The 477724-nt window shown below is 23.7% G+C and overlaps 123 protein-coding genes across 123 annotated transcripts; 71 read left to right on the top strand and 52 right to left on the bottom strand. All coding sequences in view use genetic code 6, as the record gives it.

The window, feature by feature from the left end:
* Window positions 1-2811: 2811 nt before the first annotated feature.
* Window positions 2812-13230, top strand: TTHERM_00047400 (zinc finger lsd1 subclass family protein; the record flags this gene model as incomplete). Its single annotated transcript, XM_001014735.4, has 8 exons — window positions 2812-2863; window positions 2922-3108; window positions 3162-3383; window positions 3475-7496; window positions 7554-9248; window positions 9295-12656; window positions 12712-12834; window positions 12892-13230. 8 exons carry the CDS (start codon window positions 2812-2814, stop codon window positions 13228-13230), a joined length of 10002 nt encoding a protein of 3333 aa, XP_001014735.4.
* Window positions 13231-13777: 547 nt separating this feature from the next.
* On the bottom strand, window positions 13778-14887 carry TTHERM_00047390 (hypothetical protein; the record flags this gene model as incomplete). The annotated part of the gene is made up of 1 exon (XM_001014734.2): window positions 13778-14887. Exon 1 carries the CDS (start codon window positions 14870-14872, stop codon window positions 13778-13780), a length of 1095 nt encoding a protein of 364 aa, XP_001014734.2. The 5' UTR covers window positions 14873-14887.
* A 1344-nt stretch (window positions 14888-16231) lies between these two features.
* On the top strand, window positions 16232-17641 carry TTHERM_00047380 (hypothetical protein; the record flags this gene model as incomplete). The annotated part of the gene is made up of 1 exon (XM_001014733.2): window positions 16232-17641. One exon carries the CDS (start codon window positions 16232-16234, stop codon window positions 17639-17641), a length of 1410 nt encoding a protein of 469 aa, XP_001014733.2.
* A 350-nt stretch (window positions 17642-17991) lies between these two features.
* On the bottom strand, window positions 17992-19566 carry TTHERM_00047370 (NAD-dependent aldehyde dehydrogenase family protein; the record flags this gene model as incomplete). The annotated part of the gene is made up of 1 exon (XM_001014732.1): window positions 17992-19566. The coding sequence occupies one exon, from the start codon at window positions 19564-19566 to the stop codon at window positions 17992-17994; it is 1575 nt and encodes a 524-aa protein (XP_001014732.1).
* Window positions 19567-20403: 837 nt separating this feature from the next.
* Window positions 20404-23660, bottom strand: TTHERM_00047360 (kinase domain protein; the record flags this gene model as incomplete). Its single annotated transcript, XM_001014731.3, has 4 exons — window positions 20404-21608; window positions 21661-22339; window positions 22440-23013; window positions 23074-23660. The coding sequence occupies 4 exons, from the start codon at window positions 23658-23660 to the stop codon at window positions 20404-20406; spliced, it is 3045 nt and encodes a 1014-aa protein (XP_001014731.2).
* A 3148-nt stretch (window positions 23661-26808) lies between these two features.
* TTHERM_00047350 (hypothetical protein) lies at window positions 26809-27345 on the top strand (the record flags this gene model as incomplete). The annotated part of the gene is made up of 1 exon (XM_001014730.1): window positions 26809-27345. The coding sequence occupies one exon, from the start codon at window positions 26809-26811 to the stop codon at window positions 27343-27345; it is 537 nt and encodes a 178-aa protein (XP_001014730.1).
* Window positions 27346-30456: 3111 nt separating this feature from the next.
* On the top strand, window positions 30457-31674 carry TTHERM_00047340 (phosphotriesterase-like protein, putative; the record flags this gene model as incomplete). Its single annotated transcript, XM_001014729.3, has 1 exon — window positions 30457-31674. The coding sequence occupies one exon, from the start codon at window positions 30457-30459 to the stop codon at window positions 31672-31674; it is 1218 nt and encodes a 405-aa protein (XP_001014729.1).
* Window positions 31675-32326: 652 nt separating this feature from the next.
* Window positions 32327-34464, bottom strand: TTHERM_00047330 (concanavalin A-like lectin/glucanase family protein; the record flags this gene model as incomplete). Its single annotated transcript, XM_001014728.3, has 6 exons — window positions 32327-32437; window positions 32523-32954; window positions 33408-33743; window positions 34077-34147; window positions 34244-34320; window positions 34385-34464. 6 exons carry the CDS (start codon window positions 34462-34464, stop codon window positions 32327-32329), a joined length of 1107 nt encoding a protein of 368 aa, XP_001014728.2.
* Window positions 34465-35039: 575 nt separating this feature from the next.
* Window positions 35040-35777, top strand: TTHERM_00047320 (hypothetical protein; the record flags this gene model as incomplete). Its single annotated transcript, XM_001014727.3, has 3 exons — window positions 35040-35356; window positions 35417-35518; window positions 35573-35777. 3 exons carry the CDS (start codon window positions 35040-35042, stop codon window positions 35775-35777), a joined length of 624 nt encoding a protein of 207 aa, XP_001014727.1.
* A 77-nt stretch (window positions 35778-35854) lies between these two features.
* TTHERM_00047310 (transmembrane protein, putative) lies at window positions 35855-37273 on the top strand (the record flags this gene model as incomplete). Its single annotated transcript, XM_001014726.3, has 1 exon — window positions 35855-37273. One exon carries the CDS (start codon window positions 35855-35857, stop codon window positions 37271-37273), a length of 1419 nt encoding a protein of 472 aa, XP_001014726.2.
* A 325-nt stretch (window positions 37274-37598) lies between these two features.
* Window positions 37599-39700, top strand: TTHERM_00047300 (hypothetical protein; the record flags this gene model as incomplete). Its single annotated transcript, XM_001014725.2, has 5 exons — window positions 37599-38157; window positions 38215-38354; window positions 38471-38902; window positions 38963-39182; window positions 39267-39700. The coding sequence occupies exons 1-5, from the start codon at window positions 37638-37640 to the stop codon at window positions 39698-39700; spliced, it is 1746 nt and encodes a 581-aa protein (XP_001014725.2). The 5' UTR covers window positions 37599-37637.
* Window positions 39701-40599: 899 nt separating this feature from the next.
* Window positions 40600-40972, top strand: TTHERM_000047299 (hypothetical protein; the record flags this gene model as incomplete). Its single annotated transcript, XM_012797385.1, has 2 exons — window positions 40600-40647; window positions 40862-40972. 2 exons carry the CDS (start codon window positions 40600-40602, stop codon window positions 40970-40972), a joined length of 159 nt encoding a protein of 52 aa, XP_012652839.1.
* A 160-nt stretch (window positions 40973-41132) lies between these two features.
* TTHERM_00047280 (hypothetical protein) lies at window positions 41133-42516 on the bottom strand (the record flags this gene model as incomplete). Its single annotated transcript, XM_001014723.3, has 4 exons — window positions 41133-41420; window positions 41510-41672; window positions 41937-42073; window positions 42301-42516. The coding sequence occupies 4 exons, from the start codon at window positions 42514-42516 to the stop codon at window positions 41133-41135; spliced, it is 804 nt and encodes a 267-aa protein (XP_001014723.2).
* Window positions 42517-43096: 580 nt separating this feature from the next.
* Window positions 43097-44104, bottom strand: TTHERM_00047270 (hypothetical protein; the record flags this gene model as incomplete). Its single annotated transcript, XM_001014722.2, has 1 exon — window positions 43097-44104. The coding sequence occupies one exon, from the start codon at window positions 44102-44104 to the stop codon at window positions 43097-43099; it is 1008 nt and encodes a 335-aa protein (XP_001014722.2).
* A 1141-nt stretch (window positions 44105-45245) lies between these two features.
* TTHERM_00047260 (NLI interacting factor-like phosphatase) lies at window positions 45246-50873 on the top strand (the record flags this gene model as incomplete). The annotated part of the gene is made up of 8 exons (XM_001014721.3): window positions 45246-45741; window positions 45898-46196; window positions 46426-48996; window positions 49118-49630; window positions 49685-50125; window positions 50262-50468; window positions 50534-50690; window positions 50743-50873. 8 exons carry the CDS (start codon window positions 45246-45248, stop codon window positions 50871-50873), a joined length of 4815 nt encoding a protein of 1604 aa, XP_001014721.3.
* Window positions 50874-51822: 949 nt separating this feature from the next.
* Window positions 51823-53040, top strand: TTHERM_00047250 (hypothetical protein; the record flags this gene model as incomplete). The annotated part of the gene is made up of 1 exon (XM_001014720.1): window positions 51823-53040. The coding sequence occupies one exon, from the start codon at window positions 51823-51825 to the stop codon at window positions 53038-53040; it is 1218 nt and encodes a 405-aa protein (XP_001014720.1).
* Window positions 53041-54302: 1262 nt separating this feature from the next.
* Window positions 54303-55004, top strand: TTHERM_000047249 (hypothetical protein; the record flags this gene model as incomplete). Its single annotated transcript, XM_012797384.1, has 4 exons — window positions 54303-54524; window positions 54625-54657; window positions 54710-54766; window positions 54864-55004. The coding sequence occupies exons 1-4, from the start codon at window positions 54471-54473 to the stop codon at window positions 55002-55004; spliced, it is 285 nt and encodes a 94-aa protein (XP_012652838.1). The 5' UTR covers window positions 54303-54470.
* Window positions 55005-56301: 1297 nt separating this feature from the next.
* Window positions 56302-56885, bottom strand: TTHERM_000047248 (hypothetical protein; the record flags this gene model as incomplete). Its single annotated transcript, XM_012797383.1, has 3 exons — window positions 56302-56321; window positions 56398-56479; window positions 56577-56885. 3 exons carry the CDS (start codon window positions 56883-56885, stop codon window positions 56302-56304), a joined length of 411 nt encoding a protein of 136 aa, XP_012652837.1.
* A 505-nt stretch (window positions 56886-57390) lies between these two features.
* On the top strand, window positions 57391-59340 carry TTHERM_00047230 (transmembrane protein, putative; the record flags this gene model as incomplete). The annotated part of the gene is made up of 3 exons (XM_001014718.3): window positions 57391-57954; window positions 58200-58331; window positions 58990-59340. 3 exons carry the CDS (start codon window positions 57391-57393, stop codon window positions 59338-59340), a joined length of 1047 nt encoding a protein of 348 aa, XP_001014718.2.
* Window positions 59341-59986: 646 nt separating this feature from the next.
* Window positions 59987-62496, bottom strand: TTHERM_00047210 (phosphatidylinositol 4-phosphate 5-kinase; the record flags this gene model as incomplete). Its single annotated transcript, XM_001014716.2, has 4 exons — window positions 59987-60609; window positions 60666-61139; window positions 61204-61302; window positions 61365-62496. 4 exons carry the CDS (start codon window positions 62494-62496, stop codon window positions 59987-59989), a joined length of 2328 nt encoding a protein of 775 aa, XP_001014716.2.
* A 774-nt stretch (window positions 62497-63270) lies between these two features.
* Window positions 63271-63983, bottom strand: TTHERM_00047200 (transmembrane protein, putative; the record flags this gene model as incomplete). The annotated part of the gene is made up of 3 exons (XM_001014715.2): window positions 63271-63371; window positions 63446-63698; window positions 63762-63983. 3 exons carry the CDS (start codon window positions 63981-63983, stop codon window positions 63271-63273), a joined length of 576 nt encoding a protein of 191 aa, XP_001014715.2.
* Window positions 63984-64475: 492 nt separating this feature from the next.
* TTHERM_000047199 (transmembrane protein, putative) lies at window positions 64476-65867 on the bottom strand (the record flags this gene model as incomplete). Its single annotated transcript, XM_012797382.1, has 1 exon — window positions 64476-65867. Exon 1 carries the CDS (start codon window positions 65811-65813, stop codon window positions 64476-64478), a length of 1338 nt encoding a protein of 445 aa, XP_012652836.1. The 5' UTR covers window positions 65814-65867.
* A 138-nt stretch (window positions 65868-66005) lies between these two features.
* Window positions 66006-68645, bottom strand: TTHERM_00047190 (PX domain protein). The gene is made up of 5 exons (XM_001014714.2): window positions 67273-68645; window positions 67129-67215; window positions 66567-67073; window positions 66416-66505; window positions 66006-66366 (listed from the first exon to the last, which is right to left on the bottom strand). The coding sequence occupies exons 1-5, from the start codon at window positions 68497-68499 to the stop codon at window positions 66133-66135; spliced, it is 2145 nt and encodes a 714-aa protein (XP_001014714.2). The 5' UTR covers window positions 68500-68645; the 3' UTR covers window positions 66006-66132.
* Window positions 68646-69198: 553 nt separating this feature from the next.
* Window positions 69199-70146, bottom strand: TTHERM_00047180 (hypothetical protein; the record flags this gene model as incomplete). Its single annotated transcript, XM_001014713.2, has 1 exon — window positions 69199-70146. One exon carries the CDS (start codon window positions 70144-70146, stop codon window positions 69199-69201), a length of 948 nt encoding a protein of 315 aa, XP_001014713.2.
* A 212-nt stretch (window positions 70147-70358) lies between these two features.
* On the bottom strand, window positions 70359-70847 carry TTHERM_000047179 (hypothetical protein; the record flags this gene model as incomplete). Its single annotated transcript, XM_012797381.1, has 1 exon — window positions 70359-70847. One exon carries the CDS (start codon window positions 70845-70847, stop codon window positions 70359-70361), a length of 489 nt encoding a protein of 162 aa, XP_012652835.1.
* Window positions 70848-71758: 911 nt separating this feature from the next.
* On the top strand, window positions 71759-73323 carry TTHERM_00047170 (RNA recognition motif protein). The gene is made up of 7 exons (XM_001014712.3): window positions 71759-72083; window positions 72171-72258; window positions 72324-72408; window positions 72523-72676; window positions 72781-72871; window positions 72941-73017; window positions 73079-73323. The coding sequence occupies exons 1-7, from the start codon at window positions 71776-71778 to the stop codon at window positions 73215-73217; spliced, it is 942 nt and encodes a 313-aa protein (XP_001014712.3). The 5' UTR covers window positions 71759-71775; the 3' UTR covers window positions 73218-73323.
* Window positions 73324-74044: 721 nt separating this feature from the next.
* Window positions 74045-75788, bottom strand: TTHERM_00047160 (Myb-like DNA-binding domain protein; the record flags this gene model as incomplete). The annotated part of the gene is made up of 3 exons (XM_001014711.1): window positions 74045-74730; window positions 75023-75616; window positions 75707-75788. The coding sequence occupies 3 exons, from the start codon at window positions 75786-75788 to the stop codon at window positions 74045-74047; spliced, it is 1362 nt and encodes a 453-aa protein (XP_001014711.1).
* Window positions 75789-76836: 1048 nt separating this feature from the next.
* TTHERM_000047159 (hypothetical protein) lies at window positions 76837-77430 on the top strand (the record flags this gene model as incomplete). Its single annotated transcript, XM_012797380.1, has 1 exon — window positions 76837-77430. One exon carries the CDS (start codon window positions 76837-76839, stop codon window positions 77428-77430), a length of 594 nt encoding a protein of 197 aa, XP_012652834.1.
* A 1869-nt stretch (window positions 77431-79299) lies between these two features.
* On the top strand, window positions 79300-81195 carry TTHERM_00047140 (MFS transporter; the record flags this gene model as incomplete). The annotated part of the gene is made up of 4 exons (XM_001014709.3): window positions 79300-79720; window positions 79813-80226; window positions 80527-80853; window positions 80912-81195. 4 exons carry the CDS (start codon window positions 79300-79302, stop codon window positions 81193-81195), a joined length of 1446 nt encoding a protein of 481 aa, XP_001014709.1.
* Window positions 81196-82168: 973 nt separating this feature from the next.
* TTHERM_000047139 (DNA-directed RNA polymerase, omega subunit family protein) lies at window positions 82169-83985 on the bottom strand (the record flags this gene model as incomplete). The annotated part of the gene is made up of 5 exons (XM_012797379.1): window positions 82169-82319; window positions 82375-82814; window positions 82875-83097; window positions 83157-83856; window positions 83922-83985. The coding sequence occupies 5 exons, from the start codon at window positions 83983-83985 to the stop codon at window positions 82169-82171; spliced, it is 1578 nt and encodes a 525-aa protein (XP_012652833.1).
* Window positions 83986-91304: 7319 nt separating this feature from the next.
* Window positions 91305-95663, bottom strand: TTHERM_00047130 (DNA-directed RNA polymerase, omega subunit family protein; the record flags this gene model as incomplete). The annotated part of the gene is made up of 6 exons (XM_001014708.3): window positions 91305-91308; window positions 91358-91481; window positions 91527-92916; window positions 92975-93668; window positions 93730-94121; window positions 94242-95663. The coding sequence occupies 6 exons, from the start codon at window positions 95661-95663 to the stop codon at window positions 91305-91307; spliced, it is 4026 nt and encodes a 1341-aa protein (XP_001014708.2).
* A 1402-nt stretch (window positions 95664-97065) lies between these two features.
* TTHERM_00047120 (hypothetical protein) lies at window positions 97066-98645 on the top strand (the record flags this gene model as incomplete). The annotated part of the gene is made up of 6 exons (XM_001014707.1): window positions 97066-97202; window positions 97428-97770; window positions 97944-98011; window positions 98072-98145; window positions 98203-98451; window positions 98509-98645. 6 exons carry the CDS (start codon window positions 97066-97068, stop codon window positions 98643-98645), a joined length of 1008 nt encoding a protein of 335 aa, XP_001014707.1.
* Window positions 98646-100784: 2139 nt separating this feature from the next.
* TTHERM_00047110 (dolichyl-phosphate beta-glucosyltransferase) lies at window positions 100785-102303 on the top strand (the record flags this gene model as incomplete). The annotated part of the gene is made up of 9 exons (XM_001014706.3): window positions 100785-100826; window positions 100885-100958; window positions 101099-101240; window positions 101295-101371; window positions 101436-101538; window positions 101601-101690; window positions 101763-101915; window positions 101971-102133; window positions 102188-102303. 9 exons carry the CDS (start codon window positions 100785-100787, stop codon window positions 102301-102303), a joined length of 960 nt encoding a protein of 319 aa, XP_001014706.3.
* Window positions 102304-103188: 885 nt separating this feature from the next.
* TTHERM_00047100 (hypothetical protein) lies at window positions 103189-106158 on the bottom strand (the record flags this gene model as incomplete). The annotated part of the gene is made up of 8 exons (XM_001014705.3): window positions 103189-103921; window positions 104032-104153; window positions 104468-104620; window positions 104682-104794; window positions 105555-105594; window positions 105654-105712; window positions 105773-105884; window positions 106039-106158. The coding sequence occupies 8 exons, from the start codon at window positions 106156-106158 to the stop codon at window positions 103189-103191; spliced, it is 1452 nt and encodes a 483-aa protein (XP_001014705.3).
* Window positions 106159-108308: 2150 nt separating this feature from the next.
* Window positions 108309-111696, bottom strand: TTHERM_00047080 (succinate dehydrogenase [ubiquinone] flavoprotein subunit; the record flags this gene model as incomplete). Its single annotated transcript, XM_001014703.3, has 8 exons — window positions 108309-108458; window positions 108517-108593; window positions 108656-109082; window positions 109144-109353; window positions 109419-109606; window positions 109670-110012; window positions 110810-111220; window positions 111592-111696. 8 exons carry the CDS (start codon window positions 111694-111696, stop codon window positions 108309-108311), a joined length of 1911 nt encoding a protein of 636 aa, XP_001014703.2.
* A 1485-nt stretch (window positions 111697-113181) lies between these two features.
* On the top strand, window positions 113182-114105 carry TTHERM_00047070 (V-type proton ATPase subunit F; the record flags this gene model as incomplete). The annotated part of the gene is made up of 5 exons (XM_001014702.2): window positions 113182-113238; window positions 113478-113559; window positions 113632-113714; window positions 113889-113990; window positions 114052-114105. The coding sequence occupies 5 exons, from the start codon at window positions 113182-113184 to the stop codon at window positions 114103-114105; spliced, it is 378 nt and encodes a 125-aa protein (XP_001014702.2).
* A 396-nt stretch (window positions 114106-114501) lies between these two features.
* TTHERM_00047060 (cytochrome b5-like heme/steroid-binding domain protein) lies at window positions 114502-117488 on the bottom strand (the record flags this gene model as incomplete). Its single annotated transcript, XM_001014701.3, has 9 exons — window positions 114502-115026; window positions 115099-115392; window positions 115454-115604; window positions 115663-115825; window positions 115891-116013; window positions 116071-116246; window positions 116304-116410; window positions 116466-116644; window positions 116696-117488. The coding sequence occupies 9 exons, from the start codon at window positions 117486-117488 to the stop codon at window positions 114502-114504; spliced, it is 2511 nt and encodes an 836-aa protein (XP_001014701.2).
* An 896-nt stretch (window positions 117489-118384) lies between these two features.
* TTHERM_00047050 (SNF5/SMARCB 1/INI1 family protein) lies at window positions 118385-121640 on the bottom strand (the record flags this gene model as incomplete). Its single annotated transcript, XM_001014700.2, has 6 exons — window positions 118385-118788; window positions 119264-119442; window positions 119498-119714; window positions 119772-120372; window positions 121051-121161; window positions 121290-121640. 6 exons carry the CDS (start codon window positions 121638-121640, stop codon window positions 118385-118387), a joined length of 1863 nt encoding a protein of 620 aa, XP_001014700.2.
* Window positions 121641-123005: 1365 nt separating this feature from the next.
* TTHERM_000047049 (hypothetical protein) lies at window positions 123006-123378 on the top strand (the record flags this gene model as incomplete). The annotated part of the gene is made up of 1 exon (XM_012797378.1): window positions 123006-123378. Exon 1 carries the CDS (start codon window positions 123193-123195, stop codon window positions 123376-123378), a length of 186 nt encoding a protein of 61 aa, XP_012652832.1. The 5' UTR covers window positions 123006-123192.
* Window positions 123379-123474: 96 nt separating this feature from the next.
* On the top strand, window positions 123475-135013 carry TTHERM_00047040 (ubiquitin carboxy-terminal hydrolase; the record flags this gene model as incomplete). Its single annotated transcript, XM_001014699.2, has 19 exons — window positions 123475-124014; window positions 124613-124803; window positions 124866-125065; window positions 125129-125240; window positions 125296-126106; window positions 126167-126493; window positions 126557-126863; window positions 126923-127332; window positions 127389-127523; window positions 127576-127994; window positions 128057-128510; window positions 128583-129392; window positions 129442-130181; window positions 130242-130463; window positions 130568-131660; window positions 131715-132047; window positions 132122-132520; window positions 132583-134308; window positions 134412-135013. 19 exons carry the CDS (start codon window positions 123475-123477, stop codon window positions 135011-135013), a joined length of 9831 nt encoding a protein of 3276 aa, XP_001014699.2.
* A 937-nt stretch (window positions 135014-135950) lies between these two features.
* Window positions 135951-136940, top strand: TTHERM_00047020 (transmembrane protein, putative; the record flags this gene model as incomplete). The annotated part of the gene is made up of 1 exon (XM_001014697.1): window positions 135951-136940. One exon carries the CDS (start codon window positions 135951-135953, stop codon window positions 136938-136940), a length of 990 nt encoding a protein of 329 aa, XP_001014697.1.
* A 1287-nt stretch (window positions 136941-138227) lies between these two features.
* Window positions 138228-141109, bottom strand: TTHERM_00047010 (transcription factor; the record flags this gene model as incomplete). Its single annotated transcript, XM_001014696.3, has 6 exons — window positions 138228-138491; window positions 138555-138931; window positions 138989-139106; window positions 139257-139426; window positions 139491-140837; window positions 141055-141109. 6 exons carry the CDS (start codon window positions 141107-141109, stop codon window positions 138228-138230), a joined length of 2331 nt encoding a protein of 776 aa, XP_001014696.1.
* Window positions 141110-141891: 782 nt separating this feature from the next.
* Window positions 141892-143448, top strand: TTHERM_00046990 (transmembrane protein, putative; the record flags this gene model as incomplete). The annotated part of the gene is made up of 8 exons (XM_001014694.3): window positions 141892-142067; window positions 142382-142418; window positions 142484-142588; window positions 142646-142724; window positions 142773-142858; window positions 142938-143004; window positions 143075-143176; window positions 143270-143448. The coding sequence occupies 8 exons, from the start codon at window positions 141892-141894 to the stop codon at window positions 143446-143448; spliced, it is 831 nt and encodes a 276-aa protein (XP_001014694.3).
* An 861-nt stretch (window positions 143449-144309) lies between these two features.
* Window positions 144310-146535, top strand: TTHERM_00046980 (membrane bound O-acyltransferase, MBOAT protein; the record flags this gene model as incomplete). Its single annotated transcript, XM_001014693.3, has 3 exons — window positions 144310-145020; window positions 145139-145812; window positions 146112-146535. The coding sequence occupies 3 exons, from the start codon at window positions 144310-144312 to the stop codon at window positions 146533-146535; spliced, it is 1809 nt and encodes a 602-aa protein (XP_001014693.1).
* Window positions 146536-147357: 822 nt separating this feature from the next.
* Window positions 147358-148341, top strand: TTHERM_00046970 (CS domain protein; the record flags this gene model as incomplete). The annotated part of the gene is made up of 4 exons (XM_001014692.3): window positions 147358-147368; window positions 147453-147627; window positions 147757-148018; window positions 148250-148341. 4 exons carry the CDS (start codon window positions 147358-147360, stop codon window positions 148339-148341), a joined length of 540 nt encoding a protein of 179 aa, XP_001014692.2.
* A 1015-nt stretch (window positions 148342-149356) lies between these two features.
* TTHERM_00046960 (beige/BEACH domain protein) lies at window positions 149357-158955 on the top strand (the record flags this gene model as incomplete). Its single annotated transcript, XM_001014691.3, has 24 exons — window positions 149357-149422; window positions 149494-149667; window positions 149842-150003; window positions 150143-150409; window positions 150476-150903; window positions 151137-151644; window positions 151766-151918; window positions 151974-152300; window positions 152359-152467; window positions 152665-153193; window positions 153248-153338; window positions 153398-153835; window positions 153909-154383; window positions 154436-154977; window positions 155027-155428; window positions 155488-155903; window positions 155960-156251; window positions 156307-156551; window positions 156605-157588; window positions 157650-157735; window positions 157805-157878; window positions 157939-158175; window positions 158282-158587; window positions 158728-158955. 24 exons carry the CDS (start codon window positions 149357-149359, stop codon window positions 158953-158955), a joined length of 7539 nt encoding a protein of 2512 aa, XP_001014691.3.
* A 1348-nt stretch (window positions 158956-160303) lies between these two features.
* On the top strand, window positions 160304-164506 carry TTHERM_00046950 (hypothetical protein; the record flags this gene model as incomplete). The annotated part of the gene is made up of 7 exons (XM_001014690.2): window positions 160304-160988; window positions 161387-161620; window positions 161904-162961; window positions 163035-163452; window positions 163515-163808; window positions 163863-163996; window positions 164048-164506. Exons 1-7 carry the CDS (start codon window positions 160382-160384, stop codon window positions 164504-164506), a joined length of 3204 nt encoding a protein of 1067 aa, XP_001014690.1. The 5' UTR covers window positions 160304-160381.
* Window positions 164507-165613: 1107 nt separating this feature from the next.
* TTHERM_00046940 (MORN motif protein) lies at window positions 165614-166525 on the top strand (the record flags this gene model as incomplete). The annotated part of the gene is made up of 1 exon (XM_001014689.2): window positions 165614-166525. The coding sequence occupies exon 1, from the start codon at window positions 165674-165676 to the stop codon at window positions 166523-166525; it is 852 nt and encodes a 283-aa protein (XP_001014689.1). The 5' UTR covers window positions 165614-165673.
* A 1180-nt stretch (window positions 166526-167705) lies between these two features.
* On the top strand, window positions 167706-168892 carry TTHERM_00046930 (hypothetical protein; the record flags this gene model as incomplete). The annotated part of the gene is made up of 4 exons (XM_001014688.4): window positions 167706-167988; window positions 168154-168266; window positions 168369-168568; window positions 168616-168892. Exons 1-4 carry the CDS (start codon window positions 167847-167849, stop codon window positions 168890-168892), a joined length of 732 nt encoding a protein of 243 aa, XP_001014688.3. The 5' UTR covers window positions 167706-167846.
* A 555-nt stretch (window positions 168893-169447) lies between these two features.
* TTHERM_00046920 (TBP-interacting DNA helicase) lies at window positions 169448-171596 on the top strand (the record flags this gene model as incomplete). The annotated part of the gene is made up of 7 exons (XM_001014687.2): window positions 169448-169560; window positions 169635-169662; window positions 169875-170181; window positions 170473-170852; window positions 170913-171255; window positions 171313-171416; window positions 171474-171596. The coding sequence occupies 7 exons, from the start codon at window positions 169448-169450 to the stop codon at window positions 171594-171596; spliced, it is 1398 nt and encodes a 465-aa protein (XP_001014687.1).
* Window positions 171597-172386: 790 nt separating this feature from the next.
* On the top strand, window positions 172387-173944 carry TTHERM_00046910 (synaptobrevin; the record flags this gene model as incomplete). The annotated part of the gene is made up of 6 exons (XM_001014686.3): window positions 172387-172604; window positions 172745-173095; window positions 173210-173408; window positions 173463-173556; window positions 173618-173706; window positions 173840-173944. 6 exons carry the CDS (start codon window positions 172387-172389, stop codon window positions 173942-173944), a joined length of 1056 nt encoding a protein of 351 aa, XP_001014686.2.
* A 1006-nt stretch (window positions 173945-174950) lies between these two features.
* On the top strand, window positions 174951-177411 carry TTHERM_00046900 (TLD protein). The gene is made up of 4 exons (XM_001014685.3): window positions 174951-175111; window positions 175278-176863; window positions 176930-177103; window positions 177153-177411. The coding sequence occupies exons 1-4, from the start codon at window positions 175091-175093 to the stop codon at window positions 177283-177285; spliced, it is 1914 nt and encodes a 637-aa protein (XP_001014685.3). The 5' UTR covers window positions 174951-175090; the 3' UTR covers window positions 177286-177411.
* A 345-nt stretch (window positions 177412-177756) lies between these two features.
* Window positions 177757-179034, top strand: TTHERM_00046899 (histidine phosphatase family (branch 2) protein; the record flags this gene model as incomplete). The annotated part of the gene is made up of 1 exon (XM_001471272.2): window positions 177757-179034. The coding sequence occupies one exon, from the start codon at window positions 177757-177759 to the stop codon at window positions 179032-179034; it is 1278 nt and encodes a 425-aa protein (XP_001471322.2).
* A 2561-nt stretch (window positions 179035-181595) lies between these two features.
* Window positions 181596-184250, bottom strand: TTHERM_00046890 (hypothetical protein; the record flags this gene model as incomplete). Its single annotated transcript, XM_001014684.3, has 1 exon — window positions 181596-184250. The coding sequence occupies exon 1, from the start codon at window positions 183927-183929 to the stop codon at window positions 181596-181598; it is 2334 nt and encodes a 777-aa protein (XP_001014684.1). The 5' UTR covers window positions 183930-184250.
* Window positions 184251-185041: 791 nt separating this feature from the next.
* On the bottom strand, window positions 185042-185440 carry TTHERM_00046880 (hypothetical protein; the record flags this gene model as incomplete). Its single annotated transcript, XM_001014683.2, has 1 exon — window positions 185042-185440. One exon carries the CDS (start codon window positions 185438-185440, stop codon window positions 185042-185044), a length of 399 nt encoding a protein of 132 aa, XP_001014683.2.
* Window positions 185441-189040: 3600 nt separating this feature from the next.
* Window positions 189041-191410, bottom strand: TTHERM_00046870 (phosphoacetylglucosamine mutase; the record flags this gene model as incomplete). Its single annotated transcript, XM_001014682.2, has 6 exons — window positions 189041-189403; window positions 189459-189942; window positions 190101-190571; window positions 190668-190923; window positions 191102-191165; window positions 191267-191410. The coding sequence occupies 6 exons, from the start codon at window positions 191408-191410 to the stop codon at window positions 189041-189043; spliced, it is 1782 nt and encodes a 593-aa protein (XP_001014682.2).
* A 1681-nt stretch (window positions 191411-193091) lies between these two features.
* Window positions 193092-202462, top strand: TTHERM_00046850 (latrophilin/CL-like GPS domain protein; the record flags this gene model as incomplete). Its single annotated transcript, XM_001014680.2, has 21 exons — window positions 193092-193149; window positions 193219-193441; window positions 193560-193695; window positions 193799-194116; window positions 194198-194371; window positions 194434-195145; window positions 195409-195651; window positions 195713-196093; window positions 196149-196202; window positions 196264-196443; window positions 196531-196884; window positions 196956-197507; window positions 197567-197728; window positions 197821-198132; window positions 198190-198345; window positions 198405-198500; window positions 198556-199082; window positions 199142-199799; window positions 199853-200310; window positions 200473-201712; window positions 201801-202462. 21 exons carry the CDS (start codon window positions 193092-193094, stop codon window positions 202460-202462), a joined length of 7656 nt encoding a protein of 2551 aa, XP_001014680.2.
* A 775-nt stretch (window positions 202463-203237) lies between these two features.
* TTHERM_00046840 (transmembrane protein, putative) lies at window positions 203238-204887 on the top strand (the record flags this gene model as incomplete). The annotated part of the gene is made up of 1 exon (XM_001014679.2): window positions 203238-204887. The coding sequence occupies exon 1, from the start codon at window positions 203274-203276 to the stop codon at window positions 204885-204887; it is 1614 nt and encodes a 537-aa protein (XP_001014679.1). The 5' UTR covers window positions 203238-203273.
* Window positions 204888-205624: 737 nt separating this feature from the next.
* Window positions 205625-208273, top strand: TTHERM_00046830 (hypothetical protein; the record flags this gene model as incomplete). Its single annotated transcript, XM_001014678.2, has 7 exons — window positions 205625-205723; window positions 205829-206168; window positions 206258-206493; window positions 206543-207266; window positions 207325-207833; window positions 207962-208064; window positions 208113-208273. The coding sequence occupies 7 exons, from the start codon at window positions 205625-205627 to the stop codon at window positions 208271-208273; spliced, it is 2172 nt and encodes a 723-aa protein (XP_001014678.2).
* A 45-nt stretch (window positions 208274-208318) lies between these two features.
* On the bottom strand, window positions 208319-210165 carry TTHERM_00046820 (hypothetical protein). Its single transcript, XM_001014677.2, has 6 exons — window positions 209764-210165; window positions 209496-209677; window positions 209291-209427; window positions 209105-209228; window positions 208935-209051; window positions 208319-208864 (listed from the first exon to the last, which is right to left on the bottom strand). The coding sequence occupies exons 1-6, from the start codon at window positions 210142-210144 to the stop codon at window positions 208600-208602; spliced, it is 1206 nt and encodes a 401-aa protein (XP_001014677.2). The 5' UTR covers window positions 210145-210165; the 3' UTR covers window positions 208319-208599.
* Window positions 210166-210638: 473 nt separating this feature from the next.
* TTHERM_00046810 (metal cation transporter, ZIP family protein) lies at window positions 210639-211925 on the bottom strand (the record flags this gene model as incomplete). The annotated part of the gene is made up of 1 exon (XM_001014676.3): window positions 210639-211925. One exon carries the CDS (start codon window positions 211923-211925, stop codon window positions 210639-210641), a length of 1287 nt encoding a protein of 428 aa, XP_001014676.1.
* A 2037-nt stretch (window positions 211926-213962) lies between these two features.
* Window positions 213963-215318, top strand: TTHERM_00046800 (hypothetical protein; the record flags this gene model as incomplete). Its single annotated transcript, XM_001014675.2, has 1 exon — window positions 213963-215318. Exon 1 carries the CDS (start codon window positions 214017-214019, stop codon window positions 215316-215318), a length of 1302 nt encoding a protein of 433 aa, XP_001014675.1. The 5' UTR covers window positions 213963-214016.
* Window positions 215319-215872: 554 nt separating this feature from the next.
* Window positions 215873-217728, top strand: TTHERM_00046790 (rab-GTPase-TBC domain protein; the record flags this gene model as incomplete). Its single annotated transcript, XM_001014674.3, has 6 exons — window positions 215873-216012; window positions 216074-216146; window positions 216199-216263; window positions 216328-216916; window positions 216969-217138; window positions 217194-217728. The coding sequence occupies 6 exons, from the start codon at window positions 215873-215875 to the stop codon at window positions 217726-217728; spliced, it is 1572 nt and encodes a 523-aa protein (XP_001014674.2).
* Window positions 217729-219290: 1562 nt separating this feature from the next.
* TTHERM_00046780 (hypothetical protein) lies at window positions 219291-221131 on the bottom strand (the record flags this gene model as incomplete). The annotated part of the gene is made up of 5 exons (XM_001014673.2): window positions 219291-220019; window positions 220074-220602; window positions 220663-220727; window positions 220794-220886; window positions 220970-221131. The coding sequence occupies 5 exons, from the start codon at window positions 221129-221131 to the stop codon at window positions 219291-219293; spliced, it is 1578 nt and encodes a 525-aa protein (XP_001014673.2).
* A 782-nt stretch (window positions 221132-221913) lies between these two features.
* Window positions 221914-225856, top strand: TTHERM_00046770 (Utp13 specific WD40 associated domain protein; the record flags this gene model as incomplete). The annotated part of the gene is made up of 9 exons (XM_001014672.3): window positions 221914-222939; window positions 223004-223126; window positions 223186-223311; window positions 223372-223817; window positions 223886-224107; window positions 224160-224586; window positions 224657-224885; window positions 224945-225061; window positions 225111-225856. 9 exons carry the CDS (start codon window positions 221914-221916, stop codon window positions 225854-225856), a joined length of 3462 nt encoding a protein of 1153 aa, XP_001014672.3.
* Window positions 225857-226809: 953 nt separating this feature from the next.
* Window positions 226810-228246, bottom strand: TTHERM_00046760 (histone acetyl transferase HAT1 amine-terminal protein; the record flags this gene model as incomplete). The annotated part of the gene is made up of 1 exon (XM_001014671.1): window positions 226810-228246. The coding sequence occupies one exon, from the start codon at window positions 228244-228246 to the stop codon at window positions 226810-226812; it is 1437 nt and encodes a 478-aa protein (XP_001014671.1).
* A 1119-nt stretch (window positions 228247-229365) lies between these two features.
* Window positions 229366-240061, top strand: TTHERM_00046740 (hypothetical protein; the record flags this gene model as incomplete). The annotated part of the gene is made up of 18 exons (XM_001014669.2): window positions 229366-229393; window positions 229488-229559; window positions 229738-230003; window positions 230289-230425; window positions 230588-230915; window positions 230973-231497; window positions 231562-231973; window positions 232024-232625; window positions 232685-233321; window positions 233377-233501; window positions 233554-233731; window positions 233792-233901; window positions 234952-235062; window positions 235160-236179; window positions 236238-237125; window positions 237195-238053; window positions 238120-239442; window positions 239505-240061. 18 exons carry the CDS (start codon window positions 229366-229368, stop codon window positions 240059-240061), a joined length of 8178 nt encoding a protein of 2725 aa, XP_001014669.2.
* A 993-nt stretch (window positions 240062-241054) lies between these two features.
* On the bottom strand, window positions 241055-242943 carry TTHERM_00046730 (DNA photolyase FAD-binding domain protein; the record flags this gene model as incomplete). Its single annotated transcript, XM_001014668.1, has 4 exons — window positions 241055-241446; window positions 241611-241923; window positions 242018-242612; window positions 242783-242943. 4 exons carry the CDS (start codon window positions 242941-242943, stop codon window positions 241055-241057), a joined length of 1461 nt encoding a protein of 486 aa, XP_001014668.1.
* Window positions 242944-243929: 986 nt separating this feature from the next.
* TTHERM_00046720 (TBC domain protein) lies at window positions 243930-247443 on the top strand (the record flags this gene model as incomplete). The annotated part of the gene is made up of 4 exons (XM_001014667.2): window positions 243930-244857; window positions 245121-245284; window positions 245346-246586; window positions 246735-247443. 4 exons carry the CDS (start codon window positions 243930-243932, stop codon window positions 247441-247443), a joined length of 3042 nt encoding a protein of 1013 aa, XP_001014667.2.
* A 389-nt stretch (window positions 247444-247832) lies between these two features.
* On the top strand, window positions 247833-250353 carry TTHERM_00046710 (hypothetical protein; the record flags this gene model as incomplete). Its single annotated transcript, XM_001014666.2, has 2 exons — window positions 247833-249483; window positions 249542-250353. The coding sequence occupies 2 exons, from the start codon at window positions 247833-247835 to the stop codon at window positions 250351-250353; spliced, it is 2463 nt and encodes an 820-aa protein (XP_001014666.2).
* Window positions 250354-251724: 1371 nt separating this feature from the next.
* TTHERM_00046700 (hypothetical protein) lies at window positions 251725-254697 on the bottom strand (the record flags this gene model as incomplete). The annotated part of the gene is made up of 1 exon (XM_001014665.1): window positions 251725-254697. The coding sequence occupies one exon, from the start codon at window positions 254695-254697 to the stop codon at window positions 251725-251727; it is 2973 nt and encodes a 990-aa protein (XP_001014665.1).
* Window positions 254698-255776: 1079 nt separating this feature from the next.
* On the top strand, window positions 255777-259335 carry TTHERM_00046690 (hypothetical protein; the record flags this gene model as incomplete). The annotated part of the gene is made up of 6 exons (XM_001014664.2): window positions 255777-255829; window positions 255988-257743; window positions 257810-257931; window positions 257990-258964; window positions 259018-259114; window positions 259171-259335. 6 exons carry the CDS (start codon window positions 255777-255779, stop codon window positions 259333-259335), a joined length of 3168 nt encoding a protein of 1055 aa, XP_001014664.2.
* Window positions 259336-260627: 1292 nt separating this feature from the next.
* On the top strand, window positions 260628-262544 carry TTHERM_00046680 (Serine/Threonine kinase RIO1; the record flags this gene model as incomplete). The annotated part of the gene is made up of 1 exon (XM_001014663.1): window positions 260628-262544. One exon carries the CDS (start codon window positions 260628-260630, stop codon window positions 262542-262544), a length of 1917 nt encoding a protein of 638 aa, XP_001014663.1.
* Window positions 262545-264205: 1661 nt separating this feature from the next.
* On the top strand, window positions 264206-264667 carry TTHERM_000046679 (transmembrane protein, putative; the record flags this gene model as incomplete). The annotated part of the gene is made up of 1 exon (XM_012797377.1): window positions 264206-264667. The coding sequence occupies one exon, from the start codon at window positions 264206-264208 to the stop codon at window positions 264665-264667; it is 462 nt and encodes a 153-aa protein (XP_012652831.1).
* A 396-nt stretch (window positions 264668-265063) lies between these two features.
* TTHERM_00046660 (Serine/Threonine kinase domain protein) lies at window positions 265064-267761 on the bottom strand (the record flags this gene model as incomplete). Its single annotated transcript, XM_001014661.3, has 2 exons — window positions 265064-265835; window positions 266158-267761. The coding sequence occupies 2 exons, from the start codon at window positions 267759-267761 to the stop codon at window positions 265064-265066; spliced, it is 2376 nt and encodes a 791-aa protein (XP_001014661.2).
* Window positions 267762-268947: 1186 nt separating this feature from the next.
* TTHERM_00046640 (KH domain protein) lies at window positions 268948-272637 on the top strand (the record flags this gene model as incomplete). Its single annotated transcript, XM_001014659.3, has 7 exons — window positions 268948-269057; window positions 269841-270283; window positions 270627-271178; window positions 271235-271507; window positions 271574-272166; window positions 272323-272454; window positions 272518-272637. The coding sequence occupies 7 exons, from the start codon at window positions 268948-268950 to the stop codon at window positions 272635-272637; spliced, it is 2223 nt and encodes a 740-aa protein (XP_001014659.3).
* Window positions 272638-274474: 1837 nt separating this feature from the next.
* TTHERM_00046630 (kelch motif protein) lies at window positions 274475-280112 on the top strand (the record flags this gene model as incomplete). The annotated part of the gene is made up of 11 exons (XM_001014658.2): window positions 274475-274574; window positions 274677-274689; window positions 274754-274912; window positions 274964-275451; window positions 275515-275656; window positions 275966-276799; window positions 276873-277252; window positions 277483-277695; window positions 277969-278191; window positions 278284-278464; window positions 279432-280112. 11 exons carry the CDS (start codon window positions 274475-274477, stop codon window positions 280110-280112), a joined length of 3414 nt encoding a protein of 1137 aa, XP_001014658.2.
* Window positions 280113-283697: 3585 nt separating this feature from the next.
* Window positions 283698-285994, bottom strand: TTHERM_00046620 (hypothetical protein; the record flags this gene model as incomplete). The annotated part of the gene is made up of 2 exons (XM_001014657.3): window positions 283698-284317; window positions 285085-285994. 2 exons carry the CDS (start codon window positions 285992-285994, stop codon window positions 283698-283700), a joined length of 1530 nt encoding a protein of 509 aa, XP_001014657.2.
* A 5494-nt stretch (window positions 285995-291488) lies between these two features.
* TTHERM_00046590 (hypothetical protein) lies at window positions 291489-297748 on the bottom strand (the record flags this gene model as incomplete). The annotated part of the gene is made up of 8 exons (XM_001014654.2): window positions 291489-291524; window positions 291745-291879; window positions 292065-292436; window positions 293453-293725; window positions 294216-296680; window positions 296770-296919; window positions 297072-297498; window positions 297614-297748. The coding sequence occupies 8 exons, from the start codon at window positions 297746-297748 to the stop codon at window positions 291489-291491; spliced, it is 3993 nt and encodes a 1330-aa protein (XP_001014654.2).
* A 767-nt stretch (window positions 297749-298515) lies between these two features.
* TTHERM_00046589 (chromodomain protein) lies at window positions 298516-301731 on the bottom strand (the record flags this gene model as incomplete). Its single annotated transcript, XM_001471271.2, has 3 exons — window positions 301701-301731; window positions 300439-301588; window positions 298516-300346 (listed from the first exon to the last, which is right to left on the bottom strand). Coding segments are annotated over exons 1-3 (2982 nt in total). The 5' UTR covers window positions 301702-301731.
* A 1116-nt stretch (window positions 301732-302847) lies between these two features.
* On the bottom strand, window positions 302848-308097 carry TTHERM_00046580 (NLI interacting factor-like phosphatase; the record flags this gene model as incomplete). The annotated part of the gene is made up of 6 exons (XM_001014653.3): window positions 308006-308097; window positions 307308-307834; window positions 306642-307226; window positions 305782-306534; window positions 304692-305677; window positions 302848-304617 (listed from the first exon to the last, which is right to left on the bottom strand). The coding sequence occupies exons 1-6, from the start codon at window positions 308083-308085 to the stop codon at window positions 302848-302850; spliced, it is 4701 nt and encodes a 1566-aa protein (XP_001014653.3). The 5' UTR covers window positions 308086-308097.
* A 663-nt stretch (window positions 308098-308760) lies between these two features.
* Window positions 308761-311926, top strand: TTHERM_00046570 (cyclic nucleotide-binding domain protein; the record flags this gene model as incomplete). Its single annotated transcript, XM_001014652.3, has 9 exons — window positions 308761-309328; window positions 309553-309743; window positions 309807-310333; window positions 310384-310435; window positions 310493-310977; window positions 311044-311121; window positions 311289-311444; window positions 311512-311581; window positions 311633-311926. 9 exons carry the CDS (start codon window positions 308761-308763, stop codon window positions 311924-311926), a joined length of 2421 nt encoding a protein of 806 aa, XP_001014652.2.
* A 1740-nt stretch (window positions 311927-313666) lies between these two features.
* Window positions 313667-315725, bottom strand: TTHERM_00046550 (hypothetical protein; the record flags this gene model as incomplete). Its single annotated transcript, XM_001014650.3, has 5 exons — window positions 313667-314056; window positions 314138-314309; window positions 314372-314800; window positions 315067-315232; window positions 315488-315725. The coding sequence occupies 5 exons, from the start codon at window positions 315723-315725 to the stop codon at window positions 313667-313669; spliced, it is 1395 nt and encodes a 464-aa protein (XP_001014650.1).
* A 966-nt stretch (window positions 315726-316691) lies between these two features.
* Window positions 316692-320451, bottom strand: TTHERM_00046540 (hypothetical protein; the record flags this gene model as incomplete). The annotated part of the gene is made up of 8 exons (XM_001014649.2): window positions 319783-320451; window positions 319440-319637; window positions 319207-319266; window positions 318302-319146; window positions 317525-318236; window positions 317356-317469; window positions 316924-317301; window positions 316692-316865 (listed from the first exon to the last, which is right to left on the bottom strand). Exons 1-8 carry the CDS (start codon window positions 320395-320397, stop codon window positions 316692-316694), a joined length of 3096 nt encoding a protein of 1031 aa, XP_001014649.2. The 5' UTR covers window positions 320398-320451.
* Window positions 320452-320787: 336 nt separating this feature from the next.
* TTHERM_000046539 (hypothetical protein) lies at window positions 320788-322344 on the bottom strand (the record flags this gene model as incomplete). Its single annotated transcript, XM_012797376.1, has 1 exon — window positions 320788-322344. One exon carries the CDS (start codon window positions 322342-322344, stop codon window positions 320788-320790), a length of 1557 nt encoding a protein of 518 aa, XP_012652830.1.
* Window positions 322345-324073: 1729 nt separating this feature from the next.
* TTHERM_00046530 (CGMP-dependent kinase 5-1) lies at window positions 324074-327640 on the top strand (the record flags this gene model as incomplete). The annotated part of the gene is made up of 11 exons (XM_001014648.2): window positions 324074-324160; window positions 324423-324577; window positions 324765-325096; window positions 325472-325593; window positions 325644-326225; window positions 326284-326368; window positions 326429-326547; window positions 326605-326868; window positions 326941-327333; window positions 327393-327512; window positions 327572-327640. 11 exons carry the CDS (start codon window positions 324074-324076, stop codon window positions 327638-327640), a joined length of 2328 nt encoding a protein of 775 aa, XP_001014648.2.
* A 663-nt stretch (window positions 327641-328303) lies between these two features.
* Window positions 328304-329226, bottom strand: TTHERM_00046520 (60 kDa inner membrane protein; the record flags this gene model as incomplete). The annotated part of the gene is made up of 5 exons (XM_001014647.2): window positions 328304-328638; window positions 328715-328793; window positions 328852-328926; window positions 328976-329068; window positions 329149-329226. 5 exons carry the CDS (start codon window positions 329224-329226, stop codon window positions 328304-328306), a joined length of 660 nt encoding a protein of 219 aa, XP_001014647.2.
* A 103-nt stretch (window positions 329227-329329) lies between these two features.
* TTHERM_000046519 (transmembrane protein, putative) lies at window positions 329330-330315 on the bottom strand (the record flags this gene model as incomplete). The annotated part of the gene is made up of 2 exons (XM_012797375.1): window positions 329330-329895; window positions 330168-330315. 2 exons carry the CDS (start codon window positions 330313-330315, stop codon window positions 329330-329332), a joined length of 714 nt encoding a protein of 237 aa, XP_012652829.1.
* A 1700-nt stretch (window positions 330316-332015) lies between these two features.
* Window positions 332016-332684, top strand: TTHERM_000046518 (transmembrane protein, putative; the record flags this gene model as incomplete). The annotated part of the gene is made up of 1 exon (XM_012797374.1): window positions 332016-332684. One exon carries the CDS (start codon window positions 332016-332018, stop codon window positions 332682-332684), a length of 669 nt encoding a protein of 222 aa, XP_012652828.1.
* A 1206-nt stretch (window positions 332685-333890) lies between these two features.
* TTHERM_00046500 (transmembrane protein) lies at window positions 333891-335115 on the top strand (the record flags this gene model as incomplete). The annotated part of the gene is made up of 5 exons (XM_001014645.2): window positions 333891-334083; window positions 334151-334254; window positions 334334-334611; window positions 334696-334765; window positions 334819-335115. 5 exons carry the CDS (start codon window positions 333891-333893, stop codon window positions 335113-335115), a joined length of 942 nt encoding a protein of 313 aa, XP_001014645.2.
* A 697-nt stretch (window positions 335116-335812) lies between these two features.
* Window positions 335813-339221, bottom strand: TTHERM_00046490 (TUP1-like enhancer of split protein; the record flags this gene model as incomplete). Its single annotated transcript, XM_001014644.3, has 4 exons — window positions 335813-336288; window positions 336347-337511; window positions 337561-338323; window positions 338548-339221. The coding sequence occupies 4 exons, from the start codon at window positions 339219-339221 to the stop codon at window positions 335813-335815; spliced, it is 3078 nt and encodes a 1025-aa protein (XP_001014644.1).
* Window positions 339222-340469: 1248 nt separating this feature from the next.
* On the bottom strand, window positions 340470-342867 carry TTHERM_00046480 (phosphopyruvate hydratase). Its single transcript, XM_001014643.2, has 4 exons — window positions 342566-342867; window positions 341757-342310; window positions 340873-341267; window positions 340470-340786 (listed from the first exon to the last, which is right to left on the bottom strand). Exons 1-4 carry the CDS (start codon window positions 342784-342786, stop codon window positions 340562-340564), a joined length of 1395 nt encoding a protein of 464 aa, XP_001014643.1. The 5' UTR covers window positions 342787-342867; the 3' UTR covers window positions 340470-340561.
* Window positions 342868-344077: 1210 nt separating this feature from the next.
* On the bottom strand, window positions 344078-350953 carry TTHERM_00046470 (myosin; the record flags this gene model as incomplete). The annotated part of the gene is made up of 18 exons (XM_001014642.2): window positions 344078-344237; window positions 344288-344596; window positions 344660-345440; window positions 345512-345695; window positions 345747-346012; window positions 346057-346326; window positions 346382-346537; window positions 346589-346850; window positions 346905-347108; window positions 347167-347634; window positions 347688-348036; window positions 348104-348449; window positions 348515-348923; window positions 348985-349400; window positions 349469-349763; window positions 349829-350002; window positions 350100-350776; window positions 350923-350953. 18 exons carry the CDS (start codon window positions 350951-350953, stop codon window positions 344078-344080), a joined length of 5757 nt encoding a protein of 1918 aa, XP_001014642.2.
* Window positions 350954-351854: 901 nt separating this feature from the next.
* Window positions 351855-353461, top strand: TTHERM_000046469 (cyclic nucleotide-binding domain protein; the record flags this gene model as incomplete). Its single annotated transcript, XM_012797373.1, has 5 exons — window positions 351855-351974; window positions 352094-352544; window positions 352893-353203; window positions 353254-353290; window positions 353346-353461. 5 exons carry the CDS (start codon window positions 351855-351857, stop codon window positions 353459-353461), a joined length of 1035 nt encoding a protein of 344 aa, XP_012652827.1.
* Window positions 353462-354840: 1379 nt separating this feature from the next.
* TTHERM_00046460 (cyclic nucleotide-binding domain protein) lies at window positions 354841-356684 on the top strand (the record flags this gene model as incomplete). The annotated part of the gene is made up of 2 exons (XM_001014641.2): window positions 354841-354922; window positions 355006-356684. 2 exons carry the CDS (start codon window positions 354841-354843, stop codon window positions 356682-356684), a joined length of 1761 nt encoding a protein of 586 aa, XP_001014641.2.
* Window positions 356685-358821: 2137 nt separating this feature from the next.
* TTHERM_00046450 (CD36 family protein) lies at window positions 358822-363407 on the top strand (the record flags this gene model as incomplete). Its single annotated transcript, XM_001014640.2, has 12 exons — window positions 358822-358961; window positions 359277-359397; window positions 359594-359683; window positions 359906-360243; window positions 360360-360908; window positions 360973-361337; window positions 361397-361677; window positions 361732-362070; window positions 362140-362409; window positions 362463-362876; window positions 362937-363047; window positions 363105-363407. 12 exons carry the CDS (start codon window positions 358822-358824, stop codon window positions 363405-363407), a joined length of 3321 nt encoding a protein of 1106 aa, XP_001014640.2.
* A 1022-nt stretch (window positions 363408-364429) lies between these two features.
* On the top strand, window positions 364430-366843 carry TTHERM_00046440 (TraB family protein; the record flags this gene model as incomplete). The annotated part of the gene is made up of 3 exons (XM_001014639.2): window positions 364430-364509; window positions 364802-365136; window positions 366101-366843. 3 exons carry the CDS (start codon window positions 364430-364432, stop codon window positions 366841-366843), a joined length of 1158 nt encoding a protein of 385 aa, XP_001014639.2.
* A 551-nt stretch (window positions 366844-367394) lies between these two features.
* TTHERM_00046430 (tyrosine phosphatase) lies at window positions 367395-367901 on the top strand (the record flags this gene model as incomplete). The annotated part of the gene is made up of 1 exon (XM_001014638.1): window positions 367395-367901. One exon carries the CDS (start codon window positions 367395-367397, stop codon window positions 367899-367901), a length of 507 nt encoding a protein of 168 aa, XP_001014638.1.
* Window positions 367902-368795: 894 nt separating this feature from the next.
* On the bottom strand, window positions 368796-369089 carry TTHERM_00046420 (hypothetical protein; the record flags this gene model as incomplete). Its single annotated transcript, XM_001014637.1, has 1 exon — window positions 368796-369089. The coding sequence occupies one exon, from the start codon at window positions 369087-369089 to the stop codon at window positions 368796-368798; it is 294 nt and encodes a 97-aa protein (XP_001014637.1).
* An 842-nt stretch (window positions 369090-369931) lies between these two features.
* On the bottom strand, window positions 369932-371596 carry TTHERM_00046410 (G-patch domain protein; the record flags this gene model as incomplete). Its single annotated transcript, XM_001014636.3, has 6 exons — window positions 369932-370058; window positions 370113-370183; window positions 370252-370360; window positions 370417-370567; window positions 370638-370700; window positions 370792-371596. 6 exons carry the CDS (start codon window positions 371594-371596, stop codon window positions 369932-369934), a joined length of 1326 nt encoding a protein of 441 aa, XP_001014636.1.
* An 813-nt stretch (window positions 371597-372409) lies between these two features.
* Window positions 372410-375660, top strand: TTHERM_00046390 (PHD-finger protein; the record flags this gene model as incomplete). The annotated part of the gene is made up of 10 exons (XM_001014634.3): window positions 372410-372762; window positions 372845-373031; window positions 373083-373235; window positions 373299-373355; window positions 373408-373776; window positions 373826-373945; window positions 373995-375077; window positions 375132-375431; window positions 375485-375543; window positions 375597-375660. The coding sequence occupies exons 1-10, from the start codon at window positions 372464-372466 to the stop codon at window positions 375658-375660; spliced, it is 2691 nt and encodes an 896-aa protein (XP_001014634.3). The 5' UTR covers window positions 372410-372463.
* A 563-nt stretch (window positions 375661-376223) lies between these two features.
* TTHERM_000046389 (PHD-finger protein) lies at window positions 376224-378003 on the top strand (the record flags this gene model as incomplete). Its single annotated transcript, XM_012797372.1, has 4 exons — window positions 376224-376532; window positions 376600-377170; window positions 377634-377718; window positions 377883-378003. 4 exons carry the CDS (start codon window positions 376224-376226, stop codon window positions 378001-378003), a joined length of 1086 nt encoding a protein of 361 aa, XP_012652826.1.
* Window positions 378004-379726: 1723 nt separating this feature from the next.
* On the top strand, window positions 379727-387922 carry TTHERM_00046389 (eukaryotic aspartyl protease family protein; the record flags this gene model as incomplete). Its single annotated transcript, XM_001471270.2, has 15 exons — window positions 379727-380417; window positions 380533-380627; window positions 380682-381215; window positions 381272-381678; window positions 381737-382020; window positions 382101-382477; window positions 382535-382991; window positions 383047-383386; window positions 383446-383933; window positions 383986-384343; window positions 384407-386227; window positions 386375-386679; window positions 386731-387208; window positions 387267-387695; window positions 387745-387922. 15 exons carry the CDS (start codon window positions 379727-379729, stop codon window positions 387920-387922), a joined length of 7242 nt encoding a protein of 2413 aa, XP_001471320.2.
* A 1246-nt stretch (window positions 387923-389168) lies between these two features.
* On the top strand, window positions 389169-397361 carry TTHERM_00046380 (eukaryotic aspartyl protease family protein; the record flags this gene model as incomplete). The annotated part of the gene is made up of 14 exons (XM_001014633.3): window positions 389169-389844; window positions 389959-390053; window positions 390105-390635; window positions 390692-391086; window positions 391157-391440; window positions 391493-391869; window positions 391923-392370; window positions 392423-393232; window positions 393318-393684; window positions 393814-395613; window positions 395670-395962; window positions 396167-396644; window positions 396706-397134; window positions 397190-397361. 14 exons carry the CDS (start codon window positions 389169-389171, stop codon window positions 397359-397361), a joined length of 7155 nt encoding a protein of 2384 aa, XP_001014633.3.
* A 412-nt stretch (window positions 397362-397773) lies between these two features.
* On the top strand, window positions 397774-399549 carry TTHERM_000046379 (eukaryotic aspartyl protease). The gene has a single exon (XM_012797371.1). It carries the CDS (start codon window positions 397830-397832, stop codon window positions 399369-399371), a length of 1542 nt encoding a protein of 513 aa, XP_012652825.1. The 5' UTR covers window positions 397774-397829; the 3' UTR covers window positions 399372-399549.
* A 664-nt stretch (window positions 399550-400213) lies between these two features.
* TTHERM_000046378 (eukaryotic aspartyl protease family protein) lies at window positions 400214-403259 on the top strand (the record flags this gene model as incomplete). Its single annotated transcript, XM_012797370.1, has 10 exons — window positions 400214-400393; window positions 400504-400665; window positions 400820-401063; window positions 401120-401259; window positions 401318-401932; window positions 402000-402233; window positions 402287-402388; window positions 402445-402729; window positions 402785-402913; window positions 402972-403259. The coding sequence occupies 10 exons, from the start codon at window positions 400214-400216 to the stop codon at window positions 403257-403259; spliced, it is 2379 nt and encodes a 792-aa protein (XP_012652824.1).
* Window positions 403260-404196: 937 nt separating this feature from the next.
* TTHERM_00046370 (hypothetical protein) lies at window positions 404197-407822 on the top strand (the record flags this gene model as incomplete). Its single annotated transcript, XM_001014632.2, has 4 exons — window positions 404197-406983; window positions 407054-407229; window positions 407283-407505; window positions 407565-407822. 4 exons carry the CDS (start codon window positions 404197-404199, stop codon window positions 407820-407822), a joined length of 3444 nt encoding a protein of 1147 aa, XP_001014632.2.
* A 1507-nt stretch (window positions 407823-409329) lies between these two features.
* On the top strand, window positions 409330-410105 carry TTHERM_000046369 (hypothetical protein; the record flags this gene model as incomplete). The annotated part of the gene is made up of 2 exons (XM_012797369.1): window positions 409330-409347; window positions 409545-410105. The coding sequence occupies 2 exons, from the start codon at window positions 409330-409332 to the stop codon at window positions 410103-410105; spliced, it is 579 nt and encodes a 192-aa protein (XP_012652823.1).
* A 446-nt stretch (window positions 410106-410551) lies between these two features.
* Window positions 410552-413932, top strand: TTHERM_00046360 (hypothetical protein; the record flags this gene model as incomplete). The annotated part of the gene is made up of 4 exons (XM_001014631.3): window positions 410552-410843; window positions 410895-411201; window positions 411300-412745; window positions 412798-413932. 4 exons carry the CDS (start codon window positions 410552-410554, stop codon window positions 413930-413932), a joined length of 3180 nt encoding a protein of 1059 aa, XP_001014631.1.
* A 564-nt stretch (window positions 413933-414496) lies between these two features.
* On the bottom strand, window positions 414497-417215 carry TTHERM_00046350 (LisH protein; the record flags this gene model as incomplete). The annotated part of the gene is made up of 12 exons (XM_001014630.3): window positions 414497-414611; window positions 414661-414810; window positions 414869-414971; window positions 415026-415110; window positions 415160-415237; window positions 415294-415455; window positions 415502-415675; window positions 415735-415876; window positions 416290-416333; window positions 416445-416708; window positions 416795-416943; window positions 417152-417215. 12 exons carry the CDS (start codon window positions 417213-417215, stop codon window positions 414497-414499), a joined length of 1530 nt encoding a protein of 509 aa, XP_001014630.2.
* Window positions 417216-419162: 1947 nt separating this feature from the next.
* On the top strand, window positions 419163-421262 carry TTHERM_00046340 (PX-SNX-like domain protein; the record flags this gene model as incomplete). Its single annotated transcript, XM_001014629.1, has 1 exon — window positions 419163-421262. The coding sequence occupies one exon, from the start codon at window positions 419163-419165 to the stop codon at window positions 421260-421262; it is 2100 nt and encodes a 699-aa protein (XP_001014629.1).
* A 392-nt stretch (window positions 421263-421654) lies between these two features.
* TTHERM_00046330 (plant dual-specificity MAP kinase kinase family domain protein) lies at window positions 421655-424865 on the top strand (the record flags this gene model as incomplete). Its single annotated transcript, XM_001014628.3, has 9 exons — window positions 421655-421888; window positions 422034-422155; window positions 422310-422545; window positions 422605-422684; window positions 422764-422854; window positions 422902-424242; window positions 424299-424440; window positions 424496-424634; window positions 424731-424865. The coding sequence occupies exons 1-9, from the start codon at window positions 421790-421792 to the stop codon at window positions 424863-424865; spliced, it is 2385 nt and encodes a 794-aa protein (XP_001014628.2). The 5' UTR covers window positions 421655-421789.
* A 259-nt stretch (window positions 424866-425124) lies between these two features.
* On the bottom strand, window positions 425125-426027 carry TTHERM_00046320 (Rbn1; the record flags this gene model as incomplete). The annotated part of the gene is made up of 1 exon (XM_001014627.1): window positions 425125-426027. One exon carries the CDS (start codon window positions 426025-426027, stop codon window positions 425125-425127), a length of 903 nt encoding a protein of 300 aa, XP_001014627.1.
* A 372-nt stretch (window positions 426028-426399) lies between these two features.
* TTHERM_00046310 (dynein heavy chain, cytoplasmic protein) lies at window positions 426400-441456 on the bottom strand (the record flags this gene model as incomplete). Its single annotated transcript, XM_001014626.3, has 21 exons — window positions 426400-426474; window positions 426535-426909; window positions 426970-427915; window positions 427976-428500; window positions 428562-430885; window positions 430947-431498; window positions 431553-432012; window positions 432073-432234; window positions 432292-433055; window positions 433110-433193; window positions 433249-433326; window positions 433389-434041; window positions 434102-434612; window positions 434671-435159; window positions 435215-435778; window positions 435829-436833; window positions 436887-437532; window positions 437592-438197; window positions 438254-439272; window positions 439334-440365; window positions 440680-441456. The coding sequence occupies 21 exons, from the start codon at window positions 441454-441456 to the stop codon at window positions 426400-426402; spliced, it is 13647 nt and encodes a 4548-aa protein (XP_001014626.2).
* A 1203-nt stretch (window positions 441457-442659) lies between these two features.
* TTHERM_00046300 (hypothetical protein) lies at window positions 442660-443346 on the top strand (the record flags this gene model as incomplete). The annotated part of the gene is made up of 1 exon (XM_001014625.2): window positions 442660-443346. One exon carries the CDS (start codon window positions 442660-442662, stop codon window positions 443344-443346), a length of 687 nt encoding a protein of 228 aa, XP_001014625.2.
* A 698-nt stretch (window positions 443347-444044) lies between these two features.
* On the bottom strand, window positions 444045-445127 carry TTHERM_00046290 (hypothetical protein; the record flags this gene model as incomplete). The annotated part of the gene is made up of 1 exon (XM_001014624.1): window positions 444045-445127. The coding sequence occupies one exon, from the start codon at window positions 445125-445127 to the stop codon at window positions 444045-444047; it is 1083 nt and encodes a 360-aa protein (XP_001014624.1).
* A 1087-nt stretch (window positions 445128-446214) lies between these two features.
* Window positions 446215-447777, bottom strand: TTHERM_00046280 (hypothetical protein; the record flags this gene model as incomplete). The annotated part of the gene is made up of 1 exon (XM_001014623.3): window positions 446215-447777. The coding sequence occupies one exon, from the start codon at window positions 447775-447777 to the stop codon at window positions 446215-446217; it is 1563 nt and encodes a 520-aa protein (XP_001014623.1).
* A 1337-nt stretch (window positions 447778-449114) lies between these two features.
* Window positions 449115-451927, bottom strand: TTHERM_00046270 (transmembrane protein, putative; the record flags this gene model as incomplete). Its single annotated transcript, XM_001014622.2, has 6 exons — window positions 449115-449940; window positions 450018-450132; window positions 450216-450628; window positions 451064-451373; window positions 451432-451530; window positions 451654-451927. 6 exons carry the CDS (start codon window positions 451925-451927, stop codon window positions 449115-449117), a joined length of 2037 nt encoding a protein of 678 aa, XP_001014622.2.
* A 1116-nt stretch (window positions 451928-453043) lies between these two features.
* Window positions 453044-455472, top strand: TTHERM_00046260 (membrane bound O-acyltransferase, MBOAT protein; the record flags this gene model as incomplete). Its single annotated transcript, XM_001014621.3, has 9 exons — window positions 453044-453249; window positions 453458-453560; window positions 453679-453885; window positions 453949-454074; window positions 454134-454394; window positions 454455-454639; window positions 454698-454914; window positions 455034-455294; window positions 455353-455472. The coding sequence occupies 9 exons, from the start codon at window positions 453044-453046 to the stop codon at window positions 455470-455472; spliced, it is 1686 nt and encodes a 561-aa protein (XP_001014621.2).
* Window positions 455473-456093: 621 nt separating this feature from the next.
* TTHERM_00046250 (hypothetical protein) lies at window positions 456094-458649 on the bottom strand (the record flags this gene model as incomplete). Its single annotated transcript, XM_001014620.3, has 1 exon — window positions 456094-458649. The coding sequence occupies one exon, from the start codon at window positions 458647-458649 to the stop codon at window positions 456094-456096; it is 2556 nt and encodes an 851-aa protein (XP_001014620.1).
* Window positions 458650-459598: 949 nt separating this feature from the next.
* On the top strand, window positions 459599-460587 carry TTHERM_00046240 (RNA recognition motif Smg4-UPF3 domain protein, putative; the record flags this gene model as incomplete). The annotated part of the gene is made up of 6 exons (XM_001014619.3): window positions 459599-459828; window positions 459881-459984; window positions 460061-460156; window positions 460216-460317; window positions 460376-460497; window positions 460558-460587. The coding sequence occupies exons 1-6, from the start codon at window positions 459689-459691 to the stop codon at window positions 460585-460587; spliced, it is 594 nt and encodes a 197-aa protein (XP_001014619.2). The 5' UTR covers window positions 459599-459688.
* A 1143-nt stretch (window positions 460588-461730) lies between these two features.
* Window positions 461731-463345, top strand: TTHERM_00046230 (phosphatidylserine synthase; the record flags this gene model as incomplete). Its single annotated transcript, XM_001014618.3, has 3 exons — window positions 461731-462208; window positions 462359-462457; window positions 462702-463345. The coding sequence occupies 3 exons, from the start codon at window positions 461731-461733 to the stop codon at window positions 463343-463345; spliced, it is 1221 nt and encodes a 406-aa protein (XP_001014618.1).
* Window positions 463346-464616: 1271 nt separating this feature from the next.
* Window positions 464617-477099, top strand: TTHERM_00046210 (adenylate and guanylate cyclase domain protein; the record flags this gene model as incomplete). The annotated part of the gene is made up of 21 exons (XM_001014616.3): window positions 464617-464823; window positions 465106-465201; window positions 465425-465667; window positions 465727-465807; window positions 466354-466392; window positions 466457-466607; window positions 466674-467014; window positions 467190-470431; window positions 470494-471157; window positions 471212-471970; window positions 472036-472312; window positions 472378-472857; window positions 472911-473251; window positions 473307-473742; window positions 473797-474207; window positions 474332-474679; window positions 474730-475410; window positions 475480-476279; window positions 476333-476531; window positions 476591-476781; window positions 476845-477099. The coding sequence occupies 21 exons, from the start codon at window positions 464617-464619 to the stop codon at window positions 477097-477099; spliced, it is 10242 nt and encodes a 3413-aa protein (XP_001014616.2).
* Window positions 477100-477724: the final 625 nt, after the last annotated feature.

Below are 477724 nucleotides of genomic sequence, written 5' to 3'. Positions count from 1 at the left end.
TTAGAAAAATTATTAAGAAGAGCACTAAATAGACAATATTATATATATTAGCTGATTAGCAATTAAGTGAAAAATAAATAAATCATTCAAACTAAATAAGATTTTAGATAAATATTATTATTCACTAATTAAGAATAAAGGATTAAAAAATAAAGCAAGAAATGTATGCAAAAAATTTATGATGATTCAAGCGCAAACTTAATAATAAGTGGGAGAAAATAGAAGCGATTCTTACATTAAAGGCTCTTAAAGATGAAAAACCTCATGATTTAACAGTTGATTTCTTGGTTTTAGATTAGAGTTGCAAATTTCATTTATGGGATTTGCAATAAATAATGATCAAACCCAAATTAGCTTTAAATTATGAAGTTATATATTCCTTTATGCCAAAAAATTTAAGGAGAGTAGAAGTTTCTCCATTAACACTTTTGATTATAAGTCATCCTTCGACTGATAACATTTTTTGCTAGATTTTTCTTGCTTAATTATCAAATTATATTGAATGTCTTTTAGGAAAAAGAAATAAAATATATTTTTTAATTTAAAAAGATTTAGCCTTTATTTCTTAAAATTTGATAAAAATTCATGTAATTTGATAATAAAATATTTTTTTTAAATATATATTTTAGCTTATTTTAGTTAAATTTCAATATATATTACATTAATATTTATAAATCACTTAATTTATTAGTAACGCACATTAAAAAATAATTAAGTGTTAGATGTATGAATGAATGCAAAAATATGTAAAAAAATTCATTTAAAAATTTATACTCAACCCCAAACAATATACTGCAAATTCTTGGTTCATTTCACAAAACTTGTTTCAAGGGATAGAATTTTTTTATCAAATAATTGCGTTATTATTAAGTAATATAATCATATCTTTAATTTAAAGTAATTGAGATATTATGGTAATCTCAAAAAAAAAATTATAGTATAATTTCATATATAATAAATTTTTTTTAGTAATCATACTTTTAACACCAGATAAAGTAATTGTAAGTATTTGATTACTTTTGCTAATTTGAAAAGTTTTTTATTGCACATCTAATTTTTATAAATATATTAATTTAAGTTATTGGATGATTAGTGCTAAATAATTATGAATAACTAATATCATACCTCAACTGCAATTTCTGTAATTAAATATTATCTAAATTAATTAGAAATACGTTTGAACCAAGTAAACATTTAGTTTTATTTTAAAATATTGTTCTATCTAAAATAAATATATTTTGCTTTAACAAAATTTCAAAAATATATAACAAAGAAGCTTTTGTAAGATCATACTAAAAATATTTAAGAATGATGATATATTATATCATTTAAATATAATCATTTATAACATTCGAAAATAAATTTTATTAAGTATTAATAACTATAAATACATTTCCAAATATTAAGTTTTCATTTGTAGTAAATTGCGAATATAAAGATATTTTAGACTAAATAAAAGTTTCTATTTCTTTTGATTTGAAGTCATCTCATAATTCCAAATTTTTATTTTTGATATTACTTTTGAAATAGAGATTTATTAAAATATTCTCCAAAAAAATTTTTTAATTGCTACAATTTTTTAAAGTTTTTAAAAATCTAAAAGATTTGAAGCATTTGCTAATATTTTTAATGAAAGAAAAGTTTAATTTTTTTGTTGAAACAAATGATAAAAAGAGTATTTTCTTTTAGTTGGAATTATTCATGTAAACTTTAATTTATATGTATGGTATTCGTTGGAGTAAAAAGGAAATAAAAAACTTAATATACCTTAATTAAACGATGTAAATAGATTCTAATAAATGAATGAATATTTGTTAAATTAATTAAATTTTGTAATTTATTACGGATTTTGTGGGCAAAACTTAATGATTTACATAATTAAAGATTGTGTGAGAATGCATCACTTTTTATTTTATAATTGGAAATTAATATCAAAAAATAACTGCGTCATAATCTTTTAAAAAATACAATATTTAATGAATACTAAAAAATATCTACAACTCTATTTAATAGTAAAATATGATTTCAATATTCAATTACAATACAATATTTCGATGTTTTGCTATTTAAGTTTTTAATTTAAAGAGAAGTGAAAACATAAATCTAGTAATTTACCATATTTTCAACTATCATAATTTTAGTAATAGCTAAAATATGATTATTAATTTAAAAAGAGCTATCGTCAGTTAAGCATTACATAATTGTGACTAAGAAATCGATTGCAAGGATATTTTTAAATAGTACTATAAGAAAAATAAGATACAAATATTTGGAAAATATTTATTTGTAACATCATATCACAGCATATATAATAATGACATATAATTTAATACTAGACTTTTTATACATATTTTATTCACTTTTTATTAAAAAAAATAAAATTTAAAAGACCAATCAGAATAATTTATTTAAAATTTTCTGTGATCATTTATTTTTTTAGGACTCAATAATTGAATTTAATTCAATCGAATTTTTTCACTTACACCGATAATCTATTTTTCAATTTAAAATCGAACAGAAAATTTAAAGAGACAAATTGTATGGTATTAGATGTTTTGAAATTAATTGTTAATATAAACTTGAATAGATTTTTTATTTTAAGGAATCTATCTAATCAATCAATAACTTCCATACTCACTATATATCCTGTTATAAGTAGCAAATAGCTTTCTCTGTATAATAAAAATAAATAGTTAATAAATATAAAAAATAAATTGCTTCTTAGAAAACAGTAAATAAAATCGAGTACCAAATTTCAGCCATATTAATAAATTTAAGCAAAAGCTGTAAATTATAAATTGTTTAAATAAAATGAGAATTATTATAGTGTTAATATCGTTATTTATAATTTAAATAATTAAAGGTATCATTAAATATTTAAGTAAATATATTTCAATATCCAAACTCTTTTATAAAAAAAGCTGTAGAATAAAATTATGAAGACTAACAGTTTTCTTTCTCTCCTTTAATTTAATAATTTGATATAAACTAAGTATAGTTTTACTCTAAAGCCTTCGAAAATCATATTAAGATCTTTTGTTTGTTTGAGCCAACTTTAATTTAATCTAGACATTTTGTTTTCCATTTTAGCTTTTAACTTAAATCTAAGTAATTTATTATTATTAATTATTTATATCGTGGATTAATTTATTTTTGAAAAGATTAAATAAGAAAATAAGATGGATAATGGTGTATTTAGATCAAGCTATTTAGTCAGGAATAATTGAAGAATAAGGAATATAAATATTTTAACTAAGTACTAAATACAAATCAAACTAAAATACAATTTTATCAGATCACCTCAAATAAATCGAAATGACTTTTTTTATTGATGAACAAGAAATTAATCCAACTACTTTAGTTGGTTAATTTGAATTTTTATAGTAAATTTCTTATAATCATAAAAAAATATTCATTCTTAAAAAAGAATTTAAATATTAAATTTACTAAAATTTAACTTAATAAAATAAAAAGCTTGCATATTAGAGAAAATTATGAAACTACTAGTAAAAAGTTTAGACTGTTGTAAACAAAAGTGTCTGGAGCTTGCTCTATAGGTTAATTTAAAAATAAAGATAGTACTTGCGGTACTTGTACATCAAATTGCAATTTCTGCTCAGATAGTGGTTCTAGTAGTTGCTTTGTTTGCAAAGATACTTATTACTAATCAGGAACTAATGACTTTTTTAGAGTAAAAGGATCCTGTTCCAATGGATCTTCAGGTTGTGGTTCTTATCATACCAAACTTAGTGGTAAATGTTGTCTTTACAATTGCAAAAGTTGTGACTAATACGATAAATGCTTAACTGCAGGTACTAATTAAATTTTTAACTATAAAAATAATGACCTGTAAACAAAATCAGGTGTTTGTCTAAGTTCTGTTAATTTATATAACGCTGCTTGCGTTTGCGCTCCTGGATAATATAATAATAGTGCTAGCTCTATTACTTGCTCTGCTTGTCCTACTAACTGCAACAGGTGTGGAAAGCCTTCAAGTACAATTATATGTGTTATATGCAAGTCAGGATACTATTTATCTTCATCAGGAAATTGTGTTCAATGTGGACCAAACACATTTACATAATATTTATTAAGGGATGATCTTGCAGATGAAGGTAATCCTTTTTCTTATTGCTTAGACTGCGACTCTTCTTGCAATGGATGTACTAATTATGATTAATATAGTTGTATTGATTGCAAAGCAGGGTGGTATAAATTTGTTTAATTGGATGGTAAAACAATATGCATGGATTGTTAAGCTAGTTTAGGATATTTTGTGAAAGGCGGTCAGTGTTATCAATGCGGACCTAACTGCTAAGCTTGTAATCAAAATTTAGTATCAGAATGTACAAACTGTTTGTCTGGTTTCTATCTTAAAGTTGATACAAAAACATGTGATCCCTGCAATTTAGATTATTACTATAAATCTGCGAGTCAATGTCTTAAATGTGTTGATAAGTGTAAAACCTGTACTTCAGGAACATCTTGCACTTTATGTGATACAGGATTTTTTGTAAAAGGAGGCAATACTTGTGATCTATGTAGCTCAAATACAGGTTTTTATTAAGATGTTCCTAACAATAAATGCTTAGCATGTGCATAATTTTGTCTAAATTGTACTGGTGGTTAACCATAAAACTGTACTTAATGTTAAACAGGCTACTATAAATATGATAATAATACAGAAAACAATCCTGCTGATGATTATTGTATTGACTGTAATTTATCTGGTGGATATTTTCTTGATGGTACTACATGCAGAAAATGTTTAGCTAATTGTTAAAAATGTTCTAATAAATTAACCTGTGATCTTTGTAATACAGGTTTTTATGTAGACCAAACTACTGGTACGTGTATATCTACATGCGATTCTCAAGGAAATTATATATGGAACGGAACTCATTGCAAAAAATGTGATCCTGACTGTCAGACATGCAAAGGAGGTGCAAAAACAGATTGCATTAACTGTGCCCCCTCTAAATATAAATTCGATTAAAATAACACTCCAGGTGATACAAGCGATGACATATGTGTAAAGTGTGATCAACTTTAATAATTTGTTGATATTGATAATATATGTAAAAGATGCGATCCTACATGCTAAACATGTAACAGCACTGCAAATACAGGATGCATTAAATGCTAATCAGGTTTAAGCAAGAGAAATAATGTTTGTCTGAATTGTTCAACCATTTAAAGTACCTATGTTGATATCGACCAATGCAAAGATTGTGATCCTTCTTGTAAATCTTGCTCAAAAGCAGGAAATTAATGTGATGTTTGCAAATCTGGTTTTTCTAGACAATCAAATAGTTGCATAGATTGCTCAAAACTTTCAAATTATTATGTAGATTTCACAATTAATAAAACAGAAGGAGAATGCAAGTAATGTGATTCATCTTGTGCAACTTGTTCTGACGGAACCCCTACTGGCTGTAAAACCTGTGCAAGTGGAAAATATAGATTAGGCAACTTATGTGTTAGTTGTAATCTAGATAAATAATTAAAGAATGATAATACCTAAACCTGTGATTCTTGCGATTCTTCATGTAAAACATGCTCTGACATAACATAGACAGGTTGTATACTCTGCGACGATTCTAAATATAAACTTAGTAATCTATGTATAGACTGCACTTAAGATAAGTATTTTAAAAATGCATAAACAAAAACTTGTGATAAATGCTTTCAGTCTTGCAAAACTTGTTCAGATGCTCAAGAAACAAGCTGCTTATAATGTGATACTAATTTTTATAGGTTAGATAATAAATGCGTAACTTGTACATAAGATAAGTATTTTTAAAATTAATCAACTTAGACATGCGATTAATGCCATCCATCATGTAAATAATGCTCAGGTTCTTCTGAAACTGAATGCTTGAAATGCGAAGTTGGATATTATAAGTTAGGAAATAAATGTGTTTAGTGCAATTAAGATAAATATTTTAAAAATGAAAACACATAGACTTGTGATTAATGCCATTCTTCCTGCAAAACTTGTAGTGACTCAACTAATCTTGGTTGTTTAGTTTGTGATGATGCCATGAAAAGATATTAAGATGGTACTTGCTAAGTATGTGATCCAGCTAATTCACCCTATTTTATATCAGGTAATAATTGCTTAAAATGCGATTCTTCCTGCTTAACATGTACTGGTGATAAAGATACCTAATGTACTTAGTGCAGTAATCCTGCATATAAAATAAGAGAAGTAGTAAATTAATGTATGCCATGTCCTGATAGTTACTTTTCGATAAATAATTATTGTTACAAATGTCATTCTTCCTGCGAAACATGTTAAGGTTCTAATGATGATAAAAGCTGTACTAAATGTAAAGCAGGATTTAATTTCCATTAAGATAATACATGTAGTGAATGTTTAGTAAATAATAAATTTTACATCGATGCTAATGATAATGTATGCAAAAGTTGCGACTCCACTTGCTTGACATGTACAGGACCTAGTAAATTCGAATGCAAAAATTGTGATGGAACATTAAAAAAGCTCAAAGATAATACTTGTGTTGATTGTCCATTAATAGGATTCTATGTAAACGGTGAAAGATGCTACAAATGTGATTCCACATGTAAAACTTGTGATGGTGAAAATGATACTAGTTGCACTCAATGCTAAGATAATTTATATAAATTTATTGATGACGGAAAATGCAAGACTTGTAACAAAGAAGATAAACTATATATCGACACTCAAGATAATAATATTTGTAAGCACTGTCATACTACTTGTAAGGAATGCTAAAATGGAACAGATAAAGGCTGTACTATTTGTAATGATAACCTTTATAAAATGAAAGATTAAACCTGTTAAACCTGTCCTGATCAACACTTTTTCAAATAAGGAGAGTTTTGTATGGAATGTGATTAATCTTGCCTCACATGCTCAGATAGCACTAGCAAATGTAGCAAATGCGACAATACTAAAGGTTACTATTTTGAAGAAAATAATTACTGTAAAATATGTGAAATTGATAAGTCTTTTTATATTTCTGGTGAATTTTGCAAACCTTGTTTCTCAAATTGCGGTACATGCTTAGGCGGCTTATCTACTGAATGTAAAACTTGTTTAAATCCTACTGAAAAAATGATGCCTGATAATAGCTGCAAGGTTTGTCCAACTGATAATTATTTTATACAAGGAGATAGATGTGTCCCATGTGATCAAACTTGTAAATAATGTCATGGTGCTTCTGCAAATGAATGCACACTATGCTAGAATGGATAGTATTTATTTAAAGATAATTCTTGTGCCACATGCCCTAGTGAAGGTTATTTTATAAAGGATATTAATTGTTTTTAATGTAGTTAAAATTGTAAAACTTGTACAAATGAAAATAATGATGGTTGCTAGTAATGTATGGGAAGTAAAAAATTAGATAAAAATAATGTTTGTATAGATTGCCCAATAACTGAATTTTACTAAACACCTACTTAATGTCTTGAATGCCATTAAAATTGTCTCACATGTACTAATGGAGGTATTTAATTGATTTTATTTTTAAAAATTAAGTTAATTTAATTTTTTATATTAATAGACTCTACAAGTTGTTTAACTTGCAAAACTGGATTTAGAAAAATGTTAGATGGTAGTTGTCAAACATGTCCCTTAACTAATTTTTATGATGATGGAATTAATTGTACTCCATGTCATCCCTCATGTGAAGTTTGTAAAGGACTTACAGAAAATGATTGTTTAAATTGTCCAAGTGGCAAATATTTTATGCCAGATAAAACTTGCAAAGTATGCCCAGTAAATAATCAATTTTACATAGATGGCTTATAGTGTGTACCTTGTTTTGAAGGCACATGCTAAACCTGCTTCGGAAAGGAAAAAAATTAATGTTCAACATGTTAATCAGGACTCTATTTATATCCAGATAATTAATGTGGAAGTTGTAGTGAAAATTATTATTTCAGGGATGATCAAAATAAGCTATGTAAGAAGTGTGATCCATCTTGTATGACTTGCCATGGAGTACTTGATACTGAATGTGATTTATGTGACACAAATAAATATAAATATCCTGATTAGAAATGCAGAGAATGTGATATAAATAATAAAAAATTTATTTCGCAAACAAATATATGCTTAGATTGTGATAGTTCTTGTAAGACTTGCAACAACGAATAGCCAGATTAATGTAAATCATGTGAAAGTAATTTATATTTTAAAGATAGTTTATGTTAAGTTTGCCCAGATGAGCACTTCTTCATTTAAGGGACTTAGTGTTTGAAATGTGATAGTACATGCTTAAAATGTTCAAATAGTAAAGCAACAGATTGCATATCTTGTGTTAATAATACCTTTATTAATGAGGATTCTTAACTTTGTAAACCATGTGATACTACTAATAAATATTTTTAAGATGGATTTTATTGTAGAAAGTGTCTTCCTTCATGCAAAACTTGTAATGACACTAGCAAATGTTTAACATGTGATGATGGTTTGTCCTTTATGGAAGATGGTACTTGCAAAGTATGCAATACTGATCATGGCTTCTATATAGAAGCCAGTACTAACACTTGTAAAAAATGCATTTAAAACTGTTTAAAATGTTCAAGTTTAACTTCATGTGATGTTTGTTAAAGTGGATTTATTTTAAGAATAGATGGATCATGTGGTAACTGTGATTCAAACCAATATGCTGATTAAAATTAAAAATGCTAAAACTGTCATTCATCTTGTGCCACATGTAATGGTCCAGATGCAACGAATTGTTTAAGTTGTTCAAATAATTAATTATTTATCAGATTAGATACTAAACTATGTGACAAATGTGACTCTAACTAATATGTTGATGGAAATAAATGTGCTAATTGCCATTCTGATTGCGCTACTTGTTCAGGTCCTCTTGATAAAGATTGCAAAACATGCTCTAGCAGCTCAAAATAATTTTGTGATAATGCAAAAGTTGTGGCATTTGGAAAACAGAATAATAACCCATCTTTAACTTGTGAAAAATCTTGTTTAACTTGTAACTCAACATGCAAAACTTGTTTTTCTTCTACTGCTTAAGGATGTATGGATTGCTCTATAGGAACACTCAAGACAGATTTTTCATGCTCTGTTTGTGGTAATGGAGAATATTTAGACTCATAAGCTAAAACATGCAGGAAATGTTCTGTTAATTGTAATCAATGCACAGGGTTAAATTAATGTACTCAGTGCAAAGATGGATATACAAATGTATCTGGTAAATGCTACTCGTGCCCTCCTGGATAATTTGTTGGTAATAAACTTTTATATTAATAAAACTAATTTTTAATTAAAAATAGATGTAGATACAAAATGTAAGTAATGCCACTCCGATTGCAAGACATGTATTAATAAGAATAATACTGACTGCTTAGTTTGCAGTGATTCTAGCAAATTTTTAAATTAAAATAATTTATGTGTTGATAAATGCGATCTTGGATATATTAGGCACACAGTTTTAAATAAATGTGTTAGATGCTAATATAAAATGATAAACGGTAATTTAGAATGTCTTGAAGAGTGTCCTGACTAAAGTGGATGTTCTATTACTTGCTTAGACAATTCTTTTAAATTAAATGATTAATAATGCTAATGCAACTAAAATTATTAGTTTATTTAAAATTCTGTTAACAAATGTGAGATCTAATGTGGAAAAAATGCAATAAAAGTTGATTAAAATACATGCCAGTGTTAGGATTTTACTTATGAATTTGTTCCTTTATCTAAAACAACCTGCCGTGTCAAGTGTGGACTTAATGCAGCTAATGTAGATGAAAATACTTGTGCTTGTAAAAATGGCTTTTCATTCAAGCCATCTACAAACAATACTGTTTGTTAGATTGATTGTGGGTTGAGTGCTTTTAGAGTAGATGAAAATACTTGTTAATGCAATCCAAATTACAAATTTACTACTGGTTCAAAAATAAATTGTGAAATAATTTGTGGTTTCAAGGCTTCTCAAATTGATAGCTAAACCTGCGGCTGCGAGAAAGGTTATTCTCTTGTACCTTCATCAAAGACAGAATGCTAAATAGACTGCTTAGATAATACTGACAGAGTAGATAATAATACTTGCAAGTGTAAGTCAGGTTATAGCTTTGTTTAAAACTCTTATGTTTAGTGTTAAATTAATTGTGGTCTTTTTGCTTAGAATAATGATATTAATACTTGTAAATGTCTTTAAGGGTACGAGTATCAGGCTAATTCTTAAATAGATTGCTAGCTAAAATGTTTAGATAATTCAGCCAGAGTTGATGCTTCGACCTGTAAATGCAATGATGGATTTGAATTTGTTAAAGATTCAAATTCTCAATGTCAAAAAAAATGTGGTAATTACGCAAAAAACAAAGATTTACTTACTTGTTAATGTCAGGATGGTTATGAATTTGTATTAGGCAGTAGTACAGATTGTATGATAACATGCGGTAAACATGCATCAAGATTAAACAATGATACTTGTACTTGCGATACAGGTTATCAATTTGTTTAAAATTCCTAAAGAGAATGTTAAATTACTTGTGGAAGAAATGCATCTAATAAAGATTAAGATACATGTATCTGCAAGAACGAATTTTAATTTGAATAGAATTCAAATACTGATTGTGAAATAGTGTGTGGTGTTAATTCCTCACCTCTTACAAAAGATTTATGTCAGTGCAACTCAGGTTATGAACTTGCACCTAATTCTTTAGCAAACTGCTAATTAAAATGTGGTGCTAATGCTATAAATAAAGGATATGATCAATGTGTCTGTAAAACTGGATTTTAGTATCAAAGTGGTTCATAGATTGCTTGTGAAATTACTTGTTTAGATAATGCATTAAGAATAGATGCAAATACTTGCTAATGCAACTCTGGTTATGAATTTATTCCTAATTCTTAAGTTTAATGCAGAATAAAATGTGGTAATAAAGCAATTAATAAAGATCTTAATACTTGCCAATGCTTACCAGATTTTTAATTTTCGTAAGGATCGTCAATAAGCTGTGAAATATAATGTGGAGCTTTTGCAAAATAGATAGATTTAAACACCTGCTAATGTGTTAAAAGTACTTTTGCTTTTATTCCAGGATCATAAACTGCTTGCTAGCTTTCCTGTGGTAATAACGCTTTAAATCATCCAACTAAAAATGACGAATGTATATGTAAAGAAAACTTTTAATTTGAATAAGGTTCAGAAACTAATTGTGAAATAGTATGTCAAAATAATGCTAAATAGAAAAATAAAAATGAATGCTCTTGTACAAAACAAGGTTATGAATTTTATCCTGGATCTATAGTCAAATGCAGAAAAAGATGTGGGGATAATGCCATATAATTTGATGAAAATAATTGTCAATGTCCATAAGACTTCTAATTTGTTAATGGTTCTGACTCAGATTGCGAAATAAAATGTGGAAAAAATGCTAATAGGATAAGCTCAAAATAATGCTAATGTATAGACAAATTTGATTTTATAGAAAACTCTATTACAGATTGTAGAATTAAATGTGGTTATAAATCAGTTAATTTAGATGATCATAATTGTACCTGCGAAAAAGGATATTATGCCCAACCTGGATCTTTGACTGAGTGTTAACGTTTTTGTGGACCACACTAAGTGAATTAAGACAGAGAGAACTGTATTTGTGAAAAAGGATTTGAGGCTGTACCAGGTGTTGCACCACTTGAATGTAGCATAGTTTGTGGACACAAATCTGTAAAGGAATCATAATTTAAGTGCAAATGCGAAAATGGATATTAATTAAAAGAAGGTTCTCTTTCTGAATGCAGCGTTAAATGTGGGTAAAATGCTATTAATGACAAAAATAATAATGACATTTGTGTATGTAAGGATGAGAATTATTAATTTATTATAAACTCAAATATTGATTGTGAGTTTAAACCATATCAAGAAGCATCATTCAGTGCATCTAACTTAAAGTACTATAGTTCTTTTTATATTATAACTGGCTTGTCATTTTTTTCTTTTGGTTTGCTTTTGGTTGCTTGGAAATTAGATGCCAGGGATATGCTCCGAGTTATTCCTTCGAAATCACATTTGCCAACTTTTTTCCTTGAAACTTCATAAATAAAAGTTTCACATCTAGTAAATTTTAGCAACTAGCCTAGTAATATAAGAAACGATGATGAAAAAGCTCAAAATAATTAATATAAAAGAAAATAGCATATTTCAACTATCCTTAATGCTACTATAACAATGAATCATGACTAAACAGCTCCACTTGATTTTTCAGATTTTGATAAAGCACAAGAAGCAAAAAACGCTACTACTATTTAATAATTAAACATTACTATTGATAACTAAGAAGCCACTAAAAATTAACTTGATTTTAGTGATTTCGACAATAATCCTGAAATGTAGAAAAAAATAAATGATAGTAAAATTTATGTAAGTACTAAATAGAATTCCTCAATTTTAATGAATAATTTAAATTCTTCTGTTTTAAACAATACCAGTTAATTATAATTAGACTAATAAAATGTGTTAGATTTGAACTAATCAGCAATAGCTTAATCTCCTAATTAAAAGCATATGAAACTATCATCACCTGATCAACTAAAAACAAAAGCTACTCCTGTTTTAAACACATCAACTCCTTTCCCTTATACATAAAAATCTAAAACTGAAAAAGGAACATCATTATTTGCAATTATTTGGGTAAATAATCAATTAATTTAAATATAAATTTAATATTAACTTAATTTATTAAAAGTTTAATCATGAATTTGTTAGTATATGGACTCGCTATGATAAAGATTTATCTAGATCTTTAAGATCTTTCTTAATCCACTTGAAATAGATATTCTAAATAGGGATAATATCACTCTTACCAATTGTAAATTATAATTTCTAACACTCAATTATTAATTAATTTTAATTTTACTATATACAGTAATAGATTGGAATAGGAATTGTAACAGCATTTGCAAGTTCTATTGTATTCTTGGCTATTAAAAAACTCATAAAATTATATGGAAGTACTAAAAGTTTAGTGGCAAGAATCTTAAAATATAGTATTTTATTATCTTTATCAGGCTTACTTTATTTAGCCAGTATCTAAAAACTCATCGACTAAACCTCTCATAAAGACTCTTTTGGTAGCCATATGATATCCTTAGCATTTCTTTTAAGTACTGGATTAGATTAAATAGTAATCCAACCTATAATAGCTTTAATTTCTTATAAAATGCAAATGAATAAAGTATTTGATCTAAGCCCAACTAAAATATGATTTTTGATTTACATTAGTAGATCAAAATCAATTAATATTCTAAAAAAATTTAAAAACTTATTTTCTAAGATATTAAATATTTTTTTATTTTTTAAAATGTAAAATTAAAATAATTACTATCTCTTTTTCGTAAGTTTTTTAAGTACTTAAATAATTTTAACTACTTAATCCTTATATTATATTCAATTATTTTTTTATTATAATATATTACATTATATATACATCAATTAAAAAATTAAATATTTGTAAATTTCAGAATACATGATAATATATAAAAATTTAAAAAAAAATAAAAATAAAATATCTAAAAGCAATTAAAATTGTATCAATAAAAATATATATATAACAATTATTTAAATGATATTTTAATGTTTATCTTTCAATTAAAAAAGTAAAAAAATTTCATAATAAAATATAATGAGCATAATAATTAAATTTATCTATATTTAAAAAATACTTTTTATTTATTAAAGAAATGATTTAGATAAAGAACATATATTTGATAATTATATTCTTTTAACAAATGAGCAATTTTATAAAGCTTATTTCATAATTAATATTATTTTTTGTACTAATTCCATTCATTTTAAAGTTGTTTTGCCCCTTATGAAATATATTAGAAAAGGTTTTTTGCCTATTGAATTTAATTATAATTAGAAGATACTTAATTTTACTAAGTACCAAAAGTAGATTTTTATGAATCGTGATTAAAATATTCATATACATAAACATCATATCCTTCATATTCCTTTCTTCTCGTGAAAATAACCCACCATCCTTTGTTTCCTTCCTTAAATTCATAACTTTCTGGATCTCTAGAACTAGAAGAAATTCCATCAATAATATCCTATAAAGAATTCCAGTTATAACCATTAAGTTTATCACTTAGCTGATGTAAGGATCTATTGCAATTACTAATAAATTCATTTATTTTGTTTTTAATTACTTCTTCATCTTTCAATTACTTTTACAAAAACAAATCCAGCTATGCAAATTTTTAAGATAAATTAGAATTTTAAAGATTTATTTGAGAATCTAATTCCTATTTGTTTAAACCTAGCTCAAATATATCTATAAATGATTTTTCTAAGATATTTTCAAGGCTATTTAGCACCTTTTTCTATTCATTGAAGCAATCTTGAATTACTTTTTCAAAAATTTCAGTGTTCTCTTTTTTTTTTTATACTTATGACTGAAGGAGGATTTGAATTAGATTTTTGTTGAGCTTTTCATCTTCAAAATATTTCTTTAAATCATTTTTTGATGATTAAGTTGCATAAATGTTTTAAACCTTTATAGAAAATGTATTCATTATTTTTTTCTTTGTGTTTAATCTAAATTCATTCATTTTTTATTAAAATTTTTAAATGGATGAGTCTACATACTAGTCAATTTAGTTTAAAATTACAGAATTCAGATTTTAAGAAGAGCAATCTTTCAATTAGGTATAAATATTTTAATTTACTAGAGGAGGCCAATTATAAATGATCATAGATTAGTCGTCGTTTAATATTTCATCTAAAATTATACAATTTTGAGGTAAATTTTGAGCCTGGAAAGAATCAAAATTTTCAATTTTAATGTCATATTATCCTTGTTCATTGAAGGATAAGACTTTTTTTTGAAAAGGATTTTTATTCATGTTATCAGCTTTTTTGTTATGATTTTTTATTTCTTATTAAAAAACAAATCTTTACAAAATTGTTTATAGTAATATTGGTATTTCTTTGGTATTTTATTCTCAAAATAACATTTACTATAGACTATATTTTTTTACTAATCAGAATTAATTGCAATTTACAAAATTTAAAATATTTATAAAAATAATAATAATAATATATTTAAATTAAAAATGACGTACTAAACAATACTAATTCCAAAATATAATAGGCATAAATATACATGAGAATAAAGTATCAAATATGTTTTAAACAATATAAGATTACCATGGTTTCTATAATTAAAGACTAAAAGGTAATGATTAATTTGTAAATAGTGAATATATTATGTGAATGATATTTATTTATAAATGAATATGGACATTAATTTTTTAATTGAAATTACATTATCTAATTTGATATAGTAAAACTATAAAAATTATATGGAATATAATTTTAAAATGTATTTTATCTTTTAAAAAAATAAAAAACTACTAAGTTAAGTTAAAAATGTTTTTGAAATTTATATTAAATTATTAGAAAATCTTCATAATTAGAAGATAATTAGGACTTATTCTAAATTACTTTTAGTCAAAAATTTATTTTATAATTTGAAAGCAATTAGTTGTGAATTTATCTCTGAATAGATTTGAACAGATAATTTAACATTACAGAATAAATTTTTAAAAGCCTAATTTTTTACATATTTTATGATCAAAAATTTATCATTAATTTATCTATTTCTTAAAAACCTCAAATATATAATTATGAAATAAGCAAATTTAACAAATATATTAGAGAAATATATAGAGGAACCAGGTAATTTAAATGTCTAGTATCAAGAAAAATAATAGGAAAATAGCTAAATTGTATTCTTAAATAACAAAGATAAAAACGAAAGTTAAGAGTTAGCTTTTTCAAACGCAAATTTGCTTAATTATACATGTTTTTTAAGTATTAATTTAGATACAGCTTTCTATGAAATAAATAATAGACATATATTCAAGTACGTGTTTTATCCTAACTTAAAAAGTATTCAGATAAATATAAATTAAAATAGTAGTCGCTAAATTAATTTTAAGTATTTAAGTGATATGTTCAACAGATTTTAAAATCCTCAAAAAATTTTCGTAAATTTAAGTAGAGATGGTTTTACAAATCAAAACTCTTTCGAAGAATTAAATGGCATTTTCAAGCAAAATAATAAAATTTAAGAATTCACATTAAGCATTGAACCTTACAATATCAATAGTTTAAATTAGCTCAGTTAATTATGTAGCGCAATAGAGAATTGCAGTGAGTTATTGAAATTAAAACTCATCATTAAGAGTTAAAAAAATATAATGAATAAGTAGGGTATTTCAATAATTCAAAACACTTTACTTAAATTAAAAAATCTTAGATCAATAAACCTATATTTAAGCAGTTCTATTGATAATCTTAATTTTAATTTACAATTGAGTAAACTTATTTCGAATGTCACCCAAATTAAAAAGTTTGATCTGTTAATAGACTTTGACAAAAAGAATCAACTAGCTTCTAAAGAAGGAGTTTTTTCCATTTTTAAATCTTTTAGTTAACTTACAAATCTACAAAGTTTACGATTTTCTATGAAGAATATATATGTGAATCCAAGTATTTTAGAAGAATCTTTTAACTTACTACCTCCTCTTTAAGAATTAGCCTTTTATGTAAAATATCCCTAGATAGATAATGAATAAACTAAATGCATTTGTTTTAAAAAACTGTTTCCTTGCTTTTTTTAGAAGACAAATTCTAATATTTAACTGCAATCAGTTAATATCTTTAAAAGCCTTAACTAGATAGAAAATTTGTCATTCTCTCTTCAAGATGTAAGTGATGAATAGCTAATAGCATTAGGCTTAGGACTAAAGAGTCTAAAAAGAGTAAAATATTTATCTGTTTTTATAAATCCTTAAAGCTAAATATTCAAAAAAGAGTTTTAATCTAATTCAACTAAACTACTCTATGACTTCTATGATTAATATATATTATAAGGAAAAATAGAATCAGAATTAGGTATTTGCTGCTTTGCATAGGGTTTATCAGTTCTACGCTAGCTACAAACACTTAAACTTCAAATTGAATAAATTAAAATAAAAAAACAAGGATTAGCTGCCTTATCACAATGCTTCTACAACTTAAAAAATTTAAATAATTTGTATATTAAATTAGGAAGTGACTTTAGTGGATAAAGTAACTTTTTAACGAACGTAATGTAAGGTTTAAAAAATTTAAATAACCTTAAAATATTACAATTAGAAGTAGAATCTTTTATTTTTTCAACTTAAAATACTGAGGGGTTAGCTAAAACCTTTGAAAATATGTTAAATTTAGAGATTATTAGTTTATCATTTACTAAGAGTCCTTATTATTTGCATGAAGACAATTAAGTAAGTTGCTTATCTGATATTTTTTTAAAGTTATAGAACCTCACTTCAATTAAATTAAAAATTGAGTATCCTTAATCAGCATAAATGATATCACAATAGCTTGTAAACCATATTAAAAATGCAAAAACTATTTATTTTGAAATAAAAGATACAATGTCAAATAAAAATGACATAAAAACTTTTATATAAAATATCATTTAAAACTAACAGATAAATTATTTATTTTATAATCTTTATTTTGATGATTTTTAGAATACATTTGAAAAGTATTTTAAAAGGGAGTTCCAAAAAAAGCTTAAGTTTTTAAACCGGCTAGTTAAATATTCATACAAAAAGTGAAATAAAAAAACAAACAAAAAATTATTTATTTATTCAAAATATTTAATTAGTAATTATTAAATTGTTGTAAAATATTTTAAAGAAGAATCTAAGTATTATATATTTTATTTATTATTGTGCTTAGCTATTATTGCTATTAAATATACCAACAAAACTATTAATTTTGACTTACTTAAAATGTGTTAAAATATCAATTTATTTGATATTCAAAAATCATTTTTTAAATTTAAATTTATAAATATATGGTTAAATTTTTTAGGAAATACAATTTGTTGAAATTAGAAAAAATAAAAGTTAAAAATAAATAACTCTAAAATTAAATTAAATCACTTTCTTTAAATTTATTCTATTCATTCATAAAAAATTTAATTGTGTGATTTCATCTTTGTTACTTAGTCAAAACCATGCTTAGAAAGACTGTAATTTTTTCCACTTTGATTCCAGCCAATCCAAGGAAGAAGTGGATCCATCATTAAACATTGGTTTACTAAAACAGTACCAACATTTAATTTATTGCTCATTTCTTAAACAATTTATTAGTTATTTGAGAAAATAGAAGCTGTTAAGCCATATTTTGAATCATTAATAAGACTAATTGCCTACTCATATCCCTTTTCAACTTTTATAATAGGAAGAACAGGTCCAAATGTTTCTTCTTGAACGATATCCATTTGATTAGTGACGTTTGTTAATATTGTTGGGAAATACCCTCTTAATCTTGCCAATTAATCCCCTTAGTTAAAATCTGTTAAAGGGAATTCAATAACTGATCCTCCTTTTTAATTTAAAACTGTTGCTCCTTATTGTATTGCTTTATCTACCTATTTTTTTATAAACTAAGCATGGTTTTTTAATGTTAAAGGCCCTACTTCTATCTAAGACTAATTATTGTTTAATGTTTCTTTTTTATTAATTTCAAGAACTTTGATATTCTAAACGGCTGCTAAAAGTTTTTCTTAAAATAATTCTAATATTTCTGAATCACAATAAACTCTCTCAATAGCACAACACGATTGACCTGAATTAGTAAAGCATCCTATGATAATTTGCTTAACTACATCATCTAAATAGTTTAAACACGACTTATGGATGTAGGCAGCATCTTTTCCTCCAAGTTCTAGAACACAATTTGCCCAAGGATTAGCATCTATACATTCCTTTTGAACTTTCAAGCCAGTTTGAATACTTCCTGTAAAGCTCACATATTGCGAGTATTTATATAGTGTTTAAAAATTTTTAAGATTTGAGGTATAAACATTTTTAACTAGGTTTTTAAATTAATCAGAAATGCTACTGGCAGCTTATTCAAAAATTTATTCTATATCATCTGCTACTCCTACTGTTTAAGGAGAAGGTTTTAATAAAACATTATTACCAGCTAAAAGAGATGTCATTAAAACGCTTGAAGCAGTAAGTAATGGATAATTCCAAGGAGAAATAATTAGAACTGTTCCAACTGGATGCTTCGATATAAATTTAATAAATTTTTTTCCTTTTTTTACTTAGTTTTCTAAAATTTCATCTTTTAGAGCTTCATCTGACATATCAATTAAAGATTTTATTCTATGAATAGTGGCTTTTACTTCAAGTTGAGATTCCTTAATCGGTTTGCTGGTAAATTGAGAAATATTTTTTGAAATATCTTCACTTTTTTCTTTTAAAATATCATTAAAGTTTTAGCATACTTTTTTCCTGTCCTATAAAGGTAGTTTTGACCAGACATTTTAAGATTTTTTTCCATCTTTAGAAATAGAAATAATTTAATCTAGACTTAATTCTTACTTTTCATAAACTACTTAGTTCGTTAATGGATTTCTTATCTATATTTGGTTTAATTCTTAAAGTGTTGCAAATCCTCTAAATAACTATATAGTATTCTACACTTAGCTTTATTTAAATACCTTAAATCTGAGTGAAGAAATCATTTTTAAGATTGGATTTAATTTATTGATTTACTTTAAAAATAGTGTTAATGCAATTAATTTTTATATTTTAAGAATATAATGTAGATATAGTGATTTGAAATATTTTTGATAACAAAGATTTTTATTTAGAAATTCTTGATTGTAAAACTAATCAAATATTTTTTATAAAAACTTATATTTAAGATTTTTATAACCAATTATTTATTTTTGCTACACAAAATAAATACCTATCAAAATATAAAAACAATAACTCAAGAATTATGAATTGAATAAGTTTAGGTAAATCAATTTAAACTTTATATTAAACAAATATTTTTTTTATTTAAAAATTATTATTTTTAGACATAAAATATTAAATATGTTAAAGTTATAAAATGTAGCCAAATTAAAAATAAATTTTCATATTTTTAAATTCTCTTAATTGTTTTGATTTATTGATAAAGTAATTTCTTTTAAAAGATTACTAAATATACTTTTTATTTTTCTGAATTATTTTATTAAATTATACTATAACAATGCAAATAATTTAAAAATTTTTTAAAATTAAAAATCAATTTTCATACTTTTAGATTTATTTGTTTTTAAGTAATCTTTTAGTATTTTTTTATTTTAAAATAATATAAAATTTTCTTATTTAATTTACTTTTGTTATTTTAATTTCCAAATTTAAAAGCTTTTCTGTTCAGTGGAAAAGGTTTTTTAAATTAAAGATGAGTAAATAAAAGTAGTAAAAATGCATTTTAGGTTTAAACTAAAATAAATAGACATATTAAAAAATTTAATTTAATATTTAGTAAATTAATTATTTTAAAACTTATTAAAGGATTATTTTGCTAATCAGTTCGTTATTATGCTGCTTACATTTTATTATGAAATATGTTGAATATTTTCAAAAGCACTGGATTAAACATTCAGGCCAATATTTAATTCTTTGTTTTTCTTTTAAATTATTGGCTTCAGATGAGAGACTATTTCTTCTATATCTGGGCGATTAGATGGGTTAGAATCAAGCATTCTCTCAATTAAATTATAAATAACTCTTATGTCACTATTTCCTGGTTTGTATATTTGATTAAGCAGAACTTATTCTGAGATAAGATATTCTGCTTTTTCTGTGTCTATAAGATGGTCTGTGAATAAAAAGTATGTAATTAATCCAAGAGACCAAATATCTGCAGCCTGAGTTAATCCTTCGTTCTTAGGTTTATATTTATTTTCTCTGTTTTTTAACACATAGAAATCTTATAAAAAAACTTTTTTTTTAGAGCTTAAGAGTATATTTTCAGGTTTTAAGTTTCCATGAATCATATTATCCTAAGCTACATTTCCATGAATTTGTTGTATTGCTTAGGTAATCTACCAAAGAACAGATAATTTGTCATTAAAAGAGATAATTAATTTTTCTTTTATTGCTTGCATTAGATTTCTTTCCTTGAAATCAAGAAGGATAAATAAATCGAATGTATGTTTAGAATATGAAACAGTTTTGCCAAATGATCTTATAATACGAGGAGATGCTAGGACCCTTAAGTTTTCTATATAATTATTTACTCTTCTAAGGTTAAATGCACTTAGATTTTTAAATTTTTTTAAGCAATACTAGTTTTCCTTATAGATAATTTTAATAGTTTCTGTGCAATCATCTGAAAAAATAATTTGTTTTTCTGCAAGCTCTTCAATTTTAAAATCTTATTCTACAATAATAGAATCTAATTTTATGCTTATTGTCCCTTTATTTGGGTTGAATGGTTCACTTTTAATAGATTTCATAAGCTTTTACTATTTCTCACTTAGTTCAGTATTTTTTAATTTTGTACTTTAATTTTCAGAGCTTTTAGCATTCAAAGATAGTTGTGGTTGTTCTTAAGTTGAACCTTATGAATTTTATTCAAATAAAAATGTTTTTTATAAATCATCAGATTATTAAGGTGGTGGAGGGAGTCCAGGTGGATGAGATTAATTCTAAAGTTTCAACAAAAAGTTGGTCTAGTTGATAAGCAATTCTTTTTAGGATTACTCTGTAATAAAATCCTCCCTTTTTTCTAAAATTAATTCAAATTATTATAAAATATTGTATTGAATATATTAAGTTACTTGCTGAGTCACTATTAGATGATTTCTATGAAGCTTGTTGGTGAAGTTATTTAGGAAGTTATTAATGATCTTAATAAGTGCTAGGTTCTTTATTTTCAATATTAATTTGATAATTTTCAGCACTTTTGCTAGCTGAATTTGCTAAATTCAATTCTTATTATATTATTTATTAAACCTCATCAAAGCTATTTGAGTCAGTATTTTGACTTCTTTCAAACTTATCCTAAACACTTGATTTAACTTAATCGCTTTAAAATAATTTTTAATTCATTTATTATTGGCTTTGTTAATTCAACTTTTCTTTAACTTAAGATGGATTTTAAATTTATTATGTAATATTTTAATTATTGGATTACTATTAATTTTACTAACTATTTTGACTCGATGTTTTTTTTAAAATCTATTATTGTGAATTTTAAGAACTAGTAGCTTCTTTTTTATTTGTAGAATTGCTGCTTTTAGGATCACTTTGTTGTTAGCTAGAAGCTTTTTACTTTTGTTCGCTATTTTATAATTGATTCTACCCTGATTTTTAATTTGTTGTCTATGGTTTTTAAAAATTGAAATATCCAGGATACTCTTCTTAAAGAATCAAAGATAAAGGTTTGTTAGCTAAATTAGGATCACTTTAGGTCTGTTTATAAGTAGGGAGTTCGAAATCCCATTCATCAAATTACTCCTTTTTTTAATTATTTGTGATTTAATTTAATTAAAATTTTTTATTTTAAATTAAAGTTTTAAAAAATTAAAATTCAAAAATGAATAAAATGAATTATTACTGCTTTTGTATAATTCTAAATTGTTTATATGGTTTACTGAGATTATGATTTTTATACATCTGAAGAAATTGATTCTTTTTGATAGCTTTCAAGAAAAGAATTTAATGCTTAAGAACTAGCTTAATTAAGTTGCTATTATTATTGTTACTATTATTGTAGTTTTATTTGCTATTATTGTAGCTTCTTTTTTTACTTTTTGTTATTCTTCTTTTTAGAGACTTCACTCTTAATATTTGAACCGCTATTTGAGTTACTCAATTAAGAATCATTGAGTTAGGAAGCTTGTTGTTGATTTAATAATATTTAAGCATCAGAAAGACATGGAAATTCTTCTTTTTAAATATCCAATCCTTTGAAATCAGCTTAATCCATACTTCCTTAATTTGTATAAGAATAGTCATCTTCTTCATAGTAAGAATTGCTCTTTTTACCTAGAGTCAATCTTGGAGATGAGCTAGGCTCTTAATTATTAATGTTCGTTTCTTCGTCATTCATTTAATTTTATTGAATAATACTTGTATTTATGTTTTGGACTATTGCAGTACTATTGCTTCTATTATGATTAGGAAATGTTCTATTGATAAAATAAAATAATTTCGCTTTAAATATTTAAGAATAAGTGAAAATAGGTTACTAAGGGTTTTGTTAGTATACTTGATAACTAACAGGAGGAGATGTTGTAGATATAGTTCTTCTTAATGAAACCTGTTAGGCTGCCTTTTCGTAAGGTTCTGCTAACTAATAGAAGGCCTCCTTAATTTAAGGAAAATAAGCTTTATCACATATTAAATAGCAGAATCTCTTTTTCTTTTTAATTAATTCTTAGTAATCCTAAAGAGCTTGCTTATAGCCAAATTTTTGATGAAGTCTTTTGCTAACATAATCAAAAACATTGTAATGGAGCAGCTAAATATAAATTTTAGGGAATTTCTATCTTAAATCTTAACATATATTCATGTATTGTTTATATTCTAATTCAGTATTTAGCATCTCTATTTTATTCTTTTAAACATAATTAACTGTTTTCTGCTTTGCTTCTTCCAATATCTTTGGACTATAATTCCCTGTTAATTTATAGTAAACTCCTGTTGGTTCTTTAAAAACATGCATCGAAGAATCAAAATTGGCCTCTAGCTCCATAAAGAAACGAGTAAAGTGAAGCCATATTACTTCAACTGAGCTTAAATCTAGTTGAATACCTGGAAATTTGTGTGCAATCATAAATTTTTATCACCCTAATTTACGTTTTTCAGCAGCTAATTAATGTTAATTTTGAAAATAACTATTTATGTAATCTAGTAAAACTTTCTAAAAATACTGTTCTCCAAAAATTGAATTATTCTTCACAGTATCCTATAATCTCTCTTGCTTCCTTAAGATAAGTGCTGCTTATTTTACTATATTCCTCTAAATTTGAACTGAAATTTGCTATTTTGTTTAACTTGATTAAAATATCTACTATGTTTTAATTTTCCGCTATTTACTATATTTATAAATGAAAAAATTTATTTTATAAATATCAAAATAGTTAGCTTATGAAAATAATTTTTTTTAAATTTTATGCAAAGTTAGACTAACAGAAACATGAGCTAATTTGCTTAAAAATTCATCTTTTTTGCAAAATTGAAGAAATTTAACAACACAATTAATTAAAATACCTATCAAAATGTACTGTTATTTTTTAAAAATATAATAATATAAATGATGGCTTTCTTGAATATTCCTATTAAAACTTATTAATATGCTTCTCTCTCAATAAGATTTATCTTTAATTCTGTATTTATATTAGAAATTACTTGAATATAGCTATAAAACATATAAATTTTTAAAAGCGTTTATAATAAACCTTAAACTAATTTTATTTCTGAGATTGATTTCCTTTTGTTATTTCTTAATATCTCACTTCTATTCTCATAATCAAGCTGGTAATAATTATATTTAATTAATTCGAAAACTTAGCTAAATTCTAATCTCTATCTATCTAAAGCTAAATCTTCCTTCCTTTATGTTTATTTTCAGTGGAAAAATATATTTTTTTAAAATTATTGTATCTTATGTTTTTAAAATTTACAATAAAACAAACAATAATTCTATTTTAAAATATATTAAAATTTTATAAATTATATTAAAAATTGATCATTTTATATGAATACTTATTTAATTTTAAGCTAATTAAAATTATTTATTTGAAAATCTTATGCTTCGAATAGTAATAGATACCTTAATGCATGATATATAAATTTTAAAAATAATATAGACAATAATATAAATTTTTGTATATTAAAGTCTTCTTTCTATTTATCTTGAAGGTTAAATTATTCAAAATAAAATTAATAAGCCATTTATTTCATCTAATATTAACAATAATAACTAAAATTTTATTTGAAATTATTTTATTTACTTTTTTTGAATATTAAGCATATATTAATTGATATTCTATATTTTTATCATTAAGCTTAAAAAATATTTTTTGTTGTACATTAAGAATATTTCTTTTTTACCATAATTTCTTATTTAACAGTCTTATTTTATATTACAATAAAATAAAGAACTTGTTTCAGGCTTAAGGTGTAAAATTATCAAAATAAAATAAAGAATCTAATTTACAATAATCTCACAAACTGCGTTATATTTTTATTTAAGAACTATAAAAAACAGAAAGAATTTTTTTAGCTAAATATTAATATGATAAATTAATTTCATAACAATCAAACATACCTCTTCGATTAATATATGAAAGAATTTTTTAAAAATCCTAAATAAATTTTATCTGCGTTACTGAAAAGAATTATATGATATCTTTATAGTATCCTTCAGATAACTCAAATAAGGTATTTAAATAACAAAAGGGAATCAAAAAAAGTAAATAAAATAGTTAATTTATGTAAAAAGTGCTTAATTAACTAAATTGGTTCGAATAAAGGGATGTATAAAAATTAAATAATTGAAAAGATTACAATATTTCTAGATAAAGTTAAATATTAAATTGCCTTTTTTAAAAATAATAATATTTTAAGAAAAATTGATTAAATACTTAAATCAATTTTTCCTTTTTATGATGCCATTTAAATTTATCATTAGTAAAATAATTAAAAATTACTTTTAAAATAGGCTATCTGTTATTCTGTTCTATTTCCATTTAGAAAAATTAATTATTGAGTCAATTCTATTTTAGAGATTGTACTACTTTACGGAAATTTGCTGAGATATCATTTCTTTTTTTAGAAATATGCTATCGACATAATTATGAGTATTATCTAAATTAAATTTTGAATATTCTTCTATGAAAGTTCAAATTAAAGATTAGTAGCAGCAGAATACTTATTTTCTACTTTTTTAGGAATTTATATGACTTTAATCAATATAAATTCATGTAATTTGAATTAATTTATTTACATAATAATGTGTATTATTTTATTTTAATTAACTTTACTTTTAACAATTTTTAAGCAAATTAATAGCTTTTTATTATTTTAAAAAACTTCTAAATAATAGTTATCTGATAAGTTATTTTAAGAATGTTTTTGTATTGGCTTATGGTTTGCAATAAATTACATAAAATTTGATTTTTTTAATGTTTATCATTAAATTTACTAACATGACTAATAATATTTAAAATTATAGTAATGAATTTTCGATTTAATGACAGTGTTACTATTTTAAATCCTCAATTAATAATAATTCATAATTTAGTAATTATTATGAATTTATTTCTCGTGAAGTATCTTCTATTTCAATTAACTGTTAAATTTTAGGTAGTAAATTACATAATTAATTATAAGTTCTAAGTGTAAATATATGGGAAATAAAATATATGCATTTTATAAAAATATGTATTTAAAACATAAAAAGCATTATTTTACATATAAAACTAGAATTAAAAAATATTAATTGACATAATTCAAGTGAAAGTAATCAATCCTATGTTACTTTATGTAATACTTCTAAAAATACGATAAACTAATATTAAAGAAATCAAATTATTGTATTATTGACTTATTTAATTATATCTATAGATAATACAAAAATATAGAGAAAGATTGCCAAAATCAATCAGAAATAATTAAAGTTTTTTTGTTAATTCAACCTATATTTTCTTGGTAAAAAATAATAAGAAGAAATTTGATTACCACAAAAATAAATTAATCAATATATTAATTAATTCCTATTTAACTTTAAGGATTGGGAATATTACTCCTAATCCATAGCTATTTAAAATTTAGTAATTATAAACTGTAAAAAGAAATAATAAAATTATAATTAAAAAAAGTGTAAAAAAAACAAATAAAAAACAAATTAATTATTACTGCTTTTACTAAGAAAGTGAAAAAAAAAATATAAATAAATAAATCATTCAAAATCAATAAACATGTCTGATGATTTTATATTTATTGAAGAAGAATAATAACAATACTACTAAAATAATCCATTCTACATGATTGCTTTATAAGTAGAAAGCTCAAGAGTGAAGATGTTTGAGGTTGTAGAAATTCCTCATCTATGCTTAGAAATGCATTCTTGCTTCTTTTCTTAAGATATGCAATGCATTAAGAAAGCTCATTAATATATGAAGTAGGGTATATCTTCTTCCTACTATAATGAAATCAAGAAAACTTTATAAAAACAATTAGGAATCTTAATAAAATAATAATAAATATTTACAGAAACATTTAAATAATACAAAGAAGATATTAATTTCTAAAATGACTAGTTTTCTCAAAATATAGTTAATTCACTTACTCATTACTTCTCAAACCCCACTCATTAAAAATACTCGAACGAATCACCTTCTCTTAAAATCCAATTAATATCTGATATGAATTTAAGTAACGAGTCTGATACTGCTAGTAATGATTCTAATTCATAAGATTAAAAATCTCCTAGTGCTTCCATAAAAATAAAATGACTTTCACAAATATAATAACAATAGGATACTATCACTTTTATTCTCAATTTTTCTCTGTCAATAAATAACTATTTCAATTCTAAAATACTAAATTATTTATTTAATAACCATGCTCTATTAAAAAGTATTAATAGATACAAATGAAACATTACTTCAAAAAAACAGTTTCTATAATTCTTTATTCAAATGTAAAAAAATTTATATCTATATCTATATATATATGTTTATTATAATCATTAACAAATTTGTTTAAAAAATGCCCAGTCTGAATTTATTTACAAATTACATTTCATTTATTCTTTTTTGATTTTAAAAAGAAAAAATATTAATAAATCTTACATAGTCATTAAAAAATTATAAATCTAACATAATCTATGCGAAATATATAATTTAGCTTGCGTTGGAAAATAAAAGTCTTATTAAATAGATTTGTATTTTTATTTTTGAAGTAATAAATCAAATAACAATTTCCCTCACTATATTAATTTATACAAGATCAAGTGATCAAATTTGTTTTTTTATGCTACTTTAAGCTTGAAATGATTATTCATCTGATAATACTAGCTGCAGAAAATTCATCTGAACGTTCTAATTTTTAAAAATTATTAAATTTAAAAGTTTTTCCTCAAAATAATATATGATTAGCAATCTATAACTTAGAGTAACTAGATATTTACTTGAGATATTCAGTCAAAAGGAATAAATTTTTATTTAAATCGCTGTATCACTCCAAACATGTACCCATATTTGATAATAGAATCAGAAGAGTTTTTATTTATACTTGTAAAAAAATACATAACTATATTTGTAGAATAATATTGCTGGGTTAATATTTTTCTATTGAATAAGTTAATATGTTATCCATATATGACTTTATGAAAAATTAATTTAGTGTTTTTATCAGAATTTTAGGTTTTTACTTGTTATCGAAAAATTTTAATTCAGAATGATTGAAACTATTCTTAAATTTAACAGTAATAACATGTGATTGTTTAGAAATTATAAAAATAGTATTGAAATCTAGAAAATAATAAAATGGTACAACAGTAAGAAAATAATTAGTCCATTTTGATTTCTTAAAAATTTTCATATTTAACTGTTTAAAATAAATAAATAAATCTTTCTTTAGCAATACATTTATCAGTAAGCCTTAATTTTATTAAAAAATAACAAACATATTTGAGTAAAAAAAAAATTAACATAACTGATAATTAAAATACAGTATATCATCAATTATTTAAAATGAAAGAGTGAGCATTGACTTAATATAATGATTAAATATTCAACTTTACACTTCAAGAAATGTAAGTATTTTTACATGTTACTTTAAAATTTATATTTTATGCATTTGTGATATGTTAAAAAGTATCACACCAAAGTAAATAAATTAAACCATAAAGAACTCAAAATTTTTTAGTTATACCTGAGTCTTGTTAGTAAATTATCTATTTTTTATATAAGTACTTAACTTAAAATTAATATTAGATATAGCTAAGCAAGCGAGATAGAATAAATACATGCTTTTTGAAGGCTGGTCAATATTAATTAATTAGTTAACTAATTAAATAACTAATTAATTACTTCAATTTTTTATGATTATAATAATATTTTATAAAAAAGATAGTACTAATCATCAAAATTATTGCTTGCGCATCAAAACACAAGTATTTTTTAGAAAAAGTGTAAAATTATATTTCGAATTTAGATTGTTTAAAATCTTTTTCTCAAATTTAAAAAACTTTTTAGTTTTTGTAATCTTAAAACTTCTTACTTGAATATTTTCTTTATTTGATTAATAATTTAAATAATTTTCTATGGTAAAATATTGTAAAAATAGGATCAATTTCTATTCATCTAATATTTCCAAACCAAACAAACATAAAAAACAATAAAAATTTTATAAATGGAGACAAATAATCTTAATTGGCTTTTTCTTATTGTGGTTTTTATTGCTCATATAACCAACATATTTTACTGTAATTCTAGTTATTTCTAGAATTGATTTAATTGTGGTATTTAATTACCAGATTCTTTGTAGTACAATAAAATTCATGGTTTTATTTTACTTTAATAGCCTTTATTATGCCATTTGTTAAAAAATTTTTTGAAATCAAGCAAAATAATAACCAGTTTAAGTGTAATCGTTTAAGATTTTACTAACATCTAAAAAACTAGAAGAATAAAAAATTATCATAAAAATTATGGAGCTGCTCATAATTTAAAAAGTAATTAATTTGAAGATCGAACGATTTTTTGAGAATTTTTTTATTAAATAAACATTCGTATATCCTGGAATGTTCTTTAAATATTCAATTTACTTCAATTAGAAAAAAATTTTAGGTAAGAAAAAAACTTAAATTTTTATTTTAATTGAAAAGTATCTTACATTGTTAATTAAATTTTTTATAATATTAAAGAGTAAACTAAGAAACTGAATTAGCTTTCTTTGTTAGTAAATAATTTAATTCTTGAATTGATTTATACATTATGTTTTTTATTATAAGGAAATTTATTTATCTTACATTTAGAATCCAAAAACAAAGAAACCCATGTAATCTAATTAAAAAAATTACATTTTTACCAAAAAATTTTAAATTTACATTTTGTAAAATATTTTGTGGTAACAACTGGAAGATCTAAGCTAATTCTTTTATTTCCTTACTTCTTTATTTATTGATTTAGGTAATTTTAATTTTAGTTTCAACCATGAAAATTTTTAATATCTTAGGTCATTTTAAAGTGATTAAGTTACTCAAACAAATTATGGAGTAACAAAATAGTTTAACTTTATTTTATCTAAAAAATATTATTTTTTAATATATTTTTAGAAAAAAAATTATTAAGATTTATGTTATTAAATCATAAATTTGTGTTTCTAAAATATTTTAAAAAATAAAAATACTTTCTTATGCTTATTACTTTTGTACGTTTTTTATAGAACATTTTACTAAATTTCTATGTTGTGTAATTTTTATTTTTATTGATCATACTCTTAAAAAGATATTTAAATTTATTAATATTTGACTATCGTCTAAATATCTACAACTTATCAACCTTTCCATTCTGCAAAATTACTAAGTAAAACAAACAAAAACACACAATATTTTAATAATGGAAGAAGAATATAGTTATATAACAGCTTTAGACGTGGAATTAAAAGAAGAAGACTAGGCCGAAATTGGATTTATTCTTCCCCATGAACATATTTTTTAAAATCTATCATAATTCGCTGACTAAAGTTTAGTTGATTTTGATAGTATCTCTTTATTTAATATCCAGCAGATAAGAGACTAACCATTTAGATGCAACAGAAACTTAAATCTTGACAGCGTTGAGGAAATGCATTTTGAAATGCAAGAGCTAATTTCTCATCCTGTTTATAAAAACAGAAAAGCACTTATTGTGGAAGCTACAAACAATTAAAATGGATAAGATCATGCAAAGCTCAATGAATTGGCTAAACTTCTAAAAATTAATTTAGTTAAAGGATTTACTTTTGGCAAGGATTTAAGCAAAATAGATCTTAATGATGAGAAGACTAAGGTTTTATTTTCTGCATAAAATATATTAAATTAGGTTGACTTTGAGTTTGAGTTATGTACAAATGATCAAAAACCTTCTTATATTGGAGAAATAGAACTTAGTGAGTTAAATTTAGAGAACAATTTGATACACCAAAATGCTTTAATTGCTTATTTGCACATAAGTAAAGCAAAGAAGGTACCCATATTATTCAATCTCAAAAATTAACCTACTCCAAACATCGAAAAGTTAATTTCTCAAATGAAACCTGAGCACATAGGTAGAATCGTTCTATTTAACCCCTAATTTTAATATGAAGAAAAGAGGTTAGTAATCGAAAAAGAGAACGAATAAAATCTTACTCTGGTTAAACAAATTAAAAATTTTAAGGAAATCTTAAGCCTTCTCAATTAAAAATTTATTCTTGGCTTTGATATATTGAGATATGACTACAATGATCTAGTAGATATAACTAAATTACTATTGTAAAAAGGCTACTCAAAGCAAATTCTCATTTCTAATGGAGTAAAATATAGATCTGATTTAAGAAAGTATGGAGGAAAAGGTTTTTTTGCAGTCTTTGATTTTATTAAAGACACCTAAATGAGTGATTAGTAGATTGAAGATATTTTTAAAAATAACATGATAGCAGTTTTATAATGGAATACCTTTAAGGTTAAAATTCAAGAAATCAAATAATGGAAGTGCCCGATTTGTGGAAAAGAATAACCAGAAAATATTTAAAGATTTACTAAATTAGGCAAGGAATTCTGCTCTATTCCTTGCTTAAAAAAGGCTGTATTTTGAATGGTTTAGCTTAGATTTTATCTACAGAATTTGAAAGATTAATATTAGTAGAAAAAAACATGTAATTCATAATATCCATTAAAATTTCTGTTGAGTTATTTTGAAATTCAAGGAAATTAGAGTTACTGATTTAAAAATTAAAGAAAACTAAATTGAAAGCATTATAAAATAAACATGATTTATAACAAAATACCAGCAAATGATTAATTGTATTATAAAATTTATTTAAATGTTTAGATACTTTAAATTACTTTTATTATTTTGTAAATTAGCAATTGAAATTAAACAAAGTTAAGCATATAAATAATATATGAATTTTTCTTTATGGTATTAAAATTTATGTTTTAATTTATTACCTTTTTTCTTATCCACAAAATATTTTTAAAAATATTTATTTTTTTACAAAAGCTACTATTTAAAATCCAACTCAACAATTTTAATAAAATAATTTATTTTAAAGCTGTAAGATTATACATAAAAATAGCTCAAAACTAAATTAATAATTACACTACCATGTATATAAATCAATAAAAACCACATATTGTTTTTTATTCAAGCTCTTATTCACTGATTTATCAATTTATTTACTTATTGAAGACTTCTTTAAATTTATCTCCTAGAATCATAATTAAAAGTTTTTCTGTAAGGTCATTCATCCTTGATACACAATATCCTTGCAACACATACCTAAACCAACCTAGCCATCCAATTTACTGTTAATCATACCTTCGCTTGTCCATATAAAGGGACTTATGGGATCTACCTATTAAATGGATATAATAAAAGTTTTTTAAGCTTCGTTAAAATATTTTTAGAATAAAAAGCATATTTTTAAATAAATATTTTACCCATCCCATTGATCTTGCATATTGGAATCCTTATGAAAGAATTTCAAAAGAATTACAAATATGATAATCTTATGGACAAGCAACTTGAGTTCTGGGGCAATTTCTGCATGAAAATCTGTAGAAATCACTGGAAGTGCCACCTAGAAATTGCTCTGATTTAGCAAATATCTCATGGCTTTGTAAAACTCTATTGTAAACTCTAACATCATCAATCAAGTAATCTAAAAAGTTTTCATCTGTGGATTTATCAACAGCCAATTAATTTCCAAAAGAAATAAAAGGATTTTGCTCAATTTCATAAGTAAATTTATCAGAAGGGGATATGTAACCTTCTAGGGAACCATTAATATATAGCTTAATCTTATCATCAGATTTCACAATAGTGATTTATACCCACTTTCTTAATTAAATTCTAGAAAACGATTCTAGGGTCTGTTAATTATAAAATATGACATTAAATAGTATTTACACTTATTTCAAAATAATTATGACAAAAATTAATGAGATCAATATAATATGCTGATTTATGAATACCACTTTTACATTTTACTGGAATCATATTAAAATTTTAATTATTTTTAGTTTTCATAATTTTATTTTTCATTTAAAATTCTATTTTTTATTTAATAAAATTCTTTCTTAATAATATTCTTTTTTTATAATGGAATAATTTCTTTTGACTTATTTTTTCAAAAAATTGTTTTTTTTTTTTGCTTATTTTAATAAAATTGTTTCTTTTAATTTATTTTTAATAATTAATTTTTTTATTATCAATAAAATTGTTTCTTTAATTTTTTTATTGTAAAAGGATAAAAATTTTATTTAATTATGTTAAGAAATAAATAAATAAATTAAAACTAAAATAAGTTAGAAAAAATAATTTACCTTAAAAGTAGCATCTGTTCCTACAGGTAAAGATAAAAATAATCTTTTTGAATCTAACCCAAATGTCAATTTCAAATTTTTTTTATCATCTGAATGAAACTTTTGGAGTATTCTAATTTTTTTGTCATCAAAAGAAGTTACATCTTCTTTAAATATCTAATGTATGAACAAAGAGAATTATATTGAATATTCCTATTCTATTTTAGGCAGATTGTGTATTTATAGAAAGCTTTCTTTTTTGCTCAAGCGTCCACTTCTTCCATAACCCTTGAGGCCAGTAGATTCTTGAATATTTTTGTTATAAATTGTTGCTTTTGATAAAGATTCGTCCATGATCTATATTAATCATATAAATATATTTTAATAAATAACTGACTTGATGTAAATATTACAAATATATAATTTTTCATTAAATTAATATAAAATATTTTGTTGCTTTTTTTCAATTTAATTTTGAAGTAATTAAATCTTAACTTATTCGTTTTTACAAAATTAATTAAAAATAATAACTAAAAATAATAGGAAGATTTTGTTTTAGATATTAAATAGAAATCATATTAAAAGATAATGCATATTGGTTGAAAAACGGAAAAAAAAAAATGAAATAGGAACATAAATCAAATAGATTTTTTAGGAAATTAATGTGAGCTTTAATTAAAAAGATTTTACTCTTGATTTATCAAAGCTGACTAATGCTATTAGAGAAGAATCAACTTCTGGAGTATTAACAACTAGATCTCCTATTATTATTTAATTAATTTAATGATATTTATTTCATTAGTAATGGTTGATAGAAATAGAAATAAATTATAATCTTAGTTCAAATTTCTAATTACCATTAAATAAGCAAAGGTTATTTTATACTTCAATATCGCAGTTATTAAAATCCTTGAGATTAATATTTTCATGTGAGCTAATTAGTTTATTTTACATTTAAATTGGTTAAATCATAATCCGAAATGAATAATTAAATGTACACAAAATCTTGGAAAGCGAATACTCCTACAAAAGCTACTAAAATGAAAATAATTTAGTACTTATAAGTTTTTATTATCATAATAATTATCTATTAATTTCTATTAATGTATTATAGCCTTTTTTTTGCTTTATAGATTTTACTTCCCTACTCCTAATTTATAAATACTATTATTTTAAGTTAATTACTTCTATTATATTTATGCAATTTCTATTCACATTTATATATTATTTTAATTAATCATACATACATTCATATTGCTTGCTTAATAGTATCTTTTTTAACTAAGCATTTGTAAAATTTTTAATTCTAACAAATAATTTGTGATTCAAAATTAATTCATTTTTAATAAAATATTATGTAATAAATATAAATATTTTAATAAAAAAATATTTTTAGCTTTCTCAAATGAAAAATTATAAAAAAGAAAGTAGAGTATATTTTTTAAATGATTTTGACTGTATTTAAATGTATAATTTTGAAAAAAAAAGAAAGTAGAAAGTCATAACTAATCAACACAAAACCATTCATTAAAAAGAATATTAACATATTTTTTCAATTTTAACAAATTAATAAATTAATAAAAGAAAAGATTGCTTAAAATCTATAAAGAAATACTAATTTTATTACTACTGATAGAAAATACTATAAATAAAATGAAGATAAACAGTAAAAGAAAGCATGAAATTGTTGAAATTGATGAAGATGAAGATTTTCCATAGCACGAAAGTGAATTTTTAGGAGAATCCTCATATAAAAAGTATAAATTCATATAGGCCTTTAGTAGACTTAGCATAAACGATGAAGAAGATTCAATGAATATTGAAAAAAATTAATCAGACTCAAATTTAGACCTGCTGTATTCTGATCTTACTAAAATGTTCACCAAAAATATAAAAATTTCTCATTCAGAAAAAATATGCTATAAAAAGAAACATTAACATTAGCACACTGACAAATCCAAACCTTAGATGTAAATTTATATTGATTTAAAAATATTTCATATTGAATATATTCTTGATTTTTAAAATAGCAAATATGTAAGAATTACTGATGGATAAAAAGACATTAATCTATTTAAACACTAGCAAAAAAATTTAGTTAATGTTATATTTAACCTTTGCCAGGAAGTCCAGTAAAATTATTCTACCATGTATTTTTAAATATTAAACCTTTTCTACTTTTTAAGACCATGCACAAGCGATAGCTTAGTTCTTTACAAAGGAAACTCTATGAATACATTGATGAGTAACTTTATGAACTTTTTACAAAGAACAAAATTCATAAGTGGGAAATAAAAATCAATCACTGAAAACAAATAAAAAGAATCTCTAAAAGTTATAATTGAGGAGAGCGATACAGAAGAGGAAGGATAGAAACAATTATCTGATTGAGTTAAATATTTAAAAAATAATTAAAAATTTACTACTGAAATAATAGTTAATTAGTTAGATAGATAGATAGTTAGTTAATGAATCACTTTTCTTAAAATTGCAAAGTCATATAAAATATAAATAGCAATAATTACTTTTGGAAAAATCTGATCTGTTCACTATTCATCTTTAAAAGAAGAAGCCTCTCTATTCTAAAACTACAGAATAATATTTAAAGTGGCTCATTCATATATTGCTTTGAAACTAAATAAAATTTCAATAACTTTATAAAGGAAAACATTTTCTCAGCTAATCTTAGAACTTCTATATATATTAATAACTCAAATATACAAAACTATAAAATTAGGATATATAAATAATTAATTAAAAAAACCTTGCTGAGAATTCGCTGTTCAATTATTTGTAAATAAATATAAGCGTATTTGTTTTTCATTTTAGTGTTTCTATAAAATGAAACTAGAATTGATAGAGACGCATTCTGTTTTATAAAAGAAAATTTTCTATTTATTTAAACTATATTGTTTCATTTATATATGATATATTTTTTATACATAAACTATTTAACATTATTCAAAAATAAAGAAAAGAAAATGAAAAAATCAGATTAAAAATACAACCATTTTGATAACTTGCATTCGCTATTAGGCTTTAAGAGCAAAGAAAAAATACCTAATGATGTTTATAATTAAAAAATGAAAGACATATTCAAAGCACCTTATGATTACAATATTATGCTTTATGATGAAGGTTAAAATGTGAAAGAATTCTTAAATATGGAGGAAGAAACAAATCAAGAAGGAACAGGGAGGTTTAGGTTTTAAAAATCGGGTAGAAACAAAATCATGTTATATTTTGTTGGAAAGCAGTCTGATATAGAGAAATTAGTTGATACTAATGTTATTCTTTAGGCTTTTAAGGCATTTTTTAGTTTAGATACTATTTATGTAGAATTTTTAGAGTATTTCACTTTTCAGAAAAAATTCAAAGGCAAAAGAATAAGCATAATTGATCAAAAAAAGTAATTAGAATTTCCTTTGAAATAAAGAGGAGGTAGAGTTGGAGTATTTTCCTTATTTGATGTATTATTAGAATATATAGAAAAGAAGTCATACACAAATGTATTTTTTGTTGATGAAGATATTATAGAAGAAGATAACCCTGATTTTAATTTGGTAGGCAGGGCTTGTGGAGATAGAATATGTATTGTTTCATTGAAAAACATAACAATATATGAAATTATTAGTACTAGCTTACATGAATGTCTCCATACTTTTGGGATTGACCACTGCATATATTTTGACTGCCTTATGAATTCAATGTATTAGCAAGACTAGTTTTGGATGTAGCTTTGTCCTGTTGACTTATTTAAGCTTTAGAGTGAGTTAAAATTTGATATAAAAAAAAGATATCAAGATCTTTAAAATTTTTACCAAAACATACTTAAAGATGAGAAGCAAGTTGAATTTTTAACTTAAATACTAAAATCGTTAGAATGAAAATTGTATATTTTGATAAAAATAAAATTATCAAATGATATATAAAATAAAAATTAATTTAAATACCAAATAAAATATTTTATAATCTATTTTATTTTCAATATTGATACTGTTTTAAATTTATAATAAACTCAAATAAAGAATTCTACTCTTTATGTTTAAAGAAACCAAGCAAAAATATTTAGATTTATCCCATAAAATATTACATGTAAATATATTTCTTTCATACTTCACCAACAAACTTTAATAAAATTAAATTTTAATTAAATAGATTTTATTGACATATGTGGTAATTATTAATATTACTAAACAAATAATAAGTTATTTACTATATACTTTTTCTAATCATCAAAAGTAGAAATAAATGTAAAGAGTAAAAGTTTCTCCAAACCTTCAAAAAATAGTACCTAATTGCTAAAGATAAATAGAAAGAAAAAAATAGCAACTTGTAGAAATCTATGAAATTGATACTCCTATTAGTCCATAAATCTAATAATAGAGCTAGATACTTTCTTAGCAAGACTAAAATCAAAAAGTTAATTAATAGCAAAAAAATGGAAAAGAGAGTTCTTACTTTACCTAGATGATATCAGAGAAACCTGTTTAAATTTCTGAAAAATTCTTAGATAACTTAGAAAAATGCTAAAAATTTAGAGATGAAAAAGTTAAACAATCTGAAATTGTTGTGAAAATTGATTAGAAATAAAATTTGTTTAAACCTAGAAGCATATATGTAGAGCAAGCTTTGCAGTGTATCGAAAAAATAAATAAAAGAGAAAGAGTGGAAAGTGCAGATATTGAAAAGCAAAAAATGTTAGAACTAGACAAATAAAGAATACAAGAATTAGAAGATAAAAGATTGAACAATTTACCAACAACAATTGGTAATTAATTATTTATCATGTTTTGTTAAATTTTAATTATATTTATCAACTTATAAGATGAGATTGAGAAAATAAGAGAAGAAAATGTTATGGTTCAATATAAAGGCGGTGTCTAGATTTAAGATCAATCTTAGAATCAGATGAAATAAATAGAAAATTCACACTAAAGATAAATCTCTTGCATATAAGAATTTAATGTAAGTAAGATCTGTTTAAAAATAATTTGCTAAAATGATAACTTTTTTTGTATTTTTTGAATATTTTTTATATATTTTATAAATAAATATTTATTTTTCATCAATTTATAAATTAGTAACTTGATTAATTTGAAAAAAACAAAAATGTTTTTTAAGATGACTACCTTTAGTATATTTCATATAATCCAACATATGATGATGACATACACCCTAAAAATAAAGTCAATCCGTTGCTAGATATGTCAAGCCTAAGCAGAGATTTGATGATTTAAGGACCAAATGTTAAGAAATTAATGGTATAGAATTGCATTGATATTCTTAACTTAGAAGATATTCTTATTAACAAAGATGAAATCAAAGTTCAAGATATAATCAACATAGTTAGCGAGAGGATTAATTAAAACTAGTTAAAGTATATATTTTCTAACAAAGGTATTTTTGATTTAGCCAAGCAGGTCTAGGCAGAGAATGATTAGTAGTAGACAAAGAAAAAATTTTATAAAAATAAAAGAAAGCGTGTAGGCGAATTTATAAGCTATGTGAATAATGTAATAATTTTTTATATAATAAAACTTAAATAAAATGAATTCAAATATATTTTATTACAGATAAAAGAACTTAAAGAAATTGATGCTCTGTAAGAGCTGAAGCACTTTGTGCACATATCAAATTATAAAGATTAAAGTACTGAAGCAAACTAATTTGACATAATAGAAGAAACAAAAGAAGAAATAGATTGGGCACTTGAAGATTTTTATTTTATTAAATAAGCCAAGAGAAATATTGAACAATTTCCAAGCTTTTTCGAGGGAGTTTCAGAATTATAAAGTATATTTTAATATTTTTTTATAAAGACATCAATAAAAATTTTCATTTGCTTTTATAATAATATTCAAATTTTTTAAAATAAAGAGGCTATAAATAAAAGATTTGAAGATAGCTTGATTGATTTGCTGAGGATATTTTTAGGAGTGTCTAAATAAGATTATTATGAAACAAAAACAGTGAAATACGAAGATTTAATTATAGAATTAAAGAAAATAGTAAAAAATCCTGAATCTATTATCAACTAAAAGATCTAAGGTCATTAAAAAGTTAAAATCCTCTATATTTTCTTAAAAGATTTTCTTCCTATTGTTTAAAAAGAAGAACAAATAGTAGAATAAATTAAATAACTTCATAAGCAAATAAGCTAACAATAGTATGAAGAAAAGAAAGAAATGAGTAAACCATCTTATGTAAAAGACTATGAGTAAAGCACAATTAAACTAAGAAGATAAAATTAGTAAAAAATCTTTAAAACTATAAATAAATTATAAGACAAAAACTCAAAGGTTTTTAAATGACCAAATAAAATAAATAACCAATATAGTTAAAATTTGTAAATAGTAATAAAAAATAATTTTTAAATTTATTTTATAAAAAAGAGAAGGAAAATTATTTTACTTATATTAAATTTGTGTTCTTAATTAAATAAAAGAAGTTGTGTTATTCAAAAATTTTTTAAATTAATTATTCATAAATGATAATAAGATTGTTATAATTTTAAGCTAAATATTAGTTTAATGTAATATAAGAAAGAATAAAATATTCAATAAATGTTCTTTTGATATTTTAAATTATTTTATTTGATTACTATTGTTAATTTTATTTTTAATACAATAAAAAATAAATCTTCTGAAATAACTAATCAACTATAGCAGGGAAAAGCCAATCAATCAATCAATCAAAAAACAAACAAACATTTTACATAAAGGTTTTTACTTTTAGAATTAATGTTTATTAGCTATATTCATTAATATATTTCATTTTTATTTTTAGTATCATTAAATAATTTATTTTATTAATTTAGTTAGATAGCTAGCTAGTCAAGATAAATAGAATTATTTATTTATTTATAAATATATATATATATATATATTTTTTTATAATTTATTATAATAAGTTTTGTTAGAAATTTATCTTTTAAATTGATGATTAAAATTTCAGATCTTCTTTAGCAACTCAATATTTTTATCAAAACATTTATACACCTTTTCAAAAATATCTATGTTTTTACTGATCGAGCAAAAGTTTTCACAAGAATCGTAAAAAAAATATAATTCTCTATCATCATAATTTTCTTAGTATGCTTTTAAATAAAAATGCTCTAAGCAATCTCTGTGCTCAATCATGCAATTAAGCACACTTTAGTAGTAATTAAAACATTCTGATTTTTCAATTATTACATCATTAAATGTTATAGATGTGCATTTTAAGACCTCAAGCTTAGGGAGACATTCGTTTTTTACTAGTAAGAAATTCTTTAAAAAATAATTTGCAATAATCACATTTGACATAATTAAAAAAATAATAATATGAATAGTAAATTTGAATTATCTCATTTATTTTACTATATTTATCAAAATTGAATTCTATAAAATTGAATGTTTGCTTATTATTTTTGATTATAATTTGCTGTCTTTGAGAAGCAATTTTGATAATAAATGTTTTAATTAATTTTTTAGTAAAATAGTAGCTATCTAATAACTTTGAATATAAAAATATAAATGGTAGGAAGGTTTAATTTTTAAATGATTGATAAATAAGAAATAAGGATAATAAAATAAACAGTATGATCGATTTAGAGGGATAGATTATAAATAAATACATAGCTCTAATTTGTTTTATTTATTTAATACATATTATAATTACTTAAAAGAGCAGAATAAATTAATTATCAGTTTCTAAATCAAAAAAATATACTTAATTAATTTTATTTGATTATCATCTTAGTAATCATTACTCTCCAATTGGAGTACCGAAATTGTAGCGTATATTTTAAATTAATAAATCGATAACTTATTCATATCTAAAGTTTCCACGACCTAAACCAACTAAATCAGAGTGATCAGCTTCAAAATTTAAAAGATGGGTACCCCATTGAACTTCATCAAAGCAGAAAACACCATCATTATCAATGGGTGCTCCTGATGTTCCGTTAAATTCACTAAATAAAGCACCATTAGAAGATTTTAAAGAGTCTGCACATTGGGCGGCCATTTTTTCACCTCCAACAGTGAAGTACTTTAATATTTTATATTTAATTTTTAGCATAATTTTTAGTTTGCATTCATGATGCTTTTAATTTTAAAGTAGAATTAAATTTATTTTACTTAAACTTTAGGGTTATTTAAAACAAATGTGTTGAAATCTCTAATATTTGTAGGACGATATTCTTAGAAAGAAGAGATGTCTAAACCTACTAATCTTGATATAGCTTATAAATGTTGGTCAAAAATGAGCTTTCTCTCATAAGCAGTAATAACCTTAGCACCCCTTTATCATAAGTTAAAAATTAAATATAATTTAAAGATATTTGTTTTTCATAAAAAAATACACAGCTTTTTTTATAAGTTTTTATTTGTTTTTTGTTTTTCTTAAGATAAAATTGTTTTTTTAAAATTAATGAGCTTGGGTAATAAAATATTTTTTAAAATACTATTTATTGATTGAAATATTTATAGTTTAGTGTGTTTCTTTTAACGTATTTGATTATATTTTAGATTGCTATTTGTGTTCAATATTTTCATTTATTTTTACTTGTGAGGAGAAGCAATAGTAGAAAGAGAAGAAATGTATTAACTTCCTTAGAATTCAGAAATCAAGTATCTCATATCAACACCAGAAGTACTGTAAGAAATAATGTGAGCCTTATCAGCTTTATGTTTGCTTAAGAGCTAGATTATTTTAATATTTAAAAATATATTAATTTCTTGATTTGAATTTTGCAATAATTAATTATTATGATAAATGAAGATATTCTGCTTAATGAAATTAGCTCATGTTTAAAATGTTTCATTAAAGTAATTATGCTTAAGTCTAATTGCTTTATATCAGAAACCAAAATCATATTATTAGCTGTTTCATTTTTATATATTCAAAACAATTTTATGTGAATCCCTACTTCTGGAATTTTTTAAGAAGCTTGCTTGGCTCTGCTTTCGATGGAATCTTCAGGGTAGCTGATAATGGGGAGAACAATCGCCTTCATGTTAGTCTACTTGCTTAAATGGTTTTCGATATGTTCGAAATGCTTTTAACCAAAGTTTTTATATACATTAAGCATAACATTGTAAGTGAAAATAATGGGTTAATCTATTCTCTTAACTACTTTCTTCATTTCTACTATTAATATCTATTATTATATTTCTACTCTAAATCTTTCTTTATTTTTCTTAATATCTTTTACAAAAGAATCAATGCGCTTATTTTAATTAATTAAGTGTTTGTTTGTTTCTTGAGTTCGATTATTTAATAATTTCTTTCTCTCTTAGGAATTGTTGTTTCATCCTTTTATTAAATGATTATTCATTGATATCTGCTTTATTTTTATATTTTCTTTTTATTTCCATCACCTCAATTAAAATTTAAAAAAAGAAAGATTTAGAAAAATGATAATTTTTTACTAATTTATGAATGAATGAAATTATATCAAATGCATTTCATTTTTTCTAAATTAAAACATATTTTTTTAATTAATTAAAAAAAAATTATTTGCTTTTAAAAAATTCTTTAGTGTTTTTACATATTTATTTTGTGTTAGAGTATGAATATTTTAATTATTTTATTTTGTAAATAAATATTTTTATGTAACATTAAAATAAATACATTTTGTTGGCAATTTATTGTTTATTTCTTAATAATTTTAATCAATAATTAATAATCATAAAAAAATAGGGATGGTGTAATAGTATTTTTTTTCATTTGTCTCTAGCTATAAGTGAATTAAATATGTTTGTTATAGATCTCTAATATAGATGTTTTTGTTAAGTATATGCGTTTGTTATAAGTAATTTATAAAATATCTTAAGCTCGTTTTGTTGGTTGAGAATCCATTTTATTTTATAGTCTGGTAAAATTATGTTTGAAGAAAAATATCCAGAATTAACTAATGACCAATATGTAACTACTTGTTATTCGACATTCATTTACTTTAACACTCTTAAAAGATTTTCCTTAAGTTAATAAAAAAAGACTTCAGTCCCTTGGTAATGTGTAGAGTAGATGTAGGCAACAGAAGCTAAATCAGCAGGTTCAAAATCTTTCAGCTACTGCTCTACGATAGAAAACTCTATTTTTTCAATTAATTCTATGAATATATCTTATTAAAGATATCCTTTTTTATATAGTTTTTCTATTTTTTACAAAAGCAAAGAGAGTTGCTCTTCTTTCATTTTCATTACAAATTAAGTTCTGGCTATAGCAAATTCAAATATACGAAAGAACTTTCTTTTATCATCAATAGGAGATTCAGTGATAAAATTTAATATAACGAGCAGAGACTCTTTACTAAAATTGTTAAGGTATTTTAATATAATGTCATTAAGTACATTTATTATTTCGCTTCTTTCCTGCTGAAATACACTAGAGCAGCTTATTTCTCTCTCCATATCTGTCAACTTTTATAGAAAAACAATTACATAGTACTCCATCAAATCATCTATGTTTTCTTTTTGCTTGATCACCATACTTTGGTAATCTTTAACATATTATTACAGTTGTTCAAATTCATTTAGATTTTGTATTGTTTCTTCAACTTTTAAGAGTTCTTACTATCTTTAAATAAGGGGTTCTTTTATTTACTCTATCAATAAATTTGCATAGTTTTATCTGTTGTATACATGTGTATTAATGCAAAACATATTTTGATTCCTAAAGCAGAGAAAGCGATAAGATTTAAATAAACCTTGGGACCTCTTTAAAAGCATTCAAATAATTTTGTTAATTTTTTAGAGAGCTTTATTCAAAATTTGTTTGTCCGTGAAAATGTATTTTGATGTAAAAAACTATCTTCAAATTTTACTTTAGAGTTACTCTTATTTCTTTCTTATTAATGGAAGCAAATATCTTAAGATTCTTTTAGATTTAAAGATATAATCTTAATTATAAATATATTTTATCAGAAATAAATATTTAAATAATTAAAGCTAAAAACAGGTATTTTACAATTTTCTGTTTGTCTGATTTTATCTGTAATAATTACTTTTATAAAAGTTACATGAAAATATTACTAAGTTGTAAACTCCAAATCACTGAATTGATAACTTAACAAGATATACTATGCTAACGTTGAATTTTAAAAATAAATTTTTATTTATTTTCTATCTATAATAGTGTATACAAATTTGAATATATCTTTATGATTATTTATGAAAATCAGACAGATACTCAAACAAAACTAAGAAATTAACGAAGTAAAATAGGAATTTATGGAAAAGTTCAAAATCTATGAAAACTGAATTTAAAATTATATATTTGTATGTATTTGTATCTATATTAAAGGACTTTACTAATTTTGTGCATTCTTTTAAACAAACAAATTTTTATGATTGCGATTTGGTTTTTTGAAGCAAAAAAAAAAATTGCACAAATCAAATAAATTGTTGGTTTAATGAAAATGTGGAAGTAAATAATCTTTTAAAATAAAGAACTTCAAATAACACACACATAGAATTCATGAATTAAACTAAGTTACCAAAGTAGTTAATTGAAAATAAAAAAAAGTCAAAAAGTAATTTAAATAAATTTGCATAGATAATAATAATTAAAAATTTACAAAAAAAAAACCCTAATTTATATAAATAACAGCTGAATAATTCATATTAATTCTATTGAGATAAATATTGATAGGGTATTAAAACATTTAAAATACTTTCATCTTAGATTTTAAACAGGCGACAATTCTTTTACCAACTTAAAAAGCCAATAAAGCCCAAGCACTTAAAGCTTTAGGAAAGACGCCTTCAAGTATATATAAAAAAGGCAATTAGCATTTAATAAAAATCTCATATTGTGATCAGTAGATTTGAATTAACAACATCATTTTTATTATTTTTTAAATTTAAAACTATGTCTCAATAGTAGTATACTTTTAAAAATAATAATGGGAGTGGATTAGGTTCCTCATCAAATTTAGGAAATGCAAGTAGCAGAGATAACTTAAAGAATTTAATGAAGAAGTAGCAATAGAATTTAAATTATTGCGATAATTAGTATATTTAAGAAACCATGAACCGCACTGGATTGAATAGTAGCAGTAATAATACTTAGTCACCTTAAAATAACAATAGTTATTAAAATGCATATATCAATGGAGGATAAAACTATCAAGCTTTAAAGAATTAGGGAAATTCAAGCTAATAATAAACTTCAAATATAAATAAAATGATTGAGGCATATTAAAAGAACCGCCCAGTAACATCATAGTAGTTGCAATAGTCCTATCAGCAACAATAACCTCTACATCATTAAAACACTTATTCTTCTCCTTTGAGAAATAACTTCAACAATACTAGTGTAATTTAAAATTAAAATTCACCTTCTTAGAGAGCTATTACGGCGCAAGGTAAATTTTTGTAAAATTTATGGTTGTAATTTTAAATAAAATTGAAAATAGTATTGCTTATTTTAATACCATTTAAAAATTGATATTTAAGTTAAATTATTTAGTTACTTTGCGCAAATTTAAAGTTATCTTAAAAAATTATTAATATTTAAATAGATTCTCGCCGTGAAAGTAATAATTATAATAATTAGATCAATATTGATTTAATGGAAAGGAAAAGTAGTCTTGGCAGAAATAAAATAGACTCCTCTTTTGATAATTTGAATTCCAGTTTTGGAAAAGTAGTCTCTAGTAGTAATAACTATAGCAGTTAGTAGAAAAGTCCTGCTCCAAGTACAAACAAAGTTTAATAAATGCTTAAAGATTTAATGGGAAATACTCAGAATGTAGAAAAGACTTCTTAGTATTAATTACAAAGCAGCTACTCAAAGTCAAATCTAAATAAAACAGACTAAGTAAAAAAATAAAATTAAATTATATATTTTTTCATATGAAAATTTAAATTTAATTAATAAGAAATAACTTTCTGGGTTCATAAATTTTGAAAGACATTAGTTTTCAAAATTTATTAACTAAAAAAGCAAATGATGCAAATACAAAATTTAATAAAAAATGAATTTATTTCAATTATTTACAATGTTATTTAATCATAATCTATAAATTCTTTTAAATGTTATAAATTAGAATGTTAATTAGATTTCACCCATAAATTCTAATCAATCCAATCAGGTGAACTATTCAAACAGAAATGAAATTAGCCATTTAAGAAGTAGAGAGAGTAGTAATGATAAAAATAAATTTATTAATCAATCAAATAGTAACTTAACATAAAATAATTTATATAATAATCTGATTACAAGCTCAAATTAATTATCAAATAGACTTTAAAATTAAGTTTCATATTAAAATCCAACAGCCAGATAAAGTAGTCCAAGTCAAAACAATTAAACTCAAATTAATAGCTCATTTAATCAAGGTACTGCTTATAAAAATATGGCCTCAATTGAAATATAAAATTTCAACTCTAACAATAATATTAATGATTCATATTCATAAAAATTATTAAAATCAAGTAATTCATCTAAGAACTTGCAAATGATTGACTTGGACTCTAAAAATATTAATAAATCGACACAAAATTTGCTTAATAAATCTAAGACCTAATAGGCACAATAAAATTAAGCTACTTTAAATAGAAATGGGTCAAATTCAAAGCTAAGGTTGTAAGATGATGCTATAGAACAGGCATATAAAAACAACCGTTCTATAACTCCTAAATATACAAGCTAAAACTAAACATTAAACAAAACCTAAACTAGTAATTAGTAATAATAAAGAAATAAATCTCCTCTTAGTAGTTCTATAAATAATAATAACTTAACATCTCAAAAATCTTTGAATGATAACTCATATCTGTAAATAGTTGGCACTTCTTCATCTAAATAACCTCTGTCTAATAATAACAACTCATCTTTTTCAAATGTCAATAATAGTTCATTCAATTAAACTAATATTGCTTCTTCTAGCAACCTTAAACAAGCTGCTCAACAAAATGATTTATTAAATGATTTACAAAAAAGAAGACTCACACCTACTCCTATAAATTAGAATTTAGAAATTTTTGAAAGACACCAGTCTCTATAAAATATAATATAAATGCAAGAGTAGTAGTAATATTTAAATTAGCAGCAATAATCCTAGAATAAGTCACCTTTGAGGACAAACAACTATTTTTCATAACAGTCTTTAAATAATAATATACAACAAAACAGTGCTAAAGAGAATATTTCTTCTATTTCAAACCATTTAGGAAAAAATTTAGCATCCACAGTAAATGTAAATAATAATTGCAACAACAATAACTATTAAAATTAAGGATAGAGAGAACCATCAAAATCTCCAAATCATTCTACTAATACTTTTAGCTAAAATTAAAATCAATAACAAGGACCTTAATCTCAAATTTAAAATTCTAAATAAACTCAGTAAACATAACAATTTACGTAATCGCTTAGAGGTACTAGCTAAGAAGCAAAGAATAGTAATTAGCAATTACTTACTTTATAATAAAAATAAAATAACTTATAAAAAACAAAGCAAGCCAATACTCCTTTAAATAATAATGGTAATATTTCAGGAGGTGTTAGCTAATCATCTACATCTTCAGCATCTTCTTAATAAAAATCGACAGATTTAAATAAATCTTCTAATTCTATATTAAACTAAAAGCAAACAAATTAGTAATAGCAATAACTACAATAGCAATAACAATCATAGAAAAATATTTAAAATTAACAAATATAACAGCAGGGCTCTTCATAAAATTCTCCTTTTTTTGGAAATTAATAACTGAATAACAATAATGAGAATTAACATCTAAAAAAAATCAATCCTTAAAATTAAAATGAGCTTTTGAAAGCTATTCAAGAATAAATAAAATTAAAAAACGATAAGAAATAGGGCTAAACTGGCTAGCAAAAAAAATAAAGAAATAAACCATCTCAAGATTTTCTAGATTCTACTTATTTTTAATTTAATTCTTAATTGATAGAATAGATTTAGCAAGAATAGACAGAAGAGTAAAAAAATACTACATAATAGTGTATTCCCAAAGAATCTACAAATTTATTAAATAATTCTCTGTATTTAACATAAATTAAACAATCTCAGCAAGCCTCATAAAACAATTTTCCTTCATTCGGATAACTCCAAACTTCCTACGAAATGCAATTGCAGTAAGCTTAATTGATGACTGATAATCAACAGTTGTAATAGTAGGCACATAATAAATCTAAGCTAAATCCACAAGTTACTTAATAAAATTAATAAATTATTTAAATAAATAAGCAATAATAAATGTTTCCTCCATAAAGTTAAAGTGAACTATCAAAGCAACCTAAATAAAACTAAGATGAAATTTTGCTAAAATAAAAGTCATAAAATGTTGTAGATGAAAGAAATTAACTACTTAATCAATAGCTTGTTAAGAAAAATTAATAGCTTAGTATAAATGAAAAAAGCTCACTTGCCCTCAATAATGATCAAGAATCTGTAGACTCTGCTAATACAACAACTTGCTTCAGTGAAGAGCTTTCTAAGAGTACTTTAGCTAAAATAAATTTAACAGAACTGCTTTAGATAGAATAAAATTTATTTGACCTCCAAAAGGATGCTTTCAAAAGCAAAAAGTAGACCACTAAATATTGTAAAAATTATTTAAATTCCATAGCAGAGTAAAACATCGATAATTTAGAAGTAATTCTTCAATAAATTTACTTTTCAACATTTAAAAAAATATTTAAAAAGCAACATTCATTTTAACATTTTTGATTTTTTAGATAAGAAATGATTAATTTTAATATTTTGAATAAAAAAGAGAATAGGATCAGATACTAAGCAATCTTAGATTTTAATTAGAATGTTTATTTTAGAGAGAATATGTGTGATGCTAAGTTTGCATGAATCTTTAAATAAAGCCAGTAGTAACTAGGAATCATTGAATGATTGTAATGAAGATTTTGATGAGGATGATGATTGCACTAACCATATTAAGAACACTCTTTAATATGTCCATTTAAACTTTTTTGTTTTCCTTGACACAGTATTTAGCAAATATAATTTTACGGGTAGCACAAAAGAACTTGAATAGTAAATTAAAAAAGTATTTGAAACTAGGACAAAGGTGAAAAGATTTTAAAACTGCTTAAACAAATAAGATAAATTCCAAGTTATAAGTAACTACTGTGATATAATACTTCCTTATTTAAAAAATATTGTCTAAAACTATGATAAAGAACCTTACATTTCTATAGCAAACATACTAAATAATATTTCTATTTAGACTGTCTCAGGAACAATGTCTATCCTTATGGACTGTTTTTAAAAAATTGTAAATTAAAAGTTTTTAACATAAAAATTATTAATTTAATGATTTTTAAATTAGATTTCAGACCTAGGAGAGAAAGCTGCTAAAGAAAGTAAGAGTTCAATCGAAGATTCTTTTTCTGATATATCTTCTAAATAAAACGCTTCTACAGAAAAATCAAAGAATACAAGCATAAATAGCACTTCTGAAAAATAGAAGGTATCTGAGGACTCAAATCAAAAGAAAAAGCCACAAGTTGAATAATCATAAAATAGCTAAAACGAATATATAGCCGCAAAATAAAATTCTAATCAATAGGAAGCTTCAATAAAGTAACAGCAAAAAGATTATTACACATAACTTGATGAAGATTAATAAGATGATGACGACGATGAAGAAGAAAACTCTGAAGATAGACTTGTTGGTACTATTCCAGCTCCTTATTTACCTCCTATAGATAATCCAAATAAGTATACACTAGTACTTGACTTAGATGAAACACTTGTTCACTATTAAGAGGTAAGCATTTATTTTTAATTTTTAAGTAAAGAAAGAATGATAAAAATGTTAAATATTATTATATATTATTAAAATTAATCTAAAAATTGATTTATTAAGCTTGTTTACGTATATCTTAATTATTTTTAATACAAAGATACCAGAAGAAGGTGGATAATTTTTGATTCGTCCTCATGCAGAAATTTTCCTTTAAAAGCTTTCTGAGTATTACGAAATAGTAATTTTTACAGCTGCATTAAAAGACTATGCAGATTTTATTTTAGATGTATTAGATACTACTTTTGTTATATCACATAGACTATACAGATAACATACTGATAGAAACGGAAGATGTTTTGCCAAGGTAAATATTTGTTTTTTCATATATTTAAATGCAAATAAAACACAAACAAATATATTTTTTTAAAGGATATTTCTAAATTAGGTAGAGATTTATCTAAAACTTTGATTATTGATAATCTCCCTGAAAATTTTTGTAGATAACCAATGAATGGGATACTAATTTAAAGCTGGTATGGAGATCCTGAAGATAGAGCATTATACGATTTAATTCCTTTGTTAATTGGTAATATTTGATCGCTTTGATGTTTTAATAAATTTTTAATTAATTAATTTAGATGTTACATAAAGCAAAAAATACAGAGATGTTAGAATAGCCTTATAAAAGCTAAGAGAACAGACAATGAAAAATTTACTTAATGGTATTAATGATCCACATTTAAATATTGTCCTTGATAAAATTGACTGACTTATAACATTAAATTTTAAGAATTTTTCCATAAACCAAATTAAAATAAATAAAGAAAATATAAAAACTATTTTAAGAGTAAAATTAATTATAATATTAATTAATAAATTATAAAATAATAATAACAATTTCCTATTAATATCAATCAAACTAATAATAATAAATAGTATATTAATATGTTATTTTTTAAAATGTAAATCTTTTGTTATATATATGTATATAATTTAATTACTAAATTTTATTCACTTTATAATACTAACCAGCGAATACAAAACCTAAGATGAAAATTCTTTAAAAAAAACCTAGAAATTTATATAAGATATTTGCAAAAATAATTAGTTTTAAAGTAATTAAATATTTTGATTATGATAAAAATAAATTTTTTTAAATCATAGAATAGTTTTGATATATTTATTAAAATTATAATATCTTTAGTGTAATAAATACCTAAAAAATTAAATTTATCAATTTTAGGTATAAAAGTAGAATTTATATGATTGAATGAATTACAAATCTAGCTAATGTTTCATTAAAAAATAAAAGGAAATAGAATTTTACTTAATTTTGTAAAGCTTTACAATAAAAATTTTGGTGAATTTATTTGACACTAAAATTCATTAATGTAAATAAGATGACATTTTTTGTTATCAGTTTTAGCAATACATAAGTTAAATGATATTGATAACCAATTTAGATTAATACATTGTGGAATTAATTGATATGTGCGTGAATAGTCTTTAAAGTTATTTTGATATAGATTATATTACTATCTTTTTAAAAAAATCACATTGTGGACATCTGTTTAATTTGTAAATATTAAAAAATAATTAAAATTAAATATACAATTGAAAAAAAATACATAAGAAAAATAAAAGTATTAATAGAGAGGATAGCTGAAAATAAGAATCAGTAAAATTGAAATACAAAATAAAAATAAAAAGTTATAAAAATGGGATGCTCCCCAAGCAACAGCAGTTCTTCAAGTAAAGGTGATAAGGATAGCTCAAATTGTTTAATAGTTTAAATTGTAGATCCTCAAAATTAGCATGTAGTAGAATTGAAATATCATGGTGTAAATAACAAGAAGGAAGATTATCTTATGAATATAATGAATACGATCTTCTTTGCAGATGAGAAAAACTCTAAAATAGACATCTGCTTTAACTCACTTTACTGCAAAAAAGATGATCGTTATCACTACTATCTTTATCGACTTCTTAATGTTGAAATAGAAAATGTTAAGTAGCCTTATTCAGGTAAATTATGGGTTCTATATATATAAAATAAACCTATGGATTGGGATTAGATTGTAAATACTAATTAAAAATTTGACTTTAGCAAAGGAGGTAAAATAGTTTGGAAATTTGAAAAGTATACTTAAGCAACTGCAGAACATTTAAGCGTTACTCATGAGATAAGTTAATAAAATAACCTTGATTACTTAAAAAATGTTGGATAATATGAAACAAAAATGTTAAATGATCAAAGTAGGTAGTAAACAGGAGGAGTTACTAATCAGTAGAACTTATATACAGGTTAAGATAAGTCAACTACGGATAATACTTAAATTTCTTTATAAAAGCGCACATCTTAAGAGTAGGAAGATGTTTAAAAAAAAAAGTATGCCAATGTAGGTTATGGTTTAGATGCTCCTTCCTCTATTTTTAATCCTGAACTTTAAGGTCATCCGAATACAAGGAAGCTGTTAGTTACTGAGAGCTCGAATATATACCAAAACAATATAAATTATTTGAACACTGAAGATGATGTGCGTCAAATATAGCCTCCTTTGTAAACTGAAGTTGGTCCTATAGAGAATTCAGATTATCGTAATGTTTTTGACACTTAAAATAATGAAGACTCTGCTATAAACGAAAAAAATTAAATTTGGAGTTTTAATGGAACAAAAAAATCTTCAAAAGCAACGAATGGGTTTTAAAATCAACGAAATAGCTCTGGAAACAAAGAGCAACTATACAGGATAACTTCAGATAAAAAAATAGAGCAAACAGTTAAGTATCTCGAAGGAGACGAAAATATAATAAGCGAAAAAGAGAGTGCTCGCGATCATTCAACTAATGCAAACGAGTAAAAAAATCTGCATTGTGCTAATACTCATAGTTACAAATTCTAAGAGCACTTCGAAAATACATAAAAAGTGAAATGAGCTTTTGAAAAGAAGACAAAATTATTTTTTAATAAATGCATTAAATTAACAACAAATCATACATTTTTAGAAGATTAATTAGAATTGAGTAAGAGTTTAGCTGGAATTTAATAGATAAAAAGATGCCTAGAACAAAATAAACTTCTATTTAATTCAATTTAACAATTATCTTCTTCTCTTTTTTAATTGATAAAATTAAAAGCTAAATTTCTCATAAATAGTAATAAAATTGAAAAAAAAAAAATTAAAGTAAAATAAACAAAATGATTATGGATAAAATTTATAATCATTCAAATTTAACTAATTTTAATTGAAAAAAGCAATCTTTTTTTTTGCTATTTTAATGAATTAATTTTAAGATAATTTTTATCAAATTATAAACAGTAACTTAAAAAAATTTGCAAAATTTATTGATTTGTGGCTTAAAAGTGTAATGAAAGAGTGATTAATTCTATTCAAAATCTTTTTTTTAAAAGGAAAAACAGTCTAAATATTTAGTACAGCTACTATCATTAATCTTATAACTATTAAAATATACTAAATAAATATATCTTACAAATTTTATTTATTTTATAACCAATTATATTCGTTTATTTATATATTTTATATTCTTCATTTCTTTTATCCTTCATTTTGTTTCCTCTTTCTATAATATATTCTTAATTTTTTTAAATATTATTTTATACATATATCTATTGATATACTATGTTAAAACAGAACTAACTAACTAACTAAATAACTAAAATTTTTCTATTATATTAAATTTTATTTTTTAATAATTTGCATTTACTTAAAAAAATTGGACTAGCGCCCTCTATGCATTTTAATTCTTTTGACTCAAAGAAATAAATGCTGATTTAATTTCTTTCAAGATATTAATATTAATAGATAATAAAATAGAAATAAATTTCAATTAAATAAAAAATAAAGGTATTTACGAATTTAGGGTAAGTATGCTAAGATACTTCATATCTATTTTCTTGTGTAATTTTATCAAAAAAAGAGGAATGAGCCATATCAAAAAAATTAAAAGAATTATAGTTTTAATTTAAAATTAATGCTGCTCCAATACAGAACCACTAATTTATATACTTTTTATAAATTCAATATAAATTGTTAAAATGCATCTTTATTTTTAATATCAAATTTATATAAATATGTAAACCATATCTAAAAAACAGCTAGAAAAATAATTAATTTGAGTTTAAATTATTCAAATAGATTAAATATTTAAGAATTTATTTAATATCTTCTTAGTATAAAAATTGTTTGTATTTAGTAATAATTTAATTTAAGCTTAATTTTAATAGATTGCTAATCAATCAGATATATCCAATAAGATTATTAATATCACTTAAAAATAGATACATAGAAACCTATAAATTTCTAAAATTTAAAGATCTTAATTATTTAATAGCCATAAAAAGTTAATGGGAGTCTTACAAAAGTTACAAAAAGTTTTACATTTAGAAAACTTTACATAGGTATTTATTAGTTATTATTAACATTTTAAGATAACAGAATAGAAAATATCTTTAGATTTATGCATAATTTATTTTTAAAATTGTTTTATATAAAAAATAGAGAGCAAATTTATTTATTGACAAATATAGAATAGTAAATTGAATTCTCTACGCACTTATAAATATAATGTAATATTAAAATTTAGATTCATAGAGGTCTTTATTTAGGATTAGCCTTAAATGCATATATAGCCTATACCTAGGTAACTTTATTTTTTTTCATTTAGATTTTAAAATTTTAAATGACACATTATATGTATAAGAGATAGAAATATTTACTATTATTATTCGCAAAATAAGATCTAAAAAGTTACAGCTTTGAGAATTTTAGATGAGCATCTAGATAATTAAAAAGCAGATTACATGAAGAAGGTAGAATATGAAAGGGAATAAATAGAAAAGTAAATAGAGAGTTAGTTAATGGCTTAGGAAAATAAATGAGTTGGATAGAGTCTCTGTCAAATAATTAAAAAAATATTCTAGATTTTCTAAATTAATTTTTAATTTAAAAGGAAGAGTAATTATGTTAAATCTAAAAGAAAATGAAGATTTAAACATTAAGCACAAATTTAGAATATCCAAACAATCTAAATAAATAAAGTGTTGAATACTTTGCATTAAACTATATAAAAATAAAATATTTAATTATAAAATTAATATTAAGCTTTTAATAAAAAATTGTATAAATCTTCATATTATTCAGTAAAGTCTTTATTATATAATTGAAATGTTTATTTATACGCACATAAATATGCATATTTTTGCTCATTTAAATTGTAATTATTATTATAATTTGCAAATGCAATTTATATTTTTTAATAATATTTTAAGGCAACCAATTTTAAACAAATTTCATTCGTTCTGTAACAGTTAATACTCATTAATAAATTAACACCTACTCCCCTTACAATGTTAAATTTAAATTTTAATAAAATTTTATTGATTCTAATTAAACTTGGGAAGGGATGTAAATTAAACTATTTTTTATTTTTAAATATATGAGTTAAATAAAATAAAATATTTTGATTTTTGAGTATTGATATAATCTAACCTTAATTAATTAATGAGGATTTACTGTTTACCATTTAATTGATAGTTTTTTTAACATATATCAGCAAATAAGATAATCTAAAAAATAGCTTTACATTTGAGAAATTATGATTTAAACTATCATTTGATTGTAAATATTTTTATTTGACTATTTAAGTTATTTTATTATAAGCAATTATTGCAGAATATTTTTAATTTGAATGATAATATAAGAATATATTTAAGTAAATTAAATATTTTTAGTTTTAAATCCATTTTTCAAAAAGAAAATTTAAAATATATTATGAGAGATTGATGATAATAAGATAAAATTCTATTTTTTTAAATGCTAAATTTTTCAATTATTCCTGGACTCTGTATGCTTGCTTATCTAAGTTTTATATTCGATAACTATTTACCTACTCTACAAGAAACGATAATAAAGCTAGTGTAAGGATTATTTAAAATTTTGAATTATATAAAATGATATCATTAATATATTTATTTACATATATATGCTTTATATAAAAAATACTTAAATCTTATTTTATTTACTATTATTATTATCTTAATATCTATTTTAATTGCTGTTGCAAAATCAAATCTTTTTAAATAAATAATTTATACTAAACTGATATACTTGTTTTTGCAATTTCTTTCTTTTATATGAGTTGTCCTCCTACTTACTATAAATAAATCTCTTTTTTTATCATTCTTCCCATTCTAATTCTAAATAAAAAAATTTATTTAATCCCATTTATATAAGCGCTGTGTAATCTAAAATTATCAACTAATAAAATTTTACAGTTTTTTGCTCTTAATTTCAATATCAATAAACTATTATTTTTGACATCTTGATCATAAATGTTTGAAGTAGGATCAAGTAGCTAGTTTATAAATATTTTAAATTTAATTTTCAATTTAAATAAATGAAAATAATAAATAATATTAGTATTTTAAAAGTGAAATTCTATAATTTGTTACTCTATCTCCTAAAAATAGTCTCATATCTGTATTTTAAACTTTATAAAACGTAACTAATCTTTTACGCAAACTTTCAATAGAATCAGTAGTCCTACAAACGAAAAATATAGTCATATTCTCTCTTTTTACTCTAACATAAATAGTATCCATAATGCTAATTTTCTATTTTAAATAATATTTGCTTTGTTCTTTCTTTTCTTTTTCTACTGGATATTTTTGCTATGTGCTGATTGATTGATTATCAGAACTAATTTAATAAAATTTGATATTATATTAATCTAATAAAAAAGTAACTTATTTTAAATGCATTTGCAATGTTTAGAAACAAAATATAAATACTAGATAGAATTATGCATATTATAAAATGTTAATTAAAAACCAAATATAAATTGCTATATATTTATTTAAATTTTTATTATTCATTTTATTTATTAATCATCAAATTTATTTTTTTTAAATAAGCTAAAACAAAAAAGAATATGCTTTGCTTACTTACTCAAATTCAAAAAAATTAATAAAATAGAATAATTAGTCAGTATGAATTTTGAATTTGTCTAATAAAATTGAATTTAATAAATATTTCAAAATGTATAAGAAAATCATTTTAAAGTTTCCAATTCAAACAATAAAATTAAATTAAAAATAAATTATGAAATAAAATTTTGATCGAAGGAATCTTTATTTAAATTAGTTTAATAAATTAATTGTTTTGGATATTTAATACATTTATGAAGAAATGAATAAATAAATAAATGAATGAATGAATAGTTAATTGCATGCTATAGGTAAATGAAAAAAATATAGTATTGATTAAATGAGATACTTAAAGATAGAGAAGGAAAAATTAGTTTCATGCAAGAAACAAGAATAAGAAGTTCAAAGAATAAGAAGAAGAAAAGGAAATTAAAAATTAAATAGTATTGCCAAACAATAAAGAGTAAAAAGAAGAGATTATTAATAAAATATAAAGCAAAACAAAGAAGTTAAAAATCCAAAAAAATTAATAAAATAATAAATAATTAATAAGGTTAAGAAAAGGAAGAAAATGTTTAGAGGTTTAACTAAATTCAACAAAGTTTTTGCTTTAAATTCCTTTAAAAATAGCTTAGTCGCCGTTCCAAAGGCTAACTTGAACCATGTTCAAAATATGTTAGAAGAAAATTTAAAGTATGATGCTTAAAAGTATAATGATGAAGTTGCTGTCATTCAAAAGACCTCCAGAATTTACAAGCCCACTTATACTATTGAGTTCAATCGTGAAGGTGAAGTTTTAGTTTACTCTGCTGATCCTATTAAGAACTCCGTAGTTTACTTCAAGTATCCTTATGTCTTATACGAAGCTGCTATTCCCCTCTTCATTTGGGCTTGGATCTACAATGTAAGATGTTTAAAACATTGCAAAGCAGCTTTCTTTGATTGAAATTTATCATATTTGATTGAATTTTTCTTATTGCTTTAATATCTTAGCTTTATTGCATCTTTTTATGAATAGCAGAATATATAAAAAACAGATATTAATAGAGATATGAAAGATACGATCATCTACTTATTTTTTCAATTTTAGCATTTATAGCAATGAAAAATAAACAAATATAAAAAACACACTTTTTATTATGAAAATAGCCTTTGGAACTTAGCAAGAATGCAGTCAATAGTTTGCTCATCTACCCCAACATCGCTTGGATTCCCAGAATGTGGTACTGGAGATCTCTTCAATATAAGATCTAAAAAATGTACCTCCTTAGAGGTGGCAAGGTATAAGATATATATAAATTCTGAAAATTAATTCATACCAAAAGCTGTCAATAAAATTAAGCAACAACAATTACTTTTTATAAGTACGAATTACGTAAAATAACAATATCCTAGGAATCCTTTTGTTTTAAAGTTTATTACTGCATAATCAGGATAAATAGATTTCAATAAAATGTATTAAAATTGAAAGATAGATTTTAAAATAGTCAATATATTCGAAAATTAGCGTACCTAAATTAAGCGAGAATTGAAAGCTTTTTCATAAGCAAAGGATATTTTAGTCATCAAATGAAATAGAGAGCATCAGATCATATATAAATTTTATTAATCCGAAATTGGTTTTGCTGATAATTTGAAATTCATTATATTAATTGCCTAAAAGAAATAATAAAAAATCAATTAAAAAGAGAAAAGATACTATCTATTTAACATACTTTTATCTTAATAAATAAATTATTAAATAAATTAATAAAAAAATGAAGGAAGGATATTAGTTATTATATAAGCAAGTTAAAAAATAAAGGATAGAATTTTTATTTTACTTGAAAAATATAAAATATGACAGTTTTGTTAAGTTAATGTTGAACGAATTAATTATTTAAATACTTTAGAATTAGGGAAAACAAACAAACTAATTGTAAATTTATTTAATAAATAGGTTGCTAAGATTGAAACCCAATCTTTGGCTGGTGATAGATTCACTTCTTGGGTTGAAACTTACTAATTCCATCCCTTGACTTAAGATCAAAAGAACTTCGATAACTAAGATAATGCTGAATTCTTAGAAGATGAAGGTCAATTAAAATACGAATTAGGTGTCCAACTTGATAACTTATAAGAAATGGGTACCACTTCTCAAGATATTGTTATTAACTTCATGAAGGAAGGTACTGTTCACCACCCTGAATTATTTGAAGCTATTGTTAAGGGTTACAATATTGATACTTCTGACTACGTCATTAATACTGCTAATAACCTCAGAGCCAGAGAAGGTAACCACAACCATTGAGCTAGTTATTCAAACTAGAAATTTAAACTACTATCTTGTCAAGATAAACATTAAAATTTATTCCATCTAATACCTATACAGATTAATAACTACATCGTATTAAGTTGTTTGTGATTATTAATATAAATACTTAAACTAATCTTCCATCAAAGGCAGTATAAATGACTTTATATGCATGTTAAATCTCGTATTTCAAGTTTTTGATCATTTTAAATTAAAAATTATATATCTCATTCGATTATTCATTCATTTTTAAATTGAATCACAATTAAATTAATTATTCATTAATGAATGAATTAACAATCTTTTGCTATTTTATAAGCTTATTAAAAAAGTTTTAAAGACAAGCAAAATATTTTTTTGTTGAATAAAATTAAACAAAGTAAATTTTTTTATTAAATTTGAATTCTATGAAATAATTTATGCTAAATTTAAATAATGAATTCTTTGAGAAAATATTTATGTAATTTTAAATTTTAGTTTAAAATGAATGAAGAATTTTTGATGAAACTTGAAAATTATTAGAAAATAAATAATTTTATGAGCATTTTTTACATATTTTGATATTTTGACTTAAATAAATAAACTGTAATTTAATTAATTAATTAATATTTTTTTATCAGATAAATATTTATTTAATTATAAATCAACTATTATTTGCAAATATTTTTCTTACAAATCTCTTAAATCTGTCAGAGTAAAAACCTGGGGGTTATGATGAGGTATTAACGTCTTTGCCATTTATGCAGTTTTTGAAAAATCTTTCTAAACCTTTTTTAATAGTCCACTACTGCAGGTAGTCTATGATTCCAACATGATAAAAGAAGGAGGGATTTTCTTCTGATTAAAATATGAATTAACTTGATCCAAACTTTTCGATGACTTTTTCGTAGAGATTTGGTATTTAATTTTGTTAAAGATTAAGTTGGTTATTTACATTAAAATTTTGTGGGTTGTTTTAATTATTTTGATTATTTTATTATACTTCTTCAAGATCTAAAAAGTATTAATTCCAGTCAACTTTAAGTATTAAAAGACTGTAGTCCATAAAACCTTAACCTGCTAAGTAATTACTATCTATTTCTAAAGTTTAACTAATTTCTAATTTTTTTTGGTGTGTAGCCTTAATATACTGTTCAAACTCTAGAAAATCCATGTCTTTAAGTACTATTTCATTTAAATTTTTATCTTTTCTTTTATTAGATTCATATCTATTGTATGTACTTCCTTTTAGATCATATTTTCTATGGATGTATTTATTGTCTATTGCTATTTTTTGTTAAAATAAAAATTATGGTAAAACCAAACAGTTATTAATTTATTACCTAGTAGATTTCTCATTACAATAATGTGATTAGGTCTATCATAAGAAGCTTATTATTAGAATGTAAATATTCCATAAATTTTGGTTATTAAAGAATCATCTTTCTATTCGTAATGAGTTACAAATTTGTCTAACTTTTCTAAAAGGACTTCTAACTCATTTTAATTAATAGTTTTCAATAGAAGGTTATTGTCATGAGTAAAGAAAAAGAATTCACCACTTGCTCCTCCTTTTCCCTCTCCTGAAGCTTTTTAAATCAAAGGATTGTTTGCTTCTAGCTGTAAGGAGTCTACAAAATTTAATCCATTAGAATATTTTTATCTTAGGAGCTAGAAAACTTTTTTAGCATATACAGTCATTTTTATTGAAAGTTTTTCATATTATTCATCTAAATCTTAGTTATTCTAATCATTATCAATAATTATATCAGCATCTTTTTCAACAAAGTCATCTTTACTTAATTGATTAATACTTTCTATATATTTTAAGATAATTAAAAACAAAATTAAAAAAAATATAAACAAAATTTATTTATTTACCTTTGTCTCTGTCTTCAGAGAATTCTTGTAAAATTCCACTGACCATTGATGTAAGGTGCAGTTATCTTAAGAACTGTCTCATATCTTTGAATTAATCCTCTATTTTAAAATATTGATCATTATTGTACCAAAAAATATAGATTTAATAATAACAATAATACCTTGTATAAAAGATTTGGATTGGTCATTTTTAACTTCTGCTTGATTAGTAATTTAAATGACTTAATTATTTTATTAATCAGAGCTTGCATCATTGTTAATAGGTTCAACTAATTGCTTCTTTATAGAACTGCAATGTTGCTTCTTATTGAATCTTCTTTTGCACTTTTTTAACTCTAAGAGTACTCTTTACTTTAAGATAGGATCTCTATATCTCAATAACGATAAAATTACAGGAGAAAGTAACTTTAAAAAATTAGTGATAGTGAGAAATATATTTAAACCTGGATTGTGTAAAAAGAAACAATTAAGTCCAATCATTAGATTTGTAATTCCTAACAATAAGTAAATACAACTTGTAACTTTAACATATGCGTAGTATATCAAGAACTCTTATCTCTTATTAGCAAACTTTTGTCTTGTATCTGGAATGGTTTTGTGAAACTATCTAAACATATAATATCCTAATAAAGCATAAAAAATACCTATTAAAGGTCCTGTTACAAAAACTAATTTATTTGAAGTGTATGAGCATGTTCCAAACACACTAATACCTGCATAATTAGGTACTGTTTCAAATATTATAATAATGACAGCTGCTGAGAAAACCATAAGAATATGCCAGTACCTTGTTTTAGGGGAATACCCTTTCAAAGAATTCTTTAAAGTAAGTGAAATATAGATATTAAGGATAAAATTGTAGGCAAAGTCAAGTATTCCCGATGGGATGCTAAAAATTGAATTTAATCTGCAAAATAATCCATTTGGATCAGGATTATCACCATCGTGTGATAAACTATAGATACTAGCCATTAGCCAATGAAAATTTAGTAGTAGCTCACAAACAGACGTTCCCAACAAAAGATCACCTGGAGAATTTCTAGTTCCTGGGTATTTGATAAAGGTATAGATAATAAAACTAGTGGCCATTATAGTTAATGGACAGAATGCAATAAATAAATATCTATCTATTTCATGCAATATCACTTGGTCATAATATTATGCGCGCTCTTCATCTGTTGTGTTTGAGTAGCAATTAAAATTATGTTCTTCTGTGTAGTCTAAAAATTCAAATCCTTATGAAGCTTAACTAATCAATAACACGCAAAATAAAACTTGCCAAGCTAGTTTCATATTTTTGATTACTTTCTTTGTATTTATTTATGTTTACTATTAGATATTTGATTTACTCTAATTTATTTATAAAATTGTAAAAGCTGTATTGAGAATTTTTATTTATTGATTACAGGGTCAGAATCTATCTTTAATTTCACAAGCAACTTAATTTCTAAATATTTATTTTTGGAGATATTAGAAAATTTCAACTAACACATACAATTTAAATGATGATTTAGTAATTAATTGTGACGATTGATAAAATTTTACACATTCAACAAAATAATTTAATAAATTTGCCTCTTGTCAATTTTAAATTTCAAAACTATGGAAATAAAATATTTAATGACTAAAAATAGGAAGAGTTTCTTTATCAAATTTTACTTTTTGAAAGATAAAATTAATTCTAAAATACAAAAAAAATTTATTTTCTTTTATTAAATTTTCATGTTATAATAAATGATTTTTGATAAAAAATTTATTGAAAGTGATTAGGTAGGTGTAAGAGTTTAATCATTAGCTAATTTTTGATTATTTGATAAGGTATGGGTAAAATTTTTATTTGTCACAGACTAATTAATTTATAAATTAATTTTTGGTGATTAAACAAATAAGAAATTAGGCATATCAAATTATTTAATTAAGGTAATAAATGAATAAATTAAATAATTAAATTTACTATAAATACAGGAATATATATAAACACAAAATAATTAATTATTTAAAAATTAAAATTAATTTAAACATTTTATTTGTATTATGAAATCTAATTCATCTGTTTAATTTATATTTTCAAAAATAATCACTTACAAAATCTTTGACTAGCATATTTGTGAGGAATAATGTGTTTCCAAGAATTAATGAAGCACATAGAAATTTAGGATTTCTAGAAACTTAAAAAAAATACATTAATAATATCTACTTAGGTTAAATCTGATAAAATTATTAAAAAAACTTAATCAATTACCAAAGAGAGCACAGCAAAATGTCAGATTGAGAGACTTCATAACAGACAAAGATAAATCACTTTATAGCTAGCTTTGTTTTGGTATTAAAGATTCGTGAAATGTAGCAACTCCTACATCCATAACATAGTAAGCTAAAAAGGGAAATATATAATGATTGTAGTGTAATTTTGGTTATATCAGCTTTTATCCTAATTATCCCCTTTCATACTGATAAATATAATATGCCCATTTCTCACTTTTCTATTTATAAACCTTTTTACAAAATTGAAAAAAAATGAAGTTTAAATACTAGCCATCAACTATTTAAATATTTACAAATCTTTGTAGAATGTTTGATCTCAAAAATATGGCTCCTCCAGAAAGTATTAAAAATTTTATAGAATTTTTGAAGATAGTTTTAGTTAAATCTTTTGATTATGTATTATAAAAATTGCTGGCTATCCTATACTCTTATTCTTAAATTTTTATTTCTTCTTTCTTCGCATTTAAATACTTAGATTTAAGTTTAAATTCTTGTTTTTAATCTTGTTTTTCCATATTTTCTGGGCGAATATTTATAAAAATGCAAAAGAAATTACTAATAAAATGTGTGTAGATGTGTATATATATATCTTTGTTAATAATATAAATATATTTAAATTTTGAATGAATAAATAATATCCCTTCAATATTCTTTATAGTGTTTAATTTCAAAATGAATATCTTTATTTCTATTCGCTAAAATTGTTTATTTTCAAGCTATTTATATTTTTAAGAGAAATATGAATTTTTAATGGAGAAAAAACATGTTAAACCTTAAAATACTTTATTAAATAGAGAATAGAATTTCAAAAAATATTTTTTCCACATTCATTATTATGTTGAAGCTTAAAATATACTTATTAGTTACTATAAAAAGTATGTCTTCTTTAAAGAGGTAAATAAAATTTTTAGGTGTAATTAAGTTTCTTATTTAATAGATAACTAAGTAAATGTAATATATTTTATAAAACCACAATAAAATAATTAAAAATAATACTATAGAATTTATCAATGATTAATATTGCCTACGATATTACGATAACCTTTATTAGTATTGTTGTAAAATTCACTGATTTTTTTAATTATGAAATATAAAATAAATCCTGATCCTATTAAGGCTAATAGCAGAATTGCAGCTATATCAACTTAATTTTTAACAATCTATATTATACTGCCCCATATTAGTGATATTAACAAAAGTGTCATTGATATATATCCAATTTAGCTGATTGAATTCTTAAATATTTAAAAAAAGTAATTGTTTTAAATACATTTAATAAAGAATGATCTATCTATTAATAAATTCAAATTAGCGTTTAAAAATATGATAGTTGATAGCATATGAGTTGGGAAAAGAGTAAATAAGCAAATGCCGTTCCATATTTAAGAAGTACTCCAGAAAGGTGATTTAGAGAAAAAGCAGTATATACATGAAATATGGCAAGCAGCTGCAAGCCAACCAAAAATGCAAATCATTTATGTTGAAAAAACATATTTCAATTAAAATTGCTTCTTTAAAGAAGTCTATGACTAAATATGAACATTGCTTTCCTCTGTTAAGTGGACAATATTACTAGCAGCTTCATTCATAATCTATTATCCTTTTTAGCTATTAGCTTACTTATTTTAATCTTTTCCTTTGTTAGTTTCTATAAAGTGACCTTTATTTTTTTAAATAAGAGAACTTCTTTTTTTATAAGCATCTCTTGTAATTTACTATTGATTTTATTATTATTATTATTACTATTATTGTTGGTGTTATTGCTATTAATTGTTAAGACTATTTTAACTACTCAGATTGCTCTTTTTGCCATCTTTGTTAGCTTTTGGAGAACCAACCAATGATGAACTTTTCTAGATATTCAAGTTTGCATTATTAAGATTGTTAATATTAGTATTGTTATTGTTTTTGATTTCTTCTATAGATTGATTTGAGTCAGCCTTATTTATAAGTTTATTAGAGTGATGAATCTAAGATCTATTAGTTTTACTAAAAAATGTTCCTTAATGATGTGAATTTCTCACTCCGCTATTTCGCTTAAAAGGATTTCTCTGGTAACTTGCGACTTCAATTTAAATAGTTTGTAATTTTTTAAGATAATAAATAGAAACAGCAATTGAAAATAATATTAGAAGTCCAGCTATAGAAAAGATAATACCAAAAAATATTTAATTTCTTTTTGTAATTGAACTAGACGACTTATTTGAGGAATATAAGCTTATATATACAATCGTGATAGTCATAATAGATAAAAAAGCAACATACCAAAATTTTTCATTAGATTTGTCAGTTCCTCTTTTATTTTTTAATAAATCAAGCTCTACATCATAGATCCAGCTTCTCATTCTACTTTGATTTTTATTTTATAAATGCTATTAAATTTGTTACTTTATCTAAAATCTAATTTGTTATTTTTTAATTAAACAAAATTTTACCAAAAATAATCTTTGAGTCAGTTGAATTTTTTAATGAGTAAAAAAAACAAATCTTATTTCATAAAATTTAAAAAAAAAATAAAATATAAATTGATTTTATTTCGAATTTAAAAGATTAAATTTATTAAATTTTGATCTATATTACATGTTAATATATAATTTAATACGTTATATAAAATGTTAATTAATATTTATTATTATTTTCTTAGTTATTTTATTAATTAATTATTCATTTCTTATTTTGATTCTCTTCATCTATTTTTTCAAAATTTATGAATTCCAAGAGAATTTATTCTTTTTTAAAACCTTTTTCTAGAAGCAATTTTTATAAATAATTCTTGAGTTCCTTTGATCTGAATTCAATTAAATTCTAGTTTTTGTTGGAAGTAAATAAACCACTTTCTTCATTTTTGTATGGTAAGTTTGGTAAAATGATCTTCTTTGCTTTTGCTATTGGTTTTAACTTAAAAAAGGATTTAATTTTCTTACTTAAATTAATAAATTTATCTTACTAAATTGTGTAGCTTTTCAAATTAAGAGTATCTCTTTTATATGACACTTTCCCATCTAGATTATCTTTCTTTGATTTTGTAAACATAAGCCTGAATTATTAACAAAAAAACTTAATCTTATAAAAATAAATGAAAATTCAAAAAAATTTACAGTGAAATTATCAACCTATTTGCTCTCTATAAATTAAACCTAAAAGAACTCACTTTAATGTGAGATTTCTTTAGATTTTTGAGTGATTTAATTCTATTAATGTGAGTTTCTTACTAAATTTGTTGGCATTATAGATTGACTTCTTTAGAATGTATCTTAGTTACTTTATCTTTAGGTAATCAATTAAAAATCAGATTCTTCTATTTGCTTGGTTTAATTAAATGATTAACTTCTTTCAAATTAATTCAATTCTGGGTTTTAATATTATTCTAAGTCTTTCTGGTTCAATTATAATTCGTTATTTTCTTTAGATTCCTCAATATCCTCATCATTTTAATATTTATTTTGATTCTATGGATTAACATCATCCTTTTCATTGTTAAATTATTATTCATTTTCTATTTATTATTGCAACTTTTGAGCTTCTAAACTGCTTTCCTCCTTCTATTATTCCTTTATTTATTCTAAATTCAATTATTCTTAATTTTTAGAATCTATTTGAATTTCCTAATTTTATGTTTTTAAAAAAATTAATGGATAAATAACTAAATTTGTTTTTTACATCTACTTTTGATGGATTATTTTCCTTTTATTTTGGCTTTTTATTCTTTTTGTTTTTCTTTTCCTTTTTGTTTTCTGATTCTGACTCCTTTTGGTATTTTAGAAAATCTCAATATACAAATTTGTTTTAAATTTAAAAAATTACTTTTATTTCACTAGATTAACGCTTGTCCTATGCATCATGCTAGTGGTCATGAGAAAAAAGAGAATTTTCTTTGCCATATTAAATTAATTCAGAATTTGACTTAGTTAATTAATAAAAATAGGAATTCATGTAATTATTTTCTACAATATATTTTAGTATTTTTTCTAGATTTAAAGCAAGCTAATTGATTTTATTTTTATCTTTTGTCTTCTGATCAAAATTTTTTACTTCATTTAATATATACTGAAGAGAGGACAAAAATGATTTAACGTCATTTATATAATTGATGAATTCTGTTAAATTACGTAAAGTTTCATGGTTTTCTTCAGTTTTAGTTTTAACCTAAATTTTGAATATGTAATTTTGTTTTTTGGATTTTTCATCCTTAACTTGTTCTTCAAAAGTAACTTTGATAGATTAAATACCTACAACTTCTAAATTCACTTTATATAGCTTACTTATATTGCCATCAAAATAGCTAAATTCATTGCTTTGAATTGTTTTTAATTAGCTTGGACCACTAGTTTAACTTAAAAAATCGCTTATTATGCTTTAACGAAGTAACTATTTCTCTAAGTCATTATCATCCTTCACTTAATTATTCGTTTCAGTAACTTTTTTAATAAGGCTTGAAGAATATTTCTTTCTGAGCTTAAAGCCAAAATCTGCAATTTCTTCGTGCTAATTGCTTTTTGTATCGCTTTTATAAGCAAAGCAAATAATTAAAAGTATCAAATTATTTGAAAGAATTAAAACTTAAATGACCTCTTTAGCAGTAAAAGTAGTATCGTTTTCATAATTTGGAAATATTTCGCTAAGAATAAGCATAAGTGCATAGCAAGATTCGAAAAATAGCAAAAATGTTCTTAAAAATGGAGTTGAATATCCCAAGAAATTGTATTCCTATCTGATTAAGTAGGTTATAACTACACTAATAATGAGATAGAGACTATAAATAATATATAACAGGATAGACGAATTGTTGTTTCCCATGGCTATTTCAAGTATAAGTCTGGCTAAACTTAAAGCTCCAAATATACAAGAGCCTACCAATTTTAAAACATGTGTTAATTAATAAGGTGGCATTTAAAGGCTGTATCCTTCTGCTTTAATATATTTGTTGATTATCCAATAAAAGTAAAAAAGAGATGCAAATGGAAGCAGTCCTAATATGGTCTGGAAAATACATGTAAAAGGATTATTTCCAGGACAATAGTAAGTAGTCATTATGAAATAATTATGTTGCTTTTAATTTTTGGTTTATTTTTAACTTATTAGAAATATAATTTTTTTGTAAAGAGTCCTATTTAGCTTTTTAAAGTGTTATTTATCAACTTTTTAGAAGTATCTTTCTCTAAAACTAATTTTTTTATCCAATAAGTCAATAACCAATTCAAAAGATTATAGTATAAGTAAGAGAAAACTTTAAACATAAACAATACTTATAAAAGATTTAAAAGTTAAGTAAAAGTAATCTTTATGAAAAAAATTGAAGGGAGTAATGAAATTCACAAAAATAGATGAGTAAAAGTAGATAATAAAATAAAAAGATTTTAGTGAAATTAATTTATAAAAAAGCATATTATTTTAATATATTTTCTTCCTATTCTTATTCGTTATACAAAAATATTTCAGACACTTTGAAAAATTTAATTAAAGAAAAAAAATAAATACAAATAAAATTAATAAATTAATAAAGCAGAACCATAAAAAGAAAGAAAGGTGTTTGTAACCATAATTAAAAAGTAAATAGTCCTATCATATTAAATAGTATCTTTTAAAAATTAATATATATATGTGTGTTATTGATTTGTTTCAATCAATAAATAAATAATCAACTGATGAACAATTATACAAGCATATGTCAGAATACTGTTGTTGACAACCTTCATGACTGATTTTTTGTATATTTTTACATTTATTATATCAAATTATTTTTCTAAGTAAATAATTATTTATCTCATAAGTGTGTCTAAGGTAGTTAATTTATTCTTAACTTTTATATAATTCCAAAAATGCTGGCTCTTTTTCTAAGAATTAGTTATAGAACAGCTATAACTCAAACCAGTAATAAATTCCTTTAAGAATATTTGAAGAGTATGTCTTATCAATATAAATATTATTTTCTATTTTCTTTACCATTTCTTGAGAAAAAGTAAATATTTAATTTTCAAGAATGGAAGGAATGATTGCACTGTTGTTTATCTTTAAGAAATCAGCAATCAATTGCAGCTCTCTGTAAAATTGCTACTAAAGTTTTTTATCCATAAAGTCATAGGAAAGACTAAGGTTGCCAAACAGAATGCTAATTTCTTCTTTCTTTGCACAGTAATTAAGAATTTATAAGCTATTAATTATGCTTGGTTTTGTCATTAATGCTTCATAAAATAGCTTTAACAGTTTTCCTTCATTGACACTTAAAGTCTTAATATCTAGCTTATCAAAATAGAGATAAATATATAAATGAGAGATATTTTCGTTGATCTATTCTGTCAATTTTTTTATTTTTGAATAATAATAGTTACTCTTGTTAATTCTATTTTTTATTTGTAAAATCTCATCTTTTTTATGGCTAATAACCTTCTGAGTTGCTTATTATTTCTCTAACTCAAAATACCTTAAAAGGTAAGGTTAAAATGCCCTTGAAACTAATCTTAGCTTCAATATGTCTTTATCACTCAAAAATGAACAAATCAGTTCTATATTATACTTAAATAAGTCTAAATTAAGTATAGAAAAGAATTTTCTCTTAGGTAAAATCTTTTGATTAAACCTCTAGTTGTAAGGATCTCTACAAAATCTATAAATTTATTTTTTATCATTTCTTTTTTACAAAGGAAATAAATTAGGTTTTTGTGTTTTAACCTCACACATAGATTACTTTTCAATATTCTTTTGCTAAATTTATTTTTACAACTTATTATTTTAACTTTCTTATTCAGAGAGGCTATTACTGCTTACTAAATGATGCTTTTTTAAAAAATTGCTTAATTCACTTCTTTAAATAATTTTTTTAGAAGCATTACTTTATTTTTTCTTTTTACTTTTCTTTACTTAAGCATTTATCTAATCACCCTTTAATAAATTCAAATCCTCTACACTTTATGATCCTTAAAGCTTATGATATTTAGGATATTTTTATTACAAAACATAATCTTAAGTCTCTTGTTTTTAATACTTTGAGTTCTCTGCTTATTCTAATATTTGTATCTCGCTTAATTAATCTAATTATATTTAATAACTGTGGGATTAATCATCTTCACTATTAAAGGCTTAATCAGGGTTTTATGAAGATTGATAATCTTCAGCATTCTATTAAAATAATATTTTTTCATATTATGTTTGGAGTATTTATTAATTTTCTTAACTGTTAGATTAATCTTATTCAATTTAATTTGATGTTTTTTCTTACTGTAAATTTTATCCATCTATTTCATTTTATTAGCTATTTATTATTATCTATTCATCTTTAAAATTATTTTCATTTGATGTCTAAAATGCAAAATCTTTTTCATTTTCAGATAATTTTTCTTGATTTTTTTATTCGTCTTATTAAATATTTGCAATTGTTTCATTTAATGTCAAAGGTTTTTTATCTAAATTTTATTCTTGCTAAACTGAAACTGCTAATTATGGTTCTTCTGTTAAAAAATCTTATTATTGTAAATGAACCTATTAATTTGTTAAATTCTGCTGATTTTATAAATTAATTTTTTAATAACTCTCTTCATCATTTTAATTAAATAATTTTTTTGAGTCTGTTTCATTATTTTCATCTTCATTTTATTATTAAATATTTACTTTTTCAATACTTAGTTGATTTTAATCTTGCAAATCACAATCATTTTAAATTTAATTTGAATTTATTTACTCTTCACCTTCAAGTTAATTCTACTAAATATTTGCTTTAACATTTATTGGAGACTTCAACTCCTTCTATTAATCAGTGTCAATACAATTTTTTTAATTTTACTGACTAATTTATTCTCTGATTTCAAATTGATTATTATCATCTTTCTACTAATTGACTTTGTTTTCGTCTGATTAATCTTCTGAATCTCCTAAAGTAGCCAGTAAATCTCTTAAAGTTTCATTTTTTTATGCATCTTTAGCAATTTAGGACTCTTAGTTTACTTACTATTGGTCTTGGATTGTTCTGATAGAACTCATTTTTAGTTATTATAAATCTTATTTAAAGTAAGTTTTATGCTTTTTTAATAAAGATATATATTTTGAAATTTAAAATTGAAAACAATCACAAATTAAATTAGATATATAAGTTAATAATTTAAGATAAAATTTATTATTTAAAAAAATAAATTAATAAAAATATATTAAAATTATTATTTTTAATAAAATTAATTTAATGAAAAAAATGTTTAAAAATAAAAAATTAAGTTTACCATTTATTTATTTGTGACCTTTTGAGAAATTCTATTTCTACTTAGTATGTTTCTGAGAGAGTTAAGAGTTAAGAAAAGAGTGTAGAATATAAAGCTATTTATGAATGAAGCAAAACAATTAGTAAACAAAGTATCCAAAATTAATCAAAAACCAAAATAACCAAGAATATTTTTTTACTTATTTTATTATTAATTATCAAATAAATACCTTTAATTAGCATTAGCAATAAATATAAAACAGTAGTAGAAAAAAGAAATGGGAAAAAAAGTAGAACAAAGCAACACAACCGTTGAAGTTTAAGAAAACAACGACCCTTCATTAAAACGCTCAGTATTCGTTTCAGGATTACCTTATTCAGCTGATACTGATGCTATCAAAGAATATTTCTAAAATTGTGGAACTATTGAGTAAATAATTCTTTCTAATTCTTTAATAATTACAAATTACCTGCAAATGAAATTTTTATCTTTTAATCTTTATTTTATTTTTTATAGAAATATCAAGCTTCCTAGATACTAAGATACAGGAAAGATTATAGGATATTGCCATCTTGTTTTTTCAACTCCAGAAGAAGCTTAAGAGGTATTTAATTTCTTTGAATCTTCATAGTCTAATATATTAAAGAGCTTTAAAATATTCATAAAAAGGCAATCAAATTAAATAAGCAAGTCATGAATGGTAGATACTTAGATATTTCACTTGCTAAGGGTGAAAAAAAAGTAGAGTACAAGAGTAATAAATTTATTTAATAAGATGAATTTAAAAAATCAAGCTTTTTATTCTTGAATTAAATTCTTAAGTGAGAGTTAGTAAGTTAAATTAAGCCACTTTTTGTAAAATTAAAAGATGATGTTAAGGCCCCTGAAGACTGCACAACAATATTCGTTAAAAACCTTGCATTCGATTGTACCGAAGATGAAGTTGGTGAGTTCTTTGAAAAATGCGGAAAAGTAGTTAATGTTAGATTCGTTTATCACTACTCTCAAAAGCACTTTAAAGGGTAAATTAATTTATTAAAATTATCTGATTACTACTGATCAAACAAAATAAGCTAAAGGCTTAAAGTTCTAAATAGTTAGTTAATAATTCTTCCTTAAAAATTAGATTTGCTTTTATTGAATTTAAGATGAACAGTTCAGTAAATGCTGCTCTTAAGTTAAATGGTACTGAATTCAAGGGTAGAAAACTCACAATTGTAATAAATTTATTAAGCATTCATACATATTTTATCATTCTTAATTATTTTATTTATTTATTTATGAAGGATTATGAAGTTGGTTCTTAGAAGAAGGGTTTCCGTTTTAAATAGACTTAAGATGGCAATTAAAAATACAATAAATAGTAAATTAAATAATTCATTAATTAGCATAAATAATAAATAATACTTTTAAAATAAATTAAGGTACGAAGAGATTGTTGAATAAAAAGAAAAAAAATAGAAGAAAATTCAAAAATTCGATAAACTTAAAAACTTTAATAACAAAAAGAAAGATTTCCCTTAAAAAGGTAAAAAGGAAAATCTTAAGCTTTTCAAGAAATGAAAATAAAACATTAATTTATTAATTTCTATGTTATCCAGTTTATATTCTATACACAACTATGCATACATGGATTCAATTTTAAATTATCTCTGGCTTTCAAGCAAAATTCATTTTTTATTAAAATCTAAAACTAAAATTAATAATTTTTTTCAAATTGCAAAAACAATTTTGAGCTTCAAATCAACTCTTTAATAATTAAAATTACTTTTTGTAAACATATTTTTCAAAAATTTTTTTTACTTACAATTAATAATTATGAAATAGCCTTCATAAAATAAATTTAATATTTATTTATTAAAATAAATAAACTTTTTTAATTATGATAATTTTTTAATTAATTTAAAGACATAAGTTAGTTAGTATAAAAAAGTATTTAAATTAATAATTCCTCTAAATTATCCAATTTTAATTTATTTTACATAAATTTTTTAATTTTTAAGAACTCTAAATAATATGCTTAAATTTAATTTGTAATTCTCTTAAGAGTATTTTCGGGAATTATGTTTTTCATATAAGCTCAACAAAAATAAAGTTAATTTTTAAAAAACATAAATTATTAATAAGCCAAAAAGAAATATAACAATTTATTTGTTCTATTTGAACTTTTTGGTAGAAATAGTTTATTTTTTAATGCTTATTAATGAAAACTCTTTTGTTTTGAATAAATTTAGATTTTTAAGTTATACATCATTTAATTAAAATAGAGTTTTAACTTATAAAAATAAAGCTATAGTACATAAAACTAACAAAAATTAAACATATTATGAACAATTTGAATTTTTAATAAATAAATAACTAAAAGAATAGATTTTATATAAAGTAAAAGTTCAATTCTCATAATTAACTTTAAAATAGTTTATTAGCTCTGTACTTGAATTATTTATAATGTTTTCAGAAACAGATTAACTTTTTGATGAAGAAAATTAACTCATTAATTCTTTGAGAACATTAGGAACAGTCACGTTTTGGCGTGAGGTAACTCTCTTCTTCAAAATATTCCATTTCATTTTGTTTTCAAGAGGAGTTTTACCATTTTAAATTTTTGAAAAATCAATCTCTGATTCACTATCGATTTCTTGGTCATAAATTTGTTAAACCAAATCTTCTTCGTCATCTTATTCAAAATTTCCAGAATATTCATAAAAAATTTTTATAAGGCTTTGAGTCCATTTGTTTTTACAGTCATCTTTAGATCTCTATTTCATTTCATTTGATATTTTTGTCCAAGGAATAGATTGATTTTCTAATTCCTTCAAATTCTTAAAACTTATAAAATTTAGAATAAATTTAACGCTAGGATCAACATGCTAGATATCTCTTACCCTCTAGCGATTCTAGTTAAATTCTTCTGACTATTCACTAATTTTTTAACCATTTGATTTAATCTCCAACTTCATTTATTTCTTATTTTTAAGCAACTTTATTCCAGTGTGTTCAGATATTAACTGAATAAGTTAAATTAATTCATCTAAATTCCAATACTCTATTTTTCTTTATTCTGCATTATCCTCACCTATAAATTTAAAAACAAATATTCAAAAATTATAGAAAGTAAAATTATATAATATCATCTAATTCATATCTTGCTATTTATTTTTATGCTGATCAACATTAAAATTCTATATGTTTTGCTATGAAAATAAACAAATTTATCTACTTATTGAATTGATAAATTTATAAGTTTTTTTAAATTAGAAATATTTTTCTATAAAATTTATTTAGATTTATCGATTTATTCGCGAACAATAAATAGTCAATTTGATTTTAATTTGATACCAAATCAATTTATTTTTGAAAATTTCTACCTAATGACTTGTATTTATCTCTCACGTTAGTTTCTGTTCTTCCTAGTTATTGACCGATAAGCTTCCACTTTCTTCCATGCTCTTTTACAAGAGCTAATAACTCGCTAGTCTCTTGAGGTGTCCACTTTCCTCCATAATTATTAGGGTTGAAGCGTCTTCTACAAAAATTATGACAACTTTATACACTTCTGTAAGGTAAAACTTCAGCAATTTAAGTCCAGGCTCCCAAAGTTTCTTTTGTAGCTTTTTCTGAGACTAACTTTAAAAGTCCGCTTTCTCCCAAGCCTTTTTCAAAAGCGTATTTGCACATAGATTCTTTTAATAGTTGAATTTCATCATCTGTAAATTTTCCTGTTTACTTTTCATCAATTTTTTGATTCCAACCTCTTTCATTTTGAGTAGAATTTATGGCATTTGTTTTAATTTAATCATTATTTTCGTCTGATTAACTATTTTGCTACTTTTATTTTTTAGCACGAGACTCTATTTCAAACTCCTAATTATCCTCTAAATTAAATTATACGCTTTTTTTTTGAGCTTTCTCTTTTTTTTTACCATTTTAAGATTTTTTCTCTCCATTTTAACCCTTCTATTCTATATAATAAATTATAAATATATGTCTATTAATTATGTTTGCGTTAATCTATTTTGCATAATCCTATTATAAAAAATTAAGAAACATACTAGCGATATTCTTTTCTATTTATGGTATATCTTTTTGCTTCTTTTCAGTTGATTTTTTATCTTCTTTTTGAGATTTACCCATTTTTTATTACTTTTTTTATGTATATAGATGATTTATTTTTAAAAATTACTAAAATTAATTAATATTTTTAGATTTATGATTATAGCATTTGCCATATAAAGCAAAATCAAAAATCTTATAATTCGTTAACTAAAAGGAGGGAGAGTACAAAAAATGAAAAATGAAAAAATAAATTAACTTAAGACAATTGTCAAATGAACATTTAAATATTCTTCCTTACTCATATTAAGTATTATTTTATTTCTTGAAAATTTATAAAAAATTAATTATAAAAGTACAAATTAAAATTAAATTTACAAATGTACCTACTACTAACTAACAACAAAATTTATAAAAGAGTATGTTTTTAAAAATATTTCAATTTAAATAAAATATTTAAACAAAATTTTACCAAAATTGAGACTAATTTTGAGATAAATATTTTGAAATTTAAAATTAAGAAAAAAATAGAATAAGAAAATTCATTTCTTTTATTTTATACAGGCAGACTAGTTAAAAATATAAAATACTTGCAAAAATATAAAATAAATTTCAGTTTTACTAATATGATCATTATGGTTATTCTTCATTATTAGCTTCTTATTATTATTATTCTTACTCAGCTTTTGCTGCTTCTTCAGCTTGTCTTAATTCTTCTTAGCGAGCTTCTTCTTCAAGACGTGCTTGCTCTTCAGCTTCCTTTCTGGCTTCTTCCTCTAAACGAGCTTATTCTTCTGCTTCTTTTCTAGCTTCCTCTTCTTAACGTGCTTATTCTTCAGCAGCTAGTCTTGCTTCTTCTTCTGCTTGTTTTCTTGCTTCTTCTCTTTCATTTATTGTATTAAGGCGTTCTTGAAGATCATCAGCAGTAACGTCTTCATCATTCAATTTTTCGAAGTAATCTAATACAACTAAGAGTTCTATACGTGCATTAGCAACTGTATCACAGCATGGATTAGCAGAGTAGTTGAAAGAATAAACATTACGAAGTTTTCCGATTTTATAAATTTCTTTAAAATCCTCTATCACGTTTTCAGATATATTTAAGTTATATAATTTGGTAAGAGCAGGTATGGGAGTTCTAAGACGCTTGATATTATTTTTACGAAGATTCAAAGAATAAAGGGAAGGCAAATTTTTTAAGTCTCTGATATCTGCAATTTCATTTTCTTCTAAAGTTAATTCCCTTAATTTAGGGCAGTCCTAAATACCCTTTAAGTCCTTCAATTTGTTTATATTCATATTTAAAAACTCAAGTTTAGGATGTCCTCCAAATTCTTCTGCACTTGCTATTTCGTTTTCTGATACATCCAATTTTCTTAATTCAGGAAGTTTGAGCTTTTCTAGCTTAGTTAACTTGTTACCAGATACATTCAAAAATTGGAGGTATTTGAGAGCAGATTCATCGAAAGCTGGGTTAAATTGCTAAAGTGAAGTTATCTAATTTTTTGAGCAATTTAAACTAAGCAAAAAAGGTAGTTAAGTAACCAAACTGATATCAGATATTTAATTTCCCGATAAATCGAGATAACGTAAATGGCGATAATTAAGCAAAGGATTGAACAATTTTTCAATTTCTTTTTCTGCTAAATTCAATTTAATATATGCGTATGATCCATTGTTTTATATTTTAGAAATATTTGATAGATTTTCTTTGATATCCTGAACAAATTTTTATTCTAGTTCTCTTAATCTAACAACATTTTCATCTTCTTCTTCAACTTTTTCTTCACCATTTTCGTCTTAATCTTCTCTTTCTTCACCATCTTCCAAATCTCTATTTTCTTCGTTTTCTGACATTTTTGCTATTTTAACTTTTTATAATTCTTGTATGAATGAATAATTGTACTTTAATAAATAAATAAATGATTCTATATTTTATTAATTATTGTAAATATCTCAAATAAACCTAAATCAATCAATCAATAAAAAAATTTATTAAGTTTTTTACAATTAATTCAAATTAGATTTCAATCAACTGTTATATTTACGCTTATCATCTAAATTTTATAATTTTAATTTTATTTAAATTAAATTTATTTTAATTTAATATTTTAAAATAAAATTATCTTTGAAAATCAAATCAAAAATTTGTATGAAATTCAATGAATTTTTTTGAAAATCTAATTAAAAAATAAAGAATAACTTTTTCTAATAAAAGACTCATATGAAGAACACTATCTAAAAATTTTAAATAAATCACACTTATCACTAAAAAGCTATAACAATATAAAACATTACTAAAGCTTCGATAATAACAATAGTATTATTTTTAATACCTATGAGCTAAATTTATATGGTCATTTCAAAAATAAAATACTCAGATTAGATAATTTTTTACCTCTCATTAATAAATTAATTGAAGTTTTACATTATATTTTTTTAAATTTTCTTTAACTTAATAAATTTTATAGTGCTTTTCAATTTATAATTAAGTTAAGAGATAATGAAATGTTGTTTAGGAAATAGATTAAATTTTTTGAATAATGTTATATTTACAAAATAAAGTATTAGCAAAGGATAACATAATTATCAAGAGAAAAAACATGTTTATTTTTGCCTAAATTTTGTGAAATAACATTATTTAATTTTATAATGAATTTGTAAATTAATATTTAATCATTTTTTTATTCAATTTAAAAGATAAAAATTATTATAAAGCAAAATAGCATTTATCAATTAATTTATTTAAATAAAAATTATTACGATTAAAAAATATCTAATTTAAATAATTTATCATATGTTCATCAATCAATTCTTGAGAGTAAAATTAAGATTTACAAAAGTAGTACAAACAGAAAAAAAATGAATGTTTATTTTTAAGTAAAAAATTTTTTAGTAAATATTTTTGTACTCTAATAAGACAAATTACTTAAAATGATAGAATTTTAATAAAAGAAATAAATTTATATCAATAATATTTGTATGTTTCGAAATTAAATTTAAAGTTAGTCAGTAATTTCTTAGTGATGACTTAATATTAAAATATGATTCTAAATCCTATTATATGACATAATCTAACATATTAAGATTACAATTACAAGTAGATTTGAATTTTGGTAGGTTAAGTCAATCGAAAATATAATCAAATAAAAGTTAAGTTTACTTACAAATCTGTCTTAACCAACATACAATATGAGTTTATCAATTTTATTTTTAATCTTGATAATTTATCAAAAAGAAATGAAGCACTATACTATTTGAATTAAAATTATGCAATTTATTGGGACTTTTGCAAAAAATCAAGATACAGAAAAAATTCTTTTATTCAGGAGTAAATAAAAGGCAATTTAGTGTTGTAAAATAAATAAGACAGAAACAACAAATTTAAAAGTAAATAAATGAATAAAATTAATTAGATTTGTATTAAATTTATGTAATCGTAATTCTTAAGATTGAACATATGATTTACTATCTATAAATATCAAGTCTTTCTTATTAATTTCAAATAATTAAAAATTAAGTAAATATATTCTATTAATTAAAAAGTATATTTGATTGATTGATTGATCAAGTGAACAAACAAACAAACAAAATGGATAGTGAAAATTTAATTGAGTCTGCTAACTCTTCTAAGCCCATGAGTATCAGATAAACATGGGTTAGGTGGTTAGCATTGTCACTAGCTTGCTTAATTATGATTGGTTCATATATGTGTTATGATTTCCCTTAAACATTGTAAAGTTAATTGTAAAAAGCTAATAATTATTCTGATACTTAGGTCAACTTACTATATTCAGTTTACTCTTTCCCTAACATTATTCTACCTTTAATCGGAGGATATCTAATTGACTTCATTGGAATTCGTAAAGGTGTGTTTGCATTTACTTTTGTTTTGATTATTGGTTAAGCTTTGTGCATGATAAGTCAAATTGATTCTATAAAAAGTTATGCATTATTAGTTGTAGGAAGAGTAGTTTTCGGTTTAGGTGGTGAGAATCTTAGTGTTACTTAAAGTAAATTTATTTTTACAGCATTATTTAAATTAATAAGTTTTATTTTATTTTTCATCTTTAACAATGTTTCTAATATCTTAAAATCTTAAAAGGTACTATTGTCAGCTAATGGTTTAGTGGAAAAGAACTTTCTTTTGCTCTTGGGTTAAACATCTCTGTCTCTCGTCTTGGTAGTGTTATTGGATAATTCATGTTCCCTGCACTATATAGCAGTAGCAATTAAATTTTTGTTCCTTTACTTGTCGGAACAATATTTTGTGCCTTCTCTTGGGGATGCGGTATTGGTTTAAATATTATGGACAAACATGCAGATAAGCAGGAGGGAAAGAAAGAAGTTAAATTAAGCGAAGATGATAAGATAAAACTTTCTGACATTAAGAAACTAGGATTTGATTATTGGCTTATTTGCATATCTTGTGTTTTGAATTACGTTTGCTTCTTCCCTTTTATGCAAGTTCTTTAAAATTACCTTATCAATTAGTTTGGCATGAACGAAGATAATGCTCGTAATTTTTTAATCATTATTTATTCTCTTAACTCCTAAATTAAATAATTTGATCAAGATTTAAATTAACAAACAATAAATGTTTCACTCATTAAAATTAATTATTATATTTTAAAATTTTCTATTACATAAGCAATTTATTTTTATATTAATGGGGAAGGAAGCAAAGGATAAACATTTTTTTTTGAAAATCAAGCTTGAAAAATTTTGTCCGTCCTGTGTCTTCTTAAAATATCATGATTATTAATCCCCTTCCTTAATTCAAAATATTTTAAATAAATTATGTTTTTTAATAAAATAGCTAACTTCATGAGTATTCCTTACTTTATGTCAGCTGCTTTAACCCCACTTATTGGATTACTTGTTGATAGAATTGGTAAAAGAGGATATCTTTTGATTTGTGCATCACTGATCATGGTAGTAGCTCATTTCACAATGCTTGTAGTACCATAATCTGATACTGCTTCAGATACTTCATATACCAGTTACTATTTTATTATCCCCTTTATATTATTTGGTATTTTCTACTCTTTGTATGCTGCTGTGCTCTGGCCTTGTATTCCTTTGGTCTGTGAACCTAAGATTGTTGGAACAGCTTTTGGTATTACAAACTGTATTCAAAACGGAGGTAAATTCTTTTTAACTAAAAAATTTATATTTATGTTAAAAATTAAAAATAAATTTAGGCTTAGCTATTGCCCCTCTAGTTACAGCTGCAATTATTTCAGGTACATCTAGCAAAGATAATGGATATTTCTATGATTAAATATTCTTTATCTGTGCTGGTATACTTTGTGTTATAATTAACATCTGTATTTTCTTTGTAGATAAAAGAAAAGGTGGTAGACTTAACAAAGGCTTTAGAGAGCTTAATGCAGAAAGGGTCGAAGAAGATGATGAAGACTTAAAAAGATTAGAACGTAACTCTAGAAAAAAATCAATTACTGCAAAAAGATCATTTGCATTCTGATTTTAATTTAAACATAAAAATAAAATTATTTAAATTTATTTGTATTGAAATTAGTTAATGTAATAATTTATTGGTTTATTATTATTTTAATATATTATGTTGTTAAATATTATTAAATTCTTAAATTAAAAAATAAATTTGTATCCAAATTTTTATCAAAAATTGTTAATAAATTGATACATTTTTATCTAATAAATAATAATTAAAATTAATTTTATTAAAGTTTTACATATTAGACAATATAAATCCAAACAATTTTCCTAAAGATTTCACAATTATTAATAAAACTTTTATTTTTAAAAACTCATAATTAATTATTTATTGTTAGATTATAAAAAATAGAAAGCATAAATATATAAAAAATATATTTCTTGTAAAAGTATCAGAATCAATAAATTCTTTATTAAAATTTAGTTTGAAATTAATTAAAAGTGTTAAATGTAGATAAAAAATGAATTTAATTTTAACAATAAATATATTCCCATATAAGTCCTAAACAAGAATTTGAGCTAACCCCAAAAAAATAACAAATGATTAATTGCAGCTCTTTCAGATCATTGTTTTAGGAACATAAAATTTTATTGAATACTTTGATTATTAAAAAAAATAATACTAAATTTGTTACATTTATTTTATTAAATTAAAGTTTTATAACAAACCAACATATTTCAGAAAAGAATTTGCTATTTATAAATTTCATACTTTTTAAATTAAATATGCTTTTTTAATTTATTATCAAATAAGTTTTGAACAAATATATTCACAATTATTTGACTTTTGCTTTTAAATTTATTTATAGTTATAAAAAGCTTTTTAAATTTTAGTAATAATTTTGGATTTATATACATTTATAAATGAAAGTTTTACAAATAAAAATAGTTAATATTTACTATTTATTTTGATGCTTTTTATTTTTTGCAAATAAATTAAAAATTTTATATAATTTAATTATCTTTTAAAGTTAAATTAGTTTTCAATTTTTGAAAAATCCTAGGAAACCTCCTTTTTGATTCTTTGCTTTATCCATTTTTTACTTGATCTCATTCTTTTCTTTTTCTGAATATTCTAACATATTAAGAATGAGGGTCAAATATGAGTCATTTTCTTAAGATATCTTCTTGTCCCTTTATTTAATATAAATTTAATTAATTCAAATTTATAGTGAACAAAAAAATTTACTTTGAGTTTAATAAAGAATCTATATATGTAGGGAAAAGAGCTTTAAGGGAGTGCTTGATTGATGAGTCTTGAGTAACATTTATTTATGATTGTAATTGCTAAATTAATTTATCTTTGTGTTCCATTTATTGCCTCATTTTTGTTACTTCGCTATTCAAGTTAGAAGAAGACATATTCAATCTATTGCTTGATTATATCTTTTGCTGATTTTGTTGAGATATTAATTCCTATATCTTCTATTCTTTCTCCTATAGTTCTTTATTTTTTCTTCTTTATTCTGCCATAAAGTTATTTTAGATCTATTCGTTATCTTCAAGTTCTTGCTTTAGCTGATCTATTTCACTTTTAAGTAAAATATTTTCATTTTTAAGAGACTCTATCTCAAGCATTTAATATTCAAGCTACTCATCCTTTTAGCCATTGCTCATTTCGCTCTTTCTCTGTTAAAAAATAAAAATTAGATTAATTCAAGTTTAATAATCAAAATTTATTTTATTTACTCCTGTATCAGGACGAGAATGAAGTTCCTTTTATTAGATCTTTATTTTTGTACAATTAAATGGATCTCTATTTTCTTCTGAATTAAGCACAGGTTTTAAGTACATTTCTTTATATTTTTATAATTCTTTTATTTATTTTTCTTTTACAATCAGCTACGACTGATATGTTTAAGCTATCTTTTTGAGTTCGTCTTAGTGCTTTGAGCCAAACTTTTCTTTAAATCTAGGTTAAATTAAAAATGATATAAATATTGCATTATTTTATAATTAAAAATGCTTTACTAATAGAATTCTTTAAAGTTTTATTGAATCTTGACAAGATTATTGCAGATCCTACTGTTATTTAAGTCCATTAGATCCAGCTCTCCTTCATTAACAAGTCTCTCTAAACATATTTCTAACTACTATTCAAGCTCTATTTTATCTTCCAATTCTTGCTTAGACTTTAATAGCTTATTTTAAAATTCATAAAAAGATTCGTTGTCGTAAATACTTTTATTTTAGAGTTCACTTTGCAAACTCTTGTTTTGATCTTCTAATTATTTCTTTTCTGTTAGGATTTTGGTGAGTTTTTCTTCTAGTTCTTTGTATTTTTAGTATACAGCATCTTCTTCATCCTCTTTAGAGCTTAGTTTTCTCTAATGATGATCATTATCTCCATCCTTTTCATGCTTTTCATGTCTATTTTTTCTAAGCTATTCTATTTCCTAGTGAGCTTCTTCCAAGTATTTCTTCATTTCTTTATTTTTTTCTTTTTCTTTGTTTAGTTTTTAGATTGCATCATTTTTATGATCTTCTAAAACCTCTTTCAATTACTTTTAAGATTCTTCTTACTCAGTTAGTCTATCACAAAGTTTTTGAAGTCTATCCATTTCTTGTTTAAGTCCAATGCACTCAATTTCTTTTTCAGTTCTCAACTATTCTTTTTCTCTAGTTCTTTTCTGAATTTCTTCCTATAACTCTCTGATTTAATCTTCATACCCTATTTAAAAATAATATTTTAAATACATTTATTTATTAATTATATGTTAGTTTTTTTTAAATTACTTTTAGCTGATTAATAACCAATAGCATCTTCTTCAGACGAAAGCTTTTCGCTGGGATTAGTCATATTTGTTTAGAAATGGCTGAGTTTTTCTTTAAGAGTCTCTAATTACTGATTTAATTCTTTTTACTACTTAAGCGTATCTTAAGTCTCTGCTTGCATTTCATCATTTTTCTTCTCAAACAATTATATTTACTCTTCCTTCTGTTATAAAGAGTCTTTGAGCTCTTAAATGGTATTTTGCAATTCGAATCTTTCAGCAATTAGTGACTTGTGCTTTTATTCGAAAGAAGATATTGTTTTATTTTGCTCCTCGTTTACTTCATTTATATTTTTAATTAAAGATGTGAGTTATTTGATTTCTTTATCTTTTGAAGCTAATGCCTCGTTGTGTTCTTTTACTAACTTTTTCATTTTATCTGTGTGCATTTGCTTTAGATTTTCGATCACTTCAGCATCACTCTTTTGATTTTCAAATTTCTCAATCATAGCAGAGAGTTCACAAATGCTGTTGTGCTATTGCTCCAAATGATAATCCTTCTCAGATAGTTATTATTCCAACTAAGTAATTTGATTCTTTAAATTTTGGTTTTCATGCTTGGAAATATCTAACTCTTCTTCAATCTTTGAGAATCTCTCACTATTTTAATCATTAGCAACCTGCTTCAATTGTAAACTTTCTTCTTTTTCAGCCAATTTCTTCTTATAATTGACAATTTCTTCTTCAAGAGTTTGGATAACAACTATATTTTATTCTAGAATAGATTTTAAGTCAGACATTTCGTTCTATAAACTAGCACGCTTTTGCTTTTAAACTTATTACTCTTAGTTAAGTTATTAAAGTTCTTACTCCATGATTTCTCTATCTTCTATAAGCTCAACTTTTCTATTGACTGGTTGTTCACCTTGCAAACCCTTAAGTAATTCTATTTCTTTAGTTAACTTATCGTTTTCATCTAAAATTTCTTCTTTCTCTCTTTGATATTCTTTTATTTCTAATTCTAGTTCATTTATTTAGTCAAGAAGTTCAGCGTTAGCAAATGTAAGCTAATCTATTTATTACTTTTAAGCAGAAGATGAACCAGCTTAGCTGCTTGTTTATGGTAATGATAATTTAATTGGTGAGCTGTTTTGTTTTTAAGGTTGAGACTGCAACAAGTCTGCTTTTAGTTTTTCAATAATTTCTAAATTATCTTCTCTTTCTATTTATAAATTAGTAATTTTATCGTTTAAAAGATTAATTGTTTCTTCAACAGTTGCTCTTTCGTTTCTTTCTTAAATTAGAGCATTATCACACTCATTCAAAGTGTTTTACAAGTTATTTTTTTCTTCCTCTAATTATTTAAGTATATCTTCCAAAAAAGCTATCTAATTATATCTCTCATCTAAATCTTTCTTAAATTTCTCAACTTCAACATTTGCAGTTTGTATCTATTGCGTTTATTCTTCCATAACTCCTTCCAAATCTTAAATTTATACTTTTAATTTTTGAATTTCCTTTTCTTTTTCTTCAATCTCAGTTTCTTTTTCAATTCTCATCTTCTCGTTTTCTTCTTATGATTTTTATTTATCATCATTTACTTTTTCAATTTATTCTTCTAATTGTGAGAGTTTTTCTTTCATTTGTTAGATTTTTGCTTTACTTTCTTCATTTTCTTTATGTAAATCTAAATTTTGCTATTAAAGGTTTTATGAGTTTTCAGAAACTAAATCTTTTTCTTCTTGTTATTTCTAGCTTAGGATATGATTTCCCTCTATTTGCTTTTATAGCTCCTCCTAAAGTAAATTTAATTGAGATTAAATATTTTGGTGATCTATTTACAAAGATTCATAATTAGTCTACTCTAAATTATATTTTTCTTGTAAATTAGATAGCTTTTCTTAAAACTACTTTTCTTATAAAACAAGAGTATCTTCACAAACTGTGAATTTATCTGCCAAATCTTTTATTTTTACTTGATGGTTTTTCTCTAGCTCTTAAATTTGAGTTTAATATTTTTCCTCAATTTACAAAATTTTAGAATTAAGTTCTTAAATTTGTGATTCCTTTTGTTGCAAGTTGTCATTAAAGTCATAGATTTGCTATTCTTTGTCTTAATTTTCTTATATTAGCTTCTCTAAATTTGCAGAAATTTCAGCTGAACTATTTTCAAGCTCAACAATATTTTGCTTTAATTAGTTATTTTCTTCAACCAATTCATTTTTTATCTTTTCAAAGTTTTATACTTTTTATATTAATTTGTTGTTCTCTTCTTTTAAACTTACTAAATCTGACTCTTTTTCCTGAATTTGATCATATTATTAGCTCAATTTATCATTTAATTATTCTTCTTCTGATTCTTTTGCTCTTAACTACTTTTCTAACAAATCATTTTCTTATTAGACTTTGCTTAGCTGCTCAGTTAATTCATTCTTAAGCTTTAAAATTGCTTCTTGTTGATTTTATAAAAGTTGCTAAATTTCACTTTGATGAGATTATTCTACTTCAGAGTGTGATTATTCTAATTTTACTTGATTTTATTTTTATACTTCTTCCAATTATTTTTCAAACTTTTCTTGAAGTAAATTGATTTCATCTTGATGAGACTGCCTTTCTTCATTTTACTTACTCAACAAATTATTTATTTATTCAATTTACTACTAAATTTTATCATTAAGTTCAACATTTTTTTGTAAAGTTTCATCTACTTCTTATGATATTTTCTATTTTTATTCCTTAGCATTCAATAATTCAGAATCTAATTCTTAAATTTGTAAATTGAGTTTTTTATTTTCTTAGATTTATGCCTCTAAATCTTCTTGTAATTTTTTTATTTCGCTTTATAATGAATCTTTCATATTTTTATGCTTTTCTTCAAATTCTTCTTGCATTTTATTAATTTTTTAATTATGTAACTATTCTATTTCTGAAAAAGAAGCACCTGCTTTTGTTTCATATTCTTTTTGTAATTCTAATTTCTTATTGTTAAATTCCTCTTAAAGTTACTTGACATATTCTTCATGATCACTTAATTATTGTTTGTTTTAAATTTTTTATAATTCAAGTTATTATTCAAATGATTTAATTTATACATTTAATTCTTCAATAATTTAGCTGTTTTCTTATATTTTAGTTTCATAGTCTTGTTTTATTTTTTTAATTTCTTCTTCAAAATTTTTAATTGATAACTCATAATTATTCTTTTAATCTTATAATTCATTTATTTTTAGTTGCTCTAATGAATCAATACTTTTTTCTAACTCTTAAATTTAATTTTTCAAATCTTCTATTAACTTTAATTAATTTTAATTATCTGATGCTTATTAAGCTAATTTACTATTTAACTCTTCTTCCTTATTAATAGAATTTGACTGGAGCTAAGTAATCTATAATTCTGATGATGATATTTTATCTTGTAATTAAACAATTTATTCTTATAATTCGGAGATGTCTTTTTCTTTTTCTAATAAAACTAAATCTCTTTCACTTACTTTTTATAAGTTTTCTTTTAAAGTATTATTTAAGTTATTTATTTCATTGTTTAAAGAAATTAATTTTTCTTCTTATTCCTTCATAACATGCTCTTTATCTTACAAAATTAATGCCATTTCATTCTATTTTTATTCATTTTCTTATAATTTATTCTTTAATTGATCAATTTCCTTATTTTAAGAAACCTAAGCTTGCTCTTGTTATTTAATGTTATTTTCCCTTTCTAATAAAATCAAAGCACTTTCTTCTTATTTTTATAAACTTTCTTATAAATTTTTCTTTAACTCATCAATTTGCTTATTTAATGAAATTTAAATATCTTCTTACCTATGAATATCATTATTTTTTTATAGAATCTCTTCTTTTAAATTTTACAGCTCATTTTACAAATTAAAGATCTTTTCTTCCAATTATTATTTAATTTCTTCTTTTTCATGTATTTCTTATTTTCTTTTCATCAGATCTTCATCTTTCATAGAAATTATTTCCTTATAATGTATTTCTTTTTGCTAAACGAGATCTTAAGCATTCTACTGGGTGATCTATAGTTGCTCTTAGAATCTCTATTCTTATTATTGCATGCACTTCATAAATTCCTCTTACTTTTGCTTTTCACTAAGCTAGTCATTCAAAAGATTCATTTGCTCTTATTCTTTTTATTTTAACAATTCTTAGTAATAATTATCTTTCTCTTATAAACCTAACTGGTGTTAATCATTTATTTTTTCTATTTTTTGTTGGGTCTCTTAAATTAAATCCTCTAATTTATTTTATAACTCCTAATTTTATTCATTTTATATCTTTAATTCTTCAATTTTAGATGTTAATCTCTCTTCTAATGCTTCTAATTTGTGCTGAAGCTATTTATTAACTTGTTAGCTTTATTCCTCTCTTTATTCATATTCTGTAGATAATAATTAAATTGCTTACTCTTTTTCATCAATTAAATTTTGTTTTTCTTTAATCAATGCTGCTTATTGTTTTTCTTTTTCAATTTTGCTTTCTAATTCAGTTTATAAACTTTATAATTTTAATTGAATATCTTGATTTTAAGCATCTGAGTCCATAAATTAGCTTGCCAATGAATCTTTTTCATTATTTAATGATTCAACTTAAGAGTTCAATTATTTAATTTTCTCTTCGTACTCTTAAATTGCATGTGTATTCTCTGAATTTATTTTTTCTAAATTTTACTCAAGTTATTCAACTAGTTTTTAAGAACTATTCAAATCTTATTCTGATTATTTCAATAATTACTCTGTATTTTCTAATTTTTAAGTTATTTCATTATGTGACTCTTTAATTTATTCTAAATTATTATTTAGGACGACAATTTCTTCTTCATTTTATTTTATTTTTTATACCAAAGAATCAATTTCACTATTTTTAGATTCTAGCTATTGTGTTAAATTTTATTCTAACAAGATTTCTTTTTACTAAGCTTCTTTAAGACTTTCTTCTAAGTTGGTAGCTTAAAGTTTTAATTTACTTTCAGAATCTAATTACTTTTAAAATTGTTCTTCAAATGACTCTATTAGTTAATCTTATTGGTTTATTTAATCTTGTAGTTATTTGTTATTTATCTCAAACTACTCTTTATCAGATATTAATTTCTAAATATTTTCTTCTAAGTTATCAATTTTTTCAGTATTTTATTATAACTATTCTTCTAATTATTTAATTTTATTTATATGTTTTTCATTTAACTCTTAGCTTTCCTTAAGCTCTTCTTGTAACTATTAAATTGATTATATGTATTCTTACTATTTTTATAGCTAATTAGTTAAATTTTACTTTAACTCTTCAGCTATATCAGACTTTTCTTTTATTAATTACTATGATTCAGAAATTATATTTAATTTTTATTTTAAATCCTCATTTAAATTACTATTTTCTTCTTTTAATTAATGAATTAGTCCTTATAATTATTGCTTATCTTGACCCATTTACAGAAGTTCGCAATTCAATTGATTGATGCTGTTCTCTTATTCGTTGAGGGAGTGTGAATTTTCTTTCAATGAATTTTCTAACTAAGTTCTTAGCTAAGAAATTAATTATTAGTTTTCTTCAATCATTGAATTTTATTCATCTAATTTAATTGTATTACTTTTAAGTTTCTCTTAATGATTATGCAACAATTGACCTTGTTCTTCATATTATAATTTCAAATTATCAAACAATTAATTTTTGTATTCTAAATCAAGGTCTTTTTGTTTAATTTAACTATTTAATTAATTTAATACTTCTTCTAACTATTTAATTTATTCATCTAATTTATTTATCTATTCATTTTTTAGTTTGATTTATTCATTTAGTTCATTAATTTCTTCATTTTACTGATCTATTTTATCGTTTTATGAAATTATTTGTTAATTTTATTCAATAATTTATTCATTTTATTAATTATTTTATAAGTTTAATTAAGTAATTTATTCAGTTTGTTCATTAATTTATTCATCTTATTAAGCTATAATTTAATTTTGTTAAACAAGTTATTCATTTTATTTTTTATTTTATTCATTTAATTAATTTATTTAATTTTCTAATTCTTTAATTGTATTTTCTAAGGATTTTGTAGATTCTGTTTATTCTTCAAAGCTTTTCTTTTCAACAGATTTAAGATCAGCTATTTCTTCATCTAATTAACTAATTCTTATCTACAACTCTTCCTTTTATTCAAAGATTTATAGACAATTTTATTCAAGTTCTTTAATCTTATTTTCATAACTTTATTAGATTACTGACTATTTCATATTAATTTCTTACAATTCTTCTTCTTTTTAACTCAAAGCTTGATTTAATTCCTAGATTTGATTATTTAAATCAGATAAATTAGAGTTTTAATACTTTTCTTCTTCTTCTCTAAGTTTTTATAAATTTTCAATTTGTATCTAGAAATTTTAATTTGAATTGCTTATCTAATCATTATTTATTTAAAGTTATTGTTCATAGTTTTACTTTAATTCTTCTATATTTTCTTACATTTAAATTAATTGGTTATTTTTTTCTTTAATTTAATCAGTGATTTATTCAATTTAATCTCTTTATGTGAATATATAATTATCCTTTTCTTTGATAATTTATCTAAACTCTATTTCTTTTTAATCATGTTCAGCATTTTGCTATTAAATTAATTATTCTTACTATTTAATAAATTGTGTCATACTACCAATTTCATTTTGTAAATTCTAAATTATCTTTTCTGAATCAATTTAATTTTTTTAAATCTGTTAAGTAAGTAGCCTTACAGTTGACTAAAGCTAATCTGTTTCTTCTTTATTTTTATCTATAATTTCTTAAATTTACTACTGTAGACAATCTCTCTCATTTTAAATTTCTCTTAGATCATTATTTTCTTCTTCAAGCTCTTTTACTCTTTCTTGCAAATCTTCAAAAGAATTCTGCTAATTTCTTTTATTTTATAGACCATCTATATCTTAATCATTTATTATCTAGTCAATGCTTTGGTTTTATTTTTTACCACTGTCATTGTGAGAATCAAGTGCACTTTGAAGTTCTTGTTACAATCTTGCTATTTCCTCTTCAAACTCCATCTTCTATAAGCAATCTTACTCCATTTTAGCTATTTTTTCATTTTATTGCTTAATGAGCTTCTTAAATTCTTCTTCTTTTTGTTAAAATTCTTTATATTAAGATTCTTATCTGCTAGAAGACAAAGGCTTTGATTAGGTTGCTTGTAGCTATTGTTTAAGTTCCTCGATTTCTTATTTTAATAATTCTATCTCTTCTTTATCATCTAAGCTGTCATTTTTCATCATTTCAATTAATTTATTTTTTTAAGCCAACTAATCTTACATATTTTTTTATTAGTCCAAATTAACTTTTTCCTACATTTTTTTAATTTCCTCCATCTTTTCTTTACACTTTTTAATCTCTCTTTGATACTAGTCAATCAACTCATTCAGATTATTGTTTTTGCTTATTAATTCATCTATTTCTTGCTACTTTTCTGAAAGAGAATTCTAATATAACTCAATCTTATCTTATTGCTCATTTGCAATATCCTCTTTCTCTTTTTCCAGATCCTTAACTCTCTTCAGATTTTGTTCGATCTCTTCTTTTAATTTTTCTTTTAAAAAACTTGTTGAATTTTAATTATTTTATTTTATTTTACCATTTTCCTCCTCTTATTATTTAATAATAGTAACAGCTTCTTCTAATTTTGATTTTAGATCTTCGATTTCAGCTAAAAGTTTACTTTTATCTTCTTCTTTTTCTAAAAACTTTTACTCATATTCAATCAAAAGCTATTTAAGCTACTCGCAATCTTTAATATATTATTATAATTACTGCTATTATTATTGAGTATTCTAATTCTTTCCTTTTGAATTAGGAGAAGTTCCAGCACTTGGTGTGCTAGATTTTTTTTTTGTTTCTTCAAGTTCTTTGATTCTTTTTTCAAGAATTCCACACTTTTCTTAATATAATTTATTTTCATTTTTAAACTGTGCAACTTAGTCTTCTGACTTAGCTAAATTTTATGTTTTTTGTTGAAGATTTTTTGAAATACTTTCTTTTTCCTTTTGCAGGCTTTTATTCTGTTCATTAAGTGTCTTGATAGTTTGTTCCAAAGTTTAAATATTTTTTTATACATTTTGATTTTAAGTTTCTAATAATTAATTTTATTTTTTCAATATTTCAATTTAGCTAACAAAGCTTTTATTGTCATCTTTAATGATGTTAAAATCTGTGTTTGCTTTTTAAATTTCTTACTTTAGTTTTTAAATTTAATTTTATAAAGAATTTATTAATTTTTAATCTTCTTCTGTTTCCACAGCAGCAGATACAGTATAATTTCTTGAATCCTGCTATTAATTCTATATTTTTGGAGAGCTATTTTATTTATTTTGCTTTTTAACTAATTATTACAATTCTTTAATTTAGCTTTCTAATCTGCCTGTTTCATCTTATTTAATCAAAAGTTTTTTTTCTAATTCAATTATTTTATTTGCTTGTTCTTAATCTAGTTCCTGTCTTGCATGCTACAGCTTAATTTAGATTCTTTCAAATCCATCATCTATGTTATCTAATTCTTCCTCATTTAAAATATTTTTGAGTTACTAAATAACTTCTTCATTATATTGTTGTAATTCTAAAATGCTTTGATCTTTAAGCTATTATATTTCCTTCTAAAGTTATTCTTTTAAAGAAGTAGGAATATCTTGAGCAAATACTTACTAATCATTCTGGTTATCAACCTCTTGTTTTTATTATTAATTGATATTATTTAAGAATTAGATCTCATTTTCTATTTCTTAGTCTATAAAACCAAGAAGCTCTTTGATATCATTTAAGTTTTGCTACTATTCATTTTCATTTCCATATTAATCATAATTATTATTATTCTATAGAATAGATAATAGATCTTCTCTTTTTTATCTTAGTTCAATGAGTTTATCGCTTATAGGTTATTCAGTTTCCTATTAATTTTAGAAAACATTATTTATCTGTTCGCCTCTCATCTTTTCATTTTGAATAATATTCTACAGAACTTAAATTTAATCCTTTAAATTAAAAATCATTTAATGTTTTTAAATTGAATACATCATAAAATAAATTTACTTAAAGATTTTCAATAATCCTTTCCTTATATGCCAAATCTTCAATAAATAATTGCATCTTCTAATTAAGCTATTCTTCTATACTCTATATTGCTTAATTTAAACTTTCTCTATCTATTTATTCCTTCTATTGAAGTTAATATTTCAATTTTTTATTTTCATCGTCTTTTTCAGTGATAATTCTGTAGAGCTTTTAAAGATTCTTCTTTTTATCATATGACTTTAATTCCAAATTATGAATCTAAAGTTGCAATTATTTATTCTCTTCTCTGAGCACTTAAATACCTTCAACTTTTTCTTCAAAAAGCTTTTTATAGTAAGCATCATTATCTTCAACAATTCTCTTTTTCTCTTTAATCTCTTTTTCACACCTTTCAATTTTCAGCTTTAAATACTCATTTTCTTGCTTTAGCATTCTGTTTTCATTAATCATGTAGTTTTAAAGTCCATCTTTATCAAATCTTAATGATAGATCTTCAAGATCTTTTTTGTTGCTTGAAAAGTTTCTTATATATAAATCTTCTTCCAAACTTCTGTTAAGAGCTGCATTTTTCATTTTCTTATTTGAAGGTAAATCAACTGCTTTTACTCTCATATCACTATTTATATAAAATTCTGGAATAACTTACTCTCTCTTTATAGAACTGTTATTTTAGCTACTAGACCTCTATCCAAAAGGCACCTTATTTACCTAGCTAAACATTATTTAAAATATAAATGAATTAATTAAAAATACAAAATAGTGTAAATATTTACGATGAATGTGGCATTATTGATTGCTTTTCCTAAAATGGTTGCAAATTTAATTAATTATTTTAGTCTTTTCTTGCTTTTTAATATCGTTATTCAGGAGATGAAGATTAGTACCTCTTAGTAGAGTTAACTTACTTTCCTTAAGGTGGTATACTCAACGAAGTGTTATTTGGGTCTATAATATTTGGGGATATTTAAATTAATTAATTCATAATAGATTCGTTTTTTTTCTCTACTTCCTAGAGTCTGGACTTAATAATTTAGAATTCTATATTTAAGTCTGGTTAAATTTAATTTATTTCAGGGCTACTTGCATTTAACAAAGATAAGTCGTTTTTCTTTGAGTTATCAATATTTGACTCCAAAAAATTATTATAATCTGTATATTACTAAATCTAAGGTATTTTATTAAATAATTAATTAATTATATTTCGAATATGAATGAACTAAATTCGATAATGTGATTTAAATTAATTGTGCTCTTTTTAATTAAAAATATATTTCTTAAAAATTACTTAATAGTTTGAAGGCATTGTAGAATTTGCTTCTGGAAAATTATTATTCGCTTTACTAGATGAAGGAGAATAATTTGAAATTATTTGCTAAGGAGCTTTTACTTCTTTTAAATAATCATTAAATCCATCTCTCTTTTTATTTTGATGAGGAAGAGGGGGCATTTTAGGTCTTCCAGGAGAACCTTCTGTTTCGTGTATATATTTATTGACTCTAGATCCTTCGAAATGCTTTTAGTTACTTCCCTTATTGCGATTGTATGAATTTTGAGAAGATATTCTACGCTATGAAGATGCACTGACGTACTTGTTTTCAATATCTCTACCTTATGGAGATCCTTTTGAATAATTAATAGATTAAGGAATAGCAACTAGAGGATTATCTATAGCTTTCATACTTAAAGAATCACGGTTTGCATATGTGTTATAATCATAATATTAGTTTGTTTTAGCTTTTTATTATTAAGTAACATTTTAAGCATTCATTTCTACTTCATCTATCATATCTTAATACGAGTTATTTAAATACTTAATCCCTTTGTTGCTACCTCCATATGAAGTAAAACTGCTTTGTTAATTTTGGTTTTGAATATTTTGTATATCATGATTATTGTTTAAATATTATTATGTTGAATCTAAAAAATATTAATCATTGTTGCCACTATTATTTAGTTAAAGATTTTAGTACTTTTGATAGTTAGAATGCTGACTATTAGACTTATATCCTCCTATTTATTCACTACCTTTTAAGCCAACCTAAGTTGTATGATTGCTATTATTAAATTGTTTGTCAAGATAATTCATAAGCTTTTTTTAGTTTTGAAGAGGCTCTTGATAGTTTTCGCTATCATTCATATTATATTTACCTTAGGAGCTATTTGTTGCTGGCGTCCTCCTTCCATTAGAATTAAAAGAAGAGTTTTATTGCTAGCTTGAATTGTATTTTTTTAGATCTTGCTGCAAGGGTTCATTCAAAACTCTATAGTTGCTATCTTCACTTTATTGTTAAATTGGCTACTATAATTTAGAAGGATACATATCTTCGTTGATACTAGAATGTAGCTTTTGTTAAGTAGAATTGTTAGAAGGAGGTCTATATCTTTATAAGTTATTTTTAATATTATCAATGCTATTAGGAGGAACCTAATTATATTTTGCTGAAAATGAACCTGCTTATAGATTGTTGTTACCCAATGAATTTGCTTCATATCTTTCTTGAGGGGTTTTAGAATAATCAAATACCTAATATTAAGTTAAATGCTGAGGCTAGATAGTTTGTAATTGCTGTTTTCTCTAATTTTCTTAAAGTTTTTGCCTGATAAATTATCTAAAATACATAATATAATGTGAATTTTATAAATACTTATCAAATTATCTAATTAATGAATTTTTATAAAAACTTCTATAAGCTAAAAATATACTCATCAGATTAATTCTAAGATGGTTGACCTTATTAAATAGGGCTTCTTCTTTCTAATTTATATTTTTTCATAGACATTTCGTTTTTTAAAGCTAATTTATTTGTATTATCTTTCAAGTAGATTTTGAAAATGGAAAAAGATATAGCTTAAGAAAAGAAAGATAATTGTTAATTATTTTAATTATTTTTTAACTAATTTCAACTATTAAATTGATTGCAGTTTAAAAGCGTTCTTTTGATGGTTATTTAATATCAATTATTAATTTATCATTTTGAAATTAATAATCGCTCCAAATCAAATAAAAGAAAACAAGAAATAAACTAATACATAAATAAATAAATACATTTATTTGATTATTTTGAGTAAAACTAATTTCAAATTATAAAATGTTGTTATTAATACAAAAACACTTTTTACATACTTAAATTAATTATTCTTTTGAATTAAATTCAAAAAATAGTCTAAATAAATATCAAATCATTAATACATTATTCAAAAAAATTGAATACAATAAATTATTATAAAAATACACTTTCAATTATTTTTATATAAATTTTTTACCATTTAATTATTTATATTGAACTCTAAGATGAATATCATAATTTATTATATTATTATAATAAGTTAATTTTTTATGGTCATTTATGCAGCTAATAGTTTGTTTGAAATTTTTACCATAATTTGGTTTCAATAAAAATTAAAACCAATTAATAAATTTGTTCTATGATTGAATAAAAAATTAATTTTATTTTAATAATCATATTAAAAATAATTATTTTTTATCAAATTTAAATATAGCAAATAAATTTCCTCTTAAAATCAATTAGAAAAACTTTTTCTTTTTTAAAAAAAATAATTAATTAAATTACAAAAATTTTATTTTATTCTCTAATATATTATTTTGATATTTGATTTTATTAAAATTATTTTTTTTCAATGACTTTTAACTAAGAGAATGAGAAAAAGAAAAATCAATAAATGAATGTAAATAAATAGGAATGTTAATATATGAGCCAATATGTAATTCTATATGATAATTACTTTATTTATTAACAAATAATTTGAAAGTTAGTAAAATGAAATACTAAATCAAATAATTTAATAAATCAAATTTAAAACTGAGATTGATAAATAAATATTCAAATTCTGCTTTGTATTTTATTTAATAAAAATATCTTAAATAATAGTCATTAATAAGGAAATACATGAAATTAGCTGTCAATAAATTTTTTATTAAATAGTGATAACTAAGATACTATTTTTCAAAAAAATATTAAAAAAAGCAACAACCAAATAAAAGAAACAAACTAATTAAAATAAAGAATATTTCTTTAAGAAACTATTAAACACATTTTAAAAAGGGAGAAAGAAACTAAATAACAAACTATTTAGCCAGCTTAGATAAAATGGAAAAATAAAATGATTAATATCAACTTAAGCGCTTCGACCAAAGGGTATTAGCAGCTGAAATAAATGAAATGAAATAAACATTTAATTAGCAACAAGAAACCTACCAAGAAAATATAAAAATACATACTGACCGGTAAATATTATTAGAATTTAAAAAATTTAATAAAAAGAGTTGGTGAAGCTTTATAAAATCGTGGAAAAAGCTTTTATTATATTTTCAAAAATCTAGAGAGTAATCATAATAAAATTTGAAAATATCTATCAAATACTTAAATCTGCCTTTAGAAGCTATTTTATAAACTTAAACTAACAATTAGCTATTGAATTTATTAAATTAAATAAAAATTATACATAATAGTTTTGATGAAAGGGATCTCTCACAATTCAGAGAATTTTTAGAGCAAATTAAAAAAGAAAATGTTGAAAAAATAAAATCATACTTCGCAAAAAAGATTGAATAAAAAGATGAAGGGTTTAATTACTATGATTAGGATAATTAGCAGATGGTTGATATTGCAATGACTGATAGAGAGAATTTGTAAAAGGATTTAACAGAAGAATTTGAAGTATAAAAAGTGAAAGATGAGCGCAAGCTCATTCTTATGAATGCAGTACTTGATAAATTCAAAGAGTAATAAAAAGTGAAAGTGTTCTTTAGTTTGTGGAAAGACAACCATCTCAAGAAAAAAGAAAAAATAAAAGTAATCAAATAAATTCGTTATTTTGAAATATAATCTTATTTAAGATATTCTTTCTTAGTTCAGTGATTTTAAATCATCAACTTTGGAATTTTATTTGCAAAATTTAAAATTATATCAAACAAAGTAAGTGTTCAAAATTTAAATTAATTTTCAATAAATAAATAAAATAATAGTTAGATAGATTTTTGGATTAGAGATTAGTTGATAAAGTTAAAACCAAGTGCTTCTTTGCTTGGAGAAAGTAGATAAATTGCTTTTAAATTAAAATCAATTGAAAATAATATTTAAATAAATTAATTAGCTACTCCTACAAGTCTTCCTACGAACAAAAGATCATAAAAAATTCAGAAAAAGATGTCATTGATTTCCAACAAAGTAAACTTAATTGAAAATATTTAAGTTTAAATAAATTTATCATAATTATTCAACCAGGTTATTTAGAAATTATCAACACCCTTAAGAATGAAATATAGAAAACAGATAATTTGATTTCCTAAAAAACTGAATAAAAAGCCTAATTAGCATACTCACTTAGCAAAAATTTAATGAAGACAATTTCAACTTTATCAAACGAAGTAGTAAATTTAAATAATATAGCTAAGTAAACTTAATAGCCTGATGTAGTAGAAACACAACAATATTTATCTGATATGAACCAATTTATTAATAAAAAATACTAAGGTAAATTCAATTTAATTTTTTTACTTTTTGGTTAAATTTTTTTATCACATTATCAAGAAATCAAGAATTTAAAGAAGACATATGCAGAAGAAATAAATAGCACATCAGCTAAAACAGAAAATAAAAAATTAGGAAGCTTGATTACATTCTAAGACCGTGCTCTAGGAGCTTTAAGTCTTGATAAATTTGAATGAATATTAATTTTTCATTAAAATAGTTTATATATAATTCCTACCTTATTACTTTCTTAGGATTCCTTTGTAAATAAATATTTTGTATTTTCTTTTATAATAATTTTGAATTATTCTAAATCAATAAATTGATTTATTCTTTCTTAATTGATTATATTTTCATTTAATTTTTAATTAAACAAAATTGTAAGTAAACTAAATATTTATAAAATCTCACTAATTTCATTTTACTGTGATAATCTTACAAAAACATAATTTTTTTACATCAAAAATTGTTTCTTTGTATTTATAAATAAAAAGGGATTAAAATAAAATAGATTTTTTAATTTAACAAATTCAGTAAATAATAAATATTTCAGCAAAGAATTTATAATTATATACTTTAAAGGTATTTGTAAATGAACAGGAATAGTAAGGAGTTTATTTTAATTTTTTAGGTTTAATTTTTTATTGGAAAATTTATAATTTAAAAAAATAAATTTAAATAGTTTTATCAGTTAAATTTTAAAGGATAAAAAATGAAAGTATTATCTTCAAAAATTTTTAGAAGCAAATAGAAATCTACTTAAATAAATCAAGAATCTTTCAAATTTCATAATTATATATCGTAAAAAACTATATGATAAAGTGAAGATATCTTTTTTTAAATCTACTATTACAAAAGCTCCTTATTATTTTTAACTAAAATTTACTAGAATCTAAGTAAATTAATGAAAAACCTAGATGGTTGGTTAAGAGTAAATGTTTTTTTATGCAATATTTAAAGAAAAAATTATAATATATGTGTGGTCCACTAACAAAGATACCATTTCCAGTTAAATTATTCTTTACTCAAAGATTAATAGTAAAATTTTTAAGATTTTTGAGCTGGAATAAAGAAGCTCCTAATAGGATACTTCTTCGCCTTTGATATCCTTATTAAATAAATTTTGAGTTATATTAATTAACTGTTGAAACTTTAATATACTAATAAGTATATCATATAGAACATATTATATATTTTATTTTGCCATGAAAGATCAAGAAAAGTGATGTAAGTTTTATTAATTTCACTAATAAAGATCCTAAATTTGATTAAATTTAAAATTTCATTACATCTTAAATCGAGATCAAAATATTCATATTTTAGCATTCTATTGAATATTTTATTATTTGTAAAATATTTTAATTTAGTACATGAATCTAAAGTTTAAGCAAAATCTATTATTCTATATCCTCCAAGAGGAGATAAACTGAAAAACTAGAAAGAGTAAGTTTAGAATAAATTCAATTGAATTTTTTTAATTTTACTTGTAAAAATTGTTGTAGTATTTATTCTCTAAATACATTACTTAATTAATTCAGAAATACTAAGATGAGTAATTTTTGCTAATAGTTTTTTTAATTATTTTTACGTTAATTAAGAACTATTTTGCTATTAAAATTTTGAAGCATTCAATTAAAATAACAAATAAAAACAAATAATATTTAGTATTTAAAATAAAATAAATTCTATGACTTGATAATCAAATAATGCTTAGAATATATCAAAATATACTTAATATTTATATTATAAAAAATTAAATAGTTCATTCATCATTTTAACAAATTAAATTTTGAAAGTTATCTCATTAAAAAATTATGTAATTCTAAAATAAATTAATTTATAATTTTATCAATTTTTAAATAGAATTTTAAATGGATAAATGATATCATTTAAATGTTCAATGTATGTCAGATATTATGCCCATATAAGAGTTAAAGTAAAATATCTTACTTACCTACCTATCTAACTCAATCAAAAATTAGCTTATTTCTTTTATATTATTGATCAAAAATCACTTTTAATACAATCATTAAATATCCTTATATATAAATAACAAAAGCATTAATTAATACGTGTTGGCAATATAAAATTAATTATTATATTATTATTGAAGCAATTTTTCACTAATTAAAACAAATAATTCTCATATCACGAAATAGACTTTTGTTTTGTTTCTACTTTTTTTATTTAATATGTGTCATCTCTTTCTTTTTGGTTATTTTTTTGCTAATAAAAACCTAATATTATTCTTTAAAGATATTTTGATAAATATTAATCAAAAAAAAGAAATAAATAAATAATCAAAAGTAATAAATAGAATTGAAAAGCTGAAAAAAATGTTTACATCAATAGTTTGGGTAGCTTTATTTGTTGGAATAGTATAAATTTAAATTTAGAATAGTCTGTTAATTCAAAATAATTGTTTGTTTAAAATAGTTTACCTTATTAAGGTTCATCTTCAGTCCATATTTTACATGGAAAAAACAAATGAAAAATCGCAGTAGCATTAAGTAAGTGATAAATAATACATTTAGTGAAATGATAGCAAATATAAACTTTACATGACTTAGCATGATTAATAAAGATTATATGCTGCTTGCAAGCAAAACTAATTACTATTTATTTAATTTGCTTTTTTAATATAAAATAGAAATTCTCGCATTCACACTAAAAATAAAACATACACATTCGAAGAATACAGAAAGCTAAATAATGACTACTTCTTTTCAATGGTCATTCCTGCTTACAATGAAGAAGCACGTATAGCAAAAATGCTTAAAGAGCATATAAAAGTAAGCATAATTTTTTTTATATTCATAAATAAAAGTTTGTATAAAATAATATAGTATTTTGAAAACTACTCAGGCTTCTAAGGCAAGAAATATGAAGTAATTATAGTTAATGATTGCTCAAAAGACAAGACGTAAATAAATAAATAAGCAAGTTTAAGCTATTTTTTAATTATTCTATTTAATAATGACTTACAGTTCAGAGATAGCAAAATCCTTCTTTACATTTGAAGGCAAAGATGTGGATTTGAAGGTAGTTGATTACTAGTAAAATTTAGGAAAGGGTGGTGCAGTTAGAACAGTAATTTTTCTATTAAAATAACCAAAGAATTTAATATAATTTTATATACAATTGTGAATTAGGGTATGCTTTTATCTTCAGGCTAATACACTTTAATGGTGGATGCTGATGGTGCAACAGACATTAATTGTTTTGATAAAGTTTTTAAGAAGGTAGATAAAATTATAGAATAAATAAATAAACTTATTATTTTCTATTAATAATAACTTAATTAAATATGATAGCTTTTATAGATCGAAAAGAATGAATTAGGTATTGCAGTTGGATCCCGTTCCCATCTTGACAAGGAGTCTGTAGCTAAAAGAAAGTTTTACAGAAAAATTTTAGCTTTTGTTTCAAACTTTATTGTATAAGTCATTTGTGGAGTTAAGCTAAATGTAAGCTTTTTAAAGAATTTTAAAAGAATTATCTCATCAATTTTAAAAATAAAAGGATACCTAATGTGGATTCAAGTTATTCACTAGAAAGACAACTGAAATCATTTTTGGTGTATAACATTTAGAAAGATGGGCTTTTGATGTAGAAATTTTAATGATTGGTAACCACTATAAAATGCCTATTGCTGAAGTTCCAGTTAACTGGGAAGATGTTGATGGTAAAGCTATATGAATAGTTAATTAAAATATCTTATCAAAAATTTATTTAATAGGTTCACATTTGAATGTGATTGAGGCTTCAGTTACAATGGCCAGAGATTTCTTAATGGTTAGACTTCTTTATTTATTAGGTGTTTGGAAATACAATGATTCAATTTATAAGAGTTGATTTAAATTATAAATTTGTATGAATATTTATGGAAAATCTTTATATATTAATTTTTAATTTACTTAGAATATCAAAAAATTAATTTATAGAATATTTTTATTATTTCTTTTTTAATTAATTTGTTGATACATACATAGATACTCAATTAATGTATTAATAAAAAAGCAAAGTAATAAATATTTACAATGACAATTAATTAAATATTTAATATTCTAAAAACTTTATCAAATAAATGAAGTAATTTAAAATAGTTAAGAATTTAATTGATTGATTTTGTCCATTAATTAAAATAAATAATATAAAATGATTGTATACATTAGATATAATAAATTTAATTTTAATTGAGTAGTCAGTTATAGGTAAGGAGGTATGTGAATAACTTTGACTCTTTAGTATTTATTTATATATTAATAATATTATGATAACATTTTGTTATTTCTTTTAAAAAATATAACTAAATTTTCTTATTAGCTGTCTGTCTGTCTATCTTTCGGAAATTGGAAATTGATTTGATTTGATTCTTTATTTTTCAGTGCCTATATATTATTATATTATTAAGTGATTTAAATTTGTTTTGATTCTATTTAGTTTATTTAGCTGAGTAATGAGGTCAATTAAAATAATCAGATAAATTAAAAAAATAAAAATAAATAAAAAGATATTTGTTTTTGCCATAAATTTTCTTAAATTAAATATCAACATTTAAAAAGAAGAAAAAAATAATAATTAAATAAATAAAGAGTAAAAATTAATTACCAGCTCAAATAGCAAAAACGTAGAAATAATAATGTAAAAGTTAGATATGTTTTAAAATACTATCTGATTTTGAAGGCGTACTGCTCTTAAGTTGTGAAAATCTTAAAACCAAATATGATTCAAATATCCTCAAAATTTTTTCTGATTGTTTTAGTTCTATTACTGTGGTGTAGTTTAGCTTTATTAATTAAGGTCTTGAAAATTATACTGCTGTCCCTAAGGGAACTATTAAGTTGGAATGCTGTTGTTAGGTAAAGGATTGAGTAAGTTAAGTGGCTAGAAATACTGATTAGGTTAGTATATGCTGTTGTTAGTGTATGGGTAAAATGGAAAAGGTAGTTAGTAAGCATATTGATTATATGGCATAGATTAAAAAGGCATGAAGTTCATATTATTTAGATGTTGGTTATGGTATTATATTTATTGAGAAGTCTGTAATTATTAAGGAGGCTATATTTAATTTTAAGACTAATTTGATTGTGGAATTTACACATGCTAAGGAAATGAGACTGTTTGCTGATGAGGTAAGTACTAAATATTTTGTGGTATTTAAGGATTAGAAGATGACTAAGATAATTGAGGTAATTAATTTTGTAAAATTTCTTATGAGTGCTGCTACATATTCATTAAATTAGCGCATTACATTAATAATTCGTGAGGTTTTACAACTTCCTTTTCTTTATGTTAAAGAAAAGGATGGTCTTCAGGCTCATCAAACTATATCAATGTATTCCATATATAATCTTAGTCAATTCTTTTACTCTGAGATTGCTTCATAAAAACTTCTAACATTTAAATTCCTGCTTCGTAATTAATTTATTAGCCGTTTCTTTAGTTAATAACTGGCTTATTATAATTTAAGCTAATATATTAATAACAAATGAATTAATTAATCAAAGAAATTACATAGATAAAACTTAAAACTATAAATTAAGTTAATTAATTAATTAGTTAATTAGTTAAGAAGAATACCTATTCAGAATCCCTTTGAACTCTGTGCTGAGTATGTGCTAAACATAAATCCATTCAATGAAAAAGAGTCCTTAAAATTTTTTATTATCATCCCAAACATCTTATCTCCATTAAGGGTTTACCTACAAGAAAATATAATTATTAGACATGAATTCATTTATTTAATTTATGGCATATGCTTTTTAAAAATTAAATTAATTTAAGCGAAAACCCATAAAAACAAAATAAAATTGGGTTTTTCTATTTTTCTTTCACAGAGTTAGTGGGATTGTTTTATTTACTAACTGAGTTAACAAATTACTGTATTTGGTTTTGCCAAAAATTTTAATTAGAATAAATAGACATATTTTATTATTATCAGTTAATTATCTTTTAGATATGATGTGGCAAAAAACTATAATTTTATATGAAATATAAACACTTTAACTCAAATTACTCTTGATTTCATAACGGCAACTCCTTAAAATGATTTAGACTGGTTAATGCTGAAAAAAAGAATTATTGGGTACTTCCCTTTAGCTTCGCAAAATGCTTAATCTAATAATATATTCTAATCAATAGAAGTAGACCATGTACCATACAAAACACCCTTTTTTAAATATAGATTTCATTAAAAAATTCTTAATTAAACTAAGTGATAATTTATTTACTGCTTTAATTGCTTCCCATTAATAAGCTTTCATTTAAAAGAACCGCGCTGCTTAGGGTATTTACTATATAATTCCTATTTTATACTTTAGGTCATAAAGTTTTTATACTGGGTCTATTTTTTATAAAAATAAAATGTTGAATTTTAATGCAAATCTATAATAAGACAAGATCGGTTAATGAAATTAAAATAATGTGATTCTAAATGCTACAAGTCATGCTTTTTTAAGTGTTAAAATTATATTAATCTGACTATTTTGTAGAAATTCGATTTCTAAATTTAGTATTTCAAAAGTAATTCTTCTCAAACTATTTAATTAGCGTTAATTAAATATTTATTTTCTGGAAGTAGTAAAGAGGGAAATTTTAGATAGATATCACAAAATTTTAACTCTTAATTTTAATGATGTTTAAATGTTAGCAAGAGTAAGCAATTATTTCATAATCACTTGCTCTTGGCTAAAGTTTATATAGTTCTATTCTTGCAAAATTATGTTAATATATAGATAAGAATCAAAAGCTCTTTAAGTTTGTTAGGAATTATATTGACTAAAATTTCCCTATATATTATTTCGAGAGACAACTTGGCTATAATAAATACTTATATTGAGTAAATATTATGAACAACTTTAAAAGTATTTATGCAAAAATATTTGCGGAAAAAAGGAAAAATAGCTGAAATATAAAGGAATTTTATAAGATTTTGTATAGTAAAAACCTGAGTATAATAATCAATAGAATCAACTAATTAATTATCTCGCAAAAAAAAAAAAATACCTCAGAAATAAGTATTATATATATTTGATTTTTTAATAAATAGAAACTTTTTATTGTCACAATCTTAGAAATCTTTATGAATATTATATAAAAATTACATTTCTCTGGTTCATAGGCTGGATCATTTGTGTGCTTCTTCTGTTTTAGTTTTAAAAATTAACTACATTAAAAAGCTTTGAAAATTTTATTTTATTTACAAACTACTCCTCAGAAAGAGGGCACTCGAGAGAATCGGCAGGAGTAGCAATATGAGGAACTTTAATTAATTAAAAATTGGAAATTTATTCAGTAAACACTACAAATTTGCTAAACTTACTATCAAGTAAGATAGAAAAAACATCTAACTTTTGAAGCTGGCTGCTGTTGAATGACTTAATTCCATCGCTGGGCTATTTCAAATTTGAATTCAAACACTTTTTCTCTATAGCCTATTTTATTAACAATTTCTTTAACCAAAAAAAGCAGAAAAAATAATTAACAAAAAGTAAAAATTTGAGATGATTAATATTGAAAAACAATAATAATAAAAAAAATTAGCAATAAATGATGAATGGTTTTCAGCTAATCTATAAAGTTTTTTACTGCAGGGTCATTGTTGTTGAAAGAAAAGAAGCTCTAAGATAAAATTTGTTGATTTTTCTATGGCTTCTTATTGTATGTATTTTGATTGTGATGTGAGCCTTATCCTGGTTTTCTATTCATATTTCCTCTGGGTAAACTAAATTATCTGAACTTTTACTATTACCCTATTATTTATGTTTCAATTATTCCTTGATTTAGAGAAAATATTTGTTAATAATTTTATTAAATTTTTTCAATTTATGTAAATAAGTACGAAATTACTTTTCTATTTGAATTATATTTTATTTGATTTATGCTTATTTTTTTAATTAATCAATTCTTCTCCATTCCCTAAATTAAATACAATGATTAAAAAGTCGTTATTAGCAAGATACCTCCAAAAAAAGAAATAGCGATTGATTGATCTATGGTATAATTTCGATTAAAATTTCTTACATACTGGTAATATTATATCGATGGCTAAGTTAATTTATTATAAAAATTATATTTTATATAAAATTTGTAAACACTTCAACATTATTTTTACAAAAACTATTCATAAAAAGTCTTTCATATTTTGAATTTTTGCTAAATTTAAATTACTTCTTTCGAAGTTTTAGAGGTGCTAAAAATTAAATAAAAAGGCGCTAAATTTTAAAATTTAGCCCTATCTGATTATTTAAGGTTAATATTCTTAGCCTTTTTCGAAACAAAAATAAAGAAATATATATCATTTAAGTTAACAAGATTAAGTTTTAAAAAATCGAAAGAATAAAATGAATTTCTCAATTTATGATTTATTTACTTATTTATTTTCCTGATTATTGTCTCAATAATAAAATTTAAATCCAAAAATTTGATAAATGTTTATTAAAAGAAAAAATAAATTAAATTAAAATTCTTACTAAATATCTTTTCTTTTTCTATACATATTACTTACTGTAGCTATTTTATTTAATTTCAAGTAAAGTGCCAAATAAAAAATTTATGTTAAAATTTTCTCTTAGGCATGCTAATAACTCGTCACTCTAACTTTGCAAAATTAATGTTAAAAACAAAATCTTAGTTACTTTGTTTCAGAAACAAAATAAAATTTATGTTTTTAAAAACACAAAAAGTCTTTTTTTGTAAATAAATTAAAATATAACTCAAATAAAATAATGTTAAAAGATATTAAAAATAATCAAATAAATAAATAAACATATTTACTTTTGCTTTTTTTAAAGTAATCTAAAGCTTGATTTAATTCAGGCTTAAATTTTATTTATCTTTTTTTATTTTAAAATATTTGAAAACTTTGATAAATTTTATTTTCGATAAAGATTTGCTTCGAATAATTCAGATATTTATTTTTCATCAGTAAAACTATGAAAAATTGTTATCACTTATTGTTTTTCTGAAGAAATTTAATATAAAAAATTTATTGTTTGTTTAAAATTTAAATAAACTAATTTTAATTTTATTTTGTGAATTTACAGTATTAAATCTTTTAAGCAAGAAATAATATAAGAAAATCTGATTTTTTTTTTCACTTAAAACAAAAATTTCTATTAAGTGATTTAAATATTTACTGTAACCAAGTATATTTAATTCTTCTGTATTATCTTTTTGGCTTATTATTTTATAATAAAGTTATAATTTATCGTGAGAGAATGATTTTTATTGGTAACGATAGGAGAAATGTTTTTAATAGCAAATTAATAGATAAAACCTGAAAATTATCTTAATTAATTATTTTTCATCAAAAAGAAAAAGGAATGTAAATATTTTTTTTTATCATTCGATGTGATATTCTACTATAAAAGTTTCTTTTTTGTTTAAATGGTAAATAGAAATATAAATTATATTTTGTAATACTAAGAGATATTTTTTTGCTAAAGGTAAATCTATACTCAAAACACATAAACAGTCTAGACTATATTGCTAATAGAATCAGATATATAAAAAAACATAAATAATTTTTCTTTCAATTTTATAATTTTAATTACTACAGTATACAATCAATGAGCAGTGAATTTTAATTTCTAACAGAGTTAGTTAGCTAGTAAGTAGGTTAGTTATTGATGAGAATAGTACTTTATCTATAAACAATGCTAGCGAAGAAAGATTAAGTGTGTGAGTAGAGATAATTAGTCGCTCATTATGTATGAATCTATAAGATTAACTTAACTATCCCTCATTGAAATCAAATTAAGAATAGTTATATTGTTTACTTCTTTAGTTAATTATTTATCATTAATTTTATTTTAATGAGTGAAGTTAATTTATTTTTGATTATTATCTAAATTTCCTCAATATGATCTTTTAGCGGGAGGAACAGGAGTAACTTCACTATCAAGAGTGTGGTTGATGACATCTCTATAGGTTACTTCAGTTTTACCAGTATTTACATCTTTAATCCAAGTGAGACTGTGCTTCATCCAATTCTTATCATCTCTTTCCTATTTTTACAATTTAATTTTATTTACAGGATTAAAAATAAATTTCTTATAAATTTACCTTAAAATCGTCTCTGGCGTGAGCACCTCTGGATTCCTTTCTGAGTAAACCAGCGAGAAGAGTTTATTTAGAGCATACTAAGATTTTAATTTTTAATTAATTAATTAGTTATATATAAATTAATAAATGAATTATTTACAAAGAAGGTTTTCTAATTCTAAGGTTTCAATGAGATCAGTGTTCCAAACAAGACCTCTGTCGAAGGTTTTAAGGCTCTTTGATTATTCATAAATGTGATCTAATTTTTGAACACCTTCAGCCATAAGCTTTTCAATTCTGAAGACAGCTGCGTGACGTTACATGGTTTCTTACATAGCAGTTCTAACGTGGTGAGTAGTGTATTCACCATTAGCAAATCTGTATTTATCTAATCTGGCTAAAGCTTATTCACCAGCATTCTTGGGTAAATCCTTATGAGGAGTACCAGGTTTAAGCTTTTCCTTAACAAGTTTGGCAGCAGCTCTACCGAAAACGACAATATCTAAAAGAGAGTTAGCACCAAGTCTGTTAGCACCGTGGACAGAAGCACAAGCGTTTTCACCAGCAGCAAGCAAACCAGGAACAATCTTTAATTATAATTGAAAATTTTTAATCTATGTTTATGCATACTTAAATATATTTAAATACCTTGTCCTTTCCATTCTTGTCTTGGGTAATAACTTCAGTCTTCCAGTTAGTGGGAACACCACCCATATTGTAGTGAACGGTAGGAACGACAGGAGCTGGTTCTTTGGTAACATCAACACCTGCGAAAATTCTGGCAGTTTCAGAAATACCAGGTAATCTCTAATGTAAAGTTTCAGGACTCAAGTGATGTAATTATAAGAAAATGTGATCCTTTTTAAAAATAATAAAAGATTCTTCAATAAAATAAAAAAAATAAATCAATTTATATTAGGTACCTTCTTAGGGCCAACACCTCTACCTTCAAGGATTTCAATAGTCATAGCTCTAGAGACGACATCTCTGGAAGCAAGATCCTTAGCAGTGGGAGCATATTTTTCCATGAAAGCTTCACCATTACTGTTAACAAGGATACCACCTTCACCTCTGCAACCTTCGGTCATCAAACAACCAGAACCGTAGATACCTAATTTTTAATTATAGAATTAATTAAGAAATCTACTAATTAATCATAAATAATGCAAATTACCAGTAGGATGGAATTAAACGAATTCAGGATCTTCAAGAGGAAGTCCAGCTCTAGTAGCAAGAGCCATACCATCACCAGTGCAGGTGTGAGCAGCAGTGCAAGAAAGATAAGATCTACCGTAACCACCAGCAGCCAATACAGTGTAATGGGCTCTGATTCTGTGAATAGAACCATCAGCCATAGACATACAGATGACACCTCTGCAGGCACCTTCTTCATCCATAATTAAGTCAATAACGAAATATTCAATAAAGAAATTGCAATTATAAGCTAAGGATCTTCCGAATAAAGTATGTAACATAGCATGTCCAGTTCTATCAGCTGCACAAGCAGTTCTTCTTGCCTTAATTTAATAAAAAATCGTTAAAAATAATATCAAATAAAACAATAATTGAACGATTAGACTAAGCAAGTTATTTAAGTAATATTTTAATTACTGATCAAGTTTAATAATTTTTAATTTGTGTAATTATTTTATAAAATATAATAGAAAGTAGCATCAAATTAATTTTTTGTAAAGTAGAAATTTCTAATTTACACCACTTCACGAAAATTCTGTTTTAATTTTCATCTACTAATTCGATTTATTATATAATTAATTTCCACTTTTCTTGATTTGTCAATTTTCATTCTTTCCTTTTCATTTGCTTTCTTTTTTGAATCACATTTTAAAAAATATTTGATGCTTTGTAATATTCATTTTTAAGATTTGTTTGTTTGTTTATTTATTTATTTGCTTTCTTACTTGGCTGTCTTTTAATTATCGAATTTTCTAAAATGAATCTTAAAAATCTGAGTAGATAATTGGATGCTTCAAGCTTTTATTAGTCTTTATGTTTTTATTGTTAATATTCTATTTAGATAGTAAACTTTTTAATAAATTCCCGTTTTTCATATTAAATATGTATGAATAAATGAATGAATGAAACCTTTTAAAGATTGAATCTAATAATTAAAATGTTTTTATATTGAAATGCTCCAAACTTAATTTTGTTAGTAGTATCAAATTATTCCATAATGTTTGTGAAATTCGCTTTTCTTATACTTTTTAGGTTAATAGATATGAAGTGGTACTCTTAAAAAGTATCAATGCTTTTATCTCTAATGTGCTTCTAAATGTTTAATGATTTAATTTAATACCTAACCACCCTTGCCGAACTTGAGGGATTGACCACCGAAGGCTCTTTGATAGATCTTGCCTTCAGGAGTACGAGAGAAGGGAAGACCGTAAGATTCTAATTCTAAGACGGCAGCGGGAGCTTCTCTAGTCATATATTAGATAGCATCTTAATCACCTAACCAATCAGAACCCTTAACTGTATCATAAAAATGCCATTTCCAGTCATCTTCTGTCATATTACCTAAAGCAGCGTTAATACCACCTTAAGCAGCGACTGTGTGAGAACGAGTAGGGAAAAGCTTAGTAATACAAGCGGTCTTGAAACCTTCTTCAACCAAACCAAAAGCAGCTCTTAAACCAGCACCACCAGCACCAACAACGATAGCATCATAGGTGTGATCAATGACAGTGTATTTGTCAGTCAAATGACCCTTAAAAATAAAAACGATTTTAGATCAAAAAAATTAAATTAAAACAAAAAATGAATGGGATCCTTAGAAGAGAAAGCAAAAGAAGTAGCGAGAGTTGTTTAAGGCTTATATAATTGATTGATATATTAGGGATAATAAGCAAGCATTTGCTAAATTGTAAAAAATGGTATGATGCTCCATTACTCAACTATTTTATATTGAGCAAAATTTATTTGAATAAATTATTATTCTTTTGCAAGTAATTAGTAACGTGAATAGCGCTGAAACCAACCATTTTCATTTTAAAGTTTCATTTATTAACTAATATCTCTCCTTCTTCACTTGCATTCAATTCCTTCAATCAAAAATGAATAGATAGAATATTTGCATACTTGGGAAGGTCCCTTTTCGGGATGATCCTTTGACAAAACTGCAAAATTCTTTGAAACTTTGCTGTGTAAGGTAACTCTTTATATCTTAGATAAGTATTTAAACATTTTTCTTTCTAAAAATTTCCTTTTTCTCCCTAGTCTTGTTTTTAGATATTAATTATATTTTTTATTATTTTACTTTTTATTTAGAATCTCTTTCCTTTTATTAATTCTTATCAATCAATCTATCTATTAGCTACTTCAAAAAGATTTTTATTTAATTTTCTTTAACTTTCAACTTATTGATAATGATGAGGAATTTTATAAAGATCTTCTTCTTTTTCTTCTTATTTACTAATGTCGCATTCATATTTTTATTAGATAAGTATTTTCAACTTGACAATCTTCTTTCATTTATTATTTCTTTCTTAAGTATGAGTTCCTAATTTAAATTAAAATCTAATGTGACTTACAAAAAAAGTATCTCATATATTCATTCATTATTAATAACTTGTTTAATAAATTTATTAAAGATTTATTTTTTTATTTATAAAACTTTATAATTTAAAATGAATTATTAAATAAATAAAAAATTTAAAACTAAAATTAAAAAAAATTTAAAATGTATTTTATAAATATTTCAATTTATTCAGTACATTTATTTTGTAAAGAAAGTAGAAAATGTTATTGTAAAAATTTATTTAAAAAATGGTTTAATAAATTTTTATTAAATTTATCAATTAAATATTAGAGCTATCTTTTATATGTTCAACTAATATTAGCATCAAACAACACCACTTTAAAGGATAGATATCATATTTGAAAATGGTTTATTATTGTATTCATTTAATAATTATAACATTAAACTAAATTGATTAAAAAATTATTCTAGTTTTATTTAAAAAGTTAGAGTTAAAATAGCAAATGATCAACCATTAATATATTTATAATATATATTTAAAACAGTTAGATATGAATATGAATAACTATGATTCTAAATTTATTGAATAGAAACTGAAATATAAAATAAATCAGTAGGGAATAATTGATACAAATTTTATGTTGAAATTAATAATATCAAAATGTAAAAATGTTGATAGATAAATACTCAGTACTACAAATATCATTCATTACTGTTTTAAATCAAAAATACATAATTTTTATTAAATATACTGATTTTATTACAACTAAATTAAAATTTTTAATCAATATTTTATTTCTCATAAGAAATTTATATTTTTAATTGATTAAAAATGCAAAACTGAATTAAAAAAATATTTTTCTATTTTAATCAGTTCAAATGATAAAATTTACTAAATAAATTATTTTATGTTTATTGAGATATTATCCCACAGAAATAAAATTATGGAATCATCAATAAAGTTTATTGAGTGATTCATTTCAAAGAAGAAGGTACGGATTTCATCAATTTATTAAATTTAATAATAAGGTTGAAAGAAAAAATAGAAAAGAAAAAGAATAAAAAATTGATTAACTAATAAAATAAACATATGTATTGATTTATTAGTAATAATTGGATCCGCATTTTATTACTAAATAATTTTCAATAAAAGATTATTAAAATACAAAATAAAATAAAAAGGATTAAAAATGTCAAAAAAAGCTATTTCAGGAGGTAACAAGCTCATCGCCGTTATTGGTGATTCTGTAAAAAATTGCTAAAATTTACTAAGATTTAAAAATTATAAATAAAATTATATATCTTAAAGAGCTGCGAAAAATATTTCATAAAACAAAAAAGTTATTTTCATTATTAATTAATAATAAAATGAAATTGAAGATATCATTATTGAAAAAAATATTTTTAGAAGCTTAATGAATAACTTTTTGTTTTTAGTTTCAATATAAAATGTAAATAAATAATATTATATTAATAATACCAAAAGGATACAGTAACAGGCTTTTTGTTGACTGGTATTGGTGACAGAAACTTAAAGGGTTAATCTAATTTCTTGGTTGTCCAACCTGGTAAGAAATTCATTATACTATTTAGCTCAAACCTGAAATTTAATAAATTATTAAAAAATAAAATTTAATTAGACACAAAGGAAAAGTTAGTCGAAGATACTTTCAATGGTTTCTTAAAGAATGGCGATATAGCAGTCATTTTAGTTAGTTAACATGTAAAATAAAAAATAATTTAAGTTTGCAATTCAAATGATCAAAAATAAGAAAATGAAATATGTTTATTTGTTAAATTGTTATATATGAGAAAATAAATGAACAAATAACTTTATTGATTAATAACAAAAATTAAATTTAAAATGAATAAAACCTAAAAAATATTAAAAATATAGGTTGCTGAAAAATATTTAAGAAGTATAATTAACTCTTATGAAGAGACTCTTCCTGCTATCCTTGAAATTCCTAGCAAAGATAAGCCCTATGAACCTAAAAAAGTAGAAAATTTATAATTGAAAATAATTTTTGTTAATAAAATAAAATATTGTTAATAAATAGGATATTATTATGCAAAGAGCTAATAAGTTGCTTTACGGTAGTGAAATCGTATGATTATAGTATTATTAGATTTATGATATTAAATATTAGTATAAGAATGAATATTGCTTATGTATTTCGTATTGAATAAATAAATGGTTTTTAATCAATCAATAATAACAATTTCTAACTCTTATTTTTGATTTTAGTTTTTATTAACAAATAAAAAAATAGTTTTTAAAAATTCATAAAAAGCATCTAAAATAAATATTTAAAATAGCAAATTTTTAAAGCTATATATTTATTATTACTGTTTTAAATTTTAACATTAAATTCCATTTAAGATTAGTTTTGATAATTTATATATAAACCTAAAAATAAACATTTAATTCATCTATTTATTTATACTAAAGATAATTTATTATTTACAAAATATATAATTGCTCAAATAATTAATTTTCTTTTTGTTACTCAAACAATTTGAACTCTATCTGGATCTATGTGCCTTACTGTAGTTAGTATATTATAGATATTTTTATTGAATTCTGGAGGACCACAAATAAGAAATTTAGATATAGAAAGAGACTTTGAAAGTGCATCATTAATATATAAGTTATCATAATACAACTTTGACATAGGTAAGAATTCATCGCTTTCTGAGTTTGCAAAACGTACAACTGCTTAAAACCAATCTTTTTCAAATTATTAACAAAATGTGTGCAAGTCACTAATTATTTAATAACCATAACACTCTGCCTTAGATCTAAAAGCACCAAATAATCTTATTTTAAATTAAGAACGGAATGTTTTCTCATAATTTTCATTATAGGGATTTAATATTTAGGCTTCTTTGAACCCAAATCTCTCAAGAAGAATAGTATAAAGCAATTTTCTTAAAAGATAATCAAACAGATCTAAAAATGGTAAAATTCCAGTACCAGCAGCAAAAATTATATGCTCTCCATCACTATTTTCATCAATCTCGAGACCATGACCCTTATTTAATCCAAAAAATAAATGAATTATTAAATTATGTACAAATAATATTTTATTTATAATAAATTTTACCACTGGCTCTGATATGTAATACAGTTTATGGACATTAAGATGCATAAACTTTGACAACCCATTTGATGTTTTACGATCTTCTTTTTTTATAAGAAGAGGTAATTAGTTTGAAACCTTTATGTGTTTCGGGTTAGGGGCAACATAACTATTGTTTATTCCTATTACTTCATCTCTCATCCTGTATTAGAAATATCTTATTATTTCTAATCTATATTTGTAATTTTCTTCCATATATGCTAAAACTACACTATAATTTCTTGGATATATACTAACAGCATCTAATAGAGGTGACACCTTTAATTTTGAAAATAATTGAGGTCTATAGAAATTTAAATTAAATGAAATATTTAATTACCACAACACTTCTTCCAAACCATCTTACACCAGGCAAATGAGTACGGAATTAGTATTAATCATGTTAGAATAAGAATACTTTATAGCTAGTTATAATTTCTCTTACTTCAGATAGTTTGAAAACATTCTTTGGCAAAAAAGCTTGTCCCTTTCTTTGATTATAAAAATATAAGAAAATTAAAAAAATAATCTTCTTAATAGCAATTTTACTAATTTTATTCATTCTAAATAAAAATGTTATAGTAATCATTTTTAATATCGCCAATATAAAACTCTTTCAAAAAATTTTAGGCATATAATGTGTGTCTATATGGTGACATAGTAGTTCCTTCGTAAGCGTAACCACCGTTAAAGTATCTAGATATTTCTTTACCTTTGGAATATAATTCAAAAAAAATTAAAATTCCTTGTTTAAAAATAAAAATTAATTAATTATACCTTTGATGTGCTTTAAAATAAACTAGCCTCCTGGATGTTAAATCTCAGTAATATCATAGACACTATTCTCGTGGACAACATATAAAATGTTTGGGTATTGTTTGTTAATGATATTTACTGGGGCTGTTATTTTAAAAATGTTTCAATTTAATAATTTTTAAGTAAACAAAAGTTTTTTACTATGATTATTAAGTAACTCAATAATATCAGCATGCTACTTTTATTTATTTATATCTGCATATTTATTAGTGTTTTTCTTTTATCTAATTAGAATTTCAGGTTCTTATCTGTAGGTAAATTCTATTGATGCTAATAAAATAAATTATATGGCATATATACCTCCTAATACTTTAGCCCTTTAATTAAATAATTAAGTTAATTAAAATTGCATAAAATCATAAAGAATAGCTTACATCCAATAGTTAGTGCTATCTGATTAGACAAAATATCTTTTTTCAAACATATTCACACCAACCATCACATTTACTTTACCAAGGAGGTAAATCAAATATCCAGTAATCTAATTTAAAAATGAAAGTATTAACTCTGAAATAATAAGAATTGATTAAATTTACTTTGTGTAAAAGCTTTAAATAATGTATATTTTGAGATCCATCTTCATTTTCAAAGTTAAATTTACATATTAAACCAATTAGATGCTAGAATGTGATTAAGACAGTCATACAAACGCCCATTGCAAAATGAGCTACTTCATCTTGAGGCTATTGGCTAATATTGTTTATATAACTTGTTCCTTTAATTAAATTAAATTAATTAAAATACTATATAAAAAAATTTTTAATACTTTAACCAATCTAGCAGAATATAACAATTAGAGAACTTATGTTACCAACAGCAAAAGTAGAAGCATGAAAACGTAAATACTTCTTTTATGCCTTGAAGTATCTCACACAAATAATAGAAATATCAACTAAGAAACCCCAAATAACTAGCAATACTAAAGAGTGAGCCCTCTTTACCAGTGTTAAAAGGTCTGTTTGATCAGTTGCTAAAAATCTTTAGATATAGCTTGGATTTTAATTTTCTGTATTTGTTCTTGGAATAAAAACTTTTGAGTCTTAAAAGTCTTTGTAATCTTCAATTTAACTTGAGTTAGTTAAAATAAAGACTCTTTGAGACTAATATATATTTGAAAAATGATGCCTATATTCAAAGTTATTATTTTCCAATATTTCTATTAAGCTAATATCAACATCAAAGAATTAAGGGAGAATCTCAAGATTGAGTAAAGAAGATGGACTAAATATTACATAATTGTATTCTTTATCTGACTTTAACGAATAGTCAGTCATACAGTTAAAGTGATTAGGAAACTCAATTAAATTAAATTTAGGTTAATTTTCTATCATATCAATTTAAAAATATGAAAAATTAGAAGATAACTCTGTGATTCTCAGTGCACACGAAAATTTAATTTTGCATTTCATAAAAATCTTTACTTATTATCCATCATTATAAATGAATATTTGATAATCATTTTATTGTTAATTGATAGATTATCCTTCATTCTCTATTCCTTCCCTAGCGGAAACCACAAACAATAAACATACTAATAAAACACCATAAAGGATTTTCATGATTATGACTAAATAGTTTGCTCAAATTCTATTATAGCTATATAAAATTAGAGATCCTTGCTTAATTAGTTTTATGAACTTTGTAATATTTTTAATTACTTTCTAAACAATTTTTAATTTCAAAACTTATATTCCAATGAAAATTTTTGAATTTAACATTTAAATTACTTTTAATGTAAATAAATAAATGAGTGAATGATTATGGATAATAATTTGCAAACAATTTCTTATTATTTATAACAAAATATTTATATTTAAAGTTTAATAAATTTAATTTCGAGATTATTCATTAATGTCAATTAAATTAATTATTCTAATCTTAAAAAATATTTCAGAACTGTTTTTATATTTTTTTAAATATTTAAATTAAAATTAATTTTTATTACAGATGTAGATTAGACTATGATAAGGTAAAAGCTATTTTAAAATATTATTTAGTTTGTGAGAATATAGCTAAATTTTTTTATTTATGCACATTAATTAAATTGAAAGTTTTTTGAAATGTTTTGGCTTAGAAAGTAAAAAATAATTTTTTTAGAATTAATAAAGGGTGTAATCTGAAAGTTAGTTCTTATATACATCAGTTTTGAGACAAAATTATAAATTACATTGTTACATTAAATTTATTAATTACATTTTTTACTTACTTCATTCCTAAATTGTATTGCCAATTATCAATATAATAGTATTATTCGCTTGATAGCTAACTGATAAAAGAGTAATAAGTATAGAAAAGAAATGATATTTAATCAAATTAATTTAATTTATTTGTATAGATATATCAGTTAATATACTCAAGTTTCAATAGCAAAATTATACTTTAAATATAAAATTTTATTAAGAAGTGTATCAAAAATCTTTAAGGGCATAAAGATGCATTTGCTATTTTAAATTAATCAGCTCATTTATGCAGCAAGTAAAGGATTATTAAATACTGCTCTCTTCTTTTCAAGTTCGAGCTCTAAGTCATTTATATGTCTGTTTTCACGTAAAATTTATGGTACATATGGATTATCATGCAATATTAAACTAGGATCTAAGCAGCGCATAGCCTTATCAATATTTAAGAAAGGAGATTCATTCTCACTCTTTTTCTTTTAGGCTACTTCTATCTTTTCTATAGCTATTAGCTTTTCTTAAAATTTAGGTGGCATGACATCTAAATTACTCTTTAAAAGATTAAACATTTCTAAATTTTTAAATTATGGGAAATCTTCACTGAGATATTCATCTGGTATTAAGGGAATATCTTCACTCATGGTGTGGACCAATCTCTTTTTCATAAATTCTTTTTCTTTTACTATTTTAAATAGCATTAAAAAATATTTTAATTTTTTATATCTCTCTTACTAATTCATATATTTTATATCCAAATAGAAGACTTTCCAAATAAATTTTGGAAAATTTATATGTTAATAAAGACTTCATATTCTAAAATCATATCTGAAATACTTATCCAAGTTTTATAATTTACTTTAATGTCTTGTATATATATATTTTTTTGATGATTATAAATACACTTGGAATCATTTTTTCACTATTTAATATTAAATTTGTTGGAATAATATTTAAAATCAAGTATCCTATGTAGTTTAAATTAATTTATATCTTTTGATAATTTAAAAGTTTATTATTTGTCAATCAATAATTTCAACTTTTGAACATTAAAATAGAGCTTTTACAAAAATGTAATTTCATGTTTTTGAAATTTTGTTTAAAACTTCCTAAAACTCATTATTCAAAATTGATTGTTTTAATCAGAAAAATAAATTTACCTCTATTCCATGTCTCTGATGGATTCTATTTGTTAAACTCAGGGTAGAATTTTCCAATTTTTTCAACTTTTTTTATCATATAAGAGCTAATTTGATCTCTAATTTATTTAGAAACTTCAGCTGCATAGTTTTTTTCAAGACTCAAGTCTTGAGTGAGGATTTCAGCAAATTGTTCTGCACTATTTAAATTTTTTTAGTTAAAATACTTCTAATATTGAATGTAAAAATATTTACTTGTTAATATCGCTCATGATATCCCATTCAATTTATTCCTTGTGGATAACCTGCTGATTTTTATTTTTTAAAATTATACTAATTTATATGAGATGTTCTTTTTATGAGTTTATTGCTTCCTAAGAATTAAATTAGCAAATTGTCTTTTAATTTTCATAAAAAAATCTTTTCTGCTATATTTAAATGTAAATTTGTTTGCAAGCTTAGGACCAAAGATCTTAATTTTTAAGTTTAAATAAAAGTTAATTTAAGCTAAAATAAAACAATTTTTTACCTTATATCCTATCTTTAGTTATATTAATCAGTTCATATTCAAAAATAATGTCTCTAATTAGTTAATACGAATTTTAAAATATTTAATTCTATTCACAAAAGTTGGGATCCCAAAGAACTTTTTCCCTTATATAATAATTACCATTAATTTTATAAATAAAGCAAGTATTTTTGTATTTTAGATGATTGATAATTTGTATGTTTTATTTACTATTTTTATTAAGTTCATCTCCATTATATTCACCAAATGAAGGGTTATTGATATTAGGATAATCATTAAAAAAGTCTGCTTAATTATTTATTTATTCAATCAAATTATTTTTATTGTTATCAAGTTCACCTTCTTTATTAATTAAATCTGTAACTTCAAGCTAAATGTCTATGTGAATTAAACTTGAACTGTTTTCTGCACTGCAAGTTTGGTAAAGAAGTAAGTGAGCATTTTTAGATTGTTTTTCACCAGGAGGGTTAGGATGTAAGACAAAAGATTTTTTTAAGATCATAGAAGGGTCAGGAATTTTATAACGTTTAGCCTCTTCTTTTTAGCAGCTTTTTGTGTATTTATACACAACCTTGAGAAAATCTTCATATTCTACATCATTCTTTTGTTAAATTGGTATTTTTTTTTACTTAATTTGGTAATATCTAAATGCAAAAGATAATTTTAAGAGACAAATTGACTAAATTAGTTGCTGATGATGTTTATTTTCTATAAAAATATCTAAAATACTAGCTATATTAGCCATTTTTGCCATAATAAAATGTTAAGTGAAATATAAATTTAAATTAGGTCTAATTAAGAATAAGAGGCGGAAAAATTAAAGCGAAAAATTAATACAAAAGCAATGCTAATTAATAATCAATTAAAACTGGAGGGGAATTAAATATTTTTCTTTTCTAATTAGTGAGGGAGTAGGGGAAATATTTGTTATTTTAAAATTAAAAAAATAAATTCCAAGCAAGGAATAATTTGAAAAAGCGTTAGAATTGAACAAAAAAAAAGATTGTTGAAATGAGTAAGTAAGATATTAATGGCTGAGATTGCATGAACAGTAAATGTATTGCAAAAAATGCGGATTTAAAATTTATCAGCGAAAATGTAATTAATATATATAATTAAAAATATTTAGCCAACCAAGAAATTAAAAAAAAGCAAAAAAAAATTAAAGCGAGTAAGTCAAGAGACACAAAGATAGAAATTTAATTAAGTGTCATTCATTTAGCTGAATAAAATACAACTAAAATAATAAGAAAAATAATATAAATATTAATAATATTACCAATTTGTTATGGATCCACTTTCTGCATTTCTCCAAAATTCTGTTATTGTCTTCTTGTGACTCCAGTTTTTTCCTGAACCACAACTTTATGTTGTTTTTGTCTTCTTGCAACTTAAGTTTTACATACCAAAATTTATTCAAATCAATTTCTGATCATTTTTAAATTATGTTTTTCACCAAGATTAAATCTTGATTGCATGCTTGTTTTTATTTAAAGATAAAAATTAATAGGGAATTACTTCTTTGGCAATTTCTGGAAGTTTCATCTTAAATGCCTTAAATGCCTTTTCAGCCATTTTACGTATTAATTTTGCTCTTTTTTATTCACTTTTAGGGACAATAGGAGTAGTAGACGTGCTGTTGTTGTCATATTTCTTTTCATAATAGCAATATTCAAGTTTATTGATAGCCTATTCAATTTTATTCTAAACTGTATCATCTGAGTTGCATATAACCTGAAAAGACTCCTTCTTTGGAGCTTGCTTATGAATTTTACGCAGGTCAAACTGCCATTTAATATCCCAGTTAGTACATATTTCATATGAAAAGCAGTTATCTTTATTCTATTACTCTTCTTCTATCTTCAACATTTCGTTTTATTTTCCTCTTCTCTTATTTTATTTAATTATTTATCCTAACTATCTATTGCTAAGGACAGTCTTTCTTGTTTTTCTTTCTTTTTCTTCTTAATTTATTAATTAATTTTTTTTTGAAAAAATTAATAAGAAGAACTCTTATTGACTTAATTAAATTATCAATTTGCTTTTTTATTGATTTTTTTGCACGAAAAGACTTTGCTATTCACATGTTAATAGTAGAAATCAAATTTGATAATCAGCAAGCATTACTTTACTTTGTATCCCCCGATTTTCTTATTGTTTCAGTACTCACAAGTAATAATTTAAATTAAGTATGTGTTTATGTATGTGTATGTTTATATGTATTCATAAATAATTTTTTTATTATGCCAATAAGTAGAAATAAATTCTTAAAAAACATATCTTTATATAAGTAGATATAAAAATATCTTAGGGAGAGGATTTGGCTTACTTTTGGGTTTTCAAAGTAGATCTATCATTTTTATTTTATCAATTTCTATTTAAACTCGATTATTATTATTTTTTAAATTCATCATATCTTTATCAAATTATGAATATTTTATTTATTTTCAAACTTATTTATTTTTATCATTTAAAAAACAGATCATTCAAAAATAATAATCAATCAATTTGTTAGTCAGTGAGTGAGTCGATTTTTAATATATTTTTAAATTTTGAAAAGCAGTATTTTGTTTAAATTAATTTTAAATGTTTCTAATAAAATCATTATAAAAACTAAAAATCTACAATCAAAGCTTTGAGCTAATTTATATAAAACATTTAAATAGATTTCAAGAAATAACACCAAAATTAAATTTAACATTTTATCTTTTTCTAAAAAATATATAACCTTGTTCCCCTGTTTGACTTTGCTTTATTATTATAAAAAGACCTTATAAAATATTTCTTCATAAAAATATCTAAATTCCTGGTAGAATATTAAGCTTGAAAGGGTTATATTTTTGAAGTAATGCAATAATTAATTTTTTATTTTTAATTTAAAAGAAGATAAGAAAATATAATTTAAATTTTTTTCAATATATCAAAATTATATTTTTTAACTCCTAAAATACTTGAAATAAAAAATAAAATTTAACAAATCTAGAAACTGGATATTAACAAAATTCTTATCTTAAATAAACTAATTATTAATTTTTTTATTTTAGATGATTGAGATTAAAATTCAAAAATAAATTTAAAAATACTTTGGTTTAATTAATAAAATTCATTATTTTTTGTTTATTTAACTTTTCATCTAATTTAATTCTCATTTATGCCTTTTCTGATGAAATCATTTTTGGATTTCACAAAAGAATTTTTTTAATTAGTTATAGATGGAACGAATAATTAAAACATGCAAAGATTTAAATAGAATAATACTTTTAAGATTAAAAATAGAAAAATATCAAAAAATTAACTCGACGCTTACAAAAGAAATCATCATCCACTAATTAAGAAAAGAGAGGAGTGAGCGGACTTGAAGAAAAAAGGTTTAATAAATAAATAAATATAAGAGTTGCTATTCCTAATTGATTTGATCATCATGATTGTATAAAAAGTAATGATTTTGACTAATGTATCTAGAAAAGAATAGGATAGGATAGGATATTCTTACAGAATAAAAAATAATATAATCCCAGTCTTATAATTGAAGATAATAAAGGCAATAAGAGGAATAAAATAAAAAGAAAACGTTAAACAAAATTTAAAGAAAGGATAAGAGTTCTGATCAACAAAATAAAGGTAGAAGGACAAATAAAACCAAAAGGAACAAAAAAAATTAAGTAAAAGTTTAAGAAGTAAAATAAGGTATCTGGTTAATTAGATGTATCCGTACGAGCAACAAAAGGTGCAGATTTATGATATTAATACACTTTTTGAAGAGCCTATCTCCAAAGAAATACTCATATAATACCATGAAAAGTATTGCAACATTACAGCAAAAGATTTAGATAAGTGGAGAACAATAGGCAGAACTATTTACTAAATTACCAATCATACTGAGCGATAAACTCGTGTATAGATGAGAAATATAATAGAATTCTATACACTTTTGAATGAAAATCACCTTCTCTACGAAGATGGTAAGAACAGATGGCGTGAAGTTTACTTAGCTGATGACAAAGTATTCGATTTCTTTATGAATTCATTCTTCTATGATTGCGCAAAGTATTTGATTGATGAGAAAATATTTCATTATGAAGAAACGACTGAACTCTCTAATAAAATCCTCCTACAATCTGTTTACCTATTTATTACTACATTTGATAAAACAACTGTCTCAGTTATAGAAATGCTTGCATACATTTTCGATCATAAAAAGTAGTATTTCTAAATTAACAACAAAATAAGCTCTACATTTCATGTAAGTTTCTTTAATTTTAAAGCATCTTAATAAAATAAAAGAACATTTTTTTACAATTTTTGGCTACAAAAAGAATTTAGCTACAGCTTAACTACAAACAACTGCTATTTAATGATTAAGTTTAAAATTTGTTTTTAAAAATTGTGCTTCTAAAACTTATTACATCATTTACATTCCCACATTAATGTTAAGTAGAGTTTAGTAAAAAGAAAATGTAACATATGAAAAAAATAAATAAGATATAATAAGATTAGATTTAAAGAAAATAAAAACAATGCACTCAGTATAACAAATAAAGCAAACAGTAGATAATAATAATAATATTGAAAAAAATGAATTCATATTTAAATTTGAATATTCTATCTTTTTATTGTTTTCTGATCTCACTTTTTGTGATCAGACTCGCAAATAAAATAATTGATTGTTTTTTAATTTACTTAGCAATTTAATACAAATTTATTTATTTTATGATAATTAAATAATTAAATTTCCTAGAGTTTATTTGCTATACTCAGGCTAAAATATTTAAGTATCTTTCTAAAGCTTCCCATTTATATTTCTAAAAAATAATATCATATTTTAATAAAAATAAATTAAGATTCAGTAACTTTTTGGTTTGAGGGAAGACATTCGTGAATGGCTATAAAACCTCTAAGTAGGATAAATAGTAGATGCAATTAAAATTGATAAATAATATGTTAAGCACTGCTGGAGCAGAGCAGAAATCGTTAATATTTAAGATGACCATATCTTTATTAGATTTTTGAATTCCTCTAAGCAGTTTAATAGGTAAAAATTTCTTTTTCATCAAATATAAATAAATAAAAAATCAATCCAACCAATTTACATAGGTCCGTTTTCAGAGAAAACTTTGACATTCGCGAAAAGGGTTCAAAATGCCCAGACGAAGAAATGGAATGGAGACTTTAACTTAAAGAAGGAGATCTGGTAGATTGCTGTGATACTTCTCATGTATTTTACAACAGTACTGTACTTTAAGTAAAAGAAATTGAAGATGAATAAGGTTATACGATAAAATAGGTTTATGTTGGTAAGAATTTATTTACAAGAAAGTTAATAAGTAAATTAATATTTTTATTTAATTTAATTTTAGGTTATAGAGTTTATGATCCAAATGGTTAAAGAAAAGATGATAAAGGTAAATTTAATGGGTGGTCATAGTAGTACGATGAGTGGTTTGATGCTACACACCCTCGCATTTAAAAGTAAATTATTCAGTGTTTTATAGAATTAGCACATCTAATTAGTTATATTTTTTAGATATTAATCATAGGCAAAAAAATTATACACTAAAGCATCTACTACCAATTAAGATGAGCATATAGATGATTTCAATGATTTAGTTTAGGTCTTAGAAGTAGAAAATGAAGTAGTTTATGCTTCACCTAAAAAAAATTAGGCTGTTAATTTATTTTAGCTTGCAGCGATTAACAAATTTGGTAAAAAGGGTGGTTTTGAATTGATTTTAAATAAGATTGAGGGATAAGGTGAAGAATGGTGCTCTATCGACCATTTAGCAAGCTTAATGCACATGTTTGCAAATGTTCAAATGTGTTTAAATAGAAATTTTGTTTACCCATATGCTAAAAGAATCATTCCTGCAGTCCAAAAAAGCATATTAGATAGCCCACCAAGCAACTTGCGTAACTTCACAAAGGAAAAAATAGATAGTGTCAATATGGGTTTAGGAAGTTTTATGAAAAGGATTTACTCAATAGGACAAAAAATTGAAATGCTTGAAAAGTTTAACTTATAGACTGCACTTCAATCATTCAATTCTGAATTTATAACAACCTAACTATAAGGTCTTAAAACTATTATGGAACTTCTATCTTAACTAAGGAGTGATAGAACAGCTGAGTCACTTTAGTCTTCGGAACTAAAAGATTGGATTGAAGAAAATTAAATATTTTAAAAGCTATTTAATAGTTAAAAATATCAACTCATTTAAAAGGCAGGTGATTTCTTTAAATTCATGCTTAATGAAGGCATGATAAAAGATTAACACCTTGAAATTCTTTGGAACTAAACACGCAGAAATGACACAGAACTTAAATTAGCTATTTATAAAGTAAATATTTGCTTAAATAGAATAATTTGTTTAACCAAATAATTTTTTTCATAAAAATAGATTTTATCTGATAATTTTTACATTCAATCATTCGACAAAAATATTATTGATTTCTTTTTGAAAAAAATTATTGATACTGAACCAGATTAAATAGGTATCGAAGATATTGATTTAGTTCATAGTTTTACAAGATTTCGTAGTAATAAAACAAGCGATTTTTAGGATAGTGTAAGGCTTTTTTATTGGAAGTTGATAGAAAATAGTTATGAACTTCCTTTAGATTTAGTTGAAGAAACCATCAAATCTTTTTGTGAAAGCTTCAACATAGATAATAATAAAATTACAATTTAGACTGTCCTCGAAAAGTGTATAGATCACATAAACAAAGTAGTTATTTTAAAAATAGATAAAGTTTAATTTTATGATAATTAATTTATTTATCTAAAAAAGGGAACTCACAGCACACTTTATGTTTTAAAAGTCATTTAAAAGATTGTTGATTAACTTTATACTACTCAAGGCTATATGGATGCAATAATAAAAAAAGAAGCTGTTAATTTCTTGTTCACAGATAAAAATATTGTCCATGTATTAGTAAATAACATCCGTCAAATGAAAAAAGACTTGTTGGTAAAGATTTAAGAAAATTTAGGAGCTGATTCTGTAAAATAACTCACAGAATAAATTTTAGACTCATTTATTCCTAGAAATACTTACATTGAACACATACAATCAAGAATTGATTTTCTAAATTTTAGTAAACATTTCAATAATTTAGATATAATTTATTAAGAAAAAGCAAATAAATAAAAATAGTTTATATGAATCTTCCAAATGATATTGAGTTAACCTTAGAAGTTATTTCTGAAGTTTGGGATGCAGTTATTGTTGAAGGTTTAATTCCTAGAGAAAAAGATATTATTTATAAATGGTTCTCTGAGCTTAACACAAACAACATGAACAACATGAATCAAAGTTCTTAGTAAATAAAGAAAGAAGACTTAGACATTTTCTTCCATACAAAACTTTGCAACGAGGAAGATTTAAGACTTATGACCCCCGAAGGACTTAATTGCTTTAAAAGTATTTTCTGTATCCTTAACGAAAAAGATGGAAAAATGAAAAAATTCCCTATCGTTAAAATGTATAATAACAATAATATTTTGTACAATAATCATCATTACAATTCCTAGTCATATTATTAATAAAACGATGCCAGAACTAATGTAATCTTTTTTGAATATTGCTATTTTGTTAACTTATTTTCTTATTTTTTATTTAGCCCGACTTTGAATACTAAATGCTAGATCTCCCTACAAACTTAAAGGGAATATAATCTTTATGGACTTTGATCACTCTCAATTAAAACTAAGAAGTTATTGCAAAAGCACTTGAGTTTTTAAATAATCTTCACACAGTAAATTAAATTTCAAAATTATTTAGCTTATAAAATTTTTGGAAAATCTTAGAATTTCGACTAAAATGTATCTGAAAGCGAAGAAAACATTAAAAGAAGATATTACCAATAGGCTTATGAGTATTTGTAAAAGTAAACATAAGAAGGGGATTCTGAAAAAATTAAGAGATGTATTATGATTATGGAGAGTATTCTTGATGAAAGTGAAAAAAAAGGAAATGGAGGACTCAAATCACTTATGTCTTTATCTAAAGGAGAGCTAATTACTCTTTGCTTCTAAACAACCTACTATAACAGCGATATCCCTAACAATTTTTCATTTAAGATGTACACAAACGATTCAGTTATGGATCTCCTATACAAAGTAGGTTTATACATTAAGTGTACTTATGAAGAGGTCGCTTTAGCAGTTGCAGAGCCAAGAAGAGAAATAGAAGCAAAGGAAAATGGAAAATCTATAGCAGAATTAAGGTAATTAATTGATAATCACTAATATCCAATCAAAATGAATTTTACAAATTAAATAAAAATAGATTAAAAAATGGAGAAAAACTACTAGTTTCACAAAGAAAAGGAAGCCCTGTGAAAGAAGAGGAGTTATTGATAAATGGTGAAATTAATCCTAAAGCTATTAGAATATTTAAAAAGTGGTTCTAGCAATTCCAAGTTGATGGAAGAATGAAACCTTTACAAGTAGCTTAATTCATAAACTCATGTACCAATGATAACTGCTAAGAAAATGATAATAGAGTAGTCCTTTGTATGGAAAATAATGATAAAGGTAAAAAGGGTTATCTTACTGAAGAAAATTTCATAGAATTTTATTCTACTGCATGCCGCAATAAGCAAGAAATAGTCCGCAAGAATCTTGCTACTCATGGCTACAGAAAAGATTTAAAGAGGTATGATGAAGTAACTATTGAATCAATTGATGTTACTTCTATGCCACGTTACATTTTAGCTCGTGATGAGAAGTTCTTCAAAATGGTAATTTTTTTTTTTCAGTTCAAGTGCTAATTTAAATAATTTTGGTCATTCAATTTTACTTAATATATTAAGGTGTTTGATTTGTTAGATAGAAAAGATGTTGCAAATGCTACTTGGAGGTTTATCAGTAGACTACCCATTAGTCCTGTGCTATATGAAAAAATTGTTAAGCTTGAAGGAATTAGAAACGAAAAGAATCCTAATTGGGAAACTGTACTCGGTGGTGAATCGATGTATAAGCTGCTTTACAATCTTCACGTCATTGAATATCTCATGGAAGAAGGAGAAGTTGTTAGTATTGAAAATAAGAAAGTATCCTCAACTTCTTATAATAAAATAATAAGTGATGAATCTGAAGAACTTAAATAATTCAAGATGAATTGGAGATCTGATTTTATAAAATTAGGAGGTTTTGACCACTTATTCAAAAGATTTAATTAATTGATAACAAAAAAAGATATTTTAAATATTGATACTTTCTAAAAGTATATCCTTTCATTTATTTTAAAGATTTTCAAAAATTATATTGTGGCAGCATTTGCATGCGACCAATCTCAAATTTACAAAACTGTCACACGTATGAGTCTGACTCATGTGCCTTTACCTGCTTTGATCTTATCTATCAGAGAAGATATCAGAAATAACAGAGAACTGACTGTCAGACGTAAAGAAAGTGAATATAGAGAGAATCTAATAGAATAAGAACTGAAAAGAATGGAGACTATGGATGACTAACAACATGCAAAAAATTAAAACGAAAAAAAATAAAACTACGAAGTGAAGATAGAGGAAAGTGAGGAATTCCTATAACTTCTTAGCAGTCTTTAGTCATAGGGATTGAGCAATTAAATTCTCTAAAAATTTGATTTCATGTCATTTTTGGTAAATAATTCAAATTATTTTTGATATTCATTAATTTTTCCTTATATAGAATTAACTTTGCAAATTGTGTATGGATTTCATCACATCAAATTCAGAGCTTGAAAGTGAAGACAGAATAATTGTTGAATATTCTTTATTAATTGTAAGTGCAATATTGACTTATGATAAAACTATCTCAGATTAGTTCTTTGACCAAGACAAATCAGAATTCACTTAGCTCCTTTCTTCAGGTCTTTTCTACAAAGGAAATCAAAATATAAGAAAAATATTTAACCATTGCTTCTTTATGATTGCTCTTTCTCATTTGTCAAATAGTAATTCCTAACCTATCTAAAGATTGATGCATGTATTGATAAATAATATTCCAGGATTGCACAATGATAACTAAAACTGTACTTAGTATTTTGAATTATTTTGTGGTTTGCTTGATAGCTTAGCTTATCATTAAATCGATACATCTGTCTCATACGATTGGTTAGATTTTTCATCACTTCTTAAATAGCTTGTTAGCAGTTTAAAAAATCATGAGAGCACAGAAACTAGAACTCACACAAGAAACGATAAAATTCTAATTGGAATTCTCAATCTATGTGATAGAATCTTATCTTTCAAAGAGGAATTAAAAGTAGAAGTTGGTTCACCAGAAGGTAGCAATTTAGTGAAAGAGATTTTCCATAAATGCTTATTTGACTTATAAGACCATCATTTAATAGAAAACGAAGATATCAAGAAATATGATAAGCTAGTGGTTAAATGCAAAGGAGAAACAAGCAGAATAGCTGCATTTAGGTATTTTTATCTCTTAAAATATTAAAGTTTAAAATTTATTTTTATTTTTAAAAATCTTAGATTATTGCTTACATTATGTAAAAATTGTCCTGAGAATATGTAAGTTCTTATGGAAAATGGTCTCTAGCAGCTAATAGAAATGCTCCCTTAAAATACTGGATACTAACTTTCATATATGAGAGAATCAAAGAGCGACTATGGATATGTTGGAATAAAAAATTTAGGATGCATTTGCTACATGATTGCGATGATTTAATAATTCTTTATGACTCCAACATTTAGGTAATTTATTTTCTAAATAAACACTTATCATTCAATTATTTAACACACCTTATTTATCAATTAATCATTAAAATAAAATATTTTAATTTTAATGCTATGAAAAGGTATGCAATTTTAATGGCGAATGATGAAGAATAAGAAAATTTAGTTGAAGCAATTTACAATAAGAAAAAAATGATTACTGATGACAATATTTTACATCAATTTTAACAAATGTTTAGTTTCTTAGAAATGAGTGATAGAGTTGATTATAACCCAATAGAGTTCTGCTATTCATTTAAAGACTACAGCGGCGAGCCTGTTAATACAGTCATTTAGCAAGATGCTTAGGAGTTCTTAAATATGATATTCGATAAACTTGAAAATGGATTAAAAAAGACACCATTTAAGAATATTTTAGAAAATGTTTATGGTGGAAAGCAATGTTCCTAAGTCATTTGCTCAAACTGCAAGCAAGTGAGTACCACCTATTAACAATTTTATAATCTCTCAGTAGAGGTTAAAAACTTCAAATCTTTAACAGAATCCTTAGATAAATTTATAGCTGGAGAGACCATTTAAGATTTTAGATGCGAAGGATGTGATAAAAAGGTTGAAGTTACTATACGTAATAGCTTAGCTAACTTACCTAATGTTTTGATTGTTCATTTGAAGCGTATTATTTTTGACTTGGAAAGCTTGTAAAACATAAAGGTAAATACACGTTTAGAATTCCCTGAAAATCTTGATCTTGAGCCATACACAAAAGAAGGACTTGAAGCTCGCGAATAAGGAAATAAATAAAACCTAAAAGAAAAGTAGAACTATGAATACAAGCTTGCAGGAGTTGTTGTTCATACAGGAACTGCTGAATATGGACATTATTATTCTTATATCGATTTTTTGCGTTAGAAAGAGCACATTAGCCAATAAATGAAGGAGAGTTGGCTTGAATTTAACGATTCTCGAGTTCGTGATTTTTCTATAAAGAATATTGAAAACGAATGCTTTGGAGGACATAATACTGACTGGGATGACAGTAGCTTTAATTTTGGTTGGTTTAGAAACAGAGATAATAGCAAAAATGCCTATATATTAGTTTATGAAAAGAAAGTAAAAGACCCTGTTTAATTAGTGTTTGAGAATACTTAACAAATGGAAAAAGTTCTTTAATATGTTCCAATTTCCAAATATGAAATACAAAAACAAGAATAATAAGTAAATAAATTAATTAATAGATATTTTTAAAAAATAAATTAACATCTTTTTTAGTAAAATGAATAGAAGGAATCTGAATAAGTTAAAGTTCTTGTAGATTATTTTGATTTCTAGCCCTACGTACCTGACAATTTCTTTAAGAAAGTATGGATGGATAATCATCAATTCATGTTTGAAAGGCACATTTACAATGACAGCTTTTATTAGTTCATTAAAGAGATCACTAATTCTATTGATTTACCTGTATTAACTGATGAAGATTGTCCTAAAGGATATTATAAGGACTATGACAAATACCCACAAAATATGAGACAATCATTCACTAAGCTCCTTTAAACTCATGCCAAAATTATTATGGATCTTTTGAGCAAGTCACATGGTTCATAGGTAGAAAAAAACACTTACTATTATTTAATTATTTTTTGTTAATTTAAGCTTTAATTCAAATTAAAATATAAAAGATGATTGATGAAATGATTAATAGACTTAGAATACTATTAAAATTATGTCCAGATTACTGCGCCTAATTCTTCCTTAATAATTTTATGAAAGACTTTGCTAATAAAGAAGGAGCCATTATAAAATCATAAGATCCATCAGTAAAAAATTTCCTCTCGAAAATGTATGCAGACTGCACTTAAATAATTATAAACTTCCACGACTTAAAACTGACTTAGTCAAATGACGATTTATAAGAAGAAAAGGAATAAGTTGAATACGAATAGATGTCTGAACAATAGAGAAAAAATCAAACTTTAAGAATGATTAAAAACAGTATAAACTACTTTTTGAACACATTGCTTTAATACTTACAAGATTTTGGATAGAAGAACGTCTTTAAGAACGAACAATATTTTATGGTAATTTTAAAAAATTATTTATTAATTAATTTTATATCTATTTTGTAAAATTTTAATTAAAGTTTTGGGAAGCATTTAGCTAATAAGGTCCTGAATAGATGAAATACTTAATATAAGCAGATGTATGTCTATTGTTCTTAGATTACTTCATGGGGGACGATTCTCCTCTCTCCAAAACAAAGGAATACATGAGTTCTCGTTCTATTACACTTAGATATACTCATGTCACTAAATGTATTGCAAACATAATAGATCATGCATATACCCCAATATTTGATTTTAACAGTAGTAGAAACCTTAAAAGAGAAATCACTACTAAATTAGAATCAAAATCATAAAATAAAGAAGATGAATACACTTTGTCAGAAGAAATTAGCTTATTTATTTTTAATTCATAGTTCTGGGAAAAATTAATCTCGAATGAAACAATTGAACCTTCTGTCCTCAAATAATTAATTTAAAAACTTGCCTTTAATCAACAATTGATTACTAATCTAGTATCTGAGGCTATAGTCAGAGGTTTGTATCGTCTTGGATTAGATGAAGTTAAAATATATGCTTAAGCAGTATACCATTTCTTAAGTTTATAAGATAACTTTAGAAAAATGCGTATTGAGGCTGTATTAGGTGTCCCTATTTTAGTTTAGAATTATCTTTCACCTTAATAACATAATAACTAGGAAGATTCATTACAGGTTATTGCTCACTATGGAACCTATGCTCTTAACTGTATTGATGACTAAAGTCTCTGTATGAAAACTTCTTTGCAAATAGAGAGTACTTATAGCATTTTAGAAGCCATTTATGTTAATAGAAAGAATTCTGATAGCATTTCAGTATAACTATTAATTGTACTTCTCCAGCTAGTGATAGAAAACGAGGATATTGCAGAATATGTTGCATTGGCTCCAGCTCCTAGTTATGTATTTGCAAAATACGTCGATTTTATTGATCATTTCATAAAAGAATATCATCACAATAGCTTAATATAAAAGTATGCAATCGTTCCTAGAGTTGAGCTTGCATAAAATTGCTTAATGCTTTATCCCTACTTCAGATAAAAGATAGATGCCGTCTATTAGCGTAACAATATTAAATTTACTTCACCTGAAGATGAAAAGTCAAAAGAAGAAAGTGCTTCAAATGAGGAAGTCCTAATTAAGGATAATTAAAATAGTAATAATTAGGAAGGAGGCGAAGAAGAAAAGAATATTTCTAACAAAACCTCTAAGGATAGCAACTAATATAATATCGTAGTAAAAGAAATAGATAGGACTGAAGTTAACTATTCAAACTCTCAACAGGCTGTTAATGCTTCTTAAGATTCTTAAAATATTAATTTCAACAATAACCATCTAAACTAAGGAATTTATCCACTTTATACTATTGGTAAAACTCGTGATGTGACTGTTCTTAGAGAAGCTTAATTGCCCATCACAGATAATTTCTTAAATGAAGAAACAATGGAAGAATATAACTAAAAATTAGAATAAGTAAAAACTGAATAAGAATTTAATAAGTTAGTTGAAGAACTGAATGAATTAAAAGAAGAGTGTACTCATTCATTTGAATATTTCAATTTATATGAACGTGAAGTCAACACATTTATTACAGATAGCCAGCCAACCTAAACAGGAAATAAATCATATGACTCAACTATAGTAAGAGATTATTTTATAATTACTTAAAATATGTCTTCAACTTCTCCCTGGAATGGGTTCTTTAAAAATAAATATGCTTCATACTATAACTAAAGCTAACTTTCATAGATTGATCAACAGGAATAAAGTAATTAATTAATTTAATTTTATTTAAGTATTAATTTTAAATTGAAGAATCAAAAAATTTTTCTTGGCTTTATATAAAAATACTTTCAATTAACTTAAAACAGATAACATTATTGAGAAACATTTCAAGAATGCTAATACTGTAAGGGAAATAGTAGCAGTAAACAAGACAAGCAATTAAATTGATATTAAGCTCAATTTTATTCTACATGACCCAGAAAACCCAAACCAAAAGCAATTACCTAAATTTGGAAAATATATTAAGGTTAAAGCAAAAAGTAATGAAGTTATTTTCTCTGTTTAGAAGCTTAATTTGTAAGAAGACTGGGGTAATTATGATATTTAAGTTGAGTACTCAACATTTTAATTCAACGACAGATGCCAACTTCATTTACAATTTATTGATTTTAGTATACAAAAAACGAAATAAAATATCCACTCAATCTAATAGAGTTTGTAGCTAAATGATACAAACTCTTTTCTTAACTTTTTTGGGGTATTGAATTCGAAATAGCTCTTGCCTGTGTAAAATATAGAAAATGCTCCTGAATAATATGATTAAGAAGAAGAGGAGGAACAAGAACAAGAACAAGAAGTAGAAAACCATAACAATGACGAAGTTTAAGATAGAGGTCCAAGAGATTAATATTAGAAAATAAATAGCGGTTAAGAGAGTGAAAACGAATCAAACTGTGAAGAAATTTGAAAATCGAATTTACTTGTTTATCTAATTATCTATCTGATTAGCTTTCTACATCATTTATTATCATCAATAATAATCAATTTTAAATCTTTTTTACTTTTTTTTTAAATTATTGCAAAATTAAAATATTATAAATTTTTGTAACTAATTTTTTATTTTTGTTGATTCAATAACTAACCATAAAATATTTTCATATTTTTATTTATTTATTTACTTATTTTTAAAAAGTATAATAGTCAATTAATCATATTCAAATTTATTATTTAGCCAAAAATATATTAAAAAAATATAAAATCAATATTTTTGAAAATAATAAAAATAAAAACACTAATTAATGTTAATGTTTATAAATTAAATCTCATAAAAAATATTTTTAATGAATTTTTTTTCCCACCTTTTCTTAAAGGATGGATGGATGGATTGAGTTGATTTGAAATTAAAATATTTTATTTCATAAAAACTAATTAATTTCAACAAATTTAATTTTTATCAATTATTTCCTTAAGAACTAATTTATTAATCATTGTTTTTTTTATGTTATGGTTTTTCCATTTTAAATTTTTCAACAGCTAACAGCTGAACTATTTCTAATTTAACTATTTTAAATACTTAAAAAAAAAATATTTTTTGAATATTTTTTATTGTAAAATTGTAAAAATTAATCATATATTAATCAGTCTATTTTTTAATTGTCAATTTTAATGGTTTTTAAACCGTTTTTATTACCATTGTTTTTGTAATATTACACTTTAATCATTGTTATTTAAGTATGCTTTTATATTAAATGTATAATATCTTACATTTTGAATCAATTTTTATCAAAAACGAAAAAATAATAAATAAAAATTTTGAAATAGGATTTCATTTTTTAAGAAACATTTAGGCAAAATCAATCAAGCAATCAAGGTTTGGATATAAATTTTTGCAAAAGTTTCTTTGAATGAATTTAAAATGGAATTTGCTTTTTTTTTCGCTCATCATTGAGCATTTCATTTTAGTTAACTGTACTGTCCGAAAAAAACATTATTAGAGTCATTCAATAGTTTCTGAATATTCAATCCCTAAAAGTCTCACAACAAATCCAATAATTGAGTAAAATTACAATCCTGAGGAATCTATGTGCATATGGAAAGATGATTTAGATAACATTTATAATCTTTCTCTCCTTTAAAAGTCAGATTCGTATTGGCATGTTGATATTAGAACTACTGAGCAACAAAATTTTAAGATATCATTAATTTTTAATTTTTGCAATAATTTTCCTTATATTGCATGCTCCGAAAACTAAGCTAATACAAAGCAATCCAACACACACTATGGCGCATACCAATAAATAACATTTTAAAACGTACAGTCCTTGGATTAGTGCTCTGCTTTTGGATAATATGATAAATCTCTTGTAGAACTCATAGATTACTACTAAGTTGGTCAAGGTATTAAAATTGTATATAGAGGAGGGGATATTTGTACTTCAAGTGAAAATCATATGGACTAAGAAAAAGAAAAAAGTATTACTTTTCTGATATATTGCTCATCAGAAAAAGATAAAGAAGAAAATTTTACAAGTCTCCCAATAGATGGGATTAGTGTTACTTCTTGCAATCCAGTTCTATAGATAAAGCACCCAGGAGGTTGCTATTAAGGATAAATCCTTAAATAAAAGCATAAAATTAATCATCCTATATTCTTATTCTTTTTAACTCTGATAATATTTATCTTTATATTAACAATAATTATAATTACCATATTCAACTGTGTTGAAAATAATGTTAAGGGATTTATGGCTATTCCCTTCTACTAAGATTTTAAGATGTTTATTTAAAGATATTCAAATTAAACAAACTGTAGGATGTCTGATTCTTTTGCTTCCTCACTCGATAATTAATATGTATCTACAGATAAAAATCTATTTGCTTATAAACCTGTCTGATAATTAAACATATCTTTGAAAAAATCATTCATATGATTATTTAAAATTATTTGTAAACTATTTTTAATCTATTTTAATATTTCCTAAATACATATTAAAATAATGAATCAATTTTTAACATAGCCAATAGTTTATTAATGCTAAATATAAAGCTTTTCATACATAGATACAAAATTAAATTATATCGTTTATATAAATATTTATTTAAACCTATAGGTAGCCATTATTCTATCAAATAAGTTAAACATGATAGTCTATCATACATGTATTTATTCTTTAATTTTAGAAAAAAATTTAAAGATATTTCAATAAAATTAAGTGCAAAATACAATATTTTTTATTGATTAAAACATATTTTAAAATTTAATTAATTTTCTAATAAGTAAAATATATTTAAGTTTTTACGAATAAGGATAAAGGAATTAATCTTAAAACAATAGATAGATAATTTTTTTTCATCTTATAAATTTCATATTTAAAAAATACATTTTTTTTTTCTTTTTTGAATTGAATAAAAAATAAAAATTATTAATTAAAGTTAAAAAAATAATATTTTCTATTTAATAAATATTTATTCTTGATTACAAAAAATTTATTTCAATTTATACTTTTCAAAGATATTATTAATTGCAAATACTTACTAAAGAACATCGAATTCTTAAAAGAGTAAATAGTTCGTAATAGATTTGGTACAAAATAGACATTTTTAAAATTTACAAAATTACAGTTCTTACAAATTTAATCTTGGAATGGAAAATATAGAAATTGCTGGGTAATTTAATATAAAAAGTTTAAGCATTGGTCTTAGAGATTTTAATTTAAACTGATGATAGCAATATAAATAGTAATTTTTATTATGAATTAAATAAAAAGCATCATCAGCCTTTTTGAATATTCATTATGTTAAGAAAATTAAAGGTTAGTTTGTTTTTGGTGTTTTATAAATCATAAATAAGTATTTATAGTTATTATGTATGTATTTTTTATGGTCAGTAGTATTAAAAAATGGTTTTAATAATTAATTGATTATGGTTAATAAAGATTTGTATTCATATTTTATTTATTAATATGTGTTTGTTTGTTTGTTTGTTAGTTTGTTTGTTTGTTTTCTTGTAGTATTAATTTATTTTTAAGAAATTAAGAAAGATTTTATATTATTTTGTTTTATTATTATTAAATTTAAATGTTTATTTAATTTAAAGATAATCAATGGACTCAGATTTTTATTGTTTATTATACTTAATTTAATTTAGAGGAGTTTTTTAAGGTTAAGTTGTCGAAATTTATTCAATAATTATTCTAATCATTCATCATGTAAGGTCCTGGGTATTGATTTTCATTATCTTCTTCTACAATATGTTCTGTTTTTATATGGTCAACTGAGTTTATCCAATTAAGATATTTATCTCCTAGCACTTGTTGTCTAAACTAATCCTAAACTTTGTCTAAACTTAATTGACATAATATATCTAAGTCTCCATAAGTTTCAAGATATCCCTTTGCATATATCTTAAGATTATTTTTATCTTTGCTCATTTTCATGATCACTCTCTAAATGAAATTATTTTGTAAATAAAATTTTTTAATTTATAATTTTAAAACGAATTAAAATACCTATTAATCATCAGGATTAAATCTCACTGATAAAACGGGGAATTAGAATTTTTGTTTTTAGACATCTAGTAAAGGTTAAAGTATCTTATCTCTCAATCCTTGAGTTTGTGATTTATTTGAAAGTTAAGAATTAATAAAGAATTTTTAGTTATCGTCATATTCATCCTTTTGGTTGATGAAGTTTTCAAATAACTAAGAATTCATCTAAGTATTTTTTTCACTAGACTAATTTCTGCTTATAAGATTTTTAAGAGCAACATATTTTCTTGCTAACTCTTTAACTTGATCTTTTTTCTAGTTGACTTTTTACTTTTACTTATCTAAAATATCTTGCTTTTCTTTTGCTTCTTTCCAATTATCATGCTTTAGGCATTTACCTTATTTTTAAAATTTAATAAATTATGGTAAAATTTTTACAAGGAATCAAATAGTACCAGCTAAATTTGTTTTTGCGATAGCTAGCACCTTTTTGCCTTTTTTAGCAATTACCTCAGAAGCAATTAAGACGTTTAATGCATCATAAACTCTTCTTTTAATATTTTATTCGTCTTTCTATAAATAAATAAGAATATTTTAGTAAAAAAACAAATGCTTAATTTTTCAATTAATAAAAGAAATTTTTTTTCCCGTTTTTTAATTAAAATTTTGAAAAAAAATCTTTTTTTGTTATAAAATAGTTAATTTTATTTATGAAAAATTTACAATATCTTCTTTCTCAGCTAATTATTTTTGACCTGATTTTAGATTTTGTACAAGTGTTTCTGCTACCTCTTTGTATGTAGTAGATCCTTTTTCCTAAACTATTTCCTTTACTTTTAAAGATAAGGCTCTTAATCCTCTTAAAGTTTATCTTTCTTCAGTTTATTCGCCATCTTTTTTAAAAATGAAATGATTTAATTTAAATTGTAGAAGAAATAAAGTTAGTTAGTTGGTTACTGTTACTATAATCGTCAACTTAAGATCTTGCTTAATCTATCAAATTATTTTAATCATTTTAGTTAGATGAAAGTAGTGATTCTTACTTGACTTAAGATTTTTTGAAGCCTTAGTTGGGAAACTAAAAGCTGTTAGCTTAGCCTCTTGGAGAAGATATGAGATTTTTGTGATTTTGCTGGGTTTATTGAGCAAAACTTGAAATTAAGTTTTTTCCTAGTAATGTTCCTTTGTTATCGTTTTCTTATTTGTCATTACAAAAATAATCTACAATACCTCCATCATTATCAAATACATCTGAGTCATTTTAAGGAAGCAAATTCCTTGTGAGTCCATTCGAGTAAATACTATCTTTGAAAAGTTGGGAATTGTTTAAGTCGTATAATAAACTGTTTTATCCAAATTAACTATTTATAAAATCATGATTAAAATTACTGTTTTGATTTTATGAATTAGAATTGAAAAGCATTTGTTAGCTCTACTTGTTTTAAATACTTTGTAATTAAAGTTATTATATTTATTCTTAAGATTATATTTAAGATCCATTTATTTGAATGTTATTATTGTTATTGTTGTTATTATTATTATTATTTTTATTAGATTAGTCTTATTTTATTAATTAATTAATTGAATCAGCATCAAAAAATCCTTGACTTTGTTGATAAAGAATTGGATTGTTTGGCTGATAATATGGAAAATTGTGAGAGTTTTAATTTAATTAGTGAGTAATAGAATTTTAGTTTTTTGACAGTTATTGCTGTGAGCCTATTTGTGTTCTATTTGCCTGAGATTTATCTTTTTAAGAGTTTAAATTTGTCACTTTAGAGGATATATTTTGAAATTCACTATGATTGTTATTAGAAATTTAGTGATGATGACTTGACTACTGCAGTATTTTACTATTTATATTAGAGGTATCGTGGATACTTGGGCTATTAATTTAGTTAGGGTTAGAAGCAAAGAGCATACTGGATTATTCAGATTTTACAGTAAACTTGGAGTCTCCTTTTGAGGACATTGAATTCTCATAATCTTTGTGCTTCGATGATATTGGCTTAGATGTATTTTAATTGAACACACAGTCAAATCCTCGAGCGTTTTCATCTTCGATTTAATTTTTTTCAAAAAGCTGAGATGACTATTTTTTTGAGAGAATCTATTGCCTAATATTTTAAGATTTGTCTGGATTTTCTGATTTAACTCCATTAAATTTAACACTATTCTTATACTCATCTTCCTCTTCTAAAATTGCTGAATTTTTTATATTCTAATTTCCATTTATATAATTGTTATTGCTGCCTCGATTAGGATATCCTGCTTTATTAGTTTTTTTCTGCTTTCTTGGGAACACTATATTTTTTATAAAAAGAAATAAGAATGAAAAAATACCGAGTACTCAATTTGCTGTAATTTTGTTGATTTAGCTATGCTGGATGCTATTTAAAAATGATGCAATAAACTCATTAATATTCTAAATTTGCATTTTGTATTTTATTTTACAATTGCTTTTATGCTAAAATTTGTTTCTATCAATAGCTATTTTTTAATAAAGATGTATTCATGGTACCTTCTTCGCTCCTATTTTAAAAGAGGACATCGTTATCACTAGGTAGCTTGCTCATATGAAAATACTTTTGTTGTAGTTACTACCCTGTTTTATACTTAAAAGCACTATTGCTGTTTTTAAAGTTAATTCAACTATTTAAGATTTTTGTAAAAAGTGAATGAATCTGAGTTTTTAATATTGTGTCTTATCCGTTCTTGAGAAATAATAAGCAAATTAATATTAATTAATATTTTCAATAATTGTAATTATTATTTTGATTCATTCCTTTTTCTATTTTTATTATCAAATAAAGTAAAGGTATAGAGATAAAGAGAGAGACTGAATTCATTTCATCATTTTTTTGTTTTTTGTTTGCTTTCTTGCTTGCTTGCAGGCAAACTATTCATATAAATTAATTAATTAATTTACCTTACCTCTTTATTTTCTTCTAATTTATCTTTGTTTATCTCCATTATTTTATTTAAACTAAATCATTAGGAAATATAAATAGCATTCATTCATTCCCTTTTGCTTCTTTTTCACTCTTTTATAATGTTTAGAGTAAAAATATGTTCAATTATTGATTTTTGTTTTTATAATGTTTAATTTATGTCACTTCAACTCTCTCTAAAATTAGTGGTAATATAAAATTCATATCTTTTTATTTTAAATTTATTATCCATTTTTCTTAGTTAGACTTATTTGCTTATAAATTTTTAAATATTAAAAAATAATGCTTTCCTTTTAAAATTAAGAAGCATGTTAAACTGGTAAAGTATCTAAAATATGAATTGCTTAATATGAATAACTATTTATTATGTTATCAGTTTTCAAAATTTATTAAAGTAATTAAATCTAATGGAACGCATAAAATAGATACTTTTTCAAATAATTTATCAAAAAGCCGCGAATCATAAAAAACTTTTTTTTGGGCGGATTAAATTCTAATTTAAATTAATTTAATTAATTTCAACGGTCAAAAAATTTTGGATGCCACTAAAAAAGATATTTCTCAAGCAAACTTCAAGAAAAAGGTAATTAAAAAAAATTTAAATATTAAATTATCAAATTTAATAATTAATTCTAAAATAAAATAAAATCCCTTAAACTTTTTAGTTAAATTTTAAAAAATATATTATTTTATATTTATATAAAAAATATTAGAAATATTAAATCAAAAATAGCAATCAATCATTTATCTTAATAATTAAAAAGATATTAATATTCTGTATTTTTATTAGATAATACTTCATACATTTTAAATAAATTAAAAATATTATTTAAAGCTTTTACAGGGTTTAAAAAAAGAATTAATTATAATTTTAAATTCATTTTATAAAATGTCAAGTTTAAACTAGAGTATTGTCAATTAAGATATTCATAATGTAAACCATAAAATATTTAACAAAAATTATTCTACAAGATTTCATTTTAATGTAAAAACTATTAGACATCAAATGATGCTGATTTGAAAAAGAACAGAAGTATGCGCTTAATGCAGAGATTAGAAAAAAAATATTCTGAGCAAGGAGACCAAAAAACCTTACTTGAAAATGTAATATATTAAATGCTAAATTTGCATAAATTATAAAGCATTTTATTTAAAAAATAGAATGAGAACCTAGAAACAAGTTCTATTTAGACAAATCAATCTCAAGAACCTGCTATAAAAATCACTTCAAATGAATTCAGTAAATATTTAAAAGATAAGCAAAATATCATCAAAATTATTTTTAAAGAATAGAATAAGCCATAATAAACAGAGAATCAAGGTATATCAGGCAGCGAAAAGTTGGAATTGATGAAAAAGAAAGATCAAATAATAGTGAATATTTTAATTTGCAAAAATTTAATCATATTTATTGAGATTCTTTGATTTTAAAATATTTATCATTTAAATTTAGGAGAAATATGATAGACTTAGCATTATCATTTGTGCAGTTCTTGGGGTTATTTTGGCAATACTTTCAAGTAAAAAAAATAAATTACAATTTTTTATTTGAAATTTACATTTTTTATTATTTTATTTAAATTAAATCAGAGTAGAGTATGTCAGTGAATTTTTTATTGATATTTGTTAGTTATCAATTATTGTATTAGATTATTCAAAGGAATTTTCTCTTGGCACGTATAAACTCATTATGTAAATTTGATTTATTTTAGTACTATATCATTTAATTTTGTATTACATATAATTGCAATTATTTTTAAATCATATTTAATAACTATTCCAAAGTAAATTAAGGCTAAACCGAATTGAATATTGGTAGTTTTGTCAGTGAAAAAGCTAATAAAGCCATTAATTTAATTTCTCATGTTTCTAGATTCAGTAAAGTTTTTAGGTAGTTGGCTGATGATATTTCTGCATTCTTGTTTACTTTTGTTGTCTTTTCTTAAATACTATAGCGTTTCTGAGATTAAATGTAAATAAATTTAAATTAATCACATACAAGCTGTTTTAAGATATGACTAATTTAGATCAAGCTATTAAATTAATATTAATTATATATTTTTAAGTTACGTAAACATAAAATTGTAATAGTCATTTATTTGTGTCAAAGTAAGCTGTTTTCGGCAATTTGTATTTTAACAAAATATTTTCCTAACTTGAAATATTTCTTAACACTTTTCAAAAATAAATTTTAAACATTCTTTTTAGCAATCTTTAGGCTATGCTTAAAGTATAAATTGATAAAATTTGGTATTTGAATCTTCTTTAAGCAATAAATAATAAGTAAAAATTTATTGCATATAATTGATTACTATTATTTTTTGTAAAATTTAACAATAAATTCTTGAATTCCTCTTAATTCAGAAAATTAAGGAAAATCATTAATTTTAATGTAAACATTTTTTGTGTATGTATGATTAAATTTAATCAGTCAAAAATAAACAAACTTTGTTTACTAATGAATAAATGATTAAAAAGTTAGTTATCATGAATAATTTAGTTTGATTAGATTTTATAAATGTTTTTAGCCAATAAAAATATTGTAAGATACTTATTGAATTAATTTAAATAAATAAAAAGATAGGACTCTACTCGATTAAATTACTCTGTTTGGTTATTATGTAGTAAATATTAAATAATTGCATCTACGTATTAGCTAATTATTTGGTATACATCCTCTCTTACAAAATATACCCTAAATAAAGATTTAAATTTTTTGATATTTATACTTTGCACTTTAGTGACATAAATAATTAATTAAATTGATAAATAAATAAATTTAATTTAATTTCTAAACAATAAATCAACATAAAATACTGACCAATATGGGAGGAAAGAAAAAAAATTAAGATAGCACTTAAAAGACCGGAAACGGATCAACAGCAGATAATACTGCACAAAAACCTGCACCTTAACAAGAAAAAGCTTAAGGAACTTCTGAGCCTGTACAAAAAAAGGAAGAAAAAAAGAAATAGCAATAGGTTGAGTAGCAGAATAATGCAGAGACTTAAAAATTAGAAAAAAAAACAAAAGGAAAGGAAGAAAGTGTAAAGTAGTAGGATGGCAACAAAGCAGATTATAATACTATGGAGCACTTCCGTTAAAATATCATTTCTTCTGTTGAAAACAGAATTTTGGATGCTCATCGTGATTTTGAACTTGAACTTCAAAAGTCTGTCCACAAATTCAACTAAAAGCTAGATGAAACTCTTAGTACCGTTCGTAATCATCAATACAATTCTGAAATTGCAGATTCAGCCTCCAAAAAAAAGTACTATTTCACTGAAAAGTCTTTCACTATTAAAAATAGTTTACTCAGCGATTTGTTTAAGATATCTGATTACAGAACTCTTTACAATATTGTTGTAGCTACCTTTGTTGCTTTAGCCTTTAATCTTATTGTTGTAGATTACGTTGATAAAGGCTCATTATTTGACTTTGAAACCTTGCAATGGTGCTTTTCAGGGTTTCTTAATTTAATTTTCCCTTGGTTGATTCTCTTTTCAATTGCTCTTTCAGTTATTCCTTTTGTTTCTGTAATTAAATTTATTTTTTCTTTTTACTCTCTGTCTTTGCATTTGTTAGAGAACAGAATTATTTAGTTTTTTTTTCATGAACTATTTTTAAATTGATGAAAAACGTTTTTAAATATAGTGGATTATAAATAATAAGATCAGCAAGTATATTTGGATTCCCATTTATATTGGTTATATTGCTTTAATGACTTTTGTTGGTTGCTATACCTGTGTTTACTATACTCTCGGTATGGGCAGTGCCTTTATTATCTAATGTGAAATGGTAAGAATTGGAATGAAAATGCATTCTTATCTTCGTAACAAGCTATTATATTGCACTGAAAATGAATACAAAGCTTTCATCCCTAAGGAATTCGCTACTAAATATTCAATTAATGATCTTAACTTACCAGAATTCAACCTTTCTGATATCCAAACTGAAGTTAGTAGATTCATCTACTTCTTCTTTGCTCCTACTCTTATTTATAGAGACAAGTACATTCTTGCACCTTCAAGAAGCTTTAAAAGTGCTGCTATGCATTTCTTAAATTTCTTCCTTTGCATTTACTTTGGTTTTATCTTATTTAAAACCTTTTGCAAGGATTAAATCATCCTCTTAGCATCAAACTTCACTGTATCTCAGTTTATCTAATGCTTATTTAAGTTGATGATGCCTTCTACTTTTTCTATTCTTCTCCTTTTCTTCGGTCTTTTGCACTCTTGGTTCAATGGATTTGCTGAATTACTCCGTTTCCCAGATCGTACTTTTTATCTTGATTGGTGGAATTCTGAAGAATTCGGTACTTATTACAGGTAATTTTAATTAATAATAAAACTATAAAATCTTAGTAAGCTAAAAATAATTTTAGAAATTGACAAGAAAATTCTTAAAAAGCTATTGAAAAGTATTATAAATAAAAAATTTAATAAAATAGCTTTTAAATTAGCAGTAAAAAAGATTAGAAAATTAAGCTTATATTTTTTTGTTGAATAAAATAAAAGAACTTTATTTAAAAAAGATTTATCTATCTATCTATCTTGTTTTTCAGCTTCAAAAATAGATTTAATTTTAAACTTTTATAAAATTAATTAACAAAAAATTTAATAAATAGAAAATGGAATATTGTTGTTCACGAATTCTTGTTCTATTATGCTTATGGTGATACAGTAAGATTCTCAAAGGGTAAGTATGGAAGAGGTGTAGGCATGTTCATTACCTTTGCAGTTTCTGCCCTCATTCACGAAGTTATCCTTTCATTTGTTATTGGATATTTCTATCCTATTCTCTTGATAGTATTTACTGGTCCAGGTATCATACTCATTCAAAATACTAGAATGTATGGCTCTAAGAATTTCAATATCGCTTTTTGGTTACTTATGTACGTAGGCACATCACTAATTATTACCCTTTACTTAACTGAGCAATGGGCTAGATCTAATGTAGATGAATCTGTCATTTATGCTCAATGGGGTAAATTCATGGGAGATATTATGCCTAGAACTCTCTATATTAATTTCTCCAACAAGATTTCATGATATAAATTCAATAAATAAATAAAAGTTTGATTAATTATATATTTGAAAACTAACCAACTATATATATTACATTTATTTCTTAAAAAGAAATCTAAAGTGTTTTTATATTTCTATTTTTATATTTTAGTTTAATATCTATTAAATAAATATATTTTATCAAAAAAATTATTTGAAAACAAAAAATAAACAAAATTTAGGTTACTGAAGTATCAAACCTAAGACGAAAAACTCTAGCTATTTTTAGATATAAATTAGATTAACATTTAATAAATTATAAAATAGTAAATTAGAATATTTTTAAAATACAAAGTGAAATAATAATAATAATTCGAGAATATGCCCATCAATGCATTATTTTCTCTTTTTATTCGAGAAATAAAAAGAATGCAAGAAAGGATATAATGATTATCATAACAAATAAACAAATAGAAAAATAAAGAAAAATAGAAGAATTTAGAAAAATATCTTAGCTTTTATATTGCTTTTTTGCATATGTTAATTAGCTCTATATATCATGTGATTGATAATGAGGACTGCTTATAGAAGTTAGAAAATTTAGTATTTAATTTATATAATAAAGCATTTTTTGATAGACGGCAAATAATCAATTTAGCTAACCAAGCATGCAAACAAGTAAATAAATAAATAAAGAAAATTAATTGAAATTTTAAATTTTAGAGAAAATTGCATTAATTAATTAATTGAATCATTTATATATATATATTTTTTTTAACATTTATAATAATTAAAATAAAATATCTTTCAAAAAATTAAAAAAGCTAACAAAATTTATTAAAAAAAAAGAATACCAAGCAAACAAAAATGGCTCAATTGTAATTAATTTATTTGTTCTTCTACTCAATTCATATAAAAATATGAACATAAATTAAGACATATTTTAAATCCATAATAAATAGAGCAACTCCTTTCTCCTGGGCTCAAAGAAGAGACAGAATTTTCATTTCTATTAATTTAAGAGATATCACTGAAGAAAAGATTGACCTCCAACCTACTTCCCTTTCTTTTGATTGCACTTCTGATAAAAAGCAATACCACGGCGTCGTAAACTTCTATGACGAAATTGATGTCGAAGTAATTAATTATTTAAACTTTAGTTAAAAAAATTCGATGTTTCCTAAAATTATTTTCTGTTTTTCTTATAATTTTTTACTGATAATTAAAATATTAAATCGCTTAATTAATATTATCTATAAATTAAAGAGTTCCAAGAAGACTATCTTAGGTTTTGGTGCAAGAATTGTATTATTTAAAAAGAATACTGAAGCTCCTTACTGGCCTCGTTTGACCAAAGAAGGTGGCAAGCATAACAACATCACTTTTGATTGGGAAAGATATATTGATTCTGATGAAGAAGGTGAAGATGGAGATAAGGGATTAGGCCAAGATTGGGATCCTTCTTAAATGTAACACTTCGGAGGTCCTGGCGGCGAAGAAGACTCTGATGATGACGAAGAAGGTGCTGGTAAGTTTTATATTTAGTTTTTTATAAATCTTTAATAGGCTATCACACAATCAAAAGCAATATATACAAGCATAACAGCAAAAAAAACAATAAATTTGTATGCATAAAATGCAAAATGAAAAATAAGAATAAGAAAATAGCCTAGGTATTTGAAAAAGAGTTGTGATATAACTTAATAATATTAAAATTAAGAAATAATAAAATATTCAAGTTGATTATTTTATAATATAGGCCAAAACGTCAATGATCTTGATGATGAAGAAGAAATTGATGCTAAAAAGGAAGAAGATAATGCCGATTAAAACGATGAAAAGAAGGAATGAGATGATTTATAAAAATTAATATAAAAGATTAACAAATTAAAAAATTATAAAATTTAAGTATTCATTAAATAAGTAAGATATTTGTATTATATTTACACTTCAAAGTCTACCTTTTAACTAACTAACTAACTAATCAATTAAGCAAGCAATTATAATTAATCTATTTATTTTTTTATTTATACTAATTTCTCTCTAATTTTTTAAATTTCTGAGTATCAAATTCAAAAAATAGCTTACTAAGCTTAGCTAAATTATTTATCAAATATAATATATAATCTAATGTTAACTCCTTAGCTAACACTAAATTATTGATTGTATCTGATCTCTTAAGATAATCAAAAATTTTAACAAAAAACATATTTCATTAATTTTCACTTTTATAAAAAAGTATTTATATACTTCTTTCAAAAAAAATAATATCAGATTCTTATTAGATTTTTAAATATTTATGCTCGCTTATCTAAGCTCAAAATACTTTCATTAGAAGCGCATAGACTTTCTATATAAAAAATATTTAAATATAATAATTTTATTATTTATTCATCTTATAAAAGAGAAATTTGTTTATTTTCTCTTGTAAATATTATTTTATTATCTGATTAAATAAATATGCTATTGTATGAATAAATTAATATTACTGTGATACATTAATTTATATAAATAACTTTCATGCTTGTTGATGTGATTGATAATTTAAAATTTTTTATTTTAAAGTAGAGGTTTTGCAATTAATAGCTCAAAAGAAATTTATTTACCATACTAAAATATGTTTTTTATTTAAGGTCTATAAATAAAAACATTGTTTTAGTGAATGAGATGAGGTGTTTGTTGTTTACTAATATTATTAAAATCTAATAAATTATTATATAAATTAATTTCATTTAAAATATAAGTATTTATTAAATATAAATAAGAATCCAATTAATCATAAATAATTAGGTTTTAAACAAACTAAATCTTAATAAATAATTAGATATTAGTCCTCTTAAAAAAGAGTGTTTTCAAAAATTATAGAATGATAGGTGGCATACATACTTCAGGTTAGAGGATAGTACTAGATGATTAAAGTGAATAATAAGAAGTAGCGTTTTGACAATATTTAACAATAATAAAGGAAAGGGTTTTAAATTTATTTTACAATGTTAAAATTAGGTCCTGTAATCTGAATAATACGAAATACCAAATTAGAATTTAATTTCAGAACTATTTTTAGACACTAATCTTGGAACAACAGCTAGCTTCTTCTAGAAAAATAAAATAATTATCAATCCAACTGCATTTTGGAATATATTGAATAAAATTAATAAATATGAATCGCAGTATCAAGTAAAATATAATCTATTTATTTTATTATTAATTCGATACTCAAGCAGACCAAAAAATCTAACATAAAAAGATTTTGATTTTTAGCTATAAAAAATATATGCTATTGAAATTTTACAGATTAGAATTGAATGATGATAACACGGCAATTACATTTTTTATATTAATTTTAAATAGATAGATTTTTTAGCATAAATAAAGGAAATCTTGATAAGAGTACAAACAAATTCAACTTTAGTATTGCAAAAAAATGAAAAAGGAGAATATTTTAAGGCTAAGAATATTTTAGATGAGTTAATTGAAATGGTACTTATGAGTTCAAATTAAGGCAAAGAATAAGTATTATTTTTCATCCTATAATAATTATAAAACAATTTAAATTTGTATCTAAAAATGCTTACACAAAAATAATTTAATCTTTGAAATTATTATTTAATCTAGTAAATAATCAATCTTATATACTTTTATGATAAAAAAGATTAAAAAAGAAATCTTAACCATAATATAAATAATGATGAAGTACAATAATATAACAAAGCAAAACTTATAAAACCTTTTTTCCAAAGTAACTGAAAATTTTTATAGCGGCTTCATAGAGGGGAATTTGATTCTTACTTCATTAGAAATTTTACACAGTATCTTTAATCAATAAATGCCAATTACTTCTGAGCCTCATAATTTTTTTTACTTTAACGGGCTAAGAAGTGGCATAGAAGTAGTTAAGAGCTAATGGACTTTTTCAAAAGTAAATAAATAAATTTCTAAATTTAATCAGAAACTTAAAATTAATTTAATCAAAAATAAATATCAGGGAGTAACTTTTTGCTTTTGGGTTTATCCTTAAATTTTAGATGAAGAATGCAGTATAAAGCTTAAATAATAAATTATATACGTCTAATGTGAGAAAAAGGAATTCGAGTTTTTTGTAAATGAGCATGCTTAGTTGTATTACTAATATACTGATAAGCAAGACAAAAGAGAACCTGTTTATATTATTGATTTAAATGTAATGCACTGGCAGTTTTTAGTAATTTAAATTAGCTTGGTTAAAAATCACTTTGGTTCTGATAAATACTAAGTGAATATCATCCATGACAACGAAAAAGTATCTATGGTATCGATTGATTTCCCAAGAATAAAAGCAGGTTAGTAAATTGATAAAATGGCTTTCTTTAGGAATTTTATTGGACGATGCTCTAGCATTTTAGTTTTTAGAGGAGGATCTTCAGAATCAGACAAGTAATTTATTTTTAAACAAAGATAAAAAAATAATTAAAATTCTCAAAAAAAAAAATAAATAAACTGATATTTCTCAATAATGATTGGCTAATTTATTTATTGGGAATTTTTCTTTAGTAAATAAATAAATATTTCAAACATTTTGTTTTAGAATTTTAATGGATAAATTACTTGGAATGGAAAGTATTTTATTGCTAAAACTCAAAGATTTATTACAAATTTTAATTAAAAAGCATAAGTAATTATGGTATTCTATTTAAAAATTACAAATATGGTATTGAAACAGAACATTAGCTTGCAGATCTTTCTAAAATTATCGGTCCTCTCTTTAACAAAAAAGAAATATTTTATTTACCAATGAGGAGTAGTAAGAAGTATGTCTATGAAATATGCTTTGAATAGATTGGAATATTAAGCATAAACTCAGGTGTATTTTGTAAAGAAAGCAATTTTATGTGTTTATAACATTTTTGTGGTTTGAATTCTTTAATTCCGTTTTTCTATCTGATGAGATTTTGTTCATCAAAAAAGCGCTAGGATATCCTTAACTCAGCATTTTCTTTGATTAACACACTATTTAAATAAGACAAATTTAAATGCCAAGAAGAAGCATTAAATTTGAATTTCTTTTTAGTACTGAGCCAGATGATGAATGAAACTAATCTTAAGTATATTAGCAAATAAACTATAGAACATATAGCAGAAATAAGATGGAATATTGGAAGCAATCTTAAGCAAGAGGTTAAAATCAAAATTTGACATTTTATTTCTATTAAATTTTTATAAAATTAAAATGATTTTTATTATTTTCTCTCTTAAATATTTATAATTCATATTTTAAATACTAAAAAATATATAAAAGATGTTTTCTAAGTTTATATGGAACATTAATTTAATAAACGTCGAGGATGCAGAAGTCTTTGAATTATATTACAAGTTTGTTTAAGCTATTTACATAGAAGATTTTAATCATCACAGTAAATTGTTTAGCATAAGTGATATAATTGAATTCATCGTAAATTCTAATTGGATATTTTTTTGTATTGTTTCTAACCATTTATTTTCTTAAGATTGAAAAAGTCGAACCAAAGAATTAAATATGCTGCTAAGACCATTTTCCGAAAGAAGAGAATAATGTACTTAGTCTTAATAAGAATTAAAGCTCAGCAATCAGTAATGAATTTTCAAACAGTCTGGTACTTTAATCTCATCAAAGCTCATAGCAATTAAAATTCATTACCTAGTATGATAAAAAGTTGAGTATTTTAATGAATCTTATTGAAAAAGTTCTTTATGCTTCAAAGGGTAATTTATCAGGCGACATATATCATTTAATTAAATGTCTAACACTTAACCTAACTCCATGTTTTTACAGAAATCTCTTAAAATTGTTAATAGTAAGATTACATTATAGACTGAAATCATACTCATATATTCATATTATTATTCATTTAGAATCTAATTTAATAAGATGATAAAGACAAAAGAATTTTTCTTAAAAAATTCTTCGAATATTAAGGAATTTACTCTGTCCTTTTTACACTCTCAAGATGTGCTTGCCCAAGTATGATAAATTTTTTCTATATTTTAAAAATATAAAATTTATAATCAATTATATCCTAAAATTTAGAAAATTATATTAAAAGGAAAAAAATTTATTTTGTTTAATAAAATATATTAAAATGATTAAAAATGATGAAATTTTATTAGATTGGAGTTTTTTACACTAAATTATAATACAATTTATATTATTTTAAAAAGCTGTTAAAACCCTTTGTGTGAAATTAATAAGCGAGATTGCTAGAATGGAGTATGTTTAAATGAATTCATCTAGTTTGTTTAAAGGAGCATTTGACTATGAAAATGAATTGGGAGCCCTTATTTCTTATTCGTTGTAATTCACTTTTCTATCAGAAAGACCTCAAGGCTATAAAGGAGTAAAAATATATGAAGATTTTGAAATTATAGACGATTTTGATGTGTAAGAACCTTAAATATAAATATAAAACAATCACTTTGATGTGTTTAAAAGCAACATTAATGATTAAATAAAAGAATTAGAAGATAGCCAAGCTAATTCCTTTGAGATTTAAAAAACTAATGTTGATGAGGTTGCTGCAACTGAAATCAAACAATCTTCTTAAAATTTAAAAACTATTTACACAGACGAACAACAAAGTAGTGAAATATTAGACATAAAAGACTAAAACAAAATAGAAATAGCATCTTAAAAAAAAAATTAGCAACCTAACAAAGCTTAAGAAAATAATAAAAATAGCTTAAACAATAAGTAACTAAATATTCATTCAGTAATTAATGAAGTAATAATCATTCTTTTTTAAAGCAATAAAATGGAAGAGAATGTTGGAAGCCCAAGTTAGTAGATTCATTTCCACCCACTCTATGTCTCCATTATTGAATGGGTTCTTAATAAAGTAATAAAATTATTATCAAAATCCAATTTATTTGTAAAAGTAAATTTATAAATATAAAGGAAGCCTCTCCCTAATTAAAAGATATGATTATGGTAGAAGAGTAAGATTAAATATAATCTATTGAAGCATTTTTGCTGCTTATATAGTTTTTTGATTTATGTGATGAAGTGCTTTAACAAGACATTATTGTTGATATTTACTTTTTAATTAAACACAATCCCAGAAATAGATAAATATTTATAGAATCAAAAGAATTTTAGCATTGGGTGGTTAAAATATTATTTAGGTCTCTATGTGAGTAAATGAAAAGCAAACTTAATGAAAATAGCCAGGATACTAAAATATTTGAAAATTAATGGAATATGGCTATAAAAATAATATCTAGATCTTATAGCCATGGATTAACAAATATGCCTAATTTAGGTGAAAATTTAAATGAATTAGTTGGTTTAATTAAAAATGTCACAAACAATACAACTGGTTATCCATTTTATATAGTAAATTATGATTTTATTAATAAATATTTAAAAACAAATTAACTAATCTCATTATTACAAAATTAATTAAAAGATAGAATATGTTGGTAAGCTTCTGCTTAGGTTAATTTTTTAGTCAATCCTTGATAATATATCAGATGACATTAAGAATTAAGGCGAATTTTCAAAAACTCACTTATAAAAAAACATGAAGTGGTTCATTAATTTAACTTTTAGTTTTATTTTTAGTGAGTCCTACTAAATCACTAATCCTCCATTCGAATTCGATTTTTACAACGAAAATTCAAAAAATTTTACTTTCTTGGAAGAAATTTACTTAAATTTACCCGCATTTCCCAGAACATTTGGTCCATGTCTGTGGGTAGACGCGCCATTGATTTTTAAAATTATGGAAAGCTATTCTAATTTATTCAGAAAATATTGTATAAACAATGACTTACTTTTAAGCTTCTTTGCTCCTGAGCAATCCTTACATATGGATAACCTTTATCAAATTCTTTTTGATAAACAGTAAAATATTGTTGGAAATACTCATGCTCATAGAAAGTGTAAGTTAGCTTTTATTAAGAAAAAATTTTTAATTTAATTTTATTTGTAAAGCCTCAAATAATGGAATGAGTGAAAATGAAGTGTTCGGATAAATATAAAATGGACTAATTTAATCTTAAACTTTCTAAAATAAGATGATTCAATTTGATGAAGAGTACTGCTTTGTCTAATAGCTTTTCTTTATAGTGAGTAGTCTTGGAGAATTTTTAATAAAATCATTCCAGTGCAGTGAAGAATAACTGAAGACCGTCTTCTTATTCTTAGAAAATATGATTAAAGTGTCATCGATCTGTTGTGAAAATTCAAGGGAAGTTTAAAAATCAGAAGAAGAAATAAAATAAATAAGATTATTCTTTTAATTTGCCTTGAGCTTTTACTATAACATGTATAGATATCTTCAAAGAGAGGGAAATGAAATGGCAAGTATGATTGAGTAGTCGATTCATAATATAATGTAAATTCTGTTTTATGTAATGGATAAAACTTGCAAGTACAATGGTTATGGCAGATTGCTTATTGATGTCTTTTAGAATCATTTATTTGATTAAAACAACCAATCTCTTTTAACAGAAGAAATGATCAAAAAATACACGGTATGATAAATTTTAAATTATTTTTATTTATAACTTACTTTGAAAATAGTTTGACAACATGAATGAGCTTGACTAATTAATTTTTACAGATGAGTGGCAATATGCTTTGATTGAGAACTGCTAATACAAATTCCCCGACTCTGCTAAAATAAGACTTCAATTTGAATTTGTTAGAAACTAAGAGTGCTTTAATATCCAAGAAGAATTCGAAAAAGTAATGAAAAAGAGAAAAGAAATCAGAAAAAACTTTGATTATGAAAAATATAATATTATAAGCGTTAACAATTCAAAAGATTAGTAAAGAAAAACATATTTCGTAGATAAAGACGAAAGAATTGTAAGACAGGCTAAATATGTATGGTATAATATATGGAAAAAGAATAGATCTTACGCAGGACTATGGAAACATCCAAATTTCAAAGCTCAAATTGACTAAAAATTCAGCCCTGAAGTAAATATTTTTTAAAAAGTAGCTTAAACAAATAGTTAAATTCAATAAAAAAATTTTAGATTTATGAGTACTAAAAAATGGAAAAACCTAGTTTATTTTATTACAAGATGTCTAAATATATGACTAAATAAAAAATTAGACCATTATTAAAAATAAAGCTTGTTGAACCAAAATATGTTGTAGAGTTTGAAAAGAAAAAACTAGACAAACAGCTATAAAGAAGAAAGCTGCGTTTATTATAATATGATATTAACAATCCTTCTCAGTAAGGACCTTAATCACCTTCTAATTCTCAAAGCAATTAGCTATTCAAAGAAAAAAAGTCTGGAGGATTCAATTTATTGAAGCAAATAAAAAATTTATATTAAGTAAAGAATACAAAGGAAGAAATAGAATGGTTCACTGTAAGATGCTAATGGATTAAATCGTTAACAATTCGTATTGGAATGGTTAAAATTGATTCTCTAAATATCAGGTAATAATTTATACAAGTAATATAAAAAGTTAATAAATAAATAAATTATATAAAAGCTTCTACTTTGATACTATTGAGCAGAAAGAAACTCATCTATCTATGGTTAATCATAGCATACCTGATAATAGACCTTTGAGCAAGTCCTGGCCATTACAAATGGTCAAATATTATATGAGGAAAAGGTTTGTTCATAGAAAGACTGCTATTGAGCTTTATATGTATGATGGTTCTACTGTTCTATTTAATTTCCCAGACAAAGATTTAGATGCCGTTATCGAAAAATTGTAGCAAATAAGAAAGAAAGAACTATAAAATAAGCCCTCTTTTGGATTAGTGGAAAAATAAAGAGTAAATTAAAAAATTTTTTTCCAAAATTTAAAAATATTATTATTGAAAAAAAAAGGTTTTAGATAAATAAAAGCAAATTAAGAAATGGATTTCAAGGTAAAAATCAAATTTAGAATATCTCATGATTTTAAATTTCTTTGCTGGCAGAAGCTATAGAGACCTCACTTAGTATCCCGTCATGCCTTGGATTTGGGTGAAGTTTGATAATTAAACAATTAATTTGAATGATTAGACTCTATATCGTAATTTCTCTAAGACTATGGGTGCTCTTGGAAATGCAGAAAGAACTGAATAATTCAGGTTAGCTTTTTTTCCTTTTTCGAATTTATTTAAATGAAATAACTTTTGTTTAGATAAAAGTTAGAAACAACTGATCACTTTAATCCGGTTCCTCCTTACAATTTCGGTACTCACTATAGTTCTCCTGCTATTATATTTTAGTTTTTACTACGTATTAAACCATACAGCACAGGTGCTTGGTACTTGCAAGCATAAAGATTCGATATACCTGATCGATTATTCTTTTCTTTATTTGAAACTTTCAAGAATGTTACTGAGGAAATGAGTGATGTTAGAGAGCTTATCCCAGAATTTTTTTATCTTCCAGAATTATTTTTGAATCTTGAAAAGCATGATTTTGGTATCATGCAAAGTAAAGAACGTGTTCATAATGTAGATCTCCCACCTTGGTGCAATCAGGATCCTTACTTATTCATTTATAACCATAGATTAGGCTTAGAAGGAGAGATAGTTTCTAGAAATTTACATCAATGGATAGATTTGATATTTGGCTGCAAATCTAGAGGAAAGGAAGCTGAATAAAATTTAAATAAATTTTATTACCTTACTTATGAAGATGAGTTTAACATAGATGACGTGAAAGATGAGAAAGAAAGAATTGGTTATGAAAGCCAAATTATTCACTTTGGTTAATGCCCTGCGCAGCTTTTAACCACTCCTCACCCATGCAGGATTTAAAATTAATCAAATAATTAACATAATAATTCATCTATTATTTCTAATAATACATCATCTTAAGTAGTTCAGCCCTCTTCTCAGACATTAATTTAAACAGCTATTAATTTTGTAGGATCTCCTCAAATAAGCTCTTAAAGTTATAGTAATCCAGTTGCACTTAATCAATAATTATTTGTAGATAAAAGTGCTTAATTATAATTCTATAGAGCTTTCCCAAAAGAATAGAAAGAAGATAAGGGTTAAAGTCCAGATTCATATAAATTCTGTGATTTACGTAGTAGATCAATTATTTAAATATATTAAATTGAGGTATCGAAATTTTTAGCTCTTAGGAAAAATGGAGAAGTGAGTGTCATTAAGTAATAATTTTTTAAAGAAAATAATTTTACTATTTAAAAATAAATGCAATTTTATAAAAAGGTTGTAATAAGCTGTTGAGGAAAAATATTATCCTTTTAAATAAAACGTTGTAAGTGACAAGTAATTGGAGTTGGATATGAACAAAAGTAAAATATTTCTTTATTACTAAATAATTTGTTTACATTTTAAATTCTATTTTCTAAAATTATCAAAAGATGAAAAAATTCACAATCTTGATCAGTCATGCTAATTTAGAGTACCTCCAACTATCTTTTTAAATTAAGGCAAAGTAAGAATTTGTATTATAATCTCAATATTTTAATAATATTTTATTTTAAAAACAACAAAGTATCTTTTGACAGGAGGATTATGGGGTGGAAGGATTTGTTTATATAGCACAGAAAATGAAAAATTAATAAAAGAGTTCAAGCATATTCATAATTGGACTGTGACAGCTATGGATTTCGATCCTAAATCATACACATTAGTTACAGGCAGTAAAGCAGGTGATGTTTGCATTATAAAAATGTCCTCAGATTATTAAAATTTTATTGAATTTGAATAATACTATGACCACAAAGGAGAGGTAATCAAAATATTAAAAAAATATAAATAAATAAATTGACGATAATATTTTTTAAATTTTTACAAAATCAAATAAAAATAATTTATAAATTTAATTTTAAAATAAGGTAACAAATATTCATATCAACTATGAATTTAGATGTGTTGCAACTGCTAGTGTTGATGGAAGCATATTTATATATAATATTTTTAACAAGAAAGTATAAAGATAATTCAACCATCCAAAGGGATTGCCCATACATAAAGTATGTATTACAACGCGTCCTTTATATGCTATTATCTTCTTCTCAGAAAGAGATTGTACATTTTACAGTTATAGCATTAACGGATAGCTGTTATCTACATATTATGAAGACTCAACAAGTGTCATAAACCCATTGATAATATAAGATTCTAGTCTTCTAGATTAGCTTGTAAATACTTTTATTCTGTGATGTTTTTTCATAAAATCTAATAATAATTCAATTAAGTTTTTAAAATAAATTTTATTATTTTATTAGGAATATTTATTTCACTCTAAGTAATTTGATAATGATTTTTTTATAAAATTTAGGTATATATAAACTACTAGACATAAAAGCTAAAAATATTGGAAGCCCCATATCTAAAAGAAAGGTCTTCTGTTAACAAACCTTACGATGTACCTAACGCAGTGTGGTGGTAGCCATCATAAGACAAAAAGTTTATTATATGTGGCTCTGAAGATGGTAATGTATTCTTTATCATAGATCCAAAAGTTTTAGAAGCTACAGTATGCAAAGCTTTGAATTAATTTGTTTGAAGATAGCAAAGCAATATAGATTTTAATTAAGTTTAAGATTGAATATGATTATTATATATAAAAAAAGAACTCTAATAAAATATTAAATATTTTTTTGTTTATAATATTCGACAAGCTTTAATAAACTTGTATATTTTATTATTCAAATAACCAGTTAGTTTAAAGATTAATAAAAAAAATCTACCGTTTTTTAATTTTATAAATTGTTTTTAAATTTTTGATTTAAATTGTAATTAAATTTTTTATAATGCGTCATTAGAAATTTTTGCAATATTTAAATAAATTATTATAAAATGTAGTAATGAAATTTTTGAGTAAAAAAATTATATATAAAATCCCATTCATTTGCTTTTGGATTTAACAAATTATTTTATTTTGCAATTAATTAAGTTAAGATTTATGAATGTAATTTACATTTATTAAAAATTTTAATATTGATGATAGTAGATAGAAATTTCTATCAAAATTATACATTTAAACAAGGTTAAAAATTATTTGAATAAAGAAAAAAGTAGAATATACTATCAAATAAGAGTATCTAAATAAATTTATTATTTCTTGATATTAATTTTTTTCTTATCAATCGATTCAAACAAAATGTACAAAAGTTAATTAAAAATATATCAAAGGCTATTAAAGATCAAAATTTAAATATTAAAAGAAGAAAGAAGAAAACCAAGGCAAGCAGGTTTAATTATTAAAACTAAATTTTTTGTCTTAAATAGAAACAAATTTTTTCTTTTAATTTTAATAAAATTTAATTTCAGTCAATTTTTAGCTTTATAAAAAGAATGAAAAAAATCATAAAAATTATAATAAATCTATGATATTAAAAAATATTATTTTTATTATAAAAACAAATTATCGCAAGGTAATTTGGAAATTTTATGAAAATTTAACCTTTTAATAATAGTATTGTTTCAATGTTTTCAATATTATGGGATAAGCTACAAAATGAAATTAATATTATTAAAGATAACAGAACATACATGCCCTACCATTTAATAGTTGTTAACTGCAATAAGATAAGAGAATAATAGTTAGAAAGATATAATTAAGATTAATTAATCTAATAAAATTCGTGAATTAATTTAAGCTTTTATAATCAAATATTATAATAAATATTTTAAATCTTAAAACTAGAAGTTTTAAATTATTTTATTATTTTGAATGCATAGATATCTTTGAAGTTTGAAAATTTTCTACTTAAAATATCAAATTTACGACATTTTGTTGCAAGCAATCAAAATAAAGCAAATCAAAAAAAAAAAATTAACTTCAGACTGTCCTATTATAAAATACAAGAAATCTCTACAATATTTATAATTAATTGCAAGATATTTTATACTTTTACATCTAAATCCAATAACGAAAAAGAAAAATTAAAGAAAAGGATAGAAAAGTTTATAGTAAATATTATATAATTATGATAAGACGCCTTGTTAAATTAGCATCCCACAAATAACTGGGAACAACAAATCAATAACCAAGCAAATTTACTATCATGAATAGCTGCACTTATTTCTCTAGTTTATGTTCTTAATAAGCATTTCATAGATTCTCAACTAAGAAGTTAGGTAATACTAAGAGCACATAAACAAGCACATTTCATAAAACTCCTTTCACGAATGGAGAACCTTAAGTATCATCTCTTTAGTTTAATTTAGATGAAGATGAATGTCCTGAGTTAAATGAATTGAAGGAGTATTTCACAACTTAGGAATAGGATGACTTAGATTAAAATGATGAATTTTTAGAAGATGATGAAAGAGGACTCACTTAATTCGACCTTAATGAAGGTGGTGAAAGTGATTTTTCTGAAGAGTTCGAAAAAGCAATATAAAATAGTAATTCAAAAAGACTTAATAATGAAAAATGTTTATTTGATTCAAAGAGCAGTCAAAATATTGGTCGTAATCCACAATAAAAAGGCTTATTTTCAGCTCTTGAAAGCTAATAAGGTACTGAATAAATAGAAGAATCTTAAGAAAAAAAAGGGCTAATGTATTTGAGAAAGAATAAAAATCATCCAAGTAAATAAATTATTTATTATTTTGAAGTAGATTTATCTTAGTAAAAACAATAAATTCATATTTTTTGCATAAATATTTGATTTGCAAAACGAGAAAAATAAAAAAAAACATATTTCGATTTATTTAACCCATTTTTCTACCTGTATCCCTGCTTACTTGCTAATTTTAAAAGTAGAGTTTTAGTTTTTCAATGAAAAAAATAATCGATATGATATGTTAGTAAGAATTTTAACTTAATTATTTAATAAATGAAGAAAATGAATGATAATTATGCCATTATTTATCTATAAGAAATAGAATTGTTTCATATAGAGATAACAAAATTAGCAACAAACAATATTTTGTTTATAAATTTAATTAATTAAATTAATATTAAATTTCTTTATTTAAAATAATAGCTTTTTTGGAAAAAAAATTCGGCTTAAATATTTCTAGTGATCCAAGAGAGAGATAGGCAGATTTACAAAAGTTTGTCTTAAAGGCCCTTTAGCTCTTAAATGCAAAGCAAATATAACATTTTATTTAGATTATTGAATACTTTAAAAGCAAATTAACTACTCATAATTTCAAGAAATCATAGAATGTTCATGAAGAATTCTTTATGAAATAGGTTTATAAGCTATTTGAAAACAGTAATTAATTAATTATTAATTGATTATCAAACTAATTTTTATTTATTCAATAAAACTCAAACAAAACTCCTAAATTAAAAGAAATAGAAATTATTTATCCTGCTCCCATGCAAAATTATAATTTCTAGAAAAATCTGTATTAATTCAACTTTTTTATTGATAAAATTATTGCTTTAACTTAAATAACTCAGCTTTAAAATATTTTGCAATAATTTATAGAAAAAGGAGTCTTTTTATTGACTTTAAAAATGTTTGAAATATTTAATTTTTTTTTTATAAAAAGACTAAGCTGATGAACTTATGGATCTATTTTTAAAGTGCGACTTAATTGATATTAACATTAATTTATTTAACAACAATGTAGTAGACTACGAAAAATAATATGAAATTAAAAATAAATTTAAATAATTTGATTCATTTTGCAAATAAAATTAACCTAATGGCAACCACTTCTTGTTGAACGAACTTGCTGAAAAATATAATAATATTGATTACTACAAGTATTCATCTTTGTAGCATGAAGACTTGGAAAATTAAATTGATGAATTAGATATTGACACATTTGATAAAAGCAGCACTCACCACAATAAAAACTATTCTTAAAACGAGTCAGCTATTGAACATTAATAGGAAGATATTTATAAATAAAAGCAAGTTAATGAATTTAAAAAATCAAGTAAAGAATCCTCAAATGTATTTGAAGGAAAAAACAAATAAACAAAGTAAATAGATAGTACAAATGTTGATATTTTTTAAGGCGAAATTGCTATGGATAAAGAACACTAGCTATTTTAAAAAGTTACCATGTATGAATATGAAAAGCATGGCAGCATTAAAAATTTAGATTCAAAATTATTTGAGTAATTAACTCTAAATGAGAATAAAAACTCAATATAATAAAAATATGACATATTCAAGAATGACAGTCTCTAAAAAAATTGGAATTCAAGTTTGCTAGATGAGCAAGAAATCCCTTTAAATACTTTACCAGAAAACTCATTAAGTATCAACTAGAATCTTATCTTTAGTGAAAATTTAATGCTTGAGCCTACAGTTTATTCTTAATAAAAGATAATGCAAATAGGAAGATAATTTGAAAGCTAATTTGATAATAATCTTAGCTTAATTGATGATATAGAAAATGAATAGTCAATGTCAAACAGCTCCAATCTCCCTCTTGTTTCTAACTAAGCCTCTGCCATAAACATAAAATTACAAGAAAAAGATTTTTATGAACTCCTTAATTTAGAGTCAGAACGTGCAGCAATAACTACAAAGAAAATCAATAGAATTCACAATAATAAAATGGTTTTGAAGTCTGCCTTTGAAGTCAATGTTTAAGTAATTAATTAGCATTTAATTTAATTTGAACTCTCTTAATTTGTTTTTTTTATTTTATTTTATTTTATTTTAGCAATCAGACGAAGTTATCCTCTTAAAGCAAGAAAAAAATTTAATCCCTAAAAAATTTGAAAAATCTAATTGGGTTTATTTATATAACTTACCTTATGATTTGAACGAAGTCCCAAATTATACTACTTACTTAAAGAAATTCATAGAGTCTTCATTTGGCGAAATCGAAGATATGAACTTCTTCAACTATAGAGAATTCTTCGAAATTGAAAGAGTTAAGGGTAAAGAGGATCCAATTCATAGAAATTTAAGAGATTCCTTACAAGAATAATATATTTAAACAAATGTCACTTCTAACTCACCATCATCCCCAAATGGCGAAAAAACTAAAAGAAAATCAACAAAAACTGGAATTAATGCTCTAAATGATGATGAGCTCTTGGAACATATCTACTAAAACAACTAGATCAATCCAGATTGTAATTTTTCTTAAATTTTTCTTAAAAAATGTATTTCTTAAATAATTTAATAATACGAATAGTTTGTAATAAAACCTTGAAGAGAACTGAAAAAATTCTTGAAAAAATATAAAATAAGAGAGAGAAAAAGTTTAATAGAAGTTATGCCATGATTAAATTTAAAACTTATGAGCAAAAAGAAAAGGTGCTTTCTTAAGACATCAGATTATTTGGTATCTAAAATTTTAATGAAATGTTTTACTTTGATGATGCTGATTACAAGAGAACCTTAATTATCACTAAAATCCCTTGGGGTATCAAAATAGAGTATTTGATTAATAAAATCAATCAATAACTCAATAAATGCGGTCTTAAGCGTAAAAAATTATTTTAATATTTCAATTTAAAAATTTTTACTAATTTAAAAATAGATGTTAAAATCTCAACCGAAAACATAAATCTGTCCAAAATTCTTACTAATTATTACTTAATGGTAAAAATGAATGACTTTAATGATAGTTTAGATGTCGTTAACGCTTTCAAGAAGCACGAATTTTTCATTGAAGTAATTTTTATCTTAATTTAAATGATCCTATATATATTTTTTTCAATTTAGAACTATAGACTTGCATGTCACCACAGCCACGGTAGCTTAAAGTAAGGACCTCAAGGTTTCTATGAAATTGTAGATACTTACTCAAGTGTATATAAATAAGAACTACTTGAAAGAGTCCAAGAAAGAAAGGTATTCGAAATCTGGAATATTTATAAAGAAAATACTGGATATTTAAATACTATTCGTGGAAATATGCCTCATGACTCTTAAGATAGTATTGAAATAAAGGAAGATGAATTAGAAGATTACAATGAATATGATACTGAAAAGATCTCAGCAAGCACTTAATCTAATTATAACTTCTAGCCATTTAACTCCTCAGCTGCTGGTTTTTCAAAATCTTAGTAGTATTCCTAATAAAGATCAATGTCAGACTATGGATACTATGAGCCACAAGAACAATAAGAAGAATAACCTTCAAATGATTTGATTGAAGAGATCATAAACAAAAAAAAATGAAAATTAACTCAAACACAAGCTTGATAAACATATTTAAATTTCAAATATTTAATAATTAAAAATCGAAATTATAACATTTTCAAAATAAATAAAAATCTCCCTCCCTCTAAACCTCCCTATTAGTTCAACAAAAACCGCTACTGACTTTTTCTATATTATAAATATGCTAAAATTCATCAACAACAAAAACTATTATTGAAGATATCAGTAAGAGGAAAAACTATTAAATAAACAGTATAATAATTAAAAAATAAAAACATTATTTAAATGTAAACTATATATTCTCTTATTTATCTATATTATTAATGATTGCATCACTCAATCTCCATTTATAAAATACTTACTATTTAACATATATTTTTAAATCCATTTTCATAAATAATTTAAATAAAAGATCTTAAATAAATCAATATTTATACTTATTTTACGGTTTATGCTTTCTCTTATTAAGGGATATTTTTATTTTTTAGCATCACGATCATAAATTTTTATAAATCAATATTTAATTTTATTTATGAGTAACAAAATAACATAACTATTTATTTTTAAATAGCTTTAAACATTATTTAAATGTAATTCATTTATTTTTTATATATTTATTTTATTAATGAATGGTTGAATCTACTCAATCTCCATTTAAAAAATCAAATCTATTTAAAATATTATTAATCTTTTTCAGTAAATATTTTTAATGACATTAAAAAAAATAAATTTAATCTTTTTTCTATTTGAGGAATATTTTTCTATTTTTACTTGTTAGCATTGCTATCATAAATGTTTGTCAATCAATAATTATTTTTATTGATAAAAAAATTCCTTAAAATAACTAATAAGTTATTATTTTAATAATTGTTATAAAATTGAATAAACAGTTTTTTTGAATAAAATGAATTTGAAATATTTAATTTTTTTTTAAAAATAAAATTATTTCAATTTGAGTTTATTTGAAATATTTACAAAGCAGATTACAAATTTAAAATTAAATTAAAGGTAAATAGAATATAAATTGGAATAAAATATGCAATAACAATAAGTCATTATTAATAACTACTAAAGCTTTATTTGATTCTATTTCATATTATATTTATTCAGAATTTAATTATTGCTTGTAAATTAATTTTGAAGAAATTAAAATCAATTCTTAGATAAAAAAAAATAAATTCTAAAATGTACTAATTAAACAAAAGATGTGGCTTCTTCAAAAAGAAGATTGTTCAAAATGATGCTGAAAAATATCACTACTTCTTTATTTCAAACTCAGGAATTATGTATTTTGACTAGAATTGGTTTAGGGTTAGGAGTGCTATCAATTAATGTAAAACAGTAGAGGATGTTGAATAAAAACTTATTAAAGAGGACTTTAAGCAAATTGACCTAAAAAAGTATTCTATTAGTAGTACAATAAGCAACCATCAATATGGGGATTAAGTTCCTTTTACTAATAGACTATGCTTTGAAATAACATGCGAATAATTACAATATTAACAACTATATATTTTTGGTTTATCAGATGATACTGACATAAATGAGCTATACAATTACTTTCGCGTTATTGAAACCACAAAAAAAGACAATTAAGAAAACTCTCCTAATTAACAAGTAAATCCTCCAGCTAATACAGCTAATTAAATAGAAGTAGAAAAAGGTAACTAAAAGGTTTTAACCTTTTTCTCTTACATTTTTCAGTAATATGAACAAAAAATAGATCAAGATAAAGTAGAAAAAAATAATGAAGAAAGATACCTATATGATATTATAAATTAAATTGATTCTTTTAAAAGCAATAACATTCCTGAAGACTAATAATAATAAATGCTTGAATTATCTGATTAAGTTACATATTCTGGCTAAATGGTCAATGGAATGCCCCATGGTATAGGTAAGGAATTTAGTAATGATGGAATATAATACGAAGGCTCATACAGATTAGGAAAACGTCATGGCCCTGGCTAATTTGTAGATAGTAACCTCGATATGCATTAATATGAATATATTATGGGCAGACCAGTCGGAATTTGAAGTGACAAGTAATCCAAGACCAAATATTTAAATTAAAATTGAATGAATTATATAACTAATATAAATAAAATTACAATTTGCCCACAACTATTAAATCTTATTTAATACATTATATAAAAATCTTTAAATAAAGTTAATGCTATTAAAAATGTAAGCTTTTTGTGCAATGTTAAATATTAAACTAGTAAAGATTTTTATTTTATTTTGAAATTTTAATTCAAAAAATTTTCTTTTTTAAATTATTCTATTTCATAAATAATTTTTTTTTAAGTCAAATAAAGATTTTTTTGGAATTATTTTTAGAAGCAATTCTTGATTTTTATATAATAGTTTTAATAAAATTAAATTTTATAAAGATAAAAAATTAAATTCAAATAATAATTATTATGGAATCCATGGAAAAAAATTTGAATATAGTTTTAAATTTTTATTTAATATTATTCAAATACTAAAATAAATAGAAAGTATACTTTTTTTTATATATTTGCATTTAGAAGTTATTAATTAAATGTAATAGCCGAAATTAGATTAGATCATATTAAAATTATTAATAGAAATAATTTTTAGTGCAATTTATTTTGATTATATATACAAATAAATATATTTATTATCAACTTTATTGATTTTTTAAAAATAAAATGAATAATAACTAGTTTTTTAGGATTATTATTCAAACAATTACTCTTTTTTAAATTATTATAATATTATAAATTGTTTTTTATTAAATCTCCTTGTTTTATAAATTTTTTGTATAATTGCATTGAAGCAATTAATTAAATAATTGTTTATATTATATTAAATATTATTAAGATTGTAAATTAAATTAAAATAATAATTTTTGTGAAATTTGTGTAAAATAATTTGATTATATTAACAAATTTTTATTTAACATAATTTAAATTTTAAGAATAAAATAGAAAATAAAACTTTTTTAATATTTGTGTTGAGAAAAAATTGATGATTTTTTATTAGTTGAAATTAAATTAGATTCTACACAATTTATAAGCTAAAATAATTTACAAATGACTCTATAAATATATTACACAAGTTCATAAAGTTTTTCAAGTAAAATGGAAATTAATTTATTTTTTTACTGTTTTTTAGTGTTTGAAAAAAAATTTTAATTATTAATTATAATTTCTAAATTTACAGTGATAATAAAATAAGATTCTTAATTTAGTTAATTTTGGTTTAAATTGTATTTCAAAAGTAAACTAAAATTTAGTGTGTTTTGTTCAATTCAAAAAAATAAATAAAATTAAAATCTTTATAATTTTATATATTTAGAATTAAATTTTACTTACAAGATTGGATAATCAAAATGGACGGACAATAAAATTAAAATTAATCATAATATTTGATGGAAACGGATAGAAAGAGATAATATTTGACTTAAGACATATATGATCAAAATCAAGATACAGCACCAATCAATAGAAAAAAAAATATTCAAAACTAAAAAGGTAATATTGAAATGCTAAGATATTTATTTTTTCATACTTTAAAGCATAATTGAAAGCAATAGAATAATTTTTATTCTTAATAAATATTCTTATTTAACTTTTTTTTTTTAGTTTATTCTAGTTTTTGCAATATATATTTTAACATAAAATATTTTAAATTTGTAGGATATTTAGGTGAAATAGCCTTTTCATCAAAAATTGGTGACAAAAATTTTAGATTATATAAAGACAGTTCTCTAGGATTTGGTTAGAAAGGTTAAAACATCTTAATAGATTAAGTATTTACTGATTTATTAAATTATTAATTTATCAGCTCAAATCATTTTGTTTGTTAAAACTTTTTCTTATTTCTACTTTTAAAATTAATTTGTTAATGCTAGGACTGGGATGAAGACATTGAGACAGACAACAGTTGTGCTGAAAAAGCTGTTTAAAAGTGCATCAAACAACTATACTAAGCCTTGAGACATCAAAGAAGAGGAATAGATCCCACAAGTCCTTTTGTCCATGACTACACTACATTAGGTGAGAGATATTTTAAGGAAAATTAGTTGATTAATTAAGATAGAAATGGGATAAAGTAAAAATGATTTTAAGTTTACTCAAATAACAAATTTTTTAATATAGCTAAAATTGTAATTAAGACAGAAATTTAAAGATTAGCGACTCTCCTTTAATTCAGTCTAAAAGTTAAATTATGATTTAAATGTAAGGAATGATGAACCAAATAGACATATAGCAGAGTTATCTGTCGCAACAATAATAGATAAATCATGATATTTTGGGTTAAGAAACTAAAAGAGATTTTATGAATACTCCTATTAGAACCAAAGCAAGTTTTGCTCGTTAAAGCGATTCTGGATACAATTAATCTTTGAATTAGAATTATTCCTAAAATTTATGATCATTTTAATAAATAAACTCTTAGAACTATGATTAAGTCAAAAAAGATAAACAAAAAATGCTCTAAAATTATTTTCAAAACAATTTATGAATAATATTTCTATTAAAATTTGTTTATTTTATGGTTATATCATTGCATTTTATCTTTCTAATATGAATTATAGTGAACTAATTTATTTTAAAATAAATTTTACACTTTGCTTTTTACTAAAATAATTATTAAATCATAAAAAATAAAACAGAAATTTTATAAGTTTCAATTGATGGTTTGACCAAGCAATTAATCATAAAATGACTTTTTCTACATACAGAAAATTTAGATATTAATTAAATAAAAATATTGAAATAAAAAATATTTATATTTTGAAAAATAAGAAAAATTTAAAAGATTTTTAAAATTTAATCTAATAAAGATAGCTTTAAATCTTTGCGCAGAAAAAAACAATAAAGATTTCTATTTATATAAGAACTCAAAAAAAAAAAATCTTAATATAATAATTTAAAGTTAACAAAATTTAAGCTATTAAAAAAAAAATATAACATAACCAATTAGAAAATGGACGTTACAGCTGCTAAAGTTGCCGAAGTTAAGGATCAAACAAGAAACGAAAGAATAGGTGCCCACTCCCATATCAGAGGTTTGGGTTTGGATGAATCACTTGACCCTAGGTAAAATTTTATTTTTAAATTATGAAATATAATTAAAATAATGAGGCTGATTCTAATGTTTATTTTATTAATAGAAATATTGGTTAGGGTATGGTTGGATAGGTACTAATTTGAATTTAAAATATGATTTTAATATATGCAATGAAGAAAATTAACGATATTCGTTATTGCGCCTTTTTTAAATCTAGAAAAATATCATTTTAGGCTAATTTATCTCAAAAATTAGTCAGTCACTTACAAATAAATGAATGATTGCATATTATTTAGAATTTGTTAAAATAAGCAAATTAAACAGGTAAAATTTTTAAAAATAGAAAGAAGCAAGAAAAGCTGCTGGTATCATTTTAAATATGATTAAGGAAGGTAAGATTGCTGGTAGAGGTATTTTAATTGCTGGTTAACCAGGTACCGGTAAAACTGCAATTGCTATGGGTATGGCTAAATCTTTGGGTGAAGATGTACCTTTCACCATGTTAGCCGGTTCTGAAATATTCTCTTTGGAAATGTCAAAGTCCGAAGCTCTTACCTAATCCTTACGTAGATCTATTGGTGTTAGAATCAAAGAAGAAGCTGAAATAGTTGAAGGTGAAGTAGTTGAAATCGAAATTGAAAAATCTGCAAGTAAATTTAAAATATTAAATTAATTGTATTTAGTTTTTAATGATTGAATCAATAAATGAATGTTCTAGACAGCATTTTTTAAATAATTTATATTAATTTATTCGTAAAGCATAGCAGTTTTAATTTGATTAATGAATATTTTAATTGTAAAATTTAACTGATTAAATAAACATAAGCTAAGAGATTAAGTTTAGTTAATCAATCCAGTTTTAAATAATTTAGTCAAATTTCAATCTAAAATATTTTATGGTAGTTTAATGTTAATATAATATTTTGATAATAATAATAAAGATAGCGGTGCAAAGACTGGTAAAATTACTTTGAAGACCACTGAAATGGAAACTGTCTATGACTTGGGTAATAAAATGATCGAAGCTATCTAAAAAGAAAAGATTGTTGCTGGTGATGTTATTACTATTGATAAGGCTTCAGGTAGAATTTCTAAGACTGGTCGTTCTTTCGCTCGTGCCAGCGAATTCGATGCCATGGGTCCTTAAACTCGTTTTGTTTAATGCCCTGAAGGTGAAATCGAAAAGAGAAAGGAAGTTGTCCACACTGTCACTTTACACGAAATTGATGTTATCAACTCTCGTTCTTAAGGTTTCCTTGCACTTTTCTCTGGTGATACTGGTGAAATCAAATAAGAAGTCAGAGACCAAATGGACCAAAAGGTAAATTGAAAAAAATTATTTGAATAGAAATTTAAAAAAGCTTAAATTATAATTAATTAGGTTGCTGAATGGAGAGAAGAAGGAAAGGCAGAAATTGTTCCTGGTGTTCTCTTTATTGACGAAGTCCATATGCTCGATATGGAATGCTTCTCTTTCTTAAATAGAGCTTTGGAAAGTGAAACAGCTCCCATTATTATTTTGGCTACAAACAGAGGTATTACTAACATTAGAGGTACCAACTATAAAGGTCCTCATGGTATGCCTCTCGATCTCTTGGATAGATTGCTTATCATTACTACCTAACCTTACACTGAAAAAGAAATTCGTTAAATTATTGATATTCGTTGTGAAGAAGAAGACGTCGAAATGAATGATGAAGCTAAGGAAGCTCTTACTACTATTGGTAATTTAAAATAAAAAAATTAGCTTAATTTAAATTTAAACATTTTGTATTAAAAAGGTGAATAAACTACTCTCAGATACGCTATTTAATTAATTACTACCTCTTCTTTGGTTGCAGCCAAAAGAAAATCATAAGAAGTTGATGTTGTTGATATTAGAAAAGTAAATACTTGAGATTAAAAAGATGTTTTTTTTATTTACCATGATTTTAATAATTAGGTTTACTCTATGTTTATGGATTTAAAGAGATCTACTGAATACTTGATTAACCATCAAAAGGATTATTTATATTCTGAAGAAACAAATGTAACTAAATAAGTAGAATAAATGTCTCTTGAGTGAGATTTTATAGGAATTGAAGTCTGACTACATTTTTATAACAAAAATTTTAATTAAAATTATAATAAAGTAAGCTAAGTTAGTTGCAGAAAAACTAAAGTTTATATGAAGTTATTAGTTTTATGGTATTGATACCCTTTCTAAATTTAAGTTTTAAAATGAGTGATAAATAAAAATTTATATATTTCAAACTATTTTGGTCATTATAACTTACTAATAAATCTATTTATTCTAACACTTATTTAAATATTTTTAGTGATTTTTATGCATTAATGTAAGTGTTAATTAAAGTTCACAAAAATACTGTATTTATATCTATATTAATTTTTAATTTCAACTTTTACAAATTAAATAACATAAATAATACTTAAATTGCATAAAAAAATAATATATTCCTATATTTGAAGTCAATTAATGTTGACTTCAAAAATAATTATTAAATATCTGAATAATCTGTTGTCAATTTAAAAAATGTAAATTTAAAACTTTGGTCGTTTAATTTGGCTAAATTATATAAATTATTTCACTCAGTTGTTATTCATAAATATATGATGCTTTGTTTATTTATATATTTATGCTCTTGGTAGTATATAATGGTTAAGTTATAAGTTTTAGGATTAGTATGAAAAAATTACATATTATTTAAAAGAATAATTTTTTTTAATTTTAAAAAAATACTGAGTGAAAATTTAAGAAAGTAAATTAGGACAAATTTATTCTTTATTCATAAAAATAAAAATTATGATATTAGTTGAACTGTTTGTATCTTTGATAATGCATTAACTTAAAAAACATGTTATTAGATTTTAAAATTAGTAGTTTAAAAATCAGAATTACTTGGTAAAATCATAAAATTGCTGAAGAAGAAATATCCTTTACGTATAAAAATTTCATTTAATTTTAATTAAAAAATTAAAACGTGATTTTAATTCACTAATTTATTTATATAAATAATCAAATATATAGGTAAAATATTAAATATAAAATTAATAATAATTAAAAAAATATATTGTAAAATTTTCAGATCTTCTAAATAGAAATCTAGAAAGTTTTTGAAATAGCATGAAAATATTTATTTTAATGAGCAATTTTATATTTCATATTTAATTTTTTTTTTTTCATAAAAATAGATTTTGATTTATTCTATTTAGAACATTTTCAAATAATAAATTGATTGAATTTTATACTCAAAATACAAATAAATCAAATAATAACAAAAGAACTTAGACTTATTTATTATTGCAAATTTTATATTTAACAATAACATATTTATATTTAATAAAAATTTAATATTTCTAATAAAGCAAGTTAGCTATCTTTTTAATAATATTTATTTATTTTTAGTCTAAATAAATGTCAATTATTTACACCTTAATAGCCAAGGATAAAAAGACCATCTTAGTTGATTTTGCTACTAATTCAAGCAATGTTTAATAGGTTACATATGACTTTTTAGATTAATTGAAGCCTCTACCAAAATGCACATTCACTAGCTCTGATAGGTATTCATTTTAACAATAAATACAAATTTTATATCACTATTCTAAAATAGCTTATTTATATTAAATGCAAGCGATAAACAAAGTTCAAAAATTATTTTATTAAATTATTAAAAGATTCGTTTTTCACATTATTATGGAAGAAGGATTTATTTATCTTTGTGTAGTAGAAAATACTTATCCACCTGCTATAGCATTTTAATATTTGGATAAAGTAAAAAATGACTTTACAAAGCAGCATACCTTGTATGAAAGGTAAAATGGTATCGCTTATAGCTTCAATAACTCCTTCCAAGAAAACCTTAAGAGATTAACAGTATTTATATTTAATCTTTTTTCAATAATTTTAATAAATAATATGTTTATAAAGAAAGAATTCAACACAAATCCTGAAGGCTTAGATAAAGTTTAGAAGCTGAAAAATAATACTGAATAAGTGACTACAGTTATCATCAATAATATAAGTAAAATTAAATACGAAAGTTTGAAGAATAGTTATAAAAATATTTCTTTAATGATATTTAGACTTGGCATTGTAAAGGGAAGCAATCGTCGAAAAAGCAGTTATGAAAACTACTAAAATGAATGAATCTTCAATTCACATAAAAAAGCAGGTAAATTTTTATTTTCTATTATTCTACTTAAACTATTTATTTATTTATCATTTCAAAATAAAAGTAAAATAGAAAAATATTCTTAAGAATAGACAAATATAATTTATAATATTTTTATAATATTTAAAATAAGGCTAATTAAGCTAGAAGAGATGCTTATTGGAGAAATATGAGAGTCAAAATATTCATAGCTGCCATAATTATTATATTTATTGCAACTGCAATTATACTTCTTTGATTGCATTATAGTTCATACTTTTAGGTATCTCTTTAATGATTTAATAGTAAAATATGAGATTTATACAATAGCTAGCTTCTAGTAGCAATTATTATGTACAACATATAAATAGCATAATAGATTTTTATAAAAAATTTAAGGAGTTAAAAGCTATATCAAATATTAGTTTATATGTTTTTTTATTTTTTATATGCAAATAAATATTAATAAATTGCCATCAATCATTAAATAATCATTTATAATTTATTTTTTTTTAATTCATGGAATAAATGAAAATGATTTTTTGCCTTTTTATTTATTCTTTTTTCATCTATTTATTTGTTCTTTTTTCATTTTTTATTTGTTTATCTTAAATTCTAATTTTAGAAATCCTTTTTAATATTTTTTAATTTAGAAAACTCGAATTCTAAATTATTACTAAAAATAAATTATAATTGAAATATCGATTTGTATATTTTATATTAAATACAATCAATAATTTTACTCAAATATAAAATTCAAATCCCATTTAAAATACTGTTATTTGTTTAATTATCAAAAATCTATCAGAGTTTACTGCCTAAATAAATTTATTTACTAGCAAGTAATAAGATTTATATAAGTAATCATTTTCAGTAAGATTTAGAAAATTTCGATTTTTTTAATTAATTAAATTAGACAAATCCTATTTAATTATAATCATATTCAATAAAATTATTAAAATATCAAAATTTTAGGAATTAGTACTATGAGAGTTTACAGTTTGCGAAAGATATTACATTAAAAAGATCTTAAATATAAAAGATTCAGAGCAATTTTATTTCTTTAAATATTTGGTTTCTTGAAGATAAAATAAAATTAAGTTGGTCCATCATATTTGTATTTTTTAATGAATAGATTTCCTAGTTATGGTTTTTATCTAAATTTTATGCTACGTTCTGTGTGTGTTTAGAAGAATTTTAATTTTTCTTAATATGTCGATCTATTTATCTATCTGTTGGTTTATAATCAAATTTGATTTGGCAAAGATTTTTATTTTTATAATTTTTTACAAAAAACAATTATCATCACAAAATAAACCTATCATCTTAATTATAAAAATAATATAAAACTAACAATCATAAAATAAGCAAATAAAATAAACAATTGAAAAATATCAATACAACAATGCGCAGAAGTTTGTCTTCAGTACAAATTTTTACTAATTCAAAAATTTAACATTTTATTATCATCGATATTTTCATTAATGTTACTAGTCAAGCAACTTTAATTTTTGACATGTTGCTTTTAATATACAATGCATTCATTAACTTACAAATTTATAAACTAAATAAATTTTCATTGTAAATAAAAGATATTAGAGAATGGAAAAGACATCATTTTTTCTTTTAAAAAAATGCTGGACTCACTGTATGATTTTGAAATATTGGATTTGAAAGAAAATATTCAATTAAAGGACGAATACACCTATTTTTATGATTTTTAATCTACTTGCACTTTTAAGAATATTGCCTACGTAACACCTTATGGAAATGTGAAAGGAAATTTAATAGTCTCTAAGGATATTATCAGCTTCAATCCTGTAGATATGTAGGAAGTTTAGTAGATCATTTAAAATAGCTAAAAATAGAATAATTAAATTAAAACAGATGAAACGCCAAAAAAAAAAATAAATATAAAAGCAAGTGATTTCTTTGTAAATATAGAAGTATTTGATATTTATTCTGTAAAAACTTATGTAGTCGAATTCGATAGTTTAATGAATTATTATGATATTTACATAGATATATATTTAGAGACAGCAAATGGCCTAAATAAACCACTATAAGATTAATAAGGGAATTAGTTTCTATTAAAAGTAGTTTTCAAGTCTGCTAACCATTATAGTTTAGTAGATGTTGAGGAACTTTAAAAAAAAATTAGAGAGGAGGCACTAATTCTTTAACAAAGAGCTCAAGAAAATTAGAAAGATTCTTTAGATGTAGATACTTAAGATACAGCATATGAAAACAATACACTAGAGGTTAATCCAATTCCATAATTTTCACATCATGAATAAGCTGCTTTTACTTAACTTAATCATCAAAATGATAATGCTCCTCATAGAGATTAAGTAATTAGAAAAAATAAGATAACTATATCTAAAACAGCTAATGAAATTTAACTAGGATATGATGAAAATAAAATGAATATTGAAATTCAGTCTGCCAGCATTCTTATTAATGGTATCAACCATGAGAAAAAAGAAAAAAATTTATCTTAATAAGAATAAGACAAATAAGCAGATAAAAAAGAGATTGAATAGAGCAATTGCTAATAGGAAAAAAATATGAATAATTTTTATAACTCTCATCATTTAAGCTTGATTAACTTTAGCACGGAAGATAAACCAAAAAAAGTTAGGTTATATTCTATTGTTGGATTTACATTTATTCATTTACTAGAGATCAAATTAAGGTATATCATAAACCAAATGGGTTTTGAAGATAATTAAAGCAAAGAAAGTGGGACCTTTGCATTCTTCTGGGAGAAAATATTTTATCAGTATGTTCATTAGGTTAACTATAGCTGGACATATTAACTAGATCAAAAATATATTCCTTAAAGAGATTAGGACTCTTTCATTTTTAATAAGAACGATAAATTATTTAACTAAATCATATAGAATCTGCCATCTACCTTTCAGTATTCAGATTGGGGTCTTTCTTATACACCAAACAGACACGGATATTCATATAATGAATTTTTGTTCCGCTGTTCTGCCTCACTAGGGCCTCATGTTATTATTATTAAAGATAGTTAAGATAATATTTTTGGTGCTTTTGCTTCTCATGGTTGGAGAAAAAGTAGATATTTCTATGGAGATGGAGAGTCTTTTCTATTTAAATTTGAACACATTGAACAACTTCATTAAGAGCAAAAAATTAAAGTGTTTAGATAGTAAATAAAAATATTTTCATAAAAATTAAAGTTTTTTGAATTATTTATAAAAAATTATTAATAAAGTACTGGAGAAAATAATAACATCTAATATTGTGGCAACGAAGGAATAGCTATGGGAATAGGAGAAAATTATGGGCTCTTTATAAACAGAGATTTTTACAAAGGTCTTTCATTCCCTACAAACACATTTGGAAATAAGCTTGGGCTTCATATCCAAAATAATGAGTGTTTGGATAGGTAAATTAAAAATCAATTACATAAGCTAATCGTTTTTTTCTTTTAATAGTAATAAAAAAGTGGCAATACATGGAGAATTTCAAATCAAAGATATAGAATTTTGGAGTTTGGATCCTTATTTGTAAGAAAATTTGAACAAAATAAAAAAGCCATCATTGCTCCGTCCTTAGGAATAAAAATGAAAATATGTTTTATAAGTATGAAAAAAAGTTATTAAGTTTAATGTAAATTAGTTTGTAATTTTAGAATTTTGTGTTATATTTTAATTTAATTATAAGTTTATCAAATAAAAATATTGTTTAAGAGAATTATATTGTATATTGATATTTCCTATTTATTAGAATATTTTTTATATCAAAGATCTTTACACTCTAATCTTTGATTAATAATTTAGTCATTTTTTAATCAAATTAATTTACAAATATTTAGCTTTGAATTTATTAAATAAAATTTATTTGTTTTTAATATAAATTCATTGATTAGTTTTTGTTTAAAAAATTTGATTTAGAATGAAGATATAAGCTTGTATTTTGGTACTTCTTTATGCTTTTACTATTAAATGCATAGAAGTTGATTTGAAAGAAACAAATTTAATTTTAGCAATTTAGACAATTAGGCATGGAGCTAGATACCCTTTATATCATTTTTAAGGGATGTAGAAAGATGCTATGGGTGAATTATCAGAAGTTGGTATTAGATAATTGTATGAATTAGGCAGGATTATGAGATTAAAGTATGTAGAACAAGAATAATTTATTTCAGAAAAATTTAAGCATTAAGAGCTTTTTATTAGATCAACTGACAAATCTAGGACACTTACTTCAGCTTAGAGCTTTCTTTAAGGTTTGTATCCACAAGATACAGGTCCATAAATTCCATAAAACATTGCAGATTAGACATAATATTTATTTCCACCTCATGAAAGACCTTCAAATTTTAAGCCTTATAAGGGATCGGAAAGCATATAAAATAGAATATAGCCTATTCCTATTCATACTGTAGAATTTAATAGAGATAAGTTTCTATTAAATGCAGAATCAGATTGTTGGAAATTAGAAAGCATTAGAAAATAATATTAGGAAATTGAGATGAATAAACAAATAAATTTTTTTTAAGAAGAATTGAATCAGTTTTTAAAAATAGTTTAAGATAAAGATTTATTATTAGATATGGTTTAAATTCATAAATATATAGATGGTCTTATATGCAATGAATTCAATGGGTTAGAATTACCAAAAGACTGGAAAGAAAATAAATAATTTTAAAAGAAAATGAAAGATATTTATACTTTAGTTTTTCACCTTTATTATTTTGGAAATGAAGAAGCAACTAGACTATCAATTACACCATATTTTAAATAGATCATGAAATTCATAGATGATAAAATCAATTTAAAGTAGCCAATCAAGTACTATGCGTTATTTACCCATGATGTTACTATTGTTAATATTTTAAATGCATTAAAGCTGGCTTCTTGGTAGTGCATTAAATAAAATATCATAAACAATTAAGTATCACCTGACTGTGTTCATTATGATTCTGATTTTGCTTCAGATATATTATTAGAAGTAAGATATCATAAATCCACTTAGTAATATATAGTTGTAACTCTTTTTAATGGTGAAGTGATTGAATTGAAAAGAGGTTAAAAATATTTATCTCTTGATGAATTTAGGAATATTCTTTTGTCATAGATTGTTGATGATTATGATTAAATATGCTAATAGGGTAAGGAAGACTAATAAGATAATTCACTTTTGGCCAAACTGAATTAATTTAATAAAGAATTTTCTCTTTTTTCTAACTCAATGAAAAATTTGGCATATTCTGTTATGTCTGCTTTAATAATTTTGTTTATTACTTGCCTATATTTGCTAAAGTCAGTTAGATAATATTAAAAAACTGTTTAATCTTAAAAGAAAGTTGATTGAAAAAAAAATTGTGATAATATTTATTTTAAATTTAATTTCACTTCAGTAACATATATTTTTATATAAAGCTTTAAATTTATTTTTAAGATTTACTCCAGGCTTACAAATTATTTTTTTTATTTATTAGAGTTTTAAGATTTTTTGAGTTTAATGGTATGAAATAAATGCTGTTTAAATATTTCATATTTAATAATTTAAGAATGATAATATAGATTAGAAAAACTATATTTTATTTATAAAAGGAGAATATTTATTTAATTTAACTTTTTTTGAATTATTTTAAAAAGAATAAATTTAAATAAAAAGGTGACTTGACTTATTCCAGACTATTTTGCCTTTTTACCTTTTAAAATAATGAAGAGAAATGCTATCTTCAAATTAAAGTTAAAAAGAAAATTATTTGAGGAAAATAAACCAAAATAAACAATCAACTTTTCCCATCATAATCAACAAATTAATTCATAGATAAAATTATGATTTTTTTGATAATTTATGTTAGCAATTGTGTAATTTAAATTTTTTGGAAGCAGTCAGTCTTTCTTTGATTAGCTTAAAATTTGAAAAATATACAAATAGATTATTTTTCTAAATATACCTGAAAAAGAAACTAAATTGATTAATTTTTTATATATTATAAATCTATTTATTTATTTTGTTTTTAATAACAACAAATTCATTATTTTTTCTTTCCCTTTTTAAAATTTTAAAAATAATAAATCTTTATTTAGGCATTTTTTTTTTATCGAAAACACAGAGTGGCTTTTCATATGATAATTATTATATACGAAAATGATTCTAAATTTCGAAATATTTTGATATTACAAAATATAATTTAGAAGTAAACAAAAGGTCTATATTTATTTATTGCTTCTAATCTTTCTTCAAACTGTAATATTAAGAAAATAAATTTAGTCATTTAAAAAATTTTTTTAATTTATTGATTGTTAAGATTAAACACACTAATCAAGATATATTATTACTACGATTGCTTCAAAGACAAGCCAGTACTTACAAAATTATTATTATTAGAGTCTCATTTTATTTAAAAATCTTTTTGTCTTACTGAAGAAAAAATTCAAAATAATTAAAAGATATACAATTCCTTGATACGCTTTTTAGTAGTACTATTTTGGTTTAGCAATGTAATAAATAAGTCCAGTCTATAATAGTCAGGTTTTACCAATTATGGTTGCTAGTATAATTCTATTTATAATATTTATCATTCTTTTTGGTTCATATCAATACAACGGGTAGAGTCTTTTTTTAAAAATTATCTTGATTAAAGCAACATTCAAATTTATTTGAATAAAAATAATATAAAAAGTTTACTTTGTAAATTAATATTTTTTAAATAAAACTAATCTTTAATTTTATTTAATTTGTCTCATTACAATAAAATTATGTTCAGTTAATAACTCAAGTAATAAAAGCAATTAGAAATTAGATTCGAGTCTTTTCTGTTTACTTGAAATTTTTTGAATAGAAAAACTCTATATGCTTTGCTTTTTAAATTTGTTTTTGATTACAAAAATTTGTTTGGTCAACTTCCATTTAGTTTTACTGAAGAAAGAATTTATGTACTAAATTTAGTTTTGAGATTTAGAAGATATTGCATGTATGGTATATATTTTTATTTAGTATTGCAGAGAAAAATAATTAAATCGCTATTTAGCTTATCAGTGAAACATATTTATTTTTATTTAGAAGATACAAACAAATGCATAATTTTTGTTCTAGCTTTTAAATTACTTAAAAATAAAACCCAATTAATTAATTCAAAAGCAAAAATGTGAAGCCAAGAGTAAATGACAGAAACAATTTGATTAAATAGAAAAACTAAAAATAAAATAAATGTAATGATATTTATTAATAAATGAGGAAGTTTAAATTTTTTATTGTATACTTGAAAATCCTGAAAACTAACATTATATAATCAATAAGGATCTAAAGAGAATTTTATATTTAAAGCTTATAAATAAGTACACTCTGATAAGTAATATAATTTTTTACACTAATTCATCTTGAAAAACGAATGTTTAATTGTTTTTATATACTTTTGCATCTAGGCAAAGAAAAAAGATAAATAGATAGATAGATAGAAAAGTTAGTTTTTATTTATTTATTTAATATTTATTTTGAAAAATAAATATAATTTATCGAATTAAGTGTGTATATGTATTTATTTATATATATTTATGTTGATTGGTGTATGAGCCTTTAAAGGATAAATTGGCTTAAAAGTAACAAAAGAATTATTTTTTAGACATGATTGATAGTGGTAACAGTACGATATTTTATTATTTTATGTGGTAATTATTTGAATATTAATTAAGTTACTATGATAAACTATAAGTTCATTTTATTAATTTATATAATTTTATATAATGAATACTTACATATTATTTGACATCTATTTATTTATGTATGTATTTATTGAGTAAAAGCTTCTATGTTTGTTGATCAATTGCTTGCTTACTTACTCTTCAGTGCTTTCTTGAAAAAAGTATTATTTATTTTGTTATTAAGATGGTTAACTTTTAATTAAATTTAATTAATGAAACTCAGAAAATAGAATTCTTGTGAATTTAAGAGTTAAATATTTAATTATTTGCAGCTGAAGTGGTTGTGTTGTTATTGAAAAGGTATGGAGTCATGTCAATACTTGGGAATGTAAAAGGTACATTGCCAGCTGCACTACTTCCAAACAAATTGAAATTTAAAGAATCAGTTGATAGCTTATGTTAATAAAGAGGATTATTTTCTAAAGATTATTGGTTTGCAAGGAATTAAAAGTTTAAGGCATTGCCATTAATGCTGTCAAATGATCCTGATTCATTACGGCCTCCTAAATTTCCGAAGAATTAGATACTCTACAAATGTGAAGGACGATTGGCACTGGAATTTGTAGAATTATTAGTTGTGTTTATAGTAGATGTTGTAGGTAGGTTCATTTAGTACGATTGATTGGGCTCAGTTGTAGGGAAATGGTGTGTATAATTTTACTTTTTAAAATTTTATTATTATAACTCTGCCAATTCACTTAGCAGAGATGATTTATTGGCAACAGCATTCTAATCGTCTGTAGAAGTTTTTTCCTTATTGCCACTTTCTCCATTAGTGACATTTCTGTTTGATTGAGACCCACCATTGCTCTCTGTCTTTGCTGGATTAAGTTGTATATCATAGCTTTGAGTTGAACCTTAGGTATTTAAAAATTAATTGAGTTATTATTGTTGGCTGCTTTGGTTCTGAGCTTAAGTAGAAGAAGCTTGCTGAGGTTAGCCGAATTGGCTTAAATTTAAATATGAAGTAAAATCAGCAGATCCTTTACTAATAGGGAAGGAGTATGTAGTTTATTATCCAAGTAGCTAGTTCAATTATTGCTATTGGCTAGTATTTTGCTGAGAATTCAAGAAGGGACTGTTTTGAGTAAAGAGTGTATTGATTCCTTACTATTATGATAATAATGGGAAAGCTTACTAATTAGATTGAGGGTTTTAATTATAGTTGAGAGTGGAGTTAAGCTAATTGGTAGTGTTTGCGCCATTCATTCCTAACAATGCATGGTGTAAAGGATTAGGATTTAATTATGTAGGTGATTAACTTTACTATTATTGCTATTAAATCTAAGATTGTTATCCTTACTACATTTAAGATTACTAATTATTATTTCCCACCATAGATAAATTGTTAAGCATAAAATTATTAATTAAATCATTATTTCCAATTGCAGGGCCAATTTATGGAGTAAGAGTTGCTTAAAAGGCGTTTTATTAACCTCCAATCTAATTAGACTGAGTTTGGTTTTATTAGTTCAGCAAATTTGAGTGCTATAAGTTGAATTATTATTGCTAATTTTGCTAAAGGCTAGGCTGCTATTGACCAGGATAGAGATTATTGTTAAAAATATTTTGCTTGAAGTACTAAGCTTCGAGCAATGATTAAGGATTTGTACCATAATTCTAAACAGGTAAATTACTTATATTGTTATTTTTAAATATAAATTAAGACAAATTAGGCTGGTTTAGCAAAGCTGCATTTACGACGGAATTTGGATTAACTAAATTTGTAGCCTAAGATTAATTTTTAGCTGCCATCACTGAAGATTCAGTTGTATAAAAGACTTACTGGATGACTTAGGAGGGGTTTAAAGGATCAGGATTCATAATCATTTTTTTAACTAAACGAGGCTTACGTTGACGAGTTTTCTTTTTGCCTATACGGCCTTCCTTCTTGTAAGTTTAGAGGATGGCCTTAGAGGTTGAGAACTTCAATCCAAATTCTTTGGCAGCTTCCTTTATTGTCACTTGTTTGGTGATGACTTTCTGTATAAACTTTTCACGGATTTCTTATGAAATCACTTGGTATTTCTTTTTATTTCCTCCTGCTCCCTTTCCAGTTTCATCATCTCCACCTTCGTCTCCTCCAGCTTAATCATCGTTCTCATTATCATCGTCATCATTGTCTCCATCATTCTCATCAGATATATCTTATGATTCTGATTATAAGTGTGATTGCTATTATTGCTATGAGTTGAGTTCTATTTTTGTATTAGATTGAGGTATTGCTGGATTATGGGTTGAATTGACGATTTCGGCATTTTATTATGCTTGCTTTTCTTAAATAGCCTATTTTTGTTGATTATCTTACTCTCCGTTGACTGGAAAAGTAGGTGAAGATGATGTTGATATCCCTTGTAAAAACTACTAGTTACCTTGTAAATTATGCTATTAATTCTCTGCTACTCTAAATTAAGCAGTTTCAACCATTGGCAAACCGCCTTAAGGCTGTTGAAGGTGTTATTACTACATCAAAATTTAATGTTATAATTTATTTTGATGCAAATCCTCAGGGTTTTACATCATTTGCATATTGTGATGATTCTCAGTTGACATCTTAATTTTTAAACTTAGAATTAGTTTTGCCAAAAATAGAGATAAAATAAGTTTTAAAGAAATAAATGAGGTGTCTAATCGCTTATTTATATTAAAATGCTATGGTTGTTGCTTTATGGCTTGTTTGTTATCTTGAATTTGAAGATTTTAAGCTATTTGGAAATGTGATACTTTCGATTTTATTATGAAAGAGATAAAATGAAGTAAGTATTATTGCGAATGCGATATTTGGTTCCTCCTTTTTTCTATTTTCTTTTGTTTCTTTTCTTTTTGTTGGAGTTTATTTTTTTTGATTGAGTTATTTATTACTTATTCCCTTTCTTATACACAAATTGATTTTTGACAAAATGCAAAATGAATGCTTATTGCATTCTACTCATTTTAGGCAAAAGACAGCTTATATTAATCAAATTCATAATTATCATTAATTAATCGTAAACAAAAAAAAATAATGAATGAAAAGAATTTTGTTTTTCATTTATCTATCTCTTCTTTCCTTTTCTTATCTTATAGGTTTGAAATCTCAATAATTCTAAAAAGCAAAGGGTGAGGTATATTTATAATTTTTCTTCCTTTTTCATAATGCACAAAAAAACAAGCGAACAAATGAATTAATAAATAAATAAATATACATATAATCAATCAATCAGACAAACTAACTCGCAAATTTGATTTGAATGCTGCTATTTATTGCCAAAAATTGCTTTTTAAAATATTAAAGCAGATAGATAGATGATCTTATATTTTAATAGTGTAATTAACACTGATTTTATAAAAGAATCAAAATTTCAACCTTGATGACAATAGATTACTATAAGAATTAGATATATAGGATAATAAAGAAAAGACTAAGATTGATAGTACATAATCGGATTTAGTATTTAATTTTTCATCTTTTATGCTTTTTTTTGCATATATTTTTAATTTCTCCACAAAAAAAAAACATCTGAGTGCAGTACTTAAAAATCTAATTAACAAGACAAAAAAGTGATATTTGGTTTTTAAATAATTATTTTTGCTTTAAATTTGTTAGGCTTACTTCATTTCGCATATTTTGAAAAAAATTTTGCTTTAAAAAATAATAATTATCCTCTCCTTTCTCTTTCTGAGCATCATTAGGAAATTATACTCTCATTTACTAAATCCTTATCCTTCAAAACACAATACCATATCAATTAGTCTAAATAATTCTTTTGATTTCTAATTTATCTTGGTTGCAGCTTGGATTCCTTCTCTTTACTTTTATTCCATGCCATCCATTTTTACTTATTTTACCTAAATATTTCAAGCTTAAGAGCGGCATCAGCCTTCTTATATTATCGCAAATTCATGAATGATTTTATTTCTTCCTTTTTTTAAAGCTCTACTGCATCGCGTGGTACTCTTTTATATTATGTCAGCTTACTTTTTTTCCCCCATCCTTAGATTGATTTTCCCCCCTGAAATTAGAAGGGTAGGCTTAATTAAAGTTGCAATTAAATTATATACTCTTTCAATCTTTTTTTGTCCATAGATAATCATTTTTAATCTCATAATTTAAAAATTCAAAGGACAACCAAACAAATTTTTTAGTTGCATTTCATTTTTGCTTCTCTATTTTTTACAAATAAAATCTATCTAATTAAATTTGATTCCCATTTTTTTGATTACAGAATCTATATAAAAACATTTCTTCTTCAATACATTCAAAAAATCAAATAAAATTAACTGATTTCATTTACTATTATGATTCTCAAATATTTTCAAATAAAACTCTTACACATCTTAATAACTTAATTTTTAATAAGTTCACATTGCATAAAAAGCTGGACTAATTCCAGTAATAGTAAATCAAACCTGCTTTTCCATCTGTTTTAATATGGCAATTATTATTACAACATATTACTCCATCAAAATAGATTCATATATTTTAGCATATTGTAAGTTTTTAAAAACTCTTGAGTATCTTTAAATTTATTCGCGGAGCAATAATTTATTTACATGACTTGGTACTTTTCAAGTATTAAACACTTAAGCGAGTTAATTAATACTAAAAATAAATTCAAGCGAATCCTTCCCACTCTCTTCTCTTAATCTAGTTCTAAGCTTTACTTAGTTAAATTATTTATTTATTTGAAATATAAAAGAATGATGATAACATTGTTTAATAATTAGGTAATCTTTTCCCCAAAAGTGTTTTAGAAAATTAGCAAAACCTACCTCTAAATAATTGTTTTTCATCAACATTTTAAAATGTTAGCCTTTTACTTAACAGTTTAGACAATAATTAAATGAATCTTTGTAAATCAATCATAAGAACAAAGAAACAAATCGGTCCTAATTAAAGAAGTATTTTTTCTTTTTAGAATTTCAAATGAAAACAAAACAAAAAATTGGTTCTATTTTAATATTGAATAGTATAAATTTAAAACAAATTAGCATCTTACTTGCTAATATTAAAAAATCTATACATTCATTGAAAATCTTATTACTTCGAAAGTATATAGCAAGATGCATATTATTTTTTATTTTAAAATTGTCTTTAATTTTGATAATTTTATTATTTTACAGACAAATTTAGTGTAAAAAAAGCAAACTTTCATTTGTAAAAACTGAAATGAAATTTAATATTTATTTTTTACGGACATTTGAAGATAAAATGTAAAGAATAAACATTTTATAAAATGATATTGTCAGAAATTGAATTAAAAATTTTATTTCATTTTTGTGTTAAAGCATTTTCTAATTTTATATAGCTTTACTCATTTATGAATAAGAGTAAATTAATTAATAGATTTATAATTTAAAATTATAAAATTGATTAGATTTTAAGTTGATTCTTTCTTTATAGCCACTATCGCACAAAACTTTACTTGTAATTAAGCAAATTTTTGTTAATTAAAAATATCTATTGATTTCTATTTGCAGAGTAAAAAGAATATACATTAATTATTACATATCTTTTAAAGTAAATTAAAATTTCATTTTTAATTACAATTATTTGCATTAGTTTTATCATTTTTGACACTTTTTAAATTCAGATATCAAATTCAATTTGAGAGTTTCTTCTATAAACTAAAGTCTTCAAAAATTCAAAGTTAATTCTTTCATTCATTATTTCACTCATTCAAAATCTGTTTTTATTTTGATTCTCTAAATTTTATTTAGAATCTGTAAGAATGCATATTAATTTATTTAATTTATACAAAACATTTTTATTCAATATTATTAATTATATTTTTTTTTAATTTTCAATTCTCTAAATGAGAATAGTATTCAACATGAAAAAATCTAATTTGAGAAAAGTAATTTTATTCAACTTTATCCTTGTTTACAAATAATACTAAAATTAGATGTTTTAATTTGAGAATTTCAAAAATTTAAAGACTATTCTGATTCAAGAGAATTTCCAATTTATTCCTAATTAAACAATCTTTAGTCAAATCTTAAAAATATTTTGTAACTTATTTTGTTTTTATAAAAAATAAAATAGGGATTTACATTTGGATTGTACTTTGAGTAAGTTAAAAAATCTTTAATTATATCCATAAATTAAAAGTACTTAACCTTCTAAATATTTAGAAATTCTTTTACAAAGCGCCTGTTATTGTTTGATAGATAGATAAAGAAGCAATTTATTTTTTCCGTTTCACAGAAATAAAATCTTTCACTGTCTAACAAAAATATTATGCCCTTTTTTGATTGTCTAAAACAAGTAAAATCCACGTTTTATGAAGTGTACAATTTTGGTCGTAGGAGCTTAACTTAAATAAAGATTTTTTATCTATACTCAATAATTTTATATTAGTGCTTTGTATTAATCTAGTACTAATACTTAAAATCTCCACGAATATCCTCAGATTAATATTTAATTAGATTGTAAAGCTTCATAGAAAGCTGCATCCACTAATTTGTTTATGAATAATGTTTTCTAGTAAATTTCTCAAAGTAAGTAAGATATATTATGTATCTTAGAGGTAGTCATTTTTTAAAGATACTAATTATTTTACTAATTTAAAATGTAATTAGTTGACTTAAATTTTTATACAAAATAAGCGATAATATTATTTAACCATTTTCTACTACTGATCAAAAGAATTTATTTATATTACAAAAATTTACTCATATCAAAGCAAATTAATTTTACTGATTTGACACTTTATTCAAAATAAACTTTGAGTTTCCCACTATTATTTTAAAGGTTTTAACCTTTTTAATCTTAATTTCCAAATCCATTAATTGAGGCAATCACCGATTGTACTGTGACTAATTATTTTCCATAAAATTTATTGGATTTTTTGTAGCGACGGGTAAACAAATACTTTTATAAATTAAATTCCTTATCGCAACCTTATTACTCAAATTAAAAAATACACAGAGACTCCACCTTTAAAACTTCAAAATTTTTAGATTCTTATTTGTTATTTAGTTTAACATATTAAAAAGTATTAGCTATCAAGCAGATTTTATGATCTTAAAAGTAAGTGACATAATTTATTCTTTGTTTTATTCTATTGGATGTAATTTTTAATATACTCTATTAATATTTTTTCATATCATAATTAATTCTATAAGAATGATTATTCTAATTACTTTACTTGTTTGTGGTTTTGAAATATCCATTAAACCTTTTGAAATATTTTTTTAATCCTACAATAAATATTTTTTTAAACAACTAATTTTTATTTTCAAATAAACCTTCATCAAAAACGGGAATTATATTGAATAAAATTTTTTTTACATAGATTCTATTATATAATACGATTTTTGTTTAATAGCTAAATAATATTATTTTAATTTTGTGGATAAATATACTTTTTTTTATCTTGATAAACTATTTCAAGAATTTTTTATTTATAATTTTTGCTAAGCTATTATGGAAATTATTTTTTAAAGGTTTTTATTTATTTAGATCATAAAGTTAAAATCAAAGAGTTTTTAAAATATTCAATGATTTTTATTACTTTATTTAAAATAGCTAAATGTTACGTAGCTTTAAAATAACAAAGAAATGTAATGTAATAATTAATTAGTTAAAATTAATAAAAAAAGTATTAGAATACTATAATCAACATTAAACATGCATGACTAATATCATTACTAAGAAATAAATTGATTATTTATTATTTTTATCAATTGATAGTCTTATCAGCAAGAATCATATCTTTAATTTCGTTAGTAACAGCATCAACTTGAGCAGAGTCAGCAGATTCAGCATAAATACGAACAATATCTTCAGTACCAGAGGGTCTGATGAAAGCTCTAGAGCCAGGATGCTTGGCAACTATAGCATTAATCTTTTCTTATATTTCTTTGGGTTCTTAAACGTTATCTTCAGCATAAGACATTTTAAGTTTGCTCTTATCTCTGATGGTAACTTTGCTGTTTTTACATTTTAAGTCAGTGTATAAATTTAAGTAATCTTGTCCGGTCATGTTCAAGGTAGCCAAGGCAGCTTCAATACATAACATATTAGTAATAGAATCACCAACACACTAATTAAAAATGATAATAATTAAAAAGGTATTTTTTATTTAATTGAATTTTTACCTAGTTTTAAACTCTGATGAATCTGTATAATTATTTAACTTCATGAAGGAATTCTTTCAAGACTTGTAAGTTTTCAGGTGTACCCTTGAAGTCTTCAATTCTTAAATGGTAGAACTTTTCAAGTTCAGCAGTCTTCTTTTCCTTGACTAAGAAAGTACCGTGACCATTGGATTCGCAGTAGATACCAATATCATACTTGTGAGCATTAGGATGGAGATTCTTAACACCATTAGGTGAGAAGAAAGTTGTTAACTTGAGTTAATCTCTTAAATAGATGGTAGAGGAACCGTTGGCATAAGGAGTTTAAACCATACCAATAACCCATTCACTAGGCTTCAAATCGACATTTAAGATTCCAGTTTTGTTGACTGCTTCAACCTTGGTTTAGAGCTTTTCTAAAGCTTTCTTGAAGTATAAAGCAAAAAGAGAAATCATTTTATCTCCGTCCAACAAATCAATTTGCTTGAAATCAGATCTAGGTAAGCTATTTAATATTTTTAAAATTTTTGTTAATATAATGCTTCAATATATTCTTCAATTCAATTATGATTAAATTTGATTGATTATTTTTCTACTTCTATCTTTTATCAACCTTAATCCTTTGAAATTTCTAATAAACTGTTTTTAAAAAATATTATTTACAAATAGACGATTCTATCAGAGTCACCATCATAGCTGACAACTCTAACCTTAGAGATATCAGGGTAAGATTTAATTTTTTCAATGGAGTGAATTGGGTAGTCTTGAGATTTGTGTACGAATTCAGCACCACATTATTCGTTCAATAAACGATGTTCAGTATCGTTAATGATATCTAAATTATAGTATTTTTGAAGGGCTTCTCTGAAAGGACCGATACGAACACCACCAACACCATTGGAAAGATCCAAAAGAATATGTTCGTCGTTTTTCTTTTAGAATCCTAATTCAGTCATGAATTCATCAAAGAATGTCCAGTAGGTGTTGAAATAACTAGCAGTGAATTATTCAGTCCATGAAGATCTAGTTAAATTGTGAGGGAAGAGATTGAAGAACCAGACATTGTGGTGCAACATAGGGGTAGTTACTTCACCAGTTTTTCTAACAAGAGTACCAACTGACTTTAAACCTTATCTTTAGATATAAAATATGAATAAATATTTAAGCAATTAACTCTATGCAACGATATTTATCGAGCAGATCAATCAAGATATCAAATTTATTAATTACTCAATCAAGTGTACTAATTTAGGGCAGCTGGGACGAGTATCTTAGCCGACAAAGACCATACCTTAGTTTTTGTTATCAAATCCCTTGATTCCAGTCAAAACCTTTACTAATTCAGCGACTGCATTGTCAAGATTAGGATCAAGAACGAAAACTTCGAGTTACTTTTCCAATTCAGTTCTAATCATACTACCATCAAAGTCAGAAACTTTAATACCATTGTCTCTAATAGGGTTGTGACTAGCAGTAACTTAGATACCTTATTAAAATAAAATAAGTTAGCTTATATGAATTTTATAAATGAAAATGTTAATTCTTTTTGTTAGATTGTTTGTCCTTGTTAAAGCTTTGTATTTAGTCCATTTATAAATTTGCAAGCTTCTAAAACTCAGCTTTGTTTATGTAAAAAACAAAATAATTTTAAAAGTCTTAATTACCAAGAACCTTGTGGTTGTCAACTTTAGCAAAGAGACCCATGAAAACACCAATTCTTAAGCAAACCTATATTATTAAAAGAACTTTCAAAATTTTATCTTGGAAAGAGTTTTTATGAAGCCATAAAGATTGCTTCTTTAGATATTTATTTATGAAGCTTAGTTTACGTGCTCAAGGTATTAGGCGTCGTCTCTGAAACCTGCAGTTCCGTAGGCAATATGTCTATGGAACTTATTGTAAAATTTGCTTAAGTATTCTTGATATAAGTTCTTATCAAGTTCGTGGAATTCGTTTGTAAAGTGGTAAGTCATCTTCCTATTTAGTTTTGCTTTTTTTAAAGATATTTTGTTGTATTTTTTATGATACGATTTTAATTTTTTATTGAATTTATTAATTGTTAATCAAGTGATGAGTCAATTTTAAATAACAAGTTTCTAATAAAATTTTGATATTGCATAATAATTCAATCAAAATTGGGTATTTTGTATCCAATATCAAGGATAAATGATTGAAATGAGAATAAAAAAGAGTTTTTTTTATATAAAAAATCTAAGCATCTTAGCGATCAAAAATTGCTTATTGGTAGAGAATCAGGAAAAAAAAAGATATTTTAAGCTAGTACAATATAAAAATTCATAGTGAATATTTTTAAATTGATAAACTCGCATGAAAATGGTTAAATAAAAAGGATAGTTGATAATACTTCAGGTACTCCTTCAAATTTAAGCATATTAGGTTGTTTTAAATCAGAGGAAAACCTTAGAATAAGAAGACACAGTAAAATCTAAATTTAATTTGGTTTACCTTTAAAAATGTGTTAAAGAATTTTTTCTTTTCTCTGTTTGTTCTAATTTATGATATTACACTTATTTTCGAACTAATTTATGCATGGATAGACTCTTATTCGTCCTAAATACTGATAACAAGCAAAAGTATTTAATTTTGATAGGTTTTAGAAGAACAATAGCATACTCTTCTATTTGTCTACTTATGCTTTTCTCAAATTTATTATTAGGACTTAGTTATTTTTATATAGTTAGTTGGAATAGACACCACCTTTGAACAAAAAAGAATTTCAACTATAATGTTCTAAATAAAATAGCTCCATTAATTAGATTTAATTTTATTTAGCGTGCTTAAAAATTTATCCCCTCAAACTATTTCTAACATAGCTTAATTACTTAATGTGAATTATAAAATAATTTTCAAAAAATATTATAAAATAATAATATAGTTTGATAAACACTTTCTTTAACAATTCAATAAAATAACTAAATCTAATTTTATATCAAAAAAAAATTAATTAATTTAATTATGTAGAAAATTTATATTATAATTTCTAGATCAATCTTATGATTTTTGATTAAATATGAGATTATTTTTTGTAATCAAAAACATATTTTAGGAAAAATTATTTTTTTGATTTGATGCTGTAAAATTTCATTTTATTAAAGTTAAATTTCATGAATGAATATAAATTAAAAATATTTTCTTAATCAATGATTTCTAAAATAAAGGCTTGTAATATATTAACCCTAAAAAAATGAGGATCTACGGTTTATTAAAGTATAAATTATAAAAAGCAATTGAAAAAACATATTTGTTAAAAAAAAATATTTTAAAGAATACAGTATTGCTATTATTGCAATAATTTAGAAATATTTTATAAAAATATAGGTTTAATATTAAAGAAATAATACAAACTAAAATTGATTTTAAATAAAATTTGTAAATTCTAATTCACAAAAATTTTAAATATTTAGTATCAAAATCTATTATTTGTTTATTTATTTACTTAATAACAATATCAAACTTTGAGTTATTTATTATTAACAATATTTTGAGTGAATATTTTAAAAGAATCAAAAATTAAATAAAACTTAATTGATATTTTTAACTAGTAAACAAAAACATTACATTTTATAGAAAAATATAGCTTAGCATATTTTCTAAGAGCTTCAGCTAAATTGATAGATAGTGCTTAAAAAACAAATGATTAAACAGATTTCCATATTTGTTTTCTATTTTATATTTTTAGCTAAATGCGAAGGTATTCAAATTTAATTATTCATTGCTAAAAAGTTTTAGTATGTTGAAATAAATAATTAATATAAAAAAGACTTTAGTTCATTATTCTCGACCAACTACACTGAGCTTGCTCCTGATCCTACTTAAATTATGACTTTTCAAAACACTACAGCACCTATGTAGTTTACTTAGTATTAAATAAATAACTTTTAAGCTGCATACTAGAGTATTTCTATTTCAATGTGGGTTAGAATAACTCAAACAACCATGTATCAAGGGAGAAAAATTCCTCTTTATTTAGTTAGTTCAAGCTTGTAATACTTTCTTTTTCAGCAAAATAGAAAGATCAACTAAAAAATAATTTTATTTTGATAATTTAATTACTTAAGAGTATCTAATTAAACATATATAAAATGATCTTATTATATTTAGAAACGGAAATATTGACTATTCTGACTCAAGAAACGTAAGACTCCTATTCAGTGCTTAAAATATGACAAATGGTCTGCAAGTTACATTTGAGACTTTCTTAGCATCAGGTTCTCAATGCTTTCAAGGCAATCTTCCCGTATATATTTTATTGGCTTTGTTAGTTTATTAGTTGATTAGTTTAAAAAATTAAATTGAGGTTGAGATTAACATAAAAATTTTATATTTACTTTTCTAAATAGGTTGTTGACGGTTCAAATTGGTTTTTTATATATCATGGAATTAATTTATAAAGTTTCAGAACTTCTTGTTACATTTATTCTCCTTCTATCCAAGCCTAGGCTTTTTAAGCAGTATCAACAGGAACTACTGCCAATAACAATTTAGGTTCTAGTTTTACAATATTTTTAGGAGGAGTTTTGAGACCAGCCTTCGCTAATTGGTTTGGAGCTGTGAGCATTCCTAGAGTTTATGTTAATTCATATTATGAAGATATAAACTCAATAAATAAACTTTTAATGATAGGAAAGTTTACATAAATTTATAGAGAATACCTTTCTGTAATAGAATTTAAATATTTTTTTTTATTTACGAAATTAATAATTAAATATATATAATTAATTAAATAAATAAATAAACAGATCAATAGCCAGCTAGGAATGTCGATATAGTATCCTAACTCATATAATTTTACAAATTACAAGTCGAGTTAAAATGTTAACAGCTTTATAATAGATGGATTTACATTTATTTCGTTTTCATTTACAACTTCTGTGGATTGGCCTTTATCATAAATACTCTTATAAATAATTCCAGTAAGATCCTAAAAATATTTTAAAATAAATATTAATAAAAGTTAAAATAATTAAAAATATAGACAAATCCCTTAAACAGTAATAGAATAGTTGTAGATGTTTTAAATAACAATTTAAGAATAACTTTCAATGGCTTTACCTATAAATTTGCAAATTTAAATAATCCGGAGTAATTAACTAAAAACTAGTCTTACAATTTATTTATATTTCTCTATAAAGCTCTTGGAAATACTGTTTTGATGGTTAAATACTATTTAACAACTGTTAGAAATCAATTAGATGATTCTCATTATTATGATTTTTAATGGGTTCCTCTATCATCACCAATTGATATAACAAATAACAATTATTATCTGTATTTCGGCAAAGCTTAAACTAATATTTTGATTTATAACGTATTTGTATCTAAAGGTGGTTTATTCTATAGAAATTCTTAAGATGATTGCTTATATACTTTGATGGATTTAAATACTCCTATATCTAATAGTGGCAATAAAAATTATCCTTTTGCCAGATATTGTGTCTTTTGTAAAGATGCGGGTAGTTATGTACTGGAAAATTAAAATACTAATTCTTTTTGCTCTGGTTCTTGTGGTGGCAATTATTTAAATTTAAACTAAGCTTCTCTATTTTGCTAAAACGCAATATTAAATATGATCCCATGTTCAGACACAGTAAATTGCTTATAATGTTAGTTTGCTCCAGCTAATTGCATTACTTGCTAATCAGGATAATATGCAAAATAAATATCACAATATTAGACTTAATGCACATGTAAATGTTATTAATCCATTTTTAAGCAATATAATAATAAAAATTAGGCAAATAAAAACGAATCTAAAAAAAATTACTCTCTTCATCATTATTTATTCTTTTTACTTTTCCTTACTTTTAAATGTTAAAATTTATTCTATTATAAAATCAAAAACTCAATAAAATTTTTTTGAAAAAATTAATCATTCGATAAAAAATAAAAAGCCGTTTTTATTTTATTAAACATCTTATTTATTTCTATTTTACAATTTTAAATTAAAAAGAATGTGGAAATAATTGTTCTGCATGTACTAATGCACAATAGTGTACTTAATGCAACTCTAATTATGCTCTTTCTAATCTATAATAATGTGTTTCATGCTCTAATTATGATAGTGATTGTTTAACATGCAATACAAATGGGTGTACATAATGCGGCACTAAAAACTTAGGTATTAATGGATAATGTGTGTAGAATTGCGATTATGGGTAATATCTCCAAGTTGTACCTATAAATTAATGTGTGAGTAAAAAAATTATTTTGATTTAAAAGTTAAATAAATTTGAAAAATATAAAAATATTAATAGAATGTGATAATAATTGCCTTGCTTGCAGTCTTAATTCCCAAAATCAATATACATGCAGTGTTTGTAAGGATAGAATTGTAAATCAAAACGGTGTAGCCTCTTAAATATTTTAAGATTTTTAAAACTCTATCTAATCTTGTGTTACATAATGTAGAGCAGGTTACTTTGGTAATGCTGCTACATATTAATGCTAGGCATGCTCAAGTTAGATATGTGCTACTTGCTAAAACTCTGCTGATAATTGCTTATAATGTGCCAGTACCTATAATTAACTTAATGCATTTGATAAAAATAATAACCCCATTACATTATGCTCTAATGATTGTATTAACTACGCTTCTTTGGACTCTAATGGAAATATTTAAAGCACTCCAATTTCAAGTTCATACTATTTTTTTGTATTAATTCTTGTATTGAAAGATTTTTTATCAAATAGATATTATTAGTAATATAGGGTTTTACGTTAATGCTGCTCTCAAATAATGTTCCCGTAATAAATTAAATTTTAAATAAATATATCCATTCAATTTCTATTCTATTTAATTATTTAGCTTGTCCAACAGGTTGTACTTTATGCAATGGAAATACTTATTAGCAGTGTACAGCAGCTGATAATTTACATACTTTCTTAAATTCAGGTGATTCTTCAACCTATTACTCTGACTCATGCAAACTAGGATATTATTTTGTTTAATTGCCTAAGCCCACAGATCTTAACATTTAATGTTTAAGTAAATTATTGAATTGATACTTAAATAAATATATTAATAAATAACTCGAAATAAAATTTTTAATGTTGTTTTATCTGAAAAATAAAGAATGTGATCCGAACTGCTTAGGATGCTAATCTTACTCTAAGACTTTGACAACTCCGAATGGCAAACAGTGCACATCTTGTTCTTCAGGCTCATTTTTAGATTCAAATTTGTAATAGTGCGTATAATAATGTTCTTCTGGATATTTCCAAAACAAAACTACGAATACATGTGATAAATGCTATACAACTTGCAAGGAATGTGTGGCAGGGACTATGAACGATTGTACCACAGCATGCTAAAATGGGGCTACCATTTAAATATTTGATAGCACGAACTTAAATATTTTTTCTTGTGTTCTTAGTTGCAGCATGGGATACTACTTAAACGTAAATGTCACACCAATTTAATGCTAATGTAAAAATAATTCACTTTTACTTAAATAAATCATGTTACATAATGCTTATAAACAAACAATAAAAAAATAGAGTGTCCATAATAATGTGCTACATGTTAAACAAACAGTGGTTGCACAAGTTGTGCAGCTAAATATTTCAGGGGACCAGTTGTTGCTAATTAAAATTACTTAACCTGCACAACTAACTGCACAGCTATGGCTTAACCAGATTAATTGGATCAAAATCATATAATTGGTTATTTTAACAACCCTGCTGGAAATATTTGCAGTGAATGCCATCCATATTGCTCTGCTTGTAACTCAGCAAGTTTATTAGATTGCACTTAGTGTACTGTATATCAAGGAATTTAATTTTATTTATAGAAAACTATAGCAAACGCAGCTTCTGGTTACTGCACTTAATCATGCTTAGATGGCTATATTCAATAAGGAGGAGCAAATTAACCATATGTATGCTAATCTTGCACTTAACCCTGCTTGACTTGCTCATAAACAACAGACAATTGTACTTCATGCTATAGTGGATTTTACCTTAAAACAACAACAAGCCCATAGACCTGTGTTGACTAAAATAGTTGTGGCTTGGGATACTATGGAGATAGAAATAGTCTAAAATGCTAAAGTAAATTTATTTATTTTTTATCTTAAATCTATCTAAATTATTATTTTTTCATTTTTAAGTTTGTGATGCCTCTTGCTATTCTTGCTCTGGAACATCAACAAATTGTACTAGCTGTAAATCAGGTTAAAAGTTAAAAAATAATATTTGCATTTAGGCAAGTTAGTATTGCGGTGATGGATACTTTGATTATAAAGATCAGGCAAACTTGTTAAGCTGCTAAAGTAAATTATATTCATTTGATAAATAAAATACTTGAGTTTGAAAGCAATTTAATGAAATTTCATTATAAAAAATGTATTTTTATATAATAAAGAATGCGATTAAAGTTGCTATTTATGTAAAGATGATTCTATGTCTTGTACTGCTTGCAAATTGGGACTGTTTGCATATAACAAATAATGTATCTCTTAGTAAGATTGTTTAGCCAAATTTATGATTCCAGATAGTAGTTCAGGAATATGCATGCCTTGCGCAACAGGTTGTCTATAATGTAAAAATACACCTACGAATTGCTAACTTTGTGATACTAGCCTTTAATATTACTTTTAGTCTCCATCAAAATGCGTTTTAACATGTGATCCAGGCTATTTTCCTACTACCTAGAATAACATTTAAGTTTGTTCATGTAAATTATTTATCATTTTCTTTTTTTGAAAGGATTTTAATTATTTTTTATATAAAGAATGTTACAGCACTTGCTCTTAGTGTAAAGACTCTACTCCATCATCTTGTTCTGCTTGTAATCCTGGTTATTACTTAACCTAATCTAAATAATGTGTTGCAACAAAGAGCTGTCCTGATGGATTTTATGGAGATGATTTAACAAACACTTGCAAACGTAAAATTAACATAATTGACTTCACAAAAATTAAATATTTATATGAAAATATTAATTAGCATGTGACTCTAAATGTGCCACTTGTTTTAATCCTAAAAATAATTAATGTAACTCTTGCAACAAGGGATATTACTTGTATAATCATTCTTGCTAACGTAAAAAAAAATTATGAAAAATATTTTTACTAAATTAATTTTAATTTTTAAAAAGCTTGCATGACAGGTTGTATAGATTGTACCAGTTTGCAAAATTGTAATCAGTGTGATTCTACTTAAGGTTATTTTTTCTATCAGCAGGCTTGCTATAAAACATGTCCAAGCGGATATTTAGGAGATATTAAGCAATCACCCTCTTGCATTTAATGTGCTTAAAAATGCTTGATATGTTCTGGTAAAATTGATACATGCACTTAGTGCAATTTAGGATATTATTCAAATGCTAGTGATTGTAGCCCTTGCTCTTAGTATTGTTAATAATGTACCAACTCAACTACCTGCCAACAATGTTAAAGTGGCACTTATCTTATAAATTCTGGTTGTACAACTAAATGTCCAATAGGCATGTTTGGAAATTAGATTACTTAGATGTGCTAAAATTGTGATACTTCATGCTCTACTTGTAATGGACCTTATTAATTTGATTGCCTATCATGTTAAGACCCATCTAAAGTGGTGAAAGAAGGAGTTTGTGTTGATCCTAATCAATGTATTGGGTCATACTTCTTAGATAAGAATAATGTAATTAAATCATTTTTGATATTTTTAAAATAAGTTTTTTTATTTACAAAAATGTAAAGAACTGTTCTCCATGTGACTAAGGATGCTTAAGCTGTAATTAAACAAGCTCAAATTGCAGCTTATGTGATTCAAATTATTTTTTCACAAATTACTATGCAAATGGGTAAGTAGTAACAAGGTGCTTTAAAGTATGTCCTACTGGGTACATTCCTAGCTCTGCATAGGACCAATAAAATTAATCTAACATTTTAAACTAGTGCATTTAATGTACCCAAAATTGCACAAGCTGCGCTGCTCCATTATATCTATATGGAAATCAATGTTTAGCATCCTGCCCAAATGGTTTTATAGGTAGCACTAGCAGTAATACTTGTATTAAATCAAATAATATTTTTTGTTAAATAAATAATCTCCAATCATCTTCAGTATTAGATCCCACAAAACCTCTTTCTTTTTAAGGATATTTGGCAACTACTTAACCTATATCTACTATGGTGTGGACTCTCTCTTCTCAACCATAAGGTTAATAAATCCTTACAGTAAACTAATAAGGAATTCCTAGTGGTGTTTTTAATACCTAAAAGGTTTTGATTTTACCTCCAAATACTTTATAAGCTGGAACTCAATATTAATTATCTCTTCACGGAACACTAACAGGTTCATCTGATGTTTGCGATAAATAACTACAATTTAAAACTTCATCTTAAATCTAAAAAGGTAATTTTTTTATTTATTTATTAAAAATTAAAATTAATTTTAAATTAATTAAGGCACATTAAGCGTTTAGAAAATACAGTAGTAATATAAGCTAGATACAACTATTCAAGCTTACCAATTTACTATCAGCGGATTCTCTACAAGCGATAGTGGATAAAATATTATGTTTGACATCGTTTTAATAAATTCTTAGACTAATTTAGTAAGCATCTTAGTAGCTTAGCAGCTAAGTACCTCATAGCCTATACAGTACACATATTTATTACAAAATCAGTTAGAAATTTAAACTTACATTCCTTAAGTTATTGCTTACACAGCAAGCTCTCAGGTTTCTGTGTAATCCTCAACATAAATAACAACATAAGGTACAATATCAAAACAAAAAGCTATTTAATAAATAAATTCAACAGTCACTTCTGCTAAATTCTTATTTAGCTCATTAGATGATATTAATTACTTAACTAATCTGTTTTATTAATCTTACTTATCTGACTTCAAAACAACTCAAAAGGTAAATAAATTATTTTATATTTTTATTTAGAAATTTTAATGAATAATAAAATAAATAAAAGTAAATTTAAAATAGAGCAATTAAATTCTTTTTAACAAAAATTTACAAATTAATTTAAAACTTTTTTATTACTTACAAATTAATATTTTAATAAATAAAAAGAACTAAATTGCGTTCCAAAGCTTTTTTGATGTCTATGATTCTTTGAATGGCAATTACTAGAGTACATGCAATCAATCGTTCTTTTGTAGCAACTAAGGAACTTGTGCTGAAAGCAAGTCTTATATTAGAAAATGCATATGTAATAAGGATTACAGTGGAGATAATTGTGAGTATCTTGGTACAGAATTTGGTAGTATTAAAAATTTGATTAGCTCTGTTACTTCTTCAAGTTTAATAACATCACAAAGTACTAATATGCAATCAAATTTACTTAAATTAAGTATAATCCACAATTTAAGCATTGCCAAAGGGATTTTATCCCTTGAAGATTTAAGAATTCTGATTAGTGTTTTCTTTTACATTCTATAATAAGGTACTACTTAGATACAACTTACTGCTACTTCTTTCCCAATAATATAAGATACTATTCAAAATATTTTAAGAAGTATGTTTAGCACTTCAGCTCTCTCAATAATAGATAAGGCAAATATAGATAAATTAATTTCAATGTACGAATAAAACATATTTTTATCAACTCAATATCTTGCAGGACAAAAGAATTACTATGAAGATGGATTATTTTCTAAATTTGAAGTTATTTATTTGAATAACTAAGCTATATCTGGTTCTACCAAAAACGTTTTTACCATATAATCTTAACTTAGTAATGCAACCTATTAAATTCCTCTTTCCTATTTGTAGAACAACTCAACTGTGATGTACTTTGTATCAATATAGTAAAAATATAATATTTATAACTAATACACCAGCTATGGCTAATTCTCGACTTCATTGTTTAGCTCTCTGAGCCTAATTGATGGATTGGGAGCTATTATAGATATTTCTTCATTTGATTAGGGTATGCTAATTTAGTTACCTAAGAACTACAACTATAACACTGTAACAGGAAATTCTGGTCAAAAGTATTACAGATGTACTTACTTATAAGAGTATACAAACAAATGGTAGGAAGATGGCTGTTAATTTGTTTCAGAGACACTAACATAAATAGTTTGTTCATGCACTCATTTAACTACATTTTCTGTATAATCTATCCCATATAATTTGTAGTAAAAACCTACACAATTAGATATCTTAAATGCAAATGGATGGAGTAATTTACAAGAATTTTTAAATAACCACAAAGATGGAATAGTTATTCCAGATACTCCTGAAGTTGTATAGCCAAGTAAATGGTTTCCAAACCCCATCGGCCTTTACGCGTTATTAATAATATTAGGTAATTAATTAAAATTTTTTATTTTAAATTAAAATGATTTATTTTCATATAATTTTTAATGATAAAATTAAAAAATGAAAATATTTAGGTCTTTACATAATATTCTCATATACTTCTATCTGGATTTAAAGCGATAAAGTTGTAGCTGAACAAAAGAGACATTTAACCTATCACCCCTTGCTTTCTATCATTTTTGGACAAAACACTTAAGAAGTGTCATCCTCGATGAAAATACTCTAGCTCTTTATTTAAATAATAGGAATATTATTTATTAACTGCTTTTTAGATACGTTGAATGTAGCTTTAAGGGTTATTATTTGCATATTAGTAAGTAGCGCCTTCCATTCACTTATCTTTAGGATCTACAATCATAAAAAATATTAGAAAGTAACAAACTCTTACCCTAATTAAAAATATTTATCTTAAGTTGACTAAATAAATATGAATTATGATCTAAGATAATTTAAAATGACTTTCTATATAATATGTTCTGTTCTTTATCTTATAGAGGGTATAGGATTGTCTGTTGCTGGAAATTTAATTGATACAAATAAAAACTTAGATTTCATAATTTCGTGCGTAATATCTATTATTATAGATATTGCTATTTTAGACTCTTTGATTTTTCTTATTGCGCATTATGCTTTGAAAAATAAAGAAAAGCTTTCTTATTTCTTCAAAATAAATGGGTATTACGACTTATTGATAAGCAATTATGTTGGAATTAGACAAAATGAATAAGAATTTTGATTGAAAACTTAATGTATTTGTATTTAATTATGAAGTTTTTATTTATTAGTATTTTTTAGTAAATATAATTCAAAAAATAATAAAATTAATTATTAAAATTTAGTTGAAGATATTGTATATTTTTATAAATAAAAAGTGAGAAAAATAAAATTTTAAAAAGTCTTTTTTTAATTATTGTTCGTTTTTTATTTTTCTTATTTGGTTTATTATATTGAATATCAAACAATTTAGATTTATTTATTTTATATAGTTGGAAAATAAGTTTCAAGTAGGTTATCACACTAAGTTTATTTTTGAAAAATGTATAATTAGCCGCTTTTCCTAAATATTTTTTTAAATCATGGAGTGGTGGATATTTATTAATAAATGAAGATTGATAGTAAAATTTAATTCAAATTGAATCAAATCCATTTATACTTTTACTCTTTGATAATACTAACTATTTGAAATTATTCAGCAAATAGAAAATTAGAATTAATTATACAAGGGATTTTATTATAAGTGAACTCCTATAGATATTGTAAATATTTATACCTTTGAGCTATTGTAGTTCTTATGAATGTAAAATGCTGAAAAAATTATTCATTTTTAAAAAAATAAATACTTACAGCTGACTTAATCTCTAAAAAGTAAAAAAAATAATATAAATAAATATTAATATTATATTTTTTTAAAAATTTTAATATTTAATTTTTATTAACTGCTAAATTTTATTTTCAGATATAAAATATGATTTACAAAACTTTGTTTTATAAATAATTTAATAATCAATAAAATTAAATCAAAAAAAGCAAATCCTAAAGTAAAAGACATGGCTAATTAAAATTTTGAAGAAACATATGAAGTTAATGAAACTATTTTTACAGCTTAAGAAAATAATAAATCTAAATAAATTAGGACTATTTTTGATCCTGTTCATGATCATATTTTGTTACCAGCAATTTTATGGAAAATTATAGATACTGAATAATTTCAAAGATTGAGAAATATTAAGTATAATGAATTTTTATATGGAGTATATATGGGTGCCACTTTCTCTTTCTTTGATTTATCTATTGGAGCTGCTCATTTAGCAAAGATGTATATGCTTTTCATAGAAGAAACAAATAGCAATAATGAACTTTTTTCAAAATTTATTGATGGAAACTCTAAAGATCACTTTAAAGATATTATTTGCTTAACCTAAGTTGCTGCTCTTAGTTATAATCTTGGCTAACTTCCATTCCGAAAGATTATAAAAAAGCTACTTAAAAATTAAAACTATGAAATTTGCCCAAAGAACGATAGAAGCGTTCAATTATTAGAAATAATTTTATTAAATTAATAACTAAGCAACAATTAATTGAGTGAAAATAAAGCAGAAAAAACATTTAATGATGAATAGGTTGAAGTGATCAAATATATGATTTTGGGAATTTCTTAAGATGAATGGGGAAAAAAAGATAATGAATTTAAAAAAAAATACCCTTATTGGATTTTCAAAATAGTGAAAAATTAAGATAAAAGCGATAAAGGGAAATATAATTTTGATATAATTAGACTAGAAAAACAATTTAGAGTTAATTTTGCAATACTTGGCAAGCCAATAAATAAAGAATATTACTATATTTTTATTCATACATAAATATACACACCCAAAAATCAAAAAGATCCTTAAATTTGTGATTTGAAATTAAATCAAATTAAGAACTTTGAAGACGAAAAAAAACATCATGACAAAATACTTAAATATCATAAAGCTAACATGGGAATTTCACTCACATTTTATGATGTATTTGAAAGTGTTTTTGATTTCTTGACGAGTCACATTTCTTTTTTTTAAAAAGAAGCATACAAAAATTATCAAAATCATCATGATAAAAAAAAATACTTACTTGATAAAAAAGAGTAAATTAGGGAATTTAACTATTTAGATGATAATATTATAGATGAGATTAAGAAAAATAGATCTAAAAATGAAATGTTTAAAGCTGGTCAATAAATTATATAATAATATGAAAATAGAATATTTTTGAAATTAATGTTTGATGGTTACTTTGAATTTAATTAAGAAGTTGAATAATTTATATAATATGTAGAATAAAGTTTTCAAAATACAAAATTAAAAATTATAATTTTATTAGAAAATTAAGATTAATCATAGAAATAAGTATTCATAGAAGATTTAAATTTCAAAAATGGACAGAAAGGAGATAAAATTTTAATTAGAATTTATTCTGATAAAGAAATTAAAGCCCATTTTAAAGATATTAAAGAAAAATTTAAGGATAGAAAGGAACCAATCACCACCTAAGAATAGTAAAGTAGCTCAAAATAACCTAGCTAATGTTCACTTGAAAAAATTGATGAAAAAGAGGAGAAACAATTAAAAAAAAATCAATAGCCATAAAATGACAATGAAAACTCCTTCTCTTAAATATCATGATTACTTGCTCAATTAATTATTTTAAAGCAAATAACATCTTTAAGCATGAGTGAATTAAATACTTATTCCTCTATTTTTAGAACTAATTTTTTTTGTTTAAATCCATAAATTGTTTCTAACTAAGATAACTTTCAACTTTCTTTTTCTTAGAAGTTTGTAAACGATTAGCATTTATTAGCTAAATTTAATAAAATAATTACTAAATTATAATAGATTTAACTTTTGAACTTTTTTTGATATTAGTAATTTAAAGATATTAACTATTTCAAGTAGACAATAGATTTTTGATAAAGATTTTTCAAACAAATAATTTTTTATTAAAAAATGTTTTTAAATTTATTTTCTATTTTTTAGAAATTTAACCCTCAAAACGAAATACATATTTTCTTATTACTTAATTTACACGATACTCATATATGATTTTCTTTATTAGGAACATCATTATTTTATAAAAAATGTGAAAATCAAATTAAATTTGATTATTATTATTTAGCAAAATTAGAATTTTTTGTTTATAATTTAAAATGAATTAAACAGTAAATTGTAATGTTATTTTATAATAATTGATTATTTTGTAGTTTGATTGCTTATTATTAGTTAAGATATTACTGGAATTTAAATATTTTCTGGGGAGATAGACTCAATATAAAAATAAGCTTGATTATATTAAAAAGATTTGATTTTTTTTAAGCTTAATTATTAAGAATTAGCAAAACAAAAACAAACTTTATTTAAAAATGAATTTCTATTAAATAATCTTAAAGTAAGTAGTAGATAACTAAAAGTATAGGCTTATTCTCCATCCTTAAAATATAATATTTATTTAGCACTTAATTGTAAATTATTCTATTCATTAATAATAAATTATATTACTTTTATTATTTATTATTTGATTTTGAAGCAGCATATTCAAAAGTTATAAAATATTTTTTATTAAAAAGACTTCTGCCACTTTACACTTGATACCAATAAATTAAAGCTTAGTTTTTAGGGTAGAAAATGATAAGTTTATCATTGAATAAAATCTTCCTCAAATAATTAAACTAGAATTTGTGAATTTTAATATTGAAAAATTGCTTGTTTAGCTAACTAAATTTTAAAGGCAACACTCCATAAATATGATTGAACATATTAAAAATATGGATTAATTTAAATATATATTTCAGAAGTACAGTATAAAATAGAAGACTTCATGCAAAGTAAAATCTGTTTGGATTAATTGGGAAAAGCAAGAATTGAGATGGAGTAATGAGAATTAAATTTCTTCCTCTTATTCAAAAAGTAAATTTAGATGATTATTTGTTACGCCATTTCCAATTTTCAAATAAAATTATTTGTATAAATAAATGCTTATATTAACTATATAAAAGTTAGTTTAAGGGATATCACTGATATTTAGTATGGATTTAAAAGCTAGAATTTATAAAGATATAGATTTTATCCAGGATTAAAGTTTGAATGTTGTCTTTCTATTTATTATATGATTTAAAGTTAGGAATAATGTCTAGATTTCTCTACTTAAAGGTTTATTGATTTGAAATAGTTTTTATAAATATTACAGGACATACTAGTCTATATAAATCATCCAGTCAGATCTTATATCACAGTAATAAAAATTACAAAAGTATGATATTTACTATTTTTAAAAAATTTAGAATCGTCAGTTATGTTTTTCAAAAGCGAAAATGAAATTAATGCAGTATGCAAACTAAAAAGAAAAGCTTACCCTAAATACATATTTAAAGAATAAAATATTTAATAGGATAGCAAGATCTTTGGTTAATTAAGAAGATATAGTAGCAAATAAAGCTTTAAATAGAGAGAATGATGTTTAATACATTGAATGGAAAAGTTCAAATATTAATTTAAATTAGTTTAAGGTAGATTAGTAAAAGTCTTAAAACTAAAACACATATAAAAGAGTTTAGTATCAATATAACGAAATTTAAACGGTAGGTGCAGCTAATAAAATTAATAATTCAGAAGCTTCAGATTTTAAAAAGATTCAATCTCCTATAAATGGAAGGATAGAACCTTCAAACACTAACAAAATACTCTTTTAAAAAGATACTTTAAATGATTCTTATAAGAATTTAAAGAAAGTAATACAGTTAAACACCTCATAATAAGACAGATTCTAAGAACAAAAATATAGAAAAACGAAATACCCAAATAGAAATATTCACTTAGATTTTCTTCACACTTCGGGATCTAACAAGAGTTTAAGTGTAAGCGAAAAAAGTATTTTAAATCTTACAAATGGATTACTTAGTCCTGAAATACATAATAAAATAAAACAGAAAATAAAAATTAGCAACTAGATTCCTAGTGGGAATATAATATAGAGATATATAAAGAGCAGCTTGTAAAAGCCAAGATGTACATTAAATTTAGATTGTTAAAAATTTATTTTAGCTTTTATTTTTTAAAAATATAGAAGAACAAATAAGAATTTTAGATTAATTCCAAAGCGAAAAAAATGAGTACTAAAGTGTTTAAACAAGTGAAGCAGATTAAATCCAAAGCTTAAAATTAGAAATAAAAGAATTATCATAAAAAATAGATGAAGTTTCTAAGCAAAAAATCAGTTTAGAATAAAATCTAAAGTTATGTAAATCATAGTTGTTGAAAGAAAAAACACTAAATGCTGCTTTGAAAGAGTAGCTAGTTGCTTTTAAAAATGGCAATTAAACTTTAGATTTAACTTTATCTCCTATTTAAAAGCCATTTGTTATGCAAACTACAATCTACTCGCCTTCAAGTACTCTTATAAAGAATTAATCAAATAAATAATCTGAAGATGCTTAATTAATACAGAACCTACAAAGACAGATACAGCAAGAAAGATAATAGAATTCTTAACTTAATTCTTAAATCTAAGATTTAAAATCTATTTATAAATCAGTTATTTCAACTCAAACAAAAACAATTAAAGATTAAATCAAAGTAAACATTTTTATTTTCACATATTATCAATAAAAAACCTTTTTTAATTTATTTAATTTAAAAATATTTATTTATTTTCTATTTAATTTTATTAAAATATTTTCTAATTTATTTATAAAATATTTTAGGGACTTTAATCCTGTATTGAAGACATATCAATAAAATAAATTGAATTAAAAAAAGATTTTGGTGCTTCCATCTCTCAAGTAAAAAAGATATTCTCATTTTTAGGTAAGTCCTTTTTTTGAAAGAAAACTTATATATAAATAATATTTTAAGGTAACTAAATAGTTGATTCTGAAAGAAGAGCGTTGTAACTAGAGAAGGAAAAGGAGGATCTTATGGTTTTCATAGATTAGTACATAAAAGATACAAAATGGAGTCGAAAATCTTTATCATTTTTAGAAGAAGATAAAACAACAAATTACAGTACAAATTGATACATTTAAGATAATTTTTCAAATAAAAAACACAGTCTCACTAGTCTCACTTAGTTAGTAAAATAATTAATTTAAACAAAACATATTAAGAACAAACCATTCAAACAAACTCAATAAATCAATTAATTAATTAATGGTTAACAAATAAATAACTTAGTAATTAATTTAAAATTATGTATAAAAATATAAAACTTTATTTATTTATTTAATAATCTATTTTCTTGACAACTTTTGTTTTATAAATATTATTTTATATTTTGTAAAGATTATTTATTTATTTATCTATCTGATGATCAATTATATATTATTATGAAATGAATTTAAGCTCACTCCCCTGATAATTCTTTATTCTTTTCGATTTTGTTTATCATATACCTAGCTAGTACAAGAAGAGATCCATCTGCCTTAAATATATCGTCTAGAATCTCCTTATTTACATGCTATTTGTTTATTTCAAATATTTTTTCATCCCTGGTAATGTTGGATCTCTCTTTTTCTAAATAATACAATCCTTCATCCAACAAAGTTTCAATTACATTTGACATATATGTCTTGACTGAAAACTAGAATGCATTCTTTGCATGATTATCTCTATTTGTTTAGAAATACATGTTTGTTTAAAATAAATTCGATTTTCATCTAAATTTAATTGTTTGTTTACCCATCATAATATTCAGAGTGACTAGTATTTAATTCTTTGCTTTTGTATTCATTATTTTTTTATGTAATCATTGCTCTCCTATTATGCTAGCACAAAATTGCAATTTCAGCAATAAAACTTTTATTATTAGACAAAAACATTTTTATTTTTATTTAATTTAAATAGCTTACGTCTAATTCTCTTCCAATCTTTCACTGTATATATCTATTGATTGTAATTATTTATTATATGAATTATCTCTTAATGCTCTTAAGAACTCATGCTTAGTGTTTTCCTTCCAGGGCTCTGCTAAATCTAATTTATTTATTTAATTAAATGATATATTTGCATTTTTAAATAAAATAATTATTATTTACCCTCTGAAAAGCTTAAATTTTATACAATGTGCTCTTAGCTTATAAACTTTACTAAATAACTTAAACTTTCGTTTGTTAGTTAGCCCAAATCATAATCTTCAATGTACTTATTTGATTTTAAACCTTCAATAACACGACTATTTCATAATTTATAATAAAATATTAAGCATTTAAATATTATTTTGTTGTTTAATAATTAGCTGACTTTGCCCCTTTTGTTCCTAATTTTGCATTATGCAAATGAAGCTTTCTGAGAGTTTTGTTTTTTTTGATAGCTTCTCCAATATTTTAACCACAAATATAAGAGAATCCTTCTATATCATTAAGAGAGATGCCTGTAATAAATGGTGAGTTTTTTTCTAATATTTTTGCAATTCTTATGCTTGTCTATAGATTAAATAAAAAATTGTTTTACTCAACTTTCCATTTTATTTTATTAATTAATAAATATTGCAAATTGTAAAATATATAACTTAATTGGTCAGTCTGTGATCTGAAAAGATTAACTCTCCCTTAAAAGTAGAATTATTAGAAATTATTTCTAGGAAACCCTCAATATCACTGTCTGAGAGTTTCATCGCATCCATTAATTTGTTTTCTTGATTGGATAAATTTAGTTTAGATCCAAATTTAGATTTTAACAAACTTGTTTCTTTCAATTCCAAATCATTATTTTTGTGTCCTAATTAATATTCCTACTCAATTTTATCATAATTTTCTAAAAATTCATTTGAATTCTCATTGAAATCAAAATTTATTATTGCTGTATTATCTCCATTGCTATCTAGTATTGGTAAATCTTAAGACAAGTACTTCTAGTACTCCTTAATTTTCATTATTAAAAAGCGTTTCATTCCTTTGATAAAAATTAATATATAATTAGTTGTTTTTAATTTATTATCAAGTAATCTTTAATATTATTAATATCTTTATAAACACATAAATAAAATAGATATATTATGTAAATATAATTAAGCAAACAAGTCTCTATGAGATTTTTATTTTTCAAATTATAAATTCATATTAAAAAGCTGAATAAAATTAATTTATTTAAAAATATATAATAAAATTATTTAAAAGTAAAAAATTTTATTTTGCAAATAAAAACTTAATAATTTTTAAAAAAGATTTAATTATTAAAATTTTGAAGTTAACTTTAACAGCTTTACTTTTAAATGTATTTTGATAACAAAAACCATTCAATTAATTTGTGTTTGCTATAAATTAGTTACGAAAGAAATAAATTATTATTAATTTTTTAATAGTGAGATAGTGATTGATTTTCAAATAAAATATAATTATTTTATAAATATTTCTTATATAATTTATTAAGAATATTTTAAATTTATCAATGAGAATGATCATCTGATTCTGCTAAAGTGATCAAAAACATGACTCCAAAACCTACGCATAAACCAAACAATTATAAGAAAGCAGTCTTGTTATTTTTTTCTTCAGAAAGTTTTGGTAGCATTTCTGCTGCTCCTATAAACAAGAAATTACCAGCTATAAAGCAATTCATTATGCGTTCAGCGTTTTCACTTAGACTTGCAACGGATATTCCAATAATAATTCCAATTAGACCAGAGAAATTAATAATACCATTGCATAAAATAGCCTAAAGTCCACTAAAATTCGAATTCAACAAAATAGAAACATCACCCATTTCTTAAGGTATTTCATGGGCAACAATAGCTACTATAGTACTTGCTGCTTTTGATTTAGTTGTTGATGTGAATGAAACTCCTAATGCTATTCCATCCATAATGTTATGTAAAAAATCAGCAATTAAGTTCATGTATCCTTCAGGTTTTTTATTCTTCCATCCTATTGTCAAGTCTATCTATTTAACTGATAATTCTTCAACTTTATTTTATTGTACTTCCTTATTTTCTGGTTCTTATTATATTTCCTAGTTTTATTGGTCAGAATTTTATTTCAGGTTCTCTTTTTCGATGTTAGTTAAATTATATTCAGTTGAAGTAGGGTTGCTAGTTAATTTGATGGATTCACTTGAAACTCTAGCATTTATTTATTTATGGTTATGACATTCATGTCCTTCGGAGTGACTATGTGAATCTTCTAAGCCATGGGAATGAGCTATTCCTAGCATGTGAAAAATCCTTTCAATAAGAGCAAAGACAAATATTCCAAGACAGATAAAGAATGACAATAGCTACATAGAAACACCTTCACCCTCTGCATGCTCTTCATGTTCATGTTCATGCTCATGATCATGAGATGCTTCTTCATGACTATGACTACCAAATGCATGAGGAAGTAAATGAACAACAGCGTCTCCAATCAAAGCACCAGCTGCAAAAGCAATAAGCACCTTCAAAAATGGATCGAACGAAATTTTTGTATATTTTTTTACGATAACAACAAAAGCAGAGCAGATAAATCCAAGAATTCCAAGCATTACACCTGTTAGCATACCATATGCCCAAGACTCTTCAGTTGAAAATGTTTCGCTAATTAAAGTTTCATTAACTTCATCATGGTCATGATCGTGATCTTCATGATGTTCGTCTGCACAGTAAGCAAATTTATTTAAAATAATAATAAAAATTACTATATTTAAAAATAAACTTCTGTAGTTCAACAACTTGTTAGAAAATAGGGATTGCTTCATAGATTTTTAATATTTTACTACGATTTTTGATTTCTTTTTGTTTTATTTAATTTTTTTGTTTATGAGTGACTCCTAAATTTCCTCTCAGTTTTTATAGTTTAATTTAAGATTAAAATCGCTAATTTTCTTCTCTAAAAATTTTTAAGTTTGATCTTGATAATAATGAAATTAATTGAGTTTCTGACCTTTGATAATAAAGTCTAGTGACTCTGATATTAGTTTACTTCTATAAATAATCAAATAATTATACTATTAGAGCAATAATATTCATCTTTTTTACGTACTAATAATTTTATGATGTATCAAAGGATAAATACTTTTAATAGATTTCTATTTATTCAAAGATTTGAAATTTTCCGGAACATTTTATGGAATAAAATTTTATTAGTTATATTATAAGATAGCATATAAAATAGAAAACTATTTAATTTAATTTTAAAAATAAATTGACTAAAATTAAAAATAAAAACTTAAATTTATGTGTGATTTATCTTCAAATTGGCATTAAAAAATATAAAAATGCTACTTTTCAAAATAAATTACGTGATTACTTTAAATTAATTTATTCTAATAAAATCTTATGGAAAAACATATATTTAGATGATCTTTATTTTATCTTAATTATACTTGATTGATTATTTGGATAGTTAACAAAATACTTGATACCAAATTAAAATTATAGATGAATAACACTTTCAAATATTTATTAATCCTAAATTACTTCTAAAAGCATTAAGCTAATAAAATTTCAATTATATTTTTAGTAAAGAAATAAAAATTAAAAAATTTTAATAAATATTTTCTTTATAAAATTAATTCTAAATTAATTTTATTAAGATTAAAAAAAATAAAATAAAAAATTTGTACTTTGTATATTTAGAAAAGCAAATAAATTAAAAATAGTAACTTTATGATTGGGTTCATAAAATATTAATTATTATATTCACAATAAAAAAATAATTAAACTATAAAGCTTATATTTTTATTTTCAGTTAATTTTTTAATTTTGCTTAAAAATGATATTGATAAAAATAATTTTCAAAGTTAATTTATTAAAAAAGCGATTAATTTATTTTCACATTAATGAAATAATTGATAAATAGGTTAATATAAATATTGAAGATATTAATTAATATATATCTACTAAGGATAATGTTTATTACTAGAACTGCTAAAGTTTTTATTTTCATTTGAAGGAGAAAAAAATAATTTTCAAATATGAAGAAAACCAACTGTTTATTTCCCTTAATACCTTTCAAAACATTTGACACTTTAATAATGGGGTTAGGGTCATAAGAAAAGCAAAAGAAGTTGTATGATAGATTTTATAAGACAAATAAATGTTTATTTGCAGATAAAACATAATCTATGCTTATTAGAAAAGAATATCTTTTCATTTGCTCAAACAATAATTTAAACCTATATTTTTATTTTAAATAATTTTATAATCAAAAGGATATTAATTTAATTATATTTATTCAATAACATACAAATTATTTGTTTAAATTTATACTCAAATATAAGATTGTTACATTCTTTACCATAATATATTTACTTTAAATATTTTTTTACTAAATTAAAAAAAATTGATGGAAAAAATTCAAATGAAATAAAGCTCTTATTTATTGATTTAAAAAATACAAAATTTTTTTAATCTTTTTTATTTAGGATAAAAAAAAAGGATTTTGAAATAGAGTTGTTAATTGTTTTAAATTAATGAAATTTTAAACAGTATTTTTTTGATTTTATATTTGGAAATACTGAAATAAAATAGGAAATATATTTATTTTCTCAACAATTATTTTTTCATTTATTAAAAATAACTTTTATATGTTTATAAATTAGATAAAGGAATACTAGCCCTTTTAATAATTTGTATTTTTACAACTATTTTAAATGATGGTTATATTCTGATTTCTAAATGAAGATATAAAAATCCAAAAATCTTACTCTAAGGCTTAATTGCCTTATTGATAAAAGTGTGGTAAATATTGTTATAAAAATTAATATTTTTCTTTAACAAATTTGATAATTCATTTCGATTTGAAATAGTAAGCATAATTTCTAATTAAAAAGAATAATTAAGTAAAGATGTAAAACATTCTTTTGACAACAGGTTATTAGTAGCCCAATCTAAGTAAGCTTTAATATGGTAATGTCAAGAAAAGAATTATTTAGAGCTGCGGTTCTGTTGAGCATTTTAAAGTCATTAATGAACAACATGGAAGCACTCTTTTAGTAGACAAGCAAGTTAGCTAAAAAAGGTACTCTGCTCAAGATTAATAATCATTAAAGTTCAATCTTACTAGCTTGCTAAATAAAAAATTATAATCATATAGCAAAGATGCTCATAATACTTAAAATCATAAGTTATATTAGTGCTCAATTAATAATTTTAACCCAATTCAATTAATACCTAAACAAGCCTCTTCAGATAAGTTGCCTTATTTAAATAGATTTAGAAGTTTGAGCGAAGGAAGTGCTTTTAAAAGATTAGCTTCTGCAAAACCTGCTATTTTAAATAGAAAAAGAAGTGTCACTGGTTAGATATCTTAGCCCCATTTAAATACTTAAAATCAATAGTTAATTCATTCTCAAAATTACTTTGATGTTAACCAAGCTTTATGTGTTTCAAATTATTTAAGCTGCAATACTGACCGTAAGCAGAGCTCAAATAAAGAAAATAAGTAAACTTACAATTTTGAGGGCTTATAGAGTGAAAAATTACCTAACTTCTCCAAAATAGCCTAGGTACAAGTGCCTCATACTAAAAGGTTGAGTAATTTCTAGTTACTCTGCGAAAAAAATAATAACTAAACTAGATATATAGCAAATTCTTAAAATTAATAAAGCAAAAACGAATCTTTGCTATTTACTAAATATAATAAAACAGTGTAACCATTCTAAGTTAGAAAGAGGGGAGTTTCAATTTCAGATAATAGTCCTTTTGCTCTAATTAAAACATTGAATACTTAAATGTCTACTACAGAGAGTATGTTTCTTACAGAAAATACTGAGAATAAGTCAACACAGCTTTTTGAAAATAGAAATTCTCTTGAGGAAATAATAAGCTAAAATGAATAAGATATTAAACAAAAAATAAACAGTAAAGATGTAGATAAAAATTTAGCTTTTAATCTAAAAAGGCTATAATTTGATAAATTTTTCCCAAAATGTGGACTAACTCAAAAATTAAAAACATACTATGAATAAATTGAAAAAGATTATTAAGATTAATACAAAAAGAATTTAGAAAAAGTGCGTAGAGTCGAAATACCAGAATACTAAAAGACCATTTTAAGGATGATAAGATAAGCATAGAAAAAGGAAGTTAACATTTAAAGTGAATACTAATCATTCAATTTCAATGATTCTAAATTGAAATATAAGTGAATTAATTAATAAAAATATATATTAAATATTTATTTTTAGATATAATGTAAGTGTTTATAAAAATATATGTCAAGTGTAATAATTTTGTTTTTATTTTTAGAGTTGTTAATATTAATTAGGCAATAATTATTTCATAATACAAATTTTAATCAATCAAAAGAAAACCTTATTAATGTCAAATACTTGTGTTCCTCATTTATTACTGTCAATTTAAAATTCCATGCCTAAATTGTAAATTTTAAGTATTATTTTGAAAAATTTTTTTAAGGGTATATTAAGTAATTGTTCACAAATGAGAGTTTGTACTGAAAAAAAAAGTTAACTTTAAATACATAAAAAACAATTATATATTATATTTATTTATAATACTAAATAGTGATTTAATAATAGCAAACAACCTTATTAAAAACTAACCAGAAATCTTTTGATTTTGAAATAGAAAAGTAGTAAATCAATCCTCTCACTAATTTTTGATATTATTTCATGCTAATTAATTATTTGCAGAAAAAATCTTATTATAAAAATTAAAAAAATTATCAAAAGTAGAACATATAATGAATAGAGCTGAAGATAATTATAGAAGCTAAAGCTAACTTAGGGAAAAAACATCTTGTTAAGTATGCCATAAAAAACTAGTAAACTTAGAGTATTGTCTTCGTTGTTCAAGAGCTCTTTGTGAAAAGTGTTATTAGAAGTATTTATTTTAAAGTTATCCATAATTGTTGCTATAAGAATGATAAATAAAATTAAAATAGGGGAAATTAAAGCAAATCTATTTGTCAACCTTGCGTTGATGAGTGTATTTTTATGCAAAAGCAAATTATGCAGGTATTAATTAAAAAAGATTTGAATATTCAATTAATACCTTTTTTTTTTAAAGTTTAAACCCAAATGGTGTTAGTAATCTAGTATAGGTAGAGAATGGGCTCAGCATTTGCTTGATAAGTAATACTTAAGTTGTCCTTATCAATAAACATATTTTCTGATTAATAAATATTTAAAATAAAAGAGATTTTAAAGTTCTTAATGAAGAGTACTAAGAAATATAGACATAAATAAGCAAGAATGTAGATTCAATCAAAAAATAGATTCCTCTCTTTGAAAAAGTTTTGCTAGATAGTGATAGCTTTAACTTGAAAGGAAGCAATATGAACTTTTCATTTTTAGACTTTTTATATAAAATAGGATTTCAATAAAATTAAGATACAATAAGACCAGTGAAGAATATATTATTAGCTTTTATATATATTAAGCCTGAGGTAGGTTACTCAGCTTATATGAAAAGTTTAGTTGTTTTCCTTTTATTTTTTATGGAAGAGAGTCTAGCGTATTTTTGCTTTTTAAAACTTTTCACTGAAATAATGCCTGAAAAAATATGGCCAAGCAATTGCAACAAAGAAGTTTTACAGAAAAGAGTAAAAGAAATGTCATCACTAACTTTAAAATTTAATTGTGTTAGCTAATCTGAAACCATTAGAGCTAAATACGAAGAATTTCTATAGAATAATATATTAAAGTTCTACTCTTCTTTTGTGATAGGCTTTACATCTTACAGAGAAACCTTTGTTTATTTTTCAAATTTAATGAAAGAAAAGAGTGTAAATAAAGATAAAATATTTTTTACTAATTAATTATTATCTAAATTAACAGTTTTATAATGTGGACGAGTATATCATGATAATATCACTAATTAATTACGATGCCATTATAAATTAAAGCAGCAATATTTATTAAGATATTTTATACAACACAACTATGACTAAAATAAATAATTTTAAGATACAGTTGCATGAGTTTTTAGATAATATTACTAGTACAAAGTAAACAAATTATTTCCAAAAATAACTCAATTAACATATTAAATTATAATATTAGCCAAATATATAGCCTATATAAGTAAAACTAAAAATTAGAAGTATAAAAGGAATAGTTAATCGAGCTAATGTGTAATTTATAAACAGAAATTGGTATTAAGCAGAGTTAGTAAGATTAAATTGAATCAGAATTAGATACCATGAAATTTGTTACTGAAATCAGTATTCATGGATAAATGTAAGAAGAAACCAAATTACAGTTAAGCGTTTCAAGTTTAAAAAGCTAACAGAAAGAGCTAGAAGAGTAAGAATAAAATCTAAAGGAATCAATATAATAAGGTGAGAGTAAAATCAAAGAGCTTTTAGATAGAGTAGAATAAAAATAAAAATCAAGTAAACAAAAAGCTGAAAGTAGAGAAGTGATAGAAATGAGATATTTAAACAGATAGAATCAATTAAAATCAAAAATAAGATAATTAGAAGAAGATCTAAAGCAGTAAGATTTAGAAATAGCTTCTAGAACTAAAATATTAGAGGCACGTAAAAAGAATCTATTTAATTAAAGTACTTAGTCATTTAAAAGCTAAATAGTTTGAAGAGGCAAACACATTATTGATAAAATCTTATATTAATAATTCTATTTCAAATTAAACAAAAACATTTAAAATTAAGCTAAGAATATAATATCCAAAGTAAGCAATAAAATTACGATTGGAGTTTTTCCTTGACCTATTTTCAAATTTAAAATTAAACTAAATAATACTTATAAAATTCTTATTAAGGAGAGTATTTTTGTATTTATTTTTAATTTAAAGCATTTAATAAATTTGCATATATCTTTTTATCTTCAGTTTTATATTTCAATTTTATCAGATATATCTTTAATCAGATTCAATTTTGTATCTCCCACCCATAAAATTTATTAAAATTGAGCTGTGTTCCTTTTAAGTATTCTACTGCCCTATTTTTTGCAGTCGCCATCCCAGTATTATTGGATTTCATATCAATATATCTATAACCGCAACTGTAGATTAAACTCCAATTAAACCCCTTCGCAGCTTTATGGTTTGCATAATCATATAGCTAGAAATGGTTTATTATATTTTTACCAAAATTAATTAAATTCCAATAAGTAAAATCTAATTTAAATTTTAATAATTTTTTTTAGTTTAAACATTATTTAATAAATTAGCATAAAATTTCCAATTAAATTTAATTAAGCAACTAATCATTCAATATTGCTCTTATTGAATATTTCATTAATTTTAGTTATACCATCTAAATACTAAATTAATCAAAAATAATTACAACACTTTGAAATTTAATATAATAAATAAATAAATTTATTAATTTTTATTCTTTTTAAAAATTCTTACTTAATTTCTTATTTTTTATAAAATTATTCTAAAATAATTTTAAAATAAATTCTAAAGTTTCACAAATAATTAATTTTTATAAAATCAACTAAAATATATCATAAGATCTATCTATCTTTTTTTTTAATTTTTACATCATATTTAGTTATTTTACCAATAATTATGATTTATTTTAAGTTAATTTTAAGTTAGAAAAGAATTATTTAATTAATTAAATTTGTATTAAATTTATATTATAATTATTATATTTTTATTAGAGTTTATTTATTTTTAAATAAATATAATTTTTATATTTATTATATACCTTTTTTTCCTAATATTTATATTTTAAAATACTTAATGAGACTTTTTGACTTATAAGATTTAAACCTATTAAAATGAATATTAATAATTATTAATTAGATAGTTTAAACAAATTAAGATTGATCTAATAAAGCTATTTAATATTTAAAAATATTATTTTATTTAAACATTAAATATCAATTCCTTCCATGTATCAATTATCAATATTCATTTCTATGATTTATTACATCAAATTCAAAGCCAAAGAAACTCATTTAAGTATTGAAACTTACTCAAAAACAACATTTAAACTTTTTAAAATGAATATTAATAAGACAATTTTTTATTTAAAATTTTTTAAATATTTAGATTTATTAAAAACTTTTAAAAGCATTCTAAAATTTAATAGAAAAAATACAAATTACATTTTTTATATTTTAAAATATTATCTTATTAAAAAATGAAATATTAATTTAATCTTTCAATTACTCTCTATTCACTCATTATTATTACTATTTCATCAAATCTAAAGCCAAATTAACTTATTTGAGCTCAGAGGAAATTACATCAATTAATTCTTTTTTATTCTTTTTCTAACTTTCTAAATCCTCAATAATTTTATTAAGTCTCTCTTCTTCTTGAATGAAGTTTCTTTCTAACTCTTTTTCATCTACACCATTTAAATCTTGATCTATTTATTCTGTTAGCTTATCAAGTTATTCTTTAATCAATTAATCAGTCTACTCTAAATTTTTAACAACTTCTTTTTTTTATGTTAATTGCTAAGTCAGTTCTTCTTATACCTATTTTAAATTATCTATCCTATCTCTTTAACTTGAATCATCTTAAAATGGAATGACTACACTTTCAAATTCACATTCAATGTATTTTTTTTCTATCTCTTCTATTTTTTATTAGTAAATTTTACATTCTTCTTTTAAATTAGTTATTTCTAGTTTAAGTAACTTATTTTGCTGCTAATAAAGATCTAAACTTTGCTAATAATCATTACCCCATACTTCATTATTTAAATTTTATTTGTTAGCTATTAATTTAAAGTAATCTTCTGATGAAACTACGTGTACTAATTTTTATTTATATTAACTAAATATAATATCAGCAAATAAGATTCCCTCTAATTTATTTTGATCTGTATTATAATTTATAGATTTTAGTTTAGGGTATACCAAAACAACTATGGCTATTACAGAATTTACCACGCTTTCAAACTATTTAAATATAAAAATGTAAATTTTTCAATTTGATTATTTTTATATTATTACACTGTAGTGAGAAAATATTTATTGCAAATTATGAAGAGATATTATAAATCTAAAGTTGTAGGAAAACAGACTCAGTATCCATAGGGACAGCTTATCATGAAGTAGTTGCTTTATTACTGGAATTAATTCAAGGTTGCTTTTATTATTTTTTGAAACAAATTCTAAAATTCTCATAGTCAAATTTCTTATAAACTCTGGATCATCTCTATAGAGTTGTTAAGGAATAATATGATCATAAAGAAATTTCATCATAGCAAATGCTCCTATTTCGTCAGTAAAATTTAACAAGTAAAATGCTTGATAGAGTATTTCTTTTTTATATTGTATCTTTGAGTCGTAGTGTAAAAAAGCATTTACTACATTTTTAACTGCCTATTTAATATCTTAAAATTGCATGCCTTCTGTTGTTTTGATTAAGAATTAATGATATGAAGAATTAAAGTGAGTATTTTCTATGTCTATTTCAACATTTTGATATTGTTCTTTGTTCTTTAGTCTACAGTACAGTTAGCTTAGCTATGCTTTATTTCTATAATATATTTTTAAATAATATTCTTCATTTTAGAGCTTGATAAAATTAAAATTTTACTATTTATAGTCCTTGATCCAAAGCTAGACATTGAATTAGCTATTGCTATTATACCTAAGATTATGCTAAACAATAAATTAGGAATTCTTGCTAAAATTATATTAAATAGATATATGTTTAAATTAAAATACTTGTGAAACTAGTTTAGTCATCATTTGAAATTCATTATAACAATCTCCACATATTTTATGTTCACCTCCTGAAATAACAAAAACATCTTCTACCTTTAAATAAATATTGAATTTTTGAAATCTTTCTATATATTTTTTGCAATCCTATTTATAAAATGCAATAATTAATATATTACTTTCTCCATTTTATAGCAACTCTAGCATAATGATTTATTGCAGAGTTTACAGAAGTGATTTGCTGGTCTTTGGCAGTTCTAAAATTAGCAGATCACTTCTCTTGGAGATTCACTAATATATAAAAATGCGTGCTATTTTGTTCTTCCTTTTCTATTTTTCATAATTTATATTTATAATTTGTATATGCCAATAATTAGATTGATAAATCAAAAGGTATTTGATGACTATTTTGTTATTTAATTGATTATAAGATTTCAGGTAGAAATACTATTTGGATTTATAGTCTAAAAAAAATATTTTTTTATGAATTTTAGCAAATTTGGTTATTTTACATTTTAATCTAACTTATTTCAAAAAATTTTTTTAAAGTATTTTTATTTTATTTAACTAAAAATAATATAAATCTATTATAATTGTTAGAAAGTAAAAGGTCTACTTTGAATTAAATAATTTATTGGTTTGCTTCAAGTGGATGCTTATAAATTATTATTGTCTAAAAATAAAACAAAAAATTTTATTGGAATTAAACAGATTAGTTTTAATATATCTTGTTTATTTATTTATTAATTAAATATTAAATAATTTATTTAGTTTCTTTCAAATTTATAAATAGAGTAGAATTTTGCAATCATGTTTTCAATAACTCAACAAAAATATTTTTATTTTTTGAAACATTTTACTGAAATTTACTTTCAATTAAAATTAATATACTTAGCTTTTTTATGAATTCTACTTAGCCATATCAATCATCAATCAGTAGTAGCATGATTTATTACTATTGATCAAATTTTTTACATTTCATTTAGCTTATTTTAATACTAACGAGTAGTAGTTTGATATTTGGGCAAATTTAATTTAAAGCAAATTTAATACAAAAAAAATTGATAATATTTCAATATTAAAATCTAAATAAGAAGCATTTACAAGAATAACCATTAAAAAAATGCCTAAATTTTAAGCCAAAAAGAAAATTTTTAAGTAGGATAAGTTTAAATCAAATGGAAAAGGCAGTGGACCAGCTAAAAAAAATCCTGCCTTTATGCATAAGAAAAATAAGCTTAATAAATCCATTTAGAGAAATAATAAAAATTCTTAAAATCATTAAGTGAATGGAAAGAAAAATTTCAAAAAATTCAATAAAAATGATGCTCCTGCAAATAATAAATTCTAAAAAAAGAGTCAAGACGATTTTGAAGACAATTTATCTAATGGTGAGTTTTAGGAATTATAAAAAAGCACTGCTTAAGCTCAAAATAAAAAATAATAGATTCAAAAGTAATAATAGTCAACAAAGAAACCTTAGGAACTAAAATCAGGAAACAATAAATAAAAGGGCCTTAAAAAATAAAATTAAAACGATGACATTCAATTAGGAGGTGATGATTTAAGTGATAATGTTGATATAGATATGTCAGGTGAAGAAGATCAAGAGTATAGTGATATAGATATTGATTAAAGTAGCTAAGGAGGATCTGAAAAAGATATCAATAGTGAATAAAATGAAGATGATGACAATGATGAAGAAATCGAGGATAGTCATAATGAAAGCTAAGAAGGTAATGAAGATGAGTCTGAGTTTGATGAAGAAAATGATGAAAATTTTAAGTCTGAAGTGATTGATAAGCTTCAAGATAAAGATTTCGAAGATTAGGAAGAAGCAGATGAAGAAGAAGAAAGTGAATTATAAGAAGAAGAAAATGAAATTGGGCATATTGAATAAGAATAAAATATAGATGAAGTAAAGGATGCTAGCAAAAGCTAAAACTAAGCAAATACTGTTGAAGAAAAAGAAGTTATTAACCGTACCCATCTTGCAAAATATTGGTCAGTTGTTCTTTCTCAACCTTCAATTTACACAGGTGGTAGAATTTTGATTTCACCTAACGAAGAATTTATGGCTTCAATTGCTAACTTTAGAATAATTATTACTGATATCGCAACTCGTTAAATTATTAATTAAATTACTCATGTAAGATTTAAGAATATATTTACTTGTTTCTTTAAAAAATTAATGCTTTTAAAATAATTATTAGGAAGAAGAAGAGTTATGCAATTTTGCTATTCATCCTAGCAATAAGTTTATGGCAACTTTCACAAGAAACAATATTTTAAGATTTATAAATCTTGAGACAAAGGAAACAATTCACTCATGGAGAGTAAAGTTTATTTAAAAATTCTTTCAGTTTTTTAAGTATTACATCTAATTAAAATACAGATAAACGATCAATGGGCTCTTGATATAGTTTTTGATACCACAGGTTAGTTTATGGCTATTGGCTGTGTTGATGGTTTCATTAAAGTTTATGATGTAAAGAAAGGAAATCTAACTCACAACTATAAGGTAACAAATACAGCAAACATTTGTTGATTTAGTTAATTAATATAAAATAATATTCAATAGGTTCATAGAGGCTCAGTTACTAAATTATTGTTCCACCCCACTCCTAACAAACTCCATTTGATTAGTGTTGGAGAAGATTACGCTATTAGAATTTATGATTTAGTTATTTCAACAGTTCTTAAGTCTATTGTTGCTCACACCTAAATGGTTACTTAGATTATCTTCTCAGAAGATGGTACCAATCTTTTATCTGCAAGCTCTGATTAAAAAATTATAGTTTGGGATTATACCAATATGACTAAATAAGCCGAAGTCTTATTCGACGAATAAGTAGAAGCTATGGGATATTTAAAGATCAAAGCAAAATAAAACAAAAAGAATATTGTCTAATCTTATTTGGTAGCCACTGGAAGTTCTGGTATTCTGAAATTAATAGATATTACTTCAAATGATATTAAAATAATTCCTTTTGAAAATCTTAAAACTCATGAAATCATCAAAATCATGTAAGCAAATTAATTGTCAATAAAAAGATTAGCAAAAGTGTTAATTTTTATTTTATTTTAAAAATAAGGACACTTCCTAAAAAGGAATAAATTTGTGCAGTTACTGTTGAATAGAACGTTATTTTTTACAGCTTCGTTGAAGGACCTAGCTTGATAGAAAGTGACATTATTGTAGGTTTTAATGACGAAGTTACAGATGCTAAATTTTGCAAAAAATAAAAGAAAGATAATTAAGTTTTTGAAAAAGAAAAAGAATATGTTGTTATTTCAACAAACTCAAGCATCATGAAGTATAAAAATTTAAATAAACCACATATTTTAAATTATTTTATCAATAAACAGGGCTGTAGAACTTGGAACAGGAAAAACTCATTTTATTAAAGGTCACTCTGATTTCGTTTTAACATTAGATACTTTTGGTCCATACATAATTTCTGCTGGTAAAGACAAAACTGTAAAACTTTGGAAAAAGGCTGATAATTCATTTGAGTTTAAGCTTTTAGCTACTTTTATTGGTCACGTAGAAGCTATTTCCTCAGTTTGTTTTGGTCCTAAAACCGGTAAAATATTTGCTACTGGCTCTGAAGATTAAAATATAAAAATTTGGGACTCTTCAAATCTCATGGCCAGATCTCATAAAATACAAAAACCAGAAAATGTTACTAGTTCAAAAAGAACAGTTTCTGCTCATACAAAAGATATCAATGTTGTCAAATTTTCTCCAAATGAAAAATTATTGGCATCATCTTCTTAAGATCGTCAAATTAAAGTAAGAAAAAAATTATATTTTTAGTCAAATTTATAATCAATTAAATTATTTATTTATTTATTACTTTTAGATTTGGGATACTGAAACTCTTAGTTGTAAGATGATTTTAAAAGGACACAAAAGAGGTGTATGGGATGTTAATTTCTCACCAGTTGAAAAATTATTAGCATCAGCTAGTGGTGATAGCACTGTCAAAGTATGGAATCTTGAAGATGGTTAATGCGTCAATACCTTCGAAGGTCACATGGGATCAGTATTAAAATGTTAATGGGTTTGCTATGGATTAGAAATTATTTCAGGTAAAATTTATTTATTTAAAAACATCACAAAAATAATGATTTACATTAAAATAAATTAGCTGGTGCTGATGGTCTTATAAAAATATGGAACACTAAAAAGCAAACTTGCTTAAATACTCTGAACAAGCATTAAGGAAAAATTTGGGCTTTAGATATCTCTGCTTATGACTAAAATGGTAGATTATTAAATAATAATATTTATAATTTAAATTAACTAAATTAAAGGTAAATAATTTATGCTTACCGGTGGTAACGATTCTAACTTCTTCATGTGGGAAGATGTTACTAAAGAAGAAGAACTTAAAAAGAAAGAAGAAGAGCATGAAGTACTCATTTAACAAGATAATTTCAAATAGCTTATTAGAAATTAAGATTATATAAATGCTGTAAAGCTCGCTTTCAGATTTAATTTTGTTTCTAAATTCCACCAAGCTCTTGAGTTGATGTTCCATAAAAAAGATTTCAAGAACGAAATTATTTACAGTGAGAACGAAATAAAATAAATCAAAAAAAATAATGAAGAGGAAGATGAATTTGAAAAAAATATTAGAGAATTAGTTACAAATTTAATAGAGTTAGATATTAATAAATTGCTAATTTATATTAGAGATCTAAATACAATGCAAAAATCCTCTAAAGTAGCTTAGAGACTACTTAACTATGTTATCAGATCCATTCCTATTGATGACTATCAAGAAATTTCAAAGAAATTTAAAGTACCAAAGAAACCTTCCAAAAAAGAACAAGAAGAATAAACTAAAATTCCTAGCGATTCTGAAAAGTCTGAATTTGAATAGCTACTTCAAGTAATAATCAGCTACTCTAAGAGACATGCAGAGCGTATGGAGCGTTTCATTAAAAAATCATATTATCTTGATTTTGTACTTAAAAAAATAGATCTTTTGTCTATTTAAGACGAAGAAAATAATAATAAAGAACATAATAAATCTGAAGCTACTAACAAAGCTTGAAAATAAAGATTTAAAAAATATATTTGAGTCGTAAGTAATAAAAATAAAAATAAATGTTCTATTTGCTAATCTTAAGCTTAAGATCAAAATCAGTCTTCTTAAAATTATTTATAATTAAAAATTTTATGAATATATTAAAAAAATGTGTATTTCTTGATTAAATCTTAAAATATTCATTTTTAAATACATTATAAATTAAAAATCTACTTTTGAAGATAAATTTATTTTAAATATTTCAAATGAGTGAGCTTAGTTTTTATTTTTAAATTAATAAATCTAATAGATTAAAATTTAAAACTAAAAAAATATCATCCAAAAATATAAAAATAAAGTTCATTTTTATTTGAGGATCTATATTATTTTAATTTTAATTTTTAACAATTAAAAAAGTTTTTATATTAATAAACAAGTAAAAATACAATAAAAAGTGCCTTTTAATACACAAAATCTTAACTAAACCATACTTTTTTTGGTTTCGTTTTAATATCAGAAAAATATTTAGTTTTTATAACTTTTATTAAATTTTGTTTATTTACTGTATATTCTCCAAAATAAAATAAGGTATTCTTTAATATAACTTGAATTTTTAATAAAGTGACTTAAAATCATAAAAATTAAATGAGATTTACAGGATTAGCAAAATTAGAAAACACATGGTATCTTTTTTATATCCATAATTCCTAAATACTATTTGTTTGATAAATTAAATTTAGAATGAACAATTTAATCCTTATTGAAAAAAGTTTAATAAAAAATAAAAATTACAAAAGATTTTAATTAAGTTTAAATTTAAATATAATTAATTAATTAATTATTTTTTGTATCAAATAATTATTTAGAGATAGATTATAAAGATGATTTATTTTTTTATTTTTTTATTTTAATAATTTTGTTTAATTTAACAAACGAATTGAAGATAAATAAATAATAAATATAGACACAATCTTAATTAGTCAAATCTTGAGTTTTTAAATTACATTATTATATTGTTCTAGTGTTTGTTCATATTCTTCTAAATAAAAGGCATCATTAGGCTCCAATTGTTTTTTTTATTCAATGATAGCTTATACATCAATTTTAACAGCCTTATTATCAAAAATTATATAAGGAACTTTTCTTTGAGTTCTGACTTCATTAACATCTTTTCTATATTTGATAAAATGTCCTCTATATCTGTCCATAACCTACTTATTTGATTAATCTAATTTGCTAAGCATAAGAATTTCAAAAATTCTTTATATTTAATATTTAGGAATTTTAGTAGCTTGGGTAATTTCTTATTAGTGACTAATTTATATTCCTTCAAGCTAAAGAATGCCTCTTATTGTTTTTGGGCGAATAGCTTCAAACCATTGCCAAAACTTTCCATCAATGACTAATTTAGTTTCAATAATATCTCTAACGATTTGGAATTCAGGTGAGGGATCCTCTACTGTTAATTCTAAACACTTACTATCTTCTTAGGCAGTTTTATAGTGACAATTCAAAAGCTCTGTAGCAAGGCCTAATCTTTAGAAGATAGGAAGAATTACAATCTAAGAAATTTAATGTCTTGATTTATTGATGTTAAACATGTATTCATATTTATTTGTAAATCCTGCAAAAGTGTACATTCCATTCTAATCAACATGGAAAATAAGGAAGTGATGCCAATATTCATTATCTTCAATGTAGGAGCCTACTTCGATAAAGAATTTAGCAAATACTTGCATGCGCTTTTTATATTCAGAGAATTCTGGGTGTTTTTAAGTATTACAATAATATATTTCAAATTTTTCTCCATTTTTTGCAGTTATTTCTTTGAATTTATCTCCAATTGGTTTAAATGACTTCTCTTTGGCCATATGCTAATTGAATTCTTTGCGCTTGAGACAAAAATCACTCACAAAACAATTATCACGAAGCTTCTATAAAAAATCTTCATGCTATTTCATCTTTTTTCCATAAGAGTATTCAACTAATGTATGGAGAGAGCCTGAAAGCATATAAATATTAATTTGTAGGTCTTCATAACCTTCTATTTCTTCTTCTTAACCATAAATTTGATGAACATAATTTGGCTTAAAGAGCATATTCTTTTTAAATAAAGGGTTCAAATCATTCTCTTCTTATACAAATTTAATATTCAAAGCATCATATGCTAAACTACAGCCTTCCCTTGCCTTAATTTCTTCCTCTTCATCATCATCACCATCATCGTCATTTTCTGCTTATGAATTAGCATCTCCGTCTTCTCCTAAGTCTTAATCTACTTTTTTTTTATTCTTTTTTTATCCTTTTTGTTATTTTTCATTTTCTTGGAACTCCATAGCTAATTTCATTAGCTTTTGCATTCCATCTGGACCCTCAAACTAAGAGAGGTCAATTTTTTGGTTTTTCTTATCAGACATTAAGAAGCTAGCTACTTTATCTTTTTTCTAATAATTAAATTTATTTGTTTTTTGAACTTAGTTTTATTATTAAAAAATTTGTATTATATATTTATTTGATTGTGTTTTTACTAAGAAATTTTTAAAAATTTATCTTCAAAAATTTTTTGCGGATTCTTAAAAAAGATATTTATTATTCATTCGTACCGCCAACAGCATCAATAATAAGTTTATTAATAATCTAACAAAAGGGTATTATAATAAATTAACATTTTTTAAATAAATGTTAGCGAATACACTAAAGTAAATAAAGCATAAATCTTTTATTTTTTGATTTAAATTATTATTCGTTGTGTTAAAAAAATACTCATAAAATAACAAACTTTTTCTAGTAATTTTTTCGCTTCACATTATTTTTTATAAAAAATAAATATTTTAATTCAAAAATTTTTTAAATAAGGATACATTTTATAATGAATTAATTATAAAAAAATAAATTTAAATGACAAAGAATTAAACAATAAACAATCATAATAAAGAAATTTTATTTGATAAGTTAAATTATTGAAGAAAAATGTTATTATCTTTTAAAAATTCAATTAATATCTTTAATTTTTTAGATTTTATAATTAATTTAAATTTTATATCAAGTTTGTCTATTTGAATAACTTAGAATTAAAATTAAGCTTTGAAAATAGAACTCAAAAATGAATTCTTTTATGCTATATAAATAAAATAATTTTTAATTATAAAATTTAAAATAAATTTAATTAAGAGTGTTTTGGATGTGTTTTTAGATGAACTTTGAAAATAAATTTATAATAAATAAGAAATCAAATAAATAGATTGAATCTTGTTATTGATGAAAGCTTATAGTTTATGACTATTTTTATACATCATATACTAAAAACATCTAGCAAAAAACAGTATAAAGGCAACGCAATTTATTAATTTATAAATTTTTCTTATCATGAAAATAACAAGGAAAATATAAAAATAAAATTTACAAAAATTAATAATAAGTATAAGAGACTCATTTTATCAAATCAAAACAATTAAATAAAAAGTTTAAAGCATAAACAAACCCTTTAATTAGTATAAAATAATTAAATTAAAGACATTTGAAAGGGAATTAAAAAAATGGAAAACTTTAAGCCATAAAATTAAGGTACAAACAAGAATTAATCTCAAAAATAGATTTTGCAATTATTACTTCAATACCATATTTGAAATTAATATTAATTGAATTTTATAAAAACTAGTCTCTCTTCTGTTCTTCGATAATATTGATCACTAGCAATCTAGAAGCTTGAACAAAGGTGATTAATCTCAAGGTAAACAACACAAAATTTATTTTTCAGCTTATTAAAATTTTAATATCAACCTAGCCATAGATATTTAGATATGAATTAGATGTATCCAGTTATAAATTAAATTAGAAAAGCAAGATTATGGATAATACAAAATGAATTAAGTATTTGATTTGTAAAAATTTATTTATATAATAAACAGGGAATAGAAAAGTATGTGATGAAATAGAATTTACATAGCCAGTCAGAGTTAATTTGATTCGTATTGTTAAACCAAATAGTGAAGTGCACTAGTTGTTAAAACCTTTAAAAACTGTCACTGACAAGGAAGGTCAATTTAAGAATTTAGAAATATTTTTTAAGGATCTCTCTATTCCAAATGATAAATATTGTATGTTGATTAATGCCAAGACTATCACAGAAAGCAAAAATCTAAATCATGATGTTTTGATTCCCGTTCCTTAAGGGGTAATTCAACTTTTTTAATTAACAATCAATATATTATTATGATCAATTAGCAAAGTGTAGCAATTACCAAATATATACGAGCATTTAGTTAATTAGTTTAAGCAAAATGAACTATAAATGATTAAGGTTTAAAACAAACATGCTTGTCAAGATGAAAAAAAAAGATATTTTAATTTTATGAAAAAATATGATAAATAGTTTAAGTTGATTTTAAAAAAAAATGATTGATTAAATGATTGCGTTAGATATTTTTGATTAAAAATTTGTTTTATTCTAATAAAATAGATATACACAAATTAGTTAGTATTTAGGGGAGAATATACAAAATTAACTGTTTGCGTCTACGGGGATGTTCTTCAAGAACAAGAAATAGCTGATTTGTGTCCCCTTTATAATAAAACTTTTGACCTTGATCTTTTACCGTAAAATCATTTATTCAAACTAAAAAATAATGCCAGCATTTTAAAAAGTTAGGATTTGACTTTTCAAACAAATATTTTATTAAAAATTCATCTCCTTAGCTGCTGTGAAATAATAGTCAAAACATAAAATAATTATGTATCAAATTTATACTTATAATATAGGTAAAAGAAAACTTTTGATGAAGAGCAAGAAAGGAAAAACAAAATAATTGGAGATAATGAAAATATTAAAATACAAAGATTAGAAAATGCTTAAAAGATCATTTAAAATATTTTCTAAAAGAATAATTATCACATCTCATATGAGTAGATATAGCCAAATATTTTGATAGAAAAGCAAGATCCAAAAGACAAAGAAATTTTAACTTAGCATATTTACGAATTAGTAGGTGAGATAAATCGTTTAACTGCTTAAAACGAAGAAGAGTTAAAATAATCTCTTCATATATACAGATAGAAATTATAGTAGTTAGCAGGTCACTTACAAACAGTAATAAAATAAATAAATAAATTTCCATTATAAAAATTAAATATGTATTGAAAATAGCTCCTCAAACTAAACGAAGAATAATTACATGATCCAGCACATTTTGAAGGGTAGGTTTCTATACATAGGGATATCCCACCATCTGTTGTTTAGATTTGTTTATAGACTCTAAACGACTCTCCTAGTGATTATATTAGAGGTCTCGATTTAGCTTTACAACTAATAAGCTCTTATGATCATGCCATAGAATTTATTGAAAACGAAGGATTGACAAAAATCTATAAAATATTGAGATATAATGAAGAAGATAATCATCACTTTGTTTTTTCTTCTATGAAAATGAAAGCATTAGAAGTTATAAATGCTGCTATTACTTATAAATAAGGTGCATATAGCTTTTTAAATTATTGTATTAGAGAATTCTAAAAATAAAGAGAGGGTTCTCAACAAATCGAAGATGATTAAGATATTCCTACAAGCAGTAGATTAGACTTAGATAGGGAAACAAGTACTCGTGAAAGAGAAGACAGAAGTGAGAAATCTGATAGATAAAAAGATAAAAAGGATGACAAAAAAGAAAAGAGAGTACTCAAATTTATAATTTTTATCAATAGTTATTGAATTCAACCAAACCAATAAATATAAATAGGAAGGAAGTGAAAGCAAAAGTAGATCTAGATCTAGAAAGAAAGATAAGAAAAAGAAGGAAAAGAAATCTCATAAAAGTGAGAAAAAAGATAAGGATGCCAAGAAAAGATCTAAATCAAGTAGATCAAAAGAGAAGGAAAAAGACAAAAGAAAGAGCAAGAAAAGTAAAAGAAGTGATAGACGTCATTCTAAATCTTCCTCCAAATCAAAATCAGAATCTCGTAGCAATAGTTACAAAAGATATTAGGATGATTCTACAACAAATGCCAGTGTGAATAGCAAGAGATACAACGATAAAAGGGACAAAAGTGGAAATTAAAGTTCTAGCAAAAACTAAAGCAGCAGCAACTATAAGGAGAATTTTAAAGATTAAAATAATTATTCAAGCACAAATCTTTCCTAAAACAATAATGGTAATATTTTTTTATAATAATCAACGACTCTATAAAAAATTAATTTAAAGATAATAATAATTAAGATGAAAAAGAAAATGATGTTTAGCTTTGTTTGGAAAAGGGATATTAGATTATACTATATGAAATTACTAAGCACACATAAAATGACTAGATTTTACGTGCTTGTAAGCAGATTCTTCATAAATCCTTAATGTGCTTCTATTTAGACAAAATAGAAAAAACTGTTTAGGATGACTTGATTAATTGTTCATATGCTGGAAGTGGATTAGCTATCAACGAAAGCATGAATATGGAACTTAACCAAGATAATGATGAGCAAGAAGACTAAGAAACAATAGAAAGAAAGAAAAAGCAAGTGAAGTACAATACATTTATTCTCAATTTAAATAAAGTTGGACTTGATATACAATTTTATTTGACTAAGCTACTTGCTATTATTAAAGAATAAACCCTAGTTAATGGATAACTTTCTTCTGGTTCAACCTTTGAAGACATAATGAATAAAAATTTCATGTCCGAAAAGAAAAGATAGATACAAAAATTCTCTAGCTTGAAAGAAGTTATTAAATCAGATTTACACACATTAAATAATGAAAATATTCGTTTCATCAGCCAAATGAAACTTTTCCCTTCTTTACTAATTATTTTGGTAAGAAAACTAACAATGATATTTTTATTTACAGATTATTTTAAATATAATTATTTTAGACATCACCTCATCTAAAGGAGAGCAAAGAATTTGGAAAGATATTTATTAATTGCTATAACATAATTGCCCATCTTCTTTCATGCAGAGGTAGCATTCTAATTTTTAGCAAAAATAAAGAAGTCCTAAAGACACTCATCTAAGTATTAGACTAGCTATAAAACCCTTTGAAGGACTTCCAATAAAAATTTTAAATTGATAATTATTACTTAAATGAATTTAACTTCTCGAGCCATTTTAGTGATAGAATGAGCTTTGATTAATGCATCATGAATAATGATAGCTTTTTAACACAAAATAGAGATAAATTATCTGATTAATAATACGAAAGTATATTAATAGCTTTGCTATCTAAATAACTTAGTTACATTATGAAATACTTTGTTTAGCTTGTAAACACGATTAATTAAATTTATGTAAAAATGTTGGCCACAGAAAACGATTTAGAAATGGTCTAGCTGCTCTCTGACATATCTACAATTTCTTCTAAATCAAATGTTTCATAAATTGCCTTAAATAAATTTTTGCTTAACAATTTCGTTATGGATGCAGTTTTCAATCTCTTTAATGTCTCTGAAGCTGAGCATCTCATTTAGCGCCAAGTTGAAGTCAGTATTATATGCGTTATTTTATATAATGGTAAGATTTATTATATTTAAAATATTTAATTTATTAACAACTCTTTAAATGCTAGCTTTGGTCTTTGACAATGGTGTCCTAACTATTTTGTATGCAAATCAAATATTCTTAAACTTAATTAAAATAAATAAATTCCTGGGAGACAACCAATCAGAATTTGAGTCTAACAGAGAGTTGAGAGTAAAATATAATAAATGAATTAATAATGAATAATTGATATTAATTAAAATAGATTTATGCCAACTTGCTCATTAATTATATGTTCCCACTTGAAATATTTATGGATGAAGCCAAGAGGGGATTTTAGGGGCTAGCAAACGAATTAAAGAAAAAGAGCTTCTACACAGAAGATGATGAAAAAAACATAAACATCAAATCATAAATAGAAAAACATTATAATATAGAAAAATGTAATTGAAATTTCTTGAAACGAATAATAGTTTATTAAAGTAAAATTAATTTAAAAATAGAGGTAAGCATTAAAGAGTTCAGAGAAAACTTCTTAAAATATGGTAACTTGGATGAGCCAGATCAGAATCTGATATTTATTGATGTTTCATTGAAGATTTTCAATCTGCTTGTATAAAACTTAAACTATTATATTAAAAATACTTTTATTTATAAATATATAAACTACTATTACTTTTTCTACTACTTTTCTACTACTGCTACTACTTACTGCCACGACAGCCACTTACTTATATTACTTCCTTACTTACTTACTTAATTTCTTATTACTTCTCCACTCACACTACTCTCTAATTCATTTATTCATTTATTTGCATTTAGAAAAATACTAAAAATTTTCTTTTAATTTCACTTCCTCAAAATCTTTTAATTTCTTATTATTTAGTTTCTTACTTACTTACTATAAAATTGCTTACTACTTATCTCATCCTTAAAAATACTAAACTGATTATTAAATACTATTATAGTCGCTCAACTGAAATTGTTAATTCATTTTCTTTTCTTTGTTTGTCATTCATCATCAGGAGTGATTTATGATTAAAAACAATAGTTGATTAAAAATATTGAATTTTAATAGACAAAAACTAACTAACTAACAAACTTAACTGATTAACAAATAAATCTTTATTTATTGAAATTATAATTTGAATTTTTCTTCCTGCTTCTCAAAAAAATACTAACTTTTTTTACTTACTTGGGGAATTATTGATTTCAATTAATATTTTTACAAAATTTGAGAATGTTAAATTTAAATAGTTACAATTATATTTTTCTTCCTCTTTATATAAAATGTATAACTCGAAACTCTTTTAGAAGAAATCTCTGTAATAAAATTAAACATTTCAGAATGGTTATAGACTAATTAAACAAATGGAGAATTTTTAAATTAAAAATTTAGATTCTTGAAGCTAAAAAGGAGAACAAATTATAAGTTTAAAAAAGTATTTTAGAAGAAGCAGAAGCTTATTAGTTTATATAATTACATTATTTAGTAAATAGTAAAGAGCAAGCAAGTTAAAGTGCTATCGATTTATTAAAAGATGAAGATGAAGCAAAATTTTAAATGAGAAATAAATATAGTTTATATATTTTATCTATTTTTATTTGAAAATGTTTATTTAGATTAATTACTAACTTACATATTTTATATTATTAAATAAAGATTACTTACAATAAAAATGTATTTATTAACTACTACGATAGCGGTCTAATGTCTAACTTTGATCATCTTGCTAAGAATTTAACATCACTAACTTCTTTCTTTACTATAAAGGTAAATCTTTAATCTATAAATAGCATCTTTTATTTTATTAATTCAAATAACAAAATAAAACAAATTACAAATTTTAAATAATTTTAATGTTTATTAGAGTATTGGCCCTGAAAATCTCTTTAGAAAGTACCATTACAAGCCTAGAATTATAAACTAATACAGCTCAGTACTTAAAAAGCTTATTCACATCTTCGTGCAAAGATTTTAATATAAAGGAGGTTTCTAACCTAAAGAAAAATCTACATCCCTTCAATCTAAGCCTTCTAATTTGCTTTTACCAGGCTAGCATGGCGGTTTACATTCTGCTCCCATTCCTCCTCCTCTACCTAATTCTTAAAACTAATCTGGTTTTAATTAAAATTTAAATTAGAACCAAGCTCAAAATTCAGAAAAAGATTATTTATTTAAATATGATTAATTCTATATTGAATAAATAGAAATGATGATGCAATTATACACTACCGGATATTAACTTATTTAAAACAGCTTTGAGCTTAATTGTGTTTATTTAGATAAGAGTAACTGGCAGATTATATTCAGCAACATTCTTAATTTTTATAAGCTTATATTTGATTGCACTTAACTTGAAAATTCTAACGCAAATACTTCTTAGAATAGTCAATCAAGTTAGGGAAACAACCAAAATTTAGGATAGGGTGGAAATAATAGCAATAACTCATCCAGTAACAGCAGCTCAAATAATAATTTAAGTAAATTTATTTAGAGAATTGAAAAAGCTTTCTACTCTTTCTAGCAACAAATGGTAAACAAAATTGAAGATAGACCTGCTCTCCTCAATCTTTTAACTTCTATAATTGCTCTTTCTAAATTCAATGGTAGCTAAGACTATATACTTACAGCAATTATTGATAATTTCTAATTCGAAAAGCTTTTAGAACTTCAATTAGAAAATAGAGAAACTCTCTTAGATACTATTTTAAATAATTATATCAACTTACACTCCAAGCTCATAAAAAAAGAAACAGAATTCTTCTTTAGAGTTGTTTTGAATTTCTACCATTACCCTACCACATTCAGAATATGCGAAAAATTCACTGAGATGATCATGAAGCATTATTCAGGCTTAAAAGAAATTGTATAAAAAGGAGATAAAAAGGTAAAAATATAATTTTAATTTTAATATTTTAAATAAAATACTCATTATAATATTAAAGGAAATAAGTGGATTTGAATACAGAAAAGAAAATGATTAAATAATAGAAAATATGAGAAATTTGCAGAAAATATGCTAATACCTCTTCCTCTGCTGCAGCAACAGTGGATTCTCAAATATTTTCCTTTACAATCATGTAGATAATGAATTAATTAAAATACTTCATACTACAACCTAATTAGAGGAATAATCCAGAGCAAAAACTAATAAAGATGTTTAATATGCTTTATATGCCTTGAAAAACGACTGTTTGAAAGTTTTCACAGTCTTAATGGATCACGAAATTGGTTTATCCTCATTAAATCCTAAGCACAATTATTCTAAAAACTATTAATATTTAGTGGAGGATATTCCTTAAATATCTCACTAATAAGAGTTCTTTGAGTTAGTAGGAAGGCAAAACCTTGAAATTCCTCAATAGTTGCTAGACAAAATTCTTAAAAATTCATTTATGAAGGGAGATGAATAATAAATGGATGAAGAATAGAATGAAGAACCTGATTTCAACTAAGATGAGGAAGAAGATGAAAATCATATTCAAAAATCTCTACTTACAAGCGATCCTAATATGCAAACAAACCTTATTTAATACGTTTAAAATATTATTGATATTTTGCAGGTATCAAGCAAAAATCTTGTAGGCTAATTAATTATCCTTTATAAGGATTACATAGGATATGCATACAAATCAAATCCTTCTCTCAAACTTACTAATCTCACTTTGCAATTCATGCGCAACATTCTTCCTGCTAAAGGATTTGCTATCTCAAATTTTGTTTTGCAATTAATTAAGATATTTGAATCTTATCTTTTCTTTATTTCAGAATTGACTATCCATCCTCTCACTTAACAATTTTTCTATTCTGAAAAAAGAAAGAATGCTATCAAGGTAACAAACATTTTTTCATAGAAAACTTTCAATAAATATATTTAATTATTTTTTGGAATATTTATAAAGACCCTTATTATTGATGAAACCATTTTGAGTGAATTTAATTTCGAAGTTGATCAAAACTGCTAAAAGTAAAATGAAAATGGAAGAATTCTTGAGTAAATCTTTACATTATTTGAGATTTAGATTTCCGGCTTTATGCAAGAGTTATTTGAATAATCTTAATTTGAGCATAATTAAAATGATGAGGCGATTGATTTACTCAATCAACTCATGGAATAGTGTGAGAGATGTAAAGTTATTTTAGGCTATTTGAAAAACTATAGCTCCACTGTTGAAGAAAAGTCAAAAAGTTCACATGAAAAGAATCCTGATTTACCTACTGAAATTCGCTAACCAGAAGAATGCTTCTAAGAAATTAATAGAGAAGAAGATATGAAAGTCAATAAATCTATTGAAATCATGACTCAGTTCCTTCATAAATTTACTTAAAGCTTCATAGTGGACAGTAACGAATTAGAGAAAGGACAAAGCTTGAATTCGTGGCAATAAATTCGCTTCTCTAACATTTTTAAGGAGTTTTACGGATTCTAAGAGTCTAAAGCAAATCATTATTTATATAATTAGTAAGAGCTTATCTTGGACTTTTGTAATTTCTGGGATGCTGATATGATTTCTCACACTAATGACACATTTAATTTGCAGGCTGTTGATTTGATCAAAAGAGAAAATACGTAGAATAACTTAATGGATTCCTTTTACTAAATCTACAAAAGAAAATAACAATTAGTTGAATACATAACTAGCCATGCTGTCACTTTCATCAATTAGTTCGATTCAAATCCTATTTCAATTTATTACTCTCCTTATGGAAAGTGGGAAACAGATGTTACCCCTCTCAATGAAATTCTCCATCTTCAAAAAAGTATAACTTAGTTTAATTTCATTTATTTTTTTGTTTTTTAAACACATCTATTTGTATATTTAATAGAGAGACTCTTTAAAGAGAGCAAAAATAGAAACCCAATAACAAAGCATATATTAGAAGCTGTTAAGGTTATAGTTAAACTTAAAAATAACTCTTTACCAACTAATATGAATAACTAAAACAACACCGCCTCTCTTAGCAATGGTGTGAACAGTATGACAAACGCTCAAATGAACATAGGATAAGGAGTAATTAATATGGGAATAATAAATTCAAGCATCAACAATCCTAACATAAATCTTAATTAAAATAAATCTAATTAACCTCTTCCTATTCAAAACAATATCTAAAATCCTAATCAGCCAAACAATCAAGTTGCAAATTAAAACAATCCATAAAATATTCCTAACAATAACAATAATCAAAATAATAGAAAAGGATTAGCTAATAATGCAAATAATAATTCTCAACAATAGCCAATTTAATAGCAAATCTAAAACCCAAATTAAATCCTTTCTAACTAAATGCCACCAATATAGCCACCTCCAATTCAAGGATAATAGCCTATGTAGTAAGGAGTTCAATAAATTGCTCCTCCTTTACCAGGTTAAATAAGTAATCCTAATAACATTCCTGGACAATTCCCTCAATAATAAGGAATTTAATAAAATGGAATGATTCCACTCACTAATATACCTCCTCCACCTCCTCAGCCAAACAGCAATATCCAATAACAAGCTCATTTAAATCCCTTAACTGTAAAATCTGGTGCTATTCCAACTCATCCTCCCCCACCTCCTGCTAAATCCGGTATGGGAAATCAAATGAAACCACCAGGATTCCCAATTTAACCTCCTAGCAAACCAAATTAGCCTTTCCATTCATAGGATTATTCATAAACTCCTGACAAAGTCTAGGGAGATGTCAAAATTGGAAATCCCAATATCGCAGGAGGATAAATGCCACTCTAGCATCCTCATGCTCCTCCATAAATGTAAGGAATAAATCAAATAGGAGGAGACATCATGAATTAATAGCCTTAAAACCATGGTGGTATTCCTAGAAACAACTCAGCTTAAAAGTAGTAAATGATGAATATGAATTATATTCCTCAACCACCTACTGGATAATCGTAGATGGGAGGTATCGGTGGTCAAAATTAAAATATGCCTAGACAATTCTCAGGCAACATGAGTACCTTTTAGATAGGCTAAGCACCTCCTCCTCCACCACCTACTTAAAACTAAGGTATTCATGGAAATCAAAACAATAGAATGTTTAATCCTCAGTTTTAAATGAACTAGCAGTAGCCTTAATAAGGAAGCAACTAAAACTATATGAAAAATAACATGAACATACCTCCTATTAATAATTAAAACTAATTTGGTAAAAATTTATTATATAAATATTTCAATATAAAATAATATTAAATAATTAAAATTAAAAAGGAATGAATTAACATGGTTAACATTTCAGTAGAAACGTATCAGGAGGTAACTATTATTAGCAAGGACAACCAATTCCTCCTCCAACTCAAGGTCCTTCTGTAGGTTAGCAAAACTAACAATCACTCCCCAATAACTAGTCCTAATAACCACCTTTCTAGGCTCCTCCACCCCCTCCTCCTCCTACCTAAATGATGTATAAAAATAATATGGGAGTTCCCACTCCTCCTATCAGTATGAGGTAAGGAATGCAAGGTTAGATTCACTAATAGTAACCAATTATAAACTAGCAATATCCTCCATAACAGTAATAGCTCAATCCTCCTTAATATCAAGCTGTGTCTTAAAATCAAGCACAGGGTTCTAATAGAGTTAATGAATTGCTAAGTTTGACTTCTGACGAAAAGAAAATATTAACAGAAAAAATAGAAGAAATTAAACAGCTTTAGAAGAATAGAAATGATCCCAGATCTGCTAGAAAAATATAAGCAATATTTGCTGAATTCCCCAAATTAGCTGAATTGATAAAGAAAAATACCCCTTAATAATAAAATAATTGATTGAATTGCAATAAAGCTCATAATTATTAATACTCTAATAAAGATAGATAGATTAATAAATATATTATTTGAGCTCATTTAATTAATTATTTTTTAACACAACTATTTTAAATCGTTCATTAAACATTTTTAATTTGATATCAACGCTTTAAGAGTGCTATGGATTTTAGAGAGACTTTAATCTTAAGAAGAAGAATAGGAAAATTGAAAGAAAATAAATTATCACAAAAGAAATTAAATTAAACACAATACAGGAATCTCTAATTAGCAAAATAAATTAAATTTTTATATTTTTGTTCCTATTTTATGTATCAACTTATTCTCTCTCTTCCTTAAACTCATTTTTTTACTCTTTTTAATTTAATTTTTTTTTTTAATAAATAATTATTTAAATTTTCTTAAATAAATAAGAGGTGCTTGATTTAAAACAGAGATTTGTTCTAATTAAAGAAAAAATAAATTACTAATTTTATTCATTTTCATTACATAAAAAAATAAAATGAATAGAAAATGCATTTTAAATTTTAAACAGTATTAAATCTATGCTTTTTCACTCAAAAATATTACAAAAATTAATCGAAATTGAAATATTAATTTTTCTCAATTAATTTAATTTTTAGTAAAAATAGAATCTTTTTTAAATTTTATATTTTGTAAGCAATTTTTTAATTTGTGAAACTAGAATTAACAATATTTTTTTTTGGGTAACAATATATCACTTAAGGTAAAATGAAACATTCTTTTATTTAATTTTATATTACCTTTTAAGAAAATTGGAGGTAATTAATTACATTTAAAAGCTTCAAATTTATTTTAATTATTGTTTACTTTTTTATCTTAAAAATTAAAATAAAATTTATTTTGAAAACATAAATATGAACGACAAAGCAATTTATTATAAAAATAAAGAATTTAAAATTTTTTTTAAATATTTATATCTTTTAATTTAAGCTGATACTAATAATAAATAAGGCAATTAAAAAATAAATAAACTCATTATCCTAAAGCTTTTTTGAAAGCTTATAAGCAACGCTCTCTTGCCAATTTATGGTCAACAATAGGCTTGGGATATGTTTTAGTATTTAAATCTTTTATCCATGTTTTAATATAAGTATAATTAGGATCAAATTTTTTTTATTAGCTATCAGGATTAAATATTCTAAAATAAGGTTAAGCATCTGTACCTGTTCCTGCTGCCCATTGCCATCCACCATTATTTGCAGATAAGTCATAATCTAAAAGTTTAGAGGCAAAATATCTTTCACCCCATTTCCAATCAATTAATAAATGCTTTGTTAAGAAGCTTGCTACAACCATTCTAACTCTATTATGCATATAACCTGTCTAATTTAATTATCTCATTCCAGCATCAACCAAATGATATCCTTTAAATTATATTTAAAAATGCTTTATAAATAAATTTTAATTAGCTAAATGTTATAAAATTATTTTCTTAAGCTTGTAAGCTAACTAACTAATTAAGTAATTTAATTTAATTTCTAAAAAGAATAATAATTTAAATAATTATATTAATAAAATGACATTTTACCTGTTTTGCCTTCGCACCAAGCCATAAATTCATCTACATTATTTCTCCAAACTAGTTTATCATATGCTGGTTTAAAATTATTGTTCTCTACATGTGGAAATTAATCTAAAATCATCATATAAAAATCACGCCATATAAGTTCATTTAGATATGTAGCATTTAAACCTTTTGATCTCCTAACTAAATCCCTAATTGAAACTGTACCAAATCTTAAATGAACACTCATTCTCGTGGTACCTTCTATTGAAGGTGTATCACGAGTCTTATCATAATTCTTAACAATTTTTTCATTCAACTCAACAGATGGAAAAGGCTTTATATTTTAAATTAATTAATTTTTATGAATAATTTATTTATTCTATCTGTTTTTTTTTATAATTAATTAAATATTTAATAAAAAAGATTACAATTCCTGCTTTCTCAAATCCAATTTCTTCTAAACTCATAACTTTTCTTTCAGGAGATTTCCAAAATTTTTCCATTAATGATTCAGAAGGTCTACAAGAGTAGTCTTCTGAAGTCAATATACTCAGCCATTTTTTGCTATATGGTGTGAAAACTTTATAAGGTGATCCATCTTTATTGGTTGAACTGGCTTCAAAAATAACTTGATCCTTAAAATCGTAAAACTCAGCATTTGCTGATTATTTGACATATTTTTTAATCCTTTCATCTCTTTATTTAGCAGAAGATTCATAATCTCTATTTACATAAACACTTTAAATATCAAACTCCGAAACAAGCTCTTTAAAAGCATTGTCAACTGTACCATGTTTCACAATTAGGGTAGATCCAACTTATTTTAGTTATTCTTAGATTTTCATAATATATAAGTGTATGAATTCAACTCGAGCGTCTTTTTTATCTTCTAATTTGTCTAAAATTTCAGTGTCAAAAATAAACAAAGGTACAACTTCATTTTGAGACTTTAAGGCGTTATATAAAGCAGTGTTATCGTTTAATCTAAGATCTCTTCTAAACCAGAATATGCTAACTTTCCTCCTAATATTGTTGTTAATTGAATGGAAATAATATTATTAAGTAGCATTTAAGAAAAAAGTTTAAGTTCTATTAAAAATATGTTTCGGTATTTTAATTTTATGTAAATTCTACATGATTTCTTTCTACTTTTAGATTTCTTTTTTAATTATAAAAATTATATAAAAACATACTTTTGCTTAGCGTTTTTGTCTTGTTATTTTTTACTTGATTTTCCATCATCTTCTTCAATCATCTTTGACTCAGCTTATCCTTCCTCAAATGCTTCCCTCTTTCTTTTAGAGGTTTTTAAGGGATATTCTTCTTTTTTATATTGATTTTTATTCTAGCTCATATCTTTTAAATATCAAAATCTACAAACTTATTTCTAATTATTAATATTTTTTTTTTATTTTAAATTTATAAAACTTTATTTTAAAATATAAAAATAAACTGTAGGTACTCATACAATATTATAAAATGTAATCTTACTTCCAGAATTTTCAAATTTACAAAAGTTTATTTTAGGATTGCTTAATTTTTAAAATATATTTTGACTCTGATAAATTTAATTTTTTAATATTTTTATTAATTAAAATTTGCTTTCATTAAAGACGTTAATTGCATTCTCTTTTTTATTGATTTTTAAAATATTTTGATTTTCTTCAAAATATTTTTTTTTCTCAAAAGTTAACTAAATAAATTATATCTATAATTATAAATATCAATGAAAATAGCTATTTGATTAAATATTAAATGTAATAATTCAAACTGATAGTTGAGTCTGTTTATTAATCTAATTTATAAGGAGCTTTAAAATTTTTATAAAAAAAAATATTACAAAGCCTTTTTTAATTATTTATAAACTAGGAATTAATTTTTTAAATTGATACTTATTCTTTTTTAAGTATTTACTGGTTAAGCTTTTTAAATTTTAAGAAGATAAGTTTGAAAATGAAATGTTAAAAGATTTTTGATTTGACTATTTATTTAGTTATTTACTGAAATAGACTTGCTTGTTTAAAAGAAATAAAGAGAATTTCAATAAATAGATCTGTAGATCTATCTTGATATATCTTTTTATTTGATTCATTAGAGTAAATAATAATAGATAATATGTAGTTAAGGATTTTTCAAGAGAAGATATAAAGTCAAACAAGCTTAGGTTAGTGTATTATCAGAAATATTTCAAAAATTTAATACAATCAATATAAATATATATAATAACAAGTAAATAAATAAACAAATACATTTTTATATTAAAAGCATATCAAAAACGTAAGTAAGTAAGTCAATAAAGACAATAAAAATTTTAGAATAGTTTTTTGATAAACTTGTAGGATGAATAGAATATTAGAAGATTCGTGGGAACATTATAAAAATCTTTTCAATAAGATGGTTCAAAGTACAAAAGATGTTATAACTCTTAGCTAGTTGGTAGAGTAAATGCAAAAAGCACATGAATAATTTTCAAAAGAATTAGAATAAATTGCATCTAAATTTCATGACTAGATTTAAGGAGATGCAGGTGATCATGATGGACTCTTATTTGCATATTAGCATTTGAGTAATTATCTCTTAAAAATATCTTAAAGCCACATGTATCTAAGTAAAAACATAGCAAGTGAGATTTTAGAACCATTCAAAACATTTATTGAAAATTTCCGTCAAACAAATCGTGAAACAAGTACTAATGCAAAGTTATGGTTGAATGATATGGAGAAAAAGAGAGAGAAACTTTTAGAATCTCAAAGATTATTTTATTCTAATCGTAAAATAGCTGAAAGCTATAATGAAGTTATTGAAAAAACAGCTGAGTTAGTTGAAAAGGGCACAAAAACTCAGATTGATTTATAGAAAGTAACTCATCATTCAGTTTAACTTAAATTTAAAGCAGAAGAGTCATAAGAAGAATATAAGAAAACGATAAACCAAGTGAACTTGGAGTGGGAAAACTTTTCAAAACAATATCCAACCATTTTTACGCGATTTTAGTACAATGACGAAAGTCGCATTGCTTTTTCCAGATAAACTATATCAAAGATAGTTTAATATCTACAATCCTAAAATTAAATTGATTTGAACTCAGCAATATAGTACCAAGATAAATTTTAAGAATATGAAAAGCAAATAGTTTCTGATAAGCGTCCTGAATTGTGGAAAGTAATTTCTAAGGGTTAAAGTGTTTAGTTTTTAGAAAGGCTCAATTGCTACTAAGAAAAGTTTTTAAATTATGAAGCATGGAAAAAAAATCAAGAATAAGATTAGAGTAATTGAAATTTTAAGATTTATTTATTTATTTTAAATTGTAACTTTATAGCTAACCAAGTTGAAGATAAATTAATTTTTTATTTAGTTAATTTAATGAAGCTTGCTTTAACCTCAGTAATATCTAATTTTATTTTAGAGTTGAAGGTTTACAAGAAAAAATACCATTTAGTTGTTGATTTATGAATAATAAATATTATACTTTTTTTTTAATAAAACGAATAACGAATAATTTGCTTAAATATTAATTGTATAAAATAATAGATTAATCAGTTTAAAAGTCAAACAAAGACAATAAGGAAATAGAAGACTCTATTAATTTTTAAGAAGATCAATAGATGACAGAGGAAGAGTACTAAAAAGTCGATTAATTAGTTTTTGATATACTTGATGATACTAAAATTAATCTTTAACTCTTTTAGAAGAAAGTAATTTATTTATTTATTTTGCTTTAAAGAAAATTTGTATAAATTATCAAACTAAAAAAAGTGTTCAAGTTTTTCTGGAAGATCTAGCTTAAACTCAAGTATGATTGATGACTAATAAACTTTATCAAGCCAACTAAGTTCATCTAAAATAGAAATACATCATGACACGCTGAATGAGGATTCTAAATCTGACTATAGCTTTGATGGAGATAGCTGTGCCTTAAGTTAACGTTCGTTCTAGACAAATTTTTTAGGATTATTTGGTAGTTAATAAGTATGTGAATATTTTATAGATAATCTAACTCAGAATATTCAAAAAAAATCAAGTTTTAATATTGAACTTGTTGAAGAAAAGTTTATTGACGTTTGTGAGCTTATGAAAGTAGTATTAAATTACATTTCTTCATGTTAAAATGAAAAGATTTCTCCAGAGACATTTTAAAATATTTTGATAATTATCACTAAAATCATAAAAAAATAAAAGAAAAATCGTAAAGAATTTTTAGCTACTCATGTAAATGATTTAAAACTATTATACAATACCAAGAATTGGGAAGATTTATTTGATTTTATCAAAATAAAAAAATTGGATGATAAAAAGAAGAAAATTAATCTTCTTAAGGAATAGCCCACTATTTTTAACAGCAAAAATATTCAAAAAGGAATTAAGCTATTAGGTTTTGGGTTAAATAAAATTGGAGGATTCTTTTAAAAGAAATAAGAAAAACTTTCTGAAGAAGATAAAGCGTTGGAAAGTGAATTAAGTTACTTTACATTAGACGAACTTAATAAGTACTTACTTAATATAGAGCTTTCATCTGAATTTGTTAGCGATTTGATTATCGATTTAGCTAAAAAGAAAGGGGCTTACCTTGATTAAATACCAAGAATTTTAGAGAAATAAGAGAATAAAAAAAATTCAGAGCTAAGGCGTAACTTTTTATCATACAAAAATAAAAAGAGACGTGATGAGGAGAGATTTGAAAAGATTTAAAAAAATAAATTACTCCTTAAAGTCTATGGAATAAAGTGTGCACTTTAGTTCTTAAGCACAAAAGACAAACCTTGGCAACTATTGCAATTAAATAGCACATTTAAATAGAATTTACGTAAGTAAATATATAAAATTTACTTATTTAGAGATTCTGAAACTGAATGGTTAAATAAGAATCGTGTTTAAACTTGGTTGAGTATCTTAAATATTGACAGTTTAAAGTTTAATTACATTGATTACAAAAAAGAGGTTGCCATTAATGCTAAGCCTGATTAAATTGAAGAAATCATCACTTTAGATGTTAACAGGTAATTAATTATCACAATTAAATTTTAAATGTCTTTTGAAGAAAAAAAAATATTTCTTTTTAAAAATCTTTTAATTTAAAAAAAAAAAAAATTTATTAATATTTTTAAAAATAATTTGGCTGATTTAATCTTTAAATATTAATTTTAGATCTCTTCACTTGCATTAAGACCGTATTAACTCAAACTAGCTCTAGAGCTTGCTTAGAATTTTTGCTTATTACAATACAGATATATCATATTGTTAAGGTATGAATTATATTGCTGGATTTTTGTATTTGATAATTCTAAATGAAGCATAAACATACAAAGCATTCCATACTGTAATGAATACATATTTCAAATAATTACTTACAGATAACTTTGAGTAATTAAAAGTAGTTTTCTATTAATTAGAAAGACTTCTTAGTATATTTTTACCAGAGTTAGCTGATCATTTAAAATAATAGGGTGTCGATTCTAATTATTATGCTACCAGCTGGTTTATCACTATTTTTAGTAGTGTGTTTTAATATGCAAAAGATTCATATCTCCTTTGCGCCATTTGGGATATCTTTTTATGTGAAGGCTGGAAAGGTTTCTTTAAGTGTGTTTTGTGGATTTTAAAGCTTATTTCTCCAAAGCTCACTAAATTAGATTTTGATGACATTTTACATTCTTTATCTGATTTAATTAAAAATGAATTGTTCGTTAATTCTTATTCAGATCTAAAGAAAAAAGGTATATTACCTAATGTGGACAACATTAAAACAGAAATTAAATAAATTAAAGTAACTAATAAGCTGCTAGAAAATCTTTAAAATGAGCATAAATTCTTTTAACTTAATCTTAAAAAGAAGTTACAAGGAATTTAACAATGAAAAAAAAATAATTTTTATTTTATAAAATTTTAGTTACTGTAAAAAATTTTATTTGATAATTTTTTTGTTTTGTGGTAAATTCTTTTATCTTATGTAAATTTAACATTCAGTTCAGTGCTTACTTATTATTTAAAGTTTTTACAGATTTGTGAATTTTGGTGATTAATTTTAATTTACCAAATAGTGAAATGAATGATCAATAAATATTTTAACAATACAAATTTTATTAAATATTATTTTGTATAAGCATATTTTGTAAGTAAATAAATAATTAGATATAGAATATAGATTGATTGATAGATAGAGAGAGAGCAATATTTAGATATTAAACCATTTACTATATTTAGAAAAAGCTTTTCTTATATAATTTATAAATATTTGTAAAATAAATGAGTATCAAAGAGTCATTTAAGTAAGCAAGAAGTAAATCTTATGCAACATAGAAGTAAGCAGCAGAAAATATAGGCATTTAAAGAGGATCAGTCCTTTTTACTAAAGAATTCAATAATAGTCAAATATTTAAGTAAAACAATAACAATTACCTCTCTCAGCAGCCTAAAGCAATTGATTTGATTTAGAAAAAAAGAAATTAGAAGAATAGTATTGGATTTTTAGACTCTGCAGAAACTCAGCCTTCAACAAGAGGAAATACATTTTATCATAAATCACATGAAAATAGAGCGATGGAGAAGAATAATAGTTAACCAAATGTAAAATATTAAACTCTATAATAAACTATACCAACTGGAAATTTAACGACACAACCTGATTCTATTTATGAAAGTGTAGAGGCAATTTATCCAGAGTTTAAAAAGAAAGTACTGTTAAAAAGATAAGCATAAAAAACTGAATATGAAAAAGATAGCGAAGAAGCAATACAAAGATTCAAAACAGAAATGTATTAAAATGATAAGTTTTTGTATAAAAGCTAATAACAGCTAAGAGAAATTGAAGAGAAAGAATAATATGAGCTTTTTAAAAAAGAGATAGAAATTTAATAAAAAATATTAAAAAATAAAGAAGATCTTTAAAAATCTGAGCTTCAAGTCAAGCAATGGCCAAATATTTGGAAAATGGTTCGCCATTTTCAAGAAACATAAGCACAAGATGTTGCAGATATGCTAAAAACTAAGGATTTTTTAGATGAATTTGATCAATAATTTTAAAATTAAAAACAAATATCTGAAAATGCAAAATAAATCTAAGGTTTGAGTGAACTCAAAAAAAATAAAGGATATGCTCACGCCACAATATCTTCTTCTAATCTTATTAAAACATTATAGAACGAAAACAATCCAATTAATAAAAACAATGGAAATAAGTAAAAATAGAATATACAATCTTTCTTAGAGAAAGAATGCAAGAAAGCAAAAATGATGGCAGAAGAACTTGAAATATAGCAAATATTTAGAAATGGAATTAATACCGAAAACGCAAACACATTTAGTGATGTCAATAAAATAAATACTAAGATAAAAAAGTATTGTAAACTTATCAGACCAAAAGGAGCTAGTCTTTCCAGCAAAGTTGAATAAAAGTTCGTGGATAATAATATGAAGTATTTTTTGATTTCCAGTACTATTGATATTGATTAAACTTAAAAAATAATGTTTAAACAGTAATTTGAAAAAAATAAAACACTGACTAATAACTTTGGAAATTCAAGTTAGGTTTAAATACAATCTAAGGTAATGTAAGAATTTTAAAAGCAGAATTTAAATAACAAAAACAACGATGACTACTTAAATGATAATGTTATTCTTTTTCCTACTGAAATAGATTAAATTTTATAATCCTAAGAGTATTAAGACTCTCCAAAAAGCAAAACTCATCATAGTAATTAAAAATAAGGTAATTTTTTAGAAAGTATACAATAGAATAACTTGTAGCAAACGATACAGGAAGAAAATATTTATGAAAATTTATCAACTCCTCCTTCAAACACTGAGAGAAGAATTAGTATTCCAAAAATTGTTAATGGCAGGATTACACTGGAAGTAAAAAGGTTCATTAAAAAAAATTTGCCTCAGACAAAACATTGTAATAACTAACTATTTTATCTTAAGAGACATTATATTAATTTTATTTTTTAATATAGTTGTTCATTACCGATAAAGAAAAGACAAGAGATCTATCTCCATGAATACTCATAAATTTCCAAAATATGATGATCAGGAAGCCCACAAATTAGATTTAACATGTACCAGAGAGTAGTAGAGAAGTATAAATATTAATAAAAGTGTAAATGATTGGGGATCTTAATTCAGAACAATAAATAGCTCAAGTTACCATCAAAGAAGTACTTCTGTGATAAACAGTAGATAAGATTTATAAAGAAGTTAAATGCAAAGTAGGTAGGGTACTTCTGTTTAGTTAAAAACAGAAGGTGATTAAAATTAATAGTTCTTTAATGAGAGCTAGTCTAAAATAAATGAAATACTTCTAAGTTGTGCAAAAGTCAAGAATGAAAAATACAATGATGAAATAGAGAGAGAGGAATATTCTTAAAAGAGGACTGCTAAAGACGTAATAAAGGCTATGGAAAAATTGAGAGATAATAAAACAGAAAAAATAAAGACAAAGTTGCTGAATTAGTCTGAATTAATTGAAAAAAATGATATTGAAATGCTAGGTGAGGGATAAAAAGTATTAAATTACTTAGAAGATCAAATAGTTTAAAGTAATTGGGGTAAAAAAATATAAAATTAAGAGTTAGAGTATAAAAAAGACTTAATCAGATAAAAAATGCTTTAATCTTAAAATGGAAATGTTATAAAAGCTTCTTAAGTTTCTCAAATACATAAAAAAAAATTAGAAAAAAATAAGATATAATAGAAATGCTTTATTCAATCTTAAGAAAAGCAACTTTCGAAATACATAAACTTTGCAGATTACATAGGATACAAATGATTTACAATAAAATTTTTAATTACTTTATATAGATAAAAAAGAATGGGATTTAAATTATATTTCTCAAATTAATTAATTATGACAATTAGTTAGTTAGGTCTTTTCACATATGTTTAAAATTAATTATCAATTTTATTCTATTAAATAAAATCTTAATAAAAATAATCATTCTACCTAATTGATATTAATCTCTAAGTGAATTATTTTTTGAAAGTCTAAAACTTAAAATATCAAAGATCAATTTAAAATTTAAATTATATAATATTGTTGAATAAGCTAATTTATTTATAGATTATAAAAAACACTGTTTTTCAATATTTGTTTAATTTTAATTAAATATTTTTGAAAACTCATAAAACATTAAATTATATTCTTATAATTTTTAAAATTAAAATATGACTTTATTTAAAATGCTATTTCCATACTTTTAATTGTATTTCTTAAAATCAATAAATTATTCATGAAAATTAAACTATCGGATAAATACTGTAGAATACTTGTTAAGTGGTAATTAATTAGTTATGTCGCAAAATTAGCAAGTCATTTTTTTAAAATTAGATTATTTAACAAAAAGATATTATTTCTGAAACAGTTTAGTGAAATTTTTGAAGTTTATATTTTGAATAAAAATAATTTTTAGAACCCATAATAGATTTAAAATATTGATATTACTAATTGCTTTTTTATTTAATATTTTTAAAAATATATTTTTTAAGTTTGAAATTACAATCTTCAAAAATTAAATATAGTTTTATAATTTTAGATGGGTTAGATTATCATATTTTTATTTAGTTATGAATTTAAAATAAAGAGTGTAAATTTATAATTAAAAAGATGACCATAGATTTAAACAATCAAATAAGCAAACAAACAATCATAGAATTTAATAGAATATAAACATTTACTTGGTTAATGTATAATTAATATAATTAAAAAATATTAACATTAATTTACTATTTTATCTTCCAACAATAATTTATTTTGTAAACTACAATAAGTTAGTATTTTATTTTAGAGAGAGGTGTGATTATTAATTAGCATTAATTCAGAAATGAATTAACAAATAAGCTATTTTTATTCACACTTCCTTCTAAATATTATTTTAAAAACTGCTTCTCTATTTTTATTGTTTTTAGCCTGTAATATAAATTCATATTTTGATTGAGAGTTGTAGAATTTATCTATTTATTATCTTTCATTCAAAGAAATGAATTACTAATTTGATTGAGTTAAGAAAGAATTTATATTTATTTTTTTATATAATAATTATTTTGTTTTAATTATAGTTTTTGCAAATTAATTTGAATTTAAATTATTTAGAAAAAATGATTGATTAGCTGCTATAAAAGTTAAGCCAACTTAACTCAACTCTCAATAAACTTCTAAAGAAACAGGATAATGGAAAAGCAGAGAAGAATTTACGATTCTAAATATAAGGACATTTTTTATGTGTAAAGGTGTTTTATCTCCTGTCATCATTCTCCTTTCATTATAGTCTTTAAAGTGTTAGTTAGGACGGAGTAGCAAATTTATCATAAAGAGACTTTTAGGCTGAACAGTGATAACTTATGGACTGAGGTTTAACTAGAATGGACATATAGATCCATCTTATAAATTAGTTACGTGCTATTAATTGGTTTAGTCACTAAGCCAGAATGGTTCTAATTAAAGAGTATAGCTATATGTATTTTTGAAAGGAATTTTGCAGTCACTTTTTTTACCTCTGCGTATAGCTAGCTTAATTACCTTGGAAGAACGTGAAGCATGGAACAATTAACGTGTGCAAACAATCTTAGGTATTTCTACAGTACTTGTAATGGGAATAGAAATATAAGAATCGTATCCATTCACAGTTACAGCAAATGAACCCTTAATTATCTTTTCTTCATTTATATTTGGGACTTTCAATGCTATATGGACTTTAATACTTTGATATCCAGGAATGGAAAACATCAACTTTTCATTGTAATCGTAATTTATTGTTTTACGAATGCTGTAAACATATTCACCATGACTATCAAACTCAGGATTTAAGCATAAGCCAACTACTTTTATGAATACAGTTTCATTAGTTTTGTTGACTATTTAAACTTATTCTTCAAATATATTTCCTGGAAAAACTACACCAAACTTAACTGAATCTATAGAGAGTTAGAGGATTTCATTTACATGTGAGTAAACTTGTTGATTTTTGCTTGCTACTGGTTAGTATTAGGTTTGTTAATTGTAACTTTTAGAAGGGTATTAAGATTGCTAATATGATTATTACTATTTAGATGAATTGTTTTAGTTGCTGCTACTGTTATAAGAATAAGACTTACGAGCTTTTTCTTCTTCTCTTTAGCTCTAAGATGATGAATATTGATAATCATCTTTCTCTTCTTAGTGCTTCTTTTATTTAACTTCATCTTACTTTGGTTAAGTATTTTATTATTTAATAGTTTTTTAAGCATTAGAAGGAGAATAATCTCTCTTAGGATGATTAACTTGTATGCTTTTTTAAATATTAGTTAAAGTAGCTTTCTCTTTTAAAATATACATCACTAATTAATCCAAGTAGCTATCAGTTTCTCTAATTATGCTTTGATAATTTTCAAGGTGTCTTATTGTTTCACTTTTCTCAGCATGCTCATCTTCATTATTTTGTTCCTATTATCCTTCTCTTTCTTGCTTCTCTTGGACTTCTTCTTCTTATTAACTACCATCGTTACTGTATTATTATTCGATATTCTCTTTATTTGTGTATTCTTCATAGTTTTCTTTTTCATTTTAATCTTTTTCTTCATAATTTAACAAGTCTAATTTTTATTCTTCTTTTTATGGCTATTATTCTTCTTCATCTTCCTCCTCTTGCTCTTCATCTTCTTCGGCTCCTATCAATTCCATAGGTTAATATATATTCCTGTCTTCGTCATCTACAACAATTAGATCTTATTCAAATTAATTTTCTTTTTCAGATTCGTTATTTTTATTGTCGCTTTTATTAACATCGTCTGTTTACTGCTATTCGAATTCACTCATATTAGATTCTTCCTATTTAAGTGAAATTTAATTTGTTAGTAACTCTTCTTCCTATATTTCTTAACTAATTAATTCTTAGTTTTAATCAGGTTTATCTACTTTCAGAGATGAATATACTGATTCAATATTACTGATATCTCTAATTTAGGTTGTTTCTTTTTCATTTTTATTTACAATATTTTCATTAAAATATTCCTAATTATCATCTTAAAAATCATCTATTTAATAACATTCAATTTTTTCTAGGGCTTCAACATTTTCTTGTAATGAATTTTCTGATTCTTTTACATACTAATCTTCAAATTACTCATATTCTATATCCTCAGTATGTTTGTTTTGTTAATTTGAGCTTTCAATCTAATTTTCATTTAAATCTTAGAATTGTTCTGATGATTTTTCTTAATCTGAAAATAAACAGTTCTAATCTTTTTAAACTATCAACGGTTCATTAATTTAATTTATATTCTAAATTTCTTATTTAATTTGGGTATTATTAGCTTATTAAATTTGATGGTCAATTTGCTTTTTTTCTGAAGAGCTATTTCTTGAATTAGAGGATTGATTTTATGTATTTGGCAAAACTGAATGTTAATTATCTTTGTTTTAATCTCTTTCTTTGAATGGCGATGAAATAACATTTTACAAACTAGACTGAGTGAGTTATTAATTTGATTGCTTGTTTAAATTTGTACAATTGTTTAATACCAGACTATTGGTATTATTTAAAGTTTAGGGAGAGTTTTTTGTTGACACGCTTTTACTGTTTTAAATTTCATTTTCATCATTTTTTTAGTTACATTTAGATGAGGATGAAGATCTGCTATTTATTGTGAGTTTTAGCAATCTTGAAGGAGAGTTTGTAGCACAAGGAGATATAGGAGCACATAAATTATTTTAAATGTTACTTAGTATTGATGTGTTAACAGATTCATTTTCTTTATTATCTTCTCCTTCAACTTCTAATTTTTGTGAAGATGGAGAAGAGGTTTGTTAACTTTTAGCTGATGATCCAAGAGAATCATGGCTTGTAATTGGTTTGTTTATTAAATCAGATAAAACTTTGTTCGCAGAAGTATTATTTTCTGAGAATTTTTCACTTTTTTCTTCATAAGCTTATTTGTTATTTGATGCAGTTGATTGTAGAATATTAGTTTGAATTGATACAAAAATATCAACTGCTTGTTAATCTGCTAATATCAAATGAGGTTCTACATTTTCTTTCGAGATGCTTTCCTAAATTTCCTAGTTGTAATATTATTAGGTGCTACTTCCTTAAATATTACTTTCTTGATCTAAGCCAGATATTATTGAATTTAAACTCATTCTTTTTGTTAACGAATGAAAAAAAAATTTCTGCTTTGTATTTAATTTTTTAATTAACAATTATTTGTTGTCAAAGCAAGTTTTTTATCTTATTATTTATCAAAATTCAATTAATTCTTTATTGAATTTTTGATTTTTTTTCATATTTTTCTTTTGCATGATTTATTTTGACAGCAAGCATACACTAAATAATTAATTAGTAAATCAATCAATCATTATTATTTAATATAGATTGTCCTATTTATTTTTTCTAACTACCTTGTTGTTTCATCTTTAATTTAATTAATTTCACTTTGCTATCAAACAAATTACTAATGACTTAATTAAATGAGAGTAGTTATCTTGATTCAATTTGTCTATAGTGGATTTTCAAAAATTTTGATCATATACCAAAAGTAAAAAAAACAGTCTATTTTGGAAAAATTGTCGAAGTTTGTTTTACTTTTTTGAAATTTGAGTTTGTAAAATTCAAACGGATATGATAAAATCAATATTTTCATTAAATTATAAAAATAATTTATCATAAAATTTTAATTTTTTTTTAAAAGAAGAAAGATGATTAATTTAAATTTTTTTAATTCGCTTTATTAAATCATTTGTAAGAATATTTAAATAAAAATATCATTTTTCATATTTTATTTTTAATTGTGTAAAAATTATTTTTAATTAATTAATATTTATTTTATAATTTTATTTATTATTTCGAATATTTTTTTATAAAAAAATAATATATTAATGAAAATTTCCAACAAAAAGATATTATTAGAACTACTCATTAATAAATATTCAATACTTTATTATAGGTTTATATTTAAACAATATTAATGCAAAACAAGATAAATTAAAAATACATTTAAAACATTTACTTGCTTCTAAGCTCGATCTATGAAGCGTATTTCAAATTAAATTAATTGGCTTCTTATTTTATTATAAATTTATTAAATAGACTGGATATGTATGAATATTATTTGTTAGGTTCAAAAAACAATTCTAATTTTTTGTAATTTTAAAATTTTAATTTGTTGTGAGGGATTAAATTTTTTACAGAAAAATAATTCATTAAATAGTCTAGCATTAAAATGAACAAACAACAACAATAGGTTGGAGATTTAAAGCAAAATTCTGTTTTTAAGTAAGCTTTATTAAATAAATTCAAATAAAATTATTTTAAAATGAATGGAAAGAAATCAAAAAACTTAAAAAATTGAGCAATTTTAATTGCTTTAATTGATATAATTTGAAATAAAAATGTTTTGAATATTTTTGCATAAAAAAATTTTTTTAATAAAGTAATATTAATTTAATGGACCCTAAAAAACTCTCAACTCAGGAATTAGAGCAAATAGTCTTAAATAACTTAAAATCAGTTGGCGAAAAGCTTTAAAACTCATCTTCACCTATTAGATAAATACAATAGACGAAATATCAAGTTGAGTAAGGATATGTAAATTAGAAATAAGGGTATTCATTTTAAAACCAAAAGGGGAATAATGGGAATTATAATTCCGTTTCAAATGATTAGTAATAAAAGACTCTTCCAATAAATAGAAATACACCATCATTTTAGAATGTAATCATTAATGATAGTCTTGTTGGATAAGAATAAGGTGAGAATGTAATAAATTAACACTAGATTCAACTAAGTGCTTTTGCTTCTCCTTAGTTTAATTCACCTTCATAAAAGTTACTTTTTTCTAACACAAATAGAGGTGAAACTATGACTAGGAAAGATTTAGAGAGTTCGAATTAAGTTGCTTTAGAAAAAAAAGAAAACCCTTAGCTAATTTCTAATCCTGCACCATAAAATAATCCTTTTTAAACTACTGACTAGATTGCTTAAGTATAAAATATGCTTTCCTCGATAGAAAATCCTTTTTCATAGAATTTATTTGCTAGCCATTTCAAAGTTAATGGTAATAATAATACTTTGTCTAATCCTGCATCTAATTTACCAACAAATTTGGGAAGCAGTACTGCTTAAAAATTTTAGCTTTTACCCCCAAAACAATTAGAAACTCCAAATAAACCTTCTATTACTGGTTTATAATAAAATCCTTTTAAATAGGACTTCTAAAAGAATTCAAGTGAGCAAAGTATTAGAAATGCTAGATTTTTAACCTCTAATAAGGAAAATAGTAATCAGAATAATTAATCTTCTTCAACTGCAAATATGAGCACTACAAATAATCTTATGTTGGGTGATTAAAATTTTATTAATGGAGTAAATGATTAAGCTAATGTTTTGAATCATTCAAGTAGTACAACAAATTAAAAGCTAAGGAGTGCTTCACCAAATTTTAACGGATGGTCAGATAGTACTTCTCCTGCTATTGCTGGAGCTATGAAAGTTTTAAAAGAAAAATGTAGTAAAGCTGAGTAATAATTGAAAGAGCTATAATAAACTTGTTAACAATAGTAAGAAGAAATTAATTAGCTAAAAGAAAATGGAAAAACTTAAAAATAATAATGGGAAGAAAACTCTAAAGAAAGCTTCATTAGACTAAGTGAGTAAACTGGTAAGGTTCTTGGAGAAATAACAAAACTTCAAACAGAAAATGCTCATGTTTAGAATGAAAATGCAATAATGTAAAAATAAATTGATGCTTACAAATCATAAATTTAAGAACTAACTCAAGAAGTTTTGTATTTACGTAAATGCAATGAGATTATTGAAGGAGAAAAAAGCAAGCATTTAGAACACAATGCATAAGAAAAAGATGAGCTTGATTAAAAGTTTATTATTTTAGAGAAATTACGCAAAACCGATAAATAACTGATTGAAAAACTTGAAAATGATCTTTAAGAGTTGTAAAATGCGAAAAGAATTTAAGAGGAGAAGTTGAAAAAGTTGGAGATAGAGAATGAGTAGCTTAAAAATGAGCTTTATGATTCTTAAGAATCATTGGAAGGGAGATGCAAGGCATCTGAAAGCAAACTTTCCTTGTATGAAAAAGAATTGAATTTGATAAAAGAAAAATATGAAAAAGAGAGAAATTTTAATCAGAAGAGAGCTTCAATTTACGCTGAAAAGGATTAAGTTATGAAGGTAAAACAAAATTAAAATTATGATTATGGTTAGTTAATTATACCGCCTAATATTATAAAAAAATAGCAATTACAAGAAGAAAATATAGACTTTAGAAGCTAGATTAAGTCTCTTTAAACTCAGTTAGACCATTAAAAGAAATAAAATGAATTGCATGATAAAATGAAATAAAAATTTGAAAGAGAGAAGTAATAAACTTAAAATAAAAAATTTAAATATATTTTTAAAAAAATAATATTATTAAAGATATAGTTAAGAAGAATCATATAAGCAATTAAAAGGGCTTACAGATGAAATAGTTAATTTAGCATAGAGAGAAGCAAATACAAGAATGAAGGAGTAATTACATTTATTTTAATAGAGACTAAAAAGATTAGATGATGGAAATAAAAAAATATCTGAATCTTAATCATCTATCTCTCGTTCATCTTCTAAGCAGAAACAATTAAAATCTAGAGGACCTTCTAAAGAAAAGAAGACTAAAGACAGTACGGATAGCAGAGCCAATAATTTTTCATCTTCTAAAACTAAATCTTCAGTTATAAGCAACAGTGCAAATAAATTTTATAAGTAAGCCTCACCAAAATCGAATAAAAGTGGATAAAATCATTCAAATGTCGTTACTGTTGTCTCTAATAAAAAATTAAAGCCAAAATCAAAATCTAGAAATCCATCTCAAAATAAGGAGCTGCACTTAGAAGACCTAGATGAAAGTATAGAGAGTAGACGAAGTGCTCTTATTGGATCTTCTTCTGTATAAAAACTCTCCAATGAAGGCTAAAAGAGAATGGTAAGAAAAAATTCTCTAGTTTTATCATAAAACAACAGCTTAGATTTTGAGTCTATGTCACCTCATACCAGCAGAAAATCAAATTAAGGACAGACAGGTAGAAGTACAAGCAGATAAAGAAGTGTAAGCAAAAACTCTGATTTATCAGCATCAAGAAATAAATCATTAAAAAAGAAAAAATAAGGTGCTTCATAAATAAGTTAGAATTCATATATTTACCATGAAGACAGAGGAGTACATCGTCATGAAGAAGATGACATAGATGCATTAATGACAAATCAAAGTTAAGTCACTGTAAAGCCTAGCCAATAATCGACCTCTAATCGCTACGGAATGCAATCAAATAATTAATAGTATAGTACAATATTAACAGAACCTAAAAACCCTTCAGCATACATTTAATCTTATACATTCCCAGAAAACTTCTAAAAGTAAAAATATTAAGTCTAGCTAATTTAATTTAAGTTTTATTAATAATATCTAGAATGACAGAGTCTGAAATTTCAAACGAAATATTTAAGTTAGAAAGAGCTGTTGCAGAAACAAAGAGGGAATATAACAATTTATTAACTAGATCAAGAGTACATTATTTTTAATCATAAAAAACTTTTATTTACTTAAAATATATTAAATGAAGGAAAATTCTGATATTAACATCGAAGAAGTAAGACAAAGAATGAATGAACTAGCTATTGATATGTAAAAACAATCAGACTGGTAGTTTATCTTAAAAAAGAAACAAAGAGAAATTATAACTATGAGTTTTGGTAAATAAAGCCTATAAACAAATAATATAAATTGAAACGAAATCAAATAACTAAAAAACAAAAAAAAGTAATCAATAAAATTAATTAACCAATAAAAAATAAAATAAAAAATATTTTGCTATAATTAAAAATAATCTATATGTTTTTGTATATAATTTGTTTTATTAAATTATTAGGATTTCCTCACTCAAATAAATAATAAATTATAAAATAGCTTTTAATTAGTGTATTAGATTAGTCTCATGTACGTGAGCTTAATTAATTTAATTTTATGTTGTAGTTTTTATTTTAAATAAAATAAATTATTTAAGTTTTTTAATAATATTTTTAGAGTTCATTTAAACTATATTTTGAATTAATTAATCTAATAGGTTAATTTTTACTATTAAAAATAAGTTTATTCATATAATAAATAATTTTAATTCATGAAAATTATTTTTTTTGAAATTGCTTTATTTTATTTATTTTAGATTTCTTTGATTGTTTACTTTATAAATAAAAGAAAATACACAAGCCAATATCATAAATATTGTTAGCTATTTAATTGATTATTTTTTTTAATATTCATAAAAATATCAATTCAATTCAGCTAAAAGTTCACATGAAAAATTAATAATTGCTTAAATTCTTTATTAAATTATTATTTATAATAAAGATTAAAAAATTAATCTAGAAAATCAAGATTGTTATATTAAAAATCTCTTTAAAAAAATTAATTGTGGTATTTTTAAATTAATTTTAAATTTATCAATTTTCATTTGAGTTTTTAAAAAATAAAAATTGAAATAAAATAATTTTTTAATATTTTATTTTTGATATTAAAAATATCTTTTTTTAATTTTAGTGCTTTAGTATTTCCAATAAAGTTTGATTCTTATAATTTCAAATATTTATTTACTTTTTTTTTTTATTTACAGAAAAAAATGATATATTTTTTATTGACTAATCTAATTAATTATTGATGTCTGAATTAAAAATATGGCTTAAAAAATCTCAAAATAATAAAAATATTTGTTAATCATTTTTTCTAAGAAACAATCTATTTTAGTAAAAAAATTATAAATTTTCTTCTATTTTATTAAATATGTAGAAATAATAGAAAGAAATTTTATAAAATTAATAATAATTCTTTTTGATTTAAAATAAGGATAAAAATAGAGCTGATTAACTACAATCAAAACTAAATGAAATTTTGATTCTACATATTTTGTTATCATAAATTAAACTTTGGTATATATATCGCTGTTTCTTTAAAATTAAAAAGAAAGATTTAGATACTTCAATAATTTATTTTTCAAAAAAAAAAATTTTAGTTTTAATTACATTAATGAGTTAGAAAAAGGAAACAAAGCAAAAGAAGATAGTCTTAGTAGATGACTACTTTAATCCCACAAAAGAAGATGAGTAAGGAAATAACTAATCAAATAATCCTGAAAATTTGGATGAATAGGAATATGATTAACACTCTTCTTCAGATGAGGAATAATATAAAAAAGTTAGCAAAAAAAAGAAGAATCGTAAAGTAAGTTCAGACGATGACTTAGATGAACTTGACTATTTAGAAGTTGCAGTGCATAAAGGTAATATAGGTCTTGAAGATGGTCAAGGATTAGCTGTATCAGAAACTAATGATGCTAAATAAGGTAGACTTGTAGCTAAACTTTCTTCCAAAATTTCTGTTGAGAAAATGGGATCTAGAACTACTGCTTCTCATGGAGCTATGCAATCGATTAAAGAAAGCATTAATAAATCTTAAAAGGGCTCTAACCGTGTTAAAGATAAGTCTGATCGTGCCACCGTAGAATAGGTACTTGATCCTCGTACTAGAGTTATCCTTGTTAAATTATTGAATAAGAAGATTATTAATGAAATCAATGGCTGTTTATCTACTGGTAAAGAAGCTAACGTTTACCATGCAAGTTCTTCAAACGGCAAAGAATATGCCATAAAAATTTATAAAACTTCAATCTTAGTATTTAAAGATCGTGAAAAATACGTTGCTGGTGAATTTCGTTTTAGAAAGGGTCACTGCAAAAGTAATCCACGTAAAATGATTAAGTTATGGGCTGAAAAAGAAATCCGTAACTTAAAACGTATATATCAAAGTTCCATCCCTTGTCCTGAACCTTTGATAGTAAAAAGCAATGTTCTTATGATGGAATTCATTGGTAAAGATGGCAAAGCTGCTCCCCGTCTAAAGGATGCAGAAAATATTGAGTTAGAGCAATATTCTAAAATTTATTTACAGTTACTCCGTGATATGAGAACTCTTTATTAAGATTGTAGATTAGTTCATGGTGATCTTAGTGAGTACAATTTACTTTATTATAATGAAAAGCTTTACATGATTGATGTCTCTCAAAGTATTGAGCACGATCATGCTCATTCACTCGAATTCCTTAGACGTGATATTGTTAATGTCAATATGTACTTCAAGAAGAAAAATGTTATTACATTTTCTCTTCGTGATATTTTTGATTTTATCACTGATATCAACATAGTTCCTGGAACTGAAGCAACTATACTTGAAGAGCTGATTACCAAAGAAAATAAAGACACTGAGCAAGATGAAAAAATTTTTGCTGGAATGTACATTCCAAGAACTTTAAATGAAGTTAGTTTTAAGAATATTGAAGCAAACATAGATAAGAACATACTGAACGAAGGAAGCGATGAAGAAGCAAAAGATATAGTATATTCAAAACTAACAGGACTAATTACAAAAAGCAATAATCAATAAAATTATGAGAGTGAAAGTGATGATGATGAAGATGACGACAACGAAGATGAAAACAATAGTGAAGATGATACTGATAAATAGATTGAAGCAGCAAAACCAAATAAATTTATTAAGATAGTAACTAAAAATGAAGAAGATGGAGGTACTGAAGAATCAAAATAGAAAGCTTAAGAAGAAGTTTCATAGTTATTAAAATAAATTTAAAGTAATAAATAAAAATAAGAAGATGATGATTCCTCGTTATCTTCTTCATCTGATAGTGATTCTGATGATAGTGAAGACAGTGATGAAGATGAAGATGACGAAAATGATAGTGATGATGATGATAAATAGTAAGATTCTGAAGAAACTAAAAAAAAGAAAAAAGGAGGAGATTAGCTGTATCAAGGTCTTTCGAAAGACGAAAGAAAGAAAAAAGTAAAAGAAGAAAAGAAATAAAAAAGAGAAAATAAAATTCCAAAGCATATCAAAAAATAAATGACTAAAAAAAATAAGAAAAAATGAAAAGTTAAATTTTAAATAGCACATTCATAATTCAAAGTGTATTATAAATTTATTAAAATATTCAAATATATTTTTAAATTATTAATTAAATAATTAATAAAAGTCCTTAATTTAAAACTAACTTTATATTATTTCTTAAATGTAATTTCCAACTAATTTTTGATGCAATACTTTTTTATCAAATTTATATTCAGAATTAATAAAAATTTGTGACCTCAATAAAATATAGCCTAAATTAATCATCATAAAGATTATTAGTTAGGTAGTCTACAAATATTTAAGATCATTTATTTCAAAACATTAATATCATTATAACTCAATTAGACTCTTAAAATAATTATAGAAAAAAATCACTATCATTTGAATTATTTAATATATGATTTTTGGATTATTAAGGACTGGTAATATTTTCTTTATAACCATCTAATTATAATGAATTCTAATCATTAGGTTATTTTAGCTTTTAAGTTTTTTCTGTAATAGGCTTAGTAATATTCAAATCCTTATGATTTATTCTTACTTTTTAAATCTTTAGTATTTTTCATCTTAATTTTCCTTAATATTTAGAGCTATAATTAAAAAGAAATAGTTTATTTTTAATAAGATTAGAATTTTATTAAATTTTTTATTAAAACATAAAAACAATAATTCTCAAGCTCTTTAAATAAAGATAAATTCATTATTTAATTTTTTTAATTTAATAATTTAAAGAAAATCTAAAAAAATTGTTGCTACTTATTATCTTTTTTAATATTATGTAAATTCTGAAAGTTTAAAGATATTTTTAAGAATTTTAAAATTATAAAGATAAAGTTTTAATTTAATAAGGAATTTAATTGATTTTCTTTACAATATAGGATTGTTTTCAAAAATAATGAAGTATATAACCTATATAAGCAAATTATGATCTTATTTTGTGAAGGCAAGCTAAATTTTTTATCTTTAAAACAAATCACAAATAGTTTTATAGAATGGTTTAATATAGGTCAAATATTTCCAATACATTATTTTCTTTATACAGTAGTTATTGATTACTAAAAAATTTTATTTAGTAAAAATCAGAAAAAATAAAATAAGATCAAATAAAAATGTTGGATAATTACTTTCAAAATCTTTAAAAAAAATTTATATTATTTACTAAAGATATTATTTCATTAAAAAATCATAATAAAAAGATTTTTGTAAAATTTTATAAAAAAATTTAATACTACTTTAATCAATCAACTTTTATTTTTCTTTATTGATTTATTTATAATTGTGGAGATTTTATTTTTATTTTAGAGCTATGATTGATTTTTTTGTGAATAATAATAAATAAAAATTCAAATACTTTAGATTTATTCATTTTAGATTAAGTTATCTATCTACTCTATAAATTTAATGCTTATGTCAGTCACTTTTTTTTCAATATTAATTTAATTGTAGTTTGAGTCCTATTCATTTGGTTTAAGATAAGAATTGTATTTTTTTTTAGCTTCATTTATATTTTTGATTAGATCTAAATATATTTTTTCTTAGTTGCCAATATCATATTGAGATTTCATTAAGATTTTTTAATCCAATTTGAAATCAATTTTTTAAATTTCTTGTGAAAAAAAATTAATATTTTGGATTAAGTCACAAATTATTCTCTGAATATATTATGCTTAATCAAAAAAAATATGATTATCTACATCATCAAACCTATCTATCATTTTTTAAAGCTCTTGTAGCTAAACATTTCTTTTACTGTCTACCTAACCTAAGAAATCATTAAATTTATTAGAATCGAATTTTTCACTATCTTCAAAGTATTTTTTTAATTCATTTCTTTCAAACTACTTATTGTAGAATTCTATCAACTCATTTTTTCCTATCTCAAACTTATCTATTTTATTAAGTTCTATTTGCTAAGAGTGTTTAATAGCTTGGTTGACTTAATCTTATAATGTTTCATAATATTTAATGATTTTGTTTTTAATTACTTCTTGTTTATTAGTTTTAGAATGAGTAGAAAGATATTCTAGCTAATTGTTAGTAATATCCATAGGCCAATTTTGAATTGGTAAATGTTCTTCTTAAAGTAGAATATCTTAAATATACAAGTAGCTTTCAACTTTCTATTATTTAAGTAGACAAACTGAGCAGAGAATTTGTTAAGAAGCATCTTTATGCACACAAACGAATTATAAATCGTAGCTACTATGTAAAGGACATCTAGTATTTTAAATTACTTCCATTTTTATTAAATTTTTTAATTAATTGATTATTATTTTTTATTTTATGAATATTGTTTAATTTCTAATTAATTTGGAAGATTAGTAAGAAAATAAAAGAATTATACAACATTTATATAAAGTACAGATAATATACAATTAAATATTTTCATTGAATAAAAATACTTTTAATTATTAACAAAAATGAATAGTAGAAATGCTCTTGTTTTTTATTATTTATGGGATAGTGTATTACATTTGATCAAAGTTTTAATTATTGTATGAAAGAAAATGTGCGATATCATTTAGTAATTTTTACATATTTCAAGCTTATTTTGAAGTAATTTGGTTTAGTTATTATATATTTGATATTAAATCTTTTATTTATTCATGGATGAATAAATTGTAACCATCGATTTATTTATAAAAATTGAACTCTCTGATCAATAATTTTCTTAATTCTTCAAAGGGAAGATAATTATTATTAGCTATGTATGGAAATTCATCAATACTGTTAAAAAATTATATTTCAAAGTCAACATAAATTGGATCTTCTTCATAGTAAAATAAATCCTCTCTGTTAAAAATTTTAAAATATTCAGTACTCAGAAGCTACTCAGCAGTAATCCTGCGATTAGGACTAAACTAAAGAGTGCTTTACAGGATAAATTATTCTTGATAAACTGTTGAATAATAAAGTTATGTAAAATGGTAAAGTGGTTTGCATTTGAATCCTCTAACAAATTTAACTGCACTAGCCTTTTCTATAAAGCTACAGTCTTCTTTTTTAGGTCTCCCCAACTTATCAATTATAAGAAAGAGCTAATCTTATTTAAGAAAATCTGAATCATTTTTGGAAGGAGGAGTTATAGGATTGCAGGTTTAGCCAGGAAATAATATTCCTTGTAAAGAATTATGCCTATCATAGTTTTATAATAATTCTGCATATAAGCATCCGAGACTCCAAATATCAGATTAAAATCCATAATTTGAATTCAGCAAAATAATTTCAGGAGCTCTATAATATCTTGATCCACTATTTAATGATTTTTACTCTTGAAATGCAGGTTTTGTACTTCTTTTTTTACTCTGGTTACTATTTATATCAACAAAAATTTTTAAATATGAATTTTTTCTTTTAATGTAAAAATAATAAAAAAAATAAAATAATTAAAAAATTTAATCAAAAATCTAAAAATTTGTAAAATTTTAATATTTATTCTAATAATTTTTTTTGGAGTTATTTTTTCTTGAATTTTTATGTTTTGGATAACATAAATTCAAATGTAAACACAAATGATTGAATTAAAATTCTTTAAAGATTTAATTATAAATTAGAAATTGGCAAAATAATTTATAATTATAATTAAATTTGAAAAAAATTAAATCTAATGAGAAGTTTATATAATTATTTTTACTTTTAAAAGTTTGCTGTGGTATTTTGTCTTGATAATGTGAAATCAGCAATTTTTACATTTAGATTTTGGTCAATTAAAATGTTAGATGGCTTTAAATCTCGATGAATTATATTTCTAGAGTGAATGTACGCCAAGCCATTGACAATTTAAGTAAAAATTATTCTTACGAGTTCATGACTCCAAGTCAAATTTTATTAGTATTGATACAAAATATCAAATAATGAGAAAGGATAGTACTCCATAACAATATATATTCTATCAAAATTGTGTAGTTCTTTATTGTAATAAATATTCTAAATTTTCATAACATTAGGATGCGAAAGGTGCCTTTAAATGTATAATTCTCTTAGCACTCTTTTTGTGTCTTGCTCATTGTGAAACAAATTTACAAATTTTATAGCTACAGGTTAGTTAGTTTAGTTATCAATAAATTTATAAACTTATGAGTAGCCTCCTTATCCTATGTAGCCAGAATAAGTATAATTTTCTAAGATTTCTTTTGGTAAATTTTTTGGTTACAAAACATTTCCGCGACTGTCTTTTAGTATTTACTTGTTAAGAAACTAAGGCAAATTTAGCAAGTTTTTTAACTAAGACACTGCTTAGTCATATGTGTCTTTGAGAAAGGGAAGAATGGAAATTCTTTAACTATATTATTCAAAATCGAGTACATTCAAGTCTAAAGCATCATTTTAAAAGCAGCAGTTGTGACTTTAAATTTACAGATTGTATTTTTCTTAGAAGTAATTACTTTTTCTGCTTAAAAAATTTTGATAGTTCTACATGAGTTGATATTCCATGATGAAAACAGATATGCAATCTCTTATAGATTATTCAAATTAGTATTTCTCTTTAAAGTCAGGTCTACTACCAATAACTTTAACGAGTTTATCTTGAAATCTTTTGTATTCGTCCTAGGAAGGGAAAATGTGATTTTCCCTCATATGCATCTAAAAATATTAAATAGCTTCTTCTAATACTGAGTATTAGACTGGATTCTAAAAAATATAGTCAAGTGGTTTAGCCTATTGTTAAAGACTCTCTCTGATCTCTTGAGATTTAAGATTCTCAATGATAGCTTAAGAGCTTATTGATTGTTGGAAGGCGTTTATTTTTTCAACTTCCATAGCTCGAATATTGCTTGAATTTTCTTTTTTCATGCTATAAAATTTTTAAAAAATTAATTGAATTTAAGTATTTTTATGCTATTTATATTGATTTGATGTCTAAAATTTAGAGAAAATACTAATCTTCTTTTTTTTTGCAAAACATAAATTAAAAAATTAAATCAGACTTGATTGATGTAGCTCTTAGTATTTTAAATAAAGAGTGTCTGATAACTTCAAAATTTCACCTAACTTTTTGCTACGCAGCTCATTTATAAAAATTAAATATGATGTGCTTTTTAATATTATGTTTTTTGGTGAAGCTAAATTTATTCCTGTCATTAATATTATTTTTATCTGTTTTAGTTAATTATTTAACTATTAAACTTAATTATCTATTTTACATTTTTAGCGAAAAATTAGAATATTCTCATAATAATATTTTCTTCCGAAATCCTAGAATCTATACTTAATTTTTGTTTCTGATATTCTATTCATAGTCTAATAATAATATTTCTTATTTTTTATTTTTCACAAGCTTTAAAAGTCTTAATTCAAAATTTTATTTATTAAGAAATTTATTTTAAATACTATGCATGCTATGTATTTTCCAATACCTTCTAGCTCTAAAATATTTTTTATTTTGTTTTAGAGAAAGCTTGAATTTTTGATTACCCTGTTTTATTAAAGATAGTAATGAGGAAGATCTGGATTGATTATATAATTGCACTTATTTTTAACTTTAGAATTTACGTTTTTCTATTGAGTTGTTAGAAAAAATATTTTTTTTTTCAATAAAATAATAATTAGCTTACTAAATAAGGAATAATGTATTAACAATTTTTGTTTATTATATTAATTAAATTATTATTATAGATTATTAAATTAAAAAAATTTGCTATTTAAAAGCTAAAAAAAGATTATTATTTTTCTATGATGAAAATAGTACATATATTTATCTTTAAAAATTAAATGTCAAAAAAATATTTTTTACTTCAAATAGTCATTTATAAGTTTCAAGTTTAGTTTTATCATATTATTTCTAATAACTTAAATAACTAAAAGTACTTTTTATTTATCATAATTTATTTATAATTTTGATTTCTACAAATCTATTAAGATATTTAAGCATTAAAATAATATATTTTATTCTCTTATTTAAATTAAATTTCAAATATTTATTTAAAATTGTCAATATCACCATATTGACTTATTATTTAAAAGCATAAAGAAAGCAAGATAAGATAATAGTTTTTGAAATTACTATGGTTAGAAAAGATTTTTATTTAAAGAATATATAAATTGATATATACTTGAATAATTTGTTAGACAGAAAGGTCATCTATATTGAAAGTAATAAAATAAATAAATTGGTAAGAATAAAGAGGGAAAAAGAAAGAAAGAATAGCTTGCAGAAGTATTTAAAAGAAAGAAAACTATAATATAGTTTATATTTTTAATTATTATATCTAAATATTAATAAAAGGGTTAAGGTAAAAAACAAATTATAATAATTGAAGATAATAAAATCAAATCAAGTAATTAATCACAAAAAAAGTTAGGTTAAGTTTTATAAGTAGTAAAAGGCACTGAAATAAAGAATAAATCACCTTTCCAATTAACATACCAAACATCCATCCATCCATCCAACACACCTTAAGAAGATAAGATAGATTATTGAAAAATGTAAGACAACTATTCAAATAATCAAGGAAAATTAGATGAAAACTCTGATGAAAACAACCAATACGACCGCAGTCGTTCTAAATCTAAAGATTCTTTGGAGTCATATAAGTAATAATATATCATAAACAATATTTAAACAAACCAATTTTAATAATCATCGATATTGATTGTCTTTCTCGTCTTCTCTACCCACATCCTCACCCTTTTTACCAACTCTATTTGTTCTTCTACTTGTCCTATTTTCGTTCAAACCTGAAAGATTTATTGATAAATTATAAGGACAAAGTATTCAATAATAATATTTGAGAGAACAATTATAAATTGCTCAGATGAAACCTTTGTTAATAAATAAATAAATAAATTAATTATCATGGAGATAGAACCCAATAAAATTAACTCAATCAAAAAGTTCTTCATTATATGTTCATCTAATTATTTTATAAACTTATAATTCCCACTCTCCATATTAGCAAACTAGAAGTCTCCTCCAAAACTAAAAAGGGTGAAGAAAATGGGTGTTTGTCGAACAATAATTAATTCAATCAATCAATCAAACAATAATTAAATAAATAAATCACCTGCCAGAATAGAAAACAAACATGAATAAATGAATGAATTAAAAATTTATACAAAACAATAAAAATTTCCTTAGTTATTATTTAAAATTAAGAATAAAATAATATTAACCTCCAAAACGCAAATAAATAAATTTCATTGCGTCAACCAATTCATATGAATTAATAATTTAATAGTAATCAAATTAAAAGGCTATCTTTGGCATTCTGACTTTTTTGTATCACTTAATAAAAATAATTACTTTCTACATTCACGAAATAGCGTATTCCCTGACAATAATAATAATAACTTTATGTTTTGAAATAATAAAAAAAGTCATAATAGCTAACGAAGTTAGAGCCGCAATTAAAGTTGCTCTAGAAGCAATAGCTCCTACAACGAAGATAATATGGAGCACGACCAAGATCACGACATGGAAATCAATAATGCTGCTTCTCACAGCGAAGGAAACAACCAAATTTCAGATGATCGTAAAAAGATATTCGATTACGATCTCTTCTTTGAAAACGAACAAAAGGATATAATTCTTTAGGATGAGAAGCAATTCGTTGATGCAGTTCAACAAGCTTCCAAAATCTCTGAAATCAAGATTGATAAGTCTTTTAGCATTCCTGATCTCAACGGAGTGCTTGTTCGTTTCATAGATAAGGAATAGCAACCCAAATACGAAGCATTGCAGTAGGCATTTAAGTTTGTTTATGATAGAATGAGTGAAGATAAGGATAAAGGCTTCACAGCTATTTGTCTTGTGCCAAATGGTAATATAATAATAACAATAATAATAAACAATTTACATATTTTAAAAAGAATAAGAAGGATTATTTATTAATTAAACTATTAACTACAATGATGAACTTTTAATTATAATAAAATATGAAAGAAAGAAAGAAATAAATAGAAAAAGATGATTAGTTAGTTAGTCATCGATTCATTTATTTTTGGAATTCTAGATCTAATTAATTCTTTATTTTTGGTTTTATATTCAATAAATAAGCAGCATGTTTAGAAGCAATACTTTTTATCTAATAAATAAATTAATTATCAAACAATTACTTTAAAAACTAATCTAACATTAATAACTAAATCTTTATAAAAAAAAAGGCATGGTGAGCCTTGTTATTGGGATTAAAGGTAAATAAATTAACTAAATCATGAACGAATCAAATACTAAAGTCGTTGCAAACTAGCCTATTAACAAAATGACATCTAGAACAATTCGCATTGATGGTGAGTATAAAAAAGTAGCTGTCGCTATTAAGCTTATCTACTAAATTATTGAAGAAAGATCTCCTAAAGTGTCACAAATTGAAAAGGAACCTTAACCCGTAAACTACTAAGAATAAGAATCAAAAGCTCGCTACGTCATAAATAATAAAGTAAAAAAATATTTAGAATAAAAGAAAGACTTTATTAGGAATCTAGAAAAGGATTTTAAAGTGAGCTTCAAATTTTACGAAGATAGAAAATAAAGATAACTCAAAAAAACTGATATAATTTGCTCTATTAAAGGTAAATTACAAGATATTTTCCCTTCTAGCATGAAATTCTTTGAAAAAGTTGATCAATTTTATAACTAAAATCCTAATGATTTGCAAGATTACTATCTTCGCCTTCTTATTCCTAACAGATATGTTACTAAGCTTATTGGTGCAGGTAAATTAAAATAAAATTTTACTAATATTTACCATTATTTTAAATAAAATAAATAGGAGGTTGCATGATTAAAGATATCGCAGCAAAAAGTAAAGGTGCTTAAATTAAAATTATGAGCGACAAATAAAAAGATAGAGACTAGAGAGAATGTTTAATAAGTATAGCTGGTGCTTTAGCTTGCAAAGTAGATGCATGCCTTTTGATTCTTTAATAGTTAGAAATTTTTAAAAATGGTGGTCCTATTTTGATTAGTGGAAAGAATATTAACGATAACCTTGTTAATCAATTTAAAAACTCAGTGTAAGACCAAGAATCGTCAATAAAAAACAGTAAATTTGACAAAAACTTATTTATTTTATTTTATATTTATTTATTATTTAATTAATTATATTTAGCTGAAAATTTTATTAGAGGAGGAAGTAGCAGCAACAATAACAATAACAACGGCAATAACAACAATATGAATAACAGTGGAATGAATAATAACAATATGAATAATAATAAAAGAGATGACTATGGAAACTAAGGTAATAACAACAATATGGGAATGAATTACAACAACTAAAATAACAATAAAATGAATAACTAATATAATAACAATAACTAAATGAATCATCCATACAACCAAGGAAATTAAAACAAATACAATAACCAAAGAGACAATTAAAGAGATATGAACATGAACTAGAGAGATAACATGAGAGGTGACATGAGAGATAATATGAGAGATAGCAGAGATAATTAAAGAGACAATAGAGATAATCAAAGAGATAATATGAGGGATAATTAAAGAGATAATATGAGAGATCAAAGAATGTTGTCTCCTTCTAGTAGAATGAGAAAAGATAGTAGTGATTATAGAAAAATGAAGAGCAAATCAAGAAGCAGATCACGCTCTTAAAATAAAGACAAAAATAGATAAAGAAAGAGAGAAAAAGAAGCTGATAGATACTCTCCTGATCCAAGATATGAGAAAGATTAAAAGAAGGTATCAAATTTGTTTTACTTATTCAGTCAGCATAGACAAATATTAAATTATTTGATGAGTTTGATTTTTTTATTTATTTATTTTAAAAATATTTTTGAGTTATTTAATTGCTTCATTTTTAATTTTTCTTTAAATATATTTTTCAAATTATAAAAGAAAATTAGTGTTGATGAATACGAAGGAAAAATTAGGCTGTTAGTTCCTATAAAAGTAGCCAACAAATTGGAAAAATAATTCATTTAAAGTTTCAAAGATATTTCAAGATGCTAAAAGATTTGCTTTGAAGATGTAAATATTTATTTAATTAATTAATGAATTTATTTATTTTATTTAATGAAAATAAAAATAAAGGAAAAAGATTTCTAAGATTCCTAGTATAGACGTTTGTTAATGAAAGGAACAACAGACTAAATTAAATAAGCTTTTAATTTAATCTAACGTGAAATTTTCTTGAGTGAATTAGATTTTTGAAATCTATGCATGCCATCCTATATAATTACTTAAACTCATCGATTAATTTAAAGAATAATAGTTGATTATTTATCAAGAGAGCTTGCCACTTTAAATTATATATTGTTTAGAAAAAATATTAACCAACCTTAATAAATAGTAATTAAATTTGAATTAATTAATTAATTAAATTAATACATATTTCCCCTCAGCACTAAATAAATATATATTTCAATTCTAATGAGCTTTACACGATTATCCAGAGTGAGTAGGTCTATATGCCTACTTACTTTTTACCATTTATTCTTTAATTTGGTGATATTAGCAAGGAAAAAGTGAAAGCTTTTTAGTTTAATTTATAAGTAAAAAATAAATAAATAAATAAATAATTAATTAAATAATGAACCTATAATAAAATAATAATTATTATCAGACATTTCAAATAATATAAATTTTATACTAATAATCTATAAATATAGTTAACATAATAATACCGCACTAAGCCTGTTTAATAATCTATTCGTCTCTTTAATAAATGCACACAAAGTTTACAAAGTTTGTTAAATATATCTAATATTGAACAGAAATAACATTGAAGCTAAGAATATTATTAAGATTTATTTAGTTCCTTTCTATTCAATATTATAATAATTTAACTCATAAGTATGCTTTTAATCTCAATTTAAGGGAGAGTTAATATAAAAGTCAACATAGGTGCAATTATTATTTTTATTATTGTTTAGATTAATTAATTAATGAGAATATAAGATATAATTAAATTTTAACTCATATAATTATTGATAGAAATTTCTATTTTTCATATATTAAATATTGTTATATAATAATTACATGTTATTTTATTTATAATTTATTTTATTTTATAACATTCTTGATTCTTTTTTATATCTTTTTTTTTTGTCTTTCTAAATAATATTTTGATGATAAAATGTAAATTAATTATATGCTTATTCGTTTTTATTATGAAATTCTATTTAATACTATGTGCTTTAATTGTTTTTGATATTCTATAATCAAATTTAATAAGTACATATTTTAATTAACTTGATAATTAATAAATAAATAAATTCTTTTTGAAAAGTATTTTAAAATTTTCAAAATCTAATTAAAACAAATCTTTAATTATAATTTTTAACTGGGATACGCTAAATTAAATTACTTGTTTAGAAGCAATAAATGAACAGCATTTTGTCAAATCTTTATATTGAATTTAATTTTAAAAGCATTTAGTTTAATCAAGATGTCATCGGATATGCATTTGTTGGTGTCTAATGCTAATTATAAAATGAGATAAAGACACAGATAGGAATAATTAAAAAAGATTAAAGAAATTGCAAGTTAGATAGTCCTATTTTAATTTAATTATAAAATCCTGTTCCTTAGAATGAATTCACAATTAACTTATATTTAGCATTTAATAAACATAAAATATTTTAAATAAGTTGTAAATAAATTTTAGGAAAATAGTTAAATATTCCTTTTTCAGATACTATTTACTTTAAAAACCTAAGAGGTGATGTAATTGCTGAGAGTTTATGCTTAATTTCTATTAAAAATCAGCAAAATTTAAATATCTAATAACTCATTGATGAAAGTATTAAGTTTGATTGGGAGAAAGTTCCATCATTATAAATTAACGAGAACACCTTCAATTATAATTTGAGTAAATAGATTTTTGTAAAGCTTTCATTAATTTCAACTTTTAAAAATAGAAAACATTTAAGGAGATATTGCTTATTAATTTGAAATACAAGATTTTGTTCTACTAGTTGGAGAAGGATAACTACTAAGATATTTTTACAAATAAAATATTATTTAAGAGCAATAAGTATAAGATTAAATGTAAAAATTAAGTTATTTATCAATTGCTTCACTGCCTAATTAATGCTTTTTTATTACTGGAGGAGTAGACTTAGAAGAGCAAATTATATATCCTAATTGTTATATATATAATCCTCATTAAAATTAAATAAATTAGATAGCTTCTTTGTAGCAAAAAAGATTTTATCATTCATCATGTTATTTTAACAATTAAATTATAGTTACTGGAGGAAGGTAGTTTTTTTAATAAAATTTATTTCTTTACTTTAATTATTAACAAATTTGTAAAAATAATTAGGATATATGGAGATGATTAATCATCAGTGTTGAGCTGTTGTGAAACTTATGATTTTACTTTAAAAAAATGGTAGTTTATATCTCAACTCAATATACCTAGATTTTCTCAAGGAATGATATAAGTGAATGGTAAAATATATGTTTTTGGTGGCAATGATGGGTAATTTATTAATTTAAAAAATTATAAAATATATTAATGTATTTTTTAAAGTAAAGAAGACCTTTGCTCTTTTGAGATATTTAATTAAGATACATTAAAATGGGATTTAATTATTCTTGAAAATAGTTTTATTAAGATAAGAGACCCGTATTTAATTACTGAAGATAATTAAAATGTAATTATACTTAGTATGTATAATGATGATAATGACAGTGAAAATGAAGCAGATGAAGATTAAGATATTAAGTTTAACTAGTTATAATTGAATTAAAGCATATGGAAAATTAATTTATAAAATCATAAATTGTAAGAAATAGGGTATTTAGAAATTTAAGAGTATGGGAAAAACATTATTTATTTTAATATTTATGAAAAGTAAATAAATATTTTGAATCATAGTAATAAAAATATATTATTACAGACATTATCTGACATAAATATATTTAATACAAATTGTATAAAATTACCTTAAGAACTTAATGGGAAGTCTTTGATGAGATATGCAACAAGTTAAAGATATTTTGAAATGGATGCAGGGGGTAAATCTGTTTTCTAAATTTTTTGCAAATTTGTTAACATTTTAACTGTAATAAAAATAAAAGTAAAAAATTTTTATCCGATTGAAGTTTGTAAAGACATCTTACAAATATTTGATGAAAATAGATCTTAAATCTTAAAATCAGTAAAACTTGATAAAATTTTAGATGAAATCATTCAAATAGTTGAATTAACTTGTGGAAAAGTGTTAGTAGTTACTAAACTTTCTATAAAGGAAAAAAGATGTTTTATAATTGATTTTAATAATGAAATTTGTTACAGTACTTCATAAATGCATGATTTTTCTGAAATATACTGTTTACATTTTAACAAAGTAACAGGGTTGGTCTACTATTTTTCTTAAAATATTTGTTAATATTATTCTTAAAATACAAATGAATGGAGGATTATTTAAAATATTTTTAAGCTAAGCAAAATTAACAAATAGCTTAATAAAATTATTTCATATGATTGTGTTTGTTCAGATTTAATCATATACTTATTATTAAATTAAAGTTATTTGCTATTATTTAATGTGCTTGAATTTAGTATTGAGATAGTGATTTAGATAGAAGACGATATTTCAAGTTAGGTAGGAATTTCTTCACAGCCTTTAGTCAGTTAATTTACTGTTAAAAATTCTGAAGAGTTTCTCTGTCTTTTAGAGAAATAAAATTTTATTTAAACAAAATGTTTACAAAATATAAGTTAACTTAATAATTTCATTGAAAAAACAAATTAAATATATGATAAAACTCCAAATTAATGCTTTTAAATTTCAAGAGGTTATCTTAAGGATTAAGACATTATATTAAATGAATATTAAATTAATCTAAATAGAGATTTATGCAATTTTGATGATTATTATTATGTTTTTGTGATTACAGATTAAGGAGAATATAAAGTATTGACATATTCTGTTAGCTGCCAATATTTTAGTTTATTGAACGTTAATTAATAGTAATATTAACATATTAATCATTTCAAAAACTCTAAGAGTGACGATTAGATTAAAGCTGGAAAAATTTAATTTCCCTGTTTTTACAGGTAATGTAAGTGCATTAATATTCGCAGTTAAAAAATATTGCTGGTAGGTGGGATTGAGGAGAAATCAATTACTGGGAATGCAGTTAAAAAGGTTATAATTTATGACACTAATAGTTAATAATTTTCTTATGTTCAAGATATGAACCAGCCTAGAGTAAATCATTAGTTGGTTGTTCAAAATAATTATATTCTAGCTATTGCAGGAAGAACAAACTTTCACCAAAATATAGCATTACAAACAGTTGAAAGATACAATTACTTAGAAGATAAATGGGAATTCACATCACCAATTAACTAACCAAGGTAAAAAATACAAAAAATTCAATTAGTAAAACTCATCAAACAAACCAATATTTAAATTAATTTCTATAAACAGATATAATTTTGCAGCTTGTAATGTAAATTAAAAAATTTATATCAGTGGAGGAACTCACAACTAAGATCTATTAGATTCAATCGAAGTGTTTGAAGGGTAAGATTGGAAAATACTACCTGTTAAATTACCTAGTAAGATGGAGGGACTGAGTATGATAACCTAAAATTTTTATGAAATTGTTATATTAGGTGGTCAAAAGATTAAAAAATCAAAGCAGATATACATTCTAAATGTAAATGATTTTAGCTTACACGAATCAAAATCAAAGTTGAATACAGGAAGATCACATTTTCATGCGTTTAATTATAAAAATAAAATTTTATTGTTAGGTGGAAAATATAATTTAGAGTTTGATCTTGAGAAAATCACAGGCATTTTAAGTAATTTTTTTTATTATTTAACTAACTCTGGGAAATTGGGAAATGAGTTTTTGATAAAAATTTATTTTGACATCTAAGAAATGTTAAATTACTTTTTTCTATTTGTTTTTATCACCCTTTCTATCTAGCTATCCATAAAATAATCGTTTTAAAAATAACTATGCTAGAATCAAATTAAGAAAATGGCAAGAACTAAGTCTACTCTCAGTTTATTAAATGTAAAAATTAAGATACTAACATCCTGTATAGTCATTTGATAAAAAGTGATTTAAGTGAGTTTGGCGGAAGCCTAGCAAATGGAAACTTTTTTAATAATATATCACAGCCAACACTCAAAGAATCTGCATTTCTTAATATATTTGGTCAATCTGGAGTATATTATTTAAATTTAAAGTCTCTTGAATTAAATCACAAACAACCAATCGCTTTGTCAGGAAACATTAGTAAAAATTTTTTAAATTAATTAACTTTTTTACCAATAAAATGATCATATTTTAGCATGAATACTTTAATTGATTTCAGCAGCTCTTTTATAAAAAGACACCAAATAATTGTTCAGTGCACTTTAATTTATTAGAAAAAGCTGCTAAAAATAAATTTTTTTGATATTTTAAATTCGAAAATGAACTAGTTACTCTTTAAGATAGTTCATAAGGAGATATTAAATATTTTATCTAACTTAATTTACATTTACTCTTTTTATCTGTAATAAAAAGTCTAAGATTACTAAACAGCTAAATATTCTCATGCTTGCAACATATTTGATGGAAAAGTATTTGTTAGTGGAGGATTGAGCTAAAATGACAATCAAATTGTAAAAGATTGCTTTATTTACTCTACTTTTACAAATACCTTAGAAAAAGTAAGCAGCATGAATGAATCAAGGTTTTTTCATTGCTCAATATATTCTACAGGTTTTGTCTATGTATTTGCTGGAAGGTATTTGTTTTATGATTAAACATAACTAATAGCTCAATGAATTTCAACCAAATTTGTAGCAGATTTTAATTTTTTTTATTAATTAAACCAAGGGGTTACAAAAATTTGTAAAAGCAAGATGATGCAAATTATTCTTTTGAAGGAAGCTGCAATGACCTCACAACAATATTAGATAGTTGTGAAAAATTTAATTTAAAGAGCTATCAATGGGAAACACTACCTCGACTCAACTTTCCAAGATAATCAAGTGTAGCATCAATTTATTAAAACAAGGTAAATAAAAAGAAAGTTGTATTATTTAAGACAAGTACTTAAAAAATTTTAAAATCAAAAAAATGATGACATTTTTACATTACACTTTTTATTTAAATCTTCACTAAAACTAAAATAGCTAGATAACAAATTAGTATTGATTTAATAATCTGAGAGTATTTCTAAAATTTTTCAACTTTATTTTTTGTATTTTATCTTTGGGGGATAAATCGCTTTAGAAGCAAATAAAAACACTAAAATAAATTTGTGGTTATAAAGGGATAAAAAATTATCTGAGACCTTGTTGATATTCCCCCATAAACCAAACAGCATCCTTTTGATAAATTTAAATAAATACTTAAGGTTGCCATCTATTTTTATCGACTAAAAGATAATATTTTATTCAATAAAAAATTATTTAAGGTAAATTTATTCGATTAAAAAGTTTTTAAGCTCTGAATATCCTTACCCTTTAATTTAATATCCATTTTAGTTTATTTTAAAATAAAAGATTAAAAAAGAAATACTCTCATTCTAAGGTTTGTATTTTATTACAGATTACAATCTTGCTGACTGGGGGAAAAATTAAAAATGAATTAGTTAAAATATTCATTCTATTTTTTTAATCATTTTTATTGGCATAATTTCCGCAAATCAATTAGATTTGCTTCTTATTTGTTGATAAATCATACAGACACTACTGATTTCTATACCCGAAAAAAGACGTACTAATAACAAATCTTACGATTTACTCAGAAAAATTTTTTAAATTACATTGATCATTTTTTTTTCCAGCACAAAAATTCTAAAAATGAAGAAACTATTTCTGTTTAAAACATGATTTCAAACTAACTTCATGCTGGTCTATAAAAAATTTATAGGAATTTTAATATTTATCTAATTATTACTATAAGATTCTCCTTACCCGTTCTAAATACTTTATTTACCATTTTAAATTTTTTGCTAAAATAAATAAATCAATAAATAGGTTTATATAATTGGTGGTTCAAACGAATAAATCAAGGTCTAGTAAATAGAAAGATTAAATGAAAATACAGATAGATGGGAAATAATTTCTTTTTGTTTGATAGAAGGGGTTGAAAGTTTTTCATCATTTTGGATCTCTGATTAAGAATTTATCATTTTAGGAGGTGAGTATGATCAAATTTCCTTTAAAAATAGAGAGGATAAAGAAGCTTATGGATCAAAAAAAAGCAGATTAAAAGAAGGAGGCGAAAACGAACAACCTTAAGAATAAGATTAGTTCTGTGATCATAGTACTATAATAATATTAAAAATGTAAATCATAAATTTCTAAAGAGAATTAACTACCTTAGAATCTCCTTTATTTTAGATAGAATAAGCTGGGAATTATTGTAATGCTTCTATTGGTATTGATAGGGTGCAATTTATAGAAAATTTTAAACATATAATTTATTATGCTCAACCCTCTTTATATAAAGTTGCTTACTGTGATCAATCAATTTTATTTGTACTAGAGAATTAAGGGTTTACTTTATCAACAGATTAAAAAGAGCATAACGATTAGAAATTTTAGCATAAATTTTTAGTAAAGATGTCCATTAAGCCACCATACTATTATTTGATCCCTAAGTCTATCGAAGAAAGTGAAGATTTTGCTCCATATCCTTTTACTTAAAGTTATTGAATGTAGAGATTATGTTCAAATTATTTGAAAAAGAGAAAATGATGATAAAAAAATGAAACAAATGAAAATTTAATCAATGAGCTTTTATGTTAAATTTGCATAATCTAAAAAATTAATTAAGTCTAAGAATATTTAGACAATTTCTTATTGCTTTATGTGGTATTTTATTGCTCGATTAGTTTATTTTTGATGCAAAAATAAAATTAAATTGCTTAAAGAAGATTGAGAAAAATAGTACTATTTGTAAAGTTAAATTTATATAAAATTCCATCAAGTTTCTGAAAATAGATTATTATTACTTCATTTTATTATTTATCGTAAAAAGAAAAGTACTTCAAACACCATTGATTAAAATTAAAGCCCACTATTTTTTTTTAAAGTTAAAATTTAAATTATCATGGTTGATTGATAATTCCTATATTTGGAATTCTCAACATATTTTTAATTATTTACATCAATTAAAAATATATTTGGGCTTGTACTATTGAAAATGTAACCAGATGCTGGTTACTAATTAAATTAAATTTTATTTTAAATGATATATTTTTTAAGTAATAAAAATCTATTTAACAAAATATTTAATTTTTTTAAAACTTTTAATTTTAAAATAGAAATAAATGTAAATGATCTTTGTTTGTTATATTTTTGTATGCGGAGAAAAGGAAAAAATGCATTTTATTAGAAAAGATAGAAAAATTATTGTTCATATTTATTAGGTAAAATTAGATAAATAAAATCATGATTTTGCTTTAAAAATAATTTAATTCGTTATAAAGTTAAATTGGTGTTATATTAAAAGCCATTAAAGAAGTTTTATTGTACAATAAAATATAATTATTTCTAAATTTAGTCAAAAATTTTAATCTAGAAAGAGTGCAAACATGCATAATTGATAAAAATCTATATAAAATTCTAGTAACCTTTTGAAAAATTAATTGCAAAGACTCTTGAAATAATATAAAAAACCTACTTTAAAAAGAACATGTTTCCAATATAGTAATGCTCAATCCCAAAAATTTTCTTATCTTTACCTATAATCAATAATTTAATTTTGAAATGTAAACCAAAAACTGGTGAAATTTACCTTAAATAGAAGAGGAATTAATTCATAAGAAATATCAAATCCAATATTCAAATAGAATTATTGTTAAAAATGAATACATTTAAATAGATTATCAATTTTTAAATGCTATAAATTCTATTAGAAAAAAAATGAGTTCATTAAATAAAATATTGAAAATTAAGAGTAGCAATTAAAAAATACAAATTTTTACATACAATTCATACATATATATTTACTTTTTCTTTCATAAATCCTTAATTACATTATTTTTACTATTTTTCTCAAAGGAGCTTACAACAAAATACATATTTTTATTCCTTTACTAAAATTTATGGCTAGAAATATTTAGAAAAAGTTGAATTCATTTAAATATTCTACATAAAATTAAAATCTTTTTATAAAAAATTCAGTATAACTAAAAATTTTGCTTTAGGCTCATATATTTTGTTACTATTATTAAAGCAAATATTTAATCAATATTTTGAGCATAAATAAATGAAAAATATTTAAAATTAACATAGAAATTTTTATTTGAGGAAAATTTAAAAGCTAAATGCTATTTTTAAAATCTATCAGCCAGTTAAATTTTTAATTTAATTTTATTAAATATTGCTACTAAAGTAGCAAAATTTCATTTATTTTTGATGTATTTTTACTTATGTTTTAAATTGATCCATTAAGCTTGTAAGCAAAGATTTTAAAGATAATTGCAAAGGATGCGATTTAGAAGTCAATAATCATACTCATTAGGGATTTAATAAATTAATATTATAATAGTCTCTTATTTATCTAAAACAAAAACTTATATAGTCATAATTTTTTACTCCTTTTATTGTATTTTTTAAGTATTCCATATTATAGAAAGGTATCACTTAATCCAAGTTATTTATTTATTTATTATCATGTTTTAAAATTTACACTCAATTAAATTGCGTTGAACAAATTTTGAAATGATCAAGAAAATAAAAAGAATATTTCATATTAAAGTGTGTAAGTAAACAAATTTTATAACCAAAAGTCATTAAACCTCTAACAGAAAAGAGTTTACTTTATTAAATTATAATTTTTGCTCCTAATAATTAATTACTATATTGTATTATTTCCAATGACTATGTAATTAATCAAATCTCTAAATTCAATTGTATTATTACTGAAATTTATTTTAATATTATTCAAAATATAATTATTTTTTTTGTTAATATTTGAGTATCTTTTAATTAAAGCTTGCATTTCTCTTTTTATTACTTTTCTCTAATAAGTTCATTTTAATTAAATGATGTTATTAAAAATAAATTAATAAGATTGTAAAAAATACATTAATAAATAAATAAAAAACCTCTTAATTAATTTAATGAATATTTTAAATATTTTGTTAATATTTGGCAGTAGTGTCTTTGCTTTTAATTAGTTTACCAAACAAACAAACAAACAAAAAATCTAAAATCGATAAATAGACATAGATTTTACTATAAAGAAGGACTTATGTTAATTTGAGAATATTATTAATTTTTAAGAATATCTCAATGTATTCAAAATTGTTTGTTAAACATTTAATAAATTTAATGTTTATTATGATTTTACCTTATTTAAAAGTATTAAATATCTAAACCAACAGATATATTTTCTTTATAAACATACTCCAAATTAAAGATAATTATAGATCAATAAATCATTAAGCAACTAATAGTGATTATATTAGAATTAAACTAGATTTAGTTACTATTTTTGATAATGAATTAATTAATTAGAATCAATTAAATCTGATTATTATAATTAAATTAGAATATCAAAAAATAAAAGGACTTCATGCTTGATTACTTTTTTTACAATTTTATTTAATATATGCAAATTATATTATATTCATTAGATTAAAAGATGAGTGAAATCAACAATAAATTTTTAAGAGTAATAATAAAAATATAGAGTGCAAATAGTAAAACTAATTCACATTTAGTAGTATGAGTAAGTTTATTTATTTATGTTGAGATTACAAAGTAAGGATGCAATTTATTTATTTTATTTTATTTATTTATAGTAATTAATTTGATTATATTTTTAATTTATATAGTTATTAATATTTATGTTGGGGTATAGTTAATTGCTTAGTTTATTTAAGATTTTTGTTAATTAATTAAGATTAAAATAATTAATATATTTGTAATAGAGTTAGTTATTAAATAAGTAGTATGTATTATGATCCCAATCAGTTCGAATAAGACTTAAATAGATTCTTGTGATTGATGAAGAAAAATTTTAATAATTAATCACTATTTTTCTACTTTTTTATTATGTGTTAATAGTTGTTGTTGCTATTGTTATTATTGTTTACGTGTATCAATATTTTATTGTATATATTATACTTATTTTTTAGTTGTCTATGAGACGATTTATTTATTTATTTTTTGTGATATTTCATTTTACTTTTTAAAATTGTATATTATTTGATATAAAGTAGTAATTTTGTTTTTGTTGTTATTATATATTCATTTTTTTTAAATATTTGGAGAGAGGTCATATTTTTTTCATGAGTATTCAGGATAAGCATTATAGTCTCCGAAATTGCTGCTAAGCATGTTGTATTGTTAGTTAGTGCTAGAATTAAATTAATTCATGCAGTTATTTATATCGTTATCATCATCAAAGCAGTTTTTATTATCAAATAAATCATCCATATAATTGTTATTGACAAGATTGTTGTTATTAATAGGGATATTGTGAGAATTTGCATAAATATCTTCATTTTCTTAATCATTAGCAAGTTTAGTATCAATGAAGAAATCTTATAGTCCTTGCTCTATGTTATCTTAATGATAAAGATTCTATCCGTGTTCAAAGCTATCAATCACGCCAGCATTATGAGGTGATTAGCTAGTTCTAGAAGCTATGGTAGAAGGAGTATTCTGAATTTATTAGTTTTCGTTATTTGGATAACTGTAGCCATTGTTATACTGGTTATTATTGTATAGAGATCCTTTTGAGTATATATTAGCTTTATATGCTGCATGATAGTTGTATTAGTTGGATGAAGGAGGGTTATATTGAGAACTATACTTGGCATTATATTAATCATTATGGCTTGTGTAAGGTGGTACAATAGTTGACTGAGCATGTTAGAAAGTTGGAGGTTCATTGTAAATGTTGCCTATTTTAGTTAAAGGAATTTTATTATTTGAATCAATTTATTATACAAAGACTATTGAAATTTTTAAAGCGCAAATTAGCATTCTGAAATGATTATAAAATTTAATTTTATTGCTATAAAAGAATACTTATGGTAAAATTTAATTATAAGCAATCATTTAATTTTTTAGGAACTTTCTAAGGACATTTCTTATTTAAAAAGCACTAAAATTATAAATTTTTTTTAAAAAAAAATTTCAAAGAAATCTATTTGTTGGTGCATAAATTTCAAGTGCCTTTTAGTTTTTGTTTTGTCATTTAAAGAAAATTTAATATTTATTTGCTGGTAGTATTTAAAAATTTTTTGGATGGATAATTTTTAATAAGAAATTGCATCTTCATTAGGCTTAAAAATTATCTACGCATATAAGCAATTAATTTTTAACCTAAATTTTATGATTCTTCCAAATTTAGCAATTGATTTTTGAAGCTTAATCGTGAAAAAATAAAATCTAATAAATTGAAAGATTTTCTGTATATTTAGGGTATAGGTAGCAGCTTCAAATCATTTGGAAATCAAAAAATAAACTTTTTTTTGTTAAAAATCTTTAAAAGCAATTTATTCATCATAATTTGTTTGATTTTTTTGTTTTTATCAATCAACATATGTAAAGAGTAATTTGATTCGATTAAAAATCGAAGAAGAATAAGAAGAAGAAATAGTCTTTGTAATTTAATCAAAATGGTATCAAAATTTAAAATAAATATGATATATCTGTAAAATATTACATTAATCGGGACAGCGTTGGTCAACAGCGCACCAAGAATTTGATTTCTGAATCATGGGTGCAGAACTATTGTAAGCTGGTACTTTTTCATGGTAAATAGAATTATCACAATCTTGCTGAGATGAATTAGAGTATGGAGCATTTGTACTGCTACTCATGCTGTTAGCACAGCTATTATTTTACTTAATATAAGGTGAAGTATGGTTGTTTTGGTTCTTGGTTGCGTTATTTTCATATTGAATTTGGGGATTTTATTGAAAACTTTGTTATTTTACATTATTTTAGTATGAGTTAGTAGAAGAATTTACAAAATTCTTACTGTTTCCATTAATTGTTTAAGTCTGAGGATTTATATAAGGATAGGGAGGTTGTTAGCTATTTCTTTAGTTTGCAGGATTGTAAACAGGAACTCCACTCTATGTAGGGGAGGTAAGAGAGCTGCTAGTGAGGTGAGTACTGCTGCTACTAGAAGAATTTTGATTTAATAAATGATTTGGATAGCTGATGTTATTGTTGTTATTTGATTGGCTGGTTTAAGGAGCTTACTATTATTAGTGGTGAGGAGAGTAAATTGGGTTATGAGGATAGTGCATTGAGTTAATTTAATCAAATGAACCACTGTGTTGGTAGTTTGGCTGATACTGCTAGTATGAAGAAGGGATTGATGTTGCTCTCTAGCGCATTATTTATGAAGGATAGGGTGGAACCTAATTACGCATCGAGTTTTCTTGGGTTAATCTGATTTACCTTTTTATCTTTCCTAACTCAGAAAGTACTGGTTCTGTATTGCGACGAGCTCTATTGTGTGTAGGACTTGTAATAGTTTTACTCTTCTTTCTGAATTGCTTTTCTTTAACTATAAAGATCTTTCTTTTTTTCTGAACTTGGCTCTGAAGTATTTCGTTTTTCATTTTTGTAAAATGTGTTAAGCAAGCAAGTAAAAGAACTAGTTTTTCTTAAGTATTAATTAAATGAGTTTGTTATTGATTGCCTTTTTAATGAGAGTATTTATTATCTTATAAGTGGGGAAGAGAGTAATAGATTGGTTAATTACTAAGGATTTAGTTGAATTAGAGATGATAAATTGTCTTTAAGGGAGGACTCCTTCTTAATTAATTTTTCTTTAGAATTTCAGAATTTTTATTTTTTGTTGCTACTGAATGTTAGCAAAATAAGTAAGTACTTTGAATGAGATATTGATTGATTAATTAATTGATTCCTGATCGAAGTAAATGCTCTAAATTAAATAGAAAAATCAAATAGCTGGTTTCCGCAGATATAAAATGAGATTAATAAAAGCCTAAGATAACTTAGTATTTAACAGTATTGATGTACTTATTATTATTTTAAAATCTTATTAAGTTAACGACTCAGAAGGATTGAGTATCAGTTATTTGACTAAGGTGATAATCAATTGATAAGGTATTAATATTTGCCTTTATTTGTTGTTTGTTTTTGTGAATTGATTGATAGATTCACTTAAATTTCTTATTAAATTTTTTGTATTTTTTTTTTTTTTGCAAAAAAATAGAATCCTTTAACTTTGTTTTGTTTTTTTTATTTGTTATTTTTTTTTTGTTAATTTCTTTCTCGACTCTTGAAGGGAGCTAATCCTCTTTTTAAAGTAATACTGATTCCTCATTCATTCAATACATCATTTAAAGCTTTATCAAAAACTAAAGGTAATTAAGCAATTCAATCAGAAAAGGTTTATTAGATTGATTGATTAATTGATTGATTGATTGATAAATAGGTTGATTGCTGTCTTGATTATTCATTTTTTTTGTTAATCTTTTTTTTGTTTCAATTTACAACAATTTCTTCTTTCTTTCTCCCCTATCTCTTGCCTTTCAATAACTTCTCCTTCATAGGCACTCTCTATCTCTTAGTCTCTTTCTGACTTTTGATTTAATTTACAGACCTATCTTTCAATCTTTCAGGTGCAAATAGCAGTAGTCCTTTCATTTTTTTCAAATAAACCTTTGATACTTTTCTAATTAAGCAGATAGATAATTTAATAAAATCAGAATATCTTACTCTCTTTCTCTATCCATTTTTTTATTTTGGTTTCCAAATTAAAAAAATCTAAATTGTAAAAATATCAAGGTCAATTTAAAAATGTCTCAATAATAACGGTACTGAGATTTCAATAATTAAAATAAATCTTTTTTAGAAATAAATACAGCTTTAAAAATTATGAAGTAGTTTATTTTTTTGTTAGATTGATTGATTGATTGACGGCTTGCTTGCTTGTTTGTTAGAGTTTAAAAGATTAAGTCTAGTTTCAAAAAAAAAATATTAAAACTCTATTTTTATTCTTTCGAAAAATTAACACACACCCAAATATATATACAAAGAGTTCTTCATATTATCCCCCGCCCCATAGATTGTATCAAACAAATCAATTATTTTAATTGATAGATATAGGGCCTAATTGAATGAGTAAATTTTTTTACACACTGAAAAATTAATTCTTTTTGAAAAGTTTCTTCTCTTGATAGCCTTAGATCATGCGCTAACAGATCCTTAATCTATCAAGCCCTATTGAGTTTCAGAAATAAACTAAAAATAAGCTAATAAAATGAAAAGACTTTTTCAAACATAAAAATAAGTCAAATATTATTTTTTTAAACCTTAAATCCGATACAAATTAATAAATACATGTAGTTAAATCCAAAATACCAGTTTAGATTTTGAATAAGGAAATTAATCAAATAACTAAAAAATAAGCAATTTGTAAATATTGGGGGCATTTTTGTTGCTTCTGTGAGCAATTTATCAAATAAATTGCTATATAGTGTAAGCTGGCTAAGATCTTCATATATATGCCTTTGTTTTATGTAATAAATAAAGAAGCCTTTTTAGTTTAAAAATGGATAAATTCCATCTCAGCAGGCTCTAAACTCCTCATCCAATAGAGGGCCCTCTGTCCTTTTAGCAGAAAATAAATCAAATTCCACATCATTATCTTAAATTGTATCAAAATTTGTCTTTTGGATATCAAATTGTATGAAATTTACTCTAAGTATTCGAATTTTTGCTAGGATTTTTTTTTGCCTTTTACTTTCTTCTTTGTAAAAAAAATTGATTAAGCAGAAGCCTTTTTTTACTCTATTTCTTTAGTTGATTTTTTGATTAATCAAGACACTATCAATAATTTGTACGTAATTACCCACCCTCACTCCTTCAGAAACAGTTCTTTATCCAAACGTTTTCATTTAAAGAAATTTTTTAATGTAAGGAGCAAACTGAATATAGGGCATCACGAATGATAAAGAGAAGCTCAAATGAAATATTTGACGTCTAGTAACTATCACAATCTCAAATAGACGAAAGTGATGAAATAAATAAATTGAATTGTCTGTAATGTTTGAAATAAAAATTTATTTAATAAAAATCTATAATTAGGGTAAGTAAATCAAGTGTAATAAGGTTTATTAGCAGCTAGTAGCACTTCAAACCAACGAATTAAAAAATTACAATGATTTTTGAGAGAAGATCTTCAGATCAAATTTTATTCTCGGTTTATATCAATTCTACTATATGATTCATATGAAATAAAATAGAAAAATTTGTTTTCACATCTGAATAATTTTATATTTTTGAGCATGAAATTAGTTTTTACTCATCAAAAAATCTTTGAATCTAAAATCATTTTTTTGTTTAAGTAGAGTGTGCGAATGAGTTAAAATTGTGTTTAATTTTAGTTAGAACTCTTGCTAGGTTTCTAGTACATGAAATATTTACCTTTAAATAGATAAAGTTACTGCACGAAAATAAAAGTCTTTAACAAGAACATTTAATTCATTGAAAAATACAGAATATTTTAAAAAATTCATTCACTTTTCAAATTTTACCTCTAAACTGAGCAAATCCACTAATTTAATCATAGATTCTACTTTAAATCAAACAAGATCCTTGATTATTTTGTGACAACGACTTACAAAATAAATAAATAAATCAATCAATCTTTAAAAATTTTTGATGCAAAATATTAGATTAAATTTTATTTTAGATTTTTAGGTTCCCGCCCCTTAAATAAAAAAAGATTCTCCTTGCGTTGATTGAAAAAAAAAGAAAAAAGAAACCATATCAAATTTTATCGTATTTGTTAATCAAATATCAAATCATAGCTACAAACTGATTTATCTCTGCCTATGAGTAAATAAAATAAAATACAATACAATACACTTCATTCACCCTTTTAAATTAACCTCTCTACTTTTAGGTAATTATTTCTGTTAAATATTTAAATCTAACCACCTACATAGGTTTTTTACTCATTAAAACTTTAAGTCTTTTAGTTTAAAGTTTGTACTATAGAAAATTTGTAATAGATTTTAGCCATTTTGATTAACTCATTAAGGAGATTTAACTAAATTTTGTTAATTTTGTCAGTAACTCTAAATATCGATGAATTTATCAAGTGGTAAATTTTTTTAAAGCTTACTGTATAACTGTCTTAATGTATGAAACTCTCTTTAATCGCTTAGTATAATATCGAAATAAATCTAGATTAAAATAAGCAATTTAAAAAAAAATCAATCTATTAATCTATGTAAGCATAATACTGTAGATCAAAAATTAAGAATTCTGAACCTATTTTTTGAGCTTGCCTTATTTTCAAGTGAACAAAAGAGAGTAACAAACTAGAAAAATCTTTTAAGAAAAGCCAACAAAAAGTAATTAAAACTTATTTACAATTATAAACTAAAAAAATTATTTTAAATCTTTCCGAATGAAAGCTTTAAGGAGTTTTATTTAAGAAATTTTTACTGTGTGGTGTTGAAAATTGCAAGTATAAAAAAATATTCTAATTTCAGAATAAAAGTTACTCAGATTATTTTCTTTGTTTGAGAATTTCTGTATCAATACATAACCAAACCTTACTATAAATTTCTTGTCTTATATTAAATGTCTAAATTTCATACAAATAAGAACAATTCAAATATATTCAGGTTGCTTTTATTAACCTATCATTTTTTGTTATATTTATTTAACAAACTAAACTCTTTCTATAATTCGCATGAAATTATATTTGTTAAATACTCTGTAAAGATATCAATCAGTTAAATCTTTTAATTTATGCAAGTAATACCAAAAGGATTAGGTCATTAAAAACTTTATTTTACTGTTTATTTTTTTAAAAGCCAAATTACAAAAAATAAATTGGGATCAGTTTCCATTTAAAATTATTAATAATTTCAATGAAAATTCAAGATGCTGTAATGAAAATCTTAAAAATGTATTATGATTTAGATTTAAATAAAATGAATGAGTTCATCATTTATTATCCTTCTTTTAATCCATATTTAGTATTTATTTTTAGAGAAAAAGATCAATTGTTTTTACTAAACAAATTATTATTGTATTATTTTTATCTTTTATTTATATAAATTAAGTAAGAAATCATGTTATAAGATTAATAAATAATTTTACTTTCATTCTATTAAATTTTCAATCATACCAAAAAAATTTTATTTCTCTTTTCATCCTTATCAGATGATTTTTTCTCACAAAAATAATTAATTTTTTCATTAATCCTATTCTAACTAAAGAACTGGATGAAACTTTAATGATCTAACTGAATGTTTTTGATTTAGTACTTTGCTGTTTATTTAGTTCATACAAATAGCTTAAAAACTCCAAAATTACTATTTTTAAAGAAAATTAGGATTAAATTTAGAAATATTTAAAAATTTTAACTTATTTGTTAAAAAAATACTCATTTAACATTTTAAAATCTATTAAATCAAATATTTTTTTAATATCTTCAATTTTATTAAGTAAAAAAAGATACCTAATATAGAAATTAAATACAAATAAGTTATGATCAAAAGTATATTTTTAAAAATTTTAACAACTTTTAGTGTTAAATCATAAAATATTATTTTTATTACTCATTTTCTATTATTTATATAAAAACTTGTTTAGAAATTTTATCAAAAAAATAAAATTTGATATTAAAATAATGACTTAAAAATAAATCTATATTATTTACGTTATTTTATTTTTATAACACCAAAGAATAACAAAATACACTTATTAAGTAATAAAGTAAGCAGGTAATTTTAAAGCCACTGATAACTTTATTCTGATATCTTACCTAGTAAGAAAGGATTTAAATTACAAATATCAGAAATTTGTTTAAAGTAGAAACTTAATATACTATTGTTCAATTTATTTATATTTGAATAAAAAATAAGCAAAAACATAAAATTAAATAAAATAGGATAAGCATCAATAATTACTTTCAATTTTGATTGATATTTTGATATAATTATGTAATTACATTTAAACATACATCATACTAGTTATGACTTATTTTTTGTATTCAAAAGGCTTTAAATGAACAAATTAAATTTGCCAATAAAAGCTATTTAATTGATTATATTTTTCAGAAACTCAATTTTTCTTCAATTTTTAAGATTCCTTAATGTTCTAAGTTTTTCATAAAAAATGGTATTATTAACTGATAAAAACAATTTCTAAAGCTAAGCTCATTAAATTTTTTTAAATTTAAAATTCTTTCATTCAGTGGGTTTTGATGGAAATTAATATTGTAAAAAGCGTTTAAATTGCTTCTATAAAAAATGCAATTTTTGAATAAGATTGAGATTAGCTAATTAAAATTGCTTAATTTATTTTTAAAAATATTTACTTGCTATAATTTTTTTACACTTTCTTATCTCCTTCTGTATTCTTCTTTCTTTTATTCTTCTTCTTTTCTTTTTTTAACCTCAGGGAGCATCTCATAATTTTTATTTGTTAGTTTCAAATATTCTTTCTTGTCCACCTAGGTAAACAAAATTATAAATTAGATGAAATTTTAAATAAAAAAATAAATAAAAACAAACATCTAACGAGCAGTGAATGATTTAATTTTGTTTCTTTCAATCAACAAATTTAAATACTGCTCTTTCATGCATTCCTTAACCATTGGAGAAAATTTAAATTACATAAATTTAAAAGGATATTTACCTTTACTTTAGTGCCATTTGCTAGTCTATCCATAAGTTCTTAGGGTGGCTCTTTTACTTTTTTACTTGGATCATGGAAGCTAGTCATATAGCCTCTCTATTCAGATTTTTAAGAATTATATTAATCATTAATGCTGCTTTCTTCCTGAGAAGTTGAATTTTTATTTTTAAGGAAATCAGGACGCTTCATCATTTCCTTTCTCTATTTTAATATGTCTTCTTTTGTTCTCTCTTTTTTGGGTTCTTATGTATCAGATCTTTAAGCACGCTGCTGTTATTCAAGTTCATATTTTTTAGCTAAGTCAGCTTTCTTCTTTTTAAATAAATCAGCTAAGCTTGCTTAACCTTCTCCTCTAGTAGCATTTTCAGATTTCTATTTATAATAAATATGTATATAGGTTTATTTAGATAATTTATCGAAGTGGTTGATTCGTCTGTTTTTTTTACTGATTAATTTTATTAACAATTATAGTTGCAAAATAAATTTTTATTTTTCAAAAAAAAGTTGAAGTATATATATAGAAAAATGATTTTCTGTGATTAGATACTGTAATTTACTTCTTTTAAAAATCAGAAATGAGTTAATACTTCATTTTAACATTTAAACAATTCAATTAACCATACGGATTTTATTTTTTAAATTTTGCTTGTTCGAAAATCAACTTTGGATGATTAGAGAAAGAAAAACAGCTTGATTTTAGATTAAAGAATTGTCTGTATCTTATTAGAGACTCAGATAATCTACTAAGTGACATAATATCATTTAATGAACAGTAAGTTGAAAAAGTTAGATTTGATGTGATAAATAAATTTTTTTTAGTTTCTTCCCGTTTAATCTTGAAAAATAAATTTCTTTATCAAATTTTTATAAAAAGTGTAAAATAAACAATTCAAACAAGTCTGTATCTTTTGATTGTTGTTAGGATGGATGAGCTTTAAAATAAAAACTTATTTATTTATTTAATTTTCTTTTTATCTTTTTTTCTTTCATACTTTTTTTTTGAGATAACTTTCAATTTAAATTAAGAATATTTTTTGTAATGAAATTGTAAAGATAAAATTTTTCAAAAATTAAGAGCAAAAACCAATAAATTTTGCCATATTAGTTTTCATTTTTAAAATGCTATAAAATAAAATCAAATTTTTAAATTAATAATTTATTGAATCAAATAAGCTACCAAGTAATCAGTAAAATTAAATTTGTATTGTTTGGGATTTGATTTGTATTTTTTGAAAGAATATTTAATGATATATTAGTAATCACACACCTATCATTTATTTTTTAGTTACAATTTTAAATTATCTTTTTTCTTTAAAAAAACTAATTTTTATTCATATCTGTAATCATTCATTCACTAAAGTTTGAGAAAAAAATAAAAAATTAAGTACATTTTGGCTATCTAATTTGTAGGTTTCTTCATCTTCTTCATCTTCTCTGAATTAAATATCCATTTGTATACCTTTTTGAGAATCTCTTGAATTTAAATTTTGTGAGATTCCTGATTTGTTTTAATTGATTAAGGGCTGGCCAAACTTTGCAGTTCCAATCCTACTTTAGCTATCTTAATTATTTTCAAATTAGTTATTTTCGTTAGAAAGGTTTCTTTTTTGTGTAGTTGAGTTTTAAGGAATATACTCTACTCTTCTAAATTTATCAGCACTCTATTGTTATAGAACAAAATTTAAATAAAATTATCAACTAATTATATCTACAAAGAACTTTTTAAAAATATTATCTGAAGTTTTTAAATGCTTTAAATAAGCTTAAACTGATCATTTTTTAAGTTGATTTTTTTATAAATGTTTTTTCTTTGCTTTCATTAACTTAAAGTATTCTGTTTTGCAAAAAAAAATTTGGTTTTTAAGAATGTAACAAATGGATAAATAAAAGAAAATTTAAAAATAAATAGTCTATGATTTTTATTATTTATTGTTAAAAATGTGATGCTTGATTGCAGCCTAAAATACGTAGTTAAAATGCTGAGATCTTAATTAAATTTTTACTTAACTTGTTTTTTTTAGATTACTCTTTTGCAAAGGTATTTATGTATATAAGGTAATTTAAAAAAGATTGTTGTGGTAAGATTATTTTTACATTAAAATGTTTGATTATATGAAAAAAAAAAAATAATTAATGAAAATAATTAAATACCTTATCTATTTCAGAGAGTGAGTAACTCAACTCTGAACTTGGAGAAAGCTCTGAGCGCTTATTGTAGTGCTCAGAGGAGTGATTCTAAAAGTTCTATGATGAGTTAAAATTGTTTTAGCGCAAATGACTGCTATTATTCTTATTAATGCTGTTAAAGTTATTTGAGGTTAGAAGGGAGTCAGTTAATTCTATAAGGTCTTTAGAATTATTATTAGGACCCTTGCTTTAGCTTAATCCTAATTTTCTACTTTCAGAAATATTGCTAGGATTATTATGAAGATTACTGTTATTACTTAGGCCAGAGTATTTTTTAAAACTATCATTCTTATATTTACTCTCTGTTGTGTTTCCAAATTTGTAACCTTTTTCTTCTTCTTCTTCATAATTTCTATATTATTAATCTTACTTATAAACATCCTTAGAAGGTGAAAAGGTGGCTAAAAGATTTTCTTAATTTTTGCTTCCCTTATAACTATTTTTTACACTTGAGTTAATTTATTGTTAATTGATACTGCTTTCATTGTTATAATTATTATTGTTGTTATTTATGCTTGAAGTAAGCTGACTTTCAGTAAAATCACTTTGGTAATGATTATTTCTTATATCGTTTCTAATATTTTTGCTATTGCTTGCATCATTAATACTTTCTGTAAAATCGTTTTTACTATCTGAAAAATCTCTGCTCTAACTTTCATAACCGCTAGAACCCAAAAAATTATCAGGTTTTATAAATGGGTTCATTTTATTCTAACTATTTTTCCCTTGTGACATTTAACTTTCTTTATTATACGTTTACTTAAAGGATGACTTAACTGTATCTTCAACATAATCTAAATTTTCCCTCTCATCATAATCTTCATTCAAAGATCTTTGATTAAAAGAATCATAATTGTTATAAGATTAATTTTAAATTGAATTTGAGTTTAAAAATTAATCAAGCATTTAATTTGCCTTTTTCGTTTTTTCAGGATTGCTAGAATAGACAACTTATCTTTTTTACCCATTAGAATTATTGTACTAATTATTGGTACCGTAATGATTCTAGCTATGGGAGATTATTTATGAAGAGTTATGAGAGGAGTTTTCTTCAATAAAGATAGCCTTCTTTTCTGGAATTGAAACAGAAGATAAATTGAAATTTTTAGCTTGCTATTGTTGTTGAATTAAATCATTTTATCTATTCTTATTATCCATGGTTGTAGTGGCTTAATTTAAAGTGCTAAGTAAAGCATTTTCTTCTTAGCGGATTCTTTCTCTGCTGTTCTTTCTTGTATCTTCTAATTTCTTCAAATATTATTCTTATTCTAAAATATATTGCTTTATATCGTTTCTATTTAAGTTTTATTCTTTTTAAGAAGATTAGTTGCTGCCAGAAGCTGTGTAGGCACCTGTATTGTTGAAATTACTTCCTTGTTTATTGAATTAGAGAGATTTTTATTAACTTGAATTTTTTAGTGATTATTAATCTTTTTCAGAAAACCCATTACTATTGTAAGGAGAGAATGTATTATTTTAATCATTTTATTTATTTACAAAATTATTATATCTCACATTGTTGTCTTTACTTCCACTTCTTTGACCAAAAGTGTTTTCTTCATCTGTAAAATCTGAGTCCGAATTACTTTTTTAGGGAGAAACAAATCTAATCTTCTTTTTTCTATCGCTTGTTACTTATGATACTTTTCTATCACTCATATCATAGCTATCGTAGCTGTTTCTGAATTTATTATCTTAATTTTGAGATTAAGTAAGAATATTAGGATCAATTTATTCTTTGTTTTGGTCACTCATTGATCTAGCCAAGTTGTTGGAAATACTAGAATTTTTACCAGCAGATTGCTGCAAGTTCTTTTAACTTTCTTCAGTTTGATTTTTCTCATGTTACTTATCTTACTCATCTTCTCTTTGCTCTTACGAATTTGAAGCATTCTTTTTATTCTTAGATTTGTCTTAAAAGACATTAGTGTCCAAGGGAGGCTTTCTAAATATTTTAACATTTTTAGATTTTTTTTAGGCATTCTCAACTGCTCTTTTTTCAAATTCTTTTGGGTCAACATTTTGCAAAGATTAAGATTTTTTTAAAGTGGTGCTTTATTTCTTAGCATGAATATCTCTTTCTTTATCATTGATTTCTTCATGTGTCCATTCAGCTCTTTCTCCAAAAAATTCCTTTTCAAATGCCTTTTCAACTACAGCCTTTTTCTAAATGTCTTTTTAGAAATGAGTGACAGGCTTCTCGCTATGATTAGGATTATTAGCTGTTTATTTAATACGATCTTATTCTAGCTCTGCCTTTTTCTTATCCATTTCTTAACTAAATTCTCTAAGAACTCTCTCATTTTAGGTCATCTTCAAAGCTGCTCTTCCTCTCTCTTCCTCTTCTTATTTACGAAGCTTTTTAGTTTGCAATAATTCCAAATTCTTGATTTATGTTTTTTCATATTCTTTTTTAGCATTTTCAAGAGCTATTAATTATATTTAAAAACTAGTAAGTAACTATAAATTTCACTAGAAGCAGAAATAATTTAAAAGAAATTTAAAATTAAAATGCTACCATTTTCAATAAGATTGTCGTCCTCATGCTTAATAACTACAGGGTTATGAAAATAAGTTTTAGTAAAGTCAATATTGTTGTAGTAAGATTTTTTGTTATCCTGCTTTTCGTAAGCATCATATTGTAAAGGATCTTCTTGGACTGGTTCAGCTTTTAAAATATTTATAAAAATATATAAATATTATTTAATTCTCATTAATATTTTCGCTCTTTTTAAATTTGAAAATTATCTTGAGAGTCGTTATTCGTACACAGATTCTTAAGATAGCTTTGCAAAAATCATCTATAAAAATGAAGCTTACGTAAATTATTAATGTAGTTTTAGTAATTTTATGCTTCTTATCTTTCTTTTTCTTAAATTTCTTCAAGCATTTCAATCCTCTATTTATTGAATGATTTCTTATAGTCTAATTTTTCTTACTCTTTTTTTGCCCAATCAGCAGCCTATTATGTTCTGATTTTCTAATTTTTTTAAAATTATTCTTCTCTCAACTTTTATTCTTCTATATCTTTCAATCTTTGTTTCTCTGCTTCTAATGCCTATCTATGACTTTCCCCTATTTCCTTTTTTTGCTTTTCTGCTTCCTCTAAAAGTTTTTACTATAATTACAATTTCTATTAGTATATTAAGAATTGCTAATTCATATATTCTTCTTATTTTTATTGTTCTTCCAACTCCTTTTTTGTTTTAAGATTCTTTCTAGTCTTCTCTGCTTCCTACTATCTTACCTATAAAAAATAGTTTTATTACCTAAATACTTCATTATATTTTTCAATTAATCAAGTTTGATTTGCAAATTATTTTATAAACAACGAGATTTAATTTCAAAATTAAAATATATACTTATTATATTCTAATCTTTTTAAGCTCCTGTTCTTATAATTTACTGTAATCCTTAAATTCTACATTCCCGATGTAGCTAGTTTTGAGAGGATTATTAATTTATTTATCTATTTGCTTTGTAACTGATTGCGCCATACTGAATAAGGTATTTATATAATGATTGAAGTTTTTCTTGTTAAATGTAAAACTTTTATCTGAATAAATTTTTGAAAATCAGAATTTATTTATCAATCAAAATCTTATTGGTTTTTAATTAATTAAATATCATGCTTTTTATTAAAATACTATATCTTAATCAATTCAGTTTAGAAATTTAAATAATTTCAAAGATAAATAATTTGATTTGAGATAGCAAAGCATCCTTGAAGATATATTTTTATTTGCATCTAAATTTGAATGGATTAAGTTAAAAGACTCGAAGTCAATACACATAAACTAAATAAATTAATAGAAATTATCATTTTTTCAATTTTAAATTATATTTTAGTTTGATATTCACAGATTGATCGGTTCAAGATCTATCTATCTAAAGATCAAATTAATTATATCATAAAAAGTCAGTAAAAATTTCATATTGTCTTATTTTAAAAGGCATAATTTAAAACATAAATGAAAGCTCTTTCTTAAATTTAGAATGTTAAGAAATATGGAATTATAAATACTACAACAATATTATTTTAATCGATATCCATAAAATATCAATCATTATTAAATTTAATTTGAATAGGTAATTAAAATATATTAGTTTAAATAAGTAAGTAAAATGGTTGGAGACATTCATAATAATAGGAATGCCCATTCTAATAATTTTAAAACACTTTATCAAATAATTATCACTTTTAAAATGAATACTTTAGACTATTTAGAAATTTATTAGATTTTACAAAAGAGTTTCTGCTGTTTCAATCAACAAAGCGAATAAAAGACTCATAAAATTCAATAACTAAATTAGGATATTTTAATTTGAGCTTATCACCTTCAACCCAGCTACTTATAAGTTAGTCTTTTTTTTTACGAGGAGCCCAAGTAACTTTAAAAATATACTACCCTATCAAGTAAGGATGTATATCCATTGCTATAATTCTATTTGGTTCATCTTTAAGACACAAATTACCTTCATACAATGATTTTATAGATTTTTAAGGATCCTTTACTTCTGGATTTTTGAGGTGCTTTATTTCCTAATATTAGCTAATTATAAACTATTCATATGTTTGTTCATTAAATTGTGGAATATTGTTTTATGATCCATTGTTATTTAAATTCTGATTTGAATTTTATTTTTAAATTCCATTTTTATTATTTTATTGAATTTGCTATAATTCTTTTTTATACTTTTAATATTGCTATTTTGTTTCGGGCTAGTTATATTAGCTTAATTCATGCAAACTTTTAGATAAACCGCCTAACTGCCCTTGGATGTCATTATAATTACTAGGGCGTATTCTTTTCTATTGCAGTTCATCTAAGTACTGTGTAATATGTTTATATGGCTAAGTGTCTTAAATTTCTACAGAGTCATGCTTTTTAACTAAGCGAATTTTAGTAAATTTATCTTTGTCATCTCTTTCGTTATGTAACTTGTATTGAAGTTCTGAATTTTCAACTATCTCTTCTTCGTCATCTTCAATCATAATTGGTGAGTTCCCGTTTAACTATTTTTAGGCATTTATATTTAATTTGCTTGAGTATATATTTTATTAATTTTCTATATGAGGAAAGCTAGAATATTAATTTTATTATTATAATAGCTGATTATATTATTTATCTTCAAAATATTTAGCTTTATCTTTATCTTAAATAATTCTCTATATTCCGGAACCTTAAACAATAGGTTACTATTCCTAAACAGATGATATCATATCCTATTGAATTACAGTGTTTTACCAAAATATTTTATTATTATTATTATTAAAATAGCTTTAATGAGAAAGAGAGTTCCTAAGTTGTATATTCCTTTACTAATCACTAAAATGAAGATTAGATAAACCAGTTGGACTTTATTTATCTAAATATTATTCGCTATTAATCTACTCTCTATTATTAAAATTATCAAATGAACTAATCATTTAATTTTTCAGAGGGCCATTTCCTTCCGAAATACTACCATCTTCAAGTTGATTAATAATCTTAAACTTGTTCCTTTATGTTGTTTCGTTATGAAGGAGTTCTGATTCGATGTTATTATTTGATCCAAATGGATTGTTTTCAACATGCATATACCTCTATTGTTATTGTTAGTGTTCTAATTCTTATAGAGAAGCTAGAACTTCCTTTTGTTCTAATAAAACATGTGTAGAATTTAAGTCATTAGTTTCTTTTTTTCTTTTTTTTTAAAGATTTGATTCTAACTCACTCCCTTCCAGCTAATTTTGATTTTACAATTATGCAAAATCTCTTTTAAAATTTAAAGAATTCTATTTTTGTAACTCATTTTCTTCATATCCTGCATTGTTATTATTGTCATTATCTTATTCTTTCTCTTCCTCATTTAATCCTTCTTCTAATTCTCCTTCTTCCTCTTCATCTTCTACATCTTATTCTCCTTCTTCATCGTCATCATACTCCTCATTTTCTCCCTCTTCATCACTGAAATCTTTACCTTGGTTTTTTATTTATTTTTATGCATCAGATAGATTAGATCCACTATTTGTTTCCCTTTCTTTGAGTTGCTTTTAGCTTTCAATTTAAGAATTCGATGCGATATATTTTTCATTGCCATCTTTTGAAGTACTTTTTTAAGATATATGTTAATTTTTCTTATATTTTTTTCGTTTATTTTTAATTTTTAAATACTGTAAGTAAAGAAAATCTTTCATAATTACTCTCTTTTTGAAGCTTCTTCGGAAAATTGAGTTTTATTTTTAACTAAAGAATTGCCTTTCTATTCATTTGATGCAACTATATTTTATAAATTCTTAGAATTGGCGCCTAACTCATTAAAGATACCGTCTATATCTGCTTCATCTTATTCTTCTATTTTAAGGTCTATATCTTATTATTATATTTATATTTATTGTTAATTTTATTGCAAAGCATTGTCATCATTATTTCTTTTTTCTTTTTTCGATTGAGTGGATGAATATGTTCTTTTTAACTTCTTTGCTTTCGTAGATAAACCGCCTTCATCTTTAAATTAATCGCTTAGAGATTTTCTTTTTTGATACTATTTACGTTTCCTCTTCTCAATAGTTTTATCTACTTTGTCTTCCTAATCACTATCGCCATCTTTATTCTATTATCCATTTTAAATATTTTTCTTTTTCATTTTTGTTATTTTTTTCCTCAATCTAATGCCATCTCTATCCCTATAGCTTTTATCTTGATTTCTATTGTTATGATTGTTTTCATCTTAATTGTCTTCGAACTTAAGTCCTGCTAACTGCTATGTTTTATGTACAATGCTATCGTAACTAGTTTATTCTTTATTTTCAGATGATTTATTTTCATCACTATCTGTCTCATTTTCATTATCACTTGAGCCCTTTAACAATGCCCGCTTTCTTTTGTTGTATTTGCGTTTTATAGTTTCTACGAATTTCCCTTTTTCATCTAATAAATTCTCACGCCTTAAACAACCCACAAAAGTCTTCCAAGCATCTGAACCTGTCATTTTTTTATTATCATTATATTTATCATAAAACTCTTTTAAATTGAAGTAGCAGTTTCTAACATTTTAAAAAGGCTCCCATGTGTTATCGGTATCTTCCCAACCTTTCCACTTTATATAAAATCTCAGATCATATTTACCAAAACTCCTAATTTTTTAAATTGACTCCACCTCGTAGTAGCCATCAGCTAATTGAGTTTACTGCTAATGCGAAACTTCTATTGCCTTTTTTAAATTCCTTTTATACCTTCTTCTCCCTTTAGTTTGCTTTTTTTTTGACATTTAGAATTCGAACTATTAAGCCTATTAAAAATCCATGAACTTACTATTATGATGCCCTTTCAACTTCCTTTCACTATTTTTCACTTATAATGTGAAAATTTAACAAATATTAAATTGATTAGCAAAAAATGCATTGAAAAAGCATAAATAATCTAAAAATTCTATCTATCATTTTCTTGATATGATAAAATTTACTTTGATTTAGAAGTTGATTTTACGATCGCTACCCCTTTAACTACTATTAATATTAATTAATATAAGTTAATAATTTTTTAAATAATAGTTCTCTATTAATATTATTTAATTATTGATTGATATTGCTATCTTTTTACTTTTAAAATTTAGTTTTTTCAGAAGTTAATTTTAAAAGGAGACCTAATATTTCTTGTTTTTTTATCTTTCTTGTTAAATATATGTATTTTCATTTATCTTTTAGACTTAAGTACTAATAATTTACTATCTAATTAAATATAAATATTTCATTCCTAAATAAATTATTGCTTTTTGTTATTATATCATCATGTATTCAATACATTTAAAATATCTATCAAAAAATGCCATATTCATTTTTTGCGCCTAGATAGATAACCCTCTCAATTTGAAAATATTAATTTAATTTTTTTAAACATATAATCATAAAAAATTATTTATTTATTTATTTTTTCAATAAAATTAAAACTAAAATATTATAAATATTGCTCTAAAATTTTAATATATTATTAAACAATTATTTGCTCAAAGAAATAAATTTATTACTTCAATTAAAAAATTTTTAATAAGTTATTTGATATATTTAATACATATAAAATTTAGCTTATATTACACCTTAAATAATCTTAAATTATTTTATAAAAATTTGAATAAAATTTTGGTGAAATTAGACTTTTAAAAATCTTCAATATTTTTGAGAAATTAATTATTAATTTGAACAAAATATATAAATTATGCTATATTTAGCACTTAATTGACTAAAAGTAAATAAATTAAATTTTTCTTATTTATTATAACACATTAATTATATTAATTTCAATTTAAATATTATGTAAAACTTTTAAATGAAAACAAAATTTTTTTAATTTTTAATTTATTTTTTCTAACATAAACACAAAAAATTAGATATTCTTATTTTTATTATCAGATTTTTATTTAATAGGTTAAGGTTTAACACTTTGAATACCAAATTTTTAAATGAAAATTATATTATATCATATATAAAACAGTAAATGAAACCTATAAACACAAAATAAGAGTTATCTTTTTTAAATCAAAAAATAATTATTAAATAAATTTATTAATTAGTTAAATAAATAAATAAATAATTGTTGTTTTTATTAGTTTATTTTCAATCTAATTTTAAATTTAAATGAGGATTTTATATACCATTTTAAATATTTTAAATCATTTGTTCTTTTAAGCTCTTTAAGGCTTTTCTCACATCAGGAACTTTTTTAGTCGCTATTTCTTTTAAAAGAGGAAGTAATTCAACTAGAGCAGTATCGTTTGGGTCAGAAAACCACCCTTTAATAAAGATACCATTTTCAGGTTATAATTAAAAGTTATCAGCTACATTATCAATTATAATTGTTTTTTCTAAAGGCCTTCCGATTCGAGATAGATCTTTTATAAAAACATTTCCTATGTGCACTGCATGCTATCTAAATAACCTATATGTCACATATTTATTAGGATCAAGATTATCAAGCACCCAGTTAGCATAATCTGGCATAGCAGCAGTAAATACTACAATTTCGTAATATTCAGATAAAACTTATAAAAATTAGTTAGCAAATGGACGAACAACAAATTACCCACCATTATTAGTTTCACTATAATGAACTAAAGTTTCATCTAAATCTAAAACAAGAGTGTATTCGAATTGTTTTGTATTAGATTTTTCTTCTTTTTAATATTTTATGTTAGTAGAGCTATGAGTTGCAAGTTATGAACTTTTTCTTCTATTTCCTGTAGTAAATACTTGAGGGGAGGGGGATAGTGCTTTTTTATCTGTATCTAATTAATTAAAGGTATTTCTATGGCCTTATGCATATGAATTAGGAGTAGCGCTTCTCTTATTAGTACTATTGTTACTCTATCCCTTAGTTAATTATTTACTCAGGCTTCTTTGAGTTCTATTTAGAATTTTTTCAGTATTTTGATTTTATTTTATAGGTTATTTATTTAAATTTTAATTGTTTAAATTAGATTTATCTTGTTATTTTTATGTTTAACCTTAAATATTTATTTAGTCTTCCTTTGGCTAAGTTTCAATAGTTGTTGTTTCATTTTCGTGGATGACATTATCAATATTGCTGCTATTACTGCTTGAATTCTCGTCATTATTTATTTTTTTTTTAGAAGCATTTTCTATTTTTTATAATTTTTATTTTGGTGGTAAATAAGGAGATGGACAAACTGCTAGAAAAGGGAGTGGTTAAAAACCGATATTGTTTTCTAATATCGTTAAATACAAAGCAAATATATTTAAAATCTAAATCACAGTTTCTTCCACACTCAGAGATTTTTCTATGATTTTTGAAACGTTTTAAACATGATTATAAAAATCTTTATCATGCTTAGTGGCAGTGCGATATAAATTAAGCAAAATTTCATTATTTTGTTTCATGGCTAATAAATAATCTTGGATTTTATTCATTTTTTTTCTATAAATATTTTAAGAAGCAATATCTTTGATTAAAACCAACATACTTATCAATTATTCAGGATATTATTTGTTATTTTGGGAAAATGTTTTAATATTTAAATCTTACTCATTTAAGCACATTAACTATTTATGTGATTGGAAAACTCTAGAGATAATTAGATCTATTAAGAGAATAAAGTTTAAGTGTATGTAAGATGCTATATTACGTATGTTATTAATATTGTTCATAAATGTTTTTCTATCTAAATAATTGTGCAAAAGTACAATTATTCCTAAATGCTCTAAATTCATTTAATTCCTAACAATCTTTCTTGATTTTTCATCATTAAAAAAAGTTGCAAAATTGTCAAAATTACGAGAGCGCACTAACATCAAATATTAACTGCAATAATTGACAATAGAATTATAGCATCTTGTTGCGTTTTGCGATTTAAAGCAACCGCTAAGTTCCTATTATCAAAAAATGTTATTAATAATAATTTTAAAATAAATAAAATTAAAAAATAAATTTTGTTAAAATTTACTGCTATCTGCTATTCCCATAAGATAATGGTTTAAAAATCTAGTTTACTAAGGATATCGTCATCAGTTAAATTATTACTTTATGCATAATTTAGTTAACTAAAAAAATCATCCTTTCCTTAGATAATAGCTTAATTTTGTAATTAGAAGCTATTTTAGTCTTACTTTATACTTTAAATATCTTTGGAATCCTACTATTAAATCACTTTTAGAGATTGATTACCTTCATTTTAGATACTTTAATAGTCTTTTTCCTTAGAAAGCATGTTTATTTATTAATCAAAAATTTTTTATTTTTCATTGTTATCTAGTTCTGATTATTTAATTTTTTCTTGTCCTTCTTAATTAACAGGCTTAATATCTTTATGGTTTGTATAATTGCTTTAAGATTGCACAATAAATGAACTATTAGCACTAGATTCTTTATCGTAAGCTGAAATCGACTCATTTTATTTTTAAAACTAATTAGGTAAATCATCACTGTTATTTATTTAAAGGATTTATGAGGTTTATTAAGGGATTAAACTCTAGCTGTCAATGGCATTGTTGCTTGTATTGGTATCAGTATTTTGTTGTTATTCTTATTCATTATTTTATTTAGTCGAAATATTTTTAATTGCTGAATCTTGAATTTAATTGTTGTTATCCTTCATTTTATTAGAGCTCTAATTAAGTGAGATGGGCTGGCAATTTGGTATTTGATATTTAGAATCATTATTTTTCTTTAATTCTGTGTCTGTATTTGAGAAAGATGATGAACCATTTTACATAAAACTATTATACATCTCATTTTAACTTTAAGTATTTAATTTACTTTGATTTTTCTATTCAATATTAGAATTATTTTTTTATACATAATTAGATGCCTTTTCATAGATTTATGATGCAAAATTTTCTTGAATATTTTATTATAAAGCAGATTCTTCCATTATAATTGAGCTATCAGCATTTTTTCTTTAATAAGTATTAGTTTTAATAGAATTTTCTTCTGTTTTATTAAAAATAAAAATCTGAATAAAAAAAATATAAAATAATATTTTCTTTATTTATTTATTAAAGAATTTTATTTTAATTAAAATTTAATTAATTTACCTTAAATTGAACTTGAATACTTTTTTAGAGATTCTCTTTCGTCTTTCCAATTTTCTAAATCTTCTTCAAATTACTTATTTTAAAAGACTTAGAAGGATTGGTCTAACTTAATTTTTTCAGGTGAATTAAAATGAGTGATCTAAGAACCCTTTAACTTTTTATCATCTTCGTTGATTGTAAGAGTGCAATCATTTTCATCCTCTAATATTATATCTTCTTGTTTAGTGTTTATTTTTAAATTTTAAAACTTATTTTTATCTGTTGCTTGGTTAATTGTATAGTTATTAATATTCTATTATATTGTTTCAGGTCTATTTGTATATTATATTTTATTTTAGTTCTAAAGCAAGTTATTTCCTTGTATAGGAGTTTACCTTTAATAGGCGCTTTTTATCTCTTCTAACCTTAACTTTGTATGAGTTTTATTTGTACTAATTTAAGAAACTACAGTTTGTTATTGCAAGTACTAGTTAAAGAGCAGTCTATTACTCTAATTAGATTGAGAATTAGTTGTAGTTGTTTGCACATTATAAGTAGGAGAAGTATTTTCATTGCCAATTTCACTTTAGTTTTAATTTTTTGATGGACTGTATTTTATCAGAGCTCCCTCTTTTTCAGAAAAGATTTTATAACCACTATAATTATTTTGCTTTTATAATTTAATCTTTTACTTAACATTAAAAATTTAATTCTATTTATATCTGCCTTCAAATGAATGATCATCAGATGTTTCATCATAATATTAGTTAGTTTCTATTTATTAAAGATATATATATTAAGCTAGCTGAGTTGATATGATTAAAAGAGTTTAATAAGATATTCTTCAATATAAAATAAATTTTATTAAAGTTTAAATTTACTATTTCCACTTTCTTTGCTATTATGATGGGAATAAGTTTCTCTTCTAACAGCAGCTGAATTATTTTCTTCCTATTTGGAAAGTTATCTTCCATCTATTTATGTACTTTTTTTTCTAATTTTTATTGAGGCTATGTTAGAAATTGATTTATTCATATTTGAATTAACTAAATTTTCCTATAATATTTTAGGTGTTGCTCTTCCTTACATAGAAGGCTTTGAAACCAGAATTCTATCAAATTGACTTTGAGAGCTTTTATTTGATTAAATAATTTGAGGGAATTCATATGCATCAGTGTTACTTGGTCTTCTTTTTTAATAGGTATTCTCATTTAATTTTTGAATTGTTTTTATGCTATTATTTTAAAATTCTGAATTTATTGTGGTATTCTAGCTTGTGGTTGTAAACGGTTGTTGCTGTTTTAAATTACTCTAACAAATTATATCGTTTATATTAATTGTATTATTTTATTCTTAGATATTCTTTTATTAGCTCAAATTTTATGTCATTCCAAAATGGTTTCTTTTTCCAGCAGGACTCCCATTAAGGCTCTGGTTAGCTCTTTCTCTCTTCACTTGCATTTTTTCTTTTGATATAATAATGTTAGAAATAAATATAATGACTTTATAAAAATATTCAATTTATCTTTTTAAAATTATGAAATTACATTTTTAAGCTGCTTTTATCATATTAGGTGCATCAAGATTTAAAAAATTATTCATTTTTTTAATGTTTTAAGTTTAATCAAAAGAGCTGTTTAAAACATACTGCTTTCTGTTATTGAATTGTGTTTTTACTAAATTGTTTCTTTCAACTTATGAAGTTGCAGCTTCTCTGTATAATTTTGCCATATTCAATTCATTTTGTTGTGCATTTAAATAGTTTTTATTTTCATAAATTTAATTTTCTCCATTTACTTTCTTTTTAATTGTGCGCTCTGCTTCTATGCTACTAAATTCGATATCAACATATTTATTTTAAATGCTGTTAGAATTCAACTCAGGTTAGTTTTTTTCTGAATTAAAAGGAGATAAGTAGGGAGTTTATTAAGCATCGTTAGAACTAACTTTAGATTTACATTTATCCTTTTACCATTTTTCTGCAGATTATGGTGCTGATAAAAAGGTTTTTGTTTATTGAATATCCTAATCATTAAAATCTTCTCTTCCGCTGGACATATTATCTTTCTTGAATCTATATAATAAGTTAGAAATATTAGTAATATAAAATAGAGATTGATTTATGTAGATATAAATTTTTTATAGTTTATCAAGCAGAAGAGTAACCTTAACATGAAGAAATAATTTCTAAACTAACAAACAAAAATATTAACTTAAAAAACCAACAGTTATTCTAATAAAATACTGTAAAATTTATTTAGAAGAAGCTTGTTATTCTTGTATTTTATGTCTCATGTTTCTAAAAGGTGTTATGTATTCTTTCATAAATTGAAGAAGAGAAATTAATTTTGTTTTGATTCCCAAAATTATAACAATTATTTATGGCTATTCAATAAAATATGTATGAAATTTAATAAATTTGTTAACACAAATTATTGCTAATGTAAACTTAACCCCAGCCATAATTTCTGTATTTATTCTTTTAAATGCAATTCTTTCTGTTTTTAAATTGATCTGGTTGTGGATTTGTTATTTAATTTAAGACAAATCATCAGTTTGAAACAAACTCCATAACCGAAAATTCATTTTTTTTACTTTAACAAATAAAATAAATTTAATTGTTTTTAATATGAATTAGAAAAGTGAGAAAATATAAAACTAAATAAAAAATTTAAAAAAGTTTAGCAAGATAAATTTTAATTTCAAATTAATAAAAAATAAAAATTATTTTAAACAAAAAAAATAAAAATAAAAAAAATTTTATTTTTAAATAATATCATTTTTTTATCAAAACAATTAGCATTAATTTTTTTTATCTATTTTGAATTAGTCGTTTAAGATCTGTCTTAGTAATTAATACCAGTAATATATTTTTTATTTATTTTAAAGAAGAAACTTCAATAGATTTTTAGAAATAATTAATTAGATTTATTTAAAATTTGAGGCATAGCTTTTAAAGTAGAATTTTTAAAAGTCACTATTTAAGTATTGCAAATAAAAATGGATAAACTATTTGATTTGCTTAAAAAAGAATAAACAACGAAAGAGAAATCTTAAGTAAAAGTCATTTATGACTTGAATAATAATGATTATCATAATTTTGGGCATGAGTAAATAAGATTAGATTGTGGGGCTACTTTGGTTAACACTCCTGCAGGATATATATAATTTGGAATTCCTCCTGGATGTTTAAGCGAGTTGATTAGTAAGAAACTGTAAGTTCCAATTTACTTTATTGTACCTTCAGTTAGATTTCATAAAAAATATGCTGTAAATCTTTGTGATTTTATCTATGTCGCATTCTATAACTATCTAAAAGGGAAAAAAACATATTTGATTTGCAATCCATTAACTCCAATGCATTTAAGATAAATCTTTAAGGAAATGTGGCCACAATGGGATGACTCAGTTATACATAAAGATATCGATTTTTATTCTTCAATTGATAAAAATCCAATCCCTAATTTTTAAGCAGAATTCAAATATCTAAGAAATATGCTTTCGCAATACAACTAAGAAATGCCTTTTGAAGATATGATAGATTTTATAGTAATTGATAAAAAAACAGGTAAATTTATTAAAATAAATTTTAGAAACTTGCTATCTTACTTAAACTGATTATTTAGCTACATTCAAACTTAGAAGGCTTCCCTTCATTTTCAAAAAGATATTTAAAAGTTATTAATATTGTTTAAGTTTCAGATTTTTTTAATGAATAAATGAATGAACAAAAAATCAAAATTATTTTAACTCGAAAATTATTTAAATAAAATTAATTTTTGAATGATTTAGGCTGTGAAATAGGAGATTAAATTCATATTAAGAGAAGAGGAGAAGAAATTGCTATTAATGTCAATGATATTGAAGTTGCATCTCTTCAAGATAAAGTAGACATAAATTATGTTGAAGAAGTGAACTGGGATGATATTCTTAAAAAGAAATATGATATAAACGATGTATTAAGAAAAAGCTAAATGGCTCAAGTAATTTAATGGAACAAATAATAAAAATAAATTAAATTTTTTATCTTTTTAAAAAATAATTAGACTGTTAAAAATTAATCTCTAAATTTAGATACCAGTAAGCACTTTGCTATTACATTTTTACCTAAGCTTAACAAAGACGAACTTGAAGAAGAATCAAATGGTTTTATTATTTGGATCAATGGAAGAGGACTTCTTGTTGATCCTCCTGTTTTTACAAGCTAAATACTGACCAAAATGCATATTTCAAGCAGCGTTATAGAGTGGATAATTATAACTTAAGGAAGCTCTAGAAGCGATTTAGGAGCATTTTAACTTATGTTTTAAAACTCAAAAATTGAATTGATTACAACTCGCTAAATCTATGATTCTTTTTTGAAAAAATACTCAGATCTTAGTAATATGCCAGCTGATTTCCTTAACAGAATTCTTAAGTTTAGACCTATTTCGATTGGTGCTCCATTAGTAGTAAAAACATGCAAATTCAAGTTTTTCTATACATTAAATGTCATTCCTTCGTTGGGATTCGAAGCTTAAGTTGAAAATTAGTAACTTTACTATGGAGGAGACACTATTCTGACAAAATCTGTGTAATATTAACATAAATAGAATTAAAAATAATAATTTCTAAAAATTAAAGATTAGAAGACATGAAGCAAAAAGGTGTAATTAATTAAGATAGATATAATTAAGTAAGTGAATAAATTAATATATAAGATTAATTAATCATTTTAATTTTTAAAAAAAAGATTTTAAATAAAAGTAAGTGGAAAAATTCACAGCTAAGGATGTTTTACGTAGGTGAACATCCTTGGCACACCTAAATTGAGGATTTCTTGAATATGGAAGATTTTAAAGATCCTCATTAAAGACATAAAACCCTTTTATTTACTAAAAGTCCTAGTGTTCTTAAGAAAATAGTAGGTGCAGGATTTGCTACACCATCAAGCATTGGTTATGGTGTCGACATAAATTTGTATGATAAAAAATAATCTAAAATAAAAAGTTCAGATGTTGAAAATATGAAAAAAATGGAATTATAGAAAAAAATAGATTTGCTATGCACAATTGAAATTTTTGAGAGTATATCAATAAAAAATTTTAGAGATCTTCTTTAGAGTGCAAAAGAGGAGTATTATGATCCAGGAGAATATGTAATCAGATAGGGTACAATAGGTACCAAATTTTACTTTGTCATGAGTGGAATAGTGTGTATTTTTGACGATGCGAGATCGTAAGATTACAATAAATAAATAAATTAATTTACATTTAATTTAAATACTTTTAAATTGAAAATTAGGCTGTCTAGATTTTGTCCTACTGGTAGTTATTTTGGTGAAACAGCCTTGAAAGTAGATAGTACAAGGAGAGGTGCAAAGTAATGCTCGAATATTAAATTTCAATTTATCTTACCTAAAAATATCTATTTTTTAACAGTTTTTTCACAAAATTAGCTATTTTTCTCTATTAACAAAAAATTCTTTAATGAGCTAAAAAAAGCCGTTTTTTCTGAATTAAAATAAATACTTTCATTTTTTATAATAGTGTTATAGCTGTAACTCCATGCGAACTTCTATCTTTAGAAAAGCAAGACTTCTTTTTTATTTTTGGTGAAGAAAAAGATGAATCAGCTCCTATCATTTAAAAACTATTGTCTATGTATACTTCGAGAAGAAAAAACACTGTAAATTTACTAAAGAAGTAAATTAAGAAAAATCTTTTTTAAATTTTCTAATGAGTAATTAATTATCAACTGTAAATACAAAAGGAACGAAATATTCAAAGAACTTAATGAATAATAAAAGACTGAAATGGAAATGATATTTAGAGAAGCTAAAGTAAATACAATTACGCAATTAAAATAATTTATAAGTCTTATTGAATAATAGTTTGAAACAAATAAATTGATTTGGACCAAAGGAGAAGAAGCTAGATTTGCTATATTTATCAAAGAAGGTTCTATTAAATTCAGCGATTGTGAAGAACAAAAAAATCCTGAAATGGGAGAGGGTTTCTTTATTGGTGAGATTGATTCATTAGTTAATGATAAACCTCTCACTACTACACTGATATCATTAAAACCAACAGAAGTTTTTATTGTAGACAAAAATGATTTGGTTAGTTTCTTTAAGAAAAATTTAGGTATTTTGTTAAAATTAAATTATTTAAAGTATTTCAAATGATCTTCTATTTATGTATTCTTGCTTGTTAATATTTCATATAGTCAGATGTTTATTTTGTAGAGTAAATATATTAATGTATCTATTTATCATATATCCTAAACTGTAACAATAAGAAAACAAAGTCAGTAATTATGTTAATTTAATATGTGATTTCATATAAACTTAAGTATTAAAAAATACATAATTTATTTTAAAATATTACCAAAAAATAAAAAATTTGACAACTAAAAAGTAATCGAAAAACTAAACAATATGAATAGCTTTGAAAGTAATTCATTAAGTCAAAACAATAGGAGATAAAATTCACTCTTACAGTCTCAAAGTCAACCAAAATTATCAAATAGATAAGCTATAAACATGATAAAACTTTTGAATAGATACTCAAACCCTTAACACTCCCAAGATTTAACTCCATTATTAAATTCTTAACGTAGTAACTCTTAATATGGTTAACATTATTCATCTATATAAAGCGGAAAATTCAATAGAAAAAGAAGTCTTCAATATAATAAAGAAAATGATCCAAATTATGTAAATCAAAGAGTTCACTTAATGCTAGAAAAAGAAATATAAAGCCTTAAATCTGATCTGAATAGACTGAGAGCTTATGAATATGAGCAAAATAAAAAATATGAAGATTATTATCTAAATATGATGAAAGAGCAATAGAAATACCCTCCTCCAAGTTTTTTCTTTGGAGGATCATAAACATTTCCATAAATGGGATAGCCTGCTTTTTTAATGTGACAACGATAGCAAATTTTCTTTTCCCTTGATAATGAAAAAAATGAGCCTATTTATTTATATATACTAATAAACTATAAAATAGATAACATAAACTTCTATTATTAATTAATTCTTGTATTATTAATTACTATTACTACATAATTACATAAATTTGTTCAATTAAATATAAAATTTTCAGAATAATAAAATACACTGATTTCAATTACCATTAAATTATTTGATCTCTTTAAAATTAAATATGGTTTAAATTATAGAAATTTGTTATTTTCCTTATCATAAATTTAAAAGAATGATAATAAAGATTTAATATTGCAGTGTAAATACCTTATACCATTATTTCTTAACACAATTAATTTTTAGTAATATTTAATAATAAAAATATTTGTTTTCTAAAATGATTTTGTAATTTTAGCTAATTTTTTAACGATTGATTGATTGATTTAAGGTATATAAATATTTAATATTAAACTAAAATTAATAATAAATGAAATGTAAATAAATGACTTTCTTATTAGTAAATAAAATATTAGCTAAAAACAAAAAGATGAAACTGTTAACTAAACTAAGTACTATATTTAAATAAAATAATTAATAAGTGGAGTTATATATTGATAGATTTAATTAATCTTTATTTGTATGTATAATTTTAATATAGTTTTGTATAAATCTTATCAATAATAATAAATATTTTCATAAAGCAGATAGCTAGCTATATATATTGCATGACAAGCTATTCAAAACTCGCTTTCTTAATATATTCTAGTTATTATACCATTATATAGATAAATCGATAGATCTACTTTACATAATATTAAAAGATTCTTTATTTTAGTAAGTATAATTAATAACATATTGAGTTATTCAAAAAGCGAATTAATTCAACCAGCTAGCTAGCTAAGGCAAGCAAGATATTTACTTTTTAGTTAGTTATATTATAATTAACTTGAGATATTACTAAGAGAGTATGATTATAATTTATATTAAATGGGTTTTTCACAACTTGCTACTGTAGCCCTTGGAAGCGTTTCTAGGACCTTCTCTAACTCTTAACTAAACGCTAGATGGGAGTTTGCTAATATCGTGAGAGTTTTCAATAATTCTTCTAAACATCTTACTAACATCTCTACGGCCTCTGCCTTTATTAATCTTCCAGTCTTTAATAAGATAGCCACGTTGGTATTTTCCACCGTCTAGCTTAAGAGTAATCTTCTCTTATCTAGGAGTATTTATCTTTTAAACTAAGGTATAATCTTCTTCGCTCAATATATTCTTTGAAGGTTTACCTACATCAACTTCTCTATATCTTTTAAAGCTGAGAGTATGCATACCTTTTTCTCTTTCAGCTAATTCTTCCAAATCAATACCATAATCTTACCATCCATTCTATTTTTTAAGTATTTTCAATTATCAAAAATATTAAACAAACAATTTTAAGTTTAATTAATTAATTTATTTATTTATTACTTCTTCTTCCCATTCCTCTTCCATTTCTTAAGCCATGTGAATAGCAAGAGCATCAGCCTTGGGTAAAATCTAAAAGTAGTATTTTTCGCACATCCAAATAACAGCTTTAGCTCTTTCAGGGACAATACCGTATCTAGTGCAAATATCTTTAATACTCCAGCCTTTTTAATACCTTTAAAAAATAAATTAAAATAATGAAATAAAATGATATATAATTTTATAATTTTTAGTTACAATTCATAAATATCATCTCTAGCTTTGCAAGAAAGACGTCCATCTTCAGTGTCATCTTCTTCAAAAGGATCCTTTTCATTTTCACCTTCCAATTCTTCAAGGAAAGGTACATATTCGTCATTTTCCTTTCTCATAATATCAGCAATCTTCCACTTAAGTAAATGCTTTTCATCTTCAGTAATATTAATTTCATTTTCTTCAATAATTTCTCTAACTTCGTCAAGATCCTCATCATCATCAATTTCCTTTTTACCTTTTAAGGAGTTAACCCATTTTTCAAGCTTATAACCAGCAAATCCAGATTGCTCAATATCAGGTAAGTGAGTTTTCATTGATTTTAATTTTGCAAAGTTTTTATCAAAAGAGCTGTAATTACCATATTATGAGTTAATTTCATCTTTTTCAAAGAAATCAGGGATTTGCTTAGCGCTAATAAAATAAAAAATGATTAATTTATTTGAAGTAATAAATGGTTAATTATAAAGTAAACTAATGATCATTTTGTTTGGCTTTTAATTAATGTAAACATCTATTAAAATATATATATTATATCTTTTTTTAATATCTACTACTTGTAAAGCAGTAGATTTAATATTTTCTCTACTAAATTGCCTTTTTTAAAGCATATTAATAGGCTAATTTAAAATTCTAAACTCTTATTATTTATTGCATATTCCTATAAAATAATTTATTACAATAGTTATTTCTTTATATTAGAAGCACGATATAAGAATTCATCATGAGTTAAACCATCATGAAGATAGTTATCAACAGGATCTTCAAATTCTTCAGCACCTAAAGTTTCCTTTTCATCTTCTTCCTTACCAAGCATACTTTTACGTAACTCTGTCAAGATACCACCTAACAATTTAATAAAAAGAATTATAATTACCATGCTAATTTAACCCTTTATTTTAATATATACCAAGCACTTTCATTGAAAAATATTAAAAAATTTAAAAAACAATATTTATTATGAAGTAGAAAACATGCTGGTATTAATGCAATATCATTTAGAATAGAGTCTATTGAGTTGATTTTCGTAATAAAAAGGGTTTTTTCATTAAAAAAAGCAAAGTTTTAAAATAAACAAAATATTTTTGAAATTGAAAATACCATTTTAAAATAATTCTTCTTTAGCTTCTTCATATTCTTCGTTAATTGCTTTCTTGATATATTCTGGATTCATTTATTAAAATCTTTCATCATTAGTTTTGTTTTTGATATACTTTTGTTTAATCTTTTCATCAAAATCATTTCTGAAAGCAGACATTCTTGCGAAAGAAGACTGCTTGGAATAGCTAAAGCATTATATCTACTTATTTACTAATATCTTTATAGCTTTCTAAATCATTTTTATTCTATTTAATAAGACAAAAGAAGAAGATTCTTGAAATACCTCAAATATAAATTTAATTTTTCTTTATTTTTAATTTCTTTCTCTTTCTTTCTTTCCCTTAAGATTTACTTGCTTAATTCAAATAAACTATCAATGGAATCTTTTAAGATTCTGAGATAATTCTTTCTCATCTCTACATTGTATGTTTATTTATTTATTCACTTATTTTTTGTTTGTTTGTTAATGTGATTTTGAAAGAAAACATTTTCAATGAATGATTGTGATTGGCTGAATAAGCCAAACTTTTTACTTTAATATAATCAATAATAGTATAATCAAACAAAAATTAATTTAACAATTTTATTTTAACTTTATTAAAATTATTTTGAAAATGCAAAATTATTATCTTAAATTTTTAATTTATAATCAAGTCATTTTTTCAGTTTTTTAAAAAATATTTTTATTTAATGTAACTATATATAAACAGATCAAAAATTAATCTTTATTTTAAAAGTAATACTAACAATCTAAATTCAAATAAGATTTCAACTAAGATATTTAAGATTGAATAAGTGATATAACTCTTCATTTTCTTTAAAAAGTATAATTATTTATTTATTTACTTATTTTTTGTGGAGTTGGTGTGATATTGAAAATATTTCTAATGAATGACTATTGATGGTTTGCTGAATAATCCAAACCTTTTATTTAGCAGTATTATATGATAGGACAAACAACAATAATTTTATGAATACATTAAAATTTTTAAATTAATTTTCTTAAAAGTGATTCTTAAAAGATCAAATTTATAATTTTAACTGATTATTTAAATATAATTAAGTTATTTTTTCAAGTTTTTAATAAATATTTTTTTTATTTATATAGACAAATATATCAAAATTCTTATTTATTTTTATTTTTATAAATTAATATAAATAATATAAATTGTTAGTCTGTAACGAGTATATATTTCTTTACATTTCAATAATCGAGAATATCTGATGTGTCACTGAATAATTATTTTACAGCCTTTTCTTTTCTATCGTTTTTGACTCTCATTCTATTTTCTTTATCTTAAATAACTTCTTTTTACTTATCTTTATATTTCATTTTAAGTAACTTTTCTTTTTTGTTCAATTCTTCAACTTTCGATTGCTATTTTTTAAAATAAAAATATTTTTATTTAATGATATTTATTATAATTAATCATTACCCTTTGTGAAAGTTTAGCTTAAAGTTTATCTAATAATTAAATAACCCTTGTATTCTTTTGATCTTAAACTTAAATTCCTGAAAGAGCAGATCTATTAAAGTAATGTAGTGAGGTATAATCTTAGTCATTATTATTATTATATATTTACTCTCCTTCTCTTTTGCTTTTCATTTGGCTGAATCCATTTGAATTAAATTGTGGATCATTTAAAATAATTTAATTGGGCTATTAAGTGTTCATTTAGGAATCTCTAATACTTTAATACTATCTATTAGTTGATGAAGGTGAGTTGTATTTTTAATAGTTAAAAGAAGATTTTCCAGATAATTAATTCTAGTGATTAGTTTCTTTTTATGGCTCCTTAGGGGATGCTGTTTGCTATAACTTATAAATAATAAATTTAATTAAAAATATTTAATAATTAAAGATTACTTTTTCACCAGCTTCAATCTAAGCTTGTTATATTTAGTTTAAGCTTTTAAGCAAAGTCTTAGAAAGGCTTTACTCCAACTCTTAAAGCTTTTTGTCTAATACATTATTGACAATCTATTAATTAACATTATATAATATTAATTTAGCTTAAAAAGTAATAATTATTTACATTTGAAATAGACTTCTCTTGGTCATATGCTAATTCTTATCGAGGACTAACTGAAGATTGGTGATATGAGGAGTTCTTTCTTGGCAAATACTTTTCAAGTATGTCTTATTTTGTATTAAGGGTTGCAGCAGTTGTACTTTTTTGAGGTTCTTACTTTTAGGATGGAGTTGCATTTCCATTTTTATTATTTGAAAAAAGTAAATCTTCTTTTAGCAGCTTTTCCCCTTAAGTTAATTAATGATTATTTACATAAGCTACATCTTTTTCTACGTTATGTAATCTCTCGTGCACTTCTTCTTTAAAAAGACTTAAACTCTCAGCTATTAATGCTACTTTTTCTATTAATGCATTCTTTGTGTCTTACATTTTTTCAACAATCATTCCCAAATTAACAATTTACTATTTTGCAGTATATAACTCAGTTTGCAATTTGTTTATTTCTTCTTTATACTTTTATTCCATATTTACCCAAGCTATTCTCTCATTCTGATGTACAGGTTGTACTGAGATCTATCCTGAGCTTTTAAGTGACTTTGGATTGCTTTATATTCTATAATTTTACTCATATCCATCTTACAAAGACTTATTATCTGCATTAAAATCAGCAGTATTCTAATATTAATTAGAATTATTTATGATCCTCTTTCCTTCCTATGATTTATGTTGAGCTACTTGACTTTAAGAGTTTTTAAGGTGTTAGTTTTTAACAGAGCTATTTTTTCCAATATTATATAAAAAATTTTAACAAGTTAATTTATGAGATTAAAATAAAATTACTAAAATTCATTAGGAATTACATATTTATCAAATTCTTGTTAGTTAGAAGTTGCATTATTGCTTAAATTGTTTTAATTGTTTTTTTAAGCAGAAAAAGACATAATATTATCCACAATCTAATGGGGTTGGTACATTTAGTTTAGGCTATTATTGTTTGGATCCACGAATATACTTCTTGTATCCTCCATTATGTTTTATCTTTAATAATCTTATGGGACTATATTATAGTTCTAATAGCTTACCTAATTATTATTAATCATACTACCACTCATTATTTTATAATCTTCATCTACTCCACTATTATTAAATTAAAATTTTGATTAATTATTATGATTATTCACTTAAAAGGTATTGGTCATCTGCTATTAACCCATCAAAGCATCTTATTAAGGTCCTTTATGCTAAACGTTCTACTAATATTGCTAAGGTTAATCATCCTAATAGCTAAAATTCTAGTTTTCCATTGGTACAATATTATTTTAGTATTAAACATATTATTATGGATTATAGCCAGAAAATTAATTATTAGAAGGACTTCTCCTTTATATGGTTTATTAAGTTTGCTGGTTTGAAAAATTTAGTAAAGTCATATTTTATGGAGAGCTCTATGTTTGTATATCTAAATACTGAATAGGACTTGTACGTATTTAAAGAAGATCTTTTGAGTTAGTATTTTGGGAAATGCTCATATTTTTATTAGTGGGAGATATTACTTCAGTCTGATGTACTAAACTTTACTGTGTAAGATTGCTTAATTTATTTAGTTTGACCAAAGGATTATCTTCTAAAATATATAACCTATTCATATAGACTTTACTCGCACCATGAGTTTCTTTCACATTAAACTATTTTTTATTAATGAGATTGTTTTGAAAAAATAAATTTCTTTGAAAAATTGGTTTTACTTTAATAAAGTTATATCTTTTTCCTAAATTATCTATCGAAAAAAGTTGAACGCCAGCTTTCTATGTTTTATTAAAAAGTTTAAGATAACAATCGTTTATAAAATCTAAAAATATTTTATATTTATTCCACTAATCAAATTTTATTTTTTTAATAAAAAACAAGTGAAAATATTTTAAAATTTCATTTAACCATGAATTTTATCTTTGTATATAGTTAATTATTTATTTATTACTAATTCTGCCCTTAGTGTGGCCCAAGTAACGAAATTAGATCCATCAGTAGATACTGAAATTTCGATGACTGCAGGATTTGTTGAATAATCATGCCAGCAATCAAATCCAACACACTTAAAATATCTAGGTTTTTATTACAAATTTGATAAATCGACAACTACACTTTAGGGAAGCCCTTCTTCTGACATCCATATGGTCTTTGAATATAATAAATTTAGTAAAATAAATAAATATTTTCTTTAAGCTAGATTTATAAAGTTTTAGAGATTGGCAACCAAATACTCATTAACTAGCCATTTATTTTTTATCAATAATTTGACTTTATCAAAATAAGAATTTTACACTTCTAACTGAATTTAATAGGTTTTGTGGATGACACTTATTGGTGTATGAAGACCATTGACTTATTCTAGCTCCATTTTATTCAGTACAATAATTAACTGCTGAAACGCCGCCTTCATCCTATAAAAGATTTTAATCTCTTTCTGTATGTATGTTTATTGTAGGATTAAGTGTATGTTAGCTATTTATCATTGCTGTATTAATTTGTTATTAGTTTTGTAGAGTTTTCGGATTTATTTAAGCAGCTCCACCATATATTTACTATTATTAGATCTAATTTTAAGCTATCGTATTTGATTATACTGGGGTACTCATTTATAGCTAACTAAGCTAATATTCTTTTGTAATGGGACTTGGATAATTTGTCATAACGCTTCTTTAATCATCAGGAAACAGATTTTATTAAAAAGAACTTTATTCTATTGAAGGTTAAGCCATTTATCTATTTATCATTTGATTATTTTAATTATGATTTTCTTAATCAGGCTGAGCCACATATTAATTTTAGATCAATCCTTACTAAGGAGGATATTTAATTTATCTATACTAGTCTTCAATAGCTTAATTTATTTATATTTGTTTTTGATTGAACTAATCAAACTAAAATACTGACATTTTTATCTATTGAAATACTAGCTTTTGATTTTAGATAACTACTTGCTTACTTATAAATTATTAAAAATTGACTGAATTATTTTTTAAAAAAATTTAAAAAATAACAAATAAATCTAGAAATGCAATAACTAAAATTTGATTTTGATTTTTATTACACAATAAATTTCAAGCATTTAGTAAGTAAATATCTTTTTTTAATTTTTAAAAAATAAAAAACTATTCAATTAATTTGTTAATTAATTTTAAAATATTATTTCATTCAAAATTAAAAAAATAAATAAATAAAATAAAATTAATTTATGAATTATATTGATTACATAAATATTAATTTGCTTATTTATATATAAGATATTTAATTTAACATTTTGATTTATTATTTCACACAAATATTCAACAGAACTCTAATTTTACAACTCTTTTCATATGCTTTTTTACAATTAAATGCAATTTATCTAATCTTTCTGTAAACCACCTTCTATTCCAATTTGAAAAATTAAACTTAAATGAAAAAATATGAGAGTTTTTTAACTAATCCATAAGCATTTCGCATGATTCAAACTCATCATTTTCATGTACTTCAAGCGATAAATCGTAAATTAATCTTTAACTACTTAGATATTTACCTAAAATAATATACTATCCCGTTAAATCTTCGTGATGGTTATTTAAAGATATTGTCAATTACTGTAAATTAGTCTATTTTATATTATCATTTAAATCTTTAAAAAATTCTATCTCTTTTATATCACTATTGCTTGAATAAAAATCTAATCTAAGCTTTTTTAAATTAGACATTCCTAATAGTTTTTGGGCCCATTCTTGATAATTAGTGTCTTCGTCTAAGTGACAAAAAGTTAAGTCTAGCTCCTAGAGATACTTGTTTTTGACTATCTCCTCAACAAAAGAAATATTATCAAATAAAACTGTATAGTTTAGACTTCGAATATTTTCTAATTGTGAAAGTTGTTGTGAAAACATATGATTTGCTTATTTTTCTAGTTTTGTTGAATCTAATTTTAATTTTAATTTTAATATTCTTAAAGATTACGATTGTTTCAAAGACTATGTAATTGAATAAAGTTCATCACCTCCCAAATTTACATAAGAATAGTAAAATGTTAAACTTTAAATGCAAGTATGATCTCTAAAAAAGCTAAATAGATCATCTAATTGAGTTGCTGATGTCTTTACTCTATAAAAATCAAAAACGATTTCTTTTAATTATTTAGCTTGCTTGATAGATAGAGAAAGAGAACCAAAATCACTTTTATTAATTTATAAGTCTCCTAAAATTAGCTCAATTTTTTTTAAATTTTCAATTTAGTGCAAATGTTAAATAAGTAAGCTAAATCCGCAATCTTAACTGAATCTAAAATTGTGCAATCTAACTTATAAGCATGAATCTTAATTTAATTATGTAGATTACTAAGAATAAGGTATATACTCATTATACTCAAAATTTCCATAATGACCATGATTAAAATGAAACAATTAAAATTTAAAACATTTTAGTGAATTGGATTATTCTAAACATTTAGTTATGGCTAAACATTCTACATGACTTAATATATTTTAATTTATTTAAAAATAAAAGCTATTAATACTAGGATGGAGGCCAATCGAACTAAATAAGCAGTTAAATTCACTGGTAGATATTTTAGCATCATTAAACTCAAAAGAAATTTCTTTCAATTTGGTTATCTGTTAGATGACTTCAGCTAGTGATCCAACCGTGTCTTCATTAATTTATTATTGTTCTAGTTTTAAAGTGAGTTTTTTTAAGTCTTAAAATCCAGATAAATGTGAAAAAAGTAAGCTAATTCCATTTTTTTAGACAAATTCTACATTTTTCAAATTAATATTTAAATCAAAAATTTTTTAATCCCCTTCTTAATTTAAGAGAGACTAAATATCATCAATTTTTTTGTTATTTAACGAAATGATCATTTCTACAAACAAAGATATTTTTTTTTCTACAAAATATCAAATATAATTTTCATTTATTTTTGCTTTTATATCAATATTTATAAAAAAAATAATAACTTGATATTCTTTCCTCTATTAAATCTTCAGAATACATCAAATTATTAGATATAAATAAATCTTCTTCTATTTTCAAAATATAGCAATTAAAGCACATTAATAGTTTCAAATAGAAATTATGTTTTATATATTAAAATAATTATTATTTTTTTAATTTTATGTTTAAGAACTATTTCTAAGTTAATATTTTATGAGTCAGTATCTATGTATCTTTCTTTCTATCCATTTATCTATTTTTTTATTTATAATATTTATTTCATATTTTTAAATCCACTTTAATTTTCTGTTTGTATAAAGAATAAATAAAAAATTTTTTATGGAGGGAATCCACAACAATACATACTAATTATTAGGTCCAATAAAATGAATTCTCAACTGATATGTAAAATATATAAAATGGGTTAGAGGTTTACCAAATTTAAAAACTCTTTTTTATTTCTATATTTTTATAGCTGAGAGTGCTTTTTTAAATATTAAAAATATATTTCGAAGGAGATATACCTTTGAGGATTTATAAATAGGCTAATAAAAAGTTATGAATTTTATTATAAATATTTTATGATATGTAGTCCTTCTTAAAATTAAATATATTCTATAAGTCTTTAATTAAATTTTAATAATTCAAAAATAGAATATATAACACTCACTATCTATTCTAACTGAGATACTTTAACATATATTTTTTAAAATTAAATGAACTATAACTATATTTACAAATAACATTTAATAAATTATTTATCTCTATTTTATTTATATTCCAAAAATTGACCGAATATTATTCTTTAAAACTTTACTAAATAATTTTTTATTTAAAAAAGTTAATTAAAACAGTTAGAGTCTAATTAGCCTGATTTAAAATAATCTAAATAAAGTTAATATTTAAAAAATAATTAATTTTATATTAAATTATCTATGATACATTTAATTATTATAAAATTTTCCTTAAGTTTTATTAAATTTTAATTAATATATTTTTTTGATTTTATAAATCAATTTATTTTTTTTAATTAAGAGTTAAATAATCAAAACAAGTTTGAATTTAAAGTTTTATATACATTAAATATTACTTTTTTAATCTTTAAAATTAGATTATATTAACATTTAATTTCAAAATAAATTATGTAAAAATGAGTATTATTAGATAAATATTTATTTTACATTTTTAATGAGATTTATAAAATAAGCATCACAAATAGAAGTTGATTTATTAACCTAAATTTTTTTGTGAAAAATTTAAAGAAACTTGTAACAAAGACATTATTATGGTATAATAGCTTTAAAAAATAAAAAAATAACATCGTTCAAATAATAATTAAATATATTATGTTCTCTCATTTATTTATTTGCATTTATTTATTTATTCAAGTAAAATCAAAAGAAATTTACATACATACTTTGTAATTTGGAAATTTACGATAACAAAATTTTTATTAGATTATTCATTTGATTAAAATTGATTATTTTTTGCACTTGAAAAGAAAGGAAGAACTTACTATAAATAAAATTCAAAAAACTAGCTATTTCAATAAAATAATTAATATAACAATAAAAGAAACAAAATCAAACAAACAAACAAAAGAAGGAAAAATATTACATCTAAACAAATTTATATATAATTAAGCAAAACATTGTTATGAATTTCTTAAATAAATCTAAGAACGGAGCTGCTAGCGGTAACGATGATGAAAATCCTCACAAGGATTCAGAGGTTGAAAATGTGGTAAAATAAATGTTCATTTTATTATAAAAATAGGAGAAAAATATAGAAATCTATCTTTATTTTCATAATTATTAGAGATAAAGTTTTAATGAATCGTTAATTTAATTTGGATATTGTAGAAGATGATAAAATGCAAAAATTATCAATTGAAGTTAAAATTGATAGCAAATCTCTAAAAAAAAGCTATAAATAAAAATAAATAATACTTTAAAAATTAATTTATATTAGCTGATTTCCTAAAATATTTCATAATTTATTCTAGGGTGATAAAAAAAAACTACCTGTTACAGCAGAAGGAGAAACTATCTATGAAAATATTGCACCTGTCCCTAAAAAGAAAACACCAAACGATAACACATTTATTATTACATGCTTAAAGAATCACTTCGTCTTCTATAATTTAAATGAAGCTGAATTGTAAATAAATTTTATTTTTTTTTACTAAAAAGCCTAAAGAGTAGAATTAACTATAGTATTTGATATTTAATTCAAAAGTTATTTGTTAGCAGTGATTTATTTAATAAAGAAAAAACAAGCGAACAAACGAACTAAAAAACATTTAATAGAAAAAGAAAATGAAATGAATTTTTATTTAAAAAAAAAGGGAAAATATTGTAAAGAAAATGTTCTACTGTGAAGTTCCTATGAATGATTTCATATTCAAATAAAGCGACAATGCAACAAGCTTTTTTATATTGGAAAGAGGTGCAATGGAAGTTATAGTAAATGAAAAATCAAAGAGAGAATTAAAAGCTGGTGATGGTTTTGGTGAGTTAGCTCTACTTTATAATGCTCCTCGTTCTGCATCTGTTAAGGCTTTAGATCATTGCTATTTGTGGGGAATTGATAGAAATACATTCCGTAGAGCAGTTGAAGAAATGATTACTAAAGAATATGAAGAAAATCGTAAATTCATGGAAGTAGTCCGTTTTTTCCGTAATTAATAAAAAACAAACCATTTATAAATTTAATTACTAATTTGGCTTTTTAAAATATAAAAATTTATTTTCTTTCCTAAACCTTTAAAAAAAACTTTAATTCAAGTTTGTTTTTTCATCAAAAATGCTTGCTTCCCACAGTTTTTTTAATTCAATATTTTATTACTCTTTTCAATTAGAAAGAACTTAACTAGATAAATAAATAGCTTTTATTAAAGCTTATTTTACTATATTGGAAATTTAGACTATACACAATATTTCCAATTTATTTCAAGCTTAACAAACTTAATATAAATTGAAACATAAAATCTATAAATATCATTTCAAAATTATTTTACGCAACAAATAATTAAATTTAATAAAATTTAAATAGACAATCTAACTAATGAACAAAAAGATGCTATAGCTGCAGTTCTTATTGTGTAAAAATTCTATAAAAACTAAGTAATTGTCACTGAAGGTGATCCTGCTTCTTCTTTCTACATTATTAAAGAAGTAAATAATTATTTTTTTAAGGATACTTTTTCATATTATTTTAATCGTAGGGTAATGTCACAGTATGGAAAGGAAATAAGGAAGTAAGGAAGCTTTACAAAGGTGACTCATTTGGTGAATAAGCTCTTTATTATAATACAGTCAGATAAATGACAGTTAGAGCTGAAGATGAAGTAAAATGTCTTGCCTTAGGTAGAGATACTCTAACAAAAGTTTTAGGTGATCAAGTACACGCCGTTACTTTTAGAAATCTTCAAAAATGGGCATTTGAAAAGAACAATTATCTTTAAAAGCTTAACAAGGCTTAAATAGACAAGGTCTTAGATGTTATGAAAATTTCATCTTACAAAGCAGGTGATATTATCATGAAGAAAGGTACTGTCGCCAATCAAAAAATAGTAGTTATTATTGAAGGTTCTCTTAAGAAAGCAAAGAGCGGTATGACTGTCGCATCCAAAGCTCAAGCCTGGGGTGAAGAATATATGCTTGATTAAAATAAAAATAAAACTTTTGATGATGATATCGTTATGGAAACAGATGGTGTCATAGCAGAAATAACATCTGAAAACTTTGTAGAGTGTATTGGCGGTTAATTGGAAGAAATTATCTCTAACAACTAAAAAAATTAAGAAGTAATTAAAAAATTGATTTAAATTCATAAAATGAATATCTTAATTTTTACAAACAAAGAAAAAAATGATGAAAGCAGATCAGGCCAAGAGAAAGGAACTTTAAAACATCAGAATGTCTGAATTAATTTACATCAAAACTCTTGGTAACTAACTAACTAACTTAAAATAAAATATTAATATTAATTAATAATTTAAAAAAACAGCTTTTGGGTAGTTTGGTCCTGTTTATTTAGTTAAAGCAAACTATGATAAGAATTTATATGCCTTGAAGAGTTTCAATAAAGTTCAAATATCAGAGCAAAGTTTAGAAAAATACATATGCGTAAAATATATTTTTAGGAGTTGGATTAAATTTTAACATTATATTCTTATTAAATAGCAAGAAAAAGTTGTACTTGAAATTGTTAACTTCCCATTTATTATTTAATACGCCAGATCATTCAAGGATTCATTTGACGTTTATTTCTTAGTTGAATATGTTAAGGGTATTGAGTTGTTTGATGTTATAAGAGATATTGGTTTATTAAATACATATGATTCTTAATTTTATGTTGCTTCTATGATTCTTATCCTTGAATATCTCCACCACTAAAACGTTATTTATAGAGATATGAAACCTGAAAACATCATGGTTGATGAAAATGTAAAAAACTAAAAAATATTATTTTTAAGAAAGTAAATTAAATTTACATTTTTACTTTTACTTTTATTTTAGGGTTACTTGAAATTAATTGATTTGGGTACTGCTAAATTCTTAAAAGGAAGACATGGTCTTGGTAATAGAACATTCACAATTATAGGTACTCCTCATTACATGGCTCCTGAAATTATTTGTGGTAAAGGTTATAACTGCTACGTCGATCTCTGGTCAGTTGGTATTTGCCTTTATGAATTTATGTGCGGTATGGTACCTTTTGGTGAAGAAGCTGAAGATCCATATGAGATTTATGAAGATATTATTAAGAAAGAAATCAACTACCCAAGCTACTTAAAGGATAAAAAGGCTAAGAAGTTGATGGATCAATTGCTAAGTAGAGTTCCTGAAGTAAGATTAGGTGGTTCTTATCAAACTCTTAAATCTAATCCTTGGTTCGAAAACTTCGATTGGGTAATTTAAAATTTATTTTAACGCTTGGATTTTTAATTTAAATATTTTAAATATAAAAGGATAAACTACTTGATAAGGAATTAAAGGGTCCTTATATTCCACCTTCAGAAAAATTGCTTAGCGACAAAGATATTAAAGAATTCGAAGAGCACAAGAAATTAATAATAGATGAAATACAAGTAAGTTTAAATAAATCAATGATCAATTTAATTAAGATTTTACTTTTATAATAAAACAGTAAGAATAAAATGTTAGAGCTATCGAAAAAGACAATAATAACGAAACTAAGTGGGATGAAAATTTCTGAAACAAACAAATAAAGTGCATCATATATATACAACTTAGATATTTATTATTCAACCTATGTCTCAACTTAATCAATTTATAAAAACTCCTTATATAAAATAGTCTACACTAGAATGCTTAAAAAATCTATTTTTAAATAGTGCTTCTTATTATTCTCCACTTGAGAAATAAAAATTGTATAATAGTAAAAGAAGTTTAATAAGAATAAACTTGATAAAAAACGAAAAAATTATCAACCATATTCTCATTTAATAATAATAAATTGATTGATTGATTTCAAGAATAAAACTCTTGATTTATCTATCAATTTATTCATCCATCAATCCTACTTGCTTTATAAATTTATTAGATAAAAATGAATAAAATTCAAACCGAAATAATGGTAAAAATTTACTGTTATCTTAAATAAAATATAAAATGTTTCATTCAAATATTATCAATTAAATAAAATATATATATTATATCCTTTACCTATTGTAACTTTTTCCTAATTTACCTTTATTCGGTACACATTTCTTTGAATTTTTAAATAAATTAGACTATTTATTATTATTATGCACACACAATTTAAATTAATTGATATAGTTTCTTAAAATATTTTAAATTAACTCTAACACTAAATGCATTTATTAATTATAGAAAATAATTTATTTAGTTTTTTGTATCAATATTTTTTTATGAAATCTTTTGGAAAGCAGAACTTATTTAAGACTTCTTGTTCATTTTTTTTAAATTATCTTTTCTTTAACGCTTCAATAAATAAATGAGTACAAGCCAATCCAGCATAACCAACTAAGTAATTTGCAGGAAAGAAAATGGAAAAAAGGCCAGAAAAAAATGCTAAGTTCAACATCTTTAGCTTATTTGGATCGTTACGAAGGTGGATAAGCATAGGATGAGAGCTGTTTTTAAGGAGTGAATAATTTACAATCATTATACTAATTGGAAATAGAAACATAGGATCATAGGTGGCGATATTTTCCATCCAAAATAACTTTTCTAAATTTAAAAAATTGCTGTTGAATGTGGTTGAATAAAATTTAATTTTAATAATTTAAAAAATAAAATAAATTACCCTATGCAAATCCCTCAAATTAATGTGAATGTTAAGTTATGTGATTAAGTGCTCTGTAAAACGAAAGAATAAAATAACTCTAATTTAAAAAGTAAAAGTCTGTTTACGTAAATTGTTTAATAATATAAATAAACTACGTTAATTCCTTAGCTCACAAGAGAATTTAGACTATAAAATTTCTTCAATTTATCTGATTCCTTTTATTCTAATTACTAATTTTAAATTGATTAGCTATGTTCTTAACATTTTAGTTGAATTTACATAGAATTAAACATCTTTTTAGAGATCTTTAAGAAAGACTTCATTTATGCCTTTTTCAATCAATCGTTCTTCTCTTTACTTTACAGGAAATTTCTATTTATAATTTGTAAATAAAAATTTGAACAAAGAAAAGAAACACAAATTTTTAGATTATTTTAATATATTTTGTTTACATTTACAACGTATTTTGTTAATTCAAACCCTAATCTTAATCCTATCGATGCTAAAAAGATAGAGGAGCTCCATGGCATCATTAAATCAAAATGAAATAATTTTATACATTCCTTAATAATTTATTAATTATCAGTAATAAACTTAAATTATGTTTTTCATTCATTAATGTAGATTACAATATCAAAATTTATAAGCGAGTTGACTGCTAAAGAATCGATTGGCCTACCAAGCAGACTGTTGTAGTGATATATATTTTTTTAATGCAATTTTTTTGAAGCTAACTTTTAGAAACTTCTGCTCAAAATCATTTTTTAAAAGGATTTTTATGTATTTTAAAACAAAGTAAATTATTAAAACTAGTTATATATCTAATGTATTGTATTTAAATATTTAAGAAATGTTTAGATCAATAATTTGAAAACTATAAAAATAAATTTACAGAAATACAATCTAAGTAAGTATTTTTAAAAATCTTTTGTTTTAATGAAAATAGAAGTATTGATTGAGATATTAATTAATTTATTTATTTATTGAAAATTATTTCTACTTAAAAGTTTGATACAATTCATATGTAGAATAAATATTAATTTAATACATTAAAGTTTTTATATTAAAATTATTTAATAACTTATTTTATTATTGTGTATATGGAATATTAGTTATTGATTTTTGAGAATTGTTATTAGTAATGAATGTTCCGTATTCATCATAAGCTAATTGTCTTCGATCTGCTACATGTTTCAATTCTATTTTAATATTATTAAATAAATTTAGCTTTAGCTATTGAATAAATTTGAATAAAGAGAGGAAGATTAACATATCAAAATAACTAAAAATTAGTTTGATATGTATAAATGAGTCGTCAGTTTCTTGGTTATTCTCACAAACGAAAAGTCGTTTCAGAAGGCGTCCTAAGAAATATCATCAGCATACTGCATTTATTTATTTTGGTTTCTCATAGTTTAATGAAAAACAACACAAAAGATCTTCCTCTATATATCAAAAATTAATTAAGTACCTTATTTTCTTAGGAACTTGTAAATGTTCTAAGCATGAGATCGTAAGGAAGAATATGTTAGCTCTTTGTTTATCTAATTCTTTTTAAAAAAGCAAATTTAATAAAATTAATAAGCAAATTTCTTTTTCTTCTCCTAAGAGATTTACATATATAAAGTAGTAGTTAATAACTAAGAAGCTAAAAACTACAAAAACTAAGATAATGAAGTAATTCTGCTAAGTCAGTAGGGGAAAGAAGGTTGTTTTCAAATTTCTTTCAAGAGAGTTATAATCAGCGTTTCTAATCTCATCATTAGCAGATATTTATCATTATATTTCTTAGTTTTTTGTTTTATTTCTACGAGTTTTAAATGTATAGTAATTAAATATCTACCTTTTCATGAAATTTATTTATGAGTAAATTCAAATCATTTCAAATCTTTTAAGAAAGAAAGGAGGAGTGAATGGCTCATTTAATTATGTTTGTTTGTCTGATCATCTTTTACTAAAAGCTTAGAAGTTCTTTGCTTTTTAGTCGGATTTATTGGTTTTTCACATTTTATTTTTAGTTAGTTTTTTATTTTTAATTATTATTTATCAAGAAATAAATTAAAAAGCAATGATTTGAAAACGATAAGATACGAATTTTGTATTGAAAATAAATTTAACTTTCTAAGGAGCTTTAAGCAAATTAATTAACTTTTTATTAATGCTTTTATATTCATACTAAAGCAAATATAGTAAAAAAAGAAACAATTATTAATTTCTTTCTTGCAAATAATAATAACACTATTCTTCTATCTTTCCACATCTTTCTTTTTCTAGCTATATAAAAATCTTCAAGACTTAAAATGTTTTAAAACAATAGAGCTAACTTGTTATGGGTTTAAACTCTAATAAATAATCAATTTATAAATTTAAAAATTAAATATATTTATAAAATTTAGCTAGGAAATAAGATTTTTAATAGAATAAAAGAATATTAAATATTTGAAGCAATTTTAGAAAATAGAAAATTTAAAATTAGTTTATTTTTAAAACATTAATTTTAGCATTGATGATACATTTTATATGAAATTTATCACATATATAACAATGGGAAATAATTTTTAAATAATTTTTCTGATTCTTCATACACTTTTGGCAGGGACAAAGTTCCAGGGAATATCATAATGACTACACGAGAAACGTTTTTGTAGCCATAAATCCAAACATTTGATGATTTACAAAGCTATTAGCTAGAGGAGTGATTTAAATTATCATTTTGTAGTTAGTTGTACACATTTGTTATAGTATCAATCTCCTACTAAAGGAATTGATTTAGATTGTGAGGATTTGATATTTTGGTAGCTATGTTCATATGATTGAAGTAAAGATATTTATAACTTTCTTCTTTTTTTATCTACTCTGAAATAGCTTTTTCTATGCGACCAGCTATTTTTTCACAATTACGAGATATTGCTGTATTCATTTCGATTAGCTTGTCCTTCTGGACTTCTTAATTACTATCATAAAACATAAGAATCATCAGCTATCTTTCATAGTAAAGATTCATCTAATATTTTTCAGTTTCACCTTTGTTTCCTCTTAAAAATATATTTTACAGATTTACTATTTCATTAGATTTTCCTGACATGCTATCTCCTTATGATATATATTACCCACTTATGTTTTATGCTACACCTTGCTAATGAATATTTTATTGCTTTTAAACTCCTAAGCGATTGGAGTTAAATATATTACCATAAAATAATTCTTCATTATGAGCAATTTCTTAAAGAAAAGCAAATTTGCACTACACCTTTCTATCACTATAAATAAATGGCTTATCTAATGAATATAAATACTCATAAAGAGAGAATGCTTTGTCATGATTCAATGTGCTATAAATGAAGTAACCACTAAAATAAATAGAATAATGCTTAACCCTGTTATCAATAGTGCTTAAAATGTTAATAAGACTCTAAAGAGTCAAAAAAATATTCTTCTCAATAGGAGCATACTAGAAGCCTTAAAATTAATAACGCAAAACATTCAAAGATTTATTTAACTCATCACCATTTAAATCCAAATACCTTAATATGTATTGATCCATTAAATTAATAAAAGCTCTTTTATCTTAATTTATATGAAAATTCATTTCACTAAAAAACATCCAGAAAGTTTCATAAAAGTGTCTCAAAATGTTTTTGATGTGGCTCTCTGTGATTCTATGATCTATAAACTAACCAGTTTATTCAATATTATAACTTTGTTCTTCACCATGCTGTTCTAACAGTATATCACATCCTTCAAATTTTGCAAACACAATATACAGCCATATATTTTCTTCAACTTCTTCTTAGGCATGAATATATTTATCGAAAATCGTTATTTAAACATTTTTTCCTTTTACAAAAGGTTTCTTTTAGCTTTCTTATGGCATTTGATCCTATCCTTGTTTATTCTAATTTTATTCGCTTTAATTTTTTTATTCTTCACCTAAAGGCTTATCTTCAGAGAGTAAGTCAATTGGTTAATTAGATTAAGATTAGTTTGAGTTGTTATTTTATAAAAGGTCTAATCCGTCTTCATTGTTATCATCATCTATCCCATTAAAAAAGCTGTTCCAAAACTAAAAATTACCTTCTGCTAACCCAACATGGTTTCTTTTTTCTTAAATAGGAGTCTATGAAGGATAATAGTATATAAGTTTTGCATCTTGAATTTCTTCTTCAGAGGGCTTTTTTACACTTGGAACTAAACTTGGATTGTATACCATAACACTTTATAGTTTTAAATCATAAAAACCAAGCTGATATGGCAAATTTTGATTAGCTAAATTTTAACCGCCAATTTAAGGCATGCTAAATAAGTTAGAAGTCATTTTTACTAATTATAATTCCTAATGATAATTAATTGATAAAAAATTTTATTTATTTGATTAAAAGCTAAAGATTTATTTATAAAAAATCATATATTCAAAATAGTATCCGATTTATTGAACGATGATAATTGATTGCATCAAGCTTAACAATCAAAGTTAATTAATCATATAATTTGCAATATTTTTTTTATCAGCAAAAGAAAAATATAAGAATCCAAGTTTAAAATATCTTCAGCACGATTTTATCGTAATTAGTCAAATAGGATTGGTTTAAAATTGCATGAGTTCTGTCTTAAATTATTGATTGTTACTAAACTCGAAAAATTTTATATTTGTAAATCATAAAAAGAAATGATATTTAGTTTTATTAAAAAATCATTCTATGATTTAAAATGTTTTGTGTATATTCGATAAATATCATAAAATTTATAATAAAAATCCATTTAAAATAAATCAATATTTTTGCATACAGATACAAAAATTAATAAATTAAAAAAGTAAGCTTTGAAATTTTTGTTAATTGAAAATAAAAATATTTTTTTAATTTTTAAATAAAAAAATAATTTATTAATGCTAATTTTTGGTAGAAAGAAATCTATCAGTGAATAAATACTGATTTAAATATTTTGCTTTTAATCAATAAATCAATCAATTCAATGAATAAAGCAATTTTGAAAATCTATTAAAAATTTAAATTTATTTATGTGAATAATAAATAAATTTCAAAGATATCAATAAATTTTACAAAATTTATTTGTTATAAATAGTTTTTTAATAAAGGAATTCAAAGAAAATAATACATTTTTTTTGTAAATATTGACAGTTTATAAGATTAAGTTCACCTAAAGTTATTAGTGAAATAGATTATTCTGCAGAAATATGATATAAGATCGTTCGATTAACACTTAAAATGAAAATAATGATGAAGTGTTAAATAAAACAGATGAGAACGTTTCATAACTTTTAAAAAAGGATTAAAAAAAGGAGAATTAAAATTCTTCTGTAAATATAAAATATCACTCAATATATACATCATGCAAGTACGCTAAACCAAATCCTACATAATTCAGAGGTAACATTTTTGTTTATGATTCTACTCAAGCTGGTTAAATTAAATTCAACTCTTTTAAAATTAAAAGAATAAGCTATAGTTTCTAGTTTATTTTTGTAATAACTAATGTATTTTAACTCCTTTTATACATTTATTCATGGATACTTTCTGTATTTTAGCATCTTTTATAAGGTAAATCTTTATTAAATGCATTTTCATTAGATAAGATAATCCTAATTCGTTTTTGATTTTTTTTTTTTATAAAATATAGTTCAAGGTTTGTGATAATATACTAGGATGTATTATATAATTAGTTATCTTAACAATATGGGCACTATTTGAATTTTTTCGCTTAAATAATGGATACTCGGGAAATATTAATGAAACATTTCCTGAATTTGTTTCATTCATTTTGTTATCGATAGCAAATATAATACTGACAATTGGTTTTGTTGTAATAGCATAGATTATTTTCAAGTTTTTCTTTCCTCTAGAAGTTATATGTGTAGTTATTGAAGTATTGTTTCTAGTTTTAGAATTGATAGTCTGGTATAATATTTTGAAATAATTTTAGTTATTGCTTCATACTTTAATTAATTAATTAAATTCATTTTAATTTATTTTTAACAACAGCTTCAGTTCTATCAGTGATATTGTTAAAGCTTAACTCTTAAATCGTAAATATAAAAAGCAAAAGCAAAAAGTAAGTTTAATTAGTATGGTGTAATATTTGTTAAAATTGAATATTTAATAAAGAATATAGAATTAGAACCTATGGGATATTATGATGATGAAATAGATGATATAGATGAAAAGAAGCCATTTGGAAGAGCTAATAATTACAATTCTAACTATTAGAGTGGAGATTTAGTAAGTAACTACTAACAATATGAATAAAATGTTTATTAAACTAATCCAAATATGAATTATAATTCCAATTATAACAACTATGATCAAAGAGAAGTATCTAGAAGGATACCTGATGAAAATGTAGATCCTTAAGCATAAAACTATGCAGCTTATTAATATAATTCTGCATAAAGAAATTATTGACTTGTTAAGTTTAATATTTAAAAATTAATTCAAATTTTGTATTTTATTAAATAAATAATTCAAGAATAAAAAATTTTCAGAAATATTTAAAAGAAAATAATTAATATTATGCAAAATAAATATATCGGGTTTATTTCTTTAACAATTTCTCTACCTTAAATTCTTTCAATCAATTTTAATGAAATATTTTTTTAAGCAATATTAAAAATCTTTATTGATGTAACCTTATTTATATTATAATGGCGTCTTACTCTAATTTAAATATTCAGCTAATACTTAAAGTAATTAGATATTTATTAAATATATCTTATTTATTTAGTTTTTAAATAATTTTATTTTATTTTTTTATTATTTTTTCAGCACTTTTTAAATATTGATCAAAAGTTTTTAGTTATTTTTATAAGATCAGCTTATTTGGATACTTATTATACAAAATTATCCTTTAAACTGTGCTAATTTATAAAAATATTTGAACCCAGGTATATACTATAAAATATATTTATGGATACTTGGTAAATGCAAATGCTTTACAAAATATCTGAAAATAAAAGTTTTGATAATTTAATTTTTTTAAGTTTATTTTTAAAAAATAATTTCTTTTTACTTTTTTTAATTTAAAATTGAATTACAAAAATGATAACAGAGAACTTATAATGAAATTAAAAGATAAAGATATTATTTAGTTAAAGAGAATTTTTCAATTAGATTTTCCTTTAAATTAAATGATTTCTTCTATTTCAGAAGATAAATCACTTGTATAAGGGAAATAGTCAAGTATTCTTTTTATATTTTTAAATAGCTTTGTTGAGTCAATGTTATTTTTCTTCATAAACTAATACTCTTAAGTATTTGTGTTGCAGAAGAAGTCAGCTATGAATTATCTTATTTTATTAAATTCCCTTAAATCGCATAATTTTTTAATATACTTTGAAGTAGTTTCAATGAATACATCTGAGCTCTTTTTTTCATCATATTTCATTAGATAAATTAATCTTTCTTCATATTTAGAAACTATGCTAACATCTTTTCTGTTTTCTAGTTCAAGCTCTCCAGGGCTCACTTCTATTAACTTTTCAAAGAATTAGCCCAAGTCTTCAGCCTCTTTGATAGCAGCAACGCTACTATCTCCTTTATTATCTTTTGATAAGAGTTAACTTGCATCATAAAAGCACCCTTATTATTTTTACAATAATAAAAATTAGTTTAAATATTTAAAATAAGATTTTAATACCTATTTCTATATTAAAGTTGTCTATTTTTTGCCAAGTTTTCATTGGAACATTAAAAATATAAACATTCCTAGTCTTAAAGAAAATTATTGGTACTCCATTATTATCCAGTGTTACATTTTCTATTGGATCTTTTGAACCTGAGTCTGGTAAATCTTAATTCTAAGATAACATTTTTAGATTTTCTTTTAATAGGAACATAATATTCTCGTTTATTATAAGTTTTTTAATATTATTGTCATAGACTTTAACATCACCATTTTCAGAAAGACTCATCATTTAGTTAGACTTATTTAATTTTAACCAGCAAATATTTGGAATTAACAAAGGAAGTTCACTTCTTCTTCCATTTAATGAATTTACGAAATACAGCAAGTGTGAAGATGTGTAGTAAATTAATTAATCATTATATATTTCTACAAAAAGTAGCTTTCCTTCTATACAGTCATTCCATAATATCTCTTTAGCATTATTTTTTAAGATTGTGCAACGAATTTATGTGGTTAATGGAGCATTCAGTTAATTTTAAGGTGTTTCAATTTCCAAAAATTTAATTTCAGCTTATGAAATACGCATTGTATGTATATTTGGAATGGGTTAAGGAACTTTAAGTTTCACAGTTTCTTATAATTTTTCTTATTCTTCAATGAATTGAGCGTTTTCAATATTTTTGCTTTATTGGTCTTTGGATTAATTTGCATTTGATCCTCCTTATGTGCTTGAACCTGTGACAGATGGTACAACATTTGTTTTTTATAAAGATTTTTTAGGATCTTTTAAGTCTTTTTTAGCATGATCTATGCTCTTAACGGTTGTACTCAGGTTTGTCTAATTTTGAACAGCAGTTTAATTTGTGTTATTTTAACTAGTTGGCTAGGAAGGCTTCTTTTCTTCTTCCATTTTTTTACTTTCATCTTTATTATTAATTTAATTTTAATTGGAAGGAACAGGAATAGTTTCTATTTCCATTTTCTTGCTATCATTGGTATCTATTGGTTTTACCTTACCTTCTTCAATATTAGATTCTTTTTCTTATATCGAACTGCTTTATTATGTTTAACTTTTAACATCAATTTAATTATCTGCTTTTGGTATATTTTAATTATTCTCTAATGGCTTTTCCTCTATCATTTTATTATTTTCGTTACTTTTTTGTTCTTCTTCTGGCTAATTTTATATTTAAGTTAGTTAAATATTAAATAAAGTAATAAATTACTTTCTTTTCAACAACAACTTTAGATATGATTTACTTGCTAGGAATAATTCTTTTTTTCCCTCCTTCATTTAGAGTCTTTTGCTCTGTATATGAGATACTTGTTAAAACTTCTTAATTTTAATCAGCATTTTAATTTGTGCTATTTGAACTTCCAAATTAAGTAGCTGTTTTGCCATTGTTATTTCCTCTTCCAAGGATAGAATCAATTTATTTATTATCACCTTTAGCTTCAAAGAGTTGCTTTTCTTTATTTTTTTATTCCTCTTCCTCTTCTTACTATGTTGCTTTAAATACTTTAAACTTCATATTTGTGGCTGCTACAGTTCTCAATGTTCCATATTTTCCTTCCAAAAAATCTTACTTTTATTGAGGGCTTAGTTTAGACCCAAATACAGTTTCTCCAAATAAAGCTAAAAACACATACTTTTTTAATGTAGTTGCTATCAACATATTTCCCTCAGCATTCCAACAAATATCTTCAATTAACTCATTTCCATTAGGGTGAGATTTAAACAAAAAGAAAGGTTTTTTAGCTTGGTAACCATCTCCTATACCCCAAATTGATATATTACCGTCATTATCTCCAAGTGCAAATACATTAATAACGCTTTCTTTATTTTCATACAAATTAGGATTGAATTTTACACAGTTTATAGATGAAAAAGGCCCCATAAATGTTTTACAAACTTTAAAATCTTTTTATCTATCTAGAGCACACACAAAGGGCACAATTTTATCATCTAAACTAGGAACAAGTACATACCTATTTATAAATTAAACATTAATTGTTTCTACTTGATGTTATAATCTCTAAATCAAAGTATTAAAAAATATAAAGATATATATATAAATTCATTAGTTTGTTTGCTGCTTTTGAAATAAAAAAATTAGTTTTCATGGAATTTTTAGCAAATTCAAAGATCGATCTTAAAATAATAAGCTTTAAATAACAAATACTAGACACGTTTATTTATATACTAAAATTACCTGTAATCAGGAGACCAATCTATTTTTCTGTCATCTCTTTTTGAAGTGATCTTAGAGATGTCAGATGAAATAGGACAAGTCAAAGAAACAATAAATGACTTTTCCCATGAATTACACTTCCAAATGATGACATTATTATCTGAATATAGAGCTGCTAAATATTTATCATATGTATCCCAAACTAGACCTAAAATCTTATTATCATGACTCAATTCTTTTATTTTTTCATAATTCTTAGCAATATCAACTGATCTAACTACAATTTTTCCATCTAAACCACCTGAAGCAATACGAGATGAATCAGGTGCCCATGTGATTGCTGCGATTTCTAACTCGTGGTCTTTAAAATCTTTTAATTTATAAATGTCTCCATTTGCATATCCCCAAATTCCTAACTTTTCAAAAGCAGCTGCCAAAAACTGATCGTTTGGACTCCATTTAATAAGATTAGAACTCTAAACGCTCCTAATATTCAGTGGCTAGAAATCAACTTTATTTGTAACATTCTAATTCATGTAGTCTTAATTTATAGTAGTTTTAACTATCTTCAACTAATCGTTATCCTAGCCACTACAAAATACTAAAACATTTCCTTAATTTTAAAAGTTAATTGATTTTATAATTTCTTCATGGAATGAGAAGACCTCATATTTTAAAGATACATTAAATGACATTTCAAATTCCTTTTTTTTTCAAATAAATAAAATCAAATATTTCCTATGAAATATGCTTTCTTCTTTATAAGTAATTTGTTTTATTTTTTATTATTTAAATGGCACCTAAGCTTTATTTAAGGTTCTTATCTTGGATTGTAATTTATTTAATTATATATAAAGATATTGTAATTATTATTTTTAAATAAATCGTTTCTATGTTTTGCGCGCTTGATATCCCTAAAAATTGTCTTTTTATTAATTATTAAAAGAATAGCTTAGCTTTATTCTATTAATTGATAGATGACTTGATTATTCAAAATATTACTAACTACACCAATAACTCCTAAACAGCTCAATTAGTCTCATATTATTATTTAGCAAAATAATATATTGTTAAATTGTTTCTAAATTATTGTAATTCACTATTTTACTTTAATAAAAACATAATTATTGAGTAAAATATAAATAATTCAATATAAACTAAATGATTAAAATATCTCTCAGATTAATTGATAAATATTTTATTAAAATTATTATTTTGAACATTTAATTTTTTTCAATTATTATAAAAATTGTTGATTTCTTATTTTTTATTCAAGTTATTTTAATTTTTAAATGAAAGATAAATTTATTTTAAAATATTTTGCTTGGAAGAATCTTTCATGCAAAATTCAAATAAAATAAATCCATATTTTTAAAATTGTTAAAGGTTTTCAATAGATTAACATTTTTTTTAAATATCCTAAAATAATTATCAAAAATAAACACACATTTTATTTAAAATAGGATCTTATTTTTATATTTAACTTGCCTTTTAATTAATGTTTCTTTAACTATTCAAGCTTTCTTTTTTATGCTAATTCTTTTTTAGATTAATTTAAATGAATAATTTATTTTTAAAAAGCAAAATTTAAAAAAATAGTTAACTTATTTTGGTTATTTTGGGCAGAAAATTTACATTTTAAAATATTTAAAACTTTTTAAAACAAATTTATCATAAATTCTAAAGTAAATTTTTTTAAATATATTTTTATAACAAAGATTACAAAAACATTTTTAAAGAAATTGTATAAAATAAAGTATAAAATTTATTATGAATTAAATAAATTTTATCTTAAATTCAATTTCTTATTGTTAATTTTTGCACTTTGAGAATTTTAAAATAAATTTTATTCAACATAAAAAGCAATTAAAATGACATAAAATATAATTTTAAATTTAATATTTTTTATACAAAAACAAAATTTAGAAAAGAGGATGAAAATTATGGATATTCTGAATTATAAAAAAGTAATACAGAGTATAAATTTCTAGAGAAACAATAAAATAAATATTCAACAAATTAGTCAAATTATCTCTCAAAGGAGGTTAGAGGGGTTTCTGAAGCTCTTACCAGCAAAAACAGCCTTTGAGCCAACTTCTTATTCGATTCTTAAGAGTTGGTTGTATTTAGCCAAACGTTCAGATCTGCAAGGAGCACCAGTCTTAATTTGACCAGTAGCCAAACCAACGACTAAGTCAGCAATGAAGGTATCTTCAGTTTCACCTGATCTGTGAGAAACCATAACACCAAAACCAGCATTCTTTATTTTTAGAAATTGAAATAAGTAAATTTTATTTTTTTATACAAAATTTTTAATTTGAAGAGTTAAAAAAAAAAGCTAATTACTTAAGAAAGAACTGAAGCTTCAATAGATTCAGTAACTGAACCGATTTAGTTGACCTTCAAAAGAAGGGCGTTGCAAGCCTTTGATTAGATAGCTTATTTAACTCTGGTAGGATTAGTAACGAGTAAATCATCACCAACAATTTGAGTGGTCTTACCAACTAAGGCATTCATGTTAGCATAAGCAGCCCAGTCATCTTGGTCGAAAGGATCTTCAATAGAGACAATACCGTATTCCTTAACTAATTATTAGTAGAGGTTGGTTAAAGCTTCACCAGTGAGTTAGTTAGATCCGTCGTTGTTGGCAGTCTTGAAATCTAAGTCATAAACCTTCTTTTCAGGTACCCAGAATTCAGAGGCAGCAACATCCATACCAATGTCAACCTTACCCTTGTGGCCTAAATATTTTAATAAATATAATTTAGCATTTCATTTATAAAAATTGCAGAAACTCTTTATGGTTATACTTTATTTTTTTACTGTTTTTATGTAAAATTTGGAAATTAATAAGAAGTTTCTTTGGAATGAATCCTTATTAATTTTTTTGTAAAGATAGATTATTAATACGTTAATAGAAACTTAATTAAATTTTAGAATTGCGATTTAATTTTAAATATAGCTTAGCTATTAGTTATATCTACCAACAATGACGATTTATTATTCAAATATCTTATACTTTTATTTAATAAGAATTATTTGCTTTTAATATAATTTCTTGAAAATTTTCAAGCTATTTCTTTGATATTTCAAGCAAATTTATTCATTTCTTACTTCATTTTACTACTATTATTAAAAATACGCAATTTAGGGTTGAAAAATAGCTAAGCCTTCTTATTTATTTTTATGTAGTTAAAGAGTTAAGTAAAGGTAAAGAATTTATTTCTTACCAGCCTTTTCGATGGCTTCTAAGAGGAGGTTAAGACCGTCTCTGGTTTAGAGAATGTTAGGAGCGAAACCACCTTCATCACCAACGTTGGTAGCATCAAGACCGTATTTTTTCTTGATGACACTCTTAAGGGAGTGGTAGACTTCACAACCAATTTACATAGATTCCTTGAAGCTGGTGGCACCAGTGGGCAAGATCATGAATTCTTGCATAGCAAGCTTGTTACCAGCGTGCTTACCACCGTTAATAACGTTGAGGGAGGGTACGGGTAAGATGTATTTGTTTTATTTCTTACCAGCCAATTGACCTAAGTATTGATAAAGAGGAATGTTCTTTTCAGCAGCACCAGCTCTGGCTAAGGCAAGGGAGACACCCAAAATAGCATTAGCACCTAAGTTGCTCTTGCACCAGCCATATTAGTTCTTGCTACCATCTAAGCTTTCGACCATGAATCTGTCCAACTTTTCTTATTCAGCGGGGTTCTTGCCCTTCAAAGCAGGAGCAATAACGTTGTTGACATTGTTGACAGCCTTTTAAACACCCTTACCTAAGTATCTTTTAAATAATGATGTAAGTTTAATCTTTTTAAAATATATCTTCTAAGTGTTTGATTCTTTTATTCAATTCTACTATGAAAAAAGTAGGCCAAGTAGGTAGAAATTTCTTATACATATTTAAAATTAATTCCCAAGAACCAAGTAGAAAGAAGTCAAAAAAAAATTGAAGATTCTGGATTTGCAAAGTATAAAATTTGATGAAACAAGCTTTATTGAAATTGTAGTTTTTTTTATAAATGTATTCAATATTTACCTCTTCTTGTCACCATCTCTGAGTTCAAGAGCTTCATAAATACCAGTGGAAGCACCAGAAGGAACAGCAGCTCTGAAAGCACCCTTAGAAGTGACGACTTCAGCTTCAATAGTGGGATTACCTCTGGAATCCAAAATTTCTCTGGCGAAGACGTTTTGGATAGATGAGAAGCCGAAGGTAGGCTTGTTCATATATAAGTTCTTGGTTAATTTGCTCAACATTTTGGCTATCTATTGTTTATTTATTTTTTTTTAGTAGTTTAACTAATCTGGATATTTATTTTTAATAAATTTTTTATTTATCACCGATGAGGTTAACCCTCCTTTTAAAAACGATTATTGATATATCACAATAAATACCTTTATTAAAAAATTTGACGTAATATTATATTGCATAATCCTTTCATAATTACTCAACTTAATTTCTGATCATTCTAAATTTCTATTTTAATATACTATTTAAACTTAACTAATTTGCATAATCCATTCAAATATGTCTAATTTTAGAATCAAATAAACAAAATAGATCTATGTCTGTCAACCACTTATCCTTAACAATTTTAAATTTATTTTCTATCCAATATTTATGATTAAGAACAGAAAAAAAGGATTAAATATGTTTAGAGATAATATGACTATAATATGATTACTAATTTTTAATTCTAATTTAGGTTATTTATTTGTGGATTAAAAAATAAAACAAAATATCTTTTAGTAAAATAAGGTGAATTTTTGATATAATTTATAATTTTAAATTTATTTAGCAACAATCTAATTATTAAAAAAATTTTTGTTGTTAAAAATCGACAAAAAAAAGTCATATGTGATCAATTTTGTCATAAATGATATTTTACTAAGTTGTGGTATGATTCTCATAAAATTTCAAAAATAAATAAAATAGGATTGGATGAGGATTTGGATAAATCTAAATAAAATATTTTTTCAAATTAAATTATTTCAAAGAATTTTACAATCACTTATCTTTAGTATCTAGTTTATTTTTAAACGATACAATTAGAGATATATAAAAATAATTTATATATTGCAGTGTTTGCTTACAGATATCTTTTAAAAATATATTTAATTTTAAATTGAAATTTTAGGTATGTTTAAATTTTATTTAAATAATAGTAAAAATAAAATAACATAGTTCAATTGTTAATAATTAAGCACATGTATGTTCTATGAATTATTTATATAAAATAAATTTATTAATTTAACTTTATTTTTTTATTTTTTAAAGGAAATATTATTTTTATGTTTAATATACCTTTCCTAAAAAAAAAATCAAATATAATTAAAGAGTTGAAAACCATTAAAATTTTAAAACATCTATCAACGTTTTGATCTTCAAATGATGTAAATAAGCCATTAAAATATTTGAATAAATTATTTATTTTTAACGTTTAAAAATATAAATTTTATTAAGCAAAGTTTATTTACAAAATATATAAAAATGCATTTAATTTATTTTTTTTAATTAATTTTATTTATCGTATTTAATTTTTTACTTTCAATCAAATTCTAATAAAACTTTTTCTAAGTTATTTGCCTTTACAATTTCCATAAATTGATAGTCATTTTATGTCCACTGCTATTATGGAGTGTTTCTGATTTCATCCCATTTCTTTTTGACATTAATAAGCTGAGGATTTATTTATTACTTTTAATTTCTTTTTAAATAAAATTAGATTTGATTAATATTTAATTTATTTTTAATTACTTTTCTTGTTGATTTTAACTTTTTTGAGAGATTGCACTTTTTTTAGAAGAATTTGAGCTGATACTAGCCCTGTTATTTTACTATGCTTTATCAGTAGGTATTTATTCCATTCTTTAGCTTGCCTGACTATTATTAATTGAACTATTATCTTATGATTTAGATAAGTTATTTTCAGAAGCATTATCAAAGTCAAATTAACTTAATTGCATTGCTCCTTACATAAATTTTCTATCATTTTCTGTCCATTCATTTTCAGGTACTTTAGATAATTGTAGCACTTTTTCCTTTACTATTTATAACATTTATCTCCTATAAAATAAAAAAATATTTGTTAAATTCAACAATAATTAAGGATTTATTTTTTAATCTTACCTATCTAAGTTTCCTTGCTATTCAAAAAATGATAAACTTTATTAATTAGCTTATTGCACAACTGATGAATTTTTTATATTTTATGAGGACTAATTACTACTGCTTTTTTATTTATTATTAAAAGATGATGAAGAGGCCTTAGATAGTGTGTCGTTAATACTTTTTTGATCAAGTCTCTTACTATTATTAATAGAATTATTAGATATACTTGCATTTGACTTGCTTTCAGGTATTTCTACGACTTGATATTATGTAGTGTTTGACTTTTTATAAGATGGGTATTATTTCTTTTAACTCAGTTTCTAAGAGTTTATTATAGCCCTGTTTTCCTCTTCTTATTATAATTATTATTGTTGTTCTTAGATAATTCTCTATTATAATTCTTGCTAATTTCTAAAATATTCTTCATAGTTAAGATCAACTAAACTGTCTTTTGTGCTTTGTGCCAAACCCAATGATTAAAATTCCTCCCAGTTTTCTCTTTAGAAATTAATTTCTTCTAATACTTACCTGTTTTAGTAAGTGAGTTAAGGATCTTCAATTAATAAATGATTGCCTTAGCTTAGATGGTTTTGATTATAAATTTCTTATTATTCGTATTGCAAGGCATTCATATACTCTATTTCAATTTTATTCATTTAATCAGCCTCGATAAGTTCGTGTTTAAGTTAATTATATTTAATTTTGGATTCGAACTGCATCGTAGGCATTTTAAACAAAGGCATTTTCATATTTTTCTCTGAAATATAGTTTGCTATCTTTTCTATAAATGGAGGGTCAACTATATTTTTATTTAAAAAATAGTCATAAATACCATTAAGATAAAAATAAGTATCCATTGAAAGTATTTACTTGTATCTATGTTTGTATCAGCCCATTTTTAAGTTAGATTATTTATTGTTTTTGTTTTTAGGACAGTATTTTTTTCAAAACAATTTTTTGTATTTCCATAAGTAACATATATTAAGCTTAATGTTTTACTCCATGAAGATTGGATTCTGATCGGCTCATAAAAATTCTAGCTTAATTTGTCGCTCTTGATAATTTAATATAAGATTAAAAAAATAATGTAAGTTGTTTTGGTTACTTTCGATCTGATATTAAATTCAACTGGGAAAGATTAATGATCTAATGATGAATTGGAGCCAAATTGATAAATTTTCCTGCTTTCCATTAAAAGCATCGAGCATCTATGTCCTGCCACTACCTGCAGGCATTTATCTTTAAATAACGTTGGAGTCTATTTATCTTTGGCCAAATTAGAAAATGACAAAATTCTTGGGTATATTTCATTATTTGTTGTTCCATGTCCTAGTTATCCTCTTCCTCCCCATCCCCAAGTATAAACCTTACCTAAAAAATAAATTTAGTTTCATAAAAAAGTAATATTTAAATACCTAAAGATGTTTTGCATATTGTGTGCTTAAATCCGCAATCTATTTAGCTTATTTTCTCTCCAGCATCTCTCAAACAGTAAACTAGAGTAGGTATTTTTCTTGGATTCAGATCTCCTAATCCTAATTAGCCTTCTTTGTTTTCTCCATAACTAAATAAAAGCCCAGAGTTACTTAAAATCATTACAAATTTATGGCCACAGCTCACATCTTTAATGGTTATTTTAGGTATGACTACCTCAAGGGGGTAATTCACACACTCACCTTACATTCCTTTTTAAAATTAATAGTTTATTTTTCTATTATATTGTTATTTTATTTTTATTACCTAGAGTGGGCCAGTGAAATAGTTAACCACTTTTTGTGATAGCATAGTTTTCATCATCTCTGCACTCAACTTTGCAAAACTCGGTTTTGGGATTCATTAGATATGTAATCTTTTACGGTGTTTCCATATTTTCATAATGATTCAGTCCCAATTATCCTAATTAATATTATAGAATTAATATTAATTTTTAACAATAATTTTATTTACCTCTGTTGTTGCAACCCCAAGACCATATTTACCCTCTGTGATCAAGTAGCAAAGAATGATTACTACCAGAAGAAATTTGTGCAATTCTTTTAATTTAAGGAGGGACATTCATCGAGTAAATTGATGTACCAGTATAAACGTTTTATTCTTGGTTAGGATCGTCTTCATCTACAATTGGTACTCCCAGTTACCCAAAATCGTTCCATCCCCAAGTATGAATCTTACTGCTTAAGCTACAGGTTAAGCTGTGAGTATCTCCTATCTGAATTACAATAAAAATTCAATAAAAATATATTTAATTTATTTTAAATTATACTGAAATGTGCTAGATATATGACTGTTTATCGTAGTTATCCTTAAACGAAGCTTGGTATAAAGATGACCACAAAGGATCATAAATTTCGCTTGTATCAGATAATATTTCAAAATCAATGACATAACTAAACAAATACATTCTCTACTAAAAGAAGTGCTCATGTGATTTTTCTAAAACATTTTCTAAACTCTTGTCTAGACGGAACTAATTTTAAATTGAAAAGATTACTACTTTAAAAACAAATTAATATATTAAATTTTACTATCTCATTTTATAAAGAAGTGTTTTAATCAATAACTTTAGACTAACCATTAAATAGAAGCAATTCTTCAGAAATACGTATTCTTTTTAGATTTTATTCTAATGGTCCTAAAAATTCTGCATTTCTTTAATTCCTTTCTCTTTTTCTTATGATAAATATTCTAGCATTTCTTTAAATAATAATTATTGCTTTTCTCAATTTTTAATATAATTCAGTAAGCCAAATCTACTTAACTTTGGCTTGTATCTTCTATGCAGCTAAATTAAACCTTTTTATTCTTTTTCTAACAAAGTTTCCTTTTAAAAGTTTCAGAAAAATAACAGCTGCTTTTTTTGTTCTTATTTCATAGAGTTGTTTTGAAAACATCTACTTTAAGTAATAGCATCTTACTAGCTTTTTTGTCTTTTCAACTATTGTCGTAACTGATCTGGTAAATATTTTTTACCAAGCTTTATTCAAAACTTCCTTCTTTAAATATAATTTTCTTAAACAAATAAATAAATAAATAAAAATAATATTACTATAATATAAGTATTTTTGATTCTTTTACTTCTAACTTCTCTAAGTCTCTAATAAGCTGCTCTCCAATGGAATTATATTTTTTTTATATTTTCCATCGCTTGCTCATAATAAGAGATAGCTGTTTTCTAAAAGCAGTAACTTTAAATTATTTCAGAAGCTCTTTTTCTTTTAAGAAGAAACAACAATTATATACTTTCAATTCTAAGAACTAAATTGCGTATATTCGAAATTTCTTTATTGTATATATCTTCAATTTATTGCAGAACTTCATAGTTTTTGAAAAAAATTTTTGTTACCCCAAATAATCTGTTCTCTTTTGGTATTGAACTGAAATTTTTTCTAAACAATCTATTTGAACATAAAAAATAAATTTTAAATAATTTTTTTTATAAAAGCAAAATAAAATTATTCTTACTCTTCAACAAGACTTTTTTTATTTATTTAATCTTAAATATTTAACTTGTTTAGCATCAAGAGTGAATATTTATTAAAAAATGATTCATAGCTTTATCTTATTGGATAACTTTGCTTTCTGATGTTAATTGACTCCAATACACCTAAGTAACGAATTTAATTTAAAGTAAAACCCTGATTAAATAACTATGGTTTTTTCTCTTCATTTGGCTTTATGCATCTAATAAATTAGACATTACATTACATCAGTACATCCATAAGAAATGACATTTCAGATATAAATTTTTAACTTATTTATCTCATTTTAACTTATTATGATGCTGTGCTTTCATCTAATAATTCTTTATCTTTAAAAAATTTTAAATATAAATAAATAAAAGCTCTTAAAGTTTTTTAATTATATTTTTAATACCCTTTTCGCTTATGATTTAACTGATTCCTCTTATTTATGAATTATTTATTTTATTTATTAAACCTTCATTGACCTCATCTTTATTTTTTTCTATAAATCCTTTAATATCATATTCAACCTCCTTTGCAGTATGTATAATTATAAATGTTGAGTCATTTATTTTCTTTGGATTTTTAAATTTATAATTTGGATTTTTAATGTAAATTTCTTTATCTCCATGCTATTTTTAAATGTCTGAAAGTAATTTAGCATCTATTATAGTTCCTTTTTGTTTACATTTATCTTCTAACAACTTAAAAATACCAAGAGGCTTCTGCCTATCATTATTATCTAACACATCTATAACATCTTAATTATCTTTAAAATCAAGCTTTTTAAAATACTACTCAAGTCTTTCTTCCTTAAATGTCTATTTATTACAAATGAAATTTAAATTAAAAAGTATTTTTATTTTTTTTAATTATTCTTACTAACTCTTCTGCCTTAAAGACGTATGAAATATATAATTAGTGAAGTCTCTCATTTGTGTAATTGATAAAGAATTATTCAAAACCGTTTTTTTAGAATACCTCAAATCCATATATATCCAATAAACCTATTGATTTGTATAAATTTGATGATAAAATTTGCTATTTTGAAATGTCTTTTGGCATTATCGTCCTGTTTAGTTAGTTCACTAGCCAATTAAAAAGTCTATCATAAAGCTCTTTTGCTATTGAATCTCTTTAATTTTAACATTCTGGTAAGCTCAATTCCTTGGCAAATCCTTCTCCTTAAACTTTAAATTATTTAATTGTTAGCTCTCTTTCAAGTTCCTCAGCTTAAATTCCAAGTAGATTAGAGATAATTTATATTTGCTGCTTATCAGAAACTTCAAATTAATCTTCTAAAATTATTTATTTATTAATAATATATTATTTTCTACCTTGATAAGTCAAAGAAAAAATGTCATACTGTTTATTTAAGATTATTTAAATTGTAAATTTCCCAAATGCAAAATAGCAGCTAGTATCCTCCATATAGAATCTGCAAATTCATTTAATTCTAATACATCTAAAGCATTAACTACTTCTTCGTAAAGCTTACAGTCATCAATAGATTTTACTTCTATATTTTGATTCTTTAAGTAGCTAAAATACTAAGGCTATAAGCGTTTGCCATTTATTTCTAGATAGTATTTGCTTAGTTACTGCACACTAGCACCATTCAAGAAATGATAGAATATATGAAAATTTCTTTCTTCTACACCCTAATTCAAATTATTATTTAGTTAATTAATAGTGAAAGAAATATATAGATAAATAAATAGCTCACCTATTAAATAATTCTGACTTTTTCAAGTAAATAATTTGCAATTTCTGCTCCAATAATCTTAGTATCAATCATATCTACGAATAATGTTACATACTTACCAAAACGACTAGAATTATCATTTCTAATAGTCTTCGCATTACCAAAAGATTCTAAGATAGGGTTGCAACTTAAAATCTAAATTCAAAAAAAAATTTTAATAAAATACAAATAAATTAGTAATGGTTTTAATATAATAATCAATTAATAACTTAAATTAAAATAATATTATTACCTTTTCTTCTATAGACTATGATTTGCTGCTTTCTCTAAGCATAGAGGATGTTGGACTAGCTAATATTGGAGGTCCTAAAGAAGAAATGGTTTTTTTTCTAAGACGTACTTTTTCGGGAGATTTATGTTAGCTTATACTAGTTGTTAAAAATTTCATGCATAACTTTGCATTTTCAGTTTTACCTGCTCCTGATTCACCACTAATAACAATAGCTTAGTTTTTCTCTTAATCAAATAATGATCTAAATGACTCTGCAGCTATAGCATATACATGTGGTTCTAAGCTTTTTATAGCTAAAGAACCATTACCCTTAGAATTTTCTATAATTTAATTGTGGTAAAACCTCATTTTTTCTTCAGTATTTAACCCTGGAACATACTAAAATGGATTAACGACTAGAAGAGTAGGACCAACATAAGTGAATATTTTGTTATTTTAGTATCTTTTTTATATGTTAATAACAAGTTCAGCATCATTTAATATTCTCATATTGACCATATCATCTTCATTTTATTCATAAGGAGATCTCTAGTGTAATTTATCCAAAGATACTTCTTCTTCTTTATCTTAAACTTTGATGAGCACATTTTTTCTAAAATAATTTGTATTGATGACAGCCTCCTCAAAAATCTACTTAGTATTCTCACTTACCTCTCTTTCAACCCAACAAAGAGCTCCTAAATAAAAAATAATATTTATTATAAAATTTAAGTGATAGGCTCTAAATTAATTAACTTCTAATTATCTTCCATTTTATTAAATTATATTTACTCATTAAAAGTTATCCTCATAAAAATATAAATTTTGTTTCAAATAAAATTACCATTTTGTTTCCAATCTTTAAGTCCATCCATTTCAAAATATAAATTAAGCAAGAAAGATCAATGTTAACAAATAACCTTACAAATTATACAATTGAAAATATGTTTATTATCTCTCTTAATAAGGTGTATATAGCTATCTTTGCTATTGCAAAAATAATTTATTTTTGATTGGTTATGTAACAAATTAATTTGTTTATTATTTGAATCAAAATAATTAAAGTATTCAATTATTTAAGATTTGTGAATTTAATTAGTTTCTTCACAATTCAAAAATTTTTGACAAATCATTTGATGATTCCTAAAATTAAGATTTTTAACAAACATTTTTGAATTTATAAAAATTTAGAAGTTAATTAATGTTAACATCTCTCTCTAAACAAGCATAAAAAATTAACATCCTAAAAAGTTTCCTAGATATTAAGTCATTTTATTAAAATTTGCTAAGAAAAATATTATTTTCAGCAAAAAAGACATTATATTTTTAATATTTAATACAATTTATTTTGAAAATGATTAAAAACATTAGATAAAAAAATTTTTTTTTAATAGGTAATCTTTTAACAGTACTTTAGTAAATAACTCTTTCTTATAAAATAATATTTTAAATAAAATAAATAAATCCTATTTTAATAGACAAAAGAATTTTTTTAAAGAAAATCATTTTTAATAAAAATATTTTAAATATTTGTTTTTTTTTTGAGATAGGTAATTCAAGTAAGTGATTTAGATGAAAGCATTATTGAAAATTAGTTCTCAACTTTATTGAATAATCATCAATAATATTTGTTAGAGAAATGATTAATTTTAATACCGCGTTACTATATTAAATTAATTAAAATATCATAAAATTTTATACAGTAAACAATTGCAGAATATTGCTAAAGATTCATTTTGAAGCTAATTTGAAATTCTTTACAATATTTTTAACACTATGTACTCAAGTAGTAACTTAAGTAGCTCTGAAGTTACAAGATTACGTTAAAATTATAGTTTAAGTGGGTTTGATTTACTTGAGAGAATAAACAAAATGAACCATGATGAACTTATTAACGTAACTTATTAGAACTTACAATTTTATGAAAATTCAGCAAATTTTGATGGAAACCTAGCAAAAAAATATTAATTTTTTCATTAATAATAACAATTTATTAATGTAGTTTTATATAATAGACCGTTATCGAAATAATAAAGATGAATCCTCCTTCAAAAAGAAAAATTTCTGATATAATTTGCATCAAACATGCAGTAAAAGATATGCCCTTTTTTTAGCAACTTATTGAAGAAAAAGGAAGTGATTCAACTAAATAGTTTTTCAAAAATATGCTTTATAGCTTCTTTAAAAAAGATGAAATACTCTTTAACTAAGGTGATATAGTTGATAGATTTTATGTACTGCTTAGCGGGAAGGTAAGCACAATCGTCAATCATACTGAAACATAGATAAACTCAAAGGGTGAATAATAATAAATAATTGTTACAGAAGAAATTAATACAATTGAATGTGGACATAGCATTGGAGATATTGCTTTATTGAGAGATCAAAAAAAAAATTCTGGGATAATTTGTAAGGAAGATTCGCATTTTTTAGTTCTTGAAAAAGAAGACTTTAATAAAATCATAGGTAAATTATTATAAAGTTATTTATTTTTTCTAGATCTTAATTTTATTTGTTCTACAAATAAATTCAATGATCAATATTAAATCTTTTTTTTCATTGCAAATTTATTCAATATAAAAGAGTTTACATTTATACAAAATTGTTATGACTTTTTTTTGAAAGCCTAATTTTAATTGGCATTCTCCAACCCTTTTTAGATTGGTTATGTGAAAAAAATATATATTTTCTCAATATTCTCACATATTAATATAAACTAATTAAAAATAATCAGATTAAAAATTTTTTTGAGAATGATTTTGAATGGTATTTTAATTTATTATAATTTAACACCATTCATTAATTTTTATTTAGCTGATATGGAAGAGAGAGAAGTTCAAAATAAAATTAACTTTCTGAAGTCTTTAAAGATTTTCGAATTATTCTCTAGAAGATAACTTGAAACTTCGATGATCTATTTAAATAAATTAAAAGTGAATAAAGGATTTTTGCTGTGTGAAGAGGATAAAATAAGTCCTTACATTTATATTATTATAAATGGAGAATTCAAAGTTAGCAAGTCTATAAATTTTGAAAGATAACCTAATCCTTTTTCAAAAGAAAAATTAGCTTAGAAAGACTAAATTGAAGAAATGAAAGAAAGAAAAGTAAAAAAAGCTTTAGAAGTAAATTAAAACATTTTTATTATTTTAAATTTAATCCTTCTTTCTTAAAGATAGCTACATTGTCAGAAGGCGAAATATGTTGTGATAGTAAATAGTTTAAAATAATATATATGTATTAACTCCAATTTTAATTAAAAAATAGTTGATGCATTAGATGATAAACCATAATTATTTACAATAGAATGTACAAGCTAGAAAGCATAAATATTTCAGATAAAAACATAAGTAACTTCTAAATAGATTTTAAAATTAATTTGATTTATATACTTTTAAATTGTATCAAAAGCATTTTTTCAAGAGAATAGTTAATGAATATTATGATAAGTCTGCTTATAGGAAAATTATAAGTGAAAAAATAAATTGGAGGCTGCTTCGTTTGAAAAACATACAAAAAATAATTTAAGGTCATTCAGAATTTCTAAGTGGAGTCTATCCCAAAAAAAATCTTGTTTATTACCATGCAGATTAGGAACCAATAGAATTAGTAAGAAGAAATAGCAAATAATTAGATTTTTATGATAGATAGCAGGAAATAAAGCAAATTAAATAAAGATTATCAAAATACAAGAGATCAAAAAGTGGAGACACAAATTAAATTAAAGAATTTTCATGCTAAATTTAACCAAAATCATAAACGAATGGACATTAAGATATGTAATTTTTACCACAAGTAAGAAGTAGAGATACTTCTATTATAAAATAGAACTAATCAATACAATCTTCTTAAAATAATATTATTTCTCCTATAAAAAAACAAGTAAAATATTAATCTTAAACTCAATCGCCTTAGATAATTTGTTAGTAATAAAATTAACCTTGCATCAAAATAAATGAATAATTAGAATTAATAATAAATTAAAGTAACTTTTAAAAACCAAATAATTAATTTTATCAATAAAATGATTCTGAATCCTAAAATCCTAATAAATAAAAATAATTGAATAAAAATTATGCTAATTTGTTGGCTTTACTTGATTAAAATAAATAATAAATTGAAATTAAAAATAATATGCTTGACTGTAAAAATAGTTAAAATAATGTAAATAATGATAAAAATTTGTAAATAAATTAATCTAACGATGAATAAAATAAGTCAAATGTAGAATTTAGCTAGTAAATATTTTCTAACTAAAAAATTTTAGAATATTGCATTTAAAAGAAAAAAAGTTTGTATTAAGAAAATACAAGCCAAGACAGAAATGATTAATGTGATAAAGATTAAAAATATATTTTTTTAAACTAAGTAGAAGAATCTCAAATAGATGAACCTAATCATTTTAAAAGAGTATCTAGTCTGAAGTCATCTAATTTTTCCTCTACCTCCTAGAGCAGTTTTAGTGAGCACTGTTAGTCGATAGAAATACAAAAAAGCTCTGATACTTTGATTAAAAATTAAGTGACAAATACAAAAGATCTAAACCATACTTATAATAGATTTAAATTTTCCTCAGAAGGTCTTGCAGAATGCCCTAAATAAATAGATACAAAATATGTACAGTTTTATAAACACAATTTGATAGAAGATTTTAACATTTAATCAGATAATTATTAAGAATATTATTAAAGACACTATATTTTACCAAAGTAGCTTTATTTAAATGATAGTTATAATAACAAGAATTCTAAAGAGCTTTAATATGACAATTAAAATATAATTTAAAATAAAAAAAACTATAAAAAACAATTTGATTAAATGTATACCTCAAGCTCCTAAAATAGGTAAAAAAATAAAATTTTATCTGATGATTCTAGTAGCTTATAATAATTGAATAAAAAAAATATAAATCTTAACAATTAAACAGATTAAGTTTTTCTTTAAAACTGTTAAACAGAAGAGAATTCTTCTCGTAACAATACCTAAAAATAAAAAAGAAGATAAAGATAATCTAAAATATAATTTATTTACCCAGAATAGGAGGATCAGAATGAACCTACAAATGAAAAAATAAACCTAAGAAGTTAATTAATAAATTCAAACGATGTAGAAATAATTGAGAAATAATTGTAAAAGAAAATGCAAATATGCTAAGAGTAAGAAAAAAAAATAACATCTCACTTAAAAAATTACAAAATTGATGAGTCTAATTTACCAGTTAGTATAGAAGAGAATCAAGCAATTAGTGATTCTTTGATGAGACTTCTAAAAACAAAATTTGGTAAAAATTAGTAAAAAATAACAACAACAGATTGGAGATATAATTCTTCTCTAATATTCACTTAAGAAAATGATATGTCTTATTCGCCTGAAAATAAAAAATAATAATAAATACTTGCTGCTAGGTAAAGGAAAGATATAATTGCATTAAAATAAAAAATAAATATAAAATAAAGTGCTGCATCTTCCCAATTAAGTTCTCCTACTGAAAGTAGAAAAAGATTCTCATCATCTATCAACTATGATGATAAAGCTATCTAAACATCAAAGGATTAAGAAATACAAAATATTTTACACTAAATCAAAGAATATAATCAAAAAAAATTTGTTAATTAGATTCAACAAGGAGATGAAATTGAAGTTGATAAAAATAGCTTATTAACTAAAAATTTTAATAAATATAATTTTAAAGAATTGAAAAACCAAACTCAATTTTCAGATTTAAATATTAGTCAGTAAAATGATTATTTATGTGGAGATAATTCAATTTATTTTGATTAAAATCAATCTGTTCAAAGACCTTAAACAACCTAAAATAAAATAAAATAAATAATTCCTAACAAAACTTGTAACATTGAATGGAGTATTTCTAACCACTTAAAAAAGTAAAAATAATAAGAAAAACAAGCAACTCTTTTAGAGTAAGATAGTATCAAAAAAACTTATTAAATAAATGATGATGATAAAGAATAAAGTATGCTTGAGAGTGATGAAAGGCTTCCATCTAAAAGTTTTGAGCTTAAAAATAAATTGTCAAAAGTTGAAATCTGCAGTTAGGAAAAATAATCAAAATTTTAAATAGTAAATAATGACTAAGCAAATTAAGAACAGTCGAAATATCAAAATAGGACACTTTAAAATAATAGTGATTCAGATTTTTAAGCTAATTAAACAGTCATCAATAATAAAAAGTTTATGCCTTACTAAACAAGAAGATAAACAAAATTTTATTAACCATTTTAATCTCCTACAAGGCCACGAAGAATTGTAAACATTAAAGTAAATTTCCAAGGAAGCTCATTGAAATAAAAATTAAATTAAAGTATCTAAGAATAAGCTAAATAAAGCTCATAAACAAATAAATAATTTATAGAGCAAACTAGCTTAAATGAAAAATAAAGTTTTTAAAAAGACTTTTCACAATAAATAAAAATAACATCAATTAAATCTCTTGAAAAACCCCACCAACTCAGTTAAGTAGAGTTATGGGATTCAAGATGCTATAATTCAAATAAGGAGTTTAACTAAACATTTTATTAATATAATTCTCCTTTGCAGCACTAAAAGATACTTAATAAATTAACAAGCAATAATCAATCAATATGAAAAAAGTTTAATTTCAAAAAATAAATTTTAATTTAATTTAATTTAAAAATAATTTAATAAAAAAAATAATTAAATAAAATTTTAATATTATAAAATAAATAATCTAGTAATAGTAAAAAAATATTCATTTATTTTTTAAAAAAATAAAAATTCACTGTTTTATTCAAATTTTATGTTTTATATTTAATCAAATTATTATTTTAAAATATTAAACTAAAATAAAAATAAAAAATTAATTGAAAAAACCTTTTTTTTTAAATTTAAATGAATTTAACCAATTTCTAGATAATAAGATGAAATAATTATTATTAAAAAATTGTCATTTTAATTTGTTAAATAATTTAAATAATTATTGAATATCATATGCAATAAATAGCTCACAATTAGAAGGTAGAAAATATTCTTTTATAATAATTCATAGATCAAAATTTTCTAGATTAAATAATTTAAATTTCATTATTGCCTAATTATTAAGGTTGACATCTAAATTAATATTAACTAAAAAAATATTATTAATGTTTGTACTGAATATTTAAAATTTAATTGTTTATACAATTTTTGATCTTTCTATTTTAGTTTTTATTTTTGAGATGACTCTTGTTTCAAATAAAGCCAAAGAGGGAGTTTTTAATAGATCTAGTAATAATTAATATATCTATTAATTATTTTTTATTAAATTAATAATTTGGTCATATAACCAAATTACTTTTTTTTATTTATTGAGAGAAAATGAAAAAGATAATGAAGATAATATTTTAAAATTCTTCTTAATAATAAAATAAACTTAAAATATTTTGAAAATATTAAATAAAATTAATGATAGATTATTGATATCAATACCTAATTTTTTATTCTATTTTCTATTATTTTTGAGTATAAAATTATAAATCAAAAATGAATTTAAAATTTCAAGCTAGTAAATTTTAAAATAATTAATTTTAGTTTTGATAATAATTAATTGAAAATAATTACAATGATAATTTTGCTTAAATAAAACCTGTCTAATAATAAATCTATAATTTCATTATATGCATATTTTAGCTTTAAGACTTAGCAATAAATTTTAAATAATATTATTTAAAACCAAACTAAATTGATGAATTGCTTACATTTTTTAATCTGAAATTTTTGAAACTTTTCTTTTGAAATTTAAAATTTGGGGAAAATAATTTAAGGAATTAAATTACTCATTGATTTTTATAAATTTTATTGTTGAAAGGGTGGTGTAAATTATCTAAATGTTATTTATTTTTATATTTTTTTTATTTTTAGCATGCTAAAGAATTTAAATATTTTGGTGAATGGCAGAACAGAAAATGATGCATAAAAGAATAAATTACGCAAAAATAAAGTGAGGTAGCAAATGACGGGAAAGCATGTAAAGAAGAAGAATAAACAAGTTGAATATAAAAATTAAAAGAAGAAATTAATGATTGAGAAAAATCAATGTCAAAAAAAATAATATAAGATTAATTTATAGTATGAAACGTGATAGCCTAAGTACATAATAATATCTAAGCATTCTTTTCTTTTGTAACTAAATCATGAAATAAATTAGATTACTATGAGATAATAATGGAGGAAAGAGTAATAAATAATATCGGTCTAAAACACAAAAATATAAATATAACATATGCTAAGCAAATGGAGAGGGAGTATAGATCTTTTAAAAATTTATGGTAAATATGCAGAGTTATAATTTTATTAATGGAACAAAGAAGAAGAATTACTAATGAGAGTTTGAATATCAAAAAGAGTCGAAAAATAAAATTCAGAAATTTATCTTCTAAGTAGTTAATAATATTATTAAGGGTATGATATTTCTTCATGCTTGACTTAGATATGGATTATAACTAAGTTAATATTACAAAATCAAAGGAATTTTTTATATATTGAGCCTGCGTAAGACTGATTCAATAATATATGCAGTGATTTTGAATGCTTGTTCTTCAATAATTTTTACATTTAATCATTCTATTTATTATGTATGATTAAGTGTGTATGTATTTCAGTGAAGTCTATTAATTGTAAAAGAAAATAAGGCAAAAGGAAATAATAAAAAAGTTAAAAAAACTTTGATATTTCACCTTATCTTGTGAAAGAAAACAGCAAATAAAGAAGAGAAAAAAAGAAAGTTATGAAATACAAAACTTAAAAGAATATCACTTGTGCGCTGATCACACTTACAGCTATTTTGCTATCAGCCACCATTGTAGTTAATTTCTATATGTCTGATTAAGTTACTTCAACAATAAATAGCATTTCTTAACTTACAGGGTAAATACGCTTCTACATTTCATATTACTAAGTGCCAATCAAATTATATTGGCATTAACAAAACAAACCATTCTAAATCAATAAAAAGACCAAAAAGACTATTATTGTATTGATAATTTGCTTGAATAAAATTGAATAATATCATTGATACATTCATTCAATTTATTAATTACCTTAAAAATGCGATAGATATTTATTTTTTTTACTATTTTTGCATTTTGATATCTCATTTTCATTTTTAATTCTTGCCTCTTTAGAATTCCATATTGAAAAAAATCATCTTAACAATTCCTTTGTCTATTTTATAAAATATAGCACCAATGTGAAAGTTTGGGGTGATTATCCTGGCTACAATGATTTACAATTAAATAAGACAATAAAATTCTTCTCAATTGATGTTCCTTCAGATACAACTGTTTAAAATATGCCTCCTGGGGTAATTAAAATTAAACTTGAAGACTTGATTGTGATGCTTTTAGCTGAAAAAGCGATTTGTGAAAACAAAATTTTATACTAATTGAATTTTTTTCATATTATTATTTTTTAATTGCTTGCATTATTACGCTCATTCATCCAATCAGTCTTTTAGAAAAGAGGATAAAGAAATTAAAGTATTGTTAAATAAAAAATAGTTGAATTGCAATAAAGTGAACTTGAAAGATGGTAATGCCTACAGTTATTAGCACAATATCGTTTTCAAGAATATTACACTTCAAACTGGGGTAATATATTAATTTTAAGATTTATAAGATATTTTTCTTTCAATTTAGATGTAACCTAAGATAAATAATAATTCAAATAAATATTATACTAAAATGGTAATAATATTTAGAGGAATAAATGAAAACAATAGTTTTATATTGAATTCTTTAAGATTTTAGTATTTTAGGTTTTTATTGATGCATTAATTTGAATTATTAAAAATTTGTAATTAATTTAAATAGTCAGGTGGATACGCTACTTACTATAAAAATGAAAGCTTAACTGAACCAGTTGACTAACTTGCCAAATCTCAAAATGAACTTTTGATGACTGTTAATTAGGGTATGCTTTAAGGCTATTATGAAGAAATATATGCTCCTATTGCAAGAAAAATGCCTCTCTATTTATACAACTTGAAGAAATAGATGATGGATACTCTTCCTACTTATTATGCTAAAATGATGCAAATTTTCAACATCGGAAGTTAAAAGTACACTTATAAAGTTGTTTTCAACCCTTTGAAGATCTAGCCTTAAATTATCGATAAGTTGTGGGAAGATGATTAATATGGTTGGAAAAAGTATAAACTTTATTTTTTTTTGAAATTAGTTTTATTTGTTGAAATTATAATTTTAATATAAAATATTTATTTATTTTTTATTATCTTAAAAAAATTAAATTTGTTTTTTTAAATAGCAAATAAACTTTAGCTAAGTGGGTCTCTATTGTACTCAGCCAGTAATATGCTAACCACCCAAATTTCAAGGCCATTTAAAACTACTTTTAATTAAGAGATGATTAAATGTTAGGTTTGGCAGGTAAATCTTCAATGCTTAACAAACTATCATGGCTCCTTAATGGTACTATTTCTGATGCCGTTTATGAATATGGTGCTTCTGCATGTCAAGGTATTGGTACTTATTGCAGTAACTCTGAATTAGTCAGCTCTTAATGGGCTTAAGGTATTTTAACAAGAAAACAAATCTTTAAATATGATAAGAATCCTAAAACCTTCAGTTTCGATTTTAATTCTTTGAATTCAACTATTCCTACTTATGCTGAACTTGGTATTTATTCTCCTTCTCCTATTAATGCTAATGATGGTATGAACCTTCTTTAAATAAATGAAGCAACTGGAGATATGTGGTCTCCTCTTACCGTTGGTAAGACATACACCTTAATTAGTTACTACAATATGGCCAATTTATATAATAACAAGGACAATTATGGCCTCATTAACTTTAAGTAATAAATTTTATTTTCATATTACGTTTTATATTTACTTAATATTTATTTTTATTAATTTAAGCTTAAAACTGTACAACATTAATAAGGTTCCTTCATTAGTCCTTTATTTGAATAACCTTGAAAATAACCTTATTTTGAAGAACGATACCTATCCTGGATTAGGTAGCTAGGAAACTGTTACCTCAGCTTGGTTTATGTACAGAGGTTTTACTGATATCTTCAATATCTTCTCTGATGTATTAATTGGTAACCTATACAGTAGAGCTGCCTATAATTATTTATCTCGTAAAAGCACTAAGTGTGAATCTCTTTTCTAAGATGAAGTTGTTTTACCTATGTTAAAAATGTGTACCGAAAGAGGTTTACAATAATACAATGTTGTTAGAAGCTTTAGCGCTAACTTGCCCTTTATTTATGCATTCATAGGTAATAAAATTATTAAGAATATTATTATTTAAGATATTTTAAAAAATTTTTATTAACAGGCAATTAAAACAGCTAAGATTTTAAGAATCTTCTAACCTACTTCTAACTCTAGGATTACTAGTTAGCATTCTTTTTATATAATACAGAGAAATCCCCTTATGCTAAATTGTTAAGTCAACTCCAAACTGATATCCAGACTTAATATAAATGTCTTTCTATCTGCACATAATATGAGTTAGGTAGAAAATAATGGTTCTTTGGTGATGTAACAAATAACCTCCCAACTAAATACTTCAACCCTGAAGAAAACGTTCCTTCCATTAAATATTGGGATTCTCAAGTAAATTTTTGAAAAAAAACTAAAAATGTAATTAATTTTCTATATAAAAAAAAGAACAAACTTCCATAAAAGCTCTTACCTGAAATTTACACATACACATAAACTGCTTACCAAAAAAATATAACTTTCACTCCTGAAAGTATTTAAAATTTGTTAGATACAAATCTTGGATCCATCTTGACCTGGTCATCAATTCATGATTTGATCTTACAAATCACTAAGAACGATGAATCTGATATTTACCATGATTTCAAGCTTTCTATGGAAGATGCTAAGATTATATTGGATTATCTTAAGCACATAGTTGTTGAGGAAATTTTTGGCGGAATGTATATTTAAAAAACTTCACAAGAATTACTTTGGGGTTACTAAGATTTATACTTGATGAAAAAAGTAATTTTTTAATTTACATTTATTATTTAATTGTTTTAAAATAAATTTTTATTTAATAATTATTTTTAGGCAAGCTGGAAGTAAGTCGATGGTGGCTAACCTTGGATTGACTAAAAGAGAAAGCTTTTGCAATTAAACAACTGGTAATAAGCAGCAAACTTATAATCTACTTAGGTATACTGGGTAAACACAGGTCTTGAATAAATGTCAAATGTCAATAATATTCAAAAAATTCTAGGAAGCACTCAATTATATCAATACTACACCGTTTGGTCTGCTGATAGCACAAACACTAATAGCATCCAAAGTATTGCTCTTCCTTATTACTTAAATCAAACAGTAACTTTATTATTAAGTAAAAAATCAATATTAAAATTATTACTTTAAACAAGATTTCTGGTAGTCTTGGATTTGGTTTCAAGACAAAAATAGAGGATGGTGATTCCCTTACATTAGTGAATGAAAAGTATGGCAGAATATAGAAATTATCTCAAGGATCTAAGACCACTCACAACTCATAAGAAGTTTACAAATATACATATGAACCAAGCAAATCAGAATCTCAAAAATTCTATGATACTATTTAAGGCATGATGAATGTTACTTCTGCTGCTGGAAATGGTCTTTTCGTTTCAGACTTATATTTCAAGAATGTTAATTAAACTTTAATAGATAATATTAAGCTTAATGGATAACCCATGTTCCAGTCACCTTAAGCTTAATCTACTTCTGATGATGATGCTACTTCTTACTATCTAGTAGAACCTGATTCAGGCAAAACTGTTAAGTTGGCATAAAATGAACAAGTAATTTTTAAATCAAAATTTAAAATAATTATATTAATGTTTTTTTCATTAATAATAAAGCATAATTTACTCTTCACTAATAATTTGTTATTCGATAAGTATCATGTCTAAGATCAATGCTTCGTACCATATAACTGGGATCTTTACAATATGGACTACAATGAATCTTTGGTAATAAATTAAATTAAAATAAAATTAATCATAACTAAATAATTTATAATAAATTAGATAACTAATAAATTCGCAACTTTGAATTCTTAAAACACAACAAAGAAAGCCCTTTTAATTACTTTCATAGTTTTAACTTCACTCAGCTTTATTGGAGCATGTGTTTCATTCTATTTTGCTTTCAAAAGAAGAAAAGCTATCCGTGATGGCTTGGCTCACCCAGATTCCCGTAAAAATTCTGGAGAATAAATTCATTAAGTATCTGAATTCGATTAAATGTAAGAGAACGATACCTCCGTATATAGAACTCATAATTCTAATAATATAAATGGAAATACTGTTAACAATGAGTCTCAAGCTTGAGCAATATTTTTATAAGTAAAATAATAAATTATAAAAAATCTTATCAGCAACCCAAACATAATATCAAATGTTGTTTTCTAATAAAATGTATCAAATATAATCAAAAATTATTATATTACATAATGCATAAGGAGTAAAGCAGGTATAACCTGATTCATTTTCAAATTTAATACTTTAATAAATGTTATTTTAATGTATCAAATCTTTTGTTTATAATAATAGTACACACTTATCTCTCTTCATAAAATATATTTTTCTTTTTAATTATACTAAATGATAAATAATTAGATATATATAAATATATTTAAAATTATTAGTATTTCATTTCAACTTAATATTAAAATTTTAATCTAATTTTTATTTAATCAAATTATGATTTGCTGAAATTTTGCTTTTTGAAATTTAATAAAAAATCATTTTGTTAATTTTACTAGTAGTCGATTATTTTTTTTTCAATTGTTTTTATTAAAATAAAAATTAATAAATAACTAATTTGTAGAGAGTATTACTTAAATTCAATAAAAACATAACTAAAGGTAATTTGAAATAAATTTAAATTAATTTAATTTCTTTTTTAAAATGGACGTTAACTATTAATAATTTATTTAAGAATTGAGAAATATAAATAAAATATAACAATTTTTTATTAAAATATATTAATTATAAATTATATTATTGAGTTAAAGAAAGTTAAATATAATATTTATAATTTTATTACCTAATAAAAAATGCCTTGTAGCTTTTATTTATTTAGATACAAATTATCAGCAAATAAGATATCCAAGATACAAAAAGAAGAGAAAACTTTTATCTTTAAATGATCAATCCATTCCATTGTTTATTGATAGACGATTAACTCTCTTTAGTTAAAAGGAAAAATAAATGATTTCATATATTTTTTTACTAATTTCATTAATGCAAGGAGGGAAAAACAAAGAAGAAAACTAAAAAAAATTAATAAAAATAAATTAAAATTTCCAAAGAAAAGTAAAAAGATAAGGAAAAATAAAAGATAAGGCAAAATGATTAGTGCTCGTGCTGTTCATAGATTTTTAAGAAATCCTAATCTTGAAACTGGTGCTGCTTTTAGAGCTGGTACAAGGTAATACTTACTTTCGCTTATCTGGCTATTATTGGCCATCCTGAACATATAAGGGCGTAAAATTAAAGGTGAAGGAGAATTGAAATTCGCTTCTTTTTTGCTTTTAGGTTAAGAAAGATGTGAAGGTCATTTCTCTTTGTTACCTAAAAAATAAAAAGTATTTATAAAGAAGCAATATCTATAAGGTTTCTTAATAAATCTATATGCAATAGCTCTTATATTCAAAATATAATATATGAAATCAACAATGCAAATTTATTGTAATTTATGATAAATTAAATTATTTTAATAGATTCGACCCTTTCAAGAACACTTTGACTGTCTTGAAGGATCCTTAAAACGGAAGAACTTTATATCTTATTGGTACCACCAATTCATCTACTTTATTAGCCAACAGAACTAAGGATTTGGTCCAAAAAGAAAAGCCTGATGCTGTATTTGTTTAAACCAATAAGGAATGGTGGAACCTTGCCAAGAACATCTAAGATGTTAAATGCCAATAAGAACTCAACAGATATAATGATTTATTAAGCCAAGCTTACACTTTGTCTTTGGACAATACCATCAGAAACCTTGTTTTCAAGGCCAAGTTCTACTCATGGCTCTTTGTTATTAATTGGTTCAAGGGTAATTAATTTTATTTTAACTAGTTTAACAAAACATAAAGCACAAGCAAGAAAAATTAAGACTTAAATATGGATATCAAAAAAAAAGATGAGTGATCTACCAAATTATACTAGCACTACTGCAACTTAAGCAAGAGTGAATCAATATTTACAATAAAAGAATCAGTATTAAATATCTGTAGTTGCATTAAAACAAGTTAGATTCTAAAAATGACAATTAGATAAAATCAGAGAATATAAAATTTAAATTTAGTTGATGTGTAGTTAAATAAAAATTATTAGGTGCAAAGGTGCTGTTAGCAATGGACTAAAATATGAATAGGAAACATACAAAATAGTTAAAAAATAGCATTCATGACCTTTTATTTTCAAAGGTTTAATTACAAATTAATGAATGAAAAATAAAGAAAGTAAAAAACAAATAAAAAGAAATTTTATTTTAGAAGCAGGATTTTATAAATAAACATTTTAAAATCTCTGTCTGAAGTACCTGTAAATTATCATTGATAGGAGATATTGATTTTATTGGACGAATAAATAATTTATTTACTACTTGGCACGCCTATCATTTCTATTGGTAGTGTTGTTTCTTAAGTACTTCATTTGAAATAAGAGAAGTGAAAAATTTAATTGTTTGTTTGTTTGGTATTAGCAAATTTTCAAACAAATAAAATATAAAAAGCAAATATAATTAAAAAAAGATATCCAATATAAAAACTACATACATCATCTGCTAGAATTTACAGCTTTGATTATTTGAATTGAAACTTAAATAAAATTATTTTGATCATTCATTCTTCTTTATTTTGAGATAATTTATTCAGATAAAAACATTAAATCTAAATTTTATGTTTTGAAAGTCAAAGACAAACAGACAGACTTCTGATTGAAAATTTATTTTTTAATTTAATTTGTTTTCTTTGTGATAAATATTGTATTAATTTATTTATTTTACATAAAAATAGCTTTCCCTGATGACTTCCATCCTTTCATTCCTGGCTTGGAAATGAAGTTTGCCATCGAAGAAGCCAATAAATAAAATATCCCTGTCGTCCTTGGTGGATTGGAAGTTGATGATGTCACTCTCTCTGCCTTGAAGGTCGAACCTAGATTAGACCCCTTCTCCCAATTATACTACGGTTACAGAGCTCTCCATAACTCTTTCTGGAGAAGAGAACACTTCGATAACTACGCCACTCTTGATGTTGTTGGAGGTGAAGCTTATGCTGAATCTATGGATAGATTCAGAACTAACTGGTTCGTTAAATACTTCGAAAAGCTAGCTCCTTACCAAAAGAAAATTATTGTCGACCAAAAGGATCTTGACTTATTCTATGCTCTTTACAGAGATACTCCTGGAAAGAAGATCGTCGCTGTCGTTAACCAATGGCACGTTCCTGGTATTGAAAACCACTGGAAATCTGCCACCAACACCCATGAACCCTTAAAGGCTATTAACCCTATTGGTGATATGGATATTAATAAATACATGGAATCTCAACTCGTTAACGATACCTTGAGAGCTTTCGTTTCTAAGGTTGGTAAGACTGAACCTGCTACCTGGAAGAACTACAGCACCATTTATCACAAAGATAACTACGAAGCTGAAAGAGTTCGTCACGTAGCCTTTGTTGATCATAAGGATCCCCATATGTATCACGGACTTCCCCAAGATTACGATGACAATATTAAGCCCAAGCACCACTGAATAATAAAAAAATTTTGAGCAAAAATATTATCTAGGAGTCTTCATATTTGGATGCTTTTATTTTAATAAAATTTTTGAAATTAAGCTAAACAATTTTACTTACATTTTAAAGTCATCAGTATCATCATCACAGAAGAATTATAATTATTTATGCTCATAACTTAACTTATATCATCACTAAGTTGATTCAAATATATGTTAGTAACTTAAAAAAGGTTACCATTTTCAAAATAAGCTAATTATCAATGTCATTTTAAATTTTTTCATTTATTTTCACATATTTATTTATAATGATTTTTTTATTTTAATTTTCATATTTATTTTATGAAATAATTTAACTAAGATAGATCAATAAAAACAATATTTAAATATACTCATTTTTTCATTTGGCTATTTTATATACATATGATTATTTGATCTCCTTTTAGAAAATAATTTGAATATTATATGATTTTATATATTTGAGTTTTACTGAAAATATATTATTCTCTACTTTTTAATAAAAAGTAAATTAACTACTTGATAAAAAATAAATAAGAAAACTTAAAAAAATGTACGGTGGTAAAGAATATGATTTTTTTGGAATTAAATAATGCGATGAAATTATTGCACCTAATGAATAAGGAGTAGGAGGTCTCTACTTAGGTTAGATAGGCCTAGTCTATACGGATAAAATTGAAAAAATGAAAATCGGAGCTGTCGTCTCTATTATTGGCTATACAGTTGCAATCGATTCATCAAAAAATGTAAAGCATTTATTTATTTAAGCAGAAGATGATGAAGATGAAGAGATAAAGCAGCACTTTTAAATGACTTATGATTTTATACATGAGAACTTAAAAAAGACAAATGTATTCGTTCACTGTCAGATGGGGATTTCTAGAAGTTCCTCTATTGTAATTGCTTACTTGATGAAAGAAAAAGGAATGGACTTCTTAGACACTTTAAATTTTGTAAGATCAAAAAGAAGTTGCGTAAGTCCAAATGAAGGTTTTGTTTCTCAACTTATAGAGTATTCATAAGATCTGTAAAACTAAAAAAATAAAAGTAATCAATGATTGATGTATTTATATAAATAATAGATTTATGTGATTTAAAGTTATTTTTAAAACGAATAAGGATAATTTATTTCTGATCAATTTGATATTTTTGAAAAGCTTACGAGTATATACATTTTTACTGATTTATATATAAACGCTTACGATTTTTAAACAACATATAAATATTATTTATGTAAATTATTATTAAACAAGAAAAAAAATGAATTTGAAGAAATATTAACTCTAATTCTTTTAAGACAATTTTATAATAATTTTACTTATTAGGTAAATTTATTGATATATTTTATTAATAATAAAGATTTTTAAAGCTTTTTTCAACAAAAAAAATTGTACAGTTTTTAAATAGTTTTATATTATTTAGGAGATATTTACTTTATAGACATATAATATTAATTAGCTAATTAGTGTTAGTTAGTTTTATGGATATTTATAAATTAATCTCAGCTAATAAATTATAAATAAAATAACTGAAAAATGGTGTCCTTATTTAATATTAAGTAATTAAATTATTTATTGTATATACATTCCTTTTATTATTTATTCTTTGCTTTTACCCTATAACTATCATTATATTTGTTTCTAATTTTATTTATTAGATTTTAATGCTTGCTTTTTTATTTATTAGTTTCTTCGAATTTAGCGAGAGTTATACTTTCTTATCTTAATTCTATTGAAATTTTAAAGGCTTCCAAAAAACATAAATTTTATAAATAAATAGAATGAATCAACGTGTAGATTAATATCACTATTTCTCTAAAATGCTAAATACTCTTTCATTTATAAATTCATGCTTTTTATTTTTATTTTTTAAATCAACTAGACATAGCAATAAGTTAAGTATTGAAAAATTAAGATTTAATGAAGGAGAGAGTGAGTAATTATAGCTATTTGTCAAAGATTTTAGTTGTTTATTGGCTCTGATTTGTTAAAACCGCTCAACTTATTATTATTATTATTGTTGCTATTATTTCCATTCTGATCATTCTATATTTCAAGATTTTCTCTTGAAGGGGCTAAAAATTTTTCAGATTTATTTTGATGCTAATGATCTCCATGCACTGAATGTGTTTTATAATGATCTATTGAACTTCTTCTAGCAGCAATTTTTAGAGAACCTTGCTTGGACATAGATCTTTATGATGGTGCTGATTCAACTTTTTTCTGTTTTGATTAAAAGCATCCCATAATAATATAGCTTTTTCAGTGTGAAACTTATTTTAGATTATATAAACTTTTTTTTAAGCTTTTTAGTATAAATTAGAAAATATTTCTGACAATGCTGCTGTTAATAGCTTGTTTTATTGATGAATGTTTAATATTTTTTTAAGTTCTTAATTCCTTGATAAATAAAATAAAAAACTAAATGTTTTTTGTAATTTTTTTATTATAATTTTTCTATTTATAAAATTGAATAATTCAATTACTGATTACTGAATTTATATATAGAGCCATCTAAAAACATTCTATCATATCTCTGCGACAAAAAAAATCTTGCATAATTTTACAATATTTAAAAGTGTTTTTGTAAGACATTTTATATTGAACTCTACCTATAAAAATGAAGATAAATTATTAAAAAAATGCAAATTTTGAAAAGAACATCGACTCAAATGAAATATAAAATATAAATAGTTGAAATTCAAGTAAAATAAATGCTATTTTTATAAAATCTTGTTTTTTCATCAGAATTTTAGAAAATTTAAGTAATTGCTTATTAATTAATTTTTGTCCTACTGAATTTATCTGATTGTATTTTTTTAGTATCTTTTTTTTGTAGGAATTATCTATCTATCATCTTTTTTTATTTCGTCTATTTTATCAGTCCATAAACTTTTTCATTTATCATTATATTTAATAACGATTTAAAAGTTTCATAAAGAGTATTTACTGGGAAATCATTGTAAGATCCAAATTAAAATTTTTTTAAGTGTTAAAACCAAATTTATTTATATAGATCGAATTATTTTGATTAATTGATAATTATTTTAATATATTAGAGTTTAATTAGTTTTAAATTTTGGTTAATATCAAGAGAGATTATAAGATAACTAATTCTTTTCGAACTCTTCTTCAGAGTAAAAATATCCAATAACTGATCTTCCGTTAAATATACGCCCATCCAAATTTGTGAAGGCATTCATAGCTTCTTCCACTCTATGTATAAATAAACAAAAAACTCAATTAAAGTATAATTAAGAATAAATTTACTGATTATATTTAATGAATATTCTAACAGCATCTTCACAATCTTCAGAAGACATAACGTATATTTTTAAATTCTATATTATTTAATTAATAAAAAATAACATCAAAAAAAGAAAAAATTTTAAATATTAATTTTATTTACCACAACCACTCCATATTAGAAACACTCTTCAGTAACTTCCTCTTCTAAATCTTCATCAATTTCCCACGGTGCAATCAAATTGATAATGCAAACAACCTTTGTTGGAATCCTTTATACATATTACTTTGCATTAAATTAGGTATTCAAATTTGCAAAAAGTATTACAAGTTTCTTTATTCAAAATATCTCTTCATAACTAATTCTTGTGGTAATATAGTAGATAAATCCATAGTACTTTATGTAATGATAGCTGAAGTGTCACTTATTTTCTGTGCAATTATAGGAGCCACAATACCTTGCTAGTTCTTACCCAAACCTATAAATAAATATTTATTTTTTAAGATTATAAGATGCATTTTATTTATTTAATTTATTTATTTATTTACCTTATCCTAATTTAAAACCTTGCTTTTCCATCATTTTATAAGCTTTTTATTCTGAAGTTTCATCTTTTATTTTAAAAAATATTTATAATTGTAATCTGCAGCTGTTAAATTTATTTATTTATTTTAAACATCGATTAATTATTATTTAAATTACAATCTCCTTTAGAGTAGAGATCTGCTGTATCCTTCTCTATTTCCATCTGGCTATTTTTCATTCCTAAACCAAAAGCAGGTCTAAAATCATCATCTTCATCTTCTTCTTCCATTTCATAATCATCATTGTATGATAATTTTTATATATTATTTTGAGGCTATACTATTACTTCTTCTTCAGTGCTGTTTCCTAAAGATTTTTTACTCTTAAACTTTTCTAAGTCTTGCTTTTATTTATTGATTTCTTTCTTTAATATTTCATAATCATTTGGACGAGCAGGGTCATATTCTTCTTTTTACTTCAATATTAAATTTTCATGACTTTATGGTGCTGTAGATTGTTTTTCTTATATTTATACTAATAAAGTAGCTGTGCTTGAAGAACTTGTAGAAGATGCTCCAGTTAATCCATTTTTTTGAAATAAATTTTTCAATTTATCAGTTAGAGCTTATTTTGGTGTAGAAGAAGCTGTAGCTGCATTTACTTCTTATTTTTTAGATGCTAACAATTGACTTATTTTATCTAATTTTGATTAATCTACTTTTTTTACTGCTTCTGCTGTTTAGTTGCTAGAATTATTTGCATCAGCGCCTTGTTTTTAATCTTTTTATTAAGAATCTATTTATTATGAACTATTATTTGGTAAACTGATTTATTAGATATCACTTAAACTATTTTTGCTTAAGTCAGCAAAAAAATTAGCCATGTGTCTTTCTATGCTAGCATTATCTGTTTAACGCTTTTCTTCATTAAAATCAGGTGCTGGTGGAGCCCTTTGAGATAAAGCAGATCTTTTTCTAGCCATACTAAATATATTTTTTAATAAATAGCAAAATTTGGAATGTCTTAATTCAAAACATAATATTTATTATTAGATATATATAAAAGTAATTAAGCAATATTTAGTAATTAAAATAACTAATTTGCATTTTGTCTATCAATTAAAATATATTTAAACTCTATAAAAAATATTTTATCAAATCACCTATGAAAATACGAGTAAATCAAATAATAATAGCATAGATAAGTAACTTTAAGATTATTAACACATTTTATTACATGAATTAAAATAAGGTTTCTTTCAAATATTATACTTTCATAATTTAAAATCAAATACTTTTTTGATAAAAACATTTTTAGTTAATAAAATGATTAAATCTAATAAGAATTACTTAAATTATAACCCTAAGGCTGAGAAATGAAATTTTAAAATATTTCATAAATTTAAATTAAAGACTCTATTTCAATTAATTAAATTTGTTAATTTAAAATAAAATACTCTCTCCTTAATTTAAAAAGTTTAATAAATTTATTAATTTCTAGTTCTTTTTTTTAATTTTTCAGAATAAAGAGAGAATAAAATTTAACTGAAAGTTAATTTTATTGATTGATTTATTTAATTCAAAAATATTTTTAATTTTATCAATTAACAATTGTAAATCCTTTAATAAAATTTAAGAAAATAAACATAATAATTAATACTTACTGATAAAAATTCATTTTATTTTATTTTTAATTTGAAATTATTTATTTACTTTGTTTTAGTTTGTAGCTGTTTTTTTTTTTTTCATTTAGGTAACTTTGTTATTATTATAATTGCAACCAGCAAATTAAACTAGCGTATCTAATAAATTTGTAATTAATTCAATTGATATTTGTAATTAAGTAAAAAATGAGCTAGAGTGAGATAGAGAGCCACAATAAATAATAAGAATAACTGTAAAAACATGATAATAATGACTTCATGCAAAATAATAATCGTTCATCATAAAATTAAGCTTAGGAATAACACTAAGTAGATAAAAATTAAAATAGAAATGGATCTGCAAATGCGCAAAATAATTATTCAAACTAACAAAATTTGTAATAAAACAAATATGTATCTAAATATTAAGAATTCGAAGAAAGAAGCGATTATGTTACTTTGTTTAATTTTGATGAAAATTCGAGAGTCTATCCTTTCTTAACATCGTAATATTTGAATTAAGCAATTTTATATATTGAAAAATTTTAAACAATTAAATCTATTCATATTATTTGCATATTATAAAAGCCCACGATCTAAAGAGGCATGCTTGAGATAAGGCGTTGAAGAGTATTAGCTTTTAAAGAAAACAAAGAAAGACTTTGAAAAAGAATAAATCCCTAATGAATTTAAGGATGATCCTGAGTTTTATATAAATCTTAAAGCTGAGAAGTACGAAAAGAGAAGATAAGAGAGAATACTACAAGTTTAATAGGTAAATATATAAATTACTTGTTAGTTAGTATAAACATTTATTTATAATAAGGAAAGGGATAATATAATTTAAGAATAAAAGAGAGATAGTTAGTTTTAGAGATAAAGCTTTTACAAATCTTAAGGTGGAGAAAGTTCTTAAACAAATTTAACTCCTACTTAGGAGTAAGAAAAGTTAAAGCTCTAAGTATTAAAAAAAAAGCAAGTAAATATAAGCAATTTTGATGATTTATAATAATTTTTAAAATACTATGATAATAATAAATAGGAATAATAAATAGAATTTTTGTTAGAAAATTAAAGGAAGCAATAGGAAATAATGGAAGTAATTTATTTATTTTAATGAGTTTCTTTTTTTAAAGTCTGTTTTTAAATAGAAATAAGAATAGAAAGAATTGAGAGTATTAGAAATGGAAAGAAGGAAGTAATTAGAGTTTGAAAGAAAGAGGTAAGAAGCTGAAGAAGCTGAAAGACATAGACTAAGTAAAAAGCAAGAAGCTGAAAAAATCTAGCAATTAAAGGCTGGAGAACTTTTAGATAGATATTAAGAAGCAGATTTAAAAATTAAAATTAAAAATGAATAACTGTAAAGGTAGAGAGAACAGGAGCAGATAAAACGAGAAGTAGAAAGAAAACACAAGATGGAATCTATATAGGCAAAAATATAATATTTAACAGCAGAAAAAAAAGAATAGATAGAGTAACGTAAGTAGGAAAGAGAGATAAAACTATCAAAAGTCGAGCAAGTAAAATAGATTAAAACTTATATAGTTATTTAATATTATTATTTATTAGTAAAAGCATGAGGAATTAGTAGAGAGAATGAAGAAAATGAGAGAAAAAGAAGAAGAGCACAGAATTAAATTAGAATAGTAAAAGGTTGAGGAAATTAGGCAGAAATAACTTGTGAAACAAGTAAAATTATAATATCATTTTAAGTAGTGTAATTTTTATATTTATTTAGAAATATGACGAAAAATTATATGAAACAGAATAAAAAAGACTTTATGATTAGCAAGTTTAAGAATAGCAATTGTAAAATAGAGTTATAGTTAGGATGGAAAAAGAAAGAATAATTAAGAAATAACTTTCATAGAATTTCAAGGAAGAGTAAGCTAATAAAAAGAAGTTACTTTAAAGATTTGAAGAAAAATAGCAATAACTTGAATATTAAAGAATGAAAAGACTTGAACAAATAATGGAAAGAAAAAAATCATAAGAGTAGCATTAATAAGAGGTTTTAGACAGAAATAGGAGAAGTGTTTAGTAGATTAATTTAGAGAATAAAACATTTTTATATGAGCTAGAGAGAAAAACAATAATCGTTAATGAAAACAGATAGTCAAATATTAACCAATTAAGAAAGAGGGTAGCATTAGAACTACTTAAGATTGAAGAAGCAAAAGAAAACTAAGAAAGAGTAGAGAAAATGAGAGCTTATTAAAAGCAAAAACTTTTGAATAAATTGCATGAAGATTAAATCAGAATAGAAATGTAATAAAAAGAAAAGGAAGAATAAAAAAGGAACAGAGAAAATTTCAAAAAGTAATTAAATGATGAAAAACAAAGATTAGTAAAACAATTTGCTTTAGAATTAGAGTCTTTGAAAAACTCTAAAAAGGAGTCCTTCATGTAAAGCCATTCTTAAACTGTAAAAAACTTGAATTCATCTCATTACGAAAACAGTTAAACTTCTTCTCAATTTATTCAACATAAAAAAAACAAATACAATACTCATTCTCATTCTCAAGAAAATATTCATTAAAACAACTAACAAATTGAAAGCAAATCAAAGCACCACAAAAAAAATCAAGGAAGTGTATCTAAAAGTAATTAGTAGCATTAATATTTAGAAGTCCAGAATACTACATAAAATGAATGCTAGATTTAAGAAGATAAAAAATAAAATGAATAAGAAGGACAGAACAATGGGGAAACACAATAAGTACAATAAGGAAATTTAGAAAATTTATCTTAAATAAAACCTCACAAAACTAACAATAATTAATAGCATACTTAAGAGCTTAATAAGTCTTTATAATCAAATGTATCATACTCTAATTTATTTAATAGTTATTAATCAATACTTTTTTATAAATAGATATCTCCTTCACCTTAAAGACTATAATACTTGAATGCCTCATTTTCTAATCCAAAAGTCAAAGCTTATGGAAGAGATATTACAAAAGAAAAGTTAAAGCTGTTAATTGAATATGAAAAATAAAATAGTATAGAATATAGTAAAACAAAGAAAGCTGGTAAAAAGAAAAATATCAAAGTAGAACTTAGTTCTACTTTTTCTGTCCTAAGACAAAATCAAATTGATGAGATAAACGAAAATCTTAATTTTTGGAGTTAGGCTACTGAAAATATTTTGAAAGACTTTCTTAATCAGCAAAAAGTATTTTTTTTTAACTTAATTTAAAAATCATTAAACTAAATTTAATTAAATAGGATCATTAAAATAATAGTGAGGTTGCTTAACTTAGTGAAAAGCTTATCAATTTATATTAGTATAGTTATTAGTAAATTAACATTATTTTAAATACTTTTTTCAAAATATTAGGAGCTAAATAAGTGCAGATAAGTAACAAAGAAAATAAATAAATTATTTAGGGCTTTTTAAATGAAATAAAAGAAGATAATTACCCTAATATAAATATTTTTTACATTCTATTTGTTTAAATTCACTTTTAAATTTTTCTATTTTTAAAAAATTTAATTAATTAAATTTAAAAATTTTAGCTTAATTATAATTTTTTTTATTTGAAATTAAAATAATAATTATTTTAAAATTTTGCTTTATGAATTAGTTAGATAATTATAAAAATAGTTTTAATATTTAATGATATTGCAAATATAATTTTTTATTTTAAAATTATTTTATGTGTTTAAAAATTTCCAAATGATTTTATCCAAATTAAAAAACAAAAAAAATTAATTTAAAATTTGTTTGTTACTTTGTTAATTTAATATTTTGATATCAGAAATTTTAATAAAGTAAGAGTCTATCTTTTGTAAAAGAACCAAAACTAAAGTATTTGATGATCTATTAAGATAAAATAGATTAATAAGTAAAATTCATTTTTTGATAATTTTGAAAAATAAGGTTATTAGAATCTCAACAAAGGTTGTTTGAATTATTGAATTTAGGAGGGATTTCTTTTTAAAATATTTAATATTCAAATTAATAATGAATCTAATTAAGAATAGAGGATCATTGTAAAATGAGAGACATTTAATTTAATAATATCTCTTTACCAAATTTTTTCGAAACAGAAGTGGATTAAATGAGGAAAATTTTGTTTCTTAAAAGAAAGTAATTTAATAGAGTTATAACAATAAATAAAATTAAGAAGTCCTTAGAGAAAGAGATTATTAGCTAGCTAGCTATCTAAATTATTAAAATAAAGCACTCGGGGAGAAAAAACAAAATTTCTTTCAAATTAATATTCACAGCATCATCTAAATATAAGAAATTGCAGGTGTCGAATCAAACAAGGTATTCACTTTTGTTATCAATCTGAGTTACTAATAAATATATTCATTTTATAAATACTCAACAAAAGGCCTACACAGCACAATAAAATTAGCTTAAAGCAAAGAGGAAACTACTAAACAAGTACAAAAAATAATAATATAAATAAGTTTTAAACATGTCTTAGCTTGAAGAATACTTAGAAAAAATAAATCATTTACCTATTGATGTCAACAGATAATTGCGCTTAATAAAGGAATTAGACATCAGAATATAAGAAGGGTCAAGAAAATTGTAGGAATTACAAGAAGAATACCTCGCATAGTTGAGATAGGCGAAGGATAAAAAATAGGAATCTAAAAATTTAAAAGAAAAAAGAAGAAATATTGAACGATTGTAGAGAGAAGTTCTAGGTCAATCGAAAGAAAAAGTAGGAATTGCAGAATAGATGTACTCATCAGTAGATTAGTCTATAATTGAATTAGAAAAAGATTTGAAAAAGTTAGATGAATAATTAAGATAAAACTAAGTTGCGCAAGAGTAATATATGGCTAGAGAAAAGAATGTATAATAAGAAACGACTATAAAGAAGAAGCCTAATAAAAAAGAAACTAAACATTTGGATAAAACAAATAAACGCACAGAGAGACAGACATATTAAAGTAGAGATTAATATAAATAAATTCCCTTTTTCACTAAATTTTGTTTCAGAGTCCCCTATCCTATTAAGAATAGCAAACACTTAGTTAGTTATACCAAGCAATAAAATTTTTTTTTACTAATCACCTATGATAATTTGCATGCAAAAAAAAAAAAAACACAAAATTTCAGTCAAATAATAAAAGGAAAATTATTAAATGATAAAATGCAAATTTTGACAACAAATTAAATTTCTTGTCATTCATTAATACATATTCTTTGCAAAGAAAAAATCATCTCTATTAGATAGAAAGATTATAGGCGATTAAAATCAACATTTTTCAATTTAAAAATATTAAAATTAAGTAAAGATATTCAATAAATTTAGATATAAAGTCTATTTTTATTTTCATTCAAACCCTGAAACATTTAAAATAAAGTATTTATGAAAATATCATATTTTAATTACCATATTTAAAATAATAGATGTAGAAGCTTAGTATAATGATGCTGGATTTGATTAGAATGAACCTAAATATTGCTATTGTGATAAACCTTATTACGGAAATATGTAATTATTTACATTTATAATGATTTGAATAAATAAAAATTTACTTATTCATTTTAAATATTCTATATTGACAGAATATTTAAAATTTCCCCTTTTTCTTCAAAATTATTTGCTGTTTCTCATAAAAATAGCTTTCTAAACATTTTATTTATTAAATAACAAAGGATTTATTGTGAGTCAGAATATTGTGAAAGAGAATGGTTCCATTATGAATGTGTAGGTATTACAGAAGCTCCTGAAGGTAGTTGGTTTTGCAAAGACTGCCTTAAGAAATAAAAGAAATGAAGCAATTAAAGCTGATTAATAATTAAATAATTTTAAAATAAAATAATACAATAAATAAATAAATTAAAAATAGCCTTAACTCATTTATTTATTTTTAAATAATTTGAATACAAAAAACTTAGCAAATAGAAACCAAGCAAGTGTAATTTTTCTTAAACTCAAAAAATAAATTATATCTATATTAATAATGACTGATAGACAGCTGATAGCTAGCTAGGCAGCTAAACTAATTCTTATAAAATTTATAATTTGTAAAAACAAATACAATCCTATCAATTAAATAATTTAAATAAATAAATAAATATTTTTGCTGAAAAGCCAAAAGTTTCTTTAAATAAAGTAATAGTATTTAATGCTTTTTATATATATACGAATAAATGTTTTGTACTTAATTATGAATTAGTTTTAAAAATAATATTTTTCAATTTCTTATTTTGAATTTAGATATATCATTTTGTTTCTTCTTTTAATTTATTGTATAAATTTTTGGAAGTATAATACCTAACTAAGATATTTTAGAATATTTTATTTTATATCATGTTTTTAATTAGTAATAAAATAAAAATTAATTGATAAAAAGCAAATTTTTGAGTAAACTAATTTATAAGTATCCATATTTTAAAAAAATAAAGCATTTAATTATATTTTCTTTAAATTTGATAAAGCATTTCATAAAATTTTTTTATCAAACATCCATCAACTTAAAAATTGTAATAGAAAAATTAAATATTTTTTATTTTATTTACTTTTCAAAATTATATTTTATTATCATTAATCGAAATTTAAATTTTTTATTTTAATCAATATTATTAATATTTATCTGTTTTTTTAAAAAAATTTTGTTTTATCTAATTTAAATACAGTTTTGTGATACTATTTTTTTAAAACTCTAAATTATAAAAATTGTAAAAATATGTTTTAACTAATAAAAAAAATTAAAAAATTTTAAGGTTTGAAAAATGATAGCTAAATTAAGTTTTAGTAACATTTGTAATTTTAAAAATAGAATTTAAATTTAAAATATAAGTTTATAAATTTTTTGAAAATATTCAATTTTATTTAATTTTTTGATTGATATATTTTATTTACTTTGCTAAAAATATCAGAATACTTAGAGATTTATTATAAAAATAAAATCTATAAATCAAATTATTGCTTGTTAATACTGAAATATGTAAATTAAAAATAGGATTTATTCAATGAATATGGATATAAAAAAACCAAAAGTAAAAGATGGTTAAACACTAATGATTGGTATTCAAATACCAATTCTTATTGATAATATTTCTAATACGATTTATAATAAAACTAGAGGTTATTATTGAAAGTATATCTTTTTTGATGAGCACTGTTACCTTCTGTAATTATTATTTTTTTAAATTTGCTATGAAATTCAATTAAAAATTTTTGTTAATTTTCTTCATATGAAATTTATAAACAAATTATCAACCAAAAACAAAAATATTATTAATATCCTTAACTATTTTTTTGTTTGATTATACAAAATAAATAAGCATTTTACATATCTAATTTTCACAAAATAAAAAAAAAAGAAAGAACAATAAGACCCTCATCTAATTTAAAGAGTTCGTTCCTACTTTAATTAGCCAATTATATTAATAAATAAGAACAGCTATAATCTCAATATACTGTTTAATTATTTGCTAGATACTTTGATTTAGCTGTCAAATAAAATCTCATAATTTGATATCAATACAGCAAAATGAAAAAATATATCTTGATTTCAATACATCTATTAATACTTCAAATAGTATCCTCGCTCTGCGGTACCATTTAAGGATGGGATTTGGAAAAAATACAAGGATATGATGGATCCACACAAGGATATAAACTATATATCAACTTGGATTCTGGATTAGGACCTAGTGATTTTATTTAAGTAGTATTTCCTCGTAATTTGGGAATTAATGTGAAGGCTAGTCTCTACCTTTATCAAAATAATATGTTAATAGCTAATTAACGAAGCTTAGCATACTGGCTTGTGGAACCTGCTCCCTTTTAGAGTTCTTTTAGGTACTTCTTTTAAATTGGTTATCAGTTACAGCCATAAACTTGGTATACTTTAATTTTAAGTTCAATAACTAAGCCTCCTACTTAGATACTCTTCTAAGACCCTATAATGATATAAACTGTTTCAGATCCTTGCATTCAAGGCGGAAGTTGTAGTCCTATAATTTATGACATGAATCACTCTTTTGCACTTCTTTATGATACTCTACCATAAAGCCTACCAAGTCCTAACATTCAAGTCTCATTTTAAGCCATAAACAATTACAATTTACTTCCTGGCTCAAGCTATTACACTTTTATCGATATAACTCCTACTGTATCAGATCCTTTAGGCGCTACCTATACCATTTCAATTTAACAAAGTACAGCAAATTTAGGGTTAGGTATCAGATATAAAAATTATTTAAAATTAAGGAATATTTTACAAAATTTATAAAAAGAAAATATGCTGCTGTAATTGAAAAGAAATTATATTTTATTTTTAAATAAAAATTTTAGGAATCAGCTAAGATTTTAGATTTAAGGGTGCATGTTATTCTGATGTTGTTAACTGTAACTCAAATAGTCTACCAGGTTGTGTTACTATTACTTAAGTAAATTTTTGTAGCTTAAAAATTATTATTAAACTTCTTAAAATTTAAACAAAGGTACAGAATTCTACTTGCATAATGGATTAATTATTTGGTAGTTTGACTTTTAATATTAATCAAGCTTTAGTTTAGGGTTAGATTTTCCGTATTAAAGTAGAAATTGAAAATCCTATTTACCAGTCTTAGCGTGACATAAATATATATGCAGTAGGAAAGACTTCTTAGGCTACTATTGAAAAAGGGGTTTTTTAAAATGCACTTAAAACACAGTTAATCAACATTTCTCATGCTAAATACACTTACCTGTGGGGAATTCCAGATAATTAACCCCTTTTATCTGGAGACATACCATACACCCTTTTCAGAAGTGGGCCTAATTTATTCACAATGAACAGTGTAAAAATTTCATTTACTGTTGATTAAACTATACCTATGGGCTAAGAGTTTATTGTTACTGTTTGCTTCGGACAAGCAAGTGATATTCTGACAAATTCTATTGTTACGAATCTTCCTCGTTTAGATTTAAACCTAAATCCTACTTGCTACACCTAAATAAACCCTGCTATTAATTCATGTGTTATCTGTGAACAAGTAAATTTCAAATTAAATTTTTGTTGTTGAGTAACTAATTTTAAATATAAAAAAAGGTTGGAGCTCTTGCTTATTAAAATTATAACTATTTTGTTGCAGCTAAAGTTTATTATTCAAGCAGCACTCCCCTATAAATTTCTAATTTCGGTGCTGTTTCAATAATATTAAAGAACTAATAATCTGCTGCTTTATATAACCCTTTTTTAGGTGACATTATTCAACTTTAAGCAAATACTGAATATTTAGATTTAAATGGATTTCATTCTAATCAGTTTGGTATTGGATATACTTAAATTGTTTCAGTACCTGATAATTAATCACTTTCTGGAACAGCTGATGGAATAGGATAATTCCTATCTTCAAGTAAAAAAAATACTGTTGGTATAATCCCATAGTCTAATCAAAGTTAATAACTACTGTTTTTATTACAAGTACCTTAAAATAGTTATGTTGGTTTAACACAGTAACTTTTTAATATTTTTAATCTAAACTTGGTTAATATTATAAAATTTTTATTAAAGAAATCCAGGAAATAGTGTCTACAATTTTAGAATGTCAGTAATGTTTAATCCAAATGTTTTATCTTATTAGCAAGGATTCGATTAATTTGGAATCGATTTTGCAGCATTTTAATTAGGATCTGGCTCTGTCCCAAATTAATGGAATGTTAACTAAGTAACATGTTATGCAGCAAATGCTTGTACTTGGTACAATTAAAATGGGTAAAATAAACCAAACAATAACTTACAATATAGTCCTTCTACCACATCAGCAGTATATAATATATAAAGATTTGATTGCATATGTAAATTTATTCTTAATATTAAATAATATAAAGAGTCTGTTGTATTTTATTATTCATTCAATGATTTTTATAAATAATAGCAAGTAATTTTGGTGATTGTAACAACTGGTAGGGATATAAAACAACAGCTTCAGGATTTTCAGGAGTTTTTTCAATGAGAAGAGTTCAGTTCAAGTCTGGATTTTAATCTTAAATATAGCCAGATGACCAGTTACTTGATTTTGTAATTGCATTCTAAAGAGGTTTAATCACTGGAAGCAACCAAGTTTAATATTCACTTGTTTCTGCATAATTGATCAATGCATATACCATCTCATATAACTAATTGCAAAATGCTAAGATCAGCTTTGTTAACTTTAGTGATAAAACCCTCAATCCTGGTCATAAAATACCTACTTTTTTAAGGATTGGAGGTAGTATAATGCCTTCTGAAAACTTGTAAGCTACAGCAATAGCAGTAAATTATGAATGATTTCTTAAAACATACAAAATTAAAATAAAATTTAAAATATAGATTTTCTTTGACTAATCAATTGAAGTTAATTGGTTTTATGACGAGTAAGGTACATTAGGTAGATAAACTAACAAAGAAATAGGATGTTCAGCAGGTACCTGTTATTTATATGATACCAAAGTAGTTAACGGTTATGAAACATGGATGAACAACATGATGGTTTTAGCTACTGATCTCATGAACATTGAAAATGAATTCAATTTGCTTATTCCAGTTTAAAATGTTATGGGTGGATCTTCAGTGTCTTTCCCAACCAGGTTAAATATTGCTTTTTGTAACTTTAACAGAACTTCATTAGGGGTGAGAAATTAACTAAATGTATTATCAGTATACAGAGTTTATGGAGCAACTGTAAATGGAATAATTACTCAAGCTATTACTCCTATAAACGGACTGAACCAAAATTTATTCCCTAACACTTTGAGCTTTAGCTCTTTAACATGGTAAGCTGATACAGGTAAAAGATTTAGTTTAAAATATAATTTTATTAAACTTAATATTTTTTAATTTAGGTTATTTGGCTAAATATACTCTTTAAACTTTAAATATTTAACCCATTGGAAGTACTAATACTCTTTTTGCAGCAGATACTTCAACAACTTTTCCAACAGGCACATTTAATCCTACATACAAAGGTGCTGGAGTTACATTATGTAGTCTGTACTTTAATGTTTTCGGTCCTAGTTAGCTTTAATTTGCTTCACCCCCTTATGGTGTTGTTGGTAGCTGTACAAATTTTAGTTATACATTTAATGATAATTCAAATGGAGGTCTTTATGCTGATTTTGATGGAAAAACAATTTATTGCTCATTTTGTCCTATCGATTAGCCATATCCTAATCTCAATACAGCGTAATAAAATTAATATTAATTTCAGGATATTAACTAAATTTATATATCTATTTTAATAGGTAAGGAAATATTGTATGGAATAATCCGTATTTCAATTAATATTTTACTGCAAACTTGAATATATAAAGTATTTTTACTTATGCCTTTTCATCTAGTGTTGGTAAAATATTTTCTATGTATTCTGATAGCCAGTAAGTAAGCTCTTTGAATTATAATACTTGCATAATTAACAACATCATGAATCCAATTTATCCTAACTCTTTAGGAAAGTAAGTAGTATAGTTATCGTATCAAATAAAAGCATAGCTTCAGCTTGATAGTTAGGCATTAATAGGCTTTGGCTTTGTATAGATAGTTTTTACTTTTAGTTAATCAATATCATAAATCTCTTTTATTGCAAATACTTGCACATTATTAACTCAATCTTCAACATAGCTAACTTGCTCCTTTTCAACAACTCCAAATGCTATAACCTTTGTTATTTAGCCTTTATCTACTTATTTGTTTTAAGTTTTAGAGACTGTTACTTTCTAAATTTATGCTAAAAGTATTAACTTTTTTAAAAGTGTTTATTTTATTTATTTTCAATTTTAAAAAAGCAAATGGATTAACTACTGGTATACCAAACTTAACTTATTAAATTTCTGTAAATTTACCTACCTTAAAAGGGGGAAATGTTAGAATATTTGGTCTTGATACTAACGCAGCTTCAAACACATATGTTTTATTTGCTTAGTGCACAGGAGGAAGCTTTTCCTTTTCAACAATGTCTTACAGTAATTATATGAGTGTTGGAAGTTTATAATTTGATATATTTAATGTTGGAGCTAGATCTCCTTTTAACTTTACTTTTATTCCTCAACAAAGAGAGAGATTCTATTCTTCATCTTATTTTTCAATTGATTTTGGTTTCTTAAGAGCAGGAAATGCTAATTTGGTTGGTGATAATAAATTTAGGTAACGACATTATTATTAAAGTTTTTTATATCAAAGCTAATAATCAAAAATATATTTAAAAAGGTGTGTTGTATATGAAGCACCTAGCACATTAACTTAAACAGGTACTAGCACTTATGGAAGTTATTCTATTAGTTGGAGATGGTAGCATATTGAGTATAATGCAGCTCTAAAAGATGTAAGAATATATCCTAAGGCAGATATTATGCAGCCAAGTAATTATAACTTCTTACTTTAATGTTATGGAGGTATAGTGCCAGCTCCAGGTGCAGTTGAAGCATCAGAAGTTTTATAGGCTTCTTGGATCGATGGTACTGAAACTCTTTAAAAAACAGCTTCCCCATATCCATACCCTTCATAAAATGTTATAAGTACTACAAATATTTAGAGTTCAATAGTACAATTGTAAAGAAAATACTGGGTGAGCAATGGCAACGAAGCAATATACTCCTTTTAGCTATAGACTAACAATTTTAACCTTGATTACTTCTCTCGTATTTATATAGAATTTCCTTACTTCATTCCACCAGGAATAAATAGGGAAAATAATCCTGAATGTTATATTAGACTAAATTCTGTGGCATCAAATTCATTTCCTGCATTTTCAGATTATTCTTTGGCATACTGTGAAGTAACAGGAGAGAGGAGAATCTCAGTCTGGTCAAATAAATAAATTACACTTGGAACAGTATTTTATTTAGATATATACGGAGTTTTGTAACCAACTTTTTATCGTTTTAACACAATTAATCCTCAAATTTGGATAGGATTTGACAATGATTCATTATTTTCTAATGGAATATAAGAATTTAATTTCATAGCTGATTAAAAAACACCCAGTCCAGCCCTTACCCCATCTTATCCTTTACAGCCCTTCACTGTCACAAGTGTATAAGTAAGCAACACGATTATTCGTTCGACTTTTACATTGACTGTGACATTCATTTAAGATCCCTCTTAACTTCAGCCTGGATATTTATTGTATCTCTTGCTGACTTAAAGTTTATCAGACATGAATAAATTAGGTTAAATTAATGCATGCACATTATTTAATCAAGGAGATATGAATACAAATTTAGCTTAAGAATGCGATTTTTTGAGTTCAAGATTAATTATCATCAAAAGAAATAATTAAACTCCAAGCTCAGCTTCCACTTCTAATAGCTTTGTTTTAGCAATTTAAAACCTCCCAACCCCAAATTATGTTCCTCTTTTGGTAAAGAATAAAATCCGCTTCTTACTTTACAATTCATATGGATTATCTAACTTATTTGATCAATATGTTGATTACATGGGGTTGAACTATTAAGCTGGAGTTGTCTCTTTTAATTCAGATCCAAATAGACAAAATCTTGGCTGGTACATATACAACATAGTAAAAAGTATCGATCCAGCTAATTCAAACAATAACATAGTGGCTTAAAATTTAGAATCGAATGGAGTTGTTTATGTTTACATCGGATATTACAAAAAGCTAATTTAATTACAGCCAGATTAAAATGTATTTTAGCTTAACATGAATATAACGTTATTAGGAAATCTTTCAAAGTTTTCTTTTAAACCTAATACATTTAATGTTTTTAGTGGTAATAACATGATGCAGTTTAGTATGGCTGCACTTTAAACAACCCCAACAGGTATTGAAATTTTAAACGCAAATAAAATTGGTGATCCTCAAAACATTTACACTCCTATACCTGCACTTAAAGTAATAATAAGTGGCTAGTTATGCCAAATAAATTCAAGATTTTCGACTTATAACATACCCATAGGAGGATTCTCACTTCCAATAGAGCTTGATTTCTTTAATTGTATGCCTGTTAATGACATTACATATACTCCAATTTTTAATAACTTGAGTTCTAATAATCTTAATATTGCCAGGTAAATCTTTTTTGAATATGCTTTTTTAAACTTTTTGTCTTTTATGTTTAAAGTAGAAGAAATAGATTTTTTTTTAATCTAAAGAAATTTATTTTTTATAAAAATGAAATTATCAATTAATTAACTTTTGAATTTGAATAAATTTAGTTAATATTTAGTGAATACTATTAATGGTGCCAAATTAGATCCTAGAATGTTTTTCGTTATTTAGGAGATATCAAAGGACAGAAGCAAGATTGGTAATGCTATTACCTTAGATTTTAAAATTGGAGGAACAAATGGTCAATCTTTTTAAGCACCTGCTGATATTACACTAGTTTTAGTTGATCCTAATTAAAGTTCTTATAGCCTATCTCCTGTAGCTTCTTAGATATCTAGTGTATAAATTGGATAAAATAATGTAACATTTAGTATGTAATGTAGTTAGCCATCTATTATCTTTTGGGTTGTTGGTAAAAAACAATTATTATTATATATAAAGATTAAAACTAATAATTTAATAGGTTTAAATCCTTCTTTGTCTAATATTGATGATAATGTGATGAAAAGTTAAGTGACTGGAGCTAATGGTCTAATTACTAATATTACTGATCCAAATGACCCAAACCTTAAAATGTTTGGTACAGAAATTGCTTACTCAGCTACACCTTTAACTAAAGTTTTCAATGGTTTAAGGCCAAATGGAAATTATGACTTTAAATACTTTTGCTTAAATTAAATGAACTAATAAAGCATAATATAGACTACAAGCTGGAAAATACCCGATAACGGATCATTTTTGATGAAACTTACTTTTTCCTTTTCTTAGTATATAACTTTTAACTAGTAGAAAAACATAGCATGTGCACTGGCATAATATTTCTAAATACCACAAGCAAGGGTTATTACAGACTTTTATACTACCTGTAGCAGTTATCCTAATTATAAAAATTTAAATGCTAATAATTTTATAGTTAGGTCAAAATAAAATGGAAAATATTTGTAATAAATTAATTATAAATTTAATTAAAAAAATTTAATATATCAAATTAAAAAATAGGTATAGTTTTTACATATAGCCTAACTATTTAGCAACTACGGATTTGACAAACTTGGTAGTGAGAGAATAAGTAAATGCAAATAATTTCATTATGTCCTTCCTTAATACAGTATCAAACTCATCTAGCTTACCAAGTCTATCTGATGTATCAACATAAGATGTAGTTTCAGTAAATACTCCTGAGATAGCATAAACTGGATAAATATTAACTTAGCAAACAGTTACATTTGTTTATTTTACACTACGTGCTGTAGATGGATATATAATTGTAGGATTAGAGTAGGGATTACAAAATAATATCCCTTCTGCAACTCAAATTAAGTAAGGCTTAAACTCTTAAAACGCTACACTTTTTACTTTTGAGATGAGATATAGTTAGAGAGAGGTTCAATAAGAATTTAAATTTATTTAACTTCAACCAGGAACAACGTAAAATTTTTTTACTTTTTTATTTTCTTATAAAAGCATTTAAAAAAAGATACACTGCTTATTTCTATGGATCTAATGATGATCCAAGTCCAAACGCAGTCACTACTTAGCCTATTGTTCTAAATTTTAAGACTCTTGGTGATTCTTATAGTGTAGTAACTGTTAGTTCTAAAATACTGTGTTTCACATATATTTTGATATCATTACTATTACTGATAATTATTTGAAAAAATAAGAATATGAAATAATTTAATTTGACTTAACTAACTATATTATTATATTGATTTATATATATATATAACTTACAGCATTCTTTATTAATAAATAAATTAATTAAAAAATATTTTTATTTTTTATTTTATCATTAAAAATTTGGCTCCTCAAAACCTATTAAAAGCAAAAGCCACTAGTGAATAATTTTAAAAATATTTGGTATTTTTGTAATATATGAGATTAGGTACAATAAATAATAAATAAATTTTTAAAATTATTTAAAAATATTATATAATCTATACTATCTATCAGAATCTATTTTAAATAATCACATTCTTAATTTTTTAAAATAAATGAATTTATTTAAATGGTGAAAGTTTTATGTAAATAAACAAAATAATCAAAATATTACATCGTATCTATTGTAATTTGATAATTTCATAATATTCAGTTTAAATTATTACCATTTTTTTGATGAATTTTCCCAAGGCATCTTTAATTTCAGCCAGAAAATATATGTACTGAGAGTGACTAACTTTATAAGTTTTACAGTATTTCAAAACATTTTTAAAAATAAATAAGATGTAAATCATTCTAAAAATAAATTTTTCATTAAATTGTTTATCAACTAATTAAATTATTAAAATTCATCTTCATTTAATTAAAATTTTAAACATTTTAAATTGTAATTTATTTATATTTTTTACATAAAAATATATATTTAAAGTATTTTAAGAATTAAAAAAAATAAATATGAAGTATTTAAATTATGTTTTTGCTTTTTCAGGTAGAGAAGTTATTGTTAAAAAAGAAATAATTAAATAAAAAATTGAAAATTCTTAATAAGATATTTATAATAGTTTATCAATTAATATTAAAGAAAGGATTCATATTTTTATATTTTTGAATTGATAATTCTTATATTAGTAAGAAATAAACTTTAAATTGATATGAAAAGCAAATTAGAGCTTAGAATTTCATGTAAAAAAACCAATAATTAATTTACATATATTGATTGATGTATTTTAATTCATTTTTGAAATTATTTATTAGCCTTACAAAATTAAGATGTAATAAACATTTCAACTAAAGCTAATTAATAGTTAAAAAAGATTTGTTAGTTCTTAATATTTTTGTGGTCTAATCTAGAATATCATCAGCTCAAAAACTCTATAAGTAGAAAATTTTTTGTTTTCCCAATTTCCTAACTACTATACAATTAGATTTTACAATTAAGTTTAACTAATAAATTGAGCTAAAATGACTGATTTCACAATCTAATTAATAATAGTATTTATCGCCTGTGCTTTATAGCTTATAAAATGTGGATATATAAAATCATGGGACATCATAACATTAGATGATTTTAGTGGTACACCTAATAGATTTTAGATGTATTTTAACCTAGAATCTGGTTTATCTGAGAAGGAGTATATTTAAATAAACTTCCCTGATCCAAATATTAAAGTCCTAAGCTCAGATTTGTATCTTTATGAGAGTTCTCTCCTTTTAGTGTCTGGAGTCAATTGCATAAATTATGTTCCTTCATTAAAAAATTACTACTGCTAATACGGAATAGCTTTAAATGCTACAACTTGGTATTCAATAGTCATGCACGTCGACCCATCATTAATAAATTGGTCAATTTCATAAATTGAACCTGTCGAAATGATTACAGTTTCAAATACCTGCTATGGTATATTAAATTGTTCACCAATAATATATGATATGAATAATTACTTTGGCTATCTCTTAAGAACCCAAATAGGAATTAACATACAAACAACTTTAATAAAAGTGAGTTTCAATACAACAATAAATTCACAAACAATTCCTGGTTATATATATAATACATATTTGGATATAACACCAGGAATAAGCTACTATAGTGGTGCTATTTATACAATTACAATTAATCCTACAACAACTTTAACAGGTAATTAAATTTGAGGCTTTAATTAAATAGAAATTAAGATTAAGCACAAATTTTATAAAATATTTTTGTGGTTTTCAAAAAAATAAATTAATATTTTTAAAAAATAAATAACAGATCCTATTTTTAACTTTAAATTTGGACTTTCATGTTTCTCAGACATTTTAGATTGTTAAGTTAACTATTCTCCTATGTGCACTTCTATACCATAGGTATTCTAAATTAATTAAAAATATATATTAAATAACTAATTTTAAATATAGATTTAAAATTCAACTTGTAGCGTAAACTAAAATCTTAATTAAATTAGTTTCTAGATAAATCAACCAATCTTTGTTGGTTAAACTTTCAGAATTAATGTTTAAATTTATAATCCTCTCTCTTCTCCTTAAAAGGCTGATATTAGGGTGCATGGATAGGATATTACTACCTAAAGAACAACAGAGAAAGGAGTTGCTGCAAATGCTCTTTAGACATAAATTATTTAAATTACAAAGAGTAAATTTAATTTTATGTGGGGAATGTCATAATAAGAACAAGGACTATAAAATTCGCCTTATAAGTTGTTTAGTTCTGTTAATCTTCCTACTGTAAATAGTGTTTACATTTCATTTTAAGTCAACTTAGCTATACCAATCGGTTAGGAATATAAAGTTTTAGTATGCTTAGGAAAAGCATTGGGAATAATAGAAAACTCTATTGTAACTAATCTTCCTGCTTTAAACTTAAACTAATATCCACTCTGCTACCAATAAGTCGATTCTTTTAATAATGTTTATGTTGCTTGTGAATAAGTAATTTTTTTATAAATTTTGGAATAATAATGATCTTTTTGTTTTAATTCATTTAGGTTGGTGCATTGATATAGTAAAATTAAGATTACTTTGTTTCAGTGAAAGTATCATATGCATCTACAATTTCTATTGCATAAGGATATGGAGGAGTTTAAATTTTTTTAAAAAATTATCCAAGCAACAAATTATACAACCCATATCCTGGAGAAAATATTAATATTAAAATTAATGATGAATTTTACGATGTTAACGGATTTAGTCTGGCGTATGGACTTGGAACTACATAAATCGTTTCTTACACTGATAGTGAATAATATTCAGCTGTACCAAATGCAGTAGAAAATTTTCTGTCATCTGATATGTCAAATACCGTTGGTATAATTCCTTCTGATGTATCAAACTAGCTGCTGCTTTTCTTTTTGAAAGTTGACTAAAGCTAATTGATTCCTTTGTAAGATTTTTATAAATATAAAATCATTATATTTATTAAAGTATATAAATTACTATTTTAAAATCAAAAGATCTACAAGTTTTCCTTAGTATATGATAAGAATGAATATCTTATATAATCCTAATGTTATAATTTATGAATAAGGATATGATTAAATGGGTCTCGACTTTGCTGCCTTTTAAACAGCAACTGCCTCTGATCCAAATAAATGGACTGTTGATTAAATCTAGTGCTATAATAAATTAAAGTGTTCTTGGTACAATTAGCAAGCAGCTGTGAGTCCTTTAAATTATCTTTAAACAAGCCCTCCAACTGCTACCGTTCCATATAATATATAAAGATTCGAATGCATTTGTAAATATTTTTTTTTCTTTGACTTAAGTTAATAAAAATCTTATTATAATAGCAACTCAAGTTAGTGATTGCAACAATTGGAGGGGATTTTCAGTTTAATAAAATGGAAACGGAGGAGTTTTTGCTATGAGAAGAATTAAGTTTAGAACGGGATTTCACTCATAGCTGTAAGCTGATGATGATTTATTAGATTTTGTAATATGGTTTGATTATGCTAATTATGCAGCTGGAACACCCTTATCATATACAGTATAGTCAGCTTAGCTAATTAATGCATATACAATTTAGCTTAATCCTCTTAAAACCTCTAAAATAAGTTATATCAACTTCAGTGAGAATTCAATCAACCCAGGTCACAGATTTCCTACTTTTTTAAGAGTAGGTGGAAGCATAGCTTAAACTGAATACCTAGGTGCTCCTGCAATAGCAGTATCCATATTTATTGTATGTTTAACTTTTAATAATATATAAAATTTATAAAGGTTTTTTTTGATGAATCTGTTGAGCTAAAACCCTACTTAAATTTCTATAATCCTCAAGGCTAAGCTTAAAAGGATATTGGATGCTCAGCTAACAATTGCTATTTTTATAATTCGAATGGAATTAGCGGAAAAGAAACATGGATGAATTACAACATGGTATTGGCTACAGGACTAACAGATATAGAAAATGATTTTAATTTGTTAATACCAATATAAAATAAACTATATGGATCTCAAATTTTAATGCCAAAGCGTCTTGTTGTGGCCTTTTGCGATTTTTCGAAAACATCAAACGGAGTTCCTAATTAACTTAGAATAGTTAATGTATTTAGGGTGTACGGTGCTCCTACTTATAGTAATATAGCTAATCCAATTAGCCCTATTTTCTCAGCTATTATCACAAATGCACCTTTATCATTCACATCTAGTTAATGGTCTGTTACGCCAGGTAATTGAATAAAATATTTGATATAATTTTAATATATTATTGTATAAAAAAGCTAACTAAAGTTAATATAAACTGGATATGACTAATGTTTAACCTTTAGGCACAGCAAACACTTCTATTTAAGATTAAGGCTAAGTCTATCAAAATCATAATAACAATTTTAATCCTGGATAATCAGGAGCAGGTGTTACTATCTCTTCTTTGTATTATAATGTTTTTGGGCCTAGTACTTTGGGCTTTACAAACCCACCTTTCGGAGTGTCATAGTATTGTACTAAATTTAATTATATTTATAATGACATAATAGGATAATATCCAGACTAAGACAAGTTTACAATATACAACGTATATTGTCCTATTGATGCTAAGCTATTAGGCACTATATCTATAACTTGGATAAATCCCTTTTTTAGTTACTAATTTGCTTACTAACTGTAACTCACTCCAATTTTTATGTATTCATTTTCTTCTGGATAAGGCAAAGTTTATTCGTACTAACAAGAATCATAATCGGTGGCTACATATTATAACACATGTATAGTAAACTAAGTCATGAATAATATTTACCCCATGTCAGTAGGTAAATAAGCAGTAGATTTTTCAATTTAAATCAATGCTAAAACTTCTTTAGATCCTTCTTCATAAACAGGATATGGTTTTTTAGTAATCCAAATAAATTTCTCAGTAAATTTATCTTCACTAGCCTTAGCTTCTTCAGTTTGTGATTTAAATAACTATTTATCAAATTATTTTACATGTTCAGTTTCTTAATCAACTTAGAAATGGTAAGTAGTCTTAAAGCCGACCTAAAAATACCTTTTAGATGTAATTGAATATCTCCTTTTCACAGTGTATGTTGATGGTAATCAAATTATTTTAGAAAATTAAATTTACTTTAAATTTCAAAAATTTATTGCTAAACATAATTTTTTTTTTAATTATAAAAGCAAGCTCTTAAGCTTCTGTATCTGGTGTTAAATATGACATTTTAATATACTTGCCAACTTAAAAAATTACAGGAGGAAGAGTTTTTGGAAATATTCTTTCAACTCCCTTAACCACTATTGGAAATTTTATTCTTTTTTCACAATGCTTATCTAATAACTTTTTAATGTCTACTTAACCTTATTTGAAAGTGTTGACTATAAATAACTTATAATTTGAAGTTAAAAATGCAAATTACAAATCTCCTTTTAATTTTACATTTTCTTCATCACCTAGAGAAAGATTTTATTCTACTTCTTTCTATTCCTTTGACTTTGGATTTTTGATTGCACCGTACTAAGCTATACCCTCAAGGAGTAAATTTATAAGGTAAATTTTTTTTACTATCTTCTATATAAATGCTTATCTTACCTAAATATTTAAAATCTTATGAAAAAAATTATTTCAGTAACAATATTACTTATTTATAACATATTTTTCATTTATCTTAATAATCAGATGCTCTGTTTATGAAGCTCCTACATCTATTACTGTAGTTCCTAACGATTAGTTTAAGTTAAGTTGGAGATGGAGTTATATAGTATATAATGCTAACTTGAGAGATATTAGAATATATCCAAAAACTTAATTTAGAAATCCAGATTAATATATTTTTACTTTGAAATGCTTAGGAACATACACACCAAGTAGCTCTTCAAGTACTTTTAATATATAAGGATAATGGATGGATGGAGCAGTAGTAATCCAAACTAGCTAAGTCACTGGTAGCTACTCTTATGCAATGGCTATTAGTAAAGGTGTTATTGATCCAACCATTTTATCTCCTCTCTACATATCTCTTTTCTCTAAATTATTTAACTAATAAGGATTTGAGTCTTCTTACACTTTCTTTATTAAGCCTACAATAAATTTAAATTATTACACAAGAATCTATATAAATTTCCCTTATTATGTAGGAGTTGGTGTAAATAGAGAAGTTAATCCTGAGTGTTATACAAGGGTTAAAAATATTCCAACACCTATCTAGTATTAAGATTTTAAATTAGCTTATTGTGAGTTAATTAACGATAATAGACTAGTCCTTTGGTTTAATTAAAATGTTTATGCAAATATTGAATTCCATATTGTTATCCATGGAATATCTTAACCAGAATTGAAAAATAAAGATCCAACAGCTAGTGATAATGAAGTATGGATAGGTATCGATGACGATGCTATACTTTCTAATGGTATCAAATAATTTTCCTATATAAGCACACCACGCGCTGAACTAACTGTTCCTAGTCAATATTCTTTTATAATTTCTTCAGTTTAAATTTCAAATACTTTAATAAGATCTGTTTACAACTTAAATATAGCTTTTGATGTAACTAGTACTTAGCTAAGCTCCTCAATTCCAATTTATCTTTAGCTTCCTTCCAGTTTCTCCAATAATTAAATAGGATAAGTAATTACATGCACTCTTATTCAAATAAATACAAACACAGTTTTATCAAATACTGCTTGTGTATTTTTTACCTAAAGACTTATTAAAATAACATTTTCATCAGTTCCAACAAATACTTGGTACAGCTATAAGCTATTATTAGAAGGAATATATTCTCCCTAATATATTCCTGAATAAATTTAAAATTATATCAGACTTTATCTTTTTCAGTCTCCTGATTTGGCAATAGGTTCTTACACTACAAATGTAGTTGGGATAAGTTTAATTTAATAATCAAATTATTATTCATTCACCAATGATACAACTAAAATAGACTTGATTTGGTTTATTTATGGTATGAATAAATAAGTAAATTCTACAAATATAAATATGATAATACAATCTTAAGTTCTTCTTAACACAAGAACAGTGATAGTCAACATAGGATATTACAGTAAATTGATAAATCTATAACCTGCAAACAATCAAACTTATCTTATATCATTCGGGATTAATCTTTCTGGATTCGCAAATCTTTTTAAATTAAAGCCCGCTACCCTATTTACAATTAGGGGTAGTAATAATATTTAATTTACAATGGGAGCCTTGACAACTACAGCGCCTGGAATTTATTCACTCTCTGCAACTAAAATTAATGATAATGCTAATTTATATTCAATAATACCAAACCTAAAAGTAATAGTTAGTTCTGAGGCTTGCTAAATAAATGCGAGGTAATACTACTATGAAATTCCTGTAAGTGGTATTTCCTTACCCATTGAATTAGACTTTTATAATTGCATGCCGTTAGATAATGTGATATTTACTCCTTTGCTTTAAAATACAAATTCTAACAATCTAGACTTCGATTAGTAAATCAATTCTTTCATTTTTATATAATAAATTTATATTTTGAATTAAATAATAGAAATTACCTTATCAATAAAATTACTGGTACTTCAAATGATAGTAGAATGTATTTCTTACTTAAAGATTTAACTCATAATCCCAGTAATGTTAATTTATAAATTTTATTGACATTTTAAGTTAGCGGAGTAAACTAATTAGCATACTTACCTCCAAGCTAAATTACTATAAAGTATATTTCTCAGAACAATGTAGCCCCTTTAGCTTCACCAATCACAATTCTATAAGTTTTATAAAATTCTGTCTCTTTATAAATTCAATGCAACTAGCCTGGAATGGCATTCTGGGTAATAGGTAACCTAAAACAATTAAATAATTATATTATTATAGAATTTGCTAGTTAAAGTAGTATTTTTACAATATTAAATAAATGACATAGCTGTTGATTATCTTTAATTTATTTTTTAAATTAAACTTTAATTATTATATAATTTAACAAAGATTTAATTAATATTCATGATAATTTTTAGTTTTAATTTATTTATTTTCGAATAAAAGGCATAGATCCTTCTACATAGAATATAGCTTTTAATGATATTCTAAATATTGTTACTGGAGTTAAAGGTTTATAACCAACTGTTTCTTCTTATAAAGATCTCAAACAAAAAATTTATGGAGTTGATATTTCATATATTAATTAGCCTATTTATAAAACTTTTGATAATTTAAAGGCAAATACTTACTACTCATTTAAATATTATTGCTAAAATTAGAATTAACTAACTAGTGTATTTTAATCAGTAACTTGGAAAACTCTTAGTAATGGATCATATCTCTTAAAGATAACTTTCTTTTTTAATGGCTTGCTTACGTTTCAGTAAACTATGTAAATAACATGCTCAATTTAAAAATATTTCACTTTGCCAAGTTAAAGGGTGTTATCAGATAAGGATACACATTGTAATTAATATCCAAATTACAAGAATTTTAATTATAATAATAGAGATGTTAGGAACCCAATCAATGCTAACTACCCGTAATTATTCATAAAATTGGTTTTTACTTAAATATAAATATATATATAATTTAAAAATTAGGTACATGTATTACATTCTTCCTGATTACACAATATAACAAGATAACACTAATTTTTTAATTAAATAACAAATCATAATGAGCAACTTTATAAATAACTTCATTCCCTATCTTCCAAGTTCTTCAAATTATCCTCAAATAGTTTCTGTTTAAACTTAAGATAATATATTTACTCGTACAATTGATATTGCTGTAGCTTAACCAAAACAAGTGTTTACCACCACAGCTTTAACTTATTTAAAGTTAAAAAATTTGGATGGATTTATTATAGTTGGGATTGAGTAAGGAAAATCAAATACTTCGCCTTCCCCAGACTAAATTAAGAAAGGATTAAATTTTTATGATTAAAATTTATTTAGTTTTGAAATGAGATACTGCTAAAGAGAAGTAATCTAAGAATTCAAGTTTATCTAACTTTAGCCAGGAACTGAGTAAATAAATTTTAATATATTCTTATTTTTCTCATAAATTATTTTCAAATTATAGTTATACTGCATATTTTATTGGCTCTGTAGATGATCCTAGCTCAGAAGCTGAAGTAACATAACCTATAATAATTTCTTTCACTACCTAAGATACAATTCTTGTAGTTTAGACAATTAACGCTAAAGTTTTGAATGTTTGTTTTGTTTTTTTGTTACTAATCATACTATAATGAAAATGAAGAAGTATATAAATAAAATAATCATTTGAATATGTAGTTTTTTATAAAAAACGATACATCTAAGTATAAATTTACAAACAAATTATTTATTGATAAAATTAATATTTTGGTTTAGAAACAAAAAGTAGTATTTTTTAGATTTAAGGATGATAAGTATTTCCGATTTAGAAATCTATTTCTTTCAATTTAAATATGAATTTTATCTGATTTTTCTTTCTTATCACATAATTTAACTTGAAAAAATATTGAACAATTTGAATTATTTAGTCTATTTTTTGTCTATGGAAGCCTTAAAAAAAAATAAATCTTATACAATTTTTTTAAATTAATTACCAAGAAGGTATATGGTATTATTCTATATACTAATTAATTATTATTAATTACTTAACTAAAGCCTTAAGATAATTTTTTACTTAACAATTTTTAAAAATATTTAACAATTCAATTAAAAAAATTATAGTTATGATATTAAAACTAGTGCTTTAGCTTTTATTTATTTCCTAAGCTTTAACCAAGCAATATGTGTTGGAGATTTAAAGATAAAATGATTATAAAGATTTAAATAGCATGGTTCAAATATTAGATTAATAGGTTTATTTTTTTCAAAAGTAGGAGAGGAGTAGCAGCTGGCTTAGTTCTTCTACATATTATAGCAATCAAACTCAATAGAGTCAAAGCAATAGCAAACAGAAATTTAATAGAAAATTTATTGCACATGTAAATAATTATAATTAGCAAAATAATAACACAACCAAGCCAAACCACGGAAACTATACTAGTTTTCCATTATACACAACTTATGGTAATGCCTATTTAGTAGATATTTACGTAGGATCTGAAAGGCAAGAGTTTTAGGTAATGCTAGATACTGGAAGTTCCTACACCTGGTTATCTCATGCATCATGCAGCACATGCTAGTAGGTAGGAATTAAGAAATTCTTTGACTGTGATAAGAGTACCACCTGTGGGAATTAAAATGAGACTATTTAAATAACTTATGGCAAAGGAGAAGTAAATGCATCAGTTTATAGAGACCAAATAGGATTTGCTCACAATAAATTTATTGCAAATAATCAAGATTTTCTACTTGTAACTTCAATGCTTGATCTCGATTTTTTCCCAGGACACGGGTTATTTGGACTAGGATTTAGTTCAATGAGTGATGGAAGAAAAACTATTTTAGATAATCTTAAAGAGCAGGGATAAATTACTAAAAGATAATTTGCATTTTCTCTTTCTGGAGAAGCTGAAAATATAAATTTTGGTATGACTAACAAAGATTTTTTTATTTTAGGAGGTGATTCCGTGGATCCCTCATTAGCTGATGACAGCGATTTTTTTACTTGTCCTTGCTCTTTTAGATCGTATTGGTCAGTTTAAGTATAAAAGATAGCTCCAATTATTTCAGATGTAGAAATCGATTTGCATTTTTAGTCTAAGTAGGCAATTATTGATTCTGGAACTAGTTTTATTGTATTTAATGACAATGATTTTAAGATACTTGTTAAATTCTTTAAAAAGCTCAAGAAGTTAAATTGTGCTATTGATGATAAATATAATTTGTTGAGATGTGAGGCTACAGATGAATCAGTATACCCTATTTTCAAATTCACTCTTTGCGAATAAAGCAGGCATATTCTTATTTATCCAAATTAATATTTGCTTTGTGATGAGTCTGTTTGCTATGTAAGAGTGAGTGGGATGAATCTAGGCTTAGAAATGGAACATGTGATTATTCTTGGAGATATATTTATAAGAACATAATATACTGTGTTTAATTAAGATGATTCTACGATATCTTTCTATAAAAAGAAGTAAAGTCATAAAAATACATAACCTCCAATGCTCCAAAAAGATATACTAGACACCTCTTTAGAATTCATAAATACAAAGTAAGACTATAATTCCGTTAAAGAAAAGAGTTAAAAATTGGAGTAAAAAATTTAAGATAGTAATAAAGAACATAAATAAATGAAATATAGTAAAATATAGCATAAACATTGAGCAAAAAGAAATTATTTCAACAAATCAATATGAATATTTTTCATGAGATATTTATAATTGATTCAAAACTAAAAGTACAAAATTATAAAAATTTTTCAAAAGTATTTATTTATATTTATGTTTTTATTTGTTTAAAGCGCTTTATTTTAATTATCTTATTTAATCTAATTTGAATAAATTCACTATTTAAAGTAATTGCGATTACAATTTCTTTATATAATTTTTAGTTTGTTGTTTTAATCATAATTGTTTGATTAATTTACTTTATTATTTTAAATTACCCTGCATCAATATACTATTTTTTTTTACTTTTAGCTGAAATTGGAGTAGATTTGAATATCTTAAACGTCAAAAAAAGAGTAGATGGCAAAATTTTTAATTTAAAATTTATTAACTAATTGATTTTATTTTAATATATTTTATTTATCAAATTGCATCATTTTTAAGAATTACGTTTTGGAATTTAGAATATTTTTTCTATTCAAGTATTGATTTAATTGATTGATTTTTGACAAAAAAAAAGATATTGCATTAATTTAAAAGTTTTGATTTGTCATTATGAATTTATATGAGTTTCAAGTGATTGAAAATAGATATTTCTTTGTTTATTTTGCACTCATTAGATACACGTTTTAAAAATTAATATTTTTTATATGTTGATAACTTTTCTGCTTGCTTCATCCTTTAATTATAAAGTTTATTAAAGCGATTTTGGCAATTAAATAATCTTATTAAAACAGAAAAAAAAAATTTACTTGCTTTAATTATTGAGAAAACTTAAAAAAAATAGCCCAAATCATATCATCAAAAAGCATATTAGTTAAATAGCCAATAGTGTAAAAATGAAAGTCAAGAAAATCTTCAATCCTTAGAAAACAATTAGCGAAATTATTAAGCAAGTGAGAGCTAGTCCTTAATAAGAATAAAAAGCCATTTTAAGCTATTAACTTGAAGAAATTAAAAAAGAACTTAAAGCCTCTGACCCAAAAACACTTCAAATTGCATTGCAAAAGCTATTCTTTGTAATTTAATTTTTTAAGATGGTTTTATATTATACATACTTTTTAATATGTGTTTACATTTAATTTTAAAAACACATAAACCTTATGATTTAATAATATAAATCCAAAAGCTTAAAATGGAAGGAGTTGATTTGAGATAGTTAGACTTTTTGATAGTCAATTGTCTTAGTTGCTCATCTTTTGGACCTAAAAAAATGGCTTGCTTATAGGTACCTGTTTGTATTGATCCTTCAAGCCAAAGTCTTTTTATGGCAACAAATCTGTTTAAAAAGGTAATCATATTAATTTCTTGAATTATAACAATGATTTCAAATAAGATAACTTAGGTAGATAATAGATCAGCTATATTTTATGATTAAAAGCATATTTTTAATGTTAAAAACAAAAATAACAAATAAAGTAAAATATTTTAAATTAAATCAAAAGGAAATTATGAAATCTAACCACGTTGAGGTTTCTTGTATACTCAGCTGCGTTACTAATATAGTTACTGCAGATATGGGTCCAATTTTGATTGAAGATTCTATAAAAATATTAAAAAGCAATAAACCAATACTTAGAAAGAAAGCCATGGCGTTAGTTGCAAAAATTTTTTAAGTATGCCCTTAAACTATCCAAGGAAATTTAGAAAACATTTTGGACTCAATTATTTTAAAAGAAGACAATCCAAGTATTTGCTTTTTATATTATGAAAAAAAATTAAATCTATTATTTTTAACTAAAAAGCTGTATTGGCATGCTTTACAAGTATAGTTAATAGTGTGTTAAATGTTTAGCCAAAACTCTTTCCATTATTCATCAAACCTCTTTATGAACTAATAAATAAACAAAAATCTAATTGGTTCTTGATTAAAATGGTTAAAACAGTAATTATTATTGGTTTCAACACAACAATTTTAAATAATAATGTTATAAAAAATAAAGTTCCACAAAATGATAAGACTTGAACCCCGTTTAGTTAAAAAATTGTAAGAAATATATAGCAATCTTCTTACAACAACAAATTCAAAAGCATTGGAATATGAATTACTAAATTCAGTCATTGAATTCTTTAAGGAAGATGCCAGTTTATATGATTTAGCCTGCGAAAAAGTAAAAATTTTTATAGAGCATGACGACGCAAATTTGCAAAGCTTAGGATTCAACCTTTTAAATAAAATGATTTCTACTAATCAAGTCATGATCAACGAATACAAAAGCTTTTTAATGGAAACACTTGATGGAACAAGCGATGCTTACACAAAACTCTAAATATTAGATATCTTTTAGAATTTTATGAACAAATAAATTTATGAAGACTTTATAGAAATAGTACTGAAGCAAATTGTAATCAAGCAGTAGAATAAATCAAAAAGAACAGAATCTGCCCAATTCATGAGACTCTAAAGGAGAAGTATTTCTTGTATAATTGCATGCACCAAAGCAAATGACTATGAATATGTTAGCGATTATGACTGGTTGATAGAAACTGTTGTTTCATGCTTAAGTAAAAATGTACTTTCTGCAGAAAATGCTCTCGAAATTTAAAATATGATATATGTAAATGAAATATTTTTTAAAAATAAGTTCTTTTATAAAATTAACTATTGATTTAAAATAAAAAAAGGATATAATGGTAAGAATAGATGGATTGAGTAAGACAATATTTTCATTGTCGTATTAGGTTATAAGTGAATTAAGCCATTTAATGCTTAACTAATCTGATGAAACGTTTAATTATTTTAGAATCAAAACAATTGAAGCTAACGATTAAAAAATTAGTAATTCACCTATCACTGCTTAGGAAATTATATTCTAAACATTTATGTTTATTGTGGGAGAATACTCATAATTAATGAAAGTAAGTTGATAAAAGAATATTTATAAAATAATTATTTTCTAATGAATTAATAGGATAGTAATGAGGTAATGAAATTGCTAAATCTTTTAAATAATGTTTAACTTCTTTAAGTTTTTGAATAGTCATCTTACGAAATACAAACTGCTCTTCTCAAAGTAAATTTTAATGAATTAAAAACAAATCAACATAAATTTTTAAAATATAAAAATAGTGTTTAGTGAAATATTCACAAAAAATTCAAAACTTGGAGAAAAATGAGGAGTTTTAACAAATTTTATTAAAATCTATTGAAATATTGATTAAGCTATAACAAATAAAAGGAATAAATTTTGAGCTTGATATTAGCCAAAATCTTTTATTAAGAATTGTAAATCCCTAAAATGAAAGTCTTAACAACTTAGTTTAGTAGATACCTTCACAAATTGAAAAAAATATTATTGAAAGCATAAGTAATTTGAATTCAATTCTAATAGACTTTGAGCCCATTCATCCTGATGTAAGAAAATTACTTTTAAAAAAGTGTTTATCTAATTTAAATATAAAAAATAAAGGCTTAAAAGTATATTGCCCCTTTGGTAGATCTTAACGAACCTGTTTAAAAAAATTAAGAGGAAATTGATAAGATTAGTTAAAAATGTAAAGAATTTTTAAGTGTATAAGGAAGAATTAAAGAATAGCAAGTATATTATTCTTAATAATTAATTTTATAAAAATATATATCTTAAATAAAATAAATAGGAGCAAAGCAAAGAGAAATTATAGGAGAGTAAAGAAGAAGAAAAATTAAATTAAAATGGCGAAAATAAGAGCGATGAAAATAATCCTGAAAATGGTAAAACATTAAAAAATAATGAAAAATAAATAGATGCTAATCCTGAAACTACAGAATTAACTGAAAATCAAGTTTAGAAATAAGAGCCATAATAAGCAAAATATACAGTAAAGAAATTTTAAATGCCAAGTATTGCTAATGGAGGATAATAATATAATGCTTTGTAAGAAGAGAATGATGCAGATAATTCTTGAATAAAAATTATTATTTAATTATTCAAAATATTTTTTATATAATTAATTTATTAATATTTATATTTGTCTTAATATTAACTACTTTATTTTCTAACTTTTTAATAACTATAAAATATAACTAATTTTTACAATAAATGATAAGATAAATTTTGGATTTAAATTGTACTAAGCATGACATATTAAAATATATTCTATGTTTTTTTATTTATAAAATTGTTTGTTGTTTATATTCAATTTTAAATTTTTCTTTTAATTCATTTAAAATTTTAAGCTAATAAATAATTCAACAAAATTACTAATAATACTTATTGTATAGCATTTATTTAATATTGTTTATTCCTTCCTTCATTCATTCATTCATTCAAAAAATCATTAATTCTTTTCAAATCTAAATTAAAATTGAATTTAGTATTTAAAAATTTGAGATTTGTATTTTGATTGTGGTTGTGTGTAATTGTTACTTTTACTTTATATTTTACTGTTTCAAAGCTAATCTTTTAAAGTATTTAAACTAAATTAATATTAAAATTTAAGAAGTAGAATGCATTCCCACATGTATTAAAATGAAATCCAACAAATTTTATTTTTATTGGTCATATTTTCATTTATTTTTGAATTTCAAAATTTTATTAGCGCCAATAATAAATACAAAAGAATCTTTTCCTACATTTTTAATTTAAAAATATCCATTAGTTAAGAATATTAAAAGATTCATACCATTCAATATTTTAAAAAATTCACATTTTTATAGCTAAATAAAATTATTACAACAATTAACTCAATTAATAAAAAATACAACTAAAAAAATTACATATATTTAAGCGGAATAGGAAATAAGATCCATTTGATTTCCAAATTACCTACTAATCTTATTTACATAAGCAATTTATTTTACTACCATTTTTGAGGTTTTGTTACATTCTTACGTTACGATAAAATGGATAAAACTAATAAGGCAAGCTTTTCTAATTAAAGCATGCAGTAAACTACATTTCCTAGCAAAAAGGTCAGCTATGATAAAATTAAAATATCTGACCTCTGTTTAAGAGGTAATGTTCATGCATAAAATTAAAGTTAAAATAAAATAAGTATATCATAAGCCCAAGAAAATGTAATTCTTTGCCAAAAAACAAAATTAGAGGATAAAAAGTCCATATAATTAGACTAGGACTTGAGCGCAGACATTATCTCAAAAATTGGCATAGACAATTATAATAAAAATATGCAAATGGTAGATTTGATTAAAAATGGAATTAATTTAAAAATTTAAAAGAATAATAATACGCCTAAAAGTAATTCCCAAAAGAGTATGCAACTTTATAAAAATATAAAGGTACCTAACAAAGCATCTATTAGTAGTTAGTAAGCTATTTCTTAATAAAAAAATAGCAATAATTGTCATCTAAAATACTAAACATTGTTAAATGATCGTGCAAGAAGTAATCAAACAGATGATGAAGATTTTAAGCAGATCCTTGCTACTAATAGTACTTCTCCATAATAGAGGAATACTTTGTCAGGAAACAACTAAGAATTTATAAAATAATAATTGTAAGTTTTTTCTTAAAGAGATACTAGACATTAAGTAAGTAAAAATGGGAACAAAAAGAAGTAGTCAGTTGGTTCTACTGAGTAAGCTTATTTAAGGTTTGATGAAAACAATCTATAAAAAAAGTAAAGAAATAGAAGTGAGCAGATGGGAGTGAAGTAGCTTCTAACTCTAAATAGCTAAAGTCAGTTTGCTACTCTAACTAGATAAAATCCTTAAATCGAGTAAATTCAGAATATATTAAAAAAGAAAGGTGAAAAATCACAAGAAAAGATAAAAGTAATTCATAACTAAGTAGTAGACTCCTGTAAAGTAGTCTCTTAAGACTAAAAGAGTAGTGGTCTTTTAAAAAACTAGCACCTAAATAGCAATATTACCAATTAAACTGACTTGTAGATAAAAAATAATCAATTAAATCAGCAATAAAATGCAAATAAATTGAAAGAAAACTCTTAATTTATTGCAAGTAATTAAAATACTATGTTCTAAGAAAGTAAAATGACTTCTGATAAGTCTTAAGACAAACGCTAAGAAAGTAACTAAGAAAGTAAATTTAAGCTAAAAGAATCTGAAATCTAAAAGATCTAATTACTATTTTAACAACAACAGAAAAAATAAACCTCAAATTCAAATTAAAAAAAATAACCAGCCAATCAAATAAATAAACAAGAAGATAATTCAAATAATTAAGAGATTACACAACATTAAAAATAACCATTCTTGAAAGCATAAATACAAAAGTAAAATTAACAATTCCAAAATTCCTATTAATAACAATAACAGCAACAACAATAAATACAATAACTACTGCACCATAAAAAGAATTCAGAATAAAAATAAAAATCATAAGAAAAACAAGCTACCCAAGAAATTCCTTTTTCAGTAATTTAAAATAAATTACAGAAATAAATAAATACTGATAGGCAACAATATAATTTAAATGAGGTAAAGTAAGCAGCTTAGCACTAATATGGCCGTATTTAAAATACTAAAGAATTATTAGGATAGAATGACTTAATATCAATGGCTGGATATCCAAATACTTTGTAAGATATTAATAATACACAAATTAACTAGCAGTAGATTTAGTAAAAGCAGAGAATGGTATCTTTGAATTCTCGACAATCATTAATTCCTGTAAATAATTAGTAGCTAGAAGATGATGAAGAATTAATAGCACTATAATAATATAGCTCTCCTTTCCTAAGAAGTTCTTCAAGTAGTAAAGAGCCAAATAGAAGATATGAAAAATAACCTCTTGAAAAGAAAAATGAAATTGATAAAAAAATAAAAGATTATTTAGAATAGAAATAACAAAACTCTTCATCATAAGACTCTGGATGCAGATAACAAATTGTAGGTACTCCTTCTTTAATTACTAATTCAACTAGCAATAAAAATAGCAGTAATCAAAACAGTAAGTCAGGAAACTCAAATTAAAACTTACTTAGTAGCAATCTCATCAACTCTAACTTATAGTCTAACAAAGAGTACTAAAGAGCACATACAGAAAGCAGTGCATAATAATTATAAATAAATTAACTAAATTTAGAAGAAAGCCAAGTACATTTCTAAACTGAAGAGACTGTTTCTCATTACAGTTAAAGCAGCAGTATAAAGAAAAATTAAAATTGTTCACATAATGGAAAGAATTAAAATAGTAATAATACTCCTCATCGTCAGCAGAAAGCTTAGCTTAAATCTTCAGTCAGCTAGTAAATAATTACTCCTTCCACATGCGATGCTAAGTAGTAAGTAACCTTAGTTTCTCCTATGATAAGCAATTTTGTAATATCTCCTTCATCTAAGGTAATTACTCTCTCTCCTAAACCCTACCTTACTACAGAAAATGAAGATCAAGAAGAACAAGATGTGATAATTACTTTTTCTGAAAATGTAAATACTGAAGGATCTGAGGATTTGCCTTAAGAATCTAATTTATAACCAAATTAAGAAGCAGGATATAATATCAATAAACATAAAAGCATTTAAAAAGTAAATAGCTCTAAAACTAACAAGTAAGAGCAAATCAATTACAAATTAGAGTCTAGGCTAGGAGCTTTAGAGTTAGAAATGTCTTCAATAGTCTAGAGATGTGTAAACCTTGAAGTATTAAACAGATCTTTAAATTAAAATATTGAGAAAGTAAACGCAGAAAAAGATATAATATTAAAAGTAAATATATTATTCATTATAAAAATATTTATTTTTTGTTAATTAATTTGATATTATTAATACATAATAGGAAAATGAAATTTATAGACTAAAAATTGAGGAACTTCAATTAATTAACAGATAACAAGAGGACACAATTGAAAAGCTACTCTAAAGAATTACTAGCCAACATGATATACATAATTTAAACACTTCCCATTTAAAATCAAATAGAAATAAAGGAGAATACTCTAATTAATATATGAAGTAATTAAATTTAAACTTTCTTAAAATTTAATATTTTATTTTTTTATTCAAAGCACTGAAAATTCTACAGCAGAAATTTCATCTTACCCGAATGGAGAGAATATGTCCTTCTATAGCTAGAGCAAAGGATTTTAAAAATCTGATGCATTTTCGTCTGCTAGAGGAGTTCCTATATCTACTTAAAATACATTCAAATCTAAAAAAGACTTAAATTAATATTTTTCTAACATGATCAATAACTCTTAATCTAAGTAGTTGATACCATAAACATTTTAAGTAATAAATATTTATTTTTTATCAATAATAATTATAATTATTTTTTAATTTCGAAATAGGGTTATTTAAGCTAAAAAAATTTACAAAATTTGATGGCTAACTCTCAAATATAAAATAGTAATTCTCTTACTTAAAATGACAGTTTATTGAGTAAATAAATATTTAGCTAAAGTACAAAAAACCAATCACATAATTAGTAAATGTATTCATTTTAGAATGTAAACATAGATTAAGAATAGGCTTAGGCAAGCTCTTATAGAAACGATTACTACCTATCATCTAGACATGGAATATAAAACTAGTAAAAATAGTAATGATAAATTTAAAAGCTTAAAATTAAATAACATAACAATTTTATAACAAACTAACCAATTAACTAAGTATCTAATCTAAAATAATCTAATCCAACTTAATATAATTTTTGATCCTAATTTTTCTTATTACATTTTTTAAGTTTTCTTAAAAAATAATTATATTATCAAAAATATATTTATTAAATAAATAATTACAAAGATAGCATCCATAGAATTAACTTATAATATATTTAAATGTAAAATCAAATGTAAGTTTATATTAATTATATAACATGTATCATCAAATATTATTATTACCATTATCATCATTTTTAATAATTTTTAAAAATTTGCAAAATGAAAATATATAGAAAAAATTTCAAAATTTTTTTAATTTACAAAATCAAATCTAATACAGATAAACGCTATTACAAAATTATTCACTTTTTTTATGAATTATAAATATTTATTTATTATTGATTAACGCTCCAAATATATTAATTTGAACTAATTAAATTTTTTATTTAAAAACTTATTTGAGTTAATTTTTTGATAATTTACAAAAATAATAAATAGATATCAGAAGAAATATTCTAGCTTGAAATTAAAATGATCAGGTTTCTTCAAAAATATACTAGATTTTAAGATGAATCTAAAATATAATTAGGTAAAGAATTAAAATATTTGAGAAATTAGGAGTTTGTTTCATAAATAGATGAAATGAGAAGAGTTTATAGAGTTTTCTTTAAAATAAGCTAAGTTTAGGATACAATTTTAGCATTTGATATCGCTATCAGATTAAGCTTAATTTTTAATTTCTTAATATTTGAAGAAGTTAGTCTCCTCCTTTAGATTGGTTTTTATAGTTGCATTGTTCAAACAATATTTTCAATTTTAAATAAAAAATCAATCCCAATAAGTAATGAAGGATCTATTAGAAATAGTTGCTTTTTAAACTTTTAAAGCCTATTCTTAAAATTATTACAACTTGATGTTAAGTATTTATAATTAGATTTAATAGGATTAAAAAAGAGTATTCAAAACAATAAAGATTAAATTGAAAGTAAAAAATACGATTGTGAAAAAATGTATGTCTGGCTACATGAAAGAAAGTTTTTTACTACTTTTAGAATGATGATTTTCATATGTGAAATGTATAATAGAAGTAGCATAGGTTTCTTTTTGTTTATTGGCATAATTTATAGTACTATAAGCTTATTAATTTTAAACTATATTCAAGTCTAAGCTTTCTTTTTTATCCTAGATTATGATTTGAGAGATAAGTTATTTGTTATTTTAGAGTTAATTTGCTAGTTTGTTTAACCTTTCCTTAATATAGCATATCTTATGAGCAGTAAGATTAGTATTGAAACTTTAACTTTTTATGCTGCTATTTATCTAATTATGTATTTTTTGAGAACAAAAAATTACTTAAAGTTTATTCATACAAATTTTTCAATCTATGACTAGTTTTTCAGTGGTCTAAAACTTTTATTCATTATTCCTTTACAAAAGAGAGATATGAGATAATATGATTAAATTGCCAAAAGTAGAATTAATTTTATTAATATCTTAGTTTATTTTGCTGTTTAATTATTTATAATAAAATATTTTTTATTGGACGAAACAACTTAACCAAAGATAATAGCAGTACTATAAATTAAAATTTTGGTTGTGCACTTTTTGTTGCTGATATTTAGTATATATTATGCTAAAAATTTATATTAAAGTCATTAAAGTTATTAGGCTGAAGACATTGTCTTAGCAGATTAGTATAGAAATAAAGATTCTTTGAGATTATATATTTAAATTAAGAGCGAAAATTAGCTATATGTTTCAGAAGAAGATCAAATTGTGCTAGAATAAATGATGAGCTGCTAAATTGAAGAATTTTATTTATAATTTGAGAAAGAATTCGAAATATATAGTAAAAGAGGTAACACTTATTTAAAAATAAATAGTATAAGAAATTAGTCAGAAATTGAAAAAGTTTTCATAGCAGCACTTAACTCTAGTAATTCATTTAATTTTGAAATTGATAAAGATTTAGTCAGCCTTCCCAAAATTGATAAATTTATGCATCTACTTCTCAAAAGTTGTATCTTTGTTGACGAATACAAGTTAGTTATTAAAAAAGAACACATATTAGAACATTTCGTTAAAAGAGGTATTATTGATTATACTCCTTATGTTTAAAGTTTTATTAAAACTTGCCCTGCTACGATACAGCTAGTAGCATTTTACAAATATTACTAAGGCTAAATTTAATTTAAGCCATTAAGAATCTTATAAGACATGAATTCCTGATTCAAAAAATTTAATTTATTACTATTGTTTGTAGATTTTTTTAAAATAAAGTATGTCTATCTTAAAATTATCGAATAAAATTCTTTTTTTTCAAATTTAAACTTTTATTTAAATGGGAGACATTAATTAAATTTAGCCATTAAAATTATATTTTTATTAAAGATATTTATATTAACATTTTAATCACACGAATAATGACTCAAAATAAAATACATTTTTTTAATTTATTTGAGGATATTAAATAATATGAAGGTTTCATTAAAGCGACATTGTTTTGATAGATCCTTTAAATTTTTATTTTAAGAGTGTCTATAGATCACCTAGAAGATATTTAATTTATTATTCTTTAAAAAAAAATATATCAGGAAATCATAAAAGAAAATACACCATCAAAAATTATAAATTAAAGTAAATCCACAAACAAAACAGATTAAAGAATAGAAAAAATGAAAAATAAAATTATTTATGTTAAAAAAGGATAAGAATAGTAATTCATGAGCATTAAAGATTATATGATTGAGCAACAATCTAATAAGGATGTTAAAATTATTGAAACTGAAATTCCCTTCTAAAAAGACTACTTTTTAAGTGACTTGTCTCTTAGTTTTAGGGGTGAAGATGAAGATAAAGCCTATACTTTTAATGAAAGGTTGCGTACTAATATAAGAAGAGGTAATTCAGTTATCTTTAAAGTCGATGAATAAAACAATCCTGTTGATTACTATTGGGGTAGAAGAGGTAAAAAAATGAATTATATTTAAAGTTTATTAAATATTTGAAATAAAATAGGTATAATGAAATTCTTTGATTTGTAGAGAGAGTATATTGATTATAATTTGCATGAAATCTAAGAGCTTACCTAATTCGGTAACAAAAATGCTTCCTTGCATAAGGAACTTTATAGCATCATCTTTAAAGAAGCCTAGGAAAGTTTCACAGCTGGAGATTCAGTCTCAATTTATAAATTAGTCAAGGCTAATGGTGAAAACGCTTAGGTTTCTTACTTTAAGCCTTTAAATAGCTGGGTTATTTCTTCTAAAAATGTAGCTTTGTTAGCTAGATAACGTTCAGATATAGATTTGTATACAGCAGATAGGTAAATAATTGTTAAGATGATATTTTTTTTACTTATTAAATATAAATTAAATAGATCTAAATTTAATTTAATTAAAATATTTTTATTTCAAATAATAGATTTGGATTTGCAAGACTAATAGCATAGGTTTGGTTCAATATATTAGAGAAGATTTAAAAGGAATAGGGTAATGATAAAGTAGAGGCTCTCAAGCAAGATCTTTAAGAATAAACAATGGTAGGAGAATATTGTGGTAATTAAGATTATCAGCATTTGGTAAAATACGAGAATATTGATATTCTCTTTTATGCAATTGTTAACCATAAAAGTAACGATCCATGTATTCCTCCTTTGTAAGCTTATGAAGTATTTAACAAGTACAATCTAACAACTGTTAAACTTATAGATGAAGGCTCTTATAATACATCTGAGTCATTTAATAATAAGTTGAAATAGGTTTATGACTTTGTTGCTAGCAGTGATATAGAAGGTGAATAAGAAGGATCTGTTTTGTACTTTGTTAAAAAAAGTAAATAAATTCCTTAGTAAGAAAGGACTTTAAGTGTTTCTAAACTTAAGACTTTAGAATACCGTATTTTCCGTAAGTTGCGTGAAAAACTTAAAAACTATATAAATAGAAAGGATTAACGTCTTAGAAGCAAATTTGAAGAAGAAACTAAGCAGCTTTGTGTTAACAATCCTCCTGCACATCCTTTAAATTTTTACTTCTAAATTGGTAAACTCTCATTTGATTTTGTTGATCAATATCTTGGCTAAGCTGGTATTGTTGCTGATCAGTACATATCATTCCTCTCAGTTATAATTTACTGCCTTGAAAATAATCAAAAGCCTAATCCTACTCACTTTTAAAAGGAAAATATGAAGAAACTACTTGAAGTTCCTTGGTCAAACTATAGTAGCTTTTAAGCCAAAAACAATGAAGAAAAGATAGAAATTGAATCAATAAATGATTAAAAGCTCAAGCAAGTTTTAAACACCAACTAAAGAAATCTTTTCGTTATCATACCTATCAGTATCCCTGGCATGGGTAAAAGCACATTCGTCAAATATTTCTCTGAAATTGTTAAATAAAATAATGATGAAATATTTGTTATATCCTCAGATAATATCAGAAGAGATTTGATGGACAACTTAAAAAAAAATAAACCTTTCTTGAAGGAGGATTAGCTATTTAGCTAAACTGGTAAACAAGCTGGCAAGGAATTTTCTAGAAGTCTTTCAGATTGCGTCTCCAAAAAACCACTTTAAACAAAAGCATAAAACGTTTTTGTTTTCCTTGATAAAAATTATCCCCCAAATGCTATAGATAAGGCTGTGTAAGAAATTTTGGAAAATAAGCCAGCTAATATGAACTTATAAATTTGTTCTATGATGACTAGTGAAACTGAACCTAATAAATATAAAATAGGTTCTAACATAGGATTTCCTTTCTCACTTAATTTCTTCTTTAACTGTGCCAATAGAGTTTAAACTCGTGCAGAGCATCCTACTTTAACAAACAAATCAGGCAAGAGTATGGATGTGATGGTCATGTTCTTTAACTTGTAAAATTTAATAATTAAAAAATTTTTAATTTATGTTTTTTAATTTTAATAGATTCAGAAACACTAGTCTGAGTGAACACAGCTTGTAAGCAAGTGGTATTGATATAATTTTGAAATTCCCTTTCATCAAAGATGATAGCTCAAGATAATATCCACAAGACATAGTTGATAGGTTTGAAGATATAATTTTACAAACTATTCCAGGAAATACTTGTAGTAATCAAGGTTTGGTTTAATCATTTGCAGATAGAGTTAAGAATTTAAATCTGTAGTTTGAAAATACTCCAATTGAAGAGATTAAATTAAGAGCATAAGAAACTTATAAGGAATGCATAAACCAAGTTAATTAAAAGGGAGGTTAACTAGAGTAGGTCTAGGAAATTAAATAAAATAATGAAAATCATAAGTAGCAAGTACCAATTGATCAAATTGAAGAAGCTAAATAATCTGATGTTATCCTAGAAAATCACTAGTATAAGTAAACCAATACTTTAACAGCTAGAATTAACAACAAAAGAAAAGCTGCAGTAAAATTCAACCCTCCAAGAAAACCTATTTATTTAGGTATTTTTGCTGATGACGAAAGTTTAGTTTAAAAAACTTAGAAGTAGTATGTGAAGTAGAATCTTCTATCTCTCTTTAATAAATATAAAGACGATATAATCAAGAATAACCACGATGAATTGCTTAATAAGGTTTTCAAATATCCACAATCTCACCACATTACCACATATTTTGTTAAGCAAGCCGAAGGTATCTACTATGAAAATTTCGAAGAAGGATTAAATATCCCTATAGAAGTGTTAGCAATGGCTTATGTTCCTAATAAAATTATATGTGGTGTTTGTCTTCCTGATCCTAACATGATAGACATTGAAAATAAAATCCCTCACATGACATTATTCATTGATGAATGGCCTGCTAAATTTTCAAATAACGTATTGCAAGCTCTCTTTACTGATAAGGATGCTCCTTTAGCTAAGGAGTTATAAAATGGAAGCTTACTAGATCTTAATAAAGAAATAATAGGAAAATATAGATTACCAGTTTAAGAGCAAAATGGACTCCATGATATATATTTTATTAAGCCTTCAAATCACATCATGAAGTTTGATGCTACAACAAAAGCATGGTTTGGAAACGGACCTTAACAAAATAACAAAAAATAATATTATAAAAAGAAATGAATGAAAAATTTATTTATAGCTTTTAATAATTTGTATTAAATATGTTTATTAACTAAATAAATTTGTAATTAAGTTTTTTTCTTTGAAGCAAGAAAAAATTTTTTTTTAAATTAAGACAGAAAATCAATTAATTTATCAAATTCTTTTTATTAGTTAATAAATTTGTTAAAATAGTTTCTTCAAATTTCAAATATTTATTTTTGAAATTAGTAAAAAAAAAAAATTATAAGTTAAATTAAATTTGAAAAATTGAAAGCAATCAAAATTGATATAAATAAAATTTAATATTGATCTATTCTTAGTAACAAGTTAAGAATAGAAATATAATGGATTATTCTATATAAATGAATACAGCAGAGTAAAATAAAAAATAATTTACATATCAAAATTGGTTATTAAATATTAAAATCTTACCTTCTTATTAAGGGTTAGGAAAAAGTATCAAAATTATTATATTTTTAAAGTATGGTAAGTATTGTTTTTTTAATATAGCATTCTTTGTATAAAAAGAACATTTATTCAGTATTTATTTTATTTATGCATTATTCTTGCTTTTTTTTTCTATCAAGCAAAGGGTGGGAAGGATTCATTAACATATTGATTTTCTATTTTTTTTATGTTCAAAACCATCAATTCGTCATCAAGTAAAACAAGCATCTCTTCTTCATCAAGTTTTAAGCTATTCATTTATTGAAATTTTATTAAAAGAAAATATTTCATAATTTTACATAGATTCCATATGACTGTTAAGTGTGATCTCTCTTCTATTTTTATTGTTTTGATCAAATATCCAAATCTTATATTTGTCTTAATCCTCAGTAAAAAGAATTAGCAAATCCTAATTTTTACTGCCTTGTAATATACTATACTCCATAATCCTAATTTTACAAATTTATTTACTTATTATTTTTATGTTTAGCTTAAAAAAATATTTACGTTTCTTTTAATTCGTATGAGTACTTTATTTCACCGAATTCTACATCCCATATTTTAATTGATTTTTCAGTGATTAAAGTCATAATGCAGCCTTATCCATCAGCTTTTCATAAATTAAAATTGTAATTTATTCGTTCCTTTTGATAAATTATTTTACCATTAGCTTTACTCCATGTATAGAATTTGATATCATTTTCATCTAAGAATTCTAGAGCATGTTAAGTCTCATTGAATGTCCAAATCTTTAAAAACATATTTATTATTCATTTATTTTATTTTAAGTAATGTTACTTTGACACTGTTTTCTTGCTGAGAAAAAGTAGCTATCAAAGAAGAGTTGTGATTAAGGCTAAAGCTACAAGTACCGGGCTATTTATTCAATAAAATATTTTATTGACTTAACATTTTAGAATAATTAAATTTACATCTGCTTAAATTTAATGTAAAGGAGCACTCTCTGTTAATGAGCATAAATAAATCATAAAATTGCTATTTAGATAGACATATTTTTAAACATAAACCCACTCAAACTACAAAACATTTTCAGTGACACTTTTTATAGATTCTAAGCTAGGAATATCTATAATCTTTTAATAAAATTTAAATTTTTAGGGATATTTATAAAAAAATTACTTCGAATCCTTCGGAGAATTCTAAACATAAAACATTGTAATAATCTGGATTCCACTTTAAAGCCCTCAAACTATCAATTTAATCTATCTAGAAGATATTTATTTGGTTATAGTTTTTATCAAGTATCTAAATAAAGCCATCTTCATACACTATAACCATAAAACTGTAGCTTGTCTAGTTAAAATAAGTTAAAATATATTTAGACATCTACATATATAAAAGCTTTTTATTACAGATTCCCATGAAATGAATTTTGGTTTTTTAAGCAATTCCCCAATAACGCAAGGAAAAATTTAAACTGTTTAAAAAACTAAATGATTATTCTAACTCTAAGGATTATATGAGATTATTTTAATCCAATTGTGTTTCTCCTCACTATTTTTTAAGAAATAAAATAAGTTAATTAATTAATGAGACAACTTTTGAAATTTGAAAATTGAAAAATATAAATCAAAAGCTATTGGTGATAGAATCTATCATTCATATTTTTATTGTGATTTAAATTATTTATTTATTTCATATTTCCAAACTGAAATAGAATTATTAATTTTTAATTTATTTAAATAAGAGTTTTTAAAGATATGCTAAGTGCTTAAAAAGGAGTAAATTCTAGGTAGTCAAAAAGAAATGTATATAATATTAAAAGTAATAAATATAAGCAACGCTCTCTTTTTTTTGCTTTGTGAGAGTACTTATATAATTTAGAAATAAATAAATAAATAATTTAATTTTTAGCCTAATAAAAAGCATAAAAAACTTATTTTAAAAATGAATTGATTATAAGTTACTATAAATGAAGCATGCTTGTCTAAGGATTCCAATCAAATATTTCCTACATAATATTTTAAACAAAATATCGTTAACATTTTTAAATAAATTTAGAATTAAAAAATATCTTTATATTGTATTTATATAAACCAATTCTTCTCATAAAAGAACTTACAAATTCTTAGGCCTTATCAATCTTGATGTGGCAGAGATTTTCTAATAAAAAGTTCTAGTCAAGTTCTGGGAAGTGTATTTATCCATTGCTTTAGTATATTCCTCCTTATGTACCTATCTATCCTTCAACTCTTCCAATAGTATCTAAAGACATTCCTTCTCTCTCTTTTTCTATTTCTTATTTAATTTCCCTTTTTTTTTAAACTACATCACACTAATGCTGCTTAATTAACTCCATTGGTTATTTGCATTCACAATACTAGCTCTATATTAAAGATATTTTAAATAATTCAGACATTTTTCAATTATATTTCACAAACTCAAACGCTTGTTATAATTTATAAATATTACAAAGTATATATGAGACTCTATTTGATTAAAAATTAGCGATCTCTCTAAATGATGGATAAGGTGACCTGCTTTTAAATCATTCTCATAGTTTCTGTAAATTTACTCTATTTTAGCTTCGTTGTACAATGAATATGCTGAATGTTGAAGGCCTAATATAATACATTTTATTATCAAATATCAAATATTTTTTTAATTCTATTTGCTATTCTATTCTTAAAATACTCTAAAATTGAATTAAGACATTATTTTATACATGATAAATACTTTAATCAAATTTAAAATGAAATGAATATTTCCATTCTAAAAGAACATAGATAACATATCTATCTTTTTTTTTAAATTTAATTTAAAACTTACCTGCTTCTAGTAGGTACTTGTATATGAGAAGATTAATTTAATCTTACTTTATAACTATTGCCATTATTTGTATCTTCTAAACTATCTATAAATGATTTTAATTATTCTATTCCTATTGTATTTATTTATTTACTTACTTACTTTCTTTAAATAAATTAATGATTTTGTTTGTTTCTACAAAATAATTTAAGTTTGTTTTTTTGTTCGCGTTCCCCAAAATAAATTAATTTCATAAATTAGGAAATTATTAGAGGGATTTCATCTGATACTTAAATAATACTCCATTTTTAATTTTATAATATTTTGATATTTAATTTATTAAATATGTCATTTAAAATATATAATATTATTCTACTCAGCCATAACATATCATAAATTAAATTACTTTCAATATAATTTCATGCTAATTAGTGTTCTTTTACAATTTGATTCAATAAAACTAAAATATTCAAATTAAAATTAAAAAATTTTTAGAAATAAATTAAATGAATACTTTAAATCTAAATATAAGTTAAAATCATAAATTTATTTTAATAAAATTTTTTTATCTAGTTTTAAAGCACAGCTTAATTTTAAGTTGCTTCTTTTTTCAAGTTCTACTTGTATCTTACAAAATTTATTTTTTTATGATGAAATTAAAATTTAAAACCTAATCTAATAATTAGATTTTTAAATTTCGGTAAAATTATACATCTTTTCTTTATTTATTCATTTTTATTAAAAGATAAATGGAAAAAATAAAATTATAAAATTAAAGAAAGAGATTTTATTAAATAATAATAATCAATTTATTCTGTTATTTTCTAAAGTAAAAATTTCTATCTTTATCAAATATTATCAATTATTTGAATATTTTTAAGTTAATTACTTTTAAGAAAAAACTCATTTAGTGTATTTTTTTAACTATTATCTAAATTTTTTATCAGAACTTTAGAGTAATTTTATATCTCTGAGATAATTTTAAAATTTATTCTATTTTTAGATTTTATAATTATGGAGAATTTAAAAAAAATAAATAATCCTTTTTGTGAGACTCTTCATAATTAATCTATAAATAAAATACTAATTAATTAATCAATAATTATCAATATTTTCTTTTGCTCTATTTCTTATATAAAATTTGAAAGATTTTTCTTAGTTGAAAAACATACATGTTTAGAGTTAGAAGTTTATAGTGCGATTACCTTTTCTTATAAAAAGAACGATAATTTTTTAAGAAAATTGATAATTAATCCTAATTTAATTTTTGAAGTAATTCTTCAGTTAAATATATCTCTTATTTTAACATTTAAATGAATTATTTTTTAGGATATAGTTTTGCTATAATTTAATTCTCTTGCTTAAATTCTAACAAATAATTATTTTTTCAATTAAATTACAAAAAAATATATCATAAAAACCACAAAATCAATGTTTTTAATCTTTATAACTAAATACAATATTTTTACTCATTTTAAAATTATTTTAATGATAATTAATTTTAATTTATTTAATAATATCTTTTTTAAAAGATGCCTAATAAATGGAATCAATTACTCTTTTGAAAAATATTGCTTAAACAAAGTAAGTAATAATGGAAACAAATATTTATTCTTTCACGCTAAAAATAGCTGATCAGGCAGGCAATAAATAATTTATTTTGTTATTAAAAATTTAATTGATATCTTATTTGATTACATCAGCGTTGACAATTTATTGACTTGAATAAAAAAATTTGACAAGCAAAAAGTATTTAATATAATCTCTCTATCTGGTTTATATGATAAAAGAGTCTAAATTTTTGATATATTTGCTATTAGAAATAAGATATTGATTGATTATCTCATTATTTTCTCTTACTTGTTTAATAATAAAATAATGTTTGATGAATTTGTATCTATTATCAAAACATATATATATTACAGATAAAAACCAACTCTATTTAAAAAAATTAACCAAAAGATAAAATATAAAAAAAAAAAAATTTTCAAACTAGATAAAAATTAATAAATTAGAATTAAAATTATCAAAAATGTAATATTAATCTTAGTAGCCACCAATCATGAATTCTTAACTCAGTTAAAATAATAATGATGAAGTTAGATTCGTTGCACAACAGAATGGAGGTGAGCTTTAACAAATGTAAGAGTATCTCAACCAACAAATTATATAGCAAGGATATGACGCTGAAGAATTTAGGTCATTTTTGAAAAATAAATATCCTGGTGCTGAGTCAAACTTGAAATAAATTTCTATGGATTAACTAAAAGAAGTTATATAAGCCTTTATACTACAAACCAGATAGCAAAGTAGAAGCAGCTCTTAAATACCTTAAAACAACTACAGCAATTAAGAATATTTAACATTTGAAGATACTAAATAAACTAGTAATATTCAACAAGGTACTCGCATGACATAATCTACATTTTCCAACAACAACAATAATAATTAGGCTAACAGAAATAGACAAGCTTCGACATTTGTAAATGCATAAAATAGTGATCCTAAAGAATTTGCAATTAATAAATAAATTTTGGAAGAGCCATCAAACTAAAATAAATCACAAATCTAAAAATCTAATATAAATGCTTCTGTTTATGCTCAAGGATAGCCTCAGCTTTAAGATAGTTAAAAGTTAAGCTCTGATAACGTGGGAGGTGAAGACACATTAAACCAAAGTATTTTAAATAGCACATTCTCTCAATCACGTATTATCAAGGATCCTTAAGGCTAAACAATAGTTCGTAAGGAAGCTTAAATAGTTCCATAGACTAGTATGGTAAAAGATGGTTTTATTAAAAAAAACTTAGAAGGAGAAGAAACATCAAAAGTTATCAGTTGTCGTACAATTGAAAAAAGCAAAATAGCTGAATTTTTAGAAGAATAATCTATCACAGTTAACAATGATAAGCCTCCTTAAAAAATTAAAGTGATTCTTGATTCATTTGAAATTGTTTTCGATGGTCTTTTTTCATCAGAGTATGCTTTATATTCAGTTAAAACTCCTGTAATGGGTTGGACTGTCTCAAGGAGATTCAATGATTTTCATTGGTTATACAATGTGCTTAGAAAACACCATCCAGGTAGCTTTATACCTCCTATACCTAAGAAGACTGCAATAAAAGAAATGAATGATGAACATTTATATTAAAGAATGCGCAGTTTCGAATAATTTTTAAATCAAATTCTCATTTGCCCAACTTTAAGTGTGAGTCCTTACTTAAGTGACTTCTTAAGTATAATTGACTAAAAGGCATTCGAAGCTAAGAGAAAGGAGCACGATTTGAAACCAACACCCAGGATAGTTGATTTGATTTCTACAGTTTAGGGAGAGCTGATTAGTGAAATAACTCCTCCTCTCAAAGAGTTCTGGCTCTAATTTAATGATTTAACTTCTAAATCACTTCTCAACTACTAAAATTTAAATGAATCTTTTGAAGGTTTTATTTCAGGTATTAAAAAGGCAGCTGAAGAATCTAATAAAATAGCCACTAACTTTTCCCGTATGCACAAAGTTCATGAATAATTCAACAGACTTTCTCCCCTCGGTAAATGCCAACCTCTCGAGAATTTGAATATTCACCTTAACAACTTTTTCATTGACTTTGGGTAAACTCTTCATAATATTACAGTTGTATTTGAAAAGAATTTCCATGAATATGTTCGCTACCAAAACATGATGTATGAAGAATATAAAGCAACAATAAACTATCACAATGAATTAGAAAATACATATCTTGAACATTTAAAAAAGTTAAATTAAAAGAAGGAAAAGCTCTTCACAAGCTCAAACACATCTAAATGGGAACTTGATAATACCTGTACACTAACTATACGTGAATTGCAAAGTAATAAAGTTGAAGCTCTCAAGAATATGCTTCCTACTGAAACAAAGTAAGTATAAAGTGAAGGTGAATTTTATGGATTCGTTAATAGGCAGCTTTACGATGACGTTTGTATGCACTTATCTCATTCACGAGATATAGTTTGCAATCGATTTATTTCACTATCCTAAGATTTAGCGCTAGAAATAAATATGCTGCATATACATACTGCAGATTCAAACATGAGATTTGCAGATATGCTGGGATAGTTTAATTCGTCTTTGAATTAGAAATATCGACCTGAGTGAGGTTTTTTGAAAATTGATTACTTTATTTTTTGGTTTGTATTTTATATAAAGTATCTTTTAACTTAAAATTAAAAATATTTCGTTCTAATTATTATGCTTTATTAATCAAAAAATAAAATTATTATTTTAGATAAATTATATAAATAATTTTATATTATGAATAAATTTTAAATCAGTTTATTCCAAGGCCAATACAAAAAATTTGTTATATTTAATATAATTGATATCATTATCATTTTTATTCTATTAAATAGCTAGTTTTATTTATAGCTACCTACCTGCCTACCTGCTTTTCTGAATATATGATTTATTGTATATCATCTAATTTCAGTTTTTAATAAGCTTTTAAAATCATATGAATTTGAAATTAAAAATTTTTTTTGACTATTTATAAATTTTTTACAAAATTTGCTGAATAATAAATACTATAAACGAAAGAATTTTTCGTTAAAAAACAAATCCATTAAGCTTAAATCTATATCATAAATCTTATAAAAGAATAATAAAATAACTCTAAAAAGGTACATATGGATAACTATATTAAGATAGAACTTGTAGGGAAAGGAAATTTTGGATTGGCAGTATTAGTTTAGTCCAAAATCAATCGAAAATATTATATAATGAAGGTATACATTTTTTAATAAACGATAATAGAGTTTTTGAAATTTTAGTAGGATTTACTATGAAACAAAATAAATACAATTAATCAAGAAAAAAAAGAACTTATTTGTCTTTCAAAAATGTTTAAGATTGTTTTTTAATTACTAATAGATTATAGATATTTTGCGTTTAGATTAAAGATAAAGATAAGATGCATTAAATGAAGTTAAATTTTTAAAAGAACTAGGACATCCTTTCATCATAGCTTATCGTGAGTCTTTTGTCGATAAAGAGTAAAGATTTAAAATATTTTACAAAAACAGAAAGCATGTTTCATTAAAAAAATAATAAAATATTGGAATTTCAATAAATATTTTGAAAATCCTAAACATTTATCAATCTTTAAATTCAAATATAATATTAATATATTTTTTTATATATAAAAAGTCGATATTTGTGTATAGTTATGGATTATTGTGAAGAAGGAGATCTTTACAATTAAATTATTGAATAAAAGAAAACAGGATAAGGATTTACAGAATAATAAATTCTGGAATGGTTTGTTTAAATTTGTTTTGGTTTGAAATTTATTCACGATAGGAGAATATTACATAGGGATCTTAAAACCCAAAACATTTTTTTAACTAAATCAAAGTAAATCAAAATAGGAGACTTTGGTATTGGTAAATATTAATATAATTGCAAGTAGGATATATAAATATAATAAAATTTTAATATACAGCTAAAGTACTTTAAAATACTTGTGAAATGGCTAAGACAGCCATAGGAACGCCTTACTATTTATCTCCTGAAATATGTTAAGTATATTTTTAAATCTTGTTTATTATCTGCTTTGTTTAAAAAACAGATTCATAATAAATATATTACAAAATAATAACAGTAAAAGCCCTATAATCAAAAAACTGATATATGGAGTCTTGGGTGCATTTTATATGAATTATGTACACTAAGACATGCTTTTGATGCAAAACGTAAGTTTTAATGTAAATATTGAAATTTACATTTATCACTTTTAAAGATTAATAGGGGTTGGTTCTTAAAATCTTAAAGGGAAACTATCCTTCTATTCCAAATTGCTACTCACCCTAATTAAGCGATTTAATAGGCGAAATGCTTTAAAGACATCCTGCAAAAAGGCCTTCTGTTAAAAAAATTTTAGAAAAATAGTTTTTAGCTAACACAATAAATAAAATTTTGGCAAATATGGTGTAATAATCAAGTAACCGCAAAGGAACAAGCTCTTAAAATGATGTTTAAGTAATATAATAATTAGCAGAAGGGATTCAGTCAAATAATATAGAAAGACAAATCACAAAAAATGATGAAAACCAAGCTCCTTTAGCAAAATAATAGTAAGAGCAATAAAAGTCAAACATATAAAATAGTAATTAGCAGCCACAAAGCTTAAATTCTTCTTTTTTAAGGCAATTATATTAACACCAGAATTAAATATAAAATCCATAGTAATAATAGTAAATAGCATCTAATTGCGATAGTATTATTTAACAACAGAAACTCTAATATTTACAAAATTAGCAAGAATATAAAGAAAAGTAAGGAGTTTAAAACTAAATCTCTTACTCTTAAAGCGCTATTAAATAAAATGGAGAAGAGTTTAGAACTCCAATTTAAGAAAAAAAAATAAATAATCTTTATGGTTCATCATCTTCTGACTAATAATAATCCACTACTTTAGCAGAAATAAAAAGCTAATTTCCTTCATTTTAGATGAATGGAGGTGTTGGATAACAGTAAGCAAATTAAATTTCCCTAAATCTAGGCAACTAATAGATTTAGATGAAAAATAACATTTAAGGTAATTAAGCAAATATAAATAACATCTAATTGATAAATAAAAATGAAAATTAAATTCTATAAAATAATGGTGTAAGATAATCTTCTCTAACTAGATAAGACAATATAAATCCTTATTAAAACTATAAAAATATTTAAAGTATATAAAATCCCTTGAGAAGATCTTTCGATGGATCTTAAGACAATAGTATTTATTAAAATTAAAAAAGTACCTCGCCTTTATTATAAAATCAAAATAACTCAAATAATAAGATAGTAAGTCCTTTGTATCACAAAAGCTCAAACAAAATAATTAACCCTTAGTAAAATAATGTATATACTAGTATTCCTCCTTTAGCTAATTAAAATCAAGCAGTCAGAAGCAGTATAGAGCACTTAAGCAATCCATTACTACCATCTTTATCCTCTTCTTCTATTTCTTCAAGTAGAAAACAGCAAGGAAATTCAGGCAGTTTAGCAAATATACCTCTTCCTAATTAAAATCATTAAAAAAATTCTTTATCCCAAATACCTAATTTTTCCCTACCTCAAATATAATAATAATGTAATTTTATTTAATTTTATATAATACATTTATTTATTTAACTAAATACAAAATAGAAAGCGATTAATAAATACAAAAATAACGATCAAACTCTATAAACTCTATCTTAAGCAATCAAAAAAAGTAATTCAATAATACCTAATAATCTGACTCTGATGAAGATTTTGAAGAGCCTGAAGATTAGAGAGTTAAATGCGAGTAAAAATTTTAAATTTTAAATACATAAATGAATTCTCATTGTTAATAATATAAGATTTTTGGGTGTAGATGGTATTCAAATTCCAGGTATGAGTGAGAAAGACTCAATATTTAACAGAATAGAAGCATTAAAAGTTTATTTAGAAAGAAATCTAGGCGAAGATTTATTTATTTAAATTTACTAAGAAATTCAGGTAAAACAAACAAACAAACAAAAAACAATAAATTAATATACAAATAAAATATATTCATTTCATCTTATTTTAAAATATTTAAATTTATAAAAAAAGCTGTAAGATTAAAACTTGAGTGAAACAGATTAAACCAAACGTATAAATAGTATTCTTAATGTAGACTAATAAAAATTTATTCCTCTTATATATTAAATGATATTTTGTGAAGATTCCTACTATACTAACTCATGAATTAATTAATTAATAATTAAATAAAAAATAATATTGTTATTGTATATATACTTTTTTACACTTATTTCACTTCTTATTCTAAATTAATCATACGTTTTAAATAATATTTTAATCATCTTATTTGCAATTTATTATTTTATTTTCATTTATTTTTTTTCTAATCTTTATTTATTTAATTTTTAAAAAATCATTCTATTCTACTTATGATTGTTAATTTTTATTAATATTTAATAATTCTCAAATTAATTTTTTTTCAAATTCAATTTTCTTCCCAAATTTTTTATATCCAATTTTCATCATAACCAGCTTTAATTCTAGCTTCTTTATTATAAGGCTTAAAGAATTTAACTCCATGATTTTAGCATATTTCTTTAAATTTTATAATAGGGTCTATATTTTAATTTTTGCAAATGATCTAAAACCATTTATTTCCAATACCTATATGGCCAACTTCTTCATCTAAAATTCTTTGTAATATTTTAGCTCCTATTTTATCTTAGAATGAAATTAATTTAACTAAAAGTCTATCCCCTGAATCTACACCTTTACCTTCTTATACAATAGAAATTAGAGCTATTCTTGTAAGAGGGCAGTTAATTGAATTTTTAACATTATCAATCAGACCTGTATGGACAGGAATATCGCCATAAATTATGTTATCTTGACTTAGTCTGTCTGATAAAAGAATAAAATGTTCAGATTCTTCACAAGATACTCTCATTATATCTTTAAAAAACTCAAATTTTTACTCACTTTTTACATTATCTAGAAATCTAATAGAAGTGTCAAGATAACTCTTCATTGCGTTATATTCAATATGAGCAAGGGAATGAAGCAGTTATATATTTTTACTAATTTTATTGTCTTTTAAAAATTAATTTATATCTTTAACGCTTGATGATTAGACATTTTCAGGAAAATCATATGTCTATCCTTAGTAGTTATTATTAACATGACAATTTAAAATTTCATCTTTTAATTATTGCTCATTATTATTTATGGATTTGTATATCTTCTAAATCATGAAAGCTGAATCTCTAGGGTTTTAATTAACCAATGCTCTTTAGCAATCTTACTTAATATCCTAAAAGTAACTTGATTCTGCAAACTATACAGATGAGAATTTCTTCCTCAGAAGGTTGTAACAAGACCTGAATTACATATTTAAAATTTTTATTATTAACTTAATTGATTTAAGTGAATAAAATTTTTGGTTTTAATAAAAAAATTAGTATCTTAATAAAATAAGGTTAAATCTATTAGTAAATAAACAAATATATTGAATGTAGAATTAACAAATTAAGATTATGAAAAGTTGTTAGTAGAACTTAAACACTATTTAATTAAAAATAAAAGATGACAAATATAAATTTTTATTTGAAAAGCATTTTTGTAATTATAAATTTAATTATTTTATATAATTAATTTTTTTGAAATTTTATTGATACATTTTTATTTATTTATTTTTGTTAATATTTTGTATTTGAAACTTATCTTCTACCTGTCAAAGTTTCACTAAATTAAAAATTGTTCTTCAAGAATTATTCCAAGCAATCAATGTAATTGCTTTCTAGTAGAGTTGAGCACGAGGAATGTGACCACAATTCATCTTTTATTGGGTAAAAAAAATTATTTTATTTTGATTAGTTTTTACTAAATTTAATATTACCTTTAAACTGAAAATTAGATTTTTTCTTGCTTTATTGAGATAGACAGGAACCATAATTTGTCCATCTTGAACTCCCTTTGTTGATGATCTTGCCCACTTGAAGATAATAGGAGGTAACATAATTCTTATTTCGTTACTAAGTAAAAGTTGAGTTCCTTTCCAGTCAGCTCCTTCAATAGACATACCTTTAACTAAGAAGCAATCATCTCCTAGTTAGTCACCTTCACTATAAACTGAAGCTTAGAGTTCCAGTTCTTCTAATGACCAAGCATTATTTTAAGCTACAAACTATCTAGTGGCAGTCATATAAGCTTCAGGATATAATAATTGTCCAATCCAAACACCTGATTTTTGGTAATTTGGTATGATTGCAAGCTTTTTTTGTTAATTAAAATAATAATTTTAAATTTTATTAAATATTTTCAATTTATTTACCTTATTGAATTAATCAATACGTTGCTTGAAATCAAAAATCCATTCATTGAGACTTGTGCAATAACTATTAAATTTAACCCATGCCTTAGGAACTACGTCAGAATAGACATCCTTAGCAAGTTATTTTGTTACATTAGTACCAGCAATATTACCAGCAGCCATTTAAATAACATCCTTTAGGTTAGACTTAATTTCATTGAGTAGCTTAGTACCTACAGTAATTTCTCTTTCCAAGAAACGGAAGAGAGGATCATTCATTGAAGTAGCAGTACGATTTAACTTTTCAATTTGTTGAGGAAGAACCTTGAGGAATGATTCAGATCTCTCTTAAACAGTACGCAACCATTATACTTGTTGGGATTACTAACCTTAGCCTCCAGTCTTTGGCTTAACTCCCATATCTATTTCTTCGATTTCTTCATCATTTACATCCTACAAAGTCCATAATAAATTTAATGCACGTTCTGTATTTTATTCTTTAAGGATTTTTTCTGCATTTACAGGTAAACCACTCCAAGCAGGAGATTCTACATTTGGCAATTTTTCTATCCACTCAACATATTAAGATTGACGAATTGCTTCTGGCATCTTGATGAGTTAAATATTTTTTTCTGATGTAGAGAACATGTCATAATTTGCGTTAAAAGCGTTAGGATTGAATAAGTGCTCAACTAATGATTCAAGGATCTTACCATCATATTCATTGTCAATTTTACCACCATATAAATTCTAGCATAAAATAGTTCTGATAGCTTCCCAAGGAAGTTTATCAGGATCTATATTTGAGCGGTCACCTAGAGAATCTACGAATTCATCAATTAAGTCAAGTGAGCATCTTTGATCTGCTTCATTAAATTCATAAACCTTAGTATAACCAATAGGTGTGTATCTAAGTCTCTCTAATAAAATAGCATGCAACCAGGCAAGAAGGAAATGTAATCTTGATCTAATTGATAAATAAATATTAATTAGTTAAAATTATATCAAATTTGAAAATTTATTTTACCTTTCTCTTGGTAGACGATCAGTACGAGCAGGAGTGAGAAGAGAAGCAAATGAACGTTGTAAAGAAGCTTTAATACCGCTAGGAGGTTCAAATACAAGTTTGTAAGATTAACGAATAAGAGTTGAAGGTACCTTAGGATTGAATTCCATGGTTAAGAATAATCTAAAGTTATTGTGAGGAGTTAATCTATGAATACTCTTCTCTACTTCAGAAAGCCAAGAAGGTGCCAAGTGAACGTTCTTAAGTAAAACCCAAATACCAGATTTAGCAGCTTATTGAATTGCTTTATCAGCTAGATCAAATCCTTCTTAGGAACCTATAGCTACTGATATATGTCTAACACCCATTTCTTTAGCAAGGGCATCAACCTTGTAAGATGGATCAAAACCTGGAGCACTGCACATGAGAATAGGAGATTTGCAATTTGAATCTTTTTCTACTACCTATTTCATATCAATTTAAATATCTTCAAGGAATTTGCTTCCCATAACCTTTGACACAAGTCTCTTAGCAACAACAAGGAATCTTGATTAATTATAATAAAAAATTAAATAATGTTATTCTGAACTAAAAAAAAGTATCTTACCTATCTGGACGGAAAATTTTAATAACTGTTAAATCACGAAGAAGATTATTTACTGTTAAATCAAATTCAGACATACTTGGATTTTGTTGAGGAGCCCAATCAGAAGGAACTTAATCCTCTGGAGTTTCAGAAAGGATGAAATCAACCCAAGAGCTTTCGTTGCGATTTACATCAGGTAAAAGAGCTGAAAATTCAGTAGTATTAGTAGAAATATCTTCAAGTAGCTTGAGCTATTATTTTGTAAGCTTTGATTCAAGAAGTTATTCAGATAAGGTTGTTTCAATTAATTTAGGAGCTTTAGCAAGATTCATAAAAGCATTTTCGTATGTCTTACCAAGCTTTATTTATGTAAGACGTAAAGCAAAAATAATACGATCCTAGTCAAGAAGTGAGTTTGTTACTTTTTAGAATACTCTGATAAAGAGCTCATCATAAATGACTCTACGACGAGCAGGTAAATCAGTCTTAGCAGTTGCAGCAAGTATTTCATTTTTATGAAGTAACTCATTGAAAATTTCCATAAAGAAGTTTAATGAGAAATCATAAAGATAATGTAATTATTTCATTGAAACAAGAGCAAAGAATACTTTTGAGCAGGCTTCTGCTAATGGAATATAGTCAGAAGTTACTTTTTAAACTTCTTACATAACCTTATCACTTTGTTCCATTTCACGTTATACGTTAGTAGCTTCACTCTTAAGTTTTTCCAAAGTACCTATAACTGATTCATTATCTAAAATAGAACCAGTTACATTAGAAAGAGAATCAAGCAAAGAATCTTCAAGCTCACGAAGACGGACAATATATTCACCCTATAATTTCATAAGTTTAATACGCTTTTCTTCTGTTTCAGGAGTTTCACTCTTAAGATAAATGTTTAAACATTGATTTTGCAAAGAACTTGGTGTGACAGTAAAGTTTACAAAAGTAACACGAGAGCAAAGATCAGGAGTGAAACGAGCATTAGAATCACGTGTAATCATAAACATTTAGAATGAAGATGAGAAATCAATTTCTTAATCACCAACACGAATTAAAACACGACCACCAGCCTTGTAAACTTCTTTATTCAGAACTGAATTGAGGATGGGATCAATACGTTCTACATCTTGAACTAATAGAGGGCAACCAAAACAAAGAGAGGTTTCTAGGGTCTTCATAAATGCATCATCAGCAAATGAAGTTCTAGCTATTTTTTTATCTTTATAGAAAGAGAGTACAAATTCTTATGCCTATCCAGCAGGATCAATGATGAGAGGATATCTATGGAAACGAGAGAGGATAATGGCATTTTCAGTACACAAATCATCATTAGGAAGACGATGAGATTACCAATTGAGACGATCTGAAGGTTTTGACAAGAATTCAATTAAGCTAAGGTCCTTGCGGAAACGGATGTAAGCAGAATTTTCAAGATAATCGCGGAATGATTTCATTAAAACACGACGGTAGAAATGATCGAAGAAACCAATATAACTACAGAATGCACCAGATAAAAGGACATCACCAATGATTGTGGCCATTTATTGCTTGAAGTTTTGAGATGAGGCATCCCAACGGAATCTTTCTGATGATAAATTTTATAAAAGTTATTGAGAACGTTCGACCTTTTCTTTTACCTTAATCATTTCATTCTTTATATTTTCTTTATCAGCAATCAAAATAGCATAATCACTCTTAAGTTGAGAAATCTTTTCTTGTAATAGTTCGACTTATTAATCAAGTTGTTTCTTTTTATCTTCTAAAATGCTACCTTGTTTCTTAAGATCATCTACTTCTTTCTTAAGAGGATCTACCTTTAATAGAATATCAGCATATCTGATTTATGATTCTACCCAAAGAGCAAGAGGACCAGCTGCTTAAGAAGAGTTGTAAATTCTTTCAACATTCCATTCTTCTTTCTTTAAATAATTCTAAATTAATTTATTCTTAATTGCAGGTTGGAGGTTATCAGTTGAGAAATCAAGAACATTTTTGATAAAATCTTTATTTGCAATCTACTTTTTGATATCAGCCCAAGCAGGATTAGCTGTATAAGTGTTTGTAATAACAAAGATGACTGCTTCCATTGTAATTTATACCAATTTAGGAGGAGCAGCATAAGATCTGATTTAATCAAGCTGAGCTCTATTTATAGAATTAACACTTTCTTTAGCTTTGATAAGAGCAGGTTCAGCTTCAGCTAATTCTTGGCGAGCAATTTATTCTCTTTCATTAATAATTGCCTTTTATTTATCTACTTATTCAGTGAGCTTTATTGATTCATCTTTACTTTATTCAGCTTTATTTTATTCTGAAACCATCAATTTTAATTTCTCATTAGCCTTTTAAATTAATAAATCATTTTTTAAATAAATATTTGAAAATAAGAAAAAAACAAATTACTTCTTTTTCCTTTTATTCTAATTCAGTTTTCTTTTTCTTAAGTGTGGATTCCATGGTTGCTACTTGTTCTTCTGTGTCTTTAAGCTTTTCAAGACCCTTATTTAAGTGCAATTGCTAGTCTTCAAGAGAAGATCTCTTAGAGTGGAGTAATTCCATAAAGTGTTTAATGAAATCTAAATAATCTCTTGGTGTTATATAATTATATTTCTTAGCACTCTTAGCGAGGTTTCTGTTAAGACTAACAACAGTATTATGGATGTGGACTATAGTGTTGACAAGCTATAATTATCTAGTTTCAACATTTTCAGCAACAGAGCTCTTAGTGAATGAAGCTTCATCTGAATTTACGTGTTAAGTGAATTCTTTACCAACTTACCACAATGCTTCTTAAGACCAGTCACCAAACCAATCAATAACACATCTATTGAAAAGAGCTGGAGAGCTTGCAGTTCTATTGGAGAAGTCAGGATTAGCAGGATTCATAGTAAAAACTACGTGCAAATTTCTTTGGACATTCTTTATGAAGTTTCTGTAAACTTAATCATCAGTATCCTAAAATTATAAAAAACTAAGTAAGCAATTTAAGAAAAATTTATAAAAAATTACCATCATTTTATTTTCTTTCATTTAAGCTTCTCTGCATTAACTCATAAGAGCCATATATTCTTCACCTTCAAAGAGACCTGGAATTTCACCAGAGGCGAGCAAGGCGTTCATTTTTTCTAAGAATGCAGGTCCTAAGACATTACTTTCATCAAAGATAAAGCAGATTTTTTCTTATTTAACACCAGCGCGTTTCATAACATCTCTAAGATCATTATCAAAATCGTGGACATTGTATTTTCTTCCTGCTTTGATTTGATAGACAACCAAATTATTCATCCAAGAAACAAATCTAGTGAGAGTAGTCTTACCGACACCAGAGGCACCTACAAGTAAAAGATGACCCAAAGGCTGTCTGAGTACTCTATCAATACGTAAAATATGATCAAGGACAGAATCAAATACAACAATTGGGACATCCAATTACTCTTCATTAAATATTTTCAAACGAGCAACAACGTATCTTTAATTAAATGTATAAATGTTAAGCTTATATACAAAATGTTAAAAATAATATCTTTACTTTCTTAATTCTTCTCTTTCAACTGAACGATAATCTTTATTTATGTAATTTGAGAATAGGATTGGTCTTTCTAATGCAGTTTGCTTGACAGAAGGGAAATTATTTTGAGCAACTTCGTCTACTAACTTTTCACACCACTCTTTTTCATCATCCTTAACAAGTCTTTTAATTAAAAATAATAATATTAATGTGTTTTAAAAATAAATTTAAACTCATTACCTGTCTTAGAACAGTCTCATAGCTTCATGAGTCCATAGTCTTACAAGATCTTCGGGACTTTCTAATGGTTCTAATGCTTCGTTGATTGCATATTTCCAACGAGTGAGTTCACGAGGAGAGTATATATAGTGAGGTTAAATATCAGCAGTAAAGTGAAGTTGAGAGCGAGTATAGAATTCAACCATAGCATTAGTTAATGGCTCAGCTAAATTACGAAGATGAGGAACCTTTTTGAGCATAGCACGATTAAAGGTACCATAAATTTATTTGAGAGATTCAGGACCAGGGAAATCAACTAAAATTAAAGGAGTATGACGAAGGAATCTAGCAGAAAGAGGTTTTCTTCCAGTATCTGTAGGAGGATTACATGCACCTACAAATTGAATACGCTCTAAGCTAATCCATTATTTATCAGTTGGTCTCCAGAAACCCTTTTGTTCAGTCAATTCTCTTAAGAAAGTAATAATAGTCATTGTACCATATTTATCCATATCTGGCAAATTGATTTCATCACAAAATACAACTAACCATTTATTTGGTTATTTAGGACGTAAAATCAAACCCTAAGTTGTTTTTACATATTCGCAATAGTGATCGAATTGCTTAAGAATGAGAGAAGGAGTTGTAGAGCTAGAGAAGTTAACGAAAATCATTTCAAAGTCTGTCAATGCTTTCAAAGTGCTCATTAAAGTCATAGTTTTACCAGAACCAGGAGGACCACAAAGCAAGAAAGGTCTATGTTCACTCAACCAGGAGCACAAAACCTAGAATCAAATCAAAAAATTAGAAAAATTTATTTATTTTAAATTATTTTTTACTTCCTAGTGTCTTAATGTATCAACAGTTGTAATAATTAAATCAGCATCAGTTACTTTCATAGGATCAACTTCTACTTGAGGAACCTATTAAATATTATTTATTTTTAATTATATATCAAATATCATTCAATTAATTTACTTTCTTCTTCCAAGCGTACCACTCACCATCTTCAATTCTTACTTCAAAGTCAATAATACTTTCTTATCCAGCTCCAACCTAATTAAATATTATTTTTATTCAATTTAAAAATTATTAATTTAAAAATAAAAAATTAATACAGGAGGTAGATCAACAGGACTGAATTTAGCTATATTTTCACCGAATTTTTGTCTTTAATAAAGAGTCATTGAACCTGCAATACCCCACATTAAAGAGAAAAGAGTCCACTTTTGCATATATTTCTTGAGTACTTCGGGGTCGAGATTATAATCAGGGTGAGATTCATTATATTCGAGAACATTTGAAATACCCTTTCTTATTAAGGCAAATGATGCTTCAAGCACACGAATACGAGTGAATTCCATAACATGAGGATAAGACAAAGCTATTTCTACAATTTATTCACCAAAGCTAGGTTCTCCTTCTAAGAAAAGATTTTGAATAGCTTCTACACACTATTTACGTGTAATGGCTTCAGGAGTTTCCTTCCTTTTTTCTTTTTCATCATCTTCTTCTTTAGGAATTTCATCATAGTTTTCTTACTTTAGTCTGTTTACATAGTTATAGAAAATCATATTGTATGATACGATTTCATCAGAGAACCAAACCATACCGCATCTAGAAACGGTAGCAAGTGTAGCGTATTTCAAAGTTTCGACTTCAAACATAATTCTTACATTAGGAGGAATGCTAATTCTTTCACCATTAGGTAAAGTGAGCAACTTATTATCATCTAAAACGGAATTTAAATTTTCAGCCCATTCTGGATCAACTATTTTATAATTTTTAGTTTTAATTTTTAAAAATATGAAAAATGAAAAATATTTTTTACCATCACCATCAAAAATAATCCAATGTCTCTTAGAGGATTCACCACGAACGTTTTCAGTAATCTTTCTTAGAATACCAGTGAAAACACCATCAGTCCATTCAAGAGTTGTATTATCAAGCTTGCCATATAATTCATCCTTATGAATGGCCTTAGGGTCTACAATATAAGATTCTCCTTTAATCTTTTCTACTCTGTACATAGCTTCAAGGAGGACTCTCCAAGCAACACTTTTACCACAACCAGAAGGTCCGACCATCATAACACCGTGATGTAATCTTTAAATTTGGTAAAGTTGTAATATTTTTTGCATAAACAAGTCTGTGGGAAGTAAATTTCTCTTAGCACAAACTTTTTCAATTTCTTTGCGCAACTCATCTTCCTTGATTTCGGGAATGGAGCTTCCTGGGAAGACACCAGATAATAAGTTAGAAAGAAGAGGGACATCATCAGACACTAGCTTAGGAACAATAGTTTCACATACACTTCTAAGCAAAATCTTTTGTTCAAATTCCTTATTTTTAAAAAAACCGCTTATTTAATAATTGCAATATCTTAAAATAAAAAGTTACTTGAATTTAAGCATCTGTGAAATTAGATAAGTTTTCTACTTTGCTTATTTCAACTCTCTTCATATTACCAGCGCTAACTAAGACAGATTTTAAGGCACGAAGACCAAAATCGTAGTGAGGTTGAGAGGACAATTAGTCATTACATAATTCGAAGAGTGAAACAATTTTACCAGAGAGCTTTTCAGCAGTTCTAAAACCTTAAGAATAAAGCATAACTTAAGCAATTAAATCTCTATCAGGTTTAACCATGGCCATTTGTCTGAAAAGTTATTTCAAGTTTTCAGGGAGATTTGAACGACCAGCATAGCCAGGATTCATAGTAACGAAAACACCCATCTTAGGATTAAGCTTAACGTCTCTATTCATCAATTCAATTTTAGTTGCTCTTTCTCTCAAACCACTCTGAATAATAAGAATTTGTTGTGAGCATGCAGAAAGCATTCTTTCTTCTAATCTATTGAATTCATCAAAGCAACCCCAAGCACCTACCTATAATATTTATTAACTTTTTGCTTAACTTATTCAATTTTTAAAAGAATATTACCTAACACAAACCAACAAAGATACGTCCCATAGCATGGAAATCGAATGTTTCATCACAGTTAAAAACGAGAACAAATCTACCTAATTAAGAACCAAGAGCTTTAACTGATTCAGTTTTACCTGTACCTGCAGGTCCAAAAGGTGAACCACCCATTCTTAAGTGTAAAGCTTAAGTTAATGTTAAATAACATTTATCAGTCAATGGAGTTTGAACAAGCTTTTCTCCTACACCAAGATATTCAAAACCATAATGGAATGAAGCGTTAGCCATATTTATCAAGAGTTTCTTCAATGGGTCTTGCTCTTTAGTGAACCAAGTGAAACGCATATGGTATTACCAAGCAAAGTCTTTGTGATTATCAACGTTCTTTATAATCAACTGTCTAGTTACATCTCTCTGATGAACAAAATCAGTGATAATTTGCTCATATTTTTGACGTAAATCTTTTTTCAAATCCTTAACTACATTAGTGGCTAATACTTCCAAAAAGCGGATAATATATTATACTACACTTTCTAATTCTTTTGTTTCGAAAGCTTTTTCTACTCTGCTGCACCAGAATACCTATGAAAATAATTTAGCAATTTGAAAAAAGTTATAAAAATAATTTTTACTTGTAATGAGAGTAATCCTGATTAAGCAGGTTATTATGCAATAATTTCTAATAAAGATTGGTCATCTCCTTGCTCGATAGCTGCTATTTTTTGCATTGATTTTTATAAATTAGAAGCAAGAGATAGTCTCATTTAGTCATCTACCTTTCCTAACCAGACATTAATCTTAGGATCTTCACCTACATTGATATCAGTGTCAAAAGCTACGGATTCACCTTCTTTAGAATTCATTCCCTTGACTATGTCATCATTCTTTTCATTCTTTTCACTAGTAAGAGTAGTTATACCAGCATACATTTTAGGGAAGTGACGTTGAACATTAGTAACATCTTTACTGTTACCGATAATTTCCAAAAGATCTTCGTCACCAATGAAATAGAAACGAGCAAATGCTGAACGTTATGTTTCAAGATACTCACCAAGAGCTTTTTAAATTTTAGCAAGCATATCAGCAAGTCTTTCCAATGTTTTTTGTAATCCAGGAATGGAAATGACATCTAAAAGAAGAGGCTTTTTGGCTACTTTCTTCATATGAGAAGTAAATTCACTGTCAATACCCTTAAAACGATTATATTCATTTTAAAGTTGAGTCTTTATGTCAGAAGCACCGAAAAAGATACCTTCTAAATAAACCCATTTTCTTTGCACGTCAATCCAGCTGTCTAACAAAATTCTTATTCTTTGAAGCTTTTCATCCCAAGGAGTAATTTCTTCTTCAAATTGCTTGTAATAAGGAGACATTTTAGTGGAGGCCAAAGTTCCCAAATCTTCGTCAAGTTTAGCGAAAAGATCATCCCAGCCTTTAATAAGTTTACATTTATTTTAATAATTAACCATATCTAATTCAAATTCATTCCAGTATTCCTTAACATTCTTCATCATGCACTCAAGTACAAATTCACCTTAAGCCACACTTAAAACATCTTCAATAGCTCTTTCATACTTCAAAACTAATTCATTAGACCACAAATGACCAAGAGTTAATTCATTTAATGAAGGTTTAAGCTGTATAATAAATGTGTTTTAAATTATATTAATGCATTTAATTATAAAATTACTTTCATTTTTTTGAGGATGTTTGACCAATGACGAGGCTTCATAGCTTCTGTTTTTAAATTATCAATAATACGGTTCATTTTTCCATAGTCTTTCAATCTTTGTCTCATTTTTTCATATGGTTCGTATGTACGAATTTTATTTGGAACTTCTGTCATAAGGCGATTAGCATTATCCATAGCTTCCTTAATTTTTTTAGGTTATATGGCATTGATAAGAGTGTCATTTAATGCTTCGATGTTCTACCAGACTTTGTTTAATTCTTACCAAACTTCCTTGAGAGAGTTAATATCTTCTTCAAGATCTTCTAATTTTTACATATTACCAGGTTCGAGATTGAGAAGAAGTTTTGCCTTGCAGCAGTTTGAATAATTGTCTTTTACTCTTCCTAATTGGCCAGAAATTATATTCAAAACATCTAAGGCCTCAATTGGAGATTACTCACCACTTGAAGGTTTCTTAGAGGACCAACTTTCTTCAACATCTCTAATTTTTTCATTTAAGATTTATTCATCTTAAAGGATTTTCTCTTGAAGTGTAGGAATTTCCTTTTCAAGTTATTAATTTTTTCTATTTACTAGTTGTCTAAAATTTGACCACTCACCTTCAACTTAATCTAACCAGAGCCAATCATTTGGATATTAATATCTAATATTTTAATAAAAAAATTATTTAATTTTAAAATTAATTTATTTGTTTATGATTACTTTTATCTTTCCAAGAGCTTTTAACCAGTTCTGAAAATTTCAATATCATTGTTCCATACAGAATATTTTTCCATCATTTCCTTTACTTCAGTAATAGCAATAGTTACATCAACAGAAGGATTGTTAAAGCTAATCTTTTCTAATTTTAAACGTGCATTATAAATCTTAGTGTTGAAATCTCTTAGCTTATCGCCAAATGTTAGACCAAAGTGATCTAAAATTTCTCTATGCCATTAATCATATTTATTGTTAATTTTAACTTGAACTAAACGATAGTCTATTTATACAGGACCGAAGAATATGTCTGTATCAGAATTATCGAATGTACTTCTTCCTTATTTTATTTCAGATAAAAGTTGTTACCACTTATTAATGTCATCTCCTAAGAGTTCATAAACTTTCTTCTAATCAATAGCCCAAAGAGACTGATAGCTCAACCATGTATTAACGTATCTTTCATTATCTCTAAGAATTTAATCTATTCTATTGTAAGATCCAATCAAAACGTCCTTAGGAATCTTAAGCAATATAGAGCTATAATCAGAGTTTTTAATATTTTCTGCTGTTTTACTTGAAATTGAAGTAGAATATCTAGTGGCTTCTAGTCTAATATTTAAGTAAATAAATTATTTTATATTTAAAAAAATATTTTGAAAAATTACCTTGGAAGAGAACATATGATACCAATAGCCTTGTGGAACTGTTAGAACCAATAGTAACGGGCAAATTCAGTAGAAGGTTCAATACTAATTACTTAATCCTTCATCTTGAGCTCATGTCTTGTGTGTTGCTCAATAAATTCTCTTTTTTCCATTAAACGATAAGTCTCGAATTCAACAACAAATTTCCTTATAATTTAGACCAAACGCTCAACAAGAATATCTTCTATCTTGGCATCGACCTCAGGTACCCAAATATGCAAGTTAGAATAATCTTTTTAAAAGTTAATATCATCAATCAACTTTTGGATTTCTTCTAATTTTTCTTTGAAAGTTTCATGGGAAGGATGGCAAGTCTTCAAAAATGCTAAAATAGATTCAATCTATTCACTATAATCTTTCAAAAGGTTAACAGCTTCTTCAAATTTTTAAACTTATTCTGCTAAATTTTTAGTAAATGTGCTCAAATAGATAACACCATTCCAGTTGATTTGCATACCGTTTCTAATTTATTTGTGAACACCTCTACGGAAAGAAGCAACAAGCTTTTTCATTTTATCATCAACGTGGTTTGAAATTTAGTTATATGAACGAATAGATTCTTAAATAGACATTGCAAAAGGATAAATATTCTTAGCTTATTAAGCTGTGTATGACAAGGAGGATAGGAAACGAACCTTTTAAGAACTCAAAATACGAGTTTCCTTAAAGAGATTAACTTAACGCTCATCATAATTTACATCTAATTCAAGTTTACGCTTCTAAACTATTTTAAATATTTTTTCACTTTCACTCTTTTTTTGATTAAGATCTAAAATTTCATTAGACCACATGTCTACAAATTGTTAAGGATTTAAGTGGTTCTTGAAGGCTTCGCAAGTTTCTTTACATTTTTATCCCAATGGATGCTCAACCCACTTTTCACCTAAGACATCAGCCATTTAATCCATATATTTATTTAATTTTTTAATCATTTAGTTTGTCCAAATGACACTACCAGCAATGTTGGGAATATCTCTGACCTTTATTATAATAATAATTTAATAAAGACATATAATTTATAATTAAAAAAATAATAATTACCTTGCAGAGAACTGAGGTTTCAGTATTTACATATTTCTTAACAAACTTCTCACGCAACTAACTAATTTTTTTTTATACTTTTTCAAGCAAGTCAGATTAATATTCAACAATAGCACCTCTAATATGAGGACGGACAAAAAGTTTGTTGAATTTACTGAAAATTCTAAACATTTCGTTGGGATTTTCCTTTGCTTATCCAAGTTTATCACGAAGTTTTAAAGTGATTTGGATTTCAATCTAATCAATTCTTTGCTCATATTTATTCTTAGCTAACTTTAAAGCTTATTCTCCTTCTTCAGAAGAATTAAGAACATCAATATCATCGAAAATGCTGAAAGCTTCATTAATTTCGGTAGTGGAAAGGAAATTAGTATCACCTAATTTATCTGAAGAGCGATCTTTACTAAGAATGTTCTAAATAACTTCATTCAAAGTTTAGTGCAATTTACGAATTTCCATAATAATTTCAAGACGGGTTTGAATGAAAGCAACGTGTAAGAAGAAGCAGTTTGAGGTGTGTCCCTTCAAAGATTACTTGAAAGCATTAAATTCTTTGTCCCACTTTTTAAATATCTCCTGACTATCAGCAATAAGTTAAGTGAAATGATCATAATTCATAGTCATTAACTTATATTAGCTTAAAATTTTAACTATTTAGGAGTTCAAGTCACGAGATAAGGCTTCAAGAAGCTAATAGGCTCTTTAAGGAGTATAGCTAAGACTCTTAATATTTTTCATATGATTAAAGATTCCAGATAGTGAAGTTCTGATTTCTTACAAGCTGCTTGCAGAGAGTAAGTCGTTAAGTGGGAATTCTTTCATAAACTAATTGCATTTTGTGCACTCTTAGAGTGTGTGTTTGAACTTTAAATCATATTCAAATGGTACTATGACATTATGCTTAAATTTCTTTTTCAATAACTCAATAGTAATAGTTGTTTCAATTTAACTTATTTGCTAGTCAATTAAATTTAAACTTCTTTCATAACTAAGCCAATAGTTGATTTCTTGAAGTGTAGATCCACTGCTAACCTAAATTTTAATTAAAAAAAATAAATTCCTTTTATTCTTTAATTGTTTGTAATATGAGATTTTAATAAAATAAAATTTTTATTTATTTAAAATAATTGAGTTATCGTATCTGTTTTTTAATTATGTAGGCACTTCTACTTAGTAAAAAAATCTATTAGGCAATAGCATAAATTTATTTATCATTTTCAAATTCAATAGAAAAAGCTATTTTTAATTACTGTTAACAACAGTAATAAAATTGAGCGAAAAATTATTATTAATAAAATTCACAGATCCTTTTAAACTTTTATGATTAAAAATTTAAATATTTTTACCTCGTAATCCATGTTAATAATAGCTCTTATATCTTTAGTCCATTTGGTTACACAGTTAGCTAAGCTATCTATAAATTCATTTTTATCAAGGAGGTCTTCAAAATCATCTACTGTAACATTTTTTCCTTCTGCCTTGAGCTTTTGTACTCTTTCCTTTAAGACAGGATCATAAAAAAGCTGAATTTCAGGTACTTCAACATTTTGCTAACATTAGATTAATGCTAAATTAAATTCACTAAGCTTTTTGAGTAGTGATTAATATGCTTGCTTATTATTTGGAGCTTTATTTTCGAATTATTAGCGATAAGCATTGAATATTGGCAAGAAGCAGTTTTAAACATAAAGATGATTGACAGAAATTGGGGAAGAGTCATGAGCGTAGTAACCTAAATTAATAACTTAAATTACTCCTGAGTAGGCACTAACTTATTCAAAGATGCTAAACTAGTGACGCTTGATAAAAGCTATAGAGTGGGCAGTCATTTTGGTGGATTCTATTTCATTTGAAAACTCTATTGCTACATTATCATCATTTCCATTACTTTTATTTTGATTAAGTTTTGACACTATTAAAATCTTTTACGAAGATGATGATGCGAATTTTGATATAACTTGTTAATTTTATTCTGAGTGAATAATCTAGTGGAAGCTGTCTTAGCTGACGCTGAGAAGTGTAATACATACTGATGATAAGTACATATTAAGAGGCTCTAGTTCATCAAGAGATATCTAGACAGAAGAAGAAACCTCTTTTGCTGAGGTTTTGTCCTAATCCATTTTTTTTGTGCTATCTAAAATAAATACCTAAGATAAAACTTGTTTGTTGTTTGGTTTCTTTTTTTATTTATTAGATGTCTGTCTGACTCTTTCTTTACTTCACTTCTTAAGAGATTCTTTTCCTTTTTATGATTCTCTAAGAATTCTTTTTGTTAATTATATTAATTATTTAGATTTTTAAATTTATTTATTTTATTGAAAATTTAATAAAGCTAAACTCACTGTCTTTTTTTATTTATTTATTTTTCAAATTAATATTTCCCTTCCTTTATTACTTCCTATTAAATTTCTTTTTTTTTAGTTGTATTCTATCTAATTCTGCCAAAATCTTTTTGAATCCCTTTCTAATTATTACATTCCCTTTTTTGATCAACTCTTAATTTTTTAGTTTATTTTCGTGTCAAGTTTCAGAGAGAGACTGCTAAAAACGAAATTTGATTCTCATAGTTATCTAAAAATAAAATTTTTATTCTGTTTATACTAAATAAATTTTTTTAAATACATTCTTTTAATTAAATAAATAAATTAATATTATATTTTATAATTATTGTCTTCTCTTAAATATAATAAACAATATAAAATTTTTTCATTGATTTTCTATAAAAAGACGACATCTAAATCTGCAATTAACTATTAATTTATTATATAAAAAGCAATGATATATATATATATATATCACAAGCTAATTATAAAATTAATCTTTGAAAATTTTTAAAGTATTTAAATTCCTTTCTTTTTTGGAATTACCTTAAATAAAGTAAAAAACGAGCTAGGTAGTCATAATTAATACTTGAAACTTTATAGTATTTAAAAATAATAAATATAAACAATTTCTTTTTTTATCAATCTTTTAAAATTAAAATAACCTTTTTAGAAAATTTCTTAAAATTATGACTTTAAATAGGAATATGTATTGTTCAAATAGTATATAATCATGAATAAATTTGCTTTTATTAAAATTAATTTAAAACAATTTCTTTTGTTTAGTGATATAATTCCTAAATTAATATAAAAATGAATTAGAACACTATAATTATTTTTAGTATTCAAAATACTTTTAAAATTTTTAATAAATTATTTAATCAAATTATAATTTTAAATAATTTTTTTTTACTTTATTAATTAATTGAAAAAATAATTGAATATTCATCAGATATTTATTGAATTAAATAAGTAAATAAAAAAACCAATATAGAAAAAAAAATGGATTTAGAATAAGTTAATTAGAAAGAAGATAATTAAAGGATCAATATTGAATTTGGCAACCTTAAGTATGTTAAGACTAAAATTGAAGCTATTTGCTATCTTGTTTGGAGAGCCGCTAAACACTAATTTAACTTAAATATTTCAGTAGAAGAAATAAATCCAGACTATTATAAAATAAAAATCTAAGATATAGTTTTATTAAAAGTAATTCAAATAAGCCATTACATAAAAATATTCTGTGCTAAAACTCCCTCAAATAGCATTATTGAAATAAATCTAAATATTTACTCTTTTTTCAAAAAATATTTGAGCAACTAAATTACTTTAGATGATACAAAAATAAATTAATAGTTTCTTAATTTAGATATTTATAGTCGTTTATTAAATATATTTGACAGTAGAATATACCTTATGCTTAATTCAGAGTAAATAAACTAAAATTTACTGTTAAATTAAAGACATTTTATTATTTGTATGAGAGTAAATACAATATTGTTAAGAGTATGCAAATTTTTAAATAAAAAAGATCTACTAAACTTTCTAACTCTAAATTATTAATCTAATAAAAATTATGCTAACAACAAAGAATTTTGGTATTAACTATATTCTAGTAAATATGGTAAATCTGGATTTAAATTAAATCAATTAGAATGGAAAAAGGTTTATTTGTAAAAAATAAAATGATCATTTATACATAATGAATGCAATATTAAATTAAAAAAAACTAACCAATAATATATTAATTCTAGGTTCTGCTCTCAGATCACACTTTTCTGCTATTTAAAAAGAAATATCTTTATATTTTTAATTATCTTGCTGTATTTAAAAATTATCACTCAACAAAATTAAATTAATTATTTTTTTAAAACATATAAAAATTAAAATTTGTATTGTTTCTATTATAAAATTAAAACATTTTGAACTTAAAATAACTAAAGATTATAGAATATAATGCATTATTAGAAGTGATGATTTTAGAAAAAAAATATATTTTGGTTTTTTTCAAAAATTTAACCTATTTATTTTAAAAACAATTTAAAAAATAAGAATAAAAATAATGAAATATAATTAAGGTAATTATTATATTTCATTATTTTTTATTTATCCATTATCAAATTTTATTAAAATATATAGATAAATTTTAATACAATAGAGATAAAAATAAATTAATATAAGTTAAAATGGTATTTTTTTATTTATATAGTAAAAATATTAATTGATTGATATATTAAACTAACTTACAAACACTTTTTATTTATATTTATTTATTTTAATTTATAATTCTCTTTTTTAGAAAAATCATATTTTTAAATCTAAGTAATTTGATATTATAATTCATACTAAATATCTATCTAGTTACCAAATTTTTTTATTATTTGAATTCAGTTATGGGTAATTATTATTTTTGGAAATTTATCTTCTAATGTTTAAAATTAATTTTGAGTTTAATTTTTTGTTTAATTGATATTTAGCAGAAAATTTTCAGTTTGTTTATTAAGAATTTCGAATTTATTTAATTCTTCTTTGAAATGATATTTACTTTATGTTGAAATTTCACTTTATTTCATAGAAGAAGTTGAAAAGTTATTTTTTTCAGAACAGCTTTAATTAATTTAAAAATTGGAATGAAGTTCATCATTTTCTTTTTTTATTTGGTCAAAGAGTTAAGAGATAGATTCACTCTAATCAAATTCATGAATATTTTATTAAAGAGATTTTTTAATTTCATCAACTATTTGTGTTGAGCATTCAAGCATTTTTGAAATGTACTAGTTAAATAACAACTTGTTTTAATTTTGCTCAGTTTTGATTGTAATTTGGTAAGTTGAAGAAATAGAATCAACTTGAATTGCGCATTATTCTTATAATGAAAATATGAGGCTTTAGAAAGACTATTCCTTAGTCTATTTCTCAAGCATTTAACAAATTAATTTTTCAATTGAGAGTTCTGACTTTTCTCTCATTTAGATTACAGATTCATAAGATTAAAGCACTCCTTATAACTTTTATTCAATTATATGGCACATTTTGCGGATAATTTTAACGTCTTTCAATTAAAGTTTTATACTTTCAATAAATTTATCTGACTGCTTTTATCTATTTTCAATCTTATTGTTTAAAGATTATATAATGTTTTTAAGGAACATTTTAATAGGGATTATATCAAAAGGTCTTTGCTGAGATTGTTAGTTATCTTCTATGTTATACCTACATATAGGGCAAAGTAGTTAGAGTTAAATGTCTTATTGAAGAAGGCACCCATTTTAATGGATTAATTCACTCTCCATACTTTGGATTTCATTTTTCCTAAGATTAAGCTACTATGAAGACCTCAATTATTAGGTATAATTGCCAGAATTGTAGAGACCTATATCAGTAAGTGGGGAATCAAAGTGGTCGCTTTCAGAGCAGTAGGGAAGATCCAATTTTTTTAATAAATCAAAGATCTTTTGTATCGTATTCATACCTTACTTTAATAAATAATCTTTGAGTTTTAATTAAAGATCTATTGATTCGTTTTAGTTACTGATAAAAATTCATTCAAGAGATTAATTTTTCCTATTTGTGATGAAAATAAAATACAATTTTAACGAACAGATTTAGAAAACTATTTAGTATCTATAATTTATTGTTTATTAATATATTATTTAACAACACTAATTGAAATAAAGTAAGTAGAAATATCTTCAAAAAATAAATAAATCAATTTAATAACAAAAACTTTCTTTTTATTGTTTTTGTTGAGTAATTTATAAGTTACTTTCCAATAAATTTAAATGTAACATTAAAAAAATTGAATTAAAAAATACATATAATTTTTGGATAATATTTATTGAAATAATAAATAATTGAGGATTAAAAATAATGATTTATTTAAGTTTTTCATAAAGTATTTGCTTTGAAGATGTAAGTAATAGTTAGTGCAAATAAATAAGTAAATATTAGTTAACATATATATTTAATATTAAGAATTTAAAGTAAATTAGCAATTATATTTAATAATAAAGTATTTTTTGTTTTTTTTAGTTTAGTTTAATATATTGCTTAAATAAGTTATAATTCGATTGTTTATTAGGTAAATAAAGGAGATATTTTATTAATGTAATTGTTTATATTGTACTAAAAATGCTAGCTTTTCTCTGGTATTTTTTTGTCAAATAATTTTTAATTATTAATGTATAAGCAGATGGATTTAAATTTTTACTTAAGTAAGTATTTTTATTCATTTATTTTAATTTTAAGCTGTATGATATTTTTAGGCTGGAAAAATAGTCATGCTGGCTTCTTTCAAATTCTTTTATAAATATTTATTTATTTTTTTGTTTATATTATTGAGAATTAAGTGAAATTAGAGTATCTGCTTGAATTAAAATTAGGATTAGAGGGTAGTTATATTAGTTCGCCAAGAGCAAGTTAAGAAGTATTAAAAAAATATTATTATCCATAATTATAGGCAGTATTTTTTAATTTCTATTAGCGCAATTTATTAATTTTGAAACAAAAAATATATGCTAGAATTGAGTGAAAAACAAAATTGTGATATTGATTAAATCATTACAAATTGCCTATCGCATTTAAAGAGGGGATACTATTTACTGATTTCAAAGAGCGTCTCTTTTGGTTTTTTTCAATATCAAGATTTGGTATAGGTCTTTTATTAATAAAATCACAATTTTCTTAGTTAAATTGACTTTCATTATTCAAGGCTACGCTATATTCATTTTATTTAAACTCTTTATCTTAATCAGATCCAACTTATACTCTATTTAATTCATGAATTCCTCTAACTTTCTTTTTTGGTAGAATATTATTATTATTACAACTTATTTAATTTAATTCTTCTGTTTTGAATAAATTTATTTGGTTTTAAGATGTATCCAGTCCACTACAACTGTTTTTTGGTAAAATGGATTCTATTATGTTTTCTTCTGGTGCTTCTTTAATTTTAATAGAAATTTCATTATTTTTTATTTCGGAAACATCATGTAAATCTTTAATTAATTTATGTGGCGTTTGTTTATTAAATTGAAAATTTTCAGATTTTGGAGGTTCAGAGCAAATAGGTTATTTTTCAAATTAAACTTAAATATCTTCAGATACTTACTACTGTACTTCATTTTCATCATTTATTTCTAAAAAATTTTTCTTTTTTGTTGGAACTTGTCTAACCTGTTATCTTCTGCTGAACAGAGGAGAGCTAGAGATTTTACATAAGTTGAGAGATCCTGTGGAATTTTTCATTCCATCTTCTAAAGGCTTTGATATTTTTCTTACTTTAATTAAATTCTCTCTCTTTGAAGAGTAGTATTCTTCCCTCTTCACAGATGGGTCTACTTGAAAGATACCATGAATATCCAACCAACGATAAATTCTTTATTCTAAGGAGTTATCTCTCTAAGCTTTTATCCTATTTAACTTTAGAGTAGGAGACTGTGTTTCATCATCATTTTCTTGTTAATTAATCTTTTATATTTCTTCAATGACTAAGGGATCTAGGCACTTTTGTTCATGAACTAACTCATCTTGGTTTATAACTTGATCTTAATTTTAGTATTCAGTTAAAATATTTTCTGACTAAGTAGATTATTATTTAGCAAGTTTCTCTTAATCAATATTAAATTCTTCTTTGATGTTTTGAAGAATTGATGAAGATTTTTCTTATGACCAGTCATCTGATTATTATTAACAGATAGCACTGCTTTTTTTATTGGCTAAAACTACTAAGAAAGGAGTGAAGTCCTAAGATTAAGTACGTGAATTACGCGAAGAACAAGAACTTTCCTCAGAAAATACGGCATTCTAAACCGAAATAGAGTCATATTTATTTTAATCAACATGTTTATCACCAAAGGTATTGAAAATAATAGTAGAATTTTATACTTAAAATTCTGTGCTGTTTGATGCAGTAGTTCGATTAGCGATCATCAGTGAGCAGTCAAGCCAAGATAGGCGCTTCTGCTAGTCATATTATTAGAAATTGGTGCTATATTCACCTTCACTTATATTTTAACTGATTGTACTATTTTCTGGATTGAAATTAGGTGTGTCAATTTTAGCTTTTTAGGAGCTTTCAGAAGGAAATATGGCTCCTTCATAGTTATCGCTTTAGATCATAAGTTAGCTAGTTAGTAAGTTAAAGATCTATGATATAATTATATATGTAGCAAATAAATTCAATCAATCTTTTTTAAATGAAATTTGATAATTTTTTTATTATTTTTATTATTAAATAATAATTCAAATGGTATTAGTATCTGTCTGTCTCTAATTGGGTAAAGAATGTAATTGTTATGAATTATTAAGAAATTTTTCTTTTTCAAAGAACAAAATCCAATACTAATTGATTATTTCAAGTTGATTCAAATCGCATTTAATTAATTTAAAAATTCATTTAAATGTATAAAAATTAATGATAATTTATCAGAATAAGAGTTGCTTAGTAATTATAACATTTGCTACAACATGTACTAAGCAGTTTACACAAAATCATTTATTAATTTAACATAATATTCTTTGCTGTGCTTAATGCAAAGTATATTCCTGAAATATGAAAATCTAATAACAAAATTGAGAAGCCTCCATTATTTAGCCATAATACTAATTTTAATTAAATAAAAGGCTATATATATTTTTCAATTTAATGCCAAAATATTCAACTGGGATTATATATTTTTATTCTAAATACAAAAAAAAAATTCTTTCTAATTTAAGTCTTATCCAAATCAATTATATTTAATGAAAGAAAAGAGAAAATAAATTATTGATGTATTATATATTAATTTGTCAATTGGTTATACTAATTATTGAAAGAGGATGTATCTTTATTTTTCCCCATCGCTTACTAAACAATTAATTTCAATTTGTTAATTATTATATATGAGTGGTTAAAAACTCAAATACATTTAACAATTAATAGTAATTAAATGTTAAATGCTCACCCATGTAATTCTTAATCAGTCTAGTACTTGAATGTGATCCAAATAAATTAAATACACAAACAGGTTTGGAAAAATGATAAGGAAGTAAATTAATTGAACTTATATATTCAAAATAATTGAAAAGTTAGAGATCACTTTCTAAGTATTCTAGAAATATTTTGATTACCCTTGATTAATTTTTTGGATTAGTAAAGCTAATCTATATTTTTCTAGCTAAATAAATAAAATACTCAAAAATATTAGATTTAGCTTATTTTTAGAAAAATTTTAATTCATGATAATGTCTTTCGTTTTTTGTATGTTTATTTATAAATTTCCAATGTCTATTTTGCTAAATAGTATAGAACAATTATTTGTAAGTTAAAAAATGATTTTCATTGATAAAATTTAAATTAAATGTTAAAATTTGAATACTTTGATGATAATTTTATAATACGAACAAGAAAAAAATTTTTTTATTTGTTTTCTCATTATTATTTATTTAATTAGAAAAAAATATAAACTAGTAGATCTTCATTTATTCATGACAAATTTAAGTTCCGAAAGTAAGGAAATTTTATTAGCCTATTAAAATAGTTATCTTTATTAGGCAATATCTTGCATATTTATCTTATTTTTCTCATAGTTAATCCTTTCCTCTTCTGAATCTAGAATTATTTTTTATTCAATAACTGGCTTTTTTTACTTTTATTACAAAAATTCTTTCATTTCACCTAAAAAATCCACTTAGTTTTAAATTTTATTACTAATGAAGCTCTTTCCAAAATATAATCCTTCCTACTAATTCTCAGATTAATCATCAATGAATGTGTTAGCCTCAAAAACTTTGATGATATTTTTGGTGTTTGATTAGTCATTTTGTATATCTTGATCATTTACATTTTCAAAAATATTTTCTTTTACTTCTTAATTTTAATAACCTTCATTTATTGTGCAGCTCTCAGATTATTATTAGTTCTTATGGTTCACAAGACCTAGTTTGAAATCTAATTATTGATTTATTTGATCATTTATTTAAATCATATTTTGCATTTATAAGTTAAGTTAATCTCTTAATTAAATTAACCAGTCTTAACCATTCTATAAAAATACTGTATGATTATTTTATTTTTGGTTATTTGCTTTCTCAGAAATGAATTTTTGATTTTAGCTTTTTAAATTTTCTTTTTTAAATTCATTACAATTTTCTGTTTATATTTATTCTGTTTATAATTGATCAGAATTAGTATTTTCTATAGTGCAGTTAACCAGAGCTTTAAGAGTAAGCTTATACTTATGACATTCTCTAGAGTATTTTTATTTGAGAACTGGAAGTAATTGTACCTCTTCTTTTTCTTAACTTTTTTATAAAAAAATTTTAGTAGATTTAAAAATTTAATCTAGGTTTGTAAAAATTTAATTTTTTTTTAATTTTACTTGATTTTTTTCACTTCATCACTTTCTTAGAATGTTTGCATTTCTTGTTTTAAAAAAAATTAAAAACCTTTTTCTAACGCATTTTTGCTGTCATAAATTTTCTTCATTTAACCAACTTTTTAAATAAAGTGTAAGATGAAATCATAAATGTCTAAAATTTTTTATGTAAATCTATTTATAAAATAAAAAACAATTTACTTAAAATAAATAGGTAGTAACAAAATAATTCTTCGTTGAATTGACTTTTAGAATATTCCACAATGTCACAAAATGTGTTCCATAAATTAGAAATATTTTCTATTTAAATGCTCTTTTTTAGTATTTAACTTTCAAATATTTAGCATTTAATTTTGAGAGATTAACTTTTCTTTAAAAAATATATAATCTTCAAAAAACTTATGTATCTACTAATCACCTCAATTAGCAATTCTACTGTTTATGTCCTTAAATTAATACAGCTAAACTAAAATTAGACTAATTAATTTTTGTAGGAATCATTAATCAAATTATCTTATTCAGAGTTTTAAGAGTATTATTTTTAATCAATCTACTAATTTTATCGAGTCTCAGCGATTCTTTCAAATTTTTAAATAATTTATGATGGAGTACCTCTATATTTATTTAATTAAATGTAAATTATTTTATAAACTTTATAAAAGTGAGAGTAAAATAATTTAAATAAATTTTTAACAAATCTAAATGAAAGAAAGTAATAAAGAATATTCAAAGCAATTCAATAATTTGCTAAAAAAAAAATAAATTGCTCCAGTATAAATGAACAATTTTTTATAAATTAGTAGTAAATAATGATTAACTTTTCAACCAAAATTTAATGATAAGAATTAACATTTTTATGTAAATGCCATTTTATTCTAAATTCCAACTTAAATATCATTTAATACAATGTATTAATGATATTTTAATAAATATTTAAGTTCTTTCTGCTTAAAATTAGAATGCTTTTTTAAAAATTGGATAATTTAAAATTTAAGTTATAAATTAAAGTAATATTAAATCTATATTAATAAAGTTTAAATTAATTTTACAATCTCATTCTATTTAGTAATAGTTCTGTCTCTCTGATAAAAGTTAGAGATTTCTTAAATTAAAGATAAGTATTTTCATAAACTTAAAAAATACTATCTCTCAATTTCAAATATCCTTATTAAGGTAATAGAAGGATAGATATTAGATAGTTAAGCAACTTAAGTGAAATTCCTTTTTTGTAGAAACAAGATATTATCAACACAGTAAGAATTATAAATGTTTTTTTAATTCCAAGTGAATATAAGTAACTAATTAGTAACAGCATTAAACTAATTATAAATCCCTTTATAGTAATACTATATTCTTTTTCTTTTCCAAAAAAAAAATTAATTTGTTTATAAAACCTATAAAATATGTGTAATATTACAAAATATGCTTGATTCCAACCTAAGATCTAACTTTTACTTAAGTTTAAACAAAAATGGAAAAGAAAAGAGAGAGCTTATTTTTTTCCCTATTATTTAAGCTAGTAAATAGATATTAATTAATTTTCTTTTATGTGTTTAGAAAAAATATCAAAATAATAAATAACAAATAGCTATTTATTTTATTTATTTTTTACGCTCTACTAAAAAGTAAAAATGTATACTTAAAGCTAAAAAACTTGAAGAATCTGCAGTTTAGTTCTTCTGATTTATTTTATTTTATGTAATTTATTTAACATTGTCCATATTTTAACAATTTTAGGTCTATCTTTCTTTGGTATCTTCTTTATTCTACTCTCTTAGATGGTTTTAAGAAAGTTATTCTAAGAAAGATTCATCTAAATCTGAATCATTATTATTTTATCCTTCCTCTTCTTACAGTTATTCTAATTCTTCTGAAATATGCTAGCTCTTTTGAATATCTCCAGTTAAAAACATTCTATGTTTAATAATTTAAATGCCATTAATCTTAAGAAAGAATAGTTTTAAAAATAATACTTTTAAAAAGCTTTGGTAGCCTTAAATAATATAATTTTAGAAGCAATTCAATAATATTTAATTTTAGATTTATTTTTCTAAATTAACATTCTCAAGAAATATTCCAAAATTTATTTAAATATCAACAAACTATAATGAAAGAATAAGCATAATTTTATATTATTCAAAAAAATCTATTTGCAATTTTTATAATAAGTAGAATTAATCAAATGCACATACATATTAATTTAGCATATAAAAATAATTCCTCAAAACCAAAATTATTTATTTAATATTAACTTTTTCTCAAACCACCACTTTTAAATCAATTATATATTTTTATTTTTCAGGAGGAGCTTAAGATAATTAATTAATATTTACTTAATTTACATACTATCTATTATATTTGATATTTAAAAATTATGGATTTTTTGTTTTTATCTTACGCACTACAAATCATTATTAAATAAATTTATTGATGTAATTGAAGATTTTATTTTTTAAAATTGAAATATTTTTATTCAAATAAAAGTAACAAATTGTAATAATTTACCAAAGGATAGACATTCTTGAATATATTTTAGGAACTTTAACTTCTTATTTCCATACTTTACATCAGACAAAAAAAATACATTTATAGTATTTTTCAAAAGCTATTGAGCCCACCTTACAAAATATAATTAAAAAATTTAATTTTTGAAGTAAAGCCGAGTTTATTTTTCTTAAATCATACAATTAATGAATTAAAGGTTTAGAGTAGATTCATTTAAATAGTCATCATAATCTTTGAAAATTAATTGAAAATATCATCATCAATTTCTTAACAAAAGTATCTAATCTTCATCATCATCAACTAATTCAATTAATTTAGCAAAATTATTTATTTTTATTAATACTTAATAAAATCAACTATTATAGAAGAGTAAGGTATGTGATAAGTGGAGCAAAATTTTATTTAATAAATAAAAAAAAGATCAATTAATACTAATTAATGATCACTTGTTATAATATTTATAATAATTTTTGAAATAATAAATTAAAAAGATAGAATCAATCTGTTCATCAAAAAAAATTAAAATGAGTGAGGTTAAAATTAAGTTTTACTAAACAGATCACATCTTATTTTTAGAAAAAACTAAAGCAGAATAGGTAGTGAAAGATGATGTTTAATCTTATTAGATTAAAACAGATCCACATCACATAGATATTTTAGAAAATAAAAACTAAATCTTATGTACTTTCTTGTGTGATATTACTGACTTTTAATATGATGAAAGTTCAAAGTAAAATACATAAGTTTTCAATTTAGTTTTCAATATATTTTTATTTTACGTTATCATACAAATGTTAACATCCTTAGCATCCTAATATTACATTAGTACTAAATAATGTCATTTAATTCATTGCTATTTTTTATTATTTTTAAACTAATATTTACAGCATTACTCAAATTATTTATTTTCAAAATCAATTTTTTTTTTATAAAATAAGAGTTTTGAAAATTTTCTATAAAGAGAAAAAAGATAGCGAACCCGTCTTGATGTTAGAAATGACTTCTAACTCTCGTGAATCAATCCGTGAAGTTATGGAAAATGTAATTTGAAATTTAATAGAAAAAAAAAAAATTTAGTTTCACGAAGATTCGCAAAATTTATTTATTATATAATAATAAAATCTTTAAAACTATAAAAATCTCTTTTTTTATAAACAAGATTAATGAAAGAAAGGTCTTTGTTAAGTATAAAGGGCCTCTTTCTTATAATCCAGCAAAAATGAATAGAACATCTCTATTAAGTACTGAATCACCTGAATAGAATTATAGAGGTTTTTTAAATGCTGCTGGTTTAGCTTTATTAGCAAATAACATAAGGAGTATCGTTGATAATGCTAAGATGTATGGAATTTAGCTACATCATATTGTAAATATTTATTAAAAAAGCAATTTATTTATTATATTAATAATCTTTTAAAAAATAATAAAGTATGCACAGCCTTTCAACTACATGTAAACTGAAGCTGTTATTTTAGCATTTATTTTATTCTTTTCTATAATGGCAGCATTTATAATCTAAAAACTCAATTTTTCTGATAAATTATCACCATAAGCAGTAAGCAAAATTTTTTAAATAAACACTTATATGTAATATTAACAAACTAAAATTAATAGACATTAGTTGCAAACGCTATAAATATTATGTTTGTATTGATAGTTCCTGTGTTATTCAAACAATTCTTTGATCTTCATTTCCTACCAAGTATTGTTTTGATTATGATCAGCTGTGTTATTTGGCTCAAGCTTATAAGTTATGCTCATGTGTTAAGAAATGTTTACTTCTTAATTATGAGAATTAGAAAGTTTGAAACAGACGAAAACAAAAAAAAGAAAGCATTAAATGAAGTTATTACTGAATCTGAAGCTTCTTCAGACGTAATATTTACTATTTAGTCACATTTCTAATTATAAACATAAATAAACAATTTAAAATAGAATTTAGAAATGCTTAAGAAACACGTAAAGAATCCTGAAGCTTTGCTCAAGTTAAAAGACTTATTCTATTTCTTAGCTGCTCCTACCTTATGCTTTTAGTTAGTTTATCCTCGTACTCAAAGAATCAGAAAAGTTTGGCTTGCTAAGAGATTCGTAGAATTAATATTTACTTTCCTTTTCTAAACGTAACTCTTTTTACTTCTCAAAAATATATTAAAATAAATAAAAACTTATTTATCAAAGAGTTCTATGGGTATAGTATGTTAGTCCCTTGTTAGAAGAATCTTACGAATTATCCAAATTACCTGAGAATAAAAGTATATTTTTCTTGCTTGAAAGAATGCTTAAATTGTCAATTCCTAATCTCTATTTTTGGGTGAGTGGATTCTTTGGTCTTTTCTAAGTATTCCTTAACATCACAGCAGAGCTTCTTAGATATGGAGATAGATAGTTTTATTTAGTAATTTATTGATTATTTTGAATAATGAACATTCTATAAAATTCAAATGTTATTAAATATAAGTCAAATTTTATCAGAACTTTTTATTTAAGTATTTTAATTTACTAATTAACATTTAGGATTGGTGGAATTGTAGAGATTTAGAGTAGTATTGGAGAATGTGGAACTTGCCTGTTCATAACTGGTGCGTTCGTCACTTCTACAACCCTATGCTTAAAAGAGGTTTCAATAAGGTAGTTTCCAACCTCTTGGTATTTACCTTATCAGCATTTTTACATGAATGGATAGTAAGTGGTGCCTTAAATGTAGTTACTTATCACTCATTTTTAGCTATGTGGCTCTAAGCTCCCATTATTATAATTTAAAGACGTCTTAATAAGGTAATTAATTCAATTACTTTAGAATAAAATATTAACTTAATTTATTTATGTTATATAGATGCTTAAATTAGAAAATTCCCAATTAGGAAATGTTGCTTTTTGGATAAGCTTCTGCTTTATTGGATAACCTGCTGCATTATTCCTCTATTACGAAATTTACAGAAATAAATTTGGTTGATTAAAAATAAAATGTAATTATTATTAAATATGTAAAAATATGTTTATATTATATAATTTTAATTATTTTTAAGAATTTAAATAAAATAAATAACTCATAAGTAAATAAATAATTTGAAATTATTATGTTTTAAATATAAATAAACAAATAAATGAATAAATAAATATATTTATAAAGGATAAAGAAAATAATTAATAGATTGATTAGCGAATATTTTGAATAAAATTTATGCTTTTAAATAAATAAACAAATAAAAAAATAAAAAGTAATTAAATAAGGGATATTTGATAATCATTAATAGATTAATAAGTGAATGAATGAATGATTTTGAAAAATATTAAATTAAATAAAAAAAAGATAAAAAATATTTATAAATATTTAATTAATTAATTAAAAACAATTAGTGGATAAATGTATGTATATAAATAAATATATAAATAAATGGTATTGCTTTATTCTAAGTTACTAAACAATTGTAAATTAAAATCATATTTAAATAATTAATCCACCAAAACTTTCAAGAATTAATTTATTTATTTATTTACTCAGTTGGGTAATAGATTGATAGATACTGATTTAGATATAGATAATTTATTTAATCGTTCCTCAATATATTTTTCTTCACTCTTGTTTTTCACCTTCTTCAGTCATTTTTTCAACATAAACTGGTCTTTATGGCTTTGGTTTTTAGGTCTGGTTACTGCTATTAGTTTTCTTTTAATTAGCCTTTTCTTAGTTTTGATTTTGCTAGCCAGCAGGAGCTTGAGTATTTTACTCTTTGTGCTTCTTTTCATACTCCACTTGGCTGTTCTTACTTTTTTTGTGGATATTATTGTTGTTTTATTTGGATTGCTCAGAGGGATTGTTTGGTTGGTTTTCATGAGGATTATTCTAATTAAAGTTTTGGTTGTGTTATTATTTTCCTGTTCCTTTTTGCTTGTTGTTTTCGTTTCCTTAGTGAGGAGTGTTTTTTTGTTAGTCCTTATTGTTCTATGTGTCTTTAGTTTGATCCTTAATTGTTCTTTTTTCTTCAACCTTCTTTTGGTAGTCTCTCTTTGGCTACTTCTTTTGAACTTCTTGCTTTTGTTAATCTTATTTATTATCTCTTTCATAATCTTTCTTGTTATTTTAAGGTTAATTGGCCTAGTTATAGCTTTAATTTTACCTATTTTGATTCCTTTAGGCTTAATCCTAATTTTTATTTTAGTTTTTCTAATAATTTTGCTAATTGAAATTCTAATTATGATTTGCTTAATCTTGCTAGCTATGAGATTTATTCTAATACCTATCATTATTTTAATCTTTATGATAATGTTGTTAGTTCTAATTTTTGTTCTGATTCTAAGAATAACCCTGTTTTTGTTGGTCATTTTTATTTTGATTCCAATCCTATTAGCTTTCATTCTTTTGTTAGTTGTTGTTTGGTTTGTAGGGTCTTCTTTCAGTTGACACATTTCTTTATTGATTATTGACATTTTGATTTCTATCGTTTCTTTGATAGCTATTACTATTTTCACTATACTAAGAATCTTAGGCAGAATTTTTTCTATTATTAGTATTACTTTGGCTATCGTTATTAGCATTTTTAGAGTAGCTCTAAACAACATTAGGCTAACCCTTTTTGTTACCTCTATTATTTGGCTTCTTTGGGTTATTATTATTTTATTATTAATTATTATTGCTCTCAATATTTCTATCGTTTTAATTCCTGTTATAATTATTACTATTGTTGTTACTATTATTATTACTGAATTCATCTTAATTTTACAAATGATGTTGGTTTTTATTGTTATGGCTTTTCTATTTATTTTGATTATGTTTTTCGAGATAATTGCCGATTTCTCTAACTATTTACTGAGGAAGAGGTCCTTAATATCCATAATGATTCTTATCTAATTCCTAAGTTGTCAATAAGATATTGAAGGAAATGAGAGTTTTGTTTTAGTTTTAATTATTGAATTTAGGCTTGAGAGTTTTTACGTAGTTTAGTTGCTATAAGCCATTAATTCTTCTTTTTAGCAATTCAGCAAGAATGACTGCCTTTTTGTTCGCCTTACCAGCTGACATAATGCGTATTCTTGTGTTTTCTCTATTGGTGTAAAGTTTGTTCATACAATGATCATAAACTTTTTATATCACTGTAGCCATGGCTATCTTTACCTTGTGCTCATTATTCTCAGATGATCTATAATTCTTATTCTTGATAGCTACTTGATCATTTTAGTAATCCTCCTCATTTTAATTTTGCTGGTTACGATTCTATTAATAATTTTGAGAGTATTATTACTAATTATTTTTATATTATTTTCTGTCATCTTGATTGTTATACTAATTATTATTATTATTATTATTGTTATATCTTTTTTCGTCATTTCTTTAGTTGTTAGTGTTATTATTGTTGTTGTTGTTGTTGTTATTGTTATTGTTATTATTGTTGAAGCGTTAATTATTGTTTTATTAGTTCTTCTAATTCTATTAGTGATATTAGCCTTAATTTTAAGTATTGCTTCTTTATTGATTGTAATTATCGTAAGAATGGCCATCTTCTTCATAAGAATTTCTTTGATTCCTGTGATTTTATTAATTACCTTAGTTTTCGTTTTAATAATTATTATTACCACTATTTTTATTGTTATTGTAATTATTATTGTTATTACTACGATATTAATTATTAGGGTTTGCATAGCTCACTTTATTTCTATAGCTATCATCTTCGCTCTATCTGTTTTATTAATTAATGCTATTGCTTCTATAGTTTTTCTATTTATTTGAGTCTTGCTAAGTAAATCTCTAATCATTATTTTGGTTGTAATTGTTATTATTATTATTATTACTATTATTGTAGTTGTTTGTGTTCTAGCCCTTTTATGAATTATTTTATTGTGGATAATTTTAGTTGTTACTGTTGCTATTATTGTGATTCCTGTTGTTGTATCCTTAGGAGCTGTTTTTGTTTTCGTTGCTATTGTTGTAATTATTATCATTATAGTTATTGCCATAATTATTATGTTATTTTTAATGAGAGTGGTAATGCTGTTATTCATTCTTATCCTAGGAGTTATGGTTATTCTACTTTTAAGAGTTAGGCTGTTGCTTATTATTGCTGCCATTGTTGTTCTATCCACCTGTCTATTAGTATTAGTTGTTGTAGGGTTTTTTGTGATGTTGATTGCTCATATTTATTAGATGCTGGTTGTTTAAATAAAATATTTTTTTTTAATTTAATTACTTATAAATATATTTATTTATTTATTTATTTTTACTTAATATTTTCAAAATTTTCTTTTATGATTTTTGATTATCTTTATTTTTTATTTTTATTATAAATCAATTAAGTCAGTTTTCCTAATTTTTTTCTTCACTTTTTTGATTAAAGAATCGAATTATACTTATTAATTATTGATGATATTCCTCACAATTCTTCTCTCTTCTTTTTCTCATTTCTCTCTTATTCCTTCTATTGTATAAATAAACATATTTCAAATAATTAATTGTATTAATTATTTAAATATTTCCATATCAAGCCCGCCCCTCAATCAATTACTTCTCTATATCCATTTAAAAAATTTCTAAAATTTAATTTCTTTTTGTTCTTTATCTATTAAATTTGGTAGAAACTTTATATTATATTATATCATATCTTCAGTCTAATAGCATCTAAGTTAGTATACCAATCTAAAAAGTTATCTATTTATCTGGTGATCCTATAAATATCATATTATGTCTAAACACGACTTTGATACATTTGTCTTTAATTATCATAATTGATAAACGAAGATATATCATTTGTTTTTAATTTAATTATTAATAATCATATTATTTTAATACAATAAAATATAAAAAGTTAAACTTTTTACTTAGATTAAGCATTATTAAATAAATATTTAAAAAAAATATTTTTTGTGAAAAGGAATTATTTTTAATTTTGTTTAAACAATTTTTAATTTATTTTAAATTTTATTTTTAATTATTTTAAAATATTTTCAAAAATTATAATTAAATCTTTTTTATTAAAATTAATGCTTGGAATCATAATTTTGTTAATTATATTCATATTTTGTAAAATCTTACAATCACACATGAAGATTTTTAGTTTCTAACATTTAATTAATATAATCTAAGCTAAAAAAGAAATAATTAAAAATAAATTTACAAAACACTATTTATTTTTTATAGATATAGCAATACAAATATTACAAAATTTAAGTAGACTAAAATGAGCTAACCTTAAAGCGAAGTATTTAGAGTTGATGTCAGAAAATTACCTCCAAATCTCTCTAAAGAAGAATTTTAATAAGCCATTCGTGATTATTAAAGCAACATTATATATTAATATTATGTTCCTGGTTAAATAAAGTAGATATTTTCAGCAGTTTATTGAATCATTAATAAAAATAAATAATTTAAGGGAAAAGGAAATAGTATTTTCAAGAGCTCACTTAAACTTTAATACATAAGAAAATGGATTAAATTTTTTGAATAACTTTAAGCAAAAATTTGCAGATAAACAGAGTAAAATTTTTAAAAAATTAAAATCAGACATATATTATTGGATTTTTTTAAAAATTATTTTTAATATTTTTAATAGATAACACAGTTTATGAACCTGTTTTAAGAAAATCGCTTTACTAAATAAATCCTTAAAATAAAGATTAGTCCTCAATAGATTCAGATTATAAAGCAGGTATATAATATAAATGAACTAAAATATATTAATTACTCTGATTTTAAATATGATTATAGGATATATGTATTCTCAGTTTGTTAATTATCAAGAACAGTAATCAAAGCTAAATGAATAAAAAGTAGACATCTCATAAATTGAAAGAAAAGCGAATGAAGATAGTAATTAATATTTTTAATCATCAATTAAATAAAAATAAAATAATTATAAATTTCATAGCTGAAGAAAAAGTTAAGAAATTTGAAAAGGTATAAACTCCAATCATTGCTTCTATAGAATAGAAGAAAAAAGAAGAGAGAATGAAGAAAATGAAAGAAAAGATAAACTCAGGCTCCACCCAAGTAATTTAATTATAACTTTTATCCTTTTATTTACAAAACATGTTTTTATTTTTTAAAAAGATCTGGGTTCCAAAAAAAAATTAAAATTGATAAAGCATTTAGAATATTTTGTTTTAATTGTTAATAAATAAATCAATGGAGATGCCAAAATCAGTTCTTAAAATGATAAAATTAAATATGAAAATTTGTTGATAATAAAATAAATAAATGAAAAAAGTAATAATAGAAATATATTAATAAAAGTAGAAGATATTGTAATAAATAAGTATGTATGTATGAATGTTTATATTTTATCTAATTTATTTATTGGTCTTAGACTTGGCTTAGCTCTAAAATGGAATAATTTTCTCAAATGATATTATTAATATTATTCTTAAAAAGAGTTTGTTCTTATTTGACTGCATTTTATAAAAGTACAAAAGCTTAAAACATTTTTCTAACTTGTAAATTTTTTATGTTCTGATCATTTATGTTAAATACAAATATTTGTTTGATAAATCAATTCTAAAAATTAGTTATTTATTTATAAAAATTTAGGAATTATTATCAAAAATAGAATATGAGTAACTAAATATTTTATAATAGAGTATTTGAAGTACTTGAATATTCTTTCAAACAACTTTAATGGGTTATTTAATTATTATTACAGTTGAGATATTTATAAATTTGGAAATTTTAATGATTATATAAACATTTTTAGTTTTAATAAAATCAATGTTCCTATTTATCCATTAAAAATCATCATAATATTAGAAATGTAAGAATACTTAGATATAATATTTTAATATCACTCTTTTTATCCCGTTTGTTTTTTTATTTGCAAATTTGATGCTTTTATTTTTTCAATTTTTACAACTGTAATATTGTGAAAGATTGTAAAAGTTTAAAAATTAAAACTAGTACGCATTCAAAATAAAATGTTCGCATTAATTTAGTTTTTGATTTCAAATATTATATAATAAAATAGAAATAAGAAGCTAGAATACAAACATTTAGAAGACTAACGCTTAATAATATATAAATATCTTAACTTTAAGAATTGAATAGTGCAGCCAATGATACTGAATTCACTTATTCGTGTTGGATTATTAGTGCTCACATAGAATAATCAAGAAGAAAAGAAAAATTGCATTTCTATAAATTCAAAAAAAATACAAAAATAATCAAAAATTTAATTAATTCATAAATATTTAAAATATAAATTAAAAATATCTTATAAGAATATAAAAGTAGATGAGATACGCAGAATAAATTTTGTTTACTGTAGTTTTTGGCGGAATTTTATACTTCGCTCTTCAACACACTGATAACTCTGAATCCAATTACAGAAGGGGTTTACTTGGAGCTTTTGTTGTCTTCATAGCTGAAGGCACATTAAGAAACTACAAAGGACCTTTCTTAAGACCTAATGAAGCCTTTTGGAGAGGTGTTTTGAGATTCTGCTTAATCTATGTTTGCAGTTTGGTCTTTTTATCATTTTAAAATACTAAAGATGCTCGTAATATCTTCAAGCATTTAGATCCTGAACTTGGCAAGCAAGTTAGTAAAGATTACCATACTTATGATGACAATTGCGAACTCGAATGGGATAATATCCTTGATAACTTTGATCATTACTTTTAGATTCATTTGATTAACTGGTTTTGTGCAACTTTAATTGTTCGTGATCCCTATATTCTTCATACATGGTCTATCTTAGATGAATTGATAGGTAAGCTTTCAATCAATTTTTGAATTCATTGTATTTGTTGAATATTTCAAAATATTTGTTCAATCTAAAACAACAATGTTTTGCCTATTTTTGATTACTTAATTTATAGTTAGAAATTTCCTTAGCTTAGTTTTTATTTTAAATATGTAGAATTGTCAGCTTAACACATTCTCCCTCACTTCAGAGAATGCTGGTGGGATCATGTCTTCCATGATGTCATTCTTTCTAACACTACTGCTATTGTTATAGGTAAATAAATAAATACTTTTTTTTTTATTAATATGATTAGAAAATAAAGATTTATTAGAATAATTAATAAAATTAATAAGGTTATTTTAAGTTTTTTAAATAAAAAAAATTCAAAATTTTTTGAAATCTTTTAGGATTAGAAATTATATTTATTTATTTATCTATTTACTTATAAACTAACAAATGAGTTCTAATTATAAAAGGGATTCATATTTTAATGTAATTGTAAATATAATTAAAATAGGTTTATTAGTTTGCAAATTATTTAAGTTATAACCATACGATTGGCTTGGCAGAAAAGATTCAAAAGGCTTTTTCGATTGGAAGGTTTGGAAATGCCATAGAAGATTTGGTGGGTTGTTAGCAATATGGTTTGTTATCATTACTAACTTCTTATGTGGGTTCTTCATGATTAACTCTTTGTGGATACCTCCTTAGAATTTCTTAAATTTGTATAGACTATTGGTCTGGTTCTTGCTTTCTAATTTAGCATTTAAAGAAATATATGTTGACATAGATACTTGGGGAACTAAAAAGAGAGTTGAAAATCCTATTAGTGGCAAGTGCAGATGGATTACCTTTTTCATTACTTTTACAGAAGCTTTCATTGCCCTTAAATTTATTTAAGATGCTGGTAATATATAATTTGTACCCACTCCTCTCTACATTTCTGTTCCTTGGATTATCGTAATTTCATCTAGTATAATGTATTATTTATACTTAAGATTTAAGCCTGACCACACTACTAAATATCCTCTTGAATACTATCAAAAGGAGTAAGAACTTAAGTAAATCTAGTAAAAAAAATTAGAAAATGAAAAACCAGAAAAAACTCAACAAAATAAATAGAATGGTTCAAACGGAAAAAAGAAAGAAAAAACTTAATGATGATATTAAATATTTGAAAAATGCATTTAAAATTATATACATTTGTATGCATAATGTTTGTTTTAACAGATTTTATTTATTTTATTCATTTATTAAATATTTAAAAAATATCTTTTTCAAATATTTATTGCTATTTTTGTATTTCGATAAGGTTATTTTTTAAAAATTTATTAATTTTTTTATTTAGTTTGTTTTAGTTGGTTGGTTAGTTAGTTAGACATTATTTTTAGATTTAAAAAATTTATTTAATTAGATTTAAATTATTGAAAAATTAACACAATAGGATTAATTAAATCAAAATATATAAATCATAATCAAATTTTATTGTCTAAAACATAATTTACAAAATTTAAAAATTTTTACCAACCAAAAGAATACATTATTTAACTAATTAATTAAATAGTTAATATCAGTTAGGATTTTTAAAAAAATCAATTTAACAATTTATAAAAACAAGCTTTAACTAATTTTAAAATTACTGTAGGAATGCTTTATATAAATGTATTTCTCAATATAGTTAGATTATTTTAGAAATTATTTATTTATGTTGCATGTTTTGATTTTAACTTGTATAAATTTTTGTAATTAATTTTGTTTTATTCTTCAGTTAGTTATTTTAAAAATCTATTTTTTAGGTTTTTTAAATACATATAATAGTTAAACAAATACGCTTTCATTAAAATAATTTACTTTTTAAATTTAATATTTTCATAAGAATTAATACTTTTATTTACAAATACATCTTTTCTAGAGCAGTACTATTAGTTGATCTGTTATCATAAGAACTAAGTTATTTTATCTCGAATCTAAATTATTAAATTTGTTAGTTCATTTGTTGCATAAGAATATTAAGTCAAACAATAAAAGCCAAAGATGATAATTAATTAAATAGTTAACAATAGCACGAATTTAACATTATCTGTAAGTAATATAAAAGCAAATAAACCATTCAAGGAACGAACAAAAAGTAAAAGACAATCAATTTTTAAGGTTATAGTAAAAAAATCAATAAATCTATACTATTTAAAATCTTTACAAATTTTAATAAAAAGAAAAATAAAGAGGTTCCAAGATTAAGATCTATCTATCTCTCACTTGATTATATTATATAAAAAAGATAAATTCATAGTAAAATTTATAACTCAAAGCATTGACCTTAAAATTACAATATTAGAAATAATCGTAAAGAGGTTAACAAATCTAAAAGCAAATATATAAAATTAGCGATTTTTATTCGCCATTAATAAAAGAGAGCGATAAAAACTAAGCGTATGTTGAAGTCTCCTAACCAAGCGAATAATATACTTTCTACCTATGCGGGACGAGTTAAAAAACTTTTTGAAACTTAGAATAAAAAGGGAAATTTTGAATAAGGTTTTAAGAATTAAACGCAAAATAAATTTACATCTGTGGACGGAGATACAGTAGTTTGTACATGCGAATGCCATGGATAAAAGCAATCTTAGCTAAAGAGAAAAGTAATTAATAAAATGCTTTATTTAAGTATATCTTGAAGATCACAAATCTTTTGAACTTAGCAAATATCTATTTTGTTTTATAAATTTCTTGAATCAAACAAGCAAGCAAGCCAGCAAAAAAATTAAACACACAAACAGAATACCATTAAAATAAGTAAAACTCGTTGAATTATAAAGGGAGTTTCAAAAAAAGAAATAGATATTAGCTATGAAAGATTAAAATTAGATCATTTTATAAAATGCATCTCGATTTAAAATAATGTTTCTTTTTAAAATAACTAGATTGTGCTGAATAAAGGAGGTACTAACTCATTTAATTCTTTTAGAGGAAAATTTAAAAGTGCTTAGTAAAATCTTATTTATACATCTCGCTCATCAGTAAGTATTTACAATTATTATTATTACTATACCAAACGAAATAATTAAATGACTAACTAAACAACTATTACTACTACAAAAATACCAACTACCAAAGATTGCTAATTTAATCTTAATAAATATATATTTTAATCAAAAAATTCTACTATTCTTTAACCCTGTTTTTAAACATTTAGAAATAAATTATTTTTAGTTTTAAATATTTTTTTAAACTTAATAACAGAAAATCAATTTATTTTTTAAAGTGCTCAATGAAACTATTCTATCAAAACCTATTTATATTTATACTCTTATTGCATTATTATTCTTCTCCTACCGCTCTTAAGTTTCTCCATATACATATTAAGTATTCCTCATACCTTTGTTATTCTATGTTGCCTTGGCTATTATCAAAGAGTATTACATTAATTACCATAAATTTCTTCTTGACAGAGACATTCTAAGGGGTTATTAAGTTAAAGTTTTAGTAAGAATAGTTTTAGCTAAACTTATTAATATTAATTTATTTTAATTAATAAAACATAGAATAAATTAAGCTAAGCAAAATAATAAATTTAAAGTTAAAATAGTAAATCTAGTAATAGCCAATCAACTCAAAATGAAAACGTAATACATACATATTAATTTATTTAATTATTATCAAAATTCAAATAAGAAAAGAGAGAGAAAATATAATTTATATTGTTTGTTAATAGAAAATAAAGTATACTGCATTATTTTAAATTAAAATTTGATTTTTCCATAGCTACTTAATCGATGAGGTATAAATAACTTAAAAAGATATTCATTCAACCAATCAATAAATAAATAAATGAATTTATTCATTGAATTTCTTATATATCTTGGCCATCAAATATAATATTAATAAAAAAATAAATAAATTAGAATGATTGATAAATCTCTATATACTAACAGATCTACAATAGATTAACAAAAACTCCACAAAAATTTGATTAATTCATTTTTTAGTAATCAATGAATTTTTTTTGTATAATTAAAATAGCAAAAAAAGTTTTAGTAAATTCCCCCAAAAATGTAATATCTTATTTGGTTTTTTTAAAATTTGAAACATACAACTTAAATACATTTTCTCTCTTAATTTTCTCAAAAATACAAATATTTAACTTTTAATAATAATCTAACCATAAACAGGAAAAAGAAATTAACCACTTAAAATGCTGTTTACTAGAGGTAAATTGAGCTAATTTTTAAATTAAATTACTTATTTACAAATAAACTTTAAAAATAATTACAGCCAGGTGATATCCTACTCATTAAGAAAGATGAGTTTGTTCCAGCTGATGTCTTAATATTGGATTCTTCAGAAAGATACTTTGATGTGAACACATAAAAAATTAATGGTCAAAGCTCACTTTAACCGAAAGAAGCGCTTAGAGTAACCTTTGGTAAATTATCCAAATAAAAATATTAACAAAATTAATTTTTTCTTAAAAATCAAAAAATATAAAAAGAGGATCCTAATTCTCAAGTAAAAGGGAAATTTGAAGAATACAAAAAGTAATTAAACTGTACTGTCGAATATAATTATGAAAGTAATATTGCTGAAGAAATGGAGGGAACTCTGAGATTAAAAGTTGAACCTACCGGTGAAAAATTTACGATTTAAAATATTTTATTAAATGGAACTTATTTGCATCGCGTTGACTGGGTTTTCGGATTAGTGTTAAAGTGCGGAAAAGAAAGTCATATTTATGATAATACAAATTACAATATCAGGAAAAAAAATTTTTTTGAAAGAATAATATCAAAATTTAGTTATTTTCTTATAGCTGTACTCATTATGCTCTCTTTGGTAAAAAAAAAATTTAATTTAATTTAATTTACTGTCTCGCTTTTCAATTTAAACTTTTTTATTGCTAAGAAAAAATCTTAGTTTGTGATTAGAAATTAACTACAAAATTTTCTTTTAAAAAATCTGTTTTATCCACATATCTATCTAAATACTTATTTTGGTTTTTTTTAAATAGCTAAGTAGATTGCTTTACACTGAAAGAAGAGCTAACGATACCTAGTTATCTGATGTACAAGCCTATCTTAGTTAAAATTATTGGCATAATGATAAAACAATTTTAATTGATAGTAGAACATTTTATATAATATATAGCATATGTTTACCTTTGAGTATATTTGCTTTATTAGACTTTTTGTTAATCTATCAAAAGATATAACTGTAGTACAATAACTCGTCATAAAAACAACCAATAGTAGTAAATAATCCAGATGCTCTTCCTAATTTAAGTGTTGTAAATTGGGCATTTTTTGATAAAACTGGAACAATTACTAATAATCGCCTAAAAATAGAATCAATTATTGTTGAAAATGAGCTTTATTTTTTAGATAAATAATCTTAATTTTATAAACAAATGCTTGACGTTGAAAATCAATAGGATCTTTTTATAGATGATTAAGATATCTAATTAGCCTAACTAGGAATTCAACCTGCTGGATAAAGTGTATTGAATCCTAAAAATAAAGATGAACAAGAAGATTAATATAAACACTAAGAAAGTGCAAATCAATTAACTGAGACACTCAAAATGAATCAAAATAATAATTATAATACAAAAATATTTGATAGCAAACACAATCTTATGTAAAGTAATAATCCTTTTGTAGCTAAAGTTGCTATTTAAACATCTATTATGATGAGTAATAATAATGGGAACATAGAATCTTCTTTATTTGGAGTAAAAAATGGTATGGATTCAAACAAATTAAAAATACAAAAAAATGGTTCCTATCGTATGAATACTTTAGGAGAAGTTTAAAGTCCTTTTGGTAAGAGCACATCTAATTCACAAGAGTAGCGCAAGCGTATTGAATCTGTTTTTGTTAAAGCTCCTAGCCGCTTTGCTCCTAGCAGTAATAATAACAATAGCACAAATGCTAATATAGTCTTAGGATTAACTTAAAATGAGGTAGTCAGTTTGAATGATTTAAACAAAAATGATAAAAATAAAGCGAATGCTTTTTCCCCTATAATAGAAGCTTCAATTTAAAGAAATGAGCACTCCCTTGATTCTATTCCTTAAAAGGGTGGAGCAGATAATAATAAACTTTAATTTTCTCCAGATTTCAACTAAACTAAAAACTAAAATCACAACTAAAATTTAGATTAACAATAAGATAGAAAATATTCTTTTGCGTTAGATTATTAGTAATAACAAAACTAAAATTATGAAAAGAATAACTAAAAATAGTAATAAGATCAGTAAAATGAATAAGATTATCAAGGTATTGAAAACCTTCAAAGGGATGAAAACAGAGTTTAAATCAGTACAAATAGATCTCTTGAAGTAAAATCAGAGGAATGCATAATAAAAAACCATAATAGAAACAATGAAACTAATAAAAATAACTCAGATATGAAGAATTAAAGTGACGAATAAGGAATGATTTGCAATTTCCTAGGTTTGCAAGATGATGAAAATTAAGAAAAAAATGAACATAATAAAGGGAACTATATTACATATTAAAATAAAGATAATGAAGTAAACAATATAGGTCTTTTATTCAGCATAGGCTCGAATTAGAAAGTCAAAATGCCAAAGAAACATAATACAATTATATAAGAGGTGGAGGTTAAGTATGAAGGAGAAGATGAAGAAAATGATGATTAGAGAGAGTAAATGGCCTAAAATATAAATAGAGATTTATCTCCTAAAAGCAGTATACTAGCAGGTAAATAAAAATCTAGTTCCTCTGCTAATATTACCAATTCTAATCATCCTTCAAGCCCTAAATTTAAGTCTAACAAATCTTAAAGTTTTAATAATTTACATGATATAAATGGGTAAATAAAAATGAATAACACTGTAATGAACACAGAAGGTTAAACAGGTATGTTTGGCTAAGATTCTTCCATTTAAGAGCAAGATGAAATAAAGGAGGAATATTCAGTTAACATTTCAGAGGAAGAAGAAAACTTAGAACTTCCTTCAGAAAATTAAGAAGTTAATCGAGTTACCATGTGGAATTTTAGTAATCAACAACAAATTAAAATATAAAATTTTACTCTCTATGATATTTAATCTCCTAGCACATATCATATTAATCCATTAGCAGTTCCTTAGCCTACAGGTAACTCTTTTATCTAACAAAATAATGAAAAGAAATTTTCTCTTTAAAATTTAGAGGTTGTGTCTCCTCTCCCAAATTTTAATGTTAAAAAAGTAACATCCAACTTGTATGATTAATAAGAGTCTTTTCCAAATATATTAAATCCCAGCGATAAAAGAATTCAAGGATTTGATTTATAAAGCAAGCAACCTTCTGCTTAAGAATTAAAAAGCCCTTCTTTGAAAATTGAATCAAAAGATATGATAACAAGTTAAACTTCTTAAAAAGGGTTATAGTCTTTTAAAAAAAGAATGCTATCACGTGGCGCTAGCTTAGATATTAATTAAGCAGCTATTATCAATAAACGAGGAGTTCGCTTTGCCGGAGCTAATGGTGAGGATAATAGCAATGGTACTAGTCCTTTGTAGCGCAGTAATACTCTAAAGTAGATTCATGAAGTTTCAAAATAATTTTAATACTTGAAACATTCAAGGAGCAATAATACTAATGAAATCTTAAAAAGTAATACATCTCCTACAGAATTTAAAAAAACTGAATTGAATTTGCTAAGTGAGCTTGGAGATCTTTCTCCAGTTAGCTTTAAAAGAGCTAATCATCTATAAAGATTAACTCGTATGAATTTATAAATACTTTCTCATTAAAATGCTCCAACAAATGCTATCGCTAACACAACTACAAGTAACATTAAGCAAAGCCAAATGAGCGAAATAAGTATTTAAAAAATTACTTACCACGAAGGAGAAGAAGAGTTTATAAATCGTCTTTCTGATTACAAAGATTCAACTTAGGACTTTGTAAAAGCTTTAATAGTTTGCTAAGGGTGGAAAATCAAGGTAGGAAAAGATGGTCGCCACAAAAAAATGGATGGTAAGAAACGAGAAGACGAATACATATTTAAATACATTGAAAACTTAGGTATAAAATGTAAGTTGCAAATGAAAAGAAATTAATTTTATATTATTTCTAATACCAAAAATCCTACCGCTCCCAGCAACAAAGTAGTTATTAGAAAATCAATAGATTTTTATAGAGAAAGAAATCGCTCTTCGTTTCTTGTAGAAGAGTCATAGATTCCTAACGAAAATGAAAAAATGTCAAAAATATTAAACTCCCCTGTTACTTATCATTTGTAAAAAACTGATTTATATTTTATTATTTATTTTGTAATATTTTTCTGTAAAAAATATATAGGTACGTGAGAGGAGATACTTCCATATTAGATCTTTGCAAGGACATGAATGAAATGTTTAAAGAGAGGTTAAGATTCTGTATTGCTAAATAGTTTGATTTAGGTTGCAGAGCTATCATCTATGGAAAAAAGTAAGTTACTAGAAAATAAGCAGAAGAAATAGAGTCTAACATTAAAACTATGAAATCTTAAGTTGAAGAATTTGAAGGATTTTATGATAAATTATTACAAGAAATGGAATCTGAAATTCACTTCCTTGGTTGCATATTTATTTAAGATTAAATTAATGAAGGATTCCAAGAAAATTTATAGTTCTTGAATGATTCATTGGTTAAAGTTGGTATTTTATCAGGCGACACTTAAGAAAAAGTTAAATCTGTAGCGAATCTTACCTAGTTCACCTCTCCCGAGTTTGGCCTATCATAGAAAATATTTGAGATAGAAGGTACAACTCATGATGAAATTAGTATTTCTATCAAAAAAAGTCTTGCAAGTCTAAAAGACTTAATTTCATCAAATGAATAATCTGATAATAAGATGCCTATGGTAGAGAATCGTGAACCTGATTATCATAATGTGCATGATGGAAACAATATTGAGAAAAATCTTGAATAAAATTAACTATTATAATCTATTTAATTTACATAAGATAGGAAAGTATTTTAGGTAAATAAATAAAAATTTTAGTATGTTTTTAAATTAATAATTTTATAAAAATAGAATGTGCTTATAGTAGGACAGAAATAACTAGATTTGATTTCGACAAATCAAACATTAGAAGCACATTTTGCTTTTATTCTAGCACATGTAGGAAAAGTAATAGCATATGAATTAAGGGCTGAACACAAATAATATTTTGTTAGATTAGTTAAGTTTATTGATCCTAAAAATGTTGTTATGAGTATCGGAGATGGTTGGAATGATGCTTTAATGATGCAAATTAGTGATGTCTCATTCGAACTTAGATAAGGTGATATAAGCAATTAAAAAGCAGAACACGCATTATCATCAGATCTTAAATCAATATAAACTTAAAAATCTTAAGTTAATAGCTCAAAAGTAATGAAAAAATAATAACCAAAAAAGGCTCAAACTTATGGAAATCATATTTTAAATAAAGATATCATTTTTCCTTTTAGAACCACTCAATTTTCACAAGATGATGAGAAAAAAAAGATTATAACCTCATTCTCATTTCCCAATGCAGGTGATTTGATTATTCAAGACTTGCATCTCATTTATCACTTGATGAAAAGTTATTCTCCAAAACTATTTAAGTAGTTCTAATACATCATTTTCAAAAGCTTCTACTTTTCATTTTTACTATTTCTTTTTAATCTATCTTCAAATTGGGAATTTTTCTCAGGAAATTTGCAACTTAAAAATTCAGACATCATCTTCCTTCAAATCATTTTATTCATACCAAGAATTATTATTTACATTCTCCTGTATGATCCAACGAAAAGTAATATGAAACTGGTAAATAAATATATTCAATAATATATTTTTTTGATTTTTATTTAAATTTATTTTTCTAATAAAAGCTTGAATAATTTGATAAACTTTATCACAACAATAAAGTACAAAGACAATAGCTCAGAGTTAGTTCATTATTCACAAATTCACTTATTGAAAGCATAATTCACTTCCTCTTAATTTTTCTAACATGTGTTTTCTCAGATATAAATGAAAGTTTTGAGAATTTGAGATTATCGATTATTCTTTAGGTTATTATAGTAACTCATTTTAAGATGTTCTACTCGTAAGAATTAAATGTGAGGTTTCCAAATATTGTTATTACTTGCAATATTATTTTTGAGAGTAAATTTTTTTTTAATTTTTCTTTCATATTTTATCTAAATGATTTTTGTTACTAAAAACTAAAGTCATAGCTTCTTATCTCTATCTAGGAGTATATTTAGAATATAGCTCATTTACCAGAAGTGATTTAGGAGAAATTTTTAGAAATGGATAACAAATGATGTGTATCATATTTAATGTTATTATGTGCATTCTATTCTCTTACTTGTATTCTGAATTTAGAGTAGTTATAAACGACTAGCTGCTGAATAAATTCTTTAATTAAATTGAAATTATGTCTCAGCAAATTAAGCAAATATTTGAAAGTGTGAGGAGAAAATAATCATCACACACTTTAGGTGATTAATCTAATAAATAGTCTCACTCAATGAATCGTGTCAACAGCTATCATTAACTAATGTTTGATAAAGAATGGTAGCAATATATTGAAGTTATTGCTTAGCTTGAACATTTTTTAGAAAATTAACTCACTCATATTAAAAAACCATTTTAGCTTATCAAAAAAATCTTTAAAAATGTCAAAATTGATAAGCACATAGAATAAAGTAAATAATTGTTTAAAATATAAAAGTTTAATTAATTAATAATTGTTAAAAAGTTTTAAATCCTGCTGAACTTTCTATGAGTATAGACTAAGGATTCAGTAAAACGAGCTTGCAGTTTATTGATTAAGGCTTACAAAAAAATTATGATGCTTAGCATAGCAAATATACTTTGAATAGTCTTCGTTTTAATATGGGTTTAATCACTATTCCTTCTCTAATTATTTGTATTTTATCTTATTCTTTAAATGAACCATTGAGTGGCGAAGAATCATATTCTGAAAATGTAGCTACTTTTAGGTTATTCACTTTGATTATATGTATCATTTACATCATATTAAGTTTCGCTTTGTTAAGAGAAAAATTCTTAGTTATAATGAATTAAATCATGTTTTTGGTAAAATTTGATTAATAAAAGACTATTTTTAAATTTTACATAAATTAATAAATAGTTTATTGCTGTCACTTTAATATTCTAGATTATTTATGGATGGTATAAAAAAATAGATTTTATTGCCTTGGCTCCTTTTATCAGCTATTTTATCAGTTTAATTCCTTATAAATTCATTCCTTCTGTTTTCTTTTCCTCATTTAATCTAGCTCAACAATATGTTTGGTTTGCAGTACACATTAATTAAGAAATTATTAAAGATTAACAATAATACTTGAAAGAAGGATAGTCAACTTTGTTTTCAGTATACTTATATATTTGCTATTTCGCTCTCATTTTCACAATATTAGGAATCTCACTATAAAATAAGTACATAGAGGAAACAGATTAAAAAAATTAATTCCTCCTTAAAATTTAGTTTTAAGAAGAAAAATCTTAAAGGCAAGATATATTAGGTATTTTACTTCCTGAGTTTATACGTGAAGATGTGATTTTAGGTAAAATAATTTAATCGTCGTTTTTAAATTTATGGTAATTTATTCAAAAAAAAGGTAAAACAAATTTCTCAAGAGATTAAGAAGAGGCATCTATCTTATTTTGTGATGTTAGTGATTTCGATAAAATAATGGATAGAGAAGACTACAAGATCGTGTCTTTGTTGGATAATCTTTTTAGAGAATTCGATGAGTTGACATTCTAATATGGATTACAAAAGATAGAAACAGTAGGAAAGACTTACATGGCTGCTGGTGGTTTAAAAGCAGTAGAAAAAAATTTAAGTAAAAAGATAACAAAATCTCATCATTTCATAAGAATGCTTATAATGTCTAATAAAATGCATTAAGTAGCAGCAAAATCGTAATGGGGAGATGGCTATCCTGTTAAATTAAAAATAGGTGTTCATATTGGTCCCATAACAGCAGGTGTTATAGGCTATCATAAACCTCAATTTTCACTTATAGGTATCAATTTATTTAATTAATTTACATTTTTTGTAATTTTATTATTCAAATTAATTTGAATAATCTAAAAATTTAATATCATATTTTACTGTTTAAATTTATTCAAATTAATATTTATTTATAGGTGATACAGTCAATACAACGAGCAGATTATGTTCAAATTGTGAGCCAGGGAGATCTCTTTTCTCTGATATTATCTTTGAAAAGATTAGCCCTTTCTTAGAAAATAATACAACAGACATAGATTGGGCTTATGAAGAATTTTAGTTTGAAGCAAAAGGTAAAGGCTTACTGAAATCATATTATATTGCTGAATTTATTGAAAACGACTTTTAAAAATCTTAAAATATTGAGTACACATCTATCGACTATGATAAATAATAGTAAAAAGTTCGTTAAGTAGTCTAAACAAAGAGATAAAAAGATAGATACAAAACAAAAATATTTGATCTAAAACCTCACTTCACTGATAGTAATATTCAATTTATAAATTATAAAAATTTTAATTGCTTTTTTAAATAGATGAATTTGACAATGCAGTGGATGAAAGCTAAGAATTAAGGAGTCCTGGCGATCAAAACTCAGGAGATATGCCTAAATCTTTAAACTTTAAGAAATCCATCATAGAAGGAGATCCATTTTTTGATAAGAAAAAAAATCGTAAAAATTCAGGTAATAAGGTAGTTTCTGATGAATTTAAAAGCTAAGATTCTCTTCACAATGAATAAAATAGCAAATCAGTTCACAAATATCCTAGCAACAACACCAGCTATATTTAGCCTATTTCTAATAATGTAAGCTTAATAAATATTCAAGTTCAAAAAAATTCTGAACTTAATGGATAGAACGAAACATCAAATATGCTTAGTCCCTCTATATTAAAGAAAAGAGAGAAAAATGATAGAATTAATGGAATATTGAATTTGAAAAAAAGCAGACCAAATTCTGTGTAAAACTCTTTAATTTTAGAAAATGGAGTTGAAGATCAGAAAAGGTATCCTTCCAATAAGTCTATTCCTTTAAACAATACAGGTATTAAAGTTTAAATGAATGACCAAAAATCTATTAATAGCTTGTAGATGGGAGATTAATAAAATCCTTAAGAAGATGATCGTTCAGCTATAGTGGCTGCATCTACATACAAAGTAAATTAAGATAGTGAAAATAATAGAAGATTCAGCAAACTCAAGATTATTGATCCAAGTAATTAATTCATAGCATAATCTTTGTAACTTTAAAATAAATAAATAATTATTTTTATTAAACTCATAGAAGGTATTTTGAAGAGGTAAAGCAGCAAAGTCAAGGAAGACTTGATGGAGAAATCGATAATGAGTGATATTGGTAAGAATATTTAAAATATTGACTAAGAGGAATCTTAATCTACTTCCGCAACTGATGAAAATGAAATAGAAGTACTTAAATACAATTGGTTTTTATTAGCAAATAACCATGATTAGAATCACCTTTTCAAAAATTTCGAATCACAACAATTTTAGAAACATAGCTTCGTTTTTAACATTTAGTTGGTAATAATGCTGCTTCTAAATTTCTTAATGATGACATTCCGTATATTGATTCTTTAAAATGGTCTGAACTGGATATTCTATAGTATAGATATTATAAGCATAGTTATGGCAATAATTCCTGTTTTGAGTTGGGAAAAGCTATGGAAGACCCATTAACTTCGTACAATAACACTTTGGGTTTACTTGCTCAGCATAATTAGTATTTTAGGAGAATATTGTTACTCGTACAACGGTGTTTTCAAAATTTTTGATATGCTTCATATTTAAATAATAGCAATCATGGCTATTATAAACAAATGCTTACGTTTTACTGATGCTATTGTATTTTCTTTCTGCTTGATTATATCTTTCTAAATCATAGATATATTTAAAGGTGCTTATTGCATGTCTGATATAATCTTAATTACTCTACCAATTATTGGTTTCCTGTCTTAAAAAAGATAGTCTACAAAAAGGTGCCTTGAATTCTTCAATAAAAATAGAAGCAATGATCACCAAAAACATTAAGAAGTACGTCTGCTAGTTCACTTACTTCCTTCACATGTAAATTTTAATAAAATAGTTTGAAAATTAATGAAATATTTTTTATTCTAAAGATATTTGACAGATTTTTAAGAAACCCTGAAGATAATAGTATTTTTACTGAAAAATTCACATAAACTACTCTACTATTTGCAGATATTTCAGGATTTACAGCTTATTCAAGCAATAAAAAGCCTGAATAAGTAGTTCATATGCTCAAAAGTTTATTCACTAAATTTGATCACAAGTGCATTAAGCATAATGTCTTTAAATGTAATTTTATTTTATATTTTATAATTTTTTAATTATAAAAATTATATTATAACTTACAGTATATACCATTGGTGATTGCTACATTGTAATGGGTTTCTCTGATGCTAACAAGAGAGATCCTCCCGCTGAAGCTAAAAACGTACTAGAAATGGGATTCTCTATGATTGAATCATTACGTTAATTTAGACTAGAACAAAAAGACCCATCTGATTAAAATGCTGATATTCACATGCGTATAGGCATTCACATAGTAAGATATAAATAATATTTTTTAAATTTGTGTGCTAATTTTACTTTACCAAATATAATTTAGGGAGATATAATCGGTGGTGTTATTGGTAAAAATGTAGTCCGTTATGACATTTATGGAAAAGATGTTTTGCTTGCTAACAAAATGGAGTCTAATGGAGAAAGAGGTAGGATTTTAATAAGCGATCCATTAAAACAAGTAATTCAAGAGCATTTCCCTGATAAGTTTGAGTTTAAGTCAGGACCTGAAGTTTAAGTTAAATCAATAAACATCAAAATGAAAAGTTACTTTGTAGACTAAACTCAAAAGTAAGATTGATATGCACTATAAACTAATTAATATACTATTCAGATAAGAAATGCTTAAATTTTAAATAATTTTGCAACACTTTTTTTTCTTTGGCTATAAAAAATTTTTGACTAATTAGAAATGAAATAAACATTTTAATAAAAAATAAAATAACTTTAATTTATATAAATTACAATTTTGAATTTCAAATAAGCAGCAAAGTCTAATTAATTAATTAATAACTAACTAATAACTTTGCTTAAAGAATTAATTCTATAAATTTCTCAATTTTCTTTTTTAACTAAATACTTCATACTATTTTTCTTTATTAATGTATATACATATATTCTCTATATAATGTAAAATAAATAACTTTTGAAGTTTTAAAATCTTTCTTTTCAAAATTTAAATATTGTCTTAAAAATATTTATTTATAAATCTGCCATAAAAATTAAACTTCATAGCAATTAAACAAATCCAATTTAAAAATTGATGATAAATTATTTAAAAAATTAAAAAATTTCAATTCATTCTTTCCCAAATTAAATCTAAATTTTATAACTTTAAAATGAATATTAGCTCATAAATATCTTAATTTTTTTTATTAAATTTTAAAGTCTAACTATTGTCTTTAATTTCTTTATTTTATTTTTAA

Source organism: Tetrahymena thermophila (genome assembly GCF_000189635.1).
Source record: "Tetrahymena thermophila SB210 genomic scaffold scf_8254659, whole genome shotgun sequence".
Taxonomy (NCBI): Eukaryota; Ciliophora; class Oligohymenophorea; order Hymenostomatida; family Tetrahymenidae; genus Tetrahymena; species Tetrahymena thermophila.
This window is presented reverse-complemented; position numbering and strand designations above follow the sequence as displayed.